Source organism: Oryzias latipes, chromosome 9 (assembly GCF_002234675.1).
Source record: "Oryzias latipes chromosome 9, ASM223467v1".
NCBI lineage: Eukaryota > Metazoa > Chordata > Actinopteri > Beloniformes > Adrianichthyidae > Oryzias > Oryzias latipes.
Genome location: NC_019867.2, coordinates 2,058,149 through 2,536,434, shown reverse-complemented (window position 1 = coordinate 2,536,434; position 478,286 = coordinate 2,058,149). Strand labels below are relative to the sequence as shown.

Below are 478,286 nucleotides of genomic sequence, written 5' to 3'. Positions count from 1 at the left end.
CAAGATTAGCTATGATTCTGTCCCAGTTGGTGGACATGCAATTTATGTTTCTGTTAAAGAATCATTTCTGTAGCAGGATCCTGGGATTTTACCTTTTATAAGATATCAGATGCAGCAGTTTTACATATTCTTCCTCTACATATGATGGACTGTTTTACATTCAAAGCATGTAGGAAACTCATTTGAAGTCTTTTTATTTTACAGTAAAGAAGAAATGCGTTCTTCTTGTACCTTAATGACAAGACATTTAGATGCTGTTGGTCCCTTTATCATTGATCATTATATTGATTAATATAATAAAAGATTAACAAAACAGATATACTGCTCAAAAAAACTAAGGGAATGCCTAAAAAAATAATGTTACTTTAATATAATCAAACTTCTGTGTTAAACTGTCCAATTAGGAAACATTACTGACAAAAAGTTAAAAATAAAAGTAAGACTGGGAACACAGTTGATGAAGGAATTTCACAACTGGAATAGACAACAGGTAGAAATAATAGGCTAAAAGGAGTGGTTCTGAAAGTGGTGACCACAGAGAACTTCTCCGTCTGTATGTTCTGCGGCTGATGCTATGGTGACTTTTGAATGCTGACAGTGTTTTAACTTCAGTTGTACCATTAGACAGTGTCTACAGCCCACACAGCAGGCCCAAGAAGTCCAACTCATCCAGAACGGCACATCAATTCAATTCAATTCAATTTTATTTGTATAGCCCAAAATCACAACAACAGTCGTCACGAAAGATTACATCCAACCATGGGCAACCATGTAAAAAATAATGAATTTAGAATAAGAATATTTCATGCATTCATGTATAGGATGTGTTTTCGTAATGCTCCCATTTATTTTCAAGCAGTTTATATTGATTGTCAAATTCAAAAAGTTTTATTCAGATAGGTTAGTTTAGAGTTTGACCAATACTTGACCCTAAAAAATGTACAAATCTGTGTTTTCCAAATTTTCTCCGACAGAACTAAGAATTTGTTTTTCAGATCTTTGGTGGTGGCCATCTTGGCAGGCGATCACACCACAAAACGTTGACCATTCAGAAAATGGAAAATCTTTGGGAACTACAAGCCTGACAAAAACTCCAGACCTGAACATCCATCCATCCATCCATCCATCCATTGTCCATCCATCTATCCATTCATTGTCCATCCATCCATCATCCAAACGTTCTTATTCCTTTCCAGGGTCACAGAGAACCTGGAACAATCCAAGCCATTGTTAGGCCAAGGCAGAATAAGATAAGATAAGATAAGATAAGATAAGATAAGATAAAGATACTTTATTGATCCCAGCTTGGGAAATTCAGTTGTTGCAGCGTCGGCGTTAGGCTCAAGATACAAACTTACACACAATAGATGACAGAGAACCAAAACAATCAATCGGAAAGAAACATCAGTGAATTAGCACAGTCGTATTGCATGCCACTTCAGGAGAGAGAAAATAGACGGACCATAAATGACTTTATCTATTGCACATGGATGACAAGTTATAGAGTCCAATGGAGTGAGGAATGAAAGATCTCCTGAAGCGGTTTGTGTGACAGCGAAGCTGCCTTAGTCTGTTGGAGAAGGAGCTCCGCTGACCATCCAGTACAGGATGGAGAGGATGCTCAGGATTATCCATGATGGATACCAGTTTATTTAAAGTCCTCCTCTCCATCACAGATTCAAACGTGTCCATTTTGCAACCAATTACAGAGCCCGCTCTTCGGATCAGTTTGTTCAGTCTATTGCTGTCCCTAGCAGATATGCTGCCCCCCCAGCAGACCACCGAGAAGAACAAGGTGCTGGCCACAACAGACTGGTAGAATATTTCAAGCATCTTGCTGCACACGTTGAAGGACCTCAGCCTCCTCAGGAAATGGAGTCTGCTGCTGGCCTTCTTACACACAGCAGTGCTGTTGCTCTTCCAGCTCAGTCTGTTGTCGATGATTACTCCCAAGTACTTGTACTCCTCTACCTCTGCCACATCTCTGCCAAGGATGCTGAGAGGCTGGGAAGCTGGTGGTTTCTTCCTGAAATCCATCACTATCTCTCTGGTCTTTTCCACATTCAGCTGCAGGTTGTTTTCTCCAGACCATCTCACAAATTCATCCACAAGATCCCTGTACTCCTCCTCCCGCCCACCATTAATGCAGCCAACAACAGCAGAGTCATCGGAGAACTTCTGAAGATGGCAAGACTCTGAGTTGTACTGGAAGTCACTGGTGTATAAAGTGAACAGGAAGGGAGAGAGCACAGTTCCCTGTGGGGCCCCCACACTGCTTGTCACCACGTCAGACAGGACACCGCCCAGCCGGACAAACTGCGGCCTGTCTGACAAGTAGTCAATGATCCAGGAGACTAAGGCGCCGCCCACACCCATCCGCTGCAGCTTCTCACCCAGTAACCAGGGCTGGATGGTGTTGAACGCACTGGAGAAATCAAAGAATGTGACCCTCACAGTGTCCCCCCCTCCATCCAGGTGAGAGTGAGCACGTTGCAGCAGGTGAATAACAGCATCCTCCACCCCCAATCGTGGCTGGTAGGCAAACTGAAGTGGGTCGAGAGATGGTTTCACCAGAGGTCTCAGGTGGGACAACAAAATCCTTTCCAGAACTTTAGCTGCATGGGACGTGAGGGCAACAGGGCGGTAATCACTAGGTCCAGAGGGTGCAGTCTTCTTGGGGACAGGAACCAGACATGCTGTTTTTCAGGTGTCCGGCACCTTCATCTGACTGAGGCTCAGGTTAAAGAGGTGCTGGAAAACAGTGGAAAGCTGGGCGGCGCAGGACTTAAATATCCTGGGGCTGATGCCGTCTGGGCCAGGAGCCTTCCGTTGGTTAATTTTTTCCAGCTGTCTCCTCACCTGGTCGGTCGTCACAGTCATTTGGGGGGGCTGGGTTGGTGTAAGGTCGGGGGTGGTTTCAGTCTGGTCCATCCATCTATCCATTCATTGTCCATCCATCCATCATCCAAACGTTCTTATTCCTTTCCAGGGTCACAGAGAACCTGGAACAATCCAAGCCATTGTTAGGCCAAGGCAGAATACATACTGAACAATGGCAGAAAGTCAAAGATTTAACTGATTTTAAAAGAAAAATCATTGAATTTATTATATAAGGTGAGTTTACAGTGTGAAACTGTTTTCCTGGATTTCCAGCAGAACTATAAGTCAGTCGCTATGTGTAATGCAAAAACCCCACAAACATCTTTTTCTTAAAGTCATAAATTACAGTCAGTACTCTTCTGTTCTGTTTGTCACTAGCCGTACAAGTACTGGCAGGCGAATGCACCTTTGTTCCTGTGAATATGTCACACAAAATTATAATTCAGGCCAGATATTCTCGCCAATCCTTGAATATTTCAGGGGGGAACTTTCTCGATGAGTGATAAATACTCTCCTAATATTTTCTCCTCCAGAATAGGCTGTGGGTTGAGTATAACCTTTAGTCGAGGAGGATTTAGCCTCAGAGTTATTGTGTTAATTACTCCCTCAGAAACCGCTTCACGCAGTACCTGCAAATTTGAGCTTTTTAAGCAGATTCTAAAGCAGTTGCAGATTGAATTTTTATTTTTTTTTATCTGATAAACTGATCCAGAAGATCTATAAAACTTATACAGCTGTAAGTATTTTGGATTTATTTTGTTCATTGGTATTTATTGAAGGTAGATGCACCACTGGGCATGGAGGATGATTTCTAAAATTAAAAATAGCATTTAGAACTGTAAAAACTCACAGACCAGTATTTCACTTAAGTAAGAATGTATTTTAGTCAAATTTGTTTTTACAGAAAGCAACAAACATAAACTTGATTTAGATATTTCGAAAATGAACTTTTAAGCAAAATAGCTATCTGAAAGTTGTCAACGTATCCATATATTACATTTTTTACTATTAAAAAAAAAGAAATACATTTTTTTAATCAAAGATAAATATGCTTTACATATAAGTAAATAAATGATTAAATAAATAGTAACTTCAGCCCTGCAATTATAAATCTATATGTTGATAAATAAGTTGCTAAACTTGGTACAAGAAGGTAAAAAGGTAAAAAATCGTAGAGGGGTTATAACTATTTAAGGATGTAATAAAACACGAAATGCTAAATCATATTTTCTTTCATATAATAATATCTCTTTCTATTTAATCTGGAACATTAAATAATAAAATAAAAGTAACTTCCCCTTTTTTCTTTGTAAACCTCATCACTGTTCTTTTACTTAAAATTCTGAGAAATTTAGTTGCAATTTGCAAAGAAAACAAAGAGGCAGCAGTGAAATTCACTGCTCGGTGTTGTTTCTTTAGCTGCCTCACAGCTTTCATTACTGCCTTCCTCAGTTTTTTCTGTGTTCATACAGCCTGTGGACGCAAGTGGGCTTTGTGAGTCTGTCTAGTCGGAAATTCTTTAGAAGAGAGCCTAATTGTGAGCGCTGATTATATAAATTTTTGTCTTTATTGTAACTGAATTGTCTGTTGTTTCTATCTGGCGGGGACACGAATGTTTGACTGAAAAAAGTTCTGAAGGTGAATCTGTAAACAGGCTCCAGACATTCAAGGCTTTAAAGTCCATTTTATAGAAAATATGCTTGATGAGTTTGTTACCTCCCTTTATGTCTGGCTCTGCATTTCGCAGAGACGCAGCAGCATCAGATCTTCGCCTCACTTACTTAGTTGGCCTCATTAGAATAGGCTAAGCAGCAGCTTTATGTGCCGGTCGGAGATCATTACTGAGTCCGGTCTGCCTGTGACCAGGTGGAACTTTTTTAAAGCCACGATTATTTTTACACAAAAAGAGCCAAAAAAACAGTTCTAACGTAAACTTTAGATTAGAAGTTTAAAGGAGAACACACCAGTTTGATTCATTTCAACCTGACAAGATGATAATGAGCTGCAGAACTTTGGATGGAAGAAAAGAGACAAATAGGCTTTAATTTCAACCTCTTTTAGTAGTTTTTTCAACTTGGGGAGGACAAATATATGTTTTGTTTGAGTAAACTAATCATCCAGGTACACTTAATTGGTATTTAATCTATAATTTAAAAAAACTAATTTCACATTTTAAAATGAGGAGGATTTTTAAACATGTTGAACATCATGGTTGATATTTTACCTAATTATTTTGTCTGTACTATGTAGTTTTACGTTTTTGTGGTGACGGGTGCTTGGAAAATTTAAAAATGGCTCCAATAATGTTTAAAAAGAAAAAAATCATTAAGACCCAATCCAAAGTCATACATGTAGCCCTCCAAGCGGAAAGTTATGGAATGATAGTGTCTTCAGATCTGGATTTTGCGTATGGTTGATGATTTCATCAATAGTTGCAAGTGTCAGAAGTCTAGAGCTCTGTCTCTCCCTCTGGTCACCAGTGGGAACTGTCTAAAAAGTACTGAATGCACTTCATCGCCCAGCAACCCCAGCGTGCACTTCCTGGATGCCACACACCTGACTCTCATTCATTCAATCAACCACAGTCTATTTAAGCACTGTACTGAGCCTCACTCAGTGCAAAGTATTGTTTGTGCCACTCTGCCTTTGTTAATGAGCGTTATAGTTGGACATTGAACCTGCTCTTCTGTCCCCTGGCCCTGTTTGTCTGGCCCTCTGCCAAAACTCTCACCTGGATCCTGACTACCCCGTCTCTCCTCTCACAATCTCATGCCTGTTATTGACCCCCCGCATGCCTGACCCTGATTTAGCGCTGTGGCCCTTTAAAAGAACTAATAAACCTGCTTCATTTGGAACCATCCAGTCGTCTATGTCAGCGCATAGCTGCCAGCCCTTAGAAAATACATTACATCTTTTTTATAACTTCATGCAAAAACAAAAAGTATTACTTAAATTTTAAATGTTAACTTCAGACCACACCCAGAAGTAGAAATAAGTTATTCCTCCATGCCGCAGCGCAACGAGGATCGGTGGAAGGATACCCAGCCCAATGTTATTAAAGAAACCCTTTCGGACACCACTACAGCTTTAAATGCCCCTACAGTTGGAGCAATAGGGAGGCATGGCAGCATGACTTTGTAATTTTAGGTTTTGCATCTTGAGTATGTTTTACCTCATGGTTTATCCTGTATTTTAGTTTGTTTTGATCTGCATTGTAAACGCTTTGTAATTCTTTCCAAAGCTGTAGAGATGAACGTTAATTTTTGCTTTCTCTCAGTTGGGATCAGTACGATAAAATCAGTCAAATAAATTCAAGGACCATGTTGGATTTTGTAAACAGAGAAAACAAAAGTAAATGGTTCTGGTGAGCTTTGTAGAGTTCATTACTCAAACAAAAATTAAATCCAGACTCAAAGATGTTAAAGCGGTCCTCGTTACCTAAAGTGCCACGTCTGCTTCCTAAAAACCTTCTTAGGGTTTTTCCCGTTCTAACTCAACGCAGGACTTCAGCTGCTCAACAGTTTGGGGTTTCTTTTATCGTTTTGTGCTGAACGTTTTCAGCTGGTGACAGTTCTGGGACAAGACTTCCATCTGATGCTGCTCTTTGTTAAAATCAAGCCCTTGTGTCTTGATAACAGAAGATCGTACTGCAGCCGGGTTGAACGGGTTCATGCAGATTTAGACGAGAGTCGCTGTTTTTTTTGGCTGGTTGTTCAGTTTAAAGATCTGCTCTGCTAAAGTAGAGGTGAGGTGGGGGGGGGGGGGGCAATGTGGTGTTCTTGTGTGTGTTTGGGAGTTTGGAGTGCTTGTAACAACTGTTCTGTTCAGCAGATCTGAAGGGAATGCCAGTTTCCCCAGGGTGACAGGGAAAACAATAATCAATAATTTAACCATAGTGTCTGTGGAAGTTTGCACTCATATGACTCCCTACAGCCCCCACAGTGGGGTGGAGTCACACTCCTTTGTTTTCATGTGTCAGTAGGACTGTTTGTTGTTAAAAAGAAAAACACATTATTTTTTATTAGATCCTTTTTGAAATATATTTGAATCAGATGAAAATGTTTTTTTTTTCCTTTTCTCCCATCCTAATGTTTCATCTTCCCTCTGTCCCTCTTTCATTTTCTCTCTCATCGTCTTCGTCTCCATGGAAAAGCCTCATTTTCCGAGCCTCCATTACAGTTTTTTTTTTTATTGCTTCTGTTGTTTGTCTTCTTTGTCCATCCTCGTCTGCTCTGCCAGGTACTCTGCAAAAAGACAAAATCCTACCACATCTTTTTATCTGGTTTCAACTTTAAATAGCGACTCGTCGCATTTCGGGCAGACACTCGGCAGAATTGCAGGTTACTCCCCTAGGGCGGGTCAGTTAATTAACCCACCTGCTTAGCGTCCTATTTAAGTCAGGTGTACAATTGTTCATTCTCTCTTACCTTCAGCGCTCATTCCTTGACGGTCTCCGCGCCCGCGTGTCTCCTTCTCTTTCGGCGTCTTGCTGTGTTCCCCCCGTCCTTCGGATGGATGATCCCCATTTTTCTGATGTGGGTTTTCGTTTCGCCGCGTCTGCTCTCCTTTTGCGGCGATCAGCAGGCGGCTGACGGCGCACGGCGTGTTCGTTTCGCAACGGTCGCGTGCATCTGCAGGGGGTCTGCTTCCGCGGTGTCCGTGGCCCCCGATTGGGAACAGTCCGGGTCTTCTCGTCTGCCGTGGTCAGCCAAATTCCTACGGTGAGCGGCAAGCGGTTCTTTTCCCGTGTTGCTTTTTCTGAAGCTTCGCCCTTGCTTCCTGTTTACTTCGGTGACGTCACGCCCCTAAGGACCCTGGGAAATGTTTTGTTTCATGGTCCTTTATGATGCACTTCTGATTCCTATTCTGCTGCAGTTCTGCGTCGTCCGGTTGTCGTTTCAGGGGTTGTGGGGTCTTTTTTGTGGTTGTGAAGCCTGGCGGTCCTCGTTTAAACAGGTTTCTCATGCTGGCTGAATTTTTGTGGCTTTTAGCATTTTTTTTTCTGTTGCTGTTTTGTTCTTTGGGAGCTGAGTGTAAATCTTGATTATCTTTAATTCGATGCTGGCTTTATTATTATGGCGGTTCTTCTGTTTATTTTCTTCGTTGTTGTAGCTGCTGGTTAGTCAGAATGTGAATCAGTCTCTCTTGGACCGACTCTGCACTGTGGACATATTCCCTATGATTGGTCTCTCTTATGCAGCGTCTATGGCTCATTTTATTCACTCGGCGATCCTCGTTCATTTCCCCCACACGTTCTGCATCTGGTTCCGCTCCGTCTGTTTTTTCCCTGCTCTGTGTACCCCAGTGGGTCCTGCCCTGTCCTCAGGGACTTGCGTCGGCCGCATTGGTGAGTGTGTCAGTTTCATCGCGGCCTTGTGTGCTCGGCTGGGCAGTTAATTTGTTGTTCTCTCTCTGGTTTGGCTTGGAGGTTTGTGGGGGCTATGTGATGGATTCTTCCGGGGCATCGTTTTTAAAGCCGCCACTGAGGGTGGCCCCTAGGAAGTGTTCAGGTTGACGTTCTTGATCTGGACCCGTTAGCGCCTCGCTGTTCATTTTCTGGGCATCGGTGGCCTGGTTCCCCATGCGTCCTTCAGGATTGGTATATATTTTCTTCATCTGCCTATGTTGTCTCCACGATTTTCCGCTGAACGGGATATAAGGCTGAGGATGACTGTTATCGCCGATGTTCTCACTGTTCTGCCTCTATGCCTCTCAGTGGTGTCCCTTGGCATTCAGTTGGCGCTCAAAGTGTTTGTCAATTTACCTTTCAGCTGTCGTGGCAGTCTTAATAATATCAACTTTATTATCAGAAGCCCTGCAATGGATATTTATAGGCGATGGGTCCCCTTCATTTTGCGAGTTATTGATGATTTCTCGGTGGCCAAATTTCCTCTGTATCCCTGGTGTTTTGAATATGTGGATAAATTTATTTTGGGTTTCCACGTTGTCTATACTGTATGGTCCTCCACCCATCCGGATTTATTTTTCTTCTATGGATCTGGATGGTTCATTGATGATTGCCGCTCCCCATTATGTCATCTCTAGCTTTGTGCGGTGTATTGTTTATTCATTCTTTGGTTGAATATGATTTTTCAATGATTGGGCCACCTGAAATTTGCTGTGGCTTCGGTCCCACGGTAATCTGTTCATCTTGTGTTCTTGTTCTGGGTAGCTCGATCCTGGGCCACATGTTCCAGTTCTGGATTTTCATATTTTGCATTTGATCTTTCCCTCTCTATGCTTGGAGTAGTTTTGTTATGGTAATGACTGTCGTGTCTCCAGGCTCCCCCCACTTGTTCTTCTGAGGCTGCGCCTTCTGGTTTTGGGGGGAAAGATTTATGTAGAGTGGTTTGTGTTTGTCCGGCTGCCTGAATTCACAGCTCTAATGGTTTTTAAGGGATCGTGTGGTTAGATGAGATTTTATTTATTTATTTTTGCATAGTACAATTTATGAGAGAATTCAGCCATGGAGATTATATTGAGGCTGTTTCTGTGTGAAATGATAATCTTATGTGTCATCGGTTGACTGGGTAGTGTTTAATAACACCATGAGCAATTATAACCCTGACCGGAGAAATTATCACTTACACTCTCTCAAGCTTAGTTCAAATTTAGATCTTGTGTCCATTAGTCTTCTATCTGCCCTGTTTAAGCAGATGACACTCGGCTAGAGGCATCTCCTTTAGAGGCTTGTTATTCTCTGCCTCTAAATGCTAAGGTTCAGTCTAGCTAAAATACTTAAACCTACGATCCCTCGTGGATCGGAAGTTCTTCTTTTTCGCAGTATCTAGACGCCCTTGGCTAATTAAAACTTCAATAGTCTGTGCTTTGTTGTCCACCTATTTGAGGACCACTGATGTCATAACCGGCCGAGCTGCGATCCATTGCTACGTGGGATGATGACCTTCCTCATCTACAAATATTCTTGGTCTTTGGTTACCCTTCCATCGCCTGCTCCTCGATGACCTTCTGAAGGCATTGCATCCTGAGCCTACGAACCCCTACTTCCCTGTCTGCTCTCCGTTTCCGGCGAATGATGTCACCCCTGCAGTCCTTGATCTGGTGTTGCAAAGACGTCTGCTTGCCCTGCGGTCTTCCGTCAGACCTTTACACCCTGCACTCCCTGAGAATAGGCGCCGCTACAACTGCTGCTCTTCATGTGCCATCATCTCCGCTAAAAGCAATGGGAAGGTGGTCCTCTTCCGCCTTTCAGAGATGTGTTAGATTAAATTCTGATGAAATATTAGCGGTTTAAAGAGAAAAAATAAGTCTGGTTTGAATGATGAATATGTTAAGTCAGGTGGAAGCCGCGAATGAGAAGCATTAACTGCATTGGTGTTAAAATTGAATCAGGTTGTGTAATATTGTTGGCTCCCCTTCATTCTTCCCTCTCTCTTCAGGTAGTATGTTCCCCTGGTGAAAGGGAGCGGCCCAACGGTCAATGGGGCCGGGTAAACACATAGCAGATACACTAGATAGTATGTTCCCTTCGTAGAGTGGTTCTCGAAGGGAGCGGCCAAACGGTCAATGGAACCGGGTAAACACATAGCAGTCATACTGGAAAATGAAATGAAATGAAGTGAAAATGGAATGCCGCCGAAAACACACCTCATCTTATTTACACACTGATTATACATTCACATTTTCTTCTTCTGGATGATCTTGGTGTTGGGGGTTGTTACCCGAAAGTGTATGGAAAAAAAATAATTGTCTCAAGGAATTGAATGGAGCCTTATGCCAAAACGAAGTTGTGAATCAAATTGTGAATGACAACCTAAAGATGTTGTGAAAACCTAAAGATGTCGTGAAATAAATATTCTTCTGCAAGAGTTGTCAGACTGAAATAGCGACTCGTCACATTTCGGGTGGACGCTCGGCAGAATTGCAGGTTACTCCCCTAGGGCGGGTCAGTTAATTAACCCACCTGCTTAGCGTCCTATTTAAGTCAGGTGTACAATTGTTCATTCTCTCTTACCTTCAGCGCTCATTCCTTGCCCCTCCCTCCTCCCCGGCTTCCACCTGTGGGCTCCGTTACGGGGGTTGTTACCCGAAAGTGTATGGAAAAAATAATTGTCTCAAGGAATTGAACGGAGCCTTATGCCAAAACGAAGTTGTGAATCAAATTGTGAATGTCAACCTAAAGATGTTGTGAAAACCTAAAGATGTCGTGAAATAAATATTCTTCTGCAAGAGTTGTCTGACTGAAATAAATTTTCATGCTGGATATGAGTAACTTTAAAATTTTAGTAAGATGTTTCAAGACAGTAAGTCTTGAATATTTTTAACTTTTCAAAGTATTTAAGCTTTTTTTTTTACTTTGCATAGCAACCTGCAATCAGTTTTGGTTTTATACAAACTTATTTTTAAGCTTTTTGTAAGTTTCATAGTGTTTTTGCAAGTTTTTCTTCCTTACTTTATAGAATATTTTTTAGTTGTTTTTGTTTTTTTCTCACTTTAAATAGTGGTTGTTGTTTTTTTTATTATAACGCTTTTTAAATTATTTTTACTTTTCGTGATCAGTGCGCGGTCTTGTTTAAAAAAAATAAAGACTTGCTTTAAAAAAGAATACGGGAAAGTTTTATTTGACAAAATGGACAAAGTGATCTTAATGTCTAATTTTAGTCTGGCTCTGAAAGGATTATGGTCTAGAATTCAATATAGTTGAACTGTTTAATAGAATACATTTGGAGGGAGAAAGTACATCATCGTACCTTGTGATTTTGAGCCAAACACAGTTATTTCAGACATAATATTTCCGATTACCAGAGTTATTTACCTAACAATGATTGTTTATATTTTCAAGACTTAATTTAGTCCTAAAGGGGAAGACGTCACAACTTGTTTTAATAAATCTTACCTGGACAAATTCATCTAGTTTCATTGGCAGATTTCTTTTTCACATATAACAAAAGAGACAAACATCTTGTATCCTTTTTTTTTTTTTACAGGATTTAAAGGTGATTTTTTTTTTTTCTTTAGTGCAGAAAAACAAACTGCTTTTCTTGCAGGAACAGTAATGAAGTGGCGGTGCTCAGACAGGAGGAAGGTGTGAACACATGAGGAGGTGCTTCAAAGAAACTGCTGGAGTCGCCAAAGAGGAGCAGATGAAATGCAGATGCAAACAATATTTATACTTGAGAAAACACAAAGGAAATCTGCTGTCAAGTCTACCTCTGCATGTGCAATTGTTTATTTCAACTCTTGTCATTCCATAGTTGTTCCATCACATCATATCAGGAAAAGTTACTTTCCTTTAAATACATGCATTGTGAAAGGGGAAACACATCAAACCACCGTCCTCCTATAGTTTCTCACCGCCAGCTGGATGTAAAGAAAGAATATGACAAAGATAGAGATCCTCAAAGGACCTTAGTCTCTCATTCAATGCAGTACAGACTGCACCTGCGCGGCAGGAGAAGTGGCTTTGTGAATTCATGATGAGCTCAGCCAAGGAGGTTCAATCACATCTGTGAGAGGAGAAGGCAGGGGGGGTAATGGCAAAAGGCTAGACTGTCTCATTCCACACAGGTTCCCCTCCCAAATACCTATTACTCCTGCTCAGTATATCTGTTTTTTTTCAATGCCCCCATCCTTGTCTCTAATTTTCCCATCATTCTCCATTTTGGACTTCCCTCTCCGAATTTCTCAGTTTGCCTTTCCGGCTTCTCATTATCTTTCTTGCCGGAATCCCGGGAGGGACACTTTGGCTAAACAAAGAATTAGCGGATCAGAGGCCAATCCTCTGTGAGGGGTAAACTCAGGAGACTTGAAGAGACAATGCCTGAGGAGGACGGCAGCGGTGGCTGCGCAGGCGCAGTCAAACGCTTCTTAAAGGGATTATTGCCGATATAAGTCATTGACGGTTTCTAATTGAAATGAGTGAAAGTGACAGAGCGATGGCAGCGTATGAAGGTGCTCCTGCTGAAAACTGGGGGCTCCTCTCAGTCAAGTCATGAATCTCAAGTATTGTAATTGAAAAACAAATGACGGTGAAGAATAGGCGGTTGTCAGGTTTTATCAACAAATCTACAATCTGCTGCAATAGCCACAAACGAGAACACTTGAAAAAAAGTCAAAGGGGTTTTCGTGCCTCATAGGAGCCAGAACCAACATTGGACTAAGTGGATTTAATCACCCTTAAAAAATGAGGGGTTCTTTCTGAGTGATTGATCAGCTTTATTACAGCAATTTACTCCACTTTGGGAAGCATTATACCTAAGAAAGACAAAACATATCAGACTGTTTATTGGTGATTCTGAAACAGTTTTTACCACTCTCAGTGTAAACCTTTAAACTGCACACAGACTGGTAATCTGATGCGTGAACTGATGCCACTCATGTTGGAAGAGGTTTGGAGAGGTCAAGGGGGTGTAGATCTCACACAGCTCAGTGTTTCTTCAAAACGGGAAAATAACTTTACAAGTCTTTCTTAAAAGTAAATAATTATGTAGGTGAAAGTTTTAATTTATGATTTAGAATATTTTGATTTGAAACTAGTTCTGTTTTAGTTTAACAGACGAAGCTTAAAGCGGATGCTCACTAAGCTGAATTGACGTTTCCGGACTCGCTGTTTACGCCTGTGACCACATGACGTATTTTGGACGGTTTGCTAACACTGGAAATGTTGTATTCAAGACAAACAAGAGTCATGTTTAAAACAGACAAGTCATTTAAGCTGTGCATAAATGTGCAGAACTTTGTATTTATGTAAATGTTTCTTATCGACAGTCATCTTACCCCATTAAAGACTGAAAAGACTGGAAATTGATTTGTTGGTGTTTTTAACATGTTCTTGTCGGGAGGGTTTCATGATTGAGGGCATAAATGACCTCAAAATTGCATTTTTTAATGTTTCTTCACTTAAATCCTTGTGAATTAGGAGCAGACAAAAAAATGCAGTTTGAAAAAGATTGTATTTGTGACGTCTAAAAAACACGCTGGGTGGGCCACAAGCTTCCTTCTCCAAGCTCTCATTAACGGGGAGGGGAAGGGCGCGCGAGGTCTCTCTGTGCCAACGACCCCCCCACACACACAAATCTGAAGAAAGGATGACGTAGAAAAAAGGTTTAAGATTTTGGCAGAAATCAGGATTTAAAGAACATTTTGAAAATAGATCAAAGGATGATCAGATTGGGACTTTGATATAGAAATAAATTATCATAACATACATTTTGGGTGCTTGGCACAATAAATGGTGGCAAATTGGAAAAAAATAATGTAAAATGTAAATCAACAGTAAAGGCCATGATAGCGATTTCTGTTGTGTCTTCTGATCTATGGCATGAATACATGTTAAACTAATTTCTGTTAAATACACAAAAATAAAGAAACTCAATAAAAATGTTCATCTTTTTTAAAAGCATAACTGCAAAAGAGAGTCTAGTTTTATACCATTATAATTATTTTAAAATTCATTATTTGTTTTTCTAAACATGTTTTAAAGAATGTTGTAAAAGCGAGTACGTTTCCAGTTTGGATGGCAGCTTTTTTTTCTGCAGTTGTACCTTAAAGCTTTGTTTTTATCATTATTTTTTACATTCTGTGTGTTTTCCTTCAAAGCTGCCTCATTTCTAAACAGAATACAGCATCAGTGGCTTTTTAGAAACTTTTTCCTACGTATCTGAAAACTTTCAGTTGCCTCTTTTCTACCTTCCTTTAAGGACGGCAGAGACGTCTGGAAGCGCGATGGCTCAGTCAAGGCTTAAGATGCGTTAAAAAGTTCAAATCTGCCGAGTCAAGGTAAAAACAAAACCGTTGCCTTGTCAGTCTTGTTTTTATCCTTCCTGCAGCTGGCAGATACACGACCCTGGAAGGTGTAGAGAATGAGAGAAGCAGGGGACGCGGCGTCCATCCAAAGAAATGCAAAGCTTTCTGTCTTTCGGTCATGGCTGGAGCGGCTATGGAGCCTGAAGATAAGATGGGAGCCAGGATTTGTGCTGAACACTTGAAAAGGGAGGGATTTAGACTGGAGAGGCAAAAGTAAGGGGGAGGAGTCAGAAGACGGAAAGGGATGGAGTCAAAATAACCGGAAGATGGGAAGGTGTGACCACACTGTTAAGCAATAGTTATCTTAAAGACTAGGAGGAGATAAAGCCGAGAAGAGGAATGGATTTAGGAAGAGAACAAAAGCATGAGCAGAGAAAAGAGTAAGATGCTGAATTCACACAAGTTTGCATTGATGTTTCTCTTATTTTCTAACAATTAACAGAAGGTTTTGCATCATTTTTATTAGTTTGTGCATCAAAAATAGAAACTGATAAATAAATGTTTGTTGCAATGATTTACACGGTCCTAAAAGCTCCTTTTTGGAACTGTATTTAAAGGAATCCCACATAAAATAATAGACATTCTAAAGCAGGTCTCTTGTCTATATAGGCTGATTGTATACAAAGGAAAATAGGGGAGTTGAAAGAAAGGCTACAGTGCTGACTCATCCTCTCTGAAGAGACACAGATTTTCAGCGAAGATTAGAAAAAAAAGATCCGTCTGTGAAAACTTCCAGAGAGATTCTCCGGGTAAGAAAGTTGACTTTAAAATATGCTCATTAGAAGAGGACAAAAAAGAATTAATCTGAGTTTCTTTCCCTGAAAAATACAAAACGAAAGTTTGCTGCTGTCAGGATAAAGAAAATATGATTGTTGCCTGAAACTATAAGAAATGGATGCTTTTTTTTTCATATTATGGAAGAAAGAAGCTCCATGCTGTATATGTGACCATGCAGATAATTGCTTTAGCTCTTCATAACGTTTTACAAAACTCAATTATCATCCATAGTCTCTAGACCAGTGTTTTTCAACCAGTGTGCCGCGGCACACTAGTGTGCCGTGGGAGATGGTCAAGTGTGCCGTGGGAAATCACCCTCATTAACTGATATAAAAACATTTCCCATCTCCGGGATTTCAGCTCTCTGTTCATCAAAACAGGCCCTGATAAAACACTGAGTAGTTAGGAATATAAAAGATCGTAAAATACTTTTTCTTTGCGTTTATTTTATTTTATTAAAGACATTTTGATAAGAATGATGGTACCGCGATTCAGCTGCAGCTCCGGCTGTATTTTAGAAAAGTCCCGGCCCTTTAACTGTCTCCACCAATCATTCTTAGGGAACTTAATCACATGTCATCAGTCTGACCAATCAGAAGTGGTTAAAGTCTTCACTTCCTTGTCCCGATTTAGCTCGTAAAATCGCTCAGCTCTAACAAAAATACCAGCTAAATCTCGTCTTTATCGGTGCAGCTTTCCACAGAATCCGGTATCAGACCGTGGAACAAGTGAACAAAACAATGAAGCTCAGAGACGCGATCTCCGCCGGCCGTTTTTTGCACTACATCTCCCATGATGCATTGGGTTGTGAGAGTGAAAGCGCACAAGGAGATCTGTTGTTAAACGTCTTGAAACCAACGAACACACAAACTGTTTTTAAATCTTCTAACTTAACTTTTATTGCAACTTTTAGAAAAAAAACAGCCGCAGTTTCCAGCTTTTTCTGCAACAATTCTCTCAAAAATGCATGTGCAATTGTGGAGGGGCTGTAGATCAATACATACTGAGTTTCTCCGTTTTTTTTTTTACATTTTTGGATCCTGGTGTGCCGCGGGATTTTTTTTAAGGTTAAAGTGTGCCGTGGCTCAGAAAAGGTTGAAAAACACTGCTCTAGACTATGGAAGACTTTGGTCTTCCCCAGGGCCTCCGCCCAGTGGGACATGCCCGGAACACCTCCCCCAGGAGGCGTCCAGGAAGCATCCGGAGCAAATGCCAGATACACCTCAACTGGATGTGGAAGCTCTCTCCAGGTGACCGAGCTTACCACCCTATCTCTGAAGGCCTCGTCACACATTCACACACTGGTGGCGGCTCCACTGCCGATCACTGGCGCCAACCTCCCACCAGAGGCAAGGTGGAGTATCTTGCCCAAGGACAGTTCAACTCATGGGCGTGCAATGTTACGATCATGGGTCGACCGCCCTACCGCTGTACCACAGCCGCCCCTCAGATTTACTGCTGGCTATGCGAACCAAGCTCCTGCTCTGGCCATACAGAGACCGGATAGTAAGCCCTTTGAGGAGGTCAACAGAAAAGCAACATCACCAAAAAACAATTAAAGTCAAAGTACCATTAGCTGTCACACATTTGTTCTCCACATTTGACCCCTCCCAGGGAAAATGGTTAGCAGCAGACACAAGGTTTACCCCCAATCCAACCAAGCTGCCAGGCACTGGGCCCCATTTTCAGTCTTTGGTATGACCGTGGATTTGAACCTGTTGTCATTGTCTCAGGGCGGAGACTTCACCCCACGGAAACCAGGCCAAACATAACTCTATGTTTAGCAAAAAACGAAAGTTTGACATTGAAGTCACGGATCCGTTTTTGCAATCAATCTCTAGTGGTCATTTGGGGAACTACAAAATTCCTGCTTGTATTTGAATCTGGGATGAAGGTAAACACATTTTTAACCAAAAAATAACCAATTAGGTAATGTTCATAGAAGATTAAAACACTTATTTTATTTTTTTCTTTGATTAAAAAATATGTTAAAAAAATTAAAAAAAAAGGAAAATGTGTAAACATTTTTTGACAATCTGGAGTTAGTTTTTCTTTTCAGAAGTACTTTTTTCCAGTGCGGTTTTGCAAATTTAATGATTTTCTGCATCACCTGTAAAAAAAGGCAGCATCTTCAATCAAAAGTCTGATTTATTTTCTAAAATAGATGTGACTCATTTTTTTTTTTTATTTTTAACCTTTTTTAGAAATTCAAAAAAAGCAACATGCATCGCTCAACTTTAATTAAAGAAAAACACTGATGGACTAAAAACAAAGTACATCACACACTAAACAGCTGAAAATCACGTCTATAAGGGTATCTTCTTTTAATTTTTAACTTTTGTATTTTTTCCAATTAAGTTTTGACTAATCATCCATAGTTTGATGTTTCTATTTATAGATATATTATTCTTTTGTCTCCTTTACTATTGTTTGCTTTGATTTCTTGGAATGATCCAAATCCAAGTTTACTCCACGCAGGCCTGTGATCTGTTGACCAACACAGATATATCTATACTAGACCCTGAATCTGAATCAGATGTACACCCCCCCCATTCAACCAATCACTGTGGCACGTTCTGTAATTGGAAAAAAAACTGCTGAAATGATCCTACTGTGTGATAAACATGACATCCAGAGGAACACTCATCATTTCAAGAATCCTAATATATTCTGAATGGAAAACTTTACATGTAATTCAATTTAACAGGATAACAAATGATTACATTGATCATTTAGTACAATTACACACACACTGTAATGACTGTTGTCGACACCACACAACTAAAGCCGCGGTCTAATTGAGTTGTTACCGTAATCCTCCACGCTGACAGCCCCTTGTAATAAGTCTGTGGCTGTGACTAAAGACCCAGCTGCAGCGGTTATTGCAGGTTCTGTCAAACCGGGAGAAAAACGGGTTCTGATCCACCTGCCATCAAAGTTTATTCCAAAAATAATTAACCTTTCAAATCTGCAGACACAAAGAAGCTTTTAATTCCTGCGGCTCTCATTAGACGCTGTGTACCGCAACACCCAAGCCGTGATGACACTCTTTCTGCAAATCTGCTCGCCAGCAATGTTTCGCAGCATCTGTGATGTTCAGCACCTTCCAGCTTTGCAGAACAAACACCTGTACAGCACTGATACGCAGAACAACACCAGTTTCCACCAAGTCTGCTGTTTTTGGAGTCTTTTGGAGGTGTTATTGCAGTTGAGCTGAAGTGACAGCAGTGACGGTTCTGATTTTGGAGGAACAGAAATTGTTACTACTTATATTTATAATTAAAGATATTTTGCTATTGTTTTTAGGGAAATTGGTCTGGATATTGACCTGCTTCTCTGTCCATCTATAACAGAAGGATCCCCAAGTTCAACTACAGATGAGTAATGTTTGATGAAAAAAGCTCTTTTTATTTTTTTACAAAAATAAAAACAGTCTCGGGTCGTACAGACTGCAGCCTCGTTCAAAGCCCGTTTTTTAATGACCTTCAGTTGGGAAGAAAACCGAGCCTACCGACCTGAAGTCGCATTAAGTCAACCCGTCTCCAGGCGAGAGCATGTAATGTTTAAAAAATTAAATGCCAGGACCACGCACAGCCTCGTGCTTTGTAGTGGCAGGTCCATCTGTCAGACTTACCATTTTGGTTACCACGGCAACGGGTCCCAGCCCAGGCGGCCACAAATGATTCCCTAACTTCAGAAGGAAGTTTCGGAGATTGATTTCTTGAGAGCATCACTGAGCGTGTTCGGTTTCACCGGATAATGTCAGGCCGACATAAATTAGATGTATTTTAAACGAAATGGAAAGAAATTCCTCTCTGTGCTTGTTCTCTGAGATTTCAGTGCAGCAACTCAACATGTAACATTAGTAACATTAGTGACAGAGGCTTTGACATGTTGTTTATGTTACAAGAACTGTTTAAAGATGATTTTTTTTCTTCTTTAAATCTGCAAAAAAATGATTTTTTTCCCGAATAAAGCACAGGCAGTCCCGGAGTCTCACAGGGCTCAGTGCTTGGTCCCATCCCATTTAGTCTTTACATCCTTTAGGTAATAATTTAGCACATATTTCCACTGCTGCTTCTCTATTGCAGGAGATTCCTACAGTTCCTAAAGCATGTTCTAACGCTCTTAAAGGCTTGGAGGACTCCTTATTTTATTTGACTCAATTCAGTTCGAACAGAGGTCTAGCTGTTAGAAACCTTGAAGTACATTTTGATCCGGAATTTGTGAAGTTTCTCTCGTTATTAAAAGGTAATAGATCCTGTGAGTTTTAGTCACGGTCACGTTAGACAGCATCAGCATTTTAGGATGGAGAGCCCAAATAGAAAATCTCAAAAATTAATAAAAGAATATTTTCATTCAAATGTCTCAGTTGTGAGGATACTTTTATTGCCATTGCAACATGAGGCATATTTTCCAACAGGAAACTCCCTCTATCCCTAAAAACAAAGCTTTCCAGGTCACCAGCATTCCAGTGAAGGTTAAAACTTACTTCCACACTCTCAGACATTTTGGAAATGGCTCCTTATGATCAATTTTTTTGCTTTTGACAATAATTCTTGGACCAACTGAAATGTCTAATGCCTGATTTCCTGACGGACTGAAGCCCTGCAGGTTTCCAGAGCGGTGGAAGAAAAGCAGCTCCAATGATTAAATACTTACACACAGGGCCAGCTGAAAGACACAACCACACAATGCCCAGAAACTGTTTTAGAAACGGTTGTAGGAACTTCAGAACCGAATTGAAACATTTCTGTGCGTCGGCGCGAGGCACTAAACTCTGGAAAAGGTTTAAGAACCACTCCAATGAAAACTGCTGTTTTTGGCGTGTTTAACGTGTTCTTGTGGCATTTTTCTGACAATAGAGGACAAAGAAAACTAACCTCACAGTTGTTGCATTTCTGAGTATTTTTTTTTCAAATCTCGAATCAGGAGCAGATGAAGAAATGCTTTCTGAAAAAGACTGCATGTGTGACATAGAGAATATGCAGGGCAGGGCCACGGGCCAATATTGCTCGCCATGTAAGATAGTGGGAGGGCATGTAAACAGATAGCTCTCAGCAATGAGGAGGTGATGGGGGGGAGAGGGTTGCTCCACACCTACGGTCCCACGCACATCTCAGAGTTAATTTTCTAGCAAACTCCTGCCGCTCTGCAAAAACGTTGTCCTAGAAAGCGACGCAGGGTTTTTAGATTTTGGCTACAAATGGCATAATTATTATTAAAAGACCATTAGGAACACTTTGAATATAATAGATCAAAAGATAATCTGAGTTTAAGCACGGAGATCAACCAATGCACAAGTATCCATGAAGAAAAGGCATAAATAACTATTGCTTAACAGAGATGAGGGGACTTAATGGTCACTGGTGTTTTAACAGAACGGTTTCTGCAATATTGATATGTTTTGATGATAACCAATAAGAACTTCATCTTTGGGTTTAAAAGTATAAACAACTTTAAATCAATGGAAAGAACTGGATTATGGCCACTAAAAAAAAAAAGGTTGAGATAGGGAATCAATGTGTTTCCTCCAATTCAAACTCTATTCAACAATTATTATGTTTAATATGTCATGTGTGCAAACTCTTAGTGTAAATATGTTTATTTATGATTGTAAACATGTAAGCAATAGTAAAAAATACATCTCAGATATTCAACGTATTTTTTATTGTCTTTTACTTTGTTTTTATTGCTGAAATTTGCTTGAAATGAACCAAATCAACCGATGTTTTACAGTGCAGCAGTCATTTGTGAACTCAACCTGGAGACTTGGTTCTCAGCTTTACCTCTGGAAAATATTCAGTCAGAGGTTTAAACGCAAGCTTAATGAGAAAATTCATGAATTGGAATTATGTGCATTAGAATTTGATGCATTTTATTTGGTCTTTTGTCCTCATCAGACATTGCGGACATTTTATTTTCCTATTTTTAACTATTTGCATTACTACATGTTTCTCTACAGTTAGAGAAATAGAAAATATATTCTTTTTTTTGTGCTTCTTGAAGATTTGGTTTGAAAGTCAATGGCAGGGAAAATGTAAAGTATTGAACCTGATTGCCAATGTTTTCCAGTCTCTGCACACGGCACAGAGTCAGGCTAACTTTAGGTGGGAAAAGGAGCTTTGATCAGTGCTTTTTCAGTTTCACTCGTAACACAACGGAGAAGCACAACAAACAGCACAACCTGACTAACTGCTTCTCCATTGTTGGGCTCTTTTGGATGGCCTTTATTTTTCCTGCAGCTCTCCTTTCCCGTTGCCGCCCCGTCTCGCCGGAGCGCTCAGCACCTGGTCTGCTCTGCATGAGCACGGGGGGCCGAGGGGCCCGGAGTCTGGGGGCCTGTCACTCCAGCCCTCCCTGGCAGAGGAGGGGAGCAGGCAGCTGCTTCCAGGATCAGTGAATCTTTGACTGCTGGCGGGTTGGAGAGCAGCGAACAGATTTCCCCTGCGTCTGAGGGTCTCTGCGTTGCCTCCCCTCAGCATCCGGAGCAGCTCTGCTGGAAGGGAGACAGTCGATGGGATTGTGAGGGTCTCCCTGAGCGATTGCTGATTGCTTGAATATGAATTGGACGTGTTCATTCACCTAAATCAAGGCCACATGCCCGGTACCATGGTAGAGAGTGCTGAGAGCAGCGAGGCGTTGAGCTGCGTTTGCCGTTTTGCTCAGAGAATAGTGCTGACCACTGTCCTGTACTGCATGAAACACTCGAGATAACATTCAAACCCTTTGTCGTTGTTTGAGACTCCAGATTTCATCACAGTGTTTCTATAAATGTATGCCTATGAGAGGACTTTAGTCCCAACTGCAGGGATTTACTCATATCAAGACAGGTGGGTCAAAACAGTAACTTCCTGCTACTCTAGTTATACCTAAACTCAATTTACTAAACGCTTTTGTTTCAAATTTAAGCAAAACAGATATTATATAAATAAAAGTACACATCCTAATTATTTACTAACTTAAAGATCTTTCCCATATTGAGGACTTCTAACTCCAGTCATCTTTATTCAAGCATAACCTGTCGTTCAGACCAATGAGTTTGTGTTTTACTCACGTTTGACTTCACCCATGACAGACTTGGAAACACAAAGTGATGAACACTTCAGCCTCAGTCCCGACTGTCCTTCCAGGCGGATAAAGTCGGTCAGAGGGGGAAAAATGGGTAAACGTGTATAGAGAGAAAGTGTTCATGCACATTTTTTTCCCACAGACACGCTGCGGACAACAGGTCGTAGTGAACACTAATCCAACACGTGAGGGCGAAGGAGGTGAGACGCAGTCATACGGGTTTTTCAAAGGAGCTTCTGAGTGATAAAAGTGCAGTCCTTCTCTGCAGATTAACTGTTAGACATGAGGAAGTTAGAAGTTCTCCAAAAACCAGTCAGATCCTTTTCTTTACATCGACAAACTGGGTTCATCAGAAGCTGATCGTCCACAGAAGCTGGAGGCAGTTTTCCAGTTTGTTTAGAATCAGTAAAAACACTCAGCCTGCTGTGTTTGTCTTTCATATATGTATATATATTTGAATAAAAGTATTCTGTAACACGTGTTCTAGGATTTATGGGCCTCATAAAACCAAACGGTGAAAAGTAACCTTTAAAAACAAAAGTCACAAAAACTACAGAAAAAGCTTACTCTGTACATGAACACAGATTTATATATTCAGTCTTTGAGAGTTAAAGCTTTTATTAACAAAACGTGTTTGTTTTCAACGTAATCTAAGATCCGAAGAATTTATTCTTTTACGTTTTTACCATTTGTAAGTGAATTTTAAGGGGTTTTTTTCAGTTTAAACACAAAAATGACTATATTTTGTAAAGATCATTTTATGGAAAAGTTTTCTCAATAGTAGAAATTCCTCATAATGTTGTGTTTTCCTTATCTGAAAAAGACCATTCGGTCTTTTGTAAAAGGAATGAAACTTTTGAATTTATGCAGTATGATTTGTTGTTGTTTTATCTGATCATTACCACCTTATGTCACCTGTTTGACTTGAATTTAAAGAGAAAGTGGGTCAAATCAATTTAGGAAACCCCTCAAATCAAACTGAAATGATAGAAAAGTTTCTAACTGGCCACCTGAACTTAACCTAAAGTCTAAAAAACAACCAGTAAAAATGCATGTTTGTATGCATTGAAAACCTGCTAAATGTACAGAACAACATCAAAGTGAAGATTTTCCCAACACACTTTGGGAAGTCTTCACAGATCGGCATTAAAGGGAAAGCTCCAGTGTTTTGGCTCATTTGATCCTTTGTGTTCCCGCTCTGTGAGAGAACTCTGGGCTGAACACACATGAAAGTCAGGCAGCAGAACTGAGGGCAGCGGGCTCGCCGCCAGAGCGGATCTGTGTCGCAGCTTTTTAGACTTCAGTTCAAATGTTTGTTCACATGTAGAAACGCCCACAGGGATCGGGGAGGTTCCTATACCTACACGAATCCTCGTGTGAGGAAAGTTTTTCTCTGTCATGGAGGAATAAAAATCCACCGTCAAAGAGAGCCGATTGGTCTGCATCAGACTGCAGATCAATAAGCTGAAAACAAACATCACTGACGGATTTATGAGCAATGACATTCAAAATAAAGGGCTCCTTTCTCATCAGGAAATCTTCAAATCAGGTTAATTGTGATCATTCTCAGCTTATCTGAGGCTGAGACCAAAACAACCTTCATGACTGTCATGCTTTATGTGCAAACAATGCTTGGCTGTTGAACCCAACTTTATTTTACTTTAGTCCTAGGTCACAGTTGCTCTTAAGCTGCGTTCACACTATGTGGATGTGATGTACGATCAAGAACACGCTAAACTACTACATGGTGTTCACACTGGACAAGCTGGGATGAGCAGGGAGGGGAAATTTCCATCTTGTTCTTTTTTAGCAGCGCATGTCCGCCACCGGTTCGAAGAGGTTTGGTGCATGATGTCAACGACCTCGTGAATCTTTGCTCCAGGCTTTTTCTTTCACATCTCTGCTCTGATATACGAAAGACGTGGCGTCAAAGAATTCCAGTATGGTAGAAACCGCAAAAACAAATTTCTCCTCCGAGTTCAAATTTCAAACGGCACTTCTTTGAATTTAAATAGGACGCCCATCTGTAAGTCGCTAGAAAATTTGAGTCCCTGAGTGGTCAAAGTTCAAGTGGTTTAACTTCCACCATCTGTTCAATGGATGCGCGTTTTGTACGCAGAGCCTGAAAACTAAAATGGTACGTGGCGACACGTCTATGCACGAGTTTTGAAGTCCAAAACACGCATTTACGTCAACTTTTCTTTGGGAGTGGCTGCTTGTGCTTGAGTGAATGCAGGATGAGGTGTGGATACGGGCTGTCTCTGGGTGAAAAATGGGCAAACCTGTACGGGGCGCACAGTCGTTCTGCACAAGACATCATGGTTGTAGATCCCTCTGTGATCTCATAAGGGGAATTTGTTTTTTCTACGTGCATGCTGGGAGTGACGGGTCAAAGCGAACACACAAGGGGGAAGTAGGTTTTTTAATTCAACCGCCCTGAATCCTGTGCAAATTGCCGTTAGTTCTGTTCTGTGCGTGCCCCTCGCTGACTGTTAGAAATCAGGAAATTAGACAATTAGAGTGTAGTTTGTGTGGACTACAGAAGCATTTGTGTAGAGTAATTCAAAATAAAAGTCAAAACCAGAAATGCTTTTCCATTTTCTAGATGAAGCTGCATTTTTTTACCCAAATTTAAACTGAAAAAGCCATCCACCAAAGCTCTTTTTCTACTTATTCTGTCACTTAATTAAAATAATAAAGAAAATGGTATTTGACATTTCATTTTCAAAAGTGTAGCCAAATTCAATTAAAATACCTCATTTGACAATTAAAATGGATTAAGAGAAATGTTTTTTCATTTTCACAATGTAACTGCATCAAATGACTCAAAAATAAAATGAACAATCAATCTTTCAAAATGCTGTTTCACTCCGTGCGTGCAGCATTTGTGTGCGGTCAGTACCAGTACTCACACCTGACTAACAACTAGAGTGTGGGGTAAGGACAGGACACAGTACGACAGCTTCACCCGTACCTCGTAAGTGGGTTGTAGCCATACAAATCTTTTATGATACATTTACCACACGCACCACAATGGTACGTTCCACTTTTTTACGACGTTCCTATTCTAATCCTATCGCATTTGATCAATAACAGAAACTAAGTTGTTATAATTTAGCTCTAATTTGCACAAAACCCATGAAAGATTTTGTGATTTCACGTGACCTTCATAAGACAGTTAATGTTTGTTCATATTATGACAAATAAACGTTCACAACTGACACCTTTCAAAATATTTGTACTTAGTAACCATTACTTTATCTTCCTAAGCATATTAATAATAAAAAGTTCAATTGAGCAGACTGAAAAAACGTCTGGTATGACCAATCATAAATGTAATCCTGACTCCAGAGGTCTGTGATTCAGCATCATAAATGTAATCCTGAATCCAGAGGTCTGTGATTCAGCATCATAAATGTAATCCTGACTCAAGAGGTCTGTGATTCAGCATCATAAATGTAATCCTGAATCCAGAGGTCTGTGATTCAGCATCATAAATGTAATCCTGACTCAAGAGGTCTGTGATTCAGCATCATGAATGTAATCCTGAATGCAGAGGTCTTTGATTCATATCATAAATGTAATCCTGACTCCAGAGGTCTGTGATTCAGCATCATAGATGTAATCCTGAATCCAGAGGTCTGTGATTCAGCATCGTAGATGTAATCCTGAATCCAGAGGTCTGTGATTCAGCATCGTAGATGTAATCCTGAATCCAGAGGTCTGTGATTCAGCATCATAAATGTAATCCTGAATCCAGAGGTCTGTGATTCAGCATCATAAATGTAATCCTGAATCCAGAGTTCTGTAATTCAGCATCATAAATGTAATCCCGAATCCAGAGTTCTGTAATTCAGCATCATAAATGTAATCCTGAATCCAGAGTTCTGTAATTCAGCATCATGAATGTAATCCTGAATGCAGAGGTCTTTGATTCATATCATAAATGTAATCCTGACTCCAGAGGTCTGTGATTCAGCGAGTCCACCTTGAAAACTTCATATTTTATATCTGTCTTACATCATTCGTTACCAGAGATTTCAGAGTAAAACTCAAATGTTTGAGGCTGAAAGACGATGCTGCTCACAAACCAACAGTTCTGAGCACAAAAAACAGAAGCTTTTCTACTAAAACAACCACTTTTGAAACGAGTTTGTAGAAAAATCTGGAAAGGGACAAAATGGTGAATTTTCAAACTGTATTTGATACGGGATTGATGTCACATGTTTGCACATGAAGAATCTTGTCACTTCCAAAATGAGGGAGAATGATGAACTTTTACAAATGTTATAAAGGTCATTGAATGCATCACTCAGATAATAGAAGGCTTGTAATCCTTGTAAAGCTTGAACAGAGATGTTTGATGATTGTGACTTGAAAAGGAAATGAAGTCGGCATGGAAACAGGCTCATGTGATGATGTGTCTGTTCAAATCAGTCTTTAACAGCTTCCTTTATTATTTATATTACTTTGTGCATCTCCTGAAAATACAAATTTGTCTTTTTGTCAGAAATAGAGACTTTTTTTATCTAAATTTCAGAATCTTGTCTTCCTCCAAAATGATTTCAATCGTTCCTTATCAGATTTATCTGGTGACCCTGCAGCACCGGATCTGTTGCTATGGGAGGCTTGTTGTTCTCTCACTGATTGGTGATGCTCATTTTGAATGCAAATGACCTCAAAATAAATAAATAAAAGGTTCAAACGTGGGAAAAGAACCACTTCATTTATATGTAAATCTTGCTAAAGTGACTCCAGATCAGGAGATAACCAGAGTTGTTGCAGTGATGAACAGCACTGAGCCAGGCAGGAGCGTTCAACACCTCTGGCTTTTGCGTTTTTAACTGTAAAATCTGTAAATTTGAATGTTTTTTGTGTTATTTGCATGATTAAATAAACAAAAAAGGTTTGCCACTTTGAAAGTATGAATTATTTTTGACTTATTAAGAAAAGAAACCCCCAAAATAATCGTTATAATCAGTCAGACTAGTTAAAGAAAAAAACCTGCAGGCACATGTTTGCATCTCTCTGGCCAGACCCACTTTATTCTATTCTACTTTTTATTTAGGCTAATTTAGTTTTAATGGAGGCAAATAGTTCAGTATTATGCAGCTATTATGTAATATTTCTTAACTGTGCAACAAATATTTTCCTTCATTTTTAAAATGTTATTTTTAACTTTGAACTCTTTTTGTATTGTTCAGCTAAATAGGTAGCTTGTTTTTTCAACAAGATTAAACATTTTTTTTCCTTAGACATTTAGGGCCCCTTGGTGGGGAGGGTGAGGGGACGTCACTGTGAGTAATCAGGAGATGTCCCCTTAGTGCCCTACCCGCCAATTTTAACTGCACCGCCCTTAGTACACACACCCCTCCCCCCTCAATATATACATCCCAACATAAACACACACACATGCACACACACACATTTTGCAAGGAAGGTGGGACCTAGGACCATCTGTCCCCTGCCTCTTCCCTGGTGGGGGGTACGGGCCCCTTTGCAGCGGCGGCCGTGTCCCCGGGATGCCGGCTTCCTGGGCCCGGCGGTGCTCTCTCCGCGCGGTGGGGGGGTTCACATTACATCTGAGCCGGGGGTGTTCGTGTCCCTGGGGGGTGGGTTCTGGTCCCTGCTCCTGAGCGCTGGGCCCCGCCAAATTTCCAACTGTGGCCGAGCCTGGTCGGGCCATATTTACAACACCCCTTGTGGGCCCTCTTTTTTTCCCCGGGGTTCCCCCTCCTGGGCGGGGGCGGCGGGCCCCTGCCTTGCTCCTCCCTGGACCAACCGTGGGCCGGGCGGATGGCTGCCTGGAGTGCGGAGCGGGTCTCCCTTGGGGGGTCCTGGCTCGTACCTGGGGTGGGGGCGGGGGGATGCCCAGAACTCCTGGGTGGTGGTGGGGGGCTCGTCTGGGGCTGTGGGCGTCCTTCTCCGGTGGGGCCCTGCGTTGGGCGCTCCCGGCGCGGCGGGGGGGCTGCTCTCCTGGTTGGGCTGGGGCGGTGCTCCCTTTCCCTCCGCGCCTCCCTGCTCTCTGGCTCTGGGGGCCTTGCGGCGGTCCTGCTGGCCCTGGCCTGGGTGGCGGTCTTGGTCGCCCGGGCGGCGGTTGTTCCCTGCCGGTTGCCGTGTGGCGTTGGGGGGATTCCGTCTGCCGCTGCTGCTGCGGTGGGGGTCTTGGGGTGGGGATGGCTGGGCACTCTTCCTCCTTCTTGTCACGTTCCACCATCCATTTTAGAAGAACATAAACACTCACCTGAGCACAGGTGTTAGCTCACCTTTGCACTAATAGTTTGCATGATTGAATGACTGAAATATTTCACACTAGTTGGTTTTAAGGCATAAGTATGCGTGTGAACACTATCTGTTTTGTGTACATGTCGACAGGTGGACATTTTTGCAGCTAGCAGGTGTGTTTATAACATTTGAGTGTGTGTGTGGATAGGCCCCGCCCTTTTTGTACTACATTTGAACCTTACCATAATGATTAACAACCAGTAAACTTGTTGCTGTATGCTGCTTCATGGTCTTATCCCCCTTTCCCCTCCGATTATCACCCTCCTACCCCCCCCCTCTCTCTAACATCCCTCTCTCTTCTTCCCTTCTTTCCTTTTCCGTCCGGTCCAACACCAAAGATTTTCAAACATGATTGAAATTAATAAAGTTTGGCCTCAATTACAAAAGGGGTTTATTCAGACATACCTTTGGTTTGTCTGAAGATTAATAACCCCTGTTTGTTAAAGTAAAATATGTCCAACACAAGAGGCCCTCAGCTCTCATCTGTCTGCCCAGCTGTTGGACAGGACAATTTAAAAAAAAAAAAAAAAATTAAACATTTTTCATCTTTAGCTCCATGATTTCATGACATGTCAGGTTTTAAATAACTTTCAGTCTGACTTTAGCAGCCAAAGGTATTTTCGGACTAAAATTAAAGCAGAAAGGCAGCAGCCTTTTGCTCTGCCTTTCCTCTGGAGTTTGTATTTTTACAGTTTCTTAAATAATTTAACGAAGGAATAGGAAGTCTTTTCATCTAGCTCTCCTGCATTTCCTCCAAGCCTCAAACCCGACACACGGCTTTCAGTGGCAGGACTCTGTGACGGCTCCGGTCCAGGCTCGGCCCCGCGGGTCGGTTCTGATTGACCATTGTGCTGGTTTTGTCACACAGACCGGCCATTCTGGCCCACATGAGAGGAACCACTTCAAAGCTTCCCCAGAATGTCTCTAGTTTACACAGTTGCTTCCCTGTGAGCCGGTTTTTAGAGTCTGACCTCGGACGCTACTTTCAGCTCCTGGAATAAAAATGACACTGAAATGAAACAAAACTTTGTAAAAGTTTTAATACAGATTGTTGGTGGTTTTCTGATGAAACACATTAACATGTAAGTTAAATATACAGCTTTGACAGCAAAAACACCCAGTAATATGAACATTTTGGGGATAATCTTTTGTTTCTGCAAAAGAAGGTTACTGAGCATGTGCAGAGCAGCCCAAAAAAAATGACTTTGAGCAGTCATTCAGGGTCGGGGGGGTCGGTGAGGCTCTGGAGCCCCTCCATTGTTCTTGGATACAGAAAAATGTAACATTTTTTAATTGTAAAAGAGGAACATTTTTTTCAGATTATAGGCTGCATTAACAAAACAAAACAGTCTGATGAATCAAACTTTATTTAACTCATCACCAAACCTATGAAGCATGCATCACTCTGCCAGGCTCCTGATGACAGGGACCCATGATGCTCCAAAAATCTATCACGCAGTTGTCAAAGTGCTACCAAAACATTTTTTAGCTTTTTAGCACAGTCTTCCACAGAAAACCTGTGTATAAGTCCTCTTTAAAAGTTTCAAAAAATACGGTAACTTTGATTAAACTTTGGTTTGTTGGGCTTACAAACGATCAATTACGATTGATTACAAACAATCACATAATCTACTACTACTACAGGATGATCTTATGTGGTGCAAATAGTCAGAAATCATGCAAACCTCAGTCAAAACTTAGAAAATGTTTCATATTTAGCAAAAAAACCTATTCTTCTCTTGATGTGTATGCTTCATTTGAACCAAAAACACAATTAGTAGTCTAAATATCCACAAGTAAGACTTTGTGGTTCATGCTGGGAAATGTCTCTGATCCCTGCTGTAGGTCAGTTTTAGCCCATTTCTCAATGTTGCACATCTGCTTTAATTTCTAAAATAAAATCTAAGATTCAATGATGCACAGAGATGTATTGACTGCAGACTAACAACTGAATCTTTTCAATTTAATGAACTTCTTGGGACACCCATCAGTGTCAGACGTTATGCGAAGCGACATGCCTGGTCCTTTTTCTGACTGTAAGGCAAGGACAAATATTTTCACTTTAGCGTCTTAACCTCAAAATTATAAAATTAAACACCAAAAACTAAAATCAGAATTCAGCCTGAATGACATATTTCTGCTAGCCTTTACAAACATTAGTATTTACCCAGAAATACAACTTCTGCATTTCTTAAAATGAAATAAGTAAATAAAAATCTGAATTTTTGTTTTGTTTTTGTTTTTTTTTTAGCATAAAAAAGGTTATTTTAATGACACTGATCCTTCAAACTGGGTCAGTTCAACTTTCCAGCATGGAAGTGCAACTTCAGAGGGATTCTCAGTCAAAAAAAAGGATATCGTCTCGGCTTAATTCACCATTTGATGCAGGGAAACATGCTGGATGTTTGCATTTTTAATTTCTGTGTCTGCAAAGGTGGATCATCTCCCCATCTTCTAAATCACACCGCTCTGCATATGCAAATACTCTAACTTATCTGCTGCTGTTAAATGAAGCTCAGATGAAGCTTTGGAAAAAAATAAAAATCATCAGCCCCCCCACCCCCCATAGCAGCGGCCGCTTTTCTAAAGGATTCTCTTTGCAGAAAGAAGCGGTTTGAGGAACATCTTGAGAAGTGTTCCGTTTTCTTCCCTGCATGCTGTTAAAGGTGGACTCTGATAGGTAAGGTGTTAAATTCATCTCAAGACTGAAACTAAAAGAGCTCTCAGGTGAGAAGAGATCAAAGCTTAATTCTTTTCCAGGCGTTACCCATCTCGTGGCTCCTCCTGCATAACTCAGCATTTCCGGCTTCCTCTGTTGGAGTCCGTCTCCAGAAAATCCAGAGGCAGTCAGGAGAAACTTGAGTCCCGCCTCTCCGTCCTTCCTGTCCGACCGGCAGATCGTGGACCGTGACAGGTTGTGAACATCCGACTGTCAAAGATAAGTGGCAGCTCTCACCTTAATCAGACCTTCAGTTTTTCAGAGGAAGTGACTCGTTTCCGGGTATCTGCATTAAAAGAAGTGGCACCTCGATTGTCAGGCCGACGATAACAGGCTTTTATTTTGATATGAGCTAGGCCTGAACACAATAAACCGCAAATTTATCGCAATATCAAGCTGTGCAATACCTCAAAAGTTGGAAAATTGCAATAAAGGATTACCTTAAATGTGCTTAAACAATCTTATGGCAGCTTGAAGTATTTAACGAATGAAATAAATCAATAAATGCACCAATTGGATGGACGCCTCCACGTTGTTGACCAATCAGATGGAGCTCTTCTATGTTAGATGTTTGCTTGCTATGAAAACGAGGGTCATTTGGACTATAATTCAAGTTATGTTTACTCCTATTTAAATTAAACTGTTGCAGTTCAATTTAAATGTTTTTGGTTGTTTTGCTGTTTGTTCATGGACCACAAGTTATATCGCAATATTGATCACTATTATCGCATACTGCGAGTTTTCCTCATATCGTGCAGTTTAAACATTCACAATGAGCAATAACTGGAACATCTTAGTTCCAACAGCAAAGTGAGGATCTGTGGGGTTGAGTTCAACCTTCCAGATAAACATGTTTGCTTATTGAGTAAGATTGCCGAACCAGACTTTGCTGTAAGTCATGAGGGGAGGAGCCTACGCTGGCCCAGAAGGGTCATGACACAACACATTAACTTTACACACAACACATTAACTTTACACACAACACATTAACTTTACACACAACACATTAACTTTACACACAACACATTAACTTTACACACAAAACATTAACTTTACACACAACACATTAACTTTACACACAGCACATTAACTTTACACACAACACATTAACTCACAACACAACACAATAACTCACAACACAACACATTAACTCACAACGGAAGTAAAGCTGCAATGGAAGTGCTTTTATTCTGAAATTTCCACTGGGCTGAGTGGCTAACAGCCTAACAGAAAGTAACAACACAGTGAGCTGTGGAAGGAGCATGATTTTCTACAAGTGTTGTGTTTTGAGTTAATGTGTTGTGAGTTAATGTGTTGTGTTGTGAGTTAATGTGTTGTGTTGTGAGTTATTGTGTTGTGTTGTGAGTTAATGTGTTGTGTGTAAAGTTAATGTGTTGTGTGTAAAGTTAATGTGTTGTGTGTAAAGTTAATGTGTTGTGTGTTAAGTTAATGTGTTGTGTGTAAAGTTAATGTGTTGTGTGTAAAGTTAATGTGTTGTGTGTAAAGTTAATGTGTTGTGTTGTGACCCTTCTGGGCCACCGTAGGAGCCTCACTTGGTATTTTACTTGTGAGTGGTGTTTAAATCTTCTGCTTTTGCTTGAATTTGGTTATTTTCCAACCTTTTTTCCACTCTATGGGTAGCAATCTTTTTAAACGTTTTGTGATTCCACATAAGAGTTGTAAAAGTAAATGTCAAAAAAGTAAAAGTAAGAACAACAGTCACACTCAGTGCATGGAGGCCCACTGTCGCACAGCTTTTATGAACTCAAACCTTATAATAAAATCAGTATTTTATCATAAGGGTCATATTTTCAGTTCACATTTGTGGTTCCTTGACTGATAAATAGTTTCAATACATTTCAAAAATGTTTCAGTGGCTCTTTCCAAATTTTTTTTTTTTTTTAACAGCCTCAAAGTTGATTTGATTTTATAAAAAAATTAAACCAAAAAAAAGTTTGCAGACTTAACCTTAAGAATCAGCAACATGAAAAATGATCATTGGAACAATCGATCTCCTGCAATGTGACAAATATGGCAAAAAAAAAATCTTGATAGTTTTGGGTTGCCTAAAATTACCCAAGAATCATTTTTTATTCTTTTGCTAATTGTGTTTTTATACATTTCAGTTAGACCTTCTGAACTTACCTAAATGTATAGGACTAATAATAACAAGCTGCTAAATGTTCAAATGAATTATTTGGATGTAATGAATCACACATAAGTTCAGATCCACATGAACACTCAGGATTATTTCTCACTAATGTGAAACAATAAAATAGCGGCAGATGATTAATCTAATGGCAGAGATTCATCACCAAGACAAATGCAGCAGAGAAAGCCTCTTCTGCTACCAAACAAATCCAGAAAACAATCAGAAAATGAATGAATCAGAAAAATGAAAAACTGCAATCCTGCTAATTTTTCTAAGGAGTGGCGGAAAAGGTGAGTCTGACCTCTGATGCTTGTTCATAAACACTCCGCAGGTGTCCTTCATGAGAAAGACTTTCCTGCCTGAGCGATTCATCCTGGCTGCTCTGATTTACGAAGAGCTGCTCGCAGACAGTCAGAGTGCTGCCTTTATCTGCAGCCCGTCTTGGCAAATGAATTCCAAATGGCACGCTGCCCTGTTATTTGTCAGTGCATTTGTTATCACTGACAAGCACAACCCCCTTTAAACAAATATAAATCTGGGGAAAACAATCGCAAAGAAGATGAAGCGCAACCTTTTGAAATATCACGCCGGCCATCAGTTTCTGCAGCACATCATTTCCTCCCCGCACATGAAACATGAAAGCCAGGGCTGCAGGCGTCGTCTCACTAACTTCACTCGTGACAGGAAAAGTATGCCACAGTACTAAAACTCTAATAGCATTCATGAAAGAGAAAAAAAATCATCATACCGCCACCACCATGCCTGAGAGCACTTTCTGCTTGAAGGTTGTTTGTTATGGAAAATATTCCAGTCACGCCCGGTTTCTACGACAGAGTATCAGAGGATCACCACCATAAAAAAAGAAACAGAAACAAATATACAGGAATAAAGTCGTAATTATTAGGCAAAAGTAGTGAGAAAAACTGCACAATTATATGAAAAAATTTTATGGGAAAACAGCTATTTTCAGAGAAAAAGTATACAGTAAATTCAACAATTTACTAGAATTAGGTAGTAAAATTATGAGAAATAAATCGTATAATTATGAGAAAAACGTTGTACAAATATTTAAAAAAAAAATCAACAATTTACGAGAATAAAGTCACTCAATTTTGAGAAAAATATCATGATGTAAAAATGTCAAGATGTAAAATCACGAGTATAAAGTCAAAATTTAAATAAAAGACACGCAAGTGTGAAAAAAATGTATGAGAATAAAGTATTTTTTTCAGAATTATATAACAGTTTGAGCATGAAGTTGTAAAAAATTGCTTTAAAAGTCAATATTTTCCAGGAAAAGTTTTGCTTTTTTGATGGTAAAATGTTACGTTTAGCTTTGAACTGTTTCTAAGACAAACATGAGCAGATAAAGAGATTTCTTGTCATGGTCTGGTCAGTCTCCTCCCCCTCCATCTCAGTTCCACTCCGAACCACCTCCAGCTGTTGCCACTCAACCTCATCTGCCCTGCTGTTTAAAAGGAGACTCAACCCCATCATTCAACGCCAGATCGTTGTCCTCTATGGTGACTACCCTGGTCTCACGTCTAGGTTTGCTCTGCTGTTATTCTGCTCTCGTTCCTGCCCTAACATTGTTCTCCTGCTACAGGAAAATCTCATCACGAGTAACACCAGCCATCTCTGAACCATCGCCATCTCAAGCAGAAACTTCTCGGAGAGGGATCCAATTAAACTCTTCTTACCTGTTACTCGCCGGCCTTGTTTCTGGGTTTCAGCACCTGGGTCCGCCACGTTCCGGGAACCATGACATTTCTGCTGCAACAACCAGGAAGTGACGTCAGGTCTGCTCATCAGAGCTGGAAAAGCAGAAAAACATCTCACCTTTTTTGTTGCTCATTTGTGCTGACATGCAGTCACAGCCACTGGTTTGGGGCATCTTGACATGTTTGTCGAGAGAAAAGCAAAAGTGTAAATAAGATGGAGAACTGGTTAGAATATAGAGTATTTTGAAACAAATGAAGAAGCGCCTGGTGCTTCTGACTACTCTTCAATTACCTAAAGGAACATTTCTAACTAGAATTGAATTGGCATTTCTTGTTGTTTTTAACCTAATAGCTCCTCTGCATTCACACACAATAGAACTCTACTGAAGTTCACTCACATGGAGGCTTTATAAACTCTCCAGACATTTGGAAGAAAAGGTGGTTCGTGGCTTTTTGTTTTTGCAGAACTCAAATTCTGCATCATTTTCCATCTTTAAGAAAAAACAAACAAATCTTTTGAAGATTTCTTCATTTGCTGCCACTTAGCCCCAACACTTTTCTCTTCTGCATCAAATTTGACCAAAAATGTGATTAAACACCAGAGATGCTGCGTGGAATAGATGTGCTGTTTCCCCACAATACTGTCCAACGCCGATCGGACCCAAGCCGACTCTTTGACTGATTGATTGGCGTATTTCAAGCTTTAATTATAAACAATAAAGCAAGAAAACTCAGAGTTATCAAAGTCACTGCAGATATAACGAAATGTACCAATAAAATTGGTACTTTATTGATCCCACAATGGGGAAATTCTTCTCCGCATTTGACCCATCCCCTGGGGGAGCGGTGAGCTGCAGCCTAACCGCGCTAGGGAGGCAGTAGTGCTAAGGGCCTTGCCTAAGGGCCCTCACTGGGTGATGTTCATTGCTCGCCATTGATATGGTAATTGACTCAGTGCCATTGTTTATTCCCCTCCGGGAATCGAACCCTGGACTCCTGCGTGGTAGCAGCTCACCTTACCACCTTACCTTACAAAGAAAAAAAAAACAAAGAAAAAAATATGACAGAAAATCACTTAAGAATGATAAATCTCATGATTACTACTACTGTAGCTTCTTAACTTCAACTCAACATGAATCCTCTGACTGGTTGATGCTATTATCTTATGCGGCCAAACTATTTCAACACGTTGACACAACCACAGTCGTCTGAGTAAATACCAAACCTAAACTCTGATTTTCTTTTTCCAAATACATCCTTTTAACCCTTGTGCTATCTTAGATGACCCCCCCCCCTTCCATTGCCGTGTTCTCCCTACCATGACAAAGGTGGATAAAGGTGGAAAGATTTCATGTAATCCATGGACACCAGTGAAAATCACAAATCATTGAAGAAAAAAGGTTCAGAGCACTGTCTAGTGGGTCTAGATGACCCAACTCCCAACGTTAAAGTGCCTAGGATAGAACAAGGGTTAATGTAGGATTACTACTGTTATCTTTGTTTCTTCTTCCCATTTGTCTTCCCGGTTCACTTCTACTCTATGCATTTATGATGCATTAAACCACACCAGAGTTCACTTGCAACCGAACCGAAACTCTTCTTTTCAGTCAGACCAGAGTTTGTTAGATCCAAACCAGAGGTCAGGTGAGCGTTCACAGCTGCCAAACAAAGCAAACCATCAGAAGGTGGAGCTCAAATAGAAATGCACTATTTCTACAATTTTTTCCTCCTTTACAGCTGCAGTTTGCATGTTTTTAATTGGTTCATCAAAGTGAATCTTTGGTGTACTGACTTTAAAGTTGTCACCCAACTTTTCTTGGATATCACAAAAGAATAAAGTTTAGTGGATGGCAACTTCATATCAGAGGAAAACAAGAGGAACGGAGTTTCTTTTCAAAACATTTCAAACAAGCAACAGCTGAACGGGATACACTTCTGGTTTTTTTATCCTCTTTTTGTCAAAAATCCATTAAATAAACACCGCCTGCCTTATGTTTTGTGTAACTTCAAAGCTTATCCTAGTTTTGAAAAGCAGCTTTCTGGAAAATCAAAAGCTTATAAAGAAAAAAACTTTTCCTGTTAGCTGAACCCAAATGACAGAAGCGGGCATTTCACACCCAGAACGTTCATATCAACACCAAGACCGTTTACAGTGCAGTGATCCAAAGGTTAAGGATCATCGTTAAACATAGTCAGATCTGAGGATCATCAGAGTCGGACCGATCTTTTGCAGATTAAAGTGAGATGAGCAGGAAGCATCCTCTTCCAAAAGCCGCCACAAGAAGAACCAAAGTGGAGCGCAGGGTCACGCCCCTTTTTTTCCCAAACAGAAAAAAACTTTTTCCAACCGGATTTTCAAGGTGCCGACATCCCAAAAGAATTTGCTGCACACATTATTTGTTAGGGAGGATGCTTCAGCCCAGAGTCCACTGTGGATTTGAGATTTTGGATGCCCTGTGCTCACTTAGAAAGTTATAAGAATGAGGAGGATCTCTGCTCAGACGGTGAAGTAAACAAAACAAACAAACGGATAGATGAATGGAAACCAATAATTATTACATTCTATCGTTCTATAGCACTGTGTAAAATACAAAAAACAAATGTTTCTTTAGATTAACAAAATCTTTCAGCTGCTTTTCATATAAAATGAGCAAACTAGCAGCAGGTGTGATGGACAGGTGTGAACAACCAATAGAGATCTTAGCACAGCACATAGATGGAAACCAAAGAGATTGAAACAATTAAATCACAAAATACTTTCTATGAAACAGGATGTAACTGAGAAGGAACAAAAAAGACCAATAAGAGAAAGAAAAGAACTGCATAGGGAGCATAAATATAAATGTTAATCATTATTTATTTCTAATACAAAAGCAAAATCAGGCAAAACTCACACATACATGATTGGATTGAGGTTTTCTGTAATTCTGCGGGGCAGAAAAATCCCCAAATTAAAAGAAAAGAAAGTCTCTTTATTATTATTATTATTAGTATTAGTAGTAGTAGTATTTCCAGTTTATGGTTAGGGTTATTCAATTTCTGACCCTGGAGGGTCAGAGAGAAGGGACTTGGAGTAGAATTACTGTTTTAGTGAATAAACCTATAAAATCCAGCACTTCTGTATCTTATTATTTCCTTAATTTTGTTCTGTTAATGTTCTATTAACATAAAAAAAGATTTAGATGACAGAACTAGAGAAGAAAATCTGAAATTTAAATTTTTTACAAGCAATATTCTGATGCTAAAAGTTTAATTTACTGTTTGATGTACTCTCAGATTACAATGAGTGTAATGAAAGATGGTGGGAGTAAAAAAATGTTATAGATCTTGAATTATCACAAGTAAAGTGATAAAAATGCAAAAAATAAAATAAAAATAACAGAGTTAATGCTGCTCGAGGTCAACCAAGTTGGCTAAAAAGGAGATTGTTGTTTTTTAGTCAAAGCTTAAAGAGATACAGATAAAGTTTGATCAAATTGAAGAGAATTTTAAAATGAAAAAAGTAAATAAACTGGAAGCACGGATCTATCCATGGTAGGTTAACGGATGAAGAACTGAAAATCTACAAGACATAGAAGTCTGTAAAAGAAAAAAAAGAACGCTGAAGCACAACCTCCAGTGAATATGATTCAGGGGTTAAAGAGAGTTTTGACTGAAATGCAGAAGAAGCGATTTTTCAAAGGTTCATGGACAGATGAAATGAGGTTGGCTCCTGCAGGAGCAGATGGATGGGCCCCTGCTGATCCTGAACAGGTCAGAGGTCGATTGAAGGAAGTCGTTTAAAAGAAGTATGGCTTTCTGGCTAGCTAAATATGTTTTTAAAGGTCAAGAAAGTCGTTGATTTGTAAAATCCTGTCAGAGCAAACTTCACTGAATTATGAAGCATCTTTCCGTTGGTCTGACGGTCGATAGAAGGCTCTCACATGACACCAGCAGCAATTTTATTACAGTTTGGGGATTTTAAATTGAGACACAGCAAAATACATTTTCATTTTTCCATCAAATCTAAAATACAATTGTACACATATGGACTGTTACAACACATATGTTTTGTTTTTCCACTAATTGTTTTATTTAAATTCACATTTTCAACATTAATATTTTTCAGAAATTAGATGTTAAAAATGTTAAATCATTCACCCTTTTATAAGATAAATGACATTTAATCAACATTAACGGGGAAAAGAACCATCCAGTTCTAGGGAGGGCTTTTATTGTGAAAATGTCCTTTTTTTTTCTTCGTAAATAGAATAGAAACAATTAAAAAGAAGGTTTTATTAAATCTGGAAGAGTAAAATAATTGTGTAGCTTAGATAAAATTTCAGTTTAAAGAAAATCAAAAACAATTTTTGATCTTTAAAAACCTAAATTTTAACTGACTGAAAAATATTTTTTAAAATGCAGATATTTTCTCTTTTTTTTCAAGATTTATTGCTAATCTTACTGCTCTGTTTATAGTTGCTGAACATTAAAAAAAGAAATACTTGATGGTATTATCATATCCTTTTTATTATTATTTTTTTATTATTATTATTTACAGTGAATAAATTACTGCTTTTCCTGCAAAATTCCTCTCACCAAATTAAAGGCTTCCCAGGGACAAAAAAAAAAAAAACTTTATTAAAAATAAATCTTTCCCACAATGCAGCAGCAGTCTCGGGGGGGTTGAGCAGGCATAATTTGTCTCAGTTAAAAGCAGCCCTTCCTGCCTCTGAGAGGCTGTTGAATATAAGTGCTATTTGTCACGAATCTCCCATTTCTCAGTGTAACTTGGGCAGATGCTCACTGTTGAACCCACTTTTTCTGAAGAAACAATGCTTCTCCAACAGAACAGCTGCGAGATTTGAGCACAATTATGGAGGGGTCAGCAGACAGAACTGTAATCCGGTAAATAAAAGCAAAGACGAGATCAGGCGGCTTAAAATCTTCAGGGGGGGAGCATTGACGGGGGCGGGGGGTGGAAGTAATCCTGTGGTCGGAGGGGGATCGGTCCGGGGGGACATCACTCACAGGCCGGCGGACGTGACACGGAGAGCCGAGGCTCTGACACGAGTTTGCCAATATCAGTCTGGAGGGCAGATGCCGTGACATTTGTTGTTGGCGTGCCACTCTGCGGCGCCGCGCTTTCTCCGCGGTTGCATCAGGCAGAATCGAGATGCAAGCGGGGTGATCAAACACATCAACATCAATAGTACACTCACCCAAAGCTGGGACTGCCTTGATATGTTGTGTACAAAGCGGCAATCTTGTTTAATCAACGATTCTCTTCTTTCTCCTCCCATTGTGGCTTTATTATGAAAAGATCACAGTTGTGTAGTTGTGCAAAAGGGACTCAAAACAGTGACTGACAGCCCTGAAAAAGACAGTCAAACATCGTTATTTAATGCTCAGACTTGGTAAAGTTTCGGTCAGACAAAAGTACAAACGCTGTTGTGGCTCCTTCACCTGCAGCTCAAACACGCTTGATTGACAGCAAACTGAGCCTTAACGACTCCTTTCTCTCACGCAGCTCCTCAGTGTGCGAGTTTTAGTCTTATTACCGTGAAGGCAACAACGCTTCCGGTTAGCACGGCCCTCCAGAGACAACGCCGCGACCTTGCTTGATGTGCAGGAAACAGCTGAAGTAGCAGATTTGGACAGGGACGCTTGGAGATAAACAATTCCATCTCAGTGCAGACGCAGAGCTGCTGAAGGATCTGGGATAAATAATCTGGTACAGGTGAGGCGGACCGACGCTTCTCCTAATCTACAGTGACCTCAAACCAAGGAAACAAGGTAACCAAGGTAACCAAGCACAAGGAACTCGGCACGTTTCAGGGAGGATCCAAAAAAAAGGCAAAAACAAACAATTTGGCAAGAAGACATTGATGGAAGACATGATGGTTCATTAAAACTGCCTACAGTGGTCCTTCGTTTATCGCAAGACTAAATACATAAATAAAACATTAAAAAAACAAATATATGCTCGAAATAGAAGTTTTTGCTAAATTTGTCAGACTGATCACATTCTGTCCGAGTGACACAGCACGGAGCAGATCGATTGACAAGGGTCTACAGCCAATCAGGATGCAGAACACAATGCGCCGTAAAAAAAAAAAAAAAAAAAAAAAAAGAGCATGCAAATACGTATGCACTGAGAAAAATCTGTTACCCTTTGAAGGGGAACCGCAATGTGGTGAGGGATCACCGTTATGATATTGTACATGTACATGTACATACATGCTGGCCGTGTCTCACAGCCACTATGTACATTTTGCACATATTGCATGGATGAAAACTGGTCATACGTGAACATACATGGAAAAAGTGAGAAATGAACCACGTCAAAACCACGGAAGAGCAGCGAATAAACCACGCAATGCAAATCAATGTTGACCATGAAGCGTGTGTGATCATTGCGCTGTTTATATGCAAGTCATTAGTGCGTCAATTATGGAATTTCACGTGATATGTGCGTCGAAAACACAATATAGGAGTTATACATCCGTGATTCATGTGTGAAAAGTTTGTCAGACATACGTGGAACGGTCATGAAAATTTACGTATCTCCCCAAAATCACGCACAATTAACAAAGAATGATTTAATAATTGCGCATAAACCACGGAAAATCTGCGTGAACTGCATAGGCCTCAACTGATCCAAAATTTCCAACAGCTCAAAACAGAATTCACTTAAAGACCTGGCGGCCGAAACCGAATGACCAACGCAAGAAACACGTGGGAATCACGCATGAATCATAAAAGACCAAAGTTTCATACGTGGAATATTCACAAAGGTGGCTGTGAGACACGGCTTTAACATGCAGTTTACCTCCTATTGCTGAAAGGGGAATGTTTGAAATAAAAACATACATATCTTTGGTTTCAAACCGGCATAAAGGGCAGTTTTGATTGAATATTTCCCATTTATATTTAAACAAGATGCACAAATATTTGAAGCAAGCATCTTTTAAGCAAAATATTTTTTTCTGTTGATGTTTTTTTCTACTTATTTGTACTGAACATTCCTTATATTTATAATATATTTATTAAAAACTAGTCCTTCATGTTACCAGCAAAGGGAATTTGACCATTCAGTGTGCAGATCCTGGACACACTGTTATCCTGGAAAACCTGGAAAAGGCGTTCCTGAACCCGGATCTATGTGTCAAAGTGGATTGATCCACGTTTGTTAAAAGAAACTGTTTAAATAGGTATTTCAGTGAAAATGGTTTTCCAGCGACAGATCCTCAGAGACTTGCCGTTGCCTCACAAAACAGACTTTTTTATTCGTTGCCTTCAAGCTGCAGACGGCGGCTTTCCAAATCTCCTGTCAGCGAAGATCACAATCACTCCGCGTATGTGTGCGGATCTGGATGGGTTTTTAACCTCTGGTCCTGGAGAAGAGCAGTTCTTCCAAACAAGCCCTTCAAGCTGTTTTTCCCCGGCACAGCCTGAAACCGCCACCGCTAATCAGGACACAAGCAGCATGTGGATGGGTACACTTCACGCTGCTGCTGCTGCTGCTGCTGCTGCTGCTGCTGCTGCTGATGATGATCCAGGCCCGATGGAAGAAAGGGATACAGATGAACACAGCCTCTGCTTCTTTGTGTTCACGGCACAGAAATGCTGCTGATTAGTGACCGAGCTCAGGAAAAGACAGCAGCAGAGTCCCCCCCATACTTTACGTGTGTCTGCTAATTCTGCAGCCATGCATCCTCAGGTCATTTTCAATCAAGCTCGCTCACTGAGCTGCGAGTAAAGTTAGGCGAGGAGCATCACATTTGCAGAGATCTGGCTTTTAGAATTCAGCAGAAACCCTTCTCCACAGCTGTTTGAGTTCTTCTTTTGTTTTGCACCTTGTTGATTCCAGTTGTGTGGGAGCGAATTAAAGCCAGCCTCCATTGTTTGATTGTGTTTTTGGCTTAACAAGGTCCGGGGCTTTCCGACACCCAGGAGTTTTCATTAAATCTGTTTTTAAACAGGATGGAAATGAAGGGAGAAGTCTTTAACATTTGTCCCTCATAATTGACAAAAAAAAAAAAAAAAAGAAAGATCCCACAGTCCCTCAGACCACATCTCTTTTCTCAATGCCTAGTAATTAAGAAACGCTGATTGCGGTTTTAATGACTTCCTTCTGGTGTTCATTATGTTGGGGGGGGGGGGGGGGTGTCTTTGTAAGATTGTGCAGCTCCTGCCTACAAACAGCAATGGTGACAGGCTCTCTGGGGAGTCCAGGTGCCATTCTCAGGCCATTATCGGGCCGGATCCCTTTTCATTCTCCACGTCTGCACCTGTGATTTCTATCACACTGAAATCCTGATGGGGGGGGGGGGGCGTTGCTTTCAAAACCCCATTAATATCAATGAGAGCATTAGGATCAAACCTTAGGTTTTGTTTTGATGACTCGTCACTGTTTTTTTTAAAACCAATTAGAGCTCCTAATTTTACACGGCGCACCTCATGTACGAGGTGAAATGTAAAAAAAGATCTAATCCACTCCCCTTGGACACCCCCCGGGTGCTGAGCTTGTGCACCTTCCACATGCAACACAACACTGTCTGATAATTGCTGCCAGACTGGGAACGTCACTTTCTGGAAGGTGTCAGGAAACCAGAAACTAACTAAAGAACTGTTCTGTTCCGTACAGACAGGAACTGGAGGCTTCAACTGTGTCAAAAATGAACCGTTTTCTGATCAAAATCAAACTAAATGAACTCATTTCCCTTGTTGAATTACAGTAAATCACCTGCATTTCAATAAAGAGCGATTTCAGGAATGAAAGTAAAGATTTATTAGTGTTACAAACAGATGTGCATGATCTTTGGGTTGATGACGGGTTGCGTGCTTCGGATGAACTCGGGCCATAAATGAATGAACCGCAGAGCCCCACAAACATATTAATACGTTGCTCTTTTCTAAACAGTGAAGTGGGACGTTATGGCTCTTCCGGACCAAAAGGTCTGTAAGCAGAAAATGTTGCAGACTCCTTAAACTATGTGTCAGAATTACAAATTACTGTCCACACAAAGAGTCAAGGTGCTCTCAATCTTTATGTAGTTGTAAGGCAGAATGTGGGGAAAAATGCACCCATGGAAAACAATGTGGCAGGGCTGCAGCATACAGTGCAGCAGCATGGCAGCCAGACATCACCAGAGAGCCTCCATCTTGAAAAGAGGTCCTCTTTTATAGGTGGTTGGCTCCACCCCTTACCAAACAAACACAATTAACAATCAAAATCAAACATTTCCTAAAAACAAAAGAACAATTACATGCATTTTCCTCATTACCAAAGCAATAATTAGACAAAGACGTCCAAACTTTACCAACATTCTTTAAACAAAAATGCAAAATAAAAATAAATCATTTTGAATTTAAAACAGGCCTGTCAAAGGAAACCAAAACAATAGGTGGGTCCACTGGACATTCTGGATACAGGAAGTACTCCTATGAAATCAGGAAGTAAACAAATAAGACATAGAAAACAACCAAAAACAGAAAATAAATAAAGTGAATTGCAAGAACTGTTGGAAGTTTACAGCTATACAGTGTGTGCACCCACTGATGCTGTCAGAAGCAAATACACTTTATTTAACTCAAATCGTGACAGACTTGTGCTCTGTCACACTATGTGTTAGCATTGATCTAGGTGAAGGAGGGCTTGAGAAAGCATCTAGACTAGTGCAGATTAGCGTTGGTCCCCTCTATTTGGGGAGCTAGTGGACCTGCTGTTGGCCAGCGGGCGGTTTGCCCTCCACTGGGAAAGGAACTTCCTGCTCAGGAAGAACAGGAGAGCCGACAGAGGAGCTGTCCTGGAAAACATCCTGATGATGCACCTTGAGACCCAGCACAAGGTTGGACCTGACGTTCTTTTAGCGGTAGGCCAGTCGACCCATGATCGTAAGGTTCCAGGTTCGATTCCCGCCTTGCACGCCCATAAGTCGAAGTGTCCTTGGGCAAGACGCTGAACCCCACTTTGCCTCTGGTGGTAGGCGGGCGCCTGTGTTTGGCAGCGGATCGGCCACCAGTGTGTGAATGTGTGTGTGACTGGGTGAATGGGTCGGTGACTGTAAAGCACTTTGGGCCTTGTAGGTAGAAAAGCGCTATACAAGTACGTATACACCATTTACCATTCTTTTTCAACATTCAGACCCTTTTTAGTGTTGAAAATTGTGGCCTGCATCTGCATTTTTAACCTCTTTTGAAGTACTTTTGGGACGGAGTGTGATTTCTTTTCAATTTTTAAGGTTTTTGTGAATGTTTTCTTGGTTGTTTGTAAATATGTCTACTACCTTTTAATAAACAAAGAGGAAATGCAGAGAGACAACCAATCCTGAATTTAAAGGAAAACGTATGATTTCGATTGGCTTAGACGAAAGGTGGGCGATAGAACCACTGGTTCAAAGTGGGGGCCTCACTGATGTGTAGAGTGAAATAACAACCTCTGACGCAACGTTCACACCGGCAACACGCGTTGAAGAGACCACTTCAAATCAAAAGTCCATGTAAACCTGCATAAATGCGTGTTTCGGACTTCCATGTTCAAAACTTGCATTTGTCTGTCACTATTTCAGTTTTTAAGGCTGTTTTGGAGTTCTACATACAAAACACGTGGCCATTGAATGCACATTGAAAGTTCAAGCAGTTGAACTTTGTCCAATCAGGGACTCCGATTGGTTGTGTATGGGTAGGGTCCTTTTAAAAACACATAAGTGCCATCAAGACCATCAAGGAGAAAAATATAAGAAGTGATATTTCCCCTAAAAAGTCATTGTGATTTCAAAAACAGGCTAATGTTATGTATAATTTAGACAGAACATATTCAGAATTGTTTTTTTTCACACCTTATCGATCCTTAAGGCTGCATGTTTTTAGCGTTTCACACCAACATTTACAGCAAACCTGCAAGTAAAAAACATTTTAGTTCCTCAAATGACCTCTAGGGGCTGGTTTCTTTATGAGGCAGTGTCTCTCATGTTACAAAAGTACTTCATAACCAAGATAAAAGCGTGCATAACCTGGTTAGAAAACATTTTTTCCACATTTGTTATTATTTTTTATTGATGTTGCTGGGAGGCAGCGTTGGGAAGTCTTTTGCTGGCTGTTCAAATTTTATGAGAACTCACATTCTTTAGAAATATGTCTTATTTTGGCTGATGGGCGACACAAACAAAACGTCTTCCTGTTCAAACACCTTTTCTAAAATACTGTAGAGCTGGGAGGAGGAAACTCTGGTCAATATGGCCGACCTACTTTAGATGATATTTCTGCTGCCGAGTGGGCCACAGATGAGATCAGAGATTATTGTTCCAGAGTCTGTGGGTTTGACACTTTTGCTTTTGGAGTCATGTATCCCCCTTTGGGCTCCGATCAGCACGGATGCAGAGTGGAAGTGAGTTTTAACAAACTCAAAGGCTAACGATGGCTGCATCCAACACAAAAATTCCCACTGATCATGCAGACTCAGCTAATATCTACTATTCATTAAACACAATAAGCCAACTTCATTACTGCAGTGTAAGCTAAGGCACAAAAATGACCAACATTTGTCTCAAACTTGTCATCCAAAACCAAAAAAAAAAAACGTGTTAAGTTTGTCAAAAAAGGAAGGATTCTCTTTTTCCTCAGCACACTGTAACATGCTAATGAGGCCATTAACATAAACGCTTCAAAACAAACACAAATAGACCCAAACTGGTGGAACAAACTGCCGCTCACAGCATCACGCCGGTGTTACTCTGCTGGAGCCGAGCTTCCTGTTTCCACCACGCTTCATCTTCGGTGTGAACGGACAGCTGAGTGGGCGGCTATGACGTCATCATCTGAGCCGGTCCGAGTGTGAAACATGTAAACCTCATCCAATTTTCTCAGGAGGGAAAACTCTGACTTGTGCAGAGGTCACAGTGTGCCGCCGGGCGCATAGTTTCTGGGATTTTTTTTTCTTTTTTAAGAGAATGTTGGGAAAGTTTTCACGGAGAGTTGTGAAATAACGGACGCGGGGAGGAAACGAGAAGCCCTGCTCCAGAAAACCCTGCTGCTAACAGATAATGATCTACCCCCACTCAGGTTAACTTTCAGAGACACCGGCAGGATCATGAACATTTAAAAGCCTCCGTCTAACTTTCATTATCACGGCTCCGTTGCTGCTGTTTGCTGGCGGCGGTTACGTGCTGCTCAGGAGAGTCGGCTCATTCCAAAAAAAAGAAAACAGAGGGAACTGAGGCGGACGATGTTGCAGCTCGGCTGAAAATTAACCACCTCCTGCCGTTTATGGCCTCACCTGATCAGAGGAGAGATCATTGACCAGCATCTGTTCAGTGGTGGTGGGGGGGGTCAATCTGGGTCCTAATTTGCTTTTTTCCTTCATAGAAAAGTCACAGTCACAACTGCCCTTTCGGGGGGTAAATATGGACCGTCTGCAGGTGAAAAATGGTCAAACCTGATAGCTCTGTGACCTTTATCACCCATACGTCATTAGTGTGTTTACTTGCGAATACTTCACAATACACTTACCACGCGGACTCAGTGGTACGTTCTATTTATACTGCAAGACACGCTCCCCTTCAGACGCGGCCGCTCCTCTCTATGACCCTCCACGGTCTCGGATAACCCCAAAAAACCAACATCACTTAGACAGGTCAGTCCCCCGTACTCCCCTGGTTCTTTGTCAGGTTTAATTCGATTCAGCCTTGGATTCAGTCTGTAATTTGAGTAGGATTTACGTTCAAACAGGAGTCTGTGGGCACAGAAGGGGAGATGGGGGTGCTTCCAGCCTCTCTTTCATACTGTGTCACTAAAATCATCATTACTGTCACCAGTTATCTGGCCTGGAGCCTGACAAAAGAACCCCTCTCAATGCCTTCTTTTCACATCCAGCTAAGATGACAGAGCAACACACCCAACTGCCAGAGCCCGACTCCTCCCCTTCAGCAAACTTCAACCCCATTCGTTTCATTTGTACACTCAAGCAGAGCCCTGGCAATGAGATCCATTAGGACACGTTAGCATCATATTCAAATCACTTTTGCCGTCCCCCTGACGTGAGAATCACTGAACGTCCACTGAATCATGCATCGTCGACGAGTGCCGCGGAGAAGAACGTCTTATTTAGAGGCAGCTCGCTCCTCCAGGCTGGCCGATGGAGTCATTCGCCAGAATCTCTACAGGATTCCACTCAGCTCTCTGTGAATTATCACGGGAGGTCTTGTGAGTCTGATCTATCTCTTTGTAACGTCTGCATTTTTCTTCAGCCGGCATGACTCAGTGGAATTAAACGAGTCCAACCTCAATCAATCTGCCTCATTCTGATAAGCTCAATCCGCAACTGATAAATCTCCAGAAGGAGAGCGTTGGATTTGTGCTGTGAACGTAATCGACAACGGAGACGGTGAACACCACACAACGGCTCTTTTGGAAGAAAACGCGCAGCCAAACAGAAATAAATAATTAGCTGAATGTCTAGCGTTTCTTCTTCAAAGCAGCGACTGTCTTGATTGCATCCGTCCCTGAAAGATTTCACAACACCAAGAAGAAGCTTAATTCCAACCGTTTTTTTTTTCAGGGAAACCTCAGGTGGTTCTCATTTTTCACACCACTGTTAACACAGATACTTAATCCAATATTACCAAATTAGATGACTAATGGTTCCCATTGGAAGTCATTGAAAATCACCCCCTCCCAAACAAAATCTAATTAGTCAAGCATCTTTGAGGGATTAAACAAGAATTTATTACTAAAATTTATACATTTGTAGCTGATTTTTCTGACCAGTACGCATTAAAGCCCCACTGTGATTATCTTTTGATCTGTTGTAAAAGCATTCCCAGTGGGTTTTTTTTATGATAATTATGCTGATTTTAGCCAAAATTAAAAAAAAAGGGTCATTTTATATGGCTGCAAAAACAGGCCCCTTAGAAATAAGTAAGAAATTATCCCCCCATTGGGGGATTTTCTTAAAATGAGCATAAAAAAGCTGCTGATGGGGTAAAAAAATTCTTTATTTACGAAAAAATCTAGTCACTAAGACATTTTTTCTTAAACTAAGATTATTATGCAATTAAACAATTTTTTTGAAAAGGTTATTTTTCTTGCAAGACAAAAATGAGACAAATTTTCTTATAATTTCGCTCATTAGAAAGTTATGGCCAAGACCACTGGCGCAGAGCAACCCCGCCCCCTTTCCCATCCCAACAGCCATAAGAGCTTGAATCAGGAAGCTTCTGATTGGGTCCTGGGGTATTTTTCACATCACAAATACAGTCTTTCTCAAACTGCATTTTTTCATCTGCACCTGCTTCACAACTATTTCACTAAACAAATACTGCTTATTTATCATCAGTAAAATGCCCTGAAGAAACAAAAACAACCCCACAATTCTTCTTCTTCTTAAGCTACGTCTGCGCCAATGACAAGTCTCTGTAAACGCACGAACATGTACGTTTCAGGTCTCAGCGTTCTAAACTTTGTGTCCACGCATCACTGCACAACTTTCTATGACCATTTCCAGACTCTAGGTATGTATGGCATTGAGAGTTAAACAGGGTTGATTTTTGACCAATCCGGGATTTTTGGTAGCGATGAACTTTAATTTTACGGAACTGCTAGAAATTTGCAAGATTTGCACTACTTTGACATTTCGCACCAAACCCAGTTGTAGATGGTGGTCATGCCCATGTAAACAGTAGAGACGCATGAAGAAGCCCTTCCCTGCTTGTCCAGTGTGAACACCGTGGGCTAAACGTTCAAACTGGACATGCAAAGCGCATTCAAGAAAACGCGTTCTTGAATACATTTTTGCATTTGGCATCAAATGCAAAATGTGATTGGATGGAAATGAGCCAGAGCCAGACAACAACAAAACAGCCACAAAGAAGAAGGACTGCAAAGTGAGAACGAGCAGAAACTGCCGCAAAGGCTCTCCTGAGGCTGCTGAGGGTTGAGGTTCTCACAGAGGTGACTCTGCAGCTGCTCTTCCTCTCCATTCCTCCCAGCTTTCTGTCTTTCCCAGGACAGATGAGACGCTGCAGACGTCCAGCTGGCTGCATTTACCTAACTGAAATCAAAAGACTTGCTTGTATATTGACAGAATCACTATTCATGATATGCACCGAACCCCAGGTGTGTTGCAGCCCTATCCCTGCACATCTTGATGGGGGGCAGTCAGTCAGTCAGTCAGTCCGGGTCCATCCTTCACGGAGCTGATCGAACAATACCGTCCAGCTGTGCCGGATAAATTGGAATCCAACTGGGTCTCTGTCTTGGAGACTAGTGTGCACACTGTACTGAAAAATTACCCCACCTCGCCACTAACTTGGTATCTCATTATAGTATGTCCATCAGGAGCCTATTCTGGGAACAACAGGCTCCGCTGGGGCTAAAAATACCCGCGATCACCCCGGGGGGAAAATCGTCGGTGTGGCACTTTTCTTCACAGAGTCAGAATCGTACACATTCGTGTGAGAGGCGAAGCTGACGAAAGTCCTAAAGCAAATCTGCCGCCATGTCAGGAGGAATCGGAGAATGAACGCAGAGGGTGATGAGGGATTACCTGAAGCCAGAGGTCTGGAAGGAGCGAAGGGGCCGCCAAACAGAGGAGAGGAAGCACGGTTAGGAAAAGGTTAGTGACCCGAAGTGATAAGATCACGACCTTTAGAAACACACACCCACAAAGGTTGCCTGGAAATGGCAGGCGCAGCATTGTTGAGACAAACCTCAGTTTGGATGTCTTTGAGAGCATCCTCCGGAGTTACTGCAACGCTGCTAAAATCCTCATCCCAACTTTTGCCCTTCCTTCCCCCCCTGAGTATAATGCACCCCTGACAAGAAACAAAGCCTTGTTGTCTGCGTCAACAACAAAGGCGACATTGAGTCGAAGAACTCGGTTGCATCATTTTGAAGCCTTTGTTAAAAGGGGAATCTGATCGTGTGTGCCAAGCTTTTATTATTATTTTTTCTCCTTGTGTTGAAGTGCATCTGCCGCCGGAACAACTTGAAAAAGAAAGAAAGGAGGGAGGAACGGAGAAAAACGCAGAGTGAAGACGAAGCCGTCACCGGAGCAGTGGAGGGAAGGGTACCAGCCCGGAAACTGATGCGGTGACATTTTTAGGGCAGCTGAGAGACGCCTTTAAGATTGAAAAACTGATAAATGCTTGCTCCTCAAACTCCTTCTAACATGGGGAGGAATTAGGGCTCATTGGTCACATCTAAAATATGACGCTTTAAAAGAACACATTTTGTTGAATGGAACAAAAAAAGTTTAGAAAACTATGACTTACTCTGCAAAAACACAAGTATTTTTGTCTAATTTCTAGCTTAAATGTCTTTTTGCACTTTACGTAAACGACAAAACCTTTTTCAAGTAAAATCTCTCTGTAATTCCAGTCTTATTTGGATTGATTTGGAAATAAGGACAGTTGAATTGTTGGATTGCTTAATACAATATTTCTGGGGAAAAGTACAAGCATATATGTAATTATACAAATATATCTACTTTAAAGACGTTTTCCCCAACAATAAACGCTTATAAGACATTCTATTTCCAATACCCAGAACAATATAGAAATGTGAGTGTTTATAGTTAAATTCCAGATTTAATTTTGTTTTAAAAGAGCAGGACATCAAAGCTTGTCTCAAGATTTTTTTTTTTAATTCTACTAGTTAACTAGTTATTAACTAGTTATTGACTCCCACCATAAAAAAAAAACATTAGAAAACTAAACTAAACAATTTTTAACCTTTATGAGCAGCTGCTGAACTTTTTCCCCAAAAATAAAAACGACAATTTAAAACTTATCTTGACTTGGTGAATTGTTTTGGCTTTGAAAGACGTTTTTCTTAAATTCTAGTAAATTCTGGATCCTTTTCAACATTCTCAAAGCGTGCTCACTTGCATGAATAAGCAAAAGGGTAAACAAGCCTAGCAGGCTGCCGCCTTCATGAGCTATGTGCTCCTCCACCCACAAAACTCTTTGGAGCAGTGCTACTTTCTTCTCCGAGAAGTATGCAGACGGATCTGCCCTGTTTTCACCTCCTAATGCATGGATTAGTGCGCTAACCTGACCTTTCATGACTGCTGCAGTCACTAGATATTTTGCAAGCGTTTTGCTGAACTCTTATGTGGGCTAAAATGATGAATACGATTTCCTGGAGTTGCAGATCGACGCAGACCGCTGAGTCTCAGGGTCTCACCTCCTTGCAGAGAATCTACTTCTCCATCAGCGATTCTGCAAAGCAGTATCCTAATATTCATGCTCAAACATGAAATTCAATAAAATCCACAGCCAAGTGGGAGAGGGGAAAGGAAAAAAAAACTCCAATTTCAGTTAAGAAAGGAGCTACATCTTGTCTCGTCTTCCGACACGCTTTGACTTAAATCCCTCGTCTCCTCAGCACCATTTTACCAACTTTCAGTGGCTTTATGTGGCAGACAACTCACTCACTCCCTCACTCACTCACTTTCCTTGCAGATGAGCAGCACTTGAGCTCGGAGACAGTCAGCTCTTCTCCCGGAGTCTCCCTCCCTGGGGTCCCGGGCTGCCAGTGGGTCGGTAGAAAGAGCCGGAGACATGACCAGCCAGGACGATGGACAGTTTTAATACAGCAGCACATACCCTCTGGGGAGATGAGTGGTTACCCCTGCAGATATTATGGCTGGTGAAATGAAGCACATCCATTTCTTGCAGCCTGAAGGATGACATGTGGCAACGAGGGCCTGCATGCGCACAAACTCCCTCTGATCAACAGATCAGAATGAACGCCTGAATCCCAATCCCCCGTATTCCAGTGAGTGACGAGTATCACTTTTCTCCTTACAGTCATCCAGACTTTGATTACTTTTGCGTTCAGCCCAGCAGGCAATGCCATAACTACCCAGGGGGGGAGAGAGTGCCGGTGTTAGGATGAAATAATAGTTGCTATGGGATAAGTCTTCTGGCTGCTGCTGCTGCTGCTGCTTATCACCATGGGTACGTTTTGAGTTGATGGAGATGAGGACAGCTCATTTGTAAAAATTAATCATGAGATAAGTGCCATGAAATGGCGAAGGACGATGACAGCGTTTTCCTCAGAACAAGCTTTGTTGTCAGGGTCAGAGCCAAAGAGTTAATTTCCATAAGTCGTGGGCTGTTCGCCTCCAACCTCAGGTTAAGGATGGTCGGTTTTAAGCAGCATCCGCTGTCTCCCCAAAGATCTGTCGATGGAAAATCTACAACGTTCACTGTTTTCTTCATATTTTGATGCATTAAACACATAAAACTTATTTTTTTTAACTGGAGCAATAGCCCCAAACATGAGCGTTTATAGTTATTTTTGTATCCTTTTATTTATTCTTAAAAAGGGAACTTATTTTACTAAATCTTACCACGACATATTCTATGTTTTTTTTGTAAGAAAATTGTTTTTACTAATAACAAACGGAAAAAAATCTTGTATTTTTTTCACCTTGTTTGGAGAAGGATGTTTTTCTGGACGAGTTGAGGCCAGATTGGCAGCAAAAATCGGACAAATAAATGCATAGAAAGGGGTATTGATGCCTTTTTATAGGTTTTGCTATTTTGTCAAAGTTGTGGAACTATTGGATGTTGCACAAGAAGAACAGAGCCAACAAAACTAAACTTTTCGTGTCATTTTAAATGAGATGACATTCTCAGCACATCGCTTTTGTCTAATGACCAATCTTCTGTAAAGGCTTTATGCCCAGGTGAGGACCTGCAACTGTGTCACAGCAACGCTCAGGACAGGCAATGTGATGCAAATGACTGATGCAGCTGCAGCGCCAGCATCACTTACTGAAATGTATGCCTTCACCTGGGGCTCACTCAGAGATGAAAACGCTGCCTTTTGGCTTGTCTAGAGACTATTTTTGTAAAAGAAAATACTGTGATGGCAAAAAGATCCATAGTAAAAGTAAGAGCTTTTATTAATGTAGCGTAGCAATGGTCTGAACCACAGCCATTCATCTTGTTAAAGGAGCTGCAAAAAAAAAAGATGTTTAGTCTTTGTAAAAAATAGGAAGATTTCTAAGTATCAGAGACACAAAGTGTCATCGATTGGGACGGTAATGTTGCTCTTTATGTCACAACACGGGTTTTAGGCAACAAAAATATTACATTTCAGGAAAAACAAACAACTGCAAGACAAGAGAAATTGAAAGAGGAGACAGAGAAGACAGATCATGCTGGAGAAAACACGAAGACGACATCAACGCATCAAAGAAAGTGCAAACATCAGTGAGCAGATTTTGGACCTTGCATAAAGACGAGGCCAAAAAATAATATTAAGAAAATCACCAAAAGGATCTGTCCATGCAGAAAACTTAGAGTAAAATATCAAAATCTAGAAACAAGGAGTTCCACACAAGCATTAAAAAATAGAAAAATCAGATAAAAAGCTAAACATTAGAATACTTAAAGTAGAATGTTGTACAGCTTAATAATAATGAAGTTCTTTTTTGCATGTTCTAATCAAATAATTTTTATTTTTTGAATTTTTATGAAACAAAATGTAGTTTATTTTGAAAAAAACTTCTGTAAAAACTGAAAGTGACTCATTTCAGAACAAGATGTAAACAAAAATTAGAATTTTATAAAATCTATGATAAGCACTTATTCTTTAAAAATACATTTTTTTAAATAATGATAATATATGCCAGTTAAGACTTTAAAATAACTACCTTAAAATCAAACCAAACAATTACAGTGAAATTTGAGGTTTTTTTTAGTCTTAAATCAAATTTTTCGATTGTCAAGAGTTTGAAACAAAAGCATTTTGACTCATTTTAATAACAATTTCCTTATATATTCTGGCTCCTAATGAGACAAACAATTCTGATTTTGAGAAGCTTGAATAGGTCTAAAAGGAGCAAATTGAAGTTTAAACATCTGAAATGTCTAAAAACAAGGTTTAAAATGTTTGCAAGTATCAGACAGTTTGCAGTTTAAGTATATATTTATGTACTTTTATAATTTCTGTTTGAAAGCAACAGTACAGTTGTTCAACATAAAGTGAGACTAGACGTATACATTTTGAGTTATGCCAAATAAAATATCTGCTAAAGAAATGAAGTCAGAAAACTGTAGAACATGATGTCTAAAAGATTAAGTGACTTAAGAAGATATTCAAGATTTATTGTCCTAAAAGAAGATGTCGCATCTTACTAAAAAGTCCCAATCAATCAATCATTTTATTTATATAGCACTTTTCATCAACACTAGTAATGTAGCTTTGTTTAATGGTATTATTAGACAACTAGACAAACTTCTTGGTGAGATGTTGTGTTTTTGCTTTAAAGCATGTATTGGTGGCATTCTCAGCAGAAAAAAAGCTTCTTTTGGATATAAGGTATAGTTCCACCTCTGAAGATTTCATTTGCACACTAATATGTAATGTTGAAAGGGCAGCTTGACCTGAGCGGGAAAGCAGAGGAACGACAAAGGGAAAAGTGCATGTAAAAGCCTCCAACCTTTCCTCCGGCTGAACTGGAACTTGTAAAGTCAGGAGGTCATGCTTTCCTTCATGTCCTGCTCTGCTGTGAGACCCGGGTGGCAGAAGAACACCAACAAAGGGGGCAAAATCAAAATGAACACTTTCATCTCCACTGCTGGTTTAGGATTTGCATCCTCCTGGATTTTACTTTAACATTATTTCTGTGTCTGGGTTTATGCGGTCACATAAAATCAGATGACGAAACAAAAATGATAAATGGATTGATTTAGGGGGAAGATTATGAGCCCCACTGTTATAGCGACCCTCACTTTTGGTGTGAAAACAAATACAAACAATTTAAAAGAACAATTTAAAGTGGTCAAATAGCAGCAATAAATCTTCTCATCACGAATATAAAGGACAGACCCGTCCTTGTCTTGTGTGCGGAGCTAACGTGACTGTAACGAAAGAATATAACATAAGAAGGCAGTTAATTTTTTAATAGATATTGATTTTGCCCCTGACTTCACTTCACTGCTTAATCTTGGCCCACTGTGGATTTGAGTGTGACACCCCTGCTCTGTCCAGTATGTGCCACACGCACGGCCACTGAACCTTGACCGATTAGGGATTTGATAGTGACGTGTGGGTAGTGTCCTTTCCTAAACACATAGTAGAACCAACAGTTAAAACATTTGGAGATATGTATAACTGTGACGCCAGGTCTGTCATTTATCGGAATGGAGGCGAAAAAGAGCAGAAAACCTCAAAACCAGATCAAGCTGAAGGGAAATTTGTCGTAATCTGCCAGTGCGGTTGACTTATTTTGCCTTTTCGTGCTGTTTCAGCCTCAGTTTCAGCTGGTAAATGCAATTTTTCATGCCACCAAATGAGTATTAATGGATACTGTGCTGTTGTGCTGTGGGTGTCAGTGATGTGACACATCTGCATGATTCCTGCTTTTATTGAATAATTGTGTTTGTTTGGCCTTTGCTCCGCAGGTGCAAGTCATGTTGATTGTATTCCAAATGTTCAGCCATTTCAGATAATTAATGAAGATGCATTTTCATTTGGGGAAAAAAAAACACCATCATTTATCTCAGAACTAGATTTACGGCAGTAAAACTTATAAAAGAAAATAAATGAATTAAAGAGACGACCTGAGCTGTTTGGACTTTTAGCAAATAAATATTCTTCAGTTAGATTAAGATTGTGAGTCTCTTTCCTTTTTCATTTCATCATCCAACTGTGTCCCCTAACACGGCAGTTGCTGCATTATTTGCTACATGTGACCATAAATCACTCTTAATTTTAGTCTATTTTGTAATTATTTAAAAAGTTATCATATGATATTGTGACAATTTTTCTACATTCTTGTCTTAATCTTGATTTTATGCAGTTTTCAGATACAGACTAGTTAGTCTTGATACATTTTTTATTTATTTGTCATCCTTGCTTTTTTTTAACCCTTGTGCTATCCTATGGGGTCAAGATGACCCTTCCATTGACGTGTTCCCCCTACCATGACAAAGGTGCATAAAGGTGGAAAGATTTCATGTAATCCATGGACACCAGTGAAGATCACAAATCATTAAAGAAAAAAGGTTCAGCGCACTGTCTAGTGGGTCTAGATGACCCAGTTCCCAATGTCAAAGTGCCTAGGATAGCACTGTCATGGTTTCAGTTTGTTGTGTCTTGTTTTTCGTTTTAGTTCTTGTCCTGTCTTGTTTGGTTCTGTTTCCTGTTTTATTTTGAAAGGTTTCCTGTCTTGTCTTGTTTCTTGAGTTTTACTTCCTTTGGTCCCCATCTGCCCTTATCGTGTTCACCTGTGTCTTGTCTGCCCTGTCTGTATATAAGTCTTGTCTCTGCCTTCCTCCTGTGTTGGTCCATTATTCCTGTCTTGGTGTTCATGTCATGCTTTATAGTTCCATGTTCCTCGCCACGCTCTCGTTTAATGTTTCAAGCCATGCCAAGTAAGTTTTGTCTGGTTCTGTAACCTGCTCTGCAGCGCTTTTGTTTTTTATTGTTTTTGTGAATTAAACCCACTAGTCCCTGATCCTCATGCCTCTGCATCTGGGTCCAACCGGCTCTCGAGCCACCCTCCACCGTGACAAGCACAAGGGTTAAACTCATTCATCAGCTCATTCATGTCTGTTTTTTTATTTTTTTCAGACAAATCAAGATGAAGATATTTCCTTTACATTTTTCTGTTGAAAATAAAACTGTAAAGCGACAGAAGGCGGGTCAAGTTGACCCGCCTGAGTCTTGGTTTACCAACTGGGATTTATGACAAATGTTTTTTACTTTTATTATACGGAAAACAAAAATATATTTTTAAAGTAAATAAAAGGCAGATCCCTCTGATAAGCTGTTTTCAATCAAACACACGTCAAATGTCTTTAAACCTAACATTGGCATCAACATTAACATTCAGTAACTGGACTGGAAAATATACGTCAATATGTCCTTGTTTTTTTGCTGAAATATCTTGAAATAAACCAAATAATAACTAAAAAAAAGACTATTTCAAATTACATTAAGATTTTTTTTACAGTTCAGAGTGTGTTGAGATGTAAAATAGTTTTTGTGTAATGGGTCCAGAATGAGGGATTCAGAGTTGAATATCCCTTGAACATCCCGCCGACTAGTCTTCCCGCTATGGAGCAGTTTTTACCAAGTCACATGATTCACTCTGGGGACTGGGGCAGTAACTGCTTTGGTTGTCATCAATCACCAGACCTTTCCTGCTCTGAAAAGAGCTCCAACACTTTAAGGAAAAAGCAGCTGCAAGGTCAAAGATTGGTGTCAGGCGGCTATTTCACTTTGTTGTAATTTGTGAAAAAGGTTGTTCTGGAACTGAAACCTGACACGTTGAAAATCCCCCAAAAAAACCATTGTGATCAATTCATGTGCATTCCCAATAAGAGCCTGAGTGGCTCATGACTGCAGCAGACAGAAAGTCTGCATGTGGATATCAATAATTCTCTGCACGTTTTATCATTTTATTAAAAAAACCTAAAAGGCTGAGTCAAAACGCCGACTTTTAGACAATTTTTGTTGGATATGAATCCAAATCTGCGCAATATTTGATACATTTTTTGATTATCTGTGACGCTGCAGACACAAAACAAACTTGACATTGCAGAGTGCTGCAGTAACACAAACAATGTATTTTCATATGGGGCTGCATATGAACATAATTATGGCACCCACGCAGCCACATTATTGTTATCCAGCTTCTACCACAACATCACGAGACTCGCCTCTATAAATAATGAACAAGACGGCAAGAAGAAGAAGAAAAAAGGACAGAAAAAGGCAAGTCATGTCTACACTGGAATCGATGAATAATTGAATCTAGGAGGCTCATGTGCAGATGCACTCAGACGGGGTTGCATGTATATGAAGCCACATGTGGAAATACCCACAGTCACACTCGCAAACACAAGCAACAGTCCACTGGGTCGGCAGTGCCATCTTGAGTTGGTTAGCAGAAATGTGCAAAAAGTAACACAGTTTTTGCAGATTTCATTCTGCTGCTCAGAATTTAGCCCAAAATGAGCGTGCTTGTAAATTCCTCCATCGATTGTCTTCCACTCTGAGCTCTCTGTGACCCTGAACCACAAAGGGCAGCAGCACAAACCATAGAATGAGCGTGGCTGTTCAGCTGTTTGTCATTTAAGCCTCCAATTAGGAAATAATTCCTAACTTTAGTTTGTGCTCTGCATTGTCATGGTGAGTGCTTCTGTTTCTGCTGTTTAACTCTCAGCTGTGGCAGAAGAGGCAGGGGGCTCGCTGAAGGCCACCAAGCAGCAGTTTCCATGTCTGGCAGCTGTTTGCCCTCACCACTGTTCTTCACATTAATGAATAGATATGTCATTCTTCCAGCTGGCTGCTCCTGACAATGCAACAAGTCATGCATGGAGTTTTATCAGCTTGTCGGCAACAGCAGAATGATCATCTCTTAGAGCGGTGGCATTGACTTCTTTTTTGCATTTCGTAGAGATGTTGACTTTAGCATCAGCGGACGAGACAGCTCCCTATAGGCTTTCTTACCTTCAAATTAAACATCATAATGGTCACTGCTAATGACTCATTCTAGCAAAATAATAATGACAATAATCTGCGTCTCACACTTTTCTCATTTTTAGAAAACACCCAAACTATTTCAACAGATGGGGTCCAAAATGTACCCAGAACGCCTTAAAGTACCTGTAACGCTTGTGCTATTCAAGGCACTTTAACATTGGGAGTGGGGTCATCTAGACCCACTAGACAGTGCGCTGAACCTTTTTTCTTCAATGATTTGTGATCTTCACTGGTGTCCATGGATTACATGAAATCTTTCCACCTTTATCCACCTTTGTCATGGTAAGGAGAACACGCCAATGGGTCATCTGGACCCCATAAGATAGCACAAGCGTTAAGTCTTAGTCCCCTATGGGTTAGAGGTGCCTGCTGGGGAAAAAAAAAGTGATTGAACTGTGTCGTGGGTCCATCAGGGAAATAAAGGCAGAGGAGCCAAGGTAAGAGGGTTCTTTCTTTAATTCAAGAACCTGAGCACTACAACTGCTCCACGTAGGACAACATCAGCATATGACACCTCCAACTCTCTCTCATTTCCTGTTACACTTCCTTTAAAATAATAAGCCCCTCCTACTGGGCGTTGCTCTTCATTAAACCAGAGATAACAGTCTTATATTGTTTAGCAAGACATAAGTAAACATACAGAAATAAACAGTGTGGGTTGAGCCACCAGCTGACGGTGCCACACCGTCACAAACTGGCACCACACAAGCAAGTGGTTTAATGCTACAGTCACACTGGCTGTGTGACACTCGTTCAAGAATGCGCGAAAAGCAGGTATGGTGTTAACACTGGACTGTCACTACCCAACACTAGCAGATGTGCACCACCTACGATTGGTGGGAATTGTCAAAACGGTGCATCACTTGAGAAATGTATTCCAGGCTTTTTCTTTAAAGCTCTATTCCGGTAGGTCATAGAATTCCAGCCCGGCTAAAACCATCATTTTTAATGTCTTTCCCATGATCATTTTACAAACTGTTTGCACTTCTGTGAATTAAAGGTGCATTTATCTAAACGCCACAAACAAATCCGAGTCCCTGATTGGTCAAAGTTTCAATGGACAGTTTAATGGATGCACGTTTTGCACAAATAGTCCACGAAAGGATCCTAGAAATATGCATAGCCACGTGTGCAAGCCGGAGTATTGGACGTGGAGGTCTGAAAGCGCACATTCGTGTGTTTGTCACTGAAATTGGTTGCTTGAACGCGTCTTGCCATGGGCCGTGTGACAGTAGCTTTAGCTCTCTCTGTGAACACGTAGAGGTTTTTTCGACAAGGTTGTAGTGAACACTTTTACAACACGCAAGGGTGAAATGCTTGCGACGCAGGTCAATTTTTCAGTTTTTCAACCCCCCCAAATCCGGCAGACTGCACAAAAATCCTTTAATTACGGGAAATTAGACAGAGTGTAGTTTGTGTTGACATTCTAAGGGCGAGACATTTAAGTATCACGTGCACACCCCGTGCATGCAGTATTCACACGCGGTCAGTATTAGACAGTTCTTGCACCTTATACCGTACGACAGCATCGCCCGTACGTCATGAGTGCCTAAACTCTTGTTGACTCTTTTTCTAAAAATGTTATAGCTTTATTTTCGTAAACTTTGACTTTTTTTTTACTTTATTATCATACAATTTTACATTTTTTTCATACTTTCATGATTTTCTTCTCATAAAATTGTTAAGATTTTCTCATGATTTTACATATTTTATTCTCGTAAAATGAGACGGTGTTGCAGTGGTTAGCGCTCTTACCTCACAGCCAGAAGGCCCCAGGTTCAAGTCCTGGTTCAAGACCTGAACCAGAACACCAATGGAGGACCTTTCTGTGTGGAGTTTGCATGCTCTCCCCGTGCATGCGTGGTTTTTTATCCGGGGACTCCCGCTTCCTCCCACTGTCCCAAAACATGCTTCATAGGTTCAGTGGTTCCTCTAAATTGTCCATAGGCGTGAATGTGCATGGGTGTGTGATTGTGGTCCTGTGACAGACTGGCGACCTGTCCAGGATGTCCCCTGCAGGTCGCTGGGATAGGCTCCAGCAGCCCCGTGACCCCAAAAGGGATAAAATGAATTAGAAAATTAATGAATATTCTTGTAAAATGTTGACATTTTTCTCATGATTTCTTCAATTTTTTTCTTATAATTTTACTCCTTTAGTCTCATAAACCTTTAACTCACAATTTTGACATTTCTTTCATAAGCTTACAACTCCACTGTTTACTTTTTTTGTCTTTTTTGGATGCAATCTTTCGTTGAAATTACAGGTTTAAAGATTAGCTTAAAAATAATTACAAGGTCATGTTATTTACACTTTTTTCATTTTGTTGACAAACACAAAATAACTAATCAAATCTCTTTTTTTTAATCATATGTCTCCTTCATCCTTAACCTTGTGAGCTCAGGCAAGAAATGTAAACTCAATGAAAGAATTTGGAGAGAAAGTCTGTTAATAAAATTTTAAAACAGGGACTCTAAACTTTAAATTTGAGAACCCTGAGAGCTGCACATGAATTCCAGGAACTTTCCCAGTCACACATCACATGATTGCTTGTGGGCTCTGGCACATGGAGACAGAACACGAGCAGCTGTTGCACCACTGCACAGTTGATGGGGTGTTTCCCAAAGACAGAGCAGCAGGAGCCACCGGCAAAATCTGCGCTGCAGCATGGAGCCGCTCCAGAGGATTCAATCTCCAGCTATTAAACGCTGCAGAGTTCAGGGTTCAATTAAAAATCTTAGGGGGGGAATAGAAGGCTTTCCATTTTTTTACCGATTTTTTTTTTTTTTTTAATCAGTATACGAAACCTACCATCTGTTTTGTTTTGTTTTTTATCTTTTTTTTGCACTTTAGAGTTGTAACAGAAACAAAAAAAAATTCTTAAAGCCAAAGTGAAGGAAAACTTTAATTGGCTGCTCCAAGAACAGCTGTTTTTTTTATCCATTTGTCAGAAGTGCAGTGCGCTGGAAAGGAAGGCAGACACCTGCAACTAATGCTCACTGTGAGCATCAGCGACAGGATTCACAGAAGAACGGTCACCTCGCGGACAACAGAGGAGCATGAGAAGGAGCTGCTGAAGGAGGCCACAGCGGACCCCCCCCACCACCCCCACTGTTTAAAATCATTTCTGTCTGACCCCCAAAGCGGTGAGGTCATAGTTAAGGCTGTTTTCAGAACTGTGTCACTTTAGCGTGATATTATGCCTTTTTTTTAGCCAAAATTTAATTTGTTCACTGAGACATAGCTTCTGCAGAGCAGCAGGAGTTCATTAGTAATTCATCTCTGATCTGTGGCTGTGGCTGTTGGTGTGCAGCCATTCCACCCCCACTTCCTGTCACCCGTCTGTTTACACGCCAGATTTGAATAAAGATCCATCTTCTTCTGCTCAGCCGGGACCGGCTCGTGGGGGTCCGAGAGACCAAGTCTCCCCAGCATTCGCTGGGTCTCCCCGGGGCCACTGCTCAGTGGGACATGCCCAGAACGTTCAGGGGGCATCCCGCCCAGAAGCCCAATGTAGCTGCTCTGGATGTGGAGGAGCAGCTCTACAGTGAGCTTCTCTCTTTATCTCTACGGGGGCGCCACCTTAGCGTGGAAGCTCATTTCAGTTGCTTGTATTCGTGCTCATGACCACACACCCCCTTTTGAGCTCTCCTACAGGTGGTGGGCCTACAAGAGAGTGATGATTTGTCATCTTTTCAGGCTGAACCTAGCTAGAGCCCATGGGAGGAGCCCGGGTAACCAGGTGCTCGCCTGTGAGTCCCAACCCCAGGCCTGGCTCCAGAATACTGTAGGGCCCCGGGGACGCCAACCCAGGCGGCGTTGCAGAGTGTCTGACTCGTCACCCAGGACCTGCCTGCCATGAGAGACAGGTCCACCACATTAAGGTGGGGGTTCACAGAGAGGTTAAATGAAGAAATACTCTGAAATGTAAATTGAATCTTAATTTTCTTTATAGAGGTCCTCCATCATCAGAAAATGCCACAACAGCATGTTCTGTTTTCATCTGTGTATTTTATTGGAGTGCGTCTTTAAATGTTCAACGACACAGATTTGCTTTTCCGTTCCTCCTTTAGATTTGAGTCCACCATGTCCAACAGAGCAGCTGATCTCCCTGCTCTTTCCTCCTGCCGAGCAGCAGCTGAATGGTCCCCGAGTTCCCAACAAAAGGCTCATGAATACTAGGGGAGTATTTTTATTTTCTTTGCCCAGCTCACTTCTATTCACTGTCATAAAACAAATCAAATCCACTGGAAAAGGAAGCCTTTTGGATCATTTGCATGCGAGCGCAGTCTCGTAACAGAATGAAATATGACACAGCAATTTAATTACCGCCTCAGAATTGTCTCGCCTCACAGTATAAATATTGATTCAGGCTTCTCTCTCCTCGGATTCCCCTCCTCTATCGCCTGCTTGTGCTGCTCCCGTCTTTCTCATATTGTATTCTAATCTTCTCTGTGTCTGAACTCTCCTGTTGTTTCTGCTCTTGACACTCGAACAGCTGCCTCCTCCTTGATTTTTTTCCTCTTTTGCCAGCTGCCCACTCCCAATTCTGTCAATTCTTTCTTCTGTGTCTTGGGCATGACATGTTGTGGGGTAAATACTGGCAAAGGAACAGTGGAAATAAGATTTTGCCCTAGGTGATCCAACTTTCCGTGGTCATTATTGCAGAGCTCTATCTGCACGCCTGCATTTTCGTTGTTAATGGCCCCTGAAATTACACACAATTTCCATAGCAATAGGCTTTATATAAGGCAAATAGCTCCCTGAGGGGGCGCCAGCCACGCCTTGACAGTAAGGTTGGACTGTGCAAGAAAGGAGAAGATAGTAGGCAGCAAGTACAAAAGCACAGAGGAGGGCTAATTTCCCCGCAGGCCTTTCCCATGTGAGCGTCAATAAACCTTTGGCCTTGCCGCTTCTTCAGGAGACTGTGATGGGTCAGCCTCGTGGCCAACCTACGCTCTCAGTGGGAGGGGGCTCAGGGATGTGGTCCTGACTGAGACGTAGTTGGCTGTGTTTTGGCCAACAAGCCACCTCCACAAAACAAAAGAAAGCATTGTCAAAAGGAATCTGAGAAGTTTTAATGAAAATTACTTTTAGCTAACAATGCTTTTTTAGAGACTGCTACATGTTTGATGATTTTCTTTGTTGTAATAGGTCTATGTAGAGCTACTACTAATTTGTATATTATAATATTGCATTAATACCAAGATGGAACCAGAAGGTACCATACAGTCTGTTATCCAATATGGAAAAAAATAAACATTTTGGGTCATTTTAGTTTTGTTTTTGTTTTTTTAAAAACCAATCAATGTAATATAATAATGGGGGGCTGGTTTAGCTCGTGCTGGTTTGCGGCGCCTTCCGTTCGTGAAACCAGGTTCAACTCCGGGCTGCTCCCTATTCCCTTCTCTGCTGCTGTGCCAGTCCCAAGCCCGGTTGGATTGAAAGGGTTGCACTAGACAGTGCTCTGAACCTTTTTTCTTCAATGATTTGTGATCTTCACTGGTGTCCATGGATTACATGAAATATTTCCACCTTTATCCCCCTTTGTCATGGTAGGGAGAACACTTTAATGTAAGGGTGGGGTCATCTAAGATAGCACAAGGGTTACCATAATTCCAATGGATGTCAGCTGATTTACATCACTCTGGAGCTAAAGCTCTGGTGTTAAAGGGTTAAGAGGGTCGAATTAACTAAAATAAGATTAACGAACAAACTGTTTTGGAATGTTATCATGCAGATTTAAGCATAAGTCTCCTTTAGTTTGTCGTACGTTGGGATATCAGAATGACTGGATTTGTAAAGAAGATAAATCGGTTTAGCTTTTAAAGGTGAGGATATTAAAACTCTTCTTCCAGAGAAGGAACCAATGCAGGGATGTGTGTCGGCAAGATTTTTCCAGATATCCAAGCCCTACTCATGACTGATTACCTTCAAGTGTGTCCAGTCAATTAGAACATGCCAGAGCAGGGTGTGTTGGAAAACATGCAGGAATGCGATCCTTGAGACCTGGAGTAGGATGTCAACACAAACTACAGTCTGATTGTCTAATTTCCTCATTTCTAACATACAGGGTGCAGTAAGGAGTGCAAAAGAATCACCTGAATATAATCAGTGGGGGGGAAAAAAGTCTACATTAACCATTATGCTATCCTAGGAACTTTAACATTGGGAGTTGGGTCATCTAGACCCACTAGACAGTGCTCTGAACCTTTTTTCTTCAATGGTTTGTGATCTTCACTGGTGTCCATGGATTACATGAAATCTTTCCACCTTTATCCACCTTTTTCTTGGTAGGGAGAACACGTCAATGTCAGGGTGGGGTCATCTAAGATAGCACAAGGGTTACGCTGTAGAAACGTCCTTCCCTGTGAAACCTTTGCTTATTTTTCACATTTATATAGCTCCATGTCTGTAGAGGGCGCTCCTACGCATTATAGATCTGACGGATAGGATTAAGCTGCAAGCTCTGGCTGTGCTTAGTTTAAATGAAACAATCTGCTTCTTTAGCAGCCCTTGGACTTGGATCATTCCGCGGCCCCAGCCGTCCCCTACTTTCATCTGGATGAAGCCCATCTGCTGGACTATTTAAACATGTAGTTGTAAAATTTGAGAAGCTATCTCTCTGAAAGTTCTGGTACATCGCCAGTCCGTCCTGGGGTAGGATCCCTCCTTCATGTGGACATCCCTAAGATTTCTTCTTTTTTCCAGAATCTTTTTTTTTCCTTACTGCGAAGAAGGGGTCTAAGGCAGGGGTGCTCATTACGTAAATCCAGTCGATCTTCAAGGACATGAGGGTAGATGGCAGGCCAGCAAAGATAAATAACCAAAAAAATAAAAATATACTTAAAAAAATCCATCAGCGAATCAAATTCCTCACCGAGACGTATGTGACTTGATTGACATGCAGAACGGCCAATGGAACATCCGCTGATACATTAGTCACTGCACATGCTTGTTTAAATACATTGAACGCAAATTCTGTCTGTCATCAGAAAGTTGCCACCTGCCCCATGGCACGTCATACTGATATATATATATATATATATATATATATATATATATATATATATATATAGAAACATACATATATATATAAAAAAAACAACGCCCCTCTCACCCTCCGCGGGTGGTTTCTCCTCCAAGCTCGGGTCCTCCACCAGAGGCCTGGGAGCTTGAGGGTCCTGCGCAGTATCTTAGCTGTTCCTAGCACTGCGCTTTTCTGGACTGAGAGGTCTGAGGTCTTTCCAGGTATCTGTTGTAGCCACTCCTCCAGCTTGGGAGTTACTGCCCCGAGTGCTCCAATTACCACAGGCACCACTGTCACCTTTACTTTCCAGGATTTCTCCAGTTCTTCTCTGAGTCCCTGGTATTTCTCCAGTTTCTCATGTTCCTTCTTCCTGATGTTCCCATCGCTTGGCACTGCCACATCCACCACAACGGCTTTCCTCTGTTCTTTATCCACCACTACAATGTCTGGTTGGTTCGCCATTACCATCCTATCAGTCTGGATCTTAAAGTCCCACAAGATCTTTGCCCTTTCATTCTCTACCACCTTCGGAGGTGTTTCCCATTTTGACCTTGGGGTTTCCAGTTCATATTCTGCACACATGTTCCTGTATATTATTCCAGCCACTTGATTGTGGCGCTCCATGTATGCTTTCCCTGCCAGCATCTTACACCCTGCAGTAATGTGCTGGATTGTTTCAGGTGCCTCTTTGCACAGCCTACACCGTGGGTCTTGTCTGGTGTGGTAGATCTACACCTTGGGTCTTGTCTGGTGTGGTAGATCTGAGCCTCTATTGCTCTGGTGCTCAGGGCTTGTTCCTGGGCTGCCAGGATGAGCGCTTCAGTGTTGTCCTGTAGGCCAGCCCTTTCTAGCCATTGGTAGGACTTCTTGATATCAGCCACTTCAGTTATGAAGTGGCTGATATCATCAGTACATCCCATGCAGGGGTTTGTCCTCCCATGAGGATCTGTCCTCCAGCACTGTATCCTCTGCTCTCCATTGCCTGAGACATTCACTGAGCACACTGTCAGTTGGGGCCTTGAGCTTGATGTACTCATGCATCTTGGATGTTTCATCCTGGATAGTGGCTTCTACGCTCACTAGTCCTCGGCCTCCTTCCTTGCGGCTAGCATACAGTCTCAGGGTGCTGGATTTGGGATGGAACCCTCCATGCATAGTGAGGAGCTTTCGTGTTTTAACATCCGTGGTCTGTATCTCTTCCTTTGGCCATCTTATTATTCCTGCAGGGTATCTGATAACAGGCAGTGCGTAGCTGTTTATTGCCCGAGTCTTGTTCTTGCCATTGAACTGGCTTCTCAGGACTTGCCTTACTCGTTGGAGGTATTTAGCTGTTGCAGCTTTCCTTGTTGCCTGCTCCAGGTTGCCATTTGCCTGTGGAATTCCAAGGTACTTGTAACTGTCCTCGATGTCTGCTATTGTTCCTTCTGGGAGTGAGACCCCTCCTGTGTGGACTACCTTGCCTCTCTTTGTCACCATCCGGCTGCAATTCTCGAGCCCGAATGACATCCCAATGCCAGTACTGTAGATCCTGGTGGTGTGGATCAGGGATTCAATGTCACGCTCGCTCTTAGCATATAGCTTGATGTCATCCATGTAAAGGAGGTGACTGATGTTGGCCCCATTTCTGAGTCGGTATCCAAAGCCAGTCTTGTTGATTATTTGGCTGAGGGGGTTCAGACCTATGCAGAACAGCAGTGGGGACAGAGCATCACCTTGGTATATCCCACATTTGATGGACACTTGTGCAAGTGGCTTCCCATTGGCTTCAAGGGTGGTTTTCCACAGCTTCATTGAGTTTCCTATGAAGGCTCTTAGAGTCCTGTTGATGTTGTACAGCTCCAAGCATTCAGTGATCCACATGTGTGGCATTGAGTCATAGGCCTTCTTGTAATCAATCCAGGCTGTGCACAGGTTGGTGTGTCGTGACTTACAGTCTTGAGCGACTGTTCTGTCGACCAGGAGTTGGTGTTTGGCTCCTCTGGAGTCTCTACCAATGCCCTTCTGTGTATTACTCATGAATTGATCCATGTGCCTGTTTATCTTGGTTGCAATGATGCCTGACATGAGCTTCCATGTTGTGGAGAGACAGGTTATTGGCCGGTAGTTGGATGGGACTGCACCCTTTGAAGGATCCTTCTGGATCAGGATCGTTCGCCCTTCCGTTAGCCATTCGGGGTGAGTCCCATCCCTTAGCAGCTGGTTCATTTGTGCTGCCAGGCGCTCGTGGAGTGCGGTAAGCTTCTTTAGCCAGTAGGCATGTATCATGTCAGGGCCCGGTGCTGTCCAGTTCTTCATACCTGAGACTCTTTCTTGGATGTCTGCCACTGTGATGGTTACTGGATTCTGTTCAGGGAGGTTGCTATGTTCTTTTCTCAGAGAGACCAGCCACTGGGCATTGCTGTTATGTGCTGTCTCTTTCTCCCATATACTTTTCCAGTACTGTTCAGTTTCTAGCCTTGGTGGGTCTGCTCGGCTGTTTTGACCCTGCCACTGAGCGTACACTTTTGCAGGTTGAGTTGCGAACAGCCTGTTCATCCGTCTGGCTTCATTGTCTCTTGTGTACCTCTTTAGGCGGCTGCTCAAGGCTAGGAGCCTTTGTTTGGCAGTTTCCAATGCTTCAGGTATGGGCATCTGGCTGTATCTCTTAGGTACTTGCTTTCTCATTGTACCTCTTTCAGCCTCTGTCAGCTTACTCACATCCTTCCGAGTTGCCTTGATTTTGGCCTCTAACCGTTGCTTCCATGGTGGGTACTGTTTTATTCCATGGTTGCTTTTGTAGCCAAGCATCTCAAGGATCACTGCTGCTGAAGTGTAAACCAGTTCATTGGTTTCTGTGATGGTTGTTGTATGAATTGCCCTCAATGCTTCATTGACAGTTTCCAGTAGACTTTCAGGCGGTACATCACTTAACCGTTGTAGCTGGTGTCGGGGTTGCCTAGTGTTCATTGTAGACATGATCTTGTCTTTCAGGTCAGTTGCTGCCTTGCTCAGAGTAATTGTGGTTGTTGGGGCTGTGTACCCAATCTCAGGGTGGGAGTGTGGTATAACCTCCTCTCTGACCTGCTGTTCTGGCTCTCCCATGGCATTGTATTTTGATAGGAGTTGCCGTTTGTGTATGTTAGAGCGCTGGGCTACCAGTTGTTTGGCAGTTAAATATGTATCTGTATATATATATATAAATATATATGTATATATATATATATATATATATATATATATATATATATATATATATATATATATATATATATATATATACAGATACATATATATATATACAGATACATATATATTTATACAGATACATATATATATATACAGATACATATATATATATACAGATACATATATATATATACAGATACATATATATATATATATATATATATATATATATATATACAGATACATATATATATATATATATATATATATATGTATCTGTATATATATATATATATTTATATATACAGATACATATATATATATATATATATATATATATATATATATATATATATATATATATATATATATATATATATATATATATATATACAGATACATATATATATATATATATATATATATATATATACATATATACATATATACAGATACATATATATATATATATATACAGATACATATATATATATACAGATACATATATATATATATATATATATGTATCTGTATATATATATATGTATCTGTATATATATATATGTATCTGTATATATATATATATATATATATATATATATATACAGATACATATATGTTTATATATATATATATATATATATATATATATATATATATATATATATATATATATATATATATATATATATATATATATATATATATATATACTGTCTTCAATTCTTCACGCATACAGCAACCTTTACATGCTTTTAATGCCCTTTCAGCCCACTCACTCCACCCCTGACGGGGTCACAAAGACATTCATTTGCAAATGGCACACTGGTATGAATCATGTCCAAGATGCCTTAAGAAAATGGTGACAGTGTTGCCCTGGCTGTTGCATTGTTAACAGTGAGTGATTGGAGGGAAAGGGGAAGGAAAAGACACGACCTGCCGGCAGATTAGTCCACTAAATTATGGAGTTGAGCGACTAAGCCTGGGACACTGGCACAAAACAGCTGTACCCACCAGAGCTGAGAGCCAAAATAACTGCAGACATGTGAGCAATGTGAAGCCAAAGCAGATGTTTTGTTTGTGTGATTAAACATTTCAGTCTGCAGGGATTTTAACCAGCAACAATTATGTAACAGGCAGAGTCTCTGATTTTCTGCCTTCATCTTAGTGCCTAAGGTCTATTGCACAAATCTTGCATTTGATCTTTCAGTTTGCTTTTGCAGATTTGTCAGAGTTACTTCTCCAGAAAAAGAATTGAAGGTTATTTTTGGTCTTGGGTCTTGAAATCTAAGAAGTTGGCTTTGAACTTCTTTTCCACATCAGAATCAGAATCAGAATCAGAAATACTTTATTGATCCCACACGTGGGAAATTTGTTCGTTACCATAACAACTGACAGGAAAAAAAGAGTAAGAATAATATAAATAAAAATAAAAAGAGAACAAGGAAAATGTGGTATAATTTAAAGAGCTATTTACATAACAGTGCAGGTAAAAAATATATATTATATATATATATATACAGATACATATATATATACAGATACATATATATATATACAGATACATATATATATATATATATATATATATACAGATATATATATATATATATATACAGACATACACACCGCATTCCATTAATCTACAGCCATTAAAGTGACTGATAATGTGGGAAGGAATTTGATGAACTGCATCATTAAATAAATAATATCTGTGCATAACTTCACTTCTTTGTAACAAGTCATTTGCTTTTATGGAGCCAGAAGAATAAAAAAGATTTGACTGAAGGTTTGGCTTTTTTCTGATCGTGCATTAGAAGTTTGATCTTACAGCACACTAATTTCTGTTACGTAAGTGGAAAACTGTGAGGACTTTTGTGTGGGAGGACATCTGTATTTGTAATGATAATGCCCTTCACTTTGGTTTGTTTTCTTGGTTCTTCTGTTTGCAGGTTTGTGTCTCGGTCACAGCAGGTTCAAGTTGATCATCCTCCACAGCTGTCTTCATTTCAGGAAATTGCCTCAGGGGTATTTAAGTGTCTGGTCTTCAGTTCATTCAGTTCAAGTCATCTGTTGTTATCACACTGTAGATTTTGCCATGTGTTTTATGTTTGTTTTTTTCTTGGTTACTTTGATTTTTATGCCTCCCATCAAGCTCTGCATGTTTGGGTTCTGACACAATGTCCATTATTTATCAAGAATTTAAAGAAAAAATAACCCTTCCATAATTTGGTTACTAAAAGATTTCAACTGCCTCACTGGCAAAAGCTAAAATCTAGTTGAAGGTGGTGATGGAGAAGCCACTACACAAATATCAATCCATTTGTTTTGACATGGATTCAGGGTCTTGAAGCATCTTACCCATTTTAATCAGTGACTTCTGTTGGCCAGACTTCCACGTTGCATCAGCATGAAACCAAAATGGGCAGTGTCAGGAAAGAGTAATTGTGTGTAGATCTTCAGGGTTTTTTTTTTTTTTTGTGATAATGCATTTGTGTTACTTAGTCACCGTTCATGCACAAAATATTGTAAAGCCAATACTGTTTGCTTTTTCAAGACCGATTTGAAAAAGATTTTTTAAATTCCTTATATTACCAAACCAATACAAAAGTAAAATGCTTGTGGTATGGTAAACTGTTGTTTAAGTTCCTCCTTTTCAATCTTTCAACAATCTTTTGATCCATTTCCTAACCATTCGCAGTGGTTGTTTAATTATGATTATCCCGTTTTTAGCCAGTCGTTATCTAGGACATAGTTTCTGCAGAGCAGAAGGTGTTCATCAGAAATTCACCTTTTTGTGGGCGGGACTGTCGGCATGGAGTAAACGCACTATGTTTCCCATCCTCCTTCTGTTTACGCTCTCTCCTGCTAGCTAACAGCCCCTCACTCCCCCAAGCTAACATTATTGGTGCAACAAAAATGGCGGGAAATACAAGGTCTATCCAGTTGTACAGTTTAGATCCAGATTTCAGCTCAGAAAAAGAAAACAAAGATGTTTATGAATCCATTTGTCTGAGAGTGGATGTATCAAAATGGAGCGGGGAGACCCTGACAAATAGGATCTTTTTTAACCAGTGTGTTTTCATCTGCTCTTGTATAACCACAATTTGAATAAGAGATACTCAGAAATGCTATTTTAAGCTACATTTTCTTTGTGTTTCCTCCACAAGGATAAAAATGCTATAAGAACTTGTACAAAAACAAAAAACACCATTTTCATTGGAATGGGCCATTAAGGACTTTCACAGGAGGATTAAACCTTTTTTTTAATCAGGAAAAGAATCACCACAGCCATATTCACATATTTACTACACTAACCCTCATTTATTGCTAAACAATGACTCAGCGTTGAGTGTGTGTGTGTGTTTATTTGTAAGAATGTCTGGTTTGTAAATTAATGATTTTATATGTCAGTGGATAAAATGTTCTATCAAACTCCCCTGAATCTCTCTGGAGAACATCTACTCTCTCCTAAACCCACAAAGGTAGGAGGAGTTATGGCTTTTTATAAGAGTTGACACATTTATAACCCCACCCTGTAAACTGGCGTGAATGGTCGGCAGGGTGCGTGTGATGTAATAAAGCTACATTTAATAAATCCCACGATCATCCGCAAACTATGGAGTCCTATACTGTTCATAATTAAATAAATAAATATGACCTCATGCATATATATTCTCCTGAAAAAGCTCTTCATGAAATAAATAAGCCATTGTGAAAAACAGCAACATGAAATAAAAACAAAGCTACTTTGGAAAATATTGATTTTGAAATACGAGCTTCTGAAAAAAGATGTAGAATTATAATAATATTCCACATGATTAAAATGAGTATTTTAAAACGCTGTTTTAAAATACCCAGATAGCTCAAAGAATGAGAAAGTGATGCCACTTTCAAGTGTGCAAATTTTGTCCGATGAATCTTCTCCAATTAAACAGCAAAGCTGTACAATTCATGTGACGAAAAAAAGGATGAGAGGGTTTAAAGTGTCATAACTTTCTTATTCTTTGTCCGATTCAAGAAAGGGAGGCATCATTACAAAGCTAGTGAAAAGAACTACAAGAAGCAAATAACAAATCTTCTGTCAATTAACTTGTCCTGTCCAAAAGCAGGTCAAGCAGATGAGAGCTGAAGGCCTCTAGTGTTGGACATATTTTACTTTAACAACAGTGGTTATGAATCTTCTGACAAACCAGAGGTATGTCTGAATAAACCCCTTTTGTAATCTGTCAAATTTGGGTAATTTCGGATTGTTTTTTTTTTTAGCAAATTATGAATTTGACATGCTTTCACAACATAATTTGTTCCTAAGATCTTGTAGATTTCCTGAATGGTGTGAGTAACTGGACGCTGTGTAAAACAAAATGTGTAAAACATGCCCATTCGTCAATGGTGGAGCATCTGGGATGTTGCCATACTTCTCAGCAGTAAATTCAACTGCTACCCCAGGGTTCTTTGTAGCCATCTGAAAGCACAGAAAATATAAAATATTAATAACCAAGTGGCAGATCCAATTTTACACAGAAATCAAATTTGAAAACACATGATGAATTAATTAAAAAAAATAAAAAAGTGTTTTGTTTGCAGTCTTAAGAAATATAAAAATTATAAAAATAATTCAAAAAAATATAAAACATGTTTTAAAGTTCTTGATTAGTGCTAATTTTTTAAATGTATTGTTATTATTGTTGTTGTTATTATTTACTCAGTTACATGTCCTCCTGTATGTCTGTAAACATAGGTAGCACCCCAATCGGTTAGCTAGAAACCGACTTCGTGACCGCGAGGCTCCAATCTAAACCCCTCTGAAGGCCTAAAGAAATCCATATAAAATCTCAGTAATCCAACGATCAAATAACATATAACTGTTGTTGATTCGTAAAAATAAGTCTTAAAAGTAATTTCCAGCTGATCTTACATTATGATTATAGACAATAAAAGAATTACGAAAGAGTATTGTGAGCCCTTTAAAGAAAGGACTTTTCCATCAAAAGAAAAGAAAAAAATGGGAAGGAGGTCAAAGACAAATATGTCGACTATATGTTTTTAAAAGATTTGCCAACTTTAGGTAACCTCCCAAGAAAGTTATTTTTGTTCAAAGAGAGACTGGTCGCTGCAGCCGCGCGCGTAGTCAAGCTCGCTGTTGTGGCATTGAGTTCCACCGGAAGTGCTGCGCATCAGTGCCTCCCTAATGCAAGTGAGGTGAGGATTTTCACAACCCCAACAAACTCTAGGCATTCTGGAAACTTCCTCACAAATGTGACTTTTTTTTCTCTCTAGAGAGCCTAAGTTTGACAGAGGAAAATGCATTCTTTCATTAGAAAATTGTAAAAAGCTTTGCAATTAGAAACGACCTGCAACAGACTGGCGACCTGGCCGGGATTTCCCCAGTGGCCGGGAAAGGCTCCAGCAGCTCCATGACCCGGAAAGGGAACAGATAGATTAGAAGATGAATGAAGTAGAAACGCACAAAAACAGCCATTAAATAAGAAACAAACCATTGAAAGATGCTAAGAAAACTATGTCATTAAATAAAAGTCTTTTTAGAATATTTACATCTGAATTTAGAGATTATAAATGGAGAAGAGCAGAGTCTGGTAACCTTTTCTGGCTCACAGCAGCAACACCAGACTTCCCTCTTTCAGAGCTGATGCTTGAGAACAGATCATTAACTGTCAGTATTACCTCAAAACTGCTTTTCCCTTGAATCTGCCTTTGGGTCTACTTACTCCAGGTAATCTGCTCCAATTCACGTAGGAGCACAGTTGTTCTTGTTTCAGCCCAGCCGGCTCTCACATCATGATTCTGGCTCGGTGTGGATGCTCTCACACTCCACTCCAGATGAGTGCCTGCTCTCTTATATTCTACCCTCCTAATTATCGGAAAGAAGAACACGTCTGTAGACATAAATGCATACATTTGATGTTGTCCTGTGTGATCCATCAGGCAACAAGGTGTCGTACTTGGATGCCGTCACAGCTATGGAGAAACATGACCCACCACATTCAGTCATCCCATAATATCCCTACTGAACTTAGCTGAGACTCCCCTCTTCTCATGGTTCACTTTAGCAGAAGCCAAACTAAATGCACCTCAGGATCAGGTGTATTCTAGCACAGAATGGATCACCTACTGTGAGGACAATGAAACCTGCTGACGATTGACTTTTTGTGGCAGTGGACATGTGGAAATCTTAATGGGGGGCTACCAAACCAACACTGATTACAGGGGGGGGGAAGAAGCTTGGGGACAACAGATATTTAGTGTTATTTAAAACAAAGACAGATGTCGTCCCGTTACAATCAGTCCCTTTTTAGTCAAAGTTTAACTGGTCTAACTTTCATTGCATGTTCAGTGACTGCCTGTTTTGTACATAGAGCCTGAAAATTGATTTTAAAAACATGTGATTGTGAGAGTTTTGACTGCGGCAGCCCAAATGTGCACATGCACGCATTTACATTTTCATTGGAGGTGTTCACTCGAACACACGTTACCGATGCTGGTGTGAACGTAGGATTGTGCTGATTTCCCCTCGGACACATATTTGTGCGGCAAATGTATATCCACTGTCTCTTTTTTTCTTTTTTGACATGCGTCAAATTCACTGCTCGATGTTTGTCTAAAAGTGTGGGAGGAGCTACCGCCAAGCCTCATCGCTACATGGAAGCATTGACTGTATATCTCAATGTATAGAAGACATGGATGATGTTGAAGGATCCGGTTATTTTACTTTGAGGAGCTCTACCAAAGTGTCGGTAAATGCGTCTCTGTCTCGGTTCATGACATCGTTCAGAGATTCAACCGGTGCAGTGAACATCTGTCAATAACAAGATAAGAGATGTCTCCTATAGATTTCTACATATAATCTATGCCACTAATCAGTACATGTTGAGATATAATAAGCTATAGTCTCTGTAAAGAACATCCAGAAAAAATCAGTCACCTCTTTTGGAACCGTAATTTTACTAAAGTTTTGGAAAGCATGTACATATTTTATAAATCACAAATCCAACTTACAATTTCAATTAAATTTGAATATATATATATAAAAGCATTAAAGAAAAAAGAGCTTCACCATGTACTGCAGGAGCTGCGTCTGAATGACGGCGCATGGCTGCAGACTTTAGTCTGAGAAGGAAAAAATAAAAACGGGAATCAAATGGGTGAATCTCTTTATTGTTCTCTTCATACCAATAGGTAAAATATAAAGTTTAGGAGGAGAACGATCAGATTCTCATGAATGCATTACAGGCAACGCAAATTCTTCACCAAAGCTGCAGGTACTTTGCTGTGTCTGGATATTTGCCGCGCCCCACGCTAACTACCATACCGACTGAAGTTATCGTGCCGAGCAGAGTAAATGCTAAGTTTTTCCAAAAGGTCATTTCAAAAGACATCAATGTCGGTTAACAATCATTGACATAAAAGAGGAATTATGTGTTTGAAACTTATTATTATGTGTTCTTTTTTTTTCTCCATTCATAAAATAATTTGTTTATTTTTTACGAACTCTTCAATATTTAAAGTGCTTTTCTGCCTGTTTTATCTTTTGAGCCGCTAACATTTACAGAAACCTGTAATTGTCTTTTAAGCCCGTCTCTTTACCCATTGGGGGAAAAAAAACTTTTTTGGGCAGGCGGAAATTCCCAACTCTCTTTCTAAGCAGCACGTGTGTTCAAGTTTCTGCCCTGAAGATGGAGGAAAACCAGTCAAATCCTCAGTCTGAGGATTCAGTACATGCATTAAGATGGTAATTGTTGAAATGCACCAAATCTCTAACTGGAAAGGCAAAGAAGAAAATGAAAAACTGCAGGCCGGTCATTAGAAATGGTTGGGTCTCTGGGCATCTGTTGCTCTCTTACAGAATACAGAACTGAAGGCAATTAAGGGGTTGAACTGAACAGATGTCACTGTGCTACAAAACTGGGCTTCCTACGGTGTCATGAAAACACAGCCATCCACATGTTTCCAGAAATGGAAGTGTGCTGGAATCAAATTGAGTGAGGAGGCGATAACGTGCATCTTTCTGTTCAACGTCCCACAAGAGCTATAAGAGCAGAGAGCAAACATTTGGACTTCATAAACGGGAGCTAATTTAATTCCCTTGCATTCTTAGACACAGGGCCTCCTCACCCTGATGAATATTTAATGTTTCTGTTCAAATAGATTCAACTCTGTGCTGCTGAAAGTGAAGCAATATATCCAAAAGGATTTGTTTAAAGGTAAAAAACGCACAGGATCATTTACAGCAGGGGTCGCCGACCTTTTTTAGGCCACGAACCGGTTTATTATTTTCACAAACGGGTTCAAACAAAGCCGACGTTTTTTTAACTTTTCATATTGAAACACCACTACATAAAATTTAGTCTGAATTTGAAACAGTCTGTAGATGATTTACAAGTGCAGATTTAACAAAACAAGGTTGTGTTTTTTTTTAGTAGAAGTTTGTTTTTGATTTATTAAAGTTCAATGAGGAGGTGCAGTTACAACCCTAAGAACTCCGATTTTCTTCCATTAGCCTTTAACCCTTATATATTGTGGGGTCCAGATGACCCTCCCTTCCATTGAGGTGTTCTCCCTACCATGACAAAGGTGGATAAAGGTGGAAAGATTTCCTGTAATCCATGGACACCAGTGAAGATCACAAATCATTGAAGAAAAAAGGTTCAGAGCACTGTCTAGTGGGTCTGGATGACCCCACAAGACGGCACAAGGGAAAAAATGCGTCACAAGCACAACGAGGAGACCCTACCAGTGGAGGGTTAGCCCCCCCCCCCAGTTGTTATTTGGCTCCCTCTAATAAAACGATTTCGGACACTGCTACAAATCCAAATGCCCCTCCAGTTGGAGAAATAAGGAGCCAGAGGGGTATGGGAGTAATTTGAATTCGGTCTTTGTGATGGATCTGTTAAAATGTGATGTGAATTTTCCCAAACGTTAAGAGGAGGCTAACAAGCGCACGCTTACTTTAGCCTCATCCTCAACTTTTAGGGTCTGATGAATAAATACAGCAAAATAAAAATCACATAACGGTCCACAAAACAGTTTTTTTTTTCAAACTGTAACGTCAAACACGGACCAAAAAACTTCATTATCAGCATTTGTGTAACATTAAAGTCAGTTGACACATTTTATGCAAAGTGATGAACAATACCGGAAATAAATGCATAAAAATACATCAAAAACTCCAAATAAAATAGATCCACAAATGACTAAAGACATCATAGATGTTAGTGGTGAACAGAATTTGCCACTTTTCCATAATAAAACTTTCTTCAGGATCAGAACATAAACACAAATAATCTTATGTTAAGTTACAGAATCTCGATTTATCACCGAATATATATATTTTTGTCAGTGGCCCAGTACCACTGTTGGATTTTATCCTCCAGCTTTTTTTTTTTTTTTCAGATTGAAACCTTTTCTGCTTGAGGGGATAAACAAATTTAAGACATTTCCAGTCAATTTAAAACTTGATTCAGTTTATTTTTTTAGTAGCCCAGGTTTGCATACGCTGTGCCTGCCTGCACCTCACTCTCCGTGCGTTATGGTGCACATGGGCGATGGGCAGAAAATACACTTTGGCTCCAGAGCCTGAAAGCTTGTCGGGAACATAATGAAGCAAGCAACATCCGTAAGCCTCCCTGTTAGCCATCCAGAGAATTTTCTCAGTCTGAGCAGTGTGTTGTTGCCGCGCGGCCCAATGTCAGCTCAGCTGCTACATCTGCCCAGGCCTTCCAAATCTCCTTAATTCCTTAAGCAGGCAGCTGGAGCCGAGGAGACATGCCAAAGACGGAGCTTTCAGGACGCGCTGCAGTGAAAATAAAAACAATTTCTGGAAATCCGTTTATTGAAAAAAATATAAAAGAAGAGCAATTTCATAACAGGTAACTCTTAGTGATCTGAATAATAATTGCTTCTCTGAGCAAGAACAGGTTAATATGGTTTACACAACTGATTTTGAGATTTAGGAAGGGGCTGTAAAAATTGGTTTACCACAGCACACTAATCTAGTTACAGCTATTTTGATTTATTAAATTAGATTTTTTTTTTCTTTAATAGGCCATTATCCAGGGAGGGGTCACAGTGTGGCTGTGTTTCCATGGCTACAGCCAGAAACCTAAAGCAGAATGAAACCTGGTGTGAAAAACAACACCCACACACATGACACAGCTTCAGGACTTCAAAATACCTCGCCGTCAACGGATTCGATGTGTCAGGCGGAGAAAAGCGAGAGTCGCAAAGCTGGAGTTTAAGGAACAGGTAAATGACACCAACAGACGAGAAGATATCATTATTCATGTTTTCATCAACGGATGAGAAGGTAGGGAGGTGATATTCCATAAAAATGCAGCTGGAATCTCACAGAGGTCCGGATGGAAACTATATTTAACACACGAGTCACATACAGCTACCAACAATATTCATGCGCCCAGCTTTATTTTTATTCTCGGAGAGCAGGTTTTTATTCGACAGTCCGCCTCCAAAAGAGGGGAAATGGGCTGAACATTGCTCTCTGACACCAATTACATTACTGTTTGCAAACACTGCAAACTTATTACATCAATAATGTTGACAAGCTCTCTAAAGGGGGCTTTACTTTCCATTGTGCATGAGCGGTGTTTAGATTGTTTTTATGTGCAATACTCCTGGCTAAAAAGCAATAAAAAAAATATTCATAAACGCAATTAAATGTCAGGATTTGGGCACTTTTTCTTTAAAAAAAAAAACACCTAAAATGCATCCACAACTGAAATGCTCGTATCTTTCTGGTTATATAACACAGAGTTGAACAAAAACGGTTAAAAACACAAATGAAAGAATTTCATCCAAGCATATAGCGATCATTCAAGACAAATGTAGGGGAAAGATGACTCCAGTAATGACCCAGTCCAAATGAAAATGGTGTTTTAGGGTTTTTTAACATGTTCTTTGGCATTTTCCGCATGAAGAAGGGCATACATACAGACAATTCAGCTTAAACTCGACTTTTCGATTGTTTTTGAACGTAGGTGCTAAAATCGGTGGGCCTCGAGCTCCCTGCTCCCCTCCATTCTGATGCATCCACCTGCAGACAAACAAATCCACGATCGTCTTGTTTTCCTGGTCTGAGCTGGAATCTGGATACAAACTGTACGGCTGGATAGCTCCGATGTTGCTCGTCATTTTTGTTGCACCGCTAATGTTAGGTTGGGGTTGTGAGGGGCTGTAAGCTAGCGGGAGAGGGTGTAAACGGGTAGATGAAGGGGGCGGGCTTATGCCAAGCCAGTTCAACCCTCAGAGCTGAATTTCAGAGGAACTCCTGCCCCTCAGGTTTTTTAAAAAAAATTTATTTTGGCTAAAAACAGCATCGTCGTCAGGAAAAGACGGCTTTAAAAATGGAACAGAAGATGATCGGAGTGACACTTTAAGATGGCGTCACACTGAGTAGGAAACGCCATTCCGAAAAGGTAGGTCTTTAGATATTATATTTATTTATCTATACATGTTTGCCAACAGGCCAAAACCCAATAATAGGCAAATTCACATTCTAAAATCACAGAATTTTCATATGAAATATTCCCAAAAATTGTAATAAAACAGACATTCTGTATTTCAAAAAACACAAATCTTGATGTGTTAAAAGACGAGATATAACAATGCAGAGTCAGCAGTAAAAAAGTGAGGACAGGAAAAGTAAAAAGCATTTGCCAAAGTACATATTTAACAAAATGTGCAAAATTTAACGGTTACAACAGCAGTAAAGAGAACATGAAGTAAGACAGCTTGTCATGTTGTTCGCTGTGGCACTTGGAGTCCAAAGCAGCCCAACAGGTATGAGGAGTCGATCCTGCTGTTCATTACGTTACTCAGAAAGGTAAGATCTAATGGAACGCGGCGAGATTCTCATGTTGGGACGCTGAACCCTTTTAAGATGATGTGAAGACTGTGCCTCGGGATCTACCAGCCCCTCCACATAAGGAATATTACATTATTCCATAAATGGGGGTCTGACAACAAAAAAAATCATTTTTTTTCTGTAATTTTGCCATTTCCTGCACCATAGTTGTTTACGCTTGAAACTGTGTAGAAATCTGAAGTGGAAGAGGCGAGTGATTGAATTTGGAAAGCGAGGTAAACAACTTCAAACTCCCCTCAACAAATAACCCATCTGAGAGATTCTCTCGTTTAACAGAACATTGTTGAGCATCAACAGATGGCGTTTCCGTGCTTTGTTGTCCTCAAGACTCATCGCAACTTTCTGAATCAACGTGATAGTTTCTCTGGGTACTGGTCCTGCAGGGGTTGGGCTTTGGTTTTCCTTCAATTTGGTCACTCCAATGATAGCAACCCAAAAAAGGAAGGATGTCAAAGCAAATATCTAATCATTTGTTTTTCTTACTTGCATCAATTTCTGAAGTGAAATTGTTGACATGGCTCTGCTCCCCGCGGCTGAAGAGGAGGCACTTTGCCTCTACTGTAATCTGTGCCTCTTCTTGTACTCCTGCCTTGGGGCTTTGGGGCAATGTTTTACGCAGAAATCAACTCGGTTTTAATGCGGCTCCAGATCTCACCAGTTTGTATGAATATTTGTAACAATAAATAAGGAAGCCAAAAAATTCTATATTTATCTCTCAATCGTCAAACAGGTTCTTATCAATGTTTTCTGCTCATGACCTCAACCATTCACATCACTGTATTCCAGTATTTAGATTGCCAAGTTATCAGGGAACTCCAGGAGTTATTTTAAACCATTATTGCTGGGAAAATAAAGTCTAAACTGCTTACATGAATGTCTGTCAGTTCAGTGCACAAACACCATCTTCTTCTAAAGTCTTATCTTTGCAGAATATGCATTGTATTCCATGCATGGACTTTCCCAGATAAAATGTCTATAAAGACTCCTGAATGTTGCTCTGAAATTCCTATCAACTCGTCTGCACTGAAGCTGCTCTGCAGATGTGTAAACTGCGTTTTCCAAAGACCTGGTACAACCTTAAACTTTTACAGAGCGATGGATATTGTTGATTACAGTTTGAATTGTCATTTAGTTGTGTAGTCATTTTCTATTGGTGAACACTCTAGAGCTCAACACATTCATCCCAGCGTCCACTTTAAGAACTCCTCACAAGCCGTTGGCCAAGATTACTGCACACGTTGTTGAATATTCTCATCTTAACACTTGGCTGCACTTGAATCTGTATATTGAACGTTGTTTTACTGTTTGTCTGCATGTCTTCTGTGCTGCTTCTTGACCAGGTTAATCGTATATATTTCTATATGCTGGGCTTGTGGTTTAATATAATTTAATATATGGGGGTTCCGGTTCCGGTTCCGGGGTTAAGGCAGGACGCGTGGTCGCGGCTCTCTGCGGATACTATCTTCAAATTACTTAAGAAGTTGATTTTCTCCAAAAAGAGAGCTGACCATGCCCCCGAAGAAACCCCAGGAATATGAAGAGCTCAAAAAATCTCTTGACATTATTCAAGAAACGCTGAAAAGTTTTATGGATCAAGTGTCGGCTAAGCTAACACCGCTCTGGGATATGATGGAAGAGTTCCGAAGATTTCGGGCTCAAAACGAGCAGGGAGAAAACCGGGTCGAGATTCTGGAGAAAAGACTGGACGATGTGGAACAGCAAGTAAGGATGAATAATGTCATTCTCACTGGAGTACCAATCAAGCCTCGAGCGAAGCTGAATTCAGCAGGAGCTAGCACTGCTAATGCTAGCGCTAGCGTAGCTAGCAGTGCTAATACGGAGATCGACGCGTCGCTGGAGCAGCAAATACATTCATTTCTCACATCTAAAGGGATTTCCCTGGATCTCAATACCATCGAGACCTGCCACCTGCTCCCCAGGAGAAAGGAGACGGATAAACCAGCGATCCTCATCAGGTTTGTGAATCACAAACACAAGCTAGCTCTGATGAATCAACGCAAAAACCTGAAAGGTTCGGCTGCTTATCTGAACGACCATCTGACAAGAAGGAATGCTGAAATCTCAAAACATGCACGGCTTCTCAGGAAGCGTAAGCAGATTGAGAACACTTGGGTTAAAGGCTGCAGGATTTATGTCAAACCGCTCGGTCCAGAGGACCGCACCAAGGTTATGGTTGTGAACACCATGAAGGACTTTGAGAAGTGTTTGATCACGGTCGTCTGAATCAACGTGGAGTAATAAATCAAAGAGCCAAATAATTTCAAGAAATATGACACCTGGAATCTTCACTTTCTCCATAAGTCTGACGTCACCTGAATAACAGCAGAGAGTTCTGACCTGCAGACAATTTGACCTCAACTTTCACCGCAGCTGATATCAGCTGAAGAAGGATATGGACCTGAATCTAATGTCTGCAGACATAACATGGAAGAGAACTATTAACTGTTTTGAACCCAGAAGATCAGCTGTTATCAGTAAAAGAAGAAATACCAACCTTGGACAATCGACAGATTGTGGACCCTTTTAAATTTTTTTCCTTACAGCATTACCTTATTATAAAAAAAAAAAAAAAGAAAAAAAAAATTTTTAAAAAGTAAAACAAATGATTAATCACTTATTGAAAATTGTTAAATTGATTGACTTTTGATGATATTACTTCACTAGCTCCTAAAATTGATAAAATGATTCAAAAATCTTTCCTAATGTAGCATAATTTTGCACATGTTTTTAACTTTTGATACTTGATGAAATTTTGCTATGAAAACTCCTGAAACAGTGTTGTGTCTATTTTACTGGTATAGTATTATGTTTTAAAGCATATGAATGACTTTTAAAAGTAACATAATTTGCATATATTTCAGATGCTGCATTTGCCATGTTGATTTCTAAAGTTATTTTTGACGTAGTACTTAAGTAATTTCATCTTTGGCACGTGCTTTATTGATACCTTATGATTATTAATTCTGTCTGATAAAACCTAGGAACCGGATATTGATAAATCATGTAATAAAATGGTTATAGTATAACGGGGTGGGATTATATAAGTTCGCTTCTTTCCACTCCCTTTCAAGCAATTTTTATTAATTATGTCTAATTATCCTAAGTTTGATTAGTTACTGTATGAATGTATAACTGATGATTATATTGCTTTTGTGTGTATTACTCCTATTTGATTGCTTGAAATAAACCATTTCAAATCAAAAATATAAATATTTTAACCAGTTTGTGATATTATGTTCATTATGTTAATACACAGGAAAGACAAAGATCATCCAAGATTACTAATATTTTTGCATCAGGAATGGACAGTCTTCTTTTATAACTAGTTTTGAGGGTTAAATGAGGTTATGTAATCCATACTTGTATGCAATGAGCAGAAACCCAGAAAAATATTAACAGTACTGCAGTACTGTGAAAGTTTTTATGAGGCTAATGGAAGTTTCAGGCTCTAATGGCGCATAGGTAATGTTGTCTTTCGGTGATGTTATACTCTAGAAGTCGTTAGTAAGGTGTAAGTGCTGGTGTTATACTCTACTCGTCGTAACAAAAGGTGCAAGTACTGGCATTATACTTTAGTAGTCGTTAGTAAAGTGTAAGTACTGGCTTTATACTCTACTCGTCGTAAGAAAGGTGCAAGTACTGGCGTTATACTCTAGTAGTCGTTAGTAAGGTGCAAATACTGGCGTTATACTCTACTCGTCGTTAGTAAGGTGCAAGTACTGGCGTTATACTCTACTCGTCGTAACAAAAGGTGCAAGTACTGGCATTATACTCTAGTAGTCGTTAGTAAGGTGTAAGTACTGGCTTTATACTCTACTCGTCGTAAGAAAGGTGCAAGTACTGGCGTTATACTCTAGTAGTCGTTAGTAAGGTGCAAATACTGGCGTTATACTCTACTCGGCGTAAGAAAGGTGCAAGTACTGGCGTTATACTCTAGTAGTCGTTAGTAAGGTGTAAGTACTGGGGTTATAATCTAGTAGTCGTTAGTAAGGTGCAAGTACTGGTGTTATACTCTACTCGTCGTAACAAAAGGTGCAAGTACTGGCATTATACTCTAGTAGTCGTTAGTAAAGTGTAAGTACTGGCTTTATACTCTACTCGTCGTAAGAAAGGTGCAAGTACTGGCGTTATACTCTACTCGTCGTTAGTAAGGTGTAAGTACTGGCGTTATACTCTACTCGTCGTAACAAAAGGTGCAAGTACTGGCATTATACTCTAGTAGTCGTTAGTAAGGTGTAAGTACTGGCTTTATACTCTACTCGTCGTAAGAAAGGTGCAAGTACTGGCGTTATACTCTAGTAGTCGTTAGTAAGGTGCAAGTACTGGCGTTATACTCTACTCGTCGTAACAAAAGGTGCAAGTACTGGCATTATACTCTAGTAGTCGTTAGTAAGGTGTAAGTACTGGCTTTATACTCTACTCGTCGTAAGAAAGGTGCAAGTACTGGCGTTATACTCTAGTAGTCGTTAGTAAGGTGCAAGTACTGGCGTTATACTCTACTCGTCGTAACAAAAGGTGCAAGTACTGGCATTATACTCTAGTAGTCGTTAGTAAGGTGCAAATACTGGCGTTATACACTACTCGGCGTAAGAAAGGTGCAAATACTGGCGTTATACTCTACTCGGCGTAAGAAAGGTGAAAGTACTGGCGTTATACTCTAGTAGTCGTTAGTAAGGTGCAAATACTGGCGTTATACTCTACTCGGCGTAAGAAAGGTGAAAGTACTGGCGTTATACTCTACTCGGCGTAAGAAAGGTGCAAGTACTGGCGTTATACTCTAGTAGTCGTTAATAAGGTGCAAGTACTGGCATTATACTCTAGTAGTCGTTAGTAAGGTGTAAGTACTGGCGTTACACTCTACTCGTCGTTTGAAAGGTGCAAGTACTGGTGTTATACTGTAGTAGCCGTTAGTAAGGTGCAAGTACTGGCGTTATACTCTAGTAGCCGTTAGTAAGGTGTAAGTACTGGTGATAAGTGTCTGTGGGACGTCCACACAAACTTCTTTGCTCTTTTCCTCATTTCTAACAGTCGGGCTGCAGCCAGGAGCGCGCATGTATCACAGTAACGGCACCAAAGGGATCCTTGTGCAGTATTTGGTGGGGGTTGAAAATATCTTTTACAATCTTAAATTTTATGTTGTATAAGTGTTCGCTACAAGCCGTGGCCCGCAGCATGACGTAGAAGAAAATGCACAAACATTTTCTCTTTGTGGGCTCACCGAGCGGTCTGCAACCTCGATACTTTGTGCGGGCCGCCTGCGTGTCCCCGTTTTCCTCATGGCTCTCTGCTTTGGCACCTTTACCGTCATCAGCGTCTGGGCTCTGGGGTTTTTCATCGTGGTCCGAGACCAACCCATGCATGCCAGACATCAACTGCCACACGTTATGGACCTATAGACTTATCTCATGCACATTTTCTGTCTCACTGATGAATCTTTCAATTGTTCATCAAGGTCTCTCCTTATAGAAATGGCTTGAATAGAAGAAAACATGCAAGTTATGATAAACGTATATTTAAAAATGGTTTTAAATGACATAATTGTCAGTTTAAATGAGGATTTTGAAGATTTGTGTGGGTGAACCGTTGAGGAATTTTCTAAACACACTTCTTAAAAGTGGAAGCGCATTTCTGCTTCAAGCTCCATTTGAAAAAAAGTCTTAGAATCTTAATGTGTGAAGGTCAAAAGTCAGTCACATTTCCTGCTGAACACCTTGACAACACAGTAAAAGAAACTCTTTCAGACGGCAGTTTTGAGCACCAGCAGCCATTCTCTTACGATAACTCATCACCAGACAAGTTTAGAAGGATACAATTCATTTGAATTGTCTTTTGTACACAAGGCTAATCTCCGTAAAGTTTTGAGGGCCACAGAATTACGGGATACACGCTTCATCAATCTGTCACTGTCGGTGAACTTTTGCTCCTCTGGCAGGGATTCAGGCAGTGAATTAATCAGAGAAATCGTTATTGCCAAATTACTGACATGGGTTCAAAGATAAATGTCTCCCGGTTGACGGCCGCTGACAGCCCCGTGAGTGATTAATTTCACTTTACTTTGGTGACGGGCGGGAGGTTGAAACTCAGCGTGGTGTGTCATCATCTGGCTACGCATCGCTGGGTGTTCCCGTTTTGTTTGGAATCTGGAGCCTCTTTCAGGCTGCAGCAGAACTGTGAGAGTCTCAACTTGAGCCGATGACAGGATTGAAATATGTGGTCACTGCTTATTTATTCAATTTGACAGGACAAAGTTTTTACTCCGTGCCGCCCGAAGCCATACTAGTGTCTTTATTATACAAGGACTCATTAAATCCCCCCCAAAGGTGGATGTTTGTGGCTACTTGCATGTATTTTACATTTTAATTCTCAAAACCTGATACATCCTATGTTAGCTCACTCAGATATGCTCAATTACTCCAAATGTGTGGGAAGAGCAAAAATATGTTATCCAGTCACCCTACACTCCTCACCCAGCCCCTTAAAGAGAAACCAGATCAATTAAATCCATTATGACCCATGTGCTCATCAGGTTGTAGATCTGCAGCAGGAGCTGGAGTTGTCATAGAAACAGCAGCAGCAGAAGGTTAAATTGTTGATGGACTCGGTAGGATCCATAGAGGGGATAAAAAAAAAAGGATTGTCATTATAGAAGATGTAGGCAGCTCAGCTGTCTTTAGTTTTCTTTAAAAAGGGCCGAAAATGAGAATTAAAGCGAGTTGGTGTTCACGCATTTTCCTCCCAGATATGAAGAAGTAAGCAAACACTGTAAGGTTCATGAACAACATTAACGCAAGGCACAAAAACAAAAAAAATAAAAAAAATGTAAGGCTGTTTTTAAAGCACAGAATTGGTTTTGTACCTGCAGAAAAAAGCAATAATCTTGTCTCCCTTTGCAACCGAAATGAATCCCATTTGGCCTATCCGAGCTGCAATGTTTCCTCGTATTCGGGGATCTAACATTAACATTCATGCCAGCGAGAAAAGTTTACACAGTGCTTTCCATTGCACTTCCAATCTCTGCTACATTTCTAAAAGGTGTTTTCACTCCGTTTTACAATGCAGCACAACTGCAGGAGCCAGTGATGCACGCAGCCATATTCCCACATAGTAATCAGCACATTTCTGGATGGTATAGTAGTTATTTCATGTTCTCTGAAAAATCATTCCAAGTCTGCATTTCAAGATTCCTCAAATGAGATCATCAAAGACGGATGATAAGTACGGTTTTAGAGTCTTTTTAGTTTTTGTTTTTTTATTCTGTTTAATATTTTAAAGGTTTAAAATTAGGTTTAGTTGGTCCAAATATATTCCATTTCTGTTCAAAACTTTACATCTTATCCCACTCCAACAATCCACAAATAGCCCAGCTAGTACCAGTACAGTATACCAACTATAGATCCATGACGCATCATTGTGATGTGTATACGAGAGTACAATGGTCTTCTCTGGCCACTAGGAGGCAGGGACATTGGTACACTTTGATTATCAAGGCCTTGCTTGGATTACTGCCTCCCTACATTTGTTCTTGAATCACAAGGAGAAGTGTGGAATCTTTCTCCTTAAGATCTAAAGACCAGCTGTTGCTTTCTGTTCCATTTGCTGCACTTTTTCCACTCTGCTCCTTTTGCTTGGAATATGCTGCAGAAAGACTGAACTGGTATCTTTAAATGTTTTTAAGAACAAGCTTAAAGCATTAGAGACTGAAACAATAATGTGCAACTGCTTTTAATGATATCTGTGGTTTTGATTGTTTTTTTGTGTTTTTTGTATTGAAATGTGCTGCATCTTGGCCAGGAATCCCTTGGAAAAGAGGTTTTTAATCTCAATGGTACTTTCCTGGTTAAATAAAGGTTAAATAAAAAAATGTTAAAAAAAATAGTACACACAAGTCCTGTGAAAAGAGGACACCAAATTTTAGCCCTAAGATTTTACATTTCTACGTGGACCGTGAACGGACAAACGAGGAACAAAAAGAAAAACATGATATTAACTTCTTTAGGAAGGAACCGTAAATCTCAGATCGACAACAAAAAAATGAAATATCTATCAGCCTCCTGCTCCCTGATTGGTGAACATCCAGACTCTAAAGCGAATTCCCACTGCCCTCGCCAATGTGTGTTGAAGTGGTCACTTCCAATGAAAAGTCTATGTAATTGCGCGATGCGGGATTCTGCGTTCAAAACTCATGTTCACACATAGCAAGTTTCTACGAATGTTTCCGGGCTTAACGTTTCTGCGCATTTGAATGTGTCTTGCCAGTTAAACCAGGTGGAACTTTGACCAGTCAGGAACTTGCATTTGGTATAGATGTATGGGAAGCATCCTTTTAATTCTTAAAAGTGCCAACTGTTTGAAAATTGATCATGGAGGAGAAATAAAAAAAAATGTTTTTTTTTTACACCAAGTCAGAATAGAGCAGCGAAAGAAAAACCCTACAGTGAAATTTGCAAGATTTGCAAGTCTGGGGAATAATTATATAGACTATAAAGCATTTTGTAAACAAAATTCAAAATTACAGTTTCAGGCCAACCCCTTCATTTGGAAAATGGTTGTTGCTAATAAAGATGCTTCAGCTAAATAGAAATTATTGGGCTGATATTTGTTCACTCAAAGTTTCTGAATTTGAGCCATTTTTATGCCAAACAAACTGTAGAATGTAAGAAGTTTTAACTTGATATTTGAAAATGAACAGTTTGTTGAACATTTAGAAGTAAAGAAAACCCTGAATTTCCATGTTTCTGTGAAGTTTCAGGTCTCTTAATTATAGTGGGAAACATAAACAAAAATTGAGACATTAGAACCGTTTGATGCCTACATTTATTTTCAGCTATTAAAAAAAAGAAAAACCTTTGTGTTTTTGGTTTCCTTATGCTGAATTAATATAATTTTTAAGTTGAAGTGGTTTGATGCATGTTTGTATCAATAGGTTTTAAGGGAATACAAAACTTTTCGTAGGTCTTACACATTTCTATCCTGTGCGTACCACTATTTAAAAAAAATGAGTTTTGTTGAAATTCAGTAGATCAGCAGAAAACATTGAACAAGACACAGTAGAACTCTAGTTATAGACTGGAAATGAAATTTAGTTTTTAGATTTACTGGTTTTCTAGATTTCCACTGAAACAAACACCTTTTAAAGCGGAATTCTTCATAAAGCGAACTGGAATTTAGTTTTTTTTCTCTCTCAGAGCATTTGCCAATCGTTGACACTGTCCATGGTGCTGAACCTCCAAAGCAACTGCAAATTCAAACGGGGAGAAACTGGTGAGTAAAGTCTAATGAAAAGTCAAAGAGCCTAGATCAGGGTTTTAATATCAGAGGCTTTCTGTAGCTAAATAAAGCCCCTGAGATGTTTATGCATTATTTATCCCTAATTATCACTATTTTAAATTGTTATTAAAATAAGCTGGCATGACATGCAAATGTGGTCATTTGCATTAATGCCTGTTTCGGATCATGACCCCATGCTAACTTAAAAAGAACATAAGTTGTGGAACAGGAAGTCCCTTCATTAATCTTTTGTATTTCATAAGTTTTAGACCATCAAGGCTGTCCAAGCGGAATCCTGAGCACAAATGAGATGAGGAACAAGCAGATGAGATCTGAACCCCGGGCAGGGCGATCGCTGTAAGACAGGGGGGGGTTGCAGCTGCAGCACAGATAAAGATAGGAGAGCTATCTCACCAGAGTTTGAGCTGAGGCTGATCTGTGTTTCCACACACACACACATTGTTGTTCACCTACAAAGGCTATCCAGACTTAAGAACCATAAAGGAGCCTTTTGAAGCAATATCTCCCAGTGTTTCAATAGAGTATCCCACCTCTATAAAAAAAAAAACCTATTATGACAGAATTTCCTGCATCCTGCCGCTTCACAGATGATGCCATCCATTCTAGACCTTGCTTTTTTGGGGGGGTTTTAGGGGATCAAATGCAGGAGGCATGTGGTAATCATGTCTGACCCTTACGTTTAAATAATAATTTCAGACCCAAGATTAATTCTGCCATCTTTCACTGACATTTTGGGTTGGAAAAGCCAAATTTTCAATATTTAAATTCAGATCGGGGAACCAGATAAAAATCCAAAAAGAAAAAAAAAATTCTATGGAAGGCAAATGGGAAACAGATTATTTGACAGTTGCTTTTGTGCAGAGTGATTACCCATTCATAGAAGTCAAAAGATTTGAAGATATGCACACACTTTTGCGCACACAACTACACAACGTTGTCTAAACTCACAGGCTTTCGCCTCATTTTGCTGAGTAGAGGAGAGATTCCCACAGAAACCTCTCAGCAGAGCCTTTATCAAAGGCTCGAAGTCTGCCGCAGCAAGACACACACCCGCCTGGGAATTCACCTCACAAACATGTAGCCGCCAACAAAGCCAGGTATTGTCAAAGCGTGCTCCGATCTGACATAATTACATTCAGAGAGAAAAAGCACGTCAATCTGAGGAGCTTGAAGTGTCGCATCCCAAGTTTTAATGAACAGATAGAGGAACGCTTGCAGTTGAGGAAATGGTTGAAAGATTATCTACGGGTTTTGAATGTTTTATTTTTTTAAATTGGGGCAAAACAGCATCATTGGTATCGAGCTGCCAACCTCTTCTTCAGCGTATGTTTATGGTATGATGAAACCCCCAGAAATGCGGGACATGCTGGCAATGTTGTCATGGGAAGCTGTGTCTAAACTCAGTAATGTGACAGAATGTATGCAGATTCACAGGAAGTAGAAGGAAAAAAAAACTGGCTTAAAACCAAAACAGAAGTAGCATTTGTAAACGCTTTCAGGCTTTGCAAAACCTTTTGAACTTCACGGGCTTGCTAAGGTAAAGCAAACTAAATTGTGGTGCAGATTAAAGGCAGAAATAAGCATAACAGGGCTTTTTATTCTGAAGGCTTTACATCCTAAAGAGAGGTGAGGACACACAGCAGGTTTAGGCGGCTGTGGGATTAAAACTCAGCAGCTGAGTCAGACATAAGCTATACAGACTCATGTGGTGTTTGTCCTCCAACATTATACGCCAAAGATTATATAATGAGACGTTTTTCCATTAGGTCTTTGTGAAGCTTAGTGCAACCTTCTAATGTGATTATAAGAACATTATGGGGACATGGGTCACCAGAACAAGTTAACCTAAAATGATATTTCTGTGAAGGTCACAGAGTTGCTCATTACTGCAGGTTGAAAAACACATAATTCATCTTGTTATTAGAAGATGAAGAACTGGTCGACTTACTCACAGGGTAACATTGTTGACCAGATGTATCTGGCATTAAACTAGTAAACTGTTCAGCAACAAATGATCTGCACAGAGAAATAATCACAACTTTATGCTACTTTAGAAGCATTTCTGAGAAATCAATCCTAAATTTGCAGCTTTATTCTCACAATTACATACAAATTCAGACCATAAAAAGGTGTCACTTTTCATTTTTCTCTTATTACAGTATATCTATCTATGAGTTATGATAACGGCAACAGGGATGTAGTAGTTAAGCCCTGGTTCAAGTCCCTGTTTGGTTCTTTCTGTGAGGAGTTTCAATGTTCTCCTTGTGCATGTGTGGATTTTCTCCAACTTCCTCCCACAGTTCAAAAACACATGCTCCATACATTAATCCCTCTTATGTTCTGGGTCAAATTGACCCATTTAAAAAAAATCTAAGAACAAATATGGGCTGCGTAGTGGTGTAGTGGTTAGCACTTTTGCTTCACAGTGAGTAGCCCATATTTAACTCCCAGCATGGAGTTTGGGTGTTCTCCTCATGCTTCCACCTTTCCCTGTTATGTTGTGGGTCAAACCGACCCGTTTTAAAATTTAAAGATTTAAAAAGGATTTTTTTTTTTAAATTAATTTATTACTTGCCCTGCTTGGCTTATTTTTTGTTATCAACACATACATAAAAGAGGGTTTGGTCATTCTATTTGTAAACCTGCCCTACATATTTGTACTACCAAGCCAAAGTTTGGGTCAATGTTGAATGTATATACTTTTTCATTATTATCATTATAAATTCTGTTTTTAAGACTGCTTTTTGAACTCTGTTGACCTACACATCGACGGCTGGGAGTTTTGTTGGGATTTTTTCTTCTTCTCATGCCATCTGAAAGAAGGAGACGTCTGAGAAATCTGAGAGAGTTTGGGATTCAAACTGATAAGCAGGAACTGTGAACCAACACTCCTATGTTTTGAGCAAGACGTGTAACCCTTGTGCTATCATAGGCACTCTAACATTGGGAGTTGGGTCATCTAGACCCACTAGACAGTGCTCTGAACCTTTTTCCTTCAATGATTTGTGATCTTCACTGGTGTCCATGGATTACATGAAATCTTTCCACCTTTATCCACCTTTGTCATGGTAGGGAGAACACGTCAATGTAAGGGTGGGGTCATCTAAGGTACTACAAGGGTTAAACAAAGTGAATTGTTAACTACTGACTTTGCATCTCTTAGATTCATATTTCTTTTCCGTTAACCAGGGCAACCAATTGTAAATTAAATAGGAGGTCGGACAGGCATCTGCAGAGCTGTTGGACGGTCTCCTGTTTCGTCTCTTCTCGTGAGAAATCGTACTTGGCTCTTGTGTCTGTTTTTTAATACTGTTTTGTCTTTTTCAAAAATAACCAATTGTTCCCAGCAGTCAAACTAGAAGCAAAAAGAGTTAGAAATATAATTTCTTGTTTTTCTGCAACTATGAGACATCCGTCTTACACTTGCAGGTGGATGTGTAGACAAGCTCCTCATTGGGCTATGATCTGTGGGCAGTAAAGGACATCGCCGAACTAAATGTTCTTTAAAATGGTCAGTGGAGAAACAAATGAGATATATACAAGGTTTTTTGTGGGGGATTTTTTTATTTCTTTTCTTGACTCGTTTGTGTAACTAAATGCCTGAACATCAGTGTTTCTCAAAAATGAACACAACAGGATGATTAATTGGTGACTCCATTGTCCCTTGGTGTGAATTTTTTGTGTGTGATCATACAACGGAGTGTTCAGGGTGTATTCTGTCTTTGCCCGACAATAGCTAGGATAGGCTCTAGCAACTCCTTGACCCAAAAAGGGCTTCAGCAGGAAATTGATGGATGGAGTTGTGACAAACACTTTTGATTATACTAGATCCGTCATGCACTGCTCCCCACACGCAGGCACACCAATACGCCCTTGGATGCTTAAAATCAGATAAATGAGAAACAATTGACAGCTCTGGACAATACTTTTCATAATTTAGACAATAAAATGAACAATCATGGCATTGAGATAATAACACGTCTGTTTAAAACATAAAGACTTGGATTATCTGCAATGTTGACTGTCATCATATAAGAAACCCAATCTTGTTGTTCATCCAGTGACTATTCAGGAATTGAATTACTGATCTGGCATTAACGTTGCCTTTTAGTGCTCCTGTGAGGAACCTTGCAGTCATACTTGACAAGGATCTATCTTTTAATTCACACATCAAACGGGTCTCCAGAGCCGCTTTCCTCATCTGCAGAATATCACAACATTCAGGAATGTCTTTTTCTCAAGGTGACTCGAAGAAACAGGATCATGCATGGCGATCACATCAAGAGTGCTTCATCTTTACCGTCTTTTGAGTCATGCTCTATTTTGCAAACACATTTGAAGGGCTTTTAGGGCCTTTATTCAAAAAAACAACAACACAGGTTTGCATTCCAGCCAATGTATGCAGAGAACCCTCTATGGTCATGTGTCTGATTAGATCACGTAGCATCGCATGAATGCAAATCTGACTCACACTAAAGTGGAAGTCATTGTTTTAAGGTCTATTGGGGCACAAATATCACCTCAAAATATGAATGTCATTTAGCTGGCAATGTATTATAAAGGACAAACCCTGGAACTAAACAGTTGCTGGGTTTTTGGAAGCAGGTGCTTCAGTTATTTGCTACAGCAAATGGAAACGGCTATGATGATACAACTTACCCTAAACGGTTTGGGCTACGCTGACCTGTGTCAGCTCTGTCATCTGCAAAAGCTTTTCCCCCCAAAAAATAAAGCATTTGATCTTACAGGAGCTCTGCTGTACATGTGCAAGTATTTTCAGCATTGGTCTTTTCTGATAAGGTTTTTGGAACTTCAAACATTGTATGCATTAGTCTTTTTTGTTTTTTCTTCATCTGCCCTCACGTATTTTCCAAAGTTGGTTTAAAATCTCCCTTAATGAAGGATTTATTCAGAGCTGGACAGCTCAAGGTCTTGAAAGGCTGCTGTCCTGGTTCTTTTCCAACACCCCTGGCCTTGCAGCATCTGACTGTCAGGACAAACCTGATCCAGAGGATTTATTCATATCTGGAAAACAAGTCTGGAAGCCAAAAAACAAATTACTAAAAAAAACTCCTTGTTTGAACCGATAAGTATCTCTATTCAGTAGATTTTGGACATGACAGTGGTGAGAAATGCTTTTTAATGGCTGTAATGATGGCTCCACTGCTGATGTAAAAGAAAGAAGACCCAGATTCATCCAAAGTTAGATGGTATTCCCTATTTTAAATTAATGTTGGCTTCATTTTTTTAGTGTTTGTTGTTGAAAATGCTCCAAGTCATGGTGTTTCTAATGTGGCATCCTTAAAGAGTTTTCAGGTATCTTCCTCACCAGCATCAACCTATCGGGTATTTTCCAGCAGATGGATGTCGAATCGGGTTAAATAACCATAACTTAACGGACTTAATGGAAAAAATTAAGCTCAGATGTGATTTTCAGAATATTAGTTTCTCCATTGTTACAGCAGGATTGAATTCTTCTTTACTGCACTGTCAAACTCACCTTCATGTATTACTTTTCTCTTTTTTTTTTTGGTACACTTGCTGGTGCAATTAGTCAATCACTATCTTTGCTTCTCCTTTAAATGTCACCATCATCTATCGATCGGTCTTCTGTTGTTTTTTATCCCTGTAACCAGTAAAGCACTTGCAAGAGTCCCCGGAGTGTCTATTGGCAATCACCACATGACCAACATGGAATACGCTGACGATACCATCCTGTTCAGTACATCCCACTGTCAGCTAAGACAAGCTCTTGATAATAACGGTAAAGAGAAACTTTGACAAAGACCAAATTCATGTATGTCTATGATGGTCCAGAACCCGTCTCCCTGCTGCTTTGGTTGAGGCCGTTAAAAAGTGTGTGCATCTGTCCTCTACAGTAACAGGTAGCAGGGACCTTAAGCCAGACATCCTTTCCGGAAGAGCATTGACAGGATATGACCTGCGGTCTCTGCAGCTACAACTTGACGGTTTAATCCAAACAGAGTGTTCAGTTGATCTTCCACAAACTGACCGTCCCAGAAGCGAACCTTTGTCCAAATCAAACCTGCTAGTGTGGATGCAGCCTGTGTTTGAGAAATCTCTCTGCTTACCTGGAAACCTAAAGGGAGTGGCTTGTGAGACCAAGACCTGCGGAGTTCCACAGTCAGAAAATAGGTATCGGGTTGATGTCTTCTTCTACTGGACGCTCTTTCAACGCTGCATTGTGCAATGGGAGTGAAAAGCGTTGTTGGACCAAGTTGTTTCTTTGATGCCCAGAAATAATTCTTGAGTTAAACTGTAGTTAAAAAAGCTGAATATATCATTATCAAGCTCCCTTGTATCCATTAATCTCAAACATCCCAGCTGCAGATGCAGTTTATTTGCTTAATATTGACTTCAACAATACCAGTAACTGAGAAGATGCCACACGGACTTTGCTCTTGTGCCGAACACTCCCATCCAAGTCAATTTCCCAGCTCGTCTGTAGTGAGTTTTTCCTCATTTTGTCTCTTTCAGACTCAATTTTAAAGAGATGAGACAGCAGCGGCCCAAGTGTTGGTTAATCACATTTTCTCATTAGTCTAAAAGTCACCGTAGATGCTTTCCGATTACGACATGAATAATAAGTAGGTCTGTAAAGTCTCCTTGTGCTCGGAGAAGCCACATTTAATTCACGGCCCCTCCAAGTCTATTAAAAGAACTGCTTTTCCAAAGTGTAAAATACCACAAACTGCCTCAGACACATGACATTGTTGCTCTCGACTTAATAAACAGCCAGTCAAGATGTGTTAGAGTGGGACATGCTGGTGGCCTGTTGTGCTCGAAATAAGTGTCAGAGCCAAACACTTAAGTGTTGTTCTGCCTAAAGCCTGAGTCACATGCCCTCGTATGGGGGGGTGGGGGGTTGACCCGGGTTTTTGGGCTGTCAGGGCCCATGGAGGGGCGTAGAAAGGAGTGGCTGCCTCTTAAGTGCAGCGCAGGTGTCTTGCAGGTTCGTACGGCTGTCTTAAGGGCTGTAATGAAAATGCAACGTACCATTGTCGTGCGTGTGGTAGGTGTATTGTGAAGTATTTGTGAAGCTAATGTGAGTTGCACGCACTTATGCCACACTAGTCGTTGGTACGGTGAGGACTAGGACCTTACTAAGTGTGCACGAATGGCACAGGATGTGCACGTGATACATACATGCCCGTAGACCGCTTGTAGGATGTGAACACTCGTCACTACAGCAGCACTTACCTACATCACCATTACTTACCCTTGTGTGTTGCGTGCATGCACATTATTGCTCTAACGCTACCTTTGCAATGTGACGCAAGAACACACGCTTGGCAAATATTCACATCGAACCGTTACTGTCCGATTCTGGCGCAGAAGAGGCTTGGTGCCAAATGTTGAAGCGGAGCAAATCTCACAACACTACTCAAGGATATGTCTCTATTCAGCTCTTTTCCGATATACCAAAGACTTGGTGTCTTAGAAGTCTGGCCGAGCACAAACTGCAATTAGTCATTTGTCCTCCGTATTAAATTATCAATCGGTTGGCACTTCTGTGAAGTCGCACATCACTACTCAATCCAAGTCCCTGATAGGTCAAAGTTCAACTGGGTTTAACTTCTAATAGGTGTTTAATGAAGTACAGGTTTGCCCATTTTTCACCCGCAGACAGACTGTAACCACACTAATACGTAAGATATGCCTTCCAGGTAAAATAAGATTATTATCATTATTATTGATCTCCTTCTGTTATCACACACAGTCAATCTCCCCACTTCTCTGTATTAAACATATTTCTAAAATTAGAATTTTGCTCTATAAGGGAACAGAGACCATTTTCCTACTTTGGAGGAAAAACTTGAACAAGAGGGGGATAAGAAAAAGTAGATCAACTCACATTAAGATGCATCTATCACTGTGCTGCAGGCATGACTGCGTTTGGCCGGCCGTACATCCATTTATGAGTTCATGGTAGAGATCACAGATGTTCGCCTCATTGATTAATCTTCATTCAGTGGGGTTCTCTTGATTATCTTAGCATTAAAGCTACGTATGAAGCTCCGATTAATAATTCAGCACCGTGTCTGCCTCAATTAAGGGCCTCCCTCTGATCCGGTCCATATCCTGTTTGTGCAACATGCAGTGCTTTCCTGCAGGAAGACAGTCGAGGTGCTATGTCTCCACCTAAAGGTAACCTGATGAACTGAGGGGAGCGCTAACCCCATACCTGCACACTGCAAACACCCAGCATCTGTGGGCCTGTTATAGAAAAGCTTTCACAACACAATTATAGTTATTTTGGGGGAAAAATACATTTATTTCTTCTGTAACATGCATTTATTTGTTCTGCATCAGAGCCATAAAATGACATCATTTGGACAATTCGGTACAAACTATAAATATTGCAGGAAGCCCCAATAAAACCAGAGTCCTTACATGAATTCAGAGAGTTTTCCCTTCACCTTCTCTTCGATGTTTGCGTAGTATTTCATTTGGACAAGAAGTGCTTTGGCAGCATGAAGCTCTCCTTGAGAAAAAGAAAAAAGGGCGCAACACAAAGTTCAATCAATGTCTCACTTGGGTGAAGGTACGCTTCAGTATGGATTGCAGAATAAACAAAACAAAGGAGCGGGCAGAATTTACATTGTTTCACAGAGATGTGTGGATAAAGTACCTTTGTGAAGGGCAGCATCTATCTGCCCTGTCAAGTCTGCAAGTTTCCCTGCAGGGGAGGAAAAGAAAAGCTGCCGTTTGACTCACGTTAACAGGACAAGGCGTAAACGGCGCGTTGTTGTAGTTATTATTCCTTTGAAACGGAACAGATTTATCTTCAGGGCTAATGGTCGCTTCAAGGAAACAAAGACTGTTGCACTGAGACCTCAAAGATGGACGACCCTGATGATTTGAAGTGTGTGATCTGAAGCTTTTCTGAATTATATCATTTCTCCCCCCACAAATTTTACTTTTGCTGCTGCTGCACGTCAGCAAAGACTTTTCTTTGGCTTTCTTTATAGATTCTGTGGACATTTTTTTAAGCTGTCAAAGATGCACAGGGTTAGGATTTTATGATGTGCTGATGCTGCTTTTTGATGCCTTCGTGGAATGTAACAAATAACAAAAGGCCCGCGGTTGTTTCACCTCTCGTGTCCCGGCCGATCTCCTCAGCTTCTTCTGGAGTCTGCGCCTCGTCCACGGCTTCATTGATCTCCATCAGCCGCATCAGAAATGCTGAATCTGCTCCCGAGTCTGTGCCTTCCTCCAGATGCATCCCCTCAAGCTCCAGCTGAAACGCACGATAAGACTCCATCAGGACGGCCTGTCGGGTGGTGGAGGACAGCCGGAGCCCGCAGTGATGACCATAAACTATTTATTACACTGTAAGTAAGGGATTCTCAGCTCACCATATACAGGCCGCGACTCAACGGCTTAAGCAGAGTCTTGTACGCTCTGTTCACCAGCGCCGACTGGCTTTCCGAATACTCCCGTTCTTTCTGCAGAAGACAGGTCTGTTGGGTGAAACGCTAACAAAGACCTGGTAAGGTTAACGAGAACGACGTTCCCTGTGAGGCCTTCCTCTGGAAAACGTTCATGCATTTCAATAGAAAACAACGCGTCCTCTCAAACACCAACCTTTGACAAAAGGGAATCACTTTTTAAGCGTTTCGCACCCTGTCACTCCAATCTGTGCCGCTGCCGAGCACCAAACCCGCGGTGATGCTGACAATTAGGTGTCTGACACGCAGCAGCTCTTTTGTAGAGGAGCAGTTTGGGACCCTTCAAGGGATGCGAGTGCGAGTCTGACATGACAGATGTGTGGAAACCAGACGAGTTGTGAAATATCTCGGCAACGGTTGGCAGATGCGAGTACATTTTGCAGCTATCAGGTCTGTCAGCTCGGGTGAAAATCAATAGCTTCACACTCTGGCCCCTGGGTTTGCCCCGCGAAGATATTCCTGCAATAACAACCAGGGCAGGAGGTGGCTGCCTCGTAACCTCGTGAGATTTCCGCGTCGTGATGAAGATTCCTGCGGCTGGAAGATGCCTGATTAATAAAGAATATCTATCCAGAGGAGGGGGATAAATAAAACAGTAACAGAATAACATTGGACAGGTCTTAAATGAGAAGTGTGGGCTCCGTACTCTCTGCTGAATCCACCTTTAGCTGTCATGTTGCAGCGTGAACACATCAGCGTTTCTACCTGCGTGGACAAAATAAATTACATGCAAAGCTACACATTTCCCCTGCACCTGGAGCTTAGAGTGCTTACTCCACTAAACTGTCATGCAAAACCAAAGAAAATGCTGTGAAATGGCCCACAGAACACACAAACACTGCTGCGCTGCGTTTGTTGTATCTGACGGGGGCGGCTTCGCTCTCTCAGATCCCACTTTCATGTCATTCCAGTGGAAGACACCTCCAGTTATTTATAAATGCTGATCTAAGAACGACGTGACGGCAGGCTTAAGGTGAGGTGGAGATTAAGAAAATAAAAGTTGCAAACTATGTCTATCAAGCAACAGAAATGTAAGCATGTTCCTGCAGGGCATCATCCTTTTAATGCTCGTATATCGTTTATTATGGGAAAGAAGTGAGCGGTTCTGTTATGTACAGCCTGCATATTTTGGGTTATTTTCCTGAATTTGTGGCTGCAACAATTGAGGATTGTTTAATTGAGGAACAATTAAAGACGACTTCCACACAACACACCTAATTGACAAAAACTATCATCAGCAAAGCTTTGGAATCTGAGTAATGAATTAGTAAAAAAAAAAGAAGAAATATTTACAAAACATTTTTAAAAGGGTAAATAGCTGATCAGCCTGAAAATCGAGCCAGAAAATGATCTAATAATTCTCTGTTACTGTGATGATGGTAATTGTGCTAAAAACAATATGCATTTGCTTTTTATATTCATAAAATAAGTTATTGTTAATTAAGTTACTCGATTTATAAACAAATATTTTTACAAGTTTTTAAATGATTAAGAAACGCTGACAGAGACCTAAAAAGTGATACTTCTTTTTAAATCTGTAACCCTTTGGCTTTTATGGACCCACTTTGATGATGTTTGGGGTGTTTTTAACTTTTGTTCTTGTGGCATTTTCCTAAAGCTGGAAGACATATATTAAAAGAAATTAGGCTTAAAATTACATTTCTGAGTACTTTGTGATTTAAATTGTTGTGAAAAAGGAGTAGATGAAAAAATACCATTTGAAAAAGATCGTATTTGTGGCGTAAAAAAGAAATTTATAAAGATATATATTGCCTGCTGTTTCTGTTGCACTGTTAAGTTGGAGCTGTAAGCTAGCAGGGGAAAGTGTAAACAGAGAGCTCTCAGCAACAGGAAGGGGAAGCTCTGCGCCAACAGTCCCGCCCACAACCTTAAAGGGGAATTTTTTTTATAAACTCCTGCAGAAACTGTCTTGGAAAACGACATGTTGTTTGATTTTGGCTAAAAACAACACAATCCTAATTTAAAGACCACTGGGAACGCTTTGAAAAAGAGATCAGAAGATGACTAAGAAACTCCTACCTTTTAGAATTCCAGTTGTGATGATCAAGTCGGGTTCTAATTTAATTTGTTTAATTTATCTGTGCAATTCTAGTAGACTGTTCCTTAGTCATCATGTTCCAACGCTAACAGATCGCGTTGCAACCACCATACTTACATTTAAATCTCCAAAAAAAAAGTTTACTGCTATGTAACACATTTGATCTGGGTGGAAATACTTTCTAAAATTGAATTATGTTCTGGCAAAGAGTGATTAGTCTAATAAAATGTTGATTATTCAAACAACACAAACAACCTGGATCAGCAGCGTTTCTCCTGTGGTAATTATTATCTAAAGAAGAAAGAATTAGCTTTCATAACATTAACTTTACATTTAAATGAAAGAAGAAAAAAAGGCTTTTTTCAAACACTGGGAGTTTTCTTTGAAAGTGTTGAAGTTTAAGGTCGATCCAACACAAACTCAAGTTTTTAAAACAAAACGTTCTACTGTCATAATCAATAAGATGAGCTATACTGGCCTAAAATCTCCTAAAAAAATAAAATAAGAAAAAAACATTCTGCGTTTTATGCTGCTCTTCCGCCTTGACCAGTAGGGCTTTCTCACACAGCATAACTATCAAACTGTTTGCTGTCGTGTGTCCCTCCCGAAAATAGTTGAACAGGCACCTTTTTGTGACAACACTGACAGCTGACGTCATCACCGCTGCCTTCTCATTAAGGTGTGGACCGAACCGCTCACTCAAACCCGACGGCATGGCGTTCACGAGCCCGGCCTGCATGTGATGGATGGCGTGGAGGCGATGCACACGCCACACTCTGACACCCATTTGTATTTGCATTTCAAAAATAGCAGCACCACTTTGGGACACCAGCATTTCCTGTTTTTAAGCTAAAAAAGCCTGAAAGCTTCAACCGAGGTCGAACCAAACTTCAACTAGATTTGCAATTCCTTGAAAAAAATGTGTCCGATTGCAGACGGCAGTGCTGTTTTTAACACTTTATAAGCTGTTGCTATTAAAGACCTTCCGTCCAACCTGCACGTCAAGTGTCACTATAGTAGGCCTATCATTTTGGAAATATGAGGGGAAACGTATTGGAATAGATTGTAGCCCTGCCTATAGGAGAGTAGTGTTATGGACGTTGTTGCGCTAACTTATCTGAAATTGAGAAAGAAGTTTCTCAAATTTGAAATCCACTCTTGTCTAATTTGCATGACGTGTTCTACAGAAACGGTAAGAAATTATGCCAAATGGGTGGTACCATTGGCTTTACGGTAGTCCAAATAGGGTATGTGTAGAAATATGCAAAGGTCTGTAAAAGTATATGGCATGGGAACTTAAAGATGTATTTTGCAAAAAATCTAGTTAGGTAGAGATGGCAGATCCATGTCTGCACATTTTTTCTACTATCCAATGAATCACAGGGGAATAAAAGCTCATTCCTATCCCTATTGCTCTGGGAGATTAAGGCCCAAACCACCAGGTGGCGCAACAGAGCCAGAATTGACAAGGCATGGATAGATTGGTCTGGAGTAATTGCTCATTAAGTTTGGTACCCTTGGGTATTGTTTTTATTTTTTTAGATAAAAGTCTTCAAATTTGACTGTTGTTCATTTCCTAAAAACAAAATGTATACAATAAGCCATAATAGCTAATGGCACTAAATGGCCTTAAACCAAAGATCTACCCAATGAGCTTTGCAAACTATCAGTAGTTGTCTGTTGTTATCAGCATCTGTTTAAGAGATACAATGGATTATCCATAGCTAGAAAATCCTCTGATAGTCACCACCAGGTGGCGCTTAAAAGCTAGTTTTCTAGTATATTTTACTAGACCTCTCATCCAACATACTTGTCAATTATTTTTTGTTTAGGGGAAGTAGTTGTTGAACTATAGGTGTAAACACAATAGCATAATTTCTTGTTGTTCTGGTAAATAGCCTGTCCGTCCTGGGGGAGGATCCCTCCTTCGTGTGGGCACCCCTGAGGTTTCTTCGTTTTTTCCGGAATCCGGTTTTTTTGGGAGTTTTTCCTTACCGCGAAGGGGGGTCTAAGGGCAGGGATGCCAGTATAGCTTAGTCAGTTTGTTAGTTCATTTTAGTATTTTTCTATTGAACTCTTTGTATTCATGATCCTTTTGATTTCATGTTTTACTTCGAAGCCCATCGAGACGTCTGTTGTTGTGATTTTGGGCTATACAAATAAAATTGAATTGAATTGAATAATTTATAGGAATATTTTCCCCATTCTTCTGATTGTGATTAATCACTGTAAGAGGAAGCCCTATTTCAAATTTGGTGTATCTGATAATGATTTGAGCATTTCAAATAAGAGAACACCCACTCATTAGCACTACACTTTCTACAAAAACAATAAAGAATTGCACAAAAATGATTGATACCATTGGATCCGGGGAGATCCAAATGGGTTATGCAGAGAAAATTGTAAAGACTGTTGAGAATATATTGAATAGGGAGCCAAAAACGTCTTTTATACGAAAAATCGTAAATTACGAAAAATATAGTTAGGTCTATTTTCAAAAAACATTTCTATCCAAGGAATAAGAAGCAAAAAGAATGTTTTGAATTTTACTTACTATGTTGGCAATTTAAGCATAAACGCGTTTTGTACCACAACGGACCACATGGAGGCGCAATCGAGCTGGCTTTATTAAAGCGCACTTTCTCCTTATTGCTCACTAAGTTACATTCCTATAGTCTCTGCGCTTTTCGAGATATTACACTTGAAATGTTGGCCCTATTCATTTTCTATTTGAGCAAAATTCCATTAAAATATAAATATATCATAAACCTTACAACCGATTTGTACCAAAAGTAATAGCACTCTGCTCCCATTGGAGCTTTACCAGCTCCAACTGAAATAGTTTAAGTATCTTTACAATTGCAGGAGAAGAAGAGATCAAAAGAATTGATGGAATAAAATATGTTGATAATATTAATGAAATATAATAGAGAATTACAACAACATACTCTGATTGCTGAAAGCAATCAGACAATAATTGACACAAGGCACCATCAAACACCAAGAACTGTGACAAAAAATGTCCCAAAGATTATCTGACGATAATCTTTGGGACATTAAGAATTTAATGTAAGTCCTGCAAAGGTTTTGTTAACACAATCAATTTTACATTTCTCTGTGAGGACAAACTCCACATTTTCCAAACCTTTTAGTGCCATAAGGATGCTGGAGCCTATCCCAAACAAACACAATCACTCCGAGGGAGAATTTGAAATCGCCAATAAACCTATCACGCATGTTTTTGGACTGCAGGAGGAAAGCGGAAGAAACTCACACAAGAACAAGAAGAACATGCAAACTCCGCCCACAAAAGACCCGAGTCCTCGCTCTGAATGCTAACCACTGCATCACACTGCAGCTGTCTGAAAAAAAATCACTTTACAAAAACAAACCATTACTTATGTAGTCTGAAGAAAATAAATCCTTTGTCCAACAGCACAGCACTTGTTCCTCACTTTCTTTAAATAGATAAATTACTTCTGTTTTTCTGACACCTTTAAAAGAATTCTGCCGTGTTTCCACAAGTCCACTTCATTGACCTGTTGTCGAGTCCTGAACCAGTCAAGTTTCTTTACTTACTGACTGATTCCAGCAGACATTGTGTACGATTTAAAAATGTCCACATCAACACTTTCTCATCAGTAAACACATCGTTTGCAAATTATTTAGACCAAATTTAAACGAGTACACATGATATTCATGACGGCTGTTGGAGAGTTGTAAGAAAACCCCTTTTAAAACCCCAAACTAATGTTGTTTAAAGAGATCTGATGATCTATTTTCAAACGGGTCGTCTTATAATTGTGATGATGCCGTTTTTAACCAAAAATTTACAAAAAAGCTCTCGTTTTCAAGGACATAGTTTCTGCAGAGCGACAAGGGGTTTGTTTGGTGAGTTGTGGGCGGGACTGTTGGTGCTAAGCAACCCCTACCCGGCTTCCCATCATCCATCTGTTTACGCGCCCTCCTGCTAGCTTACAGCCCCTCACACCTCCAACCCAACATTGCCAGAGCAACAGAAATGGCGACAATATCAAAGCTATCCGGCCGAACAGTTCTGATCCAGATTCCAGCTCAGACCAGGAAAACAAAGCCGTTCATGGATCTGTTGGAGGATGCATCGGAATGGAGCAGGTTAGGGTTATTTGTGTCCTTCATCATCGAGAAAATGCCACAGGAACATGTTAAAAATAATGAAAAGATCCTGACTAGCGGCCATATGCCATAAGCTGCACTAACACTTTTATTTAAGAAACAAAGTTGTTTTTGTCGTTTGTCCAGAGTAACTTGTGCCAATTGAACAGACTCCCTGCAACACAGGGTGTGTCCAAACCAACGAGAGAGGCTGCTCGGACGCAGAGACCAACAACCAACAGCTGATCTGCTGCCTACCGCAGATCTCTGGCTGAAGTTGTCTGGGTGGAGGAACCGCTGGAGCTGCAGGTATCTTCTCTGCAATTTCTGTGTGTCCACCGTGAAAGTGTAGTCACTGCAAGGAGGCAACAAAGGGTGAGACGCAACCAGACTGGAGCAGTTTGAGAACGTTTGAGGGGTCGGCAACCTGACGCTCTGCAGCCACATGTGGCTCTTTTATTCCTCTATTGTGGCTCTTTTGGCTTTAAGGAAAGATGTTAACGTTATTTTTCATTTACGTATTCTCACTTATGTGTACATTCCTATACTGACCTTATATAAGTAAAAAAGAAAAACCTGTTGGATTCTACACTAATGTTGTCTTGTGTAGAATAAATGGTTAAAGGAGAAAAAGGGGGACTGTGCACCAAAGTCATAATCATGATCCAAGTAGCAGAAGAAACTTATTTATGTGTTTTATTTTTTGAAAGTAGCTTATATGCTCTGTCATCTAATTAAATAAAATCGTATTTGTTCTATTAAAAACTAAAACACTGCAATAATTGAATTATTGTAAATGTTTAAAACTACATTTTATAAAGAACTAGCAGGAGCTGCATTTCCAGAGAAGAAAATTCCGGGTTGAATGCTGTATTACTGTATGAAAATGAAACTTAAAGGATAATAATTGACAAAAAAATAAATTAATAAAATTTTAAAAAATGATTAAAGTTGACCTTGAATAATGTGACAACAGCACAATAACAAAAAATATATTTTTGTGAAAAATGCAAGCACCGGGTCTGGAACAAGCGATTCTCCATGTATTTCAATGGAGGAAAAAATCCTGGAATATCTTGAAAATACCAAGGATTTGAAGGATCAAAAGTCACAACTGGAAAAGGCTGACAACGCTGAACATTTTAACAGTTGAATGGGTAAAACAGCGGAAAAATTGTAGAAGTTAAGCGGCAAATAATGGCAGAAGATACAATAATAAAGAAGGAGAAACAGGAAAACAATGGGCTGGATGCTTTATAGCATCAACCATATAACACAATAACTAAAGTGTGTTTTGTCTGAGGAATAAAGAGGGGTTTTGGTCAGTGAGGAAGTGGACCAAATGGCTCTTTTGGCATCAAAGGTTGCAGACCCCTCATTAGACCAAGAGACTCACCAGTCCATGATCTTAAAATAGGACTCTCCTTCTGCTGGGGGTTGAATTGTTTTGCAAGAGTTGCAAAAGAATGCAGGGACATTGTCGAGAAGCTGTTTACAGTTCCAGCAGTTCGTTTTAGCTTGACTCGTGCTGCAATTCCTAAAACGGACTTCATTGGGGTAATAAAAAAGTTCTCCTCTTCTTCTTCTTCCCACTGCCAGAGCTGTCACATTTCTGGTCCATGCTGCTTTGGGAACCAACAATCCACCCGTTAATAAGCACCGAGAACGCAGTACGGCCCCGGACGATCGTCCAACCCTTAGAAACATGCCTGGCTATATAATCTTTTTGATTTCTTTAGGTAAAATCAGTGGATATTTACAATTGTTCAGGTCAAAACACGGTCGTCTCCATCCCACACAGCAGAGGAAGTTGTTTTCTTCTTCTACGGTTGCTTACGTCACAGCGCCTCCTATCGGCCGGAGGTCGCAACTGTCCGCGGCTTTGTGTCGAAGCAACTTCAAAAACATTAGCTCGCTAGCTAAGCAGCTAGCTAAAGCTAACCAAATTTTTTTCAGAAATATTAGGATCCAAAGAATTATTGGAGGTTTTCCGGCTCGTCGTATGTAGTAAGTTGGATATCTTACAAATTCTCACGCCTCAGAAAAACGCAGCGTCGGACGAAATGTAACATTTAGTTTAGGGTGTAAACTTCCAATGAAGGAAAACAGCCGGTGATATATATATAGCTGAGTTAGCTTTATTATCTCTGGTGAGAGGATAGCTTATTTTGCTAAAATCTTTTTACATTATTTTAACTACTTTTACTTGCGTTGTGTTTAGAAAAAGGCGCGGGTGTTTTTCTGCTAATTCCAGATACCTTAAGGCACGTATCTGTGTGTGTGTTTTTTAAACTTTTTAGTTTAAAAGTCGCTCGTTTTTCTTTTGACGTGCTACATGTGCACCAAAATAATATGAGAAACTCATTAAAACGATATAAATCAGGTAGTTTTACAGCCTGTCATCCTAAGTGTTTGCATTTAAGTGAATAATTCATCACGTCAACTTTCCCACCGCATGTTTTTATGATATTGAGTGGAAAAAACACAGGAGGATCAATGTCATCCTCGTGCCATTTCAGGTCTCCTGCTGTGCTGCTCAAGCATGATAACAGGCATCCTTCATGAAGTGCACTGGATGCACAGACAGTGGAAGGTCAGCTGGGGCCTTCATCAGGAGCTGAGGCGGAGATAACACCCATGCTTGCTGGTCCTGGCGCCGCTACATCATCATCCCAAAAAAATCAACGCTACAAATGTTGGTAGGTGTGTCTGAAGACTGTTCATCACCTTCCTGTTTGGTGGTGGAGCAGCACATTTACTTTACAGTTTCCCAACAAAGTGCCAGCTGTACTAAATGCCAAACCCGAATTCCTTATTGTGTGTAGTGTGTCGTCAAAAGTTGCCGACAGACTATTCCAGAGAGACACTGGTTGGAGACAGAAGCATCTGTATGGTAAACAGGATCTCCTCCTGAAGGTCGAGGGAGGTGTTTTTCAAGGCCCCCACAGACAATACCCTGAGTATTATTAACGGAAATAGCTAAGAATAGAGAGCAGGGGAGCAAGGTGGCTCCTTCTGCGCTTGTGTTGTTTGGGTGAAACCAGCCAAAACGGAACATCATCTTTAGAAGAGGGGCTTCTCCAGCGGACGGTTTGGGTGGGGTGCAGGCGCACAAAGCAAGAGCTTGGTTTGAAGTGCTGCATTTGACTCGCACAACAACTGAGCTAAAGGATGAATCGCATGGTTCTGCTTTGGACTTGTGAGTATGGAAACTTCTCGATATCCATTTTGCTTTAATTTCATTCGTGTCTTGTGTTCAGCTATTTTTCTAAATTAATTTTGAGTTAATTTTCTTTCTTTAGATATTAAAAAAATAACAACATATAACTCCCGTTTTAAAGACTTTCTGAGTTATTTAACATTTTTAGAATCAACTATAGTAAAATAATTGATCAAAATAAGACTAATGGATGGTGTTATCCCTTCGTCAGACAAAGAAGGAGGAGCAAGTGCATGTAACACTTCACACATCAAACACGCAAGTTAAAACAATTTTTAATTCTAAACCCAGTAAGTTATACTTTTTTGAAAATTTGCAAACATTAAATGATGTTGGCTGTCTGGCAAAAATGAACATTTTTCCTCTTCTAAAGGGGGGGACAAGAGAAAAGGTTTGAGAACCACTGTGTTATACCATGTGTCCGTGTGAATGCTGGGTTCTGATTGGCTGCTGGGCGTGAATTAAAAAGTGATCATGCACACCTAAAAAAATAAGTTCCAGTCACATAGCGTAAATGTTCTGTATGTGTATGTTCTCCTCTGGCTTCTTCAAAACAAACTTCATCTTCATCATCTGGACAAAGAGGTGAACTTTGTCTGAACTGACCCCATCGTCATGACCAGCAAATATGACGCTGTCCTTTGCCGCCGCAGTCGAGGTCGATGCCCGCTCAGCTGATACCATGACAACGCACAACAAATAGTCAATTTTTTGTTAAAAAGCTATTTAAACCGGAAAAATAACTGGAATAAAGTACTAACAATTGATTTAATTTTTATTTCTTTTGGATGTGACCATGGCATGCGCGGGAAAATGGCCTTCGAAGTGTCCATTATCAGAAATTAACAGACTTTATAGATGGACTTTGAACCTCAGTGTCGTCCATTAATTTAAAATTATGGACATTTCATCGGCCAATAACCCTTAATTATCTGACACCCTGCAGCCAATCAGAATCGCGTATTGACCTGGAACATGGTATAAAACTGCTTAAATATTAAATAAGTAACTTTTAAGCCATATATAAATTCTGTTTTTAAAATTGCTTTCAGCTTGAGGCAGAAATTAATGAAAAGTTTAAAGTTTTCTTTTAAATGATGTTGCAGATTCCCTTTTATTTTGTTGTTCGTTGCCTTCCTTGACCCGTTGAATCTATCTGGTTCACGTGTTATGGGAAAAAAAGGGATTTCCTGTTTGTGTTTTTGTTTTTGGTTTTTTTGTCATGGGAATGTGTCACTTCGCTGGTCTGGGGTTCAAATCCCAGGCCACACAGTCATTTTGTCCTTAAGAAAGACACCTGACCCCACATTGTCTTCAAATAAAAAAAGAGAGAAATGTCATGTACTAGTGTTTCAAAATTCAAACAATCTGTCCATAATATTTCTTTATTTTTTTTCCACTACAGATAAGCCATGATCCCCATCACTGAATTGCGGTACTTTGTGGATACACAGCCAGCATACCGCATCCTGAAACCATGGTGGGATGTGTTCACGGACTACATTTCTATCGTCATGCTGATGATTTCCGTGTTTGGAGGAACGCTGCAGATCACACAGGACAAAATGATCTGCCTGCCTTGCAAATGGGTCGTCAATGAAACCTGCAAGAAAAACTTTAGCTCTATTCTGTCCTCGACCTTTTTCAAGGAACCCAAAGGGATCCAGTATGATCTGGACCGGCACCAGTACAACTACGTTGATGCTGTGTGCTACGAAAACAGACTGCACTGGTTTGCCAAGTACTTTCCTTACTTAGTATTACTCCACACCCTGATTTTTCTCGCTTGCAGCAACTTTTGGTTCAAGTTTCCACGGACTAGCTCCAAACTGGAGCACTTTGTGTCCATCTTGCTGAAATGCTTTGACTCTCCGTGGACAACCAGGGCTCTGTCAGAGACGGTGGTCGAGGAAAGCGACCCCAAACCCATGAAAATGAACGGCTCGGTGGACCACAAAGAATCCGTCATAAGTGAAGATGTGGAGGCGAGCGTCCCGATGCTCCAGAGGACAAAGACGCTGTTCGAGCAGGGCATCGTCGATCGCACAGAAACGGGAGTTTTAGACAAAAAAGAAGGCGAGCAAGCGAAAGCCCTTTTCGAAAAGGTGAAGAAGTTCCGCATTCACGTGGAGGAAGGAGATATCGTGTACCGACTGTACATCCGCCAGACCATCATCAAAGTGATCAAGTTTATTTTGATTATCTGCTACACGGGGTATTACGTGCATGACATCAAATTCAGCGTGGACTGCGCCGTTAATATAGAGAGCCTGACTGGCTACAGTGTTTACCGCTGTGCTCACCCGTTAGCTACTCTTTTTAAAATCCTAGCCTGTTTCTACATAAGCCTGGTGGTGGTTTATGGTCTGATCTGCATGTACACCCTCTGCTGGATGCTGCGTCGCTCTCTGAAGAAGTACTCCTTCGAATCCATCCGTGAAGAGAGCAGCTACAGCGACATACCAGACGTCAAGAACGACTTTGCATTCATGCTGCACATGATCGATCAGTATGACCCTCTCTACTCCAAGCGCTTCGCCGTCTTCCTTTCAGAAGTCAGTGAGAACAAGCTGAGGCAGCTCAACCTCAACAACGAGTGGACTCTGGATAAGCTCCGGCAGAGGATCACCAAGAACTCCCAGGAGAAGTTAGAACTGCACCTCTTCATGTTGAGTGGCATCCCCGACACCGTGTTTGATCTGATGGAGCTGGAGGTTCTCAAGCTGGAGCTGATTCCAGATGTCACCATCCCACCCATCATTGCCCAGCTGGTAAACCTGCGAGAGATGTGGCTTTATCACACCCCGGCTAAAATCGAAGCCCCCGCTCTGGCTTTTCTGCGTGAAAACTTGAAGTCTTTGCATATCAAGTTCACAGATATAAAAGAAATCCCTTTATGGATCTACAGCTTAAAGAATCTCAGTGAGCTTCATCTGACGGGGAACCTCAGCGCCGAGAACAACCGTTACATAGTCATCGACGGCCTCCGGGAGCTCAAGAGGCTCAAGGTTCTTCGTCTGAAAAGCAATCTAACCAAGCTACCTCAAGTGGTGACCGATGTGGGCATGCATCTCCAAAAGCTCTCCATCAACAACGAAGGAACCAAGCTGATGGTCCTGAATAGTCTGAAGAAGATGGTCAATCTCACAGAACTAGAGCTCATTCGCTGTGATCTGGAGCGAATCCCGCACTCCATCTTCAGTTTGCACAACCTGCAGGAAATCGATTTGAAGGACAACAACCTGAAGACCATCGAGGAGATTATCAGCTTCCAGCACCTCCATCGTCTGGTCTGCCTGAAGCTCTGGTACAACCAGATCGCTTACATCCCCATCCAGATCGGAACCCTGAACAACCTGGAGAAACTGTACCTCAACAGAAACAAGATTGAGAAGATCCCCAGCCAGCTGTTCTATTGCCGCAAGCTGCGCATCTTAGACTTGAGCCACAACAACTTGACATCCATCCCAGCAGACATCGGCTTCCTGCAGAATCTTCATTACCTGGCAGTGACGGCTAACAGGGTGAGTGTCTGAACCCGGCTTCCCGACCCTCGAGTGGTTCAGGTCGATTATTCTGTCTTCTTTCTTACTGCACCTTGGAGTGGCACATACTCCAAAGCTCCCTAAACTTTGCATGCATCTAGTACCAGTAAGAACGAAGTTTTGGTCCCACCCGATTGATATCTATGGAGATAAAGCCAACAGAAGAGCTGCCATTTTGAAAGAAAGTGAAAGGGAGGGGGCGGGGGGTTTGCGGGCTAAACAATTCATGGTGTCTTTTAAAAAACTAATACTTGCATGTGTCGTTCTTTTTTTTTTTTTTTTCCACCCCAACCTTAAAGATTGAGAGTCTGCCAAACGAGCTCTTCCAGTGCAAGAAGCTTCGCACCCTGAACTTGGGAAACAATTGCCTCCAGTCTCTACCGTCCCGCTTCGGAGAGCTGACCGCACTGACGCAGCTGGAGCTGAGAGGAAACCGTCTGGAGTGTCTCCCCGTGGAGCTGGGCGAGTGCCGACAGCTCAAGCGGACCGGCCTCGTGGTGGAGGAGGACCTTTTCAACACCCTGCCCTCTGAAGTTAAGGAACTTTTGTGGAAAGCCGATAAGGAACAGGTTTGAAAAGCTCCGCCAGTGACATTGGAGCGCTGATAACTCTGTGTTGACGCAGGAAGTACTGTCTGCTCCGTCCCAAAGGAAGTCTGACGTTGGCGTCAGTCGTGCTGTCCATGAGGCCGACTGTGTCCCTCTGCAGGAATTCTGTCTGTGGTCGCTGTGGTTAGTTTTATCTTTATGAACAGTTTCCTGAGGCGTCTCTCAACAGGCCCGTGATTATCTTCTTCTCCAATAACGTAGCAGTGCCGTTGGGGTCGGATTAAGGAATTCCAAGATGGCGTTCCCACATTTTTACCCGCGATGGGTAAAATCAAGGATTATAGATGTTCTAATGCTGTAGAACTCCTCACTATACACTCTCTGCACTTTTCTCCAACAAACAGGAACATTTTCACGCTTCTCTCTCATTTAAGCTCCAAAATTTAGACCGATGTAGAAAATCAAGTCCAGTTTTATAGAATGAAGTAAAAAATCAGTCTTTGTATTTTAGAGGGATGATAATTCATGAAATGATTGTTTATTATTCTAAATTAGAAGGTGACCAAGTTTGACTGAGAAGATGGATCGATGTACCTGGAAAAATGTCGACTTAGGCTGAAGTCCAAAAAAAAAGCTACTATTTTATTTAACCAATTGCCATTGGTGACTTTTTACCATATTGAGACGTTATTTTAAATATTTTTTGTATTTGTTTGAACTGAGTCGTTTTATCTCCAGAGGGGGGGTTACATGACGTCTTCATCAGAGAAGTTTGCTTGTCGGGAGTAATTGTGTGACATGAATATTGTTTACCACTCTGCCAATATAAACTGATCAATCTTATATTTGTGAAAGAAACTGTAAAAAAAAGAAAAAAAGTTGTATTTAAGTTACATTATTATCATTATTTAACCACTTATTTATCACATTATTTTTGCCTTAATGTTTGTATTCTTTGTTCCTTTATTAGAGCTGGGAAGTCTTTAACTAAAGAAAATGTCTGTTTTCCTCGGATAGTTGAGACGTTCGTCTTCTTTCTGCAGACAGTTGGGAGACTAAGGATGTTTTCTCACGTTTCTTGATGCTCCTCATTTTATCAAGTGACCATAATTTAGCTTTATTAAAGTTACACAGCCAAGTCAAATAAAGCAAACTTTTTTCATTGCGTCACCTTTATTTGTAACTTTTTCTTTTTCTTTTTAATTTTTCTTTTTACTGCAGCGTCACAATTTACAGACAAAACAGTGTTTTGTGTGAGTGTGTGTTAAAAGTATGTGATACACTTCTAGCAGACGAAGGGATCAGTATTCGTGTGTGTTTGTGTTTTGTTTTTATCATTTCTAAAGTCTGAAGAAAAAAAGAAAACATGTATTTGTAGCAGAGATGTTGTTTTATAGTAAAGGTTTAACATTTGACTTAAAGCTAAAGTTTTACTTCTAGCTTTTGTGTGAAAAAACCCCCAATCAAGATTGTGGGTCAGCAGAAAAAAAACCATGTTTGTTTCTTTGTAACCTTTGCAGCGGCATTACATGTTAGTATAATAAACGTCTTTTTCTCTAACATGTCTAACTGCTGTACTGTATTTGTAGATTTTGTCTTAATTTGGATTTTTTTTTGCCAAATTGCAGTCTAGTTGCTTAAGATTTCCATCAGAGGTTCTGCAGGATGCGATTGCACCGTCCCACCCGTCACATTAAGACGCCTAATGATGTACTTTACAGTGTATGCAGGAAATGAAAAGCTGCACTTTAAACTGTTCTCATGATATGGAAGTAAGAGGTCATTAAACAAGACAATCATTTATTATCTGTGAAAGTCTTGCATTGAAGGGGTTTGAAAGGAATTACATATTTGATGAGTTTGTTCAATGCTTTGTCTGCACCATGTCTTCCTTATGTAAGGGATTGTGTATTTGAAGAAAACTGCACGTATTAAAATACCACTCAATTTCTCAGGAAACGACCAAGTATTCACTTTATTTGTTGTTGTTTTTACAGCATCATTTGAAACACTTCTATGCATTTGTGTTTGCATTTATTCAGAAACTACTTGTTTCCTGTGGTTTTGACTTTTCTCCATCATAGTTCTGTCCTTGTGAGTAGCACAATTCAAGTACATGGATGTTTTGTGTTTGCATGACGGGATGTTTTCTTTTAATGGGTTTTTTAAGCATCTTTGGGTACAAAGTTACAGGTCATGTTTCTTTAATTGTCACAAATGCAAAAGCTGCATTTAGTTCAGTTCAGTGTTACTTTTCACCAAAATAAAGAAAAACTACAGACCATGCAACACTGTGAGCTTTCTAACTGTTTGAAATCTATTTTATTTCTGTTGATTATCTGAAGGCAGGAGTGACAAATTATGTAATTTTTTTTATTACACTCCAATAGTCACTCGAGAGACTTGAAATGACCAAAAAAAATTATATTAACTGTCTGTGTTTAACTGTCTCTCTTAACAAGAGGTTATATTTTCAAGCTATTTTATGTTAAAAACATACATTGTGCAAGTTGACATAGTTAATTTTACTATTTTGACATGAAAAAGATAACTGATAAGAATCCATTGATTAATAATGACAATTATAAGAACAAAACTTGTTTTTCCTCTATCCCGAGCTTAGAATTTTTTTTAATTTCTAAGTCACAGGTAATAATCTTGTATGGATGCTGTTCATCCTTTTTTAAATTTATCGTCCATCAGTGCAATCCTTTTTCATTATACATTCTTTTAAAGTTACGTTTGTTACTGTAATATATAGAGATTTAAATATTTTTTTTAAGACGGTAAAACTGTGGTTGTTATGCGGAACCTTTGGTTTCCACTGAGTCGGTCTTGTCGGACACATTTCTGAGATGCACCGGTACTCTTTTTGAGCATTTGAGATGGTAGGAATCAATTCTGGATTTACGAAATGTTTCATCTCTGTGCTCATTTTTAGAAAAAGTTCAGCTACTCGGTTATTTATCACTAATGTTGTATTTTAGTTGTTTAATTCCGGTAACTGTTGTAGCTTTACGTTTTTGTCGCTAACGGGGAAATCCGAAGCCTTCAAGTCAACGTTTAAAATCCTTCATCTCTTTATTATTTTTGTTCGTTTTTGCAGGCGGTAACGTTTCACACAGACCTGGGAGACCTGAAAATAGAGTTATTCTGTGAGCGCACTCCCAAAGCATGCGAAGTGAGTTTATAAGAGTCGTCTCTATGTTTTGTTTAGACCGCAACAAAACTTTATTTATAACTCCTATCTTGACAATGTTTTCAGAACTTTCTGGCGCTGTGCGCTAGTGGTTTCTACAATGGCTGCGTCTTCCATCGGAACATTAAAGGCTTCATGGTTCAGACTGGAGACCCAACTGGTTTGGATTATTTATTCATTCTGATTTTATTTTGATAACCACCGGAAATGTCAGAATTAGTTCCACAATTGTTTCAAAATAATAGTACTCATCTGGAATCAAAGAGGCATCGAATAAATTACCTTATAAATATTAAAAAAACGCAGGTATTGAGTAATTTGAAATGAGTTTTATTCATTGTCTAAAGCTTTTCCGTTTAGTTTTTTTAAAGCCCCGTCTCACAACTCGTGTTTTCAAACTGCAGAACACACAAAAAAAGCATCAAATCAAGCAAAAAATAAAATAAAAGGAATCACAATCGTTATAGTATTTCTAGTATTTATTTAAGGATATCTGGAAACAATTGTGTTTTCACTGGTGTTTTTACTGGTGAATTAGAGGCCTGGAGTTGCTAAATAAAAGTGTAGAAGTAAAGCTAGTTTTAAAGTATATTTTTACACAGTTATCTGGGTTATTATAACTTGATAGTGCCCACCTCTGATCACTACACTGATGCCTCTTTGAATATTTACATTACTAAAGGTACTGGCAAAGGCGGGACGAGCATTTGGGGTCGCAAATTTGAAGACGAATTCAGTGAACACCTAAAAGTAAGTATCAGTCAGTCTGCTTACAAACTATGTGCTGCTGTGAATCAACTGCTCGTCTGTTTGCTTTGTGCTCTTTGACTTTAGCATAACGTCAGAGGGGTGGTCTCCATGGCAAACAGTGGCCCCAACACCAACGGCTCACAGTTCTTCTTCACATATGCCAAACAGCCCCACCTGGACATGAAGTACACCATCTTTGGAAAGTACGGGACTTGCACCACAGTGATCAGATTATTGCAGGGTTGCAATAATCATTCTTGACACGTCTAGTCGCTTTCGATAAAAATCCATCCGTTACTTTCCTAAAGCAGCTGCGCCAACCACTAACTTGAAAACCTCCAAGCCAGCAAAGTTACCTAAAAACAAACGTGTTTGGAAAGTTTCTTCTGGAAGAAAAGTCAGTGGGGAAACAGAACTTCAAAATAAAAGAGCTTTACTTGACAGACAAAAATCCAGATTTCCTGTGACACTTGTTCCCACAGACCATAATAACGCAGAATATTCAGCAACTCTCTGTCCGATGAGATCAGGATGTTGCTAATAAAGTTCCTCAAACAGTGAATTCATGTTTATTCTTATTTTTTAGAAAATACCAGTTTAATGACGTGTTTTTTTATTTATCCGTCACATCTTAAAAGTTGGACAAGGCTGAATTCTTTTTAGCTTCCTCTTTGACAGTTATGGGTTAATGGATTTCATGTTTGCACTTCCGACAGGAAATCTAGTTTTAGATCTAATTTTACAGAGGATGAAGATAAGCTATACCCTCAAATTAAGGTAAGCTGTAAAGTGAAAAAGAAGAAGTGGACGCCCACTTTAACCTCGTACAGTCCAGTCCGGGAAAATATAGTCTGACATCTAACCAGTCCGTGCTGCTTTCAGTACTTAGATTTTCACCTCAGCCCTTGTGTTTTGTCGTGTTGTTTAACTTCTGGTTTGCTCTGCCTCTAGGATCATTGACGGCTTGGAAACATTGGATGAACTAGAGAAGCTGCCTGTGAACGAGAAGACATTCCGGCCGATAACCGACACCCGGATCAAAGATGTGACCATTCACGCCAACCCTTTTGCTGGATAACTGTTGTGCGTTACTTTGTGCTTCAGTGAAAATCTGTGAAGATTAAAAAACGCAGGAAAAAATAATAATGTCTTTACTGAAGGCAAATAAACCATTGTGTTTGTTTAGCAAATGCTCTAGACTTCTGACCGTTTTTTTTTGTACCAAATAAAGTTTTATACCACTTTTGTATCTTTTGGTAAATTTGTTTTCTGTGACAAAAATATAAAATTAAGTTGTGTTTTTTTTCTATGTATTTATTTATTGGTGTTAAGGTTTTTTTCTATAGCCTATTTTTATTTAGTTGGAGGTAGAATTCTAATAAGTAACGCTAAACTACAAGCAAGTGTTTGTCGCGTGGGATGACGTCATCAACAGGGGACGCAGCCTGTTTTTGCTGAATCGATTTTCGCCGAAATGGCAACGAGCGACGCTTTTCAAGTAAGTCGCCTCTCGATCGCCTCTCGCGTGAACATTTTAGGATTACGTGTCTTCCAGTCAGGACACTACCTCTCTAGTTTGTGCATAAACGTCATGTTTGTAGTTTGTTCTGTTTAGGTTTCCTCCCTGAAGGGTAAAGTGGCCCTGATCACGGGGGCCAGCTCGGGGATAGGGGCCGGCACCAGCGTCCTGTTCGCTCAGCTGGGAGCCCTGTTGGCGCTTAACGGCCGTGACGTGGAAAACCTCACCAAAGTAGCCCAGAAATGCACGCTGCAGTGCGGCGGCGCAGAGGTGGGGACACGCCCCCTTTACTGCTATAAAATAATGAACACTATTTTATGATGAACTCCTCCATGACTCTTTGGTTATGTCAAGGCTTTCGGTTCTTGTTTTCTGTTATTTTATCTTTCATTTCAAGAAAACCCAAGTAGAAAAAAACCTTCAAAATCAAATGTACACTTAATCCTTTATTTATCCACCAATCGAACCAGAAAACGATATTCACTTTTACCATATAGGTTTTCTTTTTTTATTTTTTAGTTGTTTTGATGCTGAAAAAAAAATAACCAATAAAGCATCGTATGTGTAACGTGTGTCCTATGGAGGTAAATCCTAAAGACAGAACGACAGTGGTGCCAGTAAACAGCCCTGCTGAACCCCGTTAATAATCCAGAGAGGCTTCAACCTGATCACCTTACAGACTGATGGTTCCATCAAGAAGCAGATAACGAGATCCTGAAGACATCTTTTTTCAACAGTTTGAATTCATCTCATCAAATATCATGGATAATGGGTCAATTATCATATCAATGGTGAGCATTGAACATCACCCAGTGAGGGCCCTTAGGCAAGGCCCTTAACGCTACTGCCTCCCGAGCGCAGTTAGGCTGCAGCTCACCGCTCCCCCAGGGGATGGGTCAAATGCGGAGAAGAATTTCCCCATTGTGGGATCAATAAAGTATCAATTATGTAATTAATTAATTATTATTATTAATATAATTAGGAGTCATCTTGGGATTTTTATCCAAAATATCATTTGAGATGTTTGTGTTTTGCTTCAAACTGTGGATTGTAAGGAGGTCCTGCCTGCGCCAGCCTCATAAAAAAAACAAAAAACAAATCAGAAATGTGGAGTGAAGTGTGCTTTGGTGCTTCCTGTCGTTTGAGTTGGACTGAAATGATGTGCATTTTGTTTAAAATCGTAATGACGGCTCCCTTTCTGCGCAGCCGCTGCTGGTTCCCGGAGACCTGACCGACGAGGAGACGGTGAGGAAGACCGTGGAGCAAACTCTGGCTCACTTTGGCCGGCTGGACGTGCTGGTGAACAGCGCCGGCATCCTGGCCATGGGCAGCATCGAGACGTCAGACCTGGCTCAGTATGACAAGGTCATGGACGTCAACGTCAGGTAGGATTCAGAAGACGGAGGATGGACACGGCGCCGTGCCCAGCACAGTCCAGGATGTCGGGGAATGATGGCTCTCGCAGGAAAAGGAGTCCGTCCACTTTTTTTTAGAAGACCACGGTGCCAAAACTGAATCTTAAAGTCCCACTCTGATCATTCTTTTGATCTTTTTTCAGTAGGATGACGCTTTTTTAGACAAAGTCTCTGCAGAGCGGCTGGAGTTCATTAGAAATTCACCTATTAGTTGTGGTCCTGTTGGTGCTAAGCGACCCTAACCCCACTTCCCATCATCCATCTGTTTACGTGTCCTCGTGCTGGCGTACAGCCCCTCACACCCCCAACCTCACATTAGCGATGGATCTATCCAGGCGTGTCGTTCAGATCCAGATTCCAGCTCAGACCAGGAAAACAAAGACGTTCATGGATCAATTGGACTGCAGGTGGGTGCATCAGAAAGGGGCGGAGCTTGAGACCCGCCCGGCATAGAAGTGGACTTCTAAAAACCCACCCCTGTTAAGGCCCGTTCACACCGGGACGAATTAACGACGTTTAACGCCTCGTGACTAAACAAAGGGCCCCAATGAGAGTGTGCACACCGACGCGAAAAAACGCCACGCGACAAAGCGTCAGAAAAAAAAACGCCTCGGGTTCGTTTTTTTTTTTCGACGCGTCGCGTCGAAATCTACTCGACCAATGAGAATGGCGCTTTTGCTCACGTGTCTGGAGCTTCTGAAGTTACAGTAAAACACAACTTGGGGGCGCTCAAACACAAAACTGCCTTGCTGAGCACACATACCAGCGAAGAAGATAGACGCCAAGTAGCGTCTACACAGCCGCGAAGCAATAATGACGGACATTCTAAAACATCCCCGAACCAAGCACCAGTTGGAGCTACTGGTGCTTGAAATATTCATGTTTTCTTTGTTTGATTCTGACAAGCGTGTAAATACTTGCTCTCTTCTTCTGAGTGAAAAGCGACTTTAAGAAGCGTAAAGTTGCGCAGCGCCACCTTGTGTACAGGAGTATTTCTGTTTTACATTAAGCGCCATCTAATGTCAGGGAATGAAATTGCATGTTCACTCCACTCATCGTCAGCGAAAATCGCCTGGGTGTGAACACAAAAAACGTGGCGAAAAACGCTGGCGAATAACGCCTGGCGAATATTCGTCCCGGTGTGTACGGGCCTTTATCCTTTGAGATTTTACAGTATTTGTGGGATTTGGGGCATTGGGTGGTTTCCTCCAGCTGAACTCGTTCCCAAAGATCTGCCACTACACCCCCTGCGACACTACACCTCACTTCACCTTGTGGCGATGCAAACTGTTGAAACTGTAATCTGTCCGCTAAGGTGGGCGTTGGCGCGGCCCGCTGCTCTGCAGAGATGGGAACACGTGGAACAGGCTCTAATTAAATCAGGGCTGCTCATCACACAGGAGCTACGGGCAGAAATGCGCCTGCAGCCGAGCTGAAAGCTGTCAGCCTCTGTGAGCGCGCTCAGTTCAGCATCACTGTCTCTTGCCAGCGCAGCTTTCAGGAAAGCTCACCGTGTCAGCACACTGTTGCTGAGCTTTTCCTCTTGGCTCTTGGTTTGTAGAAATCCTAACAAACTTCTTTAGCCTCCGCTTAGATTTGCTGTCTTCTGTTCGGCAGAACATGATGATAAAGGTTCATGGTTTCGGTTGGTTTTATTCTGAGAAGCAGACCGGAGGCAGAGCTGGAGCTAGGAGAGAGGAAGATGATGGAAGTTCGGGACTGAATCCATCAGAGGAGCCGATGTTCTGGAGACATATGCAGATGGAGGTGGTCTGGACACACTGAGAGGAGGGACAGCCGGGATGTGGGCGAGAAGATGCTGAGGGAGGAGGTTCATGGAGGGAGAGGAGGGTGGTTGGTGTGAGGAGGATGCAGGGAAAAAGGAGCAACCAGAAGGCAAAGAAGGGGGTGAAAGAGTGACAAAACCCGCATGCAGCATGTTTCTTTGATGTATGGTTTGTGAAGACATGGAGATGTCTGCATAAAAAAATCACCAAATCGTTTAAACGATTCAAGAAAATTACGATATTTTTCCTCATCTATCATATTTGGCAGACCTTAAAGGTACTTTTCCATCGTTTTGGTCCTCAGTTTTCAGTAAGATGATAAACTAAATAAATGAAAGAAATAAATGAATGATAATCAACTTTGGAATACAAATATTGATGCATTTTCATCATCAGAATATAAAAAAACGTCTAAAGTATTGGAGATGTGAAGCTTTGATGCATTCGGAACTGGACTTTAATGGAAATAACTTGTTCTGATGCACAAACACAGGATTTTGGAGCAGATGATCTTTTTTACGAGTTGTTTTTTTACGCAAACCCGTTTAGGCTTTTACCCCTTCCATGTACACCTCACTAAAATTCCTACTGACGAGCTGAAGAGTTTTGAACGTGGAAGCCAGAACTCGCGATTTCACTACTTTTCATCTGAAGTGGTCGCCTGACCAGCAGTGGCGATGTGAACGTAGCTTTAGAACAAAAAAACGACTTTAGCAGTTACGTCATATCAAGTCTCAGGTCTGTGTTCTCAGATCTGTTTACCACCTGACTCAGCTGTGCGTGCCGCATCTGGTACAGACCAAAGGCTCCATCGTCAACGTGTCCAGTGTGAACGGACAGCGGTCTGTGAGTATCCTCCATCGCCATCAGCTGCTCCGTTCTCTGCAGAGTCTGACTGTCGTCGTCTGCTCAGTTTCCTGGTGTGCTGGCCTACTGCATGTCTAAATCCGCCATCGATCAGTTCACGCGCTGCATAGCGTTGGGTGAGTTGAGTGTTTTCCTGTTTGAGGCACCAAGAACGCTGTGAAACCCTCTTTTCTATCTTTAGAGCTGGCGCCCAAGCAGGTGAGGGTGAACTCTGTCTGGTACGTATAGAAGTCTCTGGAATCAGCTGGACGTAAACGCAGGCGCTTGCTGATGCCTCGGACGGCGTGCTCGTGTTTTTCAGCCCTGGTGTGATCGTCACGGAGGTCCACAAGCGGGCGGGACTGGACGACGAGCAGTACGCCAAGGTAAAAATGACCCGGAGGAGAACTTCCTGCTCAATCATCAACCCAGAATCTGGAATCGACCTCTCTCCTGCAGTTTCTGGCTCGCTGTAAGGAGACCCACGCCCTCGGTCGGCCCGGCGAGGTGGAGGAGGTGGCGCAGAGCATCGCTTTCCTCGCATCGGATGCCGCCAGCTTCATCACTGGGGTCAACCTGCCGATTGATGGCGGTCGCCACGCCATGTGTCCAAGATGAAACTAAACGTGTGAAAGTTTCTGATAAAATACTCGTAAACCTTTCAGTACGTCCGTGTTTTTGTGTCTTTGGAGAGAAACGGCTGAAGGCTGCTGAAGCTGAACTGAGGGCCGAGGATGATGTTAGGGGTCAAACCTCAGGCCTCCAGGGTCATTGTCCTACACGCTAACCTGCCAGTAGCTGCGGTTTACGTGTGCCAAATATCTTTGATCAGATCAAAGATGGGGTTTGAATTGAACTGTATACGTGGACCCAGAAAAACTTCATCCGATTATAACAAACGTTTGCATACGCCACACTTTTGGTCGGAATAAATCATCTGGACATGTGCAGAACCGTCTAAAATACCGGAAACGGGCGTGGAAGGAGAAACGGCGAGTTCCGCTGTAAACAAAGCTGATGATCTTCTAAACGTGCTTTTATTATTATGAATATTATTATTTGGTGCCTGTTCGCTCATAAGTGTTTTAATCCGTGCGACCAGTGCTTTATTCTTGGCTGCACGGTGAGGATCAGGTTAATACGTGCCAAAAACTTTTCGTTGTGGATGAACTTCAAATCTGTGCGTTCAACGCCGCAATGTGCATCTTTGCTGCACGTAAATAAATTACAAAGCACCCTCCCCTGCCCGCAAACGGAGCTACGCGTCCGGCTGCTCTGCTCAGAGACGTGCTTCGCATGGGGGGAGCAGGCGACTGGTCCTGGTTGACACCGTCTACGCATGACCTAAACCAGAGCAGCAGTGACCCACAATCAGAATGAACAATGAACTGTTTACATGCACCACGATCGAACAATCAGCAACCCCCCCCCCCCCCCCCATCTCCACCGGAAGTGATCAGGTTTTCACTCCAATTACTTTTGTCCATGTAAACGCAGCTGTTGAAGTTCCTGATAGGCTAAACACACCTGTGTATTTAACCCTTGTGCTATCTTAGATGACCCCCACCCTTCCATTGAGGTGTTCTCCCCACCATGACAAAGGTGGATAAAGATGGAAAGATTTCATGTAATCCATGGACACCAGTGAAGATCACAAATCATTGAAGAAAAAAGGTTCAGGGCACAATCTAGTGGGTCTAGATGACCCAACTCCCAATGGTAAAGTAGGATAGCACAAGGGGTTAAACAAAAAAAAAGCTACACACGTTTTAGCCATTTGCAGAAGCTGAATTAGTTTGGTAAAGAATTGGTTTGATGGATGTTTGCATCTATAGGTGTGAAGGGGCTAAGGTCGAAAGTACGCTTCGAAAACTTTAAAATGGGGAGAAAAAACATTTATTAATATTAAAATAAAATTAAATACACACGTGTAAATGTATATATATATATGTGCATATATATATATATATATATATATATATATATATATATATAAAAATGTAAATTTGAAAAAAGATGTTTTAAACTTTTTAATATTTCTAAGAAAAAAGGAAATATTAAAATTGTTTTAAAAAAGTAAATTTGGAATATGAATATATTTTACAAGTTAAAGAAATGTGAAAAATTTGAAGAAAAAAAGTTAGAGATATTTAACTGTTACCAAATGACCAATATTTATTTGTAACAGCTACCGGTTTGTTAGTTTAGTTTTTTTTCTCCACCTTCAGTCCAGTTTAATTTCAGTTCTGACTTTTTTTATAGGGGTGTTGTGCCCACTTGAACTTGGGGGTGTGGCCTGTTGGCTACTAGGACATGATTGACATCTGTTTGACCAAACAAGTCAAGTTTCAAATTTACTTTTTTTTTTTTTCAATATTTTCTTCAAGTTTACAAGTTTTTGTTTTCTTGTTTCTCATTCAGTGTAAGCTGGTCTTTATTTGACCTCATAAAACACACCTGATCCAGGTAATCAGCAGTAGATGAGGCCATTTTTTTTTAACCAACAGGATGCCGACCCCCCCCATTTAGGTTCATTTCATCTGATTGTTTGAAGAAAGTATGAATCAATTTGACAAAAGGTTTGAAATGTTTATTGATCCATTTGAGAAGCTTTGAGGCATCATTTCATGTAGAATTCACTAATCAATCTTTTATACCACGGCAGTGGAGCAACATCACAACTTTGGAAGACAAAAACAGCAACTTTGTCTCGTTTGAGAATGAAAAAAAAAACGGCATTCAGGGAACCTTTATAACCCTTCCACAGGTACAAGGCTGCACTCATGTTAAGAAATGAAATAGTTGGTTTCCTATGTGAACTGGTTCGATATCCTTCCCTTTTGAAGCACAGGCGGGAAGAAGGTCGACAGACGTTTGCTGCAGCATCAGAAGACCCCCCCCAGGCGGTAGCTGGTAACATTTGAGGTGAGAGGTGCAGAACGAGGTAGCGTCTTGTGGGAAACTCCCTCTGAGTGCTGAGAGCAGCACACAGCAGCCGTTTGCATGGAGACTTCTGCACAAACTCTCACCAGAGGGCAGTTCAGAGGCTCAAAGAGACACCTGGAGTCTGTCTGACGGCGACCTGAACTTCCACGAAATAATCAGCATTGCACTTCACATAAAAAAAATACAGCACATACGTATAAATAATCAAACCACGATTGCAGATATAACTATTTCTGTACAAACGGAGACTTCTTTTTTTGTCCTTGAAACTATCAGACCCTTAAAAGAAATCTACAACATGGGCTGAGAAGAAAGGAGATGTTCTGAAAGAGGAACCAACATGTCTGATCACAGAGGAGCAAGTCTCTGCAAAGGGAGCCCATTGTTGGTCTCTAAAGTCACCAGACGTCTTTTCTCTGCAAGTCTGACCAGAGCTCAGATGCCGCTCCTCGCTTCTGCAGTCCAAGCATTTTTTTTGTTAAAACAAAATCACAAACAGGGCTTTGTTTTTTGCTGAAAATCACCACCTGTCCCCCTTGTGGCCCAGCACCTCAGCGTCCTACAAGAAGCACACAGGTCCAACCTCGAGGTGAAAGCGGGCATCAGGCTCAGTCGGCAAGTTGAAGACGTCCACTATGGGGAGGAGGTTTGGGTCCTGGCTCTGGAAGATGAAACGCGCCACATGCCAGCGGCCATCTTTCCTCTGGAAGTCACAGAACATGCGTCACGTCAGAAGACGATGAAGGCAAAGGGTCAAGTGGAATCTATTTGTGTAAAGGAGCATTTCTCCTGCCTGACAAAAGTACAGCACTTGAGTAAAGTCTGAGTCTCCTTTTTCAAAGTAATCCCACGACAAAGACAGTTAACAGAAAAAAATCTCAACGTTTTATTTATTAGGTCAAAGCTGTTTGATACAACTGAGCATTAGGGTTAATATAACAAAAAAATAAATGCGAATAGTCGTACAATTATTAGGAAAAAAAAATAAAAATTTTAAAAGGATAAAATTGTAAAAAAATAATAAAGGGTTATCTTGTCCTAAAAAGTCAAAATTTTATCAGAGTTAAGTCGTACAATAAAGAGAAAACAAAGTCGTATATTAATAAAATAATAATAAATTATTTATTATATAAATTAATAAAAAATGATCGATATTCCAGAATAAAGTTTTCAATTTGTGTTTCCAAAAGTCATCATTTTAAATTAAAAAAATCATCCTTTTTCAAAAATAAAATGTTGCATTTAGCTTTTAAAAAAATTTCAGCAAAGACTATAAAACGTTTCTCGTGTAATTAATGTTGCAGAGATTTCTGGGAACTGGGATTGACATCACACTGTTCACCTTAATTAAGTAATTTTTTTTGTAAATGTACAACTTAATTTATGAAAATCCATTACCATTTTTTTTTGTAAAATTACAACTTTTTAAATAATACATTTACTAATTGCACTCCTAACTCCTCCCCCTGCAAAAGAGTGCAGACGCTTTTTCCCCTGCTCCTGCCGCTTCCTGCTTTATTTGCTTTTTAATCATTTAATTAATCATTTTTAATTATTTTACTTCATCCACAACTCCTGGAATATCAGACTGGTCCTTTTTTGTGACTTCCACCTATACAAATCAATATTTTTACGTCTGACAAGCCAGCGACATGTCCGGAAGAGGAAGAAAAACAAACTCCCACTGTGAACGCTGTCGGATCTACCTACAAGAAATAAAAGAGCTACAAACATGGATATTTACTTTGGAAACTGAAAATGGACTTCACAAGACCCTTGCAGTAACATCGGGTGGTAAGAAGCCCACTCTTACTACAAATGAAAAGAATAACAGTGACATAGACCTGAGTGATGTTGTGTCTTTTCCGAAACTTTGTGCGGAGGAACTCTGTGTTAAGCCAAAGCGTAAAGATGACAAAACATCCGAAATAAAGCTCACAAACAGATTTTTACCCCTAACACAATGTGATGTTAAAGAACAAAGTGAAATTGGACCACAGAATAGGAGTTATAATGTTGGAAACAAAGCACAGGCAGAAAGAAAATCAGTGCCAAACGTCAAGGTCAGAGATACGCTGCTGCTTGGAGATGGCGCTATCAGTGGAGTCAGCCACAGAAGAATGCAAACTTTATGTTGCCCAAGTTCTACTGTTCCAGTGATTACAGGACTCTTATCTAAAGTCTTGTACCAAGGAGTCAAACGAATAATCATCCATGTAGGTGCTGTCGATATCAAAAAAGAACAATCTGAACGTTTGAAAAAAGACTTCATCAAGTTATTTGAAGAGATTGACAAGGTAGAGGTTGAAGCATTCATCAGTGGACCTCTTCCTAACATCGATGGGGTGTCACTCAAGTTCAGCCGTCTGTTTCAGCTGAACAATTGGCTCTCCAGAGAGTGTGCTTCCAGAGGATTCTATTACATTGAGAACTTCAATACATTCTGGAAACGAAAGGACCTATTCATGGGAAGAGGCCCACACCTGAACAGAGGTGGAGCAAGAGAGTTAGTGAAGAACCTCCTCCAAGCTCTGGGGCATAGAGGCCAAGGCCCTGAAAAGGCAGTAAGGAAGGACCGAGCCAGTGTCCCAGGAACCACAGCACAACGGCAACAACAACTACCTCCACCACCACCACCGGTCAAAGACTTGGATCCGGCAGCACCAGCACCACAACCACCTCCATCTAAGGACTCAGCTGCACCAGCATCACAACAACCACCGCCAGCTAAGGACCCAACCACAGAACCACAACAACAGCCACCAGATTTGGCCCCAGAAATACCACCGTCTGACCAGCTGTGGGCGCCCCCTGCTACATCTACTCCCAGTGAAGAATCACTTTCCTTTTCGTCCCCCCCACTTTCACCCATGGCCCTACCTAGCCATTTTGATAGCCTCATTAAGTCAGGAATTTAGATGGCTCCCCTAACACCTGTGAGCCTCACACCACACAGGAGCTCTCCTACCCCTCCAGCGCCCCCTCCTTATCCTTCACCCAAAGTCCCTCCAACACGTCCTTCATCCAAAGCCCCTCCAACACGCCCCCTCCATCGTTCACCCAAATCCCGTCCAGCTCCCGCTCCTCCTGTCCAACACCCAAACTACCCTCAACTCGACCTCCCCTGCGCGCCTCTAGACGTGCTATCCCCCAGAGCTAGGATGAAACGGGCCCCGAGTGTCCTAGGAAAGGTTATGTCAAACTGGGGCCCTGTGATGAACAGCTTCCTTCTGGTGCTATACCTGTAGTTGCACCACGTAGAATGCAAAAAAGGGCAGTTAGACTGTCCAATCAAAGAAATCTAGTTCATATCCCCAGCAAGAAGGTTTCGACCAGTCCCAATGAAACTAATCTCAAACTTGCTGCACTCAATGTCAGATCTTTATGCAACAAATCATTTTTAATCAATAATCTTATCTCTTCTTTTAATCTTGATTTTATGTTTTTAACTGAAACATGGCTTGACAAAAACACAGGAAACATAGTTCTAGTCGAATCAACTCCCCCCAACTACAAACATGAATCGGAAATACGAGAAAATAAAAAGGGTGGAGGCGTTTCTGCACTGTTTAGAGATAATATTGCAACCCGCAGACTATCATTTGGTGTGTTTTCATCATTTGAGTATGTGTCCTTTAAGATTGAGTTAAAACAAACTCCTCCCTTACTCTGCATAGTCATGTACAAACCTCCTCAGCACAGCCAAAGTTTCATTGATGATTTCACTGAAATGCTCTCAGTTGTGTGCACAGACTTTGATGGTCTAGTCATTACAGGTGATTTTAATGTTCATGTTGATAATGTCAATGACAGAAATGCAAAAGAGCTCAATGCTGTCCTTGAAACCTTTGGTCTAATTCAGCCTGTGAGCTGCCCCACCCACAGCAGAGGGCACACTCTGGACCTGCTCATCACAAGGGGGGTTATTATTTACAATGTCAGTGTGGTTGATGTCGCCCTCTCTGATCATTTCTGTGTATTCTTTGACCTGTCTGTTTCTCCCAAACCACCGCCTGGCCCTGCAGTTGTCCAAAGGAGACAAATAAATGAGAGCACTAGGGCACAGTTTGTAGAAATGATAAACCCTGAAAACGCCTCTGGTGCCAATGTTGATGAAATGCTGAATTCTGTTACTTCTAGCATCTTGAATGTTCTGGATGCCATTGCCCCTATGAAGGTTAAATTGAGAAAACATAGACAGAAAGCTCCCTGGAGGAACGATGATCTAGTCAGGGCACAGAAACAACAGTGCCGCAGAGCTGAGCGAAAGTGGCGCAAGTCAAAACTCCAGGTTCATTATGAAATGTATAAGGGGGAGTTGTACGCTTACAACCAGATCTTATGCAGAACAAGGGAAAGGTACTTCTCTGAAATCATTGGAAGTTGCAGCAACAACTCTCGTGTCCTGTTCACAACAGTAAACAGATTAACTAACCCTCCAACCCAGCTACCAATAGAACTGGTTTGCACACCTAAATGTAATGAGTTTGCTGTATTTTTTAATGACAAGGTTCAGGGCATTAAAAAAGCCATCAACTCCACAACACATATAACTATCGAACGGCCACCTACTCACTCTAAGCTGACTCACTTTGTACCTGTCACTGACCAAACTGTCCAAGAGACCATCACCCGTCTGAGCTCGTCTACATGCTGCCTTGATGTGTTACCCACTAGATTTCTAAAGTCTGTCCTGAACAGTGTGTTGCCATCAATTACTCAAATAGTTAACATGTCTCTTCAATCTGGAATATTTCCAGAAGCCTTAAAAACTGCAGTCATTAAACCTCTCCTGAAGAAAAACGGTCTTGATCCCACTGTACTGAATCATTACAGACCTATCTCTAATCTGCCATTTTTAGGAAAAGTCCTTGAAAAAGTTGTCTACCAACAGCTGACTGACTTTCTCTTATTAAACAATTCATTTGATGTTTTCCAGTCAGGTTTTAGACCCCATCATAGCACAGAAACTGCTCTTATCAAGGTAACCAACGACATCCGCCTGAACACTGATGATGGCAAAGTCTCTGTCTTAATCCTGCTAGACCTGAGTGCTGCCTTTGATACTGTTGATCATGGGATCCTTATGCACAGACTCCAAGACTGGGTTGGCATCTCTGGATCTGCCCTAAGTTGGCTCAAGTCTTATCTGGAAGACAGGAAATATTTTGTTGAAATTGGGAGTTGTGTCTCAGACTACATGGGCTTGAATTGTGGTGTGCCCCAGGGATCGATCCTGGGACCCCTTCTGTTCAACCTCTACATGCTGCCACTAGGGCAGTTAATACGCAGTAATAACATATCTTATCACAACTATGCAGATGATACTCAGATCTATGTGTCACTGACAACAGGTGAATATGGGCCGGTGGATTCACTCAGCCACTGCCTCCAACAGATCAGTGCGTGGATGCAGAACAACTTTCTCCAGCTAAACTCAAACAAGACCAAAGTTATTATTTTTGGCCCACAGAAACAAAGAGAAAGTGTCAGCAGCTACCTTCATTCTCTGTCTCTTAAACCCTCAAATCAAGTCAGAAATCTAGGGGTAATCATGGACTCTGACCTGAACTTTAACAGCCATATCAAGTCAGTAACATCAGCGGCATTTTACCATCTGAAAAACATTGCCAAAATCAAAAACATAGTGTCAAAGCCAGACCTGGAGATACTTATTCATGCATTTGTCTCCAGTAGGTTAGACTACTGTAACGGCCTGCTCACCGGCCTGTCCAAACGAGCTGTAAAACAGCTTCAGTACATCCAGAATGCTGCTGCTCGAGTCCTGACCAAAACCAGGAAGTATGATCACATTAGTCCTGTGCTCAGGTCTTTGCACTGGCTGGTTGTACCTCAAAGAATAGACTTCAAAGCAGCTCTGCTTGTGTACAAGTCTCTCCATGGCCGAGCACCAAAGTACATCTCTGACATGTTAGTGCCATATGAACCATCTCGTACCCTGAGGACCTCAGGGGCCGGCCTCCTGTTGATTCCCAGAGTCAGAACTAAACAAGGGGTAGCTGTGAAAGGTTGATCTTTCCACATAACGCCTGTTCCAAGTCTAACCATGAGTTGGTTTCTGGATTATTTTTTAACCATTTTAAGATATATTGTAATCTATTTGCAAGAAAGTATTTGTGGAAATTAGGTAGTTCTAATCCTCCACAGCTTTTTGCAGATTTTAAAGTTTTTAGACTAATTCTTGCAGGTTTGTTGTTCCATAGAAAGCTTGATATGGATGAGTCTAATGTTTTGAACCATTTTAATGGCGGTTGTGTGGGAATCATTGAGAAGAGATAATTAACTTTGGGTAAGATTTTCATTTTAACCGTGGCTACCTTGCCCATAAGGGACAGAGGCAGGTTGGTCCAGCGTGTTAGATCGTCCTGTATGCTTTTCAGTAATGGGGTGTGGTTTAGCTGCACCAGTTCTGATAGTTTGGGGGAAAAGTAGATACCCAGATATTTGATATTTCCTGTTTTAACTGGAATTGTGAGTCTTTGTTCCATATTCCTGTTGAGTGGTAATAAAACAGACTTATTCCAGTTAATGGAATAGTCTGATATGGAGGAGAATTCATTTATGATCATTGCTGTTTCATTTACAGATTGTAAATTCCTTAAAAACAGTAATATGTCATCCGCATAAAGACTAATTTTATGATGGCTGTGTTTGGTTTTTATTCCTATAATGCTCTCATTCTGTCTTATTGCTGCAGCTAAAGGCTCAATGAATATAGCAAAAAGAGAAGGAGAGAGTTATATTAACTAGTCTACGGACATTATCATCCGAGTGTCTGCCTTTGATGAATCCAGTCTGGTCGAAGTGAATTATGTGAGGAGTGATTTTTTCTATTCTCTGTGCTAGTGCTTTGCAGATAATTTTTACATCTGCATTGATTAGAGAAATAGGGCGATAGCTTGAAGGACTAGTGGGATCTTTGTCTGGTTTTAGAAGAAGAATTATGTTGGCTGAGTTCATGTTAGGTGGCATTGATTGGCTCTCATTAATAGATGTGACAGTTTTATAATCACAGCTACCATTTATTAGCCAAACAGTTAAAAAACAGGATGGTTTCAAAAGCATTAATATAAATGCCACCTTAACAGCCTGGTGGGAATTTCTCAAAATATCAAAATCATCAATTCAACCGTGCAAAATGACACCCATCTGGAACAACCCGGACATCCTTATTAACAAAAAAATGATTCACTTCCCAGCTTGGCAAGCAGGGGGCATAAAACAACTAGAGCACGTAATTATTGATAGAAGATTCATAACTCCCCAGGAACTTCAAGACAAACATGGAATAAATAACTTCTTGGAATATCAGCAACTTAAATCAAGTATTACTAAAAAGTATAAAATTAAAGACGACGATTTAAAGCTACCAGATGTAGTTACCTCTCTGATTAATTTTTCAATGAATAGAACTCTCTCCAAAATATACAAACTTTTATGTAATTTAGATAACAATATTGCCCTTCCAACAAAAAAATGGGATGCAGATTTGAGCATCAGCACAGATGAAAGCTTCTGGTCAGAACTCTGTCTAAACACCTTTAAACTGACAAAAAGTCCAAATCTGCAGCTAATCCATCTCAAAACTCTTCACAGAATTTACTACACTGGACAAAGGATGTTCAAGATGGGTCTCAGTAACTCAGACATTTGCGAGCACTGTGATAATAATCTACCCGACAGCTACATGCACGCACTGTGGTTCTGCACTCCTGTCCAGGCTCTCTGGCAGCAGGTATGTGCCGATTTATCAGTCTGGCTTAAGGTTTCAATCACTGCCTCACCGTCACTTTGTGTGCTTGGTGACATGAGTGCCATCGATATAGAAGAAGGATTAGCATCTATCATTTTCATAACTCTTTGTATTGCCAAAAAAACTATTTTAATAAATTGGAAAAACAAGAAAAATATAAACATAAGTCAACACAGAAATCTGCTGTTTGATCATATCAGCTTGGAAAAAATGTCAGCCCAAAGCTCAAGTAACTTTGAAAGAATTCAGTCTCTCTGGTCTCCTGTGGTTGACTCCATGACTTAGGGGGTGGGGGGCTTGGTCGTCGCTGCTCCTTGCCCTTCTGCCGTGGTTTGGGGTGGGGGTCGGGGCTTCCGGTGCCTGGCGGGGGCGGTGGGGGGCTCCGTTGGTCGGGGGGTCGGGTCCGGTGCCTGGGTGGGGCGGGCTGGGGCGCTGCGTGGTCCTCTGGGCTTGGGTGTGGGGGTGCGTGGTGGGGGGGTGGGGTGGTGGTCTGGCTTGGGGGGGTGGTCCCTTTGCCTGTGCTGGGGGGGGTTGGCGGGGGGCCCTGCTCGGGTGGGGGGGCCCAGCGGCGCCGGATGGGCTGCCCATCTGCACCTGGGGCTGGGATCGGCCCTTCCCTGGCTCTGGGACGGGACGGGACAACCCTCTCGGGGCCCCCGGTCGCTCTGGGTGTCACCCGCTTCGGCTGCGGGGTCTGGGGTGGGGTGGGGTGGGGGGCTTGTCGGCCCTGTCCTGTGGGGGGGCATTCTGGGGGGGAGGGGGGGCCCATTATTGGTACGGGTCGGGGGGGCTAGCGGGTCGGGGTCTCCGCTGAGGCAATCGGTGGTTGCCTCGGCCGGTTGGCCTCCTCGATCCCGTCGAGGCCTGACCAGAGCTCTTCTAGGGCCGGCGTCTGGGGGTGGGGGCCTGGGCTTGCTCCGTGGGGGGGCGACGCTTTCTGGCTCCTCTCTCTCTGTGTGGGGCGGGTGGTGCCGGGCCTGGGGTGTCGGCGCCTCCAGGGGTGGGCCCCTGGGCTGGGTGGCCCTGCCCCCTTTGCTGGGGGTGGGCTGGGGGACGGCTGTTTGACCACCGGGGGACAGTTTACCAGCTGTCCCCAACTTACCCCCTTCCTTATATAACCTCATATTAGGGTGAGGGGGTGGGGGGTCTAGCCTGCGATGCGCCTTGGGGGGGGCTACTTGGGAGTGGCCCCCCTCCTATGGTTGCCGTATGGAGTGGGCCCCCCCTCTTTCGGTTTTATTTGCACCTTAGACATGTAGGGTCCTTGGTAGGGGGGGGTGCTTGGACATCACTGCAAGCAAGCAGCAGATGTCCTCCTGGCACCCTACCCGCCAATTTTAACCGCACCTTAGACATTTAGGGCCCCTTGGTGTGGAGGGTGAGGGGACATCACTGTGAGTAATCAGGAGATGTCCCATTAGTGCCCTACTCGCCAATTTTAACTGCACCCCCCTTAGTACACACACCCCTCCCCCTTCAATATATACATTCAAACATAAACACACACACATGCACACAAACACCCTCTCAAGCACCCATACACGCACACACATTTTACAAGGAAGGTGGGACCTGGGTCCATCTGTCCCCTACCCCTTCCCTGGTGGGGGGTGTGGGCCCCTTGGCGATGGCGGCCGTGTCCCTTGGGTGCCGGCTCCCTGGGCCCGTCGGTGCTCTCTCCGCGCGGTGGGGGGGTTCATATTACACCAGAGCCGGGGGTGTTCGTGTCCCTGGGGGGTGGGTCCTGGTCCTTGCCCCTGGGCGCTGGGCCCCGCCAAACTTCCAACATGGCCGAGCCTGGTCGGGCCATATTTATAACACCCCTTGTGGGCCGCCCTTTTTTCCCCGGGGTTCCCCCCTCCTGGGCGGGGGCGGCGAATAAACAAATAAACTTGCCTTGCCTTGCCTAAAAAATGTTGACTTCTTTTCCCACTTGATGTTTTTCAATATTTTCTCTAACAGTTTGGTGGTTCATACACATAAAAATTTGACTCAATTTTATTTTATTTTTTCTCACAATTTTCCAACTTTTCTCTCAAAATTTTACGACTTTAGTCTGATAATTTTTTGACGTTTTTATTTTTTTTTATAATTTTAAAACATAATTCCCATAGTTGTTCTGTTTTTTTCTTATAGTCAGTTCTGAAAATGTGGGAGAAAACAAATTTCAAAGAATTCTATCATATGCTGAGGGGAAATGACAGTATTCTGTGTTTGAAGTAATCTTTCATAAGTTTGAGCGCACATTTTCTTTCTGTCAGCATTCTGGAAACGTAAAGTGAGCGCACGTACCCAGCAGTCGTCCGTGGGGACGCGAGGCTCCAGGAGGTCCCCCTCTTGGATCCTCTCCCCCGACCAGCTCTGGAAGCCCAGCGTCCGGGACAGCGGCTGCAGAGAGGCTCCTGCCGTCCACACCGGCGCGTTGAGGCAGTGGATGGTAATGTGCTGCACGGCCTCAGTGCTCAACAGTTGAATGAAGTTCATCTGGATTCGGCCCACTCCCACCTCCAACTGCAGAGGATCAGTGTCCAGTTGAACTCACGCTGTTGGCTTTTGACCGTTTACATCTGTTTGGTCTCCGATCAAACAGATAAATATGAATTGACCCAAACATTTTCTCTCTGATTGTCATTGATTGCTTTGTCTCAATAAGCTTTTCCATATTTATTTGTGGCATGAACATGAATAAAGACGACAAAGCTTTAGAGATAGATTGTCCTTTGAGCAAAGAATCATATTTTCATTAGGCATTTGTCTACATTAGGGCTGACTCCATGTTTTATTGGTGATCATCAGTGGCGGTTCTACACTGAATGCGAGACCCTCGCCGGGATTTCAATCCTATGATAAGCACACTCTCAGTTCTGACTGGTTAAATAGGGTTTTGTTACCATAGAGTTGTAATAAATGGTAGAGATTCATTCTTAAAACTACTTACAGATTTATTATAAAAAACATTGACTAATTATAGAAACCAACATGATAGAAAGAAATCAAAAATAAACTTAATACCCACTTTAACTTCAAATCCTCAGTTCACTGGTTAAAGACATGTATGTAAAGGTTTACTGCCACACATGATTATTGGTTATTAGTTATTTGCCCCATTAGCCTCTTATGGCAGCAGCAGCAGCAGCATGCCGTATAACCATCACTAGATATCAGAGAATAAAACCTTCGTGTTACAGCAGACACACCAGACATGACGTCTGAGGGTTGCCACTAATGTTACAGTAAAGATAGAGCAAAAGTTTGAGAAGAAAATGAAAGCTTAAAAAAATGAACAATGATGTCAGCTTCAACAATTAGGCCTACTTCAGTTTTAGTCATCGACCACAGTAAAAGGTTTGGACGTTGACGTCGTCGTGGCGGGGAGCACTAGAAAATGTGCATCCCTAGCTGTAAGGATGAAACCTTTTCTTTGTCTGGCTTCTCTTCTTTCCTTCTTTTTTTCCTAAATGGGGCACCACATAGCTTTGACCTGTTTTTGTCCATCTCTCTGACATTTTGGCACCTGCCTCACCAAAGCCGTCAACTAAACCAAAATTCACCTTGGTGACCTCATCTTCTTGAGGTCCCTATTTTTATTTGGCCATTTCAATCAAACATGAAAAAAATAATAAACAGAAATTTTATATAACTGTGTTAAAATGTAAGTTATAGAATGTCATGGTATAACTTATTTTAAATATTCTGTAATGGAAAACCATACCGGTGCTGATTTTTTTTTTTCATAAAGTGCTGAGCTGGTGCCCCATTTGAATTGGCAACCCGGGAAACCGCCCATACTGCCCGTACCTGAAACCCCTACTGGATTTCATCATTGACTGTATATGAGAACTGGACTGAGTGAACCCTCCCAGGAAGTCTCCTCTGGTTCCAAGAAGCCCAAATCCCATCATATTCAAAAGAGGGGAAAAAAACTTGTGTTTGTTATTCTATTGGTCAGAATAAGCATTCTGGCTCAGATATCTTAAGCATCTTATAGATAAACCTCAATTTCTTCATATATTTTTCTCAGTTCCAGGAATTCAAGTTATAAACTGACCAATTAGAAGCCTCAATAAAAGTAGGTGGACCCCTATGTCCAACGTTCTAAATGTTTGAGAGACAGATCTTTTGTAGCAGTTTCAAGTGGAAGGGGTGTGGCCTTCCAACAAGCTCACTCCTGTCTGGCCATGGTGGTTGCCATAGAAACCATGACACAGACAGACCTGGACAAATCACTGTCCAGTTCTCAGATCCAGTCGGTGGTTGTCGTGCAAAGTTTTTTTTTTCAAAATGTCAAGAATAAAAGAGGAAAAATAGATCATTGTCTTAATGGTTTAGTTTGAACTTGAGAAGCCTATAATAATGGCCAGTCCTGCAAATCAAAGAATGCTCTTTCTGTGATATGGACCCCTTAGAAGACCCTCAATATCTGTCTTGAGTTAAGGCCTCAGTCCTAACTGCCCTTGCAGGTGGATGTGGGTGAAAAATGGGCAAACCTGTACGGGACAGTCAGGAGCCCGCAGGAAATATGTAGACCGTTTGGTGAACCCAAAGGGCGAAAACGTTCATGGCGTGTTCCACTTCCATGACGCCCCTTAAGGTATGAGCCTCAAGGGAAATGCAAGATGCTCCTCTCTACAAACCACGGACCAGGACAATCCACAAACCTGCAGCACCTGGACAGGTCAACCCCCCATACGGGGGCATGTGCATAGGCTTAAAGCATGTCCGGCTGCTCTTTTTTTTATCATGTGTGGTCCTTTTCTGCAGTTACTGATTTATTGTGCGCTGTCAGGACTAGATTTCTAATCCTGTCTGTGTCTGAGCTGGATTTAGGGACAGATCCAAACCTTGGAAACGGTGACAGGCTTCAGGCACGTCTGTCCGCCACGGCTAAAGTTGCACATCACTTCGATGCTGTCAGCGCTGCAGCCAAGGTTTGGGTCGATCCAGTAGGAGCCTGCCAAAAGGAACCGGGGGAGAAGAACTTAGATTAACCACCAAACTAACTCCCAGCAAGGACGATGCTGCCGCCCGCCATCCTCACCGTCCCGCATCCGCCGCTCACAGTTGAAGAGGTCTCGGCAGACTCGTGCAGGATTCTCCCGGGTTCCCAGAGGGTTCCTCAGACTCTGAATCAGAGAGTTGAGATGCTGCAGGGTCTTCAAAATCTCTGGACCCTGATCCAACATGGGCATCTCCATGCGCTGATTGTTCTGCTTTGATGAACAAAGAAACGCTCAGAACGACATTGATTGAGGTGGGACAGACAAGAGCAAACTTTTTGCAGTCAGGTCCTTTTTGGAGACGCTTGTGATAAAAACGGACCTCGTTCTGAAGGGCAGCGTGGGAAGCATGGAGGAGTTCAAAAGCAGCGTCCAGAGCTTCATTCTTCTGCCAGAAAAACACATCTTCTATTGAAAATAGTCATTGAATAAGAAACGTTTAGTCAGAAAACATACTTACGAGCACAAAGGCTGAAATGGGAAGACCCTTGGAACGAATGAGAGAAAAAAACAACGAATAAGATATTTCTACATTATTCTCATAGAATATTATCAGAACAAATTTCAAATATTTCTTGGAGCCTCATAAAGGATTTTTGCCCCATTCATTTTTTTGACGGTTTCTCCTGCTGTGATGTCATCAGTGTGTTTATTTATTAATGTATATACTAAGTCCCAAATTCGTTCTCACTGAGTACTTTGTGTGTGCAAATTTTGGTGACTTTCAGAGTCTGTGGCAGAGGGGAACGTTTTCACCCTGAGAAAACAATCTGGTGTGAAAAACGTACCGGTGGTCCAGGTGGTCCTTGAGGTCCAGGAGATCCCTGAAAAAATGTTATCAAATGTTTATTAACTCATAAAAAAAAATATCTGCAGATCTGACCGACTTCTTACCTTTGGCCCCAACAAACCCTGAGGGAGAGACAAATGTCAACATGAGATAAAAACGAGACGCTTGCGGCTGTTTTACATTCACTTTTTGAACATAAAATCCTAATTTCACTCAGGAAAACTGCTCCTGAATGACAGTGAGGTTGTAATCGACAGAATCGTTCAAGAACCTCTCAGAGAAAGTTGGAAACGAGCGATCTGCCAGCATTTATCACCCTGACGGGATTTCCACAGCAGCAACGTGTCACAGAGGATGTAACAACAAACAGCGGAACACAATAGGAAATGAAAAGCGCCGAAGGGCAAAGGAAGCTGGAGAGTGCCGTCTCCATACTAAGCATCGCGTTCTGTGCTCACAGAACAGACAGATGGGGATTCATCAAAAGCGCACAACGCACCGTCTCCCCCCGACTTCCTCTGTCACCTTGGGGTCCCTGATGGAGAGAGAGAAGACGTCAGATCGCTCCATCACTGCCAGAGCGACACAGGAGTCACATCAAGCTCGGCAGACGAGAAGAGGGATGAGGTACGAACCGGATGACCGCTGGGCCCAATGATGCCAACAGGACCCGAAACTCCCTCCACGCCCTGAAAAGCACAGCCATGTCAGCGACAGAGGACACTCACATGATGGAGCGTCGCATCAGTCCCTATGCATTTTTCATGCAGCCGCTGAGAAGCCACGCCGACTTTCTATGCTGCCATTAATCATAATCTTACCATCAAACCTCGCGGTCCTTTTGGTCCCTGAATTCCTGCAGGACCAACGTCTCCCAGGGGTCCCTGGAAACACATGAACAAATGGTAGCGGAATGGAGATGCAAGCGAGATTGTGTGTCTGCAGTGTGTGTCAGGTCCTGTCTGCGCCGTCATGAATTCCATACATGAAGATTCCTGTTTGTATTTTCTCACCCAGTCTTGCTTATGGTGGACATTTACTATAGGTCAACTCCATTTGTTTCCATTTGGAGTGATATTCTGTTGTACACCAACATACTCTGTATCTTAACTGGGCTGCTAAATAGTATTCTCGGAAGCCTGGGAGACCTAATCCTCCTCTTTCTTTTTGTAGTTGGAGTGTTTTCAATTTCACTCTTGGTTTTTTCTCTTCCCAAATAAATCTGCTCACTTGTTTGTCCCATTTTACAAATTGATCCTCTGGAATCTGCACTGGCAATGATAAGAACAGATATAACAATCCGGGTAGCACATAAATTTTTATAACCTCTATTTTGGAGCTGAGGTCCATGAACAGACTGCTCAATTTTGTTAAATCTTTTTGTGTTTCATTATTCATCCTACTATAATTGATCTCATAAAGTTTATCAAGTTTTACCGTCAGAAAAACTCCTAAATATTTTATATTTACTGCATCCCATTTTGATTTATATCTTTGTCTAATTGAATCTGCTGGTTTATTATTTATGCAAAGTAATTGAGTTTTAGAAATATTTAATTTGTATTCGGATTTACTTCCAAAGTGCTTCAGAAGGGTCAGGAGTTTTGGAAATGCTAGGTCTGGGTTCTGCAGATATACATAATGATATCATCTGCAAAGAGCCCTATTTTTTGGTCTTCCTTTCCTATCGTCACCCCTTTTAATTCGTCACACTGTCTGATATACTGAAAACTATACTATACTCAATGAACAGAGCGAAGAGAGCAGGGCTCAGACAGCATCCTTGTCGTGTTCCTCTGAACAGCTAAAACTTCTCTGTCAAGTTTCCATTTATTTTAATTCAGGCTGTCGGCTTATGGTATAATGCTTGTATACATTTGATGAAGGGGGGGCTAAAGCCCATTCTCCTCAGGACCGCGACTAGGAAGCACCAGCTATCAAAGGCCTTCTCAGCATCTAAACTTATTAAGACTGCAGGAGTGTTGACTTTATTGACCTCGTTTATAACGTGCGTCCTATGTTGTCCTGTGTCTGTCGTCCTTTTATAAAACCTGTCTGCTCCTCATCTATCAGGTCAGCGAAAAGATTCCAGTCGTCTTGTTATTATTGATGTGAATAATTTATAATCAACGTTTAAAATTGAGATTGGTCGATAGGACTCACAATATTCTTCATCTTTCCCTTCTTTTAGTAGGACAGAGATGACTGCCTCTTTCCATGATGGTGGAATCCTGGCATTTTTAAGTGTCTAGTTAAACGAATCTAGTAGAAGAGGAGCTAGATCTTCTTTAAAAACTTTATACCATTTGTTTGGGTAGCCTGGGCTTTTTTCTTATTTTTCAGTCTCCTAATGACTTTATCCAAATGTGTTTTTGTAATTGGTGAAGTTAAAGTCTTATTTTGAGTGGTTCCAATAGAAGGCAGATCTAAATTAGCCAGTAACTTCTCCTTCATTAGCATATAACGTTTTATAATAATCTAAAAATGTCTTTTGATTTATTCCTGGTTCATAATTTATATCGTTAGTGGCAGGATCTCTGATTTTATGAATCAAGTTCCTCTTTTGCAGCGACCTTAAGCGCCTTCCCAACATTTTTGTTGCTTTGGGGCCTGATTCAGCTATTTCCGAATTGACAAAGCCTTTTGGATAAGAAGTGAGATGTCTTCAACTTTAAAAACCAATTCCAGATGACAGCCCCTTAAACCTACTACTACGATTTATTGATGACCATAAACCATGTATAAAGTGGAAAGACATTTATGAGAATCTTTTATTTTACATTAGCCTTTTAGATTGGGCTTTTATTGTAATCCTGTGATTCCCATCATCTAGAAGATTCCCTCTAAATGACGTTAAGTGTCAATCAGTTAACGTGAAGGCTGTTTTGGAAGAAGATGAAATGATCTTACCTTTGGTCCAAACAGGCCCATGACCCCTGAAAATCCCCGCTCACCACAGTCTCCCTGATGGACGGAAGCAGGAGTTCAAACTCAAAACTCTTGTCTCTGAAAAAAAGATTTGCGTTACCACAGAATTCAATGCAGACTGGTTGGCCTTTCGTTCCCCGATCTCCTGGTCTTCCCGGCAGTCCGGTCGCACCGACAGAGCCTCTCTTCCCCGCTGGACCAGTCTGGCCTGGCAGGCCTCTCTCCCCCTGGAAAATCATTGGAGCAAGGCTTTGAACCCACGGCTGAACAGTAAAGCAGAAAAGAAACGACACAGGTTTTTTTTTTTTTTTGGCTAAAAATTGCCAAATCATAATTAGGGGGAGCACTTCGAAAACAGAAAAAAAATGATGATGAGTGAGTCTTTAGTACTGCTGGGCCTTTTTAAACGTGTTTTTCAACATTAAAATGTCCTTAATCTTATCTTAAATAAGATTAAACCGAATTTTAAACTATTTTTGTGGCAATACTTGATATCTATACATTCTAGTACAACCCCAGCTTCTTATTTTAACAGATATGACCCAACAATTCAACAACCAACCGGAAACAGTCCAAAAAAATCAGTTCAGAGTCGGAAATATGGTCATTTTTCAGTGCATAAATCACAGAAATGTAGTTAAAAACTGTTTTTATGTTTATTAAAAAATATGCTTTTTGTAGAGAGAAATTACAAATGTTTAAATCCCAAAAAAAAGCAAAGACAAGGTTAAACTAAAAATAAAAATATCTTGAAAACAAGTGAAGCTCCACTTAACTAAATACAACATTCCAAGCATTTATTACAAGCGGCATCTGAAATATGTGTCATAATTCTTGTTATGTTTGTTTAGAGCAACAAACTCCAAAGGCAAAACCTTTTTGAATCCTCCATGGTAAATTTTGAATGAAAATATATCAATGGGAGGGGGTCAGTGTCTGTCAGTGTGATTGGCTCACAGGTGATGTCATTTAGTCCAATTATACTAACAACCAGTGCCATGAAAACATGTTGACCCATCCTTCTTCACCTTTGGTCCAGAGGAACCTTGACTTCCTGGAAGTCCCATCACGCCCTTTGGACCCTGCAGACCAGATTTTCCAGGTGAGCCTGTCTCTCCGTCTTTTCCTTGTTCCCCCTGAACACAGAGGACCCGTTAGCGTCTATTTTTCTTCCCCTCCACTGAAACATGCGTTAAGTTGGGGTCACCTTGACTCCTTTACTGCCATCTTGGCCAGGGAGACCGTCGACTCCAGGTGGACCTTCAAGTCCTTCTGTACCCGAAACCCCGCGAGGGCCAGGAAGACCTTCCGGACCCTTGGAATAGAAAGTCAGAAAATAAACCCCAAAAAAGTCTTGATTGTACAAAAACTCAAAGAAAGCTCTCAACTCACTGAAGGCCCTTTGGTTCCAGAAGCTCCAGGGGTTCCTGGTTTGCCTTTCAGGCCCTGGAACAATCAAACCTCTGTGGCTTCACAGCATAAATGGAAAACCATCCCAATATTTCCGAACATTTCTCCTCCTTACTTGAACACCTTTGGATCCTTTCAGCCCCAGTTGTCCTTTTGGTCCAGGATGACCCTGAAATTATCTGTGTTGTTGGATTTGAAGCATCTTTTTGTTTGTAAAGAATTCCCAATGAGTCAAAGAGGATGCTTACAGGACGGCCTGGGGTGCCAGCTTCACCTCTGGGTCCAACCACACCAGTTTGACCCTGAGAAATCACATTTTGTGCTACTTTATAACATTTTTAAATCGAAAAAGGGTCAAAGTAAAACGTGAAAATCTGTGGGTGTCTTTCCACACTTACAACGCGTCCAGGGTCACCCGGCTCTCCTCTTTCTCCTTGGTTTCCAGAAGGACCCTGGGCTCAAAATAAGTACTTTATTGATTACGAACACGAACAAACAGATGATAAAAAGCAAACATTTGATGTAAAAACTCACTGTGTCACCTTGAGGACCTGGAGAACCCTCCACCTCACTGTCCTCCCCCCGCTCTCCCTACACAAGCAGCGCAGAAACAAAGCAGCGCCGTCAGATATTTGTCCCCAGCATCCAACGCTGTGCTGCAGCACGTTTGCTCCAAACTCTCTCTTTATGAACGGCAAATCATTACACCGGCTATTACCCGCAATGATCCAATTCCACATAAATGAAGCCGGCGTTGACTCCAGGGTTTTGGAGGAATTCATTAAACAATAACCACCGATGGCCGTGTGGAATTTAAAGTCGTTTGCGCATACGACACATTTCATAAATAAGCAAAGAGCTCGACATAAAAAAGGAGGATCATTAGAGATGGACAGGAGCCAAACAGTGAAGCCAGCAAACAGCCATTTTCATCTGTACCTGCAGCTTTAGTGCCAAGATCACCTGGCATTAAACAGTCATTTGTTTTCTTTGCAGTGACCCATGTGATTCAATAATATTGATTTAATTAGCCCACAGGCACAGCCATTATGTTCTGGCAATGAGGAAACAACAAATATTCACTTCCAGATGGCTTTTGCCTAGAGACGCACACAAAAAAAGAGGACAGTGCTTCTCCGCTCCCGTCAAATAAGCACCACTTCTTCGGCTAATACCTGCTAAATTATGAGCAGGGGAGTCCAGGTGTTTGGCTAATTATATATGTTTGATGGTGCCGAGTTAATTGGGTGTGCCCTGGTTCGTGTCATTGATCAAATTAGGAATACGTTTGTGAATATTGCAAGGACACAGAGAAAGCGCTAATTAGGAACACGAGTGAAGTCCCAGTGAATTCAGAGGAAAAAAAGACGACGTATTCTTAAAAAAAAGGGCAACATAACAGACTCCCAGAGCTCATTAGGCTCATTTAAACAGCAGGCAGCTGTGATGGAGTGTGGGGAAAAAAACCAAAAAAAAACCCAGAACACAATGTACCTTTTCACCCTTCGCTCCAGGTGGTCCAAGTGGTCCCAATGGTCCCATGTGACCCTACAGAAACAACAAGACTCAGTGAATGACACGTCAGAGCTGCAGCCTCCAAGCCATTCCTCCACTGTTAGTGGAGGGGAGGTCAGAGTTATTAGCATCCTTTATGAAGTTTTGGACCTTTGCATGAAAATAATCAGTCAGAAGATTTTCTTTTACCAACTTTCAGAATAAACCCAACACAACTCAGCAGGGAGAACTTAAGGTCCTCCGAAAACTGGAAGTCAATGTTAAAGCAGCCCATAGCATGACGTTCAAACCACCATGTCCAACAGAAGCTCCTCTTTTCCAGTTTCTCCTTTGTCTTTATCATCACTTTGATGCAAACAAGTGAACATTAATCTAAATCTACTGAGGACACTGTGCAGATACAAATACAAACAAACAAATCTGACTTAAAATAAAACACACATTACTATACGTAATATCTTTACATTTGAGTAAGACAATGGAGTGTTCAATAACTATATACCTGCGCACCTTTCACTGTCTCACTCATTTTTTTAGTGCTGTTTTTTTTATTTCATTTTATTTCTTTGTTTTTGTCTTTTTTTGTTCTACTTCCTGATTGGCTGTTTACCTTCTCAGTCTCCTCCATGTCGTGTCTCCTGCACAGAATGTGTTCAGTTCGCCCAATCCTTCATCACGATCAGAGTTTTGTTTTCATTACCTGATTCTGGACTTTCTATGAAGGTTTGACCTTTAAAGACCAAATCCGATTTAAAAAAAAAGTGTTTTTGGTGTTTTTAACATCTTCGTGTGGCATTTTTTTGATGATGGAGGACATGTCTAAAGAAAGTTAAGCCTAAAATTGCACTTCTAAGTTTTTGTTTTTTCAAATTGTTGTGAATCAATTCCGATGCACCCACTTGCAGTCAAACAGATTCATGAATGTCTTTGTTTTCCTCGTCTGAGCTGGAATCTGGATCAAAACTGGACGGCTGGACAGCTCCAATGTCGCCCACCGCTTTTGTTGCAGTGCTTCAAGTCAGCTTGAGGGTGTGAAGGGATGTAAGCTAGTGGGGGAGCATGTAAACAGGGGGATAATGGGAAGCAAGGGCAGGCTTACTCTGCGCCAACAGACGAATTTGTCTGTTATTTTTAGGGCGTACCTCCCATGAAAAACGACGGAACACTACCTCTGTTTGGAAAAAGAAGAAATTCCAGCAGGAATGAGGTCAGCTTCATATAGGAGAACATAAAAGGCGGCGTCTTATAGCTGCTATGAGAGCTGGGTTCACATACATGGTTACCATAGCAACTAAGAGTTTTTTCTGAACCTGCTTCATGGCGGTGCTCTTGCCAGCGTGAGGAAGAATACAGTTGTGACAAAGAAAGCACAAAAGTCATCAGCATGATCAATAAAAGTATGTTTTGGTGTAAAATGTAAAACTTTTGTTTTGCATGACTTTTGTTGTCACTTGAAGAAAAAAAAGAAAAAAAAAGGCCAGAGAGAACCGAAAGTAATAGAAGTGAAAATAGATTATACTTCCAGTGCTTACCTTATACCCAGCCAGGCCGGGATCACCCTGTTGACCCATGCTTCCAGGAGCCCCCTTTAGAGTTCACATACAACATGTAACATATGACACGTGTTTGATTTGAACCTGTGTCCCTGATGACAGCATACCACAGGGCCGATTGTTCCTCTGGCTCCTTTCTGTCCGACAAATCCCAGCTCCCCCTGCTCACCCATCAGCCCAGTCTCCCCCGGATGACCTTGCTGACCTTTGCTGCCCTGGAAGCCACAAATGAGAAGATGCGTACAAGCCAGCGAGGAGTCTGACATCGCGAAGACTGAACGGGCCGCCGTTTGGCGAGCTGCACAGACATCGGCGTTTGTTTGCAGCAGAGGCGCCTTCAACTGTAGCGTAAACTGACAATCTTTAAAATGAAAGGTGCATTTAGTTCAGAGCGAGTGAGCTGACAAACCTTATGTCCCGCCTTTCCGTTCTCCCCAATTTTACCGGGTTTAGCCTCCGGACCCTGAAAAAGGAGACGGATCAAAGGAGAAGACAAAAGGAGCCGTTTTTAATCAGAAGTAAAAGAATTTGTTGGGAGGCTCACCCTCAACCCGACCGGTCCGGCTGGCCCGGATGCTCCTTCCTTTCCTGTAAAGCCACTTTCACCTTGCTCTCCTCTGGGGCCCTCGGGGCCAGGTTCCCCCTTATCACCCTGGGGGTTGGAAAATAAAAACAGGCTAAAGGCTAAATAGAATAAAAATAGAAGAGAATAAACAAGTTTATCAAATTAATAATGAATTTAGGAAAGAACTCAACCCAAACGTTTCTGAATAATTAAAGAACAAGAGACGTTCATAAATATATAAACATTATTTGTTTTGTTTTAAAGCTTCTAAACAGTTTTTAGAGATAATTAGCTGAACCTTCAAAACAACAACTTTATATAAACTCAGCTTTCCAAAAACTATAAAGCATCTTTAATAAATGTAAGAGATTCAAGAAAAATGTTCAAATACATTTACAGAACAGACCAAACATTTGGACACACCTTCTCATTCAAAGACTTTTCTTTATTTTCATGACTTGTAGATTCACACTGAAGGCATCAGAACTATGAATTAACACATGTGGAATTACATACATAACAAAAAAAGTGTGCAACAACTGAAAATATGTCATATTGCAGGTTCTTCATAGTGGCCACCTTTTGCTTTGATTGCTGCTTTGCTCACTCTTGGCTTGCTGCTGTTAAGCTGCCATTTCTGAGGCTGCTGACTCGGATGAACTTATCCTCTGCAGCAGAGGTGACTCTTGGTCTTCCTTTCCTGGGGGGGTCCACATGGGAGCCAGTTTCTTTGTAGCGCCTGATGGTTTTTTTGACTGCACTTGGGGACACTTTCAAAGTTTTCCCAATTTTTCGGGCTGACTGACCTTCATTTCTTAAAGTAATGACGGCCACTCGTTTTTCTGTACTTAGCTGCTTTTTTTCTTGCCATAATCCAAATTCTAACAGTCTATTCAGTAGGACTATCAGCTGTGTATCCACCTGACTTCTGCACAACACAACTGATGGTCCCAACCCCATTAAGAAGGCAAGAAATCCCACTTGTTAAACCTGACAGGGCACACCTGTGAAGTGAAAACATTTCAGGTGACTACTTCTAGAAGCTCATCAAGAGAATTCCAAGAGTGTGCAAAGCAGTGATCAAAAGGTGGCTACTATGAAGAACCTACAATATGACCTATTTTCAGTTGTTTCACTCTTTTTTGTTATGTATATAATTCCACATGTGTTAATTCACAGTTTTGATGCCGTCAGTGTGAATCTACAATTTCCATAGTCATGAAAATAAAGAAAAGTCGTTGAATGAGAAGGTGTGTCCAAACTTTTGGTCTGTACTGTGTGCAACACAATTTCATATGTTAGATGTATACTTCATTTACTAAACTTTCCTTTTTTGTTATTTATTTCTGGTGCATTGAAGTTGATGCTTCTCATCAAATTTCTCTTTGCCATGTTTCACTTGTGTCACATTTAGTCTTTTTTTTTTATATCCTGTTCATGTTTGATGGTATTTTATACATTTTAAGGATACTTCAATCAAGTTTTCAGTCTCCTGAATGCTTCGTCCTCTTTAACCCTAAATGCAGGAAAGACAACGTGGTTTCCAAGAATCAAACGTACAGAATTGAAGAAAGAGGTTTCTGCATTTAACTCCCCATCTTTTATCATTCAGCTTTTTGAAATAAACATAAAGAGAAGCTATACCTGAGGGGGTCCAACACAACAACCCCGCTCCTCGCATTCATGAATTTTCTAAATAGGACAGTTCTTCAGGCTCAGAAAAAGCGCAGAGGATTTCCTAAAGACTTCTATAAGAAGCAGTCGGTTTCTGAGCAGCATTGCAGGTTATAAATAAAAAGATGACTTCCATGCACGGTGCATGCAGGCAACAGGCTCTGTGGATGTGAGCACATCTCAGCGCTTTTCCAACAATGACAGCTGAGGCGTGTAAACGGCAGCAGCTGAGCCGGGCTGACACAACAGCATGTCTTATTCATCAGTTAAACACAGCAGGCTGAGAACCGCAGACATCTCCGAGATGAAACAGAAAAATGTTATTTGACGTGTTGTTCAAGGTGTTTCCAGCTCCCGGAGCAGAGCAGGAGGAGAAAGTGGGCCAAAGGAGGAGGACACTCAGTTCTGATGCAATTCAGCTGAAAGAAACTGTCCAACTCTGAGCCGCACAAGTCTTTCAAAAGGAAAACGACGCCTTGCAGCTTTAGAGTAAATACCGCAGTCCTGTTTTCACTGTTCTGCTTTCTTTCACCCCCAACCACAAACTCAATAACTCTCCAAAATGGGCATGCACCTAGAACATGGTTAAAAATAATTTTTGACATGGTGAATGACCCCCCCCCTCCACCCCTAAAATGATGACATCACAGCAGGAGAAACCATCCAAAAAAAATGTGTGACCAAAATTTCTTATGAGGCTCAAGAGAAATGTTTAAGATCCACTAACAAAACTAAAACCCATGTGCCGGGATATCCAAAGGAAGTTTTGGAATTATTATGGGATATAAAAGTCTCCTTTGAATCCGACACCATCAGTTATGACACTCAGACTCGTGGCCCTCTAGTTGCTTCCTTTTACACTGTCTCCATTCATATTCTAGTTTATTTGCATTAAACCACAAACGATTTCAGCTCAGCTGAGTTTTTCTCCCAAATAGATCAGATGATCAGACAAACAAACTGCTTCAGATCAGTCGTAGTGTGAAAAAGAAAGTGATTGGTTCCTCAGCTTCTCTCTCTGCACAGGAAAATATGTGTTTATCTGATAAACTGGGGAAGAAAAAGCAGTAAAGATTATCTTCATGTAATCCATATTTACAGATTCCATGTTTTGTGATTTTTGCATGGAGTCACACTAAAGCATTAAATCGAATTCTGTCTTCCAGCAGCGGTGACTGCCTTCCGCCTTTTCTCACTCGGCGGTGGAACCTCATGCTCTTCTGCAGAGCAGAGGAAGTCTCGCTCAACTGAAACTCAGTGAGGAGGCAAAATGTGAGGACGACTGCCAAGCTGAGTCCGAAGCTGCTTCTGGCTTTGTCAGCTCGCCAGCGACCGTTTCCAGGAGTTCGGCTCACCAAAGCACTGCCTCGTCGTGCTCGCCAGTTCTCCAAAATAACCCTGCTGTCTGTTTTTGCAGAGCATTGAAACGAGGACAGTCTGGCGCGGTGACAGCCGGCGTCTTCCGGTGTAAATAATCTGATATTATCCGGGCTTTTTTTTTGGTTTTTTTTCATACATGCCTTGGCTCCATCAGGTCCACTTGGTCCCGGCTCCCCATCCAAGCCTGGTTCACCCTGACGGACAAGGGGAATGAAAGACAGATTGTTATGAAATAAAGCTAAAAAAAACACATTTATGACACTTCTGGTGCTGTTTTTTTAACAGTTATAGGGCCGAATCACAGAGTTTATGAAAAGTTAAAGGCAGACAAATGTTCACATAAATTAGACTGAATTCTGTTTAGGTTTTATACTATTCTGCATAGACATTATTAGATAAGTTTATGTTCAAATTACTGTCCTGTTTTCCCTGTTTGAGGGGTCCTGGGGTGTCAAAAAGGGCTGGAGGGAAAAGGGGGGGCTGGTTTCAATTTAAATTTTAGCTTAAGTTGTAAATTACACCTTTTTTTGGGTTTGTTTGATTTGAACTGTAAAGTGATTTACAGTGTTTAATTTGAAGTTTAATTTGATTTAATTTTATCATAACGTTAAACATTTGTCGCTTATGTTTTAGTGTCACAAAGTACCTTTATTATATGTTGTAATAATTAAATGAATTTTTAAATAATTACAAAACCAATTATAGACATGATTTAAAAAGAAAAGTATGCATTAATTGATTAGATTTAAAGATAATATTTAAAATATTATCATAAAAACCTAATAGTAACTTAGAAGTAAATTAATTTAATTTGATTTGAGTTTGTCTACAGTCATTTGAATAAAACATTTAGTTCCAGCAGGTAAACTAAAAAACGTAATTATATACATCTATAAAGACTAAGGTACACATACATTCAAACTTCTTCAAAGGGTTAAAAGTATTCATTTCTGCCCAAATTCATGATCTTTTCAAGTATCTTAATGGGTTTGACAAAAGTCAATAAAAATATTGTATTCGCTGTGTACTTAAATAACATTTCTTTTCATTTATGGCCTAATTATTTAACTCAATAAATAAGCATTTATATTTTTAAGCAAAAATTAACACATTATTCTTTTATTCAAATATAAGTATCCAAAAAACACTACTATTGTTTTTCTGCATTACAATTTTAGTATTTAATAAATATTAGTGGTATGCATAAAGAAAATGCTCACTCTTTGCCCGGACAAACCCTCCTCCCCGAAGCTGCCGGCTGGACCGACGTCCCCCTGTCGGGCAAACAAACGTAAAAAAGGGGATCAAATAAATGATTTGATGCACAGTAATTGGATCCTTTCTGGCACAATCTTGCAGAATTTGACAGCTTGACGTCACAGCAGAGCTGGAAACGCATGAAATTTGATTTGGATGCTTCTTACTTCACCTTCTGTCCAGGTTCCCCAGGTGCTCCTCGCCCTCCACCCTTCCCTGCTGGCCCCTGCCACAAACACTGTCAGCCTTTTTATCTGTTCTGTGCTGAAACTAAGTCCTGTGCGATTGACTCACCGCCGCCCCCATCTCCCCCAGCGGTCCCAGCCTGCCTGGAGGCCCCGCTGGCCCCTGAGAATGAGAGAACAGGATGTAAACTGAAACGTTAAGAGGTTTTTGGTGTTTTACAGCAAATAGATGCTGCAATTACTGAAAAGAAGAAATGCGTCGCACAAAAAAGAAAAAAGGAGAACAAAAACTCGATGTGGTGATGAATTTAGCTGATAAATAGACCCGGAACCCTGACCTCCTTTTGACAGAACATTCAGACTACAGAAGAGGCCTTCGTTCTAGGAAGGAAACACTGTAAATCATCTCGTTTTAGCCTCAGCCTTTTTAAAATTGGACGGGGGCAGAAAAAGCGGATTTAGCTGCTTTGGACGGGATGAAGGTTTGCGAGACGAGCGAATAAATTGGGCCAGAAGAGCCGATGAGAGTGGAGAATACAAGGCTCTCTAAAAGAACGGTTTCTCAATCTGACATGGATGAACCACGTAGAATAAACCAAAAAGAGATTAATAAAAATAAACAAGTTGTGGGATAATTGCTCCATCTGTGTGGTCAAAATACTCATCATCATCATCCGTCATCAGTAATAGACTCACTGGCTGTCCTGCAATTCCTTTGGCTCCCGGAGGTCCTGAGGGCCCCTGAACACCCTGAAAAGAATATAAGGATGAGGCACAAAAGAGCACTGACATTCACGCCTTTATCAAAACACGAGAGCACACGCAGGAGAACCACTGCCTTCCCCATCCAGCTTTGCTTTCCTGTTCCCCCCAGAAGTCGACTGACCTGAAAGACAGCCCCTTTTTAGCATCTATCACTTACCGGGAATCCCTTCGGACCGGCTTCACCGGGCTCCCCGAGCTTTCCCTGCAGCACACGGGCCAGAACAGAAGGATAAAGAAGAAAACGTGACTTCAGAGTCATCAAGACGGGGTTCACATCCGTGCAAGTTCTTACTTTTCCGTTGAAACTCTGAGAAATAAAAATAACCTCAAGACTTTTTAGTGCCACAAATAGCAGAAACATCCACTCCAGGATGAGCGAGATGATTGAAGACATTTCTACTCACAGCTGGTTCTTCCAGAGCTCTAAAAAGCTTAAATCATCAAAGCAATTATGAAAGTCCACCAAACCATTTCAGTCTTCAAGTATTTCAGTGTGAAGTCACTCTGGAATATTTTAACGTTTTAGAAACACATTTAAAATCATTGCATTTTGCAAAATGTTTCAAAAACAAACGTGAACTTCTGTGATTTCAGGAGGAGTCTAGCCAGGCTATTAGTGTTCATTTTCCATATTGGGAGCAACAGCTGTCAAAGAAATGGATTTGAATTTCTCTCACTGAAGCTAGTTTAGTTAGCGCTTGATATAATAGCAGCTGGGTAGCTCGGTTGGTAAGGTGGGAAGCTACCATGCAGGAAATCAGGGTTCGATTCCCGGAGGGGAATGAGCAATGGTACTGGGGGCAATTACCATATCAATGGCGAGCAGTTAACATCACCCAGTGAGGGTCCTTAGGCAAGACCCTTAACGCTACTGCGTCCCGAGTGCGGTTTCGGCTGCAGCTCACGGCTCCCCAAGGGGATGGGTCAAATGCGGAGAAAGAATTTCCCTTCGTGGGATAAAATACAGTGTACAAAAAAAAAAAAAAAAAAAAAATACTGACCAAACGAATATGTATGCTGCAAAAACAGGTCTGGCATCTGTGAAAACATCTGTAAGGACAGAGGTGGGAAAAAAAGCTTTCTGATGTTTTGCAGCATACATATTCGTGGCTATATATATATATATATAGGCCACTGGACAGAAGCATTAGAAGAAAAAAACTTATCAATAAAACATACCTCTTCAAAAAATCTAATTTGCTGAAATTACCTTTGTTTGTTTTAATTTGTTTGATATTTTTTACCATATTGCAATGACTTGAATATTAAATTTCCCTAATAACAAAATAAAAGTCCATATCGTTACAACAGCCCAAAATTAAGGCTTGATTTTCGAGCTTAACGACTAATAACATTTCCAACAGCAGACCAAAGTATATTTGTATTGATACAATGAACTTGCAGGGCGTCCCAAAATAAAACAGTATATCACAATAATCACAGCTGCATTCAAGCTAATAATGACAACACGGTTATATAATAACGTTTTACAAATAAATAAAAGAACATATACTCTGTACATTTGATAATAAAAACATCATAATTCTGTTTTGCTGCAAGCAACAAGTTCTAAGTCTCCTTCAACTGCAAAAACACTCAAGTATTTGCTGTATTTATAATTAAATAAATGCTCATTCTGTAGCCTGAGCGCTGAAATGAAATCAGCGCTGCTGCTGGACTTCAGTTTATTAGTACTTCTAGCCAAAAATAAAAATAAAACAAAGAAAGCTTCTTTACCATCTCCCCAGAGGTCCCATATTTTCCTGGTGGACCATCAGGTCCCTGCAAAAAATACAAATCAACTCTAAATGAGCTTTTCTGTAATTCCTCTGAGTTCAAACGTGTCTGACTGCCAAGCTTTCCAAACAACATGAATGTTTTAAAGCTCTTTGCTTTGAGTTTCTGCATTAAAAACTCCAGTTAAAGAGCATCCTTTAAATATTTTTTCAACATTAATAGTTAACCACTACCATTAAAAAAACTTTTTCTGCAAAAGTTTGCCTTGTTTCATCTTTGTTTTTTAACAGGACATTTACTGATGTGGGCGATTAGACGAACCAACGCCACGGATTTAAAAAACTCTCCACATCCTGAGCTTTTCTATTTTTTACCTTAACTCCTGCAGACCCCAAGTCCCCCCCTGGACCATCCGGACCTCCTGGACCCTAAAAAAGTAACCAGATAAGACATGGTTGCTGCCATTTTCATGGCTTTGAAGATGGTTTAGGAGCCTTGATGCTCACATTGGTCCTGCTTTTTATTTGACTTTAATCTCAATCTCCATCCATTTCCTCTGGCTGAGTCTGAATGCCGGCAGGCAGGCACTTTTTTTTTCGTCTTTCTTTGGCCACACTTGTAAGAAACCCTCACAGATCCTAGCTTTCCGGTCCAATTGGAAGTTTAAATTGAAGACAAACCATCTGCAGGTTTAGATTAGAAGATCATCTCATTGATCTCTGCCTTTTAAAACTGAACCAAGTTCTGCACACTGGAAGTGCCTTTTGGCAGAACTTCATGTAAGCATCTCATGTAAAAGATCTTAACAGAACAAAACAAAAAAAAGAAATGGGTGGGGAGATGTGCTGCTTTTTATCTTTAATTGGATGTTTTATGGAGGAGCAATGACACAGAAAGAGTTTCTATCCGTTTCTGAATGGTTGTTGGGTTTGATTTAGGTGATTTGGGAGTTCCAGCTAAAGTTAATGGAGATCAGTTGATCCGTTCTTTACTTTAACATCATGAGTGCTTGGAAGAAGACTTTAAACAATCCATAGTTACATTTCAGCAGACAAAAACAAAACAAACAAAACACTTGTGCATTGGTCATTTCCAGTTTGGGAGATCATTTAACCAAAGTATTTCCTCGTTTCCGGACATCAAAACATCAGTTTAAACCTTTCAGTCAAGCTTTTTGCATTAAAAAAATGGTCAAATGACATGAAATGTGTGGGATCTGGGTGATTTGGTAGTTGTTACATCATCAGGGAGAAAGTGTTACCTGAACATCATCATCATCATCATCATCATCGTCTTACCTTGGTGCCTTTGGGTCCTCTGATGCCGGGAAACCCCCGAGAACCAGGAGGGCCCTGCAAGTGCGTGAAAATCTGTCAGCATGCAGCAGGTCTGATGTTTGTCAACAGCAGAAAACGCTTAACAATTTACTCCTTTATGCCGTATGTTGCAAAGTTGCCATAAACCATTTAATCCACCTAATTTATCATCACCTTGAATGGGAAAAAAAACACAGAGGAATATTTATGTATGTAATTGGAAATAAATTCAGGCATTAAGGGGTTAAATGCAACTCTCATTCACATAAATTCTCATCTGCATTAGAATTTCTGGCGTCTGTATTTGGGTTTTCTTTTCTTTTTCAGAACCTGGTCCTGGTTTTACCTGCTTCCAATTTTATTCCGGCTTTATCAGACCCGATCTGTAATGTTTGTTGGAGCAGGCAGGGGGGTAAAACATTCAGGGTAGGAATACTTAAGGGCTCTGGAGCACATTCAGAAAGTAGGAAGACACTGACGGACAAATGAGGAATAAAATGATGTGGGTTTCTAAATTTAAAGAACCTATTTGGTGCAGAAGGAAGTACTTATGGATTGTTTTTTTTTTACTTTGTAAAGGGAAATAGATTGCAAGAAAAAATATTGTTGTCCTTTTGTTTGTTTTGGGGATTTTTCTGACTCACATTCCTGCACAGTAGGTGGCAGACATGCACCTTACACATCGGATGCCACCCGCCAATTAAACCGAAAGAAGACGAGAACTGCCCTAAATCCTATTTCATCCATAGGATAATTGCACAGTTTAGCATAAAAAAGAATAGGAATGCATCTCACAGGGCGGTTTTTTAACAAAAGATCATGAAGTCAGGAGAGCGTCTTCAAACCGTCTGAACACATTCATAGATGTTCATGTAGATTAATTCCTTTCTATCTGAAACTATAGAAACACTTATTATTTGAATCTTTTTTTATGAGTTCAACACTAAGTTTAAAACTTGTCCTGAGAATTTGGTTTCAATGGTGCAGAAGAACCAGAAAGATTAGTGTGAAGGGATTTCATGACATGGTGCCTATTTAAGGGCTTTGGGGCTTTCTATGCCAGATTCAAGTTCTTTCCCTTCGTTGTCAGGCATTAAAAAAAGAAATATAAGTGAAATAATATTTTTTCTGCGATGGAATGGTGAATCTGTTGGTGGGATAGGCTCCAGCATCCCAGTGACCCCAAGACATGGAATTGTTTTATAATGCAAATTTCCAAAAGAAAAAAAAAACTTTTTAGGTATCTTCAAACGTTGTGATACCACTTTGACAATGGTCAGAGATTATAAAATAATTTATGTGGGACAAAATAAAAGTATGATCCATAAATAATGTAAACACCTAGAAAAAATCAAGACAAAGCTTAGCAAATGCCAGAAAAAGGCACTTATAAAGCATCATTTTTTTAACCAAGTGTTTATGTTTTAGACTGCAACAAACAGCCAATAAACGTAAATAACTGAAACTAGTGACACCAGCAGACACACATTTACTTTAGGTGAAAGAACATTTGTGTTTGATAAACTTACTGGGACACCCTGAAGTCCAGGCATTCCTACCTCACCAGGTAATCCAGAGTGACCCTGATGGAGAAAAACATGATAAACCGTTTCCATTTCTGATTCAAAAAACCCACAGCAGCTCTGAAACGTACAGGAATAGATTTGTTAAACATATGTAAGGTTTACTTCTGAACAAAAGTCATTTTCATCTTTTTTTCTCTCTGGAACTTGTGATTCAGTTCAATTCAATTTTATTTGTAAAAAATCACAAAATCACAACAACAGTTGTCTCGATGGGCTCGATGGGGTCCAGACTTACTCCTTACCATCTGCCCCGGTTCACCTGGTGGTCCTGGGATGCCCATTTTTCCTCGATCTCCCTAAGGAAGCGCATTTTATGATTAGTGGTGGGCAACAAGGATTTTATGTTTTTACATGACTGTCTTTGTCTCATGATGGAGGACGAAAGAGCTTGTAACAGTGACCTAAGTGCTACAGCCGGCGGACCACCACCTTCCTGCTCTGCTCCATTCCGATTCCTCCACTGGCAGACAAACAGATCCATAAAGGTCTTTGTTTTCCTCGTCTGAGCTGAAATCTGGATCTAAACTGTACGGCTGGTTAGCTCCATTATTGCTCCCCATTTTAGCGTGAGGGGCAGTAAGCTAGTGGGAGAGAGTGTAAACAAAGGGATGATGGGAAATGTAAAAAGTCCCGCCCAACTTCGAGGTGAATATCTAACAAACTCCTGCTGCTCTGCAGAAACTATGTCCTAAAAAAGCAACAGTTTGGGGGATTTTGGTTAAAAATGGCAGAATCGTAATTACAAAACCACTGGGAACGCTTTGAAAACAGATCCTGAGATTTAACTCTGCACATTTTACAAGCTGTTGATCAACAAGTGATCAATAACTTTTGTACTGAAACTAATAAATTGACCAACCTTCTCTCCTGGGAAACCCATCTCTCCAACGGGCCCAACAAACCCGGGAATTCCCTGAGACAGAGACAAGCGTTAGCCCAGTCCTCTTCAACAATCACACAGACAGTGAAGAGGAAGAGCCTTTACCGTGTCGCCGAGCTTCCCGACCTCGCCACTTATCCCCGTCTCCCCCTACAGCAAAGACGCCAAAGTTAGTTTCCCAAACGTATCCATGCCTTCCGGTTTTTATTTAGCTAATGTACAGTCCGTCAGCTAAGGATGACAGCCAGTCAGTGGTGAATGTCCCACCTTAGGTCCGTCGGGGCCTGTCAGTCCAGCCAGTCCTTGCTTTCCAGGTCTGCCCTGAACAGAAAGCAGAAAATGATAGAGAAGTGTGCTGCTGCCCCCCCCCCCCCCCCCACACACACACACACACGCTACACACACACACACACACACACACACACCAAATCTCATGCAAAAGCAGAACCTGAAACAAACCAACAAACTTCAACAACAGAGGGATCCGAAAACAAAGAGCTGATTTTAGCATCAGCCTAAATCTTTTTGGGACGGTTTCTGTTGTTCCTGCTGTGGGTTTTGGGACGGAAGTCACCCTCTGCACAAACAGAGCTGTGTTGGAGACGCGTCCTCCATTGTTTAGTCCCAAACTCATTTTGGAACGCTCACATGAAGACTGCACAATAAAACGATTAAAAATGTTCCGTTTTCACACTGGCAATGTGCAAACGTGACTAAATCTGAAAAAACACAACATATGTACCTGGTTATAGGAGGATAGCACCTTAACTTGTATTTTTCTTGTGTCCTCATCGTAAACTTGAGTGAGAAACAGTTTCACATCCTGACAAAAACTCCTCTGCAGTTTGTTTTGATGTTTACCGTTGCCTCTGTTTGTGATTGGACGTGTTTATGGCAGAAAACCCAGTCATTTGCTGACCAGGCAGACTCTCCGTGTCACTAGAAGCTCTGTTAAAAACAGCTTCAACAATAGAGAGGTCTTTGAGCCAAAGCATAACTTCTGCTGACAGTTCAGAACCACATCTGCTCCTCTGTGTAACCGGCGGTTTCAAAGCAGCTCTCACCTCAGCTCCAAAAAGCCCGGCTGGTCCAGGCGGTCCCACATCGCCCTGAAAAACAGGTCACGCAGGTCAAAAGACAGATTTGGTTTCTTTGTTTTTCTTTGCTTTTAAAATGTGACCTTCACCTGAAGTCCAGGTGTTCCTGATGGACCTGGAAAACCCTTCACTCCTCGCCCTCCCTTTAGAAAATGCACTAAAAGTGAGAATTTGCCTCTTTTTTTTTAAGTAAAAAGGATCCAAAGCTTCTCCGCCAACCTTCAGTCCCGCAGGCCCGTTGTGTCCTGGAGGACCAATGTCACCTGGAAACCCCTGAGAAAGGACATGAACGTCAGATGGATTGACAGCAACCAAAAAAGACAAAAACATTTCTTACTTCTGTGCCAGGAAGACCAGGAGCACCGGCAGGACCTTTTTCTCCGGGTTCGCCCTAAGAAAATCCAATTCGATGGATAAATTCATCTAATCCACCAAAAAATATTCCATTCATGATCTGTATAATACATAATTGAATGTAATATAAAGTTTGCTAAATTTAAGTCGAGGGCTTTCCATTAAACTTCATATCTTTACATTAGGATCCCATAATAAACACAATTTTGGGACTTTTTAGTGTGAAAGTGTCAAAAGGTCATTCCTAAACCCGTATTAAACATTAGGCCAACCAGTTCAGGTCATTTCATGACGCTCATCTATAATTAGACCCATTTCTATCCACAAATCTATTCTCATTTAGTCATTTCACATGAATGCATCGCAGCAAACTGGTGTTTTCTTCTCTGATAGTTCTGACGCTTGAATGAAATCAAAAAATACCTGCAGTCCAGGTTTTCCAGGTGGACCAGGTAACCCAGGTGAGCCGCTGATGCCCTGAAACATCCAAAAATAGCAAACTGCATTTTTACCAACGGACAAAATTCCTCAAATCAAAAGTGGCACCGGCAGCGTTAAAGAGCTTTTGAAGCTTTTAGCTTTGAATTCATGCATCATCAGGAAAGAAAAGCCTCCTTTGCTGCCTAAAACAGGAAAAAATTATCACATGGATTCAACAGAAGGCCATTGCACAGATGTGTTTAGGGTTACACACAATTGTAAGTATTATCAACTATCAATTTGATTACATTTGGGCCCGATATACAGCTACCTTATCGCCTTGGAAACCACATTCCCCCTGCTCTCCTGGTGAGCCAACATCTCCCTAAAAAGAAAAAGACAGAAGTTTCAATCTGAAGGCTTGAAAAACTGTTGGTTAGCGTGATGCAGAGAGTTCCAATACTACAAATGAAGAATAAACCAGGATTTGTTTTATATAAAAGTTTAGATATAAAAAAAGTTATCTAGAGATCACCTGATCACCCCTCAGTCCTGCTTCCCCTGGGTTTCCCAGCATTCCCTGAAAGACGAATTAAATAAGATGTCAAAAATACAGTACAGACCAAAAGTTTGGACTCACCTTCCCACTCATTTGAATCAGAAGAGGTGTCCAGACTTTTGGTCTGTAATGTACGATGTTTGTGTTTTTTTTTGCAACAAAGCTATTTCCAAAACCACAGAATTATATATTATTTAGGCTTTACACCCAAACTGTTATTGATGGGACACAAATCCGAGTGAAAACGTTTTCAACAAATTTCATCAGTTAAATTTAGTTTAAAACAAAAAAAAAAAAAAAAATCAGAATCTGCTGCAACCAAACAAAATATGTTACATGTTCACAGAGTCTCACTGGATTCTTGACAGATTTTCAACTATACAAAAAATTACAAACAAAGAAAAATGTACGACAAGCACAAAAAAGAGAATTTTTTATCAGTAACTTTCTATGTAAATAAATAATCAGATTGGGTTCAAACATGACCCCTCCATAGAACCTAAACAGGATTGTTAGTCCCGCCTCTTTATTCATTTTAACCATTGACTGTATATGAGAATTGGATTACGTGACTCCTCCCCCCTGTCGTTCCAAACAGGAAGTACCCGCTGGCTCCAAGAAACCAAAATCCCATTGACTTCTATACAGACATAAACAGCTGTTACTCAGTCATTCTATTGGTCAGAATAACCATTCTTGACCTTATACCTTTTTTTAACATGTTTTTATTCTTTTTTTTTTAATTCTGTTGTTCAAGTTATAAACTGACCAATCAGATGCCTCAATAAAAGTAGGTGGAGCCTGCTTTCCCCCACGTCCAAAATTCAAAACGCTTGATTGACAGATTTTGTGTAACCCACTTTCAAGTGTTAGGGGTGTGGCCTCCCAACAAGATCACTCCTGATTGGTTGCCATAGAACTACTGACCAATTTGGACCAATAACTGACTAAGTCTGCTTCCAGCATGGCAGCATCCATATGGCAAAAAAATGGCAACTGAATTAACTTCATTTGGTTGGAGACAGAAGTGAACCATTTCCTATAAATGACGTCACTCTGACTAAGTCCAGTTCTCGAATACAGTCAATGATTGGTTGGATTTAGGTGACATCATATACTGGAGGATTGGGTCAATCAAAGATTGTATTAAACAGGCTTGAAATGTCAAAAAATAAGCCGAATGGCTTCCTTTATAGAACACGCTTTATCAGTCAGTGGTGGGAACATTTCAAAGAAGTCTCCTAAACGTCTGTTTGATGAATGAAACTTTGTGAAATTAACATCCAATCCAGACCAACAAGTTTACCTGTAGTCCCGGCGGTCCTGGTAGACCCACAGTCCCCACAGGACCCACGTTTCCCTGCAGGAGCCCCACCAGAGACACATTTTCACAGAAATGTACATTTTGATTTCAAAATATGGACAGAATCAAATGAAGCAGTCGTGTCACGTTCAGTCAAAGTGCAAACAGACTGAAGAAAATGGCAAAGGTGCCTGTTTTTGCAAAAGTAAAACAGTTTAGAAAGTGTAGTTTGAACTTTTTTCCATAAGAAAAGAAAAAGGGAATCAAGCACAAAGTTTGATTTATGGAAACTGGCAAAGAACCAAACTCACAGAAAAACCGTTGACTCCACACGGGCCTGGAGCTCCCAGCTCACCCTTGGAGAAAGAAGCCAGCATGAGTTCAAATATTTATACAGCTGACAAAAAAAAAAACTTTCTGCATTTATTCTGCAGATAAACTGTATATTTCTCTGAAAACCTTAGTAAGGGTTTTTTGTCTAACGTCAAGCGAGTGGCCCTACTTGTCTCCAAACCATTTACCCCATCACCCCCCAACACCCCTTCCATCAGCAGCCATCATCACTCCAAGCAGTCCAACAGAGGAGGTGGAGTGGAAACTGCCCAGCAGAGAGGGACGTTCCTGTCACCTCCTTTATCTGCCTATGAGTGAAAGAAAATGAGCTGGAACCTCATTTCTTCTTTGGAGGGGTGGGGGGGGGGGGGGTGAAGCCTGGATAAGGCTGTCACAGGTCAGATGGTTCCCCTCATCAGTAATGAGAAACCAAAGAAAGAGGAGCCATGAGGAGAGCTGATGCTGGGTGACTGTTTGTTTTGGCTAAAGCGCTCCTCCAATGCAGCCTCACTCTGTGTTTCGCAGCATTTTTAACAAAATAAAACCACTTATGACGAAGTTTTGATTAAAAACATGATGATGTGGGTCTTTATGTCTCACAGAGTGTGAAGATTCAGCTTTATTTACTCATCAAAAACAGATAAAAGCTTACCAAATTCAACCTCTGCTTTGAAAACAAAAAGTATACATTACTGATTAAAATCATAAAGCCACTTAAGCAAATTTGCATTTACCATAAATGGACCTTAACAACAATTCAGCTTCAAAATGCAAAATGAAGAAAGAGAATCAAGAAAGTAAACAGTTTTAGTCGCCAACTTATTGAAAATAACCGTTTAAATGCATGGGCTCCTCATCAGCTGATCAAATGTTTCAGACCACAGACTTTGCACCAAAACCTGCCTTCAGTGGTATTTTCTATCTTCTTAGGCTCTCTTGATATTTAAAAAAGCTGCAATTTTTTAAGAACGTGGCTAAAATGTTGAGCTGGATTAGCAAAGCTTCTCACAACGCACCATCGCTGCTGAGGTTGAATGAAGTAAAACGGTAGTTTTGAATCTGAGGCTTACGGAACAAAACGTGGCAGACCCCCAAAAAAATGTCCCCGGCACTGAGGATCCAAATGGACGGTCCTCGACCCAAATCAAGACCACCACTGGTGCTGACTGTTTCCCAGAAACAATTAGAGAAGGGCTTCAAAAACAAAAAGAGCCTTCAAAGGCCACGCCTCCATCAACGCCACAAAACAAAGACACTCAAGAGTGGAAGAAAGTTCTCTTCTCTGGTGGATGGATGGTGGTGGATGTCCTTCAAGAAGCCTTCTTCACCCCTTGATACCACCTTCCCAAAAGCCTTTGAGGAAACACTTGAATCAGGCAAACCAAAGAAAGTTTCAGAGTGGATCAACGAGAAAGGAGGAGGAGCTGCTCATTATACGGAGTGTTTTGTTTGGACCCTTTCATTTCTGTTTTTTTTTTTTTGTTTTTATTTGTGTGTAGTATGCTCCAACGCTTTTAATTAGCTGATGAACAGCCCATTTCAGTTAAATTGTTATTTTTAACGAAATTGTTTGGCGTCTTGTTCTCTTTTCTTCTTTGTACATTATAAATTTCTGCTCAGAACCTCATTAAAATCCAGCCATGCATGTAATGTATATCTAATGTAAATGTAAGTCCATGCCATTTCTTCACTGGTCTAAAGATTTTGTTCAGGCGCGCATTCTCCCACAGTAACTTCTGTGCAAATTCCTTCAATCAATTCATGACCATTTTCAAAGAAATCCAAAATGCAAAGCCTTGATGCCTAATTGCCTGCGTCATGTTTTAACATTTATCATTGACACGTGAGTTCAGTGCAAAACGTGCAAAAACAAGTAAAACTGCCATCTCAAACAAACATGTGACAATTTTTTACATTATTTTAGACAGAATTGTAATTCTATGAAATTGATTGAATATGTAAATCAATTCTTGTAGGACTTATCTGAATGACTTTGGCAGAAAAGATTCTGAGTCAACGTCAGGATGAGATTTAATGCAATTGTTTCTGCTTTGCAGTTTCCATGACAACAGAAATCCTCAGCAAACATTTTTCCTTTTTACACACAGATGCATTGTTAATATTTAAATGGTAAATAAGTCTTGTTTCTCACCTGACTATATGTAGAAGCTTCATAATTGCACTTGGATTGATTTCAAGCAATTTCAAAAGACAACAAAATATATAAGCATAGCAAATCTATTTGATTCATTAATTCATAAATTGGTTAAAAAATAAAGGAAAATAATGATATTTTCTTAACTATAGACATATCTGCACGTCTAAATCCAGCACTCACACATATGAAACATTGAATCCAATAAAAAATACTGATTGTTAGAGTTTGATTTATCAAAAAAGTGTGATTAATGCAGTTAATTATATAATCCCGCCCACTTAGTTCTAGTTATAATTACCAATCAACAAATCAATCAAATCATGACTAATTAACCTAATTTTTTAATATATCCATGTATAGATATTTATTTTCTTTTGTCTTCTTCTTTTTGATTGCATGAAATCAACCAAAACATAAAGTCCGTTTATTTTTGTGACATTATTTAAAATGCAGAGATACATTCTCAGTCACCTACTGGGTTCCCATCGGGGCCTGGAGGTCCCCTCTTCCCAACAATCCCAGCAAACCCCTGAAGACAAAAAAAAAAAACAACTGGATGGGTCATAGACTGAGTGAGGTTGACACTCAGAATGCTGCACACATTCAGACACAACACATTTTATAACAGCAAGCAGAGGATTAGCTGCTTAGTTAGCACAAACGTTTGTGGATTTCAGCCGAGGAAATCCCATCAAATTCACTCCATGCTTATTCATTTCTAGGGGGTCTGGCAGTAAATTCCGCGGCTGACAGTCTCTGATCAACACGTCTCCATGAAACAGCCAGCAGCCGGCGCACCGAACCCCAGGACCTACCTCAGAGGCTGAATAAAGCTGCTTGGCCCAGGAAGTGCTGACTCGTCCTCTTTTTTTTGGCTGCTTGTAATTCTGTTACAGCACTAGAACAAGAGGCCTGAAACAACCACAAAGCCACGCGCCCAACGTGTGCCAAGGTCAACACGCGACCTGCCACATATCACGGCTGAGCGCCTGCCTGAAGAAGCCGCCGCCGCGGAGAGGAAAATGATCGATGGAGAAGCAGCAGAGATTTCCATCGTTTCCTGCCTGCTAACAGCCAACAGAAGGCTTCATAAAAGGCTTCAGGAGATGTCGGATGAAGGATTGTCTGCATGACAGACTTATTCTTTACAGGGTTAAATAAAAGTAGTAAAATAGCAGTAGGTTCTGCAGAAGGAAGCCTCTAATAGAGCGGAAAACGTTGGCTTTTCTGCAAGGATGGCGAGAACAAGCTGTGTTTTCGAATCACTCTTTAGTTCTAATAAATCTCTTTCCATCACATTCCAACAGAGGAAAACACAGTCTCATCATTTGTCTGCCCAATAGAATAATCTTATCTAGAAAGTATTGCAATGGCAAAATAATCACAATTTAATGAAACGTTTCTTTTTAATAGTTAGACCATTTCTTTTCTTCCCTATTAGCAGATTTCCTGGCTTATTTAAATAAAATCTGTATAAATCTTTTATATTTAAGGTGTCTGTTTTTGCAGTGAGCTGAATCAGAAATGATCAAATTAAAGGACATTTAGTCTACAAGATTAGCTTTCTATTTTTAAGGACGATATGCCTAAAAGAGAGCAACTAGACCACGTCAACATTTCCTTTAATAGACGTAAAGTTTTCCCCTGAACTGTGGAGTCAGTCGGAACGAACATCATGGATCGGTTTGGTCCCACAGATCGCAGGCTGTTGATGTCAGAGAAGTATGTTTAAGGAAAAACTTTACCGGCCTACCCATCTCGCCCTTCTTCCCACGAACGCCAGGTATTCCCTGGTGAGAGAGCAGAGAGAAGAACGGACAGACGCAGACACCAGTGAGAATCTCCAACAGCTGATTTTAATGTGCTAACAAAAAAATGATTTTTAAATATCTAACATTTTACAACAAAAAAAAAACACTAGAGGGGTCAAATTAGAGTTTTTTACTTCATAAATATATATATATATATATTTGTAAATGTCTTTTAGTATCACATCAAACCTAATTTATAAAGCACCATTCATACATAAGTAATACAGAGTGCTTTAGAAAGTAAAAAACTAAAAGCAATAGAAGTCAAATCCGCATTCCATAATGTAAATGATAAAGGAACAAATTAATTGCAAAGTTGATCGGAGTGAAGGAAAACGTAAAATAATTAATAAAATATTAATTACTTTGAAAAAAATTACTTGAATACTTTTAATACTTAAGTACAAATACTTGAAGTCCAGTTGATTCTGTTTATGTTTTACTTTGGCATCAAAGCTCCAAAAATGGTGGAATTTGTTTTCTTTTTGCTCCAGAAAAGAAAATTTAGCATTTTGCTGTATTAACCTCTTGAGATCCGAGCTTTTGTTTGACATCGTTTTTTTTTTTTTTTTATATATTACGTAGTGACAGAGTTGACCCTGGGACAGACTGGCGACCCGTCCAGGGTGTCCCCTGCCTTCGCCCATAAGTGGCCGGGATAGGCTCCAGCAGCCCCGTGACCCCGAAAGGGACAAACAAAAGATAGATGAATGAATGAATGAATGAATGAATGAATGAATGAATGAATGGTGACAGGGCTCCAGGTAATCAGAATGAACTACACTGAAACCCACAACGTGATGTCCTCGTGTGTAGACGCCAGGTCTCAAGAGGTTAAACTCAGAATAGCATCTGCCACACCTGTCTCCATAGCAACAAGAAAATAAAATTCTAAATGTAGCTATTATGTTACATAACCTTATACTTACTCTCTCCCCATCGGGACCAGGAAAACCAGAAAGGCCAGCAACGCCAATGTGACCCTGGAGCCATGAATAAATGATGAGAAGGAAATGTGACGGACACCTTCTGGGACTGCTCAGTCACAGGGAATTCTCAGCTTCCTGGTCCTGTAGTCCTGCCAGCTTTTCAGTGACAGTGCAGTTGGAGAACCACGCCTTGAAGCAAGTGTATATGCCCATGGACTGCATGGTGCTGGCTTCCACGATGTAGTCCAAGGGCACATACCCTCGCACCAGGGATCTCTGAAGATCCGTCCTGTCCACCGGAAAGCGCTTCCAAGTGCAGCTCTGTAGAATTATAGTCACCGACATTTGACCTCAAAAGCCACCCGTCACTGTGATCCATGAGTTACCGGGGGCAGCCGAGTGGCATTTATGGCTAAGGCTTTTTGGAGCGCCCACAGTCGTTAGACGGGCAAGTTTTTCGCACTTCTTTACGGAGGAGAAAGTATAGCTGTGTTTCTTTAGGGAGGGAGCACAACAAGAACACAAAATAGAGAAAAACTTACATACATTTAAAGAATATACCCCTTGTGCTATCTTGCGGGGTCCAGATGACCCCACCTTTACATTGAGGTGTTCTCCCTACCATGATAAAGGTGGATAAAGGTGGAAAGATTTCATGTAATCCATGGACACCAGTGAAGATCACAAATCATTGAAGAAAAAAGGTTCAGCGCACTGTCTAGTGGGTCTAGATGACCCCACTCCCAACGGTAACCCCTGTGCTATCCTAGGCACTTTAACATTGGGAGTTGGGTCATCCAGACCCACTAGACAGTGCTCTGAACCTTTTTTCTTCAATGATTTGTGATCTTCACTGGTGTCCATGGATTACATGAAATCTTTCCACCTTTATCCACCTTTGTCATGGTAGGGAGAACACCTCAATGGAGGGGGGGGGGGGGGGGGGTGTCATCTAAGATAGCACAAGGGTTAATGTTCCTTGGAGGCACGTTAACGTTGGGAGTGGGGTCATCTAGACCCCACCAGATAGCACAAGGGATGCATGTACATTGTATAAAACATCATCTCATTTTACTGCAAAAGGAATAAAGGATCTGCTCACCCTGAGTCCTTGTGGCCCCATTCTTCCTACAGGTCCAGGTAACCCCTAACATGAAAGACGACATAAAGTGATATCGTTCATGCTCTGACAGCCGAGAGGAACCCGAAAGAATCAGCTGACGGGAGCAGGTATAGGATGGGAATTGCAGTAATTACACGCTGTATCAACAACCACGTCTTTGAGCTGGGATTTTATCCACAGCTGAGGTTTAGCATCCCAACATGAACCGCTAGCGGTAGGGCGACTACAACCTAACCGTCACGCGGCGTCCACAGAACCCCACAGAGGAAAGACAGGGTTCCAGGTCTGGACTCTGGAGCGTCCTAAACACTCAAAGATTGAAGCAAAGGAAGCTTCTGGATCGCAGCTGAAAGTGATCGGAGAACAGACTTTAGCCATTTTTTTCTAAATGTAACAAAACCAGATTGAATGTGAGCGATGGGGCGGAAGCTTATTTTCCCCCTGTGGGGAAACATAAGTCAGACTTTTATTACCTTTCCTTTCTTCAAGGTGCTGCGCAGAACTGTTTATATTTTTTTTTTGACCTTTCATTTCCCCACTAGATGAGAAGCATCTGTCGTCTCATTCCACTACAGGTGATCCTCTGCTTCTGCTGTGACCTCAGTTCTAACATCGATCTGCTGCAAACTTTAACTTATATTCACAAACTAGATGCTAGTTTGGTGCAGCTTTATCTTCTACTTACCCACAAAAATTTTATTTTTTCTAAAGGCAGATTGTTTATTTTCTATCTCATTTTTATTCTGAAATAAGCAAAATAACAGTTTTTCTCTCTTTTTTATTTTTTTACATTGGTAGTCTGTCTGTGTTCCAGCTTAATCAGCACAGCAACACTGGATTTACTGATTTACTGCACCTGCCTGCCAGGATAGCCTTTGGCTCCGGGACTTCCATCATCTCCTCGATCCCCCTGCGAAGACGAAGACGGAGCAGAAATCAGCTCCAGGAGGGGAAACCACCAAACACAGGAGGAATTAGGATGGAGGGAATGGTTCCAGTGGTTTCTATGGAAGACTCGCAGACTTACGGTGGCCCTCAAGTGCAAATCATATCAACGCAAAAGCACATTAAAGATCACAATGACAATTTAATAAAGGAAAAACAAATACTGCATTTTAGCAATGAAAATGGGGGAAAAAACTGAGAAAAAACCCTCAAAAATCAATGTGAAATGTTAAAAACGAGACAAAAAGAAAACAGAAAAGGCGGGTATCACTGACTGGATGAGGATGCTTGATTTTTGAGGTTTGTATTATACTAAGGTCGGGGTGAATACTGGATTCTGATTGGCTGCTGGGTGTGAATTAAAAAGTGATGATGAACACCTAGAAAAGAAGTTCTGGTCGTCTTTGAAACAAACGTTTACTTCAGCTTTGAAAGACTTAAAACCACTGAAAACAACATTCAGTACGTTTGCAAACGCAGTAGTTAAATCTACCTCTACAATTTGATCAATTATAGAATAATAATAATTATATTATTATTATTATCAATTATATTATCAATTATAGAATAATAAATTATAGAATAATTCTAAAAATGGATTTATCGTGACCATTTCCAGTTTAAAAATCGTGTTACCCTTGATATTTACACAAACTAACTTCCTAGTAACTTTTCAGTAAAAGGTCAAGACTTTTTTACGACAGTAAATCTTGAATTTGCTGGTTAATCATTTGATTTTAACAAATGTATTATTTGAAGCGTCATCTCCACCTTTCTTTACTTTTTACATAAACTTTTCAAGCAGAAGTTTTGTTCGTGACTGGCGAGCGGCACTGTTCAAGAAACAGACTTTAAATGATTTGACTCCAAACAGTAAAAACAAATTTAGCAGCAGGACAGAAGTTTAGAAGAAAACATTCATTTCATTTTTGAGACAAATGGGTGTTAAAATGTGCAATTCTGGTTGTACTTTAAAGCGTTTGTGGTCTTAAAATAGTTACAGTGCACCTAAAATAGGACATATTTGGGGGGGGGGTGTATAAATATTACTACGTTAAAGAAATAAAACTTTTTTTAGCAAAATCTGCTAAAAAAAAGTTTATCGCCAATTTTAAGATTTAATTAGTCTTAAAAGAGCAGAACATCACAACTTGATTTAAGAAATGTCACCTACAGACAAATTCAATAGTTCTGTTTGCGAGGATTGTGCACTTTGGTTTGGACTTCGTGACTTCTTCTCTGGTCTTGTCATGTTCTGTTTTCACAGCAGGTTCAGGCTGATGAGCCACAGCTGTCTTCATTTCAGCTAATTGTCCTCAGTGGATTTAAGTGTCTGGGTTTTTTCAGTTCTTGCTAGTCAGATCATCTGCATTTTGTTTCTCTGTGGGTTTATTTAGTTTGCTGGGTTCTATTCTATGCCACCAGGTTTGGCAGATTATGTTTTGTTTTACTTGACACAAGCAAAAAAGGTTTTTTGTTTTTAATTTGTTCTGATAATGTAAAGCTTTTTATTTAAAAAAAAAACAGCTTGTATTAAATAAAGTTTGGGTTCTTTAGGGAGAGCGGCGCCTCTACAAATGCAGAAATAACCATGCTTTTATTCCACTAAAGGGGGCGTAGCCACATGCTGCTGCCAGCACTCCGACACAGATTCAACTCTAGTCTTTACATCCTCAACCACAACACATGAACCAGAAAAACAAAAACACTCAGGGGTTTCTGCTCAGCTTCTCTGTAGGTTTTAAACCTCCTGAATTCAATCTGGAGGTTTTGATGCCTTTCCAGCATCTCCTCAATTAAGGACTCACCATTCCTCACCATTGAATACGGTTCCAACTGTCTGGTTTCAGGTCGTCACACAAAGTCTCACTCCGATAAAGTCTTTTTGAAAATACGCTCCAAGTGGTCTTTCAACTATGATTAGGCCTTTTTAGCTCAGATCAAAAAGCTCTCCCTTTCTAGGACGTAGTTTCTGCAGAGCGGTTGGAGTTCATTAGAAGTTTGTTTCTGGGTTGTGGGTGGGATTGCTCAGAGCCAGCAGTCTCTCAGCAATCCCACCTGTTGCAGGGACGTTGTGGCCCACCCAGCGCATTTCCTTACATCACAAATATGTTCTTTTTCAAATGGCATCTTGTCTTCTATTTTACGATTTAAGTAAAGAATCACTCAGAAATGCAATTTTCCTCTAAATGTTCTTTATATTAATTGGTTTCAGTGAAAACCCCAAACAAGATCAGACAGAAATGTGCACATACAGTTCAAGGTTCAAGGCATAAAAAGACACTTTTTTGCTAAGTCTGGGTATAAATGCGCTTTAAGGGGAGCGTACGGTCATTGGTGGTCTAAGAAAAGTCATATCTCCACACTGCATAGCACGTGTTGACACAAAGTCAATCAATCGATTGGAGAAATGATGAATAACAAGACATTTTTAGCTGTCATAGTTACTATTCAGTCGACATGAGAGAACACATTAATCAAATGTTTACTCCATAATACTGTTAAACCCTCTGAAATGGCTCTCTGTCTTTCAACTGCTGACTTTTCCTATAGAAATATGGAAAGAAAAACACAAATAAACGCCAATCAAATCAGATCACCAGTTTTCTTCTTCTTAAATTTCACAAAGTGGATCATCCTAATAAGAAATCAAAGTTCATTTGGATGAAAACACCAAAGGTCTGGAGTATGGCTTGTGTTTGACAGAAAACTGTTCCTGTTTAGCATGTCAGCTATTACCAGTGAACCTACCAGCTACTAAATAATGAGTCATCAGTACGTTCCACCCACTTTGCTGTTTTTGGCACTGTGCTTTTTTTTTTAAATATAATTTTCCTTATTCTTCAAACCAAACAATATAAAAAAAGGAAGCAGACTTCAGCGAGTCAAACAGCAAAACCAACAGCCCCCTTCCTGTTTTAGCTTGTTTTGTTTAGAACATTTAATAGTTGGTCAACTCCAGGAAACGGCAGCGCTGCAAAGAAAAACACGAGGCCTTTCTGTTGCACGCAGCACATTCCTGTGAACGATTTGACGTGGGGTCTGGACTCATGCAGGAGGGAGAGGAGGAGGAGGAGGAAGTGAAGATGAACGACCTTGTGACATCCAAACTATTTAGTCCACTTGCACATCTGCCAAAACTCACTGGAGCTGCTTTCCCACTATAGATGTGTGCACACAGATGTGTGCGCTCAGCAAGCGCACTCTGCAACACTTTGGTGTGTGTTTTTTCCTCTGCTTTGTTACCATAAACAGGAAGACAGTAATGAGGAAACCGCAGTTTCTCTGTCTGTCTGAGGTTTAATTCAAAAGGAAAAACGCATTATTCTATAAGAGTTTAGGACAATTTCTCCTGCAAACTTTTCAGGGACAAACAAGTGAAGTAGCTCTGAAATATAACTGAGTACACTGACTTGGTACAAAAGTTTAACACTCTCAAAAAAACAGAAGATACAGAATCTCCTGCAGTAAATTTGTCCCAACTCTCCTTACAGGAGGATTTGGGCTGTCGGCGGGTGAAAAATGGCCAAACTATGCATGTGACCCGTACAAAATAGGAACAAATGTTCATGCACATTTGCATTTTCTCTGAACCAAAAAGGCAAGCAGTATCAGAGCTATCCAGCCGTACAGTTTAGATCCAGATTCCAGCTCAGATAAAGACCTTATTGGATCGATTTGTCTGCAGGCGGATGCATCAGAGTAAAGCAGAGCAGTAAGACTTTGGCCCGCCCATCGCTGTTTCTACGTCACAACTGAGAGCTTTTTTTTTTTACTGGATTTTTTTTTTTATCTATTCTTAATTCATCAAGATTTGAATAAAAGAAATACTCAGAAACTAAACCTAAATTCCTTTATAAATGTCCTCCATGATGAGAAAATATTACAGGGACATGTTAAAAACACAACTTTTATTGGAGTGGGTCTTTAAGGTGGTCGCAAGAGCCACAAGACAACTGCAAGTCAGACGTGCGCTCCCCTATAGAAGATCTCTGCGTCCCTCCATGAGCCCGGACACCCCAAAAACCTATGCTACCCATATGGGTCAACCACCCATTTCATGCTGCTTTATTTGCATTCATATTCATGAAATAAAAAAGAATCAAGGGATTGAAATGCATCAAACTTTTTGAGTAAAGCACTTACAGGTTCTCCTGGGAGGCCGGCTGGACCCGAGTGGCCTTTTTGTCCCTGTCGATGGAGGAAAAACAGCAAAAGATCAGAACAAAACTGCTAAACTTAACAAACCTATAATGTTGCAGTCCTGACTATCACTGTGAAATGGTACAGTCCTGTCCAGATTCAGGGGGCAAATATTCAGATTAAAGTACTTTGGAATGATTTAAATGCCAGCTTGCTGTATTTGATTGAAATCTTTACTTTTTTTTGTTTGTTTTTTTTGTTTCTGCTTTTAATTTTCACCTTCTGTTTTGCTGTAGTCTTGAAAAGGAAGCCTCTTGGATGCAAGTCGAAAATTGTCTGACAGGGAAATATCATCTTCATGTTCATGCTGCCTGGAGGGAAGATTATGTTGTTTAGGCTCAATGATATTTTACAATCATGACCATCACTGTCAGCACTGCAGGGGCTCCAATTAAGATGCAAGATTTTTCAGCTTATAACTCTGCTTTGTCTACAAAAAAACAGCAAACGTCAATCAAAAATCTAATCAGCTTGGTGAGAACGACTCTGCGGGAAAGGCTACCTTAAGAGCGGTGAAACTGAAAGACGACTCATCACAACTGCTGCCTGCTCAATTTATAATTTCTACAAAGAGAAGAAAGCAGCTCCTATTTATTATTGCAGCACAGCTTAGCTTTGTGTTGGTCTAATCAATGCCACGTCTGCACTCTGGGAAAACAATTCCCAATTGTTTTGCATTAATAAAACCAGTAAAGCAATTAGGGAGTAACACACTGAAACCTAAAGGGGTAATTGATGGTCATTGTCATGGCCCGTTATCTCCAATGAGCATGCCAGCTGGAAACAAAATATATTAATTTTGTTGCAATCAAGGCCTGCAGCGGCGCAGAAAGAGTTGTGGAAAGTCATCTCTGAACGATGGACGAGGCTGTACTCTCAAATGGAAAGTCATCAACCACCAGCTGCGTTGGCCTGTCAGCCGCAGAACCAGCAACCAGCAGGAGGTGAGGGGGGGGGGGCATAATGACTTCAAAGTAAACAAACAAGTGTCTGTAGAAAGCGCCGTCGAGCATGGAGTCGGTGTTTGAGTTGGAGAATAACTGAATGACAACACCGACCTCAAGGTTAATTTTAAGCACTGCTTTCTCTTAGACAGAAGGACATTGGTTAAAGCAAAGAGCTACACATCAGCAGAGGATCACAAAACCCATCCCTCCATCTCCTCTTGCTTCAGTCTTAGGCATGTGAATCCACCAGGGGCGTGGACCTGTACAGGTTCTGTGGAGGCTCTTGCAGAAGAACCATCCCATCTTAAGGGGAGTGCAGGTGTGTCTTGCAGCAGCTTTGAGGCTTATTTGACCATGAAAATGGAACGTACCATTGTTGTGTGAGTAAAGTAAATTCTGAAGGATTCTTAGGCTAGTGGAAGCTACTGACCGCGGGCGGATGCTGTACGTACGGAGTGTGCAGGTGATACGTAAGTGTCCGTAGAACACCTGTAGGATGTCCACACCAAACTACACACTAACTGTTTAGTTTTCTCATTTTTAACATTCACTTATCACGTGAATAGCACTGTAAAGGATTTACCCCGTACTTGCCCTTGCGTGTTATACAGGTATCAACATGCTCAGAGAAAAAAATGTGCACAAACATTTTCTCTCTACGGGTTCACTCAGCGGTCTACAACCTTGACTTTTCCCGCAGGTCTGCTGCTTGCCCCGCAGCAGGTTTGACCATTTTTCACCCCCCAGACAGCCCGTATCGACTATTGTATCGTATGGTGCCCGTGAGGACTAAGATTTTATCTGGGACCGGGTTTGCTAGGGGTGCAGCTGAAGCAGAGGGACTCAGACTCAGTCTCAGTCCTACGTCTTCCCTGGTGGGAAGACGTAGGACTGGAGGCATCCAGAAGACATGTCTGATCCACCGCTACTAGCCTCTCAGTGGGGAGTAGCAGCTCTACTCTGACCTCCTCCAAGGTGAAAGACTTCCTCACCCCAACTTCGAAGGAGCACCCAAAAAAAGCCCTCCAGAGGCATCAGATGGTTTGTCAGGATGACTTTGAAACCAACCATTAAACTCTCCCCATGGCTTCCCCAAACTACGAGCATTTGCCTCTGTAACTTGTGTCGCTTGGACAACCAATGTTTTGGTTGAGACAGCCAAGCTCGATGGGACTCGACCGGCTTGACGCCATCCTTTACTTCCAGCGTCCATCACAGAGTTTGTGGACCTTACAGCCACAGTTTTGAACAACTGGAGGTGGAAAGCTTGGTCCACTCAGACTCAAAGGCTCCAGCCTCCTTCTGTGCCCGCCTTTAAGTTCTCTCAGACGTGGGATTTGAAGCTCAGTCCAACAGTGGGCTCAGACAGACGTCCTCCAGTGACTCCAGTAAGTTTGGGCCTGAAGAGTCTGCTCCTCCCCCAGCAGAACCAACTCACCTCCAGGTAGTGATTGATTAAAGCTCCTCCTACCTAGAGTTTCACACACACTGATGGACACCCCTGTGCTCGTTCATTAATTTTAATTCCCGAACGTCTCATTTTACTGGCTTAGACGTAAAAACAACAGCATTTGCTTGAGGCTGCTTTGCTGTATCTAAAACAAAGGCATCCATTTCACTATTAAGGCTTGTTTTAATAAGTTTAGCCATAGGTAAACCAAGAACGGATGTGCTGCAAGGTTAGAATAAGGAGCAACTCTTGATCTTACTCCTTCCACTTCCTACACTGGGGAAATAACAGCGTTTTGTAACCAAAAAATTAGCCTGAAAAGGACCATAAACAGAGAAACTGGCTTGCTTCATTTTGTTCTTGTTGCGATCAGTGCAGCTGCAAATGAGCATTTCTTTCATCATCTGTTTTCAACTTAAGGCTCAGTTAAGGAAAATCCTACGTTTATAAGCAATCAGAGCATTTCATTGAATAAATCTGAGCAGAAATATTGTGTCATAGCTCAGAGCTTGTCCCTGATTATAACAAATACTCTCAAAGCCAAACACAACGACAGAGGGCAGATTAAAGTTTCTCCAACGGCGTCGGCACACAGAGTGAAGCCAGATGATGACACACAACGACGCCTCTGCTCTGTTGTGTCAGCCTCCTCTGTAATTATGTTTTGTTTTTATCTGACAGCGAGTGTACACCGCAATCCGAGTTTTAGGAAGCCAATGCTCCTCACACAGAGACATACTAAAGCAGGAGCTTTGGCCCGTTGGAGCAGTCAGCAGAGAGTATTAAAAACATAAATCCAGAGGCCAGATGTTTCCACGGAGAGCCAAGTTCCACTTAGGCTTTGAAAATGTTCTGTTTGACACAAAGATAGCAAAGTCAGGGATTCGGCATTGGTTGATGCTCTTTCAAAAGAAAGAAAAATGGGAACTTGGACCAACTAAACTCTGCCGCTAACAAGCAGATCAATGCAGCATCTCCCAGGTTTACTTGGTTACATCTGATACATCACTGTTTTACCCAGACTTCCTGTTTCCCCAAAAGGCAATCCTCCAGTCTCTTACGTTCAATGTTCTGCACAAAATGCAAACATTAATGAAGAAAGTTTTATTAAAAAAAGGGAAGAGGAAACCCTAACTGAAGGGTTTTGGACATAACAATCTGTGCTGGCGATCCACATTAGGCAATAGTCTCCTCGGCATTTGGGTTTGACTCACACATAGATGAGTCCCCACCTACTTTACTGTGCAAACATCTGACTGACTCCCAGGAAACTTTCTATTCCATCTTTACACATTTCCTTCAGTGAGGAAAGCCTTTTCTCTGGCAGACGGCCACAAACTGCAGAAAACTCAGATTGAAGCAGATCAAGTTTCATTGGTGCCCCCCAGGGAGAAAAAACAGGAGGGGGTTATTGGTGGGAAAAAATCATTGCTTTCCCTCCCCCATCAAATGTAAAAGGATAACAAGTCAGTGTGGAGTGTCATTCAGTAAGCTCATTGATACAGTAAATGCTTTGATGAGCATTAAGTGACTCTCAGCTGCTTCCCGGGTTTGCATGACTTGTAAATTTGTTGCTGTGTTTATTGATCTTTTAATTTCATTTTTATATTTCATATTTCGTATTAACCCATTCTAATTAATATTCTAGGTGTTTTAGACTTTATTTAGATAGATTTTATTTATTTAGATGGATAGATATGATATTTCATTTGGTGTTGTTTATATGAGGATTTACCCAATTCTAAGTATTAGAAAAAAAAGGCTACAAGCTAAACGTGACAACTGACGGGTGTACTTATAGCTGCAAACCAGACAGAGCAGGAAGTCCCAGCAGGCTCACGAACACTTGACACTTTTAATTACTGAGAGGGAATTGGGGGAAAAAGGCCAGGACTGAGACGCAAAAGAACACTCAGCTGCAAAACTTCACTTTCTGTCAGCAAAGTGACATGCAGACAAACCCAGACAAAGAAGATCCGGAGTGGAACCAGAACACAGAACTAACCCACAGAATTTTTCATAAGGAGAAAAGATGACATCAACTTTTGAGGAGCATCTAAAACATTCAACCCACTGATGTCCCATAACCCTCTTTTTCCCCTTCAACCTATCCAAGCTCTGCAGATTTGGTGATGCACCTAATCTTCACGTCTTTGTTGATCCATCCCACCTGGGAGTCAGAATCCTGGTGTACTTCTCCACGCCTGAATCCATTTTGACTTCTTTTACCAAACAACATCTCAAAGCTCCATCCTGAAGATGTTTTCCACCCCCTTTTGGGAGACAGGGGGGGTTCGCTTTCAAAAACACTTTTGATCATTGGAGCTGGAGCTGAAGATCACAAATGTTCTCCTCGAAGTGCAAGTTTTAGTTCCACACAAGCAGATAACATGAACTTTCATTCATTTAGGCTCCATAACCCAAACTCACTTAACCAACCCAACCATCATGGGTCCATGGTTTGGTGCAATTTGTAGTTATTTTTACCTTTCGTCCGTTATGTCCAGGTGGTCCAGGGGGGGCGACGATACCAGGTTCCCCCTTGAAACAAAGAACCAGGTTGTTAACAGGGTTGTAAGGACAAAATCCAGCCGATTTTTTCTTAGAAATCCATAGTGTAAAGTTATGGCAGCAACAGTTGGGGGCAGACTTCTTTGCCTCCAAACACATTTTGTCTTTCCCCTCATGAGATGCACACTGTGAAAGCATAAAACTTCAAGTATTTTAGTCTACTTTCTAGTTTAAATATCATATTACACTAGATACGAGACAACACTAACTTACAAGTAGCTTTTTATACTACAAAAAGGAGTACGATGTAAATTCAAGACTATAGATCAGAGGTTTGATTGTCTATATGTGATTAGTCTTGTTTTATGAGAATCAACCTGCTTGATTTAAGGAAATTGAACATTTTTATTAGACTTATAACACATTAAGAAGACATTTAACAACCGCAGCACAGACGTTTGAAAGTATTCGGATCCTGCTGAATCCCCTTTTGTGGGTAAAAGGGTTGCTGGAGCCTATCCCAGAAAGTGTGCACCCTTCACAGGATGCTGTCAAATGGCCACACAGTAAACATACATTTACAAATTATTTTAAGACAGATGTATCTTAAAATGTGTCTTTATGGTATTATTTGAAATCTTGCTTTAAAAATACGGCACATCCCAACCTTTCGTAAGAAATTCTTCTAGCTCCATTGACAGATGTTTTTACCTTGTAATGAATTTGAAAATCTAATATTTTACATTTGAACTTGTTTTGAGAAGCACTTCTTTTTTCACTGCAAGGATTTGTGCAACATCAACATAAAAAAAACCAAAAACACTTAAACTTTCTCCCTAACTTTTCTTGTTTGAGTTCCTGTGACTCTTTGCTCATTCAGCAGAGACACTTTTTTATTATTAAAGGATACACAAAAAACAGAAATGTGGACAGACTGATTCTGGGTTTGGCCTGTATAATTAGCTCTGACCCTTCTTTTTCATTTTAAACATTTAGACTTGACATGAGCCCAATTTATTGACGAGAACTTGCAATGTTTTTCTTTTTTTTCTTCTCAATAATAATAATTATCATGAGCGGAGTTTTTCGTGGGCACTCAAGAGAAAAGGTTTGAAGGATGAACTTTGAGAGAACAAAGTCTCTAGTAGTCTGGTAGGACTTAAAAGTTACTGTCAAGATACTAATAGGTGTGATATCTTTGTTTTAAAGTTCTATAATGAGGGCATTTCTAATAGATTCCGATCTGAAGTAACAAACAGATGTTTGTACTTTTTGTCCTTTTGGAGCTCGGCCAGGAGAAAGTCCAGGGTCTCCTTTGTGTCCCTGGAAGACAAATGATCATAGTATTTATTTACTCCACAGAAACACATAAACATATAATTAAATATATATAACATATAATCGAAGTTAACACAGACTTTATTCTAACAAGCAGCAGGAAGTTACAACAGTTTATTGAAAAATCTGTTTGATTCATTTACACAAATGTCCTTGTGTCAAATGTCTGTGTGTGATACAGTTTACAGCACGGACACGGAGCGATATTGTGTACATTCTTCTCCCTTTTCGGGCAGCGTCACTCCAGTCACAGCACTCTGGATCAGAACTGCTTACTGGAAATGTTTAAGAGGTGTTTTGACAAAATGGGACAAATGTGAATGTTGGAGAAAAACTTTTATTGTGAAGTGCTCACAATTACACAGTTTGAGCTATTTTTTATCAGAGTAAAGAGGTTTATGTAACGCTAAAAACCCACCATCTAAAGAACATAAAGTCCTTGAAATGTTCATTTTTTAACTGTAAGCTGCAGCTAGACAAATTCTTGTGAGAGAACTTCCTGACTTATTTTCTCAAATTCTTTACGGAAAAGATAGGATTATCCTTTCTTCATCCCGCAATGGGAAATTCCTGGTATATATCGAAAAGTTCAAGGATTTGAAGGAGCAAAAGTCATATCTGGGAAAAGCTGAAAGAGCTGAACATTTGAATAGTTGAATGGTTGAAATAGATGAAAAATAGTAGAATTCAGTTCAGTTCTAGAGCAGTTCTAGGTTCTAGCGCAGTCCTCGGTTCAAGAGCAGTCCTCGGTTCTGGAGCAGTCCTCTGTTCTAGAGCAGTCCTCGGTTTTAGAGCAGTCATCAGTTCTAGAGCAGTCCTTGGTTCTGGAGCAGTCCTCGGTTCTAGAGCAGTCCTCTGTTCTAGAGCAGTCCTCAGTTCTAGAGCAGTTCTAGGTTCTAGAGCAGTCCTCTGTTCTAGAGCAGTCCTCAGTTCTAGAGCAGTTCTAGGTTCTAGCGCAGTCCCCGGTTCAAGAGCAGTCCTCGGTTTTAGAGCAGTCATCAGTTCTAGCGCAGTCCTCGGTTCTAGAGCAGTCCTCTGTTCTGGAGCAGTCCTCGGTTCTAGAGCAGTCCTCTGTTTTAGCGCAGTCCTCGGTTCTAGAGCAGTCATAAGTTCTAAAGCAGTCCTCGGTTCTAGAGCAGTCCTCTGTTCTAGCGCAGTAATCGGTTCTACAGCAGTCCTCGGTTTTAGAGCTGTCTTCGGTTCTAGAGCAGTCCTCGGTTCTGGAGCAGTCCTCTGTTCTATAGCAGTCCTCGGTTCTATAGCAGTCCTCGGTTCTAGAGCAGTCCTCAGTTCGAGAGCAGTCCTCTGTTCTGTAGCAGTCCTCGGTTTTGGAGCAGTCTTTGGTTTTAGCGCAGTCCTCGGTTCTGGAGCAGTCCTAGGTTCTAGAACAGTCCTCGGTTCTAGCGCAGTCCTCGGTTCTAGAGCAGTCCTCAGTTCTAGCGCAGTCCTCTGTTCTAGCACAGTCCTCGGTTCTAGCGCAGTCCTCGGTTCTAGCGCAGTCCTCGGTTCTAGAGCAGTCCTAGGTTCTAGAGCAGTTCTCGGTTCTGGAGTAGTCCTCGGTTCTAGCGCAGTCCTCGGTTCTAGAGCAGTCCTCTGTTCTAGAGCAGTCTTCAGTTCTAGAGCAGTTCTAGGTTCTAGCGCAGTCCTCGGTTCAAGAGCAGTCCTCGGTTCTGGAGCAGTCCTCTGTTCTAGAGCAGTCCTCGGTTTTAGAGCAGTCATCAGTTCTAGCGCAGTCCTCGGTTCTGGAGCAGTCCTTGGTTCTGGAGCACTCCTCGGTTTTAGAGCAGTTTTCGGTTTTAGCGCAGTACTCGGTTCTAGAGCAGTCCTCGGTTCTGGAGCAGTCCTCGGTTCTAGAGCAGTCCTCGGTTCTAGAGCAGTCCTCGGTTCTGGAGCAGTCCTCGGTTCTAGAGCACTCCTTGGTTCTGGAACAGCGTTGCTGCTGCAGTTTTTAAGTTTTTGACTCCACTGTCTCAAACATTCTGTTTGTGTTGTTTTAGAAAATGGAAAGGAATTCAGATCGTAAACATTTTCGTGTGCAGTTAGTAACAAAATGCTGATGGACTACGGTGAAGTAGAGATAAATACCCGTAAAATACTACAGGGAAGTATTAGTTCTTCACTACACAGTGAACGCTGGAGCGTCTGTTGTGGTGGTGGTAGGAAAAGAGACACCCGGAGCAGCAGTCTAAGCCACAGACGCTTTGCAGCTCATTTTTGGAAAAGTTATTTTGGCAGGGCTGGAAAGGATATCTGCCAGCATTAAAGGGCTGATACATTTCATTACTACTGATAACAGTGACCATTTAAATTCATTTAAAAGAACAGATGCTCTTGATTTGGATGATTTAGGTGAGGAAGTGTATTTCGTGTGATGCACGTATGCAATCTCTGATGACCTTACTTTCAATCCCGGGGGTCCAGGACGGCCAGGATTTCCATGAGGACCAGGAGGACCCTATAAGAACAGAGATCCGCTCAGTTCAATTGATAATAGGGTTGATGGGGATTCATCATTTTAGGAGGCCTAAATGTGTGTAATATTTCCTGATTTTTCTGCATTTAAAGACCCGCTTCAGAGATTGTGGGGGGGGCTGTAAGCTAGAGGGAGAGTGTATAAAACAGAGCGCTCGCAGCAATAGAGAGGGGAAGAGGGGGCGGGGTTGCTCCGTGCCAATGGTCCCGCTCACAACTCAGAGGTTAATTTCTAATGAACTCCTGCAGCTCTGCAGAAAATATGTCCTAGAAAACCAAAGGTTTTTGATTTCAGCCAAAAATGTCATCATCCTAATTAAAGCGCCACAGGGAACAAATCGATCAAACGGTGATGGGAGTGGGAGGCAGGTGACCAGCGCCTGGAGGTGTGTTTGCATTTCCTCTCACGTATATTGAGTCACCTGCCTCCTTTTACCAGTTCAGTTTATGACTTAAGGAGGTGATTTTCCTCACCCGTGCACTTCTCTCTCGTGTCCCACAAAGAGAAGATTGCTCGTCCTTCATATCAAACTGTCCTTCACTTAAATTCCAGCAGATGCATCCGATAAAATGTTTAGTCAGAGGAGTAAAGAGGCAAGATATTTTCTTTTTGGTTAAAGAGGTTCAACAGAATTAAACAGATCAGGAATTAGTCACATGACCCGTATGGGGGTTGCGGGTTTTGGGGTTGTACTGGTCCCAGGAGGGTCGAAGAGTTCTGCAGAGAGTCTTGCAGTTGTCTTTGTGGCTCCTCAAGGGACATCATTAAAATGGAACGTACCATTGTCGTGTGTGTGTTAGGTATAGTGGAGTTTCTTAAGTAAGTTGCTCCCACTTCTGACGTACGGGTGATGCTGTCGTACGGCGTCCTTACACCTCAATCCAGTCATTGGTAAGGTGGAGTACTGGCTCTTTAGTGACCGCACGCAAATACTGCACGCACGGGGCGTGCACATTATAAGTAATTGCCCATTGGACGTCAGTAGGATGTCCAAATCAAACTAACACTCCTTCCACGGTGCACAGGATTTGGGGGGTTGAAAAATCCATATGAGACATCTGCGTCTCACCTACTACCCCCTTACGTGTTTTATAAGTGTTGACTACGACCCACAGCAAGCCTGTAGCAAAAATGTATGAACATTTTCACTCTATGGGTTTACTGAGCACTCTGTGACCTTGATTTTGTTTTGCCCCATACAGGTTCACCTGCAGACAGCTCATATCCACCCGTAAGGGCAGATGGGACTAAGGCGGACTAACTGTTGACAACAGAGAATGTGCAGAAGTGCAGGAAATGTGTTGGGAGAGGACATTTCCAAAGCTTCATTTAGTTTTAGGTTTCCACCCCCCACCACCTCCCATACACACCCATAGGAGGAGGTGAAAGTGAAGGGAAGATCAGGGTGGAGGGGTACGGCGCTGAGGGATCCAGCTGCCATCTGCCTGTTATCTATCATTGCTCTATTATTACATCACACAGAGAAGACACAGCCAAGCTCTCAAACAGCACAGAACCCCCCCCCCCCCCCCCCCCCCCAACTCAATGCTGGACACACGAAAACGCTTAACAGGAGCTACAGATTCCCCCCTCTCCCTTAACTCTAGATATTAACCGTATGGCAGCTATTACATCCAGATGTGAAGCAAAAGGAGGAGACTTGGAGGGGTGGGGAGGTCGGGACGGAGTGTAACAAATTGCCTTCTTGCCGTACATGAGATAAGAGGGGCTGAAGAGAGGCAGTGGGTGGCATCTCACAGGGAATAAGGGAATTGGATCATCCGTCTTCGCATGGAAGAGCAGAGGAGTCACTTCCTGCAGATGAGCAGCACCTGGACCAGGTTTCCAATGAAGACATTTACAGGAACGACACATCCGGTGCTACTGCTTCTCAGCCCGTTAGGCTACAGCAGACACACAACGGACACTTTCACTGGTCTGCACAGATGGAAGCACATTCTTCTGCAGGCTTTTACTGCAGTTTAATGTATATGAAGTCCTTAACTACTTAAAAATCATGAATACGACATATCTAGGTCTCAAATAATAAAGTCATGTGGCAAGGTTTTGCATTATTTTGAACCCTGAAGGTCATAACAAAAGAAGAAATGCAAAACTTTTAATAATTTCTTATATTTTTCAGAGAATAAAGAACCTTTTTTCTTATTTTGTATCTTCTTGTAAATTGTTTTTCACTTTTTTTTGTATGTCCTACAGCAGTCCGTCTGCAAGGACCAGTGCAGGACCACCATGTAAAGTCTACAACCACAACCAAATTTTATGTGACCTATGAGATTGGAAGGAAGCTGCCATCTTGAATTTCCATTTAAAACAAAATCACCTTCTGTGCCATCTAAAAAATTAAACTCCTCCTGGGAATTTCAATCCATCGCCTCCGAACTCCTTGAGCATCATTGGGGAAGCTTCTTGGCAAAAAATGTTGGAAATAAAGTTTGTAGATTTTAAGCGGGATAAACTTCCATTCCTTCCATTTCTCCCACATCTTTCACCACATTATTGTGAAAATTGGATTCATGAATTGCTGGCTGAAGGTAAACAAAAGGACATATGATATAAATATATGCCGAATCTGGGCGTAGGAAATAAAAAATCTCAGTTGCAGAGGAATTGACTTTTGAGGATTCTTCTAAAATGTCCTTCACCCTCAGGCAACCAAAAAAATTAAGTGGTTGCTATGGAGATAAAACTAACAGAAAATTCACCATATATACATTTGTTTTTTTATGAATTTGTTTCAGGCAGCGTTGACCAGGGTGGCAGGGGCAGTGGGGGAGAGGAGGAGAACAACCATTTAACCAATGAGGGCGGGTCTTAAGGGGCTGGCGAGGGCGGTGGCAGTTAGCGGCTGCTTCTCCGCTAGCGGCTTTAATCATATGTTTAGCATGTATTTAGATCATGTATTGTTTTGTCATTTTTGTTGCCTTTGTTGTTTGATGACCTTTGATTTCATTCCTGTGCTGCACTTTGGTGCATTTTGTCTATTTAAATAATCATAAATTGTATCTGATGCAAATTTCTATCATGTTTTTTGTTGTCTGAGCATCAGTATGAACTGACATTATTTTCAAAACATTAAACCCCGTCATTTAATTTGTATCCGTACTTTAAACTTAACACGTCTCATTTTTATTTCCTTTTTTTTTTATATTTCAACATGGAACACATCAGACACATACAAACTAAAGTCTCAAAAAGAATTTCAATCGTAAATAAATCTAAACATACATTAGGATATAACAGTAGATATTTATTGTACCGCTCCTTAATATTACCATATTTCACCTACTGTAAAGAAATTTGGGGGAATAACAAGAGCTCACTACATCCTCTCTTTTTGCTTCAAAAACGAGCCGTAAGAATTGTACATAAAGCCGGATATCTTGATCATACAAACAATCTATTTTGTCAATCAAGACTTTTAAAACTGCATGACCTTGTGGATTTTTATAACTGCGCAACTTTTATACAGAGTCAGTGGGAAATCGTTACCATTCAATATCCAGAAACAGTTCTTAGAAAATGAAGGAGGAACAAACTGAGGGGATGTAGGAACTTCAAGATCAAATTGATAAGAACCACTAAGAAAAGTTTCTGTGTGTCGGTGTGTGGCACTAAACTTTGGAACGGTTTAAGTAATGAGCTCAAAAAATGTTCAAATATTCAAGAAAATGTATAAAGAAACTCTTATTTCAGGATATAAAGATAAGACGATTCAAGGATCAACAGGTGGTTGAATAATTCCAAATCCATGTGTGAACTTGATTGTGGTGAAATAATCAAAGCTCTTTTAATTACAACCAATGAGTGTTACATTGTAATGTGCAATAATGATTACTGAAAGGTTTGAATTACAATCAATCAGCTATTGATTTTCTTTACTTGATCTGCAATGTGTAGCAATAATTACTAGTTTGATGTTATCATGTGTTCTAATAATCAATTCTTATTACATATCGGTACCGTTACTGTTTACTGAAATCATGAATGAATGTTTTCTGAAGATCATCAATCATTACTAGGCACTGGATTTTGTTACTTGAAGAGAATCTATCTGATCAGAACTGGATTACAAAAACTGTAAAACTATCATATGAATGAACTCAGTAGGGGTGGGATTATATAAGCTTGCTTCTTCCCACTCCTTTTCAAGCAATAAAACAAACTCTACTCATACTTTAGTTAATGATCACTGTATTTAATTAAGCAAATGTGATTTAAGTGACATTTTTGTGTTGTTTTCTGCCTTTTTAATTTATGCATTTCATCATTTCTGTAATGAGTTTGAAAAATATGTGTAAATTCTTTATTGCTTTGACTACAATGCTTGAAATAAATCAATAAAATCAAAAATCAAAATCAAGCATTTATAAAGCGCTCAAAAGCCTGATGCAGTGCATGAACTGGATAAATAGATTTTTGTTTAATTAATGTTGTATTTAGGTAGAAATGTTACCTAAATAAGCATCTGTTGTTGCTGCTGGAACACGTCGTGGCTTCACTCCTTTGATGGGCAGAAATGCTGACGGAACCAAATTATAAGAAACATTCCACAACACGGATTGAAAGTTGATTATTTTTACAGAATGAACTGTTCATTTTGGCTTGTTTTTAAACTCCTTTCCACTTTGCTTCAACTCCAAAATGTGTTGCCTATTAAATCCAGACAACACTGGAAAGTTTTTGCAAGCCCAGGATAAATTTCTGTTTTTCAGGAGAAGACAGACATTTGTGTCTTCAGACAGCAGCCAAACGAGTCTCATAATTGCTGGGATTTGTTTCGAGTCGGGTCAGTCATTTTTAAAGGAATCATGCAAATGCTTTTAAATACAGAGTTGCACAGGATGGTTGGTTTCTTTTCTGCACAAAGCCCTCTTTAATCCGCCTCGGCTCCAGGGCCGGGCCACCTCTGCCGCACTGAAGGGCTTATGGTCATTTCAAACAACAGCGTCGCGCTCGCGAGGAGGAGCTGCAGCTAAGTGGAAGCAGCTGTGACACTGCACGGTCAGACATGGCACCTCGCTGTCAGAGAGGTGAAACCCAGACAGCCCTGAACGGTTGCATCCTCAGAAGTTTCTGCGTGGAGGAGGAATCCCTGCAGCTTAGAGCAGAGCTCTCGCCGTTCACACGTTTCCTGCAAAAGCAGCTCTTGTTTGTTTTTGAGTGTCACGTTTCCCTTTGATCGTCTCTCAGTCTGACCTGAATGGAGAGGTTGAAATGAGGTGACGGCAGACTTCAGACGGGAGCTGCTCTCAGAAAATACCTCCGAGGAGACGTTCATCACACACATCCCAACTTTTCTTTGACCTTTTAACCTCCTGAAGAGGATTTGAGGAGGATTATGTTCAGACTGAAAATTATGAAGCAAAAAACTGTGCATGTCACCGTTTGAGTGAAATCCAAAAATATAAGTCCCCGTTGCCATTTAACCAGTAAATATCCTGAGTCTGCTTAAATCCTTGACTGATTGTTGCAAATATTATCATATTAATGTAAAAACATCTGCTCACGATGAAACCCTTTTGGTTTCTTTATTTCTGAGATGAGCTGTTTTCCAAACCATCTCAAAGTGATTTGAGGAGAAGTTGGAAGAAAAAGAAAATTCAAAAAACAGAATTTTATGGGACCAAACCTGGACTGTACCGTGTCATCCTGAGCTGTTGTGGCCTGAGATTTGGCTCCTAAAGCTGCACAGAACTACTGAGCTCCAGACAGGGTCTTAAATGCTTTAATAAGACGGGGACAAAGCCTTCTTTCTTCCTCGTTTAGAGATCGATTACCCACAATCCACCGCTGTGTCCCGCCTGCAGGGCTGCAGCAGCAGGTAACTCCTAAATGTATGCAGGTGTGCAATGTCTTCACTGTCTCTTCATTGCATTTATCAAGTTTCATCCAGGATAAATATATATATATGTGCTTTCTTTTTAATCGTTAGAAGGTGAAATGCAAAATAAATTTTGGACAAGGTGAACGACAACCCCGTTAACAAAGAGCGGCAGAAACCGCCAATAAATGCTGACACATTTTGTTGTGAAGTTTTAATCCATGAATCGTTGTCTCAAGCTGAACAAAACAATGTGTCGTATAATATAAACATACTACAAAAAGTGGGCGTATCATCAAAAAAAACTCCACTGGCAAGGAAATCCCAAAATTTACTTTTGAGGATTCTTCTACAATTGAGATGGACCTGTGCGTCACCACCAGGTGACCAAAAAATAAAATGGTTGCTATGGACATAAACGAAGAGAAAAGCATCTTTTGTTATGAACTTGTCATCCAGCTCTGACCAGAGCGAGGGGCGAGTCGAAGGAGGGGAGCGAGGAGGGGTAGTGTCTGCAGAGCATTCAACGCCATTTGCCACTGCAAATTTTTATTTATTTTTTGCAGAAAAGTTTCTAGCCTCACAAACTCCACATTTTGTAAAACCTTGTGTCATCTTTTTATTTAAGTGAGTAAAACACTGAAAAAGATGCAAACATTGATGTCTGTTTTGTGTGTATTTGTGATATTTGTGTTTGCAGTGAAGCACGGCGTGATCAAAACAAAAGCGTGTCTGGCTGAATAATTCTCTGTAATCCACAGATGCCTCTTTGCATTGGATCAGAGCTCAAGCATCTTCTGCACGGGTCAGAACGGCGTCAGCTCCTGATAATAGAGGCGTCACTGACGTTAGCATGCAGCAGAGCTGTGACCTGAAAATGGGAAAAGTAAATGAGACGCCTGTCGGCGGTGAATGAGATGCGCTTACCCTTGGGCCCCTCCTGCCGGGTTTTCCTGGCAGCCCTGAAAATCCTGGAGGGCCCTAAAAGGAGAAGATAAAGGAAAGAGGCAGCTGTATAAACACAACAGGCGAAGGAATAGTGGCTGCTTCTTGTCATGTCATTTCAAGGGGAGTGCTGAATAATACCCAACTAGTTTCCAGAGACCAGCGTAAAAAAAAAAAAAAAAGTTCTACAAAAGCCTCTCAGGCTGGAGTGGAAATTACTTTTTCTTTTTTCTTTTCTTTCCTGACAGTACATTCTGCTTAATTATTGGGAAGTAACAAAGAATTCAGTAAAAAAGTTCCAGGTTTTACTCGTTCTCTAGCATCTTTACTGTGGGAAAAAAAAGGCCCACAGCAGCACACAGGCTGCACGTCTGATTCCTGCTACTGGCAGGGAGGTCAGCGACCGTTCCTGCCGCTGCAGCCAATCACATTAATTATAGGCACCAGATAGCTCTAAAACAATTTCACACACGGTATAGCAAAGCTCTGGAAGGTCACGCCTAATGAGGGGTCAACACGGGGAACCCAAGTTCGTTTAAGATGCTGCGATTAGAACCTATTTTTCAAAAGCTGCAAAAGTTTAAAGTGAAAAACAAATTGATCCACTAAAAACTGGGCTGTGGAAGAAATGCAGATGTATAGAGCAGGGCTTGGACCGGATTCATAGCTGTAAATACTTTGACCGGCTTAGCCAAACGGCTTTCAGCAACTTGTAGATTCCTTAGATTTCAGCCATCAGGCCGTCTGCAAACAATAAGCAGTCTGAGCTGCACGTTGCTCCGGTTTAGAGCCAAAACGGTGATAAAGCTGATGCTGTGTGATTCTCATTGAACCGCTCAAACATACGGGATTTAACTTTCTTTCAATCAACCACTTTGCAATCCCATACATCCATTTTATTTCAGTTGAAGCAGAAGTTTAGCAACAATTTGAGCATCAATTTCTTTAGACAAAAGGAGAAAAGACTATTTTCCAGTGAGACGAAACAAATGATGACACGCATTTAACCAGAAGAAATGAAACTTCCATATTACTGATCTGTTCTGTTGGCAGCATCAGTAGGGAATCAATTCTCAAAGAGTTTCTGCTGATTTCCAGAAACCGTTTGATTAAATGCAATCAGCATCAGTCCCAAAGCTTTTCCCTGTCCCTTCAACAACAACAGAGATGTGTAAACCTCATTGAAGTTTCATTAGAAAGCTTAAGGTAGACCCTAAATAAATGTTAGTAAAAAAAATATGTAGCATTTTTTGACAATTAGAAATCAAACATTTATGATTATTAGTCAGCAATTGCAGTTTTGTAAATGTGAAAACTTGATAAGCTCTCTTATTTGAAAAGGACTTCAATTCTAACGCAATTCTAACTAATGAAAAGGTTTAGTTTAAGAAATGATTTTTTATTTTTTCTCTACAGCCAATAATTATTAACATAAAAGCTTAAAGTTTGCATCAGTTGTGTATAAAAAACACATTGGTCCCTATTTACACTAACTTAAAGAGCTGTCTTAAAAAAGCTGTAAAAGATCTGCTCTTTTTTAATACCAACATTTACTACAGAACTGAAAACAAAACAAAAAAAACATGAGGACTTGTAATGTCTAAATCCACTTTGTTGGACTTAATCTAGTCATCAGCAGAAGAGTTGCCCCTGATATTAACCCTGATGTGCAATAATATAATAATAATTGGAATTATGTCAAAGCAAAAGGAAAAAACAATAAAACATTTTTAACACAGATAACCGTCAACCCAGGAGTGGATCTACCATCCAGTTGACTACAAACTTAAACAAATGTTCAATGAAATGCAGCTGCACCCCTAGAAATGTAAAAGTTTAAGCTCAAAGGAAGATGGTCAGCGGACACCAGCATAAAAAGGACATTCTCAGAAGAGTTTATGAAAAAAGAAGCAAAGTGGTCGAACTGAGAATCACTCAATTCAGGTTAAAAAAAAATCACCTTAGCCGTTTATACGTGTGGTTTTAACCCCAAGCCAAAGGCGGAAGTTTAACAGAAACACACAGGACATCCATCAAGCATGGTAGTGGAGTGGTGATGATTTGGGCTTGCTTTAATCACCTGATTTTGGTATCTTGCAATTGCCAAAACATAACCTGTCAGCTAGACTTGTAAAGCTAGATGGAACAAGAAAAACCCTAAGAGGATTTAAACTGTAAATCTGCTGCAAAGTGGCGAAAAAATGGGGGGAAAAAAGAAAGATTCAAAATAAACAACCTTCAAAGAAATGTGAAGAATGAAATGCCTGCTGTGATGTTTCTCAACAACAAAGACAAAAAAGGAAAAAGTTGCTTTCAAGTTTTATATTTTCTTTTTTTTTATATGTATCCTATTGACACATCAGTAAATCTCATCAATAACACTCCACTAACCTAATTATAGTACTTTTCTGGGTTTTTGGGTTACAACCCTTTTCACCACGAGGACCTCTGCGTAATGACACGTGGCTTTTTTAAAGCTTACTCTGAATGGCTGACTGCGCACATACGCTTTATCCCTTTAATCTTTGACCTTGCTGAGGAGACCCACCCCTTTAAGAGGAATCTAACACCTCATCAGCAGCCCCTCCACTCACAAAAGGCATTTCTCAAACCACTGCTGTGGTTTCGGTGTGGATGGGAGCCTCATGAACAGGGATGGAGACAATCAGAAAAGCACAGCCGTGATCATAAACCATGCTGGCAGGTCTGCTTAACCGCCCGAGCGACAGATACATCCACACTGGCAGCTTTTCCAGACACTGAAGGGCAAACAAACCGGCGTTTAAGAAACAAGCTTTCAAGCTGATCAATCACTGTACTCCAGAGAAATGAGGGGAGGCTGAACCAAAGCATAACTCACATGGACCATGTCTACTGCTCCCATTTAGTCTCCCCTTCTTAGCAAACAGAAATCTGATCATGCAACCTGCAGTCATAAATGCACATTGTGTTGTTGGTGGGGGCGGAGTCACTCACCGGCGGTCCTGGTTCTCCCTTTAGTCCAGGTGGTCCTGCAAGTGTTGAGAACTGGGTGGGTTCAAGGTCAAAGGTTTGGAAGCCATCTGTCGCAGCCCGGGTGGGTTTGGAATCCAGCATGTTGGTCACTTCTGGCTCAGGCTGCTGTGCAGCCGCTCTCCTTGGCTGGTTTCTAGTTGGCTGGTTTGGGGGGAGGTTTGAGGGAGACCTCGGCGCGGGGACGGGCGTGGTCTGCTGGCTTGGCTTCATCTCTGAAGGTCTGCTGGAAGCAGGTGAATGCAGACTTTGCTCAGGAGGCTTTGGAGGTTTAGTGACGACCGCCTCTGTCTTCTTTCTGTTGTGAGAGTTTAGCTTTGGGTTTGGCAGAGTCACACTAATCCTAAGAGAAGGAGTAACGGTTTCAGCTGGAAACTTAGAAGGTTCTTCCAACATGAAATGAAGAGTTGGAGGAACAGATGCGACAGCTGGGTTTGGAGGGCTCACAGTCGGAGGCACAGATGTTTCGTCCAGCTCTGGCAAATGATCATTTGGCGGTAAAACCTTAGTCCTGCTGTTTTCCCAAGTCAACACCGGTGAAGGTGTCTGAACCTTTTTGGGTTTCTCTGTCAGCAGCAGCGGAGGGGCAGTAGTGATGTTTGGGTCTGGAAATGGGGGCAACAGGGCGGGAAGCACGGGCCGGTACGTGTCAGCCTCTCTGCAGTGTTTTCTAATGTGATCACAATAGTTGTGAGCTGCCTCAGCAGAAGGATAAATGTCAAACTGACAAATGGCGCCTTCAAACGCTGCAGAGTTGTGGTTCAATTTGCCCAGCAGGAAGAAGCCCTCTGGATCCAGGATTTCCTCTTTTTTAGAGCTCAAATCTGCATGCAGGCTCTTCTGACCACAGGATGTGTGTAAGAAAACTCGATGGCTTCGAATATCCAAAGCGAAATGATGCCACCGGCCGTCATAGACGTCATAGTCCAAGCTCACTGCGCTCTTTTGCCCCTTGGAAACCAGGACCTTCCCTGAGGTGAACTGCACGCTCAGCTGCTTTTTCCTTCTTCTGGACAGAAGCGAGAAGAGGGCGGCGCCGTTGAAGCGATGAACCGTTAGGCTGAGGATCAGAAAAAGGCCGCTGGCGTTGAATGTGGCGGGGAGAACGGCGCCCACCGGCACCTGGATGCGTGCCCTCGGAGTGAGAATGACACCTGACTTGAAGGCGATGACGCCTGAGGGTGTGAAGGCGCCTGTTCTCCGCCCAGAAAGACCGAGCTCCTGCAGGACATCCACATCTGCAGAAAACCAGCAATGAAAAGTCAGAGCGTTTCCATCTTTTAATGCTTTTCCTTAAAACATGGTCAAGAAAAATGTTAAAAGTTAAGATACATTTGAAAATAAATATGGGTCAAAACTGACTTCCTCCAGTCTGTTTCATTGACTTTGGTGTTACAGTAGGATTTTGCATTTTTTTCTGTCAGACTACAGGAGAACTTGCAGCATAAAAACTAAGACTTCAAATCAGCATTTGCTTTCTGGGATTGCTGCACATCGTGTAACCATTACATCAGTCTTAATAAGGAAAATCTCAGGAGAAACAGGAAGAATGAGTCCCTGGAGGGGACAGTTGTGGTGCAGCGAGAGGTTTGTAAAAACACAAGCAGACGTGTTTTCTCACTGTGTCTGGAAACGTCTAAGGAGGGATCCTGTGACGGGGGTCCGAGCTCGAGGAGTCGAGCCGCTTTAGTAGCCGCTTGTGTCCAACGGTAGAAAGTGTGAGTAATGTTTGCAGATTGATGCGTTTAGAGAGCACTGCTTGTAACTGGATCTGCATCTTTCTAAAAGGGTTGATTAAATCCACATTCTAGTGGTGAAAGAACAGACTTTGTTTGGAAAGACTCCTTCATAATAAAAGCTTCTTTAAGAACTTCAAACTAAAAAAGAAGGAGAATATTTACTAAGAAGAAAAAAAAACATGAAACAACCCTGTTTAACACTAAAAGGTTTCTGTCTGTGGGGTGCAATTGTGGAATAAAATGAAGAAAACTATCAAAATAAGCAAAAATTAATACAACCAGAAAATGTTGGAAATCTATAAATTAGAAAATGAGAAGCCAAATGGGAAAATGTACAGATTATCAGGACTTCAGGACATTTTTTTGGTAGCTGGATGCTTTTTCTTCAATCGGTCGGTGTTTTTGTGAATGACTATTATATGTTTAACTTGTAAAAAATGTCCGTAAATATATTGTAGGACTGGAGATGGGAATTATCACGATTTTTACTTTTTCGATCACCTTCTGTTGATCATGCTTATCCCAACATTTAAAAATCCATTCCATGTTTAGGGTGTTCTTAACATGTTCTTGGGAAATTTTCTGATGGTGACAGACAGATATAAATAAAATTGAGATAAAAACTTGCATTGCTGAGTGTTTTTTTTTTTATTTAAATCATGGTGAAATGAGGAAAAATAGCAGTTTGAAAAAGATCATATCTGTGACGTATGGATATAATTCTCTACTCAAGCTCCATTTGGATACATCCACTTTCAGGGAACGTTTTGAAACCAGGTCAGAAGATGATCAAAGTGTGACTTAAATGGACAGTAACAAGTGCAAACACATATGTATGATGGATGTCTGAGTTACATGTTCTGCAGGGCAGGAACCTGCTGAAGAACTTTTCAGAACAGACCTGGAATCTTTTGATTTTTAATAAATTAAACAAATTGAACAGTAATTCTCTCAATAATCCCGATAAGGAGGCCTAAAGCATTAAAATGTTAGAAATCCATCATTTTCTAGGTGTATTCAAAGCAAACATGTCAGAAAAGAATAAGAAATAAGAAAGAAGAAGAAATCACTGCTCTAAAAAAGGGACCCAGCAAAGATATAGGTAACGGCAGCGCAGCGCAGGCACCTGGAGGTTTAGCTCACTCTAATGAAAAAAAGAAATATCAAATACTGAGACGAGAACGGAGGCAGTTATCTAAGGTAGAGCTGGTTTGTATTGTTACTGTGGGACGAGGAAGCAAACAGATCCTACGATTGTGTTTTATGCTTTTAGAGCTTTCACAGCATCAAAGTCGGAGTGGGGGGGGGGGGGGGGGGGCTTTTCTTATCCTTAAAACAGCAACAGTACAGACCCAAAGTTTGGACACACCTTCCCATTCATTTGAATGAGACTTTGGGTCTGTACTGTATATTTAATGTAATTTTTTATTATTTTGTTTTTACCTGAAACAACCTTTGAGTCACAACAGGGATGCATCCACAGGCAGGGGATGTCAACAAAGACCAGAAACTCTGACAAAGGTTGGTGAAACGTTCCCACCAAGCCATGTTACCGTAAAACAAATGGCCTGACTGCACAGGCAGACACAGCAATCCATTGCATTAACAATCACATCCTGCTACACAAATTCATTCTAACTAAAGTCACTTTCTGGCCTCCCTGGATTCAGTACAGCAGCAGATGTGAGAACAGCGGAAGATGAAGCAGAGTCAGAAAGCAAACGGGAATTATGTCATTTTAACACAAGTCAAAAACACCTTTCTGAATTCTTAATCTGTTATAATCTTCCGTCAAAACAAAATGTTCTCTTCTTTTATGTGTTTTTCACTCTCAGTATTTGGTTTTTGATTCTCTTTTGGCCTTGAAGTCCCACTCCAATCATCTCCTGATCCATTTTCAAAGAGTTTCCGGTGTTTTTTTTAAATTACAATAATCCCGTTTTTTGCCCAAATCCAAAAACCTGTGTTGTTTTACTAGAACGTACATTTTGCAGAGCTGCAGGAGTTTATCAGAAAGTCACCTCTGAGTTGTGGGCGGGACCGTTGGTGCAGAGCAACCCCACCTCCCCTTCACAACTTGCAGAGAAAGTCTAAGGGGCCATTCGATTGGCTGAAAGCTTTGCTGATGAGTTTGATTGACAGATTTGTTAGCCAATGACTACATTAGTTGACCTGCAGCGTCAGGAAAATCTCTAAATTCACCGCAGGGATTTCTCGCACAAATCAGAGAGTGGGTTTGTAAATGCACATTGTGCAATTCGCATGATCTGTGAGTTCATATTACAAGTGCACCTAAAAATTATGTTTGTGAAGCAACTATTGTGCATTTCAGAAACATGTATTGTGTTTTTGTGAAACACAGTGTGCACATTTGTGAGAAACACTTATTGTGAATGTGTAAAAAATTAAGTATGGATGGGTGAAACGACAAGTGTGTGTTTGTGAAACACACGGTGTGCTTTTGTGAAACACAACATGTGGATTTCCAAATTTCTATTGCACGTTTGCATAAACTTACAGTTGTGAATTGGAGTGTGTGCATTTGTGACGCAGACTGTGTGCATTTCTGAACTATGAGACTCTTCTAGCCTCACACACGACAATTTGAATAAAGACATGGCACAGGTGCTATCTCATCTTGGCACAATTAGTTTGCGTGACGAAATGACGTGTTTCACATGTTAGTCTGAATGCATAAGTTTGCATGTGTGAACGTGTATTTTGGTGAGGTGTATATGTGTATGTTTGTAACATCTGAGTGTGTGTGTGTGTGTGTGTGTGTGTGTGTGTGGAAAGGCCCCGACCCTTTCAGATTTGTTATATATCTAAACCTGACCATAATGATTACAAACTTCCAAACTTCCAGCAACTTGTTGTTTTATGATGCCTTATGATTTTTACCCCCCCCCCCCCCCCCCCCCCCCCATAATCACCCTCCCCTTACATCCCTGTCTCTTCTTCCCCTCTTTTTTTTTACAAATAAAACTCTTACAAATATAAATGATGTAAATAAAGTTAAGTCTACAAAAGGGGTTTATTCAAATATACAACTGGGGTGTCAGAATATTCCTAACGCCATGTTGTAACAGTAAAATATGTCCAACACACGAGGCCTTCAGGTCTCCTCTGTTTGCTCAGCTGTTGGACAGGACAAGTAAAAAAAATGAATAGAGACATGCTCAGAGATGTGATTTTAAACTCACAATATCAGAAAAATGCCACAATAAGATGTTAAATCACCAAAAACTTTGAATCGCACTATTAACCCTTGTGCTAAATTGTGGGGTCATCTGGACCCCACAAGTTAGCACAAAGGTTTTAACCGCTCTTTTTACTTTCTAAATGGGTTACTTAAAATTTACCCCCAGCTTGGCCAGAACTCTTCCTTTTATTTTATATTATAACATTTTAAAAGTGCCTTTTAAAACAAAAAAAGAATCAATCTAACAAATAACAGATGAAATGGTTTGGATGTAGACAAGAAGTAAAAACCCATCGCCGTCTATACTTTCCTCTGTGAAAGCAGATTCTGATTTGTTTGGATTGATCTTTAGTTACATGTTTTCCTTTAATAAATCTAATTTGACAAAGTTTAAACATTTTCTGTCTTTTTTTCCTTTTATTTTATTTTGAAACCCAATATTCTTGGTGTATTTCAGTGCAGTTACTTCCTGCTCACAATTCGGCTTTTTTTATTTTTATTTTTTTTACCCAAGTCAAACTTTCCAAATTATGAGACAAGGATCACTTTTTAGGTCTTTAATCTTTGTCGCTTAATCCAAAATGCTGCTTCCTGCTGGACTCTCTGCACTCTTTGTGTTTTTAAGAAGTTTTTTCTATATTAAAAAAAAATGTTCATGAATGTAAAGTGAAGCCAGACATACAAAACTGAAGCATAACTTTATTATGAGATTAAGCGTTTAAAATGCATTATAAATGCATAACTGATTTAAAAACCGTAATAACCAACAAGTATAAAGAAAAATTATTGATTGAATGTGTTGTAAAATACAAAACATTGATATATTATTTTATTTCCAATAAAAACTATATTTTTGTTTAATTTCTGTACTTTGTTAGCTGAATAGTCTTCATCTAAATGCTTACATTTATTTAAAAATGCAGAATATATGATACTTAAAGAGCTATTCTGTCAAAGGCTGGCGGACAAACATCCACTAATTTATACGATAAATATACATAATTATCTTAATGATTAATGTGACCATAAATTGAAAGATTTTTTTTATTAAAAGCTCCTCAAACAAAAAGAACAACGTTGGGTTCTGCTTTGTTTTTCTCTTATCAAAACCATGACTAAGACTCAGTTTCCTTCTATCTTGTTAAGTGGAAAAAGCGTCAACCAAAACTTCCTGCTGTAAAATCCGAGGATGAGACAATCCAACACATGTGGGGTTGCAGGATCTTCAGAAGCTCCTCACTTTACCTGATTCTGTAGGCCGACTGCCTTTCATCAGCACCAGATGCAGAACTTCCTTCCACGTCTTAAACGTTTGTCTTCCTCACCAGAGATCCTCTAATATCAGCATCAGCTGACTTCAAACCGTGAAAAATAAACTAACTTCTTCTGTGATTTAAACAGTACTAATTTTCTGTTTCCTATCTTGATTGTGAACCACATGACTTGTTTTTTTTTAACTTACCTTGTCCTTGTGTTAGCTGAAGAGAGCAGCTGCAACACAGCAACGCCCAAAGAATCAGAACTTTTCTGGAAAAAGGAAAAAATTAGTTAAACATGGCAATAAATTATTCAAATGTTGTTGTTTTTTAGGATTGAATCTTTTTAGATTCATTTGATGCATTCTAGTAATAAAAAAAACCTACAATGTTGTAAAAATATGACCTGTATTCTTTCCTTTCTGCCTTTTTTCCTATTTATTTTTTAGTCTAAGATAGGGCTGCACGATATGAGAAAATCTTGCAATTTGCGATATTAGTGATCAATATTGGTTATGACGACATAACTTGCGATACATGAACAAATAAGGTAACAGTTTATTGCAGTTTTTGCCGTCTTTAGCGATATACGTGACATCAGGAAAACGATAAATTTGCGATTTGTTGTGCAGTCCTAGTCTCAGATGTTATGATGCAGACAAACACAAACATATATTTGCATTTTTGAATCGGTAACTAGAAGTCTTTCTACTCCTGATAAATCCGTCCATCCATCCATATTCTAAACCCAAATTAGTTCCATTTGGGGTAACCGGGATGCTGTGAGGCGGGGTTCACCCAGGGCCACACAGAGATACACAATCGAGCACAATCTCATTCACACCTAAGGGGCAATTTAGAAATCTACCTGATTTTGGACTGTGGGAGGATTCTGGAGAAATTCCACACATGCACAGGGACATCATGCAAACGGCACACAGAAAGGACAAAGCTGGGGTCCACACCACTGTGTGGCCCCCTGGTAAATGCATCAAAATGTAAAAAAATCTTTATTTGTAAATCTTGGGACCAGCCTAAGCTTCAACTTTCCAACCCTCCGTGTTCATGCTACAGAGGTCCTTCAGCATAAGCAATGGCTTAGACCTGTTTAAAGATGGCGCGCTTTGTCTTATCCAGCAGGACGACCACATACTGCATATGTGTCTATATATCCGTTAATGTTAGTGTCTTTGTTTAACTGTCTGTTGTGTCTCAGGGACCTGATCTGCAAATGAGCTATTGGCCAGACGGCCTGTGGACATGGTTTTGGTTGCATCTGAAACTGTCTCGTTTTTTGTCCTTTCCCTTTCAAATAAATAAATAAAAACTGCCGATGTTTGAAGGGGGCTCCCTTAAAAATAGCTCATCTACTCAAAACTGACAGACATTATAAAGATGGTCAAGTCTGAAAGGGTTTCCTTTTAGTCGGAATGCCTGAAACCTTCTGCACTTCGTCACTTTAATAATGTGGGGTTTTCTGATTCCAAGGGTCCAGAAGTGAGATCTGTTCTTCACTACTGTGTCATCGATTTCCTAATTTTGAGTTGTGCAAAGCTCCAACACCACCGATTGGCTCAGCGATGATGCTGAGGTTGTTCCAGCTGTGGACCTTTATTGGGGTTGTTGCAGGAAATGTTCCTTGCAACGAGCGGTCAAGCACTGACACGCTTTGGCCCCCACATTCCATGTCATATTTTTAAAAATATGAGCAGCAAACACAGAAAAAGGTGGTGTCCAGTTTTCAAACCGACTCCTGTCCCTCCTCCCGCTGAGGCAGATGCACAGCAGGGAGGAGGGGCTGGGGGAGGAGAGGAGGGTCTCCTCATCCTGATCCATCTCCCCTTCAATCAGTCCCAGATCATCTGGCAGCTCATTGAGAAACAAGCTGCTTTAAAAATATAAATAAATAGCTCCAACAGACTTTCTCTGACGCATGCGCAGAGCTTCAAAACTATCTACTAGTTTACCTGCGCAGACAAGTTTTTTAACTTCACATCTTCAGCTTTTCGCATCTGAGGTTTTCATGTATTTTTGTTGTTGTTGTTGCATTCTACCTCATAAATCCCAGTTGTCGTTCATGACATGCAGGATTTGGATCTTGCACCTGAAAATCCTGCAGAGCCTTCAAGAACTAATCTACTTCATAAAGCATGAACTCACCCCTCGACTCCAGGTCCTCTGAGTGTGGAGCCCGGGGCATTGTCCGGTTCCATTGCGGGTTACTTCATTCTTTCCTGGAGTTTTTTATTGTAGTCCACAGACAAACTTTTTCCATCCCACGTGCTGCTTTACAAGTCCAAGCAAAGCGTGCCAAACAAGACCTGATTGAGCAGCAAAGACGAGGCAGTTTGTAGTCTTTTCTGTGGTTCCTTCTTGAAAATGACCACGAAGATAAGGGGGGGGGGGGGACGCTCCACCTGTGCGCCTGCGTCCGTCTTCCGCGCCTTCTGTCACTAACTGGGAGCTCAAAGGTTTCCTTGTGAATCTTGGCGGGACCCGCGCGTGAGTGTGTGTCAGAACTTTTCCAAGAGAAAGTGTATTGTGGACTGAAGGAAATCTTGAGAGCTGAGAAGTGTGTGGGGGTGGGGGGGCTCCCTCTGTCGCCCTCAGCTGACATCCAAGGAAACGTTTGGAGCTGTTGGAGGCGCGCGCAGGCAGCGCGAGCCTTTCACAGCTGGCTGCGTGCGCGTCGCTCCTGAAATTAAATGGGAAAACAAACACAAACGTCTTTCCATCGTCAGTTCAGCTGAAGCTTGAGTTACATGAACTTGTGTCAGCGGTCAGTGGCGACATTTAAGGAGGACTGCACCACCTCTGCTCCACAAAAACATACCAACAAAATGATGAGTTATTTTGGCTCAGATCCCAGCGATGAATCCACCTCGTTTTAAAACAAACCCAAACTAAATCTTAGTAAATGAAGCATTTATTACCTGTAAAACAATAAATTTGATGTTTTTTTTCCTTCAGATTTCCACCTAAACTCTGGGAAACCTGAACCTGTTTGGATGAACGAGCTGATATCTTGGACAAATACGACTGGTTAATAAAAGACTGAATCAAACACATAAATACACCAACTGTCAAATTCACATTCACCAGACGCATGTTTTTAGGTATATCTATTATTATTACTTTTGTTTTAACTATTTTAACACTTTAAGAATTGTACGTTCATGTTTGGAATGACTGATGCACCCTCGGTAGTTGATGCACTTTTTATTTAATAGTTGTAAATCCTTTTTATTCATTTATTTTTCTGATAATGTACTGTTGTGAATGAACTAGCTGTAAATTCTATATTTTTATGAATAAATGATACACTTTGTGTATGTTGCAAATGTGACAATGACCGATAAAATATCTAATCTATGGGTGAAAGAGAATCAATCATAAAACATAAACATAGAATTTATATCACTGTCATTTAGGTCATATCAACAGAAAGCTTAAAGACATTAAACCACTAGATATCTGGTTATACGTATTGTTGTCCTGCCATCACATATTAAACAAATATTTAGTATGATGCAACTGCAGCAGCTCTAAAATCCTTTGGAGACATAACTCTGAGAGAACCTTTAAACTTCTTGCTCTAAAAAAACAACTGTGCATCCACCAGACATTTTAAAATGCGGATGAGTCTTTCATGAGTCACTGTTTACAGTATGAATGGCTGCTTTACAGTCTAATGTTTGATATTCAGTTAACATCCCTAATATTTCTTTCCGCTTGATGTAAAAAATATTTGGACCAGAGTCAATTAAATTCAACTCAGTTTTATTAATAAAACCCAATATCACAACCGGCAATTGTATAGTAAACCTGAAATCCTAAGGATCATGAAGTCATACGTACCAGATGGTGGGGCTGCAGACTGTTGAGAGGGAAATTTCTTCTGCTTTTTTATGAAACAGGGTTTGCGTCTATCGGCTCCATTGCATGGCTTTTATTTTGACAGGAAGCCACCAGGGTTTAAAACTGCTAATGAGAAACAATTTACATTTTACCACCATCAACAGAATGCTTTTTTATTTTATTTGATCAGATAAAGTGCTTTGTTGTTTACCTTAACTTTCCCTTTTTCCTACATTTGCTGAACATCTGTAGTCATCTTGTACTTTTACTGTCTAGACTTAAATGAAGACGCATTTAATTTCACAGAAGTTTTAGGTTTTCAGAACCAACGACTCTCTGGAGCAACAAGGCTCATTATGACCCTCACAATTTTTTGAAAACCAAGCGGAACATGCTCAGCCTTTTTTCAAAAATCAGAAAGAGAAAATACTCGGGCTGTTTTTTTTTTTTTTCACTTCACAGGTCTGACAAACGTCAGTAAACAGTAATCCAGAACAGACTTCAGCAACAATGAACGGCCTGTTAAAAATAAACCATCCGACTGGTTTTGGTGACAGCCTTCCTGTTTCCTGCTTGACCAACACTCACATTCGCTCTCGCTGCAGGCTTGCTGGGATCTGGCTTGCAGAAATGCATTCTTGTGTTTGTGTGTGCTGCAAAATTCCTTTGCCAAAAAAAAAAAAACCAAAAGGCCTCATGGATCCGCCTACTATCCACATGCTGTGACAGACAGTGTCCAGAAAAGACCCAACAGAGCATCGATTCAGCTCCGTGCAACTGGATCCCTCCTCCTTCCACAGAGCCTCTCAGTTCACCCCCCCCCCCCCCCCCCCCTCCAGCCATGAAGGAGGATTACTCCCTACCTTGACAGATCGTTATCCACGTACCTGTTCAAGTCAAATCAGATGTTAGCTTTCGTTACCACATGTTTGGGTTCATCACCATGAAGACGAAGTCTGCACAGGACATCAGTGATCTGGAGGCCAAGGTGTCATTTTAAATAAAAGGATTTCTTGATATATTTAGGAAGAACAAGCATGTTTGTTGGATTAACATCACTCTGACAGATGTCTGGCTGTTTGTTGCATTATTTTATTAAACTGGTTTGCATCTTGCTAACAGGGAGGAATGGGGGCCTTTACTGGGCTTGGTGATTTAACTGTGGTGTTTAGTATAATGTTAGTTGTCTGTGGAATTTGTTAGCGGATGTTTTTGGATGGTGAGCTAAATCTGAAAACTCTTTTTAGTTTTCTTTTCTGTGTGGAAGCTGGCACTTCTGTTCCAACAGATTGTTTCTAGTGTTTGTTACTGATTGGCAACCAAATGAACGGTTATAAATGATGAAGGAGAAGTTCATCTCCTGTTTTTCCTTTCAGGAACTTCACAGCTGCGAGTCCACTTCACTTTTACTGCAGATGCCCTTCCTGACCCAACCACCTGCATTTCACTCGAGTCCGGCGCATGGAAACACTGCAAAGTTTCCCCATGTGGTTGTAGTAACTAACAGCACCTGGTAGACACAGGTGGTCCCCATGCAAGGACAAACCAGACCCCTCCTCAGCTTCTGAGCCAATGCCTGTATACTGCATTCACACCGACGCGGTTCCTCGCAGTCAGGCGAGAATGATCAGATTCTCCTCCAAGTTGATTTTGGGACTCTGCCTCTGCTGGCGGCATCCTCAAAACGTCACAGGTCAGAGCTGAATCCCTAATTGGTTTACACAATGGCTCATCTTCACCATGAACTCCGGATGCCTAAAATGCGCTGCGCCCGATGCTCAAAACGAGCCACTGAGCGCCTCTGTACATAACATTCAAACTGGACGCCCCCTGAGGCGCGAATCGTGTTCAGTGGGAGCACGACTTTAGTCAACAGAGGTTCACCAAGCGGGGTTTTGGGTTGTCCGGCCTCGTAGAGAGTCACAGCAAGGCTACATCTTAAGGGGAGAGAGATATTTACTGGAGGCTACATGCGCGCCTCGCACAGATCTGACCATTTCTTCCCCGTAAGGACAGTTACAGGAATCGCTGTACAATCTTAGGACAAAGGCCCAAGATCATGTTTGTCCATGATGCCAGACCTCTTCGGGAAGGCTCATCCATTATTGAGCTAATTCAAAACATAAAAACACTTTCCATTTGTTTTTTGTTTTTCAAGAAGCAGGTGACCATCTGATCTAAAATGAAACATTTTTAACAGCTTTTTGTTCAGATAGACATGAATGAAACAGAGAAAGCAGAATTAAGAATTTGAGACCTTTTTTTAGATCAGCGGAAATAGAGCTGACCCCCCCCTTCACGGAGCATTTCACAGGGTAAATTTGCATTTTATGTGTATTTTGACTCATCCACTTAGCTTTGTGGGATTTCCAGAGTGGAGGATTATTCATCACAAACCAAGGTCATCAGATTCTGCAAGGCCTCCATGTTTTTGCTCAGGACTTTCTGATGAGCAAACTGTGAGGACGAGTAAATAAAATAAAACATAATCATCCATACTTTCTTATAAAAGCGCTGGTCTTTAATAAGTGCTGATGTAGACAGGCAGACATACATGATCAGACTTAACTCTCAAAGGATTTACCCATGAGTGCGTTCAAGGTTCTTTCCAGAAATGTTTCATGGTGGTCCGTGACATAAAAATGATTTAAGAGCTTTTCATCGGTGGCCTCTGGGACAATGAGTCTGGGAGCAAATGTGGTGCAATTGTTTCACTGATTTCAGTGGTTCAGCGAGTCTCCTTCCAGCTTCTTCTCTTCTCATGGTTTCATAGAAATGATGAACGGCCGGCGATTAACATACGCCTACTTTTCTTTCTAAAGGAGATCCAGTTTTTCCTCAGACACTTTTATGACTCGACTTTCTTGCACTCATCGCTGCCACGATCAGGTCTGTAAATGTTGTCTGGTGTGGATATCTGCTTTGACCCTTACGTCAGTCAGGGATGGGTACGATACAAGTCAGCCGTTTTTTTTCAACCAACGTCAAAATACTATAAAAGCTAGTATCAGGTGTTGGAGAATTGGGTCCAGATAGATCCAACAAGAGCATTTCCTGCTCTGTTCTTCAGCTGTTTTGGAAATTACAGGCAGACGTTTAGACTAGTATGAGATCTCTTTGTTTTCTGTGTTCCTATCAAAGGAGGAACCTGGTTTGGGTGTTTTTAGGCACACTTGGATCCATTCTTTTCTGAATGTAAACATTTCTCAGGCTTCTTGCATTACATAGGAGCTCAGAGGAAAATCGATGCAGCTAAAGTGTGTAACTGTAGTATTTACAAACCCGTCTTGTCAGTTTGAATGCCAACTTCAAAAATGCAACTCAACTTTGCAGAAATGGGATTTACCAACAAAACTGCAGTAATGTGCCTGAACGCAGTCTTCTCATTCTGTCTGTAGCCCCGACTAGATGTGGTAATTTCCTGCTCCTTACCCCGCGGAGCTGCAAAAAACACAGGCGCCACTGCCAAGTTGGAGGTTTTGTTGCAGTGACATTTGAGCGGAGGATCAAACCGCTGATGAATAATCCATATCGAGAAGCTGCTCTTTCTGCCAAATGTCAAACAGCAGTGGGAGCCATTGTTCAAGAAACAGACTCAAACTTTTCATTCATCACTACCACAATGCTTCCAGCACAAAGCAGAAAAATGTGCCGACTCAGACAACAACCAAAGATCTCAGGTGGCAGCTCTGGCTTAAACAGCTCCCCGGGCAACTCGCCCAACATGGCGCCCCCTGCCCTAACAAGTCTTCCTGTTTTTTTTCCAGGGATACTTATGGAAAACAAAACAATACAAAATTAACAATTCAATGGAAAAAGGACGTTTGTTTGGGGAAACAGTAGATGTTGCCTCATTTGATCGTGTCGAAATCGTGACGAAACCAAAATGGAAAACAAAAAAAACTTTACAAAATGAAAACAATTACTTCTGGGTGTGTGTGTGTGTATAGGTGTGTGTGGGTGTGTGTGCATAGGTGTGCGTGTGTAGATGTGTGCATGTGTCTACACAAATGTGTCTTATTCAGAAGAATTTTGCACTAGAAAAAATAGATAGATCCCACATCTAAGTGTGAAAACATCAGCTGGATAAATCAGGAAGGAGATGGCCAAACCGAACAACACCCATGCATCTACCCATCCATCCATTCATCCATTCACCCATCCATCCATTCATCCATCCATCCATCCATCCATCCATCCACCCATCCATCCATTCATCCATCCATCCATCCATCCATCCATCCATCCATCCATCCATCCATCCATCCACCCATCCATCCATCCATCCATCCATTCATCCATCCACCCATCCATCCATTCATCCATCCATCCATCCATCCATCCATCCACCCATCCATCCATCCATCCATCCATTCATCCATCCATCCACCCATCCATCCATCCATTCATCCATTCATTCATCCATCCATCCAATTAATCCATCCATCCATCTATCCATTCATCCATCATCCATCCATCCATCCATCCATCTATTCATCCATCATCCATCCATCCATCCATTCATCCATCATCCATCCATCCATCCAATTAATCCATCCATCCATTCATCCATCCATCCACCCACCCATCCATTCATCCATCCACCCACCCATCCATTCATCCATCCATCCATCCATCCATCCATCCATCCATCCATCCATCCATCCATCCATCCATCCATCCATCCATTCATTCATCCATTCATTCATCCATCCATCCAATTAATCCATCCATCCATCTATCCATTCATCCATCATCCATCCATCCATCCATTCATCCATCATCCATCCATCCATCCATCCATCCATCCATCCATCCATCCATCCATCATCCATCCATCCATCCATCCATCCATCCATCCACCCACCCACCCATCCATTCATTCATCCATCATCCATCCATCCATCCATTCATCCATCATCCATCCATCCATCCATCCATCCATCCATCCACCCACCCACCCATCCATTCATCCATCCATCCATCCATCCATCCATCCAATTCATCCATCCATCCATTCATCAATCCATCCATCATCAGAACTTGCAGAATCCCTTTTGGCATCACATGGTTGCTGGAGCCTATCCCTGTTGCTGTTAAGCTAAGGCATGGTAAACGCTGCTCCAAGGCTGGCATTTCATAAGAACTGAGATGGACCTTTTTATGCTTCATCTCCTCTAACCTACAAGCTGCAGCATAAACAGATTAAAGCTGAGCCTTCAGGCTGCTCTTATAATCAACGGTTTTGTCGGCAAGCACATTCATGAGATCACCACCACCAACGACTTCCTTCTCGATTTGTCTCACAGCAAAAGCTAAGTCAACAGTTTAAGTGAGCTGCGGAACTGTGCCTGTTTTTTCCTCTTTCTTTGTCTAAATCTGGCAAACAGTCTTTCTAATTAGAGAAGCCGGGCAAACTTTCCATGCCTGCAGCACCTCTGCCCGTCCCATAAAAACTGTTTTTGAAATCACAAATATGAAGGGAGTTGATAAAACAAAGTTTTCTGTGCTCTCGGTCAGCCTGGCTTAAAAGGAAACGAGCACATGAGACCCCCCCCCCCCCCACACACACACACACACACAGACACATGCTTCCAGAAACACAACACCTGCCATTCTTTAAACAGATCAAACACAGAAAACACACTTCTGGCCCTTTTTTTAAGAGCTTTAACACTCACATGAATAGTTATTGCACCTAGCTTTTTGTCCATTCTTTGACGAGGGGGGGGGGGGCGCCTTTTAAAAACATTCCACCACACGGGTGACAGTCTAATTATCCAGAACAAAGTAAACCAACACGTTAACCTATTCCGAGCTGAGGCTCTTATCTGCAATGCTTTTATTCTGAAAGTCTAAAGAGGTTCGAACCAAGTGGGCAGATTCTGTGCGTTGAACATTTTAGTCTGACACTTCAAGGTTTATGTCTCCATGACTGGACCCTCTGCTTTGACGTGGTTTACATTTCTTTTATTTTTCTATTTTAATGACTTTCTTGTTCTTTCAGAAAGGTCACGACACCAGAAACAGCTCCCCAACTGGACTTCCCATTTAAAGAAAAGCTAGTGTTTCACCATTTCCTGTCGCTGTTGGTGATGCCTCTTGGTACGGTGGTCCAGAAGTAAATCACATCAACGAATCCCTCGATGAAAAAACATCAAAACGACAATTTAAAAAGCAAATAAACGTTAAAAAAAGACTTTAAAAATCAAAACAAATTCCAAAGACCAAAATGTAATTCCAAAAAAACAACCTTTAGGAAAAAAGTACTTTATTCAGTACACCACAAGTATTCTTAGGGTATACTACAAGGGAGACAGTATTCTTGAAGTTAACTTTTTACTCGCTATACTTTTACTCAAGTACACCTAATAAAAGAAACTAACCCATGTGCTACTTTTTTGCTGATAGAAAATACAATTTCAAAGAAAATCATACAACATAATAAAGAAATGTTTCCAGAAATCAAAATAAAATAATAAAAAGGGCGAGAAAAAAGAAACCAGTGAAGAGGGTATTGTAGGATGTCACTGATTAGAGGATGACTTTTGTCCACCTTTTTTAAACAGGAAGTTATTTGGCAAAACCTTCCTACAATAGAGATTTAGTAAAGCTTTCTATTGATCATGTTTGACTGATCAACAAACTCTTTTCCACAGTTTGAGCAAACCATCCTTCTGCTTTCCCTCTTCTTCCAAACCTCATCATTCGGTCAGTGATGTCTCATAATACCCAGCTTTTCTGGTTTCTTTTTTTGTTTGATTTTGTTTTTATATTCATTTTCATTCATTGGAAAATACTTTTCTGAAATGTTTTTTTTTTTGGCTTCTGGAATTTTGTTTTGATTTCTAAAATTTGATGTTTTTTTTATTATTTGACATCCTTTTTTAATTGATGTGATTTGAGCTTCTGTGTCCAGGATCCTCTCCAAGCTTCTTTCCTCTGAGTCAGATTTTAGTATTTAGCTTTTCCAGCATTTTTCCTGCATTTTTGTCTTTGTTGGACAGATTTGAGACCAGAAATTTGATTTTCCTTTTTCAATAAAAAGCTTATTTAATTTTCTTGGAATCGGTAGAGCGGCAAAAAAACTAAAAATAGGACAAAATATTTTCTCAAAACCAAAAAGTGTACCCTGTTCACTATTAAGTGTTAAGTGCTAAGAATTAGAAAGTCAGCAACAGAGCTTTTCTGTTTTAAAGTCAGTGGAAATGGACACTTGAGAGGATTGTTTTCTGACTTATGTCTTTGGTCAGAGTCAAGTAATTCAATTCCCAAGACTTTTCATTTTGCTGCAGCACCACATCTCTCACCTGAGAGGGCACTCTGGTGTGACCGCTGAAGCTTTTCCTGCTTTCACAGACAGAGAAGAACTTTATAGTTCTTCTGTACTTATTATTGGTCTTACTTAAAAAAAAATCTGAAGAGTGATGCAGGTACATTTTTCAGTTTATTTTTGGAGCAGCCCCTGTAGATGCTTTGCAGAAACCTTCAAAATGTTTTATCAGAATCAAATCAGAATCAGAATCAGCTTTTATTGGCCACGTATAGCGCATGTACAAGGAATTTGTCTTCGGTGTCTTGTGCTCTCGTGCAAACTAGCAATGTATAAAAAAGTGTGAGGGGGTCAGACAAAAGAAGGATAAATAATAAAAAAGAAAGTATTATAAGGTAGGAATAAATAAACATAACTAAATAAGAAAAGAGTCTAAGTAAAATGCAGCAGTAGTTCCGGTGTGACCGTTTCTGTGGTTTTGTTCCGTGTTCTTGAGTGGTCCGGGGTCAGGAGTTTATTAGAGTGACAGCTCGGGGGAAGAAGCTGTCTTTGTGGCAAGTGTATGAGGGGCCGTATGAGACATTATTTATTCTGAACCATTCACATTCATACATTCTTGCTCTCACAGTCATATATACTCTCTTTCGCATACATATATTCTCTTACGCATACATATATTCTCTCTTGCACATACATATATACTCTCTTTCGCATACATATATTCTCTTACGCATACATATATTCTCACTTGCACATACATATATTCTCACTTGCACATGCATGTATTCTCACTTGGGCATCCATATATTCTCTCTCTCGCATGCATATATATTACTTTACACATACATACATTCTCACTCTCATTGTCACTCTTAAAAAAGAATATATGTATGGGAAAGACAAGTATATATGTGCGTGTGAGGAAGAGTATATATGTGCGTGTGAGAGAGGAGTATGCATGAAACGGAAGTGACTTTGCATGAAAAGGAAGGCACTTTGCATGAAAAGGAAGGCAGATGATTTCTCGTGCTCTGATTGGACGAGAGGCCGCCACCTCCTATTTTGAACAGACGCTAACATGAACCAGCAAGAAGGAGCCACGGTACAAATCGCCGTATTCGCTCACTCTTCCAGAAGGATGTTGTTTCCATTCCTTATGTAGTTTCTTTTTGGAATAATTTAGTTTATCATTTAGAATGTAAAAAGATTTGGAATTTACCAGCAAAATACTTTTTAACCAATAAAGTGAAAGAAATCTCATTCAAACTAATCCATAAATTCTATCCATCCAAACTATATCTGCAAAGATTCAAAAAAGATATTGATGTTGCCTCCTCTTTTTGTCAAGAACACCCTGAAGATGCTGTACATTTATTTTGGTCATGTCCCTTTTCCACTACTTTCTGGTCTAAAGTTTGTCATTTCATTTCCGCCCACATTGACCCTGACTTTCGCCTGTACTTACAAAATGTTATGTTTGGCATCACCCTCTGTCCATCTCGTAAAAAAAGAACAGTTGTACTTCATTAACCTTTTGTTGTTTTTATGCAAATGGCACATTCATAAATCAAAAGTTACGAATCATACTCCTCATTTCTCAATCTTTATCAATGAGTTCAAACAATACATTAAGACAATAAGAAACTCTGATAATAAGAACACCATCAAAACATTAGATCTGTGTGTTAGTTTCAATATATCTGCATAAAATGCATTAACCCACTGGCTTGTTCCTTCGTTGTTGTTGTTCACTGTTTAATATTGTTCTGTATTGAATTTTTACATTCAATAAAGTTTGAAAAAAAAAGAAGAAGGAGCCACGGGGGTCCTGCAGCAGGCCATCGGAACCTTAAGAAATATTTTATCTTCGCCTCACCATTGCCTTTTTTAAGACATGACAGCTGGTTTTCCCACATTTATATGTAGTTATGGATTAAAAAAAAGAGGAACTTGTTTTAATGTAAATGCGTGTTCCGGCGTCTACAGGAAGTGTCGCCCATAATTCATGCAAAGGCTCATGGGGGCTAGTAATAAGGTGGATACGGGTTTTCTGTTTCGGTGGCGCTTCTATTACCATTATTGGTATTTGAGACATTCTTTTGTGCCACTTGAGGTGAAGATAAAATATTTGTTAAGGTTCCAATGGCCTGCTGCAGGACCCCCGTGGCTCCTTCTTGCTGGTTCATGTCTGTTCAAAATGGGAGGTGGCGGCCTCTCGTCCAATCAGAGCACGAGAAATCATCTGCCTTCCGTTTCATGCTAAGTGCCTTCCTTTTCATGCAAAGTGCCTTCCTTTTCATACAAAGTGCCTTCCTTTTCATGCAAAGTCACTTCCTTTTCATGCAAAGTCACTTCCGTTTCATGCATACTCCTCTCACACGCACATATATACTCTTCCTCACACGCACATATATACTTGTCTTTCACATACGTATATTCTTTTTTGAGAGTGACAATGAGAGTGAGAATAATTGTATGTGTAAAGTAATATATATGCATGCGAGAGAGAGAATATATGTGTGTGCAAGTGAGAATATATGTATGCGATATAGAGTATATATGTATGTGCAAGAGAGAATATGTGTATGCGAAAGAGAGTATATATGACTGTGAGAGCAGCAATGTATGAATGTGAATGGTTCAGAATAAATAATGTCTTATACGGCCCCTCATACGAGTGGTTTGGGTGACGTTGTCCTAAAGTGCCGCCCTGACGGGAGGAGGCTGAAAAGGCAGTGTCGGGGATGAGAGGGGTCTTTTACCATTCTGCCAGCCCGCTTCCGGACTCTGGACCGGTACAGGTCCTGAATGGGGGGAAGGCTGGAACCAATAATCCTCTCAGCAGATCTGATGATTCTCTTGAGTCCATTACTGTGGTGTCTGGTAGCTGATCCAAACCAGACCGTGATGGATGTGGTCAGGACAGAATGAATTATTGCCGTGTAGAAGATGGTCAGCACCTCCAGAGGCAGGTTGAACTTCTTGAGTTGTCGCAAGAAGTACAACCTCTGCTGAGCCTTTTTCTGGAGTATATGAGAGGTCCACTTAAGGTCTCGTGAGATGGTGGACCCTAGGAACCTGTGTGAGTCTGCTGAGGGGACAGTGCTGTTGAGAATTGTGAGTGGGGGAGGTGGGTGTAGGGGGGGTTCCTCCAGAATTCCACTGTCATCTCCTAATTTTAAGTGGCCCGATGGCTGTGGTGTCGTCTGCAAACTTCAAGAGTTTTACAGAGGGGGCTCCTGATCTGCAGTCGTTTGTTTAGAGGGAGAGAACACACCCCTGGGGGGCGCCAGTGTTAAGGATCCGAGTGCTGGATGTGGACCGTCCCGGTTTCACCTGCTGCCTCCTGTCGATGAGGAAACTGGTGATCAGGTGGGGAGAGGCACGGCGAGCTGGGACAGCTTGTGGTGGAGGAGCTCTGGGACGATGGTGTTAACCCTTGTGCTATCTTAGATGACCCCACCCTTACTTTGACATGTTCTTCCTACCATGACAAAGGTGGATAAAGGTGGAAAGATTTCATGTAATCCATGGACACCAGTGAAGATCACAAATCACTGAAAAAAAAAGGTTCAGAGCACTGTCTAGTGGGTCTAGATGACCCAACTCCCAATGTTAAAGTGCCTAGGATAGCACAAGGGTTACGTGCAGAGCTAAAGTCCACAAATAGGACCCGTGCATAGGTCTCTGCAGTCAAGGTGGTGCAGGATGTAGTGGAGAGCCATGTTGACTGTGTCATCCCCTGACCTGTTCGCTCTGTAGGCAAACTGCAGGGGGTCTAGCAGAGGGTCTGTGATGACCTTCAGGTGATCCGGCACCAGTCGTTCAAAGGATTTCATGACTACCGAGGTCAGGGCGACTACTCTGTAGTCATTTAGTCCTGTGACTGGGGACTTCTGGGGACAGGGATGATGGTGGAGAGTTTGAGACAAGCAGGGACCACACACATCTGCAGGGAGCTGTTGAAGATCCTGGTGAAGATGGGAGCTAGCTGGTCAGCACAGACTTTCAGGCAGGATGGAGAGACTCCATCCGGTCCTGGAGCCTTCTTGATCTTCTGCTTCTGGAACTATGGACGCACATCTCGTTCACAGATCCTCAGAGCAGGGCAGGGGGCAGGTGTGGGGGAGGTTGGGTTGCAGGTCGATCCTGTGTGATGGAAATGGTGGCTCAGGGGGGAGGTGAAGTTCTTTCAAATCTGGGAAACTTGTAAAAATCCAGACGGATGGAGGAAGTGATGTTGAAGGACTTGTTCTTTGAAAATTCGCTGACAGAAACTTGTAACACTGTGGGATTTCTTTAATAAATGCATAAGCAGGCCGACAATGGGCTCAGTGATCACCTGTAACAAAGTCCTCGCAGAAGGAGCCTGAATCACAGCGTGGCTCTTGTGTTCCAGCTGATGCTCAGCCAGGCATGATGGTGCACATCTGAGCCCACTGCTCAATCCTCCATTACACTTATCAGAACAAAAACACAAGAAATAGGCTGAAAACCGTCTTTATTTTGATGCATAAAAGTTGCAAAAAGGGAGAAGCCTAATGAGCTTGATGTGGAAAAGCAGGGTAACTTCTGCAGATGCAATCGTCAAGGTCTCATTTATCTGTCATCCTCCTGCAGGTTCAGGAAGCATCTTTATCGGGGTTCCACAGAGAGGAATTTACAAAGACTGTAAATGTTTCAGCTGAATCACTTCTGGCAACCCTGAGAGGAGCAGATAATTACCACTCTGACAACCTTTGATCACAGCTCTGCTTGTTCACAGAACATCTGCGTTGATGGAACCATGAGATGACGGCTTTAAAATCCAGATTCTTTTTTTTTTCTTCTCCTTTTCATGCTCTGGCTGTGAATTGAAGCTCTGTCTCGGAGACAAGACCTGTAAAAGGAGAGAATTTGGTGGAGGGTAGCCTTCTGTAACAGTCCTCTGATTTTGTGGAAGCGGTGAAAGGTGATGGCTGCTGAAATGTTCTGACAGGAACGGGCCATGCGTGGGAGCAACATCCACTTGTAAATACCATGGGTGGAATGAATCACAGTTTTTTTTTATATATATATAAGAAGATGGAAAATGATTGAATAAAATGACTTGATGCTGGCGTTAGCTCAGGAAGGTAGGTGTGGAGTCAGGACGCAGAATGTGAAGACCTCGACACACAAAAGAAAGGTGTCTTTGAAAATGCCTCCAGACCGCAGAGCGACCTGGAAGCAAACACGCCTCCTACTCTCCCAGAGATGAAGCGTTTGCTGGCCACGCTTTTAGGAAGGAGGAGACCTTGGTGTGAGCTCATGTGACGGTCAGATGTATCCTAAGAATAAACACTTGTTCAGGTCCCTGCCTCAGCCTCTGCAGGAGTCCTGTACCTGCTCCTGTATCCTGCTCATCAGTCCTGCACTGATGCTGTTCTCCTCCAGGCTCAGGTGGCTCAGCGGGGAGTGCGTCCTGCACAGCAGCGCTCCCATGATGTCATTTCCTCCCACATCGCTGATGTCGTTCCTGTCCAGGTCCACCTGCCGCAGACTGGGGTTCTCCTTCAGCATGTCTGCCAGCAGCCGGACTCCGGGGTCGCCCAGATTGTTCTCATCTAAGATGATGTGAGCGAGAGCGCCGTTTCCTTTCAGACTCTCGAAAAGCTCCTTCCAGGCAGCCAGGTCTGCGCTGCTGGTCTGAGCCAGGCCCAAATACTGGAGGTGTGAGTGGGATCTCATGTACGATGCAATCACCCTCACCCCCTCACTGTTCAACCCATTTCCACCAATGTCCAGCTCCAGAAGAGTGAAAACCTCAAAAGAGCTCCACCCAGTGGGGAGCTGCAGCATCACGCCCTGCTCCGAGGGGAAAAGCAGCGCTTGATGGATGGAAGCTGCAGTCGCTGCGGTTTGCTCCTGGAGTTCGGCTATTCCAGTCAAAAGGGTCAGCAGGCCGTGGTCACGCAGGCGGTTTCCAAATAAACTGCAGGGCGACAAAAATAAATAAATAAATAAATAAAGATTTCTATGAAAATGTTCTCACACTGGATAAAAAAAATAATTGTAATTGGTTTCCTTTCTAATCGTTGCCATGACATTTTCAGGTTAAATATCAAATCCTCGTAAGGAAACCCTTTAGTAAAATCTGCTTATTACCAGAGAGTTGGACAGGAAGAGCTATGCTGTTCCCACAACTGCAGGATGGAAGGAGCACCATCAGCAGCAGGCTAGCTTAGCCAGCACAAACGCACATCCAGGTGGTCAACCGGAGTCCGCAGCGACCCAAAAACACCGCAGCAATAACAAGCAGAGCCTTTCCCTCTGTTAAAATAATGTCTACATTCAACAAAGCCCCAATGTTCAGCTGGGTGCTGTGGCTCATGGCCACTGGCTTATGGGGTGGTTGCCTGGCAACAGCTCATTGCTGGTGAAGAAGCCAGCGAGTCTTTATGTTAAGCTTGCAGTTATGAGAAAGCTGCTAAACTTCTCGTATCTTTATGAAAGCAGGGTGTTTTACTGAGTTTTGATGAAACAGAGCTCCTACAAATGTGGGTAAGGATTTTGACTTACTGCAAGCCTCTAATGTGTGGCTTCACCCTCAGAACCTCCAGCAGGATGTGGGCGCCGTACGGTCCTATGGTGTTGAGGTTGAGGTTGAGCATCTTGACCTGGGATGGGCTTCCCTTCAGCACCGTGGCCAGACTCAACAGCAGGTCATCTGTGAGGCCCGTGTTCCTCAGAACCAGCTGATCCACCTCATCAGATGTTTTCAGGACGCTCATCATGGCATCAAGCTACGTTCACAAGGACAAAGGATTCAAACGGGATCAGCTTAAAGGAAATGGAAAACAAAATGGTACATTTGAAAAGTAGACGTTTTGAATTTGGAAAAAAAAGAAGACGTAAATATTAAAAATGGATGCTGTAAACAGTTTTAAGGTCAAAAGTACACAATGTAAACTTGAAGGAAATGTTGAAAATCTGAGATAAATTGTAAATTTAAAACAAATAAAAGGTAAGCTTAAAATAAATATCAAGAATCAAAAAATGTACATTTAAAAATTGAAATAAAAAAAACTGTAATGTGACCCCGAAAGGGAACAAACAGTTCAGAAGATTAATGAATGAATGAAAAAAAAAAAAAACTAAAAAGAAATGAAAAAAAGCAGCTGTTTTGTGTTTTTAACATTATTTATTTAATCTCTCCCTCTTCGCTTAATTTACAGTTTCTTCTCAGACTTTTTGTTGTCTGAGTTCATCCTAATTTTACGTGAGGCTTGGAGCTCATTGGAAAATGGCAGATATGACATCAGCAAAACCTCCGTCACCCAATCTCAAACATGTCTCAGTAACCAATGGGCTCAAAGTCCCACCCCCACGTTTAAATCAAGATCAACTCCAAAAACAAAAATCTGAATTAAGGACTGACAGCAGGGACAGAAATGACGATGTGCTCTTTCAAATTTGTTTACATTTTTTTTAATGTACAAACTGGTTTTTCATTCACCTTATTTGACCTCATATTAAACCTGCTAATTTTGCTAAAAACAAAATAAAAAAAAGACAGAAAAGCGAGCATTAAGGCCTCCTTTCTCCTCATTTATTCTCAGATCACAGATTCTTTCAGTCTATTTTTTTTTTAACCCTGACCTGGAGGAATTCAGAGTCTCCAGAGAGACAAACGGCTTGGCTGTCGGCCACATTCACAGTTCCACTTTAGCCGACTTTGAGGAATTTTTCAGGAACGTTTTGAGTCTTTTTCTCCGTGATCACTTGGACAGAAACAAGCGCCTGCCCTGCCAAGATAAAAGCCTGCGACTATTTGTTATCACTGTGTGAGGAGCACCAAAACGCTAAAGTAATCTTGCAGAAACTAATTCTTTTGAACAAACTTAGGTCTTTATTTGTCAGGGAAACAGGATAAAAAACAGAAATATACACACACATAAATATAAATAAACATATGTAAACCAATTCTCAGATGTGAATTTCTAACAAACTCCCGCCGCTCTGCAGTAACTATGTCCTAGAAAATGACAGTTTTTTTATTTCGACTAAAACAACATAATCATAATTGAAAGACCGCTGGGAACGCTTTGAAAATTGTTCAGAAGATGATCGGTTGTGGGGACTTTAAACTCTAAAATGAGGATGCTGAAAGACTGTTTGACTCTGATGTGCAGCTCACGGCAGGGAAAAAGATTCGCCGTGGTAAATCTGGGTTGGATGCTCACCTGTGCCTCCAGGTCTTTTTCTTTAACAGGCTCCTCTTTTTTCTCGCTGTGGCGTGCCGTGTCCTCTTCCTCCTCACGCTCACCGTCAGCTTGCACAGGGTTGTCACTTTCTGCACTGAGCTCCACATCTGAGCTCTGGGCTTTGGGGCTCGACGAAAGACTTTTCTGAAGCCGGCACCTTTCCAGGACTGGCTCACAGAGAGAGGAAGATAAACAACTCAGCTGCAAATAAAACTGTCTGATCTCACTTTGTGCTTTTGTTTGAGCAACAGAATGAAGCCTATCTGCAGAAATTTATGCATGCAGGAAAGGATTTCAGTTCGTCGGATCTCTCCAACTTGTAATCAATCTTCTGCCAAGCAGACACTGGTCCATGGACGCTCCTGCAAATTCTGTCTTTTCTGCAGAAGTCTATTATGTAAATCAGCTGCAGCGCTCTGGTGAGCCCCAGTTGTGATCCTGCTGTGCAGAAGTTTCTTTACTCACTGCTTGCCTTCAACCGGTGTTTGTTTGGGCCTCGCTTCAACGCTGCGCTCATTTCCACGCACTCCTCATAGAAATCCCTCAGTCTTTCCCCATCTCTGTTTTTCCCTTCTGCCTCTTTTTCTTTGTTCTCCTTCGTCGGCGCTTCCTCATCCGGCAGTGGATCTATAAAAGGCACACCCATGTTGTTTAACATTTTCTATTTCCACAGATTCTGTTAAATGGAAAATTCACTGAAAAGGATAGAAGGTCATCCAATTACCAATATGGCCTCCTTTCTTTTCAATAACAGTCACAAGCTTTCCATTCATGGAGTCGGTCAGTTTCTTGATCCTGGTTGGCTGCAAATGTCCTGCTTCAGAAAAGCCCAAACCTTCAAAACTGTACGGCTGAATAGCTCCAATATTTGCTCACCAACCTAATGTCAGGTTGGTGTTGTAAGTGGCTGTAAGCTAGCGCCACAGCAAGTGAACAAAGGGATGTTGGGAAGCTAGGGCAGGCTGTGTGCCAACAGTCCCGCCCACAACTCAGAACAGAGCTCCTGCCGCTCTGTAGAAACTACTGTATGTTCTAGAAAACAACATTTTTTGTGTGTTTTAGCTAAAAAAGCCATAATCATAATTGAAAGACCACTGAGAACGCTTTGAAAATAGATCAAAAGGGGTGGGACTTAGCTGGCCATCCATGCAGTCGAGTACTTTGAAGCATGTGACGGAGCGTTGCTTTACTAAAAGATGTCCATTTTTTGGGGGGACCACAGCTTAAAGAAAGTGTCTTCTAAAACTGTCAGTATGTCTGCGAGTTGATTTGGGGTCCATTTTCAACTAGCTCATCTTTAACAATACCGGCCCATACTAACACCCCACCTCCACCTTGCTGGTGTCTGAGTCAAGGTGGAGCTTTGTGTTGTAACTGATCCAACCACGGGCCCATCCCATCTCATTGGTCCTCAAAACCTTGATAGTTTAGGCTCGGTTTTGATGTTTTACCGTATGTGTCTTGTAAAGAGATGCTCGGTTTTTGACCTTTCTTTGGCCGTGTCTCTAAGAACTGAACATCTCGTACTTCTTCACACTCCAGTTGCAGTTTTGGAACATGGCGGCACTGGAGGAGAAAGGCTTCCTGGTGGCTTCACGTTTAATTCTTCTGAAATCTTTGGCAGCTATTTTATTTCTTTTCATCTTTTTGCGACTGGGTTGACAATTTGCAGCAAAACGTTGGTTCTGTGATCACGCCCTAATATCTTTGCTATTTAAAAAGTGCTGCATCCGTCTGAAAGACTTTTTTTAAATTTCATTTTGACCCATTTTACCTGATGAGAAGACTCTACCAAATAATTAAATGCCCCTCCTTTGGCCATGCCCTCTTTTGTTACACAAATCACTTGTCACCTGATGTGCTTTAAATCCAATACGCATTCCAGTTTGTGTACACAGTGTGATGGGACAGAAGCCAACCAAAACAGAGCTCACCTGGGTTCTTGTAAGCCTCGTCTGTTAGCGGGACTGCAGCATTACCAGCTGGTTTTGAATCTTTTCTGTGTCTTGTCTTCTCTCCAAATGTCTCCGTCACTGTTGACCCCTCAGAGCCTTTTCTGTCTTGGCCCCCGTCCCCCTCTTTACATCCAGCCGCCTTGTCTTTGCTCCCCCGCTGATTACTTTGACCTTTGCGTCTTTTCCTTTCTGACGTCTCTTTAGTTCCAGCTACAGCGAGGTCTTCACTGTCAGTGGATGCTCCAATGCTTTCCTTGATGTGTTTTTTTGTCCTTCGTGCTGATTTCTTCACAGGCTTGGCTGGGATGAAAAGAGGGGACGACGGGCACGAATCGACGGCCCCTAGATTCAAAACCATGAAATCAGAGTGGAGAAATGCTGTGTGGGGCGTTTTGACCTTAAACTAGTTCATCCAAACCAAGGACTGGGCCCAGAGTCAACAATGTTGCTGAGCAAGCTTTAAGAACTAATGGAAAATTGAAACAACAATTTCAAGGCTTTGTACCATTGCCAGTTTTCTTCTCAAGAGGGAGAATTACATTTTCCTTTGTGCCGTTGTTCAGCTGCTGGAAGGAGCTGGATTTGTTTCGAAGGCTCGTACATCTGAAAAACAGGAAAAAAGGGCTTTCATCCAGACACATTTTCACCGTGTGGTGCGGTCTCAATTCATTTCCTCCATTTGCCACAAATGGGCGAATGTCCGAGTAGATGAAACCCCGACCTGTAGCAGGGCGTCCCACCAGCCAGCCAAGTCAGTCTGAAGAAGCTCTTCCTGCCCTGCTGAAAGCCGGGAGCATAGCGGTACTCACAGCAGGAGCTGATTCTGGTCACCATGATGCCGTTAATGTATATGGAGGCACTGAAGGGGTAACCGATGTGCCTCTGAGACACAAACTGGAACTGTTCTGAAAGACAAAGTACATGTTTTGTGCTCCATTTAGAGCAAACTGGACGATTTTACAATGTGCTCTACATCTCTTGGGTTTTTAACACATTATTGTGGCATTTTCCTAATGATGGAGGAAAGATAAAGAAAACTAGGCTTACATTGGATTTCTGAGTATTTCTTTATCCAAATCTTTTTGACTCAGGAGCAGATGAAAAAAATGCTGTTGAAAAAGCTTGCAGCAGTGACAAAGGTGCTACGATCAGCTCCATTCTGATGCATCCACTTGTAGATGGCTAGATGTCAGCTCGAATGAGAAAAACAAAGACGTTCATAGATCTATTTGTCTACTAGTGGATGTATCAGAACTGAGCAGAGCAGGGAGCTTGTATTGTATTGTATGAGCGTATTTTCTACGTCTTTTTCAAACAGCATTTTTTATTTTGCCTTAGCAATTTTTTGCTCCCGATGTTACGACAGAGCTTAAGGGCCGGTGTAAAACAGAAAAATTAATACATTTATGAAATAAAGTTGTAAAATTGTGACTTTTTTTCTTGTAATATCACAACTTTATTTTCATAAATGCATTTACTTAAGCCATGCATTTAAAAAAATATGTATAGTCGGTTGTGTGAATCTCTGTTAACATTATGTACCGACTGAATCCATCAATGCAGCCATTTGTGGCGGCTTGCGTAAATGACGCGCTCGCCGGAAACTCAATGAGAGTCAAGAATCTTTTTCTGAAGAGGCACAGTTTCCTGCAAATTCTTTTCAATGTCCTCATAATCACAATAAAACAGTGTTGAATCAGTAAACTTAGTATCTAGACTTCGTATCTCCTTATATGTTGAATGAATGCTGAAGTAAAGGCTTACAATGTGCTCTACATTTCTCACACTGAAACACAATGTTGGTTCCTTTTTGTTGTTGTTTGCTAGGCAAACAGCCTTTTTCCCCATAAATGTACGACTTTAATCTAATTTATAATGTTGCAATAACTTTTAACTTTGTAATAGTAATTTTCTTTTACTTTGTTTTCATAAATTACAACTTTATTTGAGCACATTAAGGATGTTTTTTTCTGATAATATCTAAACTACTTCCTTTTATAAACTCTACCCTAAAAAATCGTCATATGATTCACAACAATTTGAAAAAAAAAAATACTCAGAAATGCAATTTTGAGCTTTTAAAAAAATCAGAATCACACTCTATCTATCTATCTATCTATCTATCTATCTATCTATCTATCTATCTGTCTATCTGTCTATCTATCTATCTATCTATCTATCTATCTATCTATCTATCTATCTATCTATCTGTCTATCTGTCTATCTATCTATCTATCTATCTATCTATCTATCTATCTATCTATCTATCTATCTATCTATCTATCTATCTATCTATCTGTCTATCTGTCTATCTATCTATCTATCTATCTATCTATCTATCTATCTGTCTATCTATCTATCTATCTATCTATCTATCTGTCTATCTATCTATCTATCTATCTATCTATCTGTCTATCTATCTATCTATCTGTCTATCTGTCTGTCTGTCTGTCTGTCTGTCTGTCTGTCTGTCTGTCTGTCTGTCTGTCTGTCTGTCTGTCTGTCTGTCTGTCTGTCTGTCTGTCTGTCTCAGTCACAGAAACTGTTTTGTTGGGACTTGCCGCCGCGAGTGATCAGGCCTTTGAAGACACAAATGTTCTCTCCTCCGGTGACTTGCTGAAGCACTTTCAGCTCATCTCGAGTGACCTCTGAGTTTGATCCTCGATGGCGTTGACCCAGGTAGGTCATGGTCACCGTCACATTGGATTTCTTGGCTTCTTTTTTTGCTTTGAGGTGGCTCTGCTATAAAAGGGACAGAAAAACATGTAAATTTGTTTCAAAAGGAACTAAAAGAGCTCGGTTTACTCCATCTGTTAGTTAGACCTGTTTCCCTGAGTGATCTCCGGTTCTGTGCGAAGCAACGGACGAGAGCGACCCTCGCCGCTTGTCGTACAGGTAAGGGCAGGACTGACTCAGAGCCCCTCTGATGGAGCTCAGACTTGAAGCTTTAGTTGTGATGGCTGGAAGATAAAAGTGACCTTTTCCTGGTCTTTCAGATCCAACTGTTGGTTCATCTAGCTGGAGAAAAACACAACATGCTGCATTCAGCTAACAAAACAAAAACTTGATTTGTTTTCTGCTCAATCATTTTGCCCACTTTGCATTCCACATAAAACAGATTTAGGTGACGAAACACATTTATCTGTTCCAAAACCTGACCATTTAAATCCTGGAAAAGGGTTTAAATGTCCTCAGACAAACTACAGGGAGTTTATATAACTGATGCTGAATTATGAAACAGTTTAAAAGGTTTGTATTATAGCTTGAATGTCAGAGTGTTCAGAAATAGGCGGTAGGGTCTGAAATAAATGAGAACTATTTTTGCTATAGATTTTGCTCCAGTTTTTACCTTGTAGATCTCCACTGTGTCTGGATTTTCCAGCAGCAGCAGTTTACTCTTTGCTCTTATCAGACTGGCGATGGACTGGACCATTTTATCATCTCTTGGCAGAGCTGGCATCTTTAAGAACAAAGTAATTCATCTCAGAGAGAAAACAAGAGGTGATGAAAATAAAAACTACAGGTAACGTGAAGCTCTTACAGGAGTGTCCCTGCCTCCTCCGTGAACTCCTCGGTAAAACAGATGCTGCAGCACAGAGCTGCTGTTTCTTCGGATTTTCCTCATTGATGCTTTCTGATATGGTTCCATTCCCAATGGATTGTTCTGCCTAGAAAAAGTACTTGTATCATACAGTAGAGCTAGACACAACTTCATTAATTTATCCTTTGGAAGGGGGCAGCAACAGTGTCGGTGAAACCAAGCATGGGTGATAAATGAGGTTGTGAAGTATTAAGTCTTTCTCCAGCCTGTGCACAAGTTTTCAGTTAGGACCTAAATTCCTATTATGGTGCCTAATATCTGGAAGGAAAAAAAAAGAAAAGAAAAAAACACCACCTAAGGAAAGTCTATACAGAGGTGACACTGATCTTTGTTTTTCCACTCTGCTCTGACAGGCCTCTATTGTTCTCCTTCAGCGGGTTGGAGTACCTGAAACCTAATCGATGCGGCTGCAGCCGCGTCATCTGCTGGACTTCTGGAAAACGAGACAGCAGGTAGGCAAGCTTCCCCTGAGATCTTCACACCAAACTCATTGGTAGAGATGGACAAATGTGAAATGCAACTCACATCCTCAATTCTAATAGACGTTGTAGCGCCATCTGGTGGCGGCAGATGGTATTACAGTTTTTTTCAGTGGCTTTAGTACAATTCTCAGATCAGAATTGAAGTTTGCAAATACGTGTGTGCATTTCTCAAAACAATTTGTACAAACAGCAAAACACTATGGATTTCTTGCAAAAGCCTGTAACTTGCTCAAAATCTTTAGTTCATCTCTCCAAACTAAGTCTTTATGTCATTAAACATGTCAGTGCCATCAGAACGACAAGTCCTTGTGTCATTGTCTACGAACAAGACAGTCAAATGACTTAGTCATGTTGTCAATATAACTGTGTACTTTAGAGGGAGGTTCTGATGGAAACTATGGCTAAAGTTTGGATGACAATTATTGCAAAATGTAAGTTACATCTTTTTTGTGTGATTGCAAGAGACTGGACAAGATTCAAATTTACACTTTTATTGTTCATATAGTAATTTGTTGACAGACCATGCCATACCAACATAGAAAAAACCCACTGCAAACAGTAACACAAAGGGAAAAGAAAGATAGGACAGATAGGACAATATTCTGTCCAACAGTACAGGCAGTGCAGTAGGAATTGGTGTGGTCTTCCTACACCTCTTGTCGTTCCTGTATGTTACGTAGGACACAAATTCTCATCCACATCACAGCGAATATCCTCTCTTGCAATGCAGCAAAATATGTTTGTCACATTATGACAACTTGGTCAACCATTTTGCAGTTAATGCAGAGTGAACTATATAATACATTTTGATCCACATGACATAAACATTTGATAACGTAGCAAAGAGCAGAGAATTGTACATAATCATTTGCATGGATGTACCAAAGCAATTGCAACTTGTTCAAAGAAGTGAGAAACTGCTTATATGATGTGCACAAGTGACATCATGATGTGAAGATTGAACAAATAGTTTTGGGAATTTCATTCTGATCTGAGAATTGTACTAAAGAGACTGAGAAAAACTGTAAGAGCAGACCTGTTTGGCCTGACTAACGGCAAAAGTGTAGAGAACATTTCTAAACCTACACGTCTCCCAACCCCTTCATACTACTGAATGAACTCATTTCTGCATCTACAGAGGTCATTCAGGGCTTTTACCAAATGTGAAGTTTTGGGAATTGTAGTTTTTGGTGGATTTTAGAAAAGATTTTGATTTCTTCTCTAGTAGTGAGGAGGAGATGCCAAAAACTCAGTCAAAAAGATTGATAGGATGTGGAGGATCAATACAAAAGTTACAGGAGAAAATCACCATTTGTTTAATTTTTCAGGTAGATTTTGGATTGTTTTATTTTGATTGATGTTTTTATTATTATTGTAATTTTTATTTAACTTAAATTAATTTAAGTTATTAAAACTGCTTCTAGTCTTTCATTTCACAGTTGAGCTAATAGAGGTCGTGTCAAACTTTCTGACTGTTTTCCTAGCAAATTTATGGATCTATTTTTAAGAATGATAGATTTGTCAACTTAACATTGGCTGATCGCTTAACACAACTTTATCTGTTTTTTCCCCTCCTCAACTAAATTAATTTTTAATTTTTAGATTTATGTTTAGCTTCTAAAAATACAGTATTTTTCTGGGTATACATTGTAGGTTTTTGGCCAGACAAACGACTTATACTCAGCAGACACTTATGTGTTTTGTTTTGTTTTTATCAATAGAGGCTTTTATATTTTTTCTTTTCCCACTAAAAACCACTAGAGGGCACTGCAGGTGTGTGTATGTCAGTATTTGCTACTGACAGCAATGCAGAAGAAGACAAACATGGAGGAGAATCTGATTGTTCTCCTCCTGAACTTGATGATATTTTTTTTTCATTTGCATCAGGACATTATTATTATTGTTTTTATTATTTCCTAATGCGGACTATAGCAAGTCTTCAAGCTGGGTTGCAGAGACACAGAAGTACCGCTGAAAGCGCCGTCATTCAGATGCAGCTGCTGCAGGAGATGGTAAAGTTCACAGAAAAAAGGAATGAATCATGTCACCAAACATGGACACATATTTACCGGTGCTTTTGTAAACCTTTTCTGTGCACGTAAATGAGATATACAGTCAATGCTTAGCAATGGAGCGATGAGGCTGAATACTCGTCTCTTTCTCCCAAAAGTGTGACATATATTCCAGTGCGCTTACATGTGATTTTTTTTTCTTTGTTATAATGCTTTTATTTATTCATTTTACTCCAGACTGACTTATATTTCCATCTTTGTCAGCTGTTGGTCCGGGGTCTAGCTTTACAGCAACCACAAAAGTGTCTATGACGAGGAGAAGAGCCGTTAAAATCGTGTTTTATTGCTTTCAGTTTAGTTTTTGGAGTTTGGAGGAAGAATTTCAAAAGTTCTTTTACAGATGTGTTAGCTGAAAGGCTTCCCAACAGGATGTTTGGGATTTAAACATAAGTAGTGTTGACACTAGTGGTCCATGCAGCCTGTTAGCTGAGCCTCTTCCTGACATTTTAGGATGTTTGTCGACATGCTTGGAATTATAAGTGTGTGTTTACAGGCCAGGGATAATTTAAAAAAAACAACAATCAGACACCATGTGCCCCCACATGTATTTTTTCTGCAATGTTTATTCCAATAATCCAGAAAGTCTATGTCCCACAGAAATAATGCTAGTAGACGGAACCGGTGGATTGTCCCTAAAATGGGGCTGTGCTTGTTTTACAAAGTTCAAGTTATGATGTGTAGCAAACTGATATTAGCCCTTAGATTGGTATCATCTTGGTTTGACTCAAATGTTGTCCCGTTTTAGCTAAAGGAGTGCCGTCCCCGCCAGAGGGGCTTTTTCTAGGAAGGAAAAAGAAAACCACATCTAATCTGCTTCGTCAAGGAGAATCTCGTGTATCTGAAACAACTAGAGTTTAGTGTTTCAAATACAAAAGGAGTTTATACAAATATACTCCAGGTTCATCCTGTGCAACACAAAAAGAAGATACCATCTATTTGTTCAGCTGCTGGACCTGATCAAGACTAAAATTCTAATGATTAATTTTGTATTACAGTTGGAAAAATATCGAAGCATTTAAAAAGGGAAATGTCTTATTAAATGCGCACAAAGTTTCTTCAAAACTTCTTCAAATACTGGAAAAATAAAGTGAAACTTTTTTTTCCAAACACAGCTGAAACGTCCACAAAGATCTGAATGTTTAGATTTGAATTATTTTCAAATAACATTGAAGGAATTGTGGTCGCTGAAGCGCTTTCACCCTTTATTTAAAATAGCAACTTCTGCTGCAGGCTATTTTCATGAATTACTATAGAAGAGAACAGTATTGTGCATAAAGAGCAGAGCGTTGTGAAGTGAAAAAGGCTGAAATAGACTGAGGCATGCCAGGATATGAATGAAAAAAAGGATCAAATGAGAAAAACAAGGACGAAAACTCCTAAAAAGAAGAATAGTTTTGATTAATAAAGTATTTTTAGTATTGAAGAGGAGAACTGGTTGGCATTGACTTGCTTCCTCTCCCCTTTAATGACCTGTAAAGTCACATTTTAATGCTTGTCTAATTAGAAAAGCATTAAAATGATTGAACTTTAGGATGTGATCTCTCAGATTTACTGGATTTTAAAAAGCACACGCCGCTTACCTGTGGCCTCGTCGGGGTCTGGAGCTGCACGTGGTGATCTGATGCTTCCACAGCCGCTGAGCTCCTGCTCTCTGCCAGCAGGTGACACCTGAGCGGCCGACACCTTTGGCCCCGGGGCCTCCATCGCCTGACTGCTCTTCTACATTCATCTTTTATGACCTGTGCTCTGCAGCTCAACAGCACGTTGCTTACAGGGTTTTCAGCATCTGTCAAGTCATTTCAAATACTGAGAACGTTTTTTTATAATAGGAACAATCTATAATTTGTAATAGGAAATCTATAAAGTACTACTTTAAAATATTACTTTACGATCTGAAAAGATAAAAAATGTCAGACTGGACTAATCCTTTTTGCCACAAGGTCATCAAAATGATTTATTTATGTAGTTATTTGTTTGGTAATTTGCGTCATTATCAGTTTTCCTCTTGAGCTGCCGTGACGGGTCCGTTTCTCCTCAGTGAGATCAATAAAGTTTAATGAAAGCAATAAATGACGTGGGCGGAGTTTGGGATGGAAACGTCAGCCTGATGAACTGAAGGTCAATCATCTTTGGTTGAGGCGTTTTAGAGCCAAAAGTGCTCAATGATCATTTTTTTATGCACCAACGTCTTTTCGCCAAAAATATCCTTCAGTAGGTTTTTTTTTTCTGGCACTCACTTCACATTTTTCTCTGAAGTTTATTTTAAATAGTCTATTTATTCATTTAATCTGTTTGTTTGCTGTTTTAAGTGTTAATTTGCAGCAGTTTTAGGTTGATGTCATCTAATTATTTCATGTCTCATGTGACATCTTTCTTTTTTCCACAATACATATTTAATGACTGTCGTACACGTCTTCTTTACTTTTTCTTTTTTGTGGTTTCTTTCAGTTTGTTTTACGTCTCTGTGATATTGAACTTTTTTATTTGTTGTTGCTGTGATTGAAGCTTTTCTCTGTTTTTCATGTTAGGAAGCACTAAATGCAGAAACTCTGCATTTATAACTGAGGGTTTTTAAAGTTCTTAAAGGTTCGTTCAGATGCTAAAACTGAAATAATGTTGTTAAATACTCAAAACAGTCAAAGAAGAAATCTGAGATCAAAGGCTTGACTTAGATTCACTTTTCGTTTTAGAGATGATTTATAAATGTGTCAGTTTTGTTCTCCACGAATTAAGACAGATTTGAAAAAGATTTTTAAGTTGCAACCGGTAGGTAATCAAAACAACAAAAATATATTTAAAGAATAATTAAATAATTAATTAATAATTAAATAATTAAATAAAAATAAAGAAAACAAACAAAATGATTGTATATCTATGTATTGATACATCAAACCTTGTCAGGATCATTATTCATTTGGAGGAAAATTAAAAAATAATGAATTAAAAGTAGACACACAGAACCAACATATTTACATGCACATATACACGGTGCCTTTATATCATCATTATAAATACTTGTATTATAGGAAATGACAGATGTTCTTATTTTTTAAGGTGGATTTGAGATTCAAAAAGCTGACATTTTCATTGAGTTATTGACCCAAACTGTAAATGTTAAATGACGTATTCAAACTCCTCTGGTGAATAAGGTCACCACGATGAAACAAACCGAATAAAACCGACATTTCAAAGCGTTTGGTCCGTGCAGGCGTCCCGCCGCTTTTCTTCTATAACACGCTTTCCTGCCATTCTCCACAAAGCCCAGCTCTTTCTGTGTCTCCTCTGTGAGCTGCCTGTGCACACGCCTCGGCTCCCTTTCAAAAAGCCAAACACACATGGACTGCATGCCGTGTCCTCTGTACAGTGACACGTTTGGGGGGGGGTATCAGTTTACATCCATAAACTGATAGGGGGTCTGAATGCGTTTGGCTCGTCAGCCATGCATTTCCTTCCTGCCACGTCCACTGAGGCGGTGTGTCAGTTTGCTCGGCACATGCCACCGTCCCCCAGAGCTCGTGGTTTGACGCCCTGCAGGCTGTGGGCGTGGGCTGCACCCAGCAGGAGGTGGGGGTTTGCCATTTCTCTCCGCTCAGCACGTCTGAGGGTCAAGATTTGTAAAAGTCGTCAAAGGTCAGGGTGGAAACATGGAGGATGGATATCCGGGAGTGATGCTGAGCTTTGTGGAAAAGTCTTTTTCTGTTTCAGCTCAAAACAGCACTTTATGTCAACTTTAACCGAGAAAGTGTGTTTTCTGGGGGGAAAGACTGTCTTCAGCACCAGCGGGGCTCAACGAGCCTAAGTTTTGGGTCTCCCTGTGCCGGCCCCCGGCCCGGATGACATCCAGGGTTGAGTCAGGAAGAACATCCAGCTTGAAAAACTCACCATCTGTCAATCAGCTGATTCCCCTCATATCAGCAACCACCAATTATGATATAAATCGAATCGTTGTTTAAAATGCATCTTTACACCTGGAACAGGTATGCATATACATTGATTCATATATTCAAGTTGATTTTACAGATTTTATTATTTTAGATCCAAATGTACGGAAGCCAAAAACGGCCCGCCCTACTTTTTTTATTTTTTACCGTTTTTCTTGTGATAACACACTTTGCTGCACTGAGACGCAGAGACTTTATGTGTTTTAAGTTTCTTTATTTTGTGGTGAAAAACACAGACAGTAGAAAAAAACCTCCCCAATAGTTGTTTTATTTAAGTCTATGTTTTATGCATCAGTCGATCTTCGTTCCTCAGATTTGTCCTCAGAACGCCGGCCCCCTTTATTTCCCTGAAACCCCCGACAACCGGTTGAATGACAGAAGCGCCTCTGCCTGTGGAACCAAAAGGACGCATCAATTTATAACTCATTTAATGTAATTGTGTTCGACATTTTCTCCGACAAACTGCTTTGTTTTGCCCCAAAGTATATTGTATTGAACTGATTTGGGCTGTTTGGGTCTGTTATTGTCCGGCGTCTGAGGAGCACAGCTCTGATTATGAATCAAAGGATTGCAAAAAATCAACAAAAAAACGTTGGGGGAGCATTTCTGTTGTTGAGAGCTGTTGAGAGCTGGGGGCATAAAACAGATAGAGATTTGGCGTTTCAGTGGGAAAAGGAGAGAGGGACGCCACACTATATTCCTTATCGTCATATTATCACGAGGAAACAAATTGTCTTTTTACTAAACGTGATAACGAGATACCGGATCTCGTTATCACGAGAAAACGGTCAAGAAAAGAAAAGTAGGGCAGACTTTTTTTGGCTGCCGTACTGATTACTTATTTTATCAATTTAAATTAAATTAAGTTTAAATATGAATTCTGTTGTTCATGTTGTGTTTGGTCTTAGCAAACCCAACAATTCCCCTTGAAAAATAAAATCAATCAATAGATCAATCAGTCAGACACTCTGCATTGGCCTCCAACAGCTCATCTCATAATTTTTCCACAGCTAGAATGAAACTTTCCTCTGAAGACAGGATGCTTTTGAGGAAAACTATGAGTCTTTAATTAAAATTACATTAGAGTGCAAAGTTGTGAATGTTTCGCAAATCAGGGAAATATGTAAATAATTAGCTTTTTCACTCAAATGCATGCCCAATATTAGCTCCGAAAACAAATGGCAGGCATTAAAATCTACTGCACGTCCGTCGTTTGACCACCAGAGGGTGCCATAAGACCAGTCACAGTGTGTGACTGTGCAGGAAGTTCCTCTGGGACTTGTAACACCTCCACCTCCAGTCCTTCCAGACATGAATACTCTCAAGCACTTCAGAGTGAGAGGAAGCGGTTTGCAGCCCTGCATCAGTTTTAATGTAGCGCTTCATTTGTTTTAACGTTTTAATCAGCGGCTCATTGCTGTGGGAATTAATTTTTTCAGAAAATGAGTTGGGAGGGAGAGCATTTGTGAACACTTTACTTATTAATTTGACAGATTATTCCCGGTGTCCCGCGGCTCTCAACCCCTCGTGGGTCAAAAGCAGCACAGCTTTCTGCAGATTATTTCCTTTCAGGTGACCTTCACCTTCGTAAATTGTCATGGACTAACGTGTCAAAGCAATTGCAAAAGGGTGCATTTTAGGATCATTTTGAGGAATTGTTGGGCCAGAACTACGGAAGCCAAGAACAAACTTCACTTGTGCCAATTTTCTCGTGATAACTTCATCCACTATCTCGTCATCACAAGAAGAAGAAAAAGGTTTTCTCATGATAAACGACCGAGTCCTGAGTGACACGCAGTCTCTCCAGCTGCACCTCTGCTGTTTGATTCTGTAACCGTGTCGACGGTCTGATCCGCTCATCTGGTCACTGATAAGATAGACAACAATCCCAGGATCACTAAACTGTAGCTGCCTGCATAGCCGGCTGCACAGCCGTCTGCGCAGCCGCAGCCGGGCCAACGGTCTCCTCAAATGGCGATGACTGATTTGGACATTGTTGATGACCGACAACATCAGATAAAGTAATCCATTCTAAACTCATCAGTTCTTCTGGAATTCTACATTTTCTCTAAAAAACGGATTTGTTTTGCTGCAGATTGTAGAAAAAATAGATGTGTTCTTTAACTTTCTCATTATTATGAGAAAAAAACTTTTTTTGTTGGGATAACGTGATAGTAGAAGTTAAAATTAATTAAATAAATGAGGTCGTGAGCTTCCTTCAATTCAATGAAGAATTTTAGCTTGATGGCCCATTAATAGTTCATAAAAATATATATATTTTTCATTTACCCTCCTTTTCCACCAATTATTTTGTTTCTTTTGCATTTTTTGTAGCAACACCTAGTGATCCAACACACCATCCACAAGATTTTAGACCAAAAAAGTACAATTTTCTTTGCTTAAAACTTTAGGGAATGACTGTGTTCTTCAAAACTTGGTATATGTTGTAACTGGCTGCAGCTTCCTCAGGTTTTACAGTTGATTAACCCTTAAACACGCGTCTCTGACGGCACAGCACATGACCTGACGTGGCCCGTTCCATCTGTGAGGAGCAGCGGGGAGCTCTGCTCTCAGACGGGGACCGGCACGGCCACATGGCGAGCTGTCACCTCCTTGACAGGGACACAGACTCTCACAGTCTCTGAGCTGTAACTCACACCGTTTGAGCAGTGGAAGCACCAGAGTCAGAAACGTTGGACGAGTGTGAGGTTTCTCCAGAGAACCCTGGCTTTACCATGTCCTTGCTGTGTTCCTGTCTCTGCTGCTGAAGACAAATGTAACAAATGTCTTTTTAATTCCAAATAAATGATTACTTTATGTTGCACGTTTTTACTTTCAATGTGATTTTCAGACGTTATGTTGATAAAACGAACAAAAATCTTTAAGGTTTTATGATCAATTTTAACTTCATAACAAATAGTTTATGGTAGTTAAAAGGATTCTGAGTTGGTAACCAAGAAATTACTCTTAAAGTTTGATCTAGATTCAGGACAATAACAGCAATTTATTTTCTAAAGATAAACTGAAATAACAAAGCATGTTCAGTTGATCATTTTGATCATTTAAGTGTCTGATAAACTTCCAGGTTTCGCATTTTATTTTGAAGTGCTTCCTGTTGTGTTCATTTTGGCTTGAATCATAATCTTGATTGCTGTCTGCTTTATTGTTGGATTGTTGTTCTTGATGCATCTGTTTCTCTGGAAGTCAGGCTGTCGACCCAAACGTTGTGTTCTCCTGAATGCCGCTTGAGCGATGCTACGCCATGAACTTGATCACATTTTGGTCTGGACTCCCGCTGTAGACTTTATCGTGTCTGTGGTCTCTTGGTTCTATGAAAGCTGTGGTGTGAAGCAGTCATAAGAAACCACAAACGTTCCTCCTGTTCCCTTCTCTGCCGGCTCTATTCCTTTCAGAGGGTCAGACAGTACTTTATTGTGGTGTTAGTGAAACTTTGCAAATTTTTGTTTTAAGCTCATTTGGATGAACTTTTCTGGCTCTCCTTTCCTCTTTAGCATAGAAAATGTCATTTTTCTAAATAAAAATCCAAATCTTCTGATTAACAATGAGCAACTTCCCATCCCATCATTTCAATTCTTTCTGGAACCTCAGATGTTTTGGTTTGGATCTTGAAGGGAGAAAAGTTCTTGCTTTAAAAAAGAAACACTTTTTCTGCTTTAATTTTGACATTTCACACAAAGATTTGTTGTTTCTAGTATATTTTTGTAAGTGTTTCGTAAGAGAATAGGGTTAAAAAGCGAAAAGAAATGCTTTTACTTTTGGTCCTGAGCCTTGGACAATAATGGTGCAATCAGTCCACGGCACCCAGTTCCTCACCCGTTATTATAGCGACAGTTTTTGAAATGTCATATTTCAGTTTTGTTTTTTACTAAAATGATCTATAGCAAGTCAAAAAATGTCAGTGAATTCAGACAAAGCTGAATGTCAACAGTAAGGAGGCAAATGGAAAAGAAAAGACGGTTTTGTTGAGGAAAAAGACTAAAATAGAGGGAAAACTGCAGTTACCGAGAAAAAGAAAAACGTAAAGACAGGAAGAGGCAAAAGTCAAACGGAAGAAAATCATAAGAAGGAATCAGGAAAATGTGAAAATGTATTGAAAAGGTGCAACATCAGAATCTTTTTCTGCGTTTCCGTGTGCTTAAACATAATTTGTGAGATGCTCTCTATTCAAGGATTAGCACAACGCTCCAGTTTAGCTGATGTTTGCACCTTTTGTGAGAAGCCGTGTTGCTCCTGGTTTATGGCGGCATGTGGGCCGGCTCTGTTCGGCTCCCCTGAAACATATCTGGGAATTCAATGAAGATGTGAATGTGATTATGGAACCCCTGAGTTTCAGGAATTCACTAATGAACGGCTGCTTCCGCCTAATCCAGACCAGCACACCTCAGCTCTCCACGGCCTGTGAGACGCTGACAGATTACCAAGGATGTGATTACAGCCATAATCTCAACTGTTCATTTAGAAATCCATAGGGATCATGCAGGAAGCCGAATTCAGCGTCTTTGTGGTGTTTTAATAAGAGGGTTATGATTTGGTTATGGGGGAGGGAGAGGAAGCCATGAGGTTTCATAATTATGCACTCTTCCCTGAAGATGGAGGCCGACATGAGCAGCTGTCATGATTTATGTTGGATTTTTCTTTAACACCAATTATTCCTGGTTTGTGTGATTGAAGAGGCAGGTCACCGGTTGTAATTTTCTCTAAATTGGTGAAAATAAAACCCGCCGCCACAAAGTCACGGGCATATTCTGTGTGATTTGCTGTTACGAACTTAAAAAAGCAGATTATTTTATTCAGGATATTGGTTTCCTCTGCGGCTTCTATCACTTTAGGAATAAGCGGATGATTGCAGGAGCATTTGTCATTTTCAGACCTCAGATGGTTTCTCTTTGGAAATCGTTAACAAATAGTACGTTTGGTTTGTCGCTATTTGAATGCGACAAAAGAATAAATACTTAAAAACTGTGTATTGTTTAAGTGAGTAAACAAAAAGTCTCTTATATCTAAATGTTATCTTCCAGTGGGTATGTCATATTTAACCCTTTATTTTTTTTTTCTTCGTGTGAAGGCACGACTTCCCCACAGCTTATGGGGGCCTCAGTTGGCTGGCAGGGGTCATGGACGCTCCACCACCGGTTCAGTTGTGTTTGTTTTCCCGCTTGGAGGAGCAGCCTGTTTATTCTCTCTTGTAGGAGCTTCAAATAGCCTTGCTGTCCTCCCTCCAGGATATGAATACATTGCTGCAACCGCAGCCTGTGTGGGATGGTTACACAATCCTGTTGTGGCGAGTTGATTCATTGTCGGTAGTATTAATGTTTTCAGTCTAGACTGTTGGCAGCTTTAGTTTTACCAGCCACTTCTGATATGGCAGATTCATCTTCATCCACACTGAGAGGACGAGGATGAAGATACAAGTCCATTCATTCATGGTTAGACGGCCTGTCTCTTCAGCAGAGGCAGAGGACCGTAATCTGTTACTGTCAGGCCTGAATTTGCAGTAGTTCTGATTCAAAATGGTTTTTCCTATTTTGTGTTTTTTAGTTTCCATTGTTATGAATATTTTTTGATGCTTTTGGCCTTGACTGAAACTTTTTCTGTTTGACTTCATCCAAGTTGGGAAAACACTGGACTGACATGATCATGGATGGGAAGATGGAAGCTCGGTCTCCAACCTGACATGATGCTCTGGACACGTCTGAACAGGAAAGAGCTTTGAGGCAGACCCAGACAGCCCTGCAGACCCGGAAGCCTCTGCAGAAATTAGACTTTATTTCTTAATGCCATCTTTAATAGAAACTGCTTCACAGAAAGACTTGGCAATAACAAGAACTGAACATTACCGTAAAACGAAATGAAAGAAACAAAAAGAAATGGTGAAAGTGGAGTTGATGCAAACAGAAGAATGAGCACGGTGGTTATAAGAGCTGAGATTCTAATTCCTCTTTGGCCTCTTAAATCTAGGCCAAAGAGGAAAAAAATTGTGAGGGATTTAATTAATGAGTGAAATTTAAAAGAATTCTTACAGGAACATAGTCTTTAATCCCGTTTTTGACAAAGTCCAGTTAGTTTTCTACATTTATTTTGGTTTCATGATAAAATCTCCTTTTTGCTGTTGTCTAAATTAAATTTAATTATTTTAAGTAAAAGAAAAGAACCTGTCCAACAACTTCACATGGAAAATATCAATGTACATTCAAATACAACGCAAACAGATACCTGTCAATCGAAATTTATTCACACACATATGGGACACAAAGTGCTGTGTGTGACCCAAGTGCTATGAAATACAAACACATCAATTTAAGTAATAAGTAATGTAAACGAGAAACAAACAGCAGATTCAAAAAATTAAAAAGTGATTTGAAACTTTTTTTTTCATGAAAACCATAGAAGTGGAAGGAAATATTAATGATAAAAACAAAAACAAATAAAATTCTAAAAATATGCCCATATGTATATATATTTTTATTTTTTAAATAATAAAATATTTTTTAAAAATGACAAATAAAAAAAGTTAAAGACAACTAGATTAAAAGATAAATGCTATAAATGTAAAGATAAGTGGAGAGATTAGAATAACAAAATACATGGTTTATTACATATGTCATAAAATGAGAGAGAAATAATATAATTAAAGTCAGGCTATATAATACATGTTAAGAAGTTGATGAAATAATTCCATAAAAATAATTTAACATAAAAAAATAAAATAAATTATGTCAAGGTTTCAGAATTGTATCAGATAAAATAAGTAAGTTACTGGAAAAACAGCCCCTTACATACCTGCAAACCAGAAAGAGGCAGAAAAATAAGAATGAAAGGCTGCTACATATTTGTGTTATTGAATTGTGCGTTTTATTAGCATCCACTGCAGTGTGTGGCGTGCTGACAACAATGCAGCACATCTGTCTGCTTCCTACGTTCAGGTCCTCCACATCTTTTCCACCTTCTTGTTGTGAGGCGACAGCGTAAACTCAGGCTGTTCAGATGAAACATTTTTAATCATGAGCAATAAAAAAAGCTTGGAGGAAGATAATGAGCTTCGGTTTTTCCTGTTTTATGGGGCATTCGGGTTCTCTTTTATTGTGCTTTTAGAAACATTTGCTATAAAATAGTCGGTTGCTCCCTTTAGAGGTTGATGCAGCGAATCCACACAAGCCATTTGGTTTCAGTTTCACACAACTGCATTTCAAATACAAAACTAAATAAAAAAAGAGAGAATTCCTTCCAGTCTGTTTACAAAGCATTTGTTCCTATGGCATGTGAAAAAAATCATGTCATTTCTTTTTCCCATGTTAAGGCGCCGCCATCCCTCCGCTGACATCCCCCACTTGTTGCGCTGCATATATCTTCCCGCGGTGAGAGTGGCTGACATGTTAAGGCTGATGCTCAGTGACACAGTGCTGTGCAGCCAGCTTTTATTGTTATTGCATGTGACAGGCAGGAAATCTCCAGGGACAGCTGCACGGGGTAGAGTGTCATTCGCAGGCTGGTTCAGGGAGGAGTGGGGTGGTATTTGACAGGACATGCGGCTGTTGTCCTGTCCGTCTTCTGTGCCCAGTTTACAGCATAAATGTCTGATAGGGTGATGAGAAAAACCCTTTTAATTCTTAAACTCCTGGAGGTTTCTTTGTTTCAGCGTTCATGAGTGAACTGTGGTGCTTTCACACTAATTAAGGTGCGCTCACACTGACTGTGCTCACACCAGACTTCATTTCCTTGGACACTCATGAGTCATCTGAACCCTGGTGCTAACCAAACCAGTGAATCAGAAAAGAAAGGCTTGCAAGTGAAGTGAGTCCCGGCTTTGATAAGTTATAGTCTGACCATTTTAGTGAATCAAAAGAACCTTCAAATACAATCAAAGCCAAAATTTGACCAGGCAGAAGTCATGAAAAAAATGGTGGAATTTCTCGTTTATTAATTAGATAGTGAATATAAAAAAGGTGATTTGAATTTGATCATAGTCTGAGGACTAGGACGACTTCCTCTTGCTCTTTTTTCTAGTCGCAGTTCGTTCCAGGATTTCCAGACAGCAGCAGCTGATGTAAATTCTGGATGTTTTTAGGGTTTTAGGCCACGTTAGTCCAGATCACTGAAGAGTCTGAATATAAATCAGACCAAATAAAGATTCCCCAGGTCACTGAGGCAGAACAGGTGGACGATCTCCCTGTACTTTTGTATAGATTTATAAACAGGAAACTAACAACCGGTTTAAATTTCAACAATTTAAATATTTTACAGCATATATGCATGCAAAAAAAGTAAATGAAAACTAATGCTTTTTTTTAAAACACCATAGAACTGCAAATTCTAAAACATGGTAGCATTTTGTGCACAACTACACACTCTAATGTCCACTCAAAACAGCCGCTTTTTCACGCAAACACACATTTATGTAGATCTACACAGACAAACAACAAATACAGGCAAACACAAAGATGATCTACACACACTTGTGTCTGCAGGACCATCTTCCTGGTGCTGCTCTTCTCTCAGTATGACATTAACGTCAACTCCCCCCTGTCGATCTACATAGCCAAGAGGGGCTCGACCTTCTTGGCTACAGTGGTGGACAAAACTGTTGGTACCCCTCAGTTAAAGAAAGAAAGTCCACAATGCTCACTGAATGACTTGAAACGTTCAAACTAATGAAATAGGGCTGGGGAAAAATGATGGTACCCCAGTGACGTGCGGTGAGGTTGATGGCTGGTGAGGCACTGACGTCATCTGTCAGATTTACAAACATATGAACCATACTGAGTAACTTATTCACCATTTGATTGACAACAGTTAACGTGTTTTGTTTAAAATATAATTTCAACATGTTTTTTTTCATATAAAAACTGCAGCATAGAAAAAAAGCACAAACCTTATTATCGTCTTACCTTTACTTGTAAATAAAGTCCATACGTCGCTCCTTCTGAAGAAAATGACTTGCCGCTTGCTATCACTTCTTCTGTTGTTTTTTAGCGTCATAATCTCAGGGCTCACCGGCGCCCCCTAACATGAGGCACGAGAACTACTGGCCTCACTCAGCGGCTTTTTTGCCGGCGTTTAGCGCTCAGCACAAGAAACACGTCCCTCACATACAGTTATTTATAAAAACAAACACTGTACATCATATACATCTGCTAAATTATGTAAACTCAGCTCATATGGTACAAGTGATTGAACCGACATACAGAGAGACAGCAGTACCGTCTAACTGCTTAGGTATTGCGCAATCCAAGGTGAGGCTCAGCGGGCTGGTGCCTCATCGCACGTCACTTCTCAGTATCTGAACGGCAAATGCGGAAATTCAGCGATTTTGAAAAGAAAAAACACCCAGAAATGGTATATTTAAATGGAAAATGACTGCAAAGCACAAATTACTGATTAAATATAATAATTGAATTTATTTTTTCTCTTTTCTTCCCATAATGACAGGTGAGGCACAGCCTCACCTGCCTCTCCTGACTGCACGACACTGTGGTACCCATAACTTAATTTTTGTTGAACAACCTTTTGAGGCAATCACTGCAATGAAACGGTTTCTGTATTTGTCAATGAGCCTTCTGCACCTGTCCACAGGTATTTTGGCCCCCTCCTCATGAGCAAACTGCTCCAGTTGTCTCAGGTTTGATGGGTGTCTTCTCTAAATGGCATGTTTCAGCTCCTTCCACTGATGTTCAATGGGATTCAGATCTGGGCTCATAGAAGGACACTTCAGAATAGTCCAACACTTTTCTCTGAGCCGTTCTTGGAGGTTTTTGGCTGTGTGTTTTGGATCGTTGTCCTGTTGGAAGACCCATGACCTGCGACTGAGACCAAGCTTTCTGACACTAGGCAGCACATTTCTACCCAGAATGCCTTGATCATCTGGAAATTTCATTTTACCTTGCACAACTTAAAGACACCCTGTGGCAGATGCAGCAAAGCAGCCCCAAAATAGAACTGAGCCTCCTCCATGTTTCACAGCAGGGACAGTGTTCTTTTGGTTGGATGCTTCATTTTTGAGTCTACCAACATAGAGCTGATGTTTCTTACCAAAAAGCTCCAGTTTTGTCTCATTTGTCCAAAGGACATTTTCCCAGAAGCTTTGCGGCTTGTCAACATGCATTTTTGTAAATTCCAGTCTGGCTTTTTGATGATTTCCTTTCTACAGTGGTGTCCTCTTTGGTTGTCTTCAATGAAGTCCACTCTGGCTCAAACATCCACGAATGGTGCGATCTGACACTGATGTACCTTGATCTAGGAGTTCACCTTTAATGTCTTTGGAGGTTGTTCTGGGCTCTTTGGATACAGTTCCAACTCTCCGTCTCCTCAATTTGTCATCAATTTTCCTCTTCCAGCCACGTTCAGGGAGGTTGGCTACGGTCCCGTAGGTCTTAAACTTCTGAATAATAATTAAGTCCAGATATTTATGATCCTGACCTTAAAGGAGTCAACAGCACTTTGAAATTGGTGATTTTATGACGATGCAGTTTAAGAAAGCAGCGAGAGGGGACATGTTTACGGTTTATAGGAGACATTCTGGTTGTTTTTTTATTTCTATTCAATGAAGACTTTAATAAAACTCCAATCTTCTGAGTTTTTCAGCTTTAATTGCTGAATAACTTTACAAGCTCCTGAAGATAGTTTGAGGAAATCTGCAGACTAAAGCATGGGTCTCATAGGGGACATTTATAGAGTAGAATTTTCTGAAGTATATCTTACTGTTACCACTTCACCTTAATGAAGCTTTACAACTTTTTAAGCCGGGATATTTACAGGTTCTGTGTCCTGCTTTAATTATGAGGTCTTCCATTACTGAAGAACCTTTCCTTCAACCTGCCTTCTCAGTTTTGTCTGCAAGAACAAAAAAAAACAAAAAAAACTTTAATGAAAAGTTTGTATTCAGACATTCTTCTTTGATAAAATGTAAAAATCTTTCAGAGTTACATAAAAAAATATGTATATATGCCTTCAAATATCGAATTTACTCGTTTTTTTCATGCAGATAAACTCATCTTCAAGAAATGTCCTCTACAGTTGTGACAACACTGGATTTCTATGTGACATGTCCTTCGACCTTCATGTGATGAATCATGAGAGCAACTGGAAGGCTTTCTGCTCCACAGATATAAATAAAGACATCCATGGGTAAATGTCGTCATGCGAGCAGAGAAAAGAAAGAAGCAACGAGATCCGTTGGAGATTTGCAGGAGGGAGCTGGAAGAAGATGCAGTATCTGGACCCCTTCAAAGGAAATGTGCAGAATAAAGTTCCTCCAGAACAAACAGTAATGTAACTCAACGGCATGCCCCCCCCCCCCCCCCTCCCCCTGTACCCCCCTGAATCCTGTTTGGGATTGTAGAAGTGCTGCTGTTGCAGGAGATTTGACTTCACAGAGCAGCTGCGTGCATAGAAAAAACAAAATCCTTCCACTAAAGTGACACCAGCATCTGCTGTGGTGGAAATCGAAAGATAAAAAACCCAGATTAAAAAATAGAGTTCAGATCTGATCCTGCCATTTTTCCCGCAGTGTTATTAAGTAATATAATGATATCTTTGTTTAGAAAGCACTTCGACACAAACTAAAATTTATTCTAAAATAATAAAACACCTAAAAGTCAAAGCAGAACAAAGTCATATTTGTCCAAATGCTTGAATATAAGAATGAGTTTTTGGTTTTCTTTGTTTTATAAGTGGATAGTGAATGATGGTAAGTGATATATTAATACAGAGAAGGCTTCATGTTTTGTTTTTTTGAGCATCGACTGCTTTTTGTCTCCTTGTCTTCGTTGTTTTCCATTTTTCTGTGAAAGGATCTGCTCAACTTCCAACCTGCAGACTCCACTTGGCATCTTCTTCCTGTAACATTTACTGAATTATTGCTCCCAACTTTTACCTTCTTTTACCCCAAATTCAGGGTCCATGCATATTGTAAAATATGCATCAATGTCATTAGAAATTAGTGTCCTAGCAACCCCCGACGCAAACATGCCCAAAAATAAATGACACGAACAAAAGGAAACAGTAATAAGTAAAAGTCCCTTTATACGGTCATAAGAACAATTGAAAGCAATGGCTGTCAGTAGATAAAGTGCTAATAGTGAAATCTTTGCATCTTTTTTCTCACTAGATATTCACAGAAACACTGAGATCCTACGAGGAAGTGAAAGTAGATCAAATGTCCACAGGTCCTGGAAGTGATGGCTGTCAATGATCTTTGGCTTCAAGCTGATGTGGTGGTGGTGGTGGGGGGGGGGGGGGGGTGTTGTTGCTAAGAGGAGAAGGTTTTTTTTCCACCTCCAGAGTAACGAATGTCCTTCACAGCTGAACGCTGGACTGTCACAACTGAAGAGTAAGCGTGGACAGCCAAGTGTAGGGTGCTGATAAGCTACAAAACGACAAAGAGGACAGTTTGTGTGACTGCAGAACCTGAGCAAACCACTGAAGAGATAAAGCATGGGGGGGCACGACAAACAAGGGTAAGCCCCTAATGTTACCATGTTGATCCTGAAAAACCGTAAGAATGTTTTGCATCATGAAATAATGACAGTTTAATCACATCCACGTGTGTTTTTGTGTGTCCTCCATGGAGGAACCAGAAAGCTGCAATATGCAGATGACAGCCAGGTCGCCCGCTAATCACGCCACCTCGACCCCTTCTCCCATCAGTACTCGACTCGCCAAGCTCCCTGCAAACGAAGCCCAGGGTGACGTGATGTTCATGGGTCAGTGGCAGCCTCACATGCAGAGATTATCTGCGTGTGTGTTCTTCAAAACAGAAAAATGTCAAGGAGACCCCTGCTGCTGCAGGCCTTTACAGAAAGGTGGCTTGCAGTCGGCATCAGCCAGGTGTTTGCACCTCTGCATGTCTGTGGGAAGCTGTGGCCAGGCTGGGATCAGGAAGGGGAGTTGAGACAGGGTTAACCAGCCTTGCAGCTGCTAAAACCCAATTTACTTCAGTTTCAAAGACTTATTTCCAAAAGAAACTCATTTCTGCAAACAAGCTAATCTAAAAATGAACTGGAACACAATTTTTGGGGGGAAAATACTCTGTTTTTCAGACTAACAAACTAAATAGTGAACTGAAATTACATCAAAAGCGCATTTATTTTACATTATAATTCTAATTAAAGCTGTGAGCGGAATGTATCGTTGTAGGCTGCCCTCGCCACCCCCTCGCTGGGTGAGCGGGTGCTACACTTCCCTTTCTCTGGTCAGAGCTGCATGGGATTTCTTTAAATAAAACAAACACTTTTTTTTTCAATGTTAGCTTTTCTGTTGGTTTTATCTGCATAGCAACCATTTTAATTTTTAGTCGCCTGGAGGAGCGAACTTTTCGGTTTCCTTGGCAACAGTGATTTTGTGTTGACCACGCCCACATTCCTGATATGTTCACATTGTGTGGCACATAGGTTCATTTAGCTCGAGCCAACGACCCACGTATTACATTTTCATAATGTTTGGTACGAGCAGCAGGGAAACGCCACTATTGAGAGCTTGCACGCTAACAGCATTTATCTTGCCAGTGATGCTTAAGGAGCTAGGAGGCAGTAGATCAAAATTTCTAGGAGAAGTTTACATTTGTAGCTGGTAATAAAGTATTTTTTTTTCTTTTTGATATTCAAAATAGCGGCCTCTTTACAAGGTCAAAGATCAACCAAACTTTGGTTGCTGACTTAACCTGATGACATTTCTGTAAAATTATGCAAAGATGGCTCCAACAAAAGTTTTCTTTTCCCATATTGCGGGAAAATGTGAACATTACCAAATTTCACATTTTGCCTCAAAATAGCTGCCAAGTCATAGCTCCCATAAAAATGTTAAAACTTCCTATTGCATGTTCCCAACACGCGTGTTTTGGTTTTGTTATTTGATTTCAAAATGTATGTTTTTTTGAGCCCCATTAGAGATTTTGCTCCCAGTCATTTTTTTGGCCGTTTCTCCCACTGTGATGTCATCATCTTTGGGGGGTGGGGGTGGGGGGAGGGGGGGGTTGTGCACTAAGCCCAAAATTCATTTTCACCAGTTTTTAGGTGCGTGCAAATTTTGATACATTTTTTACTTTGTGGCGGGGGTTCAAAAGTGCAAAAGTATTATCAAAACAATCTGGTCCTTCAGTAGGAGTGTTGTGGGACATAAATCTGCTGTATGACTGCATACTTAGTCTTAAACAACAAGACTGATCCCTGATCAAACTCCCTCAAAGGAAGTGAGCATCAGCCAGGTTTTATCGCTCTTCAGAATGGAGCCATGAGTTGATTTGAATGGTGCACAATTTTTAAACCACCACAGCTTCCTGGTATCCAAATATATACTCAGCAACACATTAAGACTTTGTCATGAAGATACATTTTGGTACAGACCCTTTTAAGACATTTTCCCCTCAGACTTTCTTGAATTTTTAATTATCAATACTAATTGCCTGTATCAGGTGTGATCTAACAGGTATGTTTGAAGAGGTAGCAGGACGGTGGGCCTTAAAGCTGTAGGAGAAGCTTCAAAAATGGACTCTGTTTATACATTTCCCTACGAATGAGAAAGTGGACTGGAACTGCGATGACGGGACGCCAGAAACCTCGGGACGGGACGGACACAGAGCCTTTGTGGGTGGGGCTATGTAGTATGAGGAGGGAGCTCGACACAGAGCAAATAGAAAGAAACTGAGCTAATAAGAACGTTCATCCCAGGGTGGTACTATGAGCAGAACTCATAGTCCTAATGCTGTAAGCTCAGGTGGGAGGCTAAAAATAACAGCATTTCACACAGATTCATCAGGTGATAAACTTTGTTCCATGAAAAGTTTGCACTCTGTTCCCCATATTGGTGTTTGTCAGGGATCCAACATGTATGAAACCAGAACTATTACAGTTACATGAGTCCTATCAGTCTATAGTATTTCTTCAAAAAGGGTGTGATGCTCATTAAATGGGAACATCTGCTTCCCTTTTTGATGAACCCAATTAAGGCCAGAAAGTGCACTCTCTGTGCTGTAGTGACTGGAGACCACTGTGGTCATCTTTTACTGTAATTGCTCCAATCTGTTTGGGGCTGTTGATGTGCTAAAGGGGATTCTCTGTTAATAATTAATGTTTGACTTGCTGGCAGTGCGTGTGAGGAACAGAACCGGTGTTTTGAAACAAACGTTTAAAGTGCGCTTTTGAGAGCAACAAAATGAAGAGCGAATCTTTAAGAAAGGAGCAGAGAAGCATGAAAGTGCTGCACAATAAACCCAGAGGGGCAATGAATGCAGAGCTTCTCTACAAAGAAACAGTTATGGAAGTTTCAGAATGTAATATTACTGGAGACACACATACATGCAGACACAGCAAACGTAATAGGATTGTATTTAGGAACGTGTTAATTTACTTGATCTTTTTCCTCATTGTTTCAGTTGGTGGATGCATGCCGTCCAACACGTCCTTTCTGCTTGAGCGGTTTTGTCCTGACCTTAACGAATGGAGATCGACAGCACACGTGTTCAACAATCGAGCATGTGTAGCTGTTGGTGCACTGGATGGCAGGATTTACACTGCAGGTGGGGAGGATAAGAGGTAAGAAAGGTTAAAGATCCGTCACAGCGTTTTTCCATTTCCCTTTAAACACGCCAACTGATTTTAATCTTCCTGAGTCAGACAGCAGAGCTTCCAAAGGAGGAAGGCTTACTCTTTGCTAGCACCCTGACCATTCTTTGAGTGATCTCGAGTTCATCCAGGAGTTTTGTGATCCACCTTAACATCGAACTGGTGACTCTGGGATTTTCGTTGAGGCTTTCTGGGGTTTTTATTTTACTTCTTACTAGCTATGTTGGGCTGAAAAGCTGAAAGCAGACACCCCGGAGTGGGCAGGTTTTCCAGAGGAAAAGGTTGATTCACGAGGGAAGAGGCCATGTAATTGAAACGTGTGTCATTCTGTGACATGAAAGAGCTCTCAGTTAGAGCCGTAACCTTGGATCCGAGCGCTGAGGACAGGACGAGATCCAGAGAAGAAAAAGTTCAGACCGAAAACCAATGTTCAAGCTAAGATCCAATTTGCATGCGCTATAAACTTGCATTAAGACGAAAAATAAAGTCCCACTTTTAAAAGGAAGGGTTTCTGTGTCATTTGCAGTGACTGTTTATGAAAACTGAACTGAGAGACCCCTCCCCCCCTGGCGTTCCAAACAGGAAGCACCCATGGACTCTAGTAGTTCTAGCTATAACCTGACCAATCAGATTCCTCAGTAAAAGTAGGTGGAGCCTGCTGGCTCCCACATACAAATTTCAAAATTTTTGACACCCTGCGACAGACTAGCGATCCGTCCAGGGTGTCCCCTGCCTTCACCCGCAAGTGGCTGGGATAGGCTGCGGCGTCTCCTTGACCCCGAAAAAAGAAGAGGAATGAATGATTGACAGATTTCTTGTATCCCTCTTTCAAGTGATAGTGGTGTGGACTTCCAACAAGCTGACTCCTGATTGGCCAGAGTGGTTGCCATAGAAACACAGACTCAGACCAACTCGGGCCAATTACTGCTTACTGATGACATCTGGCTCCAACATGACGGCATCCGTATTGTGAAAAAATGCTGGCTGGGTTGATTTCATCTGGTGGGGGCAACTTTGGTACAAAAGTAGAGCGGGTGGACCTCTGATCTGAGGATCGCAGGTTCAGTTTCTGCCCTGCCCGACTAAACGTCGAGGTGTCCTTGTGCAAGACAATGAACCCCACATTGCTACTGGTAGTCTTAGATTGGCACCATTGTAAGGCACTGTGTGCGTGGGTTAATGGGACTGTGACTGTAAAGCGCGTTTGGCCACAAGGTAGAAAAGTGATGTATAGTTTAATTTGGTTGATGAAGTAAGCCAGTTTTTATGGGTGACATCACACTAACTCAGTCCAGTTCTACAATACAGTCAATGGTGCTTTGTGAGTGGATGCTAGTTGACTGTGTTGACCTCCGTAAATGTTATGGTCTTCATAAAAATCCTTGATGTCCTCCTGTGATAATTTAACTCAAATATCTACCAAAAGGTTCTTTTGTTGAGTCTGATTCTCCTATTTGGTATGAATTAAGGTTTAGTGGTGGTTTTTATTTCGCTACATCACGTCAACACGTCTAATTGTCAAGTCTGTGATAAAGTTGCAGTGGGATTTCTAATCCCATTTTCATTTTTTGCTCTTCCCCAAGAATTAATAAAAGTTACTATTAGAATAGATTGTGATATAATACACGTACGACCCACTACTTTCTGGATCCTCAAAGGTAACATTATGTATTCTAATAGTTATTAAAGAAATGCATAATAGATGATTCATTTGATCCCAAAGGTGTCCTCCCTCCTGCTACAGTCATTGGGAAAGTTTATTACTATGGGTAGGAGTCGTCTTGTGCACCAGTTTCAGCTGCAGCATAAATGAAGAAGCATCTGACTCAAGATAATAGCATAATTTCATTAGATTGTGGTGTAGAGAGTGTGTGAGTGGTCACGTCTATTGCTTTTAGATCTTTAGTTTCCTTTGCAGAAGCCCTTAAGTTTTCTATCAATCTTTTCTTCTTTTTTTTTGCACAAAGCCAATTTTCTTTATCAGCTTTGTCAGTTTCTCTGAGTCACCATCGATGATGAGACTGCACTGAACTAATAACTGCCTATAAAACAAATCAGATCTTAAAATCTTGTTTATTGTTTATTGTCCCGGTATATCGCCATAAAACTAAAAAAGACTTTGTATGTTTGAAAAAACCAGCAATGAGGCTGTTTGTCAAACCTGAGTGTTACTGCAGCCTTTGCAGATCGTAACGAGGATTTTGAATCACATTGGACCTTTTAAAGAACAAATCTTGTTATTTGGTGCTGGAAACCATTTTGTCTGTAAAGATTATCGGTTATCCAGATCATGTGGTCACAAGAACTTGTTCTTCAGGGACAACGGCGTAAAAGAGCCAGTGAGAAAACAAAAGAAGACCCTTCAATTCCAAAATAAAAGCATTTAACAGACAAAACCGGGAGTCTTTATTCCAAATATAGATTTACTGTGAGAGTTGTTCCCACAGACCATAATAATAATTCAGAGGATTCAGCAACCAGTTGTTGCTAATAAAGTAGTTCAAACGGTAGACTCATGTTTATTATGATAATTAGAATTATCAGTTTTAGTGAATGTTATTTAGTTTTTTTATTTATCCGTTGTACCGTAAAAATCGGATAAGGCTGAATTTGGTGTCTGATTTTGTAGCTTCCACTTTGACAGAAATGGGATAAGTGGAAATTTACATCACATTTTAATGGTTCCTACATTAAATTTAGTGAGCAAATAAAGTTCTAAAGGCAGCTGCAGATATTTTACAGAGGATGAAGATAAGCTTTACCCTTAAAATTTAAGGGAAGCTGTGGGCTAACAAAAAAAAAAATCATACGCCCACTTCAGTCTCGCAGACACCAGTCTGTGAAAATATGCTTTGAATAATTAAATTGGTTTTTGTCCTGAAAAAGGTTGGAGGCCACTTTTTTAAAGGATCGTATAAAAAAATGTTTTGCTCCTAATTGTGGTAGCAAGAAAGGAGGAAGCTTCTTTAAGCAGGAGAGGATCCTGCAGATCAACCTTTAAAGTCCAGTAATCCTGAAAACCAGAATCCTGTAATAATAACTCCGTGTCATAATAATGTATCGCACCATTGGGGATTCTTCTAAGAAATGGAAGAAAAAGGATAAAACAAACAATAATTATAAATCTTTGCTACAAAGACTTTTCATTCTGGTCCAATGTTTCTTTATAACAGACAAAATAAAGGAAAGATTGACATAAATCCTGGTTTCTTCTACAGTGCATCTTTACTTGACTTTTCATGACTTTTTTAGTCAAATGATCAGCAGAGAGGTTTGACCTTTTGCCATCTAAATGCACAAAACCAGACACTTTTCATTTTTAGTGAAAAAATTATCTAAATGTGTTCTTAAAGTCTGATACAGTTGGTTTTTAACCTACATCCACTTTTCATATACATTCAAAGTGACTTGATCAGCCTTGAACAATATGATAGACAGCTACATCCTAGTCACTCTAGCCTAAAACATCGGGTCCTAATTGTGGTTTGATGCCTGCAGCTCATCTCTTAGAGACGGTTTTTGTAACACGCTCCCAAGGTTTTGCCAATTAGGGGGAAGTGGTTGATCTGTGGTCCCACTAAAAGCTGTATAGTTTATATTTGAACAGCCTTTCAGGCAAAATGAATCTGACTGGCAGATGTTTATGCAGATGTCAACAAAAAGTTCCTGCATTTGTTTGTATCTCTAAAAGCTCACAATAGACGCTTCAGACATAGATTTGTGCAGTCAAACCGTGGTCTTTTTCATCCCTGTAAGTACTATTACCAGCGGCTGATGTTGCCATCCAAACCCCCCTGACCCCGGCCCACGCACTCTTTGATTTGCAGGTACAGCCCAGACTCAGACTGCTGGAGTACAGATGTAGCACCCTTGAGCAGCCCCCGCAGTGGAGTATGTCTGGTGGCGATGGATGGGTATCTGTACGCCGCTGGAGGACATGATGGCTTTACTGCCGTGAATGTTGTGGAGAGGTATTGTAGAGTCTGTGCTTTTTTGGTGTCAGCGCAACATTTTCACCACTATTCCTCAGAGAAAGACAGTCTGAGGGTGAAACCTCTCTGGTGGTATCATAATTTAAGGTCTTGGGGGTGCCTAAAACAAGCTGATTGATATATTGGTTATTTCCAAAAAGAAATGCTACTTAAGAAATCATCACAAGCAGAAATGCTATAAATAAAGAACATTTTCGCATCATTAACCTGGTTAAAAGAAGTTAGATGCATTTGTGTTGGGCTCACAGACCAGAAAAAACAAAACTGATTGCATAACACGCTGCATATATAATGTAGTGACTGCAGGTTTGTTCATTTGCTGCAGGTATGATCCACAAACAAACAAATGGAGCATGCAGCCACCAATGTTGACCAGAAGAAGCCTAGCGGGAGCTGCTGTGCTGCAGGGCCACCTGTGTGTGATTGCAGGAAATGATGGTGAAAGCGCTCTAAGCTCAGGTGGGAGGCTGAAATGCCCGGCAAAAACCTGCTGAATCTCACATTTCCCTGCGCTGTCAGCGTAATTCCCAAATCCCCTTCAAATTAATGATGATAGAGTTATGGGAAAGTAAAGATGGGAGGTATGAAAGGAAGAAAAGCAAGAATAAAATGTGGAAAGAAAAGCAGGAAACAACTGAAAAATAGAAAAACGGCTCACTTTCAACACGAGAAGCAAAGCTGACAGAACATGGTGACAAATGCTCAAAACTCTATGAAAGCAACACAAAACACAATTCAACAACCCATTTGTCATATAAAATTATAATCAGGAGTTTGTTTTGTATCATCTGCCTATAAATAATGTGCAAAAAGTGATCAAATAAGCCTTTTATTAGAAAAAAAGACTGTATTCTTGAATTTATTGTTGTTGCTTTTTTTAATTAAAAACGTTTTTTTTTTTCAACCATCTTTGAGTAAGGATTTTGTTTTGCAAGGCTGGTCTTATTGGAGAGGATGCCATCTAAACATGGTGGTCTGCAAAAAGCCACAATGAACTAAAGAAATTAAAACTAAAATATAAAAATCAAAATAAAAAAAGACCAAAAAAAAGATATCAGGCTGGATGGACAAACAGTTGTACAAAGATAGACAGATCTAAAAAATGCTGCCTCAACCGGGCACAAACCAATGCCCTGCTTGTGCCTGTCCCAAGCCCGGACAATGTAGTGGCTAGAGTCAGGAAGACATAAGTAGATCAAATGAGAAGATAACTATATGGGATAGATGAACCAATAAAATAATAGCAGGTTTTTATTACATTTTAGGGGCTCGGAAGGATCTGACACCCCAAACTCTCAGCACACCCAAACTTGCCCCCCGATAGTCTACCTGCCCTCCAGAGTGGGACCGACTATATTGCCTGATTTTTTCACTTTGCTTCTCATCTTATATACATTTCTGTCAGACAATCAGACAAAGTATGACATAATATTTAATAAGTGTTTGGCTGAGCAGCGGAAATTAAATCAATACAAATGAAAGTCAGAATTTATGAGCCTTGAGTTCAGTTTCACATAAAGTCAATGGAAAGGAGTTTTATGACAACACTTAAGCTATTGAATTTATTTCTGAGCACGAGTCATACTGTAAACTTAAAGAACATTTTCTGATTTAACAGCCATTAACTCTGTGTGTTCAGCGTGGCATTCATTTCTGCATGTTATTTCTCTTCCCGTAGGAGGACGGACACTAAATGGCATTTATCCATTTATTTCTGATTGATAGACAACAGCAAACAGGAACTTGATCATTTGCCCTGATACGTGCGATAAAGTTTTTTTTTTTTTTAATGGCATCAAAATGCTAGTCTGACCTCTTTGTCTGGTGCATCTGGCATGAACTCGCATGCGCTCCCCCACTCCCACACATGTTTCTGCCCGCTGACCCTGCCAAAGATAAACACCGGCTACTCTGCGCCGCTACTTGTCACTAAACATTTCGGTCTGTGAGAAGCATTTATCAGCAAAACTCTCATAACCTTTTCGGGTTCCCACCAAGTTCAGAGTCTATATTTGTCATGTTTTCACCAAACTCTGGAGTTTTATCCAGGAACAACAACAAAAAAGAGCGGGCGTTCCCATCAGTGGCCCTTTTTTTTTAGATCAGTGCATCTAGAAAATCAATGAAGCTTGTTGTCTTGGGCTTAAATAGCCACTGTGTTTGTGTAACTCATATACTGTGTGCAGAATTGAATCCTTTATATATATGTTCCACCTCCTGACACCTCCGAATCTTTCCCAGTGGAGCGCTACAACCCTTTAGACGGTACCTGGTGAGCGTGCTCCCACATGCTGGGCCCCAGGGAGGCAGCTGGCTGCGCCGTGTACCGGGGACACATCTACGATGCCGGGGGCAAAGACGAGCTGGACCTGAAGCTCTGCTCTGCAGAGAGGTTGGACCCGTGTGGGATGAGGTGGAGCCCTGTGAAATGCATGAGAAGCAAGAGGGAAAATGTAAGTAAAAAGAACTGATCTGATGAGCGCTTCAGTTCATCACTGAGTCATGCTCACATGGTGTTTAGTTCAACAGACACAAGATAAATAAAAGGACAGCAATATAGTCCAATATAGTCTAAGCAATATAGTCCAATATAGTCTACTTCCTAAGTGTTATTCCAATAAACATCGAAGCTTTGACTCTAAGTTTTGCTTATGTTCAAACGAATATAAAAAAGACTCTGAAAACTTTATTTCCTTTTCATTTTTGGCCGAATGGAACTAAAATAATTAAACATGTTCAAGCCGCGAGCAGCGTTGTATGGCTTCCCCTTTTGACCCACCACCACTGGCTGAGCGGCTGCCCCCCCCCCCCCACACACACACACACACACTTTTCCTCCTCTTATTTTGTCTCCATGGTCATAGCTGCATGTGAAAGACTCCATTTAACCACTGTTTTTTTTTTTTCAAAATGTTGGCTTTTCTGTTGGTTTTATCTCCATAGCAACCATTTCAGATTTTGGTCGCTTGGGGGTGACGAACAGATCTATATCATTTTTAGAAGAATCTGCTAAATTAAATTTTCAGATTTCCTTGGCAACCGAGGTTTTTGTTAACTACGCCCACATTCCTAATAGGTTTATATTGTATGTCATGTTGTTTTATTCAGCTTGAGCCAGGGACTCATGTTTTTCACATTCCCACAATATTCCAGTGAAAAATGTGTGATCATCTGGGGGGCACCACATTTGCCAGCTTGCCACCCTAACGCCGTTCAGAATCTGCAACTTCTGAATCCAACATTTTTCCCCCAAAAGCTTGAAGTGTTAGGAGGTGACAGATCAAAATCCCTAGAAGGTGTTGGAATTTTTAGAGGATACTAAAGAGGATTTTCTTGAAAATTCAAAATGGCAGCCTCCTACCTGGGTGACTGTTGTGGACTAAACCTGGTGACTTTGTGAAGATTGCTCGAACAAACATTTTGTTTTCCTACATTATGGAATAATGGGAAAATCCCCAAATTTTGCATGTTTTTGCAAAACATGGCCGCTAATCCATAGCTCTGTTGGCCATCCCATAAACATTTTAAAACTTCCTGTGGATGACCCACAAACACGTCTTGGCTTCATTTGTTGGGAAAAAATCTTTAGAGCCCCTTCAAATATTTTGGCTCCGTTCATTTTTTGGCATTTTTTCCTGCTGTGATGTCACCTTTCTTTGGTTGTTTGTTTGTTTTTGGAGGGGGGGTCCCTGTGTCGTAAATACATTTTGATCAGGTTCTCGGTTTTTTTGCTGGGTGTTGCTTCTGTGAGTTGAAAATACTACAAAACAAATCGTAAACTATTAGCAGCATCAGTCTCAACCACGGTCCATTTATGAAGATGCAGCTTGCAACAAGTTGAAGACAAGCAAGAAGGACATCTTTTGGAAATAATCTTTATTAAAAAGAAATATATATATTCCTCATGAGTAACACCTGATATGTTTGAGGAGTGTCAAAACTCTGATCATGCAGCGGTCAACACCTGTTGGATTATGAGTTAAACATTCTCCTCAGTTGAAGTGTTTCTCAGAAAGAACAAATCAAACAGAGATGTGTTTTGCTAAAAGGATACCTTTGATTTAGTTTGTCAACCCTTAAAATTCTGTTAGACTTGAGCAGAGAAAGGGCCACAGAGATTGGTTTTAGTGCAAAACACAAGAACATTTAAGGAAAAAAGACCAGATCTATTTATTTTTATGGATCAAAATGATGGATGTATGTTTACTTTCAACTGCAAAGTTGAATTATCAGTCAAAAATGAAGTAGCATCAGTGATGGAGGGCATCACTTTGCCTGTGCTAGCTAAAGCCCCGGAAACTGAACACGCCTGAAATTGGTGCTTGCATTTTAACGCCGTCTCCACAAACAGTTCCTGTGGTGCTTCACCCAGAAAAATTCCCTTTTTTGGGGTCAAATGTTTCACTACAGCTGCCTGCAGGCTCCATCTTCCCCCAGCGCGTCACAGCATTACTGCTAATGAAGCGTGCAGATTTGAATAAGTGCTATTTGCCAGCTTCAAATCTGTCATGTAAACATGATGAATACATTGTTTTTTTCTCATTTATTTATACACCTTCTTTTAACTACTATTGAATTTTGATGAAGCTTCAGTGAGCAAAACAACAATTTAGTCATTTTGTTTTAATTTCACTCTTGTGTTTTATGTTTTAGATGTCTCTTGCAGTTTTCAGTTGCCTGTTGTTGGCTGTTGGAGGACATGATGGAGTTTCTGATCTGAAAGCAATAGACGTTTATGACCATGAAACCGACTCATGGAAGTAAGACGTCATGACGTTTTCTTTCACCATTGATAATTATTTTTTTTAGGTGATGGGTTTGTACTTAAATTCCCCCTCCAATCATCTTTTGATCTCTTTTCAAAGAGTTCCCAGTGGTCTTTTAATCAAGAATATGTTGTTTTTAAGCAAAATTTTCTTGGACGTAGTTTCTGCAGAGCGGCAGGATTTTATTACATATTCACCTCTAAAGTTGTGGGTGAGACTGATGGCACAGAGTAAGCCCTCCTCCCCTTCCCATCATCCATCTGTTCACGCGCTGGATGCATCAGAATGGGACGGAGCATGGATTTTGTGGCTTATGGCAGCGGTCCCTAACCCCCCGGCCGCGGACCGGTACCGGTCCGTGGGTCATTTGGTACCGGCCCGCACAGAAAAAATAAAATAACTTACATGACTTCCATTGTATTTATTTCGGAATCTGAAAGATGTTTTATTTTGAAAAATTGCCCGTTTCTCTGTTCCATTCGTCTATGTCACTCTTGACGCAGGCCAATTCGCTCGTCTCGGTCACGTGATAGGATGCCGTTAAAATAAAACCCAGGAAATGGCAAAACAGGCTAAATGGGGTTGAGCACGGTGTTTGTATTTGCCTACGGGTCCTTTCATCTGGCAGTTATGTTGTTTCACCCTTAGTTATTTCTTCCTGTTGTGTTTACTTCTTTTTAGCACCATGAGTGTGGGAAGGGGAGAGGATGATGACACCTGTGTGATATACAATGTTTAGCGTGTCAAAATAAAAGTGCAGAGTACGTCTTATCACGTGTCTCTGCCTTTACTGCAGCGTGTGTTCGCCACATATAACATACCGGTCATAAGAATTTTGCCAGACAGCAGACATTTTGCCAAGTCCGTGGCGCAATAAAGGTTGGGGAGCGCTGGCTTATGGTATTTTTTCATCTGCTCCTGATTCACAATGATTTGAACAAAGAAATAATCGGGAATGAAAATTTAATATTCTTTAAATATGTTCTCCGTTACCAGAAAATGCCACAAAAACATTCAATTCAATTCAATTCAATTCAATTTTATTTGTATAGCCCAAAATCACAACAACAGTCGTCTCGATGGGCTTCGAAGTAAAACATGAAATCAAAAGGATCACGAATACAAAGAGTTCAATAGAAAAATACTAAAATGAACTAACAAACTGACTAAGCTATACTGGTATCCCTGCCCTTAGACCCCCCTTCGCGGTAAGGAAAAACTCCCAAAAAAACCGGATTCCGGAAAAAACGAAGAAACCTCAGGGGTGCCCACATGAAGGAGGGATCCTCCCCCAGGACGGACAGGCGATTTACCAGAAATCTTAGAGAAGAATTAACTTATCTAAATCTACAACTACATATATAAAAGTCCAGCAGACGAGCTTCATCCAGCCGTGGTTGTGGGGACAGTCAAAGGCGCGAGTCGAGCCGGAGACAGGAACCACAGCCAGGTGTAGGAGCAGGAGCAGAGACGAGGTAAACGGTCAGGAACAGGAGCACGGATGAGCCAACTGGAGTCTGGAAGCACTCCCACTCCCCAGGAGGGGAGAGGAAAAGAGGGACAATACATGAATCGCACTGCACCAAACAGAGGCATGGAGAACTAAATGATAAATTATGATCAAGAATAGAGGAGAGGAAGGGTAGAAGTAAAAAAGGAAAGAGGACAGAACCCCAGAGCACCATAGTTACCCCAGCTTCAACTTCTAGCAGCCTTTTAAAAGAAATAGTTATTATTAAGTTTAATTTAAACAAATTAACATTAAGTTAAATAATCTCTGAATACTAACTAGTCTGACAATAAGCCTGTCCACAGAGGAATGTTTTCAGTCTAGCTTTGAATGTAGAAACTGAGTCGGCCTCTCTTCCATGAGCTGGGAGTTTATTCCATAAGACAGGGGCTTGGTGGCTAAACGCTCTACCTCCAACCGTACTTTTACTAATTCTAGGAACCACAAGCAGTCCTGCATTTTGCGAGCGAAGTGTTCTGATTGGTTGGTAAGGGACTATGAGGTCCTTAATATAGGACGGGGCCATTCCATGTAAGGCCTTATAGGTTAACAGGAGGATCTTGAACTTAATTCTAGAATCAACTGGGAGCCAATGGAGTGAAACTAACACAGGAGTGATGTGATCTCTTCTGCTGGTTCCAGCTAACAATCTAGCAGCTGCGTTCTGAACAAGCTGGAGACTTCTTAAGGAACTCTTAGGACACGCTGCTAACAAAGAGTTACAGTAATCCAGCCTCGACGTAACAAATGCATGGATGAGTTTTTCAGCATCACTCTTAGAAAGTATATTTCTGATCTTAGCAATATTCCGCAGGTGAAAAAAGGCAGTTCTACATGCCTGAGATATGTGAGCCTTAAATGATAAATCCTGGTCAAGTAAAACCCCAAGGTTTCTAACTGTGGAATTGGGGGCTATACTTATGCCATCCAGGGAGACTATCTGAGCAGACAGAGTATCTCTGAGGTTTTTAGGACCAAGTATAATGACCTCAGTTTTTTCTGGGTTCAAGAGGAGGTAATTAATTGTCATCCAGGTCTTGATGTCACTGATGCAGGCGTTCAGTTTCTCTATCTGGTCATTCTGGTCAGGCTTCATGGATAAATACAACTGCGTATCGTCGGCATAACAATGAAAATTAATGCTGTGTTTCCTGATTATGTTTCCTAGGGGTAACATATAAAGCGTAAACAGGATCGGTCCCAAGACTGAGCCCTGTGGGACTCCATAGTTGACTCGAGTGCACTGAGAGGAATGGCCATTTACATTAACGAACTGATACCTATCAGACAGATAGGATTTAAACCACTGGAGAGCAGATCCTCTGATCCCTATGTCCTGCTCTAATCTATGGAGTAAAATACCGTGGTCGATAGTGTCAAAGGCAGCACTGAGGTCCAACAGGACCAGAATAGAAAGTAGTCCCTTTTCTGAGGCCAATAACAAGTCATTAGAGACTCTAACTAGTGCAGTTTCCGTACTGTGGTGAGGTCTAAACCCCGACTGAAAGTCTTCAAAGTGGCTGTTGTCCTGTAGGTGGCAGTAAAGCTGCTTAACTACAACTCTTTCTAGGATTTTAGAAATAAACATGTTCAAAACACTATTTTTCATTGGATTATTTCTTCAAAAAAAATATCATTCTTGTGAATTTTGCGCCAAAAAATAACAAAATTCAGTTAATGAAATTAATTAGCCACATATTTTTACAGATGTCTGGTTTTTTTTTGTGGAAATTATTACGTAGCATATATTGACTGTCAAAAACCAAGTGCTTCTTGCATCAAGACGGACTGTTTCCTATAGCCAGACAACTGCATGGAATGACTTCATGATTCATCCAGCAGGCTCATGGACTGCTCCTATATATTATATATGCCTCTGGCTGCTCACTGAATCAGAGTGCTTCACTTCCTGAACCTCTTCCCTCATTCAATCTGTTTTTAGATACTTTGGGAGCCTGAAGAGCAAGCATCCAGGCGGCATAGTGGCTGTGCTGAGACCCAACAAAACGCTAATATGAATAAGCACGGATAATAACGTGAAAAAAGTGTCGGAGCTGCTGTCTAATGGATGCGGGTTTCAGTGGTGATGCAGGAGCAGCACAGAGGCTGAAGAGTTCTCCCTAAAATTATACACAGCTGCATTAGTCACAGATGACAGCTAATTCTGCTAAATGACTCCAAGCACTACATCAAAGCACATTAAAGGTGACTAACTTAAAATTTAAAAGTGGGTTTTGTACCTTATGAGACTTTTAAAATTGAATTTTCTCTTTAGATGTGTCTGAGGTCGATAGACTTTAAAAAAAAGATTTGAAATGATTGAAACATTTTATACATCAAGAAAAAATATTTGTTTTTTATTTAGGCTTGTTTTTTGAGTAATATCAATCCACAAGAGAGGGATTTCCTAATTTTTAAGTGAAAATAAAAGTTATAAATATATATTTTCCTTCCTTTTTTTATTTGTTAACAATCGTTGGTGTTCAGGGTAACAAATAAAGCATTAAAGGACACAGACATCAGTGGGAATCCTGATCATCGGTGAGCTACGCAACTGTGTGAAATCCCACTGTTGGCATGGGAAAGCAGAAGTGGTTGTGTGGGCTTTAACATGATGACGCTCAGAGCCCTTTCCCCCTGGAGGATAATGGGCTGAAGTGTGGAGAGGCTGAGCCACAAAGCAGCACCGCTTCTCCAGAGGAAGCAGGGAACTGCCGCTTGTCCTTCTGTGCCAACAGAATGAATATTTATTTCAATTTAAGGGGGACAGTAGTTAGACAAGTGGCAGAAGACAGAGCCGTTGCAGGTACGTTTTAGGAGTAGATTACCTATTTGTGATTGTCATGACTGCATGCTAACTGGATTTTTCAGGGGAAAAATATAAAAAATTGAAAAATTAATATTTTTCAGCCTCGTTTGGACATTTCTTTGGACCAAAATTAAGCAGGCTTAATATAATTCAATATGCTTCTAAGATTGTGTTTCAATAATTCGTTTATTTATGCATGTGGACTGATACGTCCTTTTTCAGAGGATCAAGAATATCTATATCAGCCTGATCTTATTTGACCAAAAAACACACAAAAACAAACCAACAGACATCTGAGATTGACTTGAAGAGAGTTTCTTCGCCTCACCACCAAATCCAGCTGAACTGTTTCAAACTTGTCCGGTAGATGGCGAGACGTAAGTGCGTTTGAATCCGGGCTGAGAAAAACAGCGGCGTCCTCCTGCTGTGCCGAAAGGATGAGAAGATGCTGATGCTGATGCGGAAGCGCGAGAGGCAGGAGGACCGCACGCGCCTCGGATGTCCTCATCTTTAGACGCGTCGGCGGGAGGACTGCAGCAAGGAAAGCCACGAGCTCCGGTGCTCCTCCGTGCTCAGGCGCGTTACATAAGGGCAGCGGATGAAGGTTACTGTGGAGCGGATGAAAGGAAGGCGCGTGGAACCCCGAAAATATGCGCCCTGCTTCCGCGAAGTGATGTAGTTCGGAGACAGGGACCAACAAAGTTGTTGCTAAGCGACGGGGAAGTCCTGACCCGTGTCTCGGGGCTAGCGCAGTGATATTTCCATCAAACTTCAGGTGTGTGGGAACTTAGAATTTTCCAATCACCACTTCCGTTCGAGTCGCCTTGATTGACCTGTAAACTGCCACTTCGACCATTCCGGGGCCAAAACACGTGAGAGGTTGGAAATGACAGGGCTGGAGGGGATTTTCCCCATCGGTTTAAAGAACTTGGTGCGCTGGATTCGGTGTGCGAAGGATGAGGAGGCTCCGGGGGTACACCTTTGGCAGGGGCCGTCGTGCGCGTGACAGCCAGCTGTGCGAGCGCGGAGCTGTTGTTTAGGATGATGGGACCCCACAGCCAGGTACACAGGTAACCAGCAGGAGGGCGCACGCGCACCTTTAACCTCCACGCAGGAACCCATTCATCCCCAGAAGAACATAAAACAAAAATATAAGACTTCGTTGTTTGTAACCTCAACCTTGATTCCGTGTTTTCTTCAATTATTCTGCATCTGAAAATGTTAAAAAAAAATAGGCTGTTTTCATAATTTGCTTTTCTGGTTAAAACTCATGCAAAGTGGCCAATTTTCATTTTATGAATGTTACATATTTATTAGTATCCACTATTCCTATTTTAAAACTTGTGATTTAAGCTATGCCTTGCCATTTTAAAATAATCTTTAATAATTTGATCATCTTCTTTAAAGACCTACTCCAATGAAAATGGTAATTTTGGTGTTTTTATCGTGTTCTTGTAGCATTTTTCTCATGATGATGGACACATATGAAGAAAATTAAAAATTAAATTGCATTTATGAATATTTCTTTGTTGTAAACCAGGAGCAGATGAAAAATTCAGTTTGAAAAAGATCTTATTTGTGACGTAGAAAAATACGTCATCGGAGCTTCCTGCTCAGCTCCATTCTGATGCTTCCACTTGCAGACAAATAGATCCATGCGCGTCTTTGTTGTCCTTGTCAGATGTGGAATCTGATGGATAGCTCTGATATTGCTGAGGGCCTGTAAGCTAGCAGGAGAGAGTGTAAACAGAAAGCTCTCAGCAACGGGAAGAGGAAGAGGAGCGGGGTTTCTGCGTAGCAATGGTCCCGCCCACAACTCAGAGGCAAACTTCTAATGAATTACTGCCGCCCTGCAGAAACTATGACCTTTTTTTTGCCTAAAGAGTGCATAATCAAATTAAAAAGAACACTGGGAACGATTTGAGAATAGATCAAAGATTTTTTTTCTTTGAAATTTCTTTGTTATCTATTTAGAGGAAGAAGTTCTTAGTTTTCATTGTAAAGCTTTTGTTTTACTGTTTGTTCTTGGTTCAGTTCCTTCTTCTGATGAAGGACAGGATTTACGAGATGATTTGCTTTTTTTCTGCCTTTGTGCTCTGACTAATGAGTTGGGGGAGGGGGATACTGCTGTTATTAGTGGGCCTTCCATACACTAATGTGATGACCACACACAAACTCTTTAAAATGTAGCAGTGTTTCTTCATGTAAAGGGTTTCACTGAAATGAAAACCATCTTTGCAGGAAAAGAGTTCGACAGAATAAAACATGCCCTCAATCTTTTCATTAATTGCAATTTGGGAAAACGTGCATGTGTCGTGCACATATTATTATAATGTGTCCCACTTCTAAAATAGTTTCCTTGTCTGTGTTTTGTTTCTTGGGTAGCAAATAGGCTTACCCAATATGTTTGATTGAAGAATTCACCCTCAGCGTGTTTGCTCAAATTAAAACCGTGTGCCTTTAATAAACAAAAACTGTATTCAGTTAATAGCTGGCAAACCCGCCAGCATTTCTACTTTCCTCAGAGTGAACTCCATAAACATGTAGAAATGCATTAACAGTGTAATCCTTTTTTGCTTAAGGAGCAGCAAACTCTGAAAAAGCTTAAGCCACCAAATTGGCTGTAAATGTAATTATGGTGCATTCTCCCTAATTCTTAGAGGTTTGATTTTTTTTTAACGCTTTAATGAATATTAATGAGGCTCTAAACTGCCCTTCCCTGTGTTTTTCTCCTCTGTCAATCAAATCCAGCACAAACTTCAGTCATGAGTCCCCCACGGCGATCATCGAGTTCCCATGGTGACAGGTAACCGAAGCATTTCCCTACATGTGACCCTACAACATACAAACACCTTCTGGTAAATTTCCAGAGCATGCCCTACATAGTGCACTAAGTAGTGAGGGAAGTTGGGCTCAACCATAATCTGGATTTTACACTTCCTGTTTCTAAATTACCACAAGTTGCTTAAATTAAATGCTTTTTGATGGTGATGCAAATATTGTTTTTTTTGCTGGCTCTGTGTCATTGTCTTTTTCTTGTTTACAAAAAACTTTTTTGACAGAGTGTTGTGTTAAATTAATAACGTTCATGAAACGAATGTAAACAGTAGAGCACATTGTGTAATTTTGTACATTTCTTTCACAAATGTTGACAGATTTCATCTGGTAAATATCTGCTCTATGCACTTTCCAGATCAATTACCTTTTAAAAAATTGATAAATCAGAATGTAAATGAAAACTATTACATTTCATTTAGTGATTTAAGTGATTATGCCTTTAAATCAACTAAAACACATTTTTTGTTTGTTTTTTTGCTGCAAGTTCTAGAAACAGTTCAAATGTTGTACGGACTCAGATGGACAGATGCTGCTTTCTCTCCCTGTTGTCCTCCAGGCCCTCCGAGACCCTGCAGAAAAACAATAGCAGCAACTCAGGTGTCATCCTGGACATCTCCACTCTGAAGATGGCAGATGTGGACACAGAGGTGCCTCCTCTTCCACCCCGCTACCGCTTCAGGGACTTGCTTCTGGGGGATCAGACGTTTCAGAATGATGACAGGTAGGAGGAAAAGCACTTCATGTTCTTCGGCGTGTGACCCACCACTTAGATATTCCTGGATGGGTCTATGTATGCGTGTGCACACAGCTATCATGTTTTAATCCTCCTGGGGAAACGCTGTGAGTCCCCTCAGTGGAGCTCGACAGATGTTGTTTGTTTTTTTGCTAAGGAGGAATAAAAGAGCAAAAAAAATTACACAACGAAGATGCTTTTAAAGATGTCAGAGTTCAGTATACGTATTTTTACAGGGTTTTTGAGGTACATGAAGTCTGTGATAACAGTGTTTTATGCAGTAGTTTCCTCCTCTTCTCACACAATGAGTATAACCTTCTGACGTGTTAGCATATAATCTATCAAGGGCATTTTTTTTACCTCCGAGCTGCAGAGATTTATATTTTACTGCCCAGATTTACTGCTCACTACAACTGGAGCTCTCTCCCTGCATTCATCCCGGTGCTCGCTTAACCACAGAGCGGTGCACCTGTGTCTTCCCAGCTGAGCTCCGGGGAAAGTTGTTAGACTCTAAAAGCTAATGCGGACACTGATAAAAACCAGGAAGCATAACATTTTCATTCTTTTCTACTAAAGTCCAAGTGCTCTGACGTACGTTGGTCTTTAGCCCGAGGTTTGTCTTGCATGAGTTTGAGGCAAATTGCCTCAACCGCTGCTGAGTACTCAAGCTTTCCATGGAGCTGAAATGGAGCTCTCTTATGGTTGGATAAGCCGCCGCATCATACATGACATGCAAAAAAGTGACCAGAGACCTCTGCAACATGATGCTGTTGTTATTTCAAACTTAAAGTTACTATTTTTTCATGATGAAATGTGATCAGTTACGCTACAGAATCTATAGAGTGATCACTCGTCGAGTCGTTATTTAATATACGACCGTCACACAACATGTCGTTAAATTCTCACTCCGATCGTCCTTTGATTTACTTCAGAAGCATTCACAGTGGTTTTTTAAGTATGACGATGCCATTTTGGGGCAAAATCCAAAAAACCTATTGATTTTCTTGGACACAGTTTCTGCAGAGCGGCAGGAGTTCTTTAGAAATTCACCTTGATGAGTTGTGCGCTGGATCATTGGTGCGGACCAACCCTGCCCCCCTTCCCCTCTGCGTTACTGTTTACACCTCTAACTTAACATTAGCGGTGCAACAAAAAAGGCGAGCAGTATCGGAGCTATCCAGCCGTCCAGTTCTGATCCAGACTCCAGCTCAGACGAGGAAAACACAGACGTTCATGGATCTGTTGGTCTGCAGGGAGATGCGTCAGAACGGAGAGGAGCAGGGAGTTTGTGGCTCCGCCCAGCGTATTGTCTAGGTCACAAATATGGTCTTTTTTCACCTGCATCTTTTTGTCTGCTCCTGATTCACAACAATTTGAATAAATACTCAGAAGTACAATTTTCAATTTAATTTTCTTCACACCAAAAACACCATTTTCATCAGAGTGGGTCTTTAACACATCATAATAAATATTTTAAAGCAGTTAACAAATATTTAGCAATTCACTGATACTTAACTACAGGTTGTTTGTTATCTAATAATAATTAATAAAGTACGGCTATGAATCATTAAAAAATAGTAACAAGTCACTTATGACTCACTAACAGTTAGTTATCTTTTGGCTATAAGGCAAATGTATGAGTCATTAACAAACTGTTATTAACTGTTAACACACCATTTTAATTCATTAAATACAAGTTTATTAAGGATTTGTTAACTAGCTGTAACAGATATTTATTTTAAAGTGTTACGAACATTTTTCGTAAATCGATCATTTATTTTCTGAGCTTTTAATCTGCTAAACTTTTACTTTTCTTCATTTTTGATTGTGTTTACTGTTGGGACCTTCCAGTCATGCATTTCACACCTGTTGGTTTGCACAGGTCTCATCTGTGGAGGTGGATTTTTTTTTATTTAGATTAACTAATCCATAGCTTATCAAAAAAAAGACATAACCAAAGTGTGTACCGTAATTTCCAGACTATAGAGCGCACCTGATTATAAGCCACGCCCATTACATTTTTAAAGGATAAACCATTTTGTACATACATAAGCCGCGTGTGCCCACATTGAAACATGTGTTGTAGAATGAGGATGTGTATGTGCTGAAACGGTCGCAGTGTGTTTAGAAAAAGGAGGGAGTGAGCGCTCTCACTCACTCTTGCACTGCTCCAGCTCCTTCCTCCCACACCTGCAGCGCGCTGACACACACACACATACTCATTCTACAACACCTATATAGTTTGTTCATTAGTTATATAGTTAGTTGTTACTGTTATTTGTAAATAAAGAATACTGCATTGTAATTATTACTTGTACCTGTATTCATTTGCGACACGGCCACCGGGGGATCTTGTGTTGGGGGGAGGGGGGGTAAAACGCGACACCTCAACTCCTGCTGCGTCATCACCACGGTGATCGAAAATCCCACACCGTCACAGCTCTACTCCAAACAGTGCCTGGCTGTGACGGGGCAGCAAGATGGGAGTGACAGCACTAACAGGGCTGGTTAAAAAAAATACAAAAAAACATACCGGTAAAAGTCACTGGGAGAAGTAAAAAAAGGTCAATGAGAGCAGCAGTAACTTATAGGCCTCTGCGCGGCACCCGCCTCCTGTGCACTGAAACCATGGAAGTCTTCCTCCTCAGTGTTGGATTGGAATAGCGTCAGATATTCTTCACTACGTTCTCTCAGTCTCTCCTTCGTTGTAGTTGTCAGAGTCACTCTCATCCTGAGGTAAATTCTCTCCTGTTCTTGCGCTGTCATCTCCGTCACACAGCAGACCGGCTTTTCCAAACCCGTTGGTGATGATGGATTTTTTCACACTGCTTTTAACTTGAAAGCTGCGTCATATGCATTTCTTCTTGCATTTTCCATGATGAGAATCTGTTCCTGCTATTCATTCACAAAGCAGGAATTTACATTAAACTTGCGTCTTCCTCAAATTATGTACCGTATTATCCCTGTCTCACTCTTAGCCTTTCTTCTCAAAAGTAGCGGCTTATAATCCGGAAAGTGCGGTACTGAGAATCCTAAATTTGGTAAATGAAGCCTTCTGTTCACAGTCTGTCATTCATGTTTCATTTGCGAGCCCCCCACAGAGTCTGTGTGGATTCCCTCAGGAAAACAGTAGAGTTTTGACTCAAAAAGCCAAAGCTTTGTCTCTGGTCCAGCTTAAATGGCCTCTGTTTTGTATGCAAGCATGAATGTGTATTTTATATGTTGACAAAGTTAAAGGGTTTGAAAGACAAAACTAGTATTATTAGCATGTTTTATACCAAGGTCTGGGTGAATACTCGATTCTAATTGGCTGCCGGGTGTGGATTAAAAAGTGATAATCAGCTGATGCTTCATCTGGTTGGATCCTTTCTTTGTTTGTCTTTTTTTTTTACCTGAACAGAATCATTCCAGCCTCCTGCTGTGTTTCTGGCTCTGTTGGGTTTAGGGTTTCTGGATCCGCTCATTTAAAAACAAAACAAAAATGTTGTTCAGATTTTGTCAGCTCATATTAAACGGCTGATCTCTGCATGCTTTCACATTATCCTCCGTCCCTAATGCCAGCGAAAATCAACAGACAGTATCTGACCATCGGACTGGAAATTCAAATAGACCGTGTAACTGGGTCTGTCAGACGTGGTTGTGTTCGATGATGAGCTACATCATGTTTTTTGCTGCCTCATGAAGTGTGAAGCCGGAAAACAACTTCACCTTAAGAGACCTGCAAACCTGCACAGACACACTTTTGCGTTTGCTCATTTGTGTTTTTCTGCAGAATGATGGACATATCTGGGCTATGAGCATTATAGCATAAAGGCGCCACAATTTCACTAAGTGAGGTAGTTATCAGGTGAACAAAAGCAACAAAAATCTATAATGAAGGAAGTGATTTTGTTCATTTTCTTTCCTTACTTTTGTCTCATAATTTAAACAATGGTAAAACAGGTGGTGTAGGACACCACCTCAGTTTATTATTCATTCCTCGTAATACAGTTAAAAAAAAATCTGTTTCAACCCTTGTGCTATCCTAGGGTCTTTACCATTGGGAGTTGGGTCATCTAGACCCACTAGACAGTGCTATGAACCTTTTTTCTTCAATGATTTGTGATCTTCACTGGTGTCCATGGATTACATGAAATCTTTCCACCTTTATCCACCTTTGTCATGGTAGGGAGAACACCTCAATGGAAGGGGGGGGGTCATAGTATAGCACAAGGGTTAAGGAGAAACCTCTAAACGCTAACTATGACTTTTTTATGGTTGTTTTGATCGTTGTTTCTTCTCATTGGATCACAAAATAAGGGAAGATCAGGCTGGACCTGCTGTATGTGACCTGCTGCTCCACCGAGCGGCTGCTGTCAAGAGGATCTTCTGATCGTGGCAATCACATACCTTCTAAGTACTGTCTACACGTTATAGCCATCCCATCCAAAGTGTTGAAAACTAAGCTGAAACAAACACAAGGTCAGATAATGTTTGTTAACAAAAAGTCTCCAAAATCTCCAACCACTGCAGACTACTGAATGAACTCCTTTCGGCATCTACAGAGGACATTTGGGGCTTTGCAACGATACCAAATGTAAAAGGGTGGGGCTCTGAGAATTGTAGTTTTTGGTGATTTTTTTTTTTTTAAACGGATTAGATTAAATGACTTTTGTCGGGGAAGATATGAAAACAATAAGTCCAAGTTTAGTGTAATGTACAATAAAATAAACACAAATTTACACAATATAAACTACATAGTAATGAAATATAAAAATATTAACCATGAAATAATACTAATGACAGCAGTAGTTACTTAAGAAGAAGAAGTTAAAGTGAGAAGTGACAAAGTAGCAGGGGTATCAATCCTAGTCAAACCAGGTGAATCCACTGGTCAACTGTGCAAGAGTCTAATGGCTAAAGGGAAGAATGGGTTTCTGAGACTGAAGGTGTTACATTTCAGACTCCTGTACCTTCAACCTGAGGGGAGATATGTGAACGGTCCATGTTGAGGGTGGGTGGAGTCCTTCAGAACGGAGGCAGCCATCCTGTGGACTCTGCTGCGATACTCTGACTGCAGAGAGGCGGTGGAGCCCTGGTGATGCTCTCAGCCGTCTCCGCCACTCTACACAGACGTTTGTGGTCCATCACAGTTACTCTGCTGCACCACACAGTGATGTAGTTGGTCAGGAGGCTCTCAACTGTGCATCTGTAAATGTTACAAAGGATGCAAAGTATCAAGAAGTGGAAAGCAGTGCTTTCAGTACCGATCATTTCTGTGTTGTTGGTTTTTTATCATCCTTTTGATCCTCCAATCCTTGTTCTTCTGTTCATTTCCTCGTGCTGCTGCTGAACTGTGAGGTTGGAACCGTTCCTTTGGGTCGCCGTTGCTCCCAGGGTGGGGTCTGGCAGCGCAGCGATGACGAGTCTGTGTGGGTGAAACAGGCGTGTGAGTGTGCATTTCATCTGCAAAGCTTTCTGCGTTTGGACTGTTGGCACTAAAGGAAGCGCACCTGAGGACGAATTTCTCACTCCGTCAGTCAGGGGACCCTCCACGCTTAAAGTCAGAAATGGAAATGAGCCACAGGATACTTGAACACGTTCTGACCGCCTACATATCCAATAGCAGAGGAAAACAGAAGAAAATGTCTGGCACTTATCCCTCCCACCTGGCGTCTAATGATGTGGGGGTTTTCTCTCTTCTAATCAAGGCAGGATGCTGATGGAAGTGTTCTCAACAGAGTGAGCAGTGTTAATTGACCGTTTAATCAGCTCTTAATAACCTGTTGTGTTTCAAACTGTGTCACTTGAAGCGGCGAGGCGGCGCTGACACAAAAGCCTCCGACGTGTCACAAACTAACCTCTCGGTTCAGTGACTTTAGGGTTTTTATTTGGTTGCACTGAGACCGGCTGACACTGGTTTGTCCGAGCTGCCTTTGTGGCAGAAATTATAGCAGCAATATGAGGTCCGCATTGTTTTTATCTGAGGGAGTTTATGAGGCTGGGAAGATGTAGAACAGAGAAAAAGGGAGAGATGAGGAGCAGATGAAATAGATGAAGAGTCAGGGTTTGTGCAGATGACAGTTGAGAAAAAAAAGAAAATGTGGCTGCAGTGAAGTTTCTCTTGTTTTTGAACAGCTTGAGATCCCCAAAACTGGGAAAATTAAATGGCTTTTATTTTAGAATTTAAATTTTGGGTCCACGCTGCACGACCTGGGTAAAAACCAATCCAATTTTTTTCATGCAGATCAGGACAGAACGTTCTTAAAAATTAGGTTTTCCTATTTTAATCTTCTCTCATTACTTGAAGCTTCATCCATATGGAGCCAAACACTGACCGAAATATATGGATCTTATAGCCAATCACAGTTGAGCTCGCACCTTTCACTGACTCTGATTGGTTTAGACCATGATATTGACATGATGCGTGTCTGCTGTTGAACTAGAAGAGGACTTCCCAGAGTCCCAGACATTTCTTTTCACACCTTGAATGGCCCGTGACTTTGATAAGTCACGTCCATGACAAATTTAGGTCACATGTTCTAGAGCAGGGCTGCTCATTTCTGGTCCTCGAGATCTACCACCCTGACTGTTTTCCAGATCTCCAAGTCCTGCTAGCTGCTGATTAGCTCAATCAGATGTCTCCACATTCTGATTGAATGAACACACCTAATCAGCAGAAGGCAGTGCAGTATTTAAGCCATCGATTCTGCAAGTTCTCCCACAAAGATGAGAGGCCTGTAAGGTTGAGAACTGAAGACTGGCTAGTCCACTCCAGGACCTTGAAATAAGATAAGATAAGATAAGATAAGATAAGATAAGATAAGATAAGATAAGATAAGATAAGATAAGTGTCAGATAAATGCATCTAGACATTAAAGAAAAACACAATTATAAACAACAAACCACAACAAGAATCAAGTTTCTCATGCACGAGGGAGAGGAGCAAATGTGTTGGAAAAGGTCCACCACGTTTCTCTTCTCAAAGGTCTGCCTCTCCCTGTGCACCTTTTATTAAGAACACAAGAAGGAGGTAACATTTTCAAGACAAAGACAAAAAGTTCATTAGGGGGTGTCGTCAAATGACCCTTTTGGTTGGAATCTAACTTCAAACAGTATCCCTTATCAGCTCAGGACAGTGTGTCGTAAACCCCTCATCCTGGGTGAGGGATGAGAAGCAGATGAACAAACACACAACTGTTTTCAGAAGAGGTAAAAAGGTCAATCTGAGTTAACATTTAAACATACATTTAACCAAATACATTTAAGCAATGATAATAATAAAACAAATTCCTTCACAATAAGATAAGATAAGATAAGATAAGATAAAAATCCTGGTGTTTAGCACCAGGTGGTTAACTTCACACCAGCCAACAAAGTCAGCGATGACCCCCCCTGTACTCCTGCTCGTCCCCCCTATTACACAGCCCACAATGGCACTGTCATCTGAGAACTTCTGCAGGTGACAGTGGTGGGAGTTGTAGGTGAAGTCTGATGTGTACAGGGTGAACAGGAATGGGGAGAGCACAGTCCCTTGAGGTGCCCCCGTGCTGCAGACCACCACATCAGACACACAGTCACGCAGCCTCAAAAAACTGTGGTCTGTCTGTGAGGTAGTTGATGGTCCAAGCAGCCAGATGTTGGTCCACACCTGCAACCACCAGCCTCCTCCTCAGCAGTGATGGCTGAATTGTGTTGAAAGCACTGGAGAAATCAAAAAACATGACTCTCACAGGGCTCCCAGGGGACTCCAGGTGAGACAGGGCCCTATGCTGCAGGTAGATGTCGATAAATACTCCTTACGAAGCCACTCCCTCGTTACCCAGGCAACAGTGAGTTTGGGATCGTTGTCATGCTGAAAGACCCAGCCACGTTTTATATTCAATGCTGATGGAAGGAGGTTTTCACTCAAAATCTGACGATACATGGTCCCATTCATTCTTTCCTTTACACAGATCAGTCGTCCTGGTCCCTTCACTGAAAAACAGCCCCAAAGCATGATGTCTCCACCTCCATGCTTTACAGTAGGTATGGTGTTCTTTGGATGCAACTCAGCATTCTTTCTCCTCCAAAAAGTTATATTTTGGTTTCATCTGACCATAGGACATTCTCCCAATCCTCTTCTGGATCCTCCAAATGATCTCTGGCAAGCTTTAGACGGGCCTGCACATGTACTGGCTTTAGCAGGGGGACACGTCTGCCACTGCAGGGTTTGAGTCCCTGGCGGCGTAGTGTCTTCTTGATGGTGGCCTTTGTCACTTTGGTCCCAGCTCTCTGCAGGTCATTCACTAGGTCCCCCGTGTGGTTCTGGGATTTTTGCTCACCGTTCTTGTGATCATTTTGACCCCACTTGGTGAGATCTTGTGGGGAGCCCTACATGGAGGGATATAATCTGTGGTCTTGTATGTCTACCATTTCCTAATAATTGTTGATTTCTTTACACCAAGCTGCTTACCTGTTATAGATTCAGTCTTCCCAGCCTTCTGCAGGTCAACAATTTGGGTTCTGGTGTCCTTAGACAGCTCTCTCTTTTCTCGGCCATAGTGGAGTTTGGACTGTGACTGTTTGACGTTGTGGACAGGTGTCTTTTATATTAATACAGGTAATGAGTGGAGGACAGAGGATCCTTTTACAGAAGAAGTCACAGGTCTGAGAGCCAGAAATCTTGCTTGTTTGTAGGTGACCAAATATGTATTTTTCCACCATAATTAGCAAAATATCTAAAAAAAAATCCGACGTTGTGATTTTCTTTTCTCATCTTGTCTCTCATAGTTGAGGTAAGTTGATGAAAATCACTGGCCTCTCTCATGTTTTTAAGTGGGAGAACTTTCACACTTGGTGGCTGACTAAATATTTCTGCCCCACTGTACATTTTAACAACTGTGTTAACCCTTGTGTGGTGTTCATATTGTTGTTACTCAGCCAGTGTTCGTGGGTCTGGTGGACCCATTGCATGTTGTGGTTTTTAATGCCTCACAATCAAACACTATGATGTTAAAATACTTGACAGATGTTTACCTCATCCAATTACAATCAGTATATTTGGTTAATATTTGCCCTTTACCTTTGTTAGATCACATTCATTACTCATTATTTAAAACGTGATAAAGAAAATCAATTAAAATCAAGATATGAGTGGAAACAAATTTTCAAGTGAAGCAAGGGTTTTTCAAAACTACTGACTTTTATTTATTTGAATACAGAAACTGAACCCATTCAGGTGCACAACACAAGCTGAACACATAGAGTAAACCTATTAGTCAAGACAACACATCAGCCCCATTGAACACATGGCCTTCTAGCCACTAGCCTGTACAACACATGGGCCTGGCTGCTGACGGCCTGGTCCTGTGGCTGGGTGCTGATGGCTTTGTTTTGGAACTGGCTGATGCTCAATCAAATGGTAAATGGTAAATTGCGTATATTTATATAGCGCCTTTCTTCCAAAAAGGACAAAGCGCTTTACAGTCACGGACCCATTCACCCAGTCACACATTCACTCACACTCCGCTGCCAAACACAGGCGCCCGCCTACCACCAGAGGCAAGGTGGGGTTCAGTGTCTTGCCCAAGGACACTTTGACTCATGGGCGAGCAAGGCGGGAATTGAACCTGCAATCTTACGATCATGGGCCGACCGCCCTACCACTGCTCCACGGCCGCCCCAATCTAATCATCTTCTTCAGAGTCACTGTCAGACTCTGAACTTTCAGAAATGTGATCCTCTAATTCTGAAACCTCCTCTTCTGAATCGTCTCCCTCTACATCATCATCAAAAACGTCTCTCTCTTCTAAAATCAATTCCAGGGCCCTCTGCGCAGAAAGTCTTTTGGCCATTTTGATCAGTTCTGATAAGAAACCACACTGGCAAAGCTATATTTATAGTGTCCCGCCTCCAATTTGTAGCAGATAAAGAGCGAGATATTAAAGATTCCCGCAAGAAAGTCAAATGGTTAAATGTCAAATGTGCGGGAGAACGAGAGCAAACAGAGTTGATGCTTGAATTATTCCAACAATGTTGCAACCTCGTGCGGGAACCGCAGGTGCAGAAACAGAACTCACATTTACAGTGAATCTTTCTCTCTCTGCCACTCTCTCTCTTTCTCACTGGTCACACACACACACACACACCCACACACACCCACACACAGCAGGCCCAGACAGGTGGAGGACAGAGTGTAGGTACATAAAACATCAATTTCCACACTTCTATTAGCCCTGGGTCCAGTGGACCCGAACATCTTATATGTAATAGAAATGTGTTGGGGGGGTATACGGTGTTTGGTCATTAAAAATGTATTCGGATATATGTTCTTCACAGAAAATGAGCCAAGGCCAGTGAGTCTGAGTTTGAAAAATTAATTAATTGTATCATTTTTCGTTTGATAAAAAATGAAAATGGGTCCCACAGACCCGAACACCACATAAGGGTTAAAGAAGAAATCAAATCACAATGTGAACGTTTGGATCTAAATCTGTCTGGTTCCAGCAGTTTGACACCAGCTGTTTCAGTTCCCTCAGGAGTTTATTGACCCTAAACCTGTCGACTCTATTTTATACATCCTACAGTTGAGCCTCTGTCTGGTAGGAATGTTATTGCAGTGGTGGGTGTAGCCTGTCATCGCTTGATGTTCGTATCTGAAGCGGAGCGCTTTTCCTGGAGGTTCACCCCCATGCAGGCGGCAGCATCGCCACACTGATGCTGCTGCATCATTAGAAACGCATTTGCTCCCAGATGGCACTGAGCTGCCTTGTTTCTACTCTCTTCCTAATATAGTTCTTCTGACATCTTTTGCATTTCATCTCATTGGTTGCTCACCGTGCATTAGCAGTAAACTCTCACTCTCACATATATTTCCACCTTACTTCTCTAAAACTGTATCTCAATTTGCTCCTGATGCATCTTTAAACAAATAAACAATGTTAATAAAGTAAACACATTTAAGCTGAATAAGGTTTCTCTATATACTTGAGATTTTGAAGCAGTGGAAGTGTTAAAGCTTTAATGTTTAGATAGAAACGAAAAGCGACTCTGAAATACCTCTGATTGCCTCTCATGTGAAACCTTTAACGCACATTAAAAAACCCTCCCAGTGTTTAACCTCACAGGTTTGTGCAGCTCAAATGAGACATATAATGACACGTAGACCCCAAAGGGGCAATTATGAGGAGCTTTTCATGGTAAATATAGGATTTTTACTCTTCGGTTCTGGGGCTATTGCATCTCTTTGCATGTCTTGGGTGGATTTGCTGATTAACTCCTAGCTTTTGTCCTGCCAACATAATTAGCTCTGATGCAGTTGGACTGTCGGATTTTAATGAGCAGCCGTGTCGATGAGGATGTCAGCACACAATGAGGGATCCCAGCATTGGTTTTTTTTTTGTGTATGTGTGTTTTGTGGATCCCACAGTGTCACTCAGAGGAGTTTTGTGGAACTGCACAACAGATTCAAATGAATGCACTTGAATACATTTTGATCATGCAAAAGGCTTGACTGAAACAGTGTCATTTGTTTCTTTGTTGGCATTTGTTGAAGTGCAGCACCGTCTTTCTCTCTTGGCTAGTTTTTACTGAGTTCCCTGTCTAAGGTAATTGGGTAAAACGTCTCATCACTGCTGTAAATGTGGTGTATTGATTACACATTTGTCCGATTGTGGGATAAAAACTGTTTTCTCAAGCTATTCTAAGCTGTTTTCATGACATAAACACATCAAACACCTGCAAATAAAACGGGTTTTAGATGAATGAAGGGTGTGTTATACCTTGTCTGCAACCTGAGCCTCCCTCATGCCTCCATTGTGGCTCTTAGGCTTTAAAGAAACATGTTAACAATGACAAAAATAATGGGTTTGTAGTTTTGGTAATTGTTTTTAGGTAATTATCCATCCATTCCTTGTCTTAACCCGCTACATCCCTTTCAGGGTTTCAGGGATGCCAGAGCCTGTCCCGGCTACTGTTGGGCGTAGACCCTGGACAGGCCGCCGGTCTGTCGCAGGGAATTACTTAATTATGTTTCTATTTTTAACATAACTGATCAAAATTAGGCCAAAAAGGAGAATATTATCATTGAAATAAGTATAAAGTACACATTCTTGTCTTCTGCTGCACAGCAGGCTGTAGTTGGTGTTCAGATGCAAAGTTCTTAAAGTATATAATGACATTTACATGTATAGAGTAAAGAGGACACACTGAAGTCATAATGACAGAAAATTCCATGTTTGGCTTTCTTACACTTTTAATTCTAGTTCATCTGCAGCAGCAGGAAGATCTGATTTGACACATTTTATTTTGAAAGGAACTAGTTTGTGCTCCTGTCAAAAGTAAAAGAAGTCAAAACTTTTCTATTCAGAAAAACACTTGAATCAAATTATAACACTGATGTAATGTGATTACTGTAAAACTTATTTTATAAATGAATGACTTAATGGCCACAAAAGCATTTTTTTTTCTAATAAACAAAATGGGACTTTGCGGCTCTAATTTGGTCTCAGTCAGTAAAAACTGGACCAAATGTCTCTTATAACTCTTTCCTCTTTTGATCTATTTTAAAATCGTTCTCAGAGGTCTTTTCATTATGATTATGCCATTCTTAGGCAAGATAAAAAAAAACCGTGTTGTTTTCTAGGACATAATTTGGCATGGAGCAACCCCGCCCCCCTTCCCCTTACCGTTGCTTATTTCTCAGAGCAGGGAGCTTGTGGCCTGCCCAGCGTTTTTTCTGCATCATAAATGAGCTGTTTTTCAAACCGCATTTTTTCGTCTGCTCCTGATTCACAGTGATTTGAATTTAGAAATACTCAGAAATGCAGTTTTAAGCTCAATTTTCCTTTTGAATGTCCGCCATCATCAAAAAAATACTCAAAATCTTCATAAGAGTGGGTTTTTAAAGGTTGCATGAAATCAGTCAATTTTACTGTCTAAGCAACACATTGACTCTTACTTTGTTTTCAGGGTGCATCTTTGTTTTAGCAGCTTTTCTTTCCTCTGCCATGAGCCAAACTGACAGACAGTGCAGCTGCCGTGAGCACAGGGGCAAATTTAAAGGTTAGCAGTTTGGACTGCTCATAAATTCATACCCTTGAGGTCTTTGCAGTCCGCAAATATTCTACGGAAGGAAAATTTTAGCACAAAAAATAGAGACAAGGAGCTTGAGAAACTGGATTTGCTGCGAGGTGCAAGAGTTATGAATGTTACTGAAATCGTAACAATTTCCCCTTGAGGAGAAGACAACAGCGCAGTGGTGGAGTCATTAGAGTGGTTCTGGTTAGTTCTGTCTCCTCACATCAGGCTGGCCCCTCATTCAAACGGCTCAGCAGGTGAAACTGTCTGCCTTTTATTAGAAGGTAGTTAGTTGCATCAATGTCTTTCCAGTCTATGTGTCAAGTTGTCCTTGAATGTTCAATCTCAGCCCACGCCTGGTGTTTTTCTTTTTCACATAAAGACTGCACTGGAATCCCACAAATAACTGTGTTGTTGCTGCAATAAATCTGAATGTAGGAACAGAAAAAATTTGATCTTTTTTTCCAACCTGCTTGTGGGATTTATTTACATTCATTTATTAACAGATATTATTGGTCAATTCTTATGAAGGTTTCTGTGAAATGACCACATTTTAATTTTACAAACAATGAAGGTAACACTTCTTAATGTAGTATGGTGGCCGACTTCATCAGACAACGTTTGTCTTTTTAAAATAATCTCGTTTTTTTTCATATTGTTTTTATAGAATAAGTCATTCAAGTTATAAACTGGCCAATCAGATGCCTGAGTAAATGTAGGTGGCGCCTGCTGGCCCTCACGTAAAAAACAGGAGATTTCCTTTCAAGTGGTAGGAGTGAAAACCTCCACTAAGCTCCCTCCTGATTGGCGAGACTCGTTGCCATAGAGATGATGACTCAGACCAATCACTGGCCCCTGGCTCCAACATGGAGCATACACCAAAAAACAAAAAAGGCGACTGAATTGACTTTAATTTGGCTGGAGCCAGAAGTAAACCGTTTTCTGTGGACGATGTCACACTCAGTCTAGTTCTCAGATGCCTTCAAAGGACTAAATCTATGAAGTAAAATTTCAAAATACACTTTTTAAATGTAAAGCATAATGAAATAATGTTAATAGTTCATTCCCAAAATATGCTAGTAGGAGGCATAGTTTAATGAAGATTATTAATGAAGATTAATAAAGCTGAATAAGACATTGCAGTATTTTTTTAGCTAATATTAACTGATATTCAGCCTTTTCATACACTCACAGTAATATTGAATGAAACTGAAAATGAGTCATTAGGAAAAAGTACTGCTTGTGAAGAATGTTACTTTAAAAACATTCTGTATTAGTGGCCTTGTGGTGGCTTGTCGTGCCCTGAGACTGGAAGGTTGTCAGTTCAAATCCATGGTCGAGCCATTCCAAAGACTTTTAATAACATGTAATTTGCTTGACTGACACTCAGCATAAAGAGGTTGGATGGGGGTTAAACAGCCAAATGGTCCCTGAGCACAGCTGTGTCTCCAGATCCCGGCTGCCCCGGGGAATGGGTTACATGTGGAGATCAAATGTCACACAAACCCAGAAGAGTGAAAACTGTTGGGACTTCCATCCATCCATCCATCCATCCATCCATCCATCCATCCATCCATCCATCCATCCATCCATCCATCCATCCATCCATCAATCTCCTGAACCTGTTCACAGAGTCGTTGGGTTGCTGGAGCCAAACCAGCTGCTGTTGGGTGAGCGTGGAGTACACTCTGAACAGATCGCAGCGCCACACACTCCCACATTCACCTGAGAGACACCAATTAACCAACGAAGCATGTTTTTGGACTGTGGGTGGAGAAAACCCCCACATCCACAGGGAGAACATGCAAACTCCACACAGAAATGACTTTACAGGACTTTCACTTTTTTTAAATTAAATTATTTCTTCAACGTTTGGCACATGTCGTCAGCCAGACTCATGGTGGTTTCCAACAGAACATAGAGTAGTGTGGAGATTTGATTCTTAATCATCTTGTCTGCCAGGAGGAGAGCATGCTTGTGTGTGCGTCAGGTGAATGTGCAGGTACACTCTTCTGGGTAAACCTGCCAAAGTCAGAGGCTGAACTTCATCCTCCTCCTCCCTGGAAATGCTGTGCGCAGACTGACAGCTCACCCACAGCAGCACCGATTCTCTGCCTTAACAATCTTTGACAGAAGAGCATCGCCATGTATCTCAACACGGGCCTGCAGTTTTATCATCCAGCAGTGTTTATTAGCTGTTTTCTGGCCCATCTATGTTGTAGGTCTGCTCTTAATAAAGAGAGACTAATCACTAGAAATTTTACTGTGAAATATTGTAAACGTGGATTGGTTGGATGTAGATGTTTGTGATGTTTTAGGAGATAAGTGTTATTTTGTATTCAGAATATTCACATTTTATGACATATGATGACATTTTTAATAAGAATACACCTGGTTGCTGCAGCTCAACAAAGTCTAAGCAATTACAGCAATTACTGCTCCAGGCCTTTATGCATTTATATTTATCATTTTTAGTTCAGCGTTCATCCACAGCTGATGCTTAATGATAGGTGAAAAGGCTTCAGTCCTCTGTTAGATTTCTGCAAACGTTTTTCTAAGCATTAGCTGATGTTGTGTAAAAAGATTCTCTGTCAGACCAAAACCAAATGCTTGATTTATCATAATTATTGTACTTATTTATATGAAACGGGTTACATATACATGTCGTTCATTTTCAACATCATCATTAGAACATTTGTGGGGTTTAGTTTTAGCTTTTAAAAGGTTTTGTCACTTAAGAAACAGATCTGTAAGCATTTCGGGACAAAGCATTACAGTGAGTGGATAAAAATTGTACATTTTATTAAAATGTGGACATATGTTGGTAGGAATGTAGACAAAAACTGTTTCCTTTTAGCTGCAGTTGCTGTTTTCCTTCAATGTTTGATTCGTGTTACACAAGCTGCAGTTCTCACTGTGACCACTAGGTGACTCCATTCTCAAATATTTTTTTTAAAATTTATTTTTATTATTTTTTATAATTTCTCCCAGATTCAATGTACAGTAGTAGTTTACTGTTCTAAAACATAGCTTATTCTAAAATTATTGTTTTTTAATGTATTGTTTATCTCATTTAAATAGTTTAAGATATAGTTTATGGATAATTCAGCAAACAGAAGCCCACATCATAACAGCAGATAATTATGATGAGCAAAAAAATTATTATTAAAAAAAATTGCCCTGTGTGTCCAAGAAAATAAAAGAAGTTAGAGTAATTCATTGTTTTGTATGAATTTAGATCATGCCCAAAATGACCTTATCGTATTTAGTTTATGTGGTGAAATATATTTAAATTACTTCTAAATTACATACCTGGTTTCTGTTTTCTTTTTGATAGGCAGAACAGAAAATAAGAATATTTTGTTTTAAATATGTATCCTTTAAAAAAGTTGCCATCCTTCAATTGATGCAACTAAAAAAGCAATTAAGGCATGTTGAAAAAGACCAAAACCACTGTGGAAAAGTGATCATATTTCAGTGTGTAAGTGCTGGTTTTGTTACAAGACCTCGCTGTTTGCCATATAGCAGTTTGTAAACAAAAACAAATCATTTTCACTTGCGGTTTGTCTGAAATAAAAGTGCTGTTTCAAAATACCATCTGCAATCTATAAAAACCAAATACTCTCCAATAAACCCAGCGTGCACGTATACCGTGATCAGACCTGCCATAAATCATACCTTGTGTTGACAAAGTTTGCCTGAATTATTTAAAGTTGGACAAAAAAACAGCAACAGTTATAGCAACATGGAGGCTTCTCAGAGTCTCAAGAGGCTGCAATAACCAAAGGAGAAGACACAAAACAAACATGTAAACCACATTTCCATTGATTAATGAAGAATGTTGATTCATTGGACTTTCACCAGGCATTCAGGTTGTGAGCAGAAGCCTGCCTTCCCAATTACAAAGTCACTATTAGCAGACCATTTCATGGGTTTCCTGGAGGCTGAACTCACAGCGTCATCTGCAGAAAACACTGAGTGTGCTGTGCTGATCTAAATGAATTAGTGAAGCGAGCTCTGCTACTGTTGTGACTTTGACATTACACTGAAGCAAACCGCCTGTGGGAAACATGCTGTGTGGCCGTGAGCATGAACAGTGTTGAGTTTATAACTCCAGTGACTTTTTTAGAGGGTTGCACGGTGGAGCAGCGGTTCGCAGTGAGAAGGCCCTGGTTCAAATCCCAGCTATGTGTAGTTTGCATGTTCTCCCTGTGCATGCGTGGGTTTTCTCTGGGCACTTTGTGTTTCTCCCACAGTCCAAACAACTTGCTTCTCCGGTTAAGTGTCATGGTTTCAGTTTGTTGTGTCTTGTTTTTCGCTTTAGTTCTTGTCCTGTCTTGTTTGGTTCTGTTTCCTGTTTTATTTTGAAAGGTTTCCTGTCTTGTCTTGTTTCTTGAGTTTTACTTCCTTTGGTCCCCATCTGCCCTGATCGTGTTCACCTGTGTCTTGTCTGCCCTGTCTGTATATAAGTCTTGTCTCTGCCTTCCTCCTGTGTTGCTCCATTATTCCTGTCTGGTGTTCATGTCATGCCATGTTCCATGTTTCTCGTCACGCCACGCCACGCCACGCCACGCCACGCCACAGTGAGTTTTTGTATTTTGTTCTGACATCCTGCTCTACAGCGCTTTTTGTTTGTTTTTTGTATATTAAACCCACTAGCCCTGATTCTCATGCCTCCGCCTCTGCATCTGGGTCCAACCGGCTCTCGAGCCACCCTCCACCGTGACATTAAGTGTTCATTGATGACCCAACAGTGGCCGGGATAGGCTCCAGTCACCCCGTAACCGGAAATGGATTCAGAGGGTTAAGCCTTGGTCACAACTGCCCCTGTGGGTGGAAACCAGCTGTCTGGGGGTGAAAATGGGCAAACTGTGCGGGGCATGTCGGTAATTTACTACATAAAATGCATGAAAAGACAGAATTGACGTAGAACTGGACCAACAAAACTCTTCAAGTGCTGGAAAGGAGATCTCACCCATTTATGAATAAAAATTCTCATCTAAATGAAACATTAGAAATGTGATTTCAGAGATTTAAAATAAAACAGAATGAAACAGACAGACAAATGTGAAAACTTATAAAGAGATCCCTACATGGATGGTGGATCAGTGGATGAAAGTGATTCTCCAAGATGAGTCTCCTGGCAGAAAGATGATGCTGTTAGCTGCAGGTCCGTTAAAGGATGAATTTCCACAAATTTCCACAGTCATTCAGAAAAATTGAGGCAGCTTGTCGTGGTGAGGACCAGAGAAGCTGATTCATTTCCCTCTTGCTGCTGAGAGATCCAGTTCCTTCTCTTGAATGATGTGAAGGCAGAGAACACGCCCTTTTATTGCGAACACACCAGCATTTTATTCTATAAATCTAAATTACTAAAGGTTACGGACAAAATCCAATAAAATGCAATGCAAATAATTTGTAAAGTGATAGAAAAACAACTTCCACGAAACTGTTTAAGGAAAGAGAATATTTACAAAAAAAGAAAAATGACATCCTTTTGTAAGGACAACACAAAAGATTGTCTGTCTGTGGGGTGAGGTGGTGGAATAACAGAAGAATTTAAAAAAAAAACTGAATAAAATGTTGCACTGTTTACAAATATATGTATATATTTAGGATATGTATAATTAGAAATTTAGAAAATGAGAAGCTTAATGCAACACTGACAATCATGATGTTTTTTGGAAATCCTTGATTCTTTTTTCTTTAACTTTTTTTGTCGTTTTGCAGAATTGTTATGTGTTCAACATGTAAAAATGTATAGTGGGAATTCCTACGAATTTTCTTCTACCCACTCCTTTTTTGATCATGTCATCAATTTGTGTTTATCATATTTACTCTGAAATTAAACCATTTAATTTTATGTTTGACGTGAGGCCAAAACTTTCTGTCCAACCTGATTTATTACAGTGAAAAAAAAAGGCGACCTTGGGAGCATTTCGGGGCAGACAACTCTGGCAGGCTTTCCTTCGGCTACTCCCCTAGGGCGGTTCAGTTAATCAACTCACCTGTGCAGCGTCCTATTTAAGTCCAGGTGTGTAAGCTGTTCATCCTTCTTTACTGAGCCGCTGCGTTTGTCGCCCCACCCTCCTCCCACCTGTGAGCTCCGTTAGGGTAGTTATTACCCAAAAGTTTATGGAAATTTGTCTCATGGAATTGCACGGAGTCTTATGCCACGCTAAAGGAATGTGAAATGCCAACTAGAGTAATGTGAAATGCCAACTAGAGTAATGTGAAATGCCAACTAGAGTAATGTGAAATGCCAACTAGAGTAATGTGAAATGCCAACTAGAGGAATGTGAAATGCCAACTACAGGAATGTGAAATGCCAACTAGAGGAATGTAAAATGCCAACTAGAGGAATGTGAAGTTCAAAGTTAAAGGAATGTAAAAGCAAAACAAAGTATGTGAAAGCAAAAATTAAAGATGTGAAAATAAATATCATTACTACTGCATGAGTTGTGTAGCTGAAATGGAAAAATGCATGAAAATATGCAGCAACTCTACTATTGAATCATTCAATTTTAAATTAAAGAATTTTTTTCCCATTTATTCTTTTATTTAAAGTGTCAAATTATCATTGTGTGTGACAGTTCACACACAAACAAAATCCCATCCGTAAAATTACACCTTATCAATTCAAATATAATTTCTGCACCATGTTATTTAAAAAAAAAAAGTTTATCAATTTTATTTGAGTTTATAAAAATGAAACAGAACTTTTTTTAAGAGAAGGGTTGTAATTTAGATAGTTCGTTTTTATACAAATAATTTTGTTTTTCAAGATTTAAGACAAACTGAATAAAATTACCATTTTAAGTAAATAGGAAATGTATTCATTTTGATCCAATTTATGGTCATACCAGATGATTTTGTTAAGGCCATAGTCATTACATTGATCCATAAAAACACTAATCACACTCATAAAACCGATGAATTGATAGCTAAAAAACACTCTTAATGTTCGATAAATTGCATAAAATGTTTTAATTCTTTAATCATCATTGTCAGGAACCTATGAAATTCCATGTAATTATTTTGCCACCTATTGGTTTAGATGTTTATTAGCTATTTAGGCTATTTATTAGTAAAGTACATGAAATTAATGATGAGACGGAAAACTTTCCAATTTGTATTAGATGTTTTTCTAAGAGAGGAAAGTTTTCCCTTAGATGATGAATTATAGGTTAACAGTTGTTATTTTCTCTACATCTACTATAGAACGCTTCCTTTCCTTCTGAGGGCTCACAGAAGGAGGAATAATTCACTCCACTGCAGCCTCTGGGACATAATGGGGCTGCACAGCAGGTGTCTTATGTTTCCATGCAAACCAGAGCGAGTGCCGTTCAGCCCTTATTTGTTTGTGGTTTCTCATCAGTTCATTTGTTTTTCAAATGAATATCTACAATGAAAAAAAATGAAAAAAATGTCTGAAGTGTTTTGTTATTAGTATGTGACTCTTTGATTTATTGCAGACAACACAGTACATACAGACTTTCCCCACCATTATTGACTCATCTGGACATTTCTGATGGTGTGCACACGCAGTAACTTGCAGTAATGTTAATGTGCAATGCCACACTCTAAGGTCTTAGGTCCTGACAGGTGTAAAAAAAGAAGCCTCCATCAATGTTTTCTGAAATCCAACCTTCTGCAGTTTGACCTGGCTGGTACACCCCCACGTGACCCGCCCCTGACCAAACCGCCACTGATGACAGGTAAACTGTCATTCAAGTCCCACTCCGATCATCTTTTGATCTGTTTTCAAAGTGGTCTTTGAATTATGATCATGCAGTTTTTAGACAAAATCCAAAAAACCTGTAATTTTCTAGGATTTCTGCAGAGCAGCTGCAGTTCATTCGAAATTCAGCTCTGAGATGGGACTGCTGGCGCGGAGTAATTTCTACCCCACTTCCCATTATCCATCTTTTTATGTGCTCTCTCACTGGCCCCTCATATCCCCAATCTAACAATACCAGTGCAACAAAATGGCGAGCAATAGGTTTACCAAACAGGATTCAAATGGGCTCAAATGATGAAAAAATATATGCCTTAAAACTGTTAGAAATTGACGAATAAATAAAGCTGTCTTTTTTTTTAAACATGGACAAATCCCCCCCCCCCCCCCGCAGGAGTCATGGCTGTTTCAGGAAGCTGCAGATGAAACGTTTCCATGTAAGCTCTCTGTGTTGATGATCACTGTGTCTACATGGTCTACATGACTTCGGTGCTGATGGTGGACTGATGGTCAGGTTCGGGAGGTTCTGACTCATAGCCTTAACTTTTAACATCCTCCTTATGTAACTTTTTGAGGAGCGCGTGGTGGTGGTGGCGCGCCGCGCGCTTTACGTTCCATCGTGACGCCGCGTGCATCTCGGACGCGCCGGTGCTTCTGGAGAAGGAGGATGGAGAAGGACTCGAACCCTAAAGGAGAGGCTGACGCTCCGCGTGCGCCTGCTGTGATGCGACAGGGAGGGAGCCGCTCCCCCTCCGCCTCCGCGCGCCCCCTCTGAGACGCGGGATGCGGTTTTTTGGCGGTCCTGGTTCCGACGCCCGGACCGCCGACATCATCGCCGGAGACGACACTCATCATCAGCGGGCATGGCGGGCACCAAATTTACGCCTTCACCCTCGGAGATCGACCCTGACGTGAAGACCGACGCGCAGAAGCCCCCCGAGCCCACCTGGGTCAGCCCGTCCAATCCGCTCCGGAGCATGGGTTCTCTCGGGAGCGATGCCGGCCAAAGGTATCTGCTGCAGACCCGCAGCGCGCGCACGTGCACTCCGCCTCCAGCTCGTGCAGCATCCTTAAGACAACACAGCGCTGCGTGCGCGTGCTGCTTCTACACTTCCAAACAACGTGGCTCGTAATTGTCCAGACTTGAAATTTACATTTTGCGCGGAGATCTGAGTTTTTGAGCGTTCCTCTGGATTTCATTATTTTAAACATTTAAGTAGCTGATTGGTGCGTTTTGGTGTTTTCTGTCCACACATGGGTTCAGCATCTTGTCCTCTCATCATGCTGGTCGTGGCTGCAGTCTGTGCGGATTACATAAGTCACTGGATGCTGCATTCCTATTATAGTTTTATGAAGCTGTCCTCTTTGGAGCTTCAGTGCATTTTCCAGATTCTGCCAAGGAAGTCATTTTTTCTGAATGGAGAGATTGGGATGAAAATGCAACCTTAAGAGACCAGACTGACATACCTTCACACTTTGATGACCCCTCATAATGCAGGAATATGCCTGACAGTGTTAGTAAACATCTAGAAACCCTATGTGGTTGATGAGGGATCTAGTTTAGCAGCTACGGGGACATATGATCCAGTTTTCTTCTACGAAAGGGAGAAACAAAAACATTTAAAGCTGCTGATCTGCAGCCATTCGGCCGGCGCTCCACTGTGCTGGTTATGTCAGGTGGAGGAAGCTGAAACGGAAGGGTTATGCTGGTATGGCAGCATTTCAGAAACATGCAATGCAATATGTTGGTGCTGCAGTGGGTCCCTAGATTCAGATTTAGCTACTAATTGACAAATTTTACCAAACACTACTGCAGCTTAGTCCTTTTGCTTTTTGTGCTGATGATAATTGAAAATGCCAAAATGCCTGTCCCAGAAACGGAGGCAGTGACTGATCCTGATTTTATTCAAAGATGCATTACTTACAGATGTCTACACTCAGTCCTGATGTGAACTAAACCAATGTGCCTCTGATTTTCCTTTGGGCAACACATTCATTTTTGATGTGGCTGCACAGAAAAGACCTGGACAGGCGGTTTGAGAGGATTTGTAACCTTTGTAGAAAGCAGCTAAATTAGATTTAAGAAAACATCAACATACTTTATTGATCCCTGTGTGCAAAATGGGATTGTTGCAGCAGCTCAATTTAACGGAAAAATCAGTGGGAATAACAAAACGATCTGGAAAAATCCAGACTGATAACATATGTTAATTAAAGCTACAAAAATAATGGCACAAAATGTGCACAATCATTTTAACAACTCTCAGAAAATGGAAACAACATCAATCAGAGCAGATGCAGCGTTAAACAGTCTTGCGGAGTGAGGCAGTCTGTAGCGGTCCTTGTGACAGCGAAGCCTGTTGGAAAAGGTGCTCTGCTGTCCAGTATAGGATGGAGAGGATGATCAGGATTATCCATGTTTGTTCAATGTCCTCCTCTCCAAATGTCCAGTTAGCAGGTAATTACAGAGCCAGCCAAACTGATCAGTTTGTGTAGTCTCTTTGTGTCCCTGCATGCTACGCATACGTGCGTTTACATAGACTTTTTTTGTGTGGACGTGATCATTTAAAGCCGCGGTTCCAAGCCCCGGTGTAAATGTAGCTTTATACAACTAGAAAAGAAACAAAAAAAACAGTTAAAACCTGTTAAAGACGGATTTTGAAGTTTTTTATTTTATTTTGAATGTCGTTTTTTTGAAGCCTTAGTCCGAAATATGGGTAGATAAGAGCTTTTTGCAGGCAAGCAGCGGTCAAACCTGTACGTGAACAAAATATCCAGGTCGTAGACCACTTGGTGAACCTGTAGAGAGAAAATCCTCATGCTCATTTTGCCTGACAGATGGTTGCAAACACATACAACACATCAGAGCAAGTAAAGGGGGGTGAAACGCAGGCGCGTCGTAGCAATTTTTCATGTTTCAACCCCCTCCAATCCTATGGACTACTCAAAGAACCGGTGAGTGCTGTTGGCGTGATAAGTGCGCGTCTCTTGCGTGCAGCCTGACTGTTAGAAATGAGGAAATTAGACAAGTTTGTGTTGACATCTTATGGACATCCTACAGGGGCTTGTGTATCACCTTTACACCCTGTGTGTGCAACATTTGCGCGCGGTCAGTAAGGAGCCAGTGCTCACACCTTACTAACGACTAGAGTGTGGCCTAAGGACGCCATACCACACCATCACCTGTACATCATAAGTGTTGGGTTAAAACAACCTGCAACATCATAACAATTCAAAAAGGAAAAGAAAGACAAACAGACCAAGATACCTTTACGAGGAGAGCAGACAGAGATCTACCCAGTAAACAATCTCTCTCCACTCTGGCGCATATTCTGCTGCACTCCCCTTTTAATAAGTTGTTTTGGGTTTTCCCTAAGCTACACATGCGCTGAGCTTTAAGGCGGGGAAACAGATAAAAACACAGCTGCAGCGCTATCAGTAAACATTAATTGCAACATGTCCATCCTTCCAGTCTTCTCACATCATCTCCGGACCTGCAAAGCCTTTTCTCACGGATAAGCCAACACAGAGCGTCCTTCGATTCATTTTGGACACAGCTAACACAGATTCCTAGGAGCATGCTGAAAAGACGCAAAGATAATCGTTTTCTCCCAAGGGTGTCACCTCCACCTTCCTGTGAAACAGAGTTGGACACAAACACTTCTGCAAACATGATTATATCACCAATATATAGCTAGGTGATGCATAAAATAAGCAAATATGAGACAACTTATATACATTATTCCAACAATAAGTGCGTGGAACTTCCGTGATCCTAACAAAAACGTCTTGATACACTTACCACACGTAGAAACAATGGTACGTTCCACTTTCATGACGCCCCTTTAAAGTTGTCGTACGCTCCCTTGAAGATACAGCTGCTCCTCCACAGACCCAGACAACCCAAAAACCTGCAGCATCTGTACAAGTCAACCCCCCGTAAGGGTGCAAGGGACTGAGGCTTTAGACAGTGGTAAAGTAGACAGTATCAACAAATGGAATTATGACCTTATTTGGATGACAAAATAAAGCAACAACTCTGTGTGCGGACATCAGTATCAGCAAAGAAATCAAAGTTTTAAAAGCATTTTTAAGAATTATGATGACATTGATGCAGTCAGTCAGTGAGATGTAGAGCAGCCGCAGTATCCTTAATAAAAAATTAGATAAAAACATGAGTGAGGAGTTCGTCCTGTGAATGGATGCTGGGCTGCAGGTGACTGATCAACCAGTCAGCTGACAGCCACTGTACTCACCAAAGCTTAACACTGCCTTTGGGTACCACTGAGTGTATGCTAATCTAATACACAAAACCATCAAATGGACTGGGTTATAAAACATAATGTATCCATTGGCCAGTTGCCCATGGCAACCAGATATGAACCGACATGGTTTCCGGTGTTGAAATAGGGAGCTTATTTAGGAAATGGATGAATTGCTGGGTGGGTTTGTTTAAACCTTTTAAAAACATTGTGTTTTTTAAGCTAAAAGGACCACTGTTAGACAGGATGCTGAGAGCTTTCAAAACTGTGAAATGTGACCAGCGTGGGATTTGTGTCAAGCTTGCAAGAGAACACGAGGAAGCAGAGTGAGTACAATCAGTGTACCGTCTGCAGAATGCAGCGATTTTATTTGTTAGAGAATCCAGGAATCCCCTGGCTGTTTGTGTGTGGAGTTTCATCTGGACAGCATCAACATGTAAACGCGGGACGCTCTTTATGACTTCTTCAATAAAAAATATTGGCTTTTGTTCAATCTATAAAGACATGTTCATATTACAAAAGAAAACAGAGTTAAACTTTCATTAACAGAAGTTTATATGATGTAAAAAAATGATTTATCCCTATTTTAAGATTTAAGATTTGTAAATGTGAACAGATAAACTTCGTTACAGTTTAAAATAGTTTTGCAACTTTCATGCTGCATTAAAACTAACATTTATGTTTCCAGCAAATTTATAAAAAATCCGTTAAATTAACTATTAATTATAAGAAATCATAAAAGATTAAATTTACTACTTTTTACTGATCTACGTCTTGACTGCTCCACCTACAACATCGTCTGTCAGTCTTGCACGTTTCGATGGTAAAATGTTGGTTATTTTAAATTTTTTATGCAACTGCCGTTAATATTGTAAACATTGCCAAGAAAAGGTTAAAACTGTGGCTGTTGAAACTTTGCAACGTGGCATGTTTTTAAAAACTCGTTGCTTTTGATGTTTTTTTAAACTATAATTTTTATTGTTATGCTTGTTTTAACAATTCTAACACTTTTTATTAATTATAAATCCTGGATTTTAATAACTACTTTTTCTTTTAGTAATTTTAAATAAATTTGTTTTAATTTATTGATTCTAACTATTAAATTATGTACTTTTTATCCGTTAGTTTCAAATTATTTAGCTGTTTTTTTAACTGAACGATGCCCTGTTTATTAGTTGCTATTAAATTTTATTTTTTATTCTTTTAAGGAATGATGCACCAACCCCTAAGATAACTTTTTTTTGTTCAGCTCAGCTCTCACTTATGCTGTTATTATTATTGTTTTATATTTAAAATATTATTGTATTTTATTTATTTTATTTATTTTATTTATTTTATTTATTTTATTTATTTTATTTATTTTATTAATATTTTATAACACTTTTATAATAATTTATATACATACATATTTATTGGTCTTTTAAGTTTGCATTTAGTCAGTTAGCAGATGCTTCTTTTTGTCAAAGCGAGTTTCAAATTCAAGCCAATGTGAACTTTACACCTGCCTTTCCGGCCTGGGATTTGAACCACTGACCAACTGGCTGCCAAACAGCTGATCGACCCTTTTAAACCGCATTTGTGCAACAGCAAATATATACGCTTTTCGAAACCTTTCTTTAAGTATTTTTTTAATAAAAAATAAGTATCTAAGAATGTTAAGAGTAAAGTCCATATGTGCTAAAGATAATGGAGCTGGAGAAAGGCTTTGTTTGCTCTGCCTTTGTGGAAAGCCTGCCCCTTAACAGGCAGATAGCATCTTTATAGTTGTTGATTATGTGCTGTCAGACATTAAAGAGGCAGTAAATCAGACCAGGTGAGATAAAACAGCAGACTGTACCAATTTCTGATTTGTGTTTGTCTAAAATAAATGTTTAAAAAAAAAATAACGTAAAACTATCAATATTAGGATGTTGAGATAAAAATTAAGAGGAAAATATTGTACGATTAGGGCAGGATTTACTATAAAAGAACCTAGAAATAATTAAAAGTTGAAACGTGTTTGAGAAGGATTTTTAGGCCCTTTATCCTCTGGGTTCGGAGAATTCACCCGTTGACCGGTTAAATTTACCCCGCTCATCAAAAATGATGAACAGGAGCACGATTACCCAAATGGATTTTATTTACGTTAGAAACCAAAAAAAAATCTCAAATGAAAGATAGTTTTTTTAAATATTACGTCCATTACTACGGTGGCCCAGAAGGGTCACAACACAACACAATAACTTACTTCACAACACATTAACTCACAACCCATGACAGCTTAACTAAAGATTATTATTTTGATTAAAAACAAAAACAAAACATAAAATCCATATATTATCTGTTAAACCTATAGACGTCTAATAATACTTAAATAGGCATGATGGCACATTTACAAGGATTTTTTTTTTTTTACAAAAAGTGTAATTTTTTTTTGCAGATTTTAAATGTGAGAAATTAATCTGTACATTCAGAATTCTATTATTATTTGAAACACACTTGGAGAGGACTTTTTACCATAAGTGCCAAACGTTTTTGTCACTTGTCAGTTAGTTTGTTTGTTGGTCATTTTTGGTTATTGAGACAAATGTTGAGTCTGTCTGTCGGTTTTCCTCAGGGGCCATCTCAGTAGAAACCCTCTAGACCTTGATGCTGTGTCCACTGGTCTCCTGTAGTTTGCATTGAGTGTTGTATTTGTTGTTTAGTGTGCCGTACGCAGGATTTTACTCACCTGATGTTGGTCGCTGCTACATCTCTGAAGTACCGGTTTGTTTCCCATGAAACTCGGGTGAAGCCGCTTCATCTGAACATGGAAACTTTTGTTTGTATGTCGAGTCAGAACAAGAAGACCTTGGTGGAGAAGTCTTTGTTCAGTGTACTGATACACACCTTTAACCATCCGTGTTACTCTTTTTTATTCCCCCAAAAGGTGATTCAAACCAAAACAAGTGAATGCATGGAAGTGCCTGACCCACCTTGTACCTCCCTTTGTTTTCCGGACCCCCTCCCATCCTAACCTGTACCTATCTGTGTCCATGTGTGCCGCATCCAGGTATCAGGAGGAGTACAGTATGGACTCAACCAATGCCCAGTAAGTCTCTGGCAGCATCATGCTTGCATGGCATGGATTGTGTCTGCTCTGGTAACGGGACTCCACAGAAGCCATGTATGCTGCACGGTTCTCTTTGGGTTCTGCTGACCACATGTACCGGTAGATTATTGACATACATCCTCTCCATCACCTGCAAAGACTCCGAGCTCTAATTATGGCTACCTTTTCACCATAAAAACAGCTGATCTATAAAACATGTTTATTATATGAACACTGGTGGTAAAAAGGTAGTTTCCACGTTTTCAACCTAATTTATTGACTGAATGTGCACGACTTTCATATGTGTCTGATTATGAATAGTGTGAGACCCGAGCCTGAAGAATCCCTCATGAGAAGAGATGTCAGAGCTTAAATTTAGACTTTTTGTTCACAATTTTCTACGTTGGCCTAAAAACATTGAAACTTTGTGTTCAGTGAGTATACCTGCATGCTATCGTCTGTGAAGAACATTTCGATCAGTCTTTCAGCAGGTTTGATCATTTTTGTTGCAGCTTTGAAAAACTGAAAATATGAGGTCATTTTGTTAGAATGCTCTGCGGTGGTGTGTGTTTTAGAAATTAGAGAAACGAATGGCTGAAAAGCTTTTTTCAATGACTTTCATTGTCAGCTTGTGGCTAAAAGGTTGGCTCTGCTCTCTAGAAAAGGCGTTGATGGAGCAAGCTGGGCATAAAACCTCTTTTAGTGCGTCCAGGCCCATCCCTGCATTGGTTAGTCCTAATACATCAAAGACCCCATAGCTCAAAAATGATCGCAAATAATGAAGATTCTACTTGTGTTTGTATGAACTTTAATACATTTTGTGGATTTTTGTTTGGTTTCAAGCTACCGCTAATCTGAAGCAAAAAATTGGATGAAAAAGCTAAATAAGTAGAAATATTTTCTGTGACGGAAGCATTAATTGTACATGAGAACTGGACTGACTGGCCCCTCCCCCCTGGCATTCCAAACAGGAAGTACCCGCTGGCTCCAACAAGTCCCATAGACTTCTATAAAGAAATACTCAGCTGTTAGTCAGTCGTTCTATTGGTCAGAAGAACCGTTCTTGATCTGATACCTTTTTTTAATGATCTCTATATTATACTTTGTTCTGTAGTTCAAGTTATAAACTGACCAATCAATAAAAGTAGCTGTAGACCCCACGTGCATTGTAAAAAACATTTGACAGATTTTGTGCAACTGAATTGACTTCATTTGGTTGGAGCCAGAAGTAAACCATTTTCGGTGGACGATGTCACACTCACTCAGTCCAGTTCTCAGTTACAGTCAGTGGAAAGAAACCAAGAATATGTTTATATTTTCTACTTGTTCCATTTGAAGGATAAAATACAGGACTTTCTGCAAACCAGAGACGTGTTGTTAAAGGTTTTGAATAAGATGGTCATTAAGAAATGCAGTTGACAGAGTGTATAGTTTTGTATCAGAAACCATCAGTGCAGAAAAACTCATCAGTAGAAGCTCCACATTCGACTGTAAAAACATATTAATCTTGTTTAATGTTAACCCTTTACTTGCAATGAGTTTTCTATCAGTACTGGTTTGGGTGCTTTTTAAAATGCTGCTGAAGTTATGATTTAATGCGTTACTGGAACAGCTATGGCTCTAAGGCGCATCTTTCTGTCAAAAAAGTCTATGACACCTTTTCCACTAAAAATAGGCGCTGGTAGCTTCATCCAGTTTTTTTTCTTCCACCTGAACTCAGTAAGCTCTGTTCCTGTCCCTGATATACTGGGCCGATCGGTCAAGCAAAAGCCCGGATTAGACTTTATTAAACTCTTGACACTCTCCTAATATCTTCTCATGATTTAATTAGGTCCTCAAGGTATTTCCATGATCGGTCCTTCTAATTTTAATTCACCTGTTAGTCAACAAAAAACAAAGACCAATTCACTAAAAACGTTTGTCCAAAATCAATCCAATGTGTCTTTGTCCTGACAGAGTGGAAGCATATGGGGTTTTAGTTTAGATTCTTTTTGGATTGGAGAGAACAGGTTACCAAGAAAATGCCTTCCAAGCTTCAAAGCATCAATACTGAATCCCTGCCAAATGTTTTTTGTGCCTACGAGGAAGTAAACACACCATGAGATGCTCTTCAGTGTGTAAAATGATAGTCAGGTTATCCTGGAGGTCAGCTCTTTCTTTGTCATGTGTCGGCAGAGCTGCTGCTGAGGTGGATCCTCTTCAGAAAGTCTTGGAGTTTTATCTTCACCTGTGGAGCCGTTGGAGCTTTGCCGTCATTAACGAGAATATAACGTCAAACGTGATCAGAAAGATGATTGTTTTTCTGTGTCAGTTGTTTATTGCCTGACATAAACAGATTATAAACTGTGGAACTACGATTAGGTGAGTTTTAGGTTTGTTTGTTTTTTCAGATATATCTCCTTATAGCTGCTACTTTATGAAGTTTTTTGTTTTACTTTGTCTTTTCAAAATGGATCAAAGCTAATCAATCTGTGGAACTCTGAACTAGAGGCGCTCGTTTTAACATCAATGAGTAATTTATTGTTAATATTCTAGAAAATATTTTATGTTATTGTTGAAATTAGACATGATAGTCATATAAGGTAGCAAAACATTTTGTGGTTGATATACTTTGCTAAAACTTTATTAATTTAAACTAGATTTTATGTGGTTATAGGATTTCTTATTTCTCCATACTGTGTTTTCTACAGCAGCACAAATGTTTGTCTGTTTTGATATTTTGCTTTTTATTTTTGCTCACTTCTCTATTCTCAAAGGAACATTTTTACCGTCAAGCTTGAAAAGCGTATTGCATTCAGTTAAAAAATTCCAAATAAAGGTGTTTTTTGTGCTTTATCCCCCACTATTTTTTGTTCCATTTTGTTTCTTAAATAAAGTATCTCTCAAACAATTTGGAAGAAAAATGATGGAGAATACTTGTGTCCAAAAACTCTAAAAATATTTATCTCCAAAATAGACTTTTTTCTTCTTCTATAAAATCTGTTTATAAATCTGTCTATAAAACCTAATTAATCTAAACAAAGTGTGAATTAAAATGAGTCAAACCTCTATTTAGATTTAGAAATTCTTGCAAAAATTGACACCTTCTGCACTGTATTCTTTTGGGTTTCGTGTTGAGTTAAACATCGTTTTATATTTAAACTTTTTTAAACTGTCATTAAAAGCTTTTTTAGAGAAAAATTAAGCCAACAGAAAGATTTACAAAACCAGCAGGACTGTCATAAAGTGAGCAGGACTTTAGAATTTCTCTCGGGACCTTAAAAAGTACTAACCGCAGCTATGAATCAAAAACTGTGAAGTGCTGATTCAAAGCTGAGTTTTAATAAATGATCTCATAGTTTCTCATTTTGCATAGTCAGATAGATTATCTAGTGCCTGTGCAGAAATGCTGCATGGGTATTTTCTCTGCAGACCTGTTTTCTTTTTGAGTTGCTTAACTTGCCATGGTTCCATTAAAGTGATTTTTCTCCTTTTCATTACCTGTTTTAAGCTTCTGGTCTACACTTCATCTTTTGCTCACGCTTTTCTTTTGCAAACATGCAGTTTCACTTGAGCTTGAGCCCCATGTGCTCATCGGTATGCCACCTACAGGAACAGAAACTGTGAAAAACAAAGATGCAGTTTTCAGAACAGACGTTTTTAAAGTCTAAGCCTTCATATTAGACACTGTGAAGGGGGCGGCTGGTGAGAAATGTTCTATTTTCAGCTTTTATTTTTCTTTTGTCTGAGAATCAGGTTTGTCAAAAATACAAACCTGCATGAGGACTGTGTTTCTGAGGTGGATGTCAATAAAAACTCAGACTACCGTGTGGTTACGTGTGGTTCCTTAGGGTAAATGTTCTTAATCTGGTCTGCAGGAAAGCAATCAAACTTCATTTCAACGTCTTAAACAAGGGAACACGTTTGATGAGTCGTTGGAAATATCCATCTCTGACACACATCCATGATGCTGGAGGATCACAGTCTCCTTGTGAATGGATGATGATTCTCTCGCTCGATTACAGTTTACAGCTTTGATCTAAATAGATTTTATTTTCTTGAAAGGAACTATGTCTGTTTGTATTTAAAGGAGGATGGTCCCTAAATCCCTAGGAAACAAACTGCAGTTTGCTGATGTTGATTTCCTTCCCCGTTGTTGAAAAAAGCCTGAGAAAATTGGGATGGAGCACTTGCAGCTCGGTTAACTGTCTCAGTGGCAATAAAGTCAAAGGTGGAAGGCAGCGTATGGCTCCTATAGGATGTACCTTTCTTCCAACGGCACTGTGTCGACATATACACTGTGTTCCTCCCTTAAGGCCTGGCTGCTGTAATTGCCCTCTTGCTTCTTCTTCCCCCTCTGTTCCAATACTTGTCTGTTCCAAAGACAGTGTTCTTGTCAGACATGGAAGGCTTTAAGGTTCCCTGCTGTGACCACAAAGCTATCATTACTTTCTCTCTGTGCTCATTAGTGACAACAAGGAGGAACATTATAGTCCAACACTTGTATTTATTTAACCAACCCTAAATCTGTCCTGTTGATTCTCATGTTTTTTGCATTTAAAAGGATGTTCCAATGTTCTGTTAGAGTTCAGTGTAAACCCAAATATTAAGCTCAGTGGATTCTGTGACATCCCTAAATGTTTATGTGCATTAGGTACTATGAGCAAATATTTGACCAGTGAACCTAGAGTGATAGTATTGTTTCAGCTGAGCATTTAGATCCACAAAGCTGAGTTTCTATCGTGTTTTTTTAATGGGAACATGTAAATCAGAACACATGTACTTTTAGCAGAACCTTATGGGAAACGCACATGTCTTCTCTTCAAAGAAACTCCACATTTTCCACAGCGAAATTACAATTAATTCAGTTTTTTTCAAAGGATTAAGGCTGAATACGGAGGCTCACCTGCCGTCTTTTAAAGCTTTTGTTTGTTTGCAGAGAAACATAATCCACTATTCAAACACTAGTTCCTTTTTAACCTGACTACTTTAGCTTTTAAGCTACTTTAACTTCTCTCTTTAATAAACAGCAATATCTTTTCATTGATACAATTTAATTTTTGTAAGGTTTGTTTGAGCTTTTAACCCTTAAAGCAATACAGATTATCCAAGAGACACATTTTGTCTCTGTTTTTTTAGTTTTACAGTCTGTTTCATGGTCTTTAGGTTTCTCTGTTTCAAATGTAATAAACACAAAAATCATTAAATACAATTTTTAAGCAGAAATGTACAGTTTTTTCTAATTTTTAAATGGAATTTCTGGCTTTTGGTAAAAATCAAAAGTAGAATTCAACATAAACAAATTCCTTCAAAGGGTGATAAAGGGAAACGTTCATCTTTTCCTGATTTTCCTTTGTTTTATTCGTGTACTTTAAAACGCAATTGTGTTTTTTGGTGTCATCTGTTTTAGAGCATGTGTCCCTTCTGGATTTTAAAAGCGTTAATCACCCAACTGGTCGTTCTGTGAAATGGAACAAAAAAAACCTGAAAATCAGCCAATTGCAGTTTAAAATTAAAGAATGTGTCCGATCTTTGATGGTTCCTCCCATAATCATTACTCCTGACCACACGTGTTAGCATGGTGAATGTGGATGCATGCTTGCCTGTAATACGTCTGCTCTGACATGTTGTGGCTCCTCCCACAGGGTGCAGGTAGAGTTCTATGTGAATGAAAACACCTTCAAGGAGAGGCTGAAGCTCTTCTTCATCAAAAACCAAAGGTCAAGTAAGTACATGACGCATCTTGTCTTCCCCGAGCAAACCTCAGCAGAGGCACAAAGTGGAGAAACTGTGGTCAGGGATGGTGGGTGTCCAGTTTCTGCATCAAGATTAGCTGCTAATGGGAAGTTGTTGTGGTCCATTTGCTGCAATGAGGTAGCTGTTGGTTTTACGTCAAACTCACACTTATCACACGCGTTTCCTGCTTTTGGGAAATGATAAGAAGAAGACGCCGGTGTCGTTAACAGATCCTCAACTTTGACGTGGCAGCACTGACTTTCCCTCATCCGCCCGGTAGCATCTGAGGCCAAAGCCAGCCGGCTCTAATGAAAATGTCACATCTGGCTCCAGGCTTTGGTCGTTCCATTCGCTGTTTGTTTGTGTAGCTTCCAATGATCTTAACCTTGATGGAGGCTTCATCTAAAGAGGCCACGCCAGTGAAGGTTACATAGCTGCTGAGGTTGATTGGAAAGGTTAGTGACACCCCCGCGGGTTCTACAAATGGTTGTTGCCAAGTTTTCCAGCACATTAGGTTTTACAGGTCAACCTATCTTCCTTTGTATTGTTCAAAGAGAGACGTATAAATCTAATAACATTCGCACGATTCTTAGGTTTCCTGTGTGAAATCATCAGTTCTTCTGGTGTAGACTTTGAGCATGCGCTGCATCTGCCTTCTGTTGTTCTTGAGTTATTCTTGGAGCCTTCAAAAAGCCAGTGGAAGTCCCATGTGACAGAGTTCATGAGCTGTGCAGCTTCATTAGATAATCTTCAGGACTCTGTGCATTTATGCCTTTAAAGAAATGCTGTTCAAGACGTCTTAACTCTTGAAACATTTAAGGTTAGTTTCTCTGAACTGCCAGCAGTAGCCTCAGATTTAACTTTAAGTTCTTTTAGTAAGTTGAAAAATCTGTGATTTAGGGCTGAGCGATTTTATCGATAAATTTGAACGTCCTGTTTAAGACATTGTTCGAAGTAAGGTCAACCGCAGGTAAAAACAGAGGAGCTTATTCCCATAAACAGGAAGTGTTGCTTCAGTTCCAGTTTGGTTTTGTGACTTCAGAATTGGAGCTACAAATCGCACGCTGCAAAATCCGCTCGAAGGCTGTTGGGTTTACGACAAATTTGTTTTAATACCTAAAACTTTCTAGACCCTGTCGAGAAGGAGAAGGGTTTTCTTTACGAGATGCTCACAAAACAGCCACTAGATGGTTTTATAAATATTTTTAGCTCTTTGAGTTTAGGGCCAACTTCCAAATGATATGTTAAAAACTTTAATAAAGTTTTTGTGAAGTGTATTTGGTAAGTATTCTATCATTTGCATATTTTATCACAGAAAGTAAAACTCAATGAAAATTGGAAATCAAATTTGGTGTGAAAATATCTGAGATTTTTTTTTTTTTTTGGGTCATATCACTCAGCCTTACTGTGAATAAAAATAAATCACTGTGTTCGTTTTCTGTCCTTACAGGTTTGAGAATCCGTTTGTTCAATTTTGCTCTGAAGATTCTCACCTGCGCCCTCTACATCCTGAGAGTGAGTCTGGATAACCCCAAGGAGGTCAACAGTAATCCATGGTCAGAGTCACACCTAGAATTTCATCTTATCCTTACTAAATGTTAGGAAGAGGACAGAGGGCAGTTATGTAGAAATGTTTCACTCTTTTCCCTTGAAACTAAATTGATTTGACTTTTTTTTCCTTGAATGAGGCTTTTTGCAAATCCACTTAAATCATGAGCTACAAGTATTTTATTTATTTACTTTTAGATACGATTTAATCTCAGTTAACAGAACATGATATTTATTACGAAGGATTCCTCCGTTTTTTTTCCTTTTATGAAGTTTTAGCTCCTTTTTCCTTTAATTGTAGCTCGGCTGAATTCTCTTGTGTGTCTCTGCAGTGCGATGTGTCGGAACAGCAGTTTCCTCAATGCGACAGATTCACGAGAAATCAACTGGTACGCGTGGACAGAGTTTCACGTTTCTGTCTCAAGTGCATGTAATTGTAAAAAAAATGCTGTGAATCTTGAGGAACTGATTTGTTTTTTTGTTTTTTTTTGACAGGGAGCTCATTTTCTGGGTTACCAGACGGGAACCTGTATGGGCAATACAGGTGAGTGTCAAATCCTGCCGCCTGTGCTGACCCCGCGTTTACCTCCACCCTAAACCTCAGCTATAATTAATCAGACAAAAAAATGATAATAAATGCGCTGGCTGAGAAGCCAGAGGAGAGGAGTGTGCAGGTGAAAGGTGCATTCATCTTCCTCTCCCCCTCTGCTGCAGGTGACAGTGGCCTTAATCAGTTTTTTGGAGACTATACTCATAACATATCTAAGCTACAAGGTAAGAGGCTGTTTTACACGGATGCACATAATTGATCTCATTAATGTGTTGAAACAAACTTCAAAGCACGGCCTGTTTTCTCCCTTCAGTTTACGCTTAGATGCACGACCCCCCAGAATTAAAGATCCAGTTTTTATTTAACAAGTCTTGTTTGGTTTATTGTATCCGTCTCCTGTGGGAAGTGAATTGAAAACTAACCAATATTTAACCAAAAAGCCCAATCTTGTTGGTAAGTGATGAAAACCTATTGGTTAATCAAACAACCATAACATCCTGTGGTGGTAGAAAGGCCATGTCGTGTGGAAAGAGATCATTTTCAAAGAAACTGTAATTGCGCAGCTATGAAAGCAGATCCTTTTACATTCAATAAAAGGCATCAGCAGACTACGAGCGGCGTTTCATCAAAAAGGTAAAAGCATAAAGGAGCTGAGGCCACAGGGACTAAAATGCTCTTTAATGCTAATGCAGCAAAAGGGCCTCACTTTACCGGACCCAACCGTGAAGCTGTGGTTTGATTAATCTAGATTTACTCTGTCCCACTGTGAGAGTTCAAAGGAAATGATCTGTAATGAGATTCAGGAACAAGGCTGGTTGGAGCAGAACCCTATTTGGGGAATTTAATAGCTACAGGAAGAGAAATGTCACAGAAAAGTCCAGCATCAGTCTACATGAGCATCAGCGAGGAGAAGGGAGCAGCAGTCAGGAGATTTAAAAGATGCTGCATCAAAAGATGCAACCTGAAGGAATGAAACAAAACCTTCACTCATTTCACAAAACAAATTTAAATTTTCTCTGTAAAGTGTCTTAGCAGATGTTTTTTCTTAGTTTATAGATCCTCACCATGTCTAGTTCTGCCATACAGATGATAGGATTCTGTTCTACAAGGCAATTAGACCCTAAAGGTTGATCTTGACAAGAAGATGCGTCTTCCCTCATGAATTAGGGTTTATTTGAAAAAATAAAACTAAATTCTCCATCACCAGTTAAAGCTATTGACTGTATAGGAGAACTGGAGTGAGTGACTGAGTGTGACATCATCCATAGAAAATGGTTTACTTCCATCTCCAACCAAATGAAGCCAATTTAGTTGCCATTTTTTTTGCAATATGGATGCCGCCATGCCGGAGCCAGACGTCACCAGTGAGCAGTGAGTCAGTCTGAGTCGATCCAATCCAGAGTGAGCTTGTTGGAAGTCCAAACCCCCTACCACTCGAAAGCGGGCTCTGTCAAACAATTTGTACACTGAACTACATCTGATTGGTCAGTTTATAACTTAAATAACTTGAACTACAGAAAAAACAATGATTATCAGATCCAAAATTGTTATTCTAACCAAAAGAATGACTGAGTAACAGCTGTTTTGTTCTCTATAAAAGTCTATGGGATTTTGGCTTCTTGCTGTCAGCAGGTACTTCCTGTTTGGTATTCCAAGGGGGAGGAGTCACTCAGTCCAATTCTCATTTACAGTCAATTGTTAAAATGGAAGAATCCTGACCCAGGGTTCTCTCCTTCTTTTTCCATTCCATCATCCACCCCAGAGGAACAGAAACACTCACTGGAGCTCAGGTGCTATCTCACCTTTGCACAAACAGTTTGCGTGACTGAATGAAATGTTTCACATGTGTTGGTCTGAATGCATAAGTAGGCCTGTGTGAATGTTAGTGGTAGTATGTCCAGGTAGACTTGTTTGACTTCTGGAGCCAACAGGTGTGTTTGTAACGTTTGTGTTTGTCGACAGGCCCCGCCCATTTTAGATTTTTCATGCATCTTACTAACTAACATCTTACACTACTATAATCACCCCTCTACCCCCCCCCCCCCCCCTATCTGTCATCCTTCTCTCTTCTTTCCTCTTCTTTTTCGTCCGGTCCAAAAAAAAAAATTTTTACAAATATAATTAACATGAATAAAGTTTAGCTGAAACTACAAAAGGGGTTTATTTAAATATACATCTGGTGTATCATAAGATTCATAACCCCTGTTGTAAAAGTAAAATATGTCCAACACAAAAGGCTTTCAGCTCTCATCTGTTTGCTCAGCTGCTGGACAGGACAAGTTAAAAAAAAAGAAAAGAATCCTGAGTCAGGTCTTTTCCTGTGCTAAAAATAACTATTTGATTTTTGTTTTAAGGCTGTGAATAGGTGTAAGCAGAAAACTGACTTTTATTCACTTTAGTCTCTGATCATCCACTTGGCTTTGGCTTCATTGTTCTGCTGCACCTATACGATAAACAGGTTTGGCTCCTTTGTTGTTAGAAAGTGTCTGAGTTTTACTCACTGAGGGCAATATGTACACAACATGTTATTGTGGAAACAAAGATTACACAAGCGTTAAAGGAAACCCTTGAAAACAACAACAAATGCACAAGAACAATGAACAATGAATAAAGTTTTCATCAAAAAAATGAGTCATCTTATGTGGATTTATATTTCAAGAATCATCAGCAGAAGCAGCAAATGTTTCATTCATTTTAATGACTGTGAGCAGCAGTCAGACTCTGTGATTGAGTCCATTTAACACACAAACAAAACTATGACAACCTCTGCCAAAGCATCAACAGTCGTGACGGTAAACCTGTGCTGAGTGCCTTGAATCTTCCTTCCAGGGGAACATTTGGGAGCAGTTTTTCCAGATATCCTTCATATTGGAGATGATCAATACCGTGCCATTTATAATCACCGTGAGTATTTGGGTAATTTTAAAGTTTGTCAGTGCCGTGTTAGCCTTAGCACTTATAATTGTTTCAACGTGAAAAAGCGATGCAGTTGTGTGTAAACCACTTAGTTTTATTGATTCTCTAATAACAACAGAGAAACACAGGAGCATTTGCTCTTAGTAATTCTATGAATTATGGATTTAAAATGTTGTCTTTTGAACTTCATTTAAACATTCCTTACACTGACTTGTTTTTCTTTTTTTCTTTATTTAGATCTTCTGGCCTCCACTGAGAAACATATTTGTCCCTGTATTTCTTAATTGCTGGCTTGCCAAAGGTGCCCTGGAAAACATGATTGTGAGTCTGCAGCTACACTTCAATACAGTACACACAGCAGAGGGAGTGCTTGCTGCTTTTACAGACTTAACCACAACAGATACTCATGCCTCAAACTAAAGAGCAGTCTGTACTTTTGATCCCTACAGAAGAAATGCGTCTTTTTGAAAAATAGAAAAAGGGAAATCTGCAGCAGTTTATGTTTGCCCTTTTGAGGTCAGGCCAATACTTTAGCCTGTTGTCTAATTATTTAATCGTCAAAGCAAATTCAAACCATTTAATTTCTGCTTAATAGGTGAGCTGGCTGAGGTAAGGAGGATGCTGTCAGGTGACTAAAAAGTGGTCCTGTCTTTACATTATTCAGCAGACCTCCAACATTAATAGAGTAAATAAATTGTCGGTTGATCTTTATTGAGATTGATGACACTACATTATGAAAATACCTAATAGATGCAGCACCTGTGCATTTGTAAATACAAAGTTGTGATTAATAACTTGCAGAGTAATAAAAAAAAAATGACTAATTTAAAAAACGCAGAAGCAAAGCCCAGTTGATGAATTCTGGAGGAATATAGTTGCTACATGATATTCTCAGCAGTTGGACGGCGTTCAACCAGAGCAGTATGTGCTCTCGCTGTGATTCAGATGAGGCCGTGACAGAGCAAAGATTCATGCCAGAGCGCTAGTTGGCAGATGGAGGAATCTGGAAGCGAGCAGAGAGGAGGTGGCAGGCAGGCAGGCAGGCAGGCAGTACATGGCTGCTGTAATAAGGTGTGACTGGAGACGAGTCGTGAGCCACTGCACATCCAGGAGATCCATGAAATGAGCTTCTTGTTCGTCCAGCTCTGCGCCTTTTGGCCTTCTTGGTGTAAAAATAAACTATTAGGAGTCCAATGTGTGTGATTTTTGTCTTAGTTTTAGTGGATGGAAGGTGTGGGGTTCATTGTGCCCACAGAGAAAGGTGCAGAGGTGAAGTCACTGAAGCAGTGCTGACATGGCTCGGAGCTGTCAGCGCAGGAATTCAGTGTCAAATCATGTTTGAGAGCCAGGATGGTGGGAAATACTCTGATCCCAAAGTATCTGACAGTAAACTCCAGGATGAGAGACCACTAATTAGCTTTGGAGCTCACAATGTGACCAATTTGTCCGAGCAAAAGACTAAATGTGTTCTTCCTCCGTTTTACGAATGTAGAGTTTTATTTGAATGATTCATAACCCAAGTAAAGCTGTGTTTGTGCATCATGAAAAGACTTGCGTAACAATCTCTTCTATGTCTCCAGAATGATTTCCACCGTGCCATCCAGAGGACCCACTCTGCCATGTTCAATCAAGTGTTCATCCTCATCTGCACCTTGCTGTGTCTGGTTTTCACAGGGTGAGTGAACGTCTGCTATCCCAGGGTGATGGCAGCTCCCTCTGATAAAGTGGAGTGAAGTGGGGTGGGGCACAAGTGTCATTCCCCCCAAAAGCAACATTTTGCATGTTTTTTATTAAGAGTTACCTCACATAAATCAGTAGATAAACAGACATATTAACTTTAAATTCAGTCTCAAAGGATTAGTCTTAATTGCTTTTTATTTCATTGTTTAAAAGTTACATGGAGATTGCTTTTGTCAGTGATTCCTCAGAGCCCAGTTGCTATGACAGATAATTCTGAGGCCTCCAGAGCAGGTGAGCAAACAGATACGCACCTCACCTACAGGTGTAGCTGCTGCTCTGCTGCCGACTTTACAGACAGATTCTGCTGTGAGGGACAATCACTTCACAGATTTATCTTTGAGGTCTTGATCATTGAAATCAGATTTTTGAACTAATTCCTGGTGATGAACTTCATAACAGACCTGTACCTCATCTTTTTATTTATCGTAGACATGTTTTAATAATATATTGGTCCACTTTGTCCAAGCGCAGAACAGTCTATTTTTATTTTATTTTTTTCAAATCAGTGCAGTTAGATGGAAGAAAAGGCTTAAGCTATGCAGGAATTCCTTTTCCAAAATAAAAACTTCAGTTGAATCTTCAAAAAAAAATGTTAATTTTATTTTTAAGGTGATGTGGCTGCGCTGTGATGCGCGTTAACACGGCGGATAACACTGTCGTCCATTTTTAGTTTAGTTTAGTTTAGTTTTGTATCATAGTTCAAAAACATAACATCATTTATGACACAAAATGTGTATTTTATGAGGAGTCAGTGAGGAAGGAGAGAGAGGCTATGGGCGTGACAAGATTACAAAAGTAATCTGTTGTTACTTTACAGTAATCCCTGTTTTTTTACTGAAATATTGTGGAACATGAATCTTTGGCTTAGGCTGAACGAAACGATATGACATATAATTTTATATACAATATGCAGCTGGAAAGCTGGATGTCTCAACTGGTTAAACACAGGAAATCAGGGTTCGATTCCCAGGGGAGCCATGAGATTCATCCAGTTTGGGTTCTTGGACATGAACCCTTCGTGTTGCTGCCCACCTATATAGCCACAGGACCCCCTGTGTCGGTCCACGGCCCGGATAAAATAACGGGTTATGTCAGGAAGAATCCAACAACAACATGTGTTCCCTTTAAGATGCTCAACCCAAAAAACTGCAGCACCCAAACGGGTCGACCCCCCTAACTGTGGTCTTTGGCCCTGGACATGGACGTTCTCACCAGCTCTTCATTGTTAATCGATTCCCATCTTGTTAAACAATTTATGCCTTCCTGTCTGTAGTTCTTCGTCTATCTTCTTGAATCCCAGCCAACACTCTCCACCTCCTCGTCCTCCTCGTCTTCACACTGTCTGGTTACACAACCCTGTTCTCTGCTTTTCATTAAATCTCTAATGCGTCCAGAAAAAGAAACGCAAATGAATCACTCCACACAGCAAAAAAGGAACCAATGGAACAATCAATCGTGCCACTTCAAAATAAGAGACGCTTTTGCTGAATTGACTTCTTGGTGGAATTGAACCATCAAAGCTAAATGTCTCAATGACAAATACATGTTTGTTTGTTTTTTGTTATATCAGTGAATCCATCTGCTGTTGTGTTCTCTCCTGCAGAGCTTGTGGGATCCAGCATCTGGAGAGAGCAGGGAAGAACTTGTCCCTGTTTGACTCTTTCTATTTCTGCATCGTCACTTTCTCCACTGTGGGCTACGGAGATGTCACGCCACAGATCTGGCCCTCACAGCTGCTGGTGGTCATTCTCATCTGTGTCGCTCTGGTGGTCCTTCCACTGCAGGTACGGATGCACCAGCTCCAGAATCCTGGAGCTGGTGCCAGAAAACAGGAAATGTGAAATCTAATCGGAGGTGTTTTTGGCTGCAGAGTTCGGTCAAATTCATGCTGGTTTACAAATGAAATGTTCTGTCAACTCTTCCTGAGTTGATGAAGAGTTAGCTGTTTCTGCAGAGACACATAGTGAGAAATCAAAAATGACCCTTACAGTAATTATTCTACCTGATTTCACTGTTTTGTCAGTTTGAGGAGCTTGCGTACCTGTGGATGGAAAGCCAGAAGTTGGGAGGGAACTACAGCCGGCATCGGGCGCAGACGGAAAAGCACGTGGTGTTGTGCGTCAGCTCCCTGAAGATCGACCTGCTGATGGACTTCCTCAACGAGTTCTACGCTCATCCCAGACTCCAGGTGCTGCAGCAGCATTTCATTTTAGGTTTTTAAATGAAAGGTTTTCTCCTTTCCAAAAGGAATGATTCTGTCCCGCAGCCGTCCTGGACTGAAAGGCTTTCTGACTGCGCACCTTGAGTGAAAGTTTCACCTCAGTCACAAACTGAAAAACTCACCAGAGAAACTGAGAAACTGTCATTAAAAAAGGGAGAATTGAACAAATGAAACCAAAACTCACACGGCGAGGATATCCAAAGGAAGACTTACGTCTTGGTGGGCATTTTTGTGGTAAATTTGGTGATTTTCACAAAACAAAACTTTTGTTTCAACTTTTGTTATACACAGAATTTCACACCTGGTTACGTCTACAACTACAGCCAAAGTTTCCTTGACCTTTGACCTCAGAGAGCCTCCTATCTTGAATTGAAAAAAGAATCACCTTTAGCACCTTCTACAAATTTAACCGCCTCCAAGGGATTTTGATTTACCACCTCCTTATTCTTTGAGCATCACTGGGAAACCACTGTGGAAAAAAATGTCAGTTTTAAATGATATAAATTTTCAACGCCGTTAGTGGAAATGAAAAATGGCGTTCCCCTGTTGCTCACACATTTTTCACTGGAATATTTTGGATTTGTATTCCATGAATCCTTGGCTTAAGCTGAATGAAACAAGATGAGATCAAATATGAACATATCAAGAATGAAAACAAAAAACAACAGTTGCCAAGGAAATCCAAAAGTTTACTTTTGCAGATTCTTCTAGAACTGCATAGACCTGTGAGGGTTTTAAAAGACGGAGGCGGGTAGCGCCTGTGAGCAATATAATGCTGCTTTAACTGGATTTATGTTTTCTCCCTACTAAAATATTCACTTTTTCTTTATTTTGTTGTTGTCTGTGCTGATGAGGGGAAATCTCATTTATTGTGTAGCTCTGAGTTTACCAATGTTTTTTTTAAATAAAGAATCCCAAAACAAGTTTTTTAATATAATCTCCTCCTTTTTGCAGGATTACTATGTGGTGATCCTGTGTCCAACTGAGATAGATATTCAAGTCCGGCGTATTCTCCAGATTCCTCTGTGGTCCCAGAGGGTCATCTACCTGCAAGGATCTGCCCTGAAAGACCAGGATCTGATGAGAGCCAAGTGAGGAGAAGCTTTGGACCTTACAATCAGAACCATAAGGTTTAAATGCTGGTTATTCATGGGTTTGATGCAGGATCTCCTGGCAGCTCATAGTCGCTATAAAGCAGTTTTTTACAAGGTGCTACAGGAGTTGAACTTTTATTGATTATCTAATGAAATTAAATTGTACTTCCTGGACTAAGGAAGAGATTTGATGGATGATTCTGGAATTTCTTTCAACCTCCAGTTTTCTCAATGTCACTTGTAAATATGACCAGACAGTAACTCCATTCACTGTGATGTTTACCTCATGGATTTTCTGCTACGATATCATGATTTTCGGTAAATGGTAGTAAAACCTTCCCTCAAACGTACATGTGTTCTGTTTATGTTTGTCCTTATTTTTCAGGATGGACGACGCTGAGGCCTGCTTCATCCTGAGCAGCAGGAATGAGGTCGACAGAACCGCCGCTGTGAGTCATGCGGATGCAGTCTTATCTAATCACAAGCAAACTCCAATATAAACTTAATATACAGTGCTACTTCTCTTAACGCTTCAATTATTTTCTTATTAGCCAAGGAATTTAGAGATATGTGAATTGTATTGTAATTGTTGAATATGGAGCTCATTTAACAGACAAAAGTCAAGGCCCATAAAGTTGAATTTCCACGCATTAACAAGTCACTGGGTCAGTGTAATGAGGCGATATTTTTTCCACAGGATCATCAGACCATCCTGAGAGCCTGGGCAGCAAAGGACTTCGCTCCAAACTGTCCTCTTTACGTCCAAATCCTCAAACCTGAAAACAAATTTCATGTCAAGTTTGCTGGTGAGACGATGAAAAACCTTCAGAGGTAAAAAATAAAAACATCCAGGATTTTTTGTTCAAGATTCTGTTGCATTTCCACAGACCATGTGGTGTGTGAAGAGGAGTTCAAATATGCCATGCTGGCCCTCAACTGCGTGTGTCCGGCCACGTCTACCTTAGTCACCCTGTTGGTTCACACCTCCAGGGGGCAGTAAGTACACAACAGTGTTCTGGACACGTATTTATGAATCACAACCCATAAATATATTTATTCAAAGTTGACCGCAGCGAACGAGATGTTATTTTAGCCCCAAACCATTTTAAATAAACCCGTCTAACACATGATTTGTGTTAAAAACGAGGACATTAACAAATGTCAAACACTAAAGTGCTTTTATGTTTCATTAGTATCTTCACAGCAGGTAGGTTTTCAGGCTTGTGCAAAAAAATGAAATAAAAATGCTTGTTGATGTCTGAAAAGGTCAAATTTAATTTCCGGCATTAATCAAAGCAGAGTGCTTGATTAAGAACTGCAGACCGTGTGTTTGTGTGAAAACGGCAAATTTAGCAGGCAGCAGCTTTTTGTGCAGGTAAACTAGTGTGCAGCACGGTGAGTTATGACAATAACCTCCTCAAAGGGAGAATCCGTGTTTAACAGCCATGAAAGGGGGAGTTGTGCGTTTAGGGAACGTGTCTGAGCATCTTGTTCATCATTGAGGACAAACTCAACCTCGTTGAGTGGTTTCCTTCCCCGTTTTTTTTTTATTTTAATGCGTATTCTGTAGAAATGAGAGCAGTTTAGTGTTTATTGAAGCGTGAATCGCCTGACAGTTTTCATCGACAAAAACTGCCAAAAATATTTTGACCTCTAAGCTTTTTTTGTTCCGTTCATCTTTGCCGGAGAAAAGTGGGTCAGAGGACTTTTCAGTTATGGCCTGTAGGGAAATGTGAAAGGCTGCTATGAATGCAGGAGGCTGGGCTCCTTTCTGTCTGCACTGGAAAAACATCCTGGATCTGTTCAAAACAAAACACCAGGAACTATTTTGAACATCGTCTTTTTTAGGAACGTTTGTTAACACGTCAGTATTAAATATTATGATGATGCTTTCCCAGAGAGGGGCAGTTGTCCCCGGAGCAGTGGCAGAGGATGTACGGACGCTGCTCTGGAAACGAGGTCTACCACATCCGCTTGGCTGACAGCAAGTTTTTCGGAGAGTACGACGGAAAGAGCTTCACATATGCCTCCTTTCATGCCCACAAGAAGTGAGTCAGTCCTCCCTCAAGTTCCCAAAAAGAACTATGCCAGCGTAATATTAGGATAGGCCTGAAGCTGTTCTCGTGGCCGTTCAGGTATGGCGTTTGTTTGATCGGCGTGAAGAGGGAGGACAACAAGAGCATCCTCCTGAACCCAGGACCGCGCCACATCATGGCTGCCTCTGACACCTGCTACTACATCAACATCACCAAGGAGGAGAACTCAGCCTTCATCTTCAAGCAGGAGGAGAAAAACAGCAAGGGTCTGCCTGGCACTGGCCTCTATGACGCCCCCTCCAGGCTGCCCGTGCACAGCATCATCGCCAGTATGGGTGAGACTAAACGACAACAGCAGAAAAGCAGTCCAGATCCGACAGGAAGTTCCTCTGAGGAGAAACAAGAGCAAATCGGAAAGGTGGTGGGATTCCAGAAAGGTTTTCAATTAAGAAAAAAACATATTGTTACTAAATTCTGGAATCCCCAAATAATAATGATATATTTTGAAGGAGAGACACAGCAGACAAAGCAGCACAGTCGCCCTAGAAATACACATTAATTGACATAATCAGGACGGAGCAAACAGGAAGTGTAATATCACAAGGAAAAGTGAAAGTTTCAAATTAAAACATCAGGTGAGTCCTTCAGGTAAAAACCTGTGTCTAGTAGAATGAGCGCGGTTAGAGCGCTCAGCCTGTGGCTTACTCCTCACGCCTGCATAGCAATAGCATAAGCAGACGTCGTTTTTATCATTTTGATGTTGTGACTGAGGCTTTCTGATAACACGTCAGAAAAGCAAAATAGATGCATTTCCTGGAGTAACCTGTCTGTTTCTGACTTGTTTTTTGGCTGACATTGTTGAATTGTGCTCTATTATTAACTTGTTTTTCAGCATTATGCATGATATGTCTATATCTGTGGATGTAAATACATATGTCTGCATCAAATTATAGTTGATCTGATGTTTTGTTTAGAAAGGATTCTGCTGAAACACACAGAACCTTAGTATTAATAGTAATTTTTAATTAATTTTTCTTTCTTTTTGTTTTGTTTTTCTTCTCAAAATGACAAAACAAACCCGCCTTGTGACAAAGCCTTGCTTTAAGATCTGGGCTTTGGTTTGGCTGATGTGCTGCATTTTTTACTGTCTTCCATTCTGACCTCAATTCACTGCAGCGATTTGAATATTTTCCTGCACAGTTACGGGGCTCATAATGCATCGTCCTGGATTTCCAGACACTCTGCCATCCGACGGTTCATTATCCAGTCCATGACTTCAGGGCTTCTAAGTTTTATGGCTGCAGAACAAGTTTGAACTTAGCTCAAACTCCTAATTGCCATGTATTAGAACTTGCATATGAATTCAGCTAATTGCTGAGTTTCTGCTCAGAATTGCGTGGTTTAGCTTTGAGGTAAATTTGCCGGGCCGTCACCTCCTGAGAAAAAGGGCATTTGTTGCAAATGCTTTCTGCTCTCTGGCTGCAGAGCAATAGATTCATTTTATTAAAACATAATTTTGTAACCATTTCTAGATTGGCTGAAAACAATCATTAGGATCATTACTGCTCTTTTACATTTCCTGGAAACAGGAAGGGGCGCTCGCTCTAATCTAATTGAAGCTTTTACCATTTGAACCTTTTTTTTTCTGCACAGTTTGAAAAACTGAGGTTGCATTTATATCATCCCAGGAGCCAAACACATTCTGAACAAATCCTCTCTTTCCTAACATGTACATCGGCTTGCGATGGCACGAGGTTTCCTATAAGTCACCCGCTGCTGCCTGATGGTTGGTCGGGCTTCATTTTTGTAGGGACTGTGGCCATCGATCTCCAGCACCCCGATCCTCCAGAGGAGAGCAGCAAGCTGGCTGTCCCTGCAGAGAACGGCGCCGGAAGCAGAAGGCCCAGCATCGCACCTGTCCTTGAAATCGCAGACTCCACCGCCATTCTGCCCTGCGATCTACTCAGCGATCAGTCAGAGGACGAGACCAACCAGTCAGACGAGGAAGGCTCTGTAGGGTCAGAGTAAGTGGCGAGGAGCTCCGCAGAGCTCAGCTGTTTCTAATGTGGGGATGTTGTCTGCTTTCAGTGGGACTGAGCTCACCTCTCCTGTTTCATGCCTCAGTTGTTGTAGAGGGAGAGATGGATGGCTTTGAACTAAGCATGGAATGAGGGTGTCATGATGCTGTAAGCTGCACAGTGGCAGTGATGGATGTGGGGTGGGGGGCCAGCACTTCTCATTTCATCCTCTCTGTACCGCTGCTCTTTAAGTTAACCAGAAACAGTTGAGATCTGAGGATCTCTGAACTTGTTCTTTGCAGCTTTTGTGAAATTAAATCACTGAAAGCAAAAAATGCTTTTGAGCAGCACCTGTCCCCAACATCAGGGAGTTCTTGAAACACTGGACATGTTGATGATCCTCCTAATCTGCCAGCTTCAGCCACCACAGGACATTCTGCTTGAGTCATCTTCATTCTGCTTGAGTGGCGATGACGGCTCGCTCTGCAGGAAACTGCAGAGGGACAAAGAGTCCCACAGAGCCATCATGTGGTGAATGGATGGTAGCTGGCCATGACAGTGACATTATCAAAGAATACAACATAGAACCAGTTTTACAACTATTTAAAGACACGTTTCCCGTTGAACTTGTGTCATTAGAGTGAAGTGACGTAGTGAAAGTTAGAAATAGGATTCACTCAAATTTGATTGAAGGGACTGTAATAATAAAATGCAACAATAAAATACAAATGATGCAAATTTTGTTTGTTAATGAGACTGTCAGTGTAAGCAACATGAAGGTAAAAAAAAAAAAAAAAAATGTTTTAAAAACTCTCACAAAGACCCCAGTAACAGGAGTAATGTGATGGAAGTAAAAAAACAAAACAACTTTTTACTAAAAATAACCAAACGTTACGGAAACCAACGTCTGTGTAAACACAGAATAACTGTCAGCTCTGGTCTTTGCCAGCTTGGTGGGTCTCATAGAAGATAAGGGTTTTAATTCTGCCATGCCGATGGGATGAGATGGACAGTACAATGAAGGAACGTCTGCAATGAAAGATTGCAGGGAAAAAAGACAAAGATATAAAAGAAGACAGAGACAGAAAACACAATCCAAAAGTTAAAAGATAAAAGTCAGAATTATGGCCTGAGCCGTAACGGAGCATGAGATGGAGTTTCTGTCAACAAAAGATAGGTAGAAAAGGGGGAGAGTCATAAATCTGCTGCTGCTGAGGAGTGATTGACCGTAACGGTGTCGGTTCCCGCCCATTAACAAGATGGCCGTGAGAAGCAGCTGATCACTTATCAGTGCTGTGATTTAAGAGCTGCTCCTTGAGTTCCCCTCAAACTTTATTTCTATTGAGCTTTATGTAACTAATCACAAAGGAAAATGGTCTCAAACGGTTTTTGCTGACTGCCAATCCCTTCTCTCAAGATTTTAATAACTTGTTTGGTCATGCAAGTGATTGTGATCCTGTTTCTGAACCTGCTAGGTTTGTGAAGGGTTACCCTCCAAACTCCCCGTACATCGGCAGCTCTCCAACGCTGTGCCACCTCCTTCCACAGAAAGCTCCCTTCTGCTGCCTTCGCCTCGATAAGGTGAGTCAAAGACGGACGCGTTAGATTTATATAACCCCACCTGTCTCCATCATTTTTTTTCTAGATGAAGCAGAAAGTGATAGTTATTTAGGACAACAGAAACTCCCAGACTGATGATTTCTGTCTCCACGCAGGGCTGCACACATAACAGCTTTGAGGATGCCAAGGCGTACGGCTTCAAGAATAAGCTGATTATAGTGTCTGCAGAGATGGCTGGAAATGGTTTGTACAACTTCATAGTCCCTCTACGTGCTTATTATCGGCCCAGGAAGGAGCTCAACCCCATCGTGCTGCTGCTGGACTACCCGTGAGTCAGTCGGCCACTCTTTCAGCCTGATCTTTGTCCTTTTTAACCCGTGAAGTGATCCAAATCTATGCTATACTGCATAGCAAACAGTAAATATGTGTTAATGCACAAGCTTATATAACATGTTCAACATAAAATGCTCTGTTTTGTATTTATCATTATTTTTGCTGGATGTTTTTGTGGTCTCCATCAGAGATTGTTTGTTAAAGAGTAAATTAACTAACTAGCTTAATTTGCTTTCACTAAAACAACATATTGTTTTCTTCATAAAAAAATTGCCCGACAAACTAAAGAAATCAAACTTAATGAACATCATGTTTTTTTTGTTATTACAAATTGCGTTAGAGTTTTGTGCTCTTTTAAAGTGAAATGACTGTTAAATTAATAACAGCCTGTTTCTTTCTTGAATAATTGTGTGTTTCTGTGTGTTCTGGTGAACTTGTGGTGAGAAAATAAACTGCACACACACACACACACACACAGCTGGGAGAACTGGCCAAGTGGCAACCTCAGGCGTCTCCATAGCAACCACTTTTTGTGCATCCTACTATTGCATAGAGGAATTAAATATTGATTTCCCTCGTGTTCCGGAGCCGACTCCAGTCCCAAACCTCGTCAGGGAGCAAACTTCAGGGATTTATTTAAACATGTTGTAATTTGTCTCTGGGTTTTGGGACGGTTATTAGTTCTCCATTCTCCTTTTCCGCGTTCTGCAGGCCGGACAACCACTTCCTGGAGGCCATTTGCTGCTTTCCCATGGTTTACTTCATGGCTGGAACCATTGATAAGTACGTCGTCTGTGTTCACAAAGGAATCGGCCAGTTCGTGTTTGTCTTCACCTTTTAAACGGTCATCCTGATCCTGAGAGCTAAAGACGGGAGATGCTCGACAGTGTAAACTGCTGTTGTCATGGAGATTTGAAAAAGTAATGATATTTATGCACCCTGACTCAACAGGGGAAACTGTTATGGAAGATTTCTCATGTCGTCTTAATTTTTAAATTCTTTAAATGTCAATGAATTTAGATCCAATGTTCTTCATTTACAACATTGTATTGGAAGCTGCAATGTTTTTAACTGATGCTATTTATTTTATCATTTTATTTTAAATGGCTTTTTTTTATTGTACTTGTTTTTTTCTAATGTGTTTGCACTATGAATAATTTATTTTATTATTTATCTTATCCTCTAACAAAACTTAACTAAACATAGGGAGTCTGTAGGAATAACCAGGAGTGACAGACGAAAATACAAATGAATTATTATTATTATATTAACATTATAGTGATTATTTCTGCAGAAGAAAATGAAACATACTTTACAAACTTGTGTATAATGTTTGTTGGAGGAGTTGATCCGTGAACATTTAGTTAACTTTTTGAGAAGATCTGGTTAATGTTTTTATAATAATCTTGTTATTGTAAAGATCTGGTTACATTTTAAGAAAATCTTGATAACTTTTTGAGAAGTTCTGATTGACGTTTTGTAGAAATCTAGAGTTTTTGTAAAGATCTGGTTAAAGTTTGGTTTTTTGTTGGCGTTTTGAAACACCACTGGCTGAATTGTGCTTAACAGTAAACATATTTCAGATGAAAGTACATTTATCCCTTTCTTCCTAATCTTTTAGTAATCTTTAAGTATTTTTACTTCCATTTTAGCCTTTGAAATACATATTTGTTAGTATTTTTGCAATCCTGATTCGTTATATAACTTGTTGTGTTACAAACGCTGTGTGATGTTGAGCAGATAAAACCCCCATAGAAATGTTATTTTTGACCATAAACATCATCTGAGATCTCTGAGCAAACCTTTCTCACTTTTATATATCTCTGACTGTCTTTAAGACTTTATGCCAGAAAAGTGGAGGAGATGTAAATGTAATGCGGGGGGGGCTGATTTTGCACATTAAGCTAGATGTGAATTATCTGCATCTCTAATTTTTTAAGGTCCTAAAAACTAAAGCCCACGGCTGCAACTGTTGTTGACCTTGAAAAGTTGTGTTTGTCGTATTCTGTCATTCATTATTTCATGATCTGTCTTTTAATGTGCCAGTTTGGACAACCTGCTCCAGTGTGGGATAATCTACGCTGACAACCTGGTGGTTGTGGACAAGGAAAGCACCATGAGCGCAGAGGAAGATTACATGGCGGACGCCAAAACCATCGTCAACGTCCAGACCATGTTCAGGTGACAGATGGATTGGAAATCCCATTTATTTGTTGTTGCCAGTGCAGCTCTGAAGTGACCTTCTACATTTATGGGATGAGCATCATATCTGAGGAATTATGGTTCCTCGCCTGCACAAAGAATGAGCTTATCTCAAAGACAAAGCACCCGTGCCAAAGTGTCGACGCAGCCCACTTATTTAGTACGCTGGATGAAAGGCATTTGTCTCCGCCTCCTCAACATCCTTCTCTTTTTATCTCGACTCAGGCTGTTCCCCAGCTTGAGCATCATCACAGAGCTCACACATCCATCCAACATGAGGTTCATGCAGTTCCGAGCAAAGGACTGCTACTCGCTCGCACTGTCCAAACTGGAGAAGGTATTTGACACATTTGCTCTTACATACAAACAGAGGAAATGTTGGTTACAAACATTTCTTTCTGCTTTTTCCAGATAGAGCGTGATAAGGGCTCCAACCTGGCCTTCATGTTCCGCCTGCCGTTCGCTGCAGGCCGAGTCTTCAGCATCAGCATGCTGGACACGCTGCTCTACCAGGTGGGAGACGTTCAATCAGCTCTGTGACCTCATCCGTCTCCACATGATTGGTTTTTACCGTATTCGTCTGCATCTTAATTCTCTCTCCTGTGACAGTCATTCGTCAAGGATTTTGTGATCGCCATCATGCGACTTCTGCTCGGCCTGGACACCACGCCGGGTTCCGGTTACCTGTGTGTGGTACGTGGGAGGGCTTCCACATCCGTGGGAACGCTTGCTCGCGCCGACGGCCTGATCTCTGTTCTCCATCCTCAGATGAAAATCACAGAGGAGGACCTGTGGATCAGAACCTACGGCAGACTCTTCCAGAAGTTCTGCTCCTCCAGCGCAGAAATCCCCATCGGGATCTACCGCACCGAATCACACATGTTCTCGACCTCTGAGGCAAGATGTTGACCTCTGATCCCTGACGTTCTTTTCCTTTTCTCTTATCACACCAGTCCCATTTTTTTTCCAGTTTTCATTATTCTTATTTATTATTATTATTATTATTATTAAGTGCTTTATCTTTGAATCGCCATTCTTTGATCATTTGCTCATAAAATACTGAAATGCAATATTCCACTTGCAGGTAAATTCTTGCCCGATTCCTAATTTTCTCAATGAAAAACTTCGCAAGTTTTTAGAAGTTGCTTGCTCGAATTAATTTCCTGCTTTGAACCTCGAAACATAAAATGGTAAAAACAACATATTTACCATTTTAGATGCAGGTTTTGGAGCTTTAGAAATGCTTTTCTTCGCTTTGGATGCCCCCATCTTTCATTACCTTTTCCTGTCTTGGGTGTTTCTTTTGTCTTTTTTTTTTCAGGCCAAGGAAATTAAAAAGCAGGTAAGATCCAGCGGCTCTTCACTTCGCTTTAAAGTCTGCCTTTAAAGAAAAAATCCATCTTTTTTTGCAAAATCAAACCATTTCAAGGTTTGATTTAAGGAGCTGTCGGCTTGTTTGAATGGTATGACCTTTAACTTAAAATGACTTCACAGAACAACAGATCTGCAGTCGCCCAGATTTTGCTCTGCAACGTTGAACGACAAAATGTCTAACCCGTTAGTTCTGTTCATGTGGGCGCTTCTTGCATGTCACTGGACATTTTTGCTAAGTTCCCAGCGGGCATGTGGTTAGCATAACCCTTGTGCCATCCTGTGGGGTCCAGACGACCCCACTCCCAACGTGCACGTTGGGAGTGGGGTCGTCTGGACCCCACAAGATAGCACAAGGGATACTGTGTTCACTCCGTGTCGAAAAAGGTAAAATGAGTTGTTCTTCCACAGCTCTATTCCAATAAATGAAAGACTTTGGGTCAAAGAATTCCCGCCGGACACAAACTGCAATTATCGATTCCTCCTCCGTGATTAATTCTCAAGCGAATTAAAATGGATGCCATCCATACGTCTCTATGTTGTTCAAAATTTCATCACGCATTTAATGGACGCAAATCTTGTTTGTAGAACCCTTAAACGGCCACAGAGGCCCGAAACGCACGGAGAAAAGAGAAAATTAGAAAGCCAAATCGTTGTTTGTGTGTGCATCCCATGGGTTTTTTATACACGTGCAGCACTCATGCGGTCAGAAAGGGGTCAGAGCTCGCACCTCAGTGATGACCAGAGTGTGGCGTGAGGGCACCGTACGACGGCATCACCTGTACGTCCTCTCTGCGAACCAAAACCCCCCAGCAGGCCAATCAAGACTCAAAGATAAACAAACAATGCCTAAGATAACTAAAAAGTGAATTATGCATTGCAGTGAAAGTCCACCATTTTTCTATGAAAGTGCGTTTTTCCGTTTTCATGCTCACGTTGCTGTTTCCGGCTTACAGTCGCAGGTGTCGGTCAACGTGGACCAGGGCGAGGAGCTCCGTGAGCGAGGAGACTCCTGGAAAAAAAAGGCTCAGAGGAACTCCACCACAAGTGACCAGTCGGACCACCCCCTGCTGAGGAAGAAGAGCATGCAGTGGGCGCGGCGGCTGAGCAGGAAGAGCAACAAGCCAGGGAGCAGGGCAGAGCGCATATCGCAGCAGAGACACAACCTCTACCGGCGCTCCGAGCGCCAGGAGCTGTCCGAGCTGGTCAAAAACCGCATGAAGCACCTGGGGCTGCCCACCGTGGGATACGGTTAGTGGGACGGCGCGCCCATGGCTCGCCATCGCATCCGCTTTCAGCAACGAGTTGAAAGAGGCAACTTTTTCAACTTTGATCTTCATACTTTTCATGAACGTGGCGTGCTGTTGATAGGAGTTGACTGAAGCCGCAGGTAAAACTGCAGCTCAGAGGCAGAAACCATGGAGCTGGTTGACTTCAACCTGACTGAGTGTGCTGTGAAGAGAGCAGCAAATCATAGAAACACTTCGTCGTGTTGGATTTCCCGTTGTTTTGGATTCAATGTTTCATTCTTTTAGCTCCTGTATTACATTCTTAGGCCAATCTTTATAAATGTTGGTATTTACCGTAGTTAGACCACCACAGGTCAGAGCTTTTGCCTCACAGTAAGAAGGGCCTCGGTTCAAGTCCCGGCTGGGGGACCTGAACCAGAAAAACACCAATGGGGGGCCTTTCCGTTGACCTTCAACAGGTCAACCCGGCCTTAATAACATTGAAGCCAATGGGTGGCGCTGCGAAACGTGCTGTTGCCTTCAGCCTGACCTCTGAAACTCCTTCAGCTAGAGAGCTGACATTTGATCTGCATTGGTATATCGCTCTTGATCAACACGTTTTAAGCTTTTTTGATTGTGTCTCCTGAACAGTACGTCTCAGACTGACGTCACTATCCAGGGCGTTCGCCATTTTTTGGCGGTGTCCGAAAACCAGCAACACGCGGACTAGGTTGTCGAATGCAGACCACAATGGATTGCGTTAGAATGATTTGTCATTGGGAAAAAACTATGCTCAGATTTACTTTTTTATCATCGGAACACAGATTTATAAATTACGACAGAATTTTGGGGCCAGTTTACCAACCATTTTCTTTTTTTAAATTATGACTTTTAAGTCTTAAATTTGCGAGACAAATAGTTGTAGATTAATGAGGAAAAAACTCCAACGCTGTCAGTTTATCAGAGCCTAGTTTAAAATGAAAGATGTGGAGCCTTTTGTGAAGCTTTATTTCTTTAAAAGCAAAGAAATTCTGAACCTTTTGGTGACTCAAAATCAGATTATTTTCAGTGTAGACGGCGTTCTGGGGTTCGGTGTTGGGAAAGCAGAGTGTCATCTGTAAAATAAGGAGCTCAGAGACACGTTTGGGTGTAGAGGACCACTGCAGCCTTTATTTTCCTTTTCATCCACATAACCTGAAGTCCTTTTGTCTCATCACGTCATGAACCTGTCATGCGCAGAACACCAAAGTGTAAACAGTGTTCCATACGCCGCCTCCTCTAGATGAAACGTTCCATTTCAACATGAAACAACAAAGATGAATGAAAATAATCTGTTATATTAGCATTAGAACATAGAAAATGCCAAAAAAGTGCTCCTCCTCCTCAGACGAAAGCGTCACACAGACGTAGAGATCTGGTCTTTGGTGGAGGAAGAAAGGATGAAGGTGGACATCTGCAGGGACACCGACATCTTCATCAACGGCTGCAGAGATCCTGCAAACCCCCCATCAATAAATAAAACATTAATAAATCATAAATCAAACAAATGAGCTTCCAAACATTTGGAACGTTATCAATAAACATTCAGCTCACCTGTTCAGCTGAGTTTAGTGGGTCTGCTCTGCTGCTGCGCGGCGTTCACCTGCTGCTGCACTGTATGCTCACCTCCACTGTAACCCTTGTGCTATCTTAGATGACCCCCCCCCCCCCCCCCCTTACATTGAGGTGTTCTCCTACCATGACAAAGGTGGATAAAGGTGGAAAGATTTCATGTAATCCATGGACACCCGTGAAGATCACAAATCATTGAAGAAAAAAGGTTCAGAGCACTGTCTAGTGGGTCTAGATGACCCAACTCCCAATGTTAACGTGCTTAGGACAGCTGAAGGATTACTCTCGTAGTTTTTTTCTCATAAATCTATGACTTCAAATCTCGTAATTTTACTTGTTTTTTTTGGGTGGCCCTAAAACTCAGTTGTAATAAATAGCCTTCATAAAACGTTTTACATTTTTACTTCAGCAAATGGGTGACATCATATTTGGCGTTTTAAAAAATAAATAAAAAAAGGCGAGCATGTTTCTGAATTGGGTTAAAATCCAATGGACAGGCCCGCACTAGTCTTAGTCTTTTGCTCATAGAAGTTCCTATGAGTCATTAAAAGAAAGAAAGAAAAGGTCTACCACTTTGCTATGACGTCATCATTTGTGTAAAAACGCTGTTTTTGCTCCTTAAACAGTTTTCTGGTAGCAGCCGTTTAGGAATCGTTTCTTTCCAGGATTTGTAATTCTAATGTTTTTGTTTCGTCGTTGCTCTCTGAGGTTCTTCTCAACCAGCTCAGGTGTTTCTGCTGTGCTAGCATCCTCTGTGTTCAAACCGTTTGGTTTCATCTCACTTCCTCTGAAGTGACAGCACACTCATTAGAGACCCTCATCCAGTCCGTGGGATCGTTCCACAAACTCAGCGTGAATGAAGATCCAACGTGGAATTCCATCACGTCCTTCTCGCTTCGCTTCTGTGTGCTGACGCTCCACAGCATCCCCCTCCACGGTGAGCGCGGTCATGGGACGGCGTGCCGTGACCGGAGACCAGCCCATCGTCTGGCGGGGATTCTGTGCTCACCGCTCTGCATGGCTTCTTTGCGTTGCTTCCACTTTCTCAAGTGCTGTTTGAAATCCTGTGTTCTGCGTCTGCTTGATCTTCTCTTTCTTCTTTTTCTTCTCCCCCCCATCCCTTGGGCCCGTAGAGGATGTCTCTAACCTCACAGCCAGCGATGTCATGAATCGGGTTAATCTAGGATATTTACAAGGTAACTTGTGTGCCGTTTGTGTCTCATTAACATCCAACTGTCGAGTGGCTCCGTCCATCTTTAGAGAAAGGAGCCGATCCTTTCACCAGCATCCAGGGACGACCTGCAGGGCATCAGATCTGCAGCAGATGATTTTGTAGACTAATGTTGAATGGAGAAAGGAGGACTGACGTTAACCGTGAATGCCGTTGCTTAGAGTTGCAGGACATTTCAGAGCAGCCGTATTCAGAGGGGACCAGGCCGGCAGGTTAGCTGGTTGATCCCACTATTGAACCCTTCTGCATGAGTGTGAGTGTGTGTTCATGTGTGGTTCCTACCAGGGCTGGGCGACGAGGCCAAAACATCCGGGGTTTTTATGTGTTGGATGTATTAGAAAGCGTCTACAGCTCGTAGTTAGTGGTCGTTTTCTCCCCTTTTATAGCTCGGCTTTTTGCTTTACGGTACCGTTCTCGCTTTATTTTTATTTTTTTCAGTTCGTACACGACGGGTTAAAAGACCCCCTCCCATCATCTTCTGACCTATTTTCTTTATTATTAATTAAGCGTGGTCTTTTAATTAACATTCAACCATTTTTAGCCAAAATCTCCCAAAAAATGTGCCACTTTCTAAGATAAAGTTTTTGCAGAGCAGCAGGAAATTCACCCCTGAGTTGTGGGCGGTACTGTTGGCGCAGAGCAATCAAGCCCCCCTTCCCATCGCCCATCTGTATACGTGTTCTCCCTCTAGCTCACAGCCCATCACTCCTCCAAGCTAACATTAGCGGTGCAAAGAGAAAATGACGAGCAACATCAGATCTATCCAGCCGTCCGGTTTGGATCCAGATTCCAGCTCAGACCAGGAAAACAAAGACGTTCATGGATCCATTTGTCTGCAGGTGGATGCATCAGAAAGGAGGGGAGCAGGGAGCTTGTGGCCCCGCCCATCTTGTTCAAACATAATTCTTTAAAATTTGTTCTGATTCACAGCGATTTGCATAAAAAAAGTGTCCTGTGTTATCAGAAAAATGCCCCGAGAACATGTCAAAAACACCACTGTCATTGAAGTCGATGTGGCAGCTTAGAAGTCGCCTTCTGTCGTCCCAGAGGAACTTCAGTTGAATAGAAAACACGGCGTTCGCCCCAGAGAACAGGACGTTTGACGGAGAGAGTTGAAATCTTTGTGGTGCCGCCCAGCCCTGTTTCCTCCCAGAGTCAGTGGTGGAGCAGCAGCCAACCGTTCACCGTCTCACCCTGTTATCTCTGTCCTCCTGGTCTTTGCTGCATTGTGTTCCCGTGAGGTGGCGTCCCAAATGGCTCCAGTCCTGCAGGGCATCAGAGTCTGGCTTACAGAGTGAAGCGGGGTGCATTGTGTCTGTGGATGGAAGGCGGAGCTCTGCGCCGCCGGGCTTCTCTGCCGACCTCTGACCTTTACAAATGTCACCAAACCTCTTTCGACCTCATGCGGCAGTCACTGGTGCTGTTTACACTGTCATAAAAACTGCTGACAAACTCTCACCCTCTCACCTCTCAGTCTCACCAAAGTCAGTAAAATAAGCAAAAAGAGGAAGTGAGAAGTCCAGAAAACTAGTTTTAGTTCTGAACTCATCATTGAATTCATCCAGTGAGTCGGGGAAATCAGGCGCACCCAAATATTTGACCCTGGAGAAACCACGGGGTCAAAGTTCTTTTTATACTTTTATCTCTTTATTTGGGGCTGGTGGTAATTGCTGCTACCCAAAATGAACAGAATAAATTGTCAAATTAACTGTAAAAGCCCAGAAGAAAATCGTTCTTGGGCTCTTCAGGTTTAAGAAATCACTGATGCAAAAATCATTCTGATTCAGAAAACTTTTTTTTATTATTAAATACGACTTTTGCTGTAAAACCCTAAAGAAATCCAAACAGAACGCAGAAGCGCTCGGAGTTTCATCAGAACCAAGATCTGCTGTTCCATAGGATGGGTGATCCGTTCTTTCGTTCTGCTGCATCCGGCTGTGGTTTTTTAAGAGCGGGAACGGACATCTGATGGAAAATCGGAAGAATATTTAAAAAAAAAAATGATTGTGGACGAATAGTTTAACCAAAAAAGTGTGAAAACTGTAGAAGATCCAAAAGTGTGACGGAGGTTCTGTGAGACCCTGAAGTGCAGCAGCAGAACTTCTTCTTCCCCCTCACGGCGCCGATGGGTTCTGCTTCACTCTCTGTTCGGTCCCAGTAGCTCCGCCTTTTGTTCCAGTTGGACGGATGCTGGAGCATGTTCTCCTTCTTTGTGGGTGTGTCACATGTCACCTCGGGGTGGTGTTGGGGGGGGGGGGGGGGGAGCTGGGGTCTGTTGGCATGGCAACCTGCGGGCCTCACCATCCCTGCTGGTCCAGTGTGGAATGGCCGGACGTTGTTGCCGCGGACGCTGCCTGCATGTGAAGCTGCGCATGGGGGTCCCGTTTGAGTCGGCGGGCAGCATGTGCCCCCCCCCCCCCCCCCCCACACACACACCTGTTCACCTGTCAGTAACGGCTAGCCCTTCTGTCTCTCTCTCCCCCCGCCTGGCTTTGTAAAGAGCCACAAGCAGGTGGGTTGTCATGGAAACACACGGCCCTCCTTTCTGTCCTCCGTCTATCACAGAACACAAGCAGGAACCGCAGACGCACACAAACGCACACAACGGGCTGTTTCATGTCATCCTCTTTAAATTGCAGGATTATTTCAGTCCCAAAAACTATACGTTAACTCTGGATTCTTTTTAAAAAAAAATTATGTAGCAAAGAATCTCAAATCAAACTTTAATCATACCACACTTTTTCATTTATGGTAAGTAAGGGTTAATGGGAGACGAAGTGTGCGTTATTACATTTTATACCATGGTCCGGGTGAATACTCAATTCTGATTGGCTGCTGGGTGTGCGTTAAAACCTGATAAGCGCACGGTGAAAAAAGAAGTTCCGGTCAGCTAGCTTAAATGTTTCGTATCACTGCGCCGGCTTCTTTAAAACAACCTTTAGCTTCATCATTTGGACAAAAACAAGCGGTAAGAGGAGAACTTTCTCTCTGAACTGATGCTTTATTCAACCCATGGGAAAGATCCACACCCAGCATCCAATCAGAATCGAGTATTCACCCGAACCATGGTGTAACACAAAATAAATTAAGAAACAGTAATGAAGTCCTTTTAATGTTAATCCTTGACCAATAATTTATCAGTAAACGTTAAAGCCGCCGCTGATTTGCTATTTTTACGTCAAACCGTGAACCTATTATGAATAAATGACAGGACAGAAAGAAGAAACGTACCTTAATCTTGTGGGCGTGGTCAAGCTTGGCCTCCATTTCTGCTTATAGAATTCAATTCAGTTCAATTTAATTTTATAGCCCAATATTACAAGAAAGGTCGTCTCAATAGATTTCAAACCAAACATTCAAAATCCCTGAAAATGACTTCAACAGACAAACAGCTGGTTAAAAAGAAGTGAATTCTGTTCAAAATAACCTTTTACGTTTCTAAATAATGGTTTATTTTTGCTTCTTGCTATTAAAATGTCCTATTTAGTTTATTTGTTCGCTTGTTTTGCATCATAAATAAATCATGCTAATTGATCCTTTTTAAAATAATAAGTTACATAAAAGCCTCAAATTGATCTTAAAATTGCACAAATGTGATCTGAGAAAACAGTTTTTTCCTTCCAACTCCAACATAAATAAGTGAACATAAATATCCTTCCATAAGCGTCTGTTTCTGCTCAGGATAAACGTTGGTTGGTAGTTTCAGCAGCAGCTTTTCTTCACGGAGGTGTGGGAAGTTTCTGAGGCCTGCTTTTGTGGCTGATGAAGACTCACGGAGGAGGAGGATGAAGGAGGGCTCCGGAGGCGCTCTGAAGTTCTCCTCTTCCTCTGTTCGCAGACGAGATGAACGACCACCAGAACACGCTGTCCTACGTCCTCATCAACCCTCCGCCCGACACCATGCTGGAGCTCAACGACATTGTGTGAGGGCGCGCTCTTCTCCTCGCCGCCAAAGAGAAAGAGTCTGAAAGGAAAAGATTTCTGATTCACAAAAAGTCAGGATTTGGTTGAGTTTTGATTTCAAACAAAAAGATTAGCAGGTCTTCTCTGTCCATAGATTGTAAGTTGACAAATCTGCCTCCATTTTCAATGATGGAGATGTAAAAAAAACATCAATTATGGTAAATATTCTTTATTCATGTGTGAAAAATCCGACTGAAATAAAAAGTCCTTCGCTCTGAAGGCTTCAGCGTCAAAGACGTCAACAGCTTCAGCTTAGAAGCTTTAAAATCCAAGATCTCCGAAAAGCAAAAGAGAAACTGAGATTCTGATGGTGCTGGTTCTGTCCTTGCAGATACATCATCCGGCCCGACCCGCTGGCACACATGCCAGAGGACTCACAGGTGGGCCCGGCCCACAGCACCCGGAACCAGCAGGACTTTGGCGCCGAGACCCGAGACGAGACTCACCTCTGAGCGGCCGTGGTATCTCTGACGTCAGAGGGGGTCCTGAGGGACCTGATGCAGCCCCCAAGGATGCATGAAGAGGGCCTCCTCATCATCATCCTCAACAAGCCCTGCTGACTCACCTGCGACCTGGAAGCTGCTCCTGCTCTCGGTTTGTAGGTCAGGCGTCCGGCTCGCCGCGATGCTCCCCTGCAGCCTCGTCTGCGGCGCCTCTCACCTCCCCCCGTCTTTCAGGACCAATGGTCTCTGAAGACACACAAACTCATCCCGGGACGCAGCCGTCCTCCACGGTCTTTGTTGGAAAAGGCCGTTGAGGTTTTCCCTCCGATGTCGTTCGCTCCACGTTTGTCTCATTTTTCTAGTTCTGCTGCTTCTCGATGGACCGTTCAGATGGAGAAAAGCGTCACACTGAGGGTCAGAAAGGAAGTCCAGATCTGACTGCTGTCCATCAATATTATCTGTCATTTATCTGGAATGTTCTTGGCTTGTTTACACAGGTTCCATAATTTTGACCACATGCATTTTTGTGCTCATTCCGCTGTGGAAGCTTCCTTCAGAGCGATTTAGAAGGAAACGAATCCAGATTTTCATGCTGAGCGAGAGTTTTCTGTTTCCTCCAGTTCATGAAACAACAGTAGATGAAATATTATTGATCCTTTACTCCAAGGATCTGCAGGTCAGAAATATTCTCTGATGGAAACGATGAGAGTATTAAGAAACACAGCATTGTTGAAACGTCTGGAGAAATTATTTGAGACAATAATTTTGCTGGATGCAGGATTTTTTTTTTGTTTTGAAGAGGCTTAAAGGTTTTCAGTTGGTGAAAGGTCCAGGCTGGAGGTCCGGTTCTGCTGTGTGATGCAGATGCTGCTCCAAAAACCTGAGGTGACCCTCGTCGCCGTGACCGTTCTCAGACTCCACCAACATTTGTTTCATCTTTAAAAATGTCTGTTCAGCGCTCGCCTTCCTGTTCGCCTTCCTGTTCTACAGTTTTAATTCTGCAGCGAGCATCAGACAGAGGACGGGACGTCTTGGTTTTCCAGGTTTGTTTCTGAAGTCAAGCTGAAAACAAATTCTTTCTTCTAGTTTCATGTTTCAACATTTCTTGTGTTTTGAAGTGAAGCTGTGTGTTTGTTGAACTGGAATCCCTGCGTTCAGTTTTCATTTAGCAGAGGGCGGTTAAAAAAAAAAAACAGCTGACTTTTTCTCTGATTGGCAGGAATCCTTCGTGCTTTTATGGCTTTGATGAGCTCATGTTGGCTTTGCAGGAGCTGCTAGTTGTCTGTGAAATGAAGTGGGACCAGGATGTTTTTCTTCAGAAAAAATGTGAGGAAAGTCTCTGCCCCCGCCAAACAAAAGTTTCTCCTAATTGAGTTTGAAGAGGGTGAACGTGACGTGCTTCTCTGCCAGTGTTTCTTTTGTAGCTGTACAGTGTTTGCGGGTTTGTGTCATGAAAGTGAAAAGGACTTGAAACTGTTTTTGCACTAAGCTCTGCGGTGACGTATGCAGCAACACGACCCTTTAACCCACTCACGTGGGCAGCATCCAAGCAGAACCTCACAGACGGGACGGGTCGGGAATTCGGCAGAACCTGTAGATGTTCGCAAAATCTGGAGGAGGAGATTTAGGCGAAGATGAGCTCAGGAGGAGATGATCTGAGAAAAGCTTCTGTCGATCTGTTCAGATCCTGAGATTTCATCAGCACCTCCCAGAAAACGTCTAAGACACCCAACAGGGCATGTTATCGCTAGAGCGCATGTTTTCTGACAATACAAGCTTGCCAAGAACTCCAAAACGTCGCACATTTAGGACATTTACGTCCACGTGAGACAAAAACACACATGCTTGCAAGTCGGACCCTTTCTTTAATACCTCCTATTTATAGGAATGGAAACGTGCATGTTGTCTTAGTGTGACCAAAATTATGTTTACCTTCACTTTTTCTGTCAAGATGTTGAATTGTTTTGTACTATTTATTATGGGAAGTGTTTTCTGCACACAGATAGGAACAAATAAATGCTGCATGCAGCCACACACACTGAGGAGAGATGTCTTTATTTCAGCTCTGTAGGATAACCAACACAAGTGACTTTTACACTTTATTTACATCAGCTGTGCCTTTTTATGCACTGTTGACCTACTTTTTGGGTTTTATTCATTTTTTGCCAGATTTCTGTGGTTCCGTTTAATGTAACTCTGTTTGTGGATTGTAAAAAAAAAATCATGTTTAAGTTTTTGACTTTATATTCACTTGCTCCTCCGCCCCCACTGACTGGAGCAACGGAACAGATAAGAGCACAGAACAGGTGAACACAGGTGAACGTCGGTCGATCAGCTCACGGTCACATTTCCTGATAGTTCTGCCTCCTTTACGGCTGTTCGAGCTATTTAAAGTAAGGGTTAATAAGATAGCACAAGGGTTAATGCACACCCAGCAGCCAATCAGAATCGAGTATTCACCCGGACCATGGTATAACAGCAGATAACTGCAATCACACGAATTTACGGTTTTCTCAAGAATCGAAACTGAGATACAGCGGCCAATCAATAAAGCAAAAAGAGAAGCACTGATTGTTGTTGTCACTACAGGCAATTAAAATCTTAACGATGTGTGAAAGAATTATTACAACTCGGCCCCGAGTCATTTTCTCTGTTCGATTATTTTATTTTTCATTCAACCCTTGTGCTATCTTACATGACCCCCCCCCCCTTCCATTGAGGTGTTCTCCCTACCATGACAAAGGTGGATAAAGGTGGAAAGATTTCATGTAATCCATGGACACCAGTGAGGTTCACAAATCATTGAAGAAAAAAGGTTCAGAGCACTGTCTAGTGGGTCTAGATGACCCCACTCCCAATGTTAACGTGCCTAGGATAGAACAAGGGATAAATGCAACAGGAGAAGTGAGCGCTTTTTCTGATGAGATGTCTCTGTCTCCAGATGCTTTTCCCAATAATATCCAGTCTGCGTTAATGCTATAGTGCCAGTAGGGGGCGCTGCTTGCTCAAACACCGGGCAGTAAACGGCCGGTAGCCCCCTGTGTTCACACCGGGACAGCAAGCTAGCAGGGAGCATTGTTTTTACTGACGATACCATATTAATCCTCTAAAAGAAGTATCTTAATTTGAAGATCTGTGATGATGTGTAATGCACATGCATGTCCACTAGATGGCGACACTTTTATTATTATTATTATTTGCACAATTGAGACTGAAATATTGATAGTTTCATGTAAAATCTTCAAATATCTAATTTATAAATTTGTTTTTTAAACAAAAATTGTCTTATTGAAGTTGCCATGTTGATTTTCTGAAAAAAATTGGTTCTTCTGTGGAAATTGGAATTAGAAGATCTGTGGACATTTGCAGTGCAGACAAGTGTCCACTAGATGGCAACACCCGTAAACATTTTCTTGCAAAGTAAAAAAAAATGTTTTTGCAAAATTTGGGCTGCAAAAAATACTAGTGGAAAATATCTAGAATGGCTAAAATATGCATTTTTTAAACAAAAACTGTCCTAATGAAGATGCCACATTGAGTCACTGAAAAAAGGCTCCTAAAAGATCTGTGGAAATGTGTAATGCCTATAAGTGTCCACAAGACGGCGACACATTTTTTGTTCTAACATTTAGGCCAGAAAAGAAGTTCCACCTTTCCTGAATAAGCCTTACGTACCTCATCTTGACATTTCTTGTTCGACTAAAATTGTCCAATCAAGGATACCATACTGATTCTCTAAAAAATAGATTAGGGTATTAATTTGAAGATCTGAAAAATTGGAACCTAATTTAAAGCTCAGCGTAAATTTTTTATGTCCATTGGTGTCCACTAGGTGGCGACACTTCTGATCCAATTTTCTTTCTTGTAAAATACGCTGAAAACCCTTCTAACTTTTTGTTTAACCCTTGTGCTATCTTAGATGACCCCCCCCCCTTCCATTGAGGTGTTCTCCCTACCATGACAAAGGTGGATAAAGGTGAAAAGATTTCATGTAATCCATGGACACCAGTGAAGATCACAAATCATTGAAGAAAAAAGGTTCAGAGCACTGTCTAGTGGGTCTAGATGACCCAACTTCCAATGTCAAAGTGCCTAGGACAGCACAAGGGTTCAAAAGAGAATATAAAAATGGTTTTAATGTTGTTGCTTTGCACAATGTTATAAGTAATTTCACATTTCCTGGTTAATTAACAAAGAAGCTCAAGCTCTGCAGTTTATAAAGTTTATTTTCAACCAATAAGTACACGGCTTTGCAGGCGTGCTGCATTCTGGGAAATAGAGGCGTACTCAGGTTTTTGTGCCTTCCAGTCGCTGCTTGTTCAGTTTCGTCTGCTTCCACCTCTCCCGGGTCCAGCGGCCGTTGTTGTGCGCCACCTCATGCAGCAAGTTCAGGAACACGTACTCGTTTCCGGACAGCAGCGTTTCGTCATCCGGCGTGGTGCCACCAGAGGGCGCTTTGGAGCCGGCAGCCGTGTTCGCCGCACTCTGCTTGGCGGGTGCAGCTTCAACCTTGGAGCTTTTGCCGCTCCTGTGTGCCCACTTCACAGCGGAAGTCTGCTGACGTTTTATCCTGATCCCATTAGTGGTTCCTCCTGCAGCTTTTTCAGAGGGCTCCTCTTCCTCCTGCAGCTCCTCTTCCTCCTGCAGCTCCTCTTCCTGCTGCAGCTCCTCTTCCTGCTGCAGCTCCTCTTCCTGCTGCAGCTCCTCTTCCTCCTGCAGCTCCTCTTCCTGCTGCAGCTCCTCTTCCTGCTGCAGCTCCTCTTCCTCCTGCAGCTCCTCTTCCTGCTGCAGCTCCTCTTCCTGCTGCAGCTCCTCTTCCTGCTGCAGCTCCTCTTCCTCCTGCAGCTCCTCTTCCTGCTGCAGCTCCTTCTGATGGCTTACATTTTGATTGTTCTGGTCTTCTTCACTGTGAAGATCAGGCCCAGCAGGAGGCTTTGTCTGCTTCACAGTCTCCTCAGCTGCTCCCCCCGTCCACACAGCAAACTCCTCATCCTCCTCTTCCTCCTTCTTCCTCTTGCACCTTGCCTGCCACTGGGCTGCAGTTGGAGGCCAGGTGGAGATCCTGCTCATGACCTTCCTGCTCTGAGGACTTAGACCTTCAGAGGACTCTTTGTCAGGACCGGGTTTATTGTGCCCCCTCCCGATGGTCAGATAGGGGACCACGTCTGTGCTGATGCCAAGATGCTGCTGGTTCTCCACCAGGTCTCTCCTCTCTTCTCCTCTCTCGTGCTCCTTCAAAGCGTCCATCAAGGTGAGACCGGCCAGGTAATTTTGTCCCACCTCAGTGACGGATGCAGGGTTTTGCTTTCTGTCCTGTGGCTTCGCAGCGACCTCACTCGACCCCTCAGTCTCAGCCTGGAGGGTAACCCGATCTCTTCCTGAAACCCCGAAAGGAGCGGTGAGGATCACCGCATGGGCGGACCTTGCTCGGTCGCCACTGAAACATCTCCTGGACGCCACCTCTGGATCTCTGAGCTCAGAAGATTTTGAGGAGAGGCTGACGGTCGACCCAGACACGTCCTGCTTCCTCTGCTTCTCCTGGTCCTCTTCTGGACATCCAGGCATCACAGTTTTGCTGCAGCGTTTCTGTCGGTGCATCGCCACCAGGAAACACACCACACACACAAGAACGCTCAGCAGCACTGCAGACAAACACAACGTCATTTAGGAACATGGAAGCTCAGCGTCAAACTTTGCAGAAGAACATACACACCAATGATGGACACGAGCGTCCCAAATATTTTAGAGTCTGAAGCCAGAGGGGGAGAGGAGGCCAATTCTGAAGGGAGACATGATTCACAGATGAGGGACACCTGAGAAACACCTGAGAGAAGAGGTGAGGAACGCACCGATGGATCCCGACGGTTTCAGGGCCGTAAACGGCATGAAGCTGGGTTTGGAGTGGACTGATGAAGATGAAGAAACGTGAATTCCTGACAGATCAACAAGAAATAAATCATAAAGTTCATTAAAATTAACCTCAGATGCCCACAAACTAAAGCTCGACTCCTTTACGTGTTCAGTGTGTGACAGTTCAGTTTTGCTGTGGCGCCACCTGCTGGTACAAAGTGTCAATTTCAGATTAGACTGAAGAAAAAAAAACAACAAAAAAAGTTTTTTTATGACAAACATTTAAGTTTTGAAGTTAGTGTAAAAAAAGTGTATTCAGAAGAAGAAAGGCTACATTATATACAGTTTATTATTAAATTTATTATTATTGTTTATTATTATATAAAATGTTGCTATAATAGTTGTAATAGCTGTATACTTTCAGAAGTACAGCTGAGTTGTGCAGCTCCAACAAAACTGACAGTAACAAAAATACAAATCTTCTGCACTATTCAGTTTTACCACAAGATGGTGCTGTTTTGTCATTTATAGCATCTTCATTTTTCAAAACTCCTGCAGAGATCAAACCGTATATAAATCGATGTTCTGCCTCCGAAGGTTCAAAAACATTTATGTTTCAGAAAAAAGAAAAGTAATTCAAGGTTTCTAAATGTTTTACTGCCACCTAGTGAAATAAAATCATGTTTTAGAAAAGAGAACTAATAGTTTGTTCCTCTAAGGGGGGGGGGGGGGGGGGGGGGGGGGGGGACAGAGGTTCTGTGTAGCATCTCTGCAGACAGATGGTGTGAGGCGGCGTTCACAGGTACCAGGGCTCATGGAGCTGCTTAAGGTTCTCGGCGTCCATGAGCTGGACGTCCCTTTGGCTGCAGGAAACATAAAAAGATGCTCCTAAATGAGTCAGAACAGAACAGAACCGCTCACAGGTCCAGTCAGATGTACCAGAGGATGCTGAGACGGTCACCAGAGGATCGGACTCGGTTCTGGCAGAATGTTCTGATGCTGAAGGAGCAGAGCTGATGAACTCTGGAGAAACCCACATTTCAGACTGAAAGAAGCAGAGGTGGGAGGGGCCACATGTGCCAGTGTGGGAGGAGCTCGTACCTGTGGATGTGATGACGGTTGTGGGCTCCGTCGTCGACGGACACACGGTCACGTTGAAAAGGGGCTGACCTTTCAGAGTGGGCGGGGTCTCACAGGTCACCTGTGTGGGTTGGACCAGCACAGATCGGTTCTGCAGGTCTGAGAACAGAAGAACCTTCAGGCGCCTGAACGTCAGCGTTCACGTCAGCTCTGGCTTTGTGTTACAAACCTCTCACAGACACGACAAAGTCTTCAGCGTCGCACAAACAGGCCCAGGGGTTTCCATGGAGACGGATGGACTTCAGAGACCCCAGCGACCTGAGGAGTTGTGGCGAGAGCCAGGTCAGCCGGTTCTCGGACAAGTCCACCTCCGTCAGCGAGTCCAGGCTGCTGAAACTGTCAGGGTTGATGGTTCTGATCCGGTTTTTGTTCAGCCGGAGCTCTTTGAGGCTTGTGAGTCCGTGCAGTGCAGTCGCGTTCACAACTTCAATCTGGTTTTCAGAGAGGCGGAGGTGATGGAGGACGGCAGGATCTCCGAACCATTTTGGGTTCATCTCTGACAGACGGTTTCGGTCTAAGCTGACAGAACTGAGCTGCAGGGCGGAGCTGAAGGCGTTCTCAGAAATCTCTGTGATACCCGACCCGTCCAGGATGAGTTCGGTGATGGAGCTGAACCCGTTTCTATGAAAGACGGTGGAGTTGATTGTCCCAACGTTCTGCAGCCCCAAGTACAGAACCTGGTATCCTGGGCTGAACTCTAGGAAAACAAAGAAGTAGAAGAACTCAAAGGGAAAACTCTCACCGTGTTTCAACATTTGGATTAAAACATTTTCATCAGAACCAAACTAGACCGGATTTAAGATGAAAAGCTGCACAGATGACCAGCAGATGAGGACGGTCCTCCATCACTAAAGCCATCAAGGTGGGGGGTCGACTCCACTTTAACCAAACTTTCATGCAGTGAAGGATTTTGATCTTCGTGGGTCCGAGCTCCAAAGAAACCGACCGGTCCAATACCTGCTGGGATGCTGCGACAGATCAGGACTCCGGTGACGTCTGTGCAAGTCAGACAGAACCGCGCGTGTGCCAAAACCAGAACCAGTGCCGCCGCTCCTGACGGGAAGCAGAGCAGCTCTGGTCAAGATTCCCAACTTTTGGATTTTCCCTTCAACCAGGAGGACTCACCCTGCATGTTGAGGAGGAGGACGGGCAGCACGTCTGAGGAGAAGGTTACTGGTTTCTTTAGATACCTGGAGGAGCAACAGAAACGGTTGCCATGGCGAATGGAGGTTTGTTTTGTGTTGGCGTTGAGGCATGGACGGCGCGGCCATGGCGGCCGGTGAAGCATGGGCCTCTTTCCCCCGCCGGGGGCCTCGACCAGTACTCCTAAAATATGAATAATTAAAGGTCCCTAAGGTCGCCGTACATAAAAGTGAAAATAAAATAAAAGCAATAGAATGCACAATAAAATACACATATAAAATAGACCAGGAATAGGAAGTTATGGGGGGAATTAGACAAGTTATCGTATATCATTGACTGTATAAGAGAACTGGAACGAGTGACCCCTCCCCCCTGGTGTTCCAAACAGGAAGTTCCTGCTGGCTACAGAGAAATAAACAGCCGCTGATCTGTAGGTCAGAAGAACCGTTCTGGATCTTTTTCTGGATCTGGATTATTTGAAACGTTTGAAGTGGTAGGGGTGTGGCCTTCCAACAATCTCACTCCTGATTGGTGAGTAGTTTCCATAGAAACTCAGACCAACTTGGCTCCAACACGACCATTTTTCTGTGGACGACGTCACACTCGGTTTCAGAACAGTCGATGATCTCGATGCGATCGGACGCCGGGAATCCGCCCAACACCAGGAGCTCTGCCTGATGCTTTTATTTTGGAGGAACAAGTGAATATTTTGAGTATTTATTTAAAGAAAATATAGAAACACCAGAATCATGCAAAGGAGAAATGCTGAAAATGGAAAAAAGAAATAAAGTCATGAGAAAAACAAAATAAAAAATCGTGACTTTTATTAAGTTGAAAACTGATGTCAGTGCTTTCATTGTAAAATAAATAGATGGGATCAACAGTAAAATCCGCACGGATGAGAAGTCCACAAGTGTAGCAAAAACGGTGAGCTAATACAATCTTTTAGTGAACATAAAAATACTCTGGTACAGATCTACCATAACCCCCCCACAAACACCCAAATGCAGCAAATCAGGAGTGGAGTGGTTTTTGGAGACAGCAGTAGTGTCAGACCGGCTTCAGAGCTCGGCGTGAAGCGGTCTGCAGGGAAAAGTGCTCGTGCAGCGCCCGTTCTGGAGGCCCCCGCTTCCAGGAAAACAAAGCACTTCCCCCTTTGCAGTGAGAACACAGACAGGCGTCCGTCAAGGCTTTGGGGGAACCTTCTTTAATGTCGGTACACAACTCAACCACAACGCCGCCGCGCAGACACAGACCCCGCCCAGCCGCGGGGATCAAATACTGTCATGGGAGCGGGTCGGAGCGGCGTCCCTTCACGGCGGCGGATGAAGACGGCAGAACAACACTGAGGGGAGGGGGCAAACAAGTGTCCATGAGTGCGCCGACTCTTCAGGACAATCCCAGCGTCCCGGTGGACAGAAACCACAACGAAGCTCTAAAGGTCAGAGAACAGCCGGCATGATGGGAACACAACGCGAGAATGATGTACCAAAGCTTACGCCCCCCCACCCCACCCCCCAGGCACCCTTAAAAACAGGATGTTTGAACCCAAAAGTTCTTTTAAAAATAACCCTTGTTGATGTTTTTTGCAGTACACACATCCAGTGCTACACGATCAGCATCTAGTTTAAAAAGCGGTTGAATAAATTAAATCAAGTACCACGATGCGCGAAAAGGCCAAGAGATATGAGAGAGATGTGTCCCCCCCCCACCCCCCCGCCCCACCCCAGGCTGGAGAAGACGGTCCGGAGCTGCGGGTGCCCGGAGATCCCTGGTGAGGCAGAAATCGGCGATGCCAGTCTGATTTGAGGGATGTGAGCGTTGACGCGGGGGGCGATGGTTGCCGGGACAGCAGAGGAGTCTGGAGTTCTTTGGGGCTGTACAAAAGTGGGAGTCCAGATTCATCCAAAGTGGAGATGCGTCCGGAACAGAAGGAAGAAGAACTGCTGCGGCTGGAACCGCGACGGCGCCGAACCAACAGGTTCATCCGGGGAAAAGGACCAGAATGCCACATGCTAGCTTCAAAGATTCGGATGAAAGGATTCTGTTTGGGTCGGGATCTATCAAACGCCGGCGGAGATGCTCAAGGGCGCCCGGGTGTGAACTCTGAGAGCTTCAACAGTTCATTCAGGAAACAAGCGAGACGCAGACAGGAAGACGGCGGCACATCTGCATCCACCTGCTACTTCCCGCTCTTCTTTGGCACGGTGCCTCTCTTGGCTTGCCACAGGTGGTTGTGGATGGTCAGGGCGTCCACGCTGACGGACACCGTTTTGGCGGGGATGACTGTGAACTGCTTTCGGTCCGAGTTGTACTTGTACAGCTTGTCGATCATCTTCTTGCTGATGCTCTTGGGCCCGGTGCCCGTCAGCTTCTGGATCTCCTCGGTGTCGGGGAAGTAGGAGTAGAGCGCCCGGAACTGGCAACCGCCGTCCCGGAACAGGATCATCAGGTGGTTGGACTCGCACTTTTCCAACTCCTGGACAGGAAGCAGATGGAGGGAAAGGTGAGATATCCGACCGCCGTAAAGCTATTCATTTATTTTTGTACCAAAACAGTCTATTAGAGCCATGAAAGCAAAAGCTTCTCTAATAGTAAAAGTACTTTACTGATACACAGCATGTGATTGACAGCAGACAGAATTCAAATGGTAGGGGTGTGGCTTTCCAACAAGCTCACTCCTGGTTGGTGAGACTGGTTGCCATAGAAACGCTGACTCAGACCGATCGTGATGACAATAGCGGAACAGGGATTTGTTAAGATGATGAGGAGGAATTATATCTTTAAAAAAGTATTCATCTAACTTATAGTGCTTCTAAGGAAAAAGAGCAAAAACCTGTTGAATAATTTAATGTAGAAATGAAAACTAACATCCAGTTATTCTTGTTTAAATGGATAAAAATACAGCCGTTATTTCTCATTTCCAATGCAAAAGTTTGTTTTTCTTTTCTAAGACATCACGCACACCAGTCACTGAGATGTTTCTGTTTTAAAATGATGTCATGTTTAGAAAATCAACATATAAGGAAAGAGTTTATCTGCAGTTTAGTTTCATCTGTGAGCTTTTGTTCGTCCGCTGTGATAAAATTCTAGTTCTTCCTGCTTTGAGATGCAAATCCTCCGGAGACGCTTTGCTTATCTCACTGCGCTTCAGTGGACGACTGAAAAATCTCTGCTTTGACTTTTCCATCTGCAGATTTGAGATGAGCAGGTTATCTGCTGTTCCACAGCGTAAGGCAAAGGCTGGCAGCTCTTAAGGAGTCAAATAACACGCTTTCTAAAGCTTCAGGCGTGCCTTCGGTCCATGTGGAGGAGCGGACTCACCTCCAGAATCTGGTTCTTCTGGGGCTCGTTGACTTTGCCAGCCAGACAACAGTGAGAGATGGCGTTGTGGATGATGGGTTTGTTGGATTTGGCACTGGGCTCCTTAAAGAGTTTGGGACCTAAAGAGAAAGAAATCAAACCCAAAATTCATCACAATCATTTTTACAACAATACAACACATTTTTTAGTCATTACTGGTCTTTTTTTTCTTTTATTTTGTGCGTTTCACAGATGGGCCTTGCAGTAAAGTAGAAGACATAAGAGTGGAGCAGCTGCACAGATGGTTATGTTTTAATGTTAGGCCAAAATATTGAAAAATCTACAACAACAACAACAACAACAATGACACAGCACCTCCATTTATTAACGGTGTCACGGTTCAGGGACTTGGATTTGATAGTCACCAAGTGCCCATCCCCCTTTAATTCACTCAAGCACCAACCATTAGAAAATTCATCATTGAGGAGAAATGACTGAATACAGTTTGTGCCCGGATGGACACCGAGTCTTTCACATATCAGAATAGAGCTGCACCACTTTGACATTTGGCACCAAGCCTCTTCCAACCGTAGGTGGGGGACAGCCGCTAGTAAACGGTAGAAAAAGAAGCAGCCCCTCCCTGCTCGTCTGGTGTGAACACCAGGCGCTACATGCACATTCAAGCAGAGACTGTGTGGATTCACCCGTGTATTCAGCCATGGAGGTGATGGAGGACGCCGTGGAGCCGTTGTCCCAGTCTCTCTCTGCGGCTCGGCTGTTGTTCCGACTTCCTGGAAACGACTCCACGGAGTCGCAGCTGGACACACACAGACCAACAAGTGTTTCACGTCAACACAAGATTCAGATCCGAGTTCTCCACACCAACGTAGGGGAGGAGCTTACCGCTGAGAGCCCCCGCCCCCAGAGTTGACGCTGTCCGCCTCATTGGTCGCCGCGGAGGCCAAAGACAGACTGGAGCCCGACTGAGCCGTGATCAAGTTATCAGCTGAGGAACGGTTGCACATGTTAATGTGTCCAGACACTCTAAACATCCCTTATTTTAATCTTTCTGACATTTTTTTATATAACTGCATCTATTTAAAAATGACAGATATAAATGGAAACAACGGAAAATACAGAAACGTGTCTCAGAATAATTGGAATCATCTCCAGCTACACTAATGGCAACAGCAGATTTAAATGGAGCCAGAGGTTTTCTGCACACTTGTGTAACACAGATAACTGAATGTAATGAGAGGAATCAAAGTCGTTCCCTGCCTTCCCTCTTACGCTACATTCACTGAATGTGATTCCTGCAACCAGCAGTGAGTCCAAAACCAGCAAAGAATCAGGTCGTTGCCGTTTGTTCTCCTCCTGAACTTGATATTGATATTTTTCTTACTTGCATCAAGACAATAACAGAAGGTCGTCTAATTTTATTCATATTTTTTCCCCCTACCAAGACTAATGCTCTGAATGAGAAACGTCATTGAGCAATGCCTCTTTAAAATAAATAACCCTGACGGGATTTGTGTCTTCCATGTAGCAATGAGGCTAAAGACTTGGATTTGACGCACAAATCGCAGCATAAAAAACCCCGCCGGGTTTGTGGCGTTGCGGCTGTGGGGAGAACAGAAGCGTGGACGATGTGGACCTCCTTACGTGTGGAAGGGCACTTGGAGAAGCTTTCGATGGAGGATTCCTCTCGGAGGACGGCCTTGTGTTTGTGTTTTTGCTTGGGTCTGGGGGTTTTGGGTTTGGCCAGGCCTTGCTCCTCAAATATCTCCTGCTGCTTCCTCCGCAGATACTCCTGTTTGATGAGCTCCCGCCGCGTCTTCTCCTCCTCTTTACGCAAACGGTCCTCCTCGGCTTTCCGTCTGGTTTGGAACAAAGACGAGACGTTTTCTGTTTGAAGGATTTCCGTTGCTACAGAAGCAGAAATGTTGAAGAAAAAAAAATGACCTGGCTTCGTCTCGTTTGAGTTCAGATTCTGCCTCTAGCTGTTGTTTCCGGAGTCGGGCCTCCTCGGCTTTCTTCTGCTGCTTCAACAGGAACGCCGCTCTCTTCTTAGCAAGTTCATCCTCAGCTTTCTGTTCGTCCTGAAACAGAGGAGAGTTTCAAGCTTCTCTGCAACAATCAAGCACATTTTTTTCTCGTATCGTCAGGTACCTTGAAGAAAAATCCCAAACCAGACTTCTGCTCTCCATCAGCCTCTTCTGCTGTTCCATCCTCAGCACCCTCATCTTCCTCGGGGGCCTTCAGCTCGGACAGATCCACTTCTATTAGATGGGTCTTGCTGCGCTGCCCCTCCTCAGACGGAACGTTCTCCTTCCCAGAACCGTCGGCGGAGTGGAGCTCGGACTCTCTCGGGGAGCTCTGTGGACCTTCTACTGACACTGAAGTCAGATCCACTCGGGTCGGCAGCCGCATGTTCGCCTCGTCGTGGAGGCGGAAGGTGGCGGTCCTGGCGTGGCCGGACCCCGGTCTGTCGATTGTCGCTGCAGCTGTGGGGTTTCTGGGGCTGTCGGGCTGGTCTGTCCTGGGGGACCTGCCCCCAGATAACTGCCTCGGGTTCGGTAACGTCTCCGACCTGCTCTGGGTCGGGGTCCTGGAGGTCGGCCGGCTCTGCTGGCTCTGCTCTTTGCTTATCTTCAGTTCTGATGGTTTGGACCTGGAGCTCTTGCTTGAGGTCAGTTTGGGGGGTTTCCTGGTTTGAGACCCCCCGGCACCGGAGTGGTGCTCCACAAAATGAAAGCCGCCCCCCACCTTGCCGTTTTTGTCAGTGGGGTGAGGAAGGGGCGGAGCAGCGCCCGACGGGGACTGCGTGTTCTGCCGCATCAGCACCTCCTGCTGCAGGGACAGCTGCATCATCTGCTGCTGGATGCTGCCGATGGCTTCGTTCAGCAGCTCGATGGAGCGGCTGCATTCGTTCAGGTCTAGCTCCTCCTCCAGGTAGAAGCTTCCACCGTTTCCTCTTTTGTCCGCTCCCAAAGCCCCCAGAGAGCCGGCCTGCTCTGCTCCTTTCTCTCCTCTCAGGACGTCAACGCAGGTGTCGTCTTTGCTCAAAGCTTCCTTCTCTCCGTTGAACTCGTCTTTGCAGATGTCAGCCTTAAGCGGGTTGGGTAGAGTGTCGCTCTTCCCGCCGCCTTTTTTTACGATGTGCAAAAACGCGGCTTTTCCCAGCTTCTGCCTCTGTCTCGCCGACAGCACTTCCATCTTCTTCTTCTGATGCTCGATCGCACGCCGCTTCTCCTCCAGCTGCATGCGGAGCTGGATGATCTCAGACGCCAGAACGTTGGCGCCACCGTCGCCTGCACGAGCGCACCCTCCCAGCGGAGAGGAGGGGCTCTGGTCTCTTCTGAGCCTCCAGGAGGAGGCGAGCGGCCCGCTGCTCTCTGACCCGTCCGGAGTGGTCCTCTGGGAGCTGGAGGCACTGGAGCGCAGGTCGTGGTTGCTGCCAAAGCGCTGCTGATGGGCTTTCCGCTCGGCAAAGGAAGTCATCCGCACGCTTCCACTGGCAAGGCTGCTGGCCTGCGAGTGCGTGCTGAGACAAGGGCTGGAGCGGCCGCTGCCGCCGTTCAGGTCTTTGTCCTCGTGCTCCTTCAGATTCAAGTCCTCTTGAAGCTTGGCCGACTCTTCCTCTTCGGCCTCCTCAATGTACTCCTTCCTCGGACAGTGTGAGCCTTTTGTGGTGAGAGCTTCATCCAGATCCTCTTCCTCCTCATTAAGGTCTTCCATTTCAGCCCCGTACTTCTGTTCCTCAGAATCAGAATGAAGGTAAAAGCCTTCTGCTGGCTCCCTGGAAGAGGAGGAGGAGGAGTCGACACTGCTGGCGACAGCTGGTCTGAAACCGGCCGGCGGCGGCGGTTCCACCAACTCTTCTTTCTCAAAAGTCTGGTTCAGTCCGGAAGGAGCTTTCCTCCGAACAGCTGCGGCAGATCCGTCTCCTCGCCGGAAAGAGCCCCTTTCTGCAGACCGAAGCACCTCGCCGCTCTCCTCTTCCTTGTTCAGACATACAGACTTCTCTTTAGCCGTTTTCAGAACGGCAGGCATTAGCGGTTCAAGGTAAAAGCCATCTTCTGCGGGTTTGGAGTCCGAGGGGGGTTTGGGTCCTGCTGGGGCAGTTTCAGCCAGTCTAGGCAGGACAGACGCATCGGTTCTGGTGACGGCCAGCATGGCTTCCTCCTCGCCCTCCAAGCTAACGTTGCTCAGCAAGCCGTGGCCGTTCACTCTGCGCAAAGCAGCGTGTGGCGGTTGGTGGAAGGACGTCTGATGTTTGGGGGTGACGTTGGCGACACTGGAAGCCAAGCTGTCCTTGCTGATGGAGCGAGCCAGACTCACGCTGTCACCAGAGGCGCGGTCGGCATCGCTGTCTGTGGCTGAGTGCAGAGCGAAGGGGCTCAGCGTGGAAAGAGGTCGACTGGAAGACAGCAGGAAGAAAAGAAACCATCTGTACTAAACACAAAATGTATACGTTCACAGAAAACACAAGTATAGAATTAACATATGGCAGATACCTTTGCCTCTTATCGGGCCACGCCACACCTGAACCTCTGGAGTGATGAGCATCCATCTGAGTCAGGGAGTTTGAACGGTTTCTCAGACCTGCGCAAGAAAAAATGTTTTAGCAAAAAAGGAGACAAAAGGGAAAGGAATAAGAGGAGAGGGGAAAAAAAGGCACAAAAAGAGGAAAAAACAAGAAAAAAGGCATTAAAGGTAGGTGAAAAAGAGGGAAGGGCTATGATAGGAGGGATAAACTATAAGAGTACCGGGAAAAAGAAGGAAAGACTGTAAGAAATCCTAAAATAGGGAAAAGGAAGGAAAAGTCATTTAAGTGACCTGAAACGTCCTCTCCTTGCTGCCTTTGTTGCCGCTGCCTCAGGGGTAGGAGTGGGTGAGAGGGGCTGAAGGTTGGACCCCCCTTACTAAGAGCACAAAGAAAAGCAAAACTTGAGCATCTCGCTCAAAATGTCTACAGAAGATTTCACAAAGATATCTGTATGTTTTTATCCAAGCATTCAGTTCCTACAAAACAAATATGTGGCTAAAGCCTGCAAATGTACGATTCTAAAATATGTACATAAAGGGAGGAAAGCTGTTGAGATAAGATGAGACCGTAGACATGTTTGTGCATCTCCCCGTGTCTATCTGCTGAGAAGATCAGGATAAGACAGACTGTGAAGGGAAGGTGAGGAAAGACTTACAGGGGCTCAGAGTCTGCAGGATGCAGGAAGTACCTGTTACAGACTTCAGGGCTGCTCTGGTTGTCGGCCACGCCGGGGCTGGCCAGGAAGCTGCGCTTGGTGGCGTTGGAGATGGGCACTGATGGACGGGCACTCTTGGGATGAGCGATGGCTCGCGCTGCACCAAAGATTAAACCCGATGACTATTTCACCTCAACGCCTCTCAGAGTAACACAAGACTTGCTTGCATGTGATCATGCTCACCATCTTTAAACTCCTGCAGATCTCTGGGCTGAACAAACTCAGGTTTGACCGTCTCAAACCACCAGAAAAGTTCAGCGATGAACACCATTACATTATGCTACAAACACAAAAAAATCAGGCAGGACCCCTCAAAAAAGGAGATTTGTTTTTGTATTTGTTAGATGTATCTTCGTAGTAAATTCATGTTTGTTTACCTTGAGCACAAGGGGTGAGTAGAGCATGTCTTCCACAGTCAGGTAGCAGCTTTTATTCAGGTATTCAGTGGCAAATTCTCTGAGAAGCTGGATGTTGTACAGGCAGTCGGCAATGGAAGGAACTTCTTTCAGGCAAATGTCTGCTCAGACAGGCAGAGAGCATGTCGGTTCACCACACAGCTCAATGATCTGATAACTATAAATGTCAGACTGGGAGGACTGGAACATGTCAGTCATGTGTGAATAACTCAAATAGCCTCACACGCCAATGTTAGATGATGTGCAACAGCGGAGGAAGTTTGCTGCAGAAAACTTTTACAGGCTGGCATTAAAACCAGCTTGTTAAGGTGAGCGTGTAAATCGTCGTACCCTCCAGCTTCATGATGTCTGGGCAGTAGTAATGAACCACGGCGAGGAGCGCAGCTCCATCGCAAACGTCCCTCATCAGGTCTTCCAGCAGTGGGAAAAAAGGCAGCTGGCGTCCTGAAGAGTGCTCCCGGCGATACCGTACCTAACCAGCAGGGGGAGATGGTCAGGCTTGAATGAAAAGGAAGCGCCTTTAACAAATAACACCCCCTTACCTGGAGATGTTAGTCTATGCACAGATTTTTCTCTCTGCTTTAACGTTTTGCTCAATTACAGAATGAACCAGGTCAAGGTTCTCCACAGCAGCTTCGGAGACATTTTTTTAATTTGCTCTCAATTCTAAAGTCGTCTTCATCTAAATAGCAGAGAGAAAGTCCAATGGCAGATCAACACCGAAGTGAGGGAGAACCCTTAAGACCTGGGGAACTGTGAGAAAATGAGGTGAAGGTGTTGCAGCGCTGACAGGAACACAGCAGAGCGACAGCCTGAGTCCAGCACCGACAGCTAAACCGCACGGCCAAACAGCGCCGTGAGACGGAAAGTGGGGCGAGAACTGGCCCACTTCTTTGAACATTTCCTCATGAGCCAAAACGGCGTCAAACTGATGCGGAAAAGATTGTTCTGAGTTACTGATCGAAGTCAAGAGCATGAATGAAGCAGCTGTTCATGGTAGAAGCTATCCAACCACTACAGGAACAAACACCTCAATCATCTAATTCCACTGTAATACTGCAGATATGAAGACATGCGTTTGATGCAACTATTCTCTGAATACCAGAACTGGATGAGTGTGATGCATTAGCAGAAAATGGCTTAGTTTTAAACTTAAGAGTAAATGTAAAATTTAGAAAAACCTCAAATATGTAATGTCAAAAATATGTACATTCAGAAACATTGAAGGATAATATCGGAGGCCGTCGAGCGATGTAGTATTTGGGAATAATAAATAAATATATAACCATATGAGCTACAAACATAATACATGAATCAATTACGGTAATTGTTTTCACGATACAGATGCCGCCATGTTGGAGCTACACAGAGTCGATTAGCAGTGATTGGTCCGTTTCTATGGCTATTACTCTGGCCAATCAGGGGTGTGCTTGTTGGAAGGCCACACCCCCTACCACATAAAAGCAGGTTACTTGAAACCTGTCAAAGGTTTTGAATGTTGGAAATAGGGGCCAGCAAGCTCCGCCTACTTTTATTGAGGCATCTGACGGGTCAGTTTGTAACTTGAATACCTGGAACTACAGAAAAATATCATGAAAAAGATTAGAAATAAAATAAAATAACATAAATAAAAGCCTTCAGTTATTTGCTCTGCACAAGACTAAAGCAAAACTGAGCTACAACTCACTGTTACAAACTAACAACATGACTTCATAGATGTGTTCAATAACTGAATTAAGTGCACTACATGAAATTATCCACCATAAACATCCTAAAAACAACAGACTGAAGGAGCTAATAGCAACTGCACTGACAACTTTCATGACAATACTCTCCTGAGAACCAGCACAACAATGGATGACCTCTGTAGACTCCATCAAGTGTGCCCAAGAAGAAAGACAACAACGTCCTTATTTACGCCGATAGGCCTCAGAAGAGAACTTAAAATGAGTCAAAGGACACAAACAGCCCAGGAGGACATAAATGAATGTTCTGGTTCTCAGAAGGATAAATGGGAGAGCATAATTCTGCGTCCACACTGAACACCATCTGCGTATCAAATTCAACTGTTACCCGTTTTGACGCACATAAAAGTCGCGGCCCGATACTTAAATGCGGGAGAAGCTGCCGTCAAAGATTTTTAGATACATTATGGAGGACACGAATGTCGCTGACCGCTCAGGTTCGTTGACTGTGAGGAGCTCTACAAAAGAATTCACGTCTCCGTGTCTGGGTTTATTAAGGCACGGCGAGCTTCACCGTCTACTGAATGACGGCGCTTTCTCTGTGCGACCCAGTTTGATGACCTGCTGTCCCGCATTAGTCCGTCCAGGGAAAAAATTAAAATAAGAGTAAAATTAGGCAATCATTTCAGTATTGTGTCCATACAAATAAAAGTTCAAGAGAAGAGCAATGATGAAATTCTCCTCCATGTTGGTCTTGGACTCCACCCACTGATTACATCATCACAGCGTCACAGGCCAAAGCTGAGTCCCTGATTGGTTGACGTGACAAATTCTTCGCCAAACTTCATATAGTTGATGCTTTGAAAACATTGTGCCCCGATAACACTGGCTTGACATTGAAACTGGACGCCCCCACCACACGAATTGCGTTCAGTGTGAACTCAGCATATCGACCAATGACGGGCCTTTTTCTAAATAGCAAAGAGTTCTCCTCCCTACGATCACAAACATTGTACCGATTCCAAGGGCTCCTGTGGGTCCAGCATGCAGTGGGCCGGCTCAGGCGTGACATCAGGCTGACACACACACGCACACACACACACACACACACACACACACACACACACACGCAGAGCAGAGTTACTGTCAGAGGAGCTCATCGGAAACAGGAGAGGAGAGTGACGAAGCAGATCGGTGGGAAGAGGTGGACTGGGTTGGGTCTGCAAAGCAAAGGGCGTGGATTTGCTCGCCGTTCTCACTGTCTCAGCAAATACCACATGGACTTGTGCACAGAAACCAACATCCTGCCGAAGCTTGAAATGAGGCAGCACACAAAGCTGGGTTGAGGAAATATCTATGGGGTCACGTCACAACAGTGGGAGGAACTTTACACCTCTGTTACATATTTGACACAAGGGGGAAAAACTCAACAAAAAGGGTCCACTTTCTCCCCCTCGCTGATAATTCCTGGTCTACAAGCGGCACAGAATGAGCTTGAATGAGCCATGGTGGAGTGTGCTCGCACATCAACACAAAACTAAGCGTGCAGAGGATCGGGGGAGTTATGCGTGTATGGGGGGGGGGGCTGGCATCCAACTTACAGGGACTAGCTTCCAATACCATTTGGAGGGAGACTATCCAGTTTGCAGGGATAAGAGGGGAGGAAGGGACAGGTGAGAAACAGGAGCGAACAGATCAACAGGTCACAAGCAAAAGGAGGGGAGGGTGTCTGCTTCCAGAGTGACTCAAAGAAGCAAAGATCTGAAAAAGAACACTGACAGACATTTCACAGGAAGAACTAAGGAGGACGTTGCTGGTTCGAATCCCATTTTCAAACAGAAACGGACAGAAAGTCTGCAGTACTTTGTTTCTGTTTGTTACTTTTCTCAATGCAGCAGACGGGATCGGCTTTACCTTCTGGTGACTGGGAGACTCCAGGGGGTGGTGCTTGACTTTGTGCTCCCTTTCTGTCGTCTCCCTCATTTTCATGTTCACCTGCAGAAGATACGTTACATCCAGTTAGTGGTAAACCGTCACCGCGCTTTAGGCGATCCCTCAAGGACTGCAGAGACTGAACCCAGTTCACAAAAAAAAAAAAAAGAAAAGAAAAACTTCCCATCAACTCCTCTGACCAATTGCCTTCTCCTAGCATTCTGGGAATTGAAGTCAAATCACCGTACTTCACTGTTTTGGTTGCTAAATGTACCTTGTAGTCCAGAAAGTAAACTACACAACATAATCAGTGAGAGTGTGTGATCTAAATTAATTTAAAAGACAGAAAACTAGGAGGTCTGTGAGGAAAAGGCCAAGTCTAGAGTAAATTCATCTTTATTTTTGCTATATCATCTCTGTCATGTGGGTGAGCATTAAAGTCGGATTCTGGCAAGGAGAGTTCAGATTTCCAGATATCATTTTTTTTACATTAACTATTTTACCAATTTTACCTAAAATTTGAATGTATAAAAAACCAAATCTGTTTTGCAAAATTGCAGACTTATGTAAAAAGTGTTCATTCGCATCCTTTAAAGAAAGCAAAACCCACAATAGTCAAAGTCAAATAAAACTTAAAAATAACACACACAAAAGAAAAAATACAGAAAATCTACCAAAACCTGATGTTACATATAAAAATGAACAAATGAAATTTGTCTGGGCAGAAATTTTGTTTGAAATGAAAAAAATGTGTCATCAAGATTACAATTTTAAAAGCTCCAATAATCAAGGTTTTTTTGAACGTTGGAAGCGAATAATAAAAAATTACAAATTTATTTCATGTGTGACAACCAATAAAATAGTTTTTTTAATCTGCTACATTAGCAACCTGTAGATAAAAACATTAGACTACTCATTATAATCTGATGTTTCCTAATACTAAAAACCCATTTTATTGTAGTTGGAAGAATTCTTTTTTCCATTAAAAAGCATGAAAGATTCATTTGATTCCTTTTAGTGCTGGAGGCCTTGAAGACATTAAACGGAGAACAACAGGAGCCTAACACACTGCTTTCCTTTGTGCTTCACTCACACACTCTTCTCTCAATGAGATCAACATCACTACTTTTCATGTGAAACCCTCAAATGGCTGTAAAAAAGAATAAGCTGCTTTCATGTCAATGTGCTGCTGATTCCTGACGTTTCGTTTGTGCGTTGGAACCTTGTTGATCCAGAAGACCATGGCGTCCTCCAGGTCAAAGGGCAGCTCCTTTGAGGCACTGAAGGTGGAGAAGCGTTTGACAGAAGCCACCACCTTCTCAATGCTGATCATCTCCACCGTGTACGCCATCATCAGGGCGTCAATCATTGGCATGTGAGCACTCTGGGGGAGAAACAGGGAAGCGGGGGGTTATTCAACATGTTAAGAGCTTCAAGTCCAAACAGAATTCAGGTTTACCAAAATAAAACAATGTTATAATCTTTACGTGATGTTGGAAAAGATCAGTTTTAAAATTGGTTTATTCTGTATCTTAGTGGAAGAACTTTTAATGTGGCTGTCGGTTCCTCAAGCGCTGAAATTTAAAAAATGACTTGTGGCGTTCCACAGGGTTCTGTACTAGGGCCTATTTTATTAATTTTATATACGATTCCTCTTGGGAAACTTATTAATCAATTCAGCCACATCTCATATCATCTCTATGCAGACGATATCCAGCTTTACTGCTCTTTTCCTCCCCGGAAAATGATTACTACAAACTCCAACATTTGTTGACTTGCTTAACGAGCATTAAAACATGGCCGAACAATAATCATTTAGACTTAAACACCCAGAAAACATAAAATCCCTTCCATCAGACAACGCCTTGGGTCTCTGAGCTCTTCTGTCCCGTCAAGCCTCAAAAATCTTGGGGTGTTGTTTGACAGGTCTTTGTCTCTGCAAGGTCACTCAAAACAGATCATAAAAAACTACTTTTATCATCCGAGGAACGTGTCAAAATCAAAAAGTATTTGTACTGTATTCTCTTGATCTGACCTGGAAACAGTTATCCACGCTTTTCATTTCTTCTTGTTTAGATTACTCCAACTCTCTTTTTACCCGTTTTAACAAACGTCCCTCCCCTAAACCGTCTTCAGCTCGTCCAAAGCTCTGCAGTGAGGCTTTTAACAGGAACCAGTAAACGGACACACATCACTCCTGTTTTCTGCTTTACATTGGTTACCAGTCAAATTTGGAATTGATTTTAAAATTCTACTTTTAGATTTTAGAGACTTGCACGGTCCAGCTCCAGCGTACATCTCTGACCTTTTAACCCTTTACTTACTCTTCAGCATGATCCTTGAGGTCTTCCAACCAAAATCTTTTAAGCGTTCCAAAAACCCTGCTATAAGACTAGAGGAGACCCCTGGGGGGGAATGCCTTAAATGTTTCTAATAAGACATTTTCTAACAGAACAATCTTGAAAGGGCATAATGATGATGATAGATTAGGAAATATTCTCACATATGTTCTTAAGGGAAGAAAAGTCAGATTAATCTTGGATTATTATATGGTTTGAAAATCTACTATCAATCAATAAAAGAGTAAATCTTTGATTCAGCAGCTCAGAATCGTTTAATTCAATCTGAAGGTCCTCTTTGGGATTTCTGGGTTAGCAGTCCAAACAGATTTCAGAACGACAAAGTTCTGTTAAACCAACACACAAAAAAAAAACCTGGATTTAATCTGGATCTGTGTTTTTTGCTCAATTAATCTTGAAAAGTGTATTTTTCTGCAGTCAAGAACCAAACAGAATAAAGCTCTCTGTTGTTCTCCTCTGAACTTTATGCAACACTCTGCCGATCTAATCCAATTGGTGTTGGAAGTACGCAGAGATTAAGATCATTACTATAATGAACGAGGCTTGAGGTTTCTCCACAACAAGACCGACTGTGCAGAGAAAATCTTTACAAAATAAATGTTCCCCAAAAAATAAATGAGATAAGACCACACAGGAAGAGAAGACGCATACACAGAAGGTTACTTTTCTCTCAGATACTATTACTAGTTTTTTATTATCTCACAGAGAAAGGTTCACTGGGATGTAAAAGAAATATTTATAGTCTGCTTCCGGCTCATTTTTAGAATACCTGATTAAAATAAATATCTCCAAATAAACACTTGCTTGAGTCAAATACGTTTTATTTTTCCAAGTTTATTTGTATAAAAATTAAGATTGCTACCTTCAATACAGCAATGCTACAGTCCTGAAAGGTATTGTCTGGATTAACAACAAAGGTTTTTGTTTAAAAGGCAGCATTTTTACACCAGACAAACACAAAAGAAAGATTTGTATCGGATAAATATGCATAGCAATAATAGCTATGCACAGCAAATTAGCGTGAGATGTTAGCGTAAAAGGAGGGGGATCAGTTTCTACAAATCAATAAATACACAAAGACAACAGTAGCCTGATGTGCTGTGTTTTTTCTCCCCCAACACCCTGCCAAATCCCCATGAAGACCAGGCTGCCCCAAGCTCTGCGAATGCGCATCGACAGACGCCGCTTCCACGCTCACATCAATGGGTTTGAGCCGACCCCAGATAGCAGGTCGCTTTTCGAGGTTTTATAAACACCCAGCTGTTGTCCCAAACCAAGTCAGGAGGCGGAGTTGTCTGGAAGCATCCCCGTCTGGTACGGAAACACGCTCAAGAACACATTACATGAAAAGGAAATGCAGGTTGCTATGGAAACCACATGCCAAGTCAGCAAACGGGGGGAGGAGGGACCCAGCAGTGCATCACTCAGGATTTTCCATCCCTCACTGGGCTTTGTGTCCGTCTGTGGATTATTTTGACAGACCGCTCAATGCCGGCGCAGACAAACATCACTTCCTAACCCGTCCGCGGACCAGAGACCTTTTCAACTCTACAGCTGGTTACCATGGCAGCAAGAGGGAAGGAAGGAGATGGCAGAGCACAAGCGAGCCTGTTGATGTTTATCCTGTCCAGTGTGATGTGATCTCAGAGACTTGGAAACAGGATCTCATCGTGACATGGAAATTATGATCAAACTACTAACTTCATCTGACCAGATCCAAAAAGATCAGGACGAGCAAGCAGTTCTGAAAATAAGATGGCCGTGTGTATCGGATGACGAGCGATCATTTGTTCTGATGATCATCGATGAGGACTGCAGTTTTGTTCTTTGGTATGGTGAATATTTATCACCATGTTAAATAATCTCACTTGGACAGATAAACTATAAATACGGTAACTACATGGATACCATGTCTTGCAAAATCTTGTAATATGCCAACTCTATAAATAATTAAAGTAGAGCATAATAGAGGTGGGATTCTACATAAACCTGCTTGATCACATTCCCTTCCAAGCACTTTATGAAACATTATTTGGCAAATAAAGACTGTCCTGAACAGAAACAGTCTTTTTTTTTTTTTTAGAGAAAATATAAACCTTTTTTCTTAGAGGTTTGTAAGTAAATACCTGGTAACCTGGTCATGACCATCACTTTTTATTTGCACCCCTAACCCCCCTGTGTAGGTCATTGACCAAGACAGTCCTGGACAGAGTAGCTTTACTAATGTCATCGTCACAACCGTCATCCACCTTCAAATCTCAGCCTTATTTACACAGCAAGCATGATAGTCAAACTCCTGCTTGTATTTGAATAGAACTGATAAAGCTGCGGTGTGTCTGCTCCACCAAACCAAACACACGACTAAAGCTCTTGTGTAAAGTAGTCGACACAGACTTGAGGTTTCAACAACACATTCCTCCGTCCATGTCATTTCAAATCACTCAGAAGCTTCTCAGTGCATCAACCATCCTGTTGCTCAGACTAACGACAATGATGATGATGATGGGAACACTTCCTGCAGTGATTCATCAGATGGAACAGGCAATGCATCTGAACTTGTTTGTTTTCTCATCTTAAAGGAAATCCACACCACAACCCAGCATCGACTGTCAGTGTGGACTCCTGGTTGTTTTATCACCACTTACCATCTTGATGGGCATACTGGCCAGGTCCTCTTCTGTAACCGGTGTATCGTCGCTCTCAACCACATAAATGCCCTTCCTGGCCAGAGCCTGGATGACGGACAGGTGGGACTGAAGAGAGGCCGCCTGCTCCGTCTTGAGGATGAGGGCGCAGACGCGGCAGTAGAGCTCGCAGGAGAGCAGCAGCCGGATGACGGGGGGCTTGATGTGTTCCTGCTCGTACTGGTCTGTGTAGAAGGGGTCCCTCAAGTCCTCTGGAATGTGGTCTGTGATGGAGACATGGGTTCATTATTCCATTATTATGGCACTGAAGGACCAGGATGCACCTATATGACACGTGGAGTGAGTATAGCACCAGTACTGGCCTTTCAGGAGAAAGAGAGCAAAGCAGGCGGGAAAAGCAGTGAAAAAGATAACTGATGTCATCAAGCTACATTCACAAACGGAATTTGAGCAGTTCCGCTTCAATGTTAAGTCAATCTACCGACGCAATCAGGCAGGGATCCTGCTGCACATTCTGAGCGTCTGGCGTGGTGCCGCGTCAACAACCAATCAGGAACTCAGCTTTGGCCCATTAAGTGTTGCTGATGTGATCACAGGGTGAAGTCCACAACCAACTCAGAGGAGAATCTGATCGTTCTCCTTCTGACCTTTATGGTCATTTCCTTATTTGCATGGAGACATGAAGAAAAAATGTCTAATTTTACTTTCATTTATATATTTTTTCCTCCTCAGACTAATGCAGGACAGCCGGTCATCAAACTGGGTCAGAGACAGAAGTACCGCTGAAAGCGGTTGGCATCCAGACGATGGCGGGAGAATCTCTGAATGATGTCATGAACCCAGATATGGAATTGTGATTATCAATGTGTTTGTAGAGCTCTTCAGAATAAATACACCTGATCTCTCAACGTGTCTTCCATGCAGTTACTGGAACTGAGATATACAGTCGATGGTTGGTTGAAGCAAATTCGACACACGAATCGCGTTCGGTGTGAATGCAGCTTAAAACTGAAAAACAATGCCAAACGTGGAACAACTTTTCAATTAAAGCAGCAGACTTGCACAGTTTGAATCACGCTGTAGGCGTTTTTCTGTGTTTAAGAAAGTAAAACATGATAACGGTGCAGTATTGGCAGATATGCAACAGGAATATCTTGGTATCAGAACTGCGAACGTGGTATCAACCCATTCTAACGGAAAATATGAAGCTTTGCTGTGAATAAAATATGATCCTGAATATGAAACCTAGAACACAAAGCAGATTGAGAAGCTAAAGCTCAGACTGTGACAGGTTTAACTTCTTTCTCAGTCAACAGGCTGCAGGAATGCAGCAAAGCAAAAAGCAGAGAGGAGGTTTTTCAGGTGTGAAGTTAGCAAACACTGACTAGAGCCACAAAAGCAGAAAAGCACCAGCAGGGTGGGCTTTGTTCTTTTGGATGGTGCAGTAATTCCCCAAGCCAGAGGAGAAGCCCAAATAAGGGCAAAAGTCAAAGCCGCTGACATCATGGAGTGCAAACTAAATCCATAATGTATTAAATATATCAACAACTGTGCTTTTTAAAACCTAACCCGGGACAGCACAGGTTTGCTGTAGAGCAGTATTTAATCTGCTAGAGAACTAAAAAGCATTGTGATTTTGTTCTAGCAGCCCTTTTCTTATAATCACCGGGTTTTCAGGTTCACTTTTACTGGTACTCGTCTCGTAATTACATTTAGTCAAGAGATCTAACATTGTAAAATGTGTTTTCTCTGCAAAAATGGTCAAATACCCAGGATATTTGTGTTTTTAGATGCATAAGAATGTTTAGCATTTTCATGAAGTAAATAGCTTCTACCTGCAGCCTTCATGTTGATTTCTGCACACAAGCTGCTGTGCATCACCATGAATCTATCACAAAATAATCCACATGTTGGGTCCTTCTGAGAGAATATGAGCACACAGTATAAAGGAAAAAACAAAGGGGGTCTCAGCGTGGCTCATTTTTATGTCTGGCTTCATTCTAGACAGTAATGGGATGTGGCAGCAACCGCCCCGACACACACAGACCTTCAGCAACCCAGAGACGGGGTGGATCGGGAAAACGTGGCCTGGCAACAAGACCCGGGGTGGGCTACGACAAAATCAGCCGGCCGTGAACGATTCTGTACCGTGATCAGCGCATAGAGACGGTGTCAGCAGTGTGCGCGCCATCATGACAGGTTCAAACGCTCATCACCGTGTCGCTAAGGCTGGGAGCAGCTGTGAGGAAGTCCGCAAATGCAGAGATGAAAACCAAAGACGTGACAGCAAAGAAGAGGCCAATGAATACACAGAAAATCCATCTGAATCCATGCAAATCTCTACAATCATCACAGGGTCGTATCAGGATACCATCATGAAACTAGCTTTTCTTCTGTCAGTCAAATCCCAATCAGCTCAGCTCAGCAGCGGACACCAACGGGGAAATAAAACGGTAGTGATTTATGGACCCCCCCATGGGGAACGATGACAGCAGCTGCCTCCCTTTTGGTCTGTCAGCTTCCATTTCCCAGAAAGGCTTCTAACCCCCTCCCAAATAAACTCAGGAACATCATTTCCGCATTTCCTCGTGTGCTCTTCCTCCACATCTTCCAGCCTAGTTAGCCTGTTGTGACAGACAGCAGCATGATCAAGTAAATGCCTGGAAGCCTCCAAAGGAAGAACGGAAGCCAGGACATCCCACTGAACGTTGGAGCACAGAGACGTACAAAGTCAGAGGAGATCACAGTTTTATCATGAACATGAAAAACCAATGAAACTAGAAAGCGTGTCACTGTTTATGTGTTAAGTGATGACCTCAAACATTCAAAAGACCACAAAAAACAAATGTTATCTCATAAAAGTCACAGAAATAATGAGTAGTCATTTAAACAGAGCCATGAGTGATGCAACCGCCATGAAAGCCACTGCTTATTACTGAGACCCAAGAAAACAACAGAGCAATGCAGAATTCAATCATTCAATTGGTGGGAGGCCTGTTAGACACAAATGTCATCATCTGCAGAAGCAGAGGGGAGGGTCCATCAGGTCTGGGACCACGTGACGCAGGTCAAGCATGTCATTCACACGTGTACTAATCGATGGATTGAGGGGGGAAGACGACACAGACAAGACTAAAGGCCTGTTCACACCGGGACGAATTTCGCCGGCGATTTTCGCCGACGTTTAACGCCTCGTGACTAAACAAAGGGCACCAATGAGAGTGTGCACACCGACGCGAAAAAACGCCAGGCGTTAAAGCGTCGAAAAAAAAAAACGCCTCGGGTTCGTTTTTTTTTTCGACGCGTCGCGTCGAAATCTACTCGACCAATGAGAACGGCGCTTTTGCTCACGTGTCTGGAGCTTCTGAAGTTACAGTAAAACACAACTTGGGGGCGCTCAAACACAAAACTGCCTTGCTGAGCACACATACCAGCGAAGAAGATAGACGCCAAGTAGCGTCTACACTGCCGCGAAGCAATAATGACGGACATTCTAAAATATCCCCGAACCAAGCACCAGTTGGAGCAACTGGTGCTTGAAATATTCATGTTTTCTTTGTTTGATTCTGACAAGCGCGTAAATACTTGCTCTCTTCTTCTGAGTGAAAAGCGACTTTAAGAAGCGTAAAGTTGCGCAGCGCCACCTTGTGTACAGGAGTATTTCTGTTTTACATTAAGCGCCATCTAATGTCAGGGAATGAAATTGCATGTTCACTCCACTCATCGTCAGCGAAAATCGCCTGGGTGTGAACACAAAAAACGTGACGAAAAACGCTGGCGAATAACGCCTGGCGAATATTCGTCCCGGTGTGTACGGGCCTTAAAGCTGTAGACCTATTTTTGAGAAATAATAATTTCACTGTACAGGGAACTCTCTACAGCCTCACGGTCCGTTTGTAAACCATGACGGAAGGTTAAAAAAAGCTTTAGCTGAAAAACTGAGCAGACACCCAGCAAACACAGAGCAGTCTTTTATCAATTAACATTCCAGCAAATGCTAATTGTTAGTCAACCTCTTTTTCCTGGAGATCAATTGGTAAAGAGTGTAGAAAAAGAAAAACCTTATAGAGATTTAACTTAACTTGCCAGCACAAAAGTCTGTACACACACTTTGTAGGCATAAGTCGCTTAAAAATTACCTTTCCAAGTGAAAACATGACCAGACACTAAAGTAAAGTTCAAACTCTGGGCAGGGATTTCATCTTCATCTGGCAGAAATCTGCTTAATAGTTCATACGTCAACTAAAATTTGCTTCTGTGCATGTGTTTGTGTGCATGTGGATGTATGGCTTTGAGTTTTTGCACGACATGCTTTTGGTACTCAATCATATTTACTTAGGTAATTGCCGTCAAATGTTAAAAGCAAAAACAAGAAGATGCTGTTCTACGAGAACACATTCTGTCAAACAAAGAGAAAGAAAACTGTCCAGAAAGTTTAGTTAGAATCAAAGCACTGATACAATCTGAACGGTCGGCACAGAAATCAGCATTTTCAATCAGAACAGGTCACTGAATGTTGTCTGTTGGCCCACAGTGCCTCCAAGTCTGTGTAAAATCCCACTGGCTCACAGCACTAAAGCGGAGGTTGCAACGATTGCATACCTGTGTGAAATTATAAGAAGCTGCATGATATGACGGCAAATAAGACAAGCTGTGTTAAAGATATGTAAAAGTACTAGAGAAACACCACATAAGCAAAGGTTACACTACTGTACAGAAGGATATTTTACAAATGTAACTGTTGGTGAGAGGACTGAGCAACAGCTTCAGGATGAACATGCAGGTCTGCTGAGTTTCAGCAGCTCCTGCTCCATCTTTCACCTTCTTTAGGAATTCTGCACGGATGTCTTAGTTTCTGAAGAATTATTGTTTAGATGTTTGTAGATCTCACATTGGAAAAGGAAGATTCTTTAAAGTATATAGTTGCCAACTTTCTTACAACACAAAGAAAGGCAAAAGCACCGATGCTTGAGTGAAAACATACACCAAGTTTCACAGAAAGAAACTGTTTTGTCAATAAAAAAGGGGCGTAACCTTTGTGATGTTCCTTAATAATCGCTCTGATCGTGTATTTATTAGCCTCTGGTTTTTTTTGTGCTGTAAATTTGTTGAAACTATTATTTCCTAACTGGAAAAAAACGTTTTATTGAAATAATTATGCATTATGAATACATACTTAGTTTAAAAGCCATATTAGCAGTGCCTAAAAAACACGAAACAGGAAACCTGTTTTACATTTGCAAAGGATGAAAAAAGACAGAAGTTTAACTCACCGATACCGAAGGCTTTGGCAAACAGCCACCGTAGGTTGGCAGCTATTTTGGCCCTGGCGGAGTCGTACATTTCCAGAGGTACCACATCCATGGTGCCTTCTGCAGCCCCAGGAAGCTCCCCTTTTCTCCTGGTACCGTCCCCGCCAGCACACAAGTCAACATCCATCCTTAAAGACAAACATCATCTTTATTAGTATTATTAATAATATTATTATTATCATCTTCAATGGCAGAATATGAATCTTAGAGCGGCTTTTCCTGAAGTTATGCAAAGAACTATTGTTCTATGGAAGCTGACTTCAGCAGCGTTACATTGCAGTGGTCCAAACAAGTGGCATCTTTGCACACACATTACAGTAATTAAGTTAAATGCCTAATAGCAGGGTGGACACAGTTGGTATTCACAGCGACAGAGAAAAGCTGTTGTGTTCTAAAGGGCGGTCTGGGGACACTGAGCTGAAATTTACCCCATTTGAAAGATTGAAATGTTATGTTGATAACAAACAAACAAAAAAATCTAGTCAACTATCTATACAAACATAACATTGAAGGTTGCGAACCAAAAGTGCTGTAATCTAGTGCACATCCTCATGACGTGTGTAGGATTTGCTTTAAGTCTTTTCTTTCTATGAAGAGTACTTTGTAATAAAGATATCAAATATTCACTCCAGAGTAGTGGTCCCTAAACCAGTTAAAATACTGTTTCAAAACAGCTTCTTTGGTGAATCATTTCATTTTATTGCTTTAATGTCTTGAAAGAAAATATTTAAGTTGCTTCTCTAAATATATATGTATATATATATTGACAACATGCAGAGTGAGATTAAAAGTTTATGAACCATCCCTGATTAATAGAGTACAAATAATAACAGTAGGATGAGTGGATGGGGAAGGGGTCTTAAAACAGCCTCAATAAAACAAAATAAGTCTTTTTTTTAGCCTGATATTCGTTCTATGATGCTTCTAATAATAACGGCCTTAAATGTGGCTTAATGCATTCAGTGGATGAAGAAAATGATACAAAATAAATAATTTAAGTTTTTTATTATTTATTTATTTTTTCCTTTTTATTACTTTAAAAAGCAGCTGGTTTTCTCGCATCTCTTTCTATTCTAGAAGGTCGGTTTGGCTGCGATTCGGCCCCACGGAGAAGCGGTCAACCAACGCCAGCTAACCGTTAGCTTGCTAGCTGTCCAGCCGCATCCATTGGACCCGTGAATGACGTTAGCTAGCCCGCAAGGCATTACCTTGAAAGGTGCGGTGCGGTTCCGAGTCTCCTTCTTTCTTGCCGGGATGGATCAATTATCCAAGGACCTGCCTTGATGTGTGGAGCCCCGCAGCGCAGACAATACACCAGCCACGCATCATAGTCAGCTAATAACGCTAGCAAGACGGCCAATCTGTCAGGTCTCCTCCCAGTAGCAGAACCCGAATCGCGGCCTGCGTGACACCCGCTCCGCGGCGCCCTCAGGTAGAGCCAGGAAGAGGTGGGCTCTCGGTGAAAAACATGGAAGATTCCTCCGTTTGGGGGAAAAGAAAAACCTCTATCTCTGTTTTAACCGCGTCATGGCAAACACATGATTTACTATTTCTTTTGGGACTCGAAGTCCACCGCGCGCGCAGGGAGTGTATTCGCGCTTTGCCAATAGAAATGAAATTTCGATCCAGTCTCTCCAAGCGCGCATGCGTGATTGCCTTCCATATTGTTTATAGTAACAAGAGGCAACAACAATGGAAACTCGAGTTACTTCTGTGATCATATTTCTTTTTTTAATTAAAATTTTAAGTTTTATATACATAGCTAGCAGACGAGTTCTTTAACATACTGTACATTTAACCAAGACCTTCAAATAAATAAAAAAACGTTTGTGTTTCTTTTTTATTTATTAAATGTATTGTAATTTAAAATGAAACAAAAAACCTGTTATTTAATTTAAACCATTTTCTCCTGTTAATAGAATTTGGCTGTATAATAGGAGTCTACTTTTTGTAATCTGGACCAACAGCGACACCTAGCGGTGAAATGTGGCACATGTCATTCACTGCTGTTCTTCCAGTCACGTGGTCTCCATTCAGTCATTTTAAAGGATGGATGTCAATTTAATGTGTGGCATTTTATTTTTTACTTCTGAAAACAAAATCAGATTTTTTTCTTAAAGAATTGAACATTTACACTGGAAGAAAAAAAACGTGAAGATGTATTTATTTTTGAATGTCTCCCTATTTTAAATGCATTAACTCATACAGTGATTAAAAGGTTTTAATTTAAAGCTTGATGGCTAATTTCTTGATGGTATTTCTTATATTTTACTGACTGAATTACCCTGAAACAGAATCAATAAAATACAGCAACAAAAACAAACAGATTTAATGTGAGATGGAACTGGATGCCAGAAGCCATGAGGCATTTGCAGACAGTAAGTAAATATTGCATAGGTTGTTGAAGTGGGAAATTCCTGCATGACAGCGGAGTAAAGGGGGGGGGGGGGGGGGGGTGACAACAACCAGTGACTCCAGCATTTCTATCTTCAGTGTCCTCCGGGAATCCAGCTCATTGTTTCGGCCGTTCTGAAAGCCGTCTGCATTGGCCTGCAGCGTGCACAACGTTCAAATGTTTCATTCAGAGTATTTCAGTGCAGACAGGCTTTTGGAGACACGTCTGGAGCTCACGCCTCGTTCCAAGCTGCTGCGCCGCCTGAAATCCCGCCGTGATCCATCAGTCCATGTTTTGTAACAACACCTTGAATCCTTGATTTCTTCACATTGGTTGATCAGCTTCAAGATGAGTTAAAAATGCTATAAATAAGACCAAGTGACTGGTTTGGCTTCAATATAAATATTGTAATAAGACATTGCTTAAACAGACACGTCACTCTAAAACATTGAAATATTTCAAATATTGCATTTATGAAACCAGGTCTTGTGGCGCTCTTCTCTGTGAGGAAAAGTTCTACACAGTTTGGTTCCAAATGAGCTGAGCAGGGTTTACCACAACAACAATCTGGGCCTCCCTGAGCAGAAACTCACAGCAATACTACACTTTAAATATTGAATAAAAACACTCATAAGCTTGGTAAAACACGCCACTCTCCACTTCCGTTGTTTTCGTTTTGTTTAATTCTTGGTTCTAGCAGAGGCAAAGTTCTCCGAGGTCTGGTAGCTGGAGCGGCCAACGCAAAAGCTAATATCGTATTATAACACGCTACTCATTTCAGTTCACACGCTTCTTAGATATATGACTTTACACAAGTCCTTCCTATTGCACAGAAACACAGTTTTTCCAGTGGGTGGATGCAATGAAAAAGGCAAATTATACATTTGTTTTGGTTTGACATGTTTAAAAAAAATCTCCACTGGTTGTTATTTGTTACTTCTTGAACATAAACCAAAAATATTCATTTAAATTAGTAGAAGAAGAAAAAAAAGCTCATCCTTTTCACTTCTTTAAAGACCCACTCGGATGAAAATGGCGTTTTTGGCGTTTTTAAGACGTCCTCGTGGCATATTTCCTACGATGGAGGACAAAGATAAAGAACATTATGCTCAAAATTGCATTTCTGAGTTTATCTATTTTCAAATTGTTGTAAATCAAGAGCAGATGGGAAAATGCCGTTTGAAAAGGAACATCTTTGTGACGTAGAAAAGGGCCACAAGCTCCCTGCTCCGAGCTCTCAGGGGTGGGGTTGCGCCGCGCCAACGGTCCCGCCCACAACCCCGAGGTGAATTTCTGATGAACTCTCGCGCTCTGCAGAAACTATGTCCCAGAAAAGAGCACGGCTTTTTTGGTTTTCCCTTTAAAAAAATGGCATAATCGTAATTGAAAGACCCCTTTGAAAATAGATCAGTAGATGATCAGAGTGGGTCTCTAACCTCTCACGCCACCTTCAGTGCTGCTGCAAGCGACCAGATTGGCTGCAGGGGGTGTCAAGACATTCAAAAACACGCCAATGATGAACATTCGTGTCTGATGTCATTAACTCTGAACGCAGACAAACTTTAGAGTCAACCGTCTGCTAAAAGGCCAAAGCGTGGAATCTGTTTGAGGGGGTGATGGGTAATAATGCTCTCATGGAGGTAAAAGTCTGATAATAATAATGTAAGCCACTGGGATGAGGAGGACTGAATCAAACCCTCTGATAATGGAAGAAGTCTTCCCACATTCCCCGCTGATTCAAAATCATTTAAAGAGACAGACAAAAGCAGAAAACTGAGTTAAATCCGACAAAATGGGTCGTCTTTCAAGTGTAAACATTAAATTGGTTGCCGTCTGTTTTGACGTGAAGTGATATAAAACAAATCCTGTCTGTCAAACTTAGAAACTATATAGAGGAAAACTGACAATCTTGATTGTAACCGTATAACAATAAAGTTAACATTTGTTTTGTAGAGGTGTTTTTTATTTTAGTTTAATAAATAGTGTAACATCTGAACTTATACTTGGACTCTCCCCACTTTCTTCACAAGGCCAAAAAGAAAAGGATAATTGTGTCCGTGTCTCACGCATACACACACACACACAACCATACAGCATCTCAGTGTGATCACACACACACACACACACAGACACACAGTCCCACCAGGCGGCTGGCTCTATGTGCGGTTGAGTGTCTGGAAGATTCTGGATATCTGGAGCATGACCGGACCGGTCTCCGGGTCGTTCATCCACTGGGTGCTGTTCAGTGGGTTTTCCAGCATGTCTTCAAAAGCTGTAAAAGATAAAAACACGCTCACTTTCTGAACTGACTCACTGTCAGCTCTTGCTTATTCAGATCATGGCTTGTATATAAGAACTGGAACGAGCGACCTGGAGCCAGTAGGAAGTACCTGCTGGCTCCAAGAAGTCAAACTCCCAAAGACTTCTACAGAGAAATAAGCAGCTGTTCCTCCATCGTGACATTTTGCTGTAGCTCCAAGTATTCAAGTTATAAACTGACCAATCAGATGCCTCAATCAGAGTGGGCGGAGCCACACATCCAACAATCAAAATGGTTGAAAGATTTCGTGTACCTGGTGGTAGGGGCGTGGCCCTCCATCAAGCTCAACCCTGATTGGTGAATGGTTGCCATAGAAACAATGACTCAAACCAATCACCGCTGACGTTTGGCTTCAACATGGCGGTGTCCGTATCAAAAAAATAATAATAATATTGCGACTGATTTGGTTTTATTGTGGAAGTATGAGTGATGTCACGCTCACTCGCTCCAGTTCTGACATACAGTCAGTAGTTCTGATCAGACCTAGAGTTCACATTCATCGTTTATTAGCAAACAGGCTAAATAAATTAGCCTTTTTGGAATCATCTGGATGGAAATGGATTATATCAGAATAAAGCTCTGTCTTTTCCTTTTTCCCCAAATTTAGTAATAACCCCAACTGAACTTTTCCTCCTTGTGAAATTTTTTTTTTTTTTTTTTCGGTGTGAAAAAGAAAAGGAAAATAAATATCTGCGAAATGAAATGCATTTTCTGCTAAAGTGTTCCAGAGATTTTAAATAAAGTTGTGTTTTTACACAAAAACCTCCCGAGGGATCGATTCCCTGAGCGGTTTAATCTGAAGCTGATCAGACGCCCACAAAAAGAAAGCTAACGCTAAGCTAACGTGTTTAAAAATGCTTTCAAGAGAAACTGTGGCAAAAACACAGATCATCTAAAATTAAAACCGATCAGTGGGATTGGATGATACCTAGCAGGGTTTTGGGATTGGTTAAGCCCAGCTGGACGACCGGGTTTTCCAGAATCGCTTGGAAGAGCGGGCTGTTGGTGTCGATGCCTTTGTCCAGATCTTCAGGAGAAGGTTTTCGGTCGCCCAGCAGCCACTCGCACTGCAGGAAGTCAAGTGTGGTTAGAATAAAACAAACCGGTAAATCTATACACACATATCCTGAAACATCAAACGTTTCAGCTGGAAGCAGCAGCGTCTCTATCAAACACTGAAGAACAGCAGCTTTCCATGAGGATTCTCTGTTTGACAGAGAGTCAACTTCACTTTTCTACTGAAATGATCAGATCTGATGTGTGTGAGGGGGGAGGAGGTGCAGTGACATTGTTGTGGATACATACAGCAGCGTCCTGTTGGTTGTTGTTGACCCTCAGAGCATCAATCACCTCCTTCTCACCAAAGCCCATTTCCATCAGAGCCACGACGGCCTGAAGGGGAAAAACAGCAGCCTGAACGGGAGACTAAATCCACAGACGACTGAAACTATGAATAAATACAAGATCCTGTCAAAATAAAAAAACCTTTTCAGAGAGCAGAGACTGTCGTACCCTTGAATCTGGTCTGAACTCTCTTTTCCTGCGAATCCTCTTGAAGATCTCCGTGAGTTCGTCCTGCCTGCTGCTCTCGTCTGAGCTGGACTGGCTGCGAAGGAGGTTACAGCAGGCGGCGGCGGACGCTGAGAGTGCCGGCGTGGCGGCCGCTGCAGCCCCGGTCGCAGCTCCCGACGCGGCCACCACCGCCGCCCCCGACGACTCCTGTCCCGGCAGCGGCGCGTCCACAGAGGGGTCGTCCACGTGTTCGATGAGCCACTCCATGGCCTGGGTCACCGACATGCTAAAGCAGAGACAATCAGGACGGTGGTCCAGCCACACACAGCCACTCTGTGCTACAAATGCGTGTTTATGCTGTTCAGAAAACAGAATTACTGGTTCAGTCGGAGAGCTTTGATGGCTCTGCTCTCAGGGAAACCCATCTCAGCGAGCTGCTGCAGCGCCGTTTCATCCACGCGGTCCTCGTCGTCTTCATCCAACATCGCTGTGACGAAGAAACACCACCTTTAGTGCGCATATCACTCTCAGTAAAACTCATGAATGGCGAGCAAAAACTGCTGACTGAACAGTTTCAGAAGGAAAACGTCGGCTCAGATGTTCAAAGGACCAAATTCAGGAGAACTGACCGTCCGCGGCGTTCCCTGCTTCCTCACAGGAGTTACCGTTTAAAATAGCTCCAAGCTGTCATCTTTGATTTTTACAAAACCGACTCCCTGCACACTTTTTCACACGTTCCTCTCTTGTTTCAAATCTCAAAGTTCAAACCTTCGTAGAAAAATACGTCCAGGATTTTGGAATGAAGGCAAAGATCTGAACCCGATCAAAGATTTATGTACATTTGGGAAATGTTTTGTTCTCATTTAAAAAGACTTTTCTGTCTGAAGTCACATTCTCCAGCAGCAACATTAGTGTACAGGCGTGACAGGAAGCGTCCGCCTCACCGTTGGCTTTCTTGAAGAGCTCCACAGCGTCGGGATTCAAGGCTAGAAGCTTCTGAGCAACTTCGATGAGAGAAACCAGGATTTTCCTCAGCTCGGTTTGAAACTGGAACAAAGAGCGGAAGCGTAAGGCGGCGGGCGGCTGCAGACCCGGAGGCCGTGGAGTTTGAACGCTCACATCTCTGATGTTGTGCTGCGTGACGGTGCGGTCCGTGTGCCGTGTGGGTAAGCTGGCGGTCGCTTTCAGGATGGCGTCTTTGTCTGGAGCTTTGGTGTCCTGTTTCTTCTGAGAAGAGACGAACAAAAAAAACTGCTAATAAGGAGCTTAACATGCGGAGCCTTTTCATAAAAAGAAGGCGTTTACCTTTTCATCTGAACCAACCTCTGCCGTCTTCGGAGGCGTCGGCGGCGGCCTTTTCTTTATGAGCAGCAGGACCTCTGAAACCAAACGCACAAAGCAGATAAATGATGGGAAGTCAGCAGCAACGGGAGCGAGAAGGTTGCAAACGTGACGCCGCGTACCTTTGTCCTTGAGGTTTTCGTCAGCGACGGTTTTGGCGTCCGTTAGGACTCGCTCTGTAGCAGCGTGGATGAGCTTGTGGTGGGTGAGAGTTTTGGGGTCTTCTAGACTTCCATGAACGTACTGCAAAATCAAACAACGAAAAAACAAACAGAAGAAATCAAATGTGTGTATCTGTTGAGTACATGTATATTTGTGTATTTATCATTCTAACCTAAAGGGTCAATGGCGTCTTCTTATATAGCGCTTTATCATTACAATAAGACCCAACGCTCTTTAGTCACAGAACTACTGTTTATTATGTTTATTACCTTTTCATTCAATGGACAGTAATTATTCTGTTAATATTTTGATTTACAACAGACTTTTCCTAGATTACTGTATTCCACATATTGTGTGCACATTTGTGTGCATGTATGTCCGTATAGTTTTTGCATCTTGACATCTTTAGTCTCATTGTTCATGCGGACGGTGACAATAAAGGTTTTCTGATTCAGTGGCAGCAAGTTGTGGAGGAAGTCAACTCCAAGCTGACGTTGTCTTTTCAAATTAAAAGCATTCATATCAAAACGCTGCTCAAAATGTTGTTTAAACAAAAGGAAACCCAAGCAATTTTTATAAGGTGTATTTGAATATTACCTCATTGGTTTTTTGATTATTTTTTAATGATTTTGTTTTCTCTACACCATGTTTGTCATAGAAATAATAAATAAAAACTTTATTTTTTAAGGTGCTATACTGATCTTTAAAGAAATTAAAGTGTTTTTTTTACTATATTGCTTTTTAATTTATTCTCCAATTTTCTTATTATTTATGTTTCTGTCAGGGTAACTAGGATTGAAAGTTTCCATTTTACACAAACTAAATTGACGGTTTTTGTGGAGAAAGTAAAACGTACAACGAGGATCATCTTTCAAACTACATTTAACTGCAGCGTTTTAGCAACAACAACAAAACGTTTAATAGGGAATAAAATCAAAATAAGAGAAACTAGATTTTTTGGCCAAATCAAAACTTTCTCCAATAAATTTGTCAGATGAGTCGCACAACTAATAAGTAGCACATAAAGCACAAATAAACCACTAATAAAACCACATTCTCTATTAGAAATTTTAAGACTGACCCACAGAATAAAAAAAATTCTTTAAAATCTTCTATTTTGTCCAAATAGTAAATTAAAACAAATAACAATTCGTCAGATTTAATGTTGGAGCTTGAGAATAAGTTGTTTTTCCAACACTTCTATGATTCTATATCTTTATTTAGGTTACACCTTCTCTGACGTCCGTTCATAGCCATAAATCCAGGACTTCATTTACCATCACCTGGAAAGGACAAAACAATGACTATATGTTTTATAAATTCAGGTATGAAGGAGTTAACATTCAATATTTTCTATTATAGGATTTAACTCACCGATTGATTATTCTGTCAGTGTTTCTTTCTTGTATAAATGTTTGATTGATCAGGCTTGTGGTATTTTTACTAACCAACACTGTTTTATCTTCACTAAAACCCATCTTCACGCAGTGACAAAGTTTTTCTGGATGCTGAATTCTTCCAGCAGTGAAGCTGCCGTTACCGTGGTTACCGTGATCAAAGTTACCCATTTACCAGCTGCGGATGTCGGTCGTTTTTGTCTTTTTCCTGATATTTTCTAAATGTTGTTTTGCTCTCATTCATTTGATGCAACAACGAGATTTAGTTACTAACTTTAAAAAAAAAAAAAAAAAAAAAACCTTTCTTCACCTGGAAACAACTGTTTGATTTGACATAAATATAATCGAGTAAAAGTCCAAATTCTCCAGGAATAAAAAGTATAAATAAATAAAAACCAACGTTTTGTTCACCGAGTGGAGTGAATTTGAATTAAATAAAAGTTTCTTTCACGATAATTCAGTGGGTTGGATGGGAACCCAAGAGGAGTCAGTCAGCACAGAAGTAATAGGAATCTAAAGTATTAATAAAGGAGAAATAATAGACCCCCGTTGAGTTCCTGCCAGGGCCATATAAGGAGAGGAGAGGTGAGCGGGGTAATAATAGAGCAGGACAGAAAAGGACAGTTTAGCTGCAGAAGCTGCAGAGAAGCTGCCAGCCTCTTCAATTATAAATAGCAGAGTCTACCCAGTTACTATAAATACACAGCTGGAGACGGTTTACCCCGAGGGCAAAGAGCAAACACCCCGGCAGGGCAGTGACACGACAAAACAACAAAGTAGCCCAAACAACCTCCAACAAACCTACATGTTTCAAGCACTTCTCCTTCAGTTTCTCCACCGTGGTGTCCTCCGTGACTTCCTCCAGCCACTCCGCACCGTCCATGGTGCAGATGTGGATTTTCAACACTTTCCCCGCGAATATTTTCTCCTCCTGGACGAACATGGCTGCCGCGGTCTTCGGGGCCCGGCGACGCTGGCGAACGAACGGCGGTGGCTGTCTGCTCCCCTCGGCTCGTCCCAGCGAGCTAGCCTGCTAGCCTGCTAGCGCGAGCCCCCAGCTAGCCGCCGTGGGTAAATCCACCAACAACCGAACGGCACCGATCAGCTGGCGGTCATCTTCGGACTCTCGGACCGGCGACAACCGAGGGACGAGCTCCGAGGCCGCCAAGCTGTTTGTTTTTTGCCGCTAAGCACACAGGGCAACAACCAGCGAATATCCTATTTTTACTGTAACGTTTGAACTCTGACCCGCAACTGTACGAGTGCTGGTGCATTATGGGACTTTGAGTCATTATTTAATCTGGACTTGTTTAAGACTGTTATCGAATTTATTGGAAAGAAAGGTTAAACGGGAATCAATTAACATTAATTAACAGTAGTTCAACATTTTTAACTATTTCAACAGCACCTCAGCTGTTTTCAACATTATTTAAACACTAAATCAACCGCTTTTCAAAATTTCAAATAGTCCTTTTACATCATTTCACCTGTCTTCAGCATCCTGTAACTGTTTCTGAACAGTATGTTTGCTGTTAACACAACATTTCAGCTGTTTTTACACTACTTTAGCTGATTTTCCAGCACTATTTTCATTGTTTTATTGTCAAACAGGATTTCAATTGCTTTTCCAACTGTAGTTCAACTGTTTCCCCTGTACTTTAACTGTTTTTCAGAAATTTAAACTTTTTTTAAGAGCAATTCACCTGTTTCAACAATACTCTAACTGTTTATGATCAGTCATTAAACTATTTCAGTGGTGTTTCAATACTGAGTCCTTCATTCATCTGCATCTGAATTTTACTTTATTTTTACCAGAGTGAATAAAAGGTAAATTGTGGCTTTTAAATTCATGCCACTAGATGGAGACATGGAAAAAATATCTTCACAGAGGAAGATGAGGAGAAAGAAGATAATCTGTGAGTCTGTAGGTTTTGAATGACCTTTAGTTTCTTCGGTTACCTGCAGGTCCCGCCCACAAAATGGTGATTTAAAATATCAATTTGACTTTTAAAATAATTTAAAGATACCAATAGTCATATACATTTATCAATCACTAATTTTAACAGTAAATTTGATTTTTTGCACGTGACAACCATGAAATCTTTTAATGAAAACGGATTATTTGCTTTGTTCATTTGCAAATAAAAATTAAAAAAAATAAAAAAACGACAAGAGTACACAACGTCAACTAAACACTCATTTAAGTTTCTTTTAGGACTACAAAAACCCCAAACTGATCACTTTGAGAATCGCAAGTGCCATTTATTATAACAAGACATTTTTACAGGATAAAAATCAAAGTAAAAAACATTTCAGGAAAAGTCAAATTTGACAAAGAAAACAAACATTTTGCTGTTTTTTTTTTTTAACAGCTTGGATTTTTTTTTGAGAGAATTTCACAAAGAACATCATGGAGAACTTCACCAACAGTTTTCTCAGTGATTTTATGGTGATTCACAACTTCATATGAACATTTTAGAACCATACTCTTTATCTAATCAAATATATTTAATCTGCTTCCTTTCAATTTTTTTATTTGCATTGGGGGTTTTAATATACAAAATATATATTCTCCTATACTTTATACTTTAGAAAGCTACTGTTGGTGCAAATCCCATCCAATCCACGTCCAAGTATTCGATTTCTTAAACAAAATCTTGCTTACGAGGGGAATTTGAAGCGTATTTACAGAAGGAAAAACAGCCATAGGCTCAAACTAACCGGAGGGATGGAAATACGGCATTTCCTGTTTCCTCTTGGGGGAAAAAAACAAAAAAACACACCAACATGGCGACCAACGGGCCGGTTCTCCAGCGGGACTTAACACAAGCCTGCCTTCACTGCCAATCTCCAAGATGGCCGTACTCTGTACAACGTATCACATCCACGAATGCAATAAAAACGAATGGCTGCTCCACCCGTCCGGCAAAACAAAAAGGGAAAAGAAAAAAAAAACACATTCTACTCAAATTCACAGCGAGCAGCAACTAATATTTCCCGACATTGTAACACTGAAACTGAAAAATGTGCTCTAGTTGAATCAGGGTTTCAGATCATACAAAAAAAACAACAAACAAAACAGGGATGAAGAAATAATATACAAAAAAAGCAAAGACTACAAGTTTTTGAGAAAATAAATAGCCAGTGTGTAACGCTGCCCCCTCCAGGCAGAAGGAGGTACTACAGGAGCAGCGACTGGACTAACGCCACAGGCGACAACAAGCAGGCACATAAATAATAAGGAGACATTAATAAATAAAAAGTAAAAAGGATGCAGATGTTGTTAGTATAAAAGATTATAAAGTCCTATTAAATCTTGTTTCCAGCTCGGTTTTATTTAAAACTATACAGCTGCCCGTGCGGGCGTCACACTACCAGCCTCCTATTTGAACTGCTCTGGTAGGTGCCCCATCTGAGACTGCATGCTCGTCGCTGGACTCGAAATGCCCTCTGACCAGTCGGACATGTTGGAATGAGGAGACGAGCTGGACCACTGGTCCGGGGAGCCGGGGGACGGGGTCAGAAAGGGGTTGTCGGGAACCTGCACCTGATGGTTTGGAGTGTTGTCCATTGGGCCTGAGTAGCTGTGCTGGGAGGGCGGGGTCAGGAACTGGGTGCTGGGCATGGACTGGTTGATGGAGGAGGGCATGATCTGGTTCTCCTGGGGGAGGATGGTGTGGATGGGTATGCTGGAGCTGCCAGAGCCCGGCTGGAGCTCTGGAGAAGTCAGATCGCCGCTGATGAAGTTCTGGCTGTTGGTTGTGTTTGAGTTCTGGTGCTGGAGCTGGAGGTTCTGCTGCTGGAGCTGCTGCAGGTTCTGGAGTTGCTGGATCTGCTGCTGCTGCATCATGTGGACCGGAGGTCCCAGTCTGGTGCTCTGGATTCCCTGGTAGGTCATCATCTGGGACAGGCTGGAGCCGGGGTGGCCGTTGTGGAGCGAAGTGGTCATCATCCCGTGCTGTGCCCCCTGGTGGGGGCCGCCTCTCATGGGGTTGAACTGGCCCGTTTGGCTCATGGCGCCATGCATTCTGGAGAGCCAGTCACACTGGCCGTTCATTGACCCCTGACCTCCAGAGCCGGGAACCGGAAGGTGGGTCAGACGGGGAGGCAGCGGGTCGAACTGCATCCGGGCCAGCTCCTGCTTGTTTGGCATCACCATGTGGCCGACAGCCAGGTGGGGGTCAGACATCCCCTGCAGGTGGTTCAGGGTCACGGACGGGGACTGCTGGAAAGGGGAGGTCATCATGGGGGGAGAAGCCACGTCAGAGACGTAGCCATGAGGAGACTCCAACGAGTCCACCGGTGACAGAACCGCAGAGCTGTCCAGTAAGTTCACAGACTTCCCGTCCTGGGAAATCTTCTTCTTGACCTTCATGTCTTTGCTGTCTTTGCAGCCGATGCCCTTGGCGCTGGGTTTGCGCGCCTTTTTGCCCTGGCCCTGGCTTTGAGGCTGCGGCTGCTTCATGCTGCTCAGGAAGCCGTTGGGAGAGCAGAGAGGAGGGGACAAAGTCGTGCTTAGGGAGCCTCCGTGCATCGGAGGACTTCGTACCACGTTGTACTCGTCCATCAGCCGCACAATGTCGTGATGCATCCTGTCCTGTGCGATGTCTCTGGGTAGTCGGTCCATGTGGTCGGTTATTTCTCTGTTGGCAAAGTGCTCCAACAAGACCTTTGCGGTCTCGTAGCTCCCTTCCCTCGCAGCCAGAAACAGAGGAGTTTCCTCCTGGAGAGAAGACAAAAACAAACGGTCAGGTTTCCGGTGTTGGTCATTCAGCTGGACAGAAAACGGCGGGAGACTCTTCCTGAACCTTGTTGTTCTGCATGTCCTTGTTGGCGCCGTTCTTCAGCAGCACGATGGCCGCCTCCACGTTGTTTACCGCTGCGGCCCAGTGAAGAGCGGATTTACCTGGAGGGACGAGAACGGGGACGTTAGGCAGAACACGCTCTTTCAAAATCAAAATCCCCCTTGACCTTTGAGCACAGAGGTAAAGCCTCTTTCAAAAAAAAAGAAAAAAAGGTCAAACCCGAAATAAAAAGGTCATAGACCGGCTCAGTGAACCCTGCTCGTCTCCAGAGAAAACAGAGCTGGGTGTCATCAGCATAGCAGGGGAATGCTTCATTCAATTTCTCTGAAGATATTGCCAAGGGGAAGGAGGTTGATGATAAAGACGAGCGGGTCTAGGACAAAGTCTTGTGGCACACAAAAGGTCAATGGGTAGGGGTGAGACCGGAAGGAGCTGAGTGTGGCCAGAGGGGTAGGATTTGAACCAGTTTTGAACCAGTTTTTAACGACATCCCACTTGGTGGCCATAAAAGCCTCAAGGGATCTGTAAGACACAACCTCCTCTCTACGGCCCCTCCTCGGGCCCGGATGACCCAAAAACCTGCAGCACCCCTACAGGTTGGCAGCTAAAGCCTAACCCTTGTGCTATCCTGTGGGGTCAAAATGACCCCACCCTTACAGTGACGTGTTCTCCCTACCATGACAAAGGTGGATAAAGGTGAAGAGGATTTCATGTAATCCATGGACACCAGTGAAGATCACAAATCATTGAAGAAAAAAGGTTCAGAGCACTGTCTAGTGGGTCTAGATGACCCCACTCCCAATGTTAAAGTGCCTAGGATAGAACAAGGGAAGTTCATGCAAGCAGCAAAAAACAGTGAAGTCTCACCAAAGTCATCAATGGCGTTCACATCAGCGTGACAGTTGATGAGCTCCTCCACCATGCCCTCCGCAGCCAACCTGGCAGCCAAGATGAGTGGAGTGGTGCCGTCATGCATGCGGGCGTCCAGATCCGTGGCGCGGTTCCTTATCAGAATCTGCACACACAGACAGGAATATGTTTCTGGTATTTTTTTAGTTTCGAGTCATTTCCTCTTCCTGTTTGAATGAGACTAGAGGGGAAAAACCAAAAGCTGTGCCTTGAGCACCGAAGGACCCACCTGGAACACTCCCTGCGCGTCAGCGGCCACCGCGGCGTGCAGCGGTGTCCTTCCCATGTTGTCCTGGATGTTGGCGTCGGCGCTGGCCTCCAGCAGGCGTTTGGCGGCATCGGAGCGGGCGTAGCGCGCAGCCAGGTGCAGGGCCGTCTCGCCGGTGCGGTCGGTCTGGTTGTGAAGGTTGGCGCCCTGGTAGATGAAGTCGTTTATGACGTTAGCCGAGGCGTCTTCCTCCTCCTCGCTGTTGCCAGTCTCCAACCCCCCTCCACTGCAGGATGCAATCATCAGGGGTGTGAATCCATCTGAAGGGCGAGAGCCAGGAGGACATAAAGGCGTGTTAGTGTGCTGTCAAAGTAACTGAAGGGAGCGTCAAACAAATCAAACGGTGTGATAATTCTGCCCGAGCCGAATCGTGACAGCTCCGTCCGTCTCTGGATAATTCATTCGGATCAGGGGAGCTTCAGAGGGAACGTGAAGCCGGGGGGATCGGGCTGCTAAAGCTCGACTGCTGCAAAAACCAAGCGTTCATTTCTTAAGAGAGGCCGCTCTGTCAGTTCGCTTGGATAGCTTTTCTCCTCTTCAAAAGAGCAGCAAGCCCCAGATCCCTCAGATTTGGTCGATTCAAGCGTATCGACCCTCAACCGGGGGGAAAGTGCGCGCTCACACGTTGGTAAACCTGCTTCTTTGATTTTTCATAGCGTTTCCCTCTGGGATTTTTGCCACTTAGTGCAAAACAGTTTTTATGCATCTGAGGCCTTCATTGGCGTTTCTGATATGAAGTATTCAGACAGAAAGGCCCATTACTGGCCCAATGATTAGGCTGATCAGGAATCAGTGTTTTCCCCGAGGCACCGGGCCGCTTTGAAGATGATCCTTCACCCCGAGGACACGGAGCTTCAGCAGCTCCTCCGTGCACGACTGCACATGCACTGGAAACACAACGACACCTCAGAAAAGGTTCGCTCAGAAAGGATAAAATGTGTTTCCCGTTACGGTGCTTCGTCCTCCTCGCGGGCTGTGGAGCTCTTCCTCTCAGTAGTGGTCGTTGTCACGGGAACAGCGATACTTAACAAACGCTCTTTGGTTCGTTAATAAATACATGAACTTACAGAGAAAGATTTAAATAAAGAAGTGCTTCATTTAAATTGCTAAATTAATTTGCAGCTAAATAAAACATGCTCCACTCATTAAAAATAAGATTATACATTTATGAGAGTGGTGTAAATGGTTAAAATGAGGATAAACATTTTTTAAAATGTTGATGTGAAGCTTAAGAACATTCTGGTTTGTGCAAAATCAGAGAAATAAACAGAAAAATAACATTTTATTGTGAAAATCCTTCCACACAATAAAAACTCAAAGTTTCACCAAATATATTTGTTTTACTTTATATTTTATTCTGTTTTGAGATTTATTTATTTATTACAAGCAAATCTAAGTTGTCTTTTTTGGCACATGTTTTCTAAAATTAGCTAAATTAAAAACATTTTTTACTTATTAACTTTAGCACATTTTATTTTTACATTTAATTCGTTTGAATTTAGACTTGGATCATAAATATCTGCCGCATTAAACAAGCATTTTCTCCACGATTTCAGCAGAAATCACGCATAGACAACACAATTATCAATTTGTTCGATTTGAGGGTGATCAGCGGTTCAGTCACCCACCTGGTCCCCTCACGTTCACGTCCATGCAGTCGTTCTCGATCTCGCCCTGGGGGGGAGTGGGAGCGATGGAGGGGACGCGCAGGTCGGCAGCGTCCAGGTGCTGCTGGGTCCACTGGCGGTGGTCCGTCTGATCGTCTGCATCCAACGCCGCCTGCTCGTCAAACTGCTAAAACACCCACACAGAAGTCATTCGCAAATTCAACCAAACTCTTTCCCAAAATAATCCGTTTTTTGAAATTTGATTTAAAAAAACTGTAAATTCTTAGGAGAAAAGAGAAGTTTCCTGTTGGACCTTGAAGTGTTTCACGTCGGTGGGTTCGTCCTCCCCCCACTCGGTGGGCACGTCGTCCATCAGCGAAATGTGCGAGTTCTTCAGCGGCCTGCCATGAAGCAGAAACCTGGTAAAAATGTTTCTTCATCCGAGCCGCCAAACGTCAATGACCACAAACATAAGCGTTGGTTAAAACCTTTACCCCCCCCCTCCCAAGGGTTTAATTAATTCCCACCTATTGTAACATTACTGTTAATGGTCCGAGCGGACCCCCTCCCTCAGTCTGAATGTGACCCATCAGCTGCATCCTTCAGGACTCAGGACAAACACTTCCACATCCACAAGGACGGAGCGCCGACTTACTTCAGCCCCACCGAATCCTCTCCAACCGGCTCGCGCCTTTTCTTCTTGCTGGTTTCCGTGGTCTTGAAGCCCTCAGGAAGCCAGAGGCGCCCGTGCTCGTGGCGCCGCTTCCGGGCAGCCACCATCCCCACTCCCAGGAAGGCCAGTACGGCCACGCCGGCGAGGACTAGGTAGATCGGGTAGAGTCCCTGGGCGTTCTTGGGCTCCACATTGCCTGGCAGGGAGACAGACAGCATGCTCAGGAGGGGCCGAGGCGGGGGTCCGGTGCTCCTGCGCCCCGCGGTTCCCGCTCAAAAACGCAGAGCAGACGCCGGCAGGAACTCATCGGCCATCCCCACCACGAGCGTCTACAATCTACGCGGTTATAATCAGAATTGCTAACAACTTTTCATCAAAAAGAGGGGACGGGGCGTGATAAAAGCAAAAAAAAGAAAAAGAAAAACCCCAATCACCTCCTCCTCCTCCTCCTCCTCTCCCCTTTTTCAACTCAGAGTACCAAGAGACAACTTTACCATTTCTTCTTTAAGAGAAAAAAGAAGGGGGATTAATGAACTTCAAATTACTGCACGCGCTTTAAGCTGTAAAGACCAAGGATTTATTAGGATTTTCAAGATAACAAAGACTCACAACTTCTAGCACACTCCCGATCAATTTTTCCCTTTCTCTTTTTTTCCTGCTAACGATTTTGAAATGATAAACTCCCCCAACCTAAACCCTCAGAGATACATTAAGTCCTGGTATTACATTCAGCGAGGTGAAGGTTGCAGCAGCCCCTCACACAGTGGGATAAGGCGTGTGTGTGAGTGTGTTATCAAAAGACGCATACGTCTGAGAAAGAGGGAGATGGAGACGCGTAGATTCGGCGAGTGAAGGGGTTGGATGAGTTGATTTATGGCAATTAACCATTTTGGAGCCTGAAGCCATTGGATTTGCACACAGAAGGAGGGATTGATTGTTTAGGCCATGAGATTCAAAACCGCGTTTGTTCACGGCTGCATAACAAATACACAATCAAAGAGTGAACACCCAACTGGAGGCACACACTTCCCGTTTCAGCGCCGGGGCGGAGACGCCCGCGCCAAACGTGGAGGTGAAGGTTAGAGCGTTCAAGAGCCACTCCAGCTCAAATGGAGTTTTGGGTGTTTGAACATCTTTTTTTCTGATAACAGAGGTCACATTTAAAGAAAATCCAGCTTAAAAATCGCATTTCTGAGCATTTCTTCATTCAAATTATTGGGAATCAAGATTTGAAAAAGATCGTATTTGTGATGTAGAAAAAATGCTGGGCGGGGCCCCAAGCTTCTTGCTCCGCCCCTTTCTGATGCAGATCCATGAAGGTCTTCGTTTTCCTCGAATGAGCTGGAATCTGGATCTGAACTGGACGGCTGGATCGCTACGATTATGTTAGGTGGTTGGGGGGGGGAGGTGAAATTCTAATGAACCCCTGCCGCTCTGCAGAAACTATGTCCTAAAAAACGATTTTGGCGGCATAATCATAAGTAAAAGACCATTTGGAACACTTTGAGGGAAAGAAACCAGGATTTCTATTTTTTATGTTTACCTTAATCACTTTACACTCTGCTGCTAAAGAAAGCTGCGTTTAGCTTTAAAACTGAACCAAAGCCGTTTCAAAGAGTTTCAATTTTGATTGACATGAACTCGTGGACGTCTTGACCTTCATCTCAGATGGACTCCAGGGTTGTGTTTAAACTGATCTAACCCACCTCTGTGTTTGATTTGGCCGCTGAACAATATCAGAGATGCAGCATCCCCCCCCCCCGTGACATTTTAACAACCCTTCTACACCCTGTGGCCCCATCTGAACCCCTCTAAAAATCTCTGTCAAATAGAACAGAAGACAGTATTCCCTTTCTACGTCGCACTTCACCTTTTGTGGCCTCACCGATTCTTTTAGTGCGATTAGTGCTGCTGCTTTTTCCCCCCAAAAAGCGCACCCTGTTCTGTGTCCTGATTGGCTGGAGACCCTGTCAATCAATCTCCTCTGTGAACGCATGCAGCTCTCGTCGCGATCAGATCTTTGTTTTCCTTCTAAGAACTTTTTTTCTATGAACTCTGAGAGTCGAGAGAAAAGTCTGAAAATGTTCTTGTCTGTCTGAGAAAAGCGTTGAAAGTGTGTAGTGGGTTTCATTTTTAGAACGTAACTCCGGCAAAAGGGCGAGGGACCGCTGCTGTACTGATGACATAATGCTGCAGCAGAAGAATTTGCCTTCACAGCTGTGCATGAAGTTCAGCACAAACTGTGAGATCTCAAATGGACAGAATATATATACTTATATATAAGAATCAAAAACATAATGTAAAAGTACAAAGTGGAACTTTTCACTCTGACATTTTTGAAGAGCACGCCAACATGGCTGACCATGTAGACCGCGTGATCCGACTTTTCTCACGGTTAATGTTAGGAACCATTTTGGCCGACTAATGTCCAAATTCCCCACTCCTCACACACGACTTAACATTTATGAGGAACACAAACAGTGTGATAATAAAAGAAATCTCTACCGTAGACACGTTTTCCCTGAACTCAACCACCTTAAAGAACATAATAATGTTACTTTTTATTAATAGAACAGTTTTAACAGGATGCTCTTTAACTCAAGTCCAACAAAATAAATAGAAAACTACTAATTCAGTCAGACGCACGCTCACTGCTTTTTTTCCTAAACATCACATATGATGAAGTAAAATCCTTTCAAACACGAACATTTTATAAAGAATACTTCTGAATCCACTGTGTTCTGAGGATGAAAACGTGGATGCTTTATTCAAAACATACATCCTCGAAATGACTAATCCTTCAAACGCAATGCATTGTGGTCCATGTTTGCTAACCTAGCATGCATTGAAGCATTCTTCTGGGAAGTTTCAGGGATTCTGTAGATTCTGCCCCCCCGACAACGCACTAAGTAGTGAGGGAATCCAAACAAAGCTCCTGCCCCGCCACTGGACAGTAGTTTTGCTCCATCAGTCACCAATAATACATCATAAATAGATTTAAAATAAAAAAGTGCAATCATTAGATAAAATGTTGCAAATGTAAGTTTTCATTTATGCTTTCATTTGTGGTTTAAGGTACATGCAATGGTTGAGCCTTTTGAAGGCTGTGATTATATATACCGATATATATATATATGTATATATGTATATATATATATATATATATATATATATATATATATATATATATATATATATATATATATATATATATATATATATTTGTTCTAGTTTTACTTTGTAGCTGCACAGAGCCTCAACACAAAATCTATCTCACCGTCGATTCATCAAAGACAGTAAAACAGAAACAGAAAACCTGAGGCTCATTAAAGTATTTTTGAGTCTGAGCAGCACAAACGCCGAACAAACAGCTTCAAAACTCCAAAAAGTAGCTTTTTGAAATATATTTTGCTCATTTAAAAAAAACACTTTTTTTGTTCTATCGAATAAATTCTATTGAAACAGAAGCATAAGAAGGCAAATTTTAAATCAAAGGTAAATGAGTTCACATTTGTGTTATTTTTTAACCTGTAATTCTATGTTTAGATTGCACTGCAAACAACAGTTCATTAAAGTATCATTGCTTTATCCTTTTACTACTGTCAAAGTCTGAAAAAGTTCTTAACTTAACTGATTTAAACAGAAAAAACACTTAAACATCAGAATCTTCTGCTGTATTCTTTCAAATTCAATACCATATTTTGAGAAACCTATGGAAACGTAGGGAAAAGTTTACAGCAAATCATGGAGGTAAAGCCCAAATGATCTTTTTTTTTCTCTTTGCAGGTTTTCCCTGACAGGGCTGTAAAGGCGGTAGTGTTCTTCAGCACTAGTACTCACTGTAAACGGCTTCGATGGTAAACGGAACGTCTAATTTGCCGCTGGACTCCAAAGCGCCAAGAAAGGCGGCGGCGTCTGTGGTGCTCTGGAAACATTCGCTGGACTGCTGGAAGCACTGCCGGTTGTCCATCTCCAGGTGAACTACGGAGCTGCAGATGGAGAAGATTCACTAAATGTATCATCTAACCACACGTTCTTCTTCTTTTCCTTCCCACATTTTTACTTTAGATGAACTTGTGTGGATTTCTCTCCTCACCCTTTGATCTGCAAATGATCCAGCTCCCTCTTCGTCCTCCTGCTGCTCCCCACAGCTCCGTACAGACTCCTCTTCATCACGTCCAGCACCTCGGCAGGAGCCTCCATCCAGGAATCCACCGAGCGCTTGACGTTGTACTTCTTCAGCTCGTGCTCGTCGCCGTAGTACGGATAGACCATGACCTCCCCGTTGGAATCCCTCCTGAACAGCACGTTGGTCCGGAGGACGCGGCTCAGCTCGCGCAGGAAGGTGGAGGACGTGTTCAGGAGCTGCTCCGGACGGATGTGGACCACCAGGACCAAGCGTCCCACGGCCAGCTTCTCTGGGAGGTTCTTGGCGCAGTCGAGGCCGTCCCACTCACACTCGGCGTTGTTGCAGCCCTGGTCGCAGTGGTTGTCGGCGTAGTGATCCCTGCAGTACTGGTCGTACAGCGGGCTGCAGGAGGACGACACAGGCGTTTAATGCAGGTCTCGCTGTGGAACATACGTTTCTTGAAGAAAGACTTCTTACTTGCACTGTCCTTCCAAGTTCTGGCAGTCGAAACCATCGTAGAGGCAGCCCGCGTTGTCACACTGCGAATCGCACTTCCCGTCGTTGAAGTAGCGCCAACACTGCAGCGAGGCGGAGCAGTTCTTCCAGGGGTCATCAAAGTTGAGCGAGCAGTCGCCGTTGTCCCAGCCGCACTCGTGGTTGTTGCAGACCGTGTTGCAGTACTTGTTGTGCTTGTACGCCTCGCACTGCGGGATGCCGCAGGAGGCCGTCACCTCGGGCAGCGTCGGCACGCTGCTGCCGACGCCCCCCGGGAAGCCGTTGTCCAGGATGTGGCAGAGAAGCCCGTTGAACTTGAACGGGCAGATGCAGCGGTAGTACGGCGCCTCGGGGGTTAGTTCGCACGTCCCGCCGTTGTAGCACGGGTTGGAGTTGCAGGCGCTGTCTGTGGGATGCCGGCACTCGGGTCCAGTGAAGGACGGCGGGCACAGGCATTTGGGACTCTTGTGACCAGAAATGCAGGTCCCTCCATTACGACAGCGGAGGCTACCACAGGTTTGAGAGTCATACTCACAGGTGGAGCCGGTAAAACCCTTCAAAATAAAAGGCGAGGAGTAGACAGGATTTAGGAAACACTGCCAGAGGACCAGCAAACATTCAAAGAGCTGAAGGATCGGTACGCCGAGGCTGTATGCGTGAACTCACAGGAGGACATCTGCAGATGAAGCCGTGTGGCGTGTTGCTGGCCACCGCGCAGGTCCCTCCGTTACGACAGGGTCGACTCTTACAGCCGTCAAACACGGTGTCGCACCGCTGACCTGCATTCACACACGCCACGTGGTTAGATCGCGACGCAAACACATTTTCACTTTGGATTTTATGATTTTATACCATTTAAGTTAATAAACTCAGGTTTTTTTTCTGCAGACTTACAGCAAAAGCATAAGTAAAAGTATGCAAGTAAAAGTATAAGGTGGTATTCTTAAGAACTACTGAAAATAGTGAACTGTGAAAAAATCATTTTCCCCTAATCTTTTTAAAATTTATGCCACAATTCCCTCAATACACCCTGATAGGGCGGGACTGTCATGTGATCTGGATTTTAACAAGTCCACAAGTCACCCATTTACAAAAGTTAAAACCTACAAAATATGAACATTTTACGAAGATTATTTATAAATTCACTGCATTCTAATGATGAAAACTTAAAAAATAAAATAATAAATGCATATACAATCATTCAAATGACAAATCATTGAAATGCAATGCATTGTGGTCCATTTTCTCCAATCTACTGGTTTTTCGCAGACTACTGGGAGCAGAGGATTTTGTAATTATAAATTCAGACACCCACAAAAAATGTAGAAAACCACCTGGAAAGTAGTGAGACGGCAGAGAATTAGTCGGTAATCAGGTTAAGGATAAAGTTCTACTGGATATATTAAATAGACTTTTGGTTTAGTCTAAAACCACAAACATCTGAGGTTTCCGATGCTGTTTAACTGACCTATGTGACCCTTGTGTCAATGTCATTCAATTACAAATAAATAGTTTTGCACTGGTCTACACAAATGAGTATAACAGTAAAAATAACATTTTCTTTCCAAAAAACAAAATAACCACATTTTTTATATATATAAAATGTATAAACACATTATATATATATGAAATGTGTTTTATTTATTTTATATCTGTGAGAGGTTTGGATGCTCAACAGCAGTAGGTCTGTTCGTTTTCTGAACTAAACCTTAATCATTCGTTCAAACAAACTTTATCCAGACTAACAAACATCTATTTAGTTTATAATGCGGCTGCTCTAACTAGTAAAACCACAAAAAAACAGCAACATTGGGTTAAAAACGACAAACTTTTTAATTATTGTCTCTCCAGCTTTATGTTCGTGAACCAAAGATTGTCTATTTGCAAGAGCTCTCGGTAACGCTTTCTTTTACAGTACAGTACTTACAGTGTACTTAAGTGGTATTTACATGGTACTTATAGTGTAACTACTGGGTACTTTCAGGGTACTTACATGGTACTTTTTATGGAATTTACTGGGTACTTACAGTGTGTTTACATGGTACTTTCTATGGGACTTTACTGGGTACTTACATGGTACTTTTTGTGTCTACTCTGTACTTACATGGTACTTACTGTGTATTTATATGGTACTATTTGGTTCATACCTATGTGGTACATACTGGGTATTTATAATATGCTTACTGGGTATTTACATGTTGTGCAAAGGTGTCTTTTATGGTACTTACCACATGTAAGAACAAGGTAAGTACAAATAAAGTACCTTGACCTTTAGGTCTGCACTCGCTGCACGTTTCATGGTATTTACCATGAATTTACCACAGAAACTACCCCTTAAGTACACTGAAACTGTAACTGTAAAAGAAAGTCAGCCCTATTTCCACTCTATTACATGGTACTTTCATTACTAAATACCGGGTATGTTAACTTGAATAGTACTTGGTACTTACCCCTTAAGTACAATGAAACTGTAACTGTAAAAGAAAGTCAGCCCTATTTCCACTCTATTACATGGTACTTTCAGTAGTAAATGCTGGGTATGTACACGTATTACCATCCCGTACAGTGTACATACACACTTGGTCTTCTGACCTCACCACATGAGACAATGCTAACCTGTTGGTAAGGGTAAAGTAACTACATTGTAAAAAAAATATACTGGCCTGATTACTTCTTGTAACATGAGGCAAGTTTAAAGAGAAACAAGACAGCAGTGAAAACAACAATCTTTAATATGATACGTGTCTGCAGCATACAAAGTGTCATCACAATGAAATAGGTTTTAAGTACAAAACAGTACAAAGGAGCATTCCAAAAAACACATTATTGGCCTGAGGGTCGTGCTTTTTGTCCATCAAAATTCCTTCAGCAGAGTTTGGTAACGGTGCAGGACTTCTTCAGGGTTTGTAACTGCAAGAAAATTCACAATATGAGCTCAAGTGAACATAAAAAGCATAACGACTTTGATGAAATACAAAATAAATTTTACTTATTTAATCATTTCTGTAATGAGTTTGATAAATCTCTATGAATTTTTTTATCGCTTTGACTGTAATGCTTGAAATTAATCAAGTATTATCCTCATTTAAAAACATAATAAATTATTCACAACTTTATATTTTAGTTACATAAACAAGAACAACAAAAAAGAAATCAAAGAAAAAAAATCAAAATTGCCATAAAAAATCTAATTTTATTTAGACAAAGAATGACAAAAGTAATGTTTTAATTGCCAATTGCTGTGTGTATTTCTTCTTTATAAATATTATTCGCACCTACAATTTGCATTAGCATGAAAGACATTGCAGTGTAAAAGAAAAGGAAAAAATAAATAAATAGGCAATTTCAAATTCAACACAGTTATTCACAAAAATATGTTTTAATTTTCAAACAGTTACATTCACTGTTGGGTGGTATTGTTGTCTCTATCATATTTGAAAATAAATAAATAAATAAAAATAAAATCGGCAAAAGAAAAGAAAATGGGGAAAAGGCAGTTAAACTCTTCATTAATGTAAATAATATGTCCACTTGGAGGATTTAACTTACTTTAGCTTACTCTCCTGTGACTTCACGGATTCGTCTGGAATGTCTTCTTCGCCATTACTGATCTAAAGCGGTAAAAAGACGGAAGTACGTCATCATTATTTTAAATAAACGCCTTTCTTTGTTTTTCCCAGAAAGACGTGCGCTCAGTCAAACGAGCACAGAACAACAGACTTTATCATTTAGGCTACGTGCTTGTTTTACAGGTGCCACTCTCCTGGTAAGTAACAACAATGTTTGTAGATTTTCATTACAAACTTTGAAAATGTATACATGTAATAACTGAAATTAGGTACTAAGGTAGACAGTAAGGTAGACATGCTCTTACGTCACGTTTCAAACACAGAGATAGTGGCTTGAAATCACGAGGTTAGCTTCTTTATAAAGTTTTATCAGTTTAAATATTTACATTTAATTTATCCAATATTTTAAAAAAACAAAAACACTGGCTTACCTGCCAGATGAAGAGAAATTCAAACTGTTGCGCGCGCCTCGAGGCTCTCCGGATTAATCCACGTTCACTTTGGGGGTAGTTGTGCTGCATTCAAGTGCGCTGGGAATTTGCAACTTTACTTGCCCCGACTTACTTAACAAAAACACACACTCGGGGTGTTTTTAGTATTAAAAGTAAATATTTAGCCTTGTTGTTTTACATATTTTCCTGACATTATATAATATATATTAAAACAAGTTCATTTTTAGAACAATATTTAAAAAAAGTTAAGTTGTGAATAATTTATTATCATGTTTTTAAATTAGGATAGTACTTGATTAATTTCAAGCATTACAGTCAAAGCGATAAAAAAATTCATAGAGATTTATCAAACTCTTTACAGAAATGATTAAATAAGTAAAATTTATTTTGTATTTCATCAAAGTCGTTATGCTTTTTATGTTCACTTGAGCTCATATTGTGAATTTTCTTGCAGTTACAAACCCTGAAGAAGTCCTGCACCGTTACCAAACTCTGCTGAAAGAATTTTGATGGACAAAAAGCACGACCCTCAGGCCGAAAATGTGTTTTTTAGAATTCTCCTTTGTACTGTTTTGTACTTAAAACCTATTTCATTGTGATGACACTTTGTATGCTGCAGACACGTATCATATTAAAGATTGTTGTTTTCACTGCTGTCTTGTTTCTCTTTAAACTTGCCTCATGTTACAAGAAGTAATCAGGCCAGTATATTTTTTTTACAATGTAGTTACTTTACCCTTACCAACAGGTTAGCATTGTCTCATGTGGTGAGGTCAGAAGACCAAGTGTGTATGTACACTGTACGGGATGGTAATACGTGTACATACCCAGCATTTACTACTGAAAGTACCATGTAATAGAGTGGAAATAGGGCTGACTTTCTTTTACAGTTACAGTTTCATTGTACTTAAGGGGTAAGTACCAAGTACTATTCAAGTGAACATACCCGGTATTTAGTAATGAAAGTACCATGTAATAGAGTGGAAATAGGGCTGACTTTCTTTTACAGTTACCGTTTCAGTGTACTTAAGGGGTAAGTACCAAGTACTATTCAAGTGAACATACCCGGTATTTAGTAATGAAAGTACCATGTAGTTGAGTGGAAATAGGGCTGACTTTCTTTTACAGTTACAGTTTCAGTGTACTTAAGGGGTAGTTTCTGTGGTAAATTGATGGTAAATACCATGAAACATGCAGCGAGTGCAGACCTAAAGGTCAAGGTACTTCATTTGTACTTACCTTGTTCTTACATGTGGTAAGTACCATAAAAGACACCTTTGCACAACATGTAAATACCCAGTAAGCATATTATAAATACCCAGTATGTAGCACATAGGTATGAACCAAATAGTACCATATAAATATACAGTAAGTACTAAGTAAGTACAGAGTAGACACAAAAAGTACCATGTAAGTACCCAGTAAAGTCCCATAGAAAGTACCATGTAAACACACTGTAAGTACCCGGTAAATTCCATAAAAAGTACCATGTAAGTACCCTGAAAGTACCCAGTAGTTACACTATAGGTACCATGTAAATACCACTTAAGTACACTGTAAGTACTGTACTGTAAAAGAAAGCGTTACCGAGCTCTCCTCGACCCAATTTATAACATCCCTAATCAGAGAACAGTTCAAGCTTCTGAAGAGTGTGAGGCATCTTCACTAATATACAATCTTTGCTTTGGTGAACAGTTTCTCCGACTTTTGGAGACCCTGAGAGAGCCCTGTCTAAAGTTCAATACAGTTAATGGGGATTAAACATTTGTAGTGTAAGAAAGTTGCACAAATAAAAGAAAAAAGAAAGGGCTATCAGCATTTCAGAGTTAAAAAAAAACATTTAAAAGTTTTGGAAAATAGCAAAATTTTACAGTAAACATAAAAATATCTTCCTATTCAAGGAGCAAAAGCTCGTCAGTAAACCTATGAAGGAAGACGAAGCGTTTCTTTGAGCAATTTGAGAAATGCTGTCAAGCATTCTGCAAAATAGCAGTCCTAGAGGATTTTGAGCATGTTGAGACTGTTTCCTGAGCTGGACATGGAGCTTTTCTCCGTTTACGACATCATGAATGTCGTTTGAACGTCTCACCACAAGCACACGTGGACTTCTGCCTCTGCCGTACCTGTGTATCCGGCGCGACACTCGCAGCGGTAGTTGTTGGTCAGCTGGATGCAGCTGAGCGTGCCGCGGGGGTCGCAGGGGTTGGACAGACACTCGTTTACGTCCCCCTCGCAGCGCTCCCCCACATACCCCGAGGGGCAGATGCAGTGGTAGCCCCCCACTCTGTCCACGCACTTGCCCTTGTTGAAGCACTTGGGCTCCTTGGTGAGGGGGTCGGTGAAGGGGCTGCAGTCGTCGACGTTGACCTCGCAGTGCACGCCTGAGGGGACAGACTGTGTCAACTCTGCAGCAGGACAGGTGTGCTGCTTCCGGGTCACCTGTGCTTAAGGTGGACCAACTTCACTTTTTGTGAGCCGGACAGCAGAGCTGCTCTCGGTTCGAGTGACCTGCAACAAATGGCCTCCTTCATGTCTGAGAGAAATCAATAGTGTATTTGACAAGTAGAGGAAGAGTTGGAGGCAAACTAGAAGGTGGGGTTTTTGTGCTGTGGGTGCAGTTAAGCCCTAATTAATGAAGCGTGGAGGAGAGGAGGCGAAGCCGGAACGGGGGGGGGGGCAGTGTGGGAGGTGTGTGTGTGTGTGTGTGTGTGTGTGTGCGGGGGGTCTGCTGACCTTGGGTTCCTCTGGGACAGGAGCATTTGTAAGTATCGATCAGGTCAATGCAGGTGCCCCCGTTCTGGCACGGCTGAGAGAAACATTCATTGATCTCCACCGAACAGTTGGTCCCCAAGAAGCCGGGCAGGCACTGGGGGGGGGGGGGGGGGGGGGGACAAGTGAAGAGGAGAGGAAGAGGAGGAAGAAAGAAGAGGAAGACAGCGGGACAAAAAAGGGGAAGTGACCTTGATCAATGCCTGACATGAAAGGCAGATATTTTTTTTGTCTATCTGGCTGTATTTTAGGCTGAGGGAAGATTAGCAAAACCCAACAGTTCACTTTCTATTTATAACAAGACTCTTCATCAGGAGAAGTTAACTCAGCCAGAACGCAAGAAACCTTCACTTCTTCTGCAGAGCAATGCATGCTTCATTCCAGAAAAAACAACCCAGTCATGCTCTGTAGACTCCTACCTGCTGTTCCGCTCAGGAAAAAAGGGAGAAAAAAAATCATGCAATAGTTCATTTAAAAGGAATATTACACATTTAAAAGCATCTTTGCAAATCCTCCTGACAAACAGCTAAACAGGTGCTAAATTTGTCTCCATAAAAACAAAGTGAAATAAACAGAAATACAATGCAAACAGAAATGAAAATTCGAAATAGATGAGTTTACTGATGGGTAAAACAACCGGCTACAACCAAATAAAGTCAATTCAGTCAACGTTTTTCCCGCGATGCGGACATCGCCAGACGTCATCAGTGAGCAGTGATTGGTCCGAGTTGATCTGAGTCAAGGTTTCTATGGCAACCACTCTCACCAATCAAGAGAGCGCCTGTTTTTGGAGTCCCCACCCCTACCACTGACGTGGTACGTTCAAACATTCAAACGTTTTGAATGTTGGACATGGTGGCCAGCAGGCTCCACCTACTTTAATTGAGGCATCTGATTGGTCAGTTCATAACTTCAATAACTTTGACCACAGAAATATAACATTAAAAAAATGAGGATTATCAAGAAGATGTTATAAAAACGTAGATCCAGAATTGTTATTCTTACCAATAGAATGACTAACAGCTGTTCATTTAGCTATAGAAGTCTATGGGATTTTGGTTTTTTGGAACCAGCAGGTACTTCCTGTTTGGAACGCCTCACTCAGTCCAGTTCCCATCTCCAGTCAATAGTTGTGGGGCACCATATTAAAATTTGAGTTGCTTCTTAAAGCAGATACAAGCTGATGAGCCAAAGGTTTTTCTGAAGGACCAGGAACCACTGCAGCCAGGTGATCATTTAAGGTCTTTGAACTGTTACAAACATTGCTAACAATACAATTACAATTTAAAAAAGCCAAACAAATGTCTTTTTTTTTTACCTTGCAGCTGTATCCACCCAGAAAGTCTGTGCAGGTGGCGCCGTTCTGACAGGGGTTGGGCGTACATTCATCCACCTGCTCTTCACAGTAGCTCCCGGTGTATCCAGCCTGGCAGTGACAGCGGTGAACGTTTCCTGCGTCCAGACACCGGCCGGCGTTTCGACACAGCTGGGTAATGTCAACCCCTACCAGAGAGGAGGGAACGGAACGCTTTAGGGGGAATCCTTAACCATTTTCACGTGCAGTATATGTCTAAAGCCTCTGCCTTACTACCTCTTTGTTTGGCCGCCACTTCACAGGAAACACTGGGCACATCACAATAAAGGCCTGTCCAGCCAGTTTCACAATTACACCTGTAGGTTGTGCCGCTTTGCGAGCAGGAGCCCCCATTTTTACAGGGCGAGGAGTTGCACCAATTAACCAAGTCCTGAAATGTACATCAGATTTTTCAGTCTTTTTCTGCAACGGCGTTTAGAATAAAATGAGGTCTGTCTCTGCTCTGACCTGACAGTTGAGCCCCGTGTAACCGTGCGGGCAGGTGCATTTGTAGGTGCCGTAGCTATCCTGGCAGGTGCCGCCGTTCATGCAGGGCTTCGAGTCACACTCGTTGATGTCATGCTGGCAATAGTTCCCGGTGAAGCCTGGCGGGCACAGGCAGGTGAAGGCGTTGATGCCGTCCACACAGGTGCCGCCGTTGAAGCACGAGCTGCACGAAAAGACTTAACGGGTCAGAACAAATCTGACAGTGTACACAAATAAAAAGATTATATATCATAATTCATTTGTTTACTCACACAGTGAATAAACCAACACAAAGGAAATGTTCAAATGTATATGTAAATTTGACAACTACAGGAAACAGACTCATTGATAATCCTACATGAGAGAGTGATGCGTTCAAAGTCAACCTGAGTTTTTAACCACAGGGGGCAGCAGTGTGCAAGAAAACAAAATCTACAAAGTAGCAGAAAAGGAACCTGTTGACCAGAGCTGCGCTACGTTCGACACCCATCTCGTCTCCTCCTGAGTGAGCGTGTACCTCTCTGTGCAGTCAGGGGTGTTGTTTTCACAGTTTATCCCGCTAAAGCCGGCCGGGCAGGTGCAGGTGTAGCTGTTGACGCAATCTGTGCAGTTGGCTCCATTTTTGCACGGGCTGCTTTCACACTCGTTAATGTCCTCCTCGCACGTTGTGCCCCGAAACCCCAGCAAGCAGGTGCACAGGAAGTCGTTCACCTCGTCCTTACAGAGGCCTCCGTTGTTGCAAGGGTCTGTGGGAAGGAATGTTAAGACTTCACTGTGAGCTTCTCTGGTTGGCACGTTTGCCATCGTTCCCCTCTTTGAAGAATAATAAGTGAGGAGAGATGAGCTGAAAATCAGACCAAAATTCTCTGTACATTAAGCTGATCAGTCCGATCTACCCCCAAGATCAAAAAGTGGATCAAAGTTAAATCTAACTCCAGAACCTGACAGTTTAGATTTGATCTTTGCAAATTGTTCTTGACAAACCAGACCAAACAGCTGTAACCCCCCCAGGACTTACTGGGCTTGCAGTCATCCATATTGGCTTCACAGTTGCGTCCGGTAAAACCCGGTTTGCAGCTGCAGTGGTAGCTGCCCAGAGTGTTCTGGCAGGTTGCTCCATTGAGGCATGGGTTCTTCACGCACTCCTTGATGTCCACCTCACATGTCTGGCCTAGACAGGGTCATGAGAGGGCAAACTATAGACGTCAGATCGGGTAACAGGAACAGAGTTCTTGTTACTGTTTCAGAAATGTACAACGTTTGCTACACCCAAGAAAATATGGTTAAAAACACGTTTGTGCTGCAAGTTTCCAATAGACATAAAAGACACAAATGTTGTGGATGGATGGATGGACGGACGGACGGATGGATGGATTGAACAGTGGATAAATGAATAGATGGATAGCCATGGTACAGCGGTAGGGCGGTCAACCTCTGATCGGAAGTCTACAGGTTCGATTACCTTGCACACCCATATGTTGAAGTGTCATTGGGAAAGAAACTGAACCCCACATTGCCTCTGGTGTTTATAGGTTGGCGCCAGTGTTCTGCAACTGAGCCGCCTCCAGTGTGTGAATGGGTGAATGTAAATTTACCACTTATATGATGGATAAATGGGTCAATTGATGGCTGGATTATGGATGAATAGGTTGATGAATAAATACATGGATGGAAGTGTCTAATTTATTACACCGTCTTTGTTTTGACAGGAAAGTCTAGTAATAAAATGAGCAGAAATCAGACGTGGACAAAGGCTGCATCTACTTTGATTCCCATAACGCTGCTTGTGAAGCCAATAGTGTCTTTTTGAAAATCTCAGGTAACTCAAACAAAGAGTGTTCTGTAATCAAATTAAAAGGTGGTTTAACAAAATTATAAGAGAAAGTACAAAAGCAAACTAAAGACTACTATGTTGTACTTAAACTTAAAAAAAGTAACAGATCTGAAGGTATTATACTTTATAAAGCTACATTTGATAAATAGCCAATTTTGATCTTTTTTGATATCAGTGAAATGTTTTATTTTCATGACTTATGGGTAATATCAGCTTTCAGCTAAAACTGAATATATTTTAAGACAGTTGCTACAATGGGACTTTGGGAGTTTGGTGTTCTGATCTTCTGGTACCAACCTAAAAGCCCCCACAGGTATGCAGACACAACAGCTCACCTTGCCATCCTTCGGGACAGGCACAGGAGAAGCTCAGGTAGTCCTCCGACTCACGACACACTCCCCCGTGTTTGCAGGGTTTGGAGTGACAGGGGGCCATCAGGGTTTCACAGTTTTCTCCTGCGATACGACAAATGAAACTGCGTTGTATCATAGAGTCATGAGCTTGGAGAAAACCCAAACCAAATGGACACAGAATCATCTTTCAATCAGTCTTATCAGAAGATAGTAGCCAGGCTCTGTCAGAGCAGGAGGCCTGCGGAGACATGTCTATCTGTTTTCACAGCACACAGATCTTACAGGAAGCCAGCTCCAGTTTCCGGCCATTGTGAAGCCATTTGCTGTTCTGTGAGACAGGAAGCAGGCAAACAGGAAATGTGTCAAGCGCCCCGTTCCCAACCCAACACAAGCAAGAAGCTTTTTGTTATTTAAAGTCAGGTTGGAGGGTTTTTTTTCTTTCTTGCAAAAACCATTAGAAAAAATTCAAGAAAATCTGCCGTCAGCCCATCAATCACTGCTTGTTTATTGAAATAATATTTTGACATGACATGAAATCACTTTCCAGCTCATGTCGGGGACGCTTCTGTATCACAGAGGAGCAGATGGAATCCGAGGGTTTGGAGTCTGAGGAAGTCTTGCAGCTGAACTTTACTCGACAGTTGTTTCATCAGCGGCACGTTTTTCCTTTTTGCCAATTCCTTTAAGAGCACAGTATGTGGAAAATGCCCCCCCCCCCCCCCCCCCTGTACCCAAGCAAGAACATTCCAGAATACCAAAATAAGATATGGCTGCAGTATTACATAGATTGAATAATATTTTCATACCGGTGTAAGGCAGGACACAGTTGCACTTGTACCCTGCGACATCGTCGATGCACGTCCCCTGGTTGAGGCAGGGATTGGAGGCACATTCGTTGATATTTGTCTGACAGTTTGGTCCTGTAGTGAAAGCAGACCACAAGTTACACACACACACACACATCCTTTAGACACACTCTAGACAAACATAGTTACTGACCGGTGAAGCCCATGCGACAGGTGCAGACGTAGCCGCTGGTCATGTCCTTGCAGGTGCCTCCATTCATGCACGGGTTGGATTCACACTCATTGTTGTTGATGTCACAGTTTTTACCACTCCAACCAGAGTCACACAAACATTTATAGCTGACAGGAAGACAGTGATAAAGTCAGTCTGATCCTGGATGAGTCACAAAATATCAGGGTGGAGGTTCACTTTGGCTCTGCCTTTGGTGTTTGTTGAGCTTTTTCTCACCCGTTGATCTTGTCCTCACAGTGACCGTGGATACAGGGATTGCTGAGACACTCGTTGACCTGGGAGAAGCAGGTGGGATCCTGGTAGCCGTCTGGACACTTGCAGGTAAAAGCATTGATGCCATCGATACAGGTGCCGCCGTTACGGCAGGGGTTTGCAGCACACTCATCAATGTCAATGTTGCACATAGTCCCTGAAACATCACATACAGACTCTTCTTATCCAGAAGAAAAGCAGTAAAACGCAAATGTTGAACAACAAGAGGTGAAAACAGGAGCCATGTTTCCAGCTAGTATAAAACATGGAAACATTCACGTGTGATTAGTTGATCTGACTAATACAGCCAAAATCTAAAAAAAATGTTCCAGTCAAAACAAAAGTTTTGAACTGGAAATACTTTATTCTGCAACCTCAAGTGAAACGATTTTAATGCAGTGTATCACTTTTATGTTAATTAGGTTTATCTTTGGTCTAAACTAAACTCAGAGCAACAATAAAACAAAGCACACCAATTACCCAAAATACCAATACACACAGAAATTCAAAACTTTGTAGTGCAATAATATCTTTAAAAAAGCTCTACAAATGTTGATTGTTTATTTGGTTAATTTGTAGATTGATTGGTGTATTAATTAGTTGGTTGTTTGGTTAATTGGTAGGTTGGTTGGTCGGTGTATTAATTAGTTGGTTGTTTGGTTAATTGGTAGGTTGGTTGGGTGGTGTTTGGTGTATTAATTAGTTGGTTGTTTGTTGTAATAATTAGTTGGTTCTTTGGTTAATTTGTAGGTTGGTTGGTCAGTTGGTTGGTTGGTGTATTAATTAGTTGGTTGTTTGGTTAATTGGTAGGTTGGTTGGTCGGTGTATTAATTAGTTGGTTGTTTGGTTAATTGGTAGGTTGGTTGGGTAGTTGGTTGGTTGGTGTTTGGTGTATTAATTAGTTGGTTGTTTGTTGTAATAATTAGTTGGTTCTTTGGTTAATTTGTAGCTTGGTTGGTCAGTTGGTGTATTAATTAGTTGGTTGTTTGTTGTAATAATTAGTTGGTTCTTTGGTTAATTTGTAGCTTGGTTGGTCAGTTGGTGTATTAATTAGTTGGTTGTTTGTTGTAATAATTAGTTGGTCATTTGGTTAATTGGTAGGTTGGTTGGTCGGTGTATTAATTAGTTGGTCGTTTGGTTAATTGGTAGGTTGGTTGGTCGGTGTATTAATTAGTTGGTTGGTTAATTTGTAGGTTGGTTGGGTAGTTGGTTGGTTGGTGTATTAATTAGTTGGTTGTTTGTTGTAATAATTAGTTGGTTGTTTGGTTAATTGGTAGGTTGGTTGGTCGGTGTATTAATTAGTTGGTTGGTTAATTTGTAGGTTGTTTGGGTAGTTGGTGTTTGGTGTATTAATTAGTTGGTTGTTTGTTGTAATAATTAGTTGGTTCTTTGGTTAATTTGTAGGTTGGTTGGTCAGTTGGTTGGTTGGTGTATTAATTAGTTGGTTGTTTGTTGTAATAATTAGTTGGTCGTTTGGTTAATTGGTAGGTTGGTTGGTCGGTGTATTAATTAGTTGGTTGGTTAATTTGTAGGTTGGTTAGGTAGTTGGTTGGTTGGTGTTTGGTGTATTAATTAGTTGGTTGTTTGTTGTAATAATTAGTTGGTTGTTTGGTTAATTTGTAGGTTGGTTGGTCTGGCAACTCTGAATAATTTCTGGTCGTATCAACTGTAGTGAATCCAGCCTAATGTTGTTTTGTTCTCAGAGATGTCCTCCTATAAGTCGAGTGTAAAAACAAAACTTCATGAGCCACAGTTTTTTTATGGAAAAATAAACTGCATCCACCGCTTTCTGGTACAAATACCCTATGTTGAAGCATCCAACCATGAAGAACAGAGCTCTTGCCAGATACATGGAGGAGGAAGAGAAGATAGAAAAACGGGTGGAGACGCATGGTGGGTCTTCATCCTCGATGCAGTAAAGTAAAACATGTTTGTACAAAAACTTGTCTATGATTGTTGTCTAGATTTTTACTATTGGTGTCAAGTTTCTGAAGAACTTCTGTGGTACTTTGTGTTATTTATCATCAGAAAGATGATCAATTTGGATTTGAACTTTAGATTTATTGCAAACAAATCTTCATATTTAACCTAAAATAAGATGAAATACCCAAATAACCTTTGGCTGGTTCAAAGACAAAAACGTTTGATGCATTATTTGAACAAATCTGACAGCAATTTAAGCGGCGACACACACAACCTCCTCACACTGTCCTTTATACAGCACGGCTATGAACATATCGGTTTTCAGAAACTTTGTGGGCCGCTTGAAGCATTGAGGCCGTATAGAACTGTGCCACAGATAGCATAAAGGCGGCCTATTTAGCTGTAGAACAAGGGACCAGCTTCCGAGCTTTTAAAAGCTCAACTTTCAGGAATCTTTCAGGGAATCTTTTCTCCTGCTCAAATCCCCCTGGCTCTGTGTGCGTCTCTTTGTGATGGTCGCAGCTTGCGTGTCCTAACAGCCGCCGGTTGGGGACAGGGTGGAGCAGGAAAGTGACACCGCCTTTAACTTTTGGAGGAGTGTGCTCGCTCGCTCGCTCGCCATCTGTCACCCCCCCCCCCCCCCCCCTTTCAATCAGGTCCTCAACTCTTCTGATTGGACCTTCAAACTCTCAATTAGGCTTCTGGAGATGCGGTATTGTGCCGTCACACCGGAACAGAATAATAAACAGTACTTGTATGGGTCTGAATATTTTACCTGTGTATCCAGGTTCACAGGCGCATTCGTAGCCATTGATCCTGTCGATGCAGGTTCCATTTTTGCAAAGATTATTCTTGCAGTCGTCAATATTGATTTCACAGTTGATTCCTGGAGGAAACGCGACTTAAGTTTCAGCATGAATTTTATGATAACAAACAAATATAAATCTGCGCAAATGACCTCCTGTGCCCTTGGGACAGCTGCAGATGTAGGCGTTCGGCCGGTCCTGGCATGTGCCTCCGTTCCTGCAGGGCAGACTCAGACACTCGTTGATGTTGGTCTCGCACAGCCGACCGGTGTATCCGGGTGTGCAGTCGCAGCTGAAGGAGGCCAGGCCGTCCTTGCAGGTGCCGTAGTGACACGGGTCAGAGGAGCACTCGTTGATTTCTGTCTCACAGTGCTGTCCAGCATAACCTGGGCAGAGATCGGATTTGGTCTGGGATTATTTATTGTCAACATACCTGGTAGTTTTTTTTTTGTTTTTGTTTTTGAATAGAAGGTTTTGTACCTTCGGTGCACTCGCAGGTGTACTTGTTGGGTCCGTCCGTGCATTTGGCGCCATTTTTACACGGCGTGCTGGCACACTCGTCGATGTCTGTCTGGCAGAGACTCCCGGTAAAGCCTGGCAGAAAGACAGGAGGTTGTTACTGAGTGTGTGTGTGAGCGTGTTTACACAACTGCGTTCTCAACATTTTCAACCAGTAGCACTCCTCAGAACCCTGAAGCCCCTCAAACTCACAAGTCCAAAAGGAGAAGGGGAAACAGTTCATTGAAAAGAGGGGAGGAATGGGGGGTGGGGGGGTGGGGGGGTGAGAGTTTGGAGGCCTCCTGACCAAGGGGTAAGAAACAAAGGAGGGCCTGTCTGCTCAGTGCAGCGCCAAACAGAGCTGGTTGCCTCCTTTGTCCCCCAAAACTTCTCCATCATAATGTGCATTCTCTCATCTTGCTTTTGCCCCACCGCCACTACTACCCCCTTCCACTCCCTGCCCTTCTCGAAATAAAGAGCCAATTTGACCTTTAACACGGCACTATTCAGACCCTTGTGCCTTCAAAATCTGCCAGCAGGCTTCCTCCTTCTCCTTGACATTATTCTCAGCTCAAGTCATGAACTGTAAGGACGTTTCCTGCTGAAGCGACAGCAGCTGAAACATTTCTATAGTCGCACAACACAACAACACAACGACAGGCAGATGTTTGACTTACCGCGCTACCGTTTCACATAAAGTGAGGATCTTAAATTCTAATGTTTTGGGTTCAGATTATGTTAACTTTTCTGCCATCAACCTTTTTTTTTCTTTTTCTCACCATGTTTGAGTCTACTTATTAATTTCCGTCATATTTCTGCATTTCAGCAGTCATCATACTGACATGTGATAATTTATTGATTTAAGCCAGTGCTGACCGCTTTGTTATGCTTCTAATGATTTAAAAAAGGGCACTTCTTACAATTTCTTCTTATTTATTGATCAATATTCTAATGGTTAACTGGTTTAATGACAATTTGAATGTGAATCTTTTATCTTTTTTTTTCAGATTTTGTATTTTTTTATGGAGAGCAATAATAAACAACAAACAGGAGTGTTTGTTTGTAATGGGTCAAGAATTCACAAATGAAATGTATAATAGCCAGTGATTCATAAAATTAAAATGATAAAATCAAATACTACTTTGGTACACATTTTTCACATCTGTTTTTTTACGTAACAAATGAGTTAAAAAAAATAAAGATACCAGTAATATCAAATAAAATCTGCTCTGACGGGTAATAAATACAATCATTTGTGTCAAATTTGGTACATTTGTCTTTTTTGAATTCTTAATTGGTAAAACAATGTTTTCCTCTTAAATATCTCTTAGACAATTTCAAACCATTGGTCTGGCCGCTCTGCGTCAACAGTTCCCCCCACAACGCAGAGGGGAGTTTCTAATGAACTACTGCTGCTCTGCAGAAACTATGTCCTACACTGTAAACAAGAGCATTTGTGTCAAATGAACATGTGAAAAATAAGTAGATGTATTCAAAATAAGGACGTGGTAAGTTGTTTTTACTTGGCACAAGCTTATAGAGCCTGCACTTGTTTAAAAAAAAAATACGAATAGGACTTTTTTGTTGTTACTGCTTCCTGATACATTTAGGAAGTAGTGTAGATAAAGTGAATTGGCCAATTTGAACAGGTGGCCTGTTCAAAGTTCAAATTTCAATGCATTAGTGAAGTTGCAGCCCAAGTCTGTAAAACAAATTGGGCTGCAGTTTTTTTTCTACAGATATTTTCTATGTAGCTGACAGTATTTGAGTTACATCTACTCAGTTTACATGCTATTGGTGCCAAGTCACTTCATTGCAATAGAATAGAAAATATTAAGAAGACTCACTCAATAAGCATGTTGTGTTTAGACTGGTTTGAGAGCTTTTATATCTACTCAATATTTAAAAGTGTAAAAATGTTCCACTTGTTTAATTAAGTAATGTGTAGTTTTCGTTTTTTAGAGTGTAGAAAACGACACCGGTTTCTTGATTTTGGTTAAAATCGGCATAGTCTTACCTAACGGACCAAAGGGAACGCTTTGAAAATAAATAAAAACGATGATCGGAGTGGGACTTTGGGCGACTGTTGATAAAAAGTGACTTATGCATAGGTCAATGTCGTCCACATGTTTCTTTTACTAACTCGCAATGGCTTTTTTCCTGTATATCAAACCTCTATGTGAAGGTCATGTAAGGACTTCAGTATTTTACTTAGCTCTGCCTTTATGCTTAAAACATCAGACTTAAGGAGAAAATAACTCATTTTGCAGACAACTGTACCTTCTTCCTTTTATCTTTTTCTTTTACAGCCGACAGGAAGCAGACAAAAATAAAACATTTAGAAATAAAAGGTCTCTCATCTGTCAGTTTTGAGTGATTTGTTGCTTGTGTTGGTGAAACAGAATCAAAAACACAGTTTTATGCTTTAATGTGGACACATTAAAGCATAAAACTGCATAAGCATGTTAATGTGTCCACATTAACAGTGTTTTGAACAGTTTTGTTTTTAATAAATAGTTATGTTCATTAAAGGAAGTGTTGAACACAACTGCACGCTAATGTGAATAAATACAAATCAAGTTTAGATTTTTTTTTACCCAAAAACGTACAGTTTCTAGTTGGCAGTTGTCAGTCATCCCTGCTGCAGATCCCAGAGATACCCGGGGAGATGAACACGCAACGTTCCTTCACAGTTCAGCCATAACACTCCATAATACCCTCCTGACTGAAATGAAAAGCCTCCAAAAACCCCTGTGAAGGAATCTCTTAACCAGACGTGCGCATGCATGCATGCATGCACACACACACCCACAGACGTGTGAAGGTGGACAGATGCACGTGCGCGTCCCCCTCCAGACTGCAGGAATCAGGCATTTCAATGGCTCTCCGTGGGGTTTCCATGGCTATTCCATGTACAGAGATGAGCGGGGGGCTCGCCTCTGGAACAGATTTACATCTCAAGCAGGGCGGTTAAACTCCCTCCCTTTCTGCTACCCTTCAGAGTAACGGTCCCCCCCAACAGCTTCACCTCCACGTTGAGCGGCCTCCCCTCCCAGCTCTGTGTCAGTGTCACACAGTTTTTTAGTGTTAAGCTCCTCTGTTCACTTTTGTTTATTCTAAAGACTTCTTTCTCAGATGTCTTTTTCTCTTGCTTTTCTTTTTCTCTCAACAGGAGGAACCCGGCCTCCTCTCTTTGATCCACCCCACTTTGCTATTTTCCTTCCCGAAAAAAAGAAAAAAACAAAAAAATCACTTCCACCTCAGTGGCTGCAATGCAAGAATGTACAAAAAATAAAAACAAACTGTTATTCAAAGACTCACTAGTAGCACTCCTTCTCTCCTGAACGACGCTGCAGACACTTCTGCTTCAAATAATTTTAGGAATTTAAAAAAGCAGCAGCTAAAAGGAAATCTCCTCCACATAAAACATTTGTAGTTTAGCAGAAATACTCTGACCTTCATCACAAGCTTTGTCACGTCCCAGTTTCAATCAAAAATCTTCCTCAGATCCTCAACTTTTTGCTCCATCATCAGGGTTGGTAAGAAACTTGTTCAAAAACTTCCCGGAGCTTTTCCCTACAGATTTCTGTTTTTTTTTTTCCAACCTCTCCCCCTCGTGCTGCGGTGTTTGTGCGGCGCTGCCCGGGCCTGCGTAAGCCCGCCTCAGGGCCGGGATTAGCGCCCCGTCCGGAGAGCTCTTTGTGTGTGTTTGAGCGGAGAACAGAGGGAGCACAGCGGAGGTGGAGAAAGATCGACCTCTCCACCCTCTGGCCCAGCGCCCCCCTCCCTTTCATCCCCGATTCCCCTTCCGCGGCCGGGCGGGAGCCTCACCTGTGGGGCACTCGCAGTGGAAGCCGTTGATCTTGTCGATACACTTGCCGCTGTTGAGGCAGGGGCCGTTGGCGCACTCGTCCGTATTGATCTCGCAGAATTCCCCCTCGTAACCTGGCCAATTAGCCAGAGAGAAACAGGAGGGAGATGCTTAGACGGTTTGAAACTGTCAAAGCTGCTAAAAAAAAAGACTCAAAACACACAAAAGGCCACTGTAAACAGACAAAATTTGATTTAGGTGGTTCCTAATAAATAGAAGTCACTGCCTCAGATGTAACTAAGAGAGAGCAACTCACTTCTAAAGGCTTTGCATTCCCTCTTTCTTGTAGTATTGATTTAAATTGATCAGTGCTTTGTACCCGAACTTTTACTTTCTGTTAATTTCACAAAGGCTGGAAAATCCTTGCAGGTTCTTTCTGACAGGATCTACAATACCCCAACCAACAGAAATCCCCCACTGATCCGTCAGATATGCTGTGCTATTGTGTACAACAGAGAAACGTTTCATCAAACAATTTATCATACAGTAAGGACAAAAGGTTGTATTTTATGGAAATCCCCTTTCTTCCAAATGTATTTTTAATTGTTTTGTTTTGATATTGATGAGGGCTACAAAAAGGGCCCTCAAGGCCCAAAGGGCACTAATTGAGCTGAAGGATGCTCCGCCTACAAAACCATCAGAAATCACACACACACACACACACACACACAAACTAGGCTATATGTCACTTTTTTAAAGAATGATCACACTTTGTAAACACCAGAGCTTCGGCTCTAGTGTTGGTGTTGCATTTGCAACAATTATGCTCAATCTGTTGCAACACTTCACACGCATGTAAAGCGTTGCAACTCTTTACATTACGTAAAGTGCTGAGTGGGCTTTAACACTTTAACATCGGAGAAGTCGCAGGTGACACCATAGCTTGTCTCCTCGACCGATGGCGCAATCAACGTAAATCATCAGGTTCTGATGGGGAGAAAAGCAACACATTACTTTAGTCTTTGCCAAACAGCGTGGAAGCCGATATAAAAAGCGTCTTTTCGCCGCAACAGAATCTGCTGATTTACTGAGTTTAAAAACGTCACTGCTGTGCAGTGTTGCATTTCAGCACAGGGCTGCTTTTCTCCACTTCTGAATTGGCTGGAATGACATTAGCTGCATCAATGGTTGAAGAGTTTTTGTAGCCTAAAACATGTAAACACTGGAGCTAAAATACATGAATTGCATAAACGATGGAAGAATTCCGGTAGTGCAAAGAGGTTGTTTTTTTTTGCTGTTGCCATCAATAGCTCCAGTATTAACCTTCCTCCCTGAAACTGAAAACGTATTTAAAAAAAAAAAAATTCAGCTGTAAACTACCATAAAATGAGCTTCAATATCTTCATTAAATGAAAATCTGTTCCTTCTGTGGTTACTTATGAACAAGATTTGGTTGGTTTCTTGCTGACCAGTTTGGGACATAATCCTACTTTCATTTTTGCTGGATTGTTTGAATCTCCAATAAAGAGGAAGGACAAAAAAAACAGACTGGGCTGTACTTTCGGTGTCATTTCTGGTTATAGGAGTCTCACCTGGCATGCAGATGCATTGGAAGTCCCCTATCTGGTCCAAGCAGGTGGCCTCGTTCTTACACGGGTTTGATATGCACTCATTGACGTCCATCTCGCAGCGTGGCCCGACATAACCTCGCTGGCACTTGCACTGGAACGAGCCCTTAGTGTTTAAGCACTTCCCTGCATGCTCACATGGGTTGGGACCTGTTTAAAGAGGCCAATCATTGATCAATACTACCAAACTATCAATACATGATCAACAACATGAAATCGTTTAGTTTGGTTGAACATTGTTGCACAAAATCAGGCAAAAGTTTCAATTTTTGACAAAAACTGTTAAGGAAAAGTACTTTGAATTACCCAAGGAGCACTCGTCCACATCCTTGTCACATGAGGGTCCAAAATACCCGGGGGGGCAGGTGCAAAAGTGGTTCCCGGTGATGGGGTTGGTATCGCAGTTAGAGCCTTTCTGGCAGGGATTACTGATGCAGGCGTCGTCCAGCTGACAGAGGAGGCCTGCAGAAGAACCATCGATGAGGATTTTTACCAAACATCTGCTACAGTGCCAAACCCCAAAATGTTCAGTTCAGATTTCATGCTTTTTTCTTCTTTTGGTACTTTTATAAACTCAGGAAGCAGTTTATAAAAACGACGGGTTAAAAGACAATTTAGGGAAGAAAACGTATTTATTTGTTTTATTGCGTTTACAAAAAAAACATATATTAAAAAAATGTATATTCTGTGAGGTTCCTCAAGCAGTAGAGGAGCATATTCTGTATTAGCATGATCATCTAATACATGGATAAAATAATGTGCAGCATTTATATGACATAGAAAAATAATGTGCTGACAGTTGAAAGGGAAAACTCACCGGTGCGGCCCTTGGGGCATTCGCAGTAGAAGGAGGCCACGCGGTCGTGGCAGGTGGACCCTTTGTAGCAGGCGGCGTCGGCGCAGTCGTCGATGTTCTTGCTGCAGTCGTTCCCGGTCCAGCCGTTCACGCACACGCACTGGTAGCTGCCGTACGTGTTGTGGCACGTGCCACCGTTTTGGCAGGCGTTGGGCATCAGCTGGCACTCGTCGACGTCGTCCATGCAGAGCTGACCTACGGGGCGACACGGAGGGGTTGGAGTTCTGCTACAGCATCAGGTCTGGAGTCATCAGCGAGGGCATCATTTCTGCACAAACCTGTGAACTCTGGTTTACACTGGCAGTTATAAGTGTTGACGCCATCTACGCATGTGCCTCCATTCTGACATTCGTGACCTGGACAGTCGTTAATGTTGCTGCTGCAGTTTTTTCCTGTAAAACCTGACAATGAAAAAACCCTTTTGTTACATATTTCCACTTTGGCAGAACATTTCAAATCTTCGCTTTTCTCCTCATTTGAAGAGAAAGAAAAAGAAAAAAAGAATTCAGTCTTCAGTTAAATGTGGTCAACTGTTTCCCTTCCCAGGAAAGAAAGCAGCTGTGCCCGTGTGAAGCTGTGGCAACGTTGGTGTATAATAGCACCCACCCAGTTATGCAAGAGGCCACCCCTGCATTGGGTATCGGATATGTTGCAGTGCACAAAAAGAAGCCAGTGCAAGTCATAACTGACTTTTTTACCAATAAAAGTACATTTTCCTACATATTTATCTCATGAAATTGTGAGAAATGCAATCACCATTGAATAAAAAAAAGCCGCTTTCACAGTCAAAATTAACTCAATTTAAGGAAAATTGTAAAAATAATTTTAAGAATCTTTGAATCATTTTAAAATTGATATCAGACAGACTGTATATGAGAACTGGACTGAATGGCGAGCCAAACGGGAAGTGCCCTCTGGCTCCAAGAAGCCAAAACCCCATTGACTTCTACTGAGAAATGAACAGCTGTTACTCAGACATTCTATTGGTCAGAACAACCATTCTGGCTCTGATGCCTTGTTCAACATGTTTATTTTTTCATAAGCAGTAGTACAATTTATTCACGTCGTAAACTGCCCAATGAGATGTCTCAATGAAGGTAGGTGGAGCCTGCTGGACCTTACGTCCAACGTTTTCTCTCGAACCTGCTTTCAGGTGGTAGGGGGTGTGACCTTCCAACACGCTCACTCCTAAATGGCCAGAGTGGTTTCCATAGAAACAAAAACTCAGAGCAGCTCGGACCAATCACAGCTTAATGACGACGTCTGGCTCTAAAGTGGGGACGTCCATATAGGCAAGCAATGGCAACTGAATTGACTCCATGTGTTTGGAGCCAGACGTAAACCATTTGCTATGATGACACGCTCACTCAGTCCAGTTCTTATGCAGTCAGTGGTCCAAACACATCTGCAGAAATAAAATTCACAGAAGCTGTTCCCCCAAGGAAAATATACACAGGTACTGTTACCAATGCATCAACCCCATATTCTGTCCCCACCCCCTCCTACAAAATCTATTTGGGCACATTTAAATCAACAAAAACAAAAGTCAGTCTATGTAAAGGTGAGGGGATCTGGACCAAACTTTAGTCTACCATGTGAAGCGGATGTTGTCCTTTGACCATTTCCTCAGGATAAGGCTCCATGTCTTCCTGCTCCGCTTCGTTCACACACACAACAAAGCAGCAATCACACATGTATGTACACACACGTATGTACACACTGAGAACACAGGCAGGAACAGCCCTGCCTTCAATGACTTCACTGCTCTACAAACAACAACAAGGGGCTTTGATGGTTCAGGCATGACGTCCTCCAACCACATAGTTTCACTAATATGAGAAAACCAAAACACAACTCAAATATCCATCTTTTCTAAACTAAACTCGCTTCATGTTTTCCCATGAAGGACAAAAGAGTTTGGGATTTTGAATTCATTACCTGGCACACAGGAGCATTCATAGCTGGTCTCTCCCTTTTGAATGCAGGTGCCTCCGTTGAGGCAAGGCGACGGGTTGCAGGGCAGGTAGCGCGTCTCACAGTGTTTCCCATTGTACTCTGCTGGGCATTGGCATCTGTAGCCGCCCACTTCGTTGATGCACAGCCCGCCGTTTTTACAGAGTGGCGGTTGAATGTCGCACTCATTGATGTCTTGTTTGCAGGTTTGTCCAGAGAAGAAAGGCGTGCACGTGCAAATGAAGAAGGACTCAAACAAGGAGCAACGGCCACCATTCGCACATGGATTTGAGGCACACGGGTCGGCCTTTGAGCAGTCTTCGCCTGAGCAGAGAGAAGGAAAACAGCATGATATTTTGGAAAATGTTGCTTCCCTGTGTGAAGTTAAATCTATTTGAAATGAAATGATGATGGGAGTTTGGTCAATGATATCTTGTTAAGCCTTGGTCGTATGATAGAGAGGAGTGGCTGCAACTTAAGGGTATAGTGCAGGTGTGTCTTGCAGTTCCCTCAAGGGACTTCATGAAAATGGAACGTACCATTGTGGTGCGAGTGGCAATTGTATTGTGGTGTATTCGTAAGGCTAATGGAAGTTCCACGCGCTTATGACCTACGGCTGAAGCTGTTGTATGGTGTCCGCACTCTTGTCGTTCCCGCTGCTTTCTGATGCAGCGGGAATGTTCTACGCATAGGAGGCCCATAGGATAAACTACACATTGTCTAATTTCCTCGACTCTTACAGTTAGGCTGCAGTACGGAGCGCACACGTATCATGTGAACAGAAGTACGGGACTACATACATGGTGCAGTGCAATTCATGTACTGTCCCTCTTTCCCACTTCCCCGTAGGTGCTTCCAGATTCCAGCTGGCTCATCCGTGCTCCTGTACCTGGCCGTGTGCCTCGTCTCTGCTCCTGCTCCTACACCTAGCTGTGGATCCTGTCTCCATCTCACGCACCCAGCCGTCCCCTAACTTCATCTGGATGACGCTCGTCTGCTGCACTTTAAATATGTAGTTGTAGAGTTAGATAAGTTAGTCCATGAGTTCTGGTACATCGCCTGTCCGTCCTGGGGGAGGATCCCTCCTTCATGTGGACACCCCTGAGGTTTCTTCGTTTTTTCCGAAATCAGTTTTTTTTAGGAGTTTTTCCTTACCGCGAAGGGGGGGTCTAAGGGTGATGCCAGTTTAGTTAGTCTGTTTAGTATTATCCTATTGAATTCTATGCATTTATGATTCTTTTTGATTGTATGTTTACTTTACAATTACCGGTACAACGCCCATTGAGATGACTGTTGTTGTGAATTTGGGCTATATAAATAAAATTGAATTGAATACACAGTCCACAGGATTTGGGGGTATAAAAAAATGAAAAAGCTGTGCGACACGCCTGCGTCTCACCTATTTCCCACATACTCAGCCTTACGTGTTGTTTAAGTGTTCACTACGACCTTTCATCCGCACCATGCCCGTAGAAAAAATGTACAACAACATTTTTTTTTTTTTATTTCTGCCCATTTTTTAGACAGTCTGTATCCACCGATTCGGGCAGCTGTGACTAAAGTTTTACCTGCCAATCCAGGTGGGCATCGGCATCTGTAACCCTGGAGACCCTCTGGCTCACAGGTGCCCTCATTGCGACACGGTGAACTGAAGCAGGCAGTGTTTATGGGCGTCATGCAGCGGCGGTCCGTGAAGCCCAGTTTGCAGGTGCAGTTGAAGTCCACCGTGTTGCCTTTGGAGACGGCTCGGCACGTGCCGCCGTTCGCACACGGTGAATTGTTGCATGGGTCATGAAACTGGCACCTGCTCCCAACGTATCCGTCCCGGCACCTAAAGAACGCAAGAGGGAACATTGAGCTCCAGGCTTTGAAAGCAACACACAAAAAATATAAAAGAAATGCATAAAAGACCCTACACAATTTAAAAGTTTGCATTGACCATGAGACCAGAACAAAAGTAGTGGAATAAATCTAACCTTTTGCAAACAACAGGTAGAAAATTGACCAAAATAATCATCTAAATACTGAGTCTTATATTAAAGATGTTTAGCTCAACCCTTAATTCATCCTTCAATCCTTTAAAATGAGCAATAAAAAGACAAACTGTACTTGCTATACCGATCCAGCAAATGCCCAAGAGTAATACATTCATTTATTCAACTTCTAATCTGCCTGTTCCCGTTCGGGGTCACAAGCTGCTGGAGCCTATCCCGGCCACTGGCGGGCGAAGCCTGGGGACACCCAGGACAGGTCGGCAGTCTGTCGCAGGGTAGAGTAATACATCACACTAAAATAAAATAAACTCTCCTTTTCCAATTCAAGATTGGAGATTTCTTTATTGTCATTTCAAAATGCAAGAAATATTGAAACAAAATGATGTTTCTCATCAGCTTTCAATCAAAAGCAGCGCTATTACGAGCGTCAGAATACTCGGATTTTCACAACCTGTTCCTAAAAATCGAGCACTTCCAAGATCTCTGTTTCACAATCTTTATAAGTATTGTAGAGTATACTAAAAATACACACAGCCCAACGAAAGGAAACCCTACACAAGTAGATGGAGAGAACATGCAGATAGATAGGCCATGCATAAGAACTTCCATGCATGCCTATAATTGTTTTTTTAAATCATCCTAAAAGTTCATCCATCACTGACGATTTAGATCAATTCTGTTGATAAATAAAAGATTCCTCCAAATATTATTTAGCTTTACGTTCAGTAAAGACATTTAAAGAGGCTTAAAATACCCGACAGGAGTTGATGTGTGGTTCAGCCCTGAGGCGCTGGCAGTAGTACGTCCCCAAACATTCCCAGGGTGTCCAGCATGCATTTGTGTGCTGTGGGGGTCAAACTGTGGCCCCCTGTGTGGCAGTGTCAGGCCTGTGTTTAGACAGGGTTTCCCTCTCAGGGGATTATGCAGCCTTGGGACTGTGGTAAGGAAAAGAAAACATCTCATGCTAGGCTGCCTGCTGCATAAACAGTAGTGGAGAGTGGTGGCATGTCCCAACACCCAGAGCAGAGAGCACCCCACCTCAGCTGAGTGTTATCTGGGTCAATCGAGAAGGTTAGAGGCCTCTGGGTCAAATTGGTTACAGAATCTCCCATAGTCAGTACCCCAGTAAAGTAATAAAGGAAAAAGAGAGGACTTTAAGTCTGTCACACCATGCAAACAGTTATGATTATAGGGCTGGAAGGTAAATAAAAAGCATTAATCAATTTTAATAACCCTTGTGCTATCTTAGATGACCCCCCCCCCCCCCCCCCCTTCCATTGAGGTGTTCTCCTACCATGACAAAGGTGGATAAAGGTGGAAAGATTTCATGTAATCCATGGACACCAGTGAAGATCACAAATCATTGAAGAAAAAAGGTTCAGAGCACTGTCTAGTGGGTCTAGATGACCCAACTCCCAATGTTAAAGTGCCTAAGATAGCACAAGGGTTAAAAAGTAATTAAATCCACAGGATTTGGAGAGGTGAAAAATCTGTATGACACGCCTGTGTCAGACCCACTTACTTAACCTTACGTGTTGTATACGTGTTCCCTACCACCTGTCGCTCACAGCATGCTTGAAGAAAAAAACGTACAAGAATATTTCCCCTGTATGAGCACATCGAGCGGTCTGTGACCTTGATCTTTTTATTGGGGCCACAGGTTTCACCACTTTTCTGTCTTTATTTTTCACTCGGAGACAATCTGTATCCACCTGAAAGGGCAGTTCTGACTGAGGCACAGTACACACTGGGTAGTACCTAAGAAGTACTGAACCACAACCACAGTCTGTTGGTCAGGACACTTGAAGGTAACGTGAATACAGTGATTCATTTTAAACATAAAACAGATCCTCCATATCCATTCCCCTCCCACAAAGACCTAATGTCTACTTTATCTAAGTTAGAGACTTGACATGATTTCATTCAGTTAAACAGGTTGTAAGTGTTTATTTAGCACAGCAGCATCTGGCTCTACTCCTGAACCTCCTGTCAACAATGACCCCAAGCTTTTACTGTAATAACACACATATCTATTCATGGCTGCTAATGCATCCCTACATCAATCGTGTTTATTGTGTCTGGTCTGTGTGCAGACTAACAGAAGTGTATTTAAAATACTTTGCAATGGAGTAAACATGTTCTATGGTGACCATGACAATGATATATAGTTATAAGTTATTTTCTAATGAGCTGATGTTCCTGTTGGAACATTTTATTCTTTTACTTTTGTCTTGAATCATAATGAATATTTTTGTTAAAACACTGATACCAACTATACTAACAGGACAGTAAAAGTATATTTATGATAGTAATGTAAAAATGGGGATACAGTGGTCCCTCATAAATATTTTAAGGCAGCAAACCCCCATCACTTCACACTTTATACATTTATATCAGACAGACATAAACATTTTCACACTTTTCTCTTGTTTAAACTCTCAAAGTTAAAACCTTCATCGAAAAATAGGTCCAGTATTGTAGAATGAAAACAAAGATTCAAAAGATTCTGTATTGATTGACAATGCTCCACAACCAATCAGAATGCAGAACACCATTGCAGGAAAACAATATATAAATAAGCATGAAAAGCTGAACTAAAAAATCAGCAAAATATTAAGACCTTGAAAAGTTAAACACAATATAGGGTGGGAACACTGTACCCTTCATTAAAATTGTAAAATAGCTTGTTTTTGGAAACCAACATTCTGTCAATATTCATAACTAAAGCAAAACAATTCAATGAAGTTCATAGTGTCTCCAAGTTGGAAGTGTGGGCTCGCTTTCGTATCTCCACCGCCCACGCTTCCATGAACCGGGATGAGGGGGCCTTCCTGCTCTCTCACACCTGGAGTAACATCCTCCAGCAAAAAACGGACATCAAGGGGCGGAGTCACTTGTCAAAGTCTGGCAAGTGACTCCGCCTTAGTCACAATCATCTGTTTTTAAAGACGTCACATCACCACCACCAGGTGGAAGGTATTCCGCCGAAACATTTTAGGTACGTTTGACAAAAACGTGTCTGAGAAAAAAATAATTTAAGAAGACTGTTTAAACCAAAACAAGTATTTGGGGAAGTCTTTAGGACACGCTTTCCCCAGTGTCTCCCCAAAAAAGGGCAAATATTTGCTGAAATCTACTGAGCTTAAAGGTTTTTTGAGAGAACCAAGTTCAGTATCATTTCAAGAGTAAAAGATATTTGGTGCGTCACCTATACACTGATGGGTAACAAAGTTAAAGAAACTTTCCTCCTGATGAGAAAATGTTCGTACTCTCAGAAATTTCCACCTTAATTCCATCGAAATCATAGCTTTACATTAAAAATATTCAAAATTATTTCCAATAACTTACAATGACATCAATTCAGTCATACAGAAGACAGCAGAGTCATGAAAGAACTGTTTAAGGGGGGCAGTAAGTGCAGATATGACTGCTAGAAGGCCAGTCGAGCTCAGCCCCAGCAGTGGCGGCGGCCGCGGCTGCCGAGGTCGTGAGGCGCCACACGAGCTCGCTGGAGAAAAGCTGCAGGGAGCAGGTGCGCATGTTAATGAGGAGAGAGCAGCTGCTGGCCCAGTCGACCTCCCCCTCCGCCTCCTTTCTCCATGCATCCCATCCTACTGCCCGCTCACATGCACAGCACCGAAACCAACCCTAAAGTTCTGACATCTCAACTATCACTAAAGGATCAAGTCAAGGATAAACTGTTTTTGTTCTACTTTTAACTTGTTTTGCGATGTTCTCGTGTAAACTGCATCCACTGCTCTCCGGTGAAGTTGAGAAAAGGAGTGTGGCAGGAGGAGAAACAGGGGCAAAGAATGAGTGGCTCCATTGTTGTCTTTTTCTCTCCACTTTATTCTGAGCTGACCACAAGTCGGGCGTATTCAGCTGTCAGACCTCTCCTCTGTCTTCATAAGATATCATCTTCTCTAAATCTTTATTCCTGAACTCTCCCTTTAGACTTATTGATTTGACCTCCTCAGTGTGAATCTGGCATCAAGGTCCTCCATAAGCCCTCCTTACCTCCAAAACTCACTCACCCCTCGTCTGCTGATCTGCCTTTTTTCATTTCCGAGACACCCCACTAAGATGTCGTCAGTCTCCGCTGACTACAGCTCACTCCTCTAAAACCTTTATTCTCCAACTGGCTCTGCAACTCTTTTCAGTGGTCTCCAATGTTTGGGGCCAAGCGCGAGGCAAAAGAAAAGCGTAAAACACAAAACACACACAAGCAGCGCGACCAACAATAGAGTCTGAAAGAAAGGGAACTGGAACAGGCTTGGTTGGGTATTCAAAAGCAGAGAAGCAGTGAGAAGCAGAGAAAAGCAGCGGGCTCCAAAGGATTTTGTTGTTTACTCCAAAGAGTCTACGGGCCTGATTCTTAACCTCAGCAGACTCTTACTTCAAAAAAAAGGCCTTCCCCGGTTTTTGAAACTGGTATCTGCTCTTGCAAAACAGCTCAGCACCTCACACCCAGGTCCAAAAGACAAACAGACAGAGCCCCAGCACCCTTACCTTGGAGCACGTGGACGCTCTGTCCAAACACACTCCAACCGAGGTGCAAGCAGTAAGTCAACTATAGCACACGCTGGCCAAGAATCCTAACAGTTTGCTCTTTAATTTGGCATCATCCCGTCAAATGCACACTTGGCAGAAAACGGCCTCATTGACGGCCTCAACGAGAGCTTAAATGTTTAAAATAGGCGTGGAAGACAAAAGACTCTCAACAACTTCTTTTATGGCGTCTTTCCTGTGTCCAAAGCAAACAGAGAGAAGGCAGCTGCTTCAACAAGAGAAATGTGCCGGTAAGAGGAGCAACATCTCAACAGCAGCAGGTAGACCGGGCAGCTGTTGAAGGTAAATAAAGAAGACATGAAAAGGCGGGCACAAATCAGAAGCTGAGCAAATATCAGATGTGCAGGGCGCTATCAAATAACTGCAGGGCAGCAGTGGAATTATGTTGGTGGAGAAGACGAGGAAGTTAATGCCCCGCAGTCTTCACGGTTTTCTTTTGAAGGCCCACTTCTGGCTCGTTTCCTTTTCAAAATGCTGCCGCAGCAGCGCATGGCAACAGGTTTGCATCCAGTCACCGGCTCGTGTCTGCAGCAGATGTTGAGGTGACATCTGACCTGGGGCCAGGCATCCCTCTGAAGGGGTTTTTCCTCAGTGACACCCCCAGACTGCCATCTGCCATCTTTCTGAGGTCACACACAGATGGAGAGACGTGATATCCGGGACACACGCGCGAACTGTACACAAATAAAGAATAAGCATGCAGATTCTGGCAGCTGCGTGGATCTCACTTTGAATGCGTTTAAGAAGCTTAGGGAATTAGGTTGTGCATTTATTCAATTACTGTGCCGTGTAAATCTCTGTGGGATACAAGGTCAGTGCCTGTGTTTTACATTTATCTTTAAATATCTAAATAGAAACATCTTAACAAAAAAAGATTATACATGCAATACAACAGCGGTGTTTCAAGTCTACATGGTCATCTCAAACTGACAGAGCAACACTATGTGTAAGGCTGCCATTGGGTGGAAGCAGAATTAAACAATATTATATATTGTTCCAGCTATTATTTTTTTTATTATTTATATTGTGTTTTCTGTTTGTTTTTGTCAGAGTGGGAGGTCTTTTGTCTTCTGCCATCCTGTTTGCAGGTTTTCCTTAATTGCCCAGAGAACCTGATGGGGCGAAGATTGGAATGTGGCCATGTGTTTGTACTGATTATGTAAGCTTTGGCCCTTGTGACATTTGTTTGTTTTTTGTGAATGGTTGTTTTTTTTTTGTTTGTTTTTTGTGGTTAAAATAAATCCCAGATAACTTTGATTCCTGTCGTATTTGGTGAGAAAGTTTGAGCCACTGAGGCATTTAGTTGGGGGCTCGTCCGGGATTTATTTTCTTTTTGTTATGAACTGTGTTTAAAGGCATGTTTTCTTTTCTTTGTTTTGATATATGGCTTGGGGGGAGGGGGTGTTATTTGGGTTTTCTTTGGATGGTTTGATTAACCTTTTTAATTGGGAGATTTTTTGAGTCATTTAGGCATTTAATTTGTTCTTTTACAATCCACTAAACTGCTGTGTAACAATATTTCAAATGCTTCTTAAGAGCTAATGCACATTTTTTTAATGAATCATTAATTTTAAATTCTTTTGTTTCCTAGTAATAAGAATTTAAGGAATGGGTCCAAAATATCAACCAGCACTCACGCACACACGCAGACGCACACATACTAAAGAGTAAAATATAAGAGGGAATTGGATTCATGAGGCCATGGTTGTTGTAATTGTCCTGATATATAAATAAAACTCTCTTTACCTGTGACATCTCTGTGAAGAACATTTGCATGACTTGCTTTTCCTGGACTTTTTCTGACTTTCTGCCTTCCACTGACTCTTGCCTTAAGACTTTGGGATGATGCCTAAAACTCCAAATCCCAACTAAAAATATAGTGTCATCAGGTCCAAATTGTGCTCATGAAGCATGCTTATGGCCTAAAACCTGTCCCTCCTGCCCCCCACCTCCCTTTCTCATTTCCTGTCTGTTTGCTTCCGTTAAGTCCCCGTCAGCCCAGTCTGATCTGTTTTAAAAGCTTGGCCCAAGGGGAAGGGGCCTCTTTTTCCCCTAAACTTCCCTCTTTTTCATCAGCATGGACAGTGGCTAACGACAGTGACAACCAGAGAAAATCCACACAGAAACGCACGTTTCAAACGTATACAAATGCATTGTTTCTAACCGCATTAAAGCAAGAAGCAGCTGATCCAAAGCTGCAGTGTTAGATCAATCCAACAATAAAACTGCCGGGATGAAAATAGTTTCAGGAAAACCACAGGGGTGATGTTTGCTGTGGAAATGAAGCCAACGTTGCTGCAGAAATTACAAGGGGGGACTGTCCACCTCTTGGCCTCTGCTTATGTTCATCCTTCTTTTCCTTCCTCTGTAATCACACAAGAGAGCTGACCTGGTCAACCCACATCTGGCAGCTCTCATTAGAGCAACATGCTTTTGAGAAGATCACGGACGCAGCCCGTGGGAAAGAACAGGCTCCCCCTGGGACCAAACACTTAGCGTGTGAGTGTTTCTAGAGAGTCCTAATAACTTCTGCCATTGCCTCCTTTACGAGCCTGGAAACCACTTAAAGGCCATCCGGGTGTCTGAAGGTGTAGCTGACATCAGGCTGTTGGGTTGTTACGTTTACGTCTCCACTCTAAGACTTGAGCATTACAGAGAAAAAACAATGGCATGTCAATTCATCCTGCCGACACCACATGAGGTCATTTTATGGGGTAAATGGTTTGACAGTGTGTTTATTTCTCTGGAGAGAAAACTATATCTGCCTTAAATATAAAGCAGCTTTAGACACTAATATTTTGTTCAGATGAATCAGTTGATCTTTATCTACTACTCATATTTACTCATCTACCCTAGTGTGCACCGAATTGACAGATAACGGTTTATTTATTAATTCATGGAAAGCTGCCAGCAGAACAATTTCATGCAAATAAACCAGCGACAGTCCCAGAGCGGACGTTTGAAACTCTAGGAAAAAGACTGTACAATTAACCTTAATGGACTTGCACTGGTACGGGTCAACCCTGATACGGGTGCTGGTGGTTTTTGGGCTGCAAGGGCCTGTGGAGAAAGGTGTGGCTGCATCTTTCAGCAAGCAGAGGTGTGTCTCACAGTCCCCTTGAGGCTTGTACTACCACCTTAAGGAATGTCATGACACCCCCTGAGAAGTACGAGTGATGCTGTCATACGGTGTCCTTACACCACACTCTAGTCATTAGTAGGGTGCGAGTACTGGCCTCTTACTGACTGCGTACGAATGCTACACGCATGAGGTGTTCCATTACACAAACGTGTCCGTGGTATGCCCATCGAACGCCCACAGGGCGACTCTTTACTAACAGTCAGGCAGTATACAATGAGCCCTCAAGGGGTGTGCACTTATTTCTTGAACAGAATTAATGGGCTCCTTGCACAGTCCTTGCAATTTTTTTTAAATCCATACGACATGTCTGCGTCTCACATACTTCACCCTTACTAAGTGTTACCTGTCGCTCGCAACATACCCATAGAAAAACATGTGAATGAACCTTTTTCCGGCTAGGGCCTTACTGAGCAGTCTACCACCTTGGTATTTCCTGCAGACCACTTGCATATCCTGTACAGGTTTGCCCTTTTCTTGCCCACATACAGCCCTTGCTAGCTATAAGAGCTGTGGTGACAAAGGCTTTGATCAAGAAAATAGTTTTCTGAAGGTCTATGTTTAAACTGAAAACTATCACTGTAATTGTCATTAAATTACTTCATGACTAGTAGAGTAACGGAAGAAAAAGAATTCATGGCTATTCTTGGTCAAAACGATATTTTCCACTTTTCCTAAAACCAACATTCATCTGCACAGGAGACGGGTCCAAGTATTATTAAAACTAAGCAGCATCTCTAAACTTTAGCCATCGTCTGCTGCAGTCACTAAAGGTTCAGTTTGACCATTTTGAAACCATCCTGAACTTTGTTAGGGAATGATCTCCTGAAATCCTTCTTTTCCTCTTGAGTGACAGACGCCTCGGTTGGTTTCAGAGCTACAACCGGCCAAACAGACAAAACCTTCGTGTCTCGTGAGCGACTATAAACTCAGGCAGTGAGAGTGACTGAAGGACAAAAGCACACCTGGCAGATAAAGTCAATCTGTTTATGTCTGAACCTGAATGGACGAACGCCACAAGCACGAAGCATGGTGCAGTGTGGGCGAGCGCATGCCCCTCATAGTTGTTGTATTATAACCCACAGGCAGGTGGTCTGGCTGGAGAAGAAATGAAAATGAGGAAGTCTTTCACTCACACATGCTGACCGTGAATAACTGCGATCAAAGGCGTTGTCATTTGTCTTGGCATATGCCAAACAAGGAGGCTCAAATATCATAATCCCCTGCTTGGGGATTCTCGGCCACAAAGTCAGTTCTTATGGCCAGAAATCTCCTCTCACCCGTCAGACTCTCGCTAAAGGAAACCCAACACTGGTGACGGCGACCGTATAAAAGACTTGCACTATGTGCCTCTCGGTGTGTGATGATATGATCAGATACGGCACCTTTTCTTCCCTTGGGCCACACCGAGGCTGCTTCCTGACTCTGAATAGCAGTGCGGGGGGGGAGAGGAGAGCATGCGGGAAGTTAGGATGGACTCATCTGACTGGAGCACACAGAAGTGCCATTGAAGAATGTCCAGAATCGAGAGACAAGGGCCCACTTTCATGGAGGTAAACCATAGCAGAGCCACATACCAGCTCAGATAATAACTCATCAATTAAAGTCCTCAACATATTTTCCATATGGGCCAAATAGTCCTTATGTAAAACGTCAAAATTAGCCAAAAATGGCTATCCTACACACACAAATGCAAATGCAAGAACATAAAAAAATCCAGATTGTTTCCATTTTAGTTTTTGTCTGTTCCTTCATCAAAGGTAATTTTTCTCTCATGGTTTCCTTTACGTGCATGTAGTACTGGTGATTGCAACAGTATATTTTTGGATGTACTACCTTACATAAGTCAGTAGTAAATTCCATTAAGATCCTTTATTAAGTAAGAGGTTTGTGTTTGCTTGCATTTAAACTAGGGAAGTAACGAGTATCTAAGTACTCGGATATCTACGATGTGTTCCAGAAAAATCAAGTATGAATATTTGTGACATCCAAGATTTTTGAACTTTAAAAATACAGTCGACTAAAGTAAAAATACCCTTCGTTATAAGTAAATAAATCTTCAAAGTAAAGCTATAAAGTGTTTTTCATAGGTGCAAAAAAAATGAGACTGAAGTTCAGTTTATGGAATTCTTTTTAAACTATAGTCGACAATTTGAATGAATAAAATATATTGAATATGAAATAAAAGCACTGCAAAAATCTGTGACGTCATATGACTGTGCAGGAATGGTGGAGAAACCGTACCAGAACGTTTCAGCAAGGTGTTCATCCAAAATGTGGACATTTTTTTGTTTTTCTACTAAAGAAGAAAAAAAAGTCAGTTTGTGTTGTCAGTTTAGACTGTCAGTGTTTTCTAGTTGCTCCATTTTTACTGAACAACTGCTGAAATTTTTTTTACTGAAATCTGCTGGAGCTGTTGTCAGCTAAACTTTGATAGAAACACATTTTCAGGATGTGTTGGTAAATGATCCAAAACAACAGGTTTTGTTTACTGCTGAAGTTAACCAGGACGTTGACAGAAAAACGTTTGAGCTTGACATTGTTTAAAGTGATGAACAGCATTTCTTTCTTTCTAAATCTATGTTTTTATCTTTTATGTTTAGTTGATTCTAATCTCCTGTTCTAAGCAAAGTATACATGATTTAGATGATTAAATACATGTTTCAGTTTTCATACATCCAGTAAAAAGACATTCCTACACCAACCATTCAGACATAATGTATTAAATGGTGGTTCGATCTGTGAATCGCTGCTATATCTTTTTTAAATATCTTCTTGGTGTAGCACCTCAGGTCTTTGGTTAGGGTTGCGGTTTATCAGTCAACTCAATAAGAACAAAAAATTTGAGGAACGAATAAATTTAGCCTAATTAAAGAATTACAAACGGGCCTTTTTTGAGCACACCTGAGCTTACTCTCCTTCAAGGAGAAAGTATTAGTTGCTCTGTTTTGAAAGCATTTGAACCAGCACCCCATCAGTAACGTGGACAGTCATTTCTGTCCTTTGTACTGGACTGCACACGTAAACCCTTAAAGCATCATCACATTACTCTCCCATCAACGTGCTGTCAAAGAAAGTATGCCGTCTCTTAGCGGCGTCCGTCCTCGCCTGTCATCCAGCCGACCCGCTGTCTCTCAGCCCCGCAGGCACAAAGAAGCTCTGCTGTGAGCTGCTTTTGGTTCTGACCATCCATTGTGCCGCTGGAATCTGCAACTCACTGGTCTTAGGCCGGACTGGTCTCGCTCTGTCACCGCACTCTGGCCTTGCCAAGCCTCCACAGTAAACGAGCGGCCTCACTGAAGCAGTCTGGATGTCACTGTGCCAAGCCAGATATTATGAGCAGATGGTATTTACGGTATGTCAAGTGGGTATGTACTGGACAGACTACAAAGGACAAAAGCATCTGACACCACTCACTTAACCTCAACCTGACACTAGAGTTCAAGCGTGGCAGCTGTTTGGTTAAGGTAATACCAAATCATGTATGAGGACAAGTCAGGAAAAATAAATCCTGTTTTCCTTCATGAGGAAACCATAAAATACTGCCCAGTTCATGTAAAACGTATACGTGTTAACCAACATGCCTAACAACGTCAGACCTTTAACACCATTAGCTAAAAACTGGATCCACCTGCCTGGAATTACTCTAAAGTTCCTCTGATGTAGCGGCCAGCTGCAATGCTTCACCAGCAAGAAGATAAATCTGGTGTAGAAGAAGCTGCTTCAGAAACCAGGTTTGCCATGAAAAAAGCATAAATACAACTTGGTTTCTGTTTGCATCAGATTTTGATTTCAAATTCCAAGAATTGCTCGATTACATTAAGGTGGTTTGAACCCAGAAATAAAGAAAGCTTGATAGAAATTCATGAAGCTTAAAATAACACCAGGATACAAGCAGACTCCAGTTAAAATCGTAACATATATTAAAGATCCTCCAACAACCTGTTAGTTAGTTCACCGTTTTACTGGGGTGCCCAAATCTACAATTCCAAAATCCAGAGCTCTGGAAATTTCCCAGAAAAAAAACCATTGTGCATCAATGCTCACTAGATTGGTAATAATATACCACAATGCATTGCGTCTGGAAAATTTTTGTGAAAAACAAATATGTATTTTTTAATAAACCATCACTGTTTTCATCATCAGAACACAGTGGATTCAAAATGAGTCTTTGTAAAATGTTCATAGTCATTAGTTCTTTTACTTTGGTAAAAGGGTGACGTAAGGTTTTGGCTTTAAAAAAATAATACATTTACCTGGAATCATTAAACTCTTGCATTATAGGGGATGTAGTTTTCCAAACCCGTAAAATATTGACTCTGGCCATTGACTGTATTTGAGAACTAGACAAAGGCTGTGTCCAAATTCCCACTCTAATCCCCAACTACTAAAAAACTACCGTATATAGTGCGGGACTACCTAGTGCCCCGGATTTGAAAAGCACTTCGGACGCCATGCTCACTACTTTTTTTTTTCAAATGGCGAATATGTTGTTACTGAATTCACAAAGTGAATTTCTAATCGATGCGAGTGTTATAAAACAACTATTTATGAATCCACTGTATTCTGGTGTTGAAAACCTTGATAGTTTATTTAAAAATATATTTGAATAATTTTTTTTCGCAATTATTATTTAAACGCACTGCATTGTGGTCTATATTTGCCGATCTAGTGAGCATCGATGCACACTGGCTTCCCGCAGAGACTTCTGGGAAATTTCCGGAGCACTCAATTTTGGAATTGTACATTCGGACAGCACTACAAAATGGCTAACGCACTATACAGTGCACTATGTAGTGAGTAGTGAAGGAATTCGAACACAACCTAAGTGAACTCCCCCCTGGTGTTCCAAACAGGAAGTGGCCCCGGGCTCCAAGACGCCATAATCCCCATTGCCTTCTATTGAGGAATAAACTGCTGTTACTCAGTCATTTATGTGGTGCAAGTTATAAATTGACCAATCAAAGGCCTCAATAAAAGTAAGTGGAGCCCCCACATCCCATGTTCAAAAGGTTAGATTTTGTGTAGCCATCTTTCAAAGAGGTAGGGGCGTGGCCTAACAAAATCCCTCTTGATTGAAACATTGACTCAGAACAATCACTGCTTACTGATGATGTCTTGCTCCAACATGGCGGCGTCCATATCAGGAAGAATTAGTGACTACATTGGTTGGAAACCATTTTCTATGCGTGTCGTCGCACTCACTCAGTCCAGGTCTCAGATACAGTCAATGACTGACTGTGTTTTAACCATTTTTCTACTTCTTTCATATATCACTTTGGATAAAAGAGGACACTTTATAGCTAGAAACTATTGTAAATACCTCCACATGCATCTACAGTACATCAATATTCTTCTGAATGTGGAGCTAGGATTTTGTTTTGCAGGAAAAGCAGAGTCAATGCGCGTCATCCTCCGAGTCGCTTTGTGCTAACTTGGCTTTCCAAGTTAAGGAATTTCACTTGCATTCAACTTTCTGCCACAGTAACTCGACCAGAAATAGACAAACAGAAGCTAACTTAGGCTGAAAGCTAAAATAAAGATTCATTAACAACACTGAAGTCATTGAAAAACCTTGAGTAAGTAGAAATGTGTGTTTAGGTCTCTTAACTCACATCTGGATCAATTTACAGATCCTGAAAAGCATTTAAAAAAAACTGAATTATATTTATAAACCACAACTACAATCAATGGGTTTGTTACTGGAATTTGATTAAACAGTCAAATCCCAAAACACACAAGGACATTTTTTTTATAGTTTGTCCTCTGCACCTCCTCAGCTGTGACAGTTACCATAATAAAAACGACCAGATGACACGCTCAGCCTTGTCTGCGCTTTTCTGATCCACATGGAGGCCCATCTCCATTTTTAATAGGAGAAGTCTGAGGAGTAGCAAGGCACAATGATGGCTTTGTGGCGAGGTGGCGTGCCTGTGTGTGTGTGTGTGTGTGTGTGTGTGTGAGGGAGGAACGCAAGACCACACCAAATTAAGATGTGGCAGGCGGCCACGATGGCTGCCCACTTGTTGCGTTTTTGACCGAGCTGGTTTTTAATCCAGCCACCACCAGGCTCTCCGTTGAAGCAGCTAGTTGCATAATAATCTGGGCATCCGTTTTTATATTTTATTCCCCTTTTAGAGAAGAGCACAAGTGTGTTAGTTAGCAAATGAAACGTGCAAAAAACAAAAACCTTCCTCCAATAATTTCCCCCATAAAGACATGTCTCCTTCCTTAACCATCTGTCCAGGTTCAATCAGAAAGAGTGAGGTCCATTGAAGGAGGGGACAAAATCCCAGGAGGTGGGAGGAAGCGGCAGGAGGACGGGTTTGAGGGTCTCTCTGGGAAGCCTCACCCAGATTAGTCACACAGAATTAATCGCAGCACAGAACAATGGTCGCCAAGCTCCTGGCAAACCCAGCTGTCGCTCCGTGAAAGAAAAGAAAAACAAGATTTAGGGCTACGAGACTTTGGCTGGTGAGTGAGTGTGCTGGCGGTGTCCCACACACACACACACACACAGCACACCCTGTCCTCATCAGTGTCTGCTCCTTTCTTTCTCATCACCCTCTGACCATTTGCCTCCCAGAAATAGCGATGGTGAGAGCGCCCACCCAGCGGGGGCTCCTGGTGTCAACCAAAAACTCTCACAGTCATTACAGATTCCACAACATGTTGCACTTACTTGCACTCTCCGTTGCCATCTGGAGTTGCTTCACACCTCCCCTGGTTCAAACATGACTCAGTGGGCATGGAGCATCTCAGACCTGCGAATAAGCAAAGTGTACAAACATCTGCGTTTCTTCCAAACCTGAGGCGGTCGGTGCAGGAAAAAATAAAGCTTTATTCCTTAGACATGACACAGTCATTACTGCACAGAAGTCTCTCCACCCAGTTAAATTGTCTATTTAAAATTGAATTGTGTCAGCTGCACTAAAAGTGTGTAACATTTGCAAAGGTAGCCCAGCTTTGCCATTTCCATGAGAGGTTCTCTGACTCCAAGAAGAAGAGAAAAGGTTCTTTAGGAGTTTGCTGGAAACAGCAACAAACTTCATGATTTGAGTTGTGGGCTTAAGAAAAACGTCTAGAACAGGTGCAACAGATGACAGTCCACCTGATGAAAGCGTGTTTACTGCAGCTGCAGGAGCTTCCACGAGGAAGTCACAGAATGTGGAGTTGATGAGTTTCAATAAAGTTTTGAACTGTCTGAGTGTGAAGGAGTGAGGGAAAAGCGGCGGCTGCTCACCTCGCGATAAGCCCAACAGCGACAGCAAAAAAGTTATTTTCACAGACAGAATATGCATTCCTCCTGCTTTGACCAGATTTTACAAATCCACGCGGGTTTTTTCATAGATCCGATATGGTATTTCTCTCTTCCGACAGGTAAAAAAAAATACACAAAATAATGTAGATCCAGAGAGCAGAGGGAGGCGGACGGAGATGCTGTCACTTCAAGTCCCGGGTTGGAAATGATCCGAGGAGGGCAGGTCTCCATCGGCGGCTCCAGTCCGCTCAAAGGGGGCGGTTTTCCCGCCCCCCGCAGTCGCAGGCGGGCTCCCCCCGCCTCAGGAGGAGTTAGCTGGAAGTTGGTCTGTTTTTTTCCCACGGGGGGAGCGCTAATTAGCATCTTTGGTTAACGAGCCGCGCGGGTTTCTCCCCGTCCCGCCACAGGAAGTTAGCTGCGGTTAGCTTCCGATTGATGCTAAAGGAAAACTATTATGACGTTTTGAATTTAAATGATATGCTTAAAAAAGCTTTAGATTACAAATATATAATTCATTAAAAAAATATATTTTTTTGTTGTTTAAAATATATTAATTGGTAAAAACGGAGAAGAATGTTGTTTATTTTATTTTGAAAAATTAAAAATTTTATGTTAAAAAATACAATCAAAACTTTAAAACCTAAGTAATAAACATTTTACACAATAAAAAAACAATCAGTATTTATTACCTTTAGTTTTTACTAATTCTGCATCTTTTTTATCACAAAAAACCCTCAAAGTCAATTGCAAAACAATAAAAAGGATAGGTTTACCTATTTAAAATAAGTTTAAAATATGGATTCCAACTAGGAATCTATATTTTTTATATATATAATCAACAGGTGTGCAGACTTGTAGAAGCTTGCTGCTGTGGACCAACCAGTTTAAAAAAAATAAAATAGAACAATGATCTTAGAATGTCATTATTACTATATTTATGACAGAACAGGAACACTTTCACAGGACAGGAAAGATTATTTTAAGAGGAAAAGACCCAGGACAGTGTTCCATTTAAAAAATAAATAAAATGCAGTAAATTCACACAATTTGTGAGAAAATTCAGGAACATATACTAAACTGTATTTACATCTGAATTAACGTATTAAAATTGATCGTGTTCTTGTATTTGGTCATGCAGCAAAACATGTAACTTTGAAACTAAGGAAGACACTATCGTAAAACGTTTAATTTAAATCTATAAATATGGAATCAGCAAATACGAAGGCATGACGTGGTTTCATCTGGCTTGCATTCAGAAAACAATTGTCCAGTACTTAGTTCGTAAAGATTTTTATCTGTTTTTCTTGTTTTCTGGTTCACACAACAGGACAAAGCCTGGGAACCCAGGTGAGCAGTTAAGATTTCCATCATTGATAAATAAATGCTGACGCTAACTTTTACAAGTCTGCTGCAGTCAGTAGATGAGAGAGCAGATTCCCTTCAGGTGGTTTGCAGAGCAACCTCAGGTGTCAAACGCACAATCCTCTGTGAAACTTGGCCAAAACTGAACAGCTCACAGAGGATGTAAATAAAAACGGAATCAATTTTGTGGATTTTGTCTCAATTGTGTTTGGATAAAATCGTTGAAACAAAACGGATTTTTTAGAAATATCATTGTTTTACAGTTTCCCCTTCACATGCACTTCATGTTTCTCCTGACTCATTCAGAGTAAACAAGTGTGATATTAATGCGGGACTACAAATATACATTGAATAGTAGCTGAATAATTTTCATCGATGGCCTTTCTCCCTTAGCATAACGGGTCCAGTTTGAGTCTTTAGATGTTTAGAGTCAAAAAAGATCAATTCCTTTCATTTCAAAGTCTGTCTAACCAAGTGTGTCAAACTTTCCGTTATCAGGTCAACAGTTTGAGATGTTCCCTCCCGTCCTTCCAGGCGCTGGAGTTGCTGTTTTGGTCACACTTCTTTGTTTTTGCTGATGGAAAAAGCCACGCTGGAAATATTCTTCTCAAAACATGTTCAAAATATAGAATACAGGATGTTTGTAATTATTATAAGAGGAAAAGTTTGCCCATGGAACTAGTAGAATTAGTCTTGGTAAGATGTCATAAAAGAAGTTGTCATGTCCTGCCCTTTTAGGACAAAATGTAAAATGGAAATTATATATAAACACTTTAATTTAGGTCTATTGTACTTGTTATTAGAAATATTATCTCCTAAATTAAAGATGTACTGCTCAAAAAAAGTTTGTGTTTCTTTAAAGGACACATATTTACACACTGACATACATGATTATACTTTTTCCCCAAAAAGTATTCTATTTTATGCACTACAGCAGTCCTACTATCCCTATTTTTAGACCATGAAACAAGATCAGAATTTTTAGGATTTTAAGATGAACTTGTCAAAATGATGTGTAAATTATGAATCAAAACAAATTGTTTCATTAGAAATTTTAACTTAAAATAAGATGTTGTCAAGATCAAACTTTCCAATAAGACATTCTAGATTTATTGTCTTAAAACAAGTCGTTACATCTGACTGAAAAGTTAAGTCAGTTTTTTCTTATATCAAGGGTAAAAAGATATTTTAACTAGAAATACGATTTTTTTCTCGTAAATTTACAGCTTAAAAGTCGCAATTTAAAAAAAAAAAATTGTTTGTAAACTGGCCTTAAAACTCCATTGTTTAGATGTATTATAATGTTCATTTCTCATAAAAAGAAACCTCAAAGCGGTATTTTGATTCATTCACACATATCCCGTCTGCTACAAGCCCCGCCCCCAGGCTAACACAAACACCAACTTTCTCCGTGAAGCTAGCGGTGATCGGCAAAAGCTCTTTCCTTTTATATGAACAATTTTCACAATCATCTTTGCAAAAGTTTGGATACAGTTTGTTTTAATGGGCAAGACGCAGAGAGGACCGGCTCTAAGTTGACATCATGAAATGGGCGACACCCACAAGGAAAGAAAGGCGGAGCCTCAGAGATTGAGTCGTCTTACTTCCGGGTTGGAAAAGAACTGATATTTATTCTAAAAATTGTTCTTTTGTGTGTCAAAGGTAATGTTTTATCACATACATGAATATTGTTAACTATAGGCTTATGAATAGCATGGCATAGGCCAATGTCAAACCTGTAATAAGATGCACAATAAAATGCACAAAAGTTTAACTTCTAACTTTTCTTTGTTGATTTTGGGGATGTTGGGACACAAATATTTGGGGATATTTATCATTTTAGTTTAAATTGATCTTTTTTCACTGTAAAAACATTAAACAATCATCCTTTAGTTACAAGACGGTCCTCATGACCCGTCTACTAAATTCAAAGTCAAAGTAAGGGACTAAAACCCTCCAATGTAAGGTTCAGCAGTCAGCTGACCATGGATTTTTGGAGGAATGTTTACTGATGTCCTTTATTCATAGACCTTACTTAGATTTACCTGACAATAATCTTTAGCAAAGGCTTCACAAAACATTAAATCAATAGACTTGCTTTCCAAATCCTTTAACAAAGTGGGATTTTTGTGCTCCTTGAACTGAACTTCTGGCATTTAAATGATAACAAAGCTGGTCTTTATTTGGATATTGAACAATTCACTTTAAAACTGGCATTTTTTTTGTTTGTAAAATCTTTAATAACGTTGTCATCATGTCTATTTTTTACCCTGCAATGTGAAGCATGAATCTGTGGACAAAAGAAATTCAGGTTGCAAACAACAGAACATACTAAAAAAAATTGAGGAATTGTCTTTTTTCATTTGCAATAAATAAAGTTTGGAATTATGCACATTTGAACATGTTTAATGATTAAAAAGAGAACTGCCATATTTTAAACAAACAAAACAAAATAAGTTATTCCAGAGAGAGAATTTGCATCTTTATTGGCCTTCAGGTCCAGATTTACAGCTTCTTTAGGGTACAGAAATGTACAGATGACAGGGATTTACCTGTCTTCAGGTGTTAACTCGTTTTATCAGTGCTGACCTGGTTTTCGTTTTGTAATGAATCTCCAGTGTGATTCAACTGTGAAGTTACAGGTAAACCATTAGTAAGAATGAGAAAAAACCCAAATTGTTGGCCATGAAGGGCTGAATACTGAAAGTTTAATGTTAAAAATGTGACACTAAAGGAGGGGAAACGTGTCCAACCTACTCTTTATGTCCATATCAGTGATTATAATCAGATTAAAGCCATATTATACGGGTATTGTCATGCAAATGTATGCGTCTGATTATGGGATAACGCCCTTAATCACCTTTGGTCAATTAACTAAAGCACTTAAATCGATTTGGCTGTTTTTGTCCGCCTGCTGTTTGGTCTCAATAGCATCTTTGTTCTCAGCATTGATGCTCCAACAGTCTAATACCAGGCGCTGCTCGACATGTTAAATATCAGACTTTCACACTCAGTGGGTCAGAGTGGACACACTTTTTTAGTAAATGTTGCTGATTATCACCCAGTTTAAATAGATTGACCTCATTGCTACACTGAGATCACAAATACTCCATGTACTTGTCCTGATAACTAATAAAACGACTCTTGTTCCACTTTTGTAGGTGAAACCTATCCAGTTTTGAGCATAAAAACAAACAGAGTTTAACTTAATTATTTCCATGTTGTTTATGTTGATGGGAAAATGCGATGGTGCTGTTAACTGTGTGAGATTGTTTTAGGTAAGTAAACAGGATTTGTGAGATTTTTATCTTTATGGTGTCAATCTGGGGTTTGGGTCTGTCCCCACAACTGGTGCAGCACAGATGGAAAGATCTCATCCACTACATGAGCCCTAAAAACAGAGACAGCTGCTCAGGACTGGATCAAATACTATAAAATTACCACGAGCTGGTTGTCCATGCAGTGGCCCACATCGTCTGACTGACGCCTGACGTTTTTCTCTGTGAACAGTAAGAACACAATGAATGACACGCATTGTGCTTTTCTAATACTGTCCTGGCTTTATTTTTCCTTTAAATGGATCAGAAACCTGTAAATCCAGCACATGCCCAACTGTCCTAATGTCACGGTTTATACTAGGCACGTCCAAAGTCCGGCGCATGGGCCAAATGCCGCTTGTGTTCACATTTCCTCCAGCCTTCAGACTCCTTTCATAAAATCAGATACGGCCCAAAGCTTTTTCTAAAACTTTGCGTGTGATTTTAAAAAATGATGTTTGAAGCTTTTGTAAACCTGTGGCAACACCCCGTCACAGGACCGTCCTGTAATAGTTTGGAGCTCATTTCTAAAATGTCAGCTGTAAATTAGAAATAAAAGTTGCCAGCGATGGAAGCCGCTTCCAGGACAAGTAGAGTTTTTGTTGTAAAATATGACACAACTGTGTTTGTCTAATGTGCCAAGAGACCGTAGCTGTTTTAAAGGGGTTTGATATCACAAGGGACTACCAGAGAAGACACGCCAACTACGACACGCTAACTGGGAGCGAACGGGGCAAAAAGCTGACAGTAATTTAGGTAAAAACGTATTTAGAAGACTCAACCACAATATTAGAATCCCTCCAGAGAATCTCAGGTTCTTGCAAACATTTATATCTTTATCTAAATCAAAGTCACAAACCAAAATGATTTCAAGTTTATATAATAACACGATGAGGAAGGCAAAACACATAAAATAAATAAATAAATAAAGGGAGTCTAACAATTTCATAAGAAGAAAGGTCATTTCAGCTGCAATGGGTCACAACCGGCTCAAATTCTTGGCGTGAATTCTGCTGGAAAGACGTCACTCCGGTTCAGAAACGGCATCAGAGCAGTGGAGGTGAATGCTGGAGATGTGGAGGCAAAGGGGCTTTTCAGACATTCTGGAGCTATTCAGTTATTCAAAAATACTGGGTTAAAATGAACTTGTCTTTGTTTACATTTGAAGCTATGTATCTTTGTAACTAAACGTGCATATTAAGGCAATATGGATAAAAACAAAAACAAAGAGAAGGTAAACAGGAACCACCAACAATAGAGAAGTGGATCTCTATCATCATGATATCTACATTGTGGAAAAACTTTCATTCCTAATTCTCATTCAGACAGAAAAGGTTTTATATAAAAAAAAAAGAGGTCAAAATGCACAGAATATGTTAAACTTGTTCAAACAGACCTTTTGTAAAAATTAAGTTCTGGATTGTCTGACTTTTAAAATGCATTGACAATTTATGTTGTGAGGTAAAAATGTTTTTCTTTCTCTGTTCTTTTCTTTTTTGTCCCTTTGACTTTTCATGTTGCTGGTCGATTTTGACATAAATGCATATTTTGCACCGCAAAACTGAATGGGATTTGCCATTTAAAGAAAAACAGAATTATGGATGTATTTGTTTTTCATGGGAAGAAATGAAAAGTTGGAAGAAATTGCTTCTGAAATTGTTCATTTGCATTTTAATACAATTAAAATAGTTCAAAGAAGGCAGGCCTTGAAACCTTGGAGACCCCCGATTTACACTATTCACAGTCCCTGCAAACACAACAACAATCCACCGAAACACAACGTACCTTAAACCAAAAGTCACGTGTCGGTTTTCCTTTGTATCTGTAATTTTTTTTTCCGCGTTTTAACAGTTTTATCGTTAGTCAATTAGTTATTGACTAATGCATTTTTATAGTAACACCTTAATTTTAATTTCTTGTTTTTTCCTCTTTTATTAACTTTTCAGGCCAACCGTTGTTCTGCAACTTGTGGATCAGCATCTAGAAATACATCCTGACGAACATCGATCTAAAAGTGAGTCAGAAGTGTTTTCTTTTGACAGCGTCTCTGCGGTGGGAGTTTTTCCCTGACTGGGGTCTTTGACTCCTCTGACAGCCGGCAGTGACACAAGTCTAACTAGGATGTGATCATCTAGTTAGTTTCACCTTTTTAACATTGCTCAGCATGAAAGCCCTTTGGTGAGAGTGGAGTGTGGGTGGGCAGCAGAGGGATGAGTCTGTGCATGTTCCTGCAGCACAAAGCCGTTCAAGTCCTTGAGGCCTGTTTTTGTAGTGCTATTGTAATGTGACTCAAGGGCATCTCTGCCTTTAAACTCCTCAAAAAGGAAGAAAACTAAAAAATTGTAAGAATTCTCTGTACTTCTGTTTGTAAATGTGAGTTTTTTTCTGGTTTAAAAGCTGTTTCAGCCGTACCAGAAGACAGTAATTACACGCTCTACAGCTGCTAATGCTGTCACTGTTTTACTGTTTTATAGTTTTATAAAACAAACTGTAATTATATTGTAGGTAGAATGAAAACATCAGTCCTGATTTATGCATTTATTCCTAAGAAGAGGCCGATGTTTTAACCATTTTCTCGTCTGTCTTTCCCTGAGTTTGGATCCTGCTGACTTCCTGCCTTCCTTTCTTTTGCAGGATCTCCGTCTGTGGGCGGGAACAGACCGTTTTGTTATTTCGTCGTCCTAATCTAAAGATCTGCGAGGATTCAAAGTCAGACTTTCCAAACCCAGAAATGTCTCCCGTGTTCAGCGTATCCAAATATCCGGCAATCCCAGAGATTTCAAAAAAGCACACATCTGCTCATTGCTTGTTTCATTTCCCAAAGAAATATCCCGACTCACCGTTTTTTGAGCTGCATGAGCTGTTTACTGCTGAAAACTCAAAGGCCCGCATGCAGAAAGCTCTGGAAAAATGTGTCTCTTAAAGGTCAAAACCTCACATTTCCCAGGAGATTCTGACCAAACCGCTTTATGTGGGTCAATGAACGACCACAACAGGAAGGTGCCAGTCATAGAAAACGTTGATTTACCACTGAGATGTTTGCTTTAATTTATGTCTGTTTATGTTGCGTGGAAGGAACAAGCAAGAGGTCTTTCTTTTACATTTTTAAAAGGCTAACACAGCCTCCTAAAAAAAAAAGGAAAAATGGCATTCGTTTTCATTAATTTTAAAATCTTTCTTTAATTTTCGTGGTAATTTTTTCCCAAAGCAATTTAAAAAACTTGTGAAAGTAAAATAGATATAGGGTAAAATGAGTTATATTACAATAAAAATGAGTTTAACAACAGCAGCAAGTTGTTTCTTGTTGTATTCTTATTACTTTTCTTACTTATTATCATCTGGCCTTTAGCTATCTTTATTTGAAAGTGTGATGCAGGGTTTGATTGCTCCTTTTTCTGTTGTGACGCAGAGGTTTAGCTGGTAACCCTTTAAAAAAAACTTCTTCTTACTTTTTATTCCCGCATTTGAGGAAGTCAAATGACTAATTCGCTTTCAAAAAATGTTTTCTTTTCTCTCTCTCCACAAAACAAAGTGTTTCTGTTGAGGGAAAGAGGTCAAACAAACCTCCCATCAGCACCGACAGATCTCATCTGTGAGCATGTGTCCGAAGCATACCTGAGGGAAGGAAAATGGACCATTGTATTGCAGCCGTATTATTTCCTTAGTGTTTCAAAGGTGGATTAATGTATCCTGGCGTTGCTGTATTGTTCTTTTCAAGGAGGAGGTTTATTAACTTTAAGGCTGACTTGCAGTTTGTGGTTCCCAGAGCAAAGAAGTGGAGATGCAGGGTGGGGTGGGGAATGTTTGGCTCCTGCTTTCCTGCAGTAACAAGGTTATGGGAAGCTGATCGTCTGGTGTAAAAAAAAACAAAAAGCTTGAATAAGAAAAAAAAAAACTCAACTAAAGAAGTTTCTCTAAAGGCATTCCTGATCTGTGAACGTTTAAACATTTTCTTCTTTAAAGACAGCAGAACATTTTAATGGATTTTTTCAAATGAGAGCTTCTTTGTCATGTCAGAACATACATGCACTTTTTCTGGGTGTCCCTTATCCGTCTCAAACTCGTCTTTTTTCTCTCACGATCAGCTGTTGACGCAAAAAAAATACACTTGAGTCGCAGTAAACTTTTTATTCGTTTTGCATACATGCTGCAGTATGAGGGACTGTAAGCTAGCAGGACAGACTGTGAATAGAGAGCTCTCAGTAACGGGGAGGGAAGCAAGTCAGAAGTGAAATATCTATTGAGCTCCTGTTGTTCTGCAGAAACTATGTCCTGGAAAATGACATTTTGGGTCAAAACGACAGCATCGTAATTAAACGACCCCTGGGAACGCTTTGAAAATGGATCAAAAGATAGTTGGAGTGGGACTTTAAAAAGTAATAAAGTAAATAGAGGTTTTATGACTCATTATTTAAAGAAATTATGTAACTTTTCCTAAAGGAACTCTAACTTTAGAAAAAGTGATCCTTAAGTTTCTGCTGATGTTTACATTTGGGCTGTACATCACTAAAGTAAAAGGATTGTCTTATGAGTCATTTTTGACCCGTGGGACAAGGGAAGTAAACAAATAAGGTCACACAAGGGTTCCCATTAATTTGACATTTTTTTGTTTGTTCATTATAGCAGAAATAAACAAAAAAATCAACTAAATTTAAGCCATAATAACATTAATAAAAGCAATGACCAAATTTGACCCGATGGATTTTCCGGGGGAGAAAAACAGAGGAAAGCAGCACTCATCCTTTTTCTATCTGTCATTTTGGGAAGGGGTTCTTTCAAAATAAGATGTTGTGCTGAAGCTTGACTCCTAAGAAAGGCCATTTGGATTGAAATGTGTGACATTGATTGAAAAAACGGTAAACTTGACTCTCATAAAGATTTTTTATTTTTTACCCACAATGCACTGTGTGAAAGCTACAGATCCACCAAAACAAAAGTTTTGTCTCTGAAAACGTGTTCAACTGATTCCAGTGAAGGGAGCTGCTGAAGGCCATCAGCAAAGTGTTTTTTTTGTTGTCATTTTAGTGTCGCCTGCAGCTGCTTCCCAGTATTGTGGCACCCATCGCGCATGTGGCCGTGTGAGCACAATGTTTGACAGCCAGACACAGCAGGCCACTGGTTCCCCAGCCGGGGCTGGAAGAGCCGTGGGAGGTCCAGAGACCCCGGTCCTGTTTTTGGACACAAAATCACAAACAGGAAGTTGCTCCAAAGCGGTCACACAGCGCCTCTTCCTCCCTTTGTTTACCAGGAGATTGAATTAAAGTCCAACACAAGGTTGTCCCGGCGTTTGCTGCTCCAGCCTCATTCCACGTCGGCGGTCGGTGTCAAAATGCCCCCCCCCCCCTTCACCTCAGTGTGTTGGTCGACAAAATAATCAATCGTTTCTACAAAGATTTTTTCAAGTCAATATTTTATTTACTTCCTTTTCAAAGATTGTTGTCTTTTTTAGTCCGTTTAGCTTTTCTGATTTTGTTCACACCAGGGGGAGATGTTCAGTCATCACAGCTGGTTTCTGTCAGTGACCCCCTCCCCAAAGGTTAAAGCTCCACTCTGATCATCTTCTGATCCATTTTCAAAGCGTTCCCGGTGGTCCTTCAGTTCTGACCGGTGTCGTTCCCCAGGACATAGTTTCTGCAGAGCAGCAGTTCATTAGAAAGTCACCTCTGAGTTGTGGCCGGGACCGTCTCTCCCACTAGCTTGCAGCCCCTCGGCCCCCCAATCAAAGACGTCCATATTTGTCCGCAGGTGGATGCATCAGGATGGAGCAGAGCAGGGAGCTTATGATCCCACACAGTGTGTTTTCTATTTTTTAACGTATCTTTTTAAGCTGAAATTTATCATTTTTTGGACACATTAACCCTAAAATTTGTAATTCAAGTCTTACTTTTTAGGTTAATTATGGTCTAGACATGGTTGGACTGTTGCTTAACATAGAAAATCTTTGAGGGAAATGTACTTTAGAGATATAAAACTCTTCTTTTGAACATAACATGCCAATTTTAGGACATAATGTTTCTAATAACCAGAGTAACAGATTTAACGTTACTCATTTCATGATTTCAATAGTCTTCGAAGGCAGGATGTCACAATTTATTTTAAGAAATCTTACAAAGTTCCTCTGGCAGATGGAAGACCATCTTATTGTCTAAAATTTTACTGTGTTTTGAGAAGGATTAAAATATTCCATGTCCCCTTTTCCTGTATTTGAACTCTAAAAAAACGTTTGAAATACTTTATGAACATTTATAGAGAACTCATGTGCTCAACCAAACTGTGCGAGTGAGCGCTCAGCTTCATAGATGAGTAAATAAAGACGTCAAAACCCTAAGAACAAATTGGTTGAGTGTGTTCCAAAAAAGTTTTCTGTCCTGTTTTCTTCCAGCACAACCTCTGTGAACAGCCATCCCACATGTGAACAAACCACACGGCGCAGAGCTGCCTTTGAAAAACAGGCATTTATCTTGTTGTGGCTTAAGATGTCGGGAGACACACCTCCAAGCCAACGTTCCCAGGCAGAAAACACCATTCCTTTGTTCCCTAAATATTGGATAATTACTGGACTCCCCCCCCCGCACGCTGCTAAGCGTTAAGTTTAACATCCCTCCGTTTGCGCCGTGTGAAGTCCCAGGCTCCACGCCGGAGCTATTTTCAGAAGAACGTGTACATTAACGGTAATATCAGAGGCTGTGATTACAGGATGAAGAAGCTTCTCAAGGGGATTATATGTTACTTAAAACATTATCATAGCCCGGAATAAATCTGTTTTAGTGAGTTTGGGAAACATGCGGCCTTTCCCTTATTTGGATTTCCCAGGGGAGAGTAATTCCACCTCACTTCCATGACTTCCCTCAGCTTTCCTATTTAAATGAATTTGTTGAAACTTTGTTTTATGTATTTTACTGTAGAGGGTTTCAGCTCTCCTCTGCTTTGTTCTCTTTCCGTCTTTACTTTTCAGATTCTGAGTTGCGTTTCTCCATCATAGCTACTGACCTCTCCGATCCTCAGCCTGATTCCCAGAGGCGACTTCAGCCGCTTTAAATAGTTTTTTTCCATCACAATTCCAGTGGAAAATAAAAACTGCCACAGCTGCAGTAAAACGCAATAGTTCTGAGTTTAGAGGCGCTTGCACTCTCAGACGAAATATTTGATTTCTTTGAAATAAAAATCTACATTTCAGGCACAAATAATAAATGGTTGCCGCCATTTTTTTCTCAGTGCAGTCACCCTGTGATTCTTAAAATTAAAGTTTGAATCATTTCCTGCTCCATCAAGAGTCACTTTCCCATCTGGACCCCCCCCCCCCCCCAGGTTTCCTTTGAATGGGGCAGCCCTTCTTCTGGATGGTTTTTATTGACATTTTCCCCTTTAAAGTTGAGCGGCGAGGAGCCAACGGCCACGGACTCATCTGGGTCAAACCGGAGGCGGAGCCAAAGTGTTTCTCTAAATTTTTTGTGTGTTGATGAACGGAGCGTTGTGCTGCTCAGACACTGTTTGCATGAAAACAGGCGGAGGTTTTACTCTGATGTTGGTGCTTCATCTGGGTCTGATGGAAACCGAGAACTTTGGAATTTTGCAGAACTTCCGGAAGGAAAGTTGGCGTGCTTTCTCAATTAACAAACAAACTTTATTTGTCACATACACATTCATACAAACTATAATATGTAGTGAAATAGACTGTGGCGATGTTCCTGTGGCTGAGCTGGCTCCTGGTATGAAGAGATTCCCAATATACTGACCCAATAGACCTAAGTTTGTTTTAGAAGTTACTTATATAAGTTTTTAACGCATGTGGGGTCATGAGGTATGAAGAATATTGTTGTCATATTGGGTTAAATAAATAAAATGGCTTTGAATTTCATTGAATGAGCTGTGTGTTAGAGGCAGGTTTGAAGGGTGGGTTTGGGTTTTATTTGATTTTTCTGTGTCTGTTTTTGTTTTTCATTGTAAAACGCTTTGAGCTGTGCGATGGATGAGAAGCGCTTTTTATCAATAAACTTTGATTTGATTCGATAAATGACAGAGTTAAGCTCACAAAGTGCGAAAAGTGTCCGTGTGTTATACGAAAGCGTATAAAGTGACAATACTGTGCAGTTATTGTATGGAGCAGCGAGCTTCCTGTTAGGAAAACAGCAGGAGAACGGAGGTTTGAGCGTCTGGGAGGCGGGGCCAGGGAGACAGGTACTAGGTGTTCTGGTTAAAGGTCCAAATGGCCGGCGGGGAAGACTCTCCTCCTCATCCTCTCTGTGTTTGCCTTCAGGGAATGGAAACGCCTTCCTGACCTCGACAGAGAGACGAGTCTGTTGTTGGTACGACTGAGGTCCTTCAGCATCTTCTTTGCACCGGATGCAGCGCCGCTGGTTTTTGATGGTCTCCAGGTCGGGGAGCTCGGTCCGGATGGTGCGCTCGGCGGATTGGACCACCCTCCAGAGAGCTTTTCCTGTCTGGTTCTGTGCTGGTCCCAAACCAGGCTGTGATACCTCCTGTCAGCGTATGTGAAGAACGTCTTTAGCACCTGAAACATGACAAAGTAAAGAATGCAAGAAATAGCCCAGCAGATGTTTTTAGGCGAACGTACTCAGTCAGTTAAGATGACATCAGAAGATCATGCAATCCTCTGACCCCCCACCGTCTGCTTCCTGGGGTACGATCACATAAAAAATGAATATTTATTACACTGAAGTCCTCATAGTTTGACCTTTTTTTCGATCGAATAAAGGACGTCATTTTCATTTGAAGACCACTTTAGCAAAAATGTTGTTGGACTCTTTGGTATTCATGCTTTTTTCTTCCCAAAAAGTTTGTAAAGCTATTCAGAAAAAAGCCTCCTCTACATTGCTTAACCCAAATCATTGTGGTTTTTTTGATGGTTTTAACACAGTTTCTTGCCTTTATTTTGTTTTTTTATGCGTCTGTTAGTTTCCCGGGGTTGTCATCCATCTGTGTGCTGATGGATGTCCAACGCCAAACCCCCAGCAGTAAAACGGATGATGGAGACCACACAGCGGGAACAGAGTGGCTCTGCAATCCTGTGGGATTGTGGGTAAAAATCTGTGATCCAGCCATGGGAATGACACAGCTCCACATCAAGTCTGCAAAGCGGGATTTCTGATTGGCCTGGACCAGTCCGAGGTCACGACCGGACCTGAAGGGGACTTTCTGCCTCTTCCTCATTAGCAACATGTTTTTCCTCATCATCTGCAGAGCTCACATGCATTAATGGTGTTCCTCCTGTTCCCATTGCATATCTCTGCAAGACAAACATTTGCTAGATAATGAGTGGTTATATGAGACTTTGATGCTGTCGGAGTTTATTGTCGTTAGACTGAATCTCCTCTCAAGTATTGAGAGTTTGGACAATATAACTGTAAGACCCAATAAAAATATTATGAGCGGCTCTGTGTGCTGATTGTTTGTGAACCTAATCACATAATTGCAGTTTGTGTGAGAGAAGGAAGGGAGAGGTTTACTGCGCCTTCACATGTGGGACGCCTGCATGAGAACAGTGGGAGTTTGTGACACACAACCACACAAAGAGCGAGGAAAGCAGGAGGTGGAGCTATACGGCCCTTGAAGGGTAAAGAAAAGAAAAACACAATTATGCTGATATTTTGCATAAAAAATTAGAGGTTGCAGCGGTGGATCAAAACTCTGCATGTAAAGTTTATGTAATTTATTTTGGAACTTTATTCAATACTGTGACAGTTGAGATGTAATGGGTGACCAGCCAGTGACCCGTCCAAGGCTGGTGACCCATTACAGGCTGGTGACCCGTCACAGGCCGTCACCGCCCTTTGACGGGTCATCGGCCTGTAACAGAGTCACAGGCCGGTAACAGGGTCACCAGCCAGTAACGGGTCACCAGCCTGTGACGGGTCACCAGCCTGTGACGGGTCACCAGCCTGTAACGGGTCACCAGCCTGTGACTGGTCACCAGCCTGTAACGGGTCACCAGCCTTGGACGGGTCACCAACATGTAACGGGTCACCAGCCAGTAACGGGTCACCAGCCTGTGACTGGTCACCAGCCTGCTACTGGTGGCCAACCTGTGACGGGTCACCAGCCTGTAACGGACACAAGAGCAGCTAAAAGCAAGTTGGGGTCACCTCTTGCGTCCTGACGTCTTTGGTTCTCTTTTCTTGGCCCAAAATTCAATTTTAATGTCAGAAATATTAAGGTGGAACAGTTGGACTGCAGACCAGGTTAGGTTTTAGCAGACAGTCAAGCTCTTTCAAGAAAACTCTCAATTAGGGCTCTCCTTCATTTTTCTGTCCACTCGAGGGTGAGACCTGCAGAGGTTACGTCCTCACTGTCACGATGAAAAACACAGCCTCTCAATGGTGGCAAATGTGTTTTTCTCTTGAGTTCAGTTAAACCTGACACTGAGAATGTGTGGGACCTGATCAGATTAGGATTTTACACCTACAATCCAAACTGCTGATCAGGTTTAACTAAAGTTCAAAACAATGACTCATCATAAAGGGATGTTTGTTTCCTTCACCTGGACAGAAACACGCTGAGCTTTCACATTTAATGACTCCATTAAAAGTTTGCTTACTTATGTTTTTGTTCAAAACGAAGATACAGTGGAAAGTATTTTAGGAGTTTGTTACATATTACTAAACATCATCCTGAAAATTCTGTTCAATGGAAAAAAAATTACTTGATTAAATAGATTTAGCAGAATAAAACTGACTTTCTCTAAAAAATAATGCTGTCTTTCTGACATTTGTTGGAATAGATTTTAAGTGATTTAATTGAGGCAATAATTTCATTTGTAAAAGCTGTTCTTTTTGTGAGAATCTGATAAAAACATAATAAAAACAAATATTTCAGATGATAAATGCAATTTCTTTAAAAATGAAATAGCACATGATTTATTGTATTTCTGAATTAAGAAAAATGTAATTCTCAGTTTGAGGATTATAAGTTATCAGTATAAAATATATGGAGGTATGTTTGTGCCAAAACTCAATTTCAATTATAAGTAAGACATTACAAAGAGATTTTCCTTTTTAACTTTTAACTTTTCATAGATATGAAAAATAATTACTTGTGTGATTTGGCACAAATGTGCCTCCATACATTTAAGATCTGATTAGTATTCACCGGAGGAGCTAAATTACAAAAGGGGTTTATTCAAATATACACCTTGGGTGTGAGAAAATTCATAGCTCAACGTTGTTAAAGTAAAATCTGTCCAACACAAGAGGCCTTCAGCTCTCATCTGTCTGCTCAGCTGTTGGACAGGACAAGTAAAAAATATAACCTCCCATTTTTGGAAACATCATGAATAAATAACTATTGTTTTAGTGTGTCTTTTTTCGCAGTAAATGGAGTTCAGAGGGTTGGGGTCCATGTCTGTGTTTGGCTTTTGGGCCACGTTTGTAAGGCAGTGCCCTGCTGTGTTTTAAGCGCCGAGGCGAGACAAGTTATTGTGATTGAAAATTGTTTTGATTGCACACATTTTCCAGTTACCTGGATGGAAAAGATGGCTTCCTGTGACTTCAAATTCCCATCAAATCTTCACTTGTTGACACCTATTAGCACTTGTTATGACCTGTAGTCATAATGTTTGCTGCACAGACATCATGAAACCAAACCACCTTCAGCCTCCTCACAGACTCTTATCAGTCTTATCAGTTTCCCACACTGAGCGTTTATAGCGTTTCTTTGTGTGAGCTTGTTGTGTAAATGCTGAAGCCGGGTGATGGAGTGTGTTTTTGCAGACGGCGCAGGAGCTGTCACAACCTTTCCCTGGTTCAGGTTTATCTGACACCCCGTTTCAGTCCGGCCGACGGTTCGTTTCCCTCTTTCAGCCCTGCAGCACGGAGGGAAAAGTTGTTAGCCGTTGTTTACCGTATCTTTGCCTCGACGCATAAAGCTGTTGGTGAGATTTTCTTCTTGGCAGTCGCTCTGGGAAAAGCCCTAGAGCAGGGAAGGATGCTTCCCGTGTTCGGACTGAAACCCTGCAGCTTCACATTTGCATTTTTTGCTGTATTTTGTGTGACAACAGGCAGGTGGGCTGCAGGAGATCCTATCAGCGCTCTTGGAGGATCCACCTCTGGCTGCGAGGAGACAGTTGATCACATCTGCCAGAGAGCGTGTTTATGTTTTCATCTGCACAAAGCAGGGACGGACTTTGCATAACAGCGTCACGTGTTTGTTTAGAAGGATTTTATCTACAGTTTGCCTTATTTCTCCTTCATAATTGTAAACAGAACAGGTTTGGAAAACTCCAGGGAACCTGAAGCTTTCTCATGTTTTAGGCATTTAAGTCCTAACGGCAGGAGATGATAAACAGATATAAAACCTGCTCAACGATTTTAAGCAAAACAAAACGTAGTTGTTTTTTTTTCAGCTTCCACTTTGAGTTCACTGGATGGAGGAAAAACTTTGTGTGAATCAAAATTTAAACAATCGAGCATCTTAATGAAAACTCAGGGAGAAATAAATTACTTATTCAGCTTGTAGGTTTGTGCATTTTTATTTAAAGAATTCATGTTTTTGTGTTAGTGAAAGGTTACAGCAGAAACTGGTCCTTTAAAAAGTCCCTTTAGCACAAAAAGTTGTTAAGTTAGTTTAACTGATTTTTTTTAAATTAAAATTTATCTCATTCCGTGTGAGTCATTACCAGGGGGTAACACGTATTTGAATCATTTTAGGTTAGTTTTAATTCTTTTTTTTTTAATACACACTAATAACGAAAGTCATTCAACCATTTTCAGTTAATAAAAGCGTCCATTTAACAGAACTTAAGTAAAAAGAACATGTTTGACAAGGAGACAGGTAGAAACTGGTCTGACGCATCAGACCTATGTTCAACTATGACAACAGTATACACACACAACTCATAATCAATATATATGTGATGCTATATATCAATATGTCCAGCGCATCATTACCTGATCATACATGTTGCGTACAACCATGGATGTCACAAGAACAGGCAGACGGCTGGATCCAGATCAGCAGGTTTATCAGCTCAGCTAAAAGTCCACAAAGCTAAATCAGGGTCAGGCAGGCGGGGGTCAATAACAGGCATGAGATTATCAGAGGACAGACGGGGCAGTCAGGATCCAGGCGAGAGCGGGGCAGGCGGCGGGCAAATCGAGTCAGAAAAAGAAGATCAGCTCCAAATGTAACGTACTGAAGGCAGAGTAGCACAAAAAATACTTCACACTGAGTGAGGCTCAGTTCAGAGCTTAAGTAGACTGAGGTTGATGGAATGAATGAGAGTCAGACGCGTGGCATCCAGGAAGGTTAGGTTCTGAATGTAGTTTACCTGTGGTTACTGTGATGCAAAATCTTTTTATTGTTGTTCCAGGTTTAATTGCTTGAAAGCTCAATGTCCTCCTTAATCTTAATCCTCCATCTCTTGTGTTTATCTAACATATATTTTCTGCTCTTCTTTTCACTCATGCAGGTAGAGAAACAGAAAAAAACGGGGTTTGTCTGTTTGTGTTGTGTTGTGTTGTGTTGTATTGTATTGTATTGTGTGTGAAGACTTTGGGAAGTCCCAGAGCTTTTCAAGCTGCTGTCTTTGTCAATGTTCAAACTGCTTAATCACGTTTAAGACAAATGTCACCTTGAGATTACATCTATTAAAATGTAAAATTATATCTAGAAAAAATTGTGTTTTTGCACAAAAAAAAGTGTTATTGTCATTTTGAGGATGAAAAACGGCCCTGAAACATCACTGCAGGAAACAGCAGGTGAAGTTTGCAAACGTTCTTTTTTTTGACGTCCCGTGAGGATCTTAAATGTGGAGCTTTTACTTCTTAAATGAACAGAAACCAGAAATGATTTGACATGCCGGCGAAGCGGATTTCAAGATTCTTTTTGAAGAGCTCAGACTGAGCCTAGCGCCTGTCAACACGTCATCTGTCTCCTCTAAAGAACACGGCAGGGATGGATGACGAAAATAAAAGGCACCAGACAGATCCAGAGTTTTATTTTGGTAGGGCTTTAGACAAAAACTTGTGACAGCAACCTGTTTCCTACCCCGTGAGCGGCCCCAGCCGGGCTTTGAGGAAACCTGAGCGTGCTTTGAAACCGTTTGATGTCCGTTTTTTGTGGACGTTTGAAGAAACTGGATCTCCTGTAAAACATCAGCTACTGAATTCTGGGTAACTGTTAAGTGCCGTCATGGCGGGAGAAGTGGGGCAACCGTTTGATTCAACCCCCCAGCGGTCCACACAGGAAGTACATGCTGGCTCCAAGATGCCACTTGATATATTTTCTGTGCTTCAAGTTATTTAAATTATACGCTGACCGATCAGATGCCGCCATAAAAGTAGGTAATAATATGAATAAAAAATGCATTTTGAAAAAAATCTCAAAGCGCTACATCCTACAGCAGCAGTAAAAACAAAAAGGCTTAAACGTCTTTGAGCCTTTTTTTGAGGTGTCAAGGCTTCGTGGGGCCCTGAGGGATTCTGGGAGGTTGCTCTGGAGTCGAGGAGCAGCGGCCTGACAGGCTCTGTCCCCCGTTGTGGTCCGCTTGGTCCTTGGTTGGTGAAGGGAATGAGTGAAATTTGAGCAGAGGAGTCGTGAAGTGGCGTGCGGGGAAAGGAGCTCACTTGATCCATGGACGGATTGGTAGGTGAGGAGGCAGAGTTTGTCATGAATTCTGGAAGGGATGGGCAACCAGTGAAGTTACTGAAGGACAGGAGTGACGTGGTCACAGTGGTGTCCCCCCGTCAGGACCTGGGCGACTGGAGTGTGGCCTTCCAACAAGCTCACTCCTGATTGGTGAAAGTGCAGACATAGAACGCGCATTGAAAGCTAAACCAGGTTAAACTTTGACCAATCAGGGACTTGGATTCGGTAGTGACGCATAGATGGCGTCCCTTTTTCAATTCACAGAAGAACCAAGTGTTTGAAAATCGATCACGGACGAGAAATCAGAATTGAAACCAAGTCTTTCATATATTGGAATAGAGCTGTGAAAGAAAAAGTCTGGAGCAAGATTCCACTTTGACAAATTTGGCACCAACTGTAGGGGCGGCCATGTGTTGGTAAATAGTAGAAAAAGAAGAAGCCCCACCCTGCTTGTCCAGTGTGAACACCATGGGCTCTAAACTTCTGTTTCTCGTTTTATCCAGCGTCACATGCCGAGTGTGTCTGTAGCTTCACTGTTGAAGAATGATGTCTCTCAATCAGTCCAGTTTTCTGATACAGCCAACAGTACGGTGGCCGAGAGGTGCAAGACACGCTTACGTTTAAGATACAGCAACAGCAAATCCCAGTACCAATGAACAAATCACGAAACACAACAGCAAATACTGAAACACAACAGCAAATCACGAAACACAACTGCAAATCACGAAACACAACTGCAAATCGTGAAACACAACAGCAAATACTGAAACACAACAGCAAATCACGAAACACAACTGCAAATCACGAAACACAACTGCAAATCGTGAAACACAACAGCAAATACTGAAACACAACAGCAAATACTGAAACACAACAGCAAATCACGAAACACAACTGCAAATCACGAAACACAACTGCAAATCGTGAAACACAACAGCAAATACTGAAACACAACAGCAAATCACGAAACACAACTGCAAATCACGAAACACAACTGCAAATAGTGAAACACAACAGCAAATACTGAAACACAACAGCAAATACTGAAACACAACAGCAAATCACGAAACACAACTGCAAATCACGAAACACAACTGCAAATCGTGAAACACAACAGCAAATACTGAAACACAACAGCAAATCACGAAACACAACTGCAAATCACGAAACACAACTGCAAATAGTGAAACACAACAGCAAATACTGAAACACAACAGCAAATACTGAAACACAACAGCAAATCACGAAACACAACTGCAAATCACAAAACACAACTGCAAATCATGAAACACAACAGCAAATACTGAAACACAACAGCAAATCACTGAAACACAACAGCAAATACTGAAACACAACAGCAAATACTGAAACACAACAGCAAATCACGAAACACAACAGCAAATACTGAAACACAACAGCAAATCATGAAACACAACAGCAAATACTGAAACACAACAGCAAATCATGAAACACAACAGCAAATACTGAAACACAACAGCAAATACTAAAACACAACAGCAAATCCCGCAACACAACAGCAAATACTGAAACACAACAGCAAATCATGAAACACAACAGCAAATACTGAAACACAACAGCAAATCACGAAACACAACTGCAAATCACGAAACACAACTGCAAATGCTGAAACACAACAGCAAATACTGAAACACAACAGCAAATACTGAAACACAACTGCAAATCACGAAACACAACTGCAAATCGTGAAACACAACAGCAAATACTGAAACACAACAGCAAATCCCGCAACACAACAGCAAATACTGAAACACAACAGCAAATCATGAAACACAACAGCAAATACTGAAACACAACAGCAAATACTGAAACACAACAGCAAATCACGAAACACAACTGCAAATCACGAAACACAACTTGCAAATCATGAAACACAACAGCAAATACTGAAACACAACAGCAAATACTGAAACACAACAGCAAATCACGAAACACAACTACAAATCACGAAACACAACTGCAAATCATGAAACACAACAGCAAATACTGAAACACAACAGCAAATCCCGCAACACAACAGCAAATACTGAAACACAACAGCAAATCATGAAACACAACAGCAAATACTGAAACACAACAGCAAATACTGAAACACAACAGCAAATCACGAAACACAACTGCAAATCACGAAACACAACTGCAAATCATGAAACACAACAGCAAATACTGAAACACAACAGCAAATACTGAAAACACAACAGCAAATCCCGCAACACAACAGCAAATACTGAAACACAACAGCAAATACTGAAACACAACAGCAAATACTGAAACACAACAGCAAATACTGAAACACAACAGCAAATCACGAAACACAACTGCAAATCACGAAACACAACTGCAAATCGTGAAACACAACAGCAAATACTGAAACACAACAGCAAATACTGAAACACAACAGCAAATCACGAAACACAACTGCAAATCACGAAACACAACTGCAAATCATGAAACACAACAGCAAATACTGAAACACAACAGCAAATCCCGCAACACAACAGCAAATACTGAAACACAACAGCAAATCATGAAACACAACAGCAAATACTGAAACACAACAGCAAATCACGAAACACAACTGCAAATCACGAAACACAACTGCAAATCGTGAAACACAACAGCAAATCACGAAACACAACAGCAAATCATGAAACACAACAGCAAATACTGAAACACAACAGCAAATACTGAAACACAACAGCAAATCCCGCAACACAACAGCAAATACTGAAACACAACAGCAAATCATGAAACACAACAGCAAATACTGAAACACAACAGCAAATACTGAAACACAACAGCAAATCACGAAACACAACTGCAAATCACGAAACACAACAGCAAATGCTGAAACACAACAGCAAATACTGAAACACAACAGCAAATACTGAAACACAACAGCAAATACTGAAACACAACAGCAAATCACGAAACACAACTGCAAATCACGAAACACAACAGCAAATGCTGAAACACAACAGCAAATACTGAAACACAACAGCAAATACTGAAACACAACAGCAAATACTGAAACACAACAGCAAATACTGAAACACAACAGCAAATACTGAAACACAACAGCAAATCACGAAACACAACTGCAAATCACGAAACACAACTGCAAATCGTGAAACACAACAGCAAATACTGAAACACAACAGCAAATACTGAAACACAACAGCAAATCACGAAACACAACTGCAAATCACGAAACACAACTGCAAATCATGAAACACAACAGCAAATACTGAAACACAACAGCAAATCCCGCAACACAACAGCAAATACTGAAACACAACAGCAAATCATGAAACACAACAGCAAATACTGAAACACAACAGCAAATCCCGCAACACAACAGCAAATACTGAAACACAACAGCAAATCATGAAACACAACAGCAAATACTGAAACACAACAGCAAATCACGAAACACAACTGCAAATCACGAAACACAACAGCAAATCATGAAACACAACAGCAAATACTGAAACACAACAGCAAATACTGAAACACAACAGCAAATCACGAAACACAACTGCAAATCACGAAACACAACTGCAAATCGTGAAACACAACAGCAAATACTGAAACACAACAGCAAATACTGAAACACAACAGCAAATCACGAAACACAACAGCAAATACGAAACACAACAGCAAATCATGAAACACAACAGCAAATACTGAAACACAACAGCAAATCACGAAACACAACTGCAAATCACGAAACACAACAGCAAATACTGAAACACAACAGCAAATACTGAAACACAACAGCAAATACTGAAACACAACAGCAAATACTGAAACACAACAGCAAATACAACGCAAATCACGAAACACAACTGCAAATCATGAAACACAACAGCAAATACTGAAACACAACAGCAAATCCCGCAACACAACAGCAAATACTGAAACACAACAGCAAATCATGAAACACAACAGCAAATACTGAAACACAACAGCAAATACTGAAACACAACAGCAAATCACGAAACACAACTGCAAATCACGAAACACAACTGCAAATCGTGAAACACAACAGCAAATACTGAAACACAACAGCAAATACTGAAACACAACAGCAAATCACGAAACACAACAGCAAATACTGAAACACAACAGCAAATACTGAAACACAACAGCAAATACTGAAACACAACAGCAAATCACGAAACACAACTGCAAATCACGAAACACAACTGCAAATCACGAAACACAACTGCAAATCATGAAACACAACAGCAAATACTGAAACACAACAGCAAATCCGAACACAACAGCAAATACTGAAACACAACAGCAAATCATGAAACACAACAGCAAATACTGAAACACAACAGCAAATCACGAAACACAACTGCAAATCACGAAACACAACTGCAAATCGTGAAACACAACAGCAAATACTGAAACACAACAGCAAATCATGAAACACAACAGCAAATACTGAAACACAACAGCAAATACTGAAACACAACAGCAAATCCCGCAACACAACAGCAAATACTGAAACACAACAGCAAATCATGAAACACAACAGCAAATACTGAAACACAACAGCAAATACTGAAACACAACAGCAAATACTGAAACACAACAGCAAATCACGAAACACAACTGCAAATCACGAAACACAACAGCAAATGCTGAAACACAACAGCAAATACTGAAACACAACAGCAAATACTGAAACACAACAGCAAATACTGAAACACAACAGCAAATCCCGCAACACAACAGCAAATACTGAAACACAACAGCAAATCATGAAACACAACAGCAAATACTGAAACACAACAGCAAATACTGAAACACAACAGCAAATCACAAAACACAACTGCAAATCACGAAACACAACTGCAAATACTGAAACACAACAGCAAATCACGAAACACAACTGCAAATCACGAAACACAACAGCAAATGCTGAAACACAACAGCAAATACTGAAACACAACAGCAAATCACGAAACACAACTGCAAATCACGAAACACAACTGCAAATCATGAAACACAACAGCAAATACTGAAACACAACAGCAAATCCCGCAACACAACAGCAAATACTGAAACACAACAGCAAATCATGAAACACAACAGCAAATACTGAAACACAACAGCAAATACTGAAACACAACAGCAAATACTGAAACACAACAGCAAATCACGAAACACAACTGCAAATCACGAAACACAACTGCAAATCATGAAACACAACAGCAAATACTGAAACACAACAGCAAATCTCGCAACACAACAGCAAATACTGAAACACAACAGCAAATCATGAAACACAACAGCAAATACTGAAACACAACAGCAAATACTGAAACACAACAGCAAATCACGAAACACAACTGCAGATCACGAAACACAACTGCAAATCATGAAACACAACAGCAAATACTGAAACACAACAGCAAATCCCGCAACACAACAGCAAATACTGAAACACAACAGCAAATCATGAAACACAACAGCAAATACTGAAACACAACAGCAAATGCTGAAACACAACAGCAAACCACGGAACAAATGACAGTCCTGAAACACAAACATAACATTTAAAAAATCATACACAATTGATTTGCTGTTGTGTTTCGTGATTTTATTTTTTGTTTTAATGATTTGCAGTTGTGTTTCGTGATTTGCTGTTGTGTTTCAGTATTTGCTGTTGTGTTTCGTGATTTGCAGTTGTGTTTCGTGATTTGCTGTTGTGTTTCAGCATTTGCTGTTGTGTTTCGTGATCTGTTCATTTGTACTGGGATTTGCTGTTGTTGTATCTTAAATGTTGCACCTCTCGGCCACCGTACAACAGGGGCAACAAACAAGTTGACCCGAGTTGGTTGCCGGGGTAACGAACCGGCTAAACCGACTCCAGATCACTCCTTAGACCTCTTCTTTTGGATATAATGAATGACGCAGACTGGTTTTTTGCTTTTTCAAGTCAAAAAATTTGGCATGAAAAGTCTAGAAAGTGAACAATGAGGTCTGTTTAAAATGTTTTCTACATTTAAAGAAAGAAGTTCAATTCAAGCATTGGAGATCTAGATTCTCCTGAAAGTGTGAAGTGTGGAGCGCGTGTCGCTGAAACCAAGTCATCGTGACGGAGTGGAGCAGCAGCTGCAAACCTGCGATGACGGCCGCGCGCCCGGCTGCCGTCTGGAGCATGCACACGCTGCCAACAGCTGCATGCGCATGCGTGTGCGTGTGCGCAGCCGCACGGCCTTCGCAGCTCAAACACTCGGACAGGATGCCATTGTTAACAGCTGGTTGGAGCTTTACAGCTGCTGCGTTTTCAGGCACGCCAAGGGAAGAGAAGATAATGCAGCGTGGCAACCCCGACTGTCAAAACTGTGAAGTAAATGAAACAATGCGGCACACATGGACACAGTTTTCTGCAAACGGATCCATAAATCTGCTGCAGAAGTTTGACAGAGAAAAAAAAAATGGAGTAACAGTCACATCAGCCATAAATGAGGCTGTGTGTAACAAACACTCTGATTTAAACAGCTTTATTCTTGGTAAGATAATGATGGCACAGATAGTAAATCTGTCTTTTTCAGTGAAATTTGGAGCCAAAAAAAGTCAAATTTCAACTCAAAATGACCCAACTCCCAATGTTAAAGTGCCTAGGATAGCACAAGGGTTAATCTGATTTTAACACGTATTAATTGTACATCCTTTCAATAAAAGATGCACTTTTTATTTAGATAAAAAAGAAAAAGTTATTTTCTTGTTCCAACCATCCATCCCTCAATTCAACCATTCATCCATTTATCCATGGATGGATGGATTGGATATTGGAGTTCATAAATGTTTTGAGTTTTTGTTTCTTTCTTGTTTACAGTTTTCAGCTAAATGTGACACATTAATAATCTTCGTCTCACTTTTGTTTTTTTTAATTCTGATTTTCAACAACAAAAATGAAGATTAAGAAATTGATTATCCTTCTTTTTCACCAGATAAAAATGGAATAAATCAATCTTTGCTACAGGACGCAACATGAAAACGACGTGAAACAAACAGTTTTAAAATAAAAACGTTCAAAGGAGACCAAAAACATCAAAGATTGCTCTGGGTTTTGTCACTCTTGAGTCAGAAAAACAGTAAAAACGCTCTTGCAGTTTTATGAGGCCAAAGCACAAAAAGATTTCTGATGAAAGAGTGGAGAGTAAAAATGAAAAGACGGAGCTCTGGAGAGGCAGAGGCCTGTGGAGGAGATCCAGCCGTGGAGAAGGAAAGGATCAGTTTTTCCAGCAGTCTGTCAGCCGCAGAAAGCTGTCAGGAGACGCCTTTATCTCTCCTAATGCTCCGAATTACACCGGCCTCTGGAAAAAAAAGCTCCGTCTCCGTGCAGCCGGATCAAACAGATCCGCACCGGAGGCCCTCCCCCCTCTGAACAGATTAGGACCCTGTGAGCAGTCCCACATCTGAAATGTTCACTGTGATGCCCTTGACACCCGTCAAGGGTGGCACCGAGAGCCTCAGAGGGCCCCGGAGCCACGCCCACGGACCCCAATCAGAGCGGATTCAGGGTGGGGGGGCAGCCTCCTTTCAGGCCTCTGGAGACTCCTTCATGTCTCTGCTGATGAGGGAGCTTGTTTGGGTTCAGGTTCTTGCTGGGAGTCCGAAATAGCCGAGGAGGACTTCCTGGTTTGTTGGGAAACAGAGCTTTGGGAATGACCATCAGGAAATGACATCACATCCTCTGTGACAGAGGAAGCGCAGACCACAGCAGAGCCAGAGCGACCCTCCAGGACATGGAGATGGTTCTGTTCACACAAACGTATTCCAACCAGAATCAAAAAAAGGCTTCATGTCTAAAAAAATGAGAGGAAACTGAGTTAAAGCTGGTCAGTCCTCTTCCTTTCTTTTGTGTTTTCTTCCCGTCAGCCCTTATCTTGGACTGATTGGAGGGGGCGGGGCAACAGCCTGGACAGACCCCCCCACCTGAGCACCACCTGGCATAAGAAACAGGTTTATTTAATCACCTGCTCGCGGTGCTCCGGCTGCACTAAAACCTGGTTTTCCTGGTCTGGATTTTGATCTGAGGTTGAAGTAAATCCCGTTTCCTGTTTCCATCAGGACTGTTTGGTTTACTTAAAGACCCACTCCAATGAAAATGGAGTTTTTGGTGTTTTTATCATGTTCTTGTAGCCTTTCTCTGATGATGGAGGAAAAAATACGAAGAACACTAGTAAATAAAGAAGGGAATGTTAGGGGGGTAGGAGGGTGATCATTAAAGGGGGGTTAATCATAAAGCAGCAGAAAGTAACAAGTTGCTGGATTTTTATGATCATTAGTGTCTCTCTGCTCCATTCTGATGCATCCACCTGCAGACAAACAGATCCATGGATGGGGGGGAGGGGGCTGCGAGGGACAGTAAGCTGGCAGGAGAGAGTGTAAACAGATGAGTGATGGGAGGTGGGGCGGGCTTACACAGCCTGTGAGTCCCGTCCACAACCCAGAGGTGAATTTTCTAATGACTCTGCAGAAACTTTGTACCAGGAAACGACACAGATTTTTGGATTTTGGCTCAAATGTCATCGTTCAAAGAACAGCGGGAACGTTTTGAAAACAGGTAAAAAAAACTGTAGGTAAATGTTTCAGGAGAAGGTTTTTGGTGCTTTTCGGTTATAAGCGACCATCCTGTAGCACCTATGTCTTAGTCCCAATGCCCTCACAGGTGGACTGTCTGCAGGGGAAACAAGATCAAACCCAAACTTTTCATTTTTGTGCAGAAACACCCCAGTTTCAGTTGAGAGTTCTTGCTTTTGTCTAAAGCATTGCATGGAGTTCTATTTTCATGACAGACAGTTGTCCACATGGAAGGCCGTTCCCCACCGCAGCACCTGTTGCCCCCGCCAGGTAAGACGGCGCTGATCCAGCAGCTCCGGGACATTTAGAGCTCTGTGACGTCTGGATCTCTGATAACATTGTCCGTGGCTCATGAGCCAGTGTGGGCTCAGCTTGCGTAGGAGGTGAGGGGGACAAACAAAGGGCAGTTTCTGCAGCTGGGTGGTGTTCTGTCTCTATCTGCCCCCAGGGCAGGGCTTCCCTGTCATTGACACCCTGATACCAGAGCAAAAGGAGAGATCTCGCCGCCGCCTCTGATGTCGACAAGCGGTCGGAGTTTGAGTCACTTGTCTGCGTTTGTCTCAGATGTTTAGCTTTGTGGAGGAAATCTGGTGAGTGTGCTTTGTAGAATTGGAGTGCCCTACTTAAAAACCCCCAAGTAAAACCACCACCGCCCCCCTCTGGCCACGAAAGGTACTGAACAGACCAGGTACAACTACTGTAGTCCGGTTTTTTGTTGCAACTCTTGTGATTAACTGACTATTTTTTGGAAATAAAAAGCACTTTGATGACATTTTCCTTAAGTCACAGATTAAACTTAATTTCCAGAAAATTAAAAGTGACAAAAAAATGTGTACCTTAAATATAAGTTTTTATTCCTATTATTATCATCTGACATGCTTTATATCCAATTGTTTGACATCACGAATAAAAAAACAACATTATTTTGTAACGTAAGTAAATAATTCAAACTTGAAAAAAACAAAACATAAAATTCTGCTTGTTTATAACTTAACTTCAAATCCCTTCCTAAAGTTGAAAAGAAAAAGACAGCAAAGCTAAAACTTGATAGGTTTTAGCATTAACCCTTGTTAAATCATCACAAAAGCCAACAGCCAAACGGTAGCAACATTTTCCAGTTAAGGATTCTTTTTAAAAGGAAAGTCTGCAAAATCAGCAAAAAACGTGGATTTACCTCACTGTAGATGCTTCCTTTTTCTAGTTCTGAAAATAATAGATTTTTCTTCCTGAGTTATGCTAAATCTTTATAAGAACTCCATTCAAACTGTCTTAAATGTTTCTTTTGCGGGCCAAGAATCATTGGAAGGGGCTGTGTTTGCATACGGGCTGCAGAGGTGCGTTCTGGGCAGTTTGAACCCAGATGGCAGCTGTGTCAACACCACGGCCCGCGCCTCATCCCTGTTACCCGACTTTGGGTTACTCAGGCCACAGATGAGGCTTCAATGGATCCTTGAACACTTTCACTTCAGAACGTGTTGAAGAAGAAGAAGTTAAAGTAGTAAAACCCTCCTTTGCTCTGTAGGTGTTCAGTTTGTCCTCAGACAGCGGGATTTATGTGAAATCAATTCCCCTTTTTCAGATCCCCATGATCCGCTGCTTCACTCCAGGAGTCAACAGGACAGAGGTCACTCAGGGTCAGCGCAGGGCCATTATACATCCTCACACAAAGGACGGAAGTCAAATTGTCAACCACTGACAATAAACTCTTGTGGATTTATTAGTTAAGTCGGAGCCTTTTGTGCATTAGAGGCTCAAAGTCCTCCATGGACACCGCTGCAGGTCCCTTTAAAGGGAGCAGAAATACGCAGAACAGTAAATTCTTCCTGTTTCAAGCCTTTAAAACGTCTTTGCAATGGTGACGACTTTTAACGAGTTTTTGCGATGCAAAGACAGATTGACAGGCTTATCTCCTCAACCGGTTCAGCTGCTAAAGTGGCCTGAAGGTCAGAGGTCATCTGGAGTGTTCTCACGGGTCAGTCACAGTTCCCTTGAGAACATCAGTTCTTTTGAGTCAAAGACGAGAAACCTGGATGAAGGTTTCCGCAGAAAAAGCCAAAATAATGCTGACACATCTCATCACCTGTGGATGCAAAAGCTCAATACTATACATGTCAATCTATGTGATGACATCATCGATGTGACTCTTAGCGGATGATGAGTTTATCCGTCTAAATAAACTTAGATTGTGTCCAACGGGTATGATGGGGGGTCTTCAGAGAGGTCCACATAAAAAAAAGGACTAAAAAAAGATTTTCTCTCTGACTCTCATATGTCGGGGGGGGGTTGTTCTGATTCTAACTTACACAATGGTATCAGCTCGCCGCCTGTGCTCCCACATCCACTCTCTGTGTGCCGCTTCCTGGGCATTCGGCGTTGTTGATGAACTGTTTCAGTGCAGAAACGTTTAGAAGGAACCTGAACGCAGCGACGGCGGCCGTCTGCCTGCAGAGCTGAGCTGCTTTCAGGGACGGGGGGCAGACCGGATGGGGCCAACCAGGAGGCAGCTCTTTCATGGGAACCTTTGGCGAACCTTTGGAGCAGAAGGCACAGAAAAATGAATCAAAAAAAGGTAGAAAAACTCAAATTTACGTTCTAACATGTCAAACTAGCACTGTTTTTTTTTTATGGATTTATTTTATAAACTCTCTTTGCATTCATGCGTTTAAATAAAGTTTTTTACAGAGTCCACCAGTCATCTTTGTGTTACAAAATACAAGGATTATGAAAAAGCTTTTACTCTCATCTTCACGTCAAGCCTAGCTGGAAGATGTTTGCATCATTGATCCTATTTGTTTCCTGCTTGTTTCTCACTGTGTGAGGGGCAGTCTGAGCCCCCCAGGGAAGAAAAGGCCTGCACCTGCTCCTGACAGGAAGAGTACAGCATGTCTGAACAGGAGGTGAAGAGGGCGGCGAATCCGTCGTAGGGAAACGCTCTGATCTTATCTGACCTGACGTCGTTGAGACGAAACCACGCCAAACCTGTATGCAAACGACCATAACCACACAGGGAGGCGGAGCCACGGCTGGTTGGTTTTCATTTTTAAGTTGAAGTACAACAAAAAATACTCCGTTTTAACCATAAAGTAAATAAAAGTGTAAAAACATATAATGACCCCATGAGTGGTTCGGATAATTGACATTTACTTCAAATCTGAGTCAATGTACATATTTTAGGACATATTTATACATTTCTCATAAAGATAAAAGCTACTAAATTAAAAATAAAACTGAAAATTAATTATTTATACTAAATACATTTTATAGTCAATATATTTTAATGCAATAAAAATGTATTGAGGTTCAAATTAAGTCTATATTTGTAAAAATGTGTGAATATTAAACATAAGATGTACTAAGCAAATTTTATGATCTTGTATTAACACTTTTGATCATATAAAAGCACACAGAGGCCTACTGCCGATGGATTTAATGACAGGAACAGAAAATGTCTGCAGCTAAAAAATGTTTTTATTGTGTTCACAAAACTACATCTGTTAAAAATTTAAACCACAATAATTTTTTCCGTAAAAAACATTTTCCTATAAATATACTAAACAAATATTAAAGAACACCTTTAAATTTGCTTCACTAGATGGTTTTATTGAAGGCGCAGCTTTTAGAAACAGCTGCAAAAATGAAAAAGCATTACAAAAAGATAAATAAAGTTAACATTTTTGGTGCTTTTACTCATTTCCCATAGTATAAGTAGAAGCAAAACCCTCACATTTAGCATTTTCCACATCCTTTAGGTGCATTCTTCTGCTTTTAAGGTGATGTTTTCTCTCTGGAATGCTTCTTTTTTCCCTTTATCATTCCCAACTTGTAAAACATTTGTTTTAAGGATCTACAGAAACCGTACATCATTTATAAAAAGGTTGTGCCGACTCTCAATTTCATTTGAAACAAAAAATGAAAAAAACAGAAGTTCTTGATTGAAAGAAAATAAAGCATTCCCAAACTCTCCCTCACGTAAAGGTAATGCAGAGTCCTATAGGCTTAACTCTAAAAATGTTGCATGAAACGTTTGGTTTCTCTTCTCAGAGTCTCGTGGAAATATGATCCGTACCTGATGGGGGCTTATTGATGAAAGATTCAGATTGTTTTCATCCGAATGGGCGCCTTCTCTGTATTGACTGGAACTCTGAGGCTTCATGAGCTCAAATCAGGCCGAACAAAACGGAAACCTGACAAGCAGCTTTTGAGACCCCCCCCCCAGGTCACAGCTGATGGCAAACTTTGATCTTTCTTCACATCCAGGCAGCTAATGATGTCTGCAGTACATTGGCACGAGGCGGAGGGGGGATTTTCAGCCTTACAAGCACTTTTAACAAGTTTTATTTGTTTTAATGATGGGGGGGGGGGGGGGGGGGGCAGGACATGGGGGGGCTGCCTTATGCCTTTACTGGGCGAATCATCTGCCCCTCATGAGGGTCTCAGCACAGCATCACCTAAAAGAGGAAGGCGTTTCCTGGTTCTTGATCCGCCTTTATCTTCTGAACCGTTCATTGTCGGTTCCTCCGGACTTTTGATGGATCTGCATACGGAAGAAGAACAAGCCTCAGAAACCAACAGCACTGAGCAGCTGACTCATGCCCCTCACTTCCCCCTTTTGCCCCATTTTTCAAAATGATGGCTTTTCTGTTGGATTTGATCTCCATAGCTATGAAGTGACATGTTGACATTGAAAACAAAACTTTCTACATGTTGCAAATAAAACTAATAAACATTTGTTTTCAATTTGTTTTCACTTTTTTTTTGTTTTGTTTTCATAAACTCTTTCAAAAAATGTGTCTCTGCTGCTCCTTCTGGGTTTGACTCTGAGAGAAACGGTCCAGAATGGTTGATGACTGCAGAATCCTGGTTGAACAGAACGGATACAAAGTCCAAAGTCCATGTCTGCCTCCAAGCACCGTCAATGTGAGACAGAGACACCTGATTGGTTAGAATCTGGACCAATCAGCAGCTGTTTGATGGCAGCTTTGGCACGCAAGACTGAAACCTATGAGAGCAAAATCAAAGAGAGGTAAAAAGCGAGAAGAGACACAAAGCATGCGGAAACATTTACGTTGCAGACGCATAAATGTTTTTTGAAAGCAAATAAAAGGATTTGATAGCAAATGTTTAATATTTTTTGTTGTAACTGCAAGTTTTGTTTGCAATGTGGTGGCATAAATATCACTTCATACATAGCAACCACTTTATATTTTGTCTGCCTGGGGGTGACGAGCAAAGTCAGAATTTTTTCTTTCTCCATGGCCCTAATCCTCTTCCGTAGCTTGAGCCAGCGATTTGTGCATTCAATTTTCACAAGATTCTGGTTTGAAAAAATCTATGAAGAACATGCCAACGCTGTTCAAAGCCTACAACGTCTAATTCCAACATTTTTTCTAAAGTAGCTTCCCAGTGATGCTCGAGGAGTTAGGAAGCGATGAATCCAAATCTACAGGAGGTTTTAGATTTATAGAAGCTGTTTTACACATTTAAGAAGGCAAACTCTACTTAAGGTCAGAGGTCAACGAAATTTTGGTGATGGTTGTAGGCTTAAGTATAATAAAAAAAATAATAATTTCTTCTACTGTCATATCATGTCATTTTTTTGGAGGGGGGGCATTTACTATGTCCAAAATTCATTTTCAGGCTACTTGGTGCAAATTCTGATGAGTTTTTGAGTTTGTGGCAAATTAGAAAAAACAAAATGACAATAAAAAGTCTTCTGAAGTTTGGACTAAATACATTTTTACACTACAAAATATTTTAAAAATAAAACACAAAGGTTTAAACAATTGTTTTTCAGCCCCTCTCTTTCCATCTCAATACAGCTATTTTATTTTATTATGGCACAAAAACAATAAAAACTTCAAAAACCAATTTAAAAAGTCTGCAAACTTTCCCAGCTGTTTCCATCTCCAGGTCAGCGTTGGACTGTAATCCCAGAGTCCCTCGTCAGAGTCATTCCCAGAAACCACTATTACCAGCAGACCCGCTGCCTGGAAAGTTGGTCGCCTTCACAATAAACTCAATCTTGGTCCCATGCAGGCTGCAGCTCCCTGCCCATCGCCTGCTCATTAAGCATATGTCTCACTTTCCATTTCAGAGCAGAGATAGCATAGAAGTGCTCACAAAAGCAGTATTTTCAGGCCTCCTCTCAAAGTCTAATGAGAGCAGATCAGAAATAGCTGACAGCGAGGGGAAGACAAAAGCTCCGGCTGAGCCAAGAGGCAGAACAATGCGGCCGAGTGGAGCAGGAGCAGAAAATGCAGATGATTCTGTAATGAGGGATTAAGTGGTGGATTATGGGTCTCTATTAAGATGTTTCTGATCCTCATTAGGCTGAATCCTGTATCAGGGCATCGATTGCCCGCTTTCTGGCTGGATTGGTTTCTCTCTGGAGGAAAAGAAATGAAAGAAAAGGGATGGAAAGATGCTGCCATATCAAATAAAATGACAAGTGGAAGTCGTACATCACTATGTGACATTCAGCTGTAATTTATTAAAAATTATTCTGTCCGGATCTTAACCGGCAGCTTCCTTCAGAAATCAAAGGAATGGTTGTTTTTTTGTTTGTTTTTGGTGCAGGTGAAGGCAGATCTGTTGGTACGGCAACTATGGAGGGGAAATTGTTCCAAATATAAAAATTTAGATCCAGATGTTAGTCGGTGAAACGTCTAAACTTGCCTCCATCCGTGTGCAGCATATGGACGGCAGCAGCTTCATCCTGTTTGGATCTGACCTGGAGGCCGCGTTACACAGACACAGTCGTGCAATCTGCGCATAAGGCACGGATGAAAATTAGTCATTCGCGAATATACGGAGAAAAAGTTTTTTATATAGGCTCGTTAGTGATTCGTGCAACAATTACGTAAATTTAATGTGATATTTGCGCCGTATTGATGACATTGAAATTATACGTGCGTGAAAAGTCCATTAGACGTGCGTGGAACGGTCGTAGAAAGCCACAAATTCATGCAGAATTGCGTTAGATTTACGTAATTATTGCGCATCAACTACGTAAAATATGCTCAAACTGTGTAATTCTGAACCGACGGCTCAAAACCAAATTTAAGTAAAAGACCCGTCGGCCAAAACCCTCGACGGACATCTGCGCACGTCGACGAATGATGAACGCCAGGAACACGTATGAATATGTCACGCACGTATGACGAAAGGGCGACAGTTCATTCACAGACAATGCGCCGTGTGACTCGGCCTTAAATCTCACTCCTTCACGGCAATCGTTCGGGGTCCTTTACAGGTATTTTTAAACGCAAACATGTATGTACACATACATACATACATACATACATACATACATACATGTCCATAGCTCTGCTGCTGAGTTTTGAATCCATCTGAGACGTTTTTGGATCATGAAGGGATTCCAAGGAGCTGCATCAATGTCCTGCAGCCTTCCTGGACTGTTTTCACGATTCTTTTGTCTTATGGAGCCTTTGAGCGAAAGTTTCACCCTCGCCACCACGGTTGCCCCCCCAAATGATGACATCAGAGCGGGAAAAAACATTAAAAAACAAAGGAATGGGGTCTAAATCTCTTATGGGTCTCAAAAAAAGGACAAAATAAATTCTGAATCCACAACTGAAAAAAAAAACACACATGTCAAAGGACATCCAAAGGAAGTTTTCAAATTATTAGGGGATGGCCACAGGACTAACCACTTTGTGTCCGTGTGAAATTTGGGAATTTATGCACAATGTGGGAAAATAAATATTCATACACATACCACCAGGTCAATCTACAACCACAATGGAGGTTTTGTTGACCTTTGACCCTAGGAAGGGGGTGCCATCTTGAATTAAAAAGAAAAAATCACCTTTAGTACCTTAGACAGGTTTAAACTCATCTCCTGGATTTAATTCTGTCACCTCCAAACTCTTTGGAGAATATGTTGGACTTGTAGATTTTGAACGGCATCAGCGTAGCGAGCTTTCATGGGTGGCGTTCCCCTGATGCTCATGTGTTTTTACCGGAATACTGTAAGGTTAAATATATGAATCTTTGGCTCAAGCTGAACAAAACAATATGACATGAATGTGGGCGTGGTTAACCAAAACATCCGTTGCCAAGGAAATCGAATAATTTACTTTTGCGGATGGATGGATGGATGGATGGATGGATGGATGGATCGATCGAACGATCAATAGATAGATGAAATGGTCACATGCAGCTCTGACCAGGGGGGCAGGAGGGGAAAGTCAGGGGGTCAGCTGTCAATCACAGCCATCCAGTGACTGAATGAGTGGACAGTCTGAACTGGAGCTAAAACAGCACATCCAACACTGTGAAGACCATGAACCAGAGATGTTACAGTCACGCAGAAATGCTGGAGAAACGTCTGCAGACCTCTAATGCATAAACTGTGCACAGGGTCCCAGGACAACACTGGACTGACGTTTAGGTTCCCTCCTATGTAAACCTGCTAAGTGCTCCACAAACATCTGCATGATCCTGCAGAGGACATAAATCATCATCTACATTCCTAACCCAGGCTTCAGCCTCCTCCTTCTCCTCCTATTGTTCCACTAAATCAACTCTGACATCTTTACTTGGGCTTGTTTTGACTGAGGATGGAGCAGATGGAAACACATTCAGGTGCTCCAACAGAAATATTTACATCCCATAATAACACAGCAACACTGAGGTGCAGCCACGGAATCCAGAGTTTATCCGAGAACGTCCAGGTTTACGAGGGGAAGGCCGCAGACAAAACAGTTTTACTTTTGTGCTCAGACTAAACCTCCTGCAGCTCAGCTGGGAGGGTCGGCATTTCTTCTCATGGGGGTGGGTGGGGTGGGGGGGGGGTCCTCCGTGCTGAGGACACGACACTCAGCGTCAAAAGAGTTTCAGGTACAACTGTAGTTTGAGATTCTGTCATCAAAGCGTTTTTTGACCTTTGCCCTCCTGACGTGGTTGCATTTCCCACGTGCGTGTGATCTCGTTCGGGTCGCCTCACGGAGCTGAGATCACTCAGGAATCAAACCAACGACTGTTCAGCGATCCGGACCGTCAGCTATCACCAGCGGATGGAACTCTGCCCGTCTTTGGCGTCACGGTTCAGTTCATGCATCGGTTAAAAAATGAAGAAAGTCATCATGAAAAAAAAAAGTATAACAGAAATGGGATTATATAAATCTGCTTCATCCCACTGACTTTAAAGCAATGATCCAAACTCTATTTGACAATAATCATTGTGTACGAGCACAAATATGTCCATCAGACATGTTACAGACCTCTCAGAGGAGCTGGAGGAAGCGGCCTGGGAGAGGGAAGTCTGGGCGTCTTTATAACTTAGCATTTACATTCATTTGATTTAAGCATTTCATGGCCTTTGCAGTTTATCATTTGTACATTATTTCCATCTTTTACTCTGTACCCTCTCAAACTATTAGCCACAGCGTTTCTTATCATTTGATGTTCATCCACTGAATTTCAAATATGGCTGTTTAGATTTTCATTATTTTTTTTTTATTTTGCATTAAAAGCTTGGAAGGGATTTTAGACGTTTTTCAGATAAGGTACAAAATGTTTATATCGTTTTCATATTTTGGCTCCTGTTCTTTTCACTATAAAGTGATAGATGTTCCACAACTAAACTGACTAATTCTACTGCACATTTGGTTGGAAATTGGGAAATGCAAAGCAGTTTTGTTCACGTGTGTTTGATTTTTTTAAATTTAAAGTTTGATCCGTTCTCAGAGGAAATGAGGACTTCGCCGCCTGCTCTGGGTTTGTGACAGCTTTATTCAGTGCAAAGAGTCTAATAGAAGGAGTCGGTGATGCGCCTCATGCTCATGAAGTGGCCGCTCCAGCCCATGTTGGTGAAGCTCCGGTACTCGCCGGGCCTCATGTACATCATCCTGCCCCTGTAGTGGGGCTGCTCGTACATCAGCCAGTGGCCGTCCATCACGTTGCAGGACATGCAGTTGTTCATGCGGTAGCGGTCCATGATGTTGTCGCAGTCGTCCATCAGCTCGTACATGTGGCCTCCGAAGTTCTCCCTCTCGTAGATCCTCATCCTGTAGGACCCCCGGTACTGTGGAATCGCCAGAGAGCCGGTGAGACACAGAACATCCCGCAGCTCGCCACCAACACAGGAGATGCTAGCTCACCATGGGGATCATGCGGCAGGACCGGATGCAGTCGCTCATGCCGAACATGCTCATGTAGTCGGCGTACTCGCCCCTCCTCATGAAGTACTGGTTCCCCATGTAGTTGGTGCGGTCGTAGACCATGAAGCAGCCTCTCTCCACCCTGCAGGAGTGGCACCTGCTCAGGTAGGAGGACATGTCTGGGCAGTCGCTCATGCACTCGTAGGAGCGACCCTGGAAGTTCCTGTCCTCGTAGAAGACGATCTGAAAAGGGACAGAGGCGCCGTTTAGCCCAAAAGCTGCGTTTGGTCTCACCAGGACGGAGGAATCCCGGACGCCCACCCTGCTCATCATGTTCATTCCGCTGGAAGTCATCTTGCTGCTCGGTTGGATTCTGCTGCTGCTGGAGCTGCTGCTGCTGTACTTCCTCCTGCACCAAACTGTACCCCACCTGGTTTAACCCTTTCCTTTTATACCTGACCCCCCCAGACCGGCCCTTTGTCCCAAACCTCCTGAGCCAGCAACACCTGTCACTGAAATGTGCAGAACAGGGACGGAGCGTTTCCAGGGGCCAGCGAGCCCAGAAATCCTTTCAGAGGCCGTTTGTGGTACAACACTGGGGGCTGGATGAAAGGGTTAACAATGGGGGGGTTCAGTGTTCTGTCAGCAACAACAGTTGTGTCTGTTGTTCAGGTTTTTTTCTCTTCTTTGTCCGCCTGCAGCGTTCTGGCGTAAAAAAAAGAAGTCTTCTGGAAACATCCGATTCATTGATCAGTAGTTGGCACAACAATCTGATTCATTTAGTGCATGTCTACTTAAATAGACAAAGCTCCGCTTCAAATACCGTTACAAAAATCCTCGTAGTTTCCTTCTGCTTCATGTCTTCTTTCTGACCTCCACTGCCTATTAGGACTGTCTGGTAAAAGCAATGCAGCTCGATTTGGAAACACATTTCATACCCAAATATAATTGAAAGTGTTTTGCAGAGCTTTATGCAGCAAAAAGGGAAAAGCTTAAAAAATAAGGGTGTTTTATAAAAAGAAGCATCCCTGTAAGGGTGAAAGTGCTGACCACTACACCACAGAGCATCGCAAAAGAATATTCAAATTTAAAACAAAAAATAAAATAACAGTTTGTTAAAGACAGAATATCTCATTTTAAACGTTATCTTTGTAATAATGATATCTAGAATTATGCTCAGTGTGTTCTTCTGTAATCAATAAGCACATCATCGTTGTTATTTGATGCTATTAACATCCGATCGTCTTTTGATCATTTTTCAAAGCGCTTTAATTTTGATTATGCTGTTTTTAGCCCTAATTAAAACCTTTTTTAAAACGCATGGATTTGTTAAACGACCTTCTATGAAGTGAGATTTACGCCACAACGATGAAAACAAAACTTTCTGAGTAGCAAATGAAAATATTAAATATTTGCTTTCAAAAAGTTGAGAGACGACGCACGTGAAAACCTTTGTGTTGCAAACGCAAAAATACTTTTTGAAAGGAAAAAAAAAGCTTTTGAAAGCAAATATTTTGGATTTCATATTGCAACTTAGAAAGTTTTGTTTGCAACGTAAATATCACTTCAGAACCTTCAGTTGGACTGGTTAAGTATAAGTAACTATTCAGAAGTGAAGAACTGCATTGTGGTAACTATGTGTAAAGAAAGAAAACGAGTTAATTTAATATAATAGAGGTGAGATTCCTCCTTTTCAAGCAAATAAATCTTTATTTGTTAAACTTCACATTTAATTGGTTTAATGTGTCATGTATGTGTGTATCTGTGCAAATATATATATTTTGGCTGAAGTATAAGGGCATCAGTTATGTGCATGTTAAATGTAGATGTGTGTTTAATTCCAGGGTATTTATGCAATATTTTACAACCCAAACCATAAAAACAGGTCGTTTCTACTGATAAACTCAGTTTCCGGTCTAATCTTATTTATTAAACTCCCATGACTTTAACCTCTTTTCCACAATGGGTTTTCCTGCAGATTTCAGAAACTTTCTATAGTTTTCTCCTGCAAATGTGGCAACTCATAACACCTAAAATAACAAAAAAATGGATTCTGCAGCATCTCAGACACAAAAAAAAAAACATTTCAAGGAGTTAGTATTTAGAAGAGGAAGTAAAGCTGACAGGAAGTGGTTGTTAGTTCAGAGTTTCAAACTCACATGTATTCTTAGAAGAACTCTGCTTAATTGCACTCTCACAAACATGAACAATAAATTCAGGTGATATTTCAGCAAAATGTCTGCTCTGCGGGTGAAAATCATGGAGGTTAAAGGTCAACAATCTGGCAAAGTGACATTAAAATATGAATTTAGCAATAAAGTTTTTAAGGTGGTAAAAGAATGAGTCTTCAAAGTTCGACAGAAAAAATAATAAAACAAGAGAATCTTCTAAATAAATTCTTAGATTTTTAACGAATGCATAAAAATATGGATTAAAAAAAACAGTAGTTTTTACATTTAAGTTGCTAGTTGAGGTCTTCCTGTATGATGTTAAAGTGGAAAATAAACAAAACGATATGAGGTTTGGGTTGGTTTGGGTCACCAGAAATCAAAGTTTGTACATTTCTGGCATGTTAATTAAATCCACAGAATGTGTAAAAAGAAAAAAAATAGTTATAGGATATATTTATGTAGAATTTAAAATAATAGAATAGGATTCACAGCCAGTTTCAGGACCTTTCAATAAAATTCAGCTGAAGTTTAGAGAGACCACTTACCAACTATTAATGGAATACTTGTTTTAAAAGTCTTTGGGATTTTCAGCAACATTTTTCTTGTTATAATAGAAATAAACATTAAAAAAAATCACTGTAGAGTAGTTATATTAAGTTAACTAAGACATAAATTAAAAATAAACCTGTTGTCCAGCTTTAGATAATTGACCGAAATAGGATTAAAACTCAAAACCTTTTCCACTCTTTTGACTTGATTGTTCTGCTAATGACTAATAATCCTGAATTGGGGTGGATGGATGGCTGGTTTGAATCTTTTAAACCGTCTAGGTTCAGCTTTTTGAAGGTTGAGAATAAGAAATGAGAAATTGACAATTTTCAGTATATGTAATTATTCAAAATTGTATTTGTAATTTTTAATCAAAAGAGAGTGCAGCATTTTAAAAAAAAATCAAAAAGTTGACTTAACTCAGAAGCTGGTTATATTTATATCGAGCTAAGCAGCAAAAAATAAATTATTCTTAATATATAATACTATAATACTTATACTGATCCTTTATGGTGTGTTAATTGTAAAAAACTGTAAACTTGGTTGTTTCTTTTTACATTTTTTTAGAACAAAAGTAAAATATTTATAATTTTTACAAATGTAACAAAAAAGTTCTTGAGAGGAATACTTATGGACAGATTTTGTCGAATATATTTTAAAACTCCTTTGTGGATTATGTACTTCACAAGCTGCAATCAACCTTCTCAACACGCGGGGGCGCTGTGACAAAGCCTAATCGATCACGTAGCAACGAAACCTTTGTTGTCAGTCGTTGCTAAGGAAGTAGTCGGCCAGTGTTAAAAAAAAAGGTGCCCCGAAGCAAAGTGTTGAGCGGAGGTAAGGACGCTTTGAGTTATTCAACTTACAAGTAAAACTTAAATAAAATAATAGATATGTGGCTATAAATATAAAAACAGACGCTGCCATGTTGTTAGCTTAGCTAGCTGTTATTTAGCACTTCTTTAGCTCTGTGAACAACAGCAAAATAATGACTCAGTCAGCGTGGACTATTAGTTACAGAACGGAAAATGCAACTTTATTGCAAAACTGATGCGAAATGACTTTAATTCCCAATAAAATGTTTAATGAAGTATTTTAGGAGAGTTTTTTTCGGAGACAGAAAGGGACGGCTAAAGCTAACCTAGTACTAGCTAACAGCGCGTCACATTTATTACCGCTTCAAAGTGAACTTTTGTTTCGATCTAAACATTTTAATAGATGGGGTACAGTTAATTTTAGCAGTCAGGTTTAGGATAAAGCTGTTGCTGAAACGCCGGACTCTCATGTTTGTCTGCAGGCGCCGTTACAGCGATGAGAAACCGCAGCTGATGTTGGACATGAGAATGAGTGAGGATGGAGAGAACGGAGCCCTCCACCTGTCCAGCCTCGCTAAAGGGAACTCCGTTTCCCATGAGCGCCAAAGACTCCAGACCCCCTTAACAGCCAGGAGATTGGCCAAGCAGAATGAGGATGTTGCAGGTCTTGCCGGGGGAGAGGTCACCACATTTCAGCCCAGACCCCCTTCACTTCCGAAGCTGACACGGTTCGTCAAAAGCGTCTCCCTGGAGGAGACCTTGAGAACCAGGAGGATCCACAACAGCCAGGAGAGTCTGAGTGACCGGGCGGGTACCGGCTCCTCCACCGACTCGCTTAAAGAAGACCCCCCAGCTCCGGCCGTCTTTGCCCTCAGCGGGAGGGATGATGACCAGGATTCACCAGACTTCCGGGGCAGAGGGAGCAGCCTGTCCGGGAGCGACGGCAGGCCGCACAGCCAGCAGAGCAGCAGCGAGGAGAGGCCCGCCAAAGTGCGCCTGTCACCTCTGCAACCACGAGGGCCCCTGCCCGCTCTGGAGAGGAGCTTCGTGTCCGCCCCTTTAAGGACCTCTAATAGGATTGACAGAGATTGTTTGGATTATAAAATGCCGGGCAAACAGAAGTTAGGCGAGAGATCTCACAGCCAGCTGGAGGACATGGGGTCGGATGACATCTCTGTGAACACCCTGAAGTCCTTCTACAGCGTTCTGAGCCCCATCAGACCCCAGGACATGAGGAACAGGTACGGTGGGCTCAGCAGGTCATGGTGCATTTGTTGATGAAGGCAGTCCTTGGACATCATGTGGTTTTAGATCATTGCTGGTATTCTCTTTAGGAGGAAGGTTCAGAGGAGAAGCTCGTTCTTCACAGCGTTTGGACACGAGCAGAGCAACCAATGGGTCACGTCTGTTCTTGCTGTGTCTTCTCTCCAGGAGCTTCTTGGAGGGCAGCGTTCTGGGAAGCAGCGCCCTGCTCGGCGCCGAGGAGCTGGAACGTTACTTCCCCAACAGGACGCTGGGCATTTACATCGTCACATGGAACATGCAGGGGGAGCGGGTTAGACGTGGGACTGGCGGCTGGACGTCACTCCACAGCCTCCAGCTGAGCTTTGACCCACCTCTCTGTCTTTTCCCAGTTTCTTCCAGCCAACCTGAACGACCTCCTCCTTCCAACCGACTCAGAGTTTGCGCAGGATTTCTACGTGGTCGGCGTTCAGGAGGGATGCCAGGACAAGTATGTCGGATGTTAAGGTTGATGCGCGGCGCTTCATGAGCGCCGTGTAAACCGCTGTGTGTCCCTGCAGGAGGGAGTGGGAGATCTGCATCCAGGAAACACTGGGGCCTCACTATGTGATGCTGTACGCAGCATCACACGGCGTTTTATACCTGAACGTGTTCACAAGAAGAGACCTTATATGGTTCTGTTCAGGTGCGTTTAGTCATGTTTCTTTGCAGCTTTTGGTCAGATTTATGGCTCAATGTTATAAAGTCTAACTTTCTCTGATAAAATAATTCTGCAGGTTATTTTAATGTGGGAAAAAGCCGTCTCCATCTGATTGGGAATGATGATAAAGTCGATCAACAAAAACCAAATCTGTCTTTTGTTGCCCCCCACAGTGCCGGAGCACTCGACAGTCACAACCAGGATCATCTCTCAGATCAAAACCAAAGGGGCTTTGGGAATCGCTTTAACCTTCTTTGGAACGTCGTTTTTGTTCATCACGTCTCACTTCACCTGTGAGTACCAGCCTCTGCGCTCCGGAGACGCCACGGCTGGGATTTCTCACAGGACGATTCAACCCAAACCGTCTGCAGCCTTTGATCTGTAACTCTGTTCCTCTTCTAGCCGGAGACGCCAAAGTTTACGAAAGAGTTCTGGATTACAACAAGATCATCGAGGCGTTGACTCTTCCTAAAAGCCTTCCAGACACCAATCCCTACCGCTCTGAACTATGTAAATCGGAAAATCTCACGATTCAAACGAAGCGGTTAGGAACGGAAAGCCTCACGTTGTAAACATTTTCTGTTCCTGCAGCTGATGTCACCACGCGCTTCGATCAGGTCTTCTGGTTTGGAGACTTTAACTTTAGGCTGAATAAAGATCGAGCCGACGTGGAGGCCATCATGGCGCGGACAGTAGGGGGCGATATGAGCACCCTGCTGGAGCACGACCAGCTCTCCAAGGAACTGAAGGATGGTGAGAACAAACGAGGCTTCGGTCTTTTAGACGTCCTAACAGAAGGAAAGAGTAACGTCCTTCCATTCACCTGCAGGCTCCATCTTCAAAGGCTTCAAAGAGGCTCCCATATGCTTTTTCCCCACCTACAAATTTGACATCGGCTGTGATAAATACGACACTACATCCAAACAGAGGACGCCTTCGTACACGGTAAGACCGAAGCGAGACGGACGCGTGACTTTCAGGTCAGACTTTACGTCATTTGAACAGCAGGTTTGAGATCTTCTGCGTTTCCATTTGCAGGACAGAATTCTGTTCAAGAGCAGGAACCCCAAAGAAATTAAGGTGGTCAAATACAACAGCTGCTCCAGTGTCAGGACGTCCGACCACAGGCCCGTCATCGGGGTCTTTCAGGTCAAAGTCAGGCCAGGAAGAGACAAGTGAGTCCTGCCAACTCCAATCACAATCACTGTCAATTTATCCCCGGCATCTTCCACCATAACCTTTTTCATTTTGACTTTGCATAAGATTATGCCAGATTAATTCAAAGTCCAGCTGGAAAATGCGATCTGTCTTTTATGACTTACCAAATGTGGCGCTCAAGTCAGATATTTGCAGTTTTTGGAGGAATCTCATCCTACTGTTAGACTGATGAAGGTCAAATTCAAGGCTTCAGATGTTTGGATGACATGATCCTTAAAGGAGGAACTACGTCATAAGATTGTTTAATGAAAAAGGAAAAGTGATGAAGAGAAAGTCCAAACAACGTCTTTAAATTGAAAGCTACTTATTGTACCTTTAAGAGTAGATTCAGTTAACAAAAGGAGTCCAATGGAAATCAGCTTAAAGTGAAGAATAAACCAGATTGTAAATAAAAAGTTTAAATCCTCAAGAGCACACTGTAAACGTGAAAAAAAAAATCAAAACATTTAGAAAAAAACATTGTAAATTTGAAAAGTCTTAACCCTTTTGATGCAAATGTGCATCAAACCACTTATGTACTAAAACTTTCTTCGTATAGCATCTATAACAAAAAACAAATATTTAAAAAACTAATTGTAAATATAAAGTTTTTTAACATAAAAGTACACATTGAAAACTGGAAAAAAATAAATGAAAACAGTTCTGAACTTGATAGAAATGTTTTTAAATTTCAAGAAATACTGAAAACTTGCAAAACTATAAACCTAAAAGTGTTAATTTGAAATATTTGCTGCTTTTTTGTCCTATTTTTGTTTTTTTTACATTTCTAACCATCTTCCCTTTGTTATACTTTAATTTTATCCAAGTTTTCAGTATTTTTTTAACTTGTTTTTTTTTAATTTACATTATTTTTCAAGTTTGAAACAGTTTTCACATGTACCATCAGGGTTTTTTTCCTTTGCTTCAAGCGGATTCTGGTTTCCTCCCCACATTTCTGCTGTTTTTCTGTATGGGGGCGGGCAGTGTTCCCCTGTGTGCGGGGCAGTTTGACAGAGGTTTGTACCTGGAGGGCATTAAGAGGAGGATGGCCGCCCGAGAGCTGAGGAGAGCCAAAGAGGGGATGACGAGCCCCAGCACCGTCTGCAGCATCTCCTGACCCGCCGGACCGGAACCAGCCTGTGCCTCGGCTGGAAGAGGACCAAAAGGAAAACCAAAGCCGATCGTCCACCGGGGCTCAACGTGGACTGACTGGACCTTTTTTCTGCAAACCGGATTTCTCCCGTCAGGAGGAACCCGAAGAATCGCCTTGTGGTTTTACACTAACCGTATCTGAAGGGACTTGAATCAGAGCGGCAGAATCTGTGCGTTTACCAGCCCTGCGGGGTGACAGCTGAGAAGAATGAGGACAGATCAGGGAGACTCTGTTCCACCATCATGAGGTCAGGCGAAGCACTACAACAAGCCCATAACTCACTGCCTTACTTCTCACCATATAAACCCATAGAAGCTGTCAGTGGATGTAGCACAACGGTTAACTTGTTTTTACCGCATGAAAAGCAAAAAAAGAAAAAGTGCCTGTGGCTCTACATCGTTTCCTCATAAGCTGCTCCTTTAACGCCATGTAACCTGCCCTCATTTACATTTTCCCCCACACGTTTGTCCATATCTTTGCCAGACACATGCAGAGTGTCGAACACTTGACTGTAGACTGAGGGAAAAGACGCCGGTGTTTTCTGAGCAGAGGGAGGGAAACGCTTGGAAGTGGCAAAAGAAAAGCCAATCTGTGAAAGCCTCACCTTCACCATTTTGTAGAGAAAAAGATCACATGTTGTCCTGACGCTTTCAGTTTCCACATTTACAGACTGGAGGAAAAACGTCAGAGAAACACATTACAGCTTTTTTACTTAAAGAACAAGAAAAAAGAATTAGGAAAGAAACGTTTCTGAAGATTTTTTTAACGATTAAAAAATATATACCGAACTTTTCAAATCAAAGTTTAACGTTTTAAAACAGACCCAAAACAAAGTCTTGTATATATGTAGCTTCCCAGATGCTGAGATTTTTTTATTTTTGTAACTTGTACTAAACCGCATTAACAGGATAAAGCAAAAGATGTTTACCAATATTTATTATTCGCTGAAATGTCTCATGTAACTTGTAAGAACAGAAACTGACATTAAAAATCTGACATCTTGAGGGTTGGTTGTTCTTTTTCTTTTCTTTTTACAGAACATTTGGCCAACAGGTGAACCTCAAAACTCTCACGATTGGAAAGTGTTGGGGAAAAAGTTCAACCTTTTCATAATTCCTGTGATATGTTTAAGCCAATGCTTTAAAAAAAAACTTTAAAGAATCCTGAGGGTACAGTAAATAATAATTTATCACACACTTCCTGTGTGGATTCACACATTAAAACATTCACTTTTACTTTGAAGGGGGCAGGAAGCTGTTTTGGGTTCAAAGCGTTTCTTTGAGACCGAACTGCATCCCAGAAATGAGCGCAGATCCATAAGATGAACAACTATGATTAATGTGGAGTAGCTGCTTTAAAACCCCCATGGTTTGTTTTCCCCCCGCCCCTCCCAGATTCATGTGTGGCGAGTTCAGAGTTGGGAGGGGCCGCTAGAGCAAAAGTCCGATCCAGTCCGCCGTCTGGCGGCTCGGTGGAGGTTTACCGGAAGAGGCGGTACATCCGCGGCAGCCGCCCGTCTTTGCTGGACAGCGCGGCCTGAATGTGCTCGTAGGAGGGCAGCTCGCTCAGGTCGCCCAGCGCCGCCACTGCAGGTTTACCGCGCAGCATCTTGGTGGTCACTCTCTTAATGTCGCCGGCTGTCACTTTACCTGAAAACAACGAAGGGCTCCTTTCAGGGGCCGATCTGAAATCAAATAAAGCTGCGAGTGGGGCTGCCTGTCCCCACTGCCCTCTTTTGACCCGCCCTCACTAGTGAAGCAGCTGCTTCACCGCCCCCCCCCCCCTTCCGCCCCTGCCACACTGGTCAGAGGTGCTTGTGACAGATTCATGAAAAAAAAACACCCTTTTCTGTTGGTTTTATCTCCTTAGCAGCCATTTCATCATTTTGCTCGCCTGGGGGTGACGAACAGGTTTACGTACCTCTCCCACCCCAACCCCAAACTACTAAAAAACTAGAATTCTAAAAGCAATTCGGACACCATGCCTGGATATGACGTCATCGATTTCACAAAGTTAAAATCTAATTGATATGAGCGCTTTGCGACGATTGTTTATGAGTCCACTGTCTTCTGAAGGTAACAACGTTGATGGTTTATTAAAAAAATACATTTAAATAAATTATTTTGGCAATAATTGTTCTGACACAATGCATTTTGGTCTATATTCACCAATCTAGTGAGCATTGATGCACACTGTTTTTACGCTGAGACTTCTGGGAAATTTCTAGGGCTCTGGATTTTGGAATTGGTTCGGATAGGACTAGAAAATGGAGAACGCTCTATAGAGTGCACTATAGGGTTAGGGTGGGAATTCAGAAACAGCCTTATTAAAGGTAAAATGTTGAATTCTCCTGGCAACAAAGGTTTTTGTTGACCACACCCACATTGCTAGTCTGTTCAGAATGTTCGTCATATCCTTTCATTCAGCTTGAGCTGCAATTCATGGATTCAATTTTGTTATACCATGGTCCAGGTGAATTCTTGATTCTTATTGGCTGCTGGGTGTGCATTAAAAAATGATAATGCACACCTGGTCTTAAAAACAAACTTTAGCTTCATCATCTGGAGAAATGAACGCACGTCGCAGAAGCAACGATAATGCAAACTTCGTGGGCCATAAACCCTTACGTAAAAAATATCCGAGCAACAGCCGTTCAGCCATTTCGTATTAGCATCATCCCTGGCTGACGGCCGCCGTCTACACGCACGACCACGCCAACGAGGAAATCCTGAAGATTTTGCCGATACCTCAAAGTGGCCGCCAAGTTATAGGTCATGTGGCCATCCCATAATAGCTTAAAACGTAGTGGATTTTGAAATATGTATTCTTTGAGCCTCTTAAAAGACTCCTGCTGTGATGTCATCTCCATTTTGTTTGTTTTATGAGGGGGTGGCGGTCGGGGGTGTTCAGTAGGCAGACTCACTTATCAGCTGGCAGAGCTCGTGGGGGAGCTTCCTGTTCCCCGTGGACAGAACCTGCCGACCGACATCCTCGAATATAACCGGCCGGGACTCCAGGTTCATCATCAGCATGGACTTCAGCTGAGTCTTGGCTCTCTCCAGCTCCATCTGGGTTGCAGAACGTAAAATGATTTCCTATCAACTTAGGTTAAAAAGCCCCCAACATGAGGGCAAACGGTGGGGGTGAATTACCTCTCCTGCACTCCCACCCATCTGAATGAATTCCCTGGTGATTATTTCCACCATTTCACGCACCTGAAAGAAGAAGTTAGAAACACTTAACCACATTCCGTCCTATAAAACATAAAGCTGCAAGATTACTAGACTGAAATGGTATCTTGTTTTAAAGCAGTCGCGGTTTTTCCTATGGGCAATGCAGGGGGGGTCACCCAGGGCGCCATCTTGTAGAGGGCGATTTTTTAGAACACAAGGGCGCCGTCCAGGGTGTAGATCTAGCCAGGACCACCTCTGTTCTATAGTTGGTCCGGGTGAATACCTGATTCTGATTGGTTACAGATTGTCCATTAAAAAGTGATCATGGACACCTACAAAAGAAGTTCCGGTCACACAGCCTGAATGCTGTTTTCGGCGTGTACCAGAACAACAGAAACTTGAACATAGGTGGACGGATGGTATTCCACAGAAGACAGTAGACAAGATCTCTGTCCATCGAATGTCTCTACGATGGACATGTCTTTGTTGATCCACGACGTTGTGTCTAAATTCCTTCCCTACTTTCTACATACTGCCCTACATGGAGCGTTCTCCATTTTCTACAGCTGTCCAAATCTACAACTCCAAAATCCAGTGCCCTAGAAATTTCTCAGAAGTCTCTATGGAAAACCAGTGTGCATCGATGCTCACTAGATCGGCGAACATAGACCAAAATGCATTGGGTCAAAACCATTTTTGCCAAAAAACTTTATTTAAATGTATTTTTTTGATAAACCATGAACATTTTTAATATTCAGAAGACAGTGGACTCATAGATAATCGTCGCAAAACGCTGATATCATTTAGATTTTAACTTCAGGAATTCGATGACGTCATATTCACCATTTAAAAAAAAAAGTAGTGAGCATGGTGTCTGAATTACTTTTAAAATTAAGGGGCACTACATAGTGCCCCGCTACATTTTTTAGTAGTTAGGAGTTATAGTGAGAATTCGTAGCCCCACATTTTTTGATCAGAGTTAATGTACGACATTTCTTCAACCAAAGGGATCTAGAAAACTACTTGTGGACTTTTTCTTCATCATCTGGACAAAAACAAGCGCTGAGAGTTGAACTTTCCGTCTAAAATGACGCTTTGGATCACTAAACATGATGTTTGGCAGATAAAGTGTTCCCTCACTCTATCACAGTTCACCTTTCACTGATTTTCTTTTAAACACAACTTTCCACGCTTTCTTATTCCCACAGTACACCATGTTCTGCTTTCTGATTGGCTGTAGATATTGTCAATCAATCTCCTGCGTGTCGTGTCTCCTGTACAGAATGCGTTCAGTTTTCCAAGTAAATCTGTGATTGGGATTAGATCTTGTTTTCATTCTATAATCCTGGACTTATTTTTCCACTTTGTGAGTTTAAACACGAGAGAAGAGTGTGAAAATGTTTATGTCTAGTGAGGAATTTTACTGCTCTAAAACTTATCTTACTACGTTAGTCTTTTGGTGGTTAGTTTTAAAACTCCTGTGATAAACGAGGGACAACTGCATTTAAAAAGCATTTCCAAACACAAATCTGCTTTCTTTGTTAGGAATAAACTCAGTAAGGAAATCCATCACAGATTGGAGCTGAAGTGCCCCCATCAGCTGCTACACAGACCTGTCTGGGATCCGAACTAGCATGGATACAGAGCAGGCCGCTGTCTTCGTAGCTGTGATGGTAAGAGGTGGCGTTGTACATCCAGTGATGCCTGCCGACCACAAAAGCCGTAAAGATGTTCTTAATCAGCAATAAACTCAGAATCGGACACAGAGCAGGTGGTTGAAGACTGACCTGTTGAGGACATTCAGGTACAAACGGGTAAACATGCCTTTTCCGGGTCCTCCTGCAGAGAAGGAGCCCCCTCCTCCCATCATCATGTTCAGCACAGCAAACGGGATGAAGTCGTCCTCCTGCAACAGAAGCATTTTCAGCTCTGTGTGCTTCAGCGGACCGCCGGAAACCTGCCCGGCCGAAAACCAACCAGGAAGGAGCAGCTCTCCAAGCCGATCATGATGTGGGTGAGTTCTGGGATGGGGGTGGGGCCGAGGCTCACGTCCGACATGTCCTTCTCCGTCTAAATCGGGCCGACAGAAGAACAATCACGTCTTCCGTTTCGAAGGAGTCTCTGCGGCAGCGCTGGACTCACCTTGACGATGCCCCCCGTGTACTGAGCCACCGAGAGGTCCACGTCGGCCGCAGAGCCCTCCCCCCACACGGGCTTCACGCCCAGCAGGTACCTCCTGGCGCATTCAACCAGCTGCTCGTGCTCAATGCCCACTCCAGCCAGCACCATGCGCTCAGGACAGTAGTAGCTGCGCATGTATTTGTGCAGAACTTTCCGGTCGATCTTGTCCACATTCTCTGCAGGACAAAAGCGGGGAAGTCCCACCGTGTTTCCTCGATACGCAGCCTGGAGACAAACGACAACATCCAGGTTTAGTTTTCCTTCAATACAAATCCACGAAGTACAAAAAGTGAATCTAAGAGCAGAGATTCTTATCAGGATTATGTCTGGATTGTGTGTCCTCTTCTCATCTGAGCCACAAAGTTGTCCTGTTTTCCACGGTATTACCTTAATATACAACTGAAAATAGTGTTTTTAACATGTTCTTGTGGCATTTTTCTGATGAGTAAGGACACACACATGAAAAAATTAAGCTCAAAATGCATTTGGGTGTATTTATTCCAGTTGTTGTGAATCAGGGGCAGACGAAAAAAATCCTGCTTGAAGAAGATCTTTTTTGTTTTTTGTCACAAGCTCTCAACAGTGTGTGTGTGTGTGTGAGAAGTGCATCCTGACACTTAAAAATACACAAATGATTAGGGTTGTAACAAGTATCCGAATACTCGGATATCTGTAATCTGATCCAGAGAAAACGAGAATGAATATTTGTGATGTCAAAGATTGCTGATTCGCAATCTTTATAAATATAGACGAGTAGAAAATGTAATTGTGGCTCTAAAATGCAGAACAAAGGTGGATTTAATTATATAAAGAAAACAAACCAAATGTCACAGGAAGTTATTTAAACCTTCAGAGTAAAGTGTCGGAGAAGATTCTCAAAGTAAAAGAATCAAGTGTGTTTTTAAAAGATGAAAAAATAAAATATTAGGATGAAGTTTAGTTACTGAAATAAATAATCAGATTGGTTTTAAAAACAGTTGACAGTTTGAATAAAAAGATTGAATATAAAACTAAGAATATTAGTAAAATCTGATCAATGATGCGACGTCATGTGACCGTCTGAAGAAGTTGGAACTGTAGTCGGCTAAACTGTGGAGAACAGCTTCAGGATGTGTTGTTAAATGATCCAAAACAACAGATGTTTATGTTTTGTGAATGGAATCGGATCAGCGCCAAAGTAACAACCCACAACCTATGAACTAACTCTCCTAAAAGGGCATCAGAACCACGAGGAGTCACTCACGGCGTGGATCATTTCAGTGAGTAACGGCTCCGGGTCCGGTCTCATGTTTAGATCTTCCAGCTCAAAGCGAACGGCCATCCGGGTCATCTCGATTTCTTCGTCTGCATTGAAACAAAAAGTCTTGTGTTCTCCAAAACGGATCAGAACCAGTGGAAAAGAAAAACAAGACAAACGGACGAACCGAGCAGGCGTGGCTGAAGGACGGCGTCGGACAGGAGGCTGACCACGGTGTCCAGACCTTTGACTTCAGCAGAGACTGCATACATGGTGGTGTCTCTGCACAGGAACATAGTCAGTGGTTCAGACTAGATCCAGTAAACCTCTCAACAGAAAACGTGCGGCTTACCTCGATGTTTGGCAGTCACAAATTCCCCCGTGTTTCTCCAGCGTGAGAAGGATTTCATCTTTACTTCCATACTGTGCTGTGGACTAACAGTAAAGATGTTGTAAGCCTCAGTTTACACACATACTAATACTCTCCACAATTTTAGCTTACAGAAAAGGCCAGCTTTTCTAAGAAGTGAGCTATTCCGCTCGGATACTTTGCTTCGTGTCTGGATCCAGAATTAACTAAAACTAAAAGAAAGAAAGAAAGTGTGAAGAGACAACAAAGCTAAAGATGATCCAATTACTCTTTTTGTTTGAACTTACTTCCAACCGTGCAGAATTGACCAAACTTATTTTGAGAGGCAACTTTAAGGCCATTTTCTAGCGTCGTTATCTTAGTCTCGTATTTTTCCTGGCCATCCACAGATGCAAACACGGGTTTAGGGATCCCAGTTAGAGGTGTGGAGAGGGATATATTGGGGTATCCACTGCCGCTGCTGTATTTTCTGTAAGCTGCAATTCCAAACCTTTTGAAAAACAGAAGCAGACGGACAATGTAGCAATTAGCTAGACATTATTTACAGTGTTGTATATAGCTAAATGTCTGCAGATACAACTGTTTTCTTTAAAATAAACAAACAAAACGTTTGTCAAATTTAAAGTTAGCCGGGATATTTGTCTCAATAAAAGCAGCATTTTTAGTTTTATTATCTAAAACATGTATCAGGACAGGCTGGTTTAAAGTACATCTTTTTGATTTTTACTGCTAACCTTTAATTGAAACTTAAAAAACTGTGTATGTGTGTACTAGATACACACACACATATATATAAGAGAAGTGTGTTATTCTTTATCTATAAATGACCTGGAATGTGTTTAATGGTAAACACGCTTTAAAAAAAAAGCTTTTTAGAAACATTTTATAAGTCCTTTTCAGAATTACAAAAACAAAACAATTAAACTGAACACTCTGAACTTGACTAAAAAACATCTGCTTGTGTTCAAATCTAACACAATTCATCAGCTTGTTGTCATATAAAAAAGAACAATTCTTTCATGACACTGTACAAAACAATTAAGAAGTTAAGAGTGTTCATGGAAATAATATGTCCTGAAGAAAATCTCAGGCAGCAGAAACATTACATGCACGATATCCAATATTTTTGGAAAAATGCCTATTTTCAGTCAATTCTGACTAAATCACACGACCTTGTTGTACTTTTGTAATATTGGTTTCGAATCACATAAAACTGTTACAAAATCTGTTTGCTGACTGAGCACAAACCCGGGTCAATATTAAGTCCCGACGATACCTGACGTAAAGTCTGCGCATGTGCACTTAACGTTACCTAGGTCGTCTAAACGCCACCACGTGAGTTAAAAAAATGCAAAAAAATTACAACAAAGAAGCGACAGTATGAAAATCCACAGTACACCGGTGCAGCAGCTAACACTTAGCATCACTTTCTTTGGCTAGCAGAGCTAACCTTATTGAGGACGAACAGAAGTTTGGAGGCTGCTGCCGTCTGACAGGGGTCTTCTGGACCCCCCCGGATTTATGGTCTCTGCTCGCGCTCACCCAGCACGCGCTAGCTTTAGAGAGTCACCTTAAAAGTCTCACCTTTGAACTCGATTCCAACTTCTGCACCTCGACAAGCGAGTCGCCATCCTTGCTGTCAATGACCGGAAGTCAACCCGGATGACCCGGATAACGATGACGAGGAAAGGGTATTTCCGGTATTTCTTTTTGAAATGTCTTTTTTAAGCTATTTATTTCTTTATTCATTTGTTTATTTATTTTAGCTTTAAGTTTTATTTATTTATTTTAGCTTTAAGTTTTGATTTATGTAAAACGTATTTTGAGTATTTTATTTATGAATTGCCTAAAATTATACGATTTCTAACAATAAAAATTAAATGGTTCACATACACAATTATTAAAATAAATTAAAACATTTTGGCCATGTTGTACTCTTGAATTATTTAGGTTATATTTAATAATTTAATTTTGTTGTTTATTTTCTAACAATGAAACAGAGATAAAGTTGGATCTGAATTTTTGTGGAGGGCCTTGAGAGAATCCTATCAGTGGAATAATTTCCTTTTAAATAAACTGAATTAAATTAAACTGCGGTGAATAGAGAAATAAGTTCATAAAGGCTTTTCTTCTTCCAGATGATGTGTCTTGAAGTCGAGTCATTGCGTCTGGACTTATTGTCTTCTTTTCTTGAAACCTTTGGCACTTGGTGAAACTGCCAAGCAATATGCTTCAGACCAATAAAACTAAAGCCTAGCTGACTTTGCAATGATTCACGGCACACCGGTCAGTGACATTTTAGCACAAAATGCGCACAAATAATTTAAACCAAGTTTTAGACTTAGTGGTGGAGAGTTCAATACCTCTGTTTTTGATGGCCCCTGATAATAGAAGCTTCTTTGAATGCTGTTTCACTGAACAAAGACTCATTAACTCAAACAAAGCTTGTGTCTGTGTCTCTACAATTTGGACTCAATTAGCTAAATTGATTTTTATAAAAGGCCAGAAAGCCTGGAGCAGTTAGTCAAATCAATTCCGATACAAAAGCAGGCCAGCTCTGGAATAACTTTAACATTTCCACTTGACTTTGGACCACTGTGGAGCTGACAGGAGACCAAACAGGGCTCCAATCCACAATCATGTTCTCCACCTTGCAGGCCACTGTGGTCATGTGCTGGATCTGTCTGCTTTCAAACGGCAGCTCAACCTATGAGCTGCAGGACACCATCCACACCCTGAAAGAAGAAAACCTGCACCTGCAACACCAGCTGGAGAACCTGACTCGAGCTCTTGGAGACCTAAGACACTTGCTGATGGAGCATCCTGGAGGTAGGCGAGGAACTAGAATTTGTTTTAAATGTCCAAGAAAAGCTTTCAAAAGTTTTTTTTCTTTTTAATGAATGCAGCTTCTGGAGGAGTACATGACCCTGAATATCTACACGCCTGGAGGGAATGGACCCAACATGGTAAGACCTCGTAGTAAATTTACATTTAATTGATCTAGTTTAATACGATCAAATACAAATTATTAGTCTAAAAGATGCATTTTTTTTCAGGAATAAGTGTTGAAACTCAGGAAATGTTGGAGCAGGCTCTGTGTTCCAACGACCTCAGTAATGCTGCTCAGTCCGCCTTCAAGCCTCCAGGCTTTTTCATCCTTTTTTATGTTGCTTCCCTGACTTTCACAGTGTTGTCTTGACTTTAGCTTAAAATCTGCTCCAAAACAAACATCGACACTTCAGCAAACCTGATATTTGTTACTGTTTCAAATGTTTTATCTCAGATTTTTTTTCACTGTTTAGCTTGCCTGAAGAAAAAAGGAAGTATTATTTGTACTGTTCTAACAATAAAACCTTTTTGGTTTGACGCTACATTAGAACACAATTTGTGGACAACAATTGTGTCATGTTATTCCTTGAAATTACGTAAAGTTGATGAATATCTCGTCCTCTAAACAACCAAGTTTACAAATAAAGAAGAACCTCCCTGCTATGCATGACGTGTTTTAGCTCGATTCCAATAAGATTTACCATCATCGACCATGTTTTTGCTTTAAAATAACTTTAACAACCTCAAAAAAAAGTAAAAATAATTTCTTATTGTTCTGGATGAGTATATACTAAATTGATGTTTTCAAAATGTGAAAAAAATTTGGTTTAGCAGATAGTTAAAGGTTTAAAGACATTTCAAGGATTACAATAAAGAAATCCAGAATTGCAAGCCTTTTCTGTGACAATTTTAGAGAAGTTGTATTTTAATCAGTTGTTTTACATGACCAAAAATGTTAAACCATCTAAAACAAGTCTATATCGTTTAGACAGATTGTACATTTTGTTTTGTTTTAATTTGTTAAATCTTCATTGTTTAACAGGGTTTTGCACTTAATTTGAGGGCTCAGTGGGTAAATTGTTGACTTTGTGCAAACATGATCCTATTTTATCAAAAGTTAACCATTTTCCTAATTTAAAAAAGAAGTATTTATGTCTTGTAAACATATGAAACTGTAAAGCTGCGCTTTAAATACTTAAATCATTCTCCCATGATGTGGGAGATGATTTTTGGCTCTTTCAAATACTTTTTTTTTCATGCTGAATAGTGAATATCAACCATGTAGCATTATCTGTAAAGAAGAAGTTACTCTGCCTGCATAAGCTAAATTACTTGTTGCTGTCCTTATCCCATGATGCATTTCACCCGCTTTGTCTGCATAATTAAATTCACCCATTCTGAATGAATTAAATCGGTGCATTTGTACTTTAATTTTCATTTGATTATGCTGCAAGGACAGTCTATTTACATTTGCAAGGATCTTGCCACAGTGGAGGGCAGACTGGCCGTGTGAATAAGTGTTATCGCTCACCAACAAATAAACAGCTGTCGTTGAATTTTCTTTCTGCTCATTTTAATAACAAAACGTGGCTCTTTACAGCTGATAGAAAATGAAGAGCGGAGAAAATGAAGTGAGCGTCTCTGCCAGGCAGGAACAATGCTAACGTGCTGACCTAGCCAATCTTACACCTTAGCTTTGCCTGTCAGAATGCTAATTCAATAATGATGTATGTTAATGGCTTTAATACATAAATACGTAAAAATGAATGATCTAGCTGTAGTAAAAAACAAAATGAAAGACATAGACTCTAAATTTACAAACAAGAAAAAGCAGTGACATGAATATGGGATGTGTACGAAATCTCTACTAATTGGTGACATCCATCCGTCCGTCGATCCATCCATCCATCCATCCATCCATCCATCCATCCATCCATCCGTCCATCCATCCATCCATCCCTCCATCCATCCATCCATCCATCCATCCATCCATCCGTCCATCCATCCATCCATCCATCCATCCATCCATCCATCCATCCATCCATCCATCCATCCATTCATCCATCCATCCATCCATCCATCCATCCATCCATCCATCCATCCATCCATCCATCCGTCCATCCATCCATCCATCCGTCCGTCCATCCATCCATCCATCCATCCCTCCATCCATCCATCCATCCATCCATCCATCCATCCGTCCATCCATCCATCCATCCATCCATCCGTCCGTCCATCCGTCCGTCCATCCCATAAACTGTATATAGAGAACTGGACAGTGGCTCCAGCGAAATTAAGCCAATTCAGTCACTATTTTTCCACAATACGGACGTCGCCATGTTGAAGCCAGATGACAGTGATTGGTCCGAGTTGGTCTGAGTCAATGTTTCTATGGCAACCACTGTCGCCAATCAAAAGTGAGCTTGTTCGAAGTCCACACCCTGAATCAGACATTGAGGTGGGGCGTAGTGGCCACCACATGCTCTAACTGAGGCATTTGATTGGTCAGTTTGTAACTTGGATAACTGGGGATAAAGAAAATAATTCCTGAAATAAAAGAGGACAATCAAGTAGATGTTAAAGAAAGTGTGAGATCCAGAACAGTTCTTCTGACCAACGGAATGACTAAGTAACAGCTGTTAATCTTTCTATAGAAGTCTATGAGATTTGGCTTCTGGGAGCCATTTCCTGTTTGGAAGGAGCAAGTTGACATTTGGAAAAAAAAAAACATATTATATGTTCAGGTGTGCTTGAAGAAAACACATTGAAACCAGTTTTCAATTTAACTGAATAACAATATTCTTTGGCATAGAGGGATTTATAAATCTTCTTTTCTGGGTGGTAAGTTTGTAGTTTTAAATATATATCCAGAATATTCTGTTGCTTTAAAATTATGAATATACACTTCAAATGCTGGAAACATAAATGCAGACACTTTTTTAGAAGAAAAACTTTCCGTGAAGCAGTCTGGTCTAGTCTGCAGCTTTAGCACGGCTTTCATTAAAAGCTAGTTCATTTATGTCTTTAGTGGGACAAAATGCCACTACTACCCCCATTAACCCACATCAGTGTGAACACATCCCTATAGATCCCCTGGTCCTTCAGCACTGATCATTATGTTGTGTCACAGCGACAATCATTTCTGCAACGTCTTCATGACAACTTGGACACCATGAACATTATTATGCACTTATTTAGCAACCGATGTTGTGAAAGTTTAACGTCAATCAGGCTGTAGCTTCTATCTCTACAGCACAGCAAATTTCATACAGGAGTGTCTCCTTGTACGTCTATGCATGTTAGTAAAAATTTACATTAAAAAGCTCGATTTTGACTCATCTACTTACAGTTTTACAACCTTTTATCTCCTGTTTAGGGTCACAGATAATCCGTAAATAATTTTTGTGCATCACTGAATGAAAGGAGGCAGAGTTGATCATTTTATGCTTTTGTGGGTGAAAAAATTCACAAAGATGAATTAAAGGGAATATTGCTTGTGTGTTATTGTTTGGTTTTGCATGTTTTCCGAACCAGTATATTTCAAAACTCTTGACCAACGTGCAGTTTTTATTTTGTCCATCCTTTGTGCTTTACCTTGATAATTGTATTTACCCTGTAAAACGAGTGGGTCTGACTCAAAGACACTTTCCTGTTTCAACAAAACAGAAACCTGCTGTTTATTAAACTTAGCTAGTTAGTTTAATAATATTAAAAATGCAATTGGTCCAGATGTGGGCTAAGGAGTATTAATTGGGGCTTCAATTGGAGTTAATTAATTTAATTGATTAGATTCGTCAAAAAAGCAATAAAAACCTTAGGTGCTATTAAAATATATTCCTCTATGGTGTTATGTATTCACAGTTATAAATTAAGCCATTTGGCAGTTTGTTAAATTACTCACGTTGCTGTGCAAAAGATTAGTTTTCAGTGAGGATCTACTACACTATACTATACTATCCTGTACTATACTATTCTGTACTATACTGTACTGTACTATACAATACAACACTATAACATGCTATGCTACACAATACTGTGCTCTGCTATACTATACTACACTATACTATACAGCACTATAATAAACTATATTACATTATAGTAAACCATACGATACTATCATCTACTATACTGTACTATACTATGCAATACTATCCCATGCTATGCTACACAATACTGTGCTTTGCTATACTATAGTATACTATACTATACTACAGTAAACCACACTATCCTGTACTATACGCTACTGTACTATACAATGCTAGACAATACTCTACTGTGCTATACTATGCTTTGCTATACGATACTATAAAATAGTATACTACAGTATACTACAGTATACTATGATGCTAGACCGTATTCTATTCTTTTCTATTCTATTTTATTCTATTACTATGTCTTTCCAGGCAGGTGCACTGACTTTCCAAAAAACCTTCTAAAAATACACAACAATGGAAGAATGGATGGCTTTAAAGCATAAATTTTAATCCCACTGAACTAGAAGTTTATTTTTTTATTTACTCAACTG

At 41.4% G+C, this 478,286-nt stretch overlaps 13 protein-coding genes and 1 long non-coding RNA gene across 45 annotated transcripts; 6 read left to right on the top strand and 8 right to left on the bottom strand.

The window, feature by feature from the left end:
* Positions 1 to 99,533: 99,533 nt before the first annotated feature.
* hscb (HscB mitochondrial iron-sulfur cluster cochaperone) lies at positions 99,534 to 108,743 on the bottom strand. 2 transcript variants are annotated; one of them, XM_004072060.3, is made up of 6 exons: positions 108,324 to 108,743; positions 107,186 to 107,282; positions 100,642 to 100,731; positions 100,379 to 100,523; positions 99,915 to 99,962; positions 99,534 to 99,767 (listed from the first exon to the last, which is right to left on the bottom strand). In XM_004072060.3, the coding sequence occupies exons 1-6, from the start codon at positions 108,632 to 108,634 to the stop codon at positions 99,673 to 99,675; spliced, it is 786 nt and encodes a 261-aa protein (XP_004072108.1). In that variant the 5' UTR covers positions 108,635 to 108,743; the 3' UTR covers positions 99,534 to 99,672. The 2 variants fall into 2 exon arrangements, with proteins under 2 accessions (XP_004072108.1, XP_020561351.1); XM_020705692.1 differs by lacking the exon at positions 100,642 to 100,731.
* A 73-nt stretch (positions 108,744 to 108,816) lies between these two features.
* On the top strand, positions 108,817 to 116,529 carry LOC101162605 (volume-regulated anion channel subunit LRRC8A). 4 transcript variants are annotated; one of them, XM_020705689.2, is made up of 5 exons: positions 108,818 to 108,934; positions 109,447 to 109,626; positions 109,753 to 110,126; positions 111,553 to 113,671; positions 113,992 to 116,529. In XM_020705689.2, exons 4-5 carry the CDS (start codon positions 111,560 to 111,562, stop codon positions 114,265 to 114,267), a joined length of 2,388 nt encoding a protein of 795 aa, XP_020561348.1. In that variant the 5' UTR covers positions 108,818 to 108,934; positions 109,447 to 109,626; positions 109,753 to 110,126; positions 111,553 to 111,559; the 3' UTR covers positions 114,268 to 116,529. The 4 variants fall into 4 exon arrangements, with proteins under 4 accessions (XP_004072107.1, XP_020561349.1, XP_020561348.1 ...); XM_004072059.4 differs by lacking the exon at positions 109,753 to 110,126 and having other exon boundaries at positions 108,817 to 108,934; XM_020705690.2 differs by lacking the exon at positions 109,753 to 110,126 and having other exon boundaries at positions 108,817 to 108,934; positions 109,447 to 109,630.
* Positions 116,530 to 117,046: 517 nt separating this feature from the next.
* ppil3 (peptidylprolyl isomerase like 3) lies at positions 117,047 to 119,438 on the top strand. 2 transcript variants are annotated; one of them, XM_004072057.3, is made up of 6 exons: positions 117,047 to 117,128; positions 117,347 to 117,421; positions 117,506 to 117,599; positions 118,122 to 118,189; positions 118,274 to 118,392; positions 119,141 to 119,438. In XM_004072057.3, the coding sequence occupies exons 1-6, from the start codon at positions 117,126 to 117,128 to the stop codon at positions 119,265 to 119,267; spliced, it is 486 nt and encodes a 161-aa protein (XP_004072105.1). In that variant the 5' UTR covers positions 117,047 to 117,125; the 3' UTR covers positions 119,268 to 119,438. The 2 variants fall into 2 exon arrangements, with proteins under 2 accessions (XP_004072105.1, XP_004072106.1); XM_004072058.4 differs by lacking the exon at positions 117,047 to 117,128 and adding an exon at positions 117,146 to 117,240.
* Positions 119,439 to 119,580: 142 nt separating this feature from the next.
* On the top strand, positions 119,581 to 124,423 carry LOC101161976 (3-oxoacyl-[acyl-carrier-protein] reductase FabG). The gene is made up of 8 exons (XM_004072056.4): positions 119,581 to 119,687; positions 119,805 to 119,978; positions 120,915 to 121,093; positions 123,663 to 123,756; positions 123,824 to 123,893; positions 123,959 to 123,995; positions 124,079 to 124,142; positions 124,216 to 124,423. Exons 1-8 carry the CDS (start codon positions 119,664 to 119,666, stop codon positions 124,372 to 124,374), a joined length of 801 nt encoding a protein of 266 aa, XP_004072104.1. The 5' UTR covers positions 119,581 to 119,663; the 3' UTR covers positions 124,375 to 124,423.
* Positions 124,424 to 126,324: 1,901 nt separating this feature from the next.
* Positions 126,325 to 201,626, bottom strand: LOC101174836 (collagen alpha-1(XXVII) chain B). Its single transcript, XM_023958333.1, has 61 exons — positions 201,125 to 201,626; positions 199,171 to 199,235; positions 192,732 to 194,005; positions 189,738 to 189,791; positions 182,897 to 182,950; positions 180,362 to 180,480; positions 179,134 to 179,359; positions 174,193 to 174,237; positions 169,958 to 170,011; positions 169,081 to 169,125; positions 167,979 to 168,032; positions 166,984 to 167,028; positions 165,714 to 165,767; positions 163,059 to 163,103; positions 162,751 to 162,804; positions 161,421 to 161,465; positions 161,217 to 161,270; positions 160,889 to 160,942; positions 160,449 to 160,502; positions 160,331 to 160,384; positions 160,201 to 160,254; positions 160,079 to 160,123; positions 159,282 to 159,335; positions 159,120 to 159,164; positions 158,994 to 159,047; positions 158,377 to 158,430; positions 158,078 to 158,131; positions 156,531 to 156,584; positions 155,607 to 155,660; positions 155,233 to 155,277; positions 153,653 to 153,697; positions 153,427 to 153,480; positions 152,840 to 152,893; positions 152,718 to 152,786; positions 152,509 to 152,562; positions 151,429 to 151,482; positions 148,214 to 148,321; positions 148,079 to 148,132; positions 147,777 to 147,884; positions 147,649 to 147,702; positions 146,096 to 146,149; positions 145,136 to 145,192; positions 145,000 to 145,053; positions 144,850 to 144,903; positions 144,717 to 144,770; positions 144,584 to 144,637; positions 144,399 to 144,506; positions 144,220 to 144,327; positions 143,311 to 143,418; positions 143,174 to 143,227; positions 141,085 to 141,147; positions 140,899 to 140,952; positions 140,763 to 140,798; positions 140,368 to 140,385; positions 140,262 to 140,297; positions 139,934 to 139,960; positions 139,796 to 139,861; positions 139,515 to 139,683; positions 139,318 to 139,427; positions 136,769 to 136,987; positions 126,325 to 127,405 (listed from the first exon to the last, which is right to left on the bottom strand). Exons 1-61 carry the CDS (start codon positions 201,175 to 201,177, stop codon positions 127,262 to 127,264), a joined length of 5,316 nt encoding a protein of 1,771 aa, XP_023814101.1. The 5' UTR covers positions 201,178 to 201,626; the 3' UTR covers positions 126,325 to 127,261.
* A 12,953-nt stretch (positions 201,627 to 214,579) lies between these two features.
* On the bottom strand, positions 214,580 to 259,559 carry LOC105354674. 5 transcript variants are annotated; one of them, XM_020705684.1, is made up of 14 exons: positions 259,352 to 259,559; positions 252,208 to 252,359; positions 223,817 to 223,943; positions 223,625 to 223,735; positions 223,099 to 223,293; positions 222,837 to 223,017; positions 220,997 to 221,180; positions 220,781 to 220,878; positions 220,255 to 220,617; positions 219,045 to 219,137; positions 218,786 to 218,947; positions 218,300 to 218,487; positions 216,636 to 216,859; positions 214,580 to 216,048 (listed from the first exon to the last, which is right to left on the bottom strand). In XM_020705684.1, exons 1-14 carry the CDS (start codon positions 259,529 to 259,531, stop codon positions 215,436 to 215,438), a joined length of 2,871 nt encoding a protein of 956 aa, XP_020561343.1. In that variant the 5' UTR covers positions 259,532 to 259,559; the 3' UTR covers positions 214,580 to 215,435. The 5 variants fall into 5 exon arrangements, with proteins under 5 accessions (XP_020561343.1, XP_011477087.2, XP_020561344.1 ...); XM_011478785.2 differs by having other exon boundaries at positions 219,045 to 219,134; XM_020705685.1 differs by having other exon boundaries at positions 222,837 to 223,014.
* Positions 258,738 to 326,525, top strand: LOC101174597 (potassium channel subfamily T member 1). Of its 15 annotated transcripts, none has more exons than XM_020705667.2 (36): positions 258,741 to 259,020; positions 261,775 to 261,829; positions 262,418 to 262,582; positions 290,664 to 290,702; positions 296,327 to 296,406; positions 297,868 to 297,973; positions 298,298 to 298,354; positions 298,461 to 298,509; positions 298,680 to 298,739; positions 301,345 to 301,419; positions 301,669 to 301,752; positions 303,012 to 303,106; positions 304,775 to 304,955; positions 305,195 to 305,359; positions 306,347 to 306,483; positions 306,872 to 306,935; positions 307,184 to 307,292; positions 307,374 to 307,482; positions 308,385 to 308,534; positions 308,622 to 308,857; positions 310,333 to 310,546; positions 312,016 to 312,121; positions 312,256 to 312,428; positions 313,145 to 313,216; positions 314,480 to 314,614; positions 314,861 to 314,972; positions 315,047 to 315,148; positions 315,245 to 315,328; positions 315,404 to 315,532; positions 315,957 to 315,977; positions 316,963 to 317,257; positions 319,980 to 320,042; positions 320,239 to 320,289; positions 322,578 to 322,589; positions 323,916 to 324,000; positions 324,372 to 326,525. In XM_020705667.2, exons 1-36 carry the CDS (start codon positions 258,954 to 258,956, stop codon positions 324,490 to 324,492), a joined length of 3,858 nt encoding a protein of 1,285 aa, XP_020561326.1. In that variant the 5' UTR covers positions 258,741 to 258,953; the 3' UTR covers positions 324,493 to 326,525. The 15 variants fall into 15 exon arrangements, with proteins under 15 accessions (XP_020561339.1, XP_020561330.1, XP_020561337.1 ...); XM_020705675.2 differs by lacking the exon at positions 258,741 to 259,020 and adding an exon at positions 259,684 to 259,798; XM_020705673.2 differs by lacking the exon at positions 258,741 to 259,020 and adding an exon at positions 259,964 to 260,093.
* A 6,898-nt stretch (positions 326,526 to 333,423) lies between these two features.
* Positions 333,424 to 357,161, bottom strand: camsap1 (calmodulin regulated spectrin associated protein 1). 7 transcript variants are annotated; one of them, XM_023958199.1, is made up of 20 exons: positions 356,742 to 357,161; positions 355,495 to 355,661; positions 350,222 to 350,484; positions 346,439 to 346,600; positions 345,199 to 345,279; positions 344,886 to 344,918; positions 344,301 to 344,360; positions 341,930 to 342,071; positions 341,561 to 341,700; positions 341,367 to 341,463; positions 341,124 to 341,280; positions 340,759 to 340,844; positions 340,437 to 340,524; positions 338,089 to 340,339; positions 337,882 to 338,018; positions 337,582 to 337,796; positions 336,823 to 336,925; positions 336,624 to 336,736; positions 335,941 to 336,059; positions 333,424 to 335,095 (listed from the first exon to the last, which is right to left on the bottom strand). In XM_023958199.1, exons 2-20 carry the CDS (start codon positions 355,658 to 355,660, stop codon positions 334,799 to 334,801), a joined length of 4,710 nt encoding a protein of 1,569 aa, XP_023813967.1. In that variant the 5' UTR covers position 355,661; positions 356,742 to 357,161; the 3' UTR covers positions 333,424 to 334,798. The 7 variants fall into 7 exon arrangements, with proteins under 7 accessions (XP_023813967.1, XP_023813968.1, XP_023813970.1 ...); XM_023958200.1 differs by having other exon boundaries at positions 341,157 to 341,280; positions 356,742 to 357,160; XM_023958202.1 differs by lacking the exon at positions 344,301 to 344,360.
* Positions 357,162 to 357,684: 523 nt separating this feature from the next.
* Positions 357,685 to 365,603, bottom strand: ubac1 (UBA domain containing 1). Its single transcript, XM_023958206.1, has 11 exons — positions 365,466 to 365,603; positions 363,224 to 363,344; positions 363,066 to 363,139; positions 362,880 to 362,987; positions 362,705 to 362,807; positions 362,139 to 362,247; positions 361,761 to 362,046; positions 361,554 to 361,640; positions 361,177 to 361,315; positions 360,072 to 360,200; positions 357,685 to 359,003 (listed from the first exon to the last, which is right to left on the bottom strand). The coding sequence occupies exons 1-10, from the start codon at positions 365,601 to 365,603 to the stop codon at positions 360,085 to 360,087; spliced, it is 1,281 nt and encodes a 426-aa protein (XP_023813974.1). The 3' UTR covers positions 357,685 to 359,003; positions 360,072 to 360,084.
* Positions 365,604 to 366,897: 1,294 nt separating this feature from the next.
* On the bottom strand, positions 366,898 to 418,302 carry notch1 (notch 1). 2 transcript variants are annotated; one of them, XM_023958196.1, is made up of 34 exons: positions 418,074 to 418,302; positions 417,513 to 417,594; positions 402,697 to 402,959; positions 401,114 to 401,452; positions 399,454 to 399,576; positions 399,137 to 399,370; positions 398,626 to 398,781; positions 398,284 to 398,469; positions 396,712 to 396,825; positions 392,863 to 392,976; positions 392,535 to 392,768; positions 392,352 to 392,462; positions 389,618 to 389,810; positions 389,363 to 389,508; positions 389,170 to 389,283; positions 388,346 to 388,465; positions 387,195 to 387,347; positions 386,694 to 386,922; positions 386,159 to 386,360; positions 385,928 to 386,081; positions 385,655 to 385,839; positions 384,301 to 384,433; positions 383,691 to 383,948; positions 378,213 to 378,325; positions 377,529 to 378,100; positions 377,019 to 377,453; positions 376,763 to 376,911; positions 372,905 to 373,118; positions 372,563 to 372,650; positions 372,271 to 372,436; positions 370,604 to 370,902; positions 370,333 to 370,480; positions 369,469 to 369,566; positions 366,898 to 369,383 (listed from the first exon to the last, which is right to left on the bottom strand). In XM_023958196.1, the coding sequence occupies exons 1-34, from the start codon at positions 418,129 to 418,131 to the stop codon at positions 368,043 to 368,045; spliced, it is 7,524 nt and encodes a 2,507-aa protein (XP_023813964.1). In that variant the 5' UTR covers positions 418,132 to 418,302; the 3' UTR covers positions 366,898 to 368,042. The 2 variants fall into 2 exon arrangements, with proteins under 2 accessions (XP_023813964.1, XP_023813965.1); XM_023958197.1 differs by having other exon boundaries at positions 372,271 to 372,433.
* Positions 415,764 to 425,913, top strand: LOC110015595. The gene is made up of 3 exons (XR_002290809.2): positions 415,764 to 417,304; positions 424,717 to 424,784; positions 425,405 to 425,913. It is a non-coding gene; the product is annotated as an uncharacterized LOC110015595 (long non-coding RNA).
* A 29,843-nt stretch (positions 425,914 to 455,756) lies between these two features.
* LOC101161489 (gamma-crystallin M2) lies at positions 455,757 to 456,587 on the bottom strand. The gene is made up of 3 exons (XM_004072055.4): positions 456,466 to 456,587; positions 456,145 to 456,387; positions 455,757 to 456,068 (listed from the first exon to the last, which is right to left on the bottom strand). Exons 1-3 carry the CDS (start codon positions 456,496 to 456,498, stop codon positions 455,793 to 455,795), a joined length of 552 nt encoding a protein of 183 aa, XP_004072103.1. The 5' UTR covers positions 456,499 to 456,587; the 3' UTR covers positions 455,757 to 455,792.
* Positions 456,588 to 459,581: 2,994 nt separating this feature from the next.
* Positions 459,582 to 468,777, top strand: inpp5e (inositol polyphosphate-5-phosphatase E). Of its 2 annotated transcripts, none has more exons than XM_020705663.2 (11): positions 459,582 to 459,701; positions 460,162 to 460,920; positions 461,111 to 461,234; positions 461,314 to 461,411; positions 461,482 to 461,606; positions 461,795 to 461,914; positions 462,024 to 462,131; positions 462,213 to 462,374; positions 462,451 to 462,566; positions 462,660 to 462,796; positions 468,690 to 468,777. In XM_020705663.2, exons 2-11 carry the CDS (start codon positions 460,193 to 460,195, stop codon positions 468,775 to 468,777), a joined length of 1,806 nt encoding a protein of 601 aa, XP_020561322.1. In that variant the 5' UTR covers positions 459,582 to 459,701; positions 460,162 to 460,192. The 2 variants fall into 2 exon arrangements, with proteins under 2 accessions (XP_020561322.1, XP_004072102.1); XM_004072054.4 differs by lacking the exon at positions 468,690 to 468,777 and adding an exon at positions 463,803 to 464,975.
* pmpca (peptidase, mitochondrial processing alpha subunit) lies at positions 464,891 to 472,608 on the bottom strand. The gene is made up of 13 exons (XM_004072053.3): positions 472,517 to 472,608; positions 471,220 to 471,422; positions 471,065 to 471,144; positions 470,915 to 470,997; positions 470,750 to 470,844; positions 470,569 to 470,669; positions 469,287 to 469,550; positions 469,122 to 469,214; positions 468,932 to 469,050; positions 468,758 to 468,848; positions 467,124 to 467,186; positions 466,895 to 467,039; positions 464,891 to 465,620 (listed from the first exon to the last, which is right to left on the bottom strand). Exons 1-13 carry the CDS (start codon positions 472,561 to 472,563, stop codon positions 465,451 to 465,453), a joined length of 1,554 nt encoding a protein of 517 aa, XP_004072101.1. The 5' UTR covers positions 472,564 to 472,608; the 3' UTR covers positions 464,891 to 465,450.
* Positions 472,609 to 478,286: the final 5,678 nt, after the last annotated feature.

Coding starts and splice junctions, on each gene's coding strand:
- hscb (XM_004072060.3), bottom strand. CDS start 108,634: ATGTTTCTAAGGGTTGGACGATCGTCCGGGGCCGTACTGCGTTCTCGG. Junction 107,283..108,323: donor TATTTTAAGATCATGGACTG/GTGAGTCTCTTG, acceptor GCCTCCTTGCAG/TGACTACACTTTCACGGTGG. Junction 99,963..100,378: donor GATCGGCCGGGACACGAGAG/GTGAAACAACCG, acceptor CCTCCCCTGCAG/GGAAACTTGCAGACTTGACA.
- LOC101162605 (XM_004072059.4), top strand. CDS start 111,560: ATGATCCCCATCACTGAATTGCGGTACTTTGTGGATACACAGCCAGCA. Junction 113,672..113,991: donor TGGCAGTGACGGCTAACAGG/GTGAGTGTCTGA, acceptor CCAACCTTAAAG/ATTGAGAGTCTGCCAAACGA.
- ppil3 (XM_004072058.4), top strand. CDS start 117,214: ATGTTGTATTTTAGTTGTTTAATTCCG. Junction 118,190..118,273: donor AATTCAGTGAACACCTAAAA/GTAAGTATCAGT, acceptor CTTTGACTTTAG/CATAACGTCAGAGGGGTGGT. Junction 118,393..119,140: donor AAGTACACCATCTTTGGAAA/GTACGGGACTTG, acceptor CTCTGCCTCTAG/GATCATTGACGGCTTGGAAA.
- LOC101161976 (XM_004072056.4), top strand. CDS start 119,664: ATGGCAACGAGCGACGCTTTTCAA. Junction 123,757..123,823: donor GTGTGAACGGACAGCGGTCT/GTGAGTATCCTC, acceptor TCGTCTGCTCAG/TTTCCTGGTGTGCTGGCCTA. Junction 123,996..124,078: donor GTGAGGGTGAACTCTGTCTG/GTACGTATAGAA, acceptor CGTGTTTTTCAG/CCCTGGTGTGATCGTCACGG.
- LOC101174836 (XM_023958333.1), bottom strand. CDS start 201,177: ATGGAACCGGACAATGCCCCGGGCTCCACACTCAGAGGACCTGGAGTC. Junction 139,961..140,261: donor AAGGACCACCTGGACCACCG/GTACGTTTTTCA, acceptor ATTCGTTCCAAG/GGTCTTCCCATTTCAGCCTT. Junction 139,684..139,795: donor ACGCTGCCCTTCAGAACGAG/GTCCGTTTTTAT, acceptor TCATCAAAGCAG/AACAATCAGCGCATGGAGAT.
- LOC101174597 (XM_020705667.2), top strand. CDS start 258,954: ATGAATATTTATTTCAATTTAAGGGGGACAGTAGTTAGACAAGTGGCA. Junction 307,483..308,384: donor GTTCACACCTCCAGGGGGCA/GTAAGTACACAA, acceptor ATGCTTTCCCAG/AGAGGGGCAGTTGTCCCCGG. Junction 308,535..308,621: donor TCCTTTCATGCCCACAAGAA/GTGAGTCAGTCC, acceptor GTGGCCGTTCAG/GTATGGCGTTTGTTTGATCG.
- LOC105354674 (XM_020705684.1), bottom strand. CDS start 259,531: ATGAGGACATCCGAGGCGCGTGCGGTCCTCCTGCCTCTCGCGCTTCCG. Junction 223,018..223,098: donor GAGATCACTCAGGGAAACAG/GTCTAACTAACA, acceptor TCCCTTTTATAG/CAGAGCCACCTCAAAGCAAA. Junction 216,049..216,635: donor CCACACATTAGAGGCTTGCA/GTAAGTCAAAAT, acceptor GTCGCCCTGCAG/TTTATTTGGAAACCGCCTGC.
- camsap1 (XM_023958199.1), bottom strand. CDS start 355,660: ATGGATGTTGACTTGTGTGCTGGCGGGGACGGTACCAGGAGAAAAGGG. Junction 345,280..346,438: donor TGGTCTTCTGGATCAACAAG/GTTCCAACGCAC, acceptor TATCTTCTGCAG/GTGAACATGAAAATGAGGGA. Junction 336,060..336,623: donor CTCCATGGCTGAATACACGG/GTGAATCCACAC, acceptor CTTTCTCTTTAG/GTCCCAAACTCTTTAAGGAG.
- ubac1 (XM_023958206.1), bottom strand. CDS start 365,603: ATGTTCGTCCAGGAGGAGAAAATATTCGCGGGGAAAGTGTTGAAAATC. Junction 362,047..362,138: donor AAAGCTCTCCGACTGAACCA/GTAATTCTGTTT, acceptor TCTCTGCTTTAG/CATGTCGGTGACCCAGGCCA. Junction 361,641..361,760: donor AGTTCAGACCAGATTCAAGG/GTACGACAGTCT, acceptor TTTCCCCTTCAG/GCCGTCGTGGCTCTGATGGA.
- notch1 (XM_023958196.1), bottom strand. CDS start 418,131: ATGCATATTCTGTCTGTGAAAATAACTTTTTTGCTGTCGCTGTTGGGC. Junction 399,577..401,113: donor TGAATGCTCCTGTGTGCCAG/GTAATGAATTCA, acceptor TTTCATTGTCAG/GTTTTACAGGAAAAAACTGC. Junction 389,284..389,362: donor CTGTCGCATGGGCTTCACCG/GTCAGTAACTAT, acceptor CTTTCACTACAG/GACCAAACTGTCAGACAAAT.
- LOC101161489 (XM_004072055.4), bottom strand. CDS start 456,498: ATGACTTCCAGCGGAATGAACATGATGAGCAGG. Junction 456,388..456,465: donor GAATGAACATGATGAGCAGG/GTGGGCGTCCGG, acceptor GTCCCTTTTCAG/ATCGTCTTCTACGAGGACAG. Junction 456,069..456,144: donor CCTGCCGCATGATCCCCATG/GTGAGCTAGCAT, acceptor GCGATTCCACAG/TACCGGGGGTCCTACAGGAT.
- inpp5e (XM_004072054.4), top strand. CDS start 460,193: ATGTTGGACATGAGAATGAGTGAGGATGGAGAGAACGGAGCCCTCCAC. Junction 460,921..461,110: donor CCCCAGGACATGAGGAACAG/GTACGGTGGGCT, acceptor TCTTCTCTCCAG/GAGCTTCTTGGAGGGCAGCG. Junction 461,607..461,794: donor CCTTATATGGTTCTGTTCAG/GTGCGTTTAGTC, acceptor TGCCCCCCACAG/TGCCGGAGCACTCGACAGTC.
- pmpca (XM_004072053.3), bottom strand. CDS start 472,563: ATGGCGACTCGCTTGTCGAGGTGCAGAAGTTGGAATCGAGTTCAAAG. Junction 469,215..469,286: donor ACACGGGGGGCATCGTCAAG/GTGAGTCCAGCG, acceptor GGCCCGATTTAG/ACGGAGAAGGACATGTCGGA. Junction 467,040..467,123: donor TGGGTGGGAGTGCAGGAGAG/GTAATTCACCCC, acceptor TCTGCAACCCAG/ATGGAGCTGGAGAGAGCCAA.